General features: G+C 47.2%; 10 protein-coding genes, 3 long non-coding RNA genes and 1 other non-coding gene across 83 annotated transcripts; 8 read left to right on the forward strand and 6 right to left on the reverse strand.

Annotated features, from left to right (window-relative positions):
• Positions 1–3,378: 3,378 nt before the first annotated feature.
• On the forward strand, positions 3,379–7,050 carry PSRC1 (proline and serine rich coiled-coil 1). Of its 6 annotated transcripts, none has more exons than XM_008264748.5 (8): positions 3,380–3,684; positions 3,987–4,040; positions 4,140–4,197; positions 4,631–5,072; positions 5,378–5,492; positions 5,583–5,831; positions 6,160–6,253; positions 6,476–7,050. In XM_008264748.5, the coding sequence occupies exons 1-8, from the start codon at positions 3,471–3,473 to the stop codon at positions 6,477–6,479; spliced, it is 1,230 nt and encodes a 409-aa protein (XP_008262970.5). In that variant the 5' UTR covers positions 3,380–3,470; the 3' UTR covers positions 6,480–7,050. The 6 variants fall into 6 exon arrangements, with proteins under 6 accessions (XP_089156342.1, XP_008262970.5, XP_089156341.1 ...); XM_089300215.1 differs by having other exon boundaries at positions 3,380–3,674; positions 3,935–4,040; XM_008264750.5 differs by having other exon boundaries at positions 3,380–3,674.
• A 3,868-nt stretch (positions 7,051–10,918) lies between these two features.
• Positions 10,919–34,998, reverse strand: CELSR2 (cadherin EGF LAG seven-pass G-type receptor 2). Of its 3 annotated transcripts, none has more exons than XM_051856185.3 (34): positions 31,126–34,998; positions 26,316–26,963; positions 24,330–24,552; positions 23,835–23,950; positions 23,576–23,664; positions 23,121–23,278; positions 22,598–22,761; positions 22,290–22,415; positions 21,782–21,948; positions 21,206–21,493; positions 20,944–21,118; positions 20,574–20,715; positions 20,292–20,412; positions 19,690–19,873; positions 19,428–19,529; positions 18,714–18,808; positions 18,299–18,508; positions 17,591–17,774; positions 17,362–17,490; positions 17,094–17,274; positions 16,839–17,006; positions 16,631–16,757; positions 16,346–16,546; positions 15,904–16,078; positions 15,600–15,712; positions 15,363–15,442; positions 15,146–15,272; positions 14,929–15,051; positions 14,293–14,420; positions 13,966–14,054; positions 13,671–13,862; positions 13,357–13,527; positions 12,986–13,220; positions 10,919–12,250 (listed from the first exon to the last, which is right to left on the reverse strand). In XM_051856185.3, exons 1-34 carry the CDS (start codon positions 34,445–34,447, stop codon positions 12,244–12,246), a joined length of 8,760 nt encoding a protein of 2,919 aa, XP_051712145.2. In that variant the 5' UTR covers positions 34,448–34,998; the 3' UTR covers positions 10,919–12,243. The 3 variants fall into 3 exon arrangements, with proteins under 3 accessions (XP_051712145.2, XP_051712143.2, XP_008262974.3); XM_051856183.3 differs by having other exon boundaries at positions 10,919–12,486; XM_008264752.5 differs by having other exon boundaries at positions 10,919–12,629.
• A 10,617-nt stretch (positions 34,999–45,615) lies between these two features.
• On the reverse strand, positions 45,616–71,922 carry SARS1 (seryl-tRNA synthetase 1). Of its 2 annotated transcripts, XM_002715808.6 has the most exons (12): positions 71,712–71,922; positions 63,403–63,473; positions 57,414–57,494; positions 54,752–54,910; positions 53,140–53,283; positions 50,240–50,395; positions 48,212–48,433; positions 47,588–47,717; positions 47,147–47,304; positions 46,818–46,889; positions 46,318–46,447; positions 45,616–45,979 (listed from the first exon to the last, which is right to left on the reverse strand). In XM_002715808.6, the coding sequence occupies exons 1-12, from the start codon at positions 71,845–71,847 to the stop codon at positions 45,822–45,824; spliced, it is 1,617 nt and encodes a 538-aa protein (XP_002715854.1). In that variant the 5' UTR covers positions 71,848–71,922; the 3' UTR covers positions 45,616–45,821. The 2 variants fall into 2 exon arrangements, with proteins under 2 accessions (XP_002715854.1, XP_002715855.1); XM_002715809.6 differs by lacking the exon at positions 46,818–46,889.
• Positions 70,905–87,826, forward strand: LOC149125593 (uncharacterized). 2 transcript variants are annotated; one of them, XR_016210808.1, is made up of 4 exons: positions 70,914–71,339; positions 74,479–74,523; positions 85,009–85,157; positions 86,162–87,826. It is a non-coding gene; the product is annotated as an uncharacterized LOC149125593 (long non-coding RNA). The 2 variants fall into 2 exon arrangements; XR_016210809.1 differs by lacking the exon at positions 74,479–74,523 and having other exon boundaries at positions 70,905–71,339.
• On the reverse strand, positions 82,535–190,964 carry ELAPOR1 (endosome-lysosome associated apoptosis and autophagy regulator 1). 3 transcript variants are annotated; one of them, XM_051856195.3, is made up of 25 exons: positions 190,855–190,964; positions 179,062–179,149; positions 178,439–178,597; positions 177,736–177,941; positions 120,616–120,736; positions 117,734–117,926; positions 112,799–112,946; positions 112,248–112,328; positions 111,582–111,687; positions 111,304–111,453; positions 103,203–103,291; positions 99,119–99,296; positions 98,353–98,481; positions 97,910–98,000; positions 94,967–95,072; positions 94,591–94,728; positions 93,277–93,540; positions 91,813–91,986; positions 87,461–87,641; positions 87,070–87,166; positions 86,505–86,606; positions 85,248–85,374; positions 84,991–85,169; positions 83,907–84,072; positions 82,535–82,855 (listed from the first exon to the last, which is right to left on the reverse strand). In XM_051856195.3, the coding sequence occupies exons 4-25, from the start codon at positions 177,886–177,888 to the stop codon at positions 82,787–82,789; spliced, it is 3,042 nt and encodes a 1,013-aa protein (XP_051712155.1). In that variant the 5' UTR covers positions 177,889–177,941; positions 178,439–178,597; positions 179,062–179,149; positions 190,855–190,964; the 3' UTR covers positions 82,535–82,786. The 3 variants fall into 3 exon arrangements, with proteins under 3 accessions (XP_051712155.1, XP_069934033.1, XP_089156345.1); XM_070077932.2 differs by having other exon boundaries at positions 177,736–177,944; XM_089300219.1 differs by lacking the exons at positions 112,248–112,328; positions 112,799–112,946; positions 117,734–117,926; ... (3 more) ...; positions 179,062–179,149; positions 190,855–190,964 and adding an exon at positions 111,782–111,989.
• CFAP276 (cilia and flagella associated protein 276) lies at positions 178,124–183,405 on the forward strand. 3 transcript variants are annotated; one of them, XM_008264754.5, is made up of 5 exons: positions 178,124–178,326; positions 181,252–181,368; positions 181,875–181,981; positions 182,309–182,436; positions 183,198–183,405. In XM_008264754.5, exons 1-5 carry the CDS (start codon positions 178,174–178,176, stop codon positions 183,266–183,268), a joined length of 576 nt encoding a protein of 191 aa, XP_008262976.1. In that variant the 5' UTR covers positions 178,124–178,173; the 3' UTR covers positions 183,269–183,405. The 3 variants fall into 3 exon arrangements, with proteins under 3 accessions (XP_008262976.1, XP_089156347.1, XP_008262978.1); XM_089300221.1 differs by having other exon boundaries at positions 178,294–178,430; XM_008264756.5 differs by lacking the exon at positions 178,124–178,326 and adding an exon at positions 178,844–179,085.
• LOC127493877 (small Cajal body-specific RNA 2) lies at positions 190,454–190,880 on the reverse strand. The gene has a single exon (XR_007924414.3).
• Positions 190,965–193,028: 2,064 nt separating the features above from the next.
• TMEM167B (transmembrane protein 167B) lies at positions 193,029–199,167 on the reverse strand. The gene is made up of 3 exons (XM_002715811.6): positions 198,978–199,167; positions 196,093–196,224; positions 193,029–195,492 (listed from the first exon to the last, which is right to left on the reverse strand). Exons 1-3 carry the CDS (start codon positions 198,985–198,987, stop codon positions 195,410–195,412), a joined length of 225 nt encoding a protein of 74 aa, XP_002715857.1. The 5' UTR covers positions 198,988–199,167; the 3' UTR covers positions 193,029–195,409.
• Positions 199,168–203,201: 4,034 nt separating this feature from the next.
• LOC149125594 (uncharacterized) lies at positions 203,202–203,803 on the forward strand. The gene is made up of 2 exons (XR_016210810.1): positions 203,202–203,424; positions 203,545–203,803. It is a non-coding gene; the product is annotated as an uncharacterized LOC149125594 (long non-coding RNA).
• Positions 203,804–212,065: 8,262 nt separating this feature from the next.
• TAF13 (TATA-box binding protein associated factor 13) lies at positions 212,066–226,263 on the forward strand. The gene is made up of 4 exons (XM_002715812.5): positions 212,066–212,119; positions 212,970–213,048; positions 220,789–220,886; positions 225,001–226,263. Exons 1-4 carry the CDS (start codon positions 212,093–212,095, stop codon positions 225,169–225,171), a joined length of 375 nt encoding a protein of 124 aa, XP_002715858.1. The 5' UTR covers positions 212,066–212,092; the 3' UTR covers positions 225,172–226,263.
• Positions 226,264–229,466: 3,203 nt separating this feature from the next.
• On the forward strand, positions 229,467–323,788 carry WDR47 (WD repeat domain 47). 10 transcript variants are annotated; one of them, XM_089300226.1, is made up of 15 exons: positions 229,467–229,620; positions 265,565–265,731; positions 268,905–268,988; positions 278,502–278,607; positions 280,633–281,435; positions 288,476–288,602; positions 294,169–294,347; positions 298,720–298,977; positions 303,410–303,485; positions 305,367–305,524; positions 311,206–311,375; positions 311,915–312,085; positions 313,204–313,335; positions 319,636–319,854; positions 322,455–323,788. In XM_089300226.1, the coding sequence occupies exons 1-15, from the start codon at positions 229,528–229,530 to the stop codon at positions 322,595–322,597; spliced, it is 2,886 nt and encodes a 961-aa protein (XP_089156352.1). In that variant the 5' UTR covers positions 229,467–229,527; the 3' UTR covers positions 322,598–323,788. The 10 variants fall into 10 exon arrangements, with proteins under 10 accessions (XP_089156352.1, XP_089156348.1, XP_089156349.1 ...); XM_089300222.1 differs by lacking the exon at positions 229,467–229,620 and adding an exon at positions 230,274–230,431; XM_089300223.1 differs by lacking the exon at positions 229,467–229,620 and adding an exon at positions 230,274–230,431 and having other exon boundaries at positions 288,479–288,602.
• Positions 323,789–326,919: 3,131 nt separating this feature from the next.
• On the forward strand, positions 326,920–355,052 carry CLCC1 (chloride channel CLIC like 1). 45 transcript variants are annotated; one of them, XM_089300234.1, is made up of 14 exons: positions 327,224–327,364; positions 335,965–336,086; positions 336,442–336,590; positions 337,046–337,185; positions 337,762–337,863; positions 341,468–341,575; positions 343,784–344,005; positions 344,212–344,352; positions 345,896–345,989; positions 347,843–347,940; positions 348,193–348,339; positions 350,079–350,420; positions 352,861–353,149; positions 354,763–355,052. In XM_089300234.1, the coding sequence occupies exons 4-13, from the start codon at positions 337,057–337,059 to the stop codon at positions 353,113–353,115; spliced, it is 1,638 nt and encodes a 545-aa protein (XP_089156360.1). In that variant the 5' UTR covers positions 327,224–327,364; positions 335,965–336,086; positions 336,442–336,590; positions 337,046–337,056; the 3' UTR covers positions 353,116–353,149; positions 354,763–355,052. The 45 variants fall into 45 exon arrangements, 43 of the variants coding, with proteins under 43 accessions (XP_089156355.1, XP_089156354.1, XP_089156363.1 ...); XR_016210811.1 differs by lacking the exon at positions 336,442–336,590 and having other exon boundaries at positions 327,184–327,364; positions 336,011–336,086; positions 350,079–350,217; XM_070077941.2 differs by lacking the exon at positions 336,442–336,590 and having other exon boundaries at positions 327,187–327,364; positions 336,011–336,086.
• A 1,338-nt stretch (positions 355,053–356,390) lies between these two features.
• Positions 356,391–400,529, reverse strand: GPSM2 (G protein signaling modulator 2). 4 transcript variants are annotated; one of them, XM_008264006.5, is made up of 15 exons: positions 400,390–400,529; positions 388,191–388,494; positions 379,005–379,226; positions 378,496–378,631; positions 377,707–377,849; positions 377,050–377,173; positions 376,821–376,936; positions 374,134–374,289; positions 372,706–372,814; positions 371,773–371,902; positions 367,785–367,855; positions 362,706–362,882; positions 361,705–361,864; positions 360,697–360,914; positions 356,391–357,363 (listed from the first exon to the last, which is right to left on the reverse strand). In XM_008264006.5, exons 2-15 carry the CDS (start codon positions 388,244–388,246, stop codon positions 357,139–357,141), a joined length of 2,043 nt encoding a protein of 680 aa, XP_008262228.3. In that variant the 5' UTR covers positions 388,247–388,494; positions 400,390–400,529; the 3' UTR covers positions 356,391–357,138.
• On the forward strand, positions 360,913–364,352 carry LOC138850588 (uncharacterized). The gene is made up of 2 exons (XR_011390541.2): positions 360,913–361,163; positions 364,135–364,352. It is a non-coding gene; the product is annotated as an uncharacterized LOC138850588 (long non-coding RNA).
• Positions 400,530–425,804: the final 25,275 nt, after the last annotated feature.

Consider the following 425,804-nt stretch of genomic DNA (forward strand, 5'->3'; position numbering starts at 1 on the left):
AACAGAAAGGGAGGCCTGAAGGTGAGGTTCCCTTATCTTTGTTTCCATTCTTACAACAAGTAAGATATTGAAGGCATTTTGTAATGGAATCTACAAAAGACAGCTCCCATCTTTGGGCATGATGCTTTTTCCATCAAGAGTTGGGGGTCTAGGTCTCTTTCCTGTGAATCATGTCACTTGCTTCAATCAAAAGAATATAACAAAAGTGTTGCTCTGTCAGTTCTGGGCCCATACCTTAAGAGAGCTGGTAGTTTCTGCTTTTGCTCTTGGAAGTCAGCTCCTGTGTAAACAATCTCAGGCTAGATGGCTGAATTGTGAGAGGACACGTGGAGGGCAACAGAGCATCCTAGCTGGCAGCCAGCACTGAGGCCCTCGATGGTGTGACCACCTTGGACCCTTCACCCCCATCAAGGCCAGTCAACACCTTGTGGAGCAGTGACACACCATCCCTGCAAAGCCCTTCCCCAGCTGCAAAATCAACAGCAAATATATGATTGCTGTTTCCAGCCACTAAATTTTGAAAGTGGCCTGTTACATAATAATAGATAATTGAACCAGCCTTCTATGTATCAGGCTTGAACTAAGTGCTTTGTCTCTTTTCATCTCCATTTTACAAGCACGAATTTAAGCTTATAAATTGCCCCAGGTCATGCAGCTGACAAGCAGAAGAGCTATGATTTGAACCAGATCCTCTCACCTCTGTCACCCCATCCTCCAGCCACCTTTGCAGAGGGTCTAGGTTGGAATCATGGGTTTTAAGAAAGAAAATATTTGTAGAAGACAACATTAGACAGGGTTTTGAGGAGGAAAGGAATATGATTTGGCTGAGAACAGTGTGAAGGGCTTTTCTGTTCAGACCAAACATCCATTTTCAAGTGAAAAACTGAATGTGTCTATTCCATCCCTTCTCAACTGGAGCTCCATGAGAATGAAGCCCCCAGGCCATAAGGCATCCATGTATGTCAGAAATCAGCTTCTTCCGATGAACCTAGAATGTTACTAGTTATGCACCATCCTCAGGAAAACAGAGAAAACAACCATGCAAATCATTTGCAGGACCTACTGTACTCACAGAACCTCTGCTTGAGAATGGAGGGGGAAGGGTCAGACTGCAGTGCCAGCCAGGTACAGAGGGGCTATGAGGTCTCCTCTAGTTGAAGCAGGGTCTAGGTCAGAAAGGGGTGAAAAACCTCGTTATGATGCTCTAAGGACCAGTCAGACCTTGGGCCTCAGCCCTCAGTCCCTGCCTTTGCTATCTGCTGAATTACTTAAGGGCCATCCCTTAACAGTCGTATGTTCTCAACTTTTACAGTGAAGGAATAAAGTCCTCACACTGAGCAAGACCTCCAGGCCCAGTCAATCCTTCTGCATCTGCACAGGCACAGCATCCTTAATGTTTTCTTCTATACACATGACATTTGTGGAATACCTGTGCCGGGCTCTCCGTGTGTGTGATTTCTTTCTTCATTCACGTTCATCCAAAATCTTAAACACTCATCATACACTACTTAGGGTGAGGTGAGCGCAACACCCATCAAATATTTCCAGATAGTGGCCTTATGCTGAGAGAAGAACTCTTGTACCTGAAATCTATACTTTTCGGCTTTACTGTTATTTTGATGGAGGAAAAAGTAGTGTTTTTGTTTTTGTTTTGCTGGTACTGCAACAGCTTTCCAAATAAAAACTTGGTGACAGAAAAATTGGAGATGAATTTCCTTAAAAGAAACTCACCTCCAATTTGCTAAAACTTACTTCCCCAGTCACCTGAGTGGGTGAAAAGAGGAGTTCCCTACTCTGGTCTGCTACTAAGGGAAGGAAGCCTCTTGCAACCTCCTCTCTACTTTGCTACTACTCGCCTGGACACAGGGAAGCTTCTAGCTGTTTTTCTCACCCTCCTTATGATATCGGATGGCTCACTAATAATTTTCTATATTAATAAGCCTGTGGGCTCTTGCCACATATTCAGAGAATAATTCTAAATACTGGCTCAAATAGACCAAACATGGTAAGTTTTTTTTTTTTTTAACATGGTAAGTTTTTAAGGATTTTATTCAGTGAGAGAAACGCGCAAAAGAGTGAGGGCTTTATTTAGGGGAGAAAGAAGTTAAGTTGGGTCCATACCAAGCAGAGAGCAGGCCAGGAGCAAGCCACGTGGAGCAAGCGTATAGTTATGAGCAGCCACAGGTAGCTTAACACAGCAGCAAAGCAAGGCAGACAGCGAGCCAGTAGGCCCCACACCCCAAAGGCATGTGGAGCAAGAGTGAGCCCACTGTGTTCCAGGCCCATTTATTTGCTCCCAAAGGGGGGAGTGGTTACATAGTCTGATCGGCAGGTAGGTGTCCAGGCGAGGTCACCTAAGGGGGCATGAGATCACACAGGGGCTTGGTGAAGGTGTGGTCTCCAGCTTAGGAACCTGATTTGATCCTATGTGCCTGCCTACATCACTTAGACCCCGAATCGTGCAGCCAACAGCAATCCTCCTCCCCCCCGCTGGGATTCCTCACATATATTTGCACCTTCCTTTAACACCCCACTAAGATCCAAGGCTCCTTGGCTCCCGGTGGCATTTCTGACAGTCACCAGCTCACTCCTGCTGCTAAACACTACAGGAAACACAGACGCCTCCGGGTCACCAAATAACGGCCACCAACTCCGGGGACTAAAGCTCGGGCTCTTTGTTGACGGGATAAGGCCTCAGCCTGTCTCAGGGCATCGCTAACAGCTGACCCGGCCCATTTACAGACAACATCCCTAGTACGCAGGCTTCCACGTTACCGACACAAGCTCTCAGTCGGAGTCGGAGGGAGCCTGCCGGGCCCGCCCCGAGGGCTCGCGGGCCAAGCCCCGCCTGCCGCGCGTAGTCCCCGTCAGGACAACCGGGACGCTTTGCACCCAAGCCCGGGGCGGGCTCATAAACGGAAGCGTCAGGGTTGAGTTCGAACCTAGTTTCCCTGTGAGAAAACATAATTTTTCCTTCACACCTCGCCTGCTTCAGGTTCCAAAGTTCTTGCTTAAAATCGTAATGGAGGACGTACGTCTTGGCAGACCTCTCAACAAGAGCCGACCTAAAATGGCCATGTTTAGTTACTTCCTTAACTTGTAAAAAAAAAAAAAAAAAAAAAAAAAAAAAAAAACACGTGAAAAAACCTGGCAGACGCGGCGCTCGCAAGCTGAGCGCGTTCGCTCTGGCCGAGGGCTGCTCTCAACGACCCCCCGACAAGCAGCAGTCTTCAGCTGCCTCACCGCGGCCGCGGCGGGCGGAACAGCCGCCCAATAACGCCCTGGCGCGACTGCGGCGGCGCGCTGAACCCACACTCATTGGCCCGTTCCCTCGCGCGCCGCCACGAGGTCCCGCCCCCCTGGGCCAGGTTCCCCTCTGCTCGCCGCCTGGGGGTGGAAGCCAGGTCTCCCGGACGCGCGCGCGCACGCGCTCGCGGTCTTGCCCCATCGCCCCGCTCGCGCTCTCCCGGATGGAGTCATCCTGGGACCTGCTCCAGGTCCGGCCCCCACCTGCAGACTTCCGGCCGGCCGCCTCAGCCCCACCTCTGATGATCCACCAATCACTGTGCTCGTGCCGCAGGAGTGGGTGGGGCCTGAGAGATTCGAAAGGAGCCCCGCCCCCAGGAGCCGATTCCCGGGACAAGGTTGTGGAAGCAAAGCCTCTTCTGTGGATGGTGAGGTCGGGTAGGGAGTGGAAACAGGTGGGCTGGAGGTGTGGCGTGGATGTGGGGCCGCGGGGTGGAAAGGAGGCTTAGGAAGAGGAAGAACCCAGGAGATACTGGTGGGGAAAAGGAGAGGACGTGCAAACAGCCTCCGGGCACAGCTCGCTGCAACTTTTCCAGAGGGAGGGGGAGATACAGGCCCAGGTGCTACTCCGGGACGCTCGCTTTGCCTCCTGCCTGACCCCTGCCCCTGGCTTGCACCTTGAGGCTAGCGGGAGCCTTGGGCAGCATGGATGCTTAAGCAAAAGTACGGTTTTTCTCCAGCCGAGATCAGAACTGACTCGCTCTCCTGGCTAGACATGGAGAATTTGGAGGAAGGTAAGGAAACCCTGGGGGGCGGGAGGGGGGAGATGAGTCCCTGGGATTGAGAGCCCCGTCAGGGACCTTCAGCTGGCGTTCAATCTTCTTGGCCTCCAGATGTAAAGTTTATTGTGGATGAGACCTTGGACTTTGGAGGGCTGTCACCATCGGACAGGTACCAGCCTCTTGATCCCACTTGTTTTCCTCCAACACCACCTCTATGTATCTCTCTGCTCACTGCTGAGTCCTTGGCCCCGGAGCTTGGGTTGGCAAGTTTTGGTGCACTTAGGCTGCTGGGTGGCTGACTCCAGCCTCTCTGATGCTACCCATGAGGAGCTGAGAAGGGAGAAACTGGAGTTTGATTTTAGAATGTTAAGAAAGGCAGCAGATTCGCTGCATCTTCGTTCTGACATCATCTGTGATGTCAGTAAAGAGTAAAAGCCCTGCTAGACCTCAGGGAACCAGGTATCTCGTCACCCAGAAGCCAGCATGGACCTCAGGACTGTGGTGTGTGTGTGTGTGTTGGGGGGGTGTTCAGGTTCCATTGCACAGAGTCCCTGTCTCCTGCTCTCTTTCGTGCGGGCATGGTGCCTTGTTTTCTGTCTCAGTCGCGAGGAGGAAGACATAGCAGCGTTGGCAACTCCAGAGAAACCACTCCGACGGGGCCTTTCCCACCGAAGTGACCTGAATGCAGTGGCCCCTGCGCCCCAGGGTGTGAGGCTCAGCTTGGGCCCCCTCAGCCCAGAAAAGCTGGAGGAGATCCTCCATGAGGCCAACAGGCTGGCGGCCCAGCTGGAGCAGTGTGCCCTGCAGGAGCGCGAGAGCGCGGGCGAGAGCCTGGGGTCCCGCCGGGTGAAGCCCAGCCCCCGGCGAGAGACCTTCGTGCTGAAGGACAGTCCTGTGCGAGACCTGCTGCCCACGGTGAGCTCTCTGGCTTGGAGCACACCCTCCCCCAGCAGCCTGACGCCTCGACACCGGAGCTCCGATAAGAAGGGCTCCACCAAGGCTCTTCGGGCAGCATCTGGAAAGAGGCCCTCTGGCCTCAAGAGGGTGAGTTTGGGGGACTGAGCGGGATGTGTGCCTGCAGGCACTGCGTGTGACATGCTGCAGGCATCGAGTGGTCTGCTCTCGGGGGCAGGAAGTTCTCCCTCTAGAATTGTTGGAGGTACAGATGCCACAGCAAAGCGCTTGCCACAGTGTCCGGGTACCAGCTCTGTAGTGTCCATGAGCAGCTAACTTCCGTCCTTCCTTGCTGTGGTCTCAACAGCTCCCAACCTCTGTCCCCGAAGCCCCTGGGCTCACAGAACTGATCCCTTCTCCATTCTAGTCATTGTCCCCCTCTCTTTGTGTTTCAGGAATCGCCCACTTGCAATCTGTTCCCTGCATCCAAAAGCCCAGCATCTTCTCCTCTTGCCCGATCAACTCCTCCAATCCGGGGGAAGGCTGGGCCTGGTGGGAGAGCGACAGCAAGTGAGAACTCCTGGGCCGCAAAGCTGGGGGTGAGTGGGAGGAGGGAGGATGGGGAGCTAACCCTGAAATTCTTCTCCTCCTCTCCACCAGGCCCACCTACCCCTGTCAGAACGGTCCTGGCCCCACAGCCCGCTACCAGCAACTCTCAGCGCCCGCCCCGGCCACAGGGAGCAGCTGCCAAATCTTCCAGTCGCCTGCCGATTCCCTCGGCCATTCCCAGACCTGCCAGCCGCATGCCACTCGCCAGCCGGAGTGGGCCACCTGGCAAAGGTGCCCTGCCTCCTGATTCTGTGTCGACACGAAAAGGGCTTCCCAGACCAAGTGCTGCAGGCCACAGAGGTGAGGGGAGGTGGACATGAGGGTAAAAAATTGGGAGGAAGAATACCTATACCAGACCAACTTGACCTTACCCTGCAAGAGCTGGCTACAGCAACCTCTTCCACTGTCTGTATTTCCATGCTATTTGGAGATGGGGAGGCTGAGTTAAGAAGAGAATGTGGGATTGGGCAAAGAATTTTAACCTTGAGTTCCAAATACTCATGGATTTAACCTTTTAGGGGATACCGATCCCCGACCCACTCTGCCTTCACTGGGGATTTGTTTTGAGAAGTCAGTTGAAGTTTCTGCTATTTATCTCTTTTGGTACCCCCACCCCACCCCCATCAAGTTCCAGTTTCCCAGCGACCAAATCTTCCTGTCACTGGTGCCACTCGGAACAGTCTGCAGCCCTCCAGGAAAGTTGCAGTCGCAGGACCTACGAGGTAAGACTGGTTCCCCCAATGCGCCATCCCTAGCATCTGGACTTCCAAGCTGATATGCACGTCAGCCTTGAATTCTGTTTGGAAAAAGGGAGGTGAGGAGGGAGGCCTGGAGCGGGGTAGGAGGGATCCTGTTCATCCCACCCTGAGGAGCTTGAGCCCAGCTGGGTGACGGTTGGGTTTGAGGAAGAAGGGCAATTTAAGGATGCTCCGCTGTCTCTTTAGGTAAAGAGATGGGACCACAAGCAAGAACTCGGTAGCAAAGCACTACACTCACTGCCTGAACTCGTCTGCACTCAGCAGGTCCTGACTCCAGCCGATTCTGGCCCAGGGGCGGGAGGAAGAGATACCACCAGGGCCAGTCCCCAGGAATAGAGACCAGAGAGGATGAGGTGGATTAGGGCTGAGCTGGAGGAGACTCAAACTCTCTGGGTTGAAAGAAGATTAGTGAAAAAGAGGTCACTCCCCAGCAGTGAAATTAGCAACCAGCAAACGAGAATGGCAGGCAAGCCGGGGTCCACATCCACCTCCGCTCGTGCCTCCCGCCCCAGAGGTTGGTCTTCCTGCCTGGATGCAGACGTGTGATTTACCTGTGAACGGCCTCTGGGGCTGACCTTGAAGCTCTCGGAGGAGCAGGCTTCCTGAATCACAGCCTCTGCTGGACTCAGCTGGAGACAGGCACCTGGGCTCCAGAACTCGTTTCCTATGAATTCCGTGAGTTCTCACAAGCCAGTTTGTGACAAGCGTACTCCACTAGTCTGCGTTTTTCTAAAATAAAATGTATTTTTATATGCTCTGTAGACCTGAAAGTCAATCTGCTCAGTTTCTAACAAAGTTGAGTTAAACTTCTCTGTAATTTGGTGAAGGAGCCTGGGTAGGCCTGCCGGGGCAGAGGCTCCGAGAGGCTCCAGGGCCTTGACACTCCAGTAGTTAGGCTGCGACCGACCCCCTTGTTGCCATTGGATGGGAGCAGGCCGCCTTTCCCCCAGGAGTCATAGTGTTAGAAGTTCCAGATCAAAGTTGCACACAGCTGAATTTAGTGTGGAAGGCTGTTAAGCCCTGACCTAGGGAAGCTACTTCTGTCCTGAATGGAGCCTCTTAGGAACCTATCAGCTTCTCAGCCTGCTGCATGTGGGGAAGAGGAGGCCTTCTGGTCGTGGTCAGCTTCCCCGCGTGCCCCAGCAGATGTTGGAATGGAATACCTCGTCACTTTCTCAATTACATCATGCGAGTCGTCTGTGTCCCTTCACCTCCCCTACCGGACTTGAGGGCTGGAACCAGGATTGTACACCTCTTCGTTGCCCTGGTCGTGTCACTTGTACACAGCAGAGCATTTCATTAATTTATTCAGAAAATATGTGGGTACCAGATGGTGGGGGGTTATTGCATAGAGAAGACTCAATTGACAGTTTTAGTTTAGGGTCTCCTATTGGAGGCAGCCTTGGACACTTGCAACCAGAACCGACTTCATTCCTTATGAATTTTCATTTCTATTTGAGAGACAGAGCTGCCAGCCCCTGGTTCACTCCCCCAAATGCCTGTAACAGCTGGGCGTTGGCCAGGCTGAGGCCAGGAGCCAGGAACTCAATCCAGGTTTCCCACGCAAGGACCCAACCACTTGAGCCATCACATACTACCTCCCAGGGTCCACACTGGCAGGAAGCTGTGGTCTGCAGTGAGAGCTGGGAGCTGAATGCAGGCACTCCAATGGGAATTGCAGATACCTTTTTTTGTTTAAGATATATTTATTTATTTGAAAGGCAGAGTTACAGAGAGGCAGAGAGAGAGGTCTTCCATCTGCCAGTTCACCCCCCAAATGACCGCAACAGCCAGAGCTGGGCCAATCTGAAGCCAGGAGCCAAGAGCCACCTCCGGGTCTCCCATGTGGTTGCAGGGGCCCAAGGACTTGGACCATCTTCCACTGTTTTCCCAGGCCATAGCAGAGAGCTGGAACGAAGTGGAGCAGCCGGGACTAGAACTGGCGCCTATATGGGATGCCAGCACTGCAGACAGCGGCTTTACCTGCCAGGCCACAGCGCCAGCCCCTGTGTAGGTATCTTAAACATTAGATCAACCTTGTCCCCCTGGTGAGGTTTGAGGGAGTTTCCTTCCCTGAAGGCCTGGCCATAACTTAAGGAAGGCAGCAGGCAAATGGGAATGCCAGATGGTCTGTCCCCATCAGCACCCTGCTTAGACATTGAAGTGCCTTCCTGGTGTTACTGGTCATGGAGGGGAGGGTGGTTGTCGGAGTGAGTCTGGTGGGTTCTTTTCCTCAGCTTAGTATAGAAATAAAAAGCCGGGAATTTGCAAAGAGGTAGAAACTTTTTTTTTTTTTTTTTTTTTTTTTTTGACAGGCAGAGTGGACAGTGAGAGAGAGAGACAGAGAGAAAGGTCTTCCTTTGCTGTTGGTTCACTCTCCAATGGCCTCCGTGGCCGGTGCACTGTGCTGATCCGAAGGCAGGAGCCAGGTGCTTCTCCTGGTCTCCCATGGGGTGCAGGGCCCAAGGACTTGGGCCATCCTCCACTGCACTCCCTGGCCACAGCAGAGAGCTGGCCTGGAAGAGTGGCAACCGGGACAGAATCCGGCGCCCCGACTGGGACTAGAACCCGGTGTGCCGGCGCCGCAGGCGGAGAATTAACCTAGTGAGCCATGGCGCCGGCCAGAAACTTTTATTAGAAAAGAAACTTTTTTGATTGGCAAGTGACAGAGAAAGCGTCTGGTCCGAGAGGAGAGCAGGCGGAGTGCCCGAGTGGGACACTGGCATTGAGGGAGTGTCTGGGTTTTTAAGGCATTGCCGTCTGTTCATTGGGTCATCCTACTGGGGATGCCCATTGGACAGGGGTTTCACATACGTATGTTGATTGGCTTGGGGCTCAAGGAGATAGCAGGGTCTCCTGGAGACAGTCCGTCTCCTTAGGGGCTCAGCTCCCTCCTCTGCTAGCTCTGGGTGGAAGATTGCAACTAACTTGAAGGAATTATTTAAAACCGCAAGGTCACACAGGATAGCCAGGGTCTCCTGGAGCAGGTCCGACTCTCCCCAGGTGCTCAGCCCCTCCCCTGCCAGCTCTGAGTGAAAGCTTGCCCCCACCCAAAGGTGTGATTCAAGGCTGCAGGGTCACACATGCAAGCACAAGGAACTGTTAGTGAGGGAGATGCCGGTTGGCCTAGAGACATGCTTTCCAGCCACAGCTGATAGCTTGCTTATAAAGGAAGTTCTACCTATGTCTGAAGGGGCCCGCAGACCCCCTAGCCCCATTGGCCGGCCTCACTTTGCCCCTGGCGCTTTCCCCTTTCTGTTTCTATTGCTGATCTCAAGGTTCATTGAACGCATTCCCCTGCATCGCGGTGACAGCTGCCCAGCCCTCCACTTCTGCCTGAGCCTCTTGCAGCAACTGCACGTACCTGGGGGATTCCAAGCATGGATGTGGCGGTGGGAGGCAAAACACAGTGTCTGGCTCTGGAGAAATGTAGCATGAGGCCAAAAACAAAAAAAACCAAAACCTCAGGTGTGTTTCTCAGCTTCAGTAAGCAGGGCCCGTTGTGGACTTCTGGCTCTGACCGAAGCATGGAAGGTCAGCAAACCTAGGTAACCACCTAGGCATGGCCGGCAGGTGGCACGAGCTGGTGGGCTGGGTCTGAGCCAGCGGGCGGGTCGTGAACGGCGAAGCCGCAGCAGAGGCATGCGCTCTCGCCACCTGGCGGCTGGCGAGGGCAAGGCATGCTGTACTCTTCGCTCTTCCTCGCAGTCTGCAGTTTTGTGCCCCTTCCCAGCCCCTCCCGCCCCAAAGCCGCTTAGGCAGCAGTCGGTAGGCGGTGCCCTCCCCGGCCAGGTCGTGGCTGCACTTGGGGGCTCAGCGACCTGCCGGCCTCCTTGCCTTCTGGCCGCGCTTTCCGTTTTCTCTATGTGCTCCTGCCACCGCATGCAGTAGCAACGAGAGAGCCAGTGTTTATTGGCCTCTTACTGGGAACTGCACTAAGCACTTTACAAGTGTTAACTCATTTAATTCTCATAAAAGCTCAATTAGGCAGCCGCTGTTATCATCGCCCTCATTGTGCAGGCAGAGAAACTAAGGCTGAGAGAGACTGAGTCACTCGGGCGGGTTCCAGGGTTCCAGCCTCCCCGGGAACTCCCTCTCTGGTGTGTTGGGTGGAACTGTGACAAACACCGAACTAAAGACAAGAATTAACGATGGACATACTTGACTACAGAATGAGTAGTTGCTTTGTTTTCCAGTGGAGGGAGAAAATTAAAACGGCCCAGAACAGCAGAGTTAGAAGGCTCTAGTCACCGAGTGCCCTTCAGGTCCCTGCGGCCTGTCAACTCAGCCCTCCCTGTCTCCTGAATTCACCCCAGAAAACTTGCCCCCGTCCAGGACTCAGCCACAGCGGGTGGGCTGGAAACCTGTCTGCTGGGCGCTTCCTCCTGCCCTGCCCACCTGCCTCCTTTTCCCTGGACACGCCCAGGACGTGGGCTCTGTTGAAGCGGCTATTTGGAGAGCATGGTCGGGGACATCTGCGGAGGGGCCACTTACCATCCAGCGGGTGTCTCAGTCCCCCTGACCTCCTTGTGGGGCCTCCTGGGGTTTTCCAGAGAAGGCCTGCCCTCCCCCCAGCTCCCAGGCTCTGGGAGGACAGGGTGCCACACGGACGCACATGATGACAGCATGCCACCCGCACAGAACTAGTTTATTCAGTAGTATGGGGGATGAAAAAAAGCCAACAACAACAAAACTCTATTTACAGTAACAATCAAACTGTAGGATCTGATGGTTAGTATCAAGTTAGCATCCAGCATCTTTGTATCTTTTTAAGTCAAGTCATCAGTAGTAATAACAAGTTCCATTCTTAACCCCTTGCAGGAATTGCTGAGGGGAGAGGGCAGGGGGTGCTCCACCACAGGAAGCCGGAAGCCAGCTTTACAGATGAGCACCAGGGACGTTCCCTTCCACCCCTGGCCTCTTTGCTAGCCACCTGCTCCAGAGGGAAATCCAGGGACAAGTCTGGAGTACATGCTCAGAGTACAGGGAGACTCAAATGAACAGAGTTGGCAAAATGAAGAGGAGAAGGAGGAAGAGGAGGAGGAGAGGTGGGGAGACAGTCTGGAGCAAGGACAGGGCTCTGGGCCCCCGAGCCAGGGCTGCTGGGGACACACCTGACCTGCGATGGCCATACCACACCCCCTGGGACTGGACATGAACCCATCCCAGCACAAAAAGCAAATAAATAAAAATATATATTAACTCTCTCTCCGCAGGGAGCTGGGGTGGCACAGGGGAGAAAGAGGGACAGGACCTGGTCCTTTGAAGAAGAGAGCCAATTCCAAGAAGGGGTTAAAAGTCGAACCTGTCTCAGAGGCCACAAGTCAGACCAAGTGGCCTCGGTGGGATGTGGGGAGAGCGGGAGTGGACACTGGAACCCACACCTGAAATCTGTGCTTGAAGCCCGCCCTGGGCAACTGAGCCCCCCACCCCCAGGCCCCACTGTGCTTACTCTTCCTCCCAGCCCCACCTAGGCGACAGCAAAGAAGCAAAGAAGCGCAACTTAACACGTGACTGGCCTTCCCCGGCCGGGCCAGGGCCAGGGCGGGCAGGGAGAATGAAGCACTTTTGGGTCAGCAAACTGAGCAAACACCTGGGCTGCAGCCCGCAGCCAGCAGAGGGGCTGGGGTGGCCCGGCCCCTGGCTGGGGGCGCAGACTTCTCTCCGAATGTGTTCATGCAGCATTTGGGGGTCCGGGGGCATTGAGTCCTTCTGCCCCCTCGCCGGATAGGGCCTTTTCAGTTCCTGGGAGAGGTAGCACAGGCTGAGCGACCCCTCGCCACACTGAGGCCCGCCCGGGAGCCGCCGGCAGGGTTTGAGCCCTGGGCGCATGTGGCTTTGTCCTTTCCTTTTGGTGATGGCAAGTGAGGGGGCAAGCCCCCAAGAGTCACTCTCCTCCCAGAGGCACGGCAGATGGGAAACTGAGGAGAGGCTGGGGCGCATCCTGGGAGGTCCTATCCTCTTTGGGAAGGGAAAGGGGAGTCAGTTTCCAGCGTATAAAAAAAATTAATCCCTGAAGTCATGAAGAGTGGAGATCCTTTTTTTTTTTTAATTCTTTTTTTTTCCTCTTTTCTGAAAAACTCTGTCTTGGAGATGTTGGCCCCAGGAGTCCAAAGTGCAGTGAGGGGGCCGGTGGGGGGGAGTTGGCACTGACGGCCGGCAAGGCCCAGGCTCCTCAGATGGACGTTTCGTCGCTGCTGCGGGCAGGCGTGGGGAGCAGGGGCAGGGTAAAGCACAAGACAGGAGTGGGCATGAGCGCAGCTGGGGAAGGGAAGGGAGCCTCATCGCGGAAGAACCACCACCGGCCCAGGGTTAATGCAGGAAGTTAAAGAAGAGAAATCTGGAGAGGCAGGAAAGCAAAGTGGCAGAAAAGGCAGACAGAGGGTTAGCTGGAGCCCAGGAGACAGTGAGCAGCTTTCACCAGAAGAAGGAAACAGAGAAGCACGCCCAGCTCCCCACCCCGCTCACGCTGCCCTGTGCTACACTGCGGTGCAGCGCCCAGGATGGGGCGGCCCACCCCGCGGGGCTCCAAGGTTTGTGGCACTTCACGGTAAGGGAGCTGGCCCACACTCAGGCCCTTTGTCCTCTGACTGCCAACCAGGGGAGCTGGAGAGGCCTGGAGGCAGCTCGGGGCCCAGGCCCAGCCAGGGCCTCTGCCAGATGGCGCCCTGTCCCCCCCACCCCACCCCCACTCACTCGGAGCCTGACGAGTCCTCATCCACGGTGCCTGCCTTGATGCTCATGGCGATGGGCATGACCCCGTTCAGCTGCTCCTGGAGGCTCTGCCGGGGCGGTGGGCGCGGGGGCGGCCCAGCCCGGCTGCCCTCGCTGGCCGAGGAGCCCCGGGAAGAGCCTGTGCCCTGCTCCAGGGGCAGCCGCAGGAGGCTGCTCTTCTCGCTGATGGTGGGCAGACACTTCTTCTTGAGGATGCCTGTGGGCCACAGGGCAGGCATCACAAGGTGCAGGGGGAAGCAGCGGCCCGGCCCGGGAGCCCCGGGAACCCGAGGGTAACGTGAGGTGTGAGGTTGTGGGCCAGGGCAGCGTGGCGGCGGGGGTGCCACACTCACCCTTGTGAGGCTGGGCAGAAGGCCCTGGAAGGGGGCCCAGGGACGCCTCCCGAGCCAGGGCATCTCCATTCTCCCGTGGCCGCTCCTCAGGGGCCCCGGAGCCACCACTCTCCTTGGCTGTGGTCCCAAAGTCTCCTGGCCAGGGGGCCTTCCCAGCCCCTGGGCCCCCATCTGGCAGGGAAAGGAAGTGCCATGAAACCCACAGAAGACAGACAGTGGAGAGTCACCACCCCAGCCTTGCTTCCCAAGAACCCCAGGCCCTCCCCCCCCCCGCCACTGCTATCCCAAAAGCCACAGCCCTGGTGCTGGCCCACCCTTGGGGGTACTGTGTAGGGGCAGCCTCTCGGCTCCTGGTCCCAGCAGGCTGTCCCAGCCCTGCTCTCCGGGGAAGGCAGCCTCCTCCTCCTCCTCTTCCTCCTCCTCACTGTCTGAAGAGTGGGTAGAGGCATAGGAGCCACTCTGGTCATCTTCCAGGGACAGGTCACTGTCGGAGTCTGTGTCAGGATCTGAGAGGTTGGGAAGACATCACAGCCGGCTCACCAGCCTCCGCCCACCCACGGCAAAAGCCAGGCCGCCGGCCCACCAGGTACCAGGGCCTTCCATCCTCACCATGCTGCTGGCCTTGACCTTCCAGGAAGAGGCCGCCTGGGTCCCCCAGGCCAGGAGGCCCTTGGCCAGGGTTCAGCGTAGACTCCTCCCTAAGGAAACAGGGCCGTGCTGGAGACCTTGCTTGGCCCACCGCCCAGCACCCCCTTCTCTCCTCTCCCCTGTGATCGATTCCAAGACTGCGCCTCGTGTCCCTGGCTGCTGCTGATACAAGCTGTCACCCATGTCCACTGCAAGGTGTGCTAGTCAGCTCCCAAAAGGCAGGTGGCCTGGGCCCAGCCTGCACAGTCCTCCCCTTCCCTGCTCAGCCCTCCCACCTCCAGGGCTCACCTCAGCAAGAAGGGGATGTAGCTGGGCTGACTCTTGCCTGAGCGGCTGGCGCTGTGCAGGGAGCCGGCCGAGTCTCCGTAGGGCTGGTACAGCCGCCCGTCTGTGTAAGGGCTGGGGCAGTTGTAGGACTGGGTGGGGCACAGAGAGCTCCGTCAGCGGAGACTGGCCCCAGGTGGCAGGTGGAGGGTGCGCGGATCTTGCCCCAGAGCCCACCTCCCACAGGCCCAGGTCTGAGAGAGGGTGGCCTCGAGTCTCTGCTGCCCCGTGTTGGGGCCTGGCCACAGCTGTACCAGCACTCCCTGAGGTGGTGACACTACCCGGCTGTGATGGGTGCAGTCTACTGGTAAAACGTGCTAACGGGGATGCTCTCAGAGCATCCTGGGAGACAGAAAATTTGCTCAAATTCCTAAGGGGCTCCCAGATGCAGGATACTCATCACCTGACTGCCCATCTCCACCCCGTCTCCCCACGTCGGAATCCCATGGGCCACATCCGCCACCTGCTCGCACCTCCCTTCTTCCACGGAGACATGGAGATGGAAGAATGAAAGCAGCCCCACAGTACAGAGCACTGGCTCCCTGGGCCTCTGGCCTCCTCCTCCCCAACTTCCCGCCCAGCCCCTCAGGCTCCCCTCACCGAGGTCAGGGTGGACTTGGTGGTCAGAGCAGGGTCAGGGCTGGGCTTGCGGCTGCAGGCAAATCGGAGTGCTTTCCGGACCTCCTTGCTGAGCACCACGTAGGAGAGGAAGATGAAGGGGCCCTGGCAGGTGGAGGCATCAACAGTTGGTGGGGGAGCATTTCCAGGCACCCCAGCACCGTGGCTTCCTTCCCCGCCCCGCGGGCTGGCCAGCTACCTGGAGGCAATTGCAGGCAGCAAAGAGGTAGTGGAAGAGGAGGGTGTCACTGTTGACGGACAGCAGTGCCAGCAGCCAGGCGGCACTCAGCAGCAGCAGGACGGCGAAGGAGGGCTGCAGGCCCGAGCTGGGGGCGGGGCAGGCCGTGAGCCAGACCCGGAGGCCTCCCGTGCTGGGGCCCGCCCGCCTGCTGCCCCGAAACCCGCACCCCACTTACATAGGGCCTTTCTTCTCGAAACCCTGCCGCTGGGCAGCACAGGAAGCCCTGGCGGCCAGGATGTACAAGAAGACACTCATCTAGGCAGGGGAGAGAGGCGTGAGTGGGATCACTGCAGGGGAGGGGCGGCAGAGAGCTTCTGCCCCACCCCATAAGGCCCCGCAGCCTGAGCACCTCCCAGCGCGGATCCCGAGGACACACTCGGCCTGGTCACTCCAACCCATATCCAGCACCTACCGAGACAGCGAAGGCCACAGGGCCAGCAAAACTCCAGATGAGCGTATCGTAGATAGAGAGCCAGCAGAAGTCGGGGTTCCCGTAGCCCTCAGGATCCAAGCCTACGGCTAGACCTGGGGGCAGGGAGACAGCAGCAGGGGCGGGTGGTCAGGGCCTTGGGGCAGGACTGCGGTCAAAGGGCCGGGGCAGAGCATGGGGCAGAGTTCTGTCTGTGGGCTGCTCTCCCACCCCCCACCATGGGGCTCAGGGCCTGGGTTAAGTCTGACGGACGCGGATGAAGAAGTTGGCCTGGGCTGTGGGGTACCTGTGATGAAGGCGGGCACGCCCCAGCCCAGCATGTAGTAGAAGCGCATGGGGCCGGCATTGACGTCGCGCACCTCGGTGAGCGCCCGGTAGAGATGTAAGGCCTCCAGCAGAGCCCAGGAGAAGGTGCAGAGGTACAGGAAGTGCAGCAGGATGGCAATGACTGTGCAAGCAAACTGAGGCCAGGCCATGCCCGTCAGCGACCAGCACACAGGGCCTGTGCTCGGTCAGGCAGGCGGGAGGACGGGGTGGGGGTGGGGGCTGTAGCAGCAGAGACTGGGCCAGAGACAGGGACCTCCAGGGTGTTGCTGGAGAAGGGGAAAGCGGGGGCCAGATCCCAGGCAAGGCTCTGTCAGGGCGGAGGTGTGGGCTGGGGAAGGCATCTCCCAGGGGCCTGCGGGGCTGGCAGGTCGGGGAGGTCTCTGGGGAGGAGGGCATCTTACAGGGAGGTCGGCCTGGTTGACTCCCAGGAGGAAGACCAGCTGTGCCAGGCCGAGGGCAGCCGTCAGGTTCCGGCGGATGCCGTGCTGGTTGGAGCGCAGGGCACGCAGGATGGTGAGGAAGAGGAAGGTGAGCAGAAGGGCGGCCAGCGTGACCCCCAGAGCCACATAGGTCAGCGTCTTCAGCGGCAGGATCTCCCCATTCTGCAGGCAGATGGTGGGTGAGGAGGGGCAGGGCCCGGGCACGCAGCCCAGTGCCCGCGGCTGCCCCCAGAGTGGGGGGGCTACCTCGCGCCGGGACACGTCCATGAGCACCGCGAAGCTCGTCATGTGGTTGCACTGGCAGCTGACGTGGCTCTCGTTGCGGAAGACGACCTCACAGCCCCGGGCTGACCAGCCGCCCGTGCCGCTCACTCTGCAGGACGGCAGGGGGCTGCGTCAAGACCAGCGGGGCGGGGGTGGGGCAGAGCTGGGGGTGAGGGCAGCCCAGGCTCACAGGATGGAATGGTTCCAGAAGACACAGATAGGCTTGGTCCGCTCCTCCGTCTCCAGCAGGCGGAACTGCACGGTGACCGGCTTGTCCAGGGAGCGGGGCAGGAGCTCGTCGTCGTCGTGCACGCTGATGCTCACCACGGGCGTGTTGATGACAGGGCGCTTGGGGACCCTGACGGGAGGCGGGCAGACCTGGGTCACCACGGCAGATGCCCCCAGCCCAGCCCCTGCCGGCCCCGCTCCCCCCGCGGCCGCTCACCTCAGGCTGCGCTTGTCCGGGTCATAGTTGTGGGGCAGGAGGCCAGCCAGGGTGCGGTAGATGATGACGCTGGCCACGGCCTCGCCCTGGCTCAGCTCCGGGTGCCGCCGCTGCCGCCGCGCCACTTCCTCAGGCTCCTGTGCCTCTCCAGGGCCTGCGGGCCTGACCACAGGGGGCACCTCTGGAGGAGAATATGGTCCCTCTCAGGCAGACTGCCCTCTTGGTGCCCTGGGGCCGGCTCTGGACCCCGCCCACTGCCCCCACTAACCTCTGAAGACAGACTCGGGCAGAATGACCGTCGTCTCAAGGTCCGGGGGCCGCTCCCCACGCAGCGCCTCGTAGCGGGGCAGCTTGGCCCCCGCGAAGTTCCCCTTGTCCAGCCGCACGACGGAGATGACTAGGGAGGGGCAGGCCCACAGGTGGGACCCCCAGCCGAGGTGGGCAGGTCCCCGGCACGCCTACTCCACAAACCTCCCCAGCCCGGGGCCCCGCCTCACCGATGTTGGGCGTGATGATGGTGAAGGGGCTCAGGTACGTGTGCCGCATGTTCTGGGCCAGGGCGCTGGCATAGGCCTCGTAGTGCTGCAGGAGCCAGGCCGTGCCACCCTCCGTCTGCTGGATCAGCTCCCAGTGCCGCTTGTTGGCCGCATCCAGGAGGGCGCTGCCCACCCGCAGCAGGTTCTGGCGGTGGGCGTGGGTATGGGGCATGGCGTCATGTGCTGGCAGACCACACCAGCTGGCCCGACTCTGCCTGGACTAGCCCTGCTCCCCACCCTCCATGCCCTGCTCTCGGCACATACCACCGCCTCCTCCAGGAAGCCCTCTGGATCACACTGCCCACCCCAGTGGCCAAATGCTCTGCCTCTAAACCCAGGGCCCCAGCCCCTGGACCCACACAGATGCCCTGGCATCCTGCTTCCCCCAGCCCCTGGCCTCTGCCAGGTCACGCTACTTCCTGATACTAACGGCATTTTCTGTGGGCCCCTTGTGAAAAGGGATGGGAAGCGGTGCCCTGATTACCACGGGGCTCGAGGCACCTTGCAGGGGGCTCGAGGCACCTCATGGAGGCCTTGTGGCAGGGGTGAGCTCCCCAGAGACAGAGGGGAGGGTCCCCACTGTCCCCACCCTGCCCCCAGCTTGCAGGAGCGGGCTTGATCACTGTGACCCCCACCCCACCAGCCAGCTCCGCCTCTTCCAAACCCCACCTCAGTGAAGTGCACGTCCTGCGTGGCTGACAGCCCAAAGCCTCTCTGGGCACTCTCATGGGCCAGCAGCCGGGTGGCCAGCTGGTAGGCCACCTTGACGTCGCTGCCAAAGTAGCCAGCTGTGTGCTGCGTGGCGTTGCGCAGGAGCAGGGCCAGCCGCTGGGAGCGCCCCGAGTCCAGTCCGGACTCGTTCCGCTGCAGCCGCTCCGCCTAGATGGCAGGGGCCGAGAGGCAGGGATCAGCGCAGGATAGTGAGAAAAGAAAATGTAGGGGACAGGGGTCTAGGAAGGGGAGAGGTGGCCCCTCTGGGTGGGCACCCCAGGAACCTAGGGGCTGGAATTCTAGAGCCCCCTTTTTCAAAGATGGGGCAAGGAAGACAAGGGAGAGGGAGGAGGAGGAGCAGGTGCTCACTTACCAAGCCCTTCAGCTCTGAGAAGGTGACTGAGGTGCAGTTGAAGAGGTTTGGGGGGAGCCACCCCCGGTGCTCGTCACAGTGGCGCACAGCGGTCCCTGGGGGAAGGAAACAGGAGGGCTAGCCTCAAGGAAACTCCCAGAAGCCCACGAGACCTGGCTGAGCGCTGTGCTGGGCACCAGCACCTGGGACAGGAGATGGGAGCCACGGGCCCTGGCCCCTGCAGCCCGGGTGAAGACAGGACAACAGGAGTGCAGAACACAAGAGCCAGCGTCTCTGCAACACCTGTGCAAACAAGGGCTGTGGGAGTTGGAGCCCCCGGACCTCACTGCCCTCTCCAGCCACCACCCCGGGCTCCTTGCCACTCTCCAGGAATTCCACTCATCGCCAGTTGGAGGACCAGCGCCAGAGTGTGTGTCTTTCTGGCAGTGTTAGCTCCAGCCCTGGGTGGTGAGTGGAGAAAAGAACCGTGTGTGAGTCATCGACGACTCTTTAGCACCTGGCCCTCTGCTCAGCACGGTGCAGGCTTTTCAGCGTTATTGTTCAGTCCATTTTCAGCATTTTTTGTTAAAAGTTCCCCTGGGCAACAGTGAGCCAAGGACGATGGGAAACAGAGTCTCCAGGACCCCGGGCCCTGCAGCCAGGGCTTCTTGCCCTCACTGCACTGATGGCACAGGCCAAGTCCTCAAAACCACAGCCTGGGCCTCTAGCACCTACCAAAGGAGCCTTTGGGGCAGGGGGCAGCAGCAGGTAGGCCAAAGCGGGTGCGGGGCCACCAGATCCCAGCCTCGATCGCCCGGGGGCAGCTGTCATAATTCACTGCGGAGCAGAAGGAACACTCGGTCAGCCAGGAGCAGCTGTCCCTCTGCAGCTCGACCCAGGACCCCCGGCCTTCCCTCAGCATCCTCAGGCCTGTGTCCAGCACCCTCCTCCTCCCCTCCCACCCGGGGAGGTCGCCCACCCATCCTGGTAGCCCCACCTTCACAGCCGTTGGTGGTGACCTCGGCGAAAGGGTTGTCACAGCGGTCGCACTGGCGCCCGATGACGCCTGGCTTGCACGGACACTGGCCATCCTCAGGGTCGCAGACTCGGGACAGAGAGCCCGTGGGATAGCAGTCACACAGCAGGCAGGTGGAGCTGCCAGGGGGCCGGTAGTGGTTCTCCTGAGAGGCAGGGAGGGGGAGGCAGGGCGTCACTGACTCACGCTCTCCCCCTACACGCTCAAGGACCCTTCCAGCTGAGGCCCCTCTGCAGAGGCTCCCAGACCTCGGCCCCCCTCAGAGGGGGTGTCAAAGCACATACCAGCCAGTAGTGATTTGGGCTGGAGCCAAGCAAGCAGAACAGGCTGCCAACCAGCACAGCTATCCCAGGGCTCACTGCTTAACTACCAGCTCCGGGTCCCCCTCACACCCCAGGCATGGGGACACACAGCCGCTTGCCCCTCCTGCCAGGGCACAGGCACACAGGCCTCAGCTCTCTGCAGGAAGGCCCATCGACGGCCTCCCCTCCAGGGCCCAGGGGCTGCAGAACGGGGGCTGAGGCGGTCACACTACTTCCTGGAGGCTCGGTGGGGGCGGTCACCTTGCAGTGGCACTCGCCGCTTGTCTTGTTGCAGTCTGGGTCAAAGCCTTTGCTGACATCACAGTTGCATGGGCCACACGTGGGATGTCCCCACCAGCCACGGGGACAAGGCTGGTCAATCCTGCAGAGAGGGGCCCAGGCAGGCGTGAGCTCCCTCTGCCACTCCTGCTTGGGTGGAGCCACATGGCTGCAGCTCAGCCAGGCTCTCAGGGCTCTTAGGGACACAGTAGAAACAGGCGGCAGCCACTCGGGGCCTATTGCCACATGCCCTGGTCAGCTTACCTGGTCTCACAGTAGGGCCCAAGGTAATTTGGGGGACACTCGCAGGTGTAGCCGTGGGGAGCACTGAGCTTGCGGGTGCACACAGACTGGTGCTCACATGGATTCAGCTCACATACATTAGTGCAGTTGTCACCATAGTAACCTGGGACCACAAGGACACAGAGAGTCAAGCCCCACTCTCCTCTGGCACCTTCATCCTCATCCTCCGGCTCTGGGCATCACACCAGCTGGCTGGCTGGGGCTGCACAGTAGGAGACTAAGGCTCAGAGGGGCCACGTGACTGGCCTCGGGTCACACAGCAGCGCCAGAGTTAGAGCCCGGGCACCTGCTAACCTGCCCTGCCCTCCATGTCCCTGGGTAGCAAGCATACCAGGGTCACAGCTGCAGGAATAGCTGTCCCAGTCATTACTGCAGTAGCTGTTGGCAGGACAGGGGTTCGAGTCACAGGGGTCTGGCAGGCTACAGCCTGCCTCCACGTTGACGCTCTCTCCACGGCCGGGATCCAAACTGCTGACTCCCTCGGCGGTTTCACTGACTCGCACGCCCTAGGAGGGACAGGGCAGCACTGGCCGTCAGTGGAGCAGGGCTTCGGGGTGGAGGGAGATGTTGATGGGGCAGGGCAAGGGGCTCACCTGCAAACAGCCCCGGAAGCCACGGGCTACTCCGCCAGCCGGCCCAGGCACGCCCCCAACCGTAATGTTGCTCAGGTGCAGCCCATGCAGCCGGGGGCCCAGGTTGCCTTCTGCCCTCTGCTGTCCGTAGTCAAAGGACAGGATGGCGTGGCCGGGGCCCCCGCTGGCTCCCAGTGCCAGCTGTGCATGGTGCCAGTCTCCGTCATTGGCCCGGCCCGGCTCCAGCCGGAGAGATGACGCCTGGAGCCCTGTGCCCTCCACGCTCAGCACCACGTGGCCCTCCCTCAGCTGGTGCAGGAGGGAAGAAAGCGGGGTCAGCAGCCCACGTTCATGGGCCCTTCTTCTTGCCCACTTTTCCCCATCATTCCAGACGGCTAAAACCACTGCTGCTCTGCTCTAGCCATAGAGAAAAGGGCGTTTATTTCCCTCACGCCCAACAGATGGCAGCACTGACCCAGCAAACCCAACCAGCTGACTTCATTCCCCTAGAAATGACCATCCCTGTCCAGCCTACGGAGGCCACCAAAACCCTCTTGAGGCCAAGGCCTGTCTGCCTGGCCTTGGCTCACTGCATACCTGTAGGGTGATGGTGCTGCGCCCCCTGGTGACGGCCTGCAGCAAGACACCGTTGGCCTGGCGAGTGCGGAACATGAGGCTGAGATGCCAGGGCTGGGAGATGGGCAGCGAGAGGCCATGCCAGGCCACCAGGCTGTTGCCCAGGAAGCGCTGCGGATTGGCCATTTCTGGGGGGACAGATGGAGGGAGACTGCAAGGTGGAGCAGCACAGTGCCCCCGGGGCCAAGATGTTCGGCTCTGGCAGCTCCACGGGAGACAGCACTGGCTGTCCTAGTGCCCACTCCCCGTTGGCTCCACCCTCCAGAGCACGTCCCTGCCCTGGGCCCGCCCCACGCTGTGCCCGGGCCTGCCTCTGACTGGGCCCTTTGTCTGCTGTGCTACCCTCTCAGGGCTCTGTCCAGACACGCTCTCCCACCCACAGCCGGGCTCCCGGAGCCCTGCCCAGTGCCTGCCCTGCCCCGCCAGTGTTCCCAGACTGCTCACGGCACCCAGGCCTCTGCCCTCCTACCCTGGGCACAGCTCTTGCCCCCAAAGCCAAGCGGGCACTCGCAGCTGAACGCGTCCCACTGGTTCACGCAGGTGCCCCCGTTGTGGCACGTGTTGCTGTCACACACATTCTTCTTAGCAGGGCAGCCTAGAATGGACAGAGAGGGGTTCAGTGACTCAGGCTGGGGCCTTTCATGCACCCCTGTGGCAGCTACCAGAGGGACCATCCTGCCCACCCCGATCCTACTGCCTGGTGCCTCCATCCAGGTGCCGGACTTCCTGCCTGGGCTGGGCTCCTGGCCTTGCCTCTCCCTCCCGAGGCCTCCCTACCAGGCACAGTGCCGTTGTTGGCAATGAAGTCGGCCATGTCCACATGTCGGCTGTCCACCTGCAGGTTCCTCATGCAGCCCACGAAGTGCCGCATCCGAATGGGGAAGCTCTCGGGCAGGTCAGGCACCCCGCCGAGCAGCAGGGGCCCCGTCAGGTCCAGAGACCTGCCGGAGGGAGATGGCGGCATGAGGGAGGGGTAGCAGCACCCAGCCCACTCTGCCCTGTCCCCAGGCCAGAGAGAGCCACAGAGCAGTGCCCCCGGAACAGGAGCCACCCTCTTGGCTCGTGCCACCCCTCCTCACACTGTCCCACAAGACCTGGTTCTAATGCCCCAATCTCGATGTGACACCCGCGGGGTGAGCAGGGGCCAAGAGTGTGTGGACAGGGTAGGGAGGGGGTGGAATTTGGCTTGGATCCCACTTCTTAGCCCCCCTCTCCCTCCAGTGCTTGCTTCTTGACCTTCCATCCCCGTCTGAGCCTGCATCGCACCTCACCCCACCCCAGGGAGCTTTCCCCTGCTCACTTCTTGCTGCCACTCTGGGTGCCCTGGGCAGCACAGGAGTAGTTGCCAAGGACAGCTCCAAAGCGCAGGGCCACGCCGGTGTCACAGCCATCCACAGTCACCACGGCCACCTTCTGCTCAGATGGGCCCTGCGGGAGCCCTGTCTGGCCCAGCAGTGGCTGTGGACAGAAAGGGCAGAGAAGGGAAGCAGTAGGCAAGGAGCCAAGCAGGTTCCTGAGCCAGGCATCAGGACACCGTTCTCATTCACGGGCATCGACACACCCGGGTGCTCACTCCAGGGGCACTAACCACGGCCTAGTGGGGTGGGAATGCCCCAACAAGGTGGTGCGTGCCAGCCCCCATCCCAGCCAGAACCGCGATGCCCTTTCCTGCCCAAAGCAGTGCCACCAAGGTTTGGGTGAGCACCTGGGCCAAGAGCACAGCCCTCCAAGGCCCCGTCCCCCTCCCACACGTACCTTATTGTAGTACTTGAGCTGCACCGTGTGCCACTGGCCATCACTGACCCCGCCAGGCACGAACGGGGACACCGTGGTGGTTGACTCACCTGGGAAAAGGGCCAGGTGAGCTGGGAGCCCAGATGAGGGCTGGGAATGGTGGGAGTGAGGATGCTCAGGGTCGAGGCTGGGCCCAGATTTGGCTGGGGAGTGCGTGACACCAGGGGCCGAGACACGGGACCTCTAGGAGAGGGGCGAGGACATGGGACATGGAGATCACCTGCAGAGAAGGTGAGCTGGACCTGCTCCTGGATCACCTCCAGGGCCACAAAGTCGTGCTTCTCGTTGAAGCGCCCGTTGTACAGCAGTAGCCCGTCACGCTCCTTCGTGGCGAACCTGAGCAGGGGTTGGGGACAGGAGCAAGGAATGGCGAATCCCCCTGGATACACCAGGACCCTCCAGAAGACCCACTTCTGGCAAAACTGGGGGCTGTGGGGCTCTGATGTGGAAGATGGTCCCAAACCAGAATGCTGGCATGCTGGCTCCCCACCAGGGAGGGGGGCAGGTGGAGGAAGGGCAAGGGACAGACCCTGGTGGGAGGAGCAGTCTGCAGGCCAAGCACACAGGCACCGAGCTCCGAGCGCAGGCCTGGCCCTGCCAACAAACCTGCTCGGGCACTGTCGCTGCCTGACCTCTCACTCTGCCCACAGGATAGGAGTTGCCCCAGACCTGCCCACACCACACCCCCTCATCCCCCATGCGCCCCATCACTCACGAGAGGGCCAGGGTGAAGTGGAAGCGCTGGCGCAGGCCACGAAAGGTGATGAAGGAGCGCGCAGGGAAGCTGCGTGTGGTCACGTGGCAGTAGGGCTTCTCGAAGTCTCCAGACGGGCAGTCGCACTTGAAGCCGCCCACCAGCAGGTTGACGCAGGTGCCCCCATTCTTGCAGACACCCGGGGTGCAGCGGCCTGAGCGGGCACTCACTTCACAGTGCTCACCTGGGCGAGAGAAAAGATAAGGTCGAGTGCCACACACGGGGCGGGGGGGACACCAGAACTCCCCCCAACCCCCCAGCGAGGAATGTCTCCCATGGCCTTCCATGACCCCCACAAATACTCCGGAACTCTCTCGAGCATCCTCACCTCCTCCCGGTGCCCACTTCCTTGGAGATCTGGGAAACCCCAGGCCCTCCTGCGGGCTCTGTTCAGCCCTCTGTGCTGTTCTCATCACAGCTCTCCTGAGAGCTCCCTGTCCCTTCCCTACCCCTGCTGGGGCCCAAGGCTGTGAAGCCCCCAGATCCTAGTTGCCTTCGTGTCACACTACCCAGCAAGCTACTGACCCCTGCGGTAGTGAACACACAGGTAGAGGGCCTGCATGATGGCATGGGGGCTGTCCAGCCCCCTCCCTGTCATGCACTGAGATCAGTTTCCCTCCCTGGGGATGGGACCAGCCTTCTACTGGATTTGTTGGAGCTGTGTGGGAGTGGGGAGGGATGCAGACAACCCCTTGGGAATGAGGCAGGCAAGGACCCTGAGTCCTGAGGTCTGGCTGAGCACCTCTGAGCACGTGGGAGATGCTGAGAGAGTGGGGAACCGAGCCCTGGTAGCAGGTCAGGATTCAACAGAGGAGCTAAAAATTCCAGCAGCATCAGATGGGAAAAATCCACCCCTTTCTCTCCCTCCCCATTCCCAGATTCTAGAGATAGGTTCTCAGCTCCTGTGCCTGGTGACTGGCTCTTGTTTCCATGGAAACTGTTGTTCGCCTACTCCAAGCCCCCCTCCCCATCCTCCTGGACAAAGGCTCCCTCCCCTCCCCCAGGCCCACCCCTTCCCTCCCCTCCACCCCCAGCAGCAGCAGAGAGGAGTCAAGTCTGGCAAGTTCTGGGCAGGAAGATGTAGCAGGGAAGGCCGTGGGTCCTGACTAGGGCTGCTGGCAGAGCCAGTGGGCACAGCTCCAGGGGACAGGGAGTGAGGCCCAAGGCGTCCCGGAAAGGGGGGGCCACGGGGAAGCGAGGCAGGCTGCAGGGAGTGGCCAGGTGCACAGAGCAGAGGCACTGAGCACCCCAGGGAGGGGCTCCAGAGGCTTCTTAGCCAGGACCCCCTTGTATCAACACCTGGACAAGGCTGGAGCCTTTCGGCCCGTGGCCACCAGGTGTAATGACCTCCAGGAGACGCTGTTGTCTTTGAGCCCAGACCTCTCCAGTTGCCCCAGCAATCTGTACCCTCCCCTCAGTGCCTGGGGAGGGGGCGCTTGCTGCAGTCCTCCTGGAGGTTCCAGGCCTAGCCGCACCTCTAACCAAGCTGAGAGGAGACCCAGAGCAACTCGGCCCGTCTCTGCCGCTCCCTTACATCAAAGCCAACGCTAGCCCAGCTCTTTCCAGGCAGCAGGTTAATTAAATCAATTCTCCCAAGCACCTTCTGATCTAAGTAGGTTCATTATCTCCACTTTAAATTACCAAGGCCCAGAGAGGTTTAAGTCGCTTGCCCAAGGTCACACAGCTGCCAGTGGCAGAGCCGGGAATCAAACCCAAGCGGACTGGCCCTAAACACAATGCCACCGGGTGCTCAGCGCGTGCGCGGCGCTCCTCCCTCGGCCTTCTACTTAGAAGCTGTGGCCAAAGAGCCAAGCGGGGCCTGGACACTCCTGGGGTCACTGACCCTTACTTGGGAAAGGGCCGTGGTGGCAGCCACTTCCGCTGTGCAGGCACCACAGCTCCCCGCCCTTCAGGGCCGTTCCCCGCGGGTCCCTCCCCTCGGCTCACCCGTGTAGCCATCGCGGCAGAGGCAGGTGTAGCCGCCCTCGCGGCTGCGGCAGCGCCCGTGCGGGCCGCAGGGCCGCGAGTAGCACAGGTCAACCTCGGTTTCGCAGTAGTCGCCCGTGAAGCCCGGCGGGCAGCGGCAGCGCAGGCCCCCGACGGGGTGGATGGGCCGGAAGAGCACGGAGGACGAGGCGATGAAAGGCGCCGAGGAGTCGAAGCGCAGCACCGACACGCAGCGCATGTAGTTCTCGCAGGGCTCGCGCAGGCAGATGTTGTCGTCGAAGGGCAGCACACGCTGCGCCGAGATGGCCGTCAGCAGGCTGCGGTTGAGGTACAGGCGCTCCTGCAGGTCCTCCGAGGGCAGGAAGGGCGGCCCGCCCGCGGGGCCCGGTGGCTGGCCAACCGACAGGCTCACGTTCAGGATGCGGCCGCCGGGTGCATCCGTGTCCCGCTGCACGTTGAAGATCACCACGTGGTCCGGGGGCGTGGCCAGCGTGGCCGCCACGGCCTGGATGAAGAGGCCCAGCAGCGGCGACAGGAAGCGCTCGGGCGACATGTCCTCCAGGCGCAGAGTGATGCTGTGCGTGAGCATCTCGTCCGTGATGATGGTGACGCGCAGCGCGCACTGCGCCGTCACGCTGTGCACGCCGTCTGCGGGGAGGCGACGCGGGTCAGGGCCTCCAGGGGTGGCCAGGGTGCCAAGCCCCCTGAAGCCCAGCCGACTGGCCCACTGCCTGTGAGGGACCGGCCCTCAGTGGTGCTTAGCGGGTGAGATTTTCAGAAACCGAGCCCCACGCTCTCCCCAAACCGTCCCTCGTGGAGTCTTTGCGCGCCTGCCCCTGCCGGGTCATGGGGCTTTTCCTTATACCCCTATTTTGCTGTCTTCTCTCCAGGGACCCTGAGAGACCCCCTCCCCCAATCATCCCCCGACCACCTCAGCCTCTTTATAGAACACGACCACGACCACAACCCTTACCCTGCATAGCAGTGGGAGCTGAACTGGGTCAGTGGGCCACCCAGTCCCCCTCCCAGTAAGCCCCAGGCTGCTTGGGCGCAGGCGGGCTATCCCCATGGCAACGCCCCACACAAAGCATTCTTCCTGCCCAACTCTCTCTTGTGTGTGTATGTGTGGGGGGGTTGGGAGGGTGCCTCCCCGAGAAATCCAGCTGAGCCACCTTAACTAGTAGCTGCACAACAGGGTGGATGGGGGTGGGGGAACCACAAGCAGAGACTCCAGAGCCCCACTCGGCTGATCTATCCTCTGATCCTGAGGCCTCTAGCTGCTCATCACCCACTGGGCTCGCTGCATTACACCCAAACACCTGCCATGCCCCCAGGCGACACACTCAATGATCAACAGCTGAGAACTAACACACACTTGCTGGTGTCTCATGCCACCCACACACCCTATGTCCAGAAATACCAATACACCTGAGCACACATCCAGACGGGAATGGGTTTTATTTAGCTCAGAAATGAAAGGTAGGGGCCGAACAGAGGGAGAATTGGCTTGGCTGGGCTACAAGGGACACTGATGCTTTTATCTGCTACAGCGCCTTCCTTACACATCCTCGGTGTCCATGAGACTTTTGTTCAGTCTCCACGGTGAAGACATGGCTTTGAAAACATAGCAGGCGGGCCCTCAGTTACATTTTTAAAAGGACACACTGGCAGGAATGGGGCAGGAGCCAGTGTTTCTGGAGCACGGTGGGAGGAGGAGCGGGAAATGGGGACAGATCCTGCATCCACGTCGGACCTACTTGACTATCCCGGCGACTCGCCGAGCCGGGCAGGCTGAAGGCAGACACCTCTTTCAGCCTTGTCCTTGGCCCACTTCCCACCTGCCCCCCCCCCAGCCTCATTGCTTGGGACTGCCACAGTCCACCTGCTCTCACCAGCAAGCCTGCTGTCATCGCCCACTTCAGCGCCTTCCGCTCTCGTCTCCAAGCTACTGCGTGAGCTGTTTCTGCCCACCTGGTCTACCCTGACAGCAGCCCACAGTCCTCTGCGTCTTCTAACCTGCCCAAAACTAGGCTTACCTGCTTCTAGAAGCTGGCCCTGACTGACGACTTTAGACTCTAGTTTCCTCCCTCTTTCAGACCCGCTGCACTCAGGTCCAGAACTGGCACAGGGCTCTTTCGCACCTAGGACATCTGCCCAGCGACTTCTTAAGGAGATAGTCCATCCAGGCAGACAGAAGCCCAAGACTGCACACAGAGTGCTCCTAACTGATTAGGAAGGAGAGGGGCAGTCATAAACCTTGCCAGCCCTTAGGCCTGGGAACAAGCATTCCTCCCTGCGTTTCCCCCCCCTCCCCACCACACACACACACACACACACACAATGTCCCGGGCCCTGCCTGTGCCCCTCTCCCAGCATGTCTCTGTTGCTTCCCATCTGGCCCGCCATCTGTGGCCACCTGCCCCCTCTGCTACTGGCCCCCATCCCCAGAAGCCGAGCCATTGGTTTCTCCCTCCTCTTTGTCCCTCTCCCCTGCCTTGACCTGGCTCACCCCTCAGGTGCAAAGGCAGGACAGGAACAAGGGTGGGGGTGCACTGGCTGAACTGTCCTCCTGGATAGAAAAGAGGACAGGCTCTGACCGCTCCAAAATACCACCTGTGCCTAGAGCTCAGCCAGCCACACCTGGAAAAGTGCTAGGTCCCCAGACGGCAGTCAGACTCGCAGCCTCCCTTCCCCCCGCCCCCCTGCAGTGGGGCTGGAGGACTCGGAGGGGCTGTGTTCTGCAGGCTGCCCAGGTCGGGGCCTGGAGCTCCTGGGTGTGGCAGCAGAGGAAGGAAGAGGCAGGGGGGGATTCAGGCTCAGGCTCCACAGGAGCCACGTGGGGCGGCCGCAGCCACAGGGGAGAAAAAGGAGGCACAAAACGCAGAGGCCAGAAGGGAAGACAAAGGCTGAGGACGGGAGCCAGCACGGAGAGTGGGAGCAGAGAGACACGCAGGAGGCAGGAGCCAGGAGAGGGCAGTGGGAGAGGCCACGCTGAGGCCGCCAGGGGCAGGGGCGGGAAAGAAAGAGAAGACAAAGAACAAGAGGAGAACAACAAAGGGGCAGGGGGGGTGGCCCCCTCACCCCAGCCTCCCTGAACTTTGGGGTTGCCGTGGTGACTGCCTCCAAGGGTCAGGGCTGAGGGGAGAGGGTGGGGCTGGGCTGCCGTGGGTGCTGTCCCCAGCCTTCTCCTCCAGTCTAGGGGAATGAAGTCTGGGGCTCTGCCCTGCAGGAGGCCAGAGGCTGGTTGGGGCGCCCCGTGCCCCATCTCTCACAGTCTGGCCACGCTCACCTGGGGCAGGCTGGGGACAGAAGACACCAGGGAGTGGCCCAACCTTTCCAGCCCCTGCTTCTGTCTCAAGTGTCCCAGCACAGATGGGGGTGCAGGTTATGGGAGCCCCAGCTCCTCTGACCCCCACTTCCTCATCCTAGAGGGGAAACTGCAGCTTCCTTGGCCGCAGCCTCCAAACGCTCACACTCCCGGGTTCCCGGGGCCACCTGAGGGGTGGGCCAGGGAGGCATCTGTCCCGCAAGGAGCAGGAGCGGGGAGGGCACGGGAGCCTGGCGCTGCCTGGCGAGTTCCCTCAGTCTCCCTGGCCGGGGAGTCGGGGAGCCCAGGTTCTTCTCCTCTCCGCCCTGAGGGCTGTGCAGGCTGCCTGCAGCCGGGACATCAACAGTGGACTCCTCCTGACGGTCCCAGTTGGCCCTCGTCAACCTGGGTCTGGTCCCCTCCTCGCTGCCACCTCTCACTCCACACAGTGGACAGAGAAGACAGAATGCGACACCAACCCCCAGCCCGGCCAGCCGGGGAGTCTGCAGGCTGAGCGCTTGGCCAAGCAGCAGGAATGCCCCGGCCTGGGTCCTGGCCAGGCTCCCACGCCCCTGGGACAGTGTTCCCGCCCCATGGGACAGGGGCCTCAGGGTCTCTGTCCTCAAAGCCCAGCATTCCCCTGGATCTTGTGGTGCCCACACACTATTCTCAGAGCCAGGGCTGGTCCCAAGTAGCAGGGGAGACCTGGCAGCCTCAGAAGGGCCCATGGGGTAGTGCAGAGAGGTGGGGGTGGGGGCTCCAGGAGGCCTCAGCTGGCCTGGGCTCCCTTGCAGCCCCTCCCCCAAGCCAGACCCCAACCCCAGGCTCTGACAGTGGGGTCTGTTTGGACAGAGACAATGAGCCCCTGGCCTCACTTCCTGCGGGAGCTCTGAAGAGCAAGCCAGGCCAGGCTCTTTCTGCCTGGAGGGAAAAGAATGCGCTAGACAAAGTCCACGCAAATCAGGCGGGAGGCAGAAGGGGCCAGTGGAGGGCTGCAGGGTCCTGACCCCTCTGGCGGCAGCCCTGTGCCCCCGCAGCCCTCAGCTCTGCCAGAGGCTGGATGAGATCACAGGACTATCCTGATGAGGCGTGAAGGGGTGCTGAGGGGCCAGCCTGCCCTATCCCCTCCCCTCTTGTGGCTCTCCTGCCCCCACCCCTCCACCCCAGTCTTCCACGCGCCTTTTTTCACAACTCTTGGCAGCCAGAGCCAGGGCAGCCTCAGAGCACTTCCCCCATCACGTCACAGGCCGGTAGGCAGGGGGCAGCCAACCGCGGCAGCCAGGCCCAGCCTGGGGCGGCAGGCGGGGCCTGCACCAGCCGCTAGGATTCCTGGGGCTTCCTCCCAAGCTGGTTCTCTGTGTGGGGCATCAGGAAGGCAGGTGGTTCTCAGCCGTTCCCCCTTGGGTGGGGCTTCCTACCTCCAGAGGGCTGCCAGGGCCCTCCCCACCACCCGCCCCGGGGGGCCGTCTCCACCCCAGTACCACCACGGGGACCCTTCCTTACCTGACACCAGCACGCTCATGATGGCCTCCAGGGGCCGGTTGTTGTCCAGAGCCCGGCTCAGCCTCAGCTCCCCCGTGGAGGCATTGAGCAAGACCAGGCTGAGTTCATTCCCCCGCTCAAAGCTGTAGGTCAGGCTGTCTGAGATGTCGGGGTCATGGGCAGGCACCCGTCCAATGGCACCCCCCGGAAAGCTGCTCGAGCGGTTGGTGACGTAGTTGTTGAAAAGGATCTCAAAGTTGCCCAGCACTGGGGGGTTGTCATTGCGGTCCAGGAGGCGGACATGGACGGTGGCCCGGCTCACCAGGGGAGCCGATGTGGCCTGGATGACCAGGATGTACTCGGGCCGGTCCTCGTAGTCCAAGTCCACCAGGGCGGTCAGCTCCCCAGAGAAGATGTCCAGCTGGAAGACCTCAGGGATGTTGCCCTCCACGATCTGATACATGATTTGGGCGTTGGTGCCTTCGTCAGGGTCGGTGGCTGTGACCCGGGCCACCGCCAGCCCAATGGGGCTGTTCTCTTCCACGAATACATCAAACTCATCCTGCTCAAAGACAGGTGGGTTATCGTTCACATCCAACACGGCAACTGTCACTTCGACGGGCGTGCGGGCTGGGGGCATCCCCTTGTCAACCGCATATGCCCGCAAGACATACTGGGCCACGTTCTCCCGGTCCAGCCTCCGCAGCGTTCGCACGATGCCTGAGGTGGACTCTACGATAAAGTCCCCATCTCCATCGTTGCCTCCTTGGAAGGTGTAGAAGACCCGGCCATTAAGACCCGAGTCTCGATCAGTGGCTGAGATCTGCAGGACGCTGGTGAAGGGGGGCACGTCCTCATAGACGCTGCCCTGGTAGGAGTCCCGCAGGAACTGGGGCGCATTGTCATTCACGTCATTTACCAGGATCTCCAGGTAGGTGGTGTCAGACTTCTGGGGGATGCCGTTGTCCCGAGCAGTGATGGCCAGGGTGTAAGATACCTGGTCTTCGTAGTCCAGCTCGGCCTGAGTGGTGACCGCGCCAGTGTCGGCGTCGATGCGGAACTGGGGGATGCTGTCCTCCATGAAGTAGGTGATGCGGGCATTCTCACCCGTGTCCTCGTCCGTGGCACTGATTAACACCACCGTGGTGCCGGCTGGCCGGTCTTCGTTAACATTCACCGTATAGTGGGAGCTCTGAAAGACAGGGCGATGGGTGTTGGCATCGGTGACGTTCACCACGATCTGTGCGGTGTCCTGCCGTGTGCCATCAGAGGCAGTGACGGCCAGCACATACTGCCGCTCCAGCTTGTAGTCCAGGGGCAAGGCGAGGGATACCAGCCCGCCACCGCTCTGGCTGGTGATGGAGAAGCGGTTGCGGGTGTTGCCGCTGGTGATCTGGTAGGTGATGACACTGTGGGCGTCACGGTCCACGGCCGACACCGTCACCACGCTGGTGCCCACGGCGGCATCTTCATTGAGCCGCACTGTGTACTCCGGTTGGGTAAAGGTTGGGTTGTTGTCATTGACATCCAGGATGGTGACACTGACACTGGCTGAGGCAGTGAGTGCTGGGGTGCCGTGGTCTCGGGCCTCCACGCCAAAGCTGTAGAAATCAACTTCCTCTCGGTCCAGCTCAGCAGCCACAGAGATCCAGCCTGTGCCGTTGTTGATGGTGAACGGGAAGTCGTGCCCTACCCCAGCAAGACGATATTCCAGGCGGGCATTGTCACCAGCATCTGCGTCGATAGCTTGCACGTGGAGAACCAGGTAGCCTAAGGGGACGCTCTCCAGGACGGTAGCCTGGAAGGGGGTGCTGACGAAGATGGGGGCATTGTCATTGATATCCAGGACTTGCACGGTCACCAGGCCGGAGACGTTGGAGAGTGGGGGGCGGCCACCATCCTGTGCCCGCACCCGGAGCGTATACTCCTTGGTTGTCTCGTAGTCAAGAGGGCTCACCACGTCCAGGGCCCCAGTCTGGGCATCCAGATAAAACTGTCCCCGAGCATTGCCACTCATGATGCTGTAGTGCACCAGGGCGTTGCTGCCCTTGTCACGATCTGAGGCCGTGACCCTGAGTACCGGGGCCCCTGGGGTCACGTCCTCCCGCACCTGGACCACGTAGCGCTTCTCACTGAACTGGGGGGCGTTGTCATTGTCATCTTCCACCGACAGGAAGACAGCGGCTGTGGCGCTCCGCGGACCAGGGTCCCGACCCTGGTCACTGGCTTCCACAGTCAGCTGGTAGGATTCCACCTCTTCCCGATCCACAGGGCCACGGGTCCGTATCACCCCAGAGCGAGGGTCGATCTCGAAGACTTCCGAGGGGCTGCCCCCAGGCCCCTCCAGCAGGCGGTAGAGGATGTTGGCATTGGCAGGGGCGTCCCCGTCTGTGGCTCGGACAGTGAGCACCTCGTAGCCAACCTCCAGGTTCTCCCTGAGGCTCTCCTTGTATTCCTGCTGCTCGAAAACAGGATCGTGATCGTTGGTGTCAGTGACCAGGATGGTGAGCGTGGCCAGGGCACTTCGCCGGGGCACGCCATGATCCTGCGCCGTGACCCTGAACACGTGCGTGCTCTTGGTCTCGCGATCCAGCTCCTCGGCCGTGGTAACAGCTCCAGTGATTGGGTCCAGGGAGAAGTAATGGTTGGAGCGACTATCGAAGAGGGCGTCCATGGTGTACTCGAGCCGCCCGGCGTCACCCTCGTCGGGGTCGATGGCCCGCAGGGAGGCAACAGAGGTCCCTGCGGGCTGGTTCTCGGGCACGGTGGCCTGGTAGCTGGGGGGCTGGAACTGGGGGGCCGTATTCACATTCCTCTTCCGACGCCCACCCAGGGACCCTTCCGGTGGCCCCTGTCCTGTCCTGAGCCCGGGGGCCTGTGCCAGCTTGCAGGACAGGCATCTCAGCCGTGGGGCCTTTAAGCAAGGGTGCTCCTGGGGCAGGGTGAGCCTGCCCTGCGGGGAAAGGTGGCCCCCGATGCCCAGGAGGCGGCAGCTCCAGGGGCAACCTTCAGGGGCTGGGGGCAGAGGAATATGGGCCCCGGATTCCGGACACCAGACCCTCAGGCCATCGTGGTGGGGCACCAGGTGGCCAATCAGCTCGGTTCCCGCATCCCTGCAGCGGCTGGTGTAGAGCCATAGGTTCGAGGCTGAGGCTGGACAGAGCCAGCCCACCGGGGCACAGGCCCCCGACGAGCCGCGGCCCCCGGGTCCCAGGGAACGACAGGGTCCCACTTGGTCTCCCAGTAGTGGCGATGGCAGCAGCAGCAGCAATAGCAGCAACAGCAGTAGCAGCGGCGGCGGCAGCGGCGTGGAGAGGGAGACGCAGGCGGCCTGGCCCCGCATCTCTCCCTGTTCCCGGCCCGCCGGGTCAACAACCGCGGCGGCTCCTCCTCCGGCTCTTGCCGGCCCCGCCGCGCCTCATGCCCGGGCCGAGGCGCCGGTGCCCGGGGCCACCCGTGCGCCCCGCAGGGCCTGCGCCTAGATGGCTCGGCGGGGCCCCCGCACTGCGCCCCCCGACCCACCCCTGGCGCGGGCCCGGCTCCCACCGCTCACAGAGCGGAGCTCGCTCCCGCGTCACCCTGACCACCGCGGGCTGGCGCCGAGCCGCCACCTGCGCTCCGGGCACTCGCCACCTGCGCCCGCCGGATCCGAAGCGCCCTGGCCCTTGCCGGCCTCCCGGTTCCCGAGCCCTGGGGTGTTCCCTCCGTTCGCGTGAGGTCGCCCACCTGCTCCCGCGGAGCTGCGCGTCTGGACCCCGACCCGGCCCAAGGGTCACCGACGGTCCCCGCCGCCTGCTCGGGCCCCACGTCGCCGCCGCGGCTGCTGCCGGTCGCCGCGGCCCCGGGCCCAGCCCCGCGTCCCCTCGCCTTCCCGGCGGGCGGGCGAGCTCTGCAGCGCGGCGGCGGCAGCAGCGGCTCATTACCATAGACCTGCTCGCGCCGCCGCCGCCTTAAAGCGGCGACACCCGCCGCGCCGGGGAGGTGGGCCCCACCCAGCGCCCTCTTCCGCGCAGATGCTCCGGGATTCCCGCCAGCTGGACCCACCACCAGCCAGCCCAGGACCCACAGGTCTGCCCCGGGGCTGGTGCTGCCTCCCTGCCTCATCCTGGAGAGGTGTGAACCACCGAGGCCAAACAGGAAAGCGCAGTCTTGGTGGTAGTGCCCTAAGTATGCTGACAGGCCTTCTAAACATTTCTGAAGGGCTGTCACTGTTGCTGAAGCCCAGTCACACACACACACCCACCCCCACAAGAGTCCTCCCTGCTGTCCCTTCCTATGCTCTGGGGTCAGACTGAGCTACAAGGACCTGCTGCCCCTCCTCCCTGCAGACCCCGGAGCCACCCTGATGAGGTCCTTGGGAGTTGTGGGGGGCACACCTGGCAAGGTTGTGATGCGACCAGGATGTCCGCTGGGGCCCAGCTGGACACAATGGCCCCAGCCTCCTCTTGGACCCTGCAGGGGCATTTTCAGGGGCAGGTAAGCCTGGCGCGTTGGAGCAGTCAGCGCACCAATCTTACCAGACGTTGGTGTTGGCATCAGTCTCCAAGATGGTGAGTGTGGCAGGGGCACTTTTGTCAAATGAGGGGACCGAGCAAGGGAACTGGCCACCTGGCCCTCCAAAGCGTGTCTTGCAGCGGAACTCACTCCTCAAGCAGCAGCCGGGAGTACAAGGCAGAGGAGCAGAGCTGCTGGAGGAAGGCTGGTCAGGGCCTTGCCCGGCCCCATGGCCCCTCAGCCAGGAAATCCACGGGCTGCTCTTGGGGAACTCGAGGGTTCTGGCGAAACCCAGCTGGAAAAGTGCTCGGTCAGCTGCTCCCTGCCAGCGCAGCCCAGGGAGCCCCTGTGTGCCCACACAGGGATGTGGAGCGTGAGACGGTGTACCCAGAGACAGGACAGGAGATGGGCCTTGGGTGCAGTCAGCAGGGTTAGGGCTCTACTGGATTCCCAGCCATGGCGGGCACACAGCACAAGAAGCGTAGGGAGGGAGGGGCCTGCGTGGCTCAGGAACGCCCTCCCCTTTGACAGCAGATGAGCGTCTTCCCGTGGACAAGGCCAAGGGCAGCTCCAGAGACGGAGGGCGGCTGAGGCGCCTGCCTAGACTCCCTTAGACTGGCTGGGGAGCACCCAGGGGCTGCGTGGGCATCTTGCTCTTCACCTAATAGCCATGTGGCGCAGAGAATGCTTGGAAATTATACCATCTGCTAATTACCCTTTGAATGGGGTTTGGCTAATGAGACTCCTTTCTGATGCAGGCCCCAGCCAACACAGGGAGAAACTGCAGTTCTCCATTCATCTGTCTCCTGTTGTGGCTAAAATAAGCTTTCTGGGTGGGACAGAAGCAAAGCCGAGGCTCTGGATCCTGGAGCCCAGCGCCAAGCAGGGGTTTCCAGCCAATGCAGAGCCCAAGGAGCCCACTGCAGGTGAGTGATCTTTCTACCCAAGGTGGGCACGTTGGAGGATGCAAGGAACCCTCCCTTCATCTCCAAGTAGTTTGGCAAATAGTCTTTAGCCCCCTGCTGCCCTCACCCTCAGGGGCACTCTCTCACCAGCAGCTCCTTCCTCCTCCCCAGTGTGGGAAGGAAACACCCAGGTCTGACATGCGTGGCTGGGGTGGGGGACTGCCCTGGTGGTGCCCGACTTGACCTCTGCAGGAAGAGAAGCCTGCTTCATGGAACTTTCCAGCGTCTGGCACTTAGCCCTCCCTCCTATGTGGGAGGAAGCCAGGGTGCTGGGACAGGTGCTGTCTAGTGAAAGTCCACACCTCCCACTTCCAGCGGAGGACGCAGCTCTGCTGACACAGCCTGGGCTCGCCTCCAGTTCTGGTGAGTCTTCCTCACCCCAGCTGTGTCCTAGGGTCCCCCAGACCTATGGAGCACAGCACAGGCTTGGTAAGATGTCGTCCCGGGCTCTCAACTGAACAGGGTAACATGGGTGAAGTGACCAAGAAAAGTCTGGAGGAATTTGGCAGGGAGAGAAATCCCAGAAGTCCTCCTGGAGGAGGTGGAATATGGGCTGATTTTTGAAAACTCAGGATCAGCGTTTCTGGCCAGAGGAGTTCATCAGCAAAGTTACGTAATCCATCCGTTAAGCATCTTCCACAAGGTTACCCAGGTAGTAAATGGCAGAACTGGAACGTGAACCCAGGCATTCTGGCTGCAAAATCCATGCTCTTACGCAGCATAGTGTGAGTATCGCCTTGGCCGGAGCTGAGACTGGGATGGGTCTGTTGTGAAGCAGCAGCAGAGGAGGAGATGGGGCCACCTCGGGAAGAATCACGTGACCTCTGTTGGGGGGGTGAGATTCTGGAACCGGTGTCCTGCTGGGAAAGGAGGGGTGGGGCAGAGGAGGCTCATGTGAGTGTGGGTGAGCAGGGATGTGTCCCTGGCAAGAGTGAAGTCCGCGGAGGCCCCAGCCCGGACTCTGCTTCTGGGCTTGGTGCTGTTTTACAAAGAGCATACACAGGAAAGAGCCAAGGGCCCCGTGTGGCTCCAGGGTGCGGGGTAGGCAGAGAGAAGACACAGGAGCCGCAGGTGGTGAGCCAGGAGCCTGCTGGCTTCGGCCTCGCTCGCCCAGCCTGCTGCTCCCCGCTTCCTTGGCAGCTGGGGGGGGGCATCCTCACAGGTGGGCACTGCTGCTCCCCTGCTCCCCCCTCCAGGTCAGGGTTCTGTGGATTCTTGGGTGGTTGTTCCCCTCCAAGCCAGTCTCCACTCAGCAGCTAGAGGAACATGTTTTAAAGAAACAATTTAACATTTTTTAAACAAAATTTATTTATTTATTTGGAAAGTAGAGTTACAGAGAGAGAGAAAAAGAGAAAGATCTTCCATCTGCTGGTTTATCTCCCAAATGGCCACACGGCCAGGGCGGGGCGATTCTAAAGCCAGAAGCCAGGAGCTTCTTCCAGGTCTCCCATGTGGGTGCAGGGGCCCAGAGTCTTGAGCCATCTTCTGCTGCTTTCCCTGGCACATTAGCAGCAGGCTGGATCAGAAATGGAGCGGCCAGGACTTGAACTGGTGCCCATATGAGATGTCAGCACTGCAGATGGCGGCTTAACCTGCTGCGCCACAGCGCCAGCCCCAGTTCAACATTTTTCTGGGTTTAAAAAAGCTTCCCCGGACAGCACCGCGGCTCAATAGGCTAATCCTCTGCCTAGCGGCACTGGCACACCGGGTTCTAGTCCCGGTCGGGGCGCCAGATTCTGTCCCAGTTGCCCCTCTTCCAGGCCAGCTCTCTGCTGTGGCCCGGGAGTGCAGTGGAGGAAGGATGGCCCAAGTGCTCGGGCCCTGCACCCCATGGGAGACCAGGAGAAGCACCTGGCTCCTGGCTCCTGGCTCCTGCCTTTGGATAGGCGTGGTGCGCCGGCCGCAGCGTGCCAGCCGCGGCGACCATTGGAGGGTGAACCAATGGCAAAAGGAAGACCTTTCTCTCTCTCTCTCTCTCACTGTCCACTCTGCCTGAAAAAAAAAAAAAAAACTTCCCCAACTTTCCTTCCTTTTATAAATTATTTATTTAGGGGCTGGTGCTGTGGCATAGCAGGTAAATTCACCACTTGCAGTGCCGGCATCCCATATGGGCGCCAGTTGGAGACTCGGCTGCTCCACTTGCGATCCAGCTCTCTGCTATGGCCTGGGAAAGCAGTAGAAGATGGCCCAAGTCCTTAGACCCCTGCACCCGTGCACTTGCGTGGGAGACCCAGAAGAAGTTCCCGGCTCCTGACTTCAGATTGGCACACCTCCGACCGTTGGAGCCATCTGGGGGAGTGAACCAGTGGATGGAAGAACTGTCTCTCTCTCTTCTCTCTGCCCCTGCCTCTCTGTAATTCTGCCTTTCAAATAAATAAATAAATCTTTAAAAATTATTTATTTGTTTTTATTTGAGAGAAGGAGAAAGATTGTCCATCCACTGGTTCACTCCGCATATGCCCCAAGAGCTGGGGCCAAGCCAGGCAGAAGGCAAAAGCCCAGAACTCAATTTAGATCTCTAATATGGGCAGCAGGGACCTAACTACTTGAGCCATCACCTGCTGCCTCCCAGGGTGCACATTAGCAGGAAGCCGGGACTGGAGCAGAGCCAGGACTCACATCCAGTGCGGAAGGGAGCTGTCCCAGGTGGTGTCTTAGCCATTGTGCCACATGCCCACCCCCAGGGCAGTTTTCTTATTGAGGTGCCACAGTCTCGATGGGCTGATTAAAGGACCCTTTGTGTTCTTCTCAGAGTAGTATTGCCAAGTCTGAAACCTAAGCATGCAACTCCCCTTTTGAAAACCCTGCACTAGGCTCCTCAGTTGTACCTTGAATAAAACCTACTTTCCTGGGAGCTGGCATTGTGGTGTAGCAGGTAAAGCCACCACCTGCAGTGCCAGCATCCCATTTGGCGCTCGTTCGAGTCCCAGCTGCTCCATTTCCCATCCAGCTTCCTGCTAATGGTCTGGGGAAAGCAGCAGAAGATGGCCCAAGTGCTCGGGCCTCTGCACCCACATGGCAGACTAAGTGAACTTCAGTATGGAAGATCCCTCCCTCTCTCTCTATAACTCTGGCTTTCAAATAAATACATAAATCTTAAAAAAAAAAAAAACAAACCTTCCTTATAGTGACCCACAAAGCCTAGTGCAGAGTGGCCCAGCCTCTTGCTTCTCCTCTTTCACTCTGTTCTGGATACGCTGCTTCTTTCTTAAGTGCTGAACTTGGCAGTTTGAAATGCCTCCTCTTTCGAGGCACCTGTGGCGATTTATAATTACATAGAGGATTTCCTTGCTAATTTACTTAGTTAACATCTCTCTGACCCACTGGCAGCACCAGGGAGTACCTTGCACCTAGCAGGGGACCTGACATGGGAGGCACTCAGTAAATATTGGTTAATGGATGGATGGATGGATAGCATAGAGGGGTGACCAGGTGCCCTTCATGCCTGGAGCCACCATCTGGTAGACCAGTTGGGTCTCCAGGCTGCTCTGCAGGCAGCTCTGAACTCACTCACTTGAACTCAAAAACTACATCCCCAGTGTTCGCTGCGGCCTGGAATGGTAGGCCCAGTATCCCAGCCCTATTGGGCAGACTTTCTTGGGAGCTCAATAAAAGATGGCTTAGGATACCTTATTCCAGGCATAGGTGCAACCTTCTTTCCCCCAGTGCCAGCGCTGTCAGGGATGGCTTAATTGGCTCAGCATTCTGCAATCAATGATGTAGAGTCTACCTCAGATCCAGCTGAGAACATTTTGGCCTCTGAGCAGAGAGGGGGAAGAGATGGAACCTGGGACTGAACTGAGAGCAGCAAACCCCAAAGCAACATCTGCAGAAAGCTAGTTGCTAACGTCGGAGCAGGCTGAGAACGAAGCCCCTGCCTGGCTCTAACAGGTGGGCATGGGAGTTACACAGATGGACACACACGGATGAGACTCCAGCTTGGCCTCCAGAGCAGCCAGTCTAAAGTGGACAGACAACTGCTGTCTCGTGTTGCATTCAATCAATGTTTTGGGTGGGGATGGAGGAGTTAGGGAAGGGTTTTGTTGTTGTTTGTATGGTTGGGGTTTTTTTTAGAGAAAGGTTTTAAAATTTTATTTATTTCCACTTTATTTGAAAGGCAGAGAGATAAAGACACAGAGACAGACAGACAGAAACTTTCTATCCATTGTTTCACTCCCCCAAATGCGCACAACAACCAAGGCTGGGCAGGGCTAAAGCCAGGAGCCAGGGACTCCATTCAGGTCTGTCAAGTGCATGGCAGGAATCCAAGTATTTGGGCTATTATCTGCTATCCCAGATGCATTAGCCGGATCAGTGAAGAACTTGATCCCGGGCACTCCAATATGGGATTCAGGCATCCCAAGTGGCGTCTTAACTGCTATGCCAAACACCCACCCCAGGGGAGGCTTTTAAAGGGGAAGGTATTTGGGGTATCTTCAGGCTGGACCAGCCCCAGCATTTGGGAAGAGAATCAATAGATGGAAGCTCTCTCTCTTTCTCTCTCCCTCTTCCTCTTCTTCTCCCTCTTTGCCTTTCAAATGAAAATAAATAAATGTAAAGGAGGCCAGGGCGCTGCGGCTCAATAGGCTAATCCTCCGCCTGCGGCGCCAGCACATCGGGTTCTAGTCCCAGTTGGGGCGCCGGATTCTGTCCCTGTTGCTCCTCTTCCAGGCCAGCTCTCTGCTGTGGCCCGGGAAGGCAGTGGAGGATGGCCCAAGTCCTTGGGCCCTGTACCCGCATGGGAGACCAGGAGAAACACCTGGCTCCTGCCTTCGGATCAGCGCGGTGCACTGGCCGCAGTGCACCGGCTGCAGCGGCCATTGGAGGGTGAACCAACGGAAAAGGAAGATCTGTCTCTCTCACTGTCCACTCTGCCTGTCAAAAAAAAAAAAAAAAAAAAAAAAGTAAAGGAGGTGGCATTTGAGCCACCTTGGAGAAGGAGGGGATAGGCAAGAGGAAAGGAGGCAGGAGCATGAGCCAATACAGGTGCCATGTATGGTGAGTGCTGGCAGACGGCAGAATCAGGGGGCTGGGCACAGAACACAAAGTGGGGACCAGGAGAGCAGAGGCTTGTTCTCTGAACTGGGGCCACCTGTTGGTGAACCTGGACCCTGGCTGAGAAGGTTGGGCTTTCTGAGCTGGGGAAAGCACCTCAGGTATTTGGCGGGGAAGAAGGATTGCACCTGTCCCACCGGCAAGCCATTCTGGCAGCCTCAGGAGGCTGGGCCTGCATGAGGGGCTGGGGTCTGGCAGCTCAGCAAGGTGCTTGCAGAACAGGCTGTCAAGGGACAGATCTGAGTGATAGGCTTTGATGACACTGTGCAGCAGACTGGCTGCAGGGGACCATGAGAAGGGAGTTGTCCAGGGTGACTCCTGGGGCTCAGGGCTCCTATGGGTTCCTGAATGCTGGGGGGCTTGATTAGAGGATCAGATAAGGAGTTAGACTTTAAACTTGGTAGCTGTAGATGCTAGGATGAGGGATCGGATGTGGGATGCTGACGTGTGCAGCTAGGAGCACATGTGGAGAAAGAGCAAGGGGAGGCTGGGCCCAGGGAGCAACCTTGGGGGTCAGCGACTGCGGTCTCCTCACCCTGCCGTCTTCTCTGGCCTCAATTCAGCACCATCCTCCCTCTGCACCAGCCACTCAGGCCTTCTGTCTGGAACATTCCACCTCCCCTGAGGAGGTAGGGGACCGGAGATGGCAGGGCCTGGCATGTCCACTGTTGATTAAGCTTTGAGAGCGTGCAGCCAGATGGGGTGGTGATTTGCGACAGTTTGGGGATGGAGTGTAAGCAGGTGGGTACTGGGGAAGTGGTGGGGGCTGGAGGGACTGGAGAGGACGTTCAGGAGAGGTAGCTGAAGAACAGGGACCCGGGGGACATGGATTGGAGGTGAGATCCAGGGCACAAGGCAACCAGGAGTGGCTTTGACGAAACAGAAAAAAAAAAAAAATTCTTTCTGAACCAAGATGGAAGGAGGAGCAGACGCATGCTGCTCTGAGTGCAGCTTAATTCTTCACTTCTTTGGGGTTTCACAACCCCATCTCCCAGAAGAGCCTGCACATCTTCTCAGCAATTTACACCTCCATGAAAATAATTTCCTGGACCATTTCTGGCAGCAGATTTGTATGGGGGGGAGGATGGGGGACACGTTCCAAAACGTGGGCAGCTAGAGTCCTCCCCTCCAGAGAAAGGGCCTTTCCTGGAGGTCTCTGGCCCCCCCTACCTCTGTCCCTAAGGTCTGAACACTTGGAGGTGGAGAACTGGTGCCCTGGTCCTCTTCCCAGGCAGGTGGATGGGGAGCTGCACATTGCTGGGTTTCTGCAACAGGAACCTGCCTGCAGCACCCCACCTCCCGTGGGGAGGGCTCTTAAAAGGGCAATGTCACAGGCAGAGGCGCCAGCCCCACCAGGACCTGGCGCAGCCTGGACTGCAGAGATGCACCACCCCTTTGGTGTGTGTCTGGGAGGAGCTGTTGGGGAACCCCGCGAGGGGAGGTGACTGGGGAAGTGGGGCAGGTCCCTCATCTTGGCACAGGCTGGGACATGCAGCACATTTCTCTGGGGCCCATCCCAGTGCTGCCTGTCAGATTCATCCTGGGAGAGCAGCCAGGACAGCTCCAGGGCCCCGTGGGAGGCATGGGGGTTGGGAGGAAGGAGGTCTTCTCAGGACCCAGGGTAAAACGGGAAAGTTTCAGGGAAGGACAAGTAGGACAGGTCCAAACAACGAGGCTCCCAGGGGTGAGGTTTCAGGCCTGGCGACTGTTTGGCTGACCTGCGTGGTCCCTGCACAGCGGCCTGGTGCTGGAAGCCCGGCTTCTTGTTCTGGTAGAGGCCAGACACCGGGTCCCTGTGTCTCCTCTCTTGCCTGAAGCACCCAGACCTGCATCTGGATCCCTGGATTCCTGGGTGTGGGAACCAAGGGCTGGGGAGTGACCCAGGGCTCTGACTCATGCCACCCAGCCCGTGGGGGCTGTTTGCCAACCAAGGTAACCTGGGGAGCTGAGGTTGGAGATGGAGCAGGTCAAGGTGCCAGGGATGAGGGCATCTGTCGTGGGCTGGAGGCAGCTCCTAGGGTGGAGTCAGGGTTATCTGGGCTGTTCCCAGCTGCTGAGCTTCTCGGCGTCGGTCCATCCTTGGCAAGGCTGGCATCAGCCCCATCCCACTGCTCCAGAGAGCAGCCTGGTTTCCACTTCACCCCAGAGGAGGGCGAGCCACACCTTCCTGGAGACTGAGAGTTCTTTGAGAGCAAAGAACTGTGCCCCTTTCTTTCTGTAACCTCTGCTCCCAGTGGTGCCTGGCACAGGTGAGCACTTAGCAAACTGTGCACGCCTACCTGCTCGCGTTCCTGTGTGGCCTGCCAGGAGGGGCCTCAGCCCCTCATCCCAGCCGCCACTGCTGCTGAGGGCTTCCCTCTGCAGCTTCAGGCCGCAGGGGCAGTTTCTGCTAATGGACCAGAGGTTCCGCATAAAGCAGCAGGGAATCCGAAAACTAGTCGGGTGACAAAGGGAGTCAGCTGGTTCAGAGGAGCCAAGAGCCAGGCCTAGTTCCCAGGGGCTTAGGCCTCAGCTTCTCCCTGCCTCTCCAGAGCCCCGGAGAAAGGCCGAGGCTCCTGCTGGTAGGAAGGCCACAGGGGCCAGCAGCCAGAGAGGGTAAGGGCCCTGCTGTTGGCACCTCCTAGCTAGAGCTGACTGAGATGGGTGCGAGGCCATCTGAAAGTTCCGGTGGGCTTCAGGGAGGGGGAGGCGGGGACAAAGCGGGCTTCCCCCTCACTGTACCAGCTGCTTTTCTTCAATGGATGAGGCTCCAGGGATGCGAATTTCTGGTCCTGAATTACCAATGGGAACACCCTGCAGAGGCCTACAGTAAACGCAGCTGGAGCCTGCCAGTGAGCCCCCAGGAGGCACACCTGGGCAAGGCATGGGGGCCACGGTGGTCACCCTTTCAGGCATCCCACTGTGGACAGGATTTCCAGTAGCAGGGTTACAAATATTAGTCCCAAGCATTAGTGGAAAACAGCATATGGCCTCTTTCCTGGGTACCAAGCTCCAGCAGGCCCAAGAAAGCCACTACTCAGAGACTAAGGAAGCTGAGAAGTAGGCACCTAAGTGCTGGTCAGATCAGACGCCAGCTCTCAACTCCTAAAGAAATGCATCAGACCTAAGTATCGCTGAGGACTCAGGACAGGTGATTCCCACCTGGCCATCTTGTCTCATCTCCCCCTCACTGGCACTTCTGTCCTCCACACAATGGGACAGATATAATCATGGCCCTACCTTCCCTTCTGGGCCCGTCACAAAGATTAAAGCCATCATCTATAGGAATTATATTAACCTCCTAGGAGAGCAGCACCAAGCTAACACAAGGTGTTATTAAGGCCAAGGGCTTGTAGATTGCAGATGAAAGGCAGCCGGTAAATAGTGAGCCTAAATACCACCCTCCCAGAGAAAGGGTGAACTGGCTATTAGGACAGCAGTGGCAACTCTAGGGAAGGGACTGGAACATTCTTCCCCCTGCCCTCTGCCTGCAGGCCATCATGATGCTTTGGAGTTGTAGCAACAGGTGGCCAAGCAGTGATCTCCCCACGTGTAGAGGGTTGTAAAGAGAGAAGCAGCCATTGCCACCAAGTGCCCAGCCCAAGCTCTTGAAGTTGGGGCTCTGCTGGATTAGATACGGCCTCACCCACCCTGACCCCTTACAGCCCCGCCCCCTTCCCAGGGAGCTCAAGTGCTGGGAAGCTTTGACGTCAGTTCTGAGAGCTAAGCCAGTCCTTACCTCACTGCTTTTAAGCAACAGCAAAATAACAAAAAAGGATTCTGGCCCTGTCCTGCAAACTTGTTTCTTTGACTCCAGGCTCTTACTGTCCCCTTGAATCTTTTACTAAATCCACCCCTCTCTACCCTACCTCCCGCCTTCACCTACCTGCTCAGAAACTCTTGGACTTGCTAAAGGGAGCAGCCTTATTTGGAAGAAAAAGCAGAAGTGAGTCAGACCCAGGGAGAACTGCCAGAGACAGGGGTCAGGCCCCAGGAAGAAGACTGAGGAAGAGCCCTGTGCCCTCCCCAGAGATGCTTTATTACATGGTTTCATCAGTCATCCGTGATGGGCTCCCATGTCCACGCGGAGACACAGGAACACGTGTGCTGTACACGGCAGTCAGAAGGGGCAGGGTGATGAACGGGTGCCTGGCCTCCTGGCTCCTGGGCGGGCTCTGAGACCCCAGCAGACAGGAAGCCCGGCAAACTGGGAGCAAGGAATGTTCAGGCATCGGTGACCTCCATGTTCTGCAGCCGGTTTTCCAGGGTGACATCTCTTGCTGCCGCCTTCTTCTTGCTGCCCTCGTGTTGCTTCTTCTGCTTTTTTGATGGCTCCTGGTCAATGGGTGCAGGCTTCACAAAGGGAATCAATTCTTGGAGTCCTGGGAAGGAAGAGTCATCCAAATGAACTGTTTTTCTCCACGTCAAAGCCCAAAGACCCCGGGGGAGAACTCAATAGGACGAGTATCCATTTGAACACAAGATTACCCGAATACACACTGCACCCACTTTTTTCTTTTCCTTCCCAGTTTGAATTTCAGCAGCATTTCAACATCACAGCTGCACTAGCTACCTTTTCAACCTGGGCTCCCACACTGCCCAGGCCAGAGGGGAGGCAGAGTTCTGGGGTCTGGGTCTGAACAAGCAAGTCTGGAATAGTGCTCTTCAGAAGGTGTGGAGACAGAGCCAGGGAGGAAGATGAGCTGAGCTGGGAGTTTACCTGGCGGCATGAACTCTTTCAACTTCTCGGGCACAATGATGCCCTTCTCTGTCTGGTAGTTCTCCAGGATGGCGCAGATGGTGCGAGTCGTGGCGCACATTGTAGCATTGAGCATGTGCACAAACTCCACCTGGGAAGGGAGGGTCCCCAGAGAGAAAGTTAAACTCCACCTCAGTGGTCTTACTGATGACCAGAAACCATCCACTCAATCAGAACTCCCCCAACTACAGCTATTCAAACCAAAATGATGAGTTCAGCGCATCGTTAACTTTTTTCTCAATGCGAACTGTTTGGTATTTATTGCCTTTTTTACTCCAGGAAGATGCCTCACATCTTATTGAGTGACAAGTGGAAGATCCCAATATTGTGAGGAGAGTTGGGTCCTTGGAGGGAAGAAGAAACTAACGCTGGCCTCTCCTTTTAACCCCTTTCAAGCCCCTCACTGTGGAAAGATTAGGGCCTGAAAATTGGGTTTCAAGAGATAAGCTTACAACCCAGACCTTCTTGGGTGAGAAGAGGGAAGACGTTGCCTCCAACTTGTTCTGTGCAGATAAAGGGAGATTATTCTTTCTCTGGAGTTAAGGAAAAGAAAGCCAAAAAGAGAAAAGCTAGCATTACCTTATAGAATAGAGCTAGAGTCAGGATTTGGTCTAAAGGAACTCAGCAGAGACCCGGGAGAAGTCATGTTCAGATTCCCTTTTTGGTCTAGAAGGAGCAGCTCAGATTTTCCCAGATGCTGGGAAACTGTTTGTACTCCCCAGGGCAGAGAAATCAGCTGGAGCACTCTGTAGTGAAGCCCCTGTCTCCCACCTCCCTGGGGGCTGTCTACCTTGTCCATCATCTTCTTGGTTTGCCCGTATCGGATTCGGAGCCTGCGAGCCTGGTAATCCGTGCAATTAGAACAGGAGACTAACTCACGGAAGGCTCCAGAGCCTGGAAACCAGGCCTCCAAGTCGAGCTTCTTACTGGCAGCATGATTCAAAGAACCTGTAAAGAAAACGCCCCAGAATTCAGGAAGGAGGGATGGTGTTTCAGAAGGCCAACCTTAGCAAGCTCAAGGAACTCTTTAATTCACATCCTATCCTGGCGGCGAAATTGCACCCAGGTTTTCTCATCACCACACTCTCCCAAGTGAGAAGAGTGTGATGTTTTAATTAACACGGGTAACGAGTTGGATTGTGAGCGATTTTTTGGTGTGGCAGCTCAGCTCTCCAGGGCGGTGTTTGTGGGACGCTCGAAAGGGAGGCTGCAAAGATGACAGGGCCTGTACCTGAGACAATGTTCACGATGTGGTAAGGAATCCCCAGAGACTGGTAGAACTCCTCGGCGGTGGCAATCATCTCTTCGAACATTTCCCACGACTTGTTGTCATGAGGTGACGAGTATACAAACTGCTCAATCTGCAGAGGGACCCAAGGAGACATCAGCACAGGGTGAAGAAACGCAAGGAGCAAAGCAAAGGGCAGCTCTGTTCCTGCACCACTGGCCGACAGCAGGACTGGGCTCCCAGCAAGACATGCTATTGCTCAGCTCGACCGGTCCTGCGACAGTAAGAATGAAAGCTTATACGGAGTGCACCATCTGAATGGCAGCTCCCGTTCTGAGAGCTTCATCTATATTATTAGTTTAACTCTCACAGCAGGACTAGCAAGGTAAATACTATTTATCAATATTATCACCCTTTTATGAGGCAGAAACTGGGCACAGGGACGGTTAGCAACCTATCCAAGGTTATGCAGTGGCTAAGTGGTGGAGTTGGCATTTGGATCCAGGCAGCGTGGCCCTAACACCCACACTCGAAGGAAGACACTTGACCATGCACTTCCCGGGCCCTTCCCACAAACAACATCCAGGCAACAAAAGGAAAGGCTGGAGCCAGAAGGCTCCTCCTCACCTTCTCAAACTGATGCACTCGAAAGATGCCACGGGTGTCACGGCCATGGGAGCCCACCTCCTGGCGGAAGCAAGTAGACAGGCCAGCATACTTGATGGGCAGATCCTCGGGCCGCAGCCACTCGTCCCGGTGGAGAGCAGCAATGGGCTGCTCCGAGGTGGCGATCAGGTATTTCTCGTCATAGGAGTTGTCATCAGACTTTTCACTGCCTTTGCCAATCACCTGTGTCGGAGAAGGGAGCCATTCGAGTTAAGAGGGAGGAAGGGTAACCCTAGCTGGAACACGAAACCACAAGAAAGGCAGGAATGATGGGGTAGGAAGAAGTTTCTCTAATCTCTGCCTGGGAGGTGACAACAGAAGGGACAGGCCAGTCCGAAATGGGGTCCTTGATAGAGATCAAAGAAATGCAAATTAATAAGAGACAGTATTTTTCATTTATCTAATAAACAAAACACTTATACATGATGGATAATGGCCAATGCCAACAGCTGTGCAATAAACCTGTACTGCTAAGCAATATAAATAGATTAATCAACAAGTGTCAGGGAGTCCAAGAGACACAGTCTCTGCTTTCTTGGTGGACATAGGTTAGTCCAATGGTTATAATCCTGTCATCTCCAATTTTTTTGTGAAGTGCTATTTAGTAAAAAACAAAAAAATTTTTTTTTTAAAAGTAGGGGGAGGAAATTTCCACTGGTTAGCGTTTGGGGCCCTGGAAAACGATGTTGCTACCACCTGACAGCGGGAATTTGGGCCCTGATGAGGCCATTCATGCACAAACAGTAAACCAGTTACTAGTTGCTCACGCCACATTTTGAGTGCTCAGTAGTCACAAGTGGCTGATGGGTGCCATACTGGATTGTGCAGATACAGAACATGCGCTTCACTGCAGGAAGTTCTACTGGCCAGTGCCACTCCAAAGAATGAATAAACTGGGGCTTCTATCAGTCAAGAGTGTCAGCCAAAATTTCTCCCTGCTGAGACCTTTGGGCCCAAGAAGCATCTGGAGAAGAGATGGAAGGAGCACCTGCTCACTACTGTTCCCTGTCATCTTCCACATCAGCTCCCACCTGCAGTGGCCACGTCTAAAGTTCAGTTAATAATTACGCAGCCCTGGGGGATGAGGTCAGAGACAAGGTGAAAGGGGTTTCAGCTGATACATGGACACGTCCCTCCCCTCCTTCAAGGAAGGAGACAGAGGGGATGCCCAGGCTGCACCACTGCTCAGGTCCAGAGCAGCAGTTTGTTTCCAGGGGCCTTCTGACTGGAAACAGAACTCTGACATCATCAACAGGACAGGGGAAAGATGGCTCTAATGAGTAACCCTCCCTTCCTACGTAAGATAAATCAATAGCTGTTGTCTGGGGAGTAAACAGGCCCGTAGGCACCAGTCTCCTCTTCTGACAGAAGTCCTGAAGCAGACAGACAGCTGTCAGCAGAGACGCTCTAGAAATTCCAAGTGCCAGACCCAGACAGGTGCTACAGCTGGTGCTGGAGCCAGCCGACCACACTGACATTCTGTGGCGCACCCGAATCCTGGCTCTCCCAGAGATGACTCGTGACTGAGCCTTGGGAGCCACATCTATCCCAGTAAGTCTTGCCTTAAGGTGGCTTCCAGACCTGGGTCAGGAGTGAGAGGACACGGGAAGGGGGCTATGAGGTCTGTGCTACTTCCATCAGTTCCTTTTGTCTAAGCACCCCGAAAATGGCCTTCTTCTCTAAGCTCATGGTGTTAAGAGTATGCTTTAAATAGATACATCATGCAGATTGCCCAGGGGAAGATAAAACAGGTTCTGTGTCTTTACTATCCAGTACAATGGCACCAACCACATGTGACTGTTTAAATTCAAATTAATTAAAATAAACAATCTGCTCCCTCAGTTGCATGAACCACATTTCAAGTGCTCAGCAGTCACAGATGGAAGAATACTTCCATCAGGCAAAAAAGTTCCAATGACAGCACTGTCGTGTATCCCTGAATCAGATGTCAGAATGAGTCACTCCGCCCCACTGATGCAGGCTACTCACCTTATAAAGTTCCTCATCAAACTGGCTGAGCTGGGCCACCTCCTGCATGACCTCCTTCCTCATGAAAAAGGGGGTATAAATGGGAGTGTACCCCCGGTTTCTCAAGGTGCGAAGGGCATACTGGATCAGTGCCTGTTCCAGGAACACCAGGACCCCCTGAAGAAGAAGAAACAGGACTGTTATTGGGTCCTGTTGCCATCACATTCATGTGCTAAAAATGACACTCGGAGCAACTGAGGCAATAGAATAAGAGTGCCCAGGAGCCACAAAGACCGGGGACCAACACAAGTGACTCAAGAGAGCCTTTCCTAACACCAAGCCCAGCATGTTATCCAGGCACACTTTTTTATTTTGTTTTTAAGATTTATTTATTTATTGGAAAGGCAGAGTTATGGGGGAGGGGGGAGAGAGGGAGGGAGGGAGAGAGAGATGTTCTATCTGCTGGTTCACTCCCCAAATGGCAGCCAACGGCCAGGGATGGGCCAGGCTGAAGCCAGGAGTCAGGAATTCCATCTGGGTCTCCAATGTGGGTGGCAGGCCCAAGTACTCAGACCATCCTCCGCTGCTTTCTCAGGTGCATTAGCAGGAAGCTGGATCAAAAGCAGAGCAGCTGAGACTCTAACCAGCACTCACTGGATGCTGGCATTGCAGGCAGCAGCTCAACCAGCTGCCCCCCAGGTATACTGGTAAGAGGATTCTCTTTAAGATACTAAAGATACTAAAGTAAGGGAAAAGGATTATTTGCCAGGGTGCACAGAAGAGTTTTCTTGAGCTAATTCTTTTTTTTTTAAGATTTATTTATTTATTTGAAACCAGAGTTACAGAGAGGCAGAGGCAGAGAGAGGGAAACAGAGAGATGGAGAGGTCTTCTATCTGCTGGTTCACTCCCCAAATGGCTACAATGGCAAGAGCTGGTCCAACCTGAAGCTAGGAGCCAAGAGCTTCTTCCTTCCAGGTCTCCCACGGGGGTGCAGGGGCCCAAGCACTTGGGCCACCTTCTACTGCTTTCCCAGGCCATAGCAGAGAGCTAGATCAGAAGTGCAGCAGCCAGAATTTGAACGGCACCCATATGGGATGCCAGCACTGCAGGTGGCAGCTGTACCCATTACACGGAGCTAATTCCTAAAACACTGGACTCAGGCATGTATTGTGACACAGTGGGTTAAACTCCGCTTGGGATGCCTCAATCTGGAGCACTGATTTGAGCCCCAATTACTCTGTTTCTGACCTAGCTCCCTGCTAAGACACCTGGAAAAGCAGAAGATGATGGCTCAAGTTCCTGCCACCCACATGGGAGATCAAGACATAGTTCCAGGCTTCTTGGCCAGCCTGCCTTGCCTACTGTGGCTATCTGGAGAGTGAAGCAGCAGTTAGGAGATCTCTCTCTCTTTCTCTACATCACTCTGCCTTTCAAATAAACAAATCTTTAAAAACAAGCAAATAGGGGCTGTGTTGTGGCATAGAGGGTTGAGTTGCTGGCATTCCATATGGGCACCGGTTCAAGTCCTAGCTGTTCCACTTCTTTTTTTAAAAGATTTATTTATTTATTTGAAAGAGTTACACAGAGAGAGGAGAGGCAGAGAGAGAGAGAGAGAGAGAGAGATCTTCCATGTGCTGGTTCACTCCCCAGTTAGCTGCAACGGCTAGAGCTGGCCCATCTGAAGCCAGGAGCCAGCAGCTTCTTCTGGGTCTCCCATGCGGGTTCAGGGGCCCAAGGACTTGGGTTGTCTTCCACTGCTTTCCCAGGCTATAGCAGTGGGTCAGCCAGGTCTCAAACCAGTGCCCATATGGGATGCCGGCGCTTCAGGCCAGGGCGTTAACCCACTGCACCACAGCGCTGGCCCCTGCTCCTCTTCTGATTCAGCTCCCTGCTGCTGTGCTTGGGAAAGTGCTTGGGTCCTTGCACCCACGTCGGGGGATCCAGAGGAAGCTCCTGGCTCCTGGCTCCGGCCTGGCCCAGCACTGGCTGTTGTAGCCATTTGGGGAGTAAACCAGGAGGAGATAGAAGACATCTCTGTCTCTCCTTCTCTCTGTAAATCTTCCTTTCAAACAAATAAATAAATCTTAAAAAAAAAAAAACCTGGATACACTTGCATATGTAGAGCATACTTATATACACGTATGTATAGTATTTCCAAGATTATTTACCATAGCCTTCTGAAAGCCTGCCTTGAATTTACCTACCCTTTGCTGCACTTAATCTGGGTTTGTTGTCCCCGCCTACCCATTCTCAAAACACTCTGGGCCTGGGACCCATTTTGGCACAACAATTAAGATGTCTCTTGGGGAGTCTACACGCCATATCAGAGTGCCTGGGTTCGAGTCCTGGCTCTGCTCCCGATTCCAGCTTTCTCAGAGGCAGCAAATGATGGCTCAAGTAGTTGGGTCCCTGCCAACATGGGAAACCTGGATTGAGTTTCTGGCTCCTGGCTTTGGCCTGACCCAGTCCCAGATGTTGCAGGCATTTGATGAGTGAACCAGCTAGTGGGAGATCTGTCTGTCTGTCTCTGTCTTTCTGCCTTTCAAATTGAAAAAAAAAAGAAGAAGAAAAAAAAAAAGGCACTCAGGCTGCTCATACCACAGGGCTTAGGACAGACGGGTTGAGTCTTTGTTACTTGTCTGACTGTCCAATTATAGCGAGCTCCCTAAAGGCAGGCAGTGTTCTGACTGAGTCAGCAAAACATATTCATTATGGAGGATCACTTAGCGGCTTTTGTCTATGGAATCCGGATAAGCACTCTCTTGCCTTAGAGAGAGAATTGCATCTAATTGCCAATATGTTTGCAGAAAGGCGAGTACAAGTGGTGGATTTATGGGTTTCCCTAGTAGGTTCTGTTTTCTGCAATTTGTTTTCAAGTTCCTTTTTTATAATCCTCTCCCCACTGGTTCCCAACTCTTACCTTCAGGAAGTACCCTCGACTCCCAGCCACCACGGCCCCCTTCTCGCCTTCAAAGCCATCTACCATCACCACAAGGTCCACATGAGAGTACTTCTTCCTGACTGTACAGTCACCCCATATCCTCTCTACTTTGTTGTCTGCATCCTATGGAACAAGATCAGGAGAGAAAGATCTGTGATTTCCTACTGATATAGGATAGGCAGGCAGCTAGTTTAGGATCTGAGCTGGAGGTACTTACAAGAGACACTCCACCCCACCCCATCCCCACCCCATGTGTAATACATATTTTACTTGTCAGTCAAAATCCTCCGTTTCTGGGATGCACTGGGACTCAAGGGGAAGATGCCAGGCAGATATGTATATTAAGATCACATGGAGGTATCACAAAACTCCCAAGTGGCTTCACGTCTGTAGAGACAGCCCCCCAAATCATAAAAGGAGGTGCTAGCTCTCTCTTCCACTGAAGGAGGTGCTGGGTTGCTCTCTCTGCTTCTCCTCTCCCACCCCCTTTCCCTTCTGGGCCCACTGCCCACTCATGACAGTATTTCTCTGTGCGGGGCAAGCCCTGCTCATGTTGTGCGTGTGTGTGAATACTTTCTCACCTTCTGAATAAAATTTACTTTCTATATATTAGCACTAAGAATTCTTACCTTTGTGCATAGCAAGAACCTGGAATAAAAATTAATTAACACCTCCCCTCCCTGACTTCACTACAACCTCCATCTTGCCAAACGCTATTCTAAGAACAACCAAGTTTTGTGAAGCTGTCCAACGCAAACACTAGTCACTGTGTACAGAAACTAGAAAAGGGAATTTGTGACTCAACAGAGAGATAATCATTTACAAATTCCTACATGCAATCTAGTCACAGAATTGGAAATCATGATTTTTCTGAGCTATAGTAGTCTTGGTTTTTTCTTTCTTTTCTTTTTTTTTTTACCCCTTTAAATGACTCCTCAAAAAATCCTGCACAAGGACAACCGGCCCCACACAATCAGCATTGCCCAGGGTACAGAGGAGAATGTGGATTTTTTTTTTCCAGGCTCCCATTGGTCTCAGGGCCACAGGAGGGCGGGCTCAGGGACCTGACCTCACGAGTCTGCTCAGGCTCCGAGCTTGGCAGCCTCTTGCACAGCCCAGACTGCAATGAGTTTAACGTTCACCAGGGAATGAATGAAAGAGGCACAGATGGGCCAGACTGTGGTCGGGGTGTCAGGGAACAAAGGCAGGGCTCAGAGCAGCTTTGTGCTGGGGAAGCTCCGGCTCAGCAGGAAACTTTTATCATGCAGATTTCCCTTCAACCTGCAGAGTCTAGGCAGGGTGTGGGTGAGGGGGCGAGGTTGATTTAGCAGATCCCTCCCACAAGACTCACTGCTACCAGGGGCAACAGGCAGCAGAAGACAGCAGCTCTATTTAGAAGAGATTTCTGTGCCAGGAGTCTCCTCCTACCTGCTGTCTCTGTTACTTCCCAATCAGGCAAGGATCTGACTCCTGCAATTCGCAATTGGTGGGCAGAGGGAATACACAAAGCTGCTTCTGACACAGAGCTACCCAGTGTTTCAGTTCTCCTCGGCCCCACGAGGCAGCCTCCTGCTGCAAGAGGGACGCCTACCTCATCATTACTGATGGGCACAGACGGGTGCAGAAGATTCCCGATTTCTCTGAGGCTCTCAAAACGCTCTGCTTCCAGCTTGATGCGCTCAGCATCACACTTCAGGATGGCTTCGTCGATGAGGAGTCGGACTTTTTTGATCTGTGAGACTTTCAGGTTCTGTAGGTGAATAGGCCAGGCCATACCCAAGACCCAGTGAGACAAGGACAGTATGGGAGTAAGATTCTGGTGCCCTAACCCTGTTGTCCTGTAAGAACAATCCTTGTGGTAGCATTAAAACAGAAATGAGGGAGTTGTGTTTAGTCTAGTGGATAAGATGATCTGTTTAAGACACACATGTACCAGACTGGAGTACCTGGGTTTGATTTCAGGCTCTGGTTCCTGACTCCAGCTTCCTGCTAACATAGATCCTGGAAGGCCATGGTGATGACTCAAACAACTGGGTTCCTACCAATCATGTGGGTGACCTGGATTGCATCCCCAGCTCCTAGCTTTATATTCCTAGCCCAGCTCCAGCCACTGCTAGCATTTGGGTGTAAACCAGCAGATGGGAGCTTTCTCTGTCTGCTTTTCTTTCTGTCTCTTTGCCTCTCAAAGGAATTAAATAAATAAAGACTTTCAAAAGTCATTCCTAAGTATCAGTGGGGAATTGGTTACAGGACTACTCTCCAACACCTAGAATACCAAAATCCATGGATGCTCAGTCCCTAATACAAATGGCAAAGTATTTGCACAGTCATATAACCTACACACAACCCTCTGCATGCTTTCTTTAGCTGTATTTATTTATTTGAAAAGCAGAATAGCAGAGAGAAAGGAGGGATATGGACAAATAAAGATCTGGTATTTGCTGGTTCATTCCTCAAATGCCTGCAACAGCCAGGATGGATAAGGCTGAAGCCAGGAACCAGGAACTCCATCCTGGTTTCCCACATGGGTGGCAGGAACCTCAGTACTTCGGCCATCTCTGCTGCCTTCCAAGCATGCTAGCAGGAAGCTGTATGGCAAGTAGAAATGGGACTTAACCTCAGGCACCTGGATACAGGATGCAGTATCCCAAGTAATGGCTTAACCTGTCATACTACAACACCTGCCCCTCGTGCTTACTTTATTAAAGATTTATGGATGAATGTATGTATGTATTTGAAAGGTAGCCTGGCAGAGAGAGAGAGAATAGCTTCCAATCACTTGTTCACTCCCCAAATAGCTTCAACAGCCAGGTCTGAGCCAGGCTGAAACCAGGGGCCAGGAACTCCTTCTGGGACTCCCAGATGGGTGGCAGGGGTCCAAATACTTGGGCCATCTTCCTCTGTCTTCCCAGATCTGTTAGCAGGACACTGGATCAGAAGCAGAAAAACCAGAACTTGAACCAGCACTCCAATAATGGATTCGGGAGCCACAAGGGGCAGCTTAACCCACTGTGCCACAATGCTGCCCTGCCCCCAGGATATTTAAATCAACTCTAGAGTACTTATAATACCTAACACAATGTAAATGCCATATAAATAGTGGCTGATTCCACTGAAGAGGAACCTGTAGATGTAGAGATTTTACAAGACTGTTTATAGTCCTGCCCTACAAACCCATCTTCTTCGGGGGATCTTAAGACAGATAAGGATACATTTGGCTACTCTTATTGTTCCTACACTTACCAGAAGTCTCAAAACTGTAGCTCTCTTAAGAGAACTTTCCCTTAATTTGCACTTTTTGATCCTGACTGAACCAATTTCGTGTTCCATATTGTATTACATTTCACTGTTCTCTAGGAAGAATATAACTTTATTAGGAACAAGAGACTTTGTCTTAAGCTTATTTTGTATTCCTTATTGCAGATATTTCAAACTGTGCTCTGATCTCCTTAGGGAGAGCTCTAATAGGTAGGATTGACAGGAACAGGCCCAACCCAGTCCCTCAAGCACAGCAATTGCACTTTTTTGTTTTAAATTTTTGCTATGTGCTAAGGGTTCAAGAAAGGCTTCAGTGACTATAAAATTTAGGAATTACTGCTTCAGGCCCATTACAATGAAGGTGTACTGATTTACAGTATATAGAAAAATTCCATAACTTTGGGAAATAAAGAATAGAAAATGGAGTTACAATCAAATATAGTTCAGTTCTTTTTTTTCTTTCTACCTTTGACCTTCTCCTTCTCTGCTGCCTAATAGACATCAAAGACAGCATATCATGAGAGCTGATGGGAACATTTCCCAGTGGCAAAAATTCAAAGTTGCCATCATGCTGGGTAGAGACATGTGTGAGTGCTTGCTGGCCAGGAATTAAGACAAAGCAACAAGGGCCGGCCTTGGGGCACAGAGGGTTAAGCCACCACCTGCAACACCAGCATTCCCTCTCAGAGCAGCAATTTGAGTCCTAGTTTAGGCTCTGCTTCTGATTCACTTCCCTGCTAATGCACCAGGGAAAGCAGCGGAAGATGGCCCAAGTACTTGGGCCCCTGACACTCACATGGGAAACCCCAAATGAATCCCAGGTTCCTGGCTTTGGCCTGGCTCAGCCCTGGCTGTTGCTCCATTTGGGAAGTGACCCAGCGGATGGAAGATCTCTTTGTCTCTCTCTGTAACTCACCTTTCAAATAAATAAAATAAATCTTTAAAAAAAAAAAAAAGAAAAGAAAAAAACTCAGAGGAGCAGATCGATAACTTACAGTTAAAGTGTCTGCAGTGACATCGTCAAAATTTAATACATTCTCCGGAATGGATTCATCGTCACCCACTGGCTCCTTTTTCTGCAGGAAGGAAGAAATCCAACATGATTACAGAAAAAAACTTGTTTTATGAAGCACACACCAAATTAATACACCATGCAACTAAGAATAAACTTTCAACATTAACTTTCTCTTAAACATGCAACACAAAGGAGAAAATCAGCAAACTGGAAACCAGAAGCCAGATTCAAGTCCCTATTCTGCCACTTTCTAGTTTTTGATCCTAGACAAATCAATCAACCTTCTGGGGCCACAGAATTAACATCATAGAGAACATGAGAAGAAGGACATGTTTCCCTGGACACAGAGGCATCCTGGGAGTCAAGAGATGCATTACAACAGCTTCTGTGCTACAACCCGCCACAGAAGCAGCATGGTGTGCACAAGCAGGCCCTGGGGGCAGACTCCAGGTAGTGAATCCTTGTCTGCCCGCTAGGAACAGTCCCAGTCCTGAGGCTAAGGGGAAGAAAACAGCTGGGCTATCACAGAGCCAGGTCACAGAATCAGGAACTAAGTTTCATGCAATCAGTGCAACTTAAAAAACTGAAGGAGTGTTGCCAGGGTTAGAACTTCTTCCCTCCAGTTTCTCTCTTTGCCCTTCTTTACAGTATTCTGCCAAATCACAATTTCTTTTTCTTTCTTTAAAATATTTACTTATTTATTTGAAAGGCAGAGGGAAAGAGGGAGAGGGAGAAGGAGAGGGAGAGGGGGAAGGAGGAGAGGGAGAGGGAGGGAGGGAGGGAAGGAGAGAGAGAGAGAGAGAGATCTCCCATTTGCTGATTCATTCACTCCCTAAATGGTGGCAACAGCAGGGGTGAGGCTGGGCCAGGCTGAAGCCAGGAGCCTGGAACTCCATCCAGGTCTCCCATGTGGGTGGCATAGGACCAAGCACATGAGCCATCTTTTGCTGCTTTCCCAAAAGCCTTAGAGGGGAACTGGGTCAGATGTGGAGCAGCCAGGGCTTGGATTGGCACTCATATGGATGCCAGTTGTTACAGGCAGTGGCTTAATCTGCTGCACTACAACAACAGCCCCAAGTCACCATTTTTAATCCCTGCACAGAGCCAGGCAATTTTAAGACTTAAATTCTTCTTAAACTAAGAAGAGGCAAAGGAACACGCATTTGGCCTAGCAGTTAAGCTGCCAGTTGGGATACTCACATCCCACATCAGACAGCCTAGGTGGATTCTTGGCTCTGCTCTTTTTCCCAGCTTCCTGCTAATGGGCACCCTGGGAGGGAGCAGGTGATGGCTCATGTAGTTAGAGGATGCCAGCCACTCACGTGGGAGACCTGGATGAATTCCCAGCTCACAGCATTTGGTGAGTGAACCAGCAGATGGGAGCTCTGTTTCTCTCTGTCATTCTCTCTCTGCCTCTCAAATTAACAAAATGAATAAACTATAAAAAAAAAGTTACAGAAAAGTAGCCAATAATCCTCTGCCTGCGGCACCGGCACCCCGGGTTCTAGTCCTGGTCAGGGCGCCGGATTCTGTCCCGGTTGCTCCTCTTCCAGTCCAGCTCTCTGCTATGGCCCGGGAGTGCAGTGGAGGATGGCCCAAGTCCTTGGGCCCTGCACCCGCAAGGGAGACCAGGAAACACTTGGCTCCTGGCTACGGATCAGCGCAGTGCACCGGCCGCAGCATGCCGGCCGCAGCGGCCATTGGGGGGTGAACCAATGGCAAAAGGAAGACCTTTCTCTCTGTCTCTCTCTCTCACTGTCCACTCTGCTGTCCAAAAAAAAAAAAAAAGTAGCCAAAAGCCATTATAACAAGCTATCTCAGACCATGGCAAAACTCATACAAACTTGAGTTGTTAAAATTTCTTCTAGGGGCCCCACGCTGTGGCGCAGCGGGTTAACGCCCTGGCCTGAAGCGCCGGCATCCCATATGGGAGCTGGTTCGAGTTCCCACTGCTCCACTTTTGATCCAGCTCTCTGCTATGACCTGGAAAAGCAGTGAAAGATGGCCCAAGTCCTTGGGCCCCTGCACCCGCCTGGCTCCTGGCTTTGGATCGGTGCAGCTTGAGCCATTGTGGCCATCTGGGGAGTGAACCAGCGGATGGAAGACCTCTCTCTCTCTCTCTGCCTCTCCTCTCTCTGTATAACTCTTTCAAATAAATAAATAAATCTTGAAAAAATTTTTTTCTTCTAAAGGCAAAGCACAAAATAAATAAAGGAGGCCGGCGCCGCGGCTCACTAGACTAATCCTCCGCCTTGCAGCGCCGGCACACCAGGTTCTAGTCCCGGTCCGGGTGCCGGATTCTGTCCCGGTTGCCCCTCTTCCAGGCCAGCCCTCTGCTGTGGCCAGGGAGTGCAGTGGAGGATGGCCCAAGTGCTTGGGCCCTGCACCCCATGGGAGACCAGGAAAAGCACCTGGCTCCTGGCTCCTGCCATCGGATCAGCGCGGTGCACTGGCTGCAGCGCGCCGGCCGCGGCGGCCATTGGAGGGTGAACCAATGGCAAAGGAAGACCTTTCTCTCTGTCTCTCTCTCACTGTCCACTCGCTGCAGCGCGCCGGCCGCGGCGGCCATTGGAGGGTGAACCAATGGCAAAGGAAGACCTTTCTCTCTGTCTCTCTCTCTCACTGTCCACTCTGCCTGTCAAAAAAAAATATATAATAATAATAATAATAAAATAAATAAATAAATAAATAAAGGTAAAGCATGGAAATCCTTTAAGTTCAATACAGATTCTCATACACCAAAGTGAGAAGCTGGGATTGTAACCGTTATACCCTATGTGGCTCAGAGCAAAATTGCTTGAAAAAGGTACAAAACTCTGAAAATACTAGAATGAGTCTTGATAAGAACAAGAATATATCATTGAAGGAGAAAAAAATGACCTAAATGTCAAGATTTTTGTTATGGTATTCTATGCAGGAGGAGCCTAGGGTTGCAGGACAGTTACGAAGTCCCCTTGACTGCTACTCAAGGCAGCAAACTCAAGTTCCGAGTTTGATTTCTTGCTCTGCAACTACCACAGGGTATGATTCCAGGCATTGGAATTTCCTGAATTTCCTAAGCCTATTCCCCAACCCTTCTTTTATGCAGCACTATCTACACTCCAGGTGTGCAGCAAAGATCAAAACCAAACTACTATGTCTGTGAAAGTATCTGAATACTCCAAGTACTGTACAAATTAAAGCACTGCTACTTCCATTCCAATGGACAGCAAGTGTGGACACTCCCCGCAGAGCTACAGGTAAACTTGGATCTAAGAATGTTATTGCAAATGATCACTCACTCCCATGTTCTTGCTACAGCTGCATAGCTGGAACACTCTGTAAATGTGGTCCAAAGAATACTTGGACAGAGCTATATATAAGAATTAACATAATTCTGGGGCCTCTGACATGCAAATGATTAAGCATCATGAGTCCCACCGGAAGAAAACTGTGTGAGTATCCTGGTTTCCTCAGCTGAAAGTGTGACAGATACTGTCAAAGAGGAGGATGCGGACTATCATAAAGTTTAGTGTAATGTGTATTCATAACCTTTTGGTTACTGGGTTCTAAAATTTCCCTTTATTTTTTAGCTTACTTTCTAGATTATAGAGTATATTTAATGTTTTTTAAGAAAATGATTAAGGAGCTAAAAGCGTACTTTTAAAGAAAGGTTAAAAACATGAATGGGGGCCAACGCTAAGGAACAGAAAGTTAAGCCACTTCCTACAGTGCCAGCATCCCATATGGTGCCAGTTTTGAGCCCCAGCTGCTCCACTTCTGGTCTAGCTCCCTACTAACATGCCTGGGAAAGCAACAAAGATGGCCCAAGTCCTTGGGCCCCTGCACCCACATGGAAGACCTGGAAGAAGTCCCTGGCTCCTGGCTTCAGCCTCACCCAGCCCTGGCTGTTGTGGCCACCTGGGGAGCAAACCAGTGAATGGAAGATCTCTCTCTCTCTCCATGTCTCTGTCTTTCAAACAAATAAATAAATCTTTTTAAAAAATGAATGATTCTGGACACCAAAGCAAAAGCTGAGTTCAAATGTAATATTCTGCGAGTGCAGGAAGATTTTCTGAATAAAGGCCAGGAACTACTTGCCATCCCTGTAACTCCCAACCACTGAACAACTACGACAGAAGAGACATTGTGCCAAATACTCTGCTTAAAAAGACTTGCTTCTGGCCGGCGCCGCGGCTCACTAGACTAATCATCCGCCTTGCAGCGCCGGCACACCAGGTTCTAGTCCCGGTCCGGGTGCCGGATTCTGTCCCGGTTGCCCCTCTTCCAGGCCAGCTCTCTGCTGTGGCCAGGGAGTGCAGTGGAGGATGGCCCAAGTGCTTGGGCCCTGCACCCCATGGGAGACCAGGAGAAGTACCTGGCTCCTGCCTTCCGATCAGCGCAGTGCGCCGGCCACAGCGCGCTGTCCGCGGCAGCCATTGGAGGGTGAACCAACGGCAAAGGAAGCCCTTTCTCTCTGTCTCTCTCTCTCACTGTCCACTCTGCCTGTCAGAAAAAAAAAAAAAAAAAAGACTTGCTTCTAACAATTCTGTTCCATGAGGGTTAGTACTGACACCTTACAGATGAGAAAACGGAGGCTCAGGAGTCAACATGCCTAAAAGCCCCCCAGCTAACAGAAAGACAGGGCAAGGTTTAGATGCCATGTCTGTATCCTGTTCATTATCATGACAGAACTGGCAAGAAGACTGAAGCCCACCATAACATGACTTTTCTGGCACCATACATTGAGCTCAATAATTAACTGGGAAACACGACTGGTAGAACTAGTATTCTTTTTTTTTTTTTCCCTGACAGGCAGAGTGGACAGTGAGAGAGAGACACAGAGAGAAAGGTCTTCCTTTGCCGTTGGTTCACCCCCCAATGGCTGCCACAGCTGGCGCACCGCGGCCAGCGCACCGCGCTGATCCGAAGCCAGGAGCCAGGTGCTTCTCCTGGTCTCCCATGTGGAGACTGCCTTCCTGGGCCACAGCAGAGAGCTGGACTGGAAGAGGAGCAACAGGGACAGAATCCGGCGTCCTGACCAGGACTAGAACCAGGGTGCCGGCGCCACAGGCAGAGGATTAGCCTATTGAGCCGCGGCACCGGCCAGAACTGGTATTCTTGTAAGAGAATACATATCTTGTGTGACAAGAATCTGACTTGAATGCAGAAGTCAATTCACTATAAGGTCAACAAGTATTTCCCATTTCTCTACCTCTTTCCTTTTTATTTATTTATTTTTTTTAAGATTTATTTATTTATTTGAGAGGCAGAGTTCCAGAGAGGCAGAGGCAGAGAAAAAGAGAGGTCTTCCATCTGCCAGTTCACTCCCCAGATGGCCAAAATGGCTGGAGCTATGCCAATCCGAAGCCAGGAGCCAGAGGCTTCTTCCTACTCTCCCACGTGGGTGCGGGGGCCCAAGGACTTTGGTTATCTTCTGCTGCTTTCCCAGGTATGTTAGCAGGGAACTGGACCAGAAATGGAGCAGCTGGGATTTGAACCTATGCCCACATGGGATGCTGGCACTGTAGGTGATAGCTTTACCTGCTGCACCACAGTGCTGGGGCTTGCGCTGTGGCTTAGCGGGTACAGCCACTGCCTGTAATGCCAACATCCCATGTGGGCACCAGTCTGAGTCTCAGCTGTTCCACTTCCAATCTGGCTCTCTGCTATGGCCTGGGAAAGTGGTAGAGGATGGCCCAAGAGGCCCCTGCACCACGTGGGAGACCCGGAAGAAGCTCCTGGCTCCTGACTTCTGATTGCCCCAGCAGATGGAAGACCACTCTTTCTCTCTCTCTGCCTCTCTTTCTCTGTGTGACTCTTTCAAATAAATAAATCTTCAAAAAAAATTTTTTCCTCAGTAAAGAATTCAGTATTTCATAGCATAAGACACTGAGTTACAGTTAGAACTTGTGTGAATAATAGCTAAGAACAAGATGAAATTACTCCTGTGCAAGGTCTCAATGGTGTTTGTTACTCAGTTCTCTTACCTTCATCTTTTCTCCAATTGTCTTGCTGCACAGATTCTTCAGCTTGTTCAAGTTGTCTGCCCGAAACCTGCCTAAGGATAAAGATAAAAAAGAATGCTCATAATTAAGATACTCACTTCTCCCGAACACGGCTTCTTAGTACTAATTTCAGCTCCAGACCCAGCTGCAAGCTGAGCTAAAGGGTCTGTCTCATGAAGTTGTGAAATCTTATTAGAGCCCTTAATTTAGTTGGTTTATACTGATGACTACAATAGGTTAACCCAGCATTTGATGCCAAAGAAAAATCCATTCTGAGTATGACAAATCCATGAGAAACTATGGTATAGGGTAGCACATCTGAGAAACTTGAAAGACACTCAGTAACTATAGCTTGCTCAATTATTTTAAACTCATTTAAAGAATGATGCCGGGCAGGTGCTGTGGTATAGCGGGTGGGGCCGCTGTCTGCAGTGCCAGCATCCCATTCGTGTCCCAGCTGCTCCACTTCCGATCCAGCTCTTTGTTATGGCCTGGGAAAGCAGTGGAAGATGGCCCAAGTCCTTGAGCCCCTGCACCCATGTGGGAGACCTGGAGGAAGCTCCTGGCTCTTGGCTTTGGATAGGCTCAGAAGCTCCAGCCGTTGCGGCCATCTGGGAAGTGAAGTGGTGGATGAAGACATCTCTCTCTGCCTCCACTTCTCTGTGGCTCTGCCTTTCAAATAAATGAACAAATCTTAAAAAAAAAAAAAAAGATGTGCTGGGGCCAGTGTAGTGTAGTAGTGTAGTAGGTTATGCCTCTGCCTATGGTGTCACCATCCATATGGGTGCTGGTTCAATTCCTGGCTGCCCTACTTCGGATCTAGCTCCCTGCTAATGGCCTGGGAAAGCCGTAGAAGATGGAAGACCCTGAGAAAGCTGCTGGCTCTTGGGTTTAGATCGGCCCAGTTCTGGCCATTGCAGCCATTTAGGGGTGTGATTCAGCGTATGGAAGACCTCTTTGTCTTTCCCTCTCTCTCTGTAACTCTGCCTCTCAAATAAATAGATTTTTAAAAGAATGAAAGAAAGGAAAGAAGGGAGGGAGAAAGGAATAATGTGCTGTGCACTGGAATCCAGGTAGAGGGCAATCAGTGGTCTACTACCATCAACTTGGTTGCTACATCTCTGTCCTAGAAACGGTTAGTTACTCCCTTTGTTCTGACATTATGTTCATTTGACAGCCTTAAGGATAGTTTCTTATAATTTGGTTTCTTTGGAGGAAGATACTGCACTAAACAGCCAACTTATTGGCCCACATCAATATATTGGTATCACAGTTCATCATCAGTCTAGCTCAGATAATCAAATGGCGGCACCCTTGAATTAGGGCAATATAATTTTAAAAATCAAGGTTTTGGACGGTAAGTAATAACTACAAATAAGCATCTGGATATAACTATGCTTCAGGTTTTGTCAACAAGGTTCTCTCTTTGATCTCTTTAAACTTTAGCACAAATGATATAATTACCTTTTCATCCATTTAATTCACATTGACAAAATCAAAGAGATGGAGAACAGATTAGTGATTGCCAGGGATTAGACAGAAGGGAAACAGACTGGACCACAAAGAGATCAAAAGGAGGATCTTTGTGGTGACGAACAGTTCCGTATGACTGTGGTGGTAGCTACACAAGGGTACACATGTGATAAAATCACACATAATATCACACACACACGTGCATGGAAGACTGGTGAAATGAGTAAGGTCTGTGGATTGTGGCAATGTCAATTTCTCAGTTTTGGTGTTGCACTACAGTTATGTAAGGCATTATCATGGGGAAAACTTGATGAAGGGACATATGATCTCTGCACTATTGTTTATTTAATTTTTGTATTTCATATACTTGAAGGCAAAGCAACAGAAAAACAGAGAAAGAAATGAGAAACATCTTCCACCTGTTAGTTCACTCCCCAAATGCCCACAATAGCCAGGGCCAGACTAGGCTGACGCCAGGAGCCAAGAACACATGGGTAGCAAGGGCCTAAGCACTTGAATCATCATCGAACTGCTGCCTCTCAGGATGCATTAGCAGGGAGCTGGATCAGAAGCAGAGTAGTCAGGACTCAAACCAGTACTCTAATATGGGATGCAGGCACCCCAAGCAGCAGCTTAACCCACTGAACTACAACACCAGCCTCCTTCCTATACTATTTTGGCAAATTCCTATGAATCTATAATCATTTTGAAATTAAAAAAAAATTTTAAAGTCTTATGTAGTCCTTCCTGTTTGCAAGACACCATGCTAGGTATTGGGAATAGAAGAAAACAAAAAATGTTATAACAATGTTAAATGTTTCAATCAATGAAAATAGCATATCCCTTCATTAGCTTTAATTGACTCATCAATGTTTTATAATTTTCAGTGTAGGAGTCTTGAACTGATTGAATTAGATTTATCTCTAGGTTTATGGCTGACATTGTGGCACGGCAGGTTAAGCTACCGTCTGCAATGCTGGCATCACATATGGGCATGGCTGCTCCACTTCCAATCCAACTCCCTGCTAATGAGCCTGGAAAGTAGCAGAAAATGGTCCAAGCACTTGGAGCCCTGCATCCACGTAGCAGACTGGGACAGAATTCCAGATTCTTGGCTTTGGCATGACCCATCCCCAAACATTGCAGACATTTAAGGAGTAAACCAGCAGATCGAAGATTGATATCAACTTCTCTCTTTCTCTCTCTCTCTCTTCCTCTCTCTAACTCTGCCTTTCAAATAAATAATCTTTTTTAAAAAGATATCTACGTATGCAATGCTTTTTAATTATTACTTAAATATAGAAATACCATTTTTTTTAAAGATTTATTTTATTGATTTGAAAGACAGAGTTATAGAGAGAGACAGGGACAGAGAAAGAGGTGTTCCATCCGCTGGTTCACTCCCCTGATGGCTGCAATGGCCGGAGCTGTGCTGATCCGAAGCCAGGAACCACAAGCTTCTTAAGGTCTCCTACGTGGGTGCAGGGACCCAAGGACATGGGCCACCTTCTACTGCTATCCCAGGCCATAGCAGAGAGCTGGATCAGAAGAGGAGCAGCTGGGACTAGAACTGACAGCTATATGGGATGCCGGCGCTTCAGGCCAGGGCTTTAACCTGCTGCACCACAGCGCTTACCCCAGAAATACCATTTTTAAATTTTATATATTGTATCCAATAATCCTGCTAAAGTTATTCAATTTTAATGATTCAGATGGCATATATAGTCAAGTTATCTGCAAATGAAATCAGATTTACTCCTTTTGCTCCAAACTTTTATTTCTGTTTATTGCTTTTATCACACCATCCGGAATCTCCATCATTATGTAGATTAGAAATGGTGACAGAGGCCAGCGCCACGGCTTAATAGGCTAATCTTCCACCTAGCGGCGCCGGCATACTGGGTTCTAGTCCCAGCTGGGGTGCCGGATTCTGTCCCGGTTGTCCCTCTTCCAGGCCAGCTCTCTGCTGTGGCCTGGGAGTGCAGTGGAGGATGGCCCAAGTGCTTGGGCCCTGCACCCCATGGGAGACCAAGAGAAGCACCTGGCTCCTGGCTTCGGATCAGCGCAGTGCGCCGGCTGCAGCGCACCAGCCGTGGCAGCCATTGGAGGGTGAACCAACGGCCAAAAAGGAAGACCTTTCTCTCTCTCTCTCTCTCTCTCTCTCTCTCTCACTATCCACTCTGCCTGTCAAAAAAAAAAAAAAAAAAGAAAAAAGAAATGGTGACAGTGGACACCCTCATATTATTCCTAAACTCAGGGGAAAGCATTCAAATTTCATCATAAGAAAGTTGTTAGCTATGATTTTTTTGGGCAAATACCTACTGTTAGATTAAGGAAGTTTCCTTCCAAGTTTTCTGTGTTTTTAACATGAAACACTGGCTCAAGGTCAGATGGAAAAACTCTTTTTCTGTCTCTACCTCTCTGTCTTTCAAATAAATAAAATAAATCTTAAAAAAAAAAAAGCACTGGCTCTCCATATGAAAAAAAAATCATTGAACCCTATCTCTCACACTATACCAAAATTAGGTATACGAGATGAATCATATACCTAAATATGAAATGTAAAGTATAAAACTTCAGGAGAAAAACTGGTGACTCTCTTCTGGAGCTTGTAATACAAGGAGATTTCCTAAACTAAACACCAGAAGCACAAATCACAAAAGAAAGGTCAGGGGCCAGCGCTGTGGCATAGCAGGTAAAGCTGCCGCCTGCAGTGCTGGCATCCCATGTGGATGCCGGTTCGAGTCCTGGCCACTCCACTTCCAATCCAGCTCTCTGCTATGGACTAGGAAAGCAATAGAAGATGGCCTAAGTTCTTGGGCCCCTGCACCCACGTGGGAGACCTGGAAGAAACTCCTAGCTCCTGGCTCCTGGTTTCAGATCAGCCCAACTCCAGATGTTTGCAGCCATTTGGGGAGTGAACCAGCGGATGGAAGACCTCTCTCTCTGCCTCTGCCTCTCTGTAACTCTGACTTTCAAATAAATATTTACTTATTTATTTATTTGAAAGTCAGAGCTACACAGAGAGAAGGAGAGGCAGAGAGAGATCTTCCATCCGCTGGCTCACTCCCCAATTGGCCACAACAGCTGGAGCTGCGCCGATCAGAAGTCAGGAGCCTGGAGCTTTTTCTGGGTCTCCCAGGCGGGTGCAAGGGCCCAAGAACTTGGACCATCTTCTACTGTTTTCCCAGGCCATAGCAGAGAGCTGGATCGCAAGTGGAGCAGCTGGGACTTGAACCAGAGCCCAAATGGTATGCTGGCACTGCAGGTGGCAGCTTTATTCCCAATGCTGAAGCGCCAGCCCCCAATAAATAAATCTTTAAAAAGAAATAATGAATTTGCTTTGAATGTAAAGAAATATTGGAAGGGTTGCCAGGTAGAAATCAATCAATTAGATGTACCGACAATAAACTGTGGGGTGGGCATCTGGCATAGTGGTTAAGGCACTGCTTGGGACACTTGCATTCCAAATCAGAGCACTTGGGTTTGTGTCCTGGCTCTGCTTCAAATTCTTGCTAAGGCATAGCCTGGAAGACAGCAGGTGAAGGTTCAAATACTTGGGTCCCTGTAACCCAAGTGGGAGAACCAGACTGAGTTCCAGACTCCCTCCCTCAGGCCCTGACTTTTGTGGGCATGTGGGAAGTGTCTCTCTGTCTGCCATTCAATTGAAAATAAATAAATTGCCGGCACCGCGGCTCAATAGGCTAATCCTCCACCTAGCGGCGCCGGCACACCAGGTTTTAGTCCCGGTTGGGGCGCCGGATTCTGTCCCGGTTGCCCCTCTTCCAGGCCAGCTCTCTGCTGTGGCCAGGGAGTGCAGTGGAGGATGGCCCAAGTGCTTGGGCCCTGCACCCCATGGGAGACCAGGAGAAGCACCTGGCTCCTGGCTTTGGATCAGCGTGGTACGCCGGCCGCAGCACAGCCATTGGAGGGTGAACCAACCAATGGCAAAGGAAGAACTTTCTCTCTGTCTCTCTCTCTCACTGTCCACTCTGCCTGTCAAAATAAATAAATAAATAAATAAATAAATAAATAAATAAAAAGAAAACAAACCACATACACTGTCTTTCACAGATAGCGTAAAAAGGCCCTAAACAGATCCACAAACCTTTATCAAATGTTTACCAAGAACCAGGCACAGTGTTAGACATTGGGGTTGGGTTATAATCCTTTTTTTTTTTTTTTTTTTTTTTTTTTTACAGGCAGAGTAGACAGTGAGAGAGAGAGAGAGACAGAGAGAAAGGTCTTCCTTTGCCGTTGGTTGGTTCACCCTCCAATGGCAGCCATGGTCGGCACGCTGCGGCCGGTGCACCGCACTGATCCGAAGCCAGGAGCCAGGTGTTTCTCCTGGTCTCCCATGCGGGTGCAGGGCCCAAGCACTTGGGCTATCCTCCACTGCATTCCCGGGCCACAGCAGAGAGCTGGCCTGGAAGAGGGGCAACCGGGACAGAATCCGGCGCCCCGACCGGGACTAGAACCCGGTGTGCCGGCGCCACAAGGCGAGGGATTAGCCTATTGAGCCGTGGTGCCGGCTAGGTCTTCCTTTTTGCCGTTGGTTCACCCCCCAGTGGCCGCCACAGCTGGTGCACCGTGGCCGGTGCACTTCGCTGATCCGAAGCTGGGAGCCAGGTGCTTCTCCCGGTCTCGTATGCGGGTGCAGGACCCAAGCACTTGGGCCATCCTCCACTGCACTCCCTGGCCACAGCAGAGAGCTGGCCTGGAAGAGGGGCAACCGGGACAGAATCTGGCGCCCCAACTGGGACTAGAACCCGAGGTGCCGGCACCGCAGGCGGAGGATTAGCCTAATGAGCCGCGGCGCCGGCGTGTAATTATATTATGTGTATGTGTGTTCATACAAATGTGTTAAATAAAATACAGGAAACCACTTTTTTGGACTAGGCTCTTGCACTAGACCCCAAGACACCAGTCTAAAAACCAAACTGGAGTCACCCACGCTAAGACTCCACATCATCTTACTGGAACAGAGTTGTTCTCTGCTAACAGGCCACTTTCAATGGCATGACACTTAAATTCCTTCAGCTTTCACCTTTTCACCCTTTAATTCTTTCAAGACGTCACCTGAAGTAATTGGATGTTAACCAATAGGTTATGTTTCTATGTCCCTGTCCCTTTACAAGGAAAGTAACTCTAAATGTCTAATCCACTTTTCTGTTTCTGCATTCTTCCTACCTTCTCTCTAAAGCCAGCCTCTTCTGTTCAGCTCACTGGAACACATATTCTATTTTATAGAATAAGGAGCTGCTGATTCTAGAATTGCAAATTAAAAGCAGTTAAAATCTTTATGTTAATCTGTGGTCATTTTGTCCTTTGACATGTCACTAAATAACAAAGATGTATACATTATACACAGGAGACCACCTAACTAACTCATAATTCATTTAGCAACTGGCTAATGGCTGGATTAATACAAAATCTGATACTCCAGATTCTGATTCAGTAGACTAATGCTCAGTCTATTTTTATTCTAAACAAAAAATTGTGGCAAATTTCAATTCTATTGTAACTCAAAGTTTAGATTCAAGTGTGGAATCGCAGAACCAATCACATTACAGTGCCTGAGACATATGGAGTTACTTCAAAAAGTTCATAGAAAAATTGAATTAAGTTTGTTTTGATTCCCCCAAAAAAACCTGAAACCCAGGCAGTTTCTTCATAGTATGCATTTTTTCCATGAAGTTTTAAAGAAATCCTTTTATGCATGGATTAAAAAAAATTGCAGCAAAATAAACTTATCTTTGAATTTCTTTTCCCATGAACTTTCTGAAGTACCCTCTGACAGAATCAGCAAACAATTCAATTTAAACGAATGCTTTTTTGCCACCCAAGACTGTGACACACTCAGAAAAATCAATTTTCCCAGTAGAAACCCATCACACTCTTGGATAGCAACTGCCTTTGCAGCGTGCCGTCATAAACCTGGCTTTCAGCTGGTTGCAGACGTATTGCATCAGACAAAATGAATCACATGTGACAGCATCTGGCCAATCAGTGACCACGCCAGTTAATCTAGGCAGAGACTGACAGGCAGAAGGTTCTGTGGTTTTATTTAGCTTCATGGAAAATGCCCGGATCAGGCCCAGATTCTAATCCAACTCTGCCAATGTCCTTTCCAGAAGCTCCCACAAATCACAAGCGACCTTATTATTTACAAGCATGCTGCTGCCTCACCTTCCTGTCTGTTCTATCTCGGAAAAAGTATTTTCTCCTCCTAAAAGACAGGCCCACCCGACAGGGGACTGGCCTTCCGCAAAGCTCTGGGATCACTGCTTTTAGCCAGGAGCGGCTTCCAGAGTCCCCTTTCTAGCTAGGTGGAGGGAACCTATGGTGCTGCAGGTGACTCGGTCTTGGACAGAGGCCTTTGGTCCTCTCAAAACCGAGGAAGACCACGCTGGCCTCGCTGAACACGAAGGGCGGAGGGACCAAAGGTAAGCGTTAGGAAGGCGCCCCTAACCCCGACTCCCGCCGCCAAGCCTCCAGCCTCCGCTTTCTACTGACGCCGCGGGGCAGGAAGGCTTGACAGCTCGCGACGCGCATGCGCTGCGCTCCATCCCAGCCGCACCAGCCGCGACCCGCACTGAGCACGCGCGGAAGGGACCGCGTCCGGACGGGCGGAGGGGAAAGTGGGGTCCCGGCTCCCAGGCTGTGTTTCGGGGACTCCGAGGAGTCTCGCAGCCGCTGCAGCCTGGGAGGGGTGTGCCGAGGAGTAGAAGCCGTGGTCTCATGAGCGGTGACTGGATCCGAGAGATACAGTCCGGCTAAGGATCACGGGGGATACCCCCGCGCATCCCAGTACTTACATCGTCTCCACTCGCTGTCTGCTTTCACCAGCTGGTCCACTAGTCCCGGGTCCTTGAAACGCTTCTCCTGCGTCTCTCGGATGAGGGCTGGATCCCCTCCTTTATCCACCCGAAACAAATCCAGATCCAGCACCATCTTCCTTTCTCCCTGGCCAACACTCAGGGAAGCGAGGATCCTACTGCAGCAGCCAGGCTGTGACGGGCGCACTGCGCCGGCGCGCCGGCCCGCCCTCCCTGCGCAGGCGCGGCGGAAGCGCGCGGGCGCTCTGCTCTCGGGCGGAAGTGGCGGTGTTGGAGGCGGGGCCACCGGGGAGGGGTAGAGTTGGTGGGCGTGGCTTCTTCCTCTTCAGGCTTCTAGTCTTCAAAGCTTCGTTGAAGGGATCCCAGCTTCCCATAAAAGTCTGAGTGCCTCAATTTCTTTATCATGTCGAAAGACCTGTCCCAGGCTAGGCAGAGGGACCTGCTCTCTGGTCTCTGGCTTGCAAGCGCCAGCGCTAACAAATGCTTTTTTTCCTTTCACAAATTTCGGCCCTTCAACTAGACTTTTTCCTTTCTTCTCCATCTTGAAGTGAAGGTACTTCAAAAAGTTCGTGGAAAATGGAATTGAAAGATAAGTTTGGGGGCTGGCGCTGTGGCCTAGCAGGTTAAGCCTCCACCTGCTGCGCTGGCATCCCATATGGGCTCGGTTGGAGTCCTGGCTGCTCCATTTCCCAATCCAACTCACTGCTGATGGCCTGGGAAAGCAGCAGAAGATGGTCCAAGTGCTTGGGCCCCTGCACGCACATGGGAGACCTGGAAGAATCTCCTGGCTCCTGGTTTTGGATTCTCCCAGTCTGGCCATTCCAATCATTTTGGGAGTGAACCAGCAGACAGAAGACCTTTCTCTCTCTCTCTCTCTCTCTCTCTCTCTCCCTCTCTCTCTCTCTCTCTCCTTTTCTGTCTGTAACTCTGCCTCTCAAATAAGTAAATAATTGTTTTTAAAAGGTAAATTTTTTGATTCAGGGTTACCTGGAGATCTTGCTTTCCTTCTTCAAGCTGGACTATCTCTTAATCTTATTATGGCTAACCAAATTACCTTTTTTAAGATCACAGGGTTGGTAGTGCAGTTGAACTCTTAGAGAGACTTGAGGAGACTCTTCAAGAGAACAATGTTTAGCAGATTTGAAAGCAGATGAGGTATTGAAGTCATGTCTTGGATCTATTCAAAATCCCTTTGAGCAGAAATTTCATCAGACTTTGATTTTATAAAGTTCAGACCTTTACAATGAAATATCATGGTTGCTAACTGAAGCCAATGTTATCCTCGAGACCAACAGATTATTTGGAGAATTTGGGAACAATGGGTCTGTCCCTCTCTAATCCTCCCACTCCGAGCACTTGGATCATCTTCCACTGCTTTCCTCAGGCCATTAGCAGGGAGCTGGATGGGAAGTGGAGCAGCCGGGATACTGACCATCCCAGGCAGTGGCTTTACCTACTACGCCACAATGCTGGCCCCAGTGCCCTGTTTTTCAAATACTTTTGTCTAATGAACATTTTTTTAATATTCATTTTCCTTTTTGTAGCTAAGCAGATATACCAGGGTACTTCCAAAAGTTTGTGGAAAATGAAAAGAAAACTGTGGGGAGCAACCCGGACTAGACTGAGTTACTGGAATTAAGACTTATTCTATGCATCTGCTCTCCCACAATATGGCGCTGGGAGAGAAGTAAACAGCTTCCGCACAGCTGCCTCCAGTTCAACCAATTAACTGTAGGACTTGCTCCTGATTGGAGAGTAGCGTACTCGGCGTGTGGGCAGCCGAGTTGGGATTGGCGGAGGAGGACTATAAAGGAGGAGAGAGACGGCATGCACCAGGAACATCTATGGGGAACATCTAGCTGAGGGAACACCTGTGCAGCCCCCGAGAAGAGCCGGCCGGCGGTGTGCCGCTCCCCTGCGGAAGTGGGGAATGTGGCCAGGGGGAACTGCCCTTCCACGGAGGTGGAAGGGACAGTAGCCAACCCGGGAAGAACCAGCAGCAAACCCGGGGAGGGCCGAGCAGATGAAAGAACAGCGCAGGGTTCAGTGTCGTTCCTCCACGAAGAGGGGGAGCGACAGAAAACCTATTTTAGTACAAAACATTTTGCAATACATGAATAGGAAGCCTTTTTCCAAAAGTTCATGGAAAATTGGGGCAAGTGTTTGGTTCAGCAGTTAAAAGGCCCACATCCCAAATCTGAGAGTCAGTTTAAGTCCCAGCTTCTCCACTTTTGATCCAGCTCCCTGTTAATGTGCCTGGGAAGGCAGCCTATGATGGCCCAAATATTTGGGTCCTTACCATGCTTGTGGGAGACCAGGTTGGAGTTTTAGCTCCTGGCTTCAATCCGGCCCAGCCCTGGCTATTGCATCTTGGGAAATGAACCAGTGTATGGAAGATTCTCTCTCTCTCTCTCTCTTCTACTCTGTCACTCTGCCTTTTGAAATAAATAAATAAGCAAGTAAATCTTCAAAAAAAGAAGAAGATACTACTATAAAGCTTTAGTCATGGGGTGATGTATGAAGCCAGAACACCTGCAAATGTGTGACTCCTATTTAGCCCTTAATTCCCAGAGCAACTCCTGGGGGCTGCCTCTAGCCAAGGGAAGTTAGGTGAAGGAACTAAAACAAGCACACTGGTTAAGTGCCTAGGTTAGCCTAATATTTGGACTTGTCCCTGTGTTAGCATTTCTTTGCAGAAAATGAGGCCTTGAGGGTCTTGGCTAGAACATGTGGCTTTTGTTTATAGGGAAGAGCCCACTGGGGCAGGACCCAGCTGATTGCCTCAAACATGGTAAGTGCTAATTGCATCCTCACTGGGAGCCTGAGCTGCAGGGAGCAGGCTGAGGGAGTGGAAGCTTGTTGCAGCTTCTAGGAACAGCATCCTGGGAGAGAGACTGCCTTGGGGATCCTGGGAAGCTTGTGGACAGCCCAGGGGGAATGAATACCTGCAGGGAAGCATCACGAAAGGAGCAGGGTGGGTGCCCAGCCAAGGCTGCCTTTGAGCTGCCTCCTGTGGGAGAGCTCTGTTAGATCTCACTTTAGCACCCTTGGAGTCCCACTTTCTGTCTTGGATTTGGATTAGGACTTCTCAGCACTTGACAAGTCCTATCCTGTCACCTGCCTGCTAGAAGTCTTCAGTGGTGGTGCAAGCATTGTGGCTCAGCAGGTTAAACCATGGAGCACCACTGGGAACATCAGCATCCCATATCCAAGTGTCTGTGATTGAGTGCTGCCTCCCTTCCAATCCAGCATTGCTTCTAATGTGCAACCTGGGAGGCAGCAGATGGTAACTCAAGTACTTGGGTCCCCCTGCCACTCATATGGAAGACTCAGGAGTTCCTGGCTCCTGGGTTTAACCTGGCCCATCTTTAGCTATTTGTAGGCGTTTAGAGGAAGATGGAACATCTCTCTCTCTCTCTCTCTCTCTCTCTCTCTCTCTCTCTCTCTCAGCTTTTCAAATAAAAGTAAAACAAACAAAAATCAACCAAACAAAGAAGAAGTCTTCAGTGGCTACCTGTTGCCCTCAGGAGAATGTCCAAACATGATATGTGCACAGCCCTTCGTGGTGTGTACCTACCAGCTTCTCTAACATATTTCCTGATCACCTGACAATGCCCCCTCGTGCTCCCCACACCAAACTCCACACGACTCCCCTTGCTTGCCTCCAAGCCTCTCTTCCTACAAGTTCCTCTGTCCTAGACCTCCTTAGTCCTCCTAACTGGCCAACTCCGCTGCCCTTCAGGAAGCCATCCCCAGCCCCCTCCAGCCCCCAGGTTGGCTAGGTGCCCTTCTTGTTTCCCGCAGTACACTAGCTTTTTTCACTGTTTTGGGGGCTGGCACACTGTGGCACAGCAGACTAAGTTGCTGCCTGTTACACCAGAATCTCATATCAAAGTCCTGGCTGCTCCATTTCTGATCCACCTCCCTGCTAAAGCACTGGGGAAGGCAGCGGAAGATGGCCCAAGTGCTTAGGCCTCTGCCACCCGTGTGGAAGACCTAGATGGAGCTCTAGGCTCCCAGTTTTGTCCTGGCCTAGCCCTGGCCACTGTGGCCACTTTAGGAGTGAACTAGCAAGATGGACATTCTTTCTCTCTCTCGCTCTCTCTTCTGTACGTCTCTCTTTCTCTCTCTCTTTCTCTGTGTGTGTGCATGTGTGTGTGTGTGTATGTAACTGCTTTTCAAATAAATAATAAATGTTTTTGGAGGAACTCCCTCTCTGGCTTGCTCATACCTTTCTATTAGAGAGACACAGTAACAAAGGAATTTGATGTTTCTATCCTTGTATAGCTGAGGAACCATTTAAAACAGCATGGCAGGCAGCAGGCATTTAGTGTGGTGTCTTAAGTTGCTACTTGGGGGGCTGGCGCAGCCCATATGGGTGCCAGTAGAGTCCCAGCTGCTTCACTTCTGATCCAGCTCTCTGCTGTGGCCTGGGAAAGCAGTAGAAGATGGCCCAAGTCCTTGGGCCCCTGCACCTGCGTGGGAGACCTGGAGGAAGCACCTGGCTCCTGGCTTCAGATCAGCTCAGCTCTGGCTGTTGTGGCCATCTGGGGAATGAACCAGTGGATGGAAGACCTCTCTGTCTCTCTCACTCTACCTCTCTATGTAATTCTTTCAAATACATAGAATAAATTGTTTTAAATAGTTGCTACTTGGGGTGCCTGCATCCCATGCATCCTATATCTGGGTGTCTGGCTCAAGGCCTGGCTGCTCTGCTTTTGATCCATACCTGGGGGACAGCAGATGATGGCTCAAGTGCATGGATCCCTGCCACCCACATGGGAAACCTGAATATTGAGTCCTGGCTGTTGCAGGCATTTGAGGAGTGAACCAATGTCTCTCTACATTTCCAATGAGTAAAAATAATTAGAAAAAAATGTTTTGGAAGTCAGGGAAAGCATAGCACGGACCTGGCAGTGGGAGGAGGGGGACTTCATTCAGCCTCTTCCTCTTATGAGCTGTCAGTTTCCCACCACACTGTATCATATAAGGCATTGCATTTTGTGTGGGAGTTAGCTTTGGCAGTAAAATGAAGTTAGCTCATATCGCAAATTCTCCTTGAATTGCTCTTAAATTGTCCATAAAGGTTTGTAGTGCAACTGTATATCAATTTCTCTCTCTTCAATAGTCTTTGTTGGGCTGTGGTTCTCAATTAATGTCTTCCTTAAGGTTTAGGCCCAGTCATAAATATCTTCTTGCCTAGTCACCTGCTTCACTTCTTGTGATTGCGAAACCCTTAAAATCATCCACACATTCCTACCCTCCCACCCCCTATTTGCAAGGTTGATTAGACCTGTCATTTGTTGATTGCACTGGGATAAGGTGGTATATGACTGAATTCATGAAAATTAATGCCAGTGCTCCCTGTAATTATTTTCTACCATTGTACCCCAGTAGATAGGCAAGGAAAATTTAACAGTGGGGTGGCTTTGAAGGCTCTGGGTTCCAAAGGAGAATCTCTCAGGTGAAAAGGAAGGAGATAGGGGCCAGTGTTGTGGCACAACAGGTTAAGTCAATGCCTGCAACACCAGCATCCCATATGGGCACTGGTTCAAATCCCAGCTGCTCCACTTCCAATCCAGCTCCCTGGTAATGTTCCTGGGAAAAGCAAGGGAAAATGGCCCAAGTCCTTGGGCACCTGCATCCAGCATAGGAAACCTGGATGGAGTTCTAGTATCCTGGCCTCAGCCTGGCTCAGCCCAGGGCCATTGTAGCCATTTGAAGAGTAAACCAGCAGATGGAAGATCTCTCTCGATCCCTCGCTCTCTCTCCCTCTCTTTCTGTCACTCTGCCTTTCAAATAGATAAATAGATATTTTTTAAAGAAATAACGGAAGGAGAGGAGCAGGGGCAGAGGGGCGAGCATATGCCTAGAAGGGAGGCAAGAGTTTATAAACACTCAGCCACTCAGGGTGGTTAGACTACAATAAGCAATGTGGAGGGACAGAGGGCATGCTGGGCTGTGTTTCAGGGACTTGTAGGCCACACTGCTGGATCTGCTGGAGACATGGTATCCTCCTGTATTGTAAGCGGGGTGGTACCTGCCTCTAGGATGAAGTGAAGCAATGCCATGAGAGCACTCACTCCAGGCCTGACATACACAGATGCCGAGTTAATGCAAGTTCCCTTTCCTATTTTCCTTCTTAGAGTTTGGACTTATCCCATAAACAGGGGGTGACATTAAGAATATTGAACTGCTAGTACAGTCCAGGTACACCCATGAAAACAGATGTGGCTCATAGACAACCAGTCTTGCTGTATAGATGGATACCTGCTGATAATGGGTCCTGCCTGCCAGCAACAAGGAACCATTAGAGATCTCTGCACATTTGGACACCATCAGATCTGTGTTAGGAAAAGTGTGGCTGCAGAGTGGAGGGTTGAGAACAGGGGTGGGAGGTACTGGAGGAGATTTTGAGGGTTAAAATCTACCCAAAGACCTTGCAGTAGAAGCAAAACACAGGCGCTTGGGGCCATTCAGACTGAGGAGTATGTTAAGTCTCACGTTGATCTGGCTGAGAGACTTCGGTTTGGGGGTCAAGAGACCACCACTGGAGTGAAGGAAAGAACTGAAGCCGGCAAGTGCAAGGACCTGGGAAATGGAAGATCCTTGATAAGCTCTTGAAATTTCCCCACATCCAGTCTAGAATAATACACCTCATGCCCAAAGCTTTGCCTAATACTGGTGGGAATATTGTTCTGTGGCCAGCCTCGTGCCACACGAGAAGCCTCAGCTGGGAGGGAAGGAGTGTTTGCCCTCACTCAGTCGTGGGAAGTCAGCCATCAAGAGATGTGCTCTATTATTGTGGAAACTGAGGCTTTGCTCGGTGATGACCCCCTCAACAGGTGATGGGAAGCTTCTCGTTGCTCTGATAGTCGCTGCTCTTTCCGTTGCCTCTCTGGGGGCTCCGGGCTCCTCTGCCTTCTGTTCCAGCTTCAAGGACACTTATCATTTCCTGCGTATCCAGCCAGTCTCTCCACCCACGTTCAAGAAAGGTGACTTAGGGAGGGGCACTGTGGCGCTGCAGATTAAGCCTCTGCCTGGGACAGGCACATCCTGTATCGGAGTGCCTGGTTTGAGTCCCAGTTACTCCGCACTTGCTTCCAGGCCAGCTTCCTGGGATGCAGCAGGTTCCTGTCACCCACATGGTTGACCCAGGTAGGGTTCCTGGTTCCTGGCTTCATCCTGGCCTAGCTCAGGCTGTTCCAGGCATTTGGAGAATGAACCAGCAGATAAAAACTAGCTCTCTCGCTCGCTCTCTCTCTCTGCCTTTCAAATAAATCAATCTTTTAACAAATTAAGAAAGACAACTCAAAAGGTATGTTTTAACTTCAGAAAAAGATGACATGCAATATCCATGCCCTAATAAACTACAAATGTTTGAAATACAGAGAAAAAGGAAACCAAGACAGTCCCGGTAAGACAAACTTTTGATTTCACAAAGCTGAAAAATCCGTACGAAGTCTCGGTTGTATAAATATAATTGGTCTTATCTCTGATGTAGAGTCAGAGAAAAAGAAAAAAGAAAAAGAAACAAGATTGTAGGCCTAAGAAATGCCCTGGCCCTTGGATGTGCCACCATCTTCATGTGTGTTCCCAGCCAAACTCTGGTGACAGCCACAGGAGGGGAGGTACTCGTGTGTTTCAGGGACCCAGGGAACCACATGGGCTTTAAACATGGTAACTCTGGAGACCACACTCTCTCCACAGTAGCCTGTGCAAACCATGCCTGCCCAGGGTCAAGAACTAAAGCATTTTTCCCTTGGAAAAACCTAGCATGTGTCTGCTCTGAAATGGTCAACTAAAAGCAATTGAATGTTTTAAGTCGGTCAATAGTGTGCTCAGTGAATTATATCCCAATAAAGCTGTTAGGAAAAGTATGTGATGTGTCTAAGTTGTTAAGCCAAAAGTGACCCTGATGGCATAGCTCAGGAGTTCTTGATAGGTCACAGGATACCCTGTCAAAGTTGGCACAGCAGGGGGCGGTGGAAAGGCAATCCTTAAAGGATTACTGCTCCATCAGTGGAGTCTGAGGTTGCTCAGGGTGCACTCAGGTTCAAGATGTCAGAATATTGGCCGGCGCCGCGGCTCACTAGGCTAATCTTCCGCCTGAGGCGCCGGCACACCTGGTTCTAGTCCGGTCAGGGCACCGGATTCTGTCCCTGTTGCTTCTCTTCCAGTCCAGCTCTCTGCTGTGGCCGGGGAGGGCAGTGGAGAATGGCCCAAGTCCTTGGGCCCTGCACCCCACGGGAGACCAGGAGAAGCACCTGGCTCCTGGCTTCGGATCAGTGCAGTACGCCGGCTGCAGCGCGCTGGCCATAGCGGCCACTGGGGGGTGAACCAACAGAAAAGGAAGACCTTTCTCTCTGTCTCTCTCTCTCACTGTCCACTCTGCCTGTCAAAAATAAATAAATAAATAAATAAAAGATGTCAGAATAAGGATGACAAAAGGGATGTGCTTTTTCCTACAGCTCCCAGAATAGCCTAAAGCCCTTGCGAGGTCTCTGTCACAGAAGCTCTTCTGCGGAAGGCAGGTGCCAGGGTACTGCTGAGGGTACTGCAGACATCAGGCTGGGGCTCAGGAGCTACACGTCTGCTCCACTGGGGACAATTCCAGCTGGGCCACGGGACCTGAGAGCCTGACTCTCACAAAAGGAGAGAGAATCTGGACACCCAAAGAGAAGCTCCTAGATTTACTGAGCCAAAGGGACTCCCAGCCATCACGGATGGCCTGAAGTCACGGCCAGACTCCAGCATTCACCGACTCTTACCAGATCCACTGCCAGTACAGCCATGACTGATGAGATGAGCAACTCATTTTAGGCAGAAAAACCTTTTAGAGATGCCACCTTCATTACATACCTACTGTCTGGTCACCAAATGGTCACTAGAGAGAGGGCACAGGCACAGACCATGAACAACCGGGATTTGAGCAAGGGGTGGTCACTGTAGGCTGACAGTGAGGGAAGGAGAATTGGCAGTAATAGAAAGAAAACAATCGTTAAAGTCCTGTGCTGCTTTTACCGTTCTGGGTGCTCAGGTTCACTGATTATACTTGGTAGAAAAGTGGACACGTAGGACACCCACTCCACTCACCTTTCAACAGAGAGATTTCCAGAAACTGAAGATAGAAGCCTTTTTTTTTTTTTTTTGCTTGTTTTTTGCACACAAAGGAAATGAGAACAGAAAAACCAGGACAGGGGCTTAAAAATGAGAAGGCCTGGTTAAACTCCCCGCATCTCCCTCCTTAAAGACTGGTCTGGTGCTGCTGCTGGGGCGTGGGCTTGGGATTCAATCCCTGTTTTGGCCTAGAAGTTACTTATTTTGTATCTGGGCAGAGAGTGAAGCTTAGAAGCACACATATATCAGGGGCCAGTGTTGTGGTCTAGCAGATTAAACCACTGCCTGAGATGCTGGCCTCCCATAGTGGAGAGCTGGTTCTGAGTCCTGGCTGCTCCACTTCCAGCCCAACTCCCTGCTTACTGTGTCTGGGAAAGCAGCAGAGGATGGCCCAAGCGCTTGGATGGAGTTTCAGGCTCCTGGCTTTGGCCTGACCCAAGCTCAGCCATTGAGCCATTTGGGGAGTGAACCAGGCAGATGGAAAATCTTTACTCTGTCTCTGCCTCTCTATCACTCTGCCTTCAGATAAATTTAAAAGAAAAGAACAAGGAGGAAAGAAGGAAGGGAAGAAGGAAGGAACACACAGAGAGAAAGAGGGAAGTAAAGGAAGGAAGACAGAGAGAGAGAGAGAGAAGCACATATCATGACCACCTCAAGTTTGTGCAATTGTGGGTTGAATCCTCCAATCTGGTCCCATTAAAACCCTGGCCTCCCCTCCTGGGCTTTCAGAATCAGATGCCCCCGTCCCTTGGCTCAGACTTCTGGAACTGGGGCGCTCGAGGATGGCAGGGGTCTACTGTCTCTGCAGGTAGACATCAACAGATGGCAAGGCCAGGGCATCTGCATTTGGGGCTTACCAGGTTCTCTCTCTCTAAGATTTATTTATTTATTTGAAAGGCAGAGTTTCAGAGAGAAAGAGAGAGATCCTCCATCTGCTGGTTTCCCTAAATGGTCGCAACGGCCAGAGCTGGGCTGATACGAAGCCAGGAGCCAGGAGCTTCTTCCAGGTCTCCCACGCGGGTGCAGGAGCCTGAGGACTTGGGCCATCTTCTACTGCTTTCTCAGGCAATAGCAGAGAGCTGGATCAGAAGTGGGGCAGCTGGGACTAGAACCAGGGCCCAGATGGTTTGCTGGCACTGCAGGCGGCGGCTTTACCCACTATGCCACAGGGCCAGCCCCACCTTGTTCTCTTTAGTATCACGGGGATATGTTTAAAAAACAAATAGATCCAGTAGGACTTTGGGAAACTTCTAGATGAACCTTTTTCCTTTGGCTTCAGTGGGGATATTTATCTCTTATGAGAAAGGAATGAAGTACCTGGTTTAAAAAAACAAAAAGCCCTTCCTTATCGCCTCTCCCTGTGCTTATCAAGCCTCTGCTTGCCCGGGCCACGCTCACCTTGGCCTCCAACTGTCCGTTACTCACAGTGCTACAGGAGGAAGGAGCCCAGGCAACTACAAGGCCTGGGAGCCCCGAGCCCCCTCGCTTTGTCTCCCTCCTAAGGCAACAGCGACCAGGAAAGCGCCCAGCTGTTTTCTGTCCAGCAACAGGACAGAGGAAGTAATTTCTCTACTTGCCAAGGGAGATTTTCCTTCCAGAGCTACAAGAATGATGACGGGTGGTGGAAGAGCTGTGGCTCCAGCGGCTGGGCCACGGTAGGAAACAAGATGCAAGCCAGGGGGTGTATATAAACAACGTGTGGGTGTATTTGGCAGGTTCGAGACAAGCAGAAAGGAGGGTTTAGGTATTCTATAAAAAAAAAAAAAACAAAAAATAAAAACCCAAAGCTCTGAAATTCGAACTTCTTCTGTTAAGGCCACAATGAAGAGATCTCCAGCAGCGGGCACTGATCGCAGGACGCCGGCACCCAAATCGCCATGGCCTCTGAAGGGGATGTGCCAAGGTGAGGGGGCCGGTGTGGCAGGCGGTGCCTCTCACAGGTCCATGTCCGGGCCCCCTGACGACGTCTTCAGTGGCACCGAGTCAAACCCGTCAGGAGTTCTCTGAAAGAGAGATGGCGACAGGCGCTGGCCGCTGCGCATGGGCAAATGTGGGGAACAGAGGAGAGAGAGGGAAAACAAGTGACAGAAGGAACCCTGTGGCGTTCCTGTTTTCAGTGGCTTTGTGGAAACACAGAAATGAGATCCTTTCTATTCTTTCTGCTCCCTTCAGGGTCACTCACAGAATAAGGAAAATCTTAAGAGTCCCCTGCTTTGCATCTTTGTTGCTAGATAAATGAGTTCCAGGTAGACTCAAGGGTGAACTGTTCTTCCATTGATAAATTTAAAAAAACAGCAAGGTCTAAGGGAGACGGAGGGACTCACACTGGCAGGCCAGCACAAAGGGAATTCGAGTCAGCAGTCTGAGCACCTAACCACCACCCTCCCCACCCAAACAGGTTCCGGACAGCAGGCAGGTGTGGGCACTGCAGCCTGGGGGGAGCTGCTGGGATGCTGTCCGCTGGCCCTGCGCCCAGCGATGGCGCTGTCCATATTGCATTTATGAGCTTCTCACTCATCCACCCACACACCCACCCAGAGCCAACCTTCCCACTGAGCCACTCACTCATCACTCAGCGGTCAACAGCTCACACTCAGCTGTGACTCAGCCCCTACAGGGCCGGGCCCAGACACCTAGGGGACAGCACCCTCCACTGGCCAAAGCAGAGGCCTCACCCCTATCTGAGGTTGATCCTAGAGATCACCTTTCCTCCCACTCCAAAAGGGGGGGGGGGCATTGGGGGTAAATAGTGATTGATTCTAACAATAAGGATGGTACAATACTGCTTTGGAAAACTAAACATTTCAGCCAATAGGAGTGCAACTTGGGAGAGAAGGAGCCTGGTCATGGGCAGCCTTGGGCCCCAGGGACAAGAGTACTGGGTGGTAACGCAGAAAGCCCATGTCAGGATTTCCAGCATGGGACACAGAACAGCATGGGGGCAGAGAGCAGAGTGGTGGTCGTGGTCACTGAGCAGCCCAGGGCCAATTGGTGTCCTAGGAGTGTCTTCCCTAGCACTCAGGATGACCTCAGCTTACTGGCCAGCCTCCCTACCTTGGAGGTAAATGATTTGATCTTCCCAAAGAGGGACTTCTTGCTGGTAAAGATGAGGTCGTCTTCCACGTCCTCCCCTTCCATGATGGCACAGCTGTCAGCTGCGGGCAGGTCACAGTCCTTGAGGGTGGCGTTCATCACCAGCTTGGAGTACTTGTATTCCAGTCTGTGACCAGAGGGGTGGGAAGGACAGGGCATCGGAATGTGGCGATGAGGGGGAAGGAGGGAGAGAGGTTTGTACATCAACAGATCCTCCCATGTTGTGGGTAAAGTAACTGAAGCATAGCAAAATGCTGTTCAGGTTGGGTGTACGGGAGGGATCTTGAGGGGGTGGTGCCATGGCACAGTGGGTTAAGCCGCCATCTTATGGGCACCAGTTCATGTCCCAGTTGCTCTACTTCCAATCCAGCTCCCTGCTAATGCACCTGGGAAAGCAGCGGAGGACAGCCCAACTCCTTGGGCCCCTGCACCCACATAGGAGACCTGTAAGAAACTCTTGGCTCCTGGCTTCAGCCTGGCCCAGCCTTAGCTGTTACAGCCATTTGGGGAGTGGACCAGCAGATGGAAGATCTATTTCTCTGTCTCCCCTTCTCCCTCTCTCTCTCTCTCTCTCAATCTCTGTAACTCTGCCTTTCAAATCAATCAATCAATCTAAAAAAAAAAAAAAAAAAAAAAGGTTTTGACTGCCAGTTCAGTGATCTTTTTCCCTTAAGGCTGGCTGTTTCTGTGCCCTCAAAGATTACTGGAAATACTGAAATCATAAAGTCATTACTTGTATTATTACTAACAATACAACAGATAAAGGCTATTCTGCTTATCTAACAGCCATTTATAGACTAATACAGTCTAATACTAATACTAATTATTAGACTCATACTAATATAGACATGTGTCACCATCCCAGTTCAGGAGTCAGGGTAACCAAGACATACATTGGACAAGTGGCCATCAAGTCTCTGGCCAGAGTCACAGAGCCTGTGGCCAATCCCAGAAAAAAGCCTCATTAATTGATACACACTCACGGGTCCCCCTGCTCGTTGAGCCAACCCTGCCCATTCTCAGATGCCAGCACCCCACCATGTACTTTTGATTCTTCTTCCAGAAGTAGCAAGTCAGGACTGTGAGCAGGATGGCAGTACAGGTGCCCGCGGAAATGCCCACTTTCAGCCAGAAGTCGATGGTTTTGCAGATGGTCACTCTCTGCTCGGGCAGAGAGATGCCCCCGGCGCAGACCCTTGGCTCTCGCCACACGTAAGTAGTCTTCTGTTGGGGAGACAGACGAGGACCTCAGATCTCACCCCCCTTCTCTCCTGCAAAACTCCCAATCAGAGGGCAACTCACCTGGATCCCAGCCACACAGCTGCTGACGAAAGCGTGGTAGTCAGCGGCCGAGCAGAGCGGGCAAGCGGCCGCGCTCTCCCACAGGAAGTGGAAGTTACAGCCGTCGCAGGTCCCCTCGGAGCACGAGCTGGCAAAGCAGAAAGGAGACTCGAGCTCTCACTAGCTGCCCCGGTGGGGAAGAGCTGGTTACCCGATTCAACGTCTCCCTGCCCGAGCTGTCAGCTCAGCAGGATCCTCCCAACTAGTTCTCAACACAGGCTTAGGTCTCCGATGTCCCTTCCCAGCCTCCCCGGGGCTCCTCATCTCCTACCCTTTTACATCTCTGCTGACATCAGGAGCTCACGTAAGGGGTCTGAGGCCTGGCCTGGCTGCCCCACCAGCCCCCGAGAGGCTCCTGTCCTCCCCGTGGGCCTGTGACATTTTGCATTAGCTACTTGGATGCAGCTTCCTGGAGGTGGGATTAGAGCTGAGGTGGGTTTCAGGAATGGACTTCAAGTCCTGGATCTCTGTTATGACAGCAAGGACAGCGAGTTTATACGCAGATGCCACTGCTGGGTCAGGAGGTCCTGCTTCGACGCTCTGTCTCTCCAGCCAGTTGGCTTTTGGGACAGTGTTTCCCAAACTGTGTTCCTCGAGGCACTAGCACCAGCCAAGATTTTAGCTGGCCTTATGTTGGGGTAAAAGGAGGGGGGTGGTGTCTGGAGGTCCTATTAGCTTGGAAATTCTCAATTCTCAATCGGTGCTCAGCTATTAAACTCAGAGCTGGGTCCTCTACTTGCAGAAGAGATTCCTAGGATCCCTAAACCTTCACTAATACTAATAATAGCCACACTTCAAGAGAAGTCCCAAAGTCTCCCTGTCTCAGTCCTCAACACAGTTCCACGTGGAAACTTACTGTGATGCTTATTTTACAGATAAGGCAAAAGAGGACCAGAGAAGACGAGACACGTGTCCATGATGAAACAGCTAGTACGTGGACGAGCTGATTGAAGAGCGGCCCTCAGCACGAGCCGCTGGGTCCCAGGATGCCACCATAACGGTCTGGGATGCAGAGGTGGCTGGGACTCTTTCTTCTGCCCCATTCCTGCTATTTGAAGACTGTGGGTCTGGGCCCAGGACTATGCCCCCAAAGAGCCCATTAATGGATCTCAAACTGTTTTCTCTTCCGCTGTTTTTCAGTAAACTCTTGCTCACGGGCTAGACTGAGTCCAGGGAAGGGGGACTCTGGCCTGTGTCACGTCCCCTGGTAGGGCTTACTTTGGCAGCGACAGAACTCCTGGGGCAGGCTTCAGCGGACTGCACCTGACGCGGATGGTGGTCGCGCGCCCAGAGTTGCAGGACTGGGTCACATCATTGGACCTGCAGAGAGACGCAGCCTTGACTGGAGGACGGGTCACTCAACCATGTTATTGGAGAGCCACTGAGGGAAGTCAACGTGGACAATTCCCTCACTTCCCAAGTCGGGCCTTGGGCTGCAGCCTGACACACAGGGAGTCCCCAGGCCTTGGTGCAGCCATGGAGAGAGTGAGGATCAGGGAGATATAGTCGAGGGGGAAACCCACTGGCCTACAAGAGGCACAGCTGACACACATCAAGGGCTCCATAAGCTGGAAGGGAGGGTCCTGTGGCTGCCCCAGGAATACCCAAGAAGCTGGGATCAGGGAACTCCCAGCCTTCAGATGGCATGAGCAGGCAGATCTGCTAGACCTCAGAGCTGCGCTGGCTTGATAAGGGGGGGGGGTGGCAAGGGAGGGAGGGATGCAACAGAGGTTGTGGGAGAGTCCTGAGCTGCTTTTGCATTAGCCTGGCCCCTCAGCCTCACCTATAAAAGAAGATCACATCTGGTATTCCTGAGGTCTCTGGGTGGAAGAGTTCAGCAGGGGAGGTGATCCCATCCAGAGTCAAATCTGTTGACACTCCTGCCAGATCAGACCCCCTAGTTAGGCCTCACTGAAGCTATTAGCTGGCGACCACTTCAGTGCTTTCAAAACCTGTCCACATCCAACCTGATTTCATCTTAACACATCCCCTAGTGGCTCATGAAACAGTGAACCAAGGCCTTCTCAGAGGTCCCATGGGCATTGGGCACCCAGGAAGGGATAGAAAACAAGGTCAGGCAGTTGGGCTTCTCATTTGGGACAATTTTACCTCCCAGCCATGCACACACACACACACACACACACCTACACACCTAGAGCAGCTGAGTTACTCACCAATTAGTCGATCAGCCAGGCTAACAGGCTGCGAGGACACCCCGGCCTTGTAGCCCGTCACCTCTGGGGGGATGATGACTGCCTGGCAGACGTAGGCTGAGATGGATTTGGAGAATCCGGACTCGCCCTCGGGAATCCGGATGTCGGTGACGTTGTCAGTGCACACGGACATTTTCTTACCCTGGTAGGATTGGGGGGTGCCGGGAGCAAGAGTGGGAAGAAGTGAATGCTCACAGAGGAAGTCCCAAAAGGGAGCAGGGAACAGTATTTTTCACATCTAAAATTTCAGCCTTGCAAATGGTATTTGTTGTAGTGCAATGATTCATCCCAGATGGATTTAAATATGAAAAAAGACAAAGCTAAAAATAACACCTCGGTGTCCTAGTTTTTGTAACTCTGGTCTGGTCTTGGAGTTCCCAGTTTATTTTTAAAAGGCAGAGTGACAGAAAGGGGGAGACAGGGTGGGGAGGGGGATAGAGAAAGATATCTTCCATCTTTTGATTCACTCCCCAAATATCTGCAACAGCTGGGGCTGGGCCAGGCCAAAGTCAGAAGCCGGGAACTCCATCCAGATCTCCCATGTGGGTAGCAGGAACCCGAGTGAGCTGTCACCTGCTGCTGCCCAAGTGCTTTAGCAGGAAGCTGGATTGGAAGCGGAGTGAGACTTGATCCAGACACTTCCACACGGAATGTGGGCTTAACCCGCTGCACAACGCCTACTCCCCAGTGGTCTTGTCTCCTTGGAGTCACCTGGGAGCCCTAGGTGAGAAGGGCTGTGATTTGGAGGTCTAACCTACCAGCCCAGCACTTACATGCCTTTCCTTATCCTAATCCATTTTCTAGACAGAAACTGGAATGTGTAACTGATCCGAGAAGTGAGTGAAGCGTATTGGAACATTTGGCCTGCTTGACGGCCCTTCTGTGTCTGCTGCTGGGCTGTGACTCTACCGTGTTCGCTTCAGAAGCATTTTCTAGACAGAGAAAACCGAGCCCATAACCAGCCCCTTCCTGCCTTACAGAAGGACCTCTGAGAAGTGTGTCCAGAGAAGGAAGTTTCCCTCCTTTCCAGTTGTTAACACCCCTCAGTGTAGACACGGGAAGATGGTGGGAGTGGCCACTCTTTCCTTGAGCTTTTGTAAAGAAGAAATATTAAGGTATTGCCCCTTCAGGACTGTTGAACTGGGAGGGTGTTGTGGTGGAGCAGGTGAAGCTGCCACTTGGGAGGCCTGCAACCCGTATCCACGTGCCTGGAATTGAGTCCTGACTCCGCTTCCATTCCAGCTTCCCGCTGATGCACCCAAGAAGCAGCAGGTGATGATTCAAGCACTTGGGCCCCTGCACCCGTGTGGGAGACCCAGATGCAGTTCCTGGCTTCTGGCTTTGGCCGGATCAAGTGCCGGCTGTTGTAAACATTTTTTTTTTTAAGATTTATTTATTTATTTGAAAGGCAGAGTTACACAGAAAGGAGAGGCAGAGAAAGAGAGAGAGAGAGAGGTCTTCCATCTGCTGGTTCACTCCCCAATTGGCCACAACGACCAGAGCTGCGCTGATCTGAAGCCAGGAGCTTTTCTGGGTCTCCCACGTGGGTGCAGGGGCCCAAGGACTTGGGCCATCTTCTTAATGCTTTCCCAGGCCATAGCAGAGAGCTGGATCGGAAGAGGAGCAGCCAGGTCTCGAACTGGCGCCCATATGGGATGCTGGCGCTTCAGATCAGGGTGTTAATCCACTGCGCCACAGCGCTGACCCCTGTTGTGAACATTTAGGGAATGAACCAGCTGTTGGAAGATCTCTCTCTTTCTCCTTCTGTATCTCCACCTTTCAAATCAATAAAACTTTTTTTTAAATGTTAAATTTATGGGATATCAGTATATAACTTGTTTGCTAATGTAAAATCAGTTGTAGGATATTTTAAATTTAAGTGGACTACACATTTAGAAGATAAATTTTCAGTGTTATAAATGTTTTAAGTGGAACTGTCCCTTAGGTCTTTTCCTATATTGTTACAGGAAAAGAACTTGAGAACAGAAGGAAACGTTTACATTATAACAAAACAAAGAATTATTCTGTCCTTGAACAGAGGCACTGTAGTGTGACAGAAACCATTTATGAAAAGAATAAAGGAGGCTGGTGTTGTGGCACAGTGGGTTAAGCTGCTGCTTACAAAGCCAGCATCCTCTATCAGACTGTTCTGTTTTCAATCAGCTCCCTGTTAATGCACCCAGGAAAGCAGAGGAAGATGGTCCAAGCACTTGGGCCCCTTATCGCCCATGTTTGAGATTTCGATGGAGTTCCAGGCTCCTCCTGGCCTCAGCCTGGCCCAGTTCCAGCCATTGTGGGCCTTTAGGGAGTAAGCCTGAGAATGGAGGATACGTCTCCCATCACTCTACCTTTCAAATAAATACATCTTTTTTATGATCTTTCATAGATTCCTCCATTTCTTCCCATGCTCACTGCACACACATTGACTTCCCTCAGGCTGCAGAAGGGTAGGAGCTGGATGGTGCACAGGCCCCACCACCACCACACAGTCACAGACTGAATGCCCAAGAGGCTCTGTCTCTTCTGACATTTGAACTGAGCTTCGCAACGTGTCCAGCTGCTAAGTGTGGTTTACAGGGAGCTTGATCAGGCACCCTTTACACCTTGCTCTTGAATGTTGAATCCCAAACGCCAACAAGGAATGGCCACAGGCCTTCCTTATCCTATAAAAGCCTTTCCTGTAGTTTCTTCTTGCTGACAGCAAAGACCCATGAAGATGAGCAAAGGAAGTTCATTTTACACAATCTCTGGAAAACACATCCCAGATGCAGTGATATGGAGCCAGTGTTGTGGTGTAGCAGGTAAAACTGCTGCCTGCGACGCTGGTATCCCACATGGGAGCCAGTTCCTGACCCAGCTGCTCCACTTCTAATCCAGTTCTCTGCTAATGGCCTGGGAAACCAGCAGAAGATGACCCAAGTGTTTGGGTCCTTGCCTCCCATATTGGAGACCCTGGTGAAGGTCCTGGTTCCTGGCTTTGGCCTGGCCTAGTCCTGGCTGTTGTGGCCATCTGGGGAGTGAACCAGCAGATGGATGCTCTCTCTATGTGTGTATTTTTGTGTTTCTTTCTTTCTCTCTTTAATTCTGACTTTCAAATAAATAAATAAATCTTCTTTAAAAAATAGAGATTGTCGTTGTGGCAAAGTGGGTCAAGCCACCACCTGCAGTGCTGGCATCCTTTATGGGCGCCAGTTTGAGTCCCAGCTGCTCCACTTTCCATCCAGCTCCCTGCTAATGTGCCTAGGAGAGCAGTGGAGAATGTCCCAAGTCCTTGGGCCCCTGTAACCATGTGGGAGACAGAGAAGAAGTTTCTGGCTCCTGGCTTTGGTGTGACCCAGTCTCAGCTGTTGTGGTTATTTGGGGAATGAACCAGCGGATGGAAGATCTCTCTGTCATTCTGCCTTTCAAATAAATAAAATAAATCTTTTTTAAAATATAAAAATATACATACATAAATAAAATAAATACAAATGCAGTAATTATTGAAGACTGCCTTTTTTTTTTTTTTTAAGGAGGGTTCCTCCTGCATATTTTTAAATACAGAGGTTGGGGGTGGGAGCAGTTATGCTTGTGATGCAGCAGGTCAAGCCACCACTTGCCACACTGGCATCCTTACTGGAATGTTGGTCAAGTCTTGGTTGTTCCGCCTCCATTTCAGCTCCCTGCTGATGTTCCTGGGAAGGCACAGAGGAAGGCACAAGTGCCTGGGCTCCTGCCACCCACACGGGAGGCCCAGATGGAGTTCTAGGTTTCTGGCTTGGGCCTGGCCCAGCCCTGGCTGTTGAGGTCATTTGGGGAGTGAACCAATGGATAGAAGATGTGTGTGTGTGTGTGTGTTCATCTGCTTTTCAAATAAATAAATAAATCTTAAAAAGATAATAATAATGAAAATGGAGGTTGACTATCTCTTATCCAAAATGCTTGGAATCAGAAGTGTTTCACATTCAAGGAATTTTTTGTTGGATTTTGGAACATTTCCATAGATTCCACCAGTTGAGTATTCCTAATCTAAAAGTTGGAAATCTGAAATGTACCAAAGCCTGGAACATGCTTACGCACCTGAGGGGTGCCAACTTGCACTCATTTTGAGACTGGCGAGCAGGTGAGAGCGAGCGGACACCTTAAACATCTTTGTTTTCCTAAAGGTTTATGCTCCAGATGGTCGCGTGTCATGGGAGAATGGGGGTCATTGAAGAGCCCTCTAACCACCTCGGCCTGGAAGGTGTTCCTGCTTTTCTCCTGGCTCTGGCTCTGGCCCAGACCCCCGGGCTGCCCCTTTAAAAATGCCTACACTGTCCCCTTGCACAGCTCACCTGGTTTCCACAGAGACTGACGGTGAAGTGGTGGAAATATTTCAGCCCCTTGGAAGTGAAGCTTGGCCCTCCAGCCAGAGTTTTGATGTCTGCCAAAGCTGAGAAATTGTAGTCCAAAGTCCTCGAGGGAACATGGCGGGAGAAGGTGCAGTCGTTGTAGCAGAGAGAGTGAATCTAGGGGTGGGGGAGAGGCTGGGTCAGGCCCACGGGACCCTGCAGCGCCTTGGGGGGCTGCAGCACAGTTTTCTCCTAAGCGTTGGAGAATGGGGTGGAATGGGAGTGAAAAAGAAGGAAGACAGGGCTCAGGTGGGCATTGGAACAGATACCAGTGGGACCTATGTACCTCCGCCCATTCAACTATGGGCACATATGTGACGTGCAGATCCAATTGCTAGTTTTCAGTGGATATTTTAGCCAAATTCTATAGCCTTACCCCGTGCCTACATTACATGATCCCCTCTAAGACACAAGACAATCCTTCATACTTGCAAGCACAAGACAATGAACTAACTAGAAGAAGGGTGTTGGGAATGGCACAAGAGAAACTATAGGTCTGTCCCCATCCCCTGGCCACTTAAAACTCACTGAACCCTGTTTCCCCTGTCTCATTTTCTCCGCAGGGAACTCCAAAATGGGGCTCTAACTCCCATGGGGATAGCCCTTCTGCAGCACTTTTACACAACTGTAATTCCCTCCCTCGGCGGCAGAGGGCGCTCCAGCAGAAGGGTGTGACAAAAGTCCAAGGTCCCCAAAAGAGGCTGCCAGGGCTCTGCAGTCATGGCACTTATTGCACAGCTGAACTGAGCCACATCTGCAGAGTATTTAAATAGTGTCTTACAGAGGTATGGCCAGGTGTTGCGATCAGTAAGACAGAAACTCAATTAAAAGCAAAATTTAGGGGTATCTCAGAGCTTTCAGTTCCGAGCATATCCTCAGATGCAGAAAGTGCAACAGCACAGTTTCTCCACCTGGGGAGGAAACCTCTACAGCTGTGAAGCCGAGAGGCCACTGAGACAGAGAAGAGCAATGCCCATCAACCATATGTCCCACTGGAGGTTGGGGCAAAGACGATTTGGTTGTCCACAAAGAAGACGGGACAACCTCCCATAATAACAGGCTGGACTGGATGAAGCTGAATTCAATCCATCAACCCCATGATTCCTTCCTTTTGGGTCTCTGCAGATGCCAAACACCCCCAGGATTGGGTGGCCCCTGCTCTCCAGTACCCACCAAAAGAAGATGAGCCCAGTCCCTGACTGTGGCTGGGCCCTGGACATGCAGCCCCGCTAGTGAGCACTCAGCACCCACCGTCACAGCCTGGCTGGTGTACTCAGGATGTCAACCTGATGGTATGCTTAAGGGAGCACCTGAGTACCAGCCCCTCGAGAACCCATCCAGGACTCAGCGCCTCCTGAAGACATTCAAACAGAGGCCAAGGTTGGAGGCAGGGCAGGCTGCTGGCACCTTGTTGCTCTTGGTCCCTGGACCACAAGGAACGCAGGCCTGGGCACCGTAAGGCTGATGTGCTTTCAGGATTGTGTTAGGGGGGCACGAGTGGCACGTCCCCGAGTTTCGGTCGATGTAGTAACCGGCAGGACAAGAGGTGCAGGAGGAGCCCATGTCAGAAGCTTCTAGCGCGCAGGGACGGCAGTAGGAGGCCACGCCATCCATGACGTTGGTGACATTGATGGAGTAGATCTTGGCAACGTCGTTGGTGTACCTTCTGCCCTGGAGACAAGGAAACAAGAGGGCAGAGAGTGGAGGCCTAGGACAGCAATGACTAAGTCCTTCGGAAATAGCTAAGTACTTCCATACCACATTTGAGAAAAATCTTAGACACATCCTAAACTTCACAGTGACTCTTTATGTACATTTGTGTCATCTTAAAAGAACATTGGATCGGGCTGGTTCTTTGGCATGTCAGGTTAAGTTGCCTTGCAGTGCCAGCATTCCATATGGGTGCCAGTTCATGTCCTGGCTGCTACTCTTCCAATCTGGCTCTCTACCTGTGGCCTGGAAAAGCAGTGGAAGATGGCCCAAGTGTTTGGGCCCCTGAACCCATGTGGGAGACCTGGAAGAAGCTCCTGGATCCTGGCTTCAGATCAGCCCAGCTCTGGCCATTGCAGCCATTTGGGGAGTGAACCAGTGAACAGAAGACCTTTCTCAGGGCTGGCACTGTGGCATAGCAGGTAAAGCCGCCACCTGCAGTGCCGGCATCCCATATGGGTGCTGGTTCGAGTCCTGGCTGCTCAACTTCTGATCCTGTTCTCTGTTATGGCCTGGAAAAGCAATGGAAGATGGCCCAAGTGGTTGGGCCCTGCATCCGCGTGGAAGACCCAGAGGAAGCTCAGGCTCCTGGCTTCTGTCTGGCCCAGCTCCAGCCATTACAGCCATTTTGGGGAGTGAGCCAGTGGATAGAAGATCTCCTTCCTCTCACCATAACTCAAATAAATAATAAAATAATAAAAATAAATCTTTTAATACATAAATGGATTTTTAAAAAGGAAAACACCAGGTCTGGCACCACCCGTGGGGGCAGAGACTGCAAGGAGGGACAGGTTGCTTAAGGGGCTCCTGGAGTCACCTCTCCGGGAAGCCACTGGGAGAAGGGCGCATGATTCTCAGAGCCCCGGGTCGGCAGTTCTCTGCTGGGCTCCTTAGGCTGCACTAACGCTTGGGTGTGAACCTCAGACTCCCAGGTAAGCGAATGCTGAGAATCCTGCCGGGTGCACAGGGACTCTTGCGGGAGTCAGGGGTCTGCAGAGGGGTGGAGCTCACTGTCTCGTGAAGGGTGGTCCTCTGGAAGGCCCAGGTGAAGCTCACGGTGGCGTTCTCCTCGATGGTGTAGGTGTAGGACTGCTTGCCTTTGGAACCTTTCCACGTCTCCACGGGGGTGTTGGTCCTGGAATTCATGCCCTGGGTCCAGCACAGACAAGGGAAGGAGGCGTCAGGGCTTGGGGGGACCGGGTGCCCACAGTGCTGCTGGGCCGGGGGCCATCTAAGAACCATGGCACCCTGCCAAGGCCCTGATAGGGTAGGCCCTTCCTCTGCAAAATCATTGCAAGCAGATGTCAGTAACACTGATGAACAGAGGAGGGCAAATCCCTCCCCGCCCCCTGGAAGTCCTAGAGCAGGCAAAGAAAGGAAGACGCACCACCATGAAGTAGAGCTCACAGTTCACGGAACAGATGGTCTCAAAGACGAACGTGATCCTGGCCACCTCTTTGTTCTCTGTGTCTTCCATCACCGACTGAGGCGGTCTATGGGGGCAGAAACTGAAAGTCAGTTCCAGGGACGGGTGCTGTGGTGCAGCGGGTTAAGACACAGCTTGGGACGTTGGCAGCCCATACTGGAGAGCCAGTTAGAGTCCTGGCTGCTCCACTTCCAATCCAGCTTCCTGCTGATACATCCTGGGAAGCAGCAGATGATGGCTCAAGTGCGTGGGTGCCTGCCACTCACGCGTGAGATGCAGATAGAGTTCCAGGCTCCTGCTTCAGCTTGGCCCAGCCCTAGCTGCTGTGGGTATTTGGGGGGGTTGAACCAGTGGATGCAGGAGCTCTGTCTATCTCTCAAGTAAATGAAATAAATAAGTACAAAGTCCCAGAGGCCAAGTGGTGCTTCCTGAGGAGTGTGTTCATCAACACAGGGACTGCTGGGCACAGCATTAGGTTCTGAGTATGTTGGAAAGAGCTTGGACCAAGTCCAGCTGTGCTATGTGACCTTGACTCAGCCTAAAATGTGCCTTTCTCATCTGTAAAACGGAGCTGTTAGTATCTTTATTATACACCTCCCATCACTGTGGTGAAACCCAGAGGCATAACAGGTGTGCAGGTGCTTTACAAAATGCTTCGGGGCCTCACTAGCAGAGCGTGGACTGCACATGAGCAGCATCACCAGCTCTGGGCATTTATGAGAATTGCAGAACCCCAGGGCCCTCCCCAGACCCATCCAATCAGAACCTGTATGTTGGAGCTGACATTGTGCCATAGCAGGTTAAGCCTCTGCCTGCAGACTGGCATCCCATATGGGTGCTGGTTTGAGTCCCAGCTCCCTACTAATATGCCTGGGAAAGGAGTGGAAGATGGCTCCTGGCTCCTGGCTCCTGCCTGGCCCAGCTCTGGTCGTTGCAGCCATTTGGGGAATGAACCAGCAGACGGAAGATCTCTCTGTGTCTGTAACTCTGCCTTTCAAATAAATAAAATAATTTTTTTTAAAAAAAAAAGAAGAAGAAGAACCTGTGTGGTTCACTTGATTCCCCAGTGATTCACATATGCAGTAAGTCTGAGAAGTGCCACTCCCGTAAGACGTGAATTGCCCACACTACTCAGCAGCTCGCTTCCCAGCCCTGCGTGGATTACAGCAGCAGAACACGCCCTCGAAGCTGGCAGGCTGCTCCCTCTGGGGAGCGTGAGGGACACGCCCACGTGCGTCAGGGTGAGAGTGAGGAAGAACTTACCTGTGGTGATCAGTCTGGCAGACTGAAAGAAGTTCGCTTCCCGGCAGTCCTGGGACCTATCTGGTCAGCTCTGAGCAATGTCAGTTAAGGGATGAAAAAAATACCTTTCGGGCAACTGACAGGGGCTGAGAACCAGGATGGAAAGCAGAGGAGGGCTGGAGCGGCCGAGCTGGCGACAGGGGAACCACGCGGTGGCCTCCGCCTGGCACTAACGCACACATGGGCAGGGAAGTTCGCAGTGGCTCTGGAGATGAATTCATGACTAGTCTTTGCACGTTAGCCATCTGCCTGAACTCTGAGGTCCTCTGGCTCCCACTCCTCTACACAGTGTACTAATCAACAGGCTCGAGGAATCATCCCAAACTGAGTTAACCCTAGGTCACAGACTTGTATGACCAGCAGCCTGAAGCTGTTCACAAAATTGCAGCCAAGTTCAAGGACGCTGTCTCCCAGTCCAGCACTCTTTCCACCACATCATACTGCCTAGAGTATTATTTTTTTAATGGCAAATAAATTGCTATTGTCCTTGGGCTTCTTGAAATACGGGACAAATATGACAATAAGAACAATCCTCTTGCTCCAAATAAAGACAAGCTGTCTATGAGCACTTCTAATTTTTTCAAGTTTAAAAAAAAATCTTCTCTGGGCCGGCGCCGCGGCTCACTAGGCTAATCCTCCACCTGTGGCACCAGCACACCAGGTTCTAGTCCCGGTCGGGGCGCCGGATTCTGTCCCGGTTGCCCCTCTTCCAGGCCAGCTCTCTGCTGTGGCCCAGGAGTGCAGTGGAGGATGGCCCAGGTGCTTGGGCCCTGCACCCCATGGGAGACCAGGAGAAGTACCTGGCTCCTGCCATCGGATCAGCATGGTGTGCCTGCCGCAGTGCACCGGCCGCGGCAGCCACTGGAGGGTGAACCAACCAACGGCAAAGGAAGACCTTTCTCTCTGTCTCTCTCTCTCACTGTCCACTCTGCCTATCAAAAAAAAAAAAAAAAAAAAAAAAAAAAAACAAACCTTCTCTGATCCCACAAGGAGAAAGGATTTGACTAAGACGTGGCCAGTGGCTGGGAGACGCTAGATGGGACGGGAGGGCAGCAATCAGCCCCGGAGCAGCTCAGAAAGCACAGGAGCACTCATCTCCGTGGTGAGGCCGCTACTGCGCTCTCCTCTGCTCTAAACAGACCCTGGGACAGAGATGAAGTTCAGCTCCAGAGGCCCTCTCCTCCACAGCACCCCAGAGCATGTGGGATTTTTTTAAAAATTTATTTTATGTATTTGAAAGACAGAGTGACACAGAGAGAGCGGGAGAGACAGAGAGCGAGAGCGAGAGCGAGAGTGTGTTCCATCTGCTGGTTCACTCCCCAAATGGCTGGGGCTGGACCAGGCTGAAGCCAGGAGCCAGGAACTCCAACTGGGTCTCCCATGAGGGTGGCAGGTACTTGGGTCATCCTCCACTGCCTTCCCAGGAACATTAGCAGAGAGCTGGATTGGAAGCGGAGCAGCCATGACCTGAACCGGCAATCCAACACGGGATCCAGCCTCACAGGCTCTGGTCTAACCCGCTGTGTCACAACGCCGGCCCACCGTGTGGGATCTGGATGTGGCCAAGCTGGCCTGGGCTTCCCTTGGTTTTGTAGTCCTCACCTAAATCCTGGCACAACCAGAGTGAGGATCATGAAGTCGTTGTCCGAGGCGCCAACGGCTGTATAAATGTGATCGCCAGCCACCTCCCAACCTGCAAAAGGAGTGGGGAGGGTTAACGCCCTCGTGCTGGCCGGGGCAGGGCACATGAGCACCTGACAATGGTCTGGAAGGGTGAGATGGCACCATCCCCCGACAGGTCCAGAACCACTGCCGGATAAGAACCCTGGTCAAAGACCACGGGACTCTCAGAGCAAGACCTCTGCACGTATGCGCTTTGTCTCTAGCTCTGTGTTCATCTCCGGATATACATCCACGAAGAGTGGAACTTTCGAGGGAACGCGTGGCCTGATCAGTGTGTCTTTACGAATAACTGGGAAGATGGCGGGATTCCTGGGGGAACGCAGAGGTGGGGCGTGAGAGTCAAGGTAGGGAGAGGCAATTACCTGTCATGCCCTTGTACTCGAAGTTGATCCCACTGAGCACAGTCGTTTCCATGTTGGTGGGCAGCGTATTCCACCACTTGTATTCAAACCCCATGGCAGGCTCCGTCCCCGCTGGGCAGTGGGTACAATCTGGGGGAACCACAAGATCCATGCCTTGAGCAGGAAGGCTGTAGCCCCCCTGGCAGGAGGTGCTGAGCCACAAACAAACAGCAATGGTAGCAGGAAGCCCAGCAAAGACTTGTCAAACTCTCCCACAAGCAGTCTGATGACGGATTGGACAAACGCAAGGTGTCTACACTGACCCTACATTCTAATACCCGAACTACCCTATTTACCCACTGGAATGTACCTTCTAGTTGGCCACGTGCAGTTCCTACTGTCATCACAATTTTCATGAAATACTTTCATGCTGAGAGGGACACAAATCCCCGCAACTCCTTTTTTTTTTTGCAAGCACAGCTTACAGGTTCTGATTGTGGCAAGCAGGTCAGCCCAGTGCCCCAGCTAGTGGACATCCCTGCCATGTGCTGGAAGCCTCAGCTGGGTGGCCCGGGGAATCTTCAGGCCGGAGTCCCATTCGCCGTTAGAATGAGGTGGAAGGAAGGTGGTTCTCAAGTCTGACCCTGGCCTGCCACTGGGACCAGCCCTTATCTCCGTCCCCAAATGAGTCCCTGTTCACGGGCCCCTCTGAGAGCCCACCCAGCCCATCCATGGGGCTGATGTGGGGACGGGTGGGAGGCAGGAAGCAGGGCCCGAGGGAGGTTACCGGAGCCGTTGGAGTAGGAGCCGTAGGGGCAGGGCTCGCAGGTGCTGTTGCTGGTTTTGAAGAAGCCTGGGTTGCAGGGGGGACAGCGGGTCTTCACGCCGGATGCGGGCAGCTTCACCGCGCCCTCGAGGTCCTCACTGCAGATCTTCGGCTTGGCCCATTTGTACATGAGCTGCGTCTGCAGAAGTGGATTCAGCACTGCTCAGCCGGTGGGGGGTCCAGCCCATCTGTAGGACTCTAACTTGGGGGTGGGGGGTGGTGGTGGTGAGCAAGGTTGGCGGCAGACTTCCGGGCTGGAACGAGAGCTCCACTGGGGTGAGAAACTTTAGTTCGCCGCCGTGTCCCAAGTACCCAGCCCAGTGTCTGACACATGGCTGTGCTCAGTCCCTGTCTGAGGACTTTGGGACAGAGGGAACTGGGGGACCAGAAGTCTTTAGAGAAAGCTCAGCTTCCACTGTGGAATCTGGGTTCCACTGAAGTCACAGGAGAAGCAGCTGATCAAAGTCCCCAACACAAAAGGCATGGACCAGAGGAGGCCGGGCCAGGAGGGCATGGCTGCGATGTCCCAGTTTGTTTTCCCAGCGGTGCATCCTTCGCTCTTTGGTTTGTTCAGTAAACACTGACAAAAAGTTGGGGGCATCTGTGTGCCAGGCCTGGCGTCTCCGAGACAAAACCAGACGTGGCTCCTGCCCACCAGGAGCTCACCAACCAGCAAGGGCAACACACACACAGCAGTCCAGGTGGGACGTGGTGTGGGCAGGACATCAGGGCCAGGGCAAGGCCAGTTAGCAGTTTGGTGGACAGGGGAAGCCAGGTCCTGTCACTACCACCACCACCTCCCGCCGCCGTGAGGGCCATCCCTCCTCTGTTGACGGAGGTGTTGGGTACAGAAGGGGAGATGAGAGGCAGGAGGCATCTGCTGTGCCACGGGAAGTTGGGGCAGCTCCACTCTTCCCACAAGACCCTCACATCACTGAGTCAGAGACTGAGCGGTGTCCGGATGGACCACAGGGAGGGGATGATGGAAACGATGTGTGTGGCAGACCACACATGTGGACAAAGGGCCAGGGAGCCCTCTGTTCCATTTTATCCAGAAAAAGAAATGGCAAGGCCAGGGCTGGTGCTGTTAAGTCTCAGCCTGCGGTGCCGGCATCTTATATGGGTGCCAGTTCATGTCCCAGCTGCTCCTCTTCCAGTCCAGCTCCCTGCTAATGGCCTGGGAAGGTAGTGGAAGACGGCCCAAATGCTTGGGCCCCTGCAACCACATGGGAGACCCAGAGGAAGCTGCTGGCTCCTGGCTTTGGATTGGCCTAGCTCTGGCTGTTGTGGCTATCTGGGGAGTGAAACAGTGGATGGAAGACCTCTCTCTCTCTCTCTCTCTCTCTCTCTCTCTCTCTCTGTCTCTCCCTTTCTCTATCTGTAACTCTGCTTCTCAAATTAAAAAAAAAAAGAAAAAAAAACTTTAAAAAGAAAAAACAAGGCCACAAGGAGGTACCTGCACCACTTTCATTGCCAGTGAGCTTTGGGGCCTCTTCCTCTGCTGTCCACTCAGCCTCCTCCCTGTGAGTAGCAGCCAATGGCCAGGCTTGTGTCTTAACCTTGCCCTGCCCTGTCCCATTTCCTGTGACTTTTAGGGACAGGAGGGTCCATCGGGCACGAAAACTGAGCTGGGCCCTCTCTTGGAGTGACACACTGAGTGGATCCAAAGGATTGACCATCCTGGTCCCTGAGAAACCACTGAGTCACAGCCAAGTTTGCAGGGGCAACCACAGGCATCAGCGCCAAGTGTGTTCCTTGATTTTAAAATACAGAGTCACGGGCAAACGGAAATCAGCAGACCGAGCAGAACCAGCGTGTGTGCCAGGCACGAGGGAGACTTCCACGAGGTGCTGCTGGTGGAAGTGCGCTCCGTGTGCTCCCTAGGCCAGGTGCCTGGGCGCCCCTGCCTCTGAGCCGCTCTGGCTGTCTGCAGGGCGGGGGTTTGGGCTCTGGGCTGACCCAGCATCTCAAGGCCTAGTAGTGGTCAGGAGAGGACAGACCCCAGGCCTGCAGGCAACACAGTACACTACAGGTCTGGTCTAGAAGGCCTTGTCCTGAGTCTGGGAGGGCAGGGAGTGGGGCAGGAGGAAGGAGGCACAGTGCTACATCTATGCAGAGAAGAGGTGCAGGATTAACTGTCCCCCGTGTGTAGATGAGTCAGCCGAGACCAAGCAAATTAATATAATTTTGACGAGGTCACACAGCACAGCAGGTGCTACAAGCTGCCTCAGGTCCCAGTGACCTGGAACACAGGCCCTCTCTCCTGGCTGCCAGGGGGTGGGGAGTGATGCTGCAAATTGGGGAAAAGGCGGTGACAACAGGTGACTGTGGAGAGCCATCACTTTTAAGGGAGAACTCAGCTGACTGCACGCATCCAAGCAGCCGAGCGCTGTGCCTGGTGCTGAACACAGGATTCCCGGCTCCTAATTCCATCTCCCAGGCAGGCCCTGGCTGAGGGACTGACAGTTCAAGCCGGACATTGAGCCCGGACATCGAGTTTCAGACAGATGCCTCTGCTCACACCTTCTGGCCCACTCCTGCTCGCTTCCCAGCATCCCTCATTCCTCCGACTGGCAGGCACATGCCCCACCTCTTCTCCACCTGCTCTGGCCTCTGCCTGGCTCCTCCCTCATCTCATTCAGGGCTCAGTTCAAAGGGCAGCTCCTCAGCGAGACCAGCCCCCCCCCCCCATTCTCTAGCTCCTAATCCCATTTTTTACCCTGTGATCTATTACATTGCCATCTGCTGTCTCTCTCCGCCCCTCTCAAGAGCTAGATGCTCCTGCGGTCTTATGGACTGGTGGGTCCCTAGCGCTGGCACCCAGGAGCTGCTCAGTGGGTATCTGCTGACTACTGCAGTGAACAAGTGACCGCTACACGAGGCCTCCTCTGGCTCCCTGGTCCTGGTGCCCCCTCTCCTGGGTTCTCCTCCCTGCGCCCTACACATCTGCTGGGTGCCTTGGTCGGGCACTGTGGGGAGCAACTCAGACTAGACTAAGTTACTGGAATTAAGACTTATTCTATGCATCTGCTCTCCCACAATATGGCCCTGGGAGAGGAGTAAAAACAACTTTTACACAGCTGCCTCCAGTTCAGCCAGTAACCTGCAGGAGCTGATCCTGCTCCTGATTGGAGGAGAGCAGTGTACTCGGCGTGTGGATAGCAGAGTTGGGATTGGTGGAAGAGGACTATAAAGGAGGAGAGAGCCAACATGCACCAGGAACATCTATCTGAAGGAACACCTGTGCAGCCCCCGAGAGAGCCGGCCGGCGGTGTGCCGCTCCCCCGCGGAAGTGGGGAAAGTGGCAGGGGGAACCACCCTTCCACGGAGGTGGAAGGGTCGGTAGCCAACCCGGGAAGAACCAGCAGCAAACCCGGGAAGGGCCGAGCAGACAAAAGAACAGCGCAGGGTCCTGTGTCATTCCTCCACGAAGAGGGGGAGCGACAGGGCACCATCTTTGCCCCCTCTTCGGCCTCCCCAGGGGTCATGGATCATGAACTCCTGAGAGCAAGAGTCTGTCTCTGGCCTGTGTGCTCCCCAGCCTGTCGCACAAGGCCCGGCCCAGTAGCATGAGCACTGTTGACTGGGTGACCATGCAGAGGGAGGCCTTTCCTGAGGGGGAGGGCCCGGGGGAGAAAGAGAAACAGCAGCGATGGACCAAGGAAGGTCGCTCTCCAGGGAGCCAGGAAGCAGGAGTCCCTTGCCGGCCCACAGACTCAGAGCTGTGGGGACAGGTCTGATGCGCTCCACGAGGACAGCCAGACATTGCTCGGTGGGGCCGAGCAAACAGGACACGCCAAGCCAAGGACAGATCAGGATTATTTCAGAACAGAGCACTCATGAAGAAGTCATGAAATAAGTGGGGAAAAAAAATAAAACAGTTTGTGATCCGAAAACAAATGACGTCACCTTGTTTTGTCCCCCTGCACAACCTGCACTCCCGGCCCTGGAGCCAGTGTGCAAATCTGTGGGTTTTTTCTGGGGCCAGCTTTGCTGCCTGCTGTCACCAGGGGTGGTGAAGGGGCTCCGAGACCATGCAACTCACCTCTCCGTTGGCATCACAGGCGGTGTGTGTGTAGAAATAATCCTTGTCTGTGCAGGCCGGGCGCACTTTGCAGGAGGAGGATCCTTTCTCTACATCGCCAAAGCAAGAAACACGATTGGAAAGCAGAGCTCCTGACGCTGGCTTTTGCCCCCAGGCCTCCAGGCTGCTGGGCTGCATGGCCACCCAGATGCTGCAGGAAGCAGAAGATCCTGCAGGCCCACACTGCCCTCTGTATCATTCCCAGTTCCCCAAGCCTGCTCAGCTGTCCCTTTGCACCTCTCCCAGGTGCTGACAAGAACCCGCTGGCCCCGGGCTGCGGGAACAGCCAGGGGTGGGGTAGCTGGCAGCAGCCTCCTGCAGGCTAACCACCCACACCCCCAGCCCCTGCAACCCGCCATCCCCCTAGTGCCTCTGCCTCCTGACTGTGGGTGTGGATTCCCTACTCCCAAAAGGTTGAAATAAAACTTAGGAAATTGCTTTCCTGCTCTTTTTTTTTTTTTTAATTTATTTGACAGGTAGAGTTATAGACAGAGAGAGAGGACAGAGAGAAAGGTCTTCCCTCCGTTGGTTCACTCCCCAAATGACTACTACGGCCCACGCTGCGCCGATCCGAAGCCAGGAGCCAGGTGCTTCTTCCTGGTCTCCCATGCGGGCACAGGGGGCCAAGCACTTGGGCCATCCTCCACTGCCCTCCCGGGCCACAGCAGAGAGCTGGACTGGAAGAAGAGCAACTGGGACCAGAACCCGGTGTCCACATGGGATGCCGGCACTGCAGGCGGAGGATTAACCAAGTGAGCCACGGCGCCCGCCCCCATCCTGCTCTTATCCTAAGCCTTCCTCTGGCTTTTCCCGTGGTCTACACTGAGAACAAAGGCCTCCATGCTTTGAAATTCTCCTTCTCTCACACACCATCCTGTACAAACAGGCCATCTCTTCTTTGGACTCCATTTAAGATATGTGGTTCTTTCCACGTTCCTCAACACAGGCATCCTAGCGTCTTTAACCCTTGCCCTGCACCCAGTGAAAAATGTTGAGCAGAGACTTATGCTAGCAATTGTACTTTTTAAAAATTAATTTATCTCAGATGCAGAGTTACAGAGAGAGAGAGGTCTTCCATCTGCTGGTTCACTCCCCAAATGGCTCCAACAGCCAGAGCTGGGCCAGGCCAAAGCCAGAAGCCAGGGGCTTCTTCCAGGTCTCCCAGATGGCGGGTGCAGGGCCCAAGAACTTGGGCCATCTTCTACTGCTTTCCCAGGCATGTTAGCAGGGAGCTGGATTGGAAGTGGAGCATCCAGTACTCGAACTGGCACCCATATGGGATGCCGGTGCCACAGGCGGAGGCTTAACCTGCTATGCCACAGTGCTGGCTCTTACCCTAGCAATTAAGATGCCCACACCCCACATTAGAGTGCCTGGATTCAATTCCCGACTCCAGCTCCTGACTCCAGCGCCTTGTCAGTGCAGACGCTGACAGAGAGCAGTGATGGCTCAAGTAACTGGTTCCTGTTTCCAGCCCCTGACTGCAGCCCCAGCCATGTGGCCACTTGGAGAATGAACCAGTAGATAGGAACCCTGTCTGTCTCTTTCTCTGCCTTTCAAATAAAAGTTAAAAATAAAAATTTTGAAAAGAAAAATGTTGAGGCTGGCATTGTGGTGTAGTGGGTAGAGTTGCCGCTTGCAACACTTTCATCCCATACAGGTGCCAGTTTGCATCTCAGCTGCTCTACTTCTGATCCAGCTCCCTGCTGATGGCCTGGGAAAGGCAGCAGAAGTAGGCCCAAGTGTCTGGGCTCCTGCCACCCATGTGGGAGACCCAGAAGACGTTCCTGGCTCCTGGTTTCCCCCATTGCAGCCATCTGGGGGAGTGGGCCAGCATACGGAGGATCTCTCCAACTCTTTCAAATACATAAATCTTAAAAAAAAATGCTAAATCTCAGTTTTATCCTACTCTCTGCATGAGGTAACTTCAAAGAAGTTTGTAAAAAATTGATTATTCATTTTGGTGCAAAATTTTTTTGAAATCCATACTTAGTTTTTTCATAACATGCATTCTGCAGACTTCTTTTTAAAATTTTTTATGTATTTATTTGAAAGGGAAAGAGAGAACAAGAGAGCACTTCCATCTGCTGGCTCACTCCCCAAATGCCCACAGCAGCCAGGGATGGGCCAGGCGAAATCAGGAACCAGGAACTATATGCGAGTTTCCCATGTAGATGGCAGAGGCCCAAGCACTCAGGTCATTACCAGGGAGCTGGCTCAGATGTGGAGCAGCTGGGACATGAGCCAGCGCCCATGTAGAATGCCAGCACTACAGGTAGTGGCTTAACTCACTGCTTCAGAACACTGGCCTCTGATACCATTCTTTCTGATATGACTACTGTGTCAGCTGCAAATGAGCATTTAATAATAACGATACCTCTTCCCTTCTCTCCCCTTCTCTCTCTCTTACTCCCTGTCTCTCTCTCTCTTTGTGTGTGTTACCTGACAATGGAATGAAATTTTTCGAAGGATTTATTTATTTGAGAGGCATAATTACAGAGAGAGAGGTCTTCCATCTGCTGGTTCACTCTCCAAATGACCACAATGGCCAGAGCGAGCCAGACTGAAGACAGGAGCCAGGAGCTTCATCTGGTCTCCCACATGGGAGCAGGGGCCCAAGGACTTGGGCCATCTTCCACTGTCTTCCCAGGTTATTAGCAGGGAGCCAGATTGGAAGTGGAGCATCCAGTACTCGAACTGGCACCCATATGGGATGTCAGCGCCATAGGTGGAGGCTCAACCTACTATGCCACAGTGTTGACCCTGGAATGAGATTTTAAGCAAGACAGATCTGGGTTTGAATCCTGGTTCATCATTTAACAGTTGTGTCACCATTTTGGTCAACTTAATTACCCTCTGAGGCTCAGCTATTTCAGATGTTGAGCAGGAATAAAAATACCTTGAGTAAGGGGCCTGTGCTATGGTGTAGCAGGTAAAACCGTCACCTGTGATACCAGCATCCCATATGGGCGCCAGTTCAAGTCCTGGCTGCTCCACTTCCAATCTAGCTCTCTGCTGATGCACCTGGGCAAGCAGTAGAGCCGGCCCAAGTGCTTGGGTCCATGCACCATGTGGGAGACTCTGAAGAAGCTTCTGCCATCAGCCTGGCCCAGCTCCAGCCATTGCAGTCATTTGGAGAGTGAACCAGTGGATGGACGACGACCTGTCTCTCTCTCTCTCTCTCTCTCTCTCTCTCTCTCTCTCTCTTTCCCTTTTCTGTGTAACTCTTTCAGATAAATGAAATAAACCTTAAAAAAAAATACCCTGCCACATAGTAAGTAGCTACTCACTAAAAGGCAGCATTATTATTTTTGCAGTAATTATTACTACCTGCATGTCTCAGGATTACTTTTATCTCAGGACTGTCACTGGAGATTGAATAAGGATTAAAAATCTCTTTTCCCTCCCTTGCTGGTAAGGGCTTATTTCACAACCGGTCTCTTCTTCCCAGTGCACCAGGTGAGTTCCTGGATCACAGAATCTAATCACAGCCACGTTGTCCTGCACTGGGTTGTTCCTCAACTGCCCATCTGCAAGTCTTCTCTGTCTCCAGCTTATTAAGCTGCGCAGGAGGGAGCCACTGGCTGCACGACAGCTGAGGTCGTCTCAGTCATTTACGTGGTTAACAAGCAGGAGGAGCAGCACAGCCCAGAAGGGTCCGGGGACTCCTGCTTTCCACTGACATGGCCAGGAGAGACTTGGGAGGAGATGCTGCAAGTGGGCCAATTCCCGGAACTTTGTATATTGGGGCCTGTGGAGAGCAAGGCCCCTGTTAGAAAATGCACCGTGCACCAAAGCTGTTCTCTGCTTGGGCACGTATTTGTTCAATCTGACACCCTAGCTCCTGGTGTTTGAAAAAAACAGTCTACCTGTTTGCACACTGATCACTGATAAGTAGGTTTTAATAAATGATTAACCCCGGCCTGGGTGCTTAGCTAGACTTCACTTTTTTAGCTCAGGTTTCGCCCAGGTTTAGCTGGGTATGAGCCAAGTTTGAAAGATCGGCTGGAGTTTTGCGTGAGGGAATGACAAGTGGTTCAAGTAGGACTGGCCCTGGGCAACATGGGAAGAAGATAACACTTATCTCTTTCTGCATCTCCCTCCTTTCCCCCAGGAATAGAGCTCCCACTCAGGATGCATCTTCTCAAGGGAGAACACAGCCCTGAGCAGTTAAGTACCCAACTAACAGGTTGGGCGCTGAGCACACCCCCAACCTCTCTGACCTCTTTACTCAACTGTAAGTGGGGAAGTCACTCCTTCACTCTGCTTTGAGCAATAAATGAGATAATAGTCTGTGGATTGTAAAGTGCTACGCAAGTGACTTAACATGATTGTAGCTGGCACCACGAGAGGAGTGACAGGGCTTAATGTAGCATGAAGAAAATGAGTGCTTCCTGCCTGCCCAGCTGCTTTCGACAGCTTTTACTTGCATTAATCAATCTTCACAATAACACTAGGAGGTAGATATCATTATCATTCCCATTGTATAGATGAAGAAACTGAGTCGCAGGCAAGAAACTGGTCCAACATGGCAAGTTTAGTAAATGGTGGGACAGAGATTTGAACCCCAGTGATGGAATTCTGGAGCCCACGCTCTTATATTCCACTCTTCTAGCAGGGCACAGATCACTAATATTAAACATACACTGAAGAATTAATGCTAACCATCAGATTTTAGGCTTCAGTGAGACAGGTGCATTTAGTCCAACTTCCTGTGAACTAGCTCCCCAGACTCCACCTTACTTATGTCCTGATGGCACTGATGCACCTGCTACAGAATCTCCCTAGCACTGTCTCTGCCTCCAGCATGCCCTTCCTCCTCCACCTGGCAGCAAGAGTCGTTTCCCAAAAGCAAAGCCAGATGGTGTTTAAAGCTCTTCAGCGGCCTCTTTGGCTGATGGGCCCAGTGTTTTTAGCAGTGCCACAGAAGGGCTGCCCTGTCCTCTGTCCCCTGTCCGCCTCTCAGCCTCGGCTGGTCCTTCTTGCCACCTGCTCTGCAGCCATGCTGAATCACTGCCCGCCCTCTGAGTCTGTTGGCCCCGGCTCACACTCCTATCCTGGGGGTCCCACCCCCATCAAATCACCGATTCAGCTGGTGAAGCCTTCCCGCTTCCCAGAGGGGACAGGCCACCCCCTTGTTTGCCTCCACTGCACGCTACCTACCACGTTGCACTACTCATCCCGCCGCTGACTACACTACACAGAGTTACTGTGCTTAATGTGGACATAACCACGTTTCCGCATTTCAACAGAAGCTGGCGGGCCGGCACCAATGCTAGCGCTAGCATCAAGCCCAGGGCTTGACACCTGGCAGGCACTCGATACACTTGTAAATGGATGGGTCTTTCTTCTCTCTCTCCCCTGATGCACGTTCCATCACAGGCTCACATTCTTCTGACCACATTCTTCATAGGAAAAACAACAACAGAAAACACCTCACTTCTTAGTCTTATAAGAGGCAGATGGAGAAATCGGAGGCAGAGGGAGACTAAGCTCCAAGAACAGACTCTCCACCTAACACTTTCACAACAGCTCCCTGGATAAAAGCTGTTTGTGTGGAGTTGATCAAAACTCACCTAGGCAGTTTTTCTAGAACTACCTTGCTGTTTCAAACTCTTGCACAAGTGCTGGGCTGGAAAGGAGCTGGTGACTTCGGCTAACAAAGGCTGCTATTGACAGAGGCAGAGCCAGGGAGGGGAATAAGAAATCCAAGTGGAAAAACAGGAATTTAGACTTAGAGATAAAAAGCTGCCTCCAAGATCTAAACATTCCTGTTCTGGCTGGCAATGACACTCAATTTGGCAAGATCTGTGTAGATAAATAGGACTTTTGTTTTAGGAACAGTGTAGGAATCAGCACTTCGCAAGGTCAAGGGCTGGTCTTAGCTGAGCAAACACTGAAACACCTGCGTGAGTGTGGCTGTGTCCCTGTAGGGACGCCGGGGTCCGCCTGAGAGGGCCTTGCGCTGGGTTTGTGTATGCTTCTGTGAAAGAAGGGAGAAGTACAGCCAGGGTCCCTGGGGGCGAGGTGGGGACTCTCCCTCTCCCCTGTTCGTTTCAGGACCTGTCTTGGAGATTGGTTCCTGTGTACAACAGAGCCTGAGCCCCTCCCTCCCCCCAGGACCCCTCAAGTGACCGCGTCCTGTTTTTCAAATGGGGGTGCCTTAGGAAGCTATCCAGAACTATGAAAATAGGCTGCTTCCAGCTGTTCCCGCCCTACGCTGTGTTCCAGGGAATACTGGGTTTCCTGAAAGCATCTAGTTTGAATGGAAACGATGCTCGGGGCTGGCGCTTCGGCTCAATAGGCTAATCCTCCGTCTTGCGGCGCTGGCACACAGGGTTCTAGTCCCAGTCAGGGCGCCGGATTCTGTCCCGGTTGCCACTCTTCCAGGCCAGCTCTCTGCTGTGGCCAGGGAGTGCAATGGAGGATGGCCCAAGTGCTTGGGCCCTGCACCCCATGGGAGACCAGGAGAAGCACCTGGCTCCTGCCTTCAGATCAGCGCGGTGCGCCGGGCGCAGCACACCAGCTGCAGCAGACATTGGAGGGTGAACCAATGGCAAAGGAAGAACTTTCTCTCTCTCTCTCTCTCTCACTGCCCACTCTGCCTGTCAAAAAAAAAAAAAAAAAAAAAAAGGATGCTCGGGTTGGTAAAAAGTAGCAACAGCCATCTTCAGCTCCTGCTATTAAAACGCTAGTGCTCCCAGCCTGATGTACACACGTTGCAAAACTTAGTAAATACATACAATAATTATGTGGCAATGAAAATTAAAACTTTTTAAATGTTGGTGCTCTTGGGGCCGCTATGGTGGTGTAGTGGGTAAAGCAGCCGCCGCCTGCAAAGCCAGCATCCCATATGAGCACTGGTTCGTGTCCTGACTGCTCCACTTCTGATCAGCTCCCTGCTAATGGCCTGGGAAAAGCAGCAGAAGATGACCCAAATGTTTGGGCCCCTCTACCCAAGTAGGACACCGGAGGAAGCTCCTGGCTCCTGGCTTCAGCTTGGCTCAGCCCTGGCCATTGCAGTCATCTGAGGAGTGAACCAGCAGGTAGAATATCCCGACTCCTCTCTTTCTCTCTCTGTAACTCTTTCAAAATAAATAAATAAATCTCTTTAAAAAAGGTTTGTGGGGCCAGTGTTGTGGCATAACATGTTAAGCCACCTCTTGCAATGCCAATATCCCATATGGGCATCAGTTCCAATCCTGGCTGCTTCACTTCTGATCCAGTTTCCTGCTAATGCGCCTGGGAAAGCAGCAAAAGATGGCCCAAGTGCTTGGGCTCCTGGCTTCAGCCTGGCCCAGTCCTGGCTGTTGTGGCCATTTAGGGAGTGAACCAGCGGATGGAAGACCCCTCTCTCTCTCTCCCTCTTTCTCTGCCTTTCAAATAAATTTTAAAATAAAAAAAATTTGTGCTCTTCAATATGTAGCCTCATAATTCTTATAAATGAATTTGGATAATAATTTTTATAAGTTAGAATGTATAAATGTACACCCCTCTTATCTACTGTAGCTGTTGCTTTTAATTATAACCTTACAATAGATAAGGTTTCATTTTTAAAAAGACGTCACTGCTTTTCTATGGAAAAAAAAGGGTTGCAGCCCCTTTCCCTAATTTCCTGGTGCCCCGAACTCTGAGCTGCTTTCCCTTTCGCCACTGCACCATGGCCTTGTCAACGTCTAATACACTACGTGACTTATTACGCAGGCATCGCTTATTCTCACGGCTGTCGTTTTGTGTCTGCCTTCCTCCCACTGGGATGCACACTCCATGAAGACGGGGGCCGTCATCTACTTTGTTCACTGATGCATCCCAGGCACCTAGACTACAGCCTGGCCGACGGGAGAGGCTCAATGGACATGTATTGGGTTCTTTTCTATTTCCAGAGCGACTGATGGAGCTCCGGATGGGCAAGGATCTCCCAGGGCCCAGGGAGGAAGGCTTTAAGAATGCCCATCTGCAGCTTGGCCAGAGGAACACTCCTCTTGCTGGTTTCTCCCCGGGTGTTAACTGGGGACCCCCACTCCCACCCTAGCCACACTCTCGCCACCCCCAGGAACATCACCTGCGTATTTGTCAGGGTCACACGGGTGGCAGGAGGTTTCCCCTTTATTGGAGTACGAGTTGGCCGGGCAAAGTTTGCAGAAGGAGGAGCCCTGCTTGTCGGCGTAGGTGCCGGGTTTGCAGGGGAAGCACTCGGATGTGTAGGCCACCCCTAGGGAGGAAGAAGCACACAGACAAGCCAGCAGTGAGCCCCTGGGAACTGACTCTGCCCCTCCCCACCCGAGGCCAGAGGCCGGCGAGTCAGCCCCCGAGTGCAGGCCCCGCCCCGCCCTCCCGTACCTGTGATGGCGATGTTTCTCACCAGCACAGGCTTGGAAACCTTCGACCACACTGAGAAGGCCGTGGTTCTCCAATAGAGGACGTTATTGCCTCGATTTAGCTCCACCTGAAAACCACCAACAGGAGACGCCAGTTCATCTCAGAGACGGGTGCCGCTAACCAGTGGGTTTCGCCTCTGCTGGGGCTCCCTCCTCTCTTACAGCCTTAGAGAAGGGGCAGTGCTGATTCCTACCCTCCCGCTCCTCTGCGTCAGCTTTGCCCTTCCTCCCGTCTTGACCCAGCCCCTGTCTCTTTCCAAGCCTCGCCTGCCCTCTCGCATATATGCCACTCGCATCTCTAATGGCCAAGCCGACCAAGGAGCCTGCAGGTGCTGACAGTAGGGTGCCTGGCATTCCCTCATTCCTCCCTGGTTCTATGGAGCACAGGTGTCACCCACCGAAAAATTCTGCCTTAAAGCTGGAAAGCTGTGGGTCCCGGGGTCAAGCCACGGGAGCACGAGCCTGCCCACAGGCAGGCGCCATCCCCTCGAGAGGAGAGGAGATCCAATAGCATCCTCATTATTCTGCTCGGGACAGGTGGGAGTGCAGACTGGGAGTGGACGCTCTTCATGGAAGGGCCTCGGTCCCTCCTCTGGGATCTGCAGGACCAGGCTGCGGTGGTACTCACGCTGTGGAATTCCCATCCTTTCTCGGTGGTTTTCATCCACCTGGAGTCATCGGCGTTGGGCTGGCACTGGTCGTTCTGAACCTGAGGCAGCAGGAGTTTGGGATCAGAGCCCCATCTTCCCAAGGAAAGAAGTGCCTTACCCCCTGCTGCACCAGTACCCCCCACCCCTAGCCCCCAGCAGGACCTTCCTATGGGACAAGGGCTATCAATTTCCATTAGGGACTGAGTTCAGGACCCATGGGTCTAGAAGCAAGGCGTGAGCTAACGGCACACCCAAAGCATCTGAAAGAACTTGCAATCCAGAGGCCGCTTCTACACTGTAGTTACTGCTGAGTGGGGCTACAGGACTCTAAATCTCTCACGCCCTCCTTGTCCGCCTCCTTTGCTTTTTGCCTTTTCCTCCTCGCCTTCGGAGGCCTCGGCTCATTTGGCCCAGAGGGAAACCAACTGCGATTTCCCATGCAGGACTACAGTTGTGATTGTCTCCTGCGAATGAACCCGAGCCTCACAGCGTCCCAACCTCCCACCCTCCCTCTTGGCCAGGGGCTTACGAAAAACTCAAAGATGATGCTGGAGTCTGGGTAGTAGTATTCGAAATTGACGGTGCCGGACTGCTTCAGGTTGACAGCGTACATCAGCGTGGCTGTGCACTCGTCCGTGTTGGAGGCGATATAGTCGCCCCTGGGAACCCACTTTGACCTGTGAGAGAACAGGAACCAAGTTCACCAGCATGAGCACAGCCCCTCAGGCTTTGGGCCAAGTGTGGGTCTTGGCGGGGAGGGGGGCAATCGCAGACTTGTTTGTGGTTCCCATGGTTCACAAAATGAAATGTGAGCCTGGAAAGGCTCTGTAGGAGGGACCAAAGGAGCTCAGAGGCAGATCAAGGAGCGTGGGATCCAGCCAGGAAGAGGAAAACGCACAGGTGCACCTCCATACCATGCAGAACCATGGCAGGTGAAAGGGAGGGATGTGTGTGTGTGTGTGTGTGTGTGTAACATTTATTGGTTGCTTACTATAGTTCAGCATGGAACTACATGTTTTATATTCATGATTTCATCATAAGCAGATGTACTATTTTTCCTATTAAATGGATAAGGAAACTGAGGCTTGAAGACGACCTTGCCCAATAGCATGAAGCCAGTAAGTGGCAGGGCTCAGATTCAAACCCAGGTCTGCTCAACTCCAAAGCTGTGAAAGGAAGCCACTAGACACAATTATTCTTCATAGTATGGCTCTGTCTTGTCACCTGTGGTTAGGAATTGAGATTGCTGCCAGTTTTTATTATATTATTATTATTATTATTATTTGCTATGGTGCACATTCTGTTAGGGACATTCTTGTTCCTGTGTCCTTCTACACATGTTCGAATGGAGTGGCTGGGAGGAGAGCTGCCAGGTGGGAGGGTGTGTGGGCCTCCAGCCTCCCCAGCCACAGCCACGTGGGTCCCCGAAGGGGCTGCATCATTTTGCACCCAGCAGCGGCACTGGAGAGTCCCTGTTGCTCCACATCCTCTCCAACTGCTTCCAGTAGGATGTGGCAGGAAGTAAGTGTCTAAATGGGCGTGCGCTCTCATTTCCTGGACTTCTAGTGAGGCAAAGCATCTTTTTCATAGCTTATTTGCAATATGGATTTCCTGTTCTGGTTATATTTTGTTTTTGTTTTTTTTTCAAGATTTATTTATTTACTTGAAAGGAAGAGTTACAGAGAGGCAGAGGCAGAGAGAGAGAGAGAGAGAGGTCTTCCATCCACTGGTTCACTCCCCAAATGGCCATAACGGCTGGAGCTGCGCCGATCCAAAGCCAGGAGCTTCTTCCAGGTTTCCTATGTGGGTGCGGGGGCCCAAGGACTTGGGCCATCTTCTACTGCTTTCCCAGGCCATAGCAGAGAGCTGGATTGGAAGTGGAGCAGCTGGGACTTGAACCCGTGCTCATATGGGATGCTGGTGCTGCAGGCTTTACCCACTATGCCACAGTGCCAGCCCCTATACTTTGTTTTAATTCTCCTTCGACTGACTGGCTGGCCTGTAGATTCTGTGAGAACAAAAGCCAAATTTGTCTTGCTCACTGATTTATTCCCCCCAGCACCAGGGCCAGGGCCTGGCATAGGGGAGAGTCTCAGGGATTATGGGTATAGGAGATGGATGCTCTGCCCAAGGCCAGCCTAGCTCTCCAACTGCCTACTAATACTAGTGAAGGGAACCTCAACATCAGTCCACAAGTGTCCAGAACAACACATGGTATGTCCAGCTCTTCGGTAGCCAATGTTAGTCTCAAAACGGAAACATATGAACTGAGCTCATCCAAAACACCCTGGCTAACCCAATGGCATTGACTTCTCCTTGTTGGAGGAGGCACACCAGTGCCAATGTGCTCCCCGGACCAGCTATAAATAACTCCTGAAGTTTGATGAATAAATAAAAGGATGTCATGAGCAGGTAACAATGCAAAATGCATCACAATTCTGATTTTTGTCTGTGCTGTCCCTGGTGAAGACATTTCACGTGCAATATTAACAACATCTGAACTGATTTCTTGTGCTTGTATCAGTCTAAATTCTCTACCTGCATCATCTCATTTAACGCCTACGACACCCTGCAAGAAGAGCGCCGGCATTCTTGGGGTGAGGAAAGAGGCACCGAGGTGCTGGGATCTGCATGTGATATTTTAATTCCTGATGTGTTTACGTCTTTCTAATGCTTACGTCCATCTTGCATGCTTGTTTCACTGACCCAGCATTTGGACTTCTGCTCTTTCTTCTCCACTAACAAGAAGCTACACCCTTCAACCACTGCCTCTTCACTCCTCTTCCCCTTTGCATATTGCAGTCTCTGACCTTGGGCTGTTTCCAGCTCCGTAGTCCCGGGACATTTTCTCAGGAGCTTTGGGGGGGTCTCCTGAAGGGCCGGGATCCTGTGCCGACACTCTGTTCAGTTGGTCTGTTTTGTTCCCAGTTATTTATTTGTGTCATATAACACGTTAGAGGCTGAGGACAGAGTGACAAACACTACAGGTCTATGGGGTCAGGGGTGGTTTCTTGGAGGAACTGACTTTTAGGCAGAGACCTGCGGGTTAAGATGGAGTCAGCGGGGCCAGCACTGTGGCGTAATGGGTAAAGCCACCTCCTGCAGTGCCGGTTCCAGTATCATATTCTCCACTTCCAATCTACCTCTCTGCTGTGGCCTGGGAAAGCAGCAGAGGATGGCCCAAGTGCTTGGCCCCTGTACCATGTGGGAGACCCGAAAGAAGCTCCTGGTTCCTGGCTTTTAATGGGCTCAGCTCCGGCTGTTGCAGCCATTTGAGAAGTGAACCAGCAGATGGAAGCTGTCTCTTTGTCTGTCTCTCTGTTTCTTGGTCTCTCTCTAGCTCAGCCTTTCAAACAAATTAATTAATTAATTAATTAAATCTTTCAAAAAATATAACAGTCAGCTAGGGGCCAGCATTGCTGCACAGGCATCCCTCATCGGAGTGCTGGTTTGAGTCCCAGCTGCTTCACCTCCCATCCAACTTCCTGCTAATGTAACTGGGGAGCCAGTAGATGATGGCCCGAGTGCTTGGGCCCTTACCACTCATGTGAAAGACCTGGATAGAGTTCCTCGATCCTAGCTTCAGCCTGGCCCAGACCTGGCTGCTGTGGTCATTTGGAAAGTGAATCAGCAGGTAAAAAAATCTCTCTCTCCTTGCCTCCCCCCCCCCCCCAGTCTGTTGCTCTGCCTTTCAAATAAAAATAAATACATAATCTTTTTCTTAAAAAAAAAAAAAGGAGTGAGCTAGGGGGAGGGACAGGGAGGAGCATATTTGAAGGCCTCAAGGAGTAGAGGGCGAGGCGGCCCGTGCGGCTGGAGCCCAGCAAGCAGAGGGAAGGTGCTTAGAGAGGCTGGGAGATGGATGAAGGGAAGGTAGGAGACTTTATCCCCACAGCAGTAGGGAGCCACAGAATCCAGTACTATGGTTGGATTTGTGCTCTTAAGTTCAGGCTGGCTGCTGAGTAGACCAGCGCCAGGAGGAGGTCAGGAGTGGAAGCAGGAGAGCCGGCTGGGAGGCTACAGAAGCAGGAGTGGGTTTGGATCAGTGGGGCTGGGTCCAGGAAAACCTGCAGCTGAATGGGAGAGACAGACACTTGAGCTCCCGGGGACCAGCTCCATGACTGCCTTTCTGGGGGACAGTGGGAGAAACCACAGAACCTCTTCAGGTGGCCACTTCTTCTCCTTTGGTACAGAGCTGAGACATCCTGTCCCTCCAGGGATGTCCAGAGGCTGTAGCAACATGTGCTGTGGAAACACAAGCTGTTCCTAACCGGGCACATCCTGGCTGGCTGAGGAATAATGGTTCCCTGGACACTCCGTGCGGTCCTTGGAGAAAGGAGAGGCCGTTCCTCTGCATAGGGGGACTGGCTGGGTGAGCCACACCTGCGCCTTGTCCAGGAGCACGTGGTACCTTCCATTAGGCCTCCAAGGACCCACACACTCCCTCTCCCTCCAGCTTTAACCTTCTCTGCCTGTATCTCCACTTCCAGCAAAACTGAGCTCTAAAACAAGATTAACATGGGACCACTGAGGGTTTGCTGCTCAGCGCAAACAATGGTACTTTTAGGAGACTTAAGTACATGAATGGAAGACCGTGCTCTCAGTTTTAGAAATCCAAGTGTAACCCCATTCTTCCGCCTTTTTAGCCATTTGACTGCTCGAGTATAGGGAGACTTTCAGTGACTTTCCCCTCATACTCATTGTCGATACTTAGCAAAAGGCATGACCATTGCCTTCTGCGTGTTGTCATCGTCACTCCTGCCACCTAGGGCCCAACAGTGCCCTGTGCTATCAGAAGATGGCAGTATGGGGCAGTAGGAAGCTTGGGCCTGGGTTTGAGTTCCAATCCCATCAGGTGCAAACTAGACAAGCAAGGATGCTGAGCCTCCAATTTCCCTTCTCTGTCTCAGTAATAACTTCATCAGCAGGTTCTTGTAAGGATTGTGTGTGTGTGTGTGTGTGTGAATAAGGGTGTGGCTTCCAAGATCTCAGTCGGCACTGGCCCCAGCTCTAGTCCTGCTTGATCTCCACAACACCCATGAACTGAGGTTGAGCTGAAGCCATTTTAGAAGTGGACAGCAAAGCCAGGAAGAGCCCCCAGTGCTTTGCATGTTGTATCTCAGTCAAGTCGAGGAAGCTTATTGGCAGACCTGCGATCCCATGGTGGAAACCCAATCGGGTTTTATTGTAAGCAGATTGGGCCATTTAACCCCTGGTCTGCATACTCACTGCACTCCGTCTCCCCATGTTCGCAACCTCTCCCGGACGCCTGCCAGTCACTGGTACACGCGGGTCAGTAAGAGGGGGCCGTGGCGGGAGGCACACCCAGCAGTCCTGTGGGGACCTGCCATTGTCCCACCCCCGGCCCGGCAGCCTGCCTTCTGCTCCCCTCCACGTTTCCCGTCCAGCCCCAGAGACGCTAGCAGGGTCAGCCCAGTGAGCCGAGGCGCGTGCAGGAACTCACAAAGTGCAGTTCTCAGTGGACTCGTTGATGCTGTCATCGATCTCCATGTTGGCGGAGAGGCTGGCAAAGCCGTGGGGCAGCTCATCCCACTCGTCGAAGCGGATGCCTGTGCCCAGGGAGTAGCGGCCCTCGGCACATGGCTTACAAGACTGGTCCTTCATATCCAGGAACTCGCCGGCATTGCAGGAGAAGGCTGGAACGCAGGCGGGGACAAAGGAGGGCTGGTGAGGTCAGTGCCATCCCAGGAGAAGTAGACAGGCTGTGAGCCTCCTACAGGGAGGAGTGTGGGGAGGGGGTCTAGGAACCACTGCCATTAGGGCCATAGCATGGATCATGGGGTTCTGTTCACACCGGATGCACAGAAGAGGCAAAGCCATGGAGACAAAAAGTAGACTGGGAGGGCCAGCGCTGTGGCGCAACAGGTAAAGCCACCGCCTGTAGTGCTGGCATCCCATATGGGCACCGGTTCGAGTCCCAGCTGCTTCGCTTCCGATCCAGCTCTCTGCTATGGCCTGGGAAAGCAGTAGAAGATGGCCCAAGTCCTTGGATCCCTGCACCCACGTGGGAGACCTGGAAGAAGCTCCTGGCTCGTGGCTTTGGATCAGCGCAGCTCCAGCCATTGTGGCCAATTGGGAAGTGAACCATCGGATGGAAGACCTCTCTCTCCCTCTCCACTCTGTGTAGCTCTGACTTTCAAATAAATAATAAAAATAAATCTTAAAAAAAAAAAGTAGATTTGGGGCCGCTGGGAGTTGGTGGTAGGGGTAGAGCTGGGGTGGGGAGAGGTTGTTAATGATGGGAGATTTCTTTTAGGTGTGGTTAAAATGTTCTTCAATTAGAAAGCGATGAAAATTGCTAGGAATATTCTATCAATCACTGGATTCTGCTCTTAAGTTTAAGACAAATTGTATCTCAATAAAGCTGCTTAAAAATAAAAAGGTTCATGGTCACAGCTGTGCTGCCTCACTGAGGGGCTCTGGGCTGCCTGGGGGTCTCGGCCTCAGCCGTTCTGAGAGCTCCCCAGGGAGGGGGTGCCGGGGGCTCTCGGGCTGGCCCCCTGAATGGCGCACTGCCCTTCAGCTCTGCAGCTCCCCTGAGGCTCTCTGGCCTCTGCCGCCTCCTTTCTGACTGTACTGCCACCGTGCTGGCCGGCATTCTCCTGCCCTGCTAACCCAACCTCTGCAGTGCCCTCCGAACTAGCTGCCTATTGCTTATTTTCGCTTGTTCAGGGGCCAGAGCTGTCCCCCTCAGCACTGATACTTGCTACCATTCTCCTTATTTACAAATTAACGAGGCACTCGCTTTTGGTTATAAGAGTTAAGGTCTTAGCTTGACATGCGCCCTCTTCCACAATCTCCCCCAACCTAACTTTCTGGCGAGACCTCCCACTACAGATCTTTCTCCACCTCAAGCCCAGCTGTGGCTGGCTGACTGTGCTGCTTCCACCCTGGACCCTACGCTTCCCCACCTCGGAACCGGGGCTCTCGCGATCCTCTCGGCTGCTCCTGACTCCCACCCCCTCTCCCATCGCGTATGTCTGAACCGCTCCAGGGAGCGCTGACTCGGCGCCTGGCACAGACACTGGGTGAGTTCCACAGGGGTTTGCTCACACAGCGAGTGGGAGAATGAGTGTCTGCCCCTTCCTCCACGCTTTGCGCTCCTGAAGGCAAGGACTGTGCCTTATCCATCTCTATGGTTCACACAGCACGTGCACAACACAGGGCTGACACACGGAGCAGGAGCGCACTGGGAGGGGCTCACCTGCCCCCACCAGGCGCACCTCAGATCTGCTCAGGTGTCAGCACTGTCCACTCACCAACTTACTCACCTGCTGACTCGGGCCCTGGGCTATGCTGATGCTACAGTTCAACACCATCCATCTCCTCCCAACCCTTCCAATAATTCCTTAATTCTGGCTCCTGATTTTTATTGTTTTTCTTTCTGCGTTTTAAGAATCGTGCGGGGGGTGGGGCAGGGGAGAGCTGCTTGGTGGCTGTAGATAAGTTGCATCCACAGAGTCACCGAGGCAGGGACGGGAGCGGAGGCGAACCACAGCCTCTCTGGTCGCACGGTCAGATCCACCACCAGAAGATGCTGTGCCCAAGAGTGACGCCCCTGCACTTTAAAGGCTGTCTCTGCAGAAATTCATCTTCGCTGGCTTCCTTTTCTAGAACGATAGCGCACTGTAACGTTCCCTGATGACTGACCGTGGCTGGTGAGTATAGATTGGAGAGAAACACACAGGCAAAAAGAAAGAAAATGTATGCAGACAGAAAAAAAAAATCTGAATGCACACAGCTGGAATTGCATATATGCACTGATGAGGTCTGAATTTTTTTTTTTTCTGTGACAGGCAGAGTGGACAGTGAGAGAGAGAGACAGAGAGAAAGGTCTTCCTTTGCCCTTGGTTCACCCTCCAATGGCCGCCGTGGCCGGCGCACCGCGCTGATCCGAAGGCAGGAGCCAGGTGCTTCTCCTGGTCTCCAATGGGGTGCAGGGCCCAAGTACTTGGGCCAGCCTCCACTGCACCCCCTGGGCCATAGCAGAGAGCTGGCTTGGAAGGGGGCCAACTGGGACAGAATCCGGCGCCTCGACCAGGACTAGAACCCGGTGTGCTGGCGCCGCTAGGTGGAGGATTAGCCTATTGAGCCGGGGTGCCGGCCTGAATTTTTTTTTTTTTTAACATAAGCAAATTCAGATACCAGTCTGCCTCCATGAAATAGCATTTCTGCACCAAATTTCAGAAGGGTTGAGGAGGGTGACTAACTGGGGGAAAGATCGGATTTCCTACAGCAGTTGCACTGCTGGGCAGGGCCTAGCTCAGGTGGCTGGAGGACAAAGCTGAGTGGCCGGGAGGGCCCTGGACCAGGGTGGCTGCTTACAGCACTCGGTGCCCTTGACGGGGTCGGGGAGGCTGGTGCACAGGCCCGGGGTGTGCGGCACGGCGACCCTCCACCTGGAACCCGTGCTGTCACACGCGGTGTACTCATAGTGGTACTCGGACTGCAGGGGAGAAAACACAGGGAAGGTGCATCAGCAGTGGTCAGACGAACAGCTTCCCCACAACACACACATACACGTGCTTCCCAACACACTGGCTGCTGACTCGCATCACCACCATCAGACTCTGGGACTCCTGGCAGGCGGTAGGCATCACGGTGCTAAAGTGATTACAAAACATGTACAGGAACAATGATAATTTAGACCATTCCTTTCCACCAGGGTCTAAGCCCTACCGGTACATTTTGGAGCACTGGTATTTGGTGCAGCAGTTAAGATGCTCCTTGTGATGCCCACATCCCATCTTGGAGTGCCTGGTTCAAGTCCCAACTCTGCTTCTGATTCCAGCTTCCAGCTAACGTGTGCCCTGGGAAGCAACAGATGCTGGCTCAAATGCTTACACCCCTGTTTCCCACGTGGGAGACCTGAATTGAGTTCCTGGCTTGGGCCTGGCCCAGCCCTGGCTGTTGTGGGCATTTGGGGAGTGAACCAGCATATGGAAGATCTGTCTATATCTCTGTTTTTCCAATGCATTAAATAAATAAATATAAATAAATTTTAAATATTAGTAAGCAAAGTCACATTTTTTAAAAAAGACTTATGGGGCCGGCACTGCGGTACAGCGGTTTAACACCCAGGCCTGAAGCGCCAGGATCCCATATGGGTGCTGGTTCGAGACCCAGCTGCTCCACTTCCGATCCAGCTCTCTATTATGGCCTGGGAAGGCAGTAGAAGATGAGCCAAGTCCTTGGACCCCTGCACCTGCGTGGGAGACCCAGAAGAAGGTCCTGGCTCCTGGCTTCAGAAAAGCACAGCTCCAGCCAATGCAGCCAATTAGGGAGTGAACCATCGGATGGAAGACCTCTCTCTCTTTCTCTCTGCCTCTCCTCTTTCTGTGTAACTCTGACTTTCGAATAAATAAATAAATCTTTTAAAAATATTTATTTTATTTATTTGAAAGAGTTAGAGACAGAGAGAGAGAGAGTCTTCCATCCACTTGTTCACTCTCCAAATGGCTGCAAGAGGCAGAGCAGGGCCTATCTGAAGCAAGAAGCCAGGAGCTTCTTTTGGGTCTCCCAGGAGGGTGCAGGGGCCAAGCATTGCTACCCCATGCCCAGGCACATTTGTGGCTAGTTGTATTGTAAGTGGAGTTGAACCAGTGCCCATATGGGATGCTGGCATCTGAGGTGGTGACTCTACCCTCTATGCCACAATGTTGGCCCCAGTATGAATCATTTTTAAAGGCACGTTTTTGGTAACTCTTTGCTACTATGTATAAACAATGTCCTGATAGGACATAAATAAGAGAAGGTTGGAAACAGGTGAATTTTTTATTACTAGAAGTATGAGCAAGGGCATTCCAATGGAAGAACATTCTAAATGGAAGGGCTGATCCACAAAGAATTTATATAAGGTTGCAAAGAGGTTGTATTTCTATTTCCCCATGTTCCTCACACTCCCTTCTTCCCAGAAGGATTCTGAATTCCCACTTGGGTTCTGTGAAAATGTCATATTTATCCCAGGCAGGAGATGAGCTCTTATCACGCGCGCTGGTTCATGCCTCATTTCTCTGTGCAGTGGGAATCTCACAGTTCACTTGCTTCAGTTGAACTAAGAATAGACCGAATAGCAACAACAGAACAGCCAAATCAAGCATTAAATAAAACAACAAAAAAAAGCACTTGTCGGAAGAAAGAAAGCACAACTGATTTGCCAAATGTCCTTGAACATTTCTTGTTCCTTTAAATCTTGTAACAAACAACAGACTGTGGAATTAATGTCGAGTTTGAATGACAGGTTTTTTACAATCTGCACTTCCCTGAAACCCTATTTAAGCCCAAGGGAACTTTGTATTACCGTACCTGTGAGAAAAATAGGATGCTAACCCCCACCAACCCACTTGAAAGTATGAAGGAATGACATGTATAACTGCAAGAAACGGAGACTGAAAATGAGACTGCTTTGAAGTTGGCTAATTAATATATCAGGATCCAAAGGAGAAAGTGTTAGCTTTCAGAAGAAATAAACACACTGCATCTCATCTGTTCTAAGCTGTGTGTTTAACATCCACAAAACCAAGGTGTGTCTTAGAAATGGCCCAGGAACCCTTGGGTTGATATTTTAACTGGTAGAGCCTTTTATGTCTCTGTGGCATCTAAAGAGTGGCGTCTCAGACTTGTTGAAATACTGTAAACATGTCAGTTCTGCTCTTGTGGTTGAAGAGACGTGGGAACAGGAGAGAACAATTTTCTATTTTCTTCTAGTATAAATATTTACCAAACCCAGGTTGCGTGCCTGGCTCGTAGAGGGACGAGATGTGCCCTGTGGGGCTCAGGACAGCAGCACATAAAGTCCGCTTTCACCTGCAGGGAGCAGGTGCAGAGCAGGGGGAGGAAGTCGGGAGAACGGGGAGACCAACTTTTGACCAGAATCTTCGGCTCTGGATTTAGGTGTCAGTGTTATGCACAAAATAAGAAACATCAGGATGGGGATTCTCCTACTCCTGGTTACTCTCTCTTTCTGGATCCTTTGTGCCTCATAATTTTAGTCTTTTCCTCATCCCGGAGGACTCCAAGGATAAACAAGGCAACTACCCAGGAAGCACACTGATGCCAGTCCTGAAAATAATGCCTTTTTTTTTTTTTTTTTTGACAGGCAGAGTGGACAGTGAGAGAGAGAGACAGAGAGAAAGGTCTTCCTTTGCCGTTGGTTCACCCTCCAATGGCCGCCGCGGCCGGCGCACCGCACTGATCTGATGGCAGGAACCAGGAGTCAGGTGCTTTTCCTGGTCTCCCATGGGGTGCAGGGCCCAAGCACCTGGGCCATCCTCCACTGCACTCCCGGCCCACAGCAGAGAGCTGGCCTGGAAGAGGGGCAACCGGGACAGAATCCGGCGCCCCAACCGGGACTAGAACCCGGTGTGCCGGCGCCGCTAGGCAGAGGATTAGCCTAGTGAGCCGCGGTGCCGGCAAAATAATGCTTTCAAAAGGGTTTTGCTGGGGCTGGCACTGTGGCATAGCAGGTAAAGCCGCTGCCTACAGTGCCGGCATCCCATATGGGCACTGGTTCTAGTCCCAGCTGCTCCATTTCCCATACAGCTCTCTGCTATGGCCTGGGAAAGCAGTAAAAGATGGCCCAAGTCCTTGGGCCCCTGCACCCACTTGGGAGACCCAGAGGAAGCTTCTGGCTCCTGGCTTCCGATCAGCACAGCTCTGGACATTGCGGCCATCTGGGGAGTGAACCAGCAGATGAACGACCTCTCTCTCTGCCTCTGCCTCTGCATCTCTGTAACTCTGCCTTTCTTTAAAGAAACAAACCAAAAACAAACAACAAAAATAAGGAGGGCTCTGCTGCTGCAAGCATGAGGGGTAGACCAAAATCCAGACTATGTAAATTGCATGGCAAACTGCATGAAGAAGGCAGAAGGAATGGAGCGTTCTGCCTGCGGACATCGTGCCGCTCATTTGCCTGGTGCTCTCACAGCTCCCAAACCCCTCCACAGCTCCCTGGAAGGCAAGCAGAGTGGGGGTTGCTTCCTTCGCTGTACAGATAAGAGAGCTGACTCTCAGGGGAGTGAAATAGCTTGTCCAAGGCCACCTGTAAGTCACTGAGCTAGAACCCGGGCCACCAGGAATCCCCCACTCTCGTGGATCTGATCCAACGCAGACAGACCCGGCCAAATGTAACAGCCAAGTCCAAGAATTAAATGTGCTGGTGTTGGTTGTCTGCCAGCAGCCACACTCGCATCTGAGGCCTGAGAATCGGTGAGAAAATAGCTAATCTGTCAGAGCAGATGACTTCAGGCCACTCTGACTACATGTGCGTCTTGGAGGCTCACAGGCCAAGTCCGCTCCTCTTCACTGTCTTTCATTTGGTGCTCCCCTGGGCCCCACGTGGGTGGCAGGTTTGCTGGGAAAATGGTGGTCCTGAGCCTTGGAAAATCCCCCTTCCAATTTGTGCTAATTTATGTCATGCCCCTCGCCATCCGGCGTGGCTGGCTCTGCTGCAGCTGTTTCAAAGCTGAACTACACTTGGAGATCACATCTTTCAAGGATAAGCTTGGAGAGAGCTGAGACTTGGCCCAGGGCTAAAACTGGCAGGACTCCTCAATTATAGTCGGTGATCTATGGACAAATCAATTCCCGACAGGACCTCCACTCATCCAGCGATCTGTCTTTGAAAGTGCACAGTCAGCATAACACACAGATTCACAAGGGGGACACAGACGCACACAGTATCTACTCACGTACCCAGCACACAATTCCTTCCTCCCTGCCGTACACAATTACAGGACACACAGCAGAAAGTGGCTTGCCGCCTGTTCAGCAGGGCGACGGGGAAGGGTTTAGGGATGAAGGGTGGGGATCTTTAGTTAACCCATCCCATCCCTGTCCCACCAACATCACCCAGCCGTGCGACACTCCTGGACACAGAGTTGGACTCTGCTGTGCCCAATACTGAGCTGTCTGTAGATAACACCAATGCTTCAGCTCTGGAAGAACAATTCACTCAGACCCGAGATATGTGCCGTCTTTGCTGTGTAAGACCAATTGCTGAAATGACACTATTACAGCTGATATTGTGGTATAGCAGGTTAAGCTGCTGCCTGAGACACAAGATCCCATATCGGAGTGCAGGTTTGAGTCCTGGCTGCTCTGCTTCCAATCCAGTTCCCTGCAAATGTGCCCAGGAAGGCAGTGGAAGATGGTCCAAGTGCTTGGGCTCCTGCCATCCATGTGGGAGATCCAGATGGAGTTCCTGGCTTCAGAATGGCCCAGCCCCAACCATCACCACCATTTTGGGAGTGAATCAGCAGATGGAAGCTCTCTCAGTCTCTCTTTCTCTCTCTGTAAACTCTGCCTTTCAAATAAAATAAAATAAATCTTTAAAAGAAAAGAAAAGAAAACAGACTTTCAAAAGAAATGATAATAATAATATTAAAATTTCCAAATCAGGATGATACCTGGATGGACACCTATTTTTCCTTATACCTTTACCCCCTTTCTTTCAAAATCACATTTCTTTTTTAAAAACGTGATTATCAAAGTAATAGATTAGAGACCAGAGATCAGCAGCAGTCTATGGGTTAGATGCTAAGAAGGTATTTGGTTGCCATTTACTATGAAGACAGGTAAGGGTTAAGCTGGATGAGCTGATGACCAAGTGATGCAAGGCCCAGAAGCACTGGATTAGCCTCTTTGGCCCAGAAGTACTGGGTTAGCCTCTTTGGCGGGCCACAAGTAGACAAGTTGGAAGTGACTCCACCCTCCTTTCCCTGTGGGTCTCAACTCCCCTAAGCCATAGCTGTCTCATTAAAAAATAAGGATGGGTAGACATATTGCACAATGGGTTTAAACACTTCTTGGGATGCCTACACCGCATATTGGAGTGCCTGAGTTTGAGTCCTGGATATGCTCCTAATTCCGACTTCTTGCTTATGTGCATCCCGGGAGGCCACAGGTGACTTGGATCCCTGCGACTCACACGGGAGACCCAAATTTAGTTCCTGGCTTCTTGCTTGTAGCCCTGGCTATTGTGGGCCTTTGGGAAATGAACAACTGAATGGGATAACCTCTCTCTCTCTTTCTCTCCACCTTTGAAAATAAATAAACAAAAAACCATTTTTGAATGGGTACATACAGACATACAGTACCTGCCACACTGGCATGGCCCATGGCTGCCGTATGTGATTGTGCAGGCTATTCGCAAAGACACCACGCTCAGGGAATGAGCTGAGATTGAAATCTAGCTCCAGCTCAGCATGGTAGGTGAGGTGCCCTATTACGGGGCTATCTATGCCCAGAGAGGAAGTGTTTCCACGTGTGCAACAGGTCTACCATGAGCATAATAAAGATGATGTAGGTTAAACACTTAGTGCAATAGGTTTCTTTTTTCATCTTCAAAACAACCCGATGAGGTAGGAGCTGTTATTTTGCCATTTTACAGATGAGAAAATTGAGGCAGTTGAGAAGTGAAGTCACTTGCTCAAGGCTGCACAGCCAGGATTGGAACCTACTGCCTGTGCTCAAGGCCGCTGGTGTTTGAAAGCAGCCTGTGTACTTCTCTCACTCACAAAAGGTGTGCAGCTCTGTGGCCGGCTCTCAGGAGGCTGGAAACTTTGCAAGGAGAGCCAAGGGGGTCAAATTTTGCAAACGAAACCCAAGGGGAGAAGACTCAAGCCCTAAGCCATATGGAGTGGAAAGCTGGAAGGCATGGGAGACTCACTGGAGCACCTTCACTACAGTAGAATCTGTGGGTTTTGCCTGCCCAGTGCACATCCCCCCTCCACCAAGGACAGCACCCATTTGGAAGTAGGTCCTCCATGGCACATATGTCTGGGTGGGGTTGTCAAACGAGGGGGCCCACTCTCCCCTGCCCCAGGAGAGGCATGTGACCTGAGCTAGGCCAATCAGACACATTCCCCACCCACCGGAGAGGAGACCAGAGAGCTGAGGACATTTAGCCACTGAGTAGGGGTCTGAAGTGAGTCAGAAGTGAGGGAGGGGTGGGCTGGAAATGAGGGCAGCTGGGTATAAACGCCCCTCCTTACTTCCCAGTCACCTTAGGCTGCCCTTGGTGCCAACTCTCACTCTCAACCAAAATCCACAGCAGTTACAAAAATAAAGATTATGCCAAGGGAAATGAGCTGACCACAGAGGACAACTCTTGGACAGAGTAGCCAGAGACAGAAAGTAGGCCGGCAGATGGGGAGAGGGAGATAGGAAAAAATTATTTAGTGACTACAAGGTTCCAGTATTTAAAACTTTATTTATCTACTTATTTATTTGAGAGGCAGAGAGAAAGAGTCAGGTAGATAGGGAAAGCAAGCACCCATCTATGGTTTACTTCCCAAACATCTACAGCAGCTGAGGCTGGGCCAGGCTGAACCAGGAGCCAGGAATTCAATCTGGATCTCCTCCCACATAGGTGGCAGGGACCCAAGTACCTGCTGCCTCCCAAGGTCTGCATTAGCAGGCAGCTGGAATCAGGAGAGGAGCTGGGACTCAAACCCAGGCCCTCCAATCTGGAATGTGAGTGTCTGAACAGGTGTCTTCATGACAAAACCAAACACCCATTCCTAGAGTTTTCAGTTTTTCATGACGAAGAGTCCCGTACGTGAGTGGTGGTGACAGTAGCACAATAGTGTGAATGTACTTAATGCCACTGAACCATATACCTAATGACAAGGTGTTAAATTTCGAGGCCAACACTGTGGCCTAATGGAGTTAAGCCTCCACCTGCAACGGCAGCATCCCATATAGGCACCGGTTCAAGTCCTGGCTGCTCCCCCCGAGTCCATGTTCCTGATAATGGCCTGGAAAAGCAGCAGAAGATGGCCCAGGTGTTTGGGCCCCTGCATCCATGTGGGAGACCCGGAAGAAGCTCCTGGTTTCCGCCTGGACCAAACCCAGCTGTTGCAGCCATCTGGGGAGTGGACCAGTGGATGTAAGATCTCTCTCTGTCTCTCCCCCTCTCTGAAACTCTGACTTTCAGATAAATAATCTTTTTTAAAAAACAGATGTTAAGTTTCATATTATGGATATTTACTACAATTTAAAAAAAATTAACAGATTACAATGCAGTTTATGACACAGGTATCCCATATGGAAGCAGTGGTTCAAGTCATGGGTGCTTTGCTTCCCATCCAGCTCCCTGCCAAAACACCTGGGAAGGCAGAGTAAGGTGGTCCAAGGCCTTGGGTCCTGCCACCCATACAGAGGACCAGGATGGAGTTCTGGGCTCCTGGCTTCAGCCTAGTCCATCCCTGGTTGTTGCAGGCATTCAGTAATGTTAGGAAACTGGTGCAGTTGTAGCCAGGTGGCCCCATGGCCCAGCTACCTGAGCCAGGCTCCACCCCCATCCTAATGGGATTCGCTGCTCCTGCTTCCCTGCCCGCCCTCAGGCAAAGTTTTAAAAGGGCCTGTTCCTGAACACGTGTTCTCTTGGCCCTTCTCTCCTGCTCTCTCTTGGTTCTTCTCTCTAGCCTCCTCCTCTGGGCTCTTGGCTCTGCTCTCCTCTCTCCTCTTCTCTGCTCTATCTTCTCTCCTTGCTAGCTCCTCTCCTCTCTGTTTCTCTCTTATATTCTCTTTCTCTCTTTTTTCCTTCGCCGCCCCTTCACTCCAGTCTGTAGGGTGTTCCCCAATAAACCCTTCCCCTTACTCCGGTGTCTGGTGTGCTTTGCGACGGCTAACATTAAGATATAACACAGTAAGAGGATCGGTGGACAGAAGATCTCTTTCTCTCTCTGTCTCTCCCTCTCTCTCTCTGTCCTTCTGCCGTTTGAATAAATAAGTAAAATGTTTTTTCTTTTTTCAAAGGGTTATTCCACAGATCTTGGGGCACATGCTCTAACTCAGATACCTCAAAAAGGAGAAATCTACTGATTTGGTAGCCTAAATTTAAGGAACATCTCCAAAATTATATATTATATATGTGTGTGCGTGCATGTGTGTGTGTTGTACAATTATAATCCAAAGACTCACCAAGACGGTGAAGCAGAAGGCAGCAGGCAGTGTGAACATCATGGCAGTGGTGATTCCCCGATGCTCATGTGCTTGCTGTTAACAAGTTCCAAAAGCATTGCATTGCCATTGCACAAATAAATATTAAGTGCTAAAAATGATTTTCAAACCTCCTTCCCTAGTAGAATTAAAATGCTTAAACTTTGGAGACATTATTAACTTGGAGTGTGTCAGGTCTCCTGCATCCTAGGTGAATGGCGTTCACTTACTTGTTCCACATTCAACAAGCCCTTACTGAGCCGGGTCCTGCTGAAGCAGTGTCTGCACCAGAGTCCCAGCTGTCCCGGAGCTTTGTGTCAGGGAGTGCGGTGGCAGGCATGAGGTGGGGAGGAAACGGGCCTTAAACACATCTTGTGTCCTCTAAAAGTCGTGGAAATGCGTATTACTTTAAAACTATGCATCGGTTTCAGGTTTTTTTGTTGTTGCTGTTGTTTTGGGTTTTTCTTAGTGTGCAACATGTCTGATAGGATCTGGCTTGAGGCACTGAGAAGAGCAAGTCAGCAGTTTGAGAAGAACCCCACCAGAGCAACATAAATTCTGCTAACGTTGAAGCAGGAAGAAACAGGTCATCGTGAAGCTTGGATGGAAGACTGGTGAAATCATGATGCATGAAAATTTTCTGGGGACAATGAGCCCCCAAAGAAATCCACAGTTCTCAAATGATGACTCATTTTAAGAAGGGACAAGATAATATTGACAAAGAAGCCCAAACTGGCAGATCATACACACCAATTTGTGAGGGAGAAAAAAAATCATCTTGTTCATGCTCTAATTGAAGGGGACCAACAATTAGCAGCAGGAACAATGACCAACACCAGAGACCTCTCAACTAGTTCAGCTCACACAGTTCCGACTGAAAAATTGAAGTGGAACAAACTTCCTGCTTGATGGGTGCCAGAGCTGTTACATCTAGTTCGGCTGCAGACAAGAGCAGAGACCTCAAGGTAAATTTTAAACAGTCAGGATCAAGATCCTGAAGCATTTACACAAGGAACTATGACAGGAGAAGAAACACTGATTTACCAGTACAATCCTGAAGACAAAGCATGATCAAAGCAATGGCTACGAAGAAGTGGAAGTGAAAGACGGGCAAGAGAAAAGGTCATGGCAACAGATCTGGGAGATGCTCAGAGCATTTTTCTTTTCTTTTCTTTTCTTTTAAATTTATTTGACAGGTAGAGTTACAGACAGTGAGAGAGAGAGACAGAGAGAAAGGTCTTCCTTCCATTGGTTCACCCCCCAAATGGCTGCTACGGCTGGCGCTATGCTGATCCAAAGCCAGGAGCCAGGTGCTTCTTCCTGGTCTCCCATGGGGGTGCAGAGGCCCAAGCACTCCTGGTCTCCCATGTGGGTGCAGGTGCCCAAGCACTTGGGCCATCCTCCACTGCCCTCCCAGGCCACAGCAGAGAGCTGGACTGGAAGAGGAGCAACCGGGACTAGAACCCAGCACCCATATGGGATGCCGGCGCTGCAGGCGGAGGATTAACCAAGTGAGCCACAGCACCGGCCCCTTCTTTTCTTTTTAAAGGTTTATTTATTTATTTGAAAGGCAGTTACAGAGACAGAAGGAGAGACAGAGAGAGAGCTTCCATCTGCTTGTTCACACCCCAAATGGGCCAATCCAAAGCCAGGAGCCAAGAGCTTCTTCCAAGTCTCCAGGAGTGTTCAGGGGCCCAAGCACTTGGACCATCCTCTGATGCTTTCCCAGGCCATAGCAGGGAGCTGGAGAGGAAGTAGAGCAACCAGAACTTGAACTGGCACCCATATAGGATGCCAGCACCGCAGGTGCTAATTTAACCCACTATGCCGCAGTGCCAACCCACTCAAACCATTTTTCTTACTGGCTTTATGGGGGTCCAAAGAACCATAAATTCTGCTTACTAGGAGAATCTTTGAGACAAATATAGCAGAAAACACCCAGAAAAGCTTCCCCAGAGACTCCTTCAGCACCCCAACAACACTCCAGGTCACTCCTTTCATTGAAAAAGGTAATTTTGTGAGCATTTCAATGGAAAATCATTATGCATCCACCTTCCAGTTATGATCTGGAGACTTCTGATTTTTTTTTTGTTTCCTAATTTGGAAAAAAAAATTGTTAAAGGGCACCATTTTGCTTTAATAAATGCTGTAAAGAAGCTTGCATGGACATAGTTAGATTCCTAGGGCCCTCAGCTCCTCAGAGATGGACAAAATGCCTGGTGTCATTGCTGCCAGTGTCTTGAACTTGATGGGGTGTACGTTGAGAAATAAAGTTTATTTTTTTTAGGATTTTATTTATTATTTGAGAGAGTTACAGATAGTGAGAAGGAGAGACAGAGAGAAAGATCTTCCATCCACTGGTTCCAAATGGCCACAATGGCCAGAGCTGAGCCTATCTGAAGCCAGGAGCCAGGAGCTTCTTCTGGGTCTCCCGTCTGGGTGCAGGGCCATCTTTTACTGCTCTCCCAGGCCATAGTAGAGAGCTGAATCAGAAGTGGAGCAGCCGGCAGCGCAGCTAACTAGGCTAATCCTCCGCCTACGGCGCCGGCACCTCAAGTTCTAGTCCCAGCTGGGGTGCCGGATTCTGTCCTGGTTGCCCCTCTTGCAGTCCAGCTCTCTGCTGTGGCCAGGGAAGTGCAGTGGAGGATGGCCCAAGTCCCAAGTCCTTGGGCCCTGCACCCCATGGGAGACCAGGAGAAGCACCTGGCTCCTGGCTTCAGATCGGCATTGGGGGGTGAACCAACGGAAAAAAAGGAAGACCTTTCTCTCTGCCTCTCTCACTGTCAAAAAAAAAAAAAAAAAAAAAAAAGTGGAGCAGCCGGGACTAGAACTGGAGCCCATATCGGATGCTGGTGTCACAGGTGCAGAATTAACTTATTGTGCCACAGTGCAGGTCCCAAGTTCATAGTTTTAATTTTTAGCTTTTAATCCCATTTTCCATGAGCTGTTTGACATCCCCTCCTATGTTCTTACTTGCCTTTCCTCTACCAGGAAAAATCTTGATGTCTGAGGACTCTGGGGAAGACAGTTAACACACATCTCTGACTCCAACCCAGCACTAACCACTGCACCACAGTGTTTCCTTTTTGATGGATGAGGATTTGAAAGTCGTGACAAGCTTGTCCCCACACACATGTTTAGCCTCGTTGCTTAGAAATAACCTCTGCAGCGGTAGAGCTGAGAAGGCAGAGATGCCAGGCTAGAACTGCCCAAGGCAGAGGTGTTAGGTGATGTTGTGGGGGGATTTGCTGTTCTACCAGCCTTTGTTCTGGCCAAGACTGCTTGTAACTAGCAGCCCAGACTGGCTAGAGAACCAAAAGGCTGCTCCGGAGTTATCATGGGCACTACCTGGCCTGCAGGGGCACCCAAGGTCAGCGAGGGCTCAGGAGGGTGCAGCCCCATTGAATCTCAGTGTCCTCATCCATACAATAAGAAAGCTGGACTTTGGTCTAATTCTAATTTCTATTGTTTATTTTTTAAATTTTTCTTTATATATATATATTTTTAAAGGATTATTTTATTTATTTGAAAGAGTTAAAGAGAGAGAGGTCTTCCATCTGCTGGCTCACTCCCCAAATGGCTGCAACGGCCCAGGGCTGAGCTGATCCGAAGCCAGCAGCCAGGAGCTTCTTCCAGGTCCCCAACATGGGTGCAGGGGCCCAAGCACTTGGCCCATTTTCTACTGCTTTCCCAGGCCATAACAGAGAGCTGGATGGGAAGTGGAACAGCTAGGGTTCGAATCGGCATCTATATGAGATGCCGGCACTGCAGGCCGGGGCTTTAATATACGGCACCACAGCACCAGGCCCCTAATTCTAATTTCTAAGATCCCTTCCAATTCTAAGTCCTTATTATTTGGTGCTGTCCCTTCGTGGAAATCTGTCCTTCCTTCCATCTTCCTTCCCGTTTCTTCCAAAATAGCACATCTTAGTTGCAAAAAATAATTATCGGAGTAATACATGTTAAATGTAGAAAAGACAAAATACAGACCAAAATAATAAGAGAAAATCTTCCACAGCTCCACCAGACAGATAGCTACTTTTCACAACTTGCTATATTCCTTTCCAGATTTCCTCTACCTGCACATGCATTTTAAGAACAAAATGAAGATCACATTTGATCTGCACAGTTCTGTATTTTGACTTTTTCTTCCTTCAATTTCAGGTCACTAAAAGCACTTTCCCACATCTTCAATGGTTGCACTAGAGTTTCCCTCACCGTTTTCTGATTATCGGACACTGAGCTTTGTCCACTCACCCCCTTGTTTTGGATCACACTGCAGTGATGTTTTCTATTTCTGATTGTTTCCTTTGGATGGACTCCTAGAAGCAGGATTACCAGCTTAAAGAACATGAGTTTCTTTAATATCTGTGACCAGGAAGGGGGATTTCTAACAGAAAATAGACATCCCTATTTTTTAAGGCTTATTTATTTATTTGAAAGGCAGAGTTACAGAGAGGCAGAGAGAGAGAGAGAGAAGAGAGAGAGAGAGGATTTCCATCTGCTGGTTCACTCCCCAAATGGCTGCAATAGCCAGAGTTGTGCCGATACGAAACCAGAAACCTAGTGGTTCTTCTGGGTCTCCCACGGGGGTGCAGGGGCCCAAGGACTTGGGCCATCTTCTACTGCTTTCCCAGGCCAAAGCAGAGAGCTGGACCATTAGTGGAGCAGCCGTGACTTGAACTGAAACCACCATGGGATGCCAGCACTGCAGGTGGCAGTTTCACTTGCCACAGAGTCATCCTATTTTTTAAAAAAATAAAAATTTATTTGGGGCTGGTGCTGTGGCATAGTGGTCTAAGCCTCTGCCTATGGCACTGGCCTCCCATATGGGTGCTGGTTCATGTCCTGGCTGTTCCTTTTCTGATCCAGCTCTCTGCTACGGCCTGGGAAAGCAGTAGAAGATGGCCCAGGTCCTTGGGCCCCTGTACCCATGTGGGAGACACATAGAAGCTCCTCGCTCCTGGCTTTGTATTGGCTCACCCACTGCCATTGTGGAATCTGGGGAATCACCCTGTGGATAGAAGACCTCTTTCTCTGCCTCTGCCTCTCTGTAAGTCTGACATTCAAATAAATAAATAAATCTTAAAAAAAAAAAAACCTTCCCAATTTCTGTCATTCTCATTTCACCTGCTCCCACTCATGCCCTATTAAGCTCCACCCACCCCTCCTCACCTGAGATCATTTGTAATAGTTCTCTTTTAAAGGAAAATATCTGTGCAATGAAATGTACAAATCTTAACTCTGCACTTTTGAGGCTAAGAAGAGACAACTAGGGGAGGGGGTACCTCCTGCCACCTGCACCCCACAGAAGAAACAGGTGGGGCCAAGCAGGTGCCTCGCATCTGGAGTGCATAGCACAGCGGCACAGGTCGCTGTGGGTTTGTCTTGGCTGGGGCAGGGAAACAGGTTCCTAAATAAACCCGGACTTTGCCTGGAGCCAACCTGGGAGCCGGGTGTGTGTGTGTGTGTGTGTGTGTGTGTGTGTGTGTGTGTGTGCTGCCTCCTGCTCTCCCTCCATGCACAGGTTCACCACCATTCCCTCTCACTGGCCCTGAAAAGATGAATCCTTGGGGGAAGATGTCAGGATGGGGGCAGGGCCGGCTAGGCAAATGCTCCTGAGCTGGGTGCAGTGGGGTCAGCAAGAGGTCACTGACTCCATTGCAAGCCATTCTTTGCTTAGCAAGTACTCGACTCAGATGGTGGCAGATCCCATCCATTAGTCCCAGGTCAATGGAAGCCCTCTGCTACTCTGGCACCCTCCAAAAGTTCCCTGGCTGCCAGGGAGAGGCCAGCTCTTTGCTGGGAGGCAGGAAGGAGCTCCACTTTGCACAGGATCCTGGGAAACTGCTGTCAGAGTTGGAATCCTCGGTCCCCTGGAGGAGACTGTCTCTGGGCCCTGCCCCAGCTCGGTGCTCTCCTGCACCCTTGGGGTGCCGCGCCCAGGATTTGGGTAGATGGTTCTGATGAGGCTCTGGGGCATGGCGACCTGGCTTGTCCCATTGTGCAGAGAGGAGGGAGGGCCTTTCCTATTGTTCCCCAGCTGGCTTCTCCCTGTCCTCCTCCCCACCCCCGCACTCTCAGCCGTGTCTCCTTGCTCCCAGGGCCTGGTCCTGCCAGCCCTAGGTCTCCCATGTGGACGTGAAAATTGCCAGTGATCATGCTGAAAGCTCCCCTTCTTGGCCTCTACCCCAAGACAATCAGAGTCTCTTCTGTCTCTTCTTCCCCCTCCTCCCTCTTTGTTTTCTTAATTTTAAAAAAAAATTTTTAAAAATTATTCGCAGGGCAGATATAAAACTGACAGAGCTCCCACCTGCTGGTTCACTCCTCAAATGCCCACTCGGAGACAGAGGTGCCCTAACGGACATCTTAACCCACTCTTCTAGGCCTCAAGACTTAAGCGTTCACCTCATTTGGAAGGAAGTCAGGTGAACAAACCTCCCACAAGACCTGGACCCTGGGCAAGCAGGTGAGGAGTTTTAGGAGCGTGCATTCCACTGAGCTCCACGGTGGTCCTCGGATCCCCTCGGAGGTCTGTTATCCCTACCCCATCCCCACCCCATACAGGATGACACTGAAACTTGTCACAATCTACTACTAATTTTAAAATACTTTGATATTTCATCAAACCAGAGCTGTTCACTATTTAAAAATTTATTTTATTTATTGTAAAGGCAGACTTACAGAGAGAGAGAGAGAGAGAGAGAGAGAGAGAAGTCTTTCATCCTTTCATCCTCTGGCCCACTTCCATGACCACAAAGGCCAGAGCTGGGCCCATCTGAAGCCAGGAGCCAGAAGGTTCATCTGGGTCTCCCACTTGGATGCAGGGGCCCAAGCACTCGGGCCATCTTCCACTGCTTTTCCAGGCCATTAGCAGGGAGCCCGATCGGAAGAGGAACAGCCAAGGCTGGAACCGGTGTCCATATAGGATGCCGGCAACATAGGCAGTGGCTTTACCCACTGTGCCACCATGCCTGCCCCAGGCTGCTCACTTTTGAATACGGAGCCTGAAATCCTTTAACCCAATGACTTTTAAACCATGTTCTAGAGCCTAGCGGTTTAGAAAGCCAGCCCCTTCAAAGGGGGAGCAGAGAGTCCCTCCAGTGATAGAGCAACACTTTTGTTTTTGAATCTCTTTTAAACACTTAAGGCTTTTGAGTTGAAATTGTGTTTGAGGCGTTAGTTTCATACAAGGGAGGAGCTGGGATGTCAGAGTCTCTAAGGACTCAAGGTTGCTCAAGGTGGCACTGTGGGCCCTGAGGCCAACCTGCAGGGTCAAGGGTGAAGCTTTGACTTTTCTTAACCACCCACCAAGCCCCTTGTTATCTTTACCTGCAAGTGAGACCCCCTCTCTCCCAGGGCAGGCACCAGACCCAGTGGAAGCCAAAGCAAATGAACCACAAGCAGGCTGGCCCTGCTGGGCGACCCGATCCTGCACTGTTGCCTGGCAACACGGGGCCAGAGCCCTGGGCTCTCGGTCCTCAGCACTCAGCCAGCACCCCTTCCTTCAGTATTGCTCTGTTCTGCTCTGCATTTCCGGCTTCCATTGCCTGGGCCAGCTGGGACCTATTTCTTGCTGTCCAACCTGTCTGAGTTCCTGGGAGACACTGGCCAGGTTAGTGAGGAACGCGGACAGATGTGGTGCTAACAGCCACCATGCGGGGGCACCTCTGAGCACCCATGCATGGCTTTCTGGGCTGCACTATCCATCTTCTTCCGTCCTCACCAACCCCCACCTTTTTTTTTTTTTTAACTTTATTTATTTTGAAAGTCATAGTAACAGAGAGAGAGGAGAGATAGAGATCTTCCTTCTGCTGATTTACTCCCCACATGGCCGCAACAGCGAGGGCTAGGCCAGCCTGAAGCCAGGAGCCAGGAGCCTCTTCTGGGTCTCCCATGTGGGTGCAGGAGCCCAAGCATTTGGATCATCCTCTGTTGTTTCCCAGGTACACTAGCAAGGAGCTGGATGGGAAGTGGAGCAGCTGAGACTCAAACCAGCGCCCATATGGGATGCTGGCGCTGCAGACAGCAGCTTAATCCGCTGTGTTCCAGCCCTGGCCCTGACCAGCTCCCTTGAAGTATGACCGAGTTACTCTTGGTGCCTTGGCCTCCTTCATAGCTACAACCCACTCGGTCTGTGTCCCACCAAACTACTGATCCCTCAAACCCAGAAGGAATCTTAATTTTACTCAAGATACTCAGCGCCTTCGAATACACTTTTGATTAGTCATTCACTGTGCTGTTTCTGCCCCATTCACATCCCAGATCAGACGGCAGCATCATAAGAGCGTGGGTATTTGCTTTCGTTCGTGGAGATAGTCCAGATCCCCACACAGTAACTATCCATATTTGTCAAATGACTGAATTATGAGAAACGGTGAGGCCCCAGAAGCACACCTGGAAGGACTGGGAGTGGAGCCAAGCAGTCTAGACCCTGATCTTCTACAGCAAGGTTGTGGGTCAGTCGTTAGATCTCCCTCATCTATATGACAGGGATGATAACTCCCTCCTAAGATGACTAAATAGATTCCTCCCAAAACTGAGCCACACCCATTTCTCAGGATGATCGGGAGATTGTATTCAGGAAAACTTCTCTGTAAATAGGTTAAAGGATAAAAAGGGGGCCAGCACTTTTAGCTAGGCACAGTGAATTTAGCCCCTGTGGCATCCCGAATGGTCACCAGTTCAAGTCCTGGCTGCTCTATTTCTGATCCAGCTCCCTGTTAATGTGCCTGAGAAAGTAACAGTAGATAGCCCAAGTGCTTGGGACCCCGCAGGGGAGACTTGGATAGAGTTCCAGGATCCTGGATTCAGTATGGCCCAATCCCAGCTGTTGCGGCCATTTAGGGAATAAGCCAGCCGATAGAAGATATCTGTGTGTGTGTGTGTGTCTCCCTCTCTCTCTGTAACTCTGCCTTTCAAATAAATAAGTCAATCTTTAAAAAGAAAAAAAAAAAAAGGCAGCTATGGCTCAGCCATCCCTGAGGGGCTCCCAGCATTTCCCCCTCCTTCTGGCAACAGGGAAGACAGAAAGGAGCCCCCCCCCCCCCCCCGCCACCTTTCTGGCCTAAGAAGGATCGGCCCTGGGCAGTTAGAGCCTCCCCGGCTTCCCTTGGATGTTCACTGCCAGCCCTGACTCACCTCCGGTCTAATCCCAGCTTCTCACACATACGCAACAACAGCTGTCCCCAGTGTTTTTCCGCCAGCAACTCCCCAGAGCTAATCTCTCCGAGACAAGGACTCGTCTCCGGCATTAATGACACCGACTGCAGCCACACCACCAGGTACAGAAGGTTTTCTGTCTTGGTCATAAAAATCCCTAGGATTAAAATGGCTTTGTAGCCAAGAAGCAAAATGTCCCTTGATAAATTCTAATCCCTTTCAGATGGAAGACAGTGTGGGACTCACATCTATTTGCAAGGCAGGACTTTATGTGATTATATTTCAAAGATGTGCTTTCTCTCAATTTTTAATGAGATCAAAATATTGCTTTTAATTATTCTTTCTCCTGAGCTTTTAATCATCCACATGAGAATCAGGCCATCTGAACCCTGGCCTATGCAAAGCTCTCCAAGGACATGGCCTGCCTGAATGTTAGCTATTTATGATGGGGAACCTGAACCTGGAGGATGGACTTGTAGCCTGGAGAACCACGTCAACAGACTGGGTCTCTGGAACTCCACTGGAGCAAATCTCTGTGAACAGCAGCAACACCACCAGTTCCTAGAACACTATTTCTCAAACTAGGGTTCCTGGACCCCTGAACATTCCCACTTATGCTTTCAAGAGGCCTCAAGTTCTCTAAAATATCTCTTTAAAATATTAGACTTTAAATTTTAAAGCAGTTTTAGGTCCACAGGTAATTCACCTCCCCTCTTAAAAATACTGGCTCCCAATTGACCTCAAGTTCAAACATCACAAGCAGCTGAACCTCACTTTCCCTTTTTAAGATGAGATATAAATTACAGACCCTAAAATTTATTCTGTTAAGTTGCACAATTTAGTGGTTTCTAGAATATTCACAAGGTTGTACAACCATCATTATTATTTAATCCCAGAATATTTTCATCACCCACCATGAAGGGAAATGCAGGGGGATGGCACTGTGGTGCAGGTTAAGCCATGGCCTGCAGTGCCAGTTCGAATCCCAGCTGCTCCACTTCCGATCCAGCTCTCTGCTGGTGCACCTGGGAAATCAGCCAAAGATGGCCCAAGTGTTTGGGCCCTTGCACCCACATGGGAGACTCAGATTAAACTCCTGGCTCTGGCCTGGACCCGCCATGATCACTGCAGCCATTTGGGAAGTGAACCAGCAGATGGAAGATCTCCGGCTCTCCCTCTCTCTCTGTAATTCTGCCTTTCAAATAAATAAATAAATTTTCTTAAAAAGAGAAAGAAAAATGTAGAACGTGATTTGCAGGGGCTGGCTCTGTGGCATAGCAGGTAAAGCTGCTGGCTGCAGTGCTGGCATCCCATATGAGCACCGATTCGAGTCCCAGCTGCTCCACTTCGGATACAGCTTTCTGCAATGGCCTGGGAAAGCAGTAAAGATGGCCCAAGTCCTTGGGCCCCTGCACCCACGTGGGAGACCCAGAAGAAGCTCCCTGCTCCTGGCTTTGGATCAGCACAGCTCCAGCCATTTCAGCCATCTGCGGAGTGAACTAGCGAGTGGAAGACCTCTCTCCCTCTCTGCTTCTGCCTCTCCGTAACTCTGCCTTTCGAATAAATAAGTACATCTTTAAAAAAAAAAAAAAAGTGATTTGGCCGGTGCTGTGGCTCAATAGGCTAATCCTCCGCCTGTGGCACCGGCACACCGGATTCTAGTCCCGGTCGGGGCGCCAGATTCTGTCCCAATTGCCCCTCTTCTAGTCCAGCTCTTTGCTGTGGCCAGGGAGTGCAGTGGAGGATGGCCCAAGTGCTTGGGCCCTGCACCCCATGGGAGACCAGGAGAAGCACCTGGCTCCTGGCTTTGGATCAGTGCAGTGCTCTGGCCGCAGCGCGCCAGTCACAGCGGCCATTGGAGAGTGAACCCACAGTAAAGGAAGACCTTTCTCTCTGTCTCTCTCTCTCACTGTCCACTCTGCCTGTCAAAAAAAAAAAAAAAAAAAAGTGATTTGCAGTCATTCCCTATTTTGCCCTCTCCATAGCTGCTGGCAGCCCTGAATCCGTTTTCTGTCCCTTAGGATCTACCTCTTATGGACATTTCTTTTTTCTTTTCTTTTTTTAGAAAGCTTTTATTTAATAAATATAAATTTCATTGGTACAGCTTTTGGAATATGATGGTTCTTCCCCTCATCCCCACCCTCCCACCCCAACTCCTGTCCCACCTCCTACTCCCTCTCTCATCACATTCTTCATTAAAATTCATTTTTAATTATCTTTATATACAGAAGATCAACTCTATAGTAAGTAAAGATTTCAACAGTTTGCACCCACACAGACACACAAAGTATAAAGTACTGTTTGAAGACTAGTTTTACCGTTAATTCTCATAGTACAACACATTAAGGACAGAGGTTCTAGATGGGGAGTAAGTGCACAGTGACTCCCGATGTTGATTTAACACTTGTTGATTGACACTCTTATGTATGACATCAGTGATCACCCAAGGCTCTTGTCATGAGCTGCCAAGGCTATGGAAGCCTTTTGAGTCCACAAACTCCGTCATTATTCAGACAGGGCCATAAGCAAAGTGGAAGTTCTCTCCTCCCTTTAGAGAAAGGTACCTCCTTCTTTGGCAGCCCCTTCTTTTTGTGGACATTTCATATAAAAGAATCATGCACTATACTGTCTTTTATTTTTTCATTAATTATTTTTAAAGGCAGAGTTACAGAGGAGTCAGAGGGAGAGAGAGAGAGAGGTCTTCCTTTGACTGGTTCACTCCCCAAATGGCTGCAAAGGCCAGGGCTGGGCCTATCCAAAGGTAGGAGCCAGGAGCTTTCTCCAGGTCTCTCACATGATGCAAGGACCTAAGCACTTGGGCCATCTTCTGCTGCTTTTCCCAGGCCATTAGCAGGGAACTGGATCGGAAGTGGAGCAGCCAGGACTAGAACTGGCTCCCATATAGGAAGCCAGTGTCTCAGGTAACAGCTTTACCCGCTACGCCACAATGCCGGCTGTGGGTGATCCTGTGCCCGGCTGGGAGATTGCCTGTCTAGCCCACGTAGGAGGTTAGCCTGACTGCTGGCAGGTGGCAGGAACCTCAGGCACCGCCCCACCTCCCCGCTGCCGCTGCCTTCTGTTGAAGAGCCTTGTAATTGCCAATACGGTAAACTGCTCCTGGGTGTGGCCCAGGCCTATTAGGACCACCTGGAAGCCTACGTTGATCTTCAAGCTGATTGGAGAAGCGTAGCAGCGCCAATATCAACTTTATCCTATGGAGTTAGTGTTGCCCTGAATTAGCTATGCCCCCTCTCCTCTACCTGCCCTTTAAAAGGTGTGCTTGATTGTTAATAAACGGACATGTTCACCGCAACTTGTCTCTGGTGCTTCTTGTCAAAGAACGCCATTGTTGCTGTTGGCAAGGCTCACTAGGCTAATCCTCTGCCTGCGGCGCCAGCACACAGGGTTCTAGTCCCGGTCAGGGTGCCAGATTCTGTCCCGGTTGCCCTTCTTCCAGTCCAGCTCTTGCTGCGGCCCGGGAGTGCAGTGGAGGATGGCCCAAGTGCTTGGGCCCTGTACCCGCATGGGAGACCAGGAGAAGCACCTGGCTCCTGGCTTCGGATCAGCGCGGTGCGCCGTCCGAAGCGCGCTCACCACAGCTGTCATTGGGGGGTGAACCAACGGAAATGGAAGACCTTTCTTTCTGTCTCTCTCTCTCTCTCACTGTCCACTCTGCCTGTCAAAAAAAAAAAAAAAAAAAGAACACCGTTGCCCCACCATCGCAGCAGAGCAGTGTGTGAGCCTCGCAGGACGAGTCCTCAGCTGGCTCCCAGTATATGGTCTTTTGTGTCTGGTTTCTTTTATTTGGCATAATATTTTTAGGGTTGTCATACTGTTGCATCCATGTGTCAGTATTTCGTTCCTTTAAAGCCACTGGTGGTTTACTTTCAAATGTATTCTTCCAAATGTATTCTCTCTGACAGAATCTCTGTTTTCTTTTTCTTATTTTTTTCAAGATTTATTTCATTTATTTGAAAGGCAGAGTGATGGGGTAGGCATGGTGGGGGAGGGGAGAGAGACCCTCCTTTTTTTTTTTTTTTTTTAAAGACATGTACTTATTTGAAACGCAGCTGCAGAGAGGGAGACGGGGAGAGAAACAGAGAGAGAGCTTTTATTTTTTAAAGGCGTATTTATTGATTGATTTGGAAGGAGTTGCAGAGAGAGATCTTCCATCGGCTGGTTTACTTCCCAAATGGCTGCAATCACGGAGATGGAGAGCTTTACCCAGGCCTCCCATGCGGGTGCAGGAGCCAAGCACTGGGGCCATCTTCCCTTTCTTTTCCAAATGTATTGTCAGGGAGCAGGATCAGAAGAGGAGCAGCCAGAACTCCAACTGGCATTCCAATACAGCTGACAAGTGGTGGCTGAACCTGCTGTGCCACAACGCCCGCCCCCAAATCCTGTTTTTGTCAACACTACTCACCTGTAGGCTGGTCCACCTGTGTGAGCTCACCAGTCCTGACTGTGCACCAGAAGCTTGACATGGACTACGATGGAATATCCACTCCATGGAAATCAGCAAACACTATTTATTTATTTTAATTAATTTATTTTTTGAAAGGCAGAGTTATAAAGAGGCAGAGGCAGAGAGAGGTTTTCCAACCCCTGGTTATTCCTCAAATGGCTGCAATGGCTGGAGCTGTGCTGATCTGAAGCTAGGAGCCTTGAGCTCCTGGCCAGGAGGCTAGAATTCTATCCAGGGCTCCCACACAGGTGCAGGGGCCCAGGTATTTGGGCCATCTTTCCCAGGCCATAGCAGAGAAGTGGAGCAGCCGGGACTAGAACCGGTGCCCATATGAGATCCCAGCACTGTAAGTGGTGGCCTTACCTGCTACGCCACAACATGGGCCCCATCAGCAAACACTATACATCATGGCTTCCCTTCACCAGCACACCATGACAGTATCCATTTACTCCTAATTCCTTTTTTTAAAATTTTTTTTAATTTATTTTTTGATAGGTAGAGTTAGACAGTGAGAGAGAGAGAGGAGAGAGAGAGAGAGAGAGAGAGAGAGAGAAAGGTCTTCCTTTTCCCGTTGATTCACCCCCAAAGTGGCCACTATGGCTGGTGCGTTGCGGCCGGCGCACTGCCTCGATCCAAAGCCAGGAGCCAGGTGCTTCCTCCTGGTCTCCCATGCGGGTGCAGGGCCCAAGAACTTGGGCCATCCTCCACTGCCTTCCCGGGCCACAGCAGAGAGCTGGACTGGAAGAGGAGCAACCTGGACAGATTCCAGTGCCCCAACCAGGACTAGAACCCAGGGTGCCAGCGCTGCAGGTGGAGGATTAGCCTAGTGAGCCGCTGCACCGGCCCTACTGCTAATTCCATCACTTTCTTTAATTTGCTCTTTTCTTCAGCTTCTACTTATACATCATCTTACACTTATACGTGACTGGTTCAATCCAAATCCTATCCTTTTATTTATTTATTTACTTATTTGAGAGATAGGGAGTTTCCAACCGGCGGTTCACTCCCTACATGCCTGAAATGTCCAGGGCTGGACCCGACCAAAGCCAGGAGCTAGAATCACACTCCAGGTCTCCCATGAGTATGGCAAGGACTCAACAACATGAGCCATCACGTGCTGTTTCCCAGAGTGTGCATTAGCAGGACACCGGAATCACAAGTGGAGCCAGGACTTGAACCTAGGGACACAACAGTCTTAACTGCTAGGCCAAGTGCATGCTCCTAGCCTTTTCTAAAGCTCCCTGGGGCCAGCATTGTGGCACAGTGGGTAAAGCTGCCGCCTGCAACACCACCGCTCCACCTCTGATCCCGCTCTCCACTAATGGCCTGGGAAAGCAGAAGAGGATGGCCCAAGTGCTTGGGCCCCTGCACCCACGTGGGAGACCTGGGAAAAATTCCTGGCTCCTGGCTTCAACCTGGCCCAGTCCTAGCCATTGAAGCCATTTGGAGAGTGAACCAGCGGATGGAAGATCTCTCTCTCTCTTCTCTATGTCTCCTTCTCTCCCTAACCCTCAACTCCCTTAACACCAACTGAAGATTCTTTAGCAGGATTTTTGAAGCTGAGAGTATAGGGAGAAGGCTGATGCAGCATCTGACCACCATGAGCAGGAGTTGACCCTGCCATTGTGTTTCTCAAATGATTCTGACCCTTGGGGGAAAATGTTCTTTAAAGGGAAAGTAGAAAATCAGAAGTTCTAACCTAATGATGGAAGAAACGTGGCAGATGCAGTTTGCCCTATGGTATTTGACATTCTACCTGTGCTTCATAAAGGGATCTTAAAAAAAAAGATTTATTTATTTACTTGAAAGAGTTACACAGAGAGAGAAGGAGAGGCAGAGAGAGAGGTCAGTCTTCCGTCCGCTGGTTCACTCCCCAGATGGCTGCAACAGCTGGAGCTGGGCCAATCCAAAGCCAGGAGCCAGGAGCTTCTTCTGGGTCTCCCACGCGGGTGCAGGGGCCCAAAGACTTGGGCCATCCTCTACTGCTATCCCAGGCCATAGCAGAGAGCTGGATCGGAAGTGGAGCAGCCGAGATTAGAACCAGCGCCCATATGGGATGCCAGCGCTTCAGGCCAGGGCATTAACCCACTGTGCCACTGCACCACAGCGCTGGCCCCATAAAGGGATCTTATCAGCTACGTGCACACCTATGACATATGAGTGCTCTGAGCCAAAGACAGGGCATAGACACCAGGGCAGGTGCCTCTGCACCCAACAAATGAGAACTGCACCTGGTGCAGCTAGGGATGTCTGTGTTGTGTTTGTAAGAGAGGCTCACAGTAAAGACCCCAGGCAACTCTGGGACAAAGTCTCAGCCCCGGCTTTTGGCAAGTGCCACCAACTAAGAGTGTGGCCCAGCCTCTGCCATCCCCAGGTGAACCAGAGATGAGTGAGTGGAGGATCATCTTGGGGAAACCAAGGCCTCCTTGGCCAATCTGATGCCCAAGGCAAACAGAGGCTCAGCCACAGCCCGGGCCCAGGTCGGGATGCGGGGTTGTGGAAGTGGGCATGGGTAGCTAACTTTAGAAAAGACTCCAGGTGGTTGACAACATTTCTGCATAAGTGGAATCCGGCCACCATCCCATAAATCTAGAATTTCTGTGTTCTCGCTAATTTGACCTTTGTTAGGGAAATAGCTAAGAATTCAGAAAAGTCTGTACACTGGTAAAGGAGGAAAACAAAGTGAAGATCTTTCTCATGATACCTTTATAATTTTTTACTAGATTAGCAGGTGGATATTTTACCTGTTAAAAAAAAATGTCAAATCTGAATGCATCGCCTTGCCTTCGTCGTTGGCTACTGCACGGTGACCGGGATTTGCAGCTGATCCTCTAAGTGAAAGCATGAGAAGAAAGGACGGGGCCCTGTCTCCACATCCTGTAGTCGGCTCTGCCCAGTCCCACCTGAAGCGCCCTGTAACTGTCCTTCACGACACCCACCATTCCCAGTCCTTCTAGATAAAGTCAGAGATCCTGGCGGCTGGCATTGAAGGGCAGCGTGTTAAGCCACCACTGCCTGTGACTCTTGCATCCCACGTGAGCGCCGCTTCCAGTCCCTGCTGCTCTGCTTCTGATCCAGCTCCCTGCTAATGCGCCTGGAAAGGCAGCAGAGGATGGCCCAAGTGCTTGGGCCCCTGCCATCCGCAATGGAAGACCTGCATGGAGTTCCAGGCTCCTGGCTCCAGCCATTGCGGCCATTTGGAGCGTGAACCAGCAGAAGGGAGATCTCTCCCCTCTCCTCCCAACTCACCTTTCAAATAAATAAATAAATCTTAAAGAAGAAAAGAAAGAAGGTAGGCGCTCCTCCTCCACCGCACTCATGGAGTGCTGATCAGAAACTGCTGTCCTTTGTTGCTACTTCCCAGTCTTGCTCATTGCAGTTTGATGGCAAACACTTTGACTCATTTGCTGTGGGACAACCTCTAATTATGCTTTTCCTGCGACACCTCACAGGGATCTTGAAGAATTTCAGGTTGTGTTAGAATTGGAGCAAGGTCTCCCAATCCAAACTGCTTAGGGCTGTTGGTTACCTGGGAGACTGGAACACGGCATTTAGCAGTGATTATAGCCACAAGTAAGTTTTTAACATCACAAGTTTGTTCACAAAAAGTTCAAGTGATGGAGAGATGTAAGTGCAGATACACGAGAGAGCTATTCTCTTCAGCCTTAACAAGGACGAAATCTTGTCATTTGTAGCAACACATATGGAACTGGAGGTCGTTAAGTGAAACAAGCCAAGCACAAAAAAGTAATGCAGCATTTCGCTCATATGTGAAGTTTAAAGAGTTGACATAGGGAGTTGGCGCTGTGGTGTGGCAGGTTAAGCCACTGCCTGCCATGCTGGCATCCTATATGGACTCCGGTTTGAGTCCCAGCTGCTCCACTTCTGATCCAGCTCCCTGCTAATGCGCTTGGGAAAGCAGTGGAGGATAGCCCAAGTCCTTGGGCCCCTGCACCCATGTGGGAGACCTGGAAAAACTCCTGGCTCCTGACTTTGGACTGGCCCTGCTCCAGCCATTGCAGCCATTTGGGGAGTGAACCAGTGAATAGGTCTCTCTCTGCCTCTGCCTTTGCCTTTGCCTCTCTCTCTCTCTCTCTCTCTCTCTCTCTGTAACTCCACCTCTCAAGTAAACCAATAAAATCTTGAAGAAAAAAAGAGCTGACATAGAAAAGCTGAATGTAGAATGGTATTTACTGTGGGCTGGGGAGGGCAAAGGGGATGGGGCACAGGAAAAGGTTGAATGACCTGTACACCTTGATAAGATCAAGAGGTTCTGGCTTTCTACTGCACAACAGGGATCTATAGACATTGATAATGTACTGTCTATTTCTCTTTAAAAAAAAACTAGAATAAAAGATTTTTGAGTGTTTTTACCATAAGGAAATGTGAAATGTTTGAGGAGGTAGATATATTGACCCTGATTTGACATTACACATATAATATATGTGTAATATACACATGTAATATACACATATATATAGTACTCCATAACTAAGTACACTTTCTACATTCCAGTTAAAAGTAAAATAAGTGGGAAAAATAGAAGAAAAATCAAACTTTTTAGCTTTAAAAAAGATTTTTTTATTTCTTTGAAAGGCAGAGTGACAGAGAATGAGGGATAAACAGAAAGAGAGTGAGCGAGATCTTCCATCTGCTGTTCACTCCCCACAGCCAGGGCTGGGCCAGGCCAAAGCCAGGAGCCAAGATCCAGGAGCTTCGTCTAGGTCTCCCACATGGGTGTCAGGGACCTGAGTACTTGGGCCATTTTCCACTGCTTTCCCAGGTGCATTAGTAGGGAGCTGGATAGGAAATGGAGCAGCCAGGACGCCACTGTTGCAAGCAGTGGCTTAACCTGCTGTGCCACAACACTAACCCCAAAATAAAATGTTAAGGATACAATAAGAGACACATGGCATAAAAAATAAAAGTCTTCCCAGCCTCCCCTCAGTGCCTACTGTTAATTACATGATAGCTCGTGAGGCCTGTGTTAGTGTTCCAGGGCTGCTGTCACACACTGGCTGGAGTAGTTTTTTGTTTGTTTGTTTGTTTGTTTTTGTTATTGTTGTTGCTGTTGTCCAAGGATCCATTTGTTTTTACTTGAAAAGCAGTTACAGAGAAAAAGAGAGAGCTCTTCCATCCTCTGGTTCGTTCCCAAATGCCCACAATGGCCAGAGCTGGGCCAGGCTGAAGCCAGGAGCCAGGAGCTTCTTCCAGGTCTCCCACAGGGGTGCAGGGGCCCAGGGACTTGGGCCATCTTCTGCTGCTTTCCTGGTCACACTGGCAGGGAGCTGGACCAAACATGGAGCAGCCGGGACTTGAACCTGCACTCATATGAGATGCTGGTGTCATGGGCAGTGGCTTAACCTTCTGTGCCACAATGCCAGCCCCTCAAATAGATAAATACTTTTTAAAACAAAACAAAACAAACAATAACACACTTACTGTCCCACAGATCCAGATGCTAGAAGTTGGAAATCCAGAAACCAAGCTGTGGACCAGGTTTGCCTTCTGGTCTATGGGACAGTAAGTGTTTCTGTCCTAGCTTCTGGGGACAGCCAGCAATTCTTGGTGCTCTGTCGCTCATGGAGGCATAGTTCCAATCTTCACAGGGCATTTTCCATTTGTGTGTGTCTCTGTGTCCAAATTTCCCCTTTCCTGGAAGGACAGCAGTCCTGGGGCATAAGAGCCTGCCCCCACTACATCTGCAAAGACTACTCCAGATGAAGCCACAGTCTGAAGTGGCGGGGTGCATCCCGGGTACTCTACAGCACGTCCTCAAACTTGGGAAATTCTATCTCTTTAATCTTAACTGCCCAAATGGCCTTGACATCAAAGATAGTCTTATCCATTGTCCTGTCCCTGTGCCCGGCTCAGAGCCTGGTAACGCAATAGCCATGTGACAAACGCTGGAGCATCAGGGAACTCTGAAGGGGACAGATACTGTTTCTTTCATTTTAAGATGAAGAGATGGCTTCAGGGATGTGCAGTCACGGCCCCAGTGTCAGAGACACTGGTTCGAGTCTCGGCTACTCCACTTCCAATCCGGCTCCCTGTTAATGTGCGTGAGAAAGCAATGGAAGATGATCCAAGTGCTTGGGCCCCTGCACCCACATGGGAGACCTGGAAGAAGCTCTGGGCTCCTGGCTTCTGGCCCAGCTCTGTTATTATGGCCACTTAGGGAAAGAACCAGGGCATGAAAGATCTCTCTGTGTCTCACCCATCTTCTCCGTAACTCTGAAGTTCAAAGAAAAAAAAAAAGAGAGAGTGGGTGTGGAGGCAGAAATTGGCTTGGGTTTTTGGTTTGTCTTTGGTGATCTTTCAAAGATTTATTTATTTGCAAGGCAGAGCGATGGAGATCTATCCTCTGGTTCACTCCCCCAAATGTCCCCAATGCTGGGACTGGGCCGGACTGAAGACAGATCCAGGTCTCCCACGCAGGTGCAGAGGCCCAGGTACTTGGGCCATCTTCCACTGCTTTCCCAGGAGCATTAGCAGAGAGCTGGATCTGAAGTGGAGCGGCCGGGACTGGAACCGGTGCTCCTACATGTACCACAATGCCTGCCCCCTTGGTGGGTTATTTTGAGCCACCTCCGATGCAGTTACAGGATTTCCACAAATCTTGCCTCCTCCCCCAACCATCGTTGTCATTTTTTATGCTGAAAGATTACATAATCCCACAATTTTCCACAAGGGAGCAGAGACAGACGAGTGAGCAGAGGCGATTACTTAACGCTGGATTCGTTCCTTCCTCTGCAGGGCATGATGAATGAGATCTGCGGAATTCCCAGGAAGTTCAGCTTCAGCTTCAGCCACGCAGGAAAGAGAGCCGGGTTCCTCTCAGCAGACTGGCTCCGGGAGGGCTTCAGCGCTGTGACGAAGGTGGAGACGGCGCAGCCCCGCCCGCGTAGCTTCTCCTGCACAAGCAGGAAGACAAGAGCAGCTGGTGCAGCAGCAGACCTAACAGTCGTCCATTGCTCGTCAGCCAACCAACAGGGAGCCTCACGCAAGCTGGCAGAGTGCGGGGCTCGGGAAACCTTTGCAGGAGTGACCTGGTTTTGAACGAAGCTGCTTTTCTCCTTGGGAGACTTGGTGGCCAAGGAGGATGGCAGGCAGACGGCAGCAGGGGGACAGAGGCCCGGGGCCCTGTGAGATCAGGAGGCCTGTGTGAGGCCGCAGCACTCCCCACAGCGGGGCTCGGCCTGGGCAAGGTGAGAGCTGGTGAGAGCTTCGCAGAGGCAGACTGGAGCGCTCAGGGTCAAGGCATGGGGAGGGGAGTGGAGCAGGGCCATGGATTCACCAGTGGGGCTCCCTTTGGGAACCGTAACCTTGTCCATAGGGCGGAGGGGATCTGGAGAAAAGAACAGGCTCTGAGGCAGCAGCTGGGCTGGAGGCCCTCGGCTAGCATCCACTTCACAGGGGGTGGCAGGGGAACGTCTGTCTGTCACGAGGTAGAAACGCGTTGCTGCTTTACCTGCCACTCAAACCGCTAACAGTGCCCTCTGCCCCTCCCACTTCCTGCCACTCGCAGCCAGGCACCAATGGGCCAGCAATTCTACAGGGTTGCTTGGAGTTGCTGGGGGTGGCTCAGGACAGCCTGGAGCACCACGTTCCCTGGAGCCCAGCCCCATTAGCACCGAGCGCTTTGCCAAAGCAGACGTGGCCTGGGTCCAAACGTGAAATTTGCTGGAAGAAATTAAGGCGGGATGCTGAGCTCCCGAATTTTCAGGAAAGGCCTCAGATGATCCTTCTGCTTTTTAAGCAGCTGCAGGAGCAGCCAGGGCCACTTCTTCCTTTTTACACCTACCTCCCACTCAGCAGGGCCAGCTTCTATCATGGTAAATAGACAGCAATTAAACAGCAGGTCCCCCGCTATTTCAACTTGAGACAAAAGGAAGTGACTTTAAAAATAAGATATATACCATCTCTTTCTCTCTCTTTTTAAAAAGACCCCTTTGTTTATCTGAAAGGCAAAGTGACACAGAGAGATGACAGAGTGACAGAGGGAGATCTCCCCTCTGTTGGTTCACTCCAAATGCCTGCAACAGCCAGGGCTGGTTCATGTCAGAGCAAAGAGCCAGGAACTCCATATGGGTCTTGCACACGGGTGGCAGGGGCCCCAGTACTTGAGCCACCATCTGCTGCCTGCTCAGGCACATTAGCAGGAAACTGGAGTAGAAGCTGAGTAGCCGAGACTCAAATCACCCCATACTCCAATATGGGAAACAGGTATCTGAAACAGCAGCTTAGCTGGCTGCCCATAATGCCTGCCCCAAGACACACAGCATTTCTAATATATATATATATTATATTCATATATATTAATTATATATATTCATATATATATGAAATAATAACCACATGTCCTAAAATAATCTCCAAAGTTAGTGGGAGATACTATTCACAGATACTACAGTGTGTCAAGAATCATATTAATAAGGAATGTATTTCTTTACAATTTCTTCCTGTGAGGTTCCTAATCTCTTCCAATCTCATTCCACAGCCAGCCCATCAGCCCATCTGCTCATCTTTTTGTCACATCTGCCTGCTAAATAATTTTACCCCGTGTTTCCTTCACGAGCTCTGAGCGTTATATATTCTATAATGGTTTCATCTTCCACATTGGCCACCAGGAAGTTCAGGGTCAAGTTTCCAGTTCATTGTCTTACATAGCATTCGTATATTCATTTCATTACTCTTCCTGCATCTGTCATTCTACGTTGCATTTTTCTGGTCATAATGTTTAGTTTGTATTTTGACTTCACTATTTTGATGGTGGAATTTTGTTATTTTATTTGAAAGGCAGAGTTACAGAGAGAGAGGGAGAGAGAGAGAGAGAGAGAGAGAGATCGTTCACCCACTGGTTCACTCCCCAAATGGTCACAATGGCTGGGGCTGGGCCAGGCTGAAGCCAGCAGCCAGGAGCTTCATGCAGGTCTTGCATGTGAGTGCAGGGCCCCAAGCTCTTGGGTCATCTTCCATTGCCCCACTAGGTGCATCAGCAGAGAGCTGTACTGGAAGTGGAGCAGCCGAGACAAACCAGCATGCGTATGAGATGCTGGCACTGCAGACAGCAGTTTAACCTGCTGCGCCACAGCACTGCCTCTGATGGTGGCATTTCTTGAAAACTGAAGTTCTTATAGATAGAGGCACTGCTAATCAATTAATTAAAATAAGACCATTCGTGATTTGGCCCCTGCCTTCCCCCTATACCTCATTTCTAACCATATTATCCTTCCCTTGTTCTCTGCTTTTCCCATTCACTAGCCTTCTTTCTGTCCATTATACTCACCTCAGGGCCTTTGCACATGCTGTATCCAATTCCTTCATAAGCATCCTTCAGACCTCAACTGCCTCAGGATGAGTTCCCTGAACTTTCTGCTAAAGTCAAATCCCCTAATACATGCTGTCAGTGTACCATGTGGGGGCCAGGGTCATGGTGCATCAAGTTAAGACACTGCTTGCAGTAGAAGATGGCCCAAGCTCTTGGGCCCCTGCACCCACATGGGAGACCCAGAAGAAGCTCCTGGCTCTTGGCTTCGGAATGGCAGAGCTCCGGCTATTGCAGTCAATTGAGGAGTGAACCGGCGGATGGAAGACCTCTCGCGCGCGCACTCTCTCTTTCTCTCTCTCTCTCTCTCTCTCTGCCTCTGCTCTCTCTGTGTAACTCTGACTTTCAAATAAGTAAGTAAATCCTTAAAAAAAAAAAAAAAAAAAGACACTGCTTGCGATGGCAGCATCCCATATCAGAGCCCTGTTTCAAGTCCCAGTTACTGTTTCCCATCTAGCTCCCTGCTAAAGCACCGGAAAAGCAGCAGATAATGGCCCAAGTATCTGGGTCCCTGCCACGCTCATGGGAGACCTGGATGGAGTTCCTGGTTCTTGGCTTCACCCTGGCACAGCCCTACAAGTTGTAGTCATTTTGAGAGTGAATCAGCAGATGGAGTCTCTCTCTCTCTCTCTCTCCCCCGCACCATCTCCCTGTCACTCTAGCTTTCAAATAAGATAAATGTTTTAAAAATTGCACCATTTGGCCGGCGCCTCGGCTCACTAGGCTAATCCTCCGCCTTGCGGCGCCAGCACACCAGGTTCTAGTCCCGGTCGGGGCGCCGGATTCTGTCCCAGTTGCCCCTCTTCCAGTCCAGCTCTCTGCTGTGGCCAGGAGTGCAGTGGAGGTTGGCCCAAAGTACTTGGGCCCTGTACCCCATGGGAGACCAGGAGAAGCACCTGGCTCCTGCCTTCGGATCAGCGCGGTGCGCCGGCTGCAGCGCGCTGGCTGCGGCGGCCATTGGAGGGTGAACCAACGGCAAAGGAAGACCTTTCTGTCTGTCTCTCTCTCTCACTGTCCACTCTGCCTGTAAAAAAAAAAAAAAAAAAAAAAAAAAAAAAAAAAAAAATTGCACCATGGAGCCCGGTGCTGTGGCACAGTAGATTAAGCCCCCACCTGCAGTGCTGGCATCTGGCATCCCATATGGGGCTCTGGTTCAAGTCCCAGCTGCTCCACTTTCAATCCACCTCCCTGCTAAGGCACCTGGGAAAGCAGTAGAAGATGGCCCAAGTCCCTGGGCCCTTGCACCCATGTAGGAGACCCAGAAGAAGCTCCTGGCTCCTGGCTTCAGATCCGCACAGCTCCAGCTGTTGCAGCCAATTGAGGAGTGAACCAGCAGATGGAGGATCCCTCTCTCTCTCTCTCTCTCTCTCTCTCTCTGCCTCTCCTTCTCTCTCTGTATAACTCTTTCAAATAAATAAATAAATCTTTTTTTTAAATGCACTATGTACATTTCCTTTGTAGCACTTGTCACAGCTGTAAATTTTATTTCTGGGATGGTTTGATTAATAGGCATTTCTCCCACTAGACCACAATCTCTCTGTGGACAAAGCCTGGCACATGATGAGTCTGCAGTAAGTTTTGAATGAATGAATGAGGTTATAACTCCTTCTCTCCTGCCACACACATAGCATCCTCCTGCTCAAAACACACACACACACACACACACACACACACCAAACCACCAGTCCTCCTCCAGCGTGTCAAAGATTAAGTGCAACCTTTCTCCTTCCCACAGTGTATTGACGACCCCCAGGGCTGATCTCGGACCGCCCTCCATTCCTGCTCTCCCCCTGCCCTGAAGTGCCTCTGGACAACCTGACACCCTTCCAGCCAGGTCCCTGACACCTGCCCTACACCGGGGTGGGCTCAGCTTTGGCTGATGCTCTTGGTCCTCACACATCACCCACCCCCCTCAGCCTTCTTGATTTCTTCCGTCTCCCTGTTCCAGGTGCAAAGTCCCAAAGCCCTTGCTGAGGCTCACTGGTATCTCTTCTCTAAGGGCATGGTGCTAACAGACGTATCCCCTTGCCCACCAGACCAGGGAGGCCCTGAGGGCGGGCACTGAACAGATTCCTCTCAAATCCCCAGCCTCCAGCACAGTGGGAATGCTGAAATCAAGACTGTATTCGCGAATAACAGTAACATGGAGATGTGGGGTGATCGCATTTAGGAAACTGGTTGTACAGCTAGAGCAGGAGTGGGGAAAGTCCCACCCGAGGGCCAGGAGGGAAATCTTTCCATCTGGCCCTGCCAAGGCAACCACAGGCAGGACTCGAAATCCAATAGATCTGTCGCTGGCTAACTCTGAAGTTGATCACTTTGTTTGGGTCACCGATGATGAGCCACATATCCACGTGGCCCTTGGCTGAGAAAAGGTTCCCCAGCCCTAAGCAAAAGGAATGGAAGACTTCCTTACACACTGCCACGGGACTAGATCCCGGTGCCCATATGGGATGCCAGCGCCGCAGGTGGAGGATTAACCAAGTGAGCCACGGTGCAGGCCCCCAGGTTTTATTTTCTACCAGTGTTGGTTGCATATCATGATCCTTTCAGTCCGTTATACTCGATAAATATTTGATGAAGAAATCTTTTAAATTTCTGAGAATTAACAATTTTAAATATGAGGACAAAATAATGATTTGGTAGAAATCATTAGAAAACATAACGGTTCATGACCTCTAGAGGAAACAGGTTACTGATATTTTCAAGCTACAAAATAGCCTGCTGATAACCGTTCCCTGGAACCAGACGCCAATACGGACAGTGTCAATATTCCAGAAGGGGACAAAAACCAGAAAGGGTACAGAGTGGAGGACCCCAAAGTCAGAAATACTGGGGCCATCTAGTGACGCATTGTGCTGCTTAGCTGGCAAATGTCAGGCTACTTGTGTCAAGGGCGAAGACCTCTCCTTTCTCCGCATGTTATTTGGATCCTAAATGCCCGCCAGGGTTCACACAATGCCTTCCTTTCAGCCAAGGATAACGGGCGATCTGTAGGATTCCTAAAAGAGTGCCAGTTAAAAGGATTCCACGATTTCCTCAAAACCCCTTTCCAGTGTCTGACATCCTGCTCTATGTCATAACAACGCACAATGTCGTAGGAAAAAAAAATTGTGCTTTCTTATATACCTCATACAGGGACCATTAGACGTTAATCTTAGATGACTTTCTTAAATGCATCACAGGGTGAGTGACAGGTAGATCTCCTTGAATGTTCAAGGTCCCTGTTCCCATCCAATGAACGCTTCAAGACACTGATGATGTCTCTTAGCTCATAAATGAGGAATGGAGCCCTGTGGATATCACACACTTGGACTTGGGTGTCGGTTTGCAGAAGGGCTCCAAGAGTCTGTCTTGGATCCATTTGGGCTCTGTTATCAAATTTAAGGGAGAAAATTCTGAAGCATGCAAAATCTAGAAAAGGAGGGGGGTGGTAAGTTTTGGCTCAAAATATTCTATGATTACTTAACAATTAAAATTTTTTTATTTTTTATTTTCTTATTAAGGCAGAGTTACAGATAGGCAGAGGCAGAGAAAGAGAGAGAGGTCTTCCATCTGTTGGTTCACTCCCCAAATGGCCGCTATGGCCGGAGCTATGCTGCTCTGAAGCCAGGAGCCAGGTGCTTCCTCCTGGTCTCCCACATGGGTGCAGGGACCCAAGCACTTGGGCCATCTTACACTGCTTCCCCAGACCATAGCAGAGAGCTGGATGGGAAGTGGAGCAGCCGGGACTCGAACCGGTGACCATATGGGGTGCCGGCACAGCAGGCAGCAGCTTTTACCTCCTATGCCACAACACCAGCCTGTATCAATTTTTTTAAATAATACTTATACCCCAATGGCATAGGTTTCTTTGATAAATTATTAGATTCTCTTGCCAGAAAGTTCAGACCCATCTGGGCATAAGCACCCATGCAGGTTTTACAGGGCACTAGCAAGGCTGCCTGGGGATTGGATGGCTACTGAGCTCCGCCCTAACACCAGCATTTTATGAGGCCACAATGTTATATCTAGATGACATTTCCCCAAATGAACAAACTTGGTGCTCTCATTGGGCTTCAGTTTCTGCAAGTAAAGAATTAAGAATTTAGGGGCTGGCGCTGTGGCATAGCAGATAAACTGCCGCCTGTGGCACTGGCATCCCATATGGGCACCAGTTCGAGTCTTGGCTGCTCCACTTCCCATCCAGCTCTCTGCTATGGCCTGGGAAAGCAGTAGAAGATGGTCCATGTGCTTGAGACTCTGCATCATGTGGAGAGATACAGAAGTTCCTCGCTCCTGGCTTCAGATCAGCCCTGCTCATAGCCATACCTGTCCACTCCCCTTGTTACTTACTCATGGTATTGATATGGGGCCAGAATAGGCAGGGAGTTAGATGGGAATAAACAAGATGGAAAAGTTTCCACAATGCCTGCCTGCAGCCCTGCACCTCAGTGTCTGCCTCCAGCCCTGTCCCTCAATTCCACACACCTCACATGCCAGTCTAGTGCTTCCTCTTTACTGTGATGCACCTGAGAGTCCTACACGACAGAGGGGACACCACGATGACCACGTGTACACAGAGCTCATGCGGAGATGCCATGAAGCCCCCAGAAGCCCTCACACGTGCCAAACCCCACCCGAACTCCATCCGTTCCTATATTCCATTAGGGCACCACCCTCTGTCCCAGAGAGGGCACTGCTGCTCTCTGCCTTCTCCAGTGCTCTCCTTGCGGGCAGCTCTCTGGCGCTCTCCTGGTGAGTGTCTTTCTCTGTAGGGTGTCCCACACTCATGCCTAATTGTATGCCCACTCTCTCACTGTATATAAACCTTGTTCTCATTTACACAATTCACTTATGCCTCTGCTTTGAATTCTTATCTCATGCAGGGTCAAGAACTTGAAATAAAAACTGGGACATTCATCCCTCTAACAGTCTCACTTATACAGACCTGGACAAGCAATTGCCTGCATCAAAGGCTGTCAAGTGCACTGGCCACAGTCACACATTCTCCGGAAATCGTACAAGAAATCTATCTACATATGGGGGTAGGGCAGGCATTTAGCACAGAGATTAAGACCCTGCTTGGGATACCTACATCCCATGGCAGAGTGCCTGGATTCAAATCCCAGCTTCCTGCTAATGCACACCTTGGGAGGCGGCAGGTGATGACTCATGTGTTTGAGTTTCTGCCACCCAGGTGAGACACCTGGGTTGAGTGCTTTGCTCTGGCTTTGTCTGATGCAGCCCTGGCTGTTTCAGGCATTTGGAGATTGAACCAGCACATAGAAGCTCGCTCTCTCTCTCTCTCTTTCTCTCTTTATAAATGAAAAATAAGTATTTTTTAAAAGACTTATGGATAGTCTTTTAAATAATAAAATACTCTATCACTCTATATGTTCTTTTAAAAATCTGCCCTTTCCTTTTTCATAGTTTTTTTTTTTTCACCTGACTTTCTGCTAACCTGTTGCTTATTTGGACGGAAGCCCTTACTTCTTTTAGAAATTATTTACACAGCTATATTAATATTTGTAAATGAAGGCCCAAGCACTAATCTTTTAAATACTGTTTACAGGGAAAATCAGCTGACCCATTAATTCAAAATTTTACTGAGCATCTAATTGACAAGCTTGCCAGGTACGACTTTCCCATTTGCTATCCTGAGCTAGAGCCATTCTTGGGAAAGGTTTGAACTACCCCAGGTGAACGGATAGAATTGATGCTCTCTGTTTCTTTTTGCCTGGTAGCTTGGTAGACACTCATATTTTGCGATTGGGGTTGGAGGTTGAAGTAGTCAATTTCAAGCAGACAATTGGCCAATTTCCATTTCTTTTCTAATTCAGAAACAGCTTTTCTCTACTGTCTCACATGGGTAAGGAATGCTCCAATTAGCATGCAGCCTCACTTACAATTAAAGTCCAATTTGTTTGATTTTTATTTTGTATCAGCAGTAAAATTTGGATTTAGGAAACCACGTTCTATGCCTAGAAACCCAGCTTATTCATTTTTTTTCATGCTGCATAGTATTGTGGGTCTTTTAAAAAGGCCTTTAATGATCCACAACAAATCAAAGATTAAAGAAAAAATAGGTGATAACCTCTTATTAGACTTCTCAGAATTTGAAAAACAGAGAACCTAGGAAGTATGAAAAGTATTATTTCTTTCAGCAGCTGTCAAACACGAACCATAATTATCTGTTCTGTTCTTTATCTGGCGTGACATAGAAGGAGAGCTTAAGAAATGTGACAAATAGCACATTTTTTATCACTTACCAGAGTGATATGGACTAAGAACAAGCTACAAATCAGGCTAACTCCTTTTCAAGGAACTTGGCAGGATTAGCCACCCAGGCCCAGGCTCATCTGCCTGGATTCAGACACACTGACAGCTCATAAAGCCAACAGCATTCAGCCAGGCCCTCCGAGTCTCCGTGGTTCCCGGGTGACACCAAGCACGAGCTCTCTTGGCCACAGCCCCTCCAAGCCGGGCAGTTGATTGCACACAGAGGAGGCTAATGAAGTCTCTAAAATTCCATGCAGCCATCGTGACACACATCCATCAGAAAGTTAGGACATGCTCTCGGGCTCGCTAATTGTGCTCTAAAGAATGTATTCTGCACATAGGCTCAAAGATGCATCAATGCATGTAGGAGGCTGTTCAGTGTAATGTTGAAATAGAAATGACTGGAATCAACCTAGTCATCAGGAAGTTTCTGCTTCAATACATTATGTACATACATACAATGAATCACAATTTGATAGTTAAAAATAAAATGAAAAAAAAAAAACACTGGATAAAATAAAATGGGGGCTGATGTTGTGGCACAGCAGGTTAACCCATCATTTTTGATGCCAGCGACCTATTTTGAAGTGCCAGTTTGAGTCCCAGCCACCTGCTAATGGGCTTGGGAAAGCAATGGATGATGGGTCCATGTGGGCCCCTGCCACCCATGTGGGAGACCTGAATGGAGTTCCTGGCTGCTGGCTTCAGCCCAGGCCAGCCAGCACTGGCTGGTGTGGCCATTTGGGGGATGAACCAGAGGTTGGAAGATCTCTCTCTCTCTCTCTCCTCTCTCTCTCTCTCTCTCTCTCTCCTTCTCTCTCTCTACCCTTTTCTTGGTTGTTCTACCCTTCAAAAAAATAAATAATAAATATGTCTCTCTTTAAAAATAAAGAAAGTACAATGATAGGGCAGGCGTTTGGAACAGTGGTTAAGACACTTGGCACACCTGCATCCCATAGCAGAGTGCCTCATATCCCAGTTCTGCTTCCTATTCCAGCTTCCTGCCAATGCACACCCAGGGAGGCAGCAACTGATGGTCCAAGTACTTGAGTCCCTGCTCTCTATGTGGGAGTTAGATTGAGTTCTAGGTTCCTGGCTTCAGCCTGACCTAGCCACAGTCTTCCAAGCATTTCAGGAGTGAACCAGTGGATGGAAGATCTCTGTCTGCTGCTGCCTTGCATATAAATAAAAATAAATTATAAACATTTTTAAAAGACTGTTCTTTTAAAAAATGAGCAAATAAACAGTTAAGCAGTAGTAACGAAAATAGTAAAATACCATACAGCAATCTGACTGTTACAGAAAGTGATAAAGAATAGACAGCTGGGGCCAGTGCCGTGGCTCACTAGGTTAATCCTCCGCCTGTGGCGCCGGCATCCCATATGGGCACCGGGTTCTAGTCCCGGTTGCTCCTCTTCCAGTCCAGCTCTCTGCTGTGGCCCAGGAAGGCAATGAAGGATGGCCCAAGTGCTTGGGCGCCTGCACCCACATGGGAGACCAGGAAGAAGCACCTGGCTCCTGGCTTCGGATCGGCATAGCTCCGGCCATAGCGGCCATTTGTGGGATGAACCAACGGAAGGAAGACCTTTCTCTCTGTCTCTCTCTCTCTCTCTCACTGTCTAACTCTATCCGAGAAAAAAAAAAAAAAAGAATAGACAGCTGTGCTTCTGTAGGAATAGAATATTTCAAGGATATATTGAAGCAGGTGTCCACAGCAGTCAGCCCTTGGGGATTTGCAGGGGTGAGGGGGAACTTTCCAGCTTCTACTTTGTACAGAGTTGACTGTTAGCACAGACCAGCAGAAAACAGCATGGCAGATCAGTTCCCTGCCGACTGATCTGCCCTTCTGTCAGCTGAGCAGCCTTTGCAGGCTCAGCTTTCAGTGTCTTTGTTCTCCTATCTACCCAATCGCGGTTCGTTCAGGAAAATTTTAAAGCATCCACCGTGTGACAGGCACTGGAAATACAGAAACGGACAGAGCATACATGAATATTGGCCCTCTAGAGTTTATATGGACATTAAAATGTATGCGTGTTTGTGTGTAAGTGGGTGTACTTGTGTTTATATGTTAAATATATATCAGATGGTAAAGAGTGTGCTGGAGAAAAACAAAGTAGAAAGAGAAGAAGGGGGGCCAGCGCTGTGGCATAATGGGTAAAGCTGCCGCCTGCAGTGCTGGCATCCCATATGGGCACCGGTTCAAGTCCTGGCGGCTCCACTTCCGATCCAGCTCTCTGCCATGGCCTAGAAAAACAGTAGAAGATGGCCCAAGTCCTTGGGCCCTGCACTCACGTGGGAGACCTGGAAGAAGTGCCTGGCTCCTGGCTTCAGATTGGCGCAGTTCTGCCCATTGCAGCCATTTGGGGAGTGAACCAGCAGACGGAAGACCTCTCTCTCTGTGTGTGTGTGTGTGTGTGTGTGTGTGTAACTCTGACTTTCAAATAAATAAGTAAATCTTAAAAAAAGAGAGAGAGAGAGAAGAAGGAATGGTGTGGGATGGAGCAGGGGAGACATACCAGTACTACCCACCACAAAGAGTTATTGTGGGACTACGTCAACACACGTAGGCCACTTAGAATACCCCTTATATGTTAATTATTATGACCATGTATTACGTTTATAATGAAAAAGTAAAGATAATTTTAAATAAAGTTCATGCCCCCACCTTTGATTAAAATCGCATGTCCTTCTTTAATGGTTGTTGACACTTCAAAAGGGAGATTTACTTTTTTCTTTTTTGAAGGGCAGAGTTAGAGAGGGAGGGAGGGAGGGAGAAAGAGAGACATCTTTATCCACTGGTTCACTCCCCAAATGGCTGCAACAGCCAAGGCTGGGCCAGGCTGAAGACAGGAATCAGGAGCTTCATCCAGGTCTCCCCTATGCATGCAGGGGCCCAAGCACTTGGGCCATCTTCTGCTCCTTTCCCAGGCACATCAGCAGGGAGTTAGATCAGAAGTGGAGCAGCTGGGACATGAACCGGTGCCCATATGGTATGTTACAATGTCTTAACCCACTACATCATAACATTGGCCCCTGGAGGGACCTATTTTTTTTTTTTTTAAGTGTAAGGTCATTTGGTGGAGCCATACTGGCCTTTGTTCCATCCCTAAGCTCTGCTGGCTTGTCCCTCAGGTACACCCCCATAGCCTGCAGGTCGCCACTGAAAGGTCCACAGAGAGGCCGGCTCCGGCCTTCCCCATCTATGGTCAGTCTCTGTGTAACAGTCTCTCGCCATACGCTGCTCTCTTCTTAGCATGTCAGCAAGCTTACTACTACAAGTGGATTGCAGTGGTGATTTCTGAGTGTCAACGCTGCCGTTCAAGCCAAACGCGCTGCTCCAGGAAGACCACCTAGATGCGGAAAGGTGAAAGAGAGAAATGAGCAGGCTGGGCAGAGTGTGCGCAACAGGTGGACAAAGGATGGACAAAGGGTGGAAGTGGTTGGGTGAAGGGGGAAGCCACTGAGAGGGGGATCTGGATGAGAAGGATGTAGAGGGGGCCGGCGCCGCGGCTCACTAGGCTAATCCTCCGCCTAGCAGCGCCGGCACACCGGGTTCTAGTCCCGGTCGGGGCGCCGGATTCTGTCCCGGTTGCCCCTCTTCCAGGCCAGCTCTCTGCTGTGGCCAGGGAGTGCAGTGGAGGATGGCCCAGGTGCTTGGGCCCTGCACCCCATGGGAGACCAGGAAAAGCACCTGGCTCCTGGCTCTTGCCATCGGATCAGCACAGTGCGCTGGCCGCAGCGCGCTGGCCGCGGCGGCCATTGGAGGGTGAACCAACGGCAAAGGAAGACCTTTCTCTCTGTCTCTCTCTCTCACTGTCCACTCTGCCTGTCAAAAAATAAAAAAAATAAAAAAATAAAAAAAAAAGGAGAAGGATGTAGAGGGTTTTTATACCCTTGCCGGGAGGAAGCGAAACCCTTTTCTCTTGAGAAAGGTCTCCAGTGACGACCACATTGCTCGTAAATGCTGTGTGGCTGTACTGTGTTGTCTGTTGCTTGGCGTGTGTGCTTGTATGTGTGTAGATGGATTCTTAGCACCCGCAGAAGCGCTGAGTTTTGCATTCAGGTTGGTGCAGGGCTAAAAAGAAGTGGAAGGATGAGAGCCAAGAACACTCCCCATTGCAACTGGGACTTCCGGAAGCGCTCTGAGGTCATTTCCGAGCTCCGTGTGGGGTCCTTTTTGAAACCCACAGTGTTCCTCAGCTATGCACCCAGCAAAAATGAAAGATGTGTGAGTGTGTGTGTATATTGTCTATTAATTCATCAGGATTTTAAAGGACTGATAGCATTGCTGTAGATATGAGAAAAGATGAGGGTATGAAAGGTTGATGGTAAGTAAAATTGGTACGATTTTTGCAAAAGAGAAATTGAATAATATGGAGAAATACAAAATACAAAGCCCTTTGGTCAAGGAATCCCCATTTCTAGACACATAAATTGAGTTCGCCAAATAATAATTGAGCAAATGTCTACAAATATATATCCAAAGGAGTTAATTTCAGTATTATTTAGAACAATAGATTGGCAGCTATCTGAATTAGTTATATAAATTATTTATATGCCTCAGAATTCTATGCAGCTTAAAAATGATAGATGTCCTATACCTATTAACATGCAGCACTGTCCCCTGCATGTTACTGTACATGCAGTACATGTACAGTACATGTGGGATCTGCCTATTTGGGGGTAATTATAAATTTATATCTAGGGGCCAGCACTGTGGTGTAGCAGGTTAAAGCCCTGGCCTGCGGTGCCAGCATCCCATATGGGCACCTGTCCACGTCCCAGCCGCTCCACTTCCTATCCAGCTCTCTGCTATGGCCTGGGAAAGCAGTGGAAGATGGCCCAAGTGCTTGGGCCCCTGCATCCACGAGAGAGACTCCTGGTTCCTGGCTTCAGATCAGCTCAGCTCTGGCCATTGCAGCCATCTGGGGAGTGAATCAGCGGATGGAAAACCTCTCTTTCTTTCTGGCTCTACATCTCTCTGTAACTCTTTAAAATAAATGAATATTTTTTAAAAATTATATCTATACTCAGAGAAGAATAGAAAGCCTATAAACATGAAGTTTGCAAAGTTTGCAACAAAATGTTTACAGTCAATTTAACCGCTGACAAAATTTTGAGTAAGTTTTGTGTCCTTTTTTGCATTCTACATTTCTTGAATTACTAGACGAAGGTACCATTGTGGGGCAGACACTGGGTGCATGGTTAGGACATACTCCTTGGGACACCTACATCCCATATCAGAATCTTGCTTCGTGTCCTGGCTACTCTGCTGCTAACGCTCACCCTGGGAAGCAGCAGTGATGAGTCAAGCACTTGGGCCCCTGCCACCCACATGGGAGGCTTGGATGGAGTCCCAAGTTCCTGGCTTTGCCCTGACTCTCTCTGTCTCTGTCTCTCTGTGCCTTTCAAGTAAAATGGAAAAAAAATTTAAGAGCATATCATTGTTACACAACCAATAAGGCTATTTAAGAAACAAAAAGGTGGGGGGTATAGTGGTATAGTGGGTTAAGCTGTGGTCTGTAGAGCCAGCATCCCATAAGGGTCCTGATTCATGTCCTCCTATTCAATTTCAGATCCAGCTCCCTGCTAATGGCCTGGGAAAAGCAGTAGAGGATGCCCAAGTACATGGGACCCTGCCCTCCATATGGGAGACCTGGAAGAAGCTCCTGGCTCCTGGCTTCGGCCAGTCCCAGCTGTTGCAGCCTTGTGGGGAATAAACCAGCAGATGGAAGATCTCTCTATATCTCTATCTGTAACTGACTTTCAAATAAATAAAATAAATCTTTAAAAGCAAAAACAAGGGCCGACGCCGCGGCTCACTAGGCTAATCCTCCGCCTGTGGCGCTGGTACTCCGGGTTCTAGTCCTGGTTGGGGCACCAACATTCAGGCCAGCAGTGACCAAGGTCATGCACGGAATCCCCATCTCTGAAATGAAGTAGGGATAGGTCCCTCCCTTGGGTAAACAACTTGGAACTTTTTGGTAAAGCTAAATCTGTGCCCGCCTCACAGCCCAGCACCCCACTTCCACCTGTGAATCACAGCCCAGCACCCCACTTCCACCTGTGAACCAGGAGGCAAGTTCAACAACATCCCTGGCAGCATCGTTTGAGAGAGTAAAACACCAGAAACCCAAATGTCTGTCAACAGGACGAATTTTAAAATTGTGGACTAGCCATACAAGGCAATATTTTACAACATTGAAAATGAACAAGATACACAATAACATGAATGAGTTTAGAAACTTAATATTGAGTTAGAAAAGCAAATTCTATAAGACCAAATGCAGTATGACATATTTTTACAAAAGTCGAAAATAAAACTAAGGTTTTGTAAGGAAAACACACATGTACACACAGATACTCCATGACTTACAATAGGATTGTAGCCCAGTTTACCCACTGTAGGTTGAAAATAAATTGAACACGCATTTAATACATGTAACATAGCAAACATCATAGGCTGGCCTAGCCTACCTCCCAGGTGCTCAGAAACCCAGAGCAGTCTACAGCTGGGCACAACCATCTAACACAATGTGTATTTGATAATAAAGTGTTGAATACCCTACGGGCGTTACTGGAGACATGATGGGTTATGGAAACACAAAGACCAAGATCTAAGTAGTGCTGGCAACAGGGTACACAGTGGCACACTGGCTGCTTCCCCAGAACTGTGCTCACTGATGCTCCCAGCATCATGAGAGAGTGTAGTGCCCAAACATTGCAAAGATCAAAGTTCAAAGGCGGTTGTGTAGCCTAGTGAGTAAGATGCCTGCCAGTTAAGATGCACACGTGCCACATCAGAGTACCTGAGTTCAATTCCTGACTCCAGCTCGCTGCTAATGTGGACTGTAGGGGCAGCAGTGATGGCTCAACCACTTGGGTCCACGCCACTCACATGGAAAGCCTAGACTGAGCCTCCAGCTCCCTCAGCTCTGACCTGACCCAGCACTGAGCCATTGTAGGCGAGTGGGGAGTGAACTAAGGAATATGACACACTCTCTCTCTCCCTCTCTCTCTCTTTTATTTGACAAGTAGAGTTATAGACAGTGAGAGAGAGAGAGACAGAGAGAAAGATCTTCCTTCCATTGGTTCACTCGCCAAATGGTCGCTACGGCCGGAGCTGCACCAATCCGAAGCCAGGAGCCAGGTGCCTCTTCCTGGTCTCCCATGTGGGTGCATGGGCCCAAGCAGAGAGCTGGACTGGAAAAGAAGCAGCCGGGACTAGAACCCAGTGCCCATATGGGATGCTGGTGCCGCAGGCAGAGGATTAACCAAGTGAGCCACGGCGCTGGCCCTCTCTCTCTCTTAAAAAAAAAAAAAAATAAAGATTGTCTCTCTTAAAAAAAAAATCTGTATTTAAAGTAGGCTTTGTACCAAATACATAGATACATATCAGTTTCATACTACCATAAAGTAAAAAAATCATAAGTCAACCATTATAAGTCAGGGATTGTCTGTAAAAAAAAAAAATTGCTGCTGTGGGGCAGCAGGCTAGGCTGCCGCCTGCAGTGCATACCATATCAGAGCTCTGGTTCAAGTCCCAGCTGTTCCACTTCCAATCCAACTCCCTGCTAATGTGCCTGAGGAAGAAGTGGAGGACGGTCTCAGTCCTTGGACCCCTGCCACCCACGTGGGAGACCTGAATGGAGCTCTGGGCTCCCACTGCAGCCAGTTAGGAAGTGAACCATTGGATAGACAATATCTCTCTCTCCTTCTCTGTCTCTTTCTCTCAGTGTGTGTGCCACTTTCCACTTCAAATAAATAAATAAATCTTTAAAAAATAATAAAGTAAAGGGGGGCAGGTGTTTGGCACGTGGTTGGGACATAACTCGGAACACCCACATTCTTTATGAGAGTGGCTGGGTTTGAGTCCCAGTTCGGCTTCCAGATTCCTGCTGATGCACACTCTAGAGGCAGCAGGTGATAACTCAAGTACATGGCAGACCCAGACTGAGTTCCAGGCTCCTGGCTTCAGCCTGACCCAGCCCTGGATATTGCGAGCACTTCGGGAGTAAACCAGTGGATGGAAGATCTCTTTCTCAGTCTCCTTGCGTTTCAAACGAAAAGGAGGGGCAGGTGCTGTGGTGCAGCAGGTTAGGCCACAGCTTGCCGCAGATGGAAGATTCTCTCTCTCTCTCTCTCTCTCTCTCTCTCTCTCTGTCTTTCAAGTAGATGGAAATAATAAAAGGGAAATTATTTGGGGGGAGTGGCTGGCACAGTGGTGTAGTAGGCTAAGTCTCCGCCTGTGGCACTGTAGGTGCTGGTTCCAGCTGCTCTTCTTGCAATCCAGCTCTCTGCTATGGCCTGGGAAAGCAGAAGATGGCCCAAGTGCTTGGGCTGATGCATCCATGTGGGAGACCCAGAGGAAGCTCCTGGCTCCTGGCTTCAGACCAGTCCAGCTCCGGCCATTGTGGCCATTTTGAGAGTGAACCAGTGGATGGAAGATCTCTCTCTCTGTCTCTCTGTATATAACTCTGCCTCTCTCAAATAAATAAGTAAAATCTTTAAAAAAAATGTTTTATAAGAGTTCATTTAAACAAAATGAGCAGGGGAGTAGAGAATAGGAAACCAAAATTCTGGTGGCTGGGATTGGAGGTAAACCCCAGGAAGCTCTGTCAGCATGGATTGTGTTCTAGTTCCTAAACTGCATGGTGGGTTAACAATTTATATATCATATATATCAAGGACATTTGTCTACATAATTAGACAGGTTTAAACAGTGAATAGGAATGAGTAGAAAAAGAACGTTAGGTTCAAAAGTAATGAAATAACAGAAAGATTAAAGTAACAATGCAGAGATGGAGGGAGGGAGGGAGACAGAGAAAGGGCAACGAGGAAGGCAGGGAAAACGTTTCAGAAAATCCACAGGGATGGAGTCACGGAAGCCAAGAGAAGAAAGTGACCCTAGGAGGTGAGCATGAACATAGTTCTATCAAATGCTGCTGGAGGAAGTCTGATTGGGACTGAGAAGTTACCGTTGGATTGACCTGGAGGAGTTTTGGTGGAATTGTGGGGATGAAAGTTCACTTGAATGGAGACAGAAAGGAGAGACTTTCAGTGCAGTGATCTTGGACCAGACTCTGAGGGGCTCTGGCCGCACAGGCATGCACTGCCGCAGGATGTTTCAGTCAACAATGCACTGCATACAGGAGGATGGTCCTAAAGATTATAATGGCACATGGGGCCAGTGCTGTGGCATAGCAGGTAAAGCTGCCCCCTGCAGTGCCGGCATTCCATATGGGCACCAGTTCGAGTCTCGGCTGCTCCACTTCTGATCCAGCTCTCTGCTATGGCCTGGTAAAGCAGTAGAAGATAGCCCAAGTCCTTGGGCCCCTGCACCCACGTGGAAGACCAGGAGGAAGCTCCAGGCTCTTGGCTTCAGATCAGCACAGCTGATCTGACCAACTGGAGAATGAACCAGTGGATGGAAGACTTCTCTGCCTCTCCTTCTCTCTCTGTGTAACTCTGACTTTCAGATAAATAAATACATCTTTAAAAAAAAAAAGAAAAATGCTCACAATAAGTTAAAAAAAAACAACAATATGGATAAAAAAAGATTATAATGGCACAGAAAAATTCCCACTGCCCAGTGACCGCGCAGCCTTCCTAATGTCACTGGGCATTTCTCATGTGTGAACAAGCTTACTGCACACCAGTCTCACAAAAGTAAGCTCATACAACAATGTATAGCACATCACACTTTGTCATGACAATAAATGACAGTTTCTGATTTTTTTGTTTAATATTCTGTTATTCCTTATTTTACAGTGTAGTCTTGCTTATAAAAAAATGTTTGGAGCAAAACATGACATCATTTTATGCTGGCAGTAGCCTCATATAAGGATACTTCAAAAAGCTGGTGGACAGTGTCGGCACTGTGGCGCAGTGGGTTAAGCCGCTGTCTGCAGTGCTGGCATCCCATGTGGGCAGAGGTTTGAGTCCTGGCTGCTCTGCTTCTGATCCAGATCCCTGATAATGAGCCTAGGAAAGCAGTAGAGAATGACCCAAGTGTTTGGGCCTCTGCGCCCACGTAGGAGACCCAAAGGAAGCTCCTGACTCCTGGCTTCAGCCTGGCACTGTGGCGCAGCGGGTTAAGGCTCTGTCTGCAGTGCTGGCATCCCATGTGGGCAGTGGTTTGAGTCCTGGCTGCTCTGCTTCTGATCCAGATCCCTGATAATGAGCCTAGGAAAGCAGTAGAGAATGACCCAAGTGTTTAGGCCTCTGCATCCACTTAGGAGACCCAAAGGAAGCTCCTGATTCCTGGCTTCAGCCTGGCCCAGCCCTGGCCATTGCAGCCATTTGGGGGAGTGAACCAGCATATGGAAGATTCTCTCTCTCTCTCTCTTTCTCCTTCTGTCTTTCCTCTCCCTCTCTGTAACTCTGACTTTCAAATAAATAAATAGGTAAATAAAACTTAAAAAAAAAAACCTTAAAAAAGAGTTGGTGAAGAATGGAATTAAAAGGATTATTTTGGTGCAAAAATTTTTGAAATCCATATATAATTTCTTCATAGTATGCATTTTCCATGAATTTTTGAAGAGCTCTTGTACATCTCGTGTTTATCACCTCTCTCTCTCTCTCTCTCTTTCAGATTTACTTTAGACTCCGGCACTGTGGCATAGTAGGTTAAGCCTCTGCCTATGGAACTGGCATTCCATATGGATGCGGGTTCATGTCCCAGCTGCTTCTCTTCCAATCCAGCTCTCTGCTTATAGTCTGGGAAAGCAGCAGAGGATGGTCCAAGTCCCCTGCACTTGTGTAGGAGACCCAGAAGAAGCTCCTGGCTCCTGGCTTCAGATCGACCCAGCTCCAGCTGTTTGGGAAGTGGACCAGTTGATGGAATCTCTCTCTCTCTCTCTCTCTCTCCCCCCCACCCCGTCTCTCTTTGTTACTTTGCCTCTCCAATAAATAAAATAATTAAAACAACGAAAAGACAAAAATCTCCTAATGACACATTCCTCAGAGCACATCCCCACACATAAGCAATGCATGGTTACATGGAAAGCAGTAAGAGTGGCAGCTGGAGGGGCAGTAGGAGAGGCAGTTTGGGCGGGGGGGGGGGGTTTATCCTTGCTATTTTTCTAACTATTTTATAAAGATTTGTTGACTTATTTTGAAAGTCAGAGTTGGAGAGAGGGAGAAACAGAGAGAGATCTTCCATCCACTGGTTCACTCCCCAGTTTGCCTATATGGGATGCTGGAGTCTCAGGCAGCAGCTTAACCCACTGTGCCACAATGCCAGCCCCTATTTTTCTATTTTTTAAGATAGGAAAAAATGATAGTGCATTTGAAGGCTGATGGGAATGACTCAGTAGAGGAAAAAATTAATGACTCCAGAGAGAGTGAGTTGCTGACCTACATTAGAAGGGAGAGGCACAGGAGCAAGTGAGAGTTAGCATTAGAGATCAGCCAGGGTGGTTCACCTGTTCACTGCTAAAATCGTGTCATACAAGACCACTTAAGGACCTGCAACAGTGTTCCTATAACGTTTTTTTTTTTTTTTTAAAGCAGATCACAGGGGGCTGGTGCTGTAGCATAGAAGGTTAAGCCTCCACCCTCAGTGCTGGCATCCCATATGGGCACCAGTTTGAGCTCCCTGCTAATGCACCTGGGAAAGCAGTGGAAGATGGCCCTGGTTTTGGTGTGGCTCAGTCCTGGCCATTTCAGCTATTCGGGGAGTGAACCACTGGATAGAAGATCTTTCTCTCTCTCCTGCTCTCTCTGTATCTCTCTGCCTTTCAAATCAATAACCTTAAAAAAAAATAATAAAACAATACCAAGAACAATGCATTTGCAAAGTGCTTTTTCTTCTTTTGTTACAAAAATTATCTCTTTTTGTTTTGTTTTGTTTTGTTTATTCAAAAGGCAGACAGAGATCTTCCATCTGCTATCATTCTCCAAATGCCCCCAATAGCTGAGACTGGGGCAGACTGAAGCAAGGAGCCTGGAACTACATCCTGATCTCCCATGCAGGTGTCAGGGATCCAAGTACTTGGGTCATCCATGTTGCCTCCCAAAGTTTGTAACAGCAGGAAGATGGAATCCAAAGCAGAGCTGGACTCAAACCCAGGTACCCAACATGGAATGCAGGTGTTGCAAGCAGAATCTTAACCACTGCACCAGGGTCCACTCCTGCAAAAGCACTTTTAAAGCATTATCTGGTTTAATCCTCTTGACAATCCTTAAAAGTTAAGAACTAGGGGCCAGCATTGTGGCACAGCAGATTAAACCACGCTTGTGACACCAGCATCCGGTATCTGAGTACCGGTTCAACTCCTGGCTTTTCCCTTCCAGCTTCCTGCTAATGCACTTGGGAAGGCACAAGAAAATGGCTCAAGTGCCTGGGCCCCTGCCACCCATGTGGGAGATCTAGATGGAGTTCTTGGCTCTTGGCTTTGGCCTGAACCAGCCTAGCCTGTTGCAGCCATATGGGAAGAAAACCACCAGATGGAAGACTGACCTCTCTCTCTCTTCCTTTCTCCCCTTTCCTCCACACTCTGCTTTTCAAATAAATAAATAAACCTTTAAAAAAAAAAAAGAACTAAATTATCCCCATTTTCCAGATGGAAAAGTAGAGGTTAAGAAAGGTGACTATTTTTTCCAACATAAGACAGCTGAAATGGTAGAACTGGGCTTTAATTACAGGCCAGAGATTTGTACATTCATCTCCAGGACAACAATGTCCCCTCAAAATATGAGCCACTCACAGGATTTTTAATTTTCTAATAGCCATATTTAAAAAAGTGAAAAGGCACAGGTGAAATTAATTTTAATAATACATTTTATTTAGGCAATTTCTACAACATTACCATTCCAGCCTGTAGTGAGTATAAAATTTTGTGGCGATATTTTCTATCTTCCATTTGTATGTAGTCTCCCAAAGCTGATGTGTGTTTTACACTTTACGGCTCATCTCGGTTCAGACCCTAAATCTGCATCAGACACAGGTGATCTGTAGTTACTAACAGTTGAGGAACCCAATTCGTATTTCAAAATTGCTCCAGATACCATTAAAAGTTTTTTCAATAATTGAATTGAGTATTTTTAACTTAATTACAATTAAATAAAGTTAAAAATTCATTTCCTCAGCTGCACTGGCCACACTTGGAGTGCCCCACAGCCACATGTGCCTGGTGGCTGCCACACGGGACAGCACCACCCAGACCCACCTCCCATGCTGAGTCCATCAACTCTCTCCTCTAAGTACTCCTCATGGCTACTCCTTCCCCCTTTTTAGTTCAACCCGCTTCTCTCACCCTTAAATTCTTTTTTTTTTTTTTTAAGATTTTTATTTATTTATTTGAGATGTAGAGTTACAGACAGTGAGAGGGAGAAACAGAGAGAAAGGTCTTCCATCCAATGGTTCACTCCCCAGCTGGCCGCAATAGCTGGAGCTGCGCAGATCTGAAGCTAGGAGCCAGTTGCTTCTTCCCGGTCTCCCACGTGGGCGCAGGGGCCCACGGACTTGGGTCACCTTCTACTGCTTTCCCTAGGCCACAGCAGAGAGCTGGATCAGAAGAGGGGCAGCTGGGACTAGAACCAGCGCCCAAATGGGATGCCAGCGCCGCAGGCAGAGGATTAACCTACTGCATCACAGCGCCGACCCTTCACCCTTATATTCTTTTTTTTTTTTTTAATTTTTTTTTTGACAGGCAGAGTGGACAGTGAGAGAGACAGAGAGAAAGGTCTTCCTTTTGCCGTTGGTTCACCCTCCAATGGCCGCTGCGGCCGGCACGCTGCGGCCGGCGCACCGCGCTGATCCGAAGCCAGGAGTCAGGTACTTATCCTGGTCTCCCATGCGGGTGCAGGGCCCAAGTACTTGGGCCATCCTCCACTGCACTCACTGGCCACAGCAGAGAGCTGGCCTGGAAGAGGGGCAACCGGGACAGAATCCGGCACCCCGACTGGGACTAGAACCCGGTGTGCCGGCGCCGCAAGGCGGAGGATTAGCCTAGTGAGCCACGACGCCAGCCACCCTTAAATTCTTATGTTTCACTACTGTAAGATAATATCAATTAGACCAGTACTAAAAATCTAATTATAACAGCTAACATGGGCCAGTGCCATGGCTCAATAGGCTAATCCTCTGCCTGCAGTGCTGGCACCCTGGGTTCTAGACCCGGTCGGGACGCTAAATTCTGTCCTGGTTGCTCCTCTTCCAGTCCAGCTCTCTGCTGTGGCCCGGGAGTGCAGTGGAGGATGGGCCAAGTCCTTGGGCTCTGCACCCACATGGGAGACCAGGAAAAGCAGCTGGCTCCTGGCTTTGGATCTGTGCAGTGCGCCGGCCGCAGCGCACGGGCCGCAGCGGCCATTGGGGGATGAACCAACAGAAAAAAGGAAGACCTTTCTCTCTGTCTCTCTCTCTCTTTCACTGTACACTCTGCCTGTCAAAACAAAACAAAACAAAACAAAACAAAAACAGCTAACGTGTCTTGGGTATTTACCATGCATCAGGAACAGTCCTAAGCACTCTGAATCATCCTATGATAGTACTGAAGCCCACACCACTAACATTCCCATTTTAAAAATGCCAAACTGAGGCCTGAGAGGCCTAACCTAGTTTTATCCAGAACCCACGCTCTATACCACTCCTGTGCCTCTCTCATAAGCACAGTCACGTGCCACAGTCAGCGACAGCCAGGATGTACAAAGGTTGTCCCATTAGATTGTATTTCTCAGTCACATCGTAGCCATTTCAGTTTGTGTAAGTACACTCTGTTATGTTTATACAATGACAAAATCACCTAGCAACGCGTGGCTCCCGACGTCCCCTGGCCATTAAAGGACACGTGGCATCCAATACGTACTGTATTCTTTAGGGCACATCTCAGTTCAAACACTAAATGTGCGATAGAAGTACAATAAATAATACATAATAATACACAAAAGGGATAGTTCAACTGATGGGATTTAAAGTAAGTTTTTTCCAAGATTCAATGTACATTTATTCTTAATAAAAAGTAATTTTTAAATTATCTTCTTTTTTGTTACATTTTCCAATTTGCCAACAAAATACGCCACTTTGTTTTTTTAAGATTTTTCAAAATAACTCAGACAATTATCAGTCTGGTTTGGTTTTAGTATTCCTACCTTAACACAGGAAAAGAGACAGAATGACTTCTTAAATGTCTTCAAGTCCCCCAAATGTATTATTCTCTAGCTGCCTCTGCCATAAAATGGAAGTGGCACATCTTGCTACTCTATTATGTACTTTATGACAAAAGGGTTTTCATTTCCTCCTCTCATCAAATACAGCAGAACGTTTTAGACACCAACCTTGAGGGCTTCCAACCAAAGGAGTAATTTTAAATCTTAAAATTTTGGGGTAGTCATGTAGCATAGCAGCTAAGATAGGTAAGTGTGTACCACTTCACTTCCACAGTGAAGTACCTGGGTTCAATACCTGGCTCTGGTTCCTGATTCCAGTTTCTTGTTAATACAGACCCCAGAAGGCAACAGTAATGACTCAAGTGATTGAGTTCCTGTCACCCACTTGGGAGAACTGGATTGAGCTCCCAACTCTCACCTTTGGCCTGACCCAACCCCAGCTGTTTTGAGCAGTTGAGAGTGAGCCAGTGAATAGTAGCTCACTCATCTATCTATCTATTATCTATCTATTATCTATCTATCTCTTCCCCTCTCAAGTAAGTAAAATATTTCTAAAATCTTCTACTTTCCTGAAATATTTCCTGAAATCTCAGGGGCCCGAGAGTTTTCCAGATCTACCCACTTTCCCGTAGAGCCAAATGCAGGAGGAAATACATCCATAAAAGCCCAGAAACCCTGCCCATTCAGAGAAGCAGCTGCCAGGGCTTGGGACTCTCCCACCTCTTACAGGCGCAGATCCCATGGAAGTCTGAGTCAAAAAAGGAGTCACTGCTCCCTGGGGACGTTCTTCCTGCGCTGGAGCTTTTAGCTCCCACCATCCTCACACTCTAAAATTCTCACAAATACCCTTACCTTGGCCCTCACCAGCACCCTACATCTTCAGCCTGGGGCCAAACCCTCTCACCTCCACCTTCAGCATATTTCTCACATCTGTGCCTTCCACTTACGCCACGGCCACCACCCAGTGCAGTCCCTCTGTTACCTTCTCCTTGACCTCCATGACATCTTCTGAACCGGCTTCTTCACCCCATCCCTCTCAATCTCAACTTTTGACCTACCTCAAGCAGATGTACTTCACAGTCTTGCTAATCTGCTCTGAGAAAGTTGCCATCCCTGCCGGATATCTCTCAGGGATTCTCTCCCTGGTTTGCATTGTGCCCCATGCTGAGCCCACTTTTCAGCCAACTGGTCTACTTGCAATACCCAGGATTATTTGCATTTTTCATCCAGGGACCTTCCTTTAGGCTCCTCCCTTTATCTAGAAAGCATCCTTCCTCCATCTGCCCACTGAAATGCTTTTATATTGCCACTATGTCATTCCTGATAGATCAGTGTCCCCTGCCTATCCAGATCTCTTAAGCCTCCATGTATGTCAAGAGTATAACCTAGGCACTTTACATGTTTATCCGACTTAACTGAATCTTCACACGAGCCCTGTAGGATGGGTATTACCACTCCCGTTTCACAGATAAGGGACCTGAGACTGTCAGAATTAATTAACTTGCTCCAAGTAGCACCCTTACTAAATGGCAGCGTCATCACTCATTCCAAAAATGTTATTCCAATCTATGTCTGTCAGATTCCTAAGCCCCCTGGGCTTTACAATACCGATCAGGAAGTCCCTTTGGGGGCAATTAGCACCAAAGCCTCAGGACAAGGCAGATCACGTCAAAGGCAGTTTTCTGCTGCTCTCTCATTGGCTTTAGTCATCGTGCTATGGGAAATGCTCCTTTGGCTCTCAGTCGGCACTCAGCCTGGGCTAGCACAGGGCTTAAGAAATGATTCATGAAGACAAACAGTGTACTGGATGTTTAGTTCCACTGGTGACCCTGATTATTCTAAAACCATGAAAGGAACACCAAGCCCCGGCATGAGTCCAGTAGCCTACAACTCTGAGTTCTCTGTCACCTTGACTTAGGCCTCAGGCTAAACTTCTGTTTTCTGATTACACCCAGAGGGATCACACACACACACACACACACACACACAAAGGCTGCAACCGCATTGTTGTCCATAGATCCTGACACTCACACCCAACATAGGTGCACAAGAAATTCATATGAAGATTAAGCCCAGGGAGGACTAATCTACCTCAGATTGATTTTTCACCATTTAGAGTTGGAAGCCCCCAAACTTGTTTGATCGGTTCATATTGCCATATGGAGAATGTTAGAATAAAGGGCTTATTCTCTTCCTTATTGTTCTGGAGGCAGGGTGCTCAGCGGCCACTGTTTGCTCAAGGAGAGAGTCAACAGGACTTGCTGACGCCCATGGCCAGTAAGCCCGCCTCTCAGCCACTTGCAACCTGGTGTGGGATGTGGATCTAATGGGAAAGAAGCTGAGTAGGGAAGGGGTTAGGAACTCCATGGCATGTGCTGTGTGCATTTTCCCTCCCAGTCCTCAAAGAATCATTTCTGAAGTGACTGTTACTGTAATCCTGATCCAGAAATGGTAGCGTCCCTATAGGACTAGAACCCTCATTATGTCAAGTGCCACAGCTTCCCACAGCTCGAAGCTCAGAGTTCATGGAAGACTTTTTGTCAAGCAAATATTAGTCATGGAAATAGCACTAAAAAGCAAAATGTGAGTCCTCAAGTACCAATCTTCTTCCCTCCCTTGAAGGGTTTAATTCCTTAAATGTGTTATGTTTCCAATAGCGGACAAAGATCTCAACGAGAAGTGGTAGTTGCTGTTTGAGAGTCTTAGATCCACTCAGGAGAACCCATGTTTGATTCTTAGGGAGGTGGACTTGCACGAACTCATTATTTTCACTGGTTAAACCACAGGCTACCAAAGCACTGTGTCGCGGGCACATGGACAAAATTATTCTGTTCCCAATCATCCTTAAAACATGCCATAAAGTGGCTGGGTGAGAGCAAAGACAGCCCAGGGCAGGTCAGCGTAAGGACTAACCACACTGAGCAAAAGTTTCACTGACTGGGGTAATTTATGTCATATTTAGGAATCTTTGAAGTGAAAGATCTTTATTTACAGGCCCCCTCCCCCCTTTTGCCATGATCTGTTATGTTGTAGACAGTTTACTGCTTCGCATATATTGATAATAATACATCTCCATATGGGATGGGGTTGCCATTGCTAACCAGTTAACACATGGCTTATAAAAACCATTATAACCTCTCAACACTTTAGCCAAGTCTGACACTTGGGATTATCTTCACGGTGCTTGACTCTTGACAAACTGAAGGCTTTTAATCTTACAGAGATAATAGAACTTTTATTTTGCCTTCTTCAACGTAGTTCGTATAAATATATTATTGCTGTTGCTGCCATATGGTTTAAAAAAAGTTGTTCAGTGCACGACCATATACTGATATCTCAATGATATGAAAACTACTTGGTTTTGTTCCTCTCCATACCTTTTTGTGTCTCTCCAAAACGAATTTTCATAAGGCATATTTGGTTGGAAGACACACACTACCTAGTGCCTGAATGATGTTGCCAACATTTTTAAACACGTTGAAAAAGACTCAGTGCATATGTTAGCAGAAGTCCAGAGAAGGAGAGTAAAGCCTGGGAGAGAATTAGATCGTTGGGACCTCAACATCTGGACAGAGTGTACTGAGGGGTATCAAGCAATAAACGGGATCCACACTTGTAGCCTGCAAGGTAACTGGACGTTTAAACCGAGGAAAGAGAGACTTAATGGGCTCCTACAGCCGCTCTCGCACCCTCACACACCGCCGACTGAAGTCATCATGAGAGCACAAGCGTTCCGACATCAGTCCACTACTTTTTCTGGACCTTCTTTACTTCTTTCTGATCTCATTGTCCCCCATCCCCTCCCCTTCCCTTCCCTTCCCTCTTTCTCGTTTGCCTCTCTTTATATAATCTTTTGCTTTTTAACCACTTTTAAGGAGATTTCGCCCCCAACCAGAACACAACTCACAGTCTTCTTCCTCTCTAGTTCCGAGTCCGGAGACCCAGCTCTCGCCTCTCCCCGGGGCTGGGCCGGTTCTCGCTGGGCTCAGCAGCCCACGCCACGAGGATCATCTATTTCGTGAGTCCCGGCCCTGATGCCGGGCCGCTGCTCTTCCCTCCCCTCGACGCCTCAGCCCCAAAGACACCTAAACTCCACGGCCTCTAGAGCTGGGCGCGACTGGCTCCCCCAAGGTCTCCGGCTGGTCGCAGGGTCGCGTCGGCAGGTGGACAGTACCTCTTTGCAGGCGTGAAGCTCCGGTCCGGTTCCCTGGGTCACCTGGAAGGCGGTCCCAGCCCAGAGCAGCAGCCGCAGAAGCCGGAGTGCGCGCCTCTCAACCTTCCCCCTGCCCCGGGCGGAGAGACAGCGGCGGTGCCCGGGCTCAGCCATAGCGTAGTCCTGAGAGAGCGGCTGTAGCGGCTCAGGTGGTGCGGCTGCTGTTTCTGCTGGCAGAAGGCAAGGGGAAAAAAAAAAAAGAGGGAGGTTCACAGGGGGAGGATGCAAGGGGCCGGGCTCACTCCAGTCACCTCCCTGTGGCGCCAAGGCCGCCCATCCTTCCTCCTCCCTCCGACTCCTCTCCTCCTACCCACGTCGCCTTGACAACCGCATCCTCGTTCACTGGGCGCGGGTGGGGCGGGGACCACGAGCGCCTCAGCCGCTCACCTGCCGGTCGCCATGGCAGCCGCCGCCGCTGGCGCGCGCGGAGCCACACAGTGCGCGCGCCCGGGACGTGCAATCTGCCCCAGAGGCCGGCCCAGGGCCGCGCGAAAACCGCGACCGGACATTTCTCCAGGCCATGCCCAGCCAATCCGCCGGACAGGGACTATGGTGAGCCCCCTCTGATTTTGCAAAGGTGGAGTGTGGGCCCGTAGGAAAAAGCCCGAGATACCGTCTCTGGCCCACAGACACCATCGCCCACCGGTGTGGCCCCGGTACGTACCACCTGCATCCCGCCAAGTCCATCCGTGCTCTTACAGGCGGCTCTGTGAGAAGCCCTGGGATTCGTGTCGTTAAGCCGAGCTTAAGCAAGGAGAATTCGCCCTAGCCGGCAGTACCTCCGAACGCTACACGTGTTTTGACATCCTCACTGGCTCCTTCCCTTGAATATAGGGAAGACTTTTGTTAGGTGCGAGAAAAAAGGAAACGTACGGGTCATTTTTTTCTTTTAGGACTTCTCTCCTCGACTGCAGACTTTTGCAGAAATCCTGGAGGGTGAGAGGCTGGCGTTTCTTCAACTGGGGCTCAGAAGAGCACGTTCAGGGCTTCCTGGCGCGCGCAACGCCCATTTCCCGCCGCATCCCTGCCTGCTTCCTCCCGAGGGGCATCCCGAGTTGAACCGCCAGGGGGTGCCCTTCTCGAAGGGAATTCGGCTCAGTCATAGATAGCGGGCAGTCGCCTGGCAACCGGAACAAGGTGTTCCAAACAATTGACATCCCGGAGCCTCCGCAGGCAAGGCTGTGCCCCGGCCACCTTGGCCTCCTGTTCCATCTCGCTCGGCAATTAACCATGCCTCCCACTCGAGACCCTTTCCAGCACCCTATGCCAGATAACGACGATTCCTACCTGGGAAAACAGCAGGCTTCCAAGGTACGATGGTTTCTCTTGCAGCTCCCATCAACCTGGCCAAGCCGCCCCGTTTCTGATAGTGCGACTGGCGGAGATGGTAATGGAAAGAACTCTGGTGAGGACACTGAGCCCAGGACCAGAGAAGTCTCTTTTCGGCCTGCCCCCGCGCCCTAGTCCCCATCTTCAAGTTGGTTAAATGTTCACAGGTGCTTTTGAGCAGAGGGAGATAAAGCTCAAAGTATTGATTAGTGTGAGTGATAGGAGGCGCTAGGTTCCATTGAGCCACTCCCTCCGTTTGGAAACTGTCCTCCAAAGATAAAGGAGACACGGAGTGGGAGGGAATCTTGTGAAAGCCACCAGGTCACGTCTTCATGCCCTCTGTCTTTTGGTTAATGCCAGAATGTGTTTGAGTGCGACTGTGATCAGTGATTTGGGTGAACCATCTTTTTTTTTTTTTTCTGCTATAAGTGTTTGAAATATTCCAAGTGTTGCAAAATAAGTTGACTTAATCAGTGACTATAGCTTGACAATGTCAAAGATCATTTTATTTATTAAGCATTTATTATTTATTACATTCTGGGCAGTCTGCTGAACACTGATGATACCTAAAGTAGATATAGCTGCTACTCTCAAAGAAGTCAAATAGAAAAGACAACAGCAAGAGTGTTTGCACAATATAGCACCTGGGGGCAGTGAGGAAAAGGAAAGCTTTCTAAAGCAGGTGAGTTTTGACAAGCGTGTTAGCTGGGCCAGGTGAGAGAGGGGTGGAATGTGAGTTAGAAGAAGGAAGTAGGAACCAGACAGTCAAGGCAAAGGAATCAGCAGGTGCATTCAAGGAAAAATGTATGTGTGTGTGTGGTCTCTTTGGAGAACTACACATAGTCCTGAAGGGTTGAAGTCTGGGTGTGAAATGGAAGTGTGGAGACATCAGGGCTGGAGAAGTGGCCTCGGTGGGCTGTGTGCACACTAGTGAGCTAGATTTTCATCCTGGAGTGAGTGACAGAATCAAATGGCAGTAGATGGGACAGAATGGGAGTGGAACAAAAGAGATGAGTGAGAAGGCAGGTGCAGCGAGCTCCAAGAGGAAGGATAATGAATCTAGAGCAGCAACACAGGGATTGGTGATTAATATGCAGATGTGAGAACAAGGCCAAGAGGAGGCCTGATGGGATGTGGTGACTGACGGATATGGGCCCAAGAAACTAGTCCAGCATTAACTCCTAGGCCTCTGAGGGCTTAACTGACCCCACTCACTGAATTGGGACACCTCAGGGATGCAGGTTTGGGGAGAAATACGTTGAGATCAATTGTGTGGATGCTGTTTTTGCAGAGCCCGTGAAACATTTAAGTGACAGTTAAGAGTAGATGACAGTGGGTTGAAGATGTCCTGTCATGCCTGGAAGCTGAAGGATGTGGGCCATCCTCCACTGCTTTCCTAGGCCATAGCAGAGAGCCAGATCAGAAGTGGAGCAGCTGGAACTCGAACCAGTGCCCATATGGGATGCCAGCACTGCAGGCAGAAGCTTCACCTGATACACCACAGCGCCGGCCCCTGGCCTCCACTTTTCTGCCTGTTAATTGCATTTGAAGTCTCATTTGTCCTTCACACTCAGGACATTTAACCTGAGCGCATCAGCTTTCCTATCTGCTCCCCAACCTTCTCCCAACTCTTCCACTCCACTCCTTTCCCTGTATTCCTGGACCATGTCTCTTTTTATTTAATATTTATTTATGTATTTGAAAGTTGGAGTTACAGAGAGGCAGAGAAAGAGAGAGAGAGAGAGAGAATATCTTCTATCTTTGGGCCAGGCTATCCGTGTCTCCCATGTGGGTGGAAAGGGCCCAAGCACTTAGGCCATCTTCTGCTGCTTTCCCAGGTGCATTAGCAAAGAGCTGGATCAGAAGCAGAGCAGTGGGGACTCAAACCAGCACTCACATGGGATGGCAGTGTTGGTGTGGCAGGCGGCAACTTAACCCACTATACCACAACACCAACCCCTTCTATCAGTTCTAAGAAAACGTAAGACGATCAAAAGCCTGGGAGATCCTGCCTCACATCATTCTCTTCACAGACTTTCCTCTGCGAGTCGATTGAAACAGAATGGAATAACGAAATGATGTCACTGAGGCTACCGCATCAGCCAGGTCCCCTGTGACCGGGTCCTGAAGGGGGTTTCTCTTTTGCAGAAACTGCCATACAAGAATCCAACTCATCTGGCTCAGCAACAAGAACCCTGGAGTCGGCTCAACTCCACTCCCACAATTACCTCCATGAGGCGTGATGCCTATTTTTTTGACCCCAAGGTACCTAGCACTGAAATACTTTTCTCTTGACACCCACTTTAGGACTCATTAGTATTCTTTTTGAAAGGAAGTCTGTCTTGACTATGTCTGTATCTCTCCTTTTGTCCCCAACCCAAGATCCTGCCAAATCCAAAACCAAACTAATTTATCTGGCCTCTAGGTCAGAAAGCTTGGATTTTGCTCCATTACCAGGAGCAAATAATTTTAATAGACTTTCCCATGTTTTTCATGAATGTAAGCATGAATGAGGTCAAGTTCAAGGCCAAATCAAGGATATTTCCATGTCCCCAGTGAGTCACCACTCTTTAGACCTGACTGTAATGGAGACAGTTCCATACTGACAAGAGTTCAGAAGTCATGGTTACAATTTGCATGTAACAAAATTGGTGTTCAGTCCCAACAGAGGGGCTTCACTTTCCTTTGGGGACGAGTAGAGCCAACAGCACCTGATGAGAGTGAAGGCACAGGGGGCCAAGTTAACCCTGGGGGATTGACTTTCCCTGTAGACACCAAAGGATGACCTGGACTTCCGCTTAGCAGCCCTGTACAACCACCATACTGGGGCGTTCAAGGACAAAAGTGAGGTACTGTTACACGAGGAGACCATCCACGGGTAAGTGGCAGAGGCAGGGCCTCTTCACCCTTGGGATGCTGCTGTCCAGTCACAGAAGGTAGACTGTCACCTGGGAAGTAACCACCAATGGGTACTCGTTTATATACAAATATCTGTACTTTTTTTACATCTGTGTCTGTAATAGGCATATCCTTATTGTCTGCAATGGATAGAAATCCTCCAAGAGTGTGCTCCTCTGCATAAACAAAATTTCTGGTTAATTCTACAAAGGATAAGGGCCTTCGGCTGCTTTATGATACATGTCTCACGTGGCCACCTTTCCCTCATCTTTCAGTCTCCATTGTTCTTCCCCATACCATCTTCTAGAATCAAGATCCAATTCCCTGGAGAATCTTCACCCCCTCCTCTGCTACCCCCTATCACTTCCCGGGCTAACATCAGACACTGGATCAACCCAAAGAAGGAGTCTATCCACAGCATCCAGGGATCTATAGGTAAGGGTTAGGAGACTGGGTGGGTAAATAGGTGGCACAGGTGTCTTTTTAAGTGGATCTGACATTGGGAGATTGGCGGTGACTGGCTGGTAGAAAAGACCAGGGATTACTGAGGGTCTTGGAAAGCAGTGATTAATGTACAGAACCTAATCCAAAGGACAGGTTGACCACAGAGCTAGGAAATTAATTCAAGTGTTCAGCACCTCAGTCTTACATCTAGGGGACAAGCATTTCTTTCAATTTTTTTTTTTTAAAAGATGTATTTGTTTATTTAAAAGGCAGAGTAACAAGAGAGGGAGAGAGATCTTCCATCTATTGGTGCACTCTTCAAATGTGCACCACATCCAGGGCTAGAACAGACCAAAGCCAGAAGCCTGGAATTCCATCCAGGTCTCCCACACGGGACCCAAGTACTTGGGCCATCATCTGCCTTCCCAGATGCATTAGCAGGAAGTTGGATTGAAAGCAGAGTAGCTGGGACTTGAACAGTCACTCCAATATGGGATGTGGATATCCTAAGTGGTGGCTTCACCTGCTACACCAGAATGCCTGCAACCGTTTCTGGCAAAGGGCAGGCACAGGGCAGAAACCTGGGAGCAGAACACCTATGACTACCTCCCATCCGCCCTCCATATGCCGGTTCCCCCAGCTGCTCTAGGACCCTCCCCCAGAGTACCAATCCATGTGATGATTCGAGGTTCCCAGAAAAGGGAAAAGGATCTGAAATTCACAGCCCACTCCCTCTCCTCTTTTGTCCACAGTGTCCCCTCACACTGCAGCCACCAACAGAGGTTACTCCCGAAAGAACGATGGTGGCTTCTTCTCCACATAGGCCCCTGGACGGATGGATTGTGGGGGCACCTGCTGTCGTCTGCCTCCATTAAACAGATTTGTTCAAGATGAAGTCTGACGTGTCTCTTACCCACAGACTACGAGTTGCCACTTCACTCTTAAAATACGGAAGGGAAATTTCCCAGCGTCTAAAAATGAGTCCCCTGGGGTACATCTGCAACTTGGAAAGGCATCTTGCTGAAAAGCTCAGGACTCAGGACAGAAGGCACAGGACACTGTTGATAAACTGAAATCACTCCAACCGTACAGTACCATTCAAAATTTCTCACAAGCTTTATGAACTGAGCATTGGAGAACAAGAATGGCTGAAGTCCATTCTCTCACTGAGCTTTCCCTGCAGTTCCAGCAACTCTAAATAGCTTTCATATTTAGTTTGAAACTTCTTTCATTTAGTCATCTGCTGGCCTCCACTTTTCCCCAAGGGCCATCTCTCTGTGTTCCTGGATTCCTGACACGGTTTAATCACTAACTCTGCCTCTGTCTCCTTGCCTGGAAGCTGTCAGTTTGTAATGGGATTCCTAGCACAACTCTTATACACCTGGTTCAGAGATCGGGTGATTGTGTTTGAAAGTACGTAAAAATGGATGCCTGCATGTGGTTTATAAAATTACAAGTCACATACAGGAATGTGCTGTGTCACTAAAGATTGGGCAGGAAATGTCAGGCCTTGTAGCATATTGGACAATACATTCCCTTTCCTGGGGCCGGTGCTGTGGCGTAGCAGGTAAGGCCGCCGCCTGTGGTGGTGGCATCCCATATGGGCGCCAGTTCAAGTCCAGGTTCTCCACTTCCAACCCAGCTCTCTGCTACGGCTGAGAAAGCAGTAGAAGATGGCCCAAGTCTTTGGGCTCCTGCACCCACATGGGAGACCGGAAGAAGTTCCTGGTTCCTGGCTTTGGATCGGTGCAGTTCCAGCCATTGCAGCAGAGTTGGGGAGTGAACGAGTAGATGGAGGACCTGTCTCTCTCTGCTTCTCCTTCTCTTTGTGTAATTCTGACTTTCAAATAAATAAATAAATTTTTAAAAAATAAATAAATTCCATTTTCTAATTAAGTTTGACAATACAGGCATAGTTGAATCATTCAGCTATGAAAGGGCTTTATCCAGATACTCAGGGGCAGGGTCCCTAAACAAAACTGTCACAGTCCAACCCACTGAGACCCTCCAATCTACTAACATAGTACCAAGTGGCAAGAGGAGTTTCAGTTCTCATGATCTAGAATGCCTGAAGGTGGGAGACAGGGCTGGCTCCCTGGATAGACATGGCAGGCAGTCTATTTGAGGTACTACACATTAAAAGACTTTGTACTGTGACCCAAAATTTAAAAAAAAAATATGGATTCCTGGGGCCATCACTGTGGCATAGCACGTAAAGCCACCATCTGCAGTGCCAGCATCCCATATGGAAGCCAATTCAAGACCCCGCTAATCCTCTTCCAATCCAGCTCTCTGCTATGGTCTGGAAAAGCAGTAAAGATGGCCCAAGTGTTTGAGATCCTGCACCCACATTGGAGACCAGAAAGGAGCTCCTGGCTCCTGGATCTGGGTCAGCACAGCTCCAGCCACTGCAGCCACTGGGGGAGTGAACCAGCAGAAGGAAGCTCTCTCCCTGCCTCTGCCTTGGCTTCTCTGTAACTCTGCCTTTCAAATAAATTTTTTTAAAAAAATAAATAAAAACAAGAAAAAATATGGATTCCTACCAAATATTTAAAGGAGAACTAGTACCAATTCTCAAATTTTTCCAAAAAATTAAGAAGAGGGAATTCTTCCAAACTCATCCTATGAGCATTTCCCTGATTCCAAACCCACACAAGAATACAACATAAAGCTACAGGCCAGTATCCTTGGTGAACATAAACATAAAATCCTCAATAAAATACTAGCAAATGGAATCCCATAGCACACTGAAAAGTTAGTCACCATGATCAAATGGGATTCATCCAGGGATGCAAGGATGGTTCAACATATGCAAATCAATTAGTGTGATGCACCACATCAACAGAGTGAAGGACTGAAACCATATGAGCTTATAAACAGAGGCAGAAAGAGCATGTGGGAAAGTTCCACTTCCCTTTATGAATAAATCAGATGTAGAAGGAACATATCACAACTTGATAAGCCCAGCAGCTAACAGCATAACGAATGGGGAAAAGCAAGTTAATGATGTTCACTTTCACCACTTTTATTAACATAGTATTGGAAGTCACTGTTTGCAAAGCTTTAGGTCACAAAATCAACAGATAAAAATCAGTAGCATTTTCAAGCTGATAGTTATCTGAAAAAGAAATTTTAAGAATAATCCCATTTATAATAGCTAAAAAAGAAAACCTAGAAATAAATGTAAACAGAGGTGAAAAATCTCTACCATGGAAATTGTAAAACACTGGTGAAAGAAACTGAAGAGGACACACACAAACACATGGGGTGGGGTGGAAAGATATTCCATGTTCATATACTGATAAAATCAATATCGTTAAAATATCTATAATTCTAAAAGTGACCTTCAGATTCAATGCAATGTCTAGCTAAGTATTGTCACATTCTTCACAGAACGAGGAAGAAAATCCTTGAATTCATTTGGAATCATGAAAAATCCAAATAGCAAGAAGGGTGAGTATTGTGGCACAGTGAGTCAAGCCATTGCTTGCAATGCCTGCATCCCTTATCAGAATACCTGGCTGCAAGGCCTCCCTCTGCTCTGACCTAGCTTCCTGCTAATGCACACCACAGGAGGCAGCAAATGATGGCTTAGGTAGCTGGGTCCGAGCCACCCATGTGGGAGACCCAGATGGAGTTCTGGGCTCCTGGCTTTGGCCTGAAAACTGGGCTTTGAAGTTCTTTCTGTCACACTGCTCTTCAAATAAAAATAAATATTTAAGAACAAGAGGGAGTGGATTATACTACCCAACTCCAAAATATACTATAAAGCTACAGTAATCAAACAGCCTAGTTTGGGAATAACAACAGACATGATAGCCTAGAAGTAAACCCCAAGCATCTACGGCCAACTGACCTTCCATGGAAGTACTAAAAATAAGCACTGGGAGAAAGATATAGTCTCTTCAATAAATGGTGCTGGGAGAATACACATGCAGAAGAATGAAACTAGAACCATTTCTCACCATATACAAAAATCAAACTAAATGGATTAAAGACTAAACAGCTAAGATCTGAAACTAGGGGCCAGCGCTGTGGCTTAGAAGGTTAAGCATCTGCCTGCAGTGCCAGCATCTCATATAGGAACTGGTTCCAAGTCCCAGCTGCTCCTCTTCCAAACCAGCTCCCTGCTGATTGCCTGAGAAGGCAGTAGATGGCAGTGCTTGGGCCCATGCACCCACGTGGAAGACCTGGAAGAGGCTCCTGGCTCCTGGCTTTGGATCAGCCCAGTGCTGGCCACTGCAGCCATTTGGGGAGTGAATCAGCGGATGAAGGACCTCTCTGTCGCTCTCTCCACCTGTAACTCTGCCTCTCAAGTAAATAAATATTTTTTAAAAAATAAAAAGAACTGTAAAATGTGTCATATATATGAAAAATAACAAATTAAAATGTATGTAACAATAAATAAAAATGTATACATTTGCAGTATCCACAAAAATAAAATCTGAAACTACTACCAGAAAACACAGGGGAAATGACTCAGGATATTAGAATATGGAGGGATAGTTGGTTAAGACCCAAAAGCACATGAGAAAAAAAGCAAAAAAAGACAAACGGGATTACATTAAATTAAAAAGCTTCTGCAAAGCAAAGGAAAAACCGCAGTGAGGGGGCAGTGTTGTAGTGTAATGGGTTAAGCCTCTGCCTGCAATGCCAGCATCCTATATGGGTGCTGGTTTGAGTCCCAGCTGCTTCACTTCCAATCCAGCTCCCTAATGTGGCTGGGAAAGTACCTGAGCCCCTGCAACCCCTGTGGGAGACCCAGGAGAAGCTCCTGGTCTCTGGCTTTGATGTGGCTCAGCCCTGGCCATTGAAGCCATTTGGGGAGTGAACCAGTGAATTGAAGATCTATCTCTACCACTTTTTTTTTTTTTTTTAAAGATTTATTTATTTGAGAGTTACAGAGTAAGGCAGAGACAGAGAGAGGTCTTCCATCCACTGGCTCACTCCCCAGATGGCCACAACAGCTGGAGCTGCGGCAACCCGAAACCAGGAGCCAGGAGCTTCCTCCAGGTCTCCCACGTGGGCACAGGAGCCCAAGGACTTGGGTCATCTTCTACTGTTTCCCAGGCCACAGCAGAGAGCTGGATCAGAAGAGGAGCAGCTGGGCCCATATGGGATGCTGGCACTTTAGGCCAGAGGTTTAACCCCTTGCACCACAGCACCAGCCCCTCTACTACTCTTTCTGTAACTCTCCCTTTCAAATAAATAAAGTTTAAAAAAAAGTGAAAAGACAATCTACAATTGAGGGAAAATATATGCAGGTTGACATCAACAAGAGGTTAATATTCAGGTTATATAGAAATACAACAGCAAAAAAAAACCCCAAATAACCAATTTTTATATAGGTAAATGTGGTGTAGTGGGTTAAGCTACCACTTGGGTTACAAACATCCCTTATCAGAGTGCCTGGGTTCAAGCCCTACCTCCACTTCTGATCCAGCTTCCTCCTAATGCATGCCCCAGAGGCAGCAGATGAGGGTTTAAGTACTTAGGTCCCTTCATGCGACATGGATTGAATTCCTGGCTCTTGGTTTTGGCCTGGCCCAGCTGTGACTATTGTGGGTATTTGAGGAGTTATCCAGCAGATGGAAGATTGCTCGCTCACTCTCGCTCGTTCTTGTGCTCTGCCATTTAAATATTTTTTTAAATGGACACAGAACCTAAATACATATTTCTCAAAAGACATATAAATGGTCAAGTATAAGAAAAAGTGCTCAACACCGCTCATCAAGGAAAAGCAAATCAAAACCACAATGAACTATCACCTCTCTCCCATTAAAGTGACCACGTGTTATCAAAGACAAAATGTAAGGTCAGGCATTTGGCCTAGCAGGTAAGGTACTAATTACGATGCTTAGTGCCATACCAGTGTACCTGGGTTTGATTCCTGGCTCTGGCTCCTGACTCCATCTTTCTGCCTAAACCCTAGGAGGCAACAGTGATGGCTCAAGTAAATTGGATTTCTACCACTGATGCGGGAGTCACAGATTGAGTTCCTGGCTCCTAACGATTGCAAATATTTGGGTAGGAAACCAGTGGATAGGAACTCTCTGCCTCTCGAAACAGATGAAAAAAATTGAAAAGACAAAAGAGAACAAGTGGAGTGGGGGCTGTGGCATAGCAGGTAAAGCTGCCCCCTGTGGTGCTGGCATCCCACATGGGCATCAGTTCAGGTCCTGGCTGTTCCATTTCTGATCCAGTTCTGTGATGTGGCCTGGGAAGGCAGTGGAGAATGGCTCATGTCCTTGGGTCCCTGAACCCGTGTGGGAAACCCGGAGGAGGCTCCTGGCTTCAGATCAGCACAGCTCTGGCCTTTGCGGCCAGTTGGGGAGCGAACCAGTGGATGGAAGACCTCTCCTTCTCTCTCCCTCTGCTTCTGCCTCTCTGTAACTCTTTCAAGTAAATAAATTTAAAAACTAAGTAAATAAAAAAAAGTGCTGGCAAGGATGTGGAGAAAATGGAAATTTTATGCACAGTTGGTGGAACTGTAATAAAGTCGTAACAAAACACAGTACAGCAGTTACTCAAAAAATTTAAAATAGAGGCTGATGTTGGGTAAGCCACTGCTTGGGACAAATATCTCTTACCAGAATGCTGGGGAGTCCTGCCAAGTACACTTTTTTTTTTTTTAAGACTTTTTTATTTAAAGGTAGAGTTACAGACAGAGTCTGTAAAGACAGAAGTCTTCCATCCACTGGTTCACTTCCCAAACAGCCCCAACAGCTGGAGCTGGGCCAATCTGAAGCCAGGAGCCAGGAGCTTTCTCTAGGTCTCCCACACAGGTGCAGAATCCAAGCACTTGGGCCAACTTCCACTACTTTTCCATGCCATAGCAGAAGGCTGGATCAGAAATGGAGCAACTAGTACACAAACTGGCATGCATATGGGATGCTGGCGCAGGTAGAGGCTTAGCCTACTACCCCACAGGGCTGGCCCCCACTACTACACTTCTAATCCAGCTTCCTGCTAATGTGCCTGTGAAGCAACGGTTGATGGCCCAAGTATTTGAGTTCCTGCTATTCACACGGGAGACCTAAATGCAGAATTCCTGGCTCCTGGTCTCAGCCTGGTCCAATCCCGGCTGCTGTGGCCATTTGGGAAGTCAGTCGTGGATGGAAGATGCGTCTCTGCCTTGCAAATAAATCTTAACCACACACACACACAAACACAAACTGCCATATGATTCAGCAATCCTACTGCTGGGATATACTGAGTATATACTCAAAAAGAAATGAAATCATCTGTACTCCCATGTTTACTGCAGCAATGGCCACCATGGTCAACAAAAGGAAAAACTAAGGCCCATCAACTGAGGAACGATAAGGAAATGCACATATAGGGAAAGACACCTATCACATGATCTCTCATATGAGTAATCTAAAAAGTGTATCCCATAGAAGTTGAGAGTGGAATGGTGGTGACCAGAGGCTGGGGAGTGATGGGGAAAGGTTGGGCAGTTCCAGTCAGAGAAAATCCTGCTGTTGTATTACATAGCACAGCGACTATGGATAATGATAACCCACTATACAGCTCAAAAAAGGGTACTGAATGCTTTCATCACAAAGAAATGGCCAGTGTCTGAGGAGGGGGTTGCCCTGATTTGAACAGTACACGAAGTGCACTATGTACTGAAACATCATACAGATACACAATTTTTGTTTCAAAATTTCAAAACAAAAAACATGCACATTTTTGGACTGTTCCTACTAATTAACTTAAAATCCCGGGCAAGGCCCTGGACTCTGCATTTTTGTAAGCTTCTGAAGGATGCATTGGCATGCACACATGTATAACCCTCCGCACCAGCGCTGGCACAGGCTGCGGCTTCAGGAAAAAAAAGGGGGCGAGCCAGGGAGGAAACACCGCGGCGAGCAAGGCCTCTACCACCTTCCAGCTCCAGGCCGCGGCCTCCAGCTCGTTCATCGTCCGCCCTGCCCCGCCAGCTCCCGGCAACAGCTACGGCACTGGCCCCCTCGCCACCGGCGGCCTCGTCCTGAGGCCGGGCTCAGATCAGAATCGCCTCGATAATCAGCGGCCCGGGACAAGCCCAGCCTCGTCTATCTGATCAATTCATCACTTCCGAGCGCCGGGCCCCGTTGGACCAGCTCCGGGACCTCGGGGACCGCGGCGTTGCCGCCGCCCAAGGGCCTCGCTGCACAGCGCCCCCAGAGAGGGGGCTTCGCAGGAGGAGAGCTTTTCATTTCGGGACGGCCCGGCGAGGCTGGGGTCACGACCCGATCAAATAAGATCAAGGTGTAAGGAGGGGAGAGGGGCACAGGGGTGGGCGCACTCACTCGCCTTGCACGCAACACGCGCGCACACACACACACATCCACGCATCCACTCGTGCCTCGGCCCACACACGCCTCCCACGCGACACACATGCACAGCCGACACAAGCCTCACCCAAGGCCGCTCTCTTCCCGTGCCGCAGCGGAAGGCCGCACTCTCTTTTAAACCCTTCGCCTCGCTCGGAGGATTCTGGGAAGAACCACCGAGCACAGGCGGGCCACTGCGACTCCCCGCTTGTCGAGGGAGCGCTTTACTGCCCTCGAGCGGCTCGGAGGGGAAGCCAGGTCCCAGGGGAATCGATGCTGCAGGCCGGCTTCATCTATCAATTCATGGGTTACATTTTTTTTTTAATTTAAAATTTTTTAAAAGATTTATTTTTATTTATCTGAAAGACAGAGTTAGAGAGAGGTAGAGACAGACAGAGAGGTCTTCCATCTGCTGGTTCATCCCCCAAATGGTCGCAACAGCTGAAGCTGAGCTGATCTGAAGCCAGGAGCCAGGAGCTTCTTCAGGGTGCAAAGACTTGGGTCATCTTCTACTGCTTTCCCAGGCCATAGCAGAGAGCTGGATCGGAAGTGCAGCAGCCAGGACTAGAACCGGCACCTATGAGATGCTGGCACTTCAGGCCAGGGCTTTAACCCACCGTGCCACAGCACCAGTCCCATTTATTTAGTTTTTTAAGGTGAACAAATTTCAGTGTGTATGATATTTATATTTTGATTCTGATTCATCTTAAATTTTAAAATATTGTTTCCAGATGTGATTCAGTCTCAGATTTTTGGGTGAATGATTTCTTTCCCATGGAGAGCAATCCCTGGTCATTACAGACCACAGCATGAGCTCCCCCATTCTCCAAAAGGAGAAGTCAAACATTTTTGCAAAGGGACAGGTGAGGAATCGAGTAGTCAGACCCAAGGACAAGGCATTCAGGATGACTGTGAAATGGGTAGAAGTAGGAAGACATATCAGGGCGCAGCAGGTTAACGCCCTGGCCTGAAGCACCGGCATCCCATTTGGGCACAGGTTCGAGACCCGTGCTCCTCTTCCCATCCAGCTCTCTGCTGTGGCCTGGGAAAGCAGTGGAAGATGGCCCAACAGATGGGAGACCTCTCTCTTTCTCTCTCCTCTCTCTGTGTAACTCTTTCAAATAAATAAACCTTTAAAAATAAATAAATAAATAAATAAATAAAAGGAAGACATATCCCTATCCCCACATACAGAATGCTCCAGCTGCCCAAAACTTGATGCTGCCGCAGGCACACTGCTAAACCTTCACATGTGATTAGATCCATTAAAACACATATGACTTACAAACTCCATGAGTAGTGGAAAACAGTGCTAGTAATAACAAGTAGAATTCTTCCTCTCACATTAGCACAATTTTAACAACTCAGCTTCCTTTTCCTTTTAAAAAGTAAGTGTATAGGGGTATAAATCAAAAGATTTTTGGAGATTAGTAGCAAATGGTTCCTAAATTTTTTTTTTTTAAAGATTTATTTATTTATTTTAAAGTCAGAGTTACACAGAGAAAGGAGAGGCGGAGACAGAGAGAGAGAGGTCTTCCATCCGTTGGTTCACTCCCCAGTTGGCCACAACAGCTAGAGCTGTGCCAGTCCGAAGCCAGGAACATGGAGCTTCTTCCAGCTCTCTCACGCGGGTGCAGGGGCTCAAAGACTTAGGCCATCTTTACTGCTCTCCCAGGCCATAGCAGAGAGCTGGATCGGAAGTAGAGCAGCCGGGACTCGAACCGGCGCCCATATGAGACACCAGCACTGAAGGCAGTGGCTTTACCCACTATGCTACAGCGCTGGCCCCTGGTTCCTAAATTTCTAATTTGTACTTGCACCAGTCCCACCAGGCACCTAGAATAAACAAATAAGGGGGAAATACCCATTACATGTGCAAGGATCCCATTCGATCAAAGACTTTCTAGGTTCCTGGCTAGGTAGCCTGGTAACTTCACACAAATGAAAAAGCTTATGGCTGGTAAAAGTAGACAAGACTTGCATTTTAACAGCAGCGGTTGGCTAAATGCATGGAGGTGGGGGTATGGACTGCTATTTAAGATACCTCAAAATTTATTCATATATGTTAGCTCCTTCAAAGGAGAAAGCTAAGCCACCATAGATCCTCATTTGTGTCACAGTACCAGTGACACTCATAAAGGGATACAGGAATGATCACTTGGTCACTAGTGTGAACCAAGAAGGTATGCTATGGGTAGAACCCAAGGGAGTATCGAACAAAGCTTAATAAACTCAACATGTGACAAATAAAATGGACAAAGATTATAGGGAAAGAAATTTTATTTTCAAGGATCTGTGCAGACAATGGTCAATAAAAAACTGTATTTCAACTATAAAAAGGAGCTGAAGTCATCCCACCCTGGTACACAGGGTTTATGGCGATGCCAGTTTAAGTCTGAAGCAGTATTGCTATCCCACACCTCTACCCCTAAAACACTCCCCCAGAGGAACAACCTCCTGTAATTCTTAGTCAAAAATATTTAAGACACATCAACCAAAATACTGATTTAAAAAAGTTTCTCCTTATCTGCTTACATAAGGAAATGAAATAAGCTGTGTATTGGTTTCTTGCCCTAAATTACCTTCACCTTGTGCACTTTTTGGTACATTCTTTTATGAAAACATCTCAAAAATTTAACAACTCAAGAGTGTAGGTCAAGATGACCCACTCAGGAGACTGTAAAGATTGATCTGAACCAGAACTGCAAATGGAACTAGTTGAAAACATGAAGAAGCTCTAAGCACGAAGCTTAGAAACATTAGCCCTATTAGAAAACAAGTCAGTCATTAAAGCTACAAAATAACATGTGCAAAACATGCTGAACCTGTTTCCAGGGAGGGACATTCCCTTTGGCCAACAGGACCCAAAACCACACCTACAAGGTCTATCTCTTCCTTCCTCTTCCATAAGATATCCTTTCTCTCATGCAAAGATCATCAAAAACGAAAAATGGAAAACATATGAATCATTGAAATTTACCCTGTGTACCAGTTCCTGAAGAGATAACAGCCACAGCTCTTGAGATGATTAGACATGTAGTGTTAACTTCATGGCTTTCCATACTTCTGAAACCCTCAAAGCACTAAACTGCTTAGTTTTAGAAGCTGAACTTCCTAGCAGCTTTTATTCTCCTGGGGGAAGCAGGCAAAATTGATTGCCACACAGGAGTCAACCACAGCTACCTTGTCCACAATCAAGTTTCCATGTATTGGACAATTCAACTGGAAGATGTATGTCTAAGCTTCTTAATAAAATTTAACTTTAGACCTTTTTTAAAAAAATAGTCATAAGCATCACAAATCCAGCAGCTGCTCCTTTTGCAGACAGAAGGAAGAGGGTGGAGAAGTCTTCCCTTCAAATGTGGAGTCATCTAAAATGATTTGCTCAGGAGTTGCCATATTCCAAGGAAGAGCCCTTCAGTCTCAGTTGCAAAGCTGTTTTCCTTTACTTCAGAAAACCCTCTCGTTTTATTAGTGGGTTCTATGAACTGTCCAAACATGCCAGGAAGTATCAGCAACTTCCTTCATTTGAGTTTCTCCTGTTCTTACAGTAAATGCAATTTCCAGAGACAGCTAAAGACCACTACAATATGAAGGAAATCAACAGAGGGCCAAGAAAAACAATAAACTAAAAATTGGCCTTAAAACCCAGACATTAATTTTGTTTCTTGTATAACAGGGCAAAATTCCCATCTAACAACATCACAATAAATTCTTATACTAGATGAATTTACTAGTATATGAATTGACATACTAGATTTATTTATTCAACAGCAAATATATTAAACAATTATTTCTTCAATAGTTTCTCTTCCCCCTAGTGGTGGCATTTAAAACAGAGTAACAGTATTGAGCACTAAGTAATTTAGAAAATAGAAAAGCCTTTAGGAAATAGGTAATTTTCATACACCATTTAATTGAGTGAAGCCGCCTTTTGGGGATACTGGTGAACAGAAAACGCTTTCTCCTCTAAGTGTCTGCTTCGTGTTTTCATCACAGACAGTTCCTGCATTTTACGTAAGTGCAGATTCTCCTGGCAAAACTCTCAGGCTCCAGCACGCGGCACAGCTCCTTCATCTGCTCTCTCTGCAAGGGCAGCCGTGCTTCTCTCTCATGTTCCCAGATGGGCTTAAGAAAGATAAATTCAAAAGACAAACATCTTATTGGCATTTCATAATTCCTATCGCCCACCCAGCACCCCCTTCCCAATTTGTCAAATCCGAATCTAACAGTGAAAAAGAGTCCAGTCTTGGAAATGAGCTCTCCTTCCGAGAGTCTGAGCACGGCCTACGTCCTTCCCTAACAAGCCTCGGCTTTGCAAAGATCCTGACGAGGTGCTGAAGAACAAAACAGGAGCAGGTTTGTGAGCAGGAGGGATGTAATCTTGCTGCTGAGGGGATGATTTATCGGGTTATCCGCTCACTACTGAGGAAGATTTGCACACAGATCAAAGGAAGCTGGCGGTCCGGAGTCCTCTGGAGCACGAGGAGTTCTCCCCACAAACGGCAGGGGCAGATGCTGTGGTGTCATCCTGGGGACTTTGATGGTTTTAGCTGAACTCTCCTACGCTGCGTCCAGGCCTCTGAGAGGTTCTTCACCCTCGTCCCCTTGGTTGGCAGTTGATGAGGTGGCTACTTTGGAATTCATTTTATAAACAAGACGTAAAAGGCCATTACAACACAGGCGATTGCCACAGCGGCGTGCAGCCTGGTTCCAATCACAGCAGCTGGCAGGGAAAAGCAGAGAATAAGTCACACCTGGGCCTTCACAAAGTCCTCACGGTCAAGTTGGCATCAGCAACTCTCTAGTCACAAACAGACCTACGGTCTCAGAATGCTTTCCAGCACTACCTCTCTGCTCCAGGATCTAAGCAAACATTGTTTATATTTACCCTATTCTGAAACAAGACTCTGGCAGTTAGAATTCCAGATAAAGAGCCCCAAAATGAAAAGTAAAAAAGCATCTGAGTTAATTAATTCAAAACTTAAGCTCCAATGTATTCTTCCCAGAAAAAGCAGAAACATTTTCAGTGGAAAAATATTCTTCCCACTGAAAGGAGGAATTCCAGCCCAGCCTAAAATTGTTTGGTTTATATAATTTTACTCCATAGAGAATGCTAAAATAAACAATTAGGTTTAAATACCAGTAAATTTTCACATTTACCTGTTCTCTTTGGAAAATGAATATTTAACTTTATTGACTCTTAGACTCAATCTTCAGGATTTTCTTCTGAAAGTGAAACAAACTCCCACCCCATTCCACCCTCCCCTTGCTGTACCACACTGTGAGAGACGGCAATCTCCTCTGTGGCCACACATGACCTTACCTTTGTAAAACACACCCCAAACTCCTTTCTTCTCTGACAGCAGCCAGGTTTTGAGACGAGGTACCTTCTTGAAGTAGGCACAAGTACAAACAAAGAGCAAACCGAACACCAGAATCCCATCCAGGGAGTACACTGTTACACAAAGAAGAAAAGCAAGGCTTTGGTGCTGACCTAGTTTGGGACAGGTGATCCTGCCCGAGAACCAAAAGGACTACAGAGTGTGACAACATAATACCAAGTAGATAACCTCCTCTGGTATCACCAGCACCCGACAACAGGGAGCAAAGGTGTCGGGACTAACAAGGTGTCTTTATTATTTCCAAACTGCTTGCGGACACCCCCTTCCCAGCAATCCCACTGCCCCCTTCCCTCCCGTTCTAAGAACTAGAAATCCTGGGCAGTGTGCATCAGGCTCCGTGCAATCAGCCTCTCAGGAATCCCTGTAATGGCAACAGGCTGAGAGAAGCCTAAGAAATCCTTGCAGCCTGAGCACAGAGAATTAAGCATGTCCTCATTATAAATCATCTGAAAAAAAAAAAAAAAGCTAGATATTTAGGCAAGTCTGTCAGATCTGCATCTGTTGGTAAAGAATATAAGGCAAAAAACAAAGCTCAATGGAAATTGCAAGGGCTAGAATTCATGACTACAATTTTGCTATATTATCTTACACTTCATGCATAATACTCTGCTTATAAACCAAACTTCTCCCAGGAAAAGATTGTTTTTTTAAAAACAAAACAACTGGGGCTTCAAGACAGCGCAAAGCTTCATACTCTTAGTTCTATTTCTTATACGCAGAAACCAAGCTATTTGCTTTACAGGTAAGTACAATGAATTGTTGTTTAACTGCAAAAAAGATATCAGACCACAAAAGGGAGGGAGAACGTCCAAAATTTATCAGCAGCTCCCCTGTGTCAGAATGCTCTCATTTCTTGATTCAGATTACTCCTTCCTCCTGCGTTGTCCCTTAAACTGTACCTAGTGTCCCGAGGCCTGTGATGAAGCTCCAAATGGATACTGGATATGAGCTAGTGTCTACCTACTTACTCCACCAAAACCACCTCATGGGGGGCCTGCGCTGCAGCGTAGCAGGTACAGCTGCCACCTGCAGTGCCAGCATCCCATATTGGCGCCGGTTCTAGTCCCGGCTGCTCCACTTCTGATCCAGCTCTCTGCTATGGCCTGGGAAAGCAGCAGAAGATGGCCCAAGTCCTTGGGCTCCTGCACCCACATGGGAGACTCAAAAGAAGCTCCTAGTTCCTGATTTCGGATCGGCGCAGCTCCAACTGTTGTGGTCATCTGGGGAGTGAACCAGTGGATGGAAGACCTGTTTCTGTCTCTCTGCCTCTGCTTCTCTGTACCTCTGCCTTTCAAATAAATAAATAAATCTTTTAAAAAAAGAAAACTACCAAGATGGCCCAGGTGCTTGGGCCCCTGCACCCACATGGGAGACCTGGAGGAAGCTTCTGGCTCCTTGCTTCAGCCTGGTCTAGCCCCAGCCATTGCAGGCATTTGGAAAGTGAATCAGTGGATGGAAGCTCTCTCTCTCTCTCTCTAACTCTGCCTTTCAATTAAATAAATGAGTAAATCTCTTAAAAAAAAAAAAAAAAAAGCTTTACTAGGTCCAGTTAATTAAGAAATACACCATAGCAGGTTTTCATGAGGACCTAAGCCCTTCTGTGCTCCTCTTTTTCTCCTGTAAGTTTTTGCAGACCACACCAAAATTCACAAGAAGGTGAAACCCGAGTTTCCCTGCCAGCCCTGTGGTCAAGGTACTTTCTTTTTTTTAACATTTATTTATTTGAAAGAGTTACAGAGAGAAGGAGAAGGAGAGAGGGAGAGAGGGAGAGAGGGAGAGAGAGAAAGAGAGAAAGAGAGGGAGGGAGGGAGGGAGAGAGAGGTCTTCCATCCGCTGGTTCACTCCCCAGTAGGCCGAAAGGCCGGAGCTGCGCTGATCCAAACCCAGGAGCTTCTTCCAGGTCTCCCACACGGGTGCAGGGGCCCAAGGACTTGGGCCATCTTCTACTGCTTTCCCAGGCCATAGCAGAGAGCTGGATCAGAAGTGCAGGAGCCAGGACTCGAACCAGTACTCATATGGGATGCCGGCACTGCAGGTGGCAGCTTTACCCGCTTTGCAACAGCGCTGGTCCCCAAGGTGCTTTAGAGAAGAGCCCTCATGTGCCTAAGAGGCTTTCTTCTCCCTTCATATAAAGCTGACCGCAAAGACCCTATCAGCCCTGCTTCCTGGGCTCCCCTGAAATTCGGAAATCATGTCTATTAAGTGTTGGAAGAGCCCTGGAAGTTGAGCAAGATAAACCGGGTGGCAACTGCACCTCGTTCGGAAAAGGCGGTGACTGAATCTATGCCTCACAACAGTAGCCAGGGTCTCCACATGCGGTCACTCCGTCAGGACTTCAGACCAAACAAGAAAAGGCTTCCGGGCGTTTTGTCAAAACAGGAGAACTTCTTTTAGGGCATCTACATTCACACCCACACCCCGCCAAAGTGTGGGACTTGCTGTGCTCCGTGATTTCTTGGTCCTTTCAACGAGCCTGGGAAAAGAACCCTCTCTCTGTCCCGGGGCTAAATCGCACTTCTAAGGGAACTGGCCTCCCCCAGGGCTAGGACGAACTTCTAGGGAAAAAAGAGAAATAATGGCTAAGGGTCGAGGATTAGAAACGCGGGCGCGAGAGGCAGTGGGAGTCCTAGCTGGGCACGCAGAGGAACCCGAGGAAGACAAGAGGGGGCTTTAGGGGCCCCCCAAAAGCCAAGGGGGGCCGGGCTGGGAGGGGGCGGGGAGAACAGCCACGTCAGTCCCGGCCCCGCCCGCCACGTTTCTCCCTTGCCCTTCCCGGCTCCATTCCGCTCAGGTCACCGGCTCTCACCGTTCGTCATGGCGACTGGGCCCGGGCCTGGGTAGGGGGTCCGGGTTCTGCGGCGGCAGCGGCGAAGGCGGGGGAACCCGGCTCCCGCTTGACACTTCCCGATCCGAGCCGCGGCGACGAGAAGGAGTGGTAATACGCAGGCGCAAGGTCCAAGAGGCGAGCACCGAACGCATTCGGGGATGGCTAGCCGATTGCCGAGCTAGGGACCAGAGTGGGTGGTGCTTGCGTACTTCGGGCCGGGCTAAGAGAGGGCTGTCCCGGAGGCTTCCTGCGTGGCCATGGTAACCAAGTCTCTTCCGGGTACCCCAGCCTCCAGCAGAGTTAATGCTGCTTCGTATCTTGGGACTGGTTTGTGTCCTAGTATCTGAGAAAGTCAAGGTTTTAAGCTTTAGCTTGCTTTCTCTCTCTCTCCCTCCGTGTGTGTGTGTGTGTGTGTGTGTGTGTGTGTAAGCAGCAGCCCACCTGCAGTGGACCAGGGTCCCGAGCCTCCACCTAATTAGAACCGCGACCGCAGGGTTCAAAAAGCAGCCCCTGCCGCCTCCCCTTTTCTCCACCATCGTAGTGTGTGTGGTTGATTCCATTCCGTGCCAAAAGACTTTCAGATGAATTGATTGCTGGCCAAGAAATAAAAGCAAAACTGTCCCATTCCCCCGAAGGATTTGTATGAAAACTGGTAATAAAATCAGGTGCATCTCCAGGAGGAGACATTGGAGAAGCAGGCCGGGCCTCCAAGTAATTGCACATGAGATGGCACACATACGAACTCTGCCACCATCCTACGGCATGCAGCTGAAAATGGCACCACGGGATCGTTGGAAGTACATTATTGGGAATATTATTTTGCATTTTGTTCCTATGCTCTGCACCAATAGGATGGCTCAGTAATGAATATTTGAGGGGTTTTGTTTCAGGGGAAGAAAAAGAGAAGAAACAGCCATTGCTGCTCCCTGGGATTGTCCTTGCCACACAGCTATTCCCTCCTTCGTGGCAGAAATCTAGATAGACTGTGCCTGAACTTTGGACACAAAATGGAGAATTTGATAAAAACAAAACCTCATTGCATATTTCAAATCCTAAAACTCTATATTTTTGGAAAATATTGAGATAATTGCCTGCTTGAATCGATTTTTCTTTTCTTTAAACTACTAGGAGAGTCTCCATTATCTCCTCTATTGAATTCATTCTGGGGTCACGATAGCCAGAAATAGGCAGAAAGTACTTCTGGTCACTTTGAGGATGTAACAGAAGACATGATCAGTCTAACAAGAATAGGTGGAGGAGATAAAACAATCTATACATTCCATTTTGTAAACTGAAATCTCTTTTGTGAAAAAGATTTATTTATTTGAAAGGCAGAGGGACAGAGAAAGAAAGGTCTTCCATCCGCAGTACTCCCCAAGTGGCCACAATGGCTGGGACCATGCTGAAGCCAGGAGCCTGGAATTCCATCCCCATCTCCCGTATGGGCAGCAGGGGTAGAAGTACTTGTGTCATCTGCTGCTGCTTTCTCAGGTGCATGAGCAGGGAGTTGGATCAGAAGTAGAGCACATGGGAGTCGAACCAGTGCTCTGAGAGGATACTGGTGTTGCAGGTGGCGCCTTAACCCGCTTTGCCCCAATGCTGAGCCCAAATTGAAATCTTGCATTACACTTGCTAGAGTCTGGAAGTGTGACACTAGGTCCTTGGAGGCAGCAGTTGCAAGGTTACAGGACCGGCCCCACTGGTTGTTGAGGACCTGAAGGGCCTCTTCCCCTCTCGGCTTTAGTGCTGGTGGAGGCCTGCTTTGTCACCCAAAAGAAGAAAATCCAGCAAAGCCACCTGTCAGAAGCTGGAGTGGACAGGCAAGCACCGGCACACCGGGTTCTAGTCCTGGTGGGGGCACCGGATTCTGTCCCGGTTGCCCCTCTTCCAGGCCAGCTCTCTGCTGTGGCCAGGGAGTGCAGTGGAGGATGGCCCAAGTGCTTGGGCCCTGCACCCCATGGGAGACCAGGAGAAGCACCTGGCTCCTGCCTTCGGATAGGCGCGGTGCGCGGGCCGCAGCGCACCGGCCACGTTGGCCATTGGAGGGTGAACCAACGGCAAAGGAAGACCTTTCTCTCTGTCTCTCTCTCTCACTGTCCACTCTGCCTGTCAAAAAATAAATAAAAATAAATAAAAATAAAAATAAAAGAACTGCGAACAACAATCCCTATTGTCTAGGCCTTTGACGCTTTGATCAGCCATCGTCTCGGATTTCTGCTCCAGGGCTGAGTGAAGGCCCAAAACCATTCTGACCAGGCCTTCAGCAGATTCATGTTCAGTAATTTAGACTCAGTCAGGTAGGTCATCTCCATCTTAAAAAATTCTTTCTTGAATACTATGGAACTGTGCTATCATCACTAACATATTCCTAACTGATTCTCTTCACCCAAGTTTTTCTTCTACCTATATATAGATGCTCCTAAGAGACCTACACCTCCCCCCCCCCTTATTTTTAACTCGATCAGGGACCTATTCTGCTCAATGACTTCAACTATACCTCCATACAGAGTTCAGAATTTGAGGTCCCTCCCAAACTCCAGTCCTACATTTAAAAGTTTGCTTAAAGCCAAATCAATTGTCTTGATTTTTCAGTTTCTATGATCATTGTTCCTTTTCCATAAAAGTTTAGAAATTGTAAGTAAGGGGGCCGGTGCTGTACCATAGCGGGTAAAGCTGCCACCTGCAGTGCTTGTCATCCCATATGGGCGCTGGTTTGAGTCCTGGCTGCTTCACTTCTGATCTAGCTCTCTGCTATGGCCTGGGAAAGCAGTAGAAGATGGCCCAATTGCTTGGGCCCCTGCACCCATGTGGAAGACTAGGAAGAAACTCCTGGCTCCTGGTTTCGAATCGGCCCAGCTCTGGCTGTTGCGGCCAATTGGGGAGTGAACCAGCAGATGGAAGACACCTCTCTCTCTCTCTCTCTCTCCTCTCTCTCTCTCTGCCTCTGACTTTCAAATAAATAGATCTTTAAAAAAATTTTTTTGTATGTTGCTTTAAAAAGAGGCAGAGAAATGCAGAAGGAGAGAGAGATGCTATTCACTTTTACTCTCAAATGCCTGTAGTGACCCAGGCTGGGAGCCAAAGCCAGGACTTGAGAACTCAATCCCTGTCTCCCACATGAGTGGCAGGAGCCCAATTACTGAGTCATCACCGCTGCCTCCCAGGGTCTGCATTAGCAGGAAGTGGGAGTCAGGAGGAGCCTGAACTAGAGAACCCAGGCACCCTAGGAGACATGGGCACCGTTTTATTTATTTATTTATTTTAGTTGTTTAAGATTTATTTATTTATTTATTTGACAGGTAAAGTTACAGAGAGGCACAGAAAGAGAGAGAGAAGTCTTTCATCCACTGGTTTACTCCCTAAATGGCCAGAGCTGGGCCCATCCAAAGCCAGGAGCCTGGAGCTTCTTCTGGGTCTCCCACACAGGTGCAGGGGTCCAAGGATTTCGGCCATCTTGCACTGCTTTCCCAGGCTACAGCAGAGAGCTGGATCGGAAGTGGAGCAGCTGGGACATGAGCCAGCACCCACACGGTACAGGGGCCCAAGGACTTGGGCCATCTTCCACTGCTTTCCCAGGCTACAGCAGAGAGCTGGATCAGAAGTGGAACAGCTGGGACATGAACTGGCACCGCAGGCAGAGACTAACCTACTAGGCCACAGTGCCAGACCCAGGACACGGGCATCTTAATTTAATCTTAACCCCTAGGCCAAATGCCCACTCCAATAAATAATTTCTGAACCAAATTATTTTATCAGGTATCTTTTACTCTGCTCAAAATTTGTGTTTTTTTGTTTGTTTTTTTCAAGTGTCTTCCTATTATTTTTTTTAAAGATTTATTTATTTATTTGAAAGGCAGAGTTATAGAGTTATAGAGAGTCAGAGAGAGAGAGAGAGAGAGAGAGAGGTCTTCCATCTGCTGGTTCACTCCCCAGATGACTGCAATGGCTGGAGCTGCACCGATCCAAAGCCAGGAGCCAAGAGCTTCTTCCGGGTCTCCCACACAAGTGCAGGGGCCCAAGGACTTGGGTCATCTTCTACTGCTTTCCCAGGCCATAGCAGAGAGCTGGATCAGAAGTGGAGCAGCCGGGACTCAAACTGGCGCCCATATGGGATGCCAGCACTGCAGTCGGCTGCTTTACCTGCTATGCCACAGTGCCGATCCCCTACTATTTTTTACAGTCTTAAATTTGTTTCCTTCCAAGGCAGGTGCTGTGGCATAGAAGGTTAAACCTCTGCCTGCAGTGCTGGCATCCCATGAGTGCGGATTCGAGTCTCAGCTGCTCCACTTCTGATCTACCTTCCTGCAAATGAACTTGGGAAGGCAGTGGAAGATGGCCCAAGTACTTGGGTCCTTGCACCCACATGGGAGACCCAGAATAAGTTCTAGCTTCAGCCTGGCCCAGCTGCTGCCACTGTGGCCATTTGGTGAGTGAACCAGCAGGTGAAGATATTCTTTTTGTCTTTCTCCTCTCTATGTATTTCTGGCTTTCAAATAAATAAATAAATCTTTGACAAAAATTGTTTCCTTCTTTTTTCCTATCCTAGTGCCTGGAGTCAAGTTCTGCCTCTGCTTCTGATCCAGTTTCCTGCTAATGTGCATCCTGAGAGGCAGCAGACAATGGCTCAAGTACTGGGGTCTCTGCCACTCATGTGGGAGACTCAGCTTTGGCCTGGCTCAGCCCCAGCTATTACAGGTATTTGAGAAGTGAACTGCAGATGGAAGATCGATCTCTCTCTCTCTCTCTCTCTCTGTCATTTTGCCTTTCAAATAAATAAAAACAAGTTAAGTAAAAACTTTAAAAAATGTTCAGTTTTTGGACTGGTGGTGTGGCCTAGTAGGCTAAGCCTCTGCCTGCGGTGCCAGCATCCCATATGGGTGCCGATTCATGTCCCAGCTGTTCCTCTTCTGATCCAGCTCTCTGCTATGATCTGCGAAAGCACTGTTTAGGCCCATGCACCTACATGGGAGACCTGGAAGAAGCTCCTGGCTCCTAGCTTTGAATTGGTCCAGCTCTGGCTGTTGCGGCCATTTGGGGGTGAACCAGTGGATGGAAGACTTTTCTCTCTGCCTCTCCCTCTCTCTCTAGCTCTCAAATAAGTAAATAAAACCTTTAAAAAAAGCAATTGACATTTTCTAAAAAAAAAAAGTTCAGTTTTCTCCTCTGTAAAACTGGGCTATAAAGGTACGGTTGTTGGAGGATTAAGTGAATTATAATTTATAACAGTGTCTGGTCTGAAATAAGTACTCCATAAATGTTACCTGTTATTGTCAGGTAGGAAGTTAGAAACTAGCCTGTGTGTGTGAGAGGAGAACAAAGCATCTGCAGAAACTCACCCTGGAAGCAACCCAGAATTTTACAAGTCAAAGTCCTGCCTGTACCCTTTAACTTTACACATGGTTTCAGTACTCCCCCCCCCGCCCCAGGAAAGCTCCCCAGGAGAATCCTCTCTCCTCAGCACCAAATGGGTTACCTGGCCTGGTAACACTGGGCAATAAAACCATTATGCCCTTCTTCCCATAGCACTGAGTAGTGAACCCTTGGGAGGAATTTCACCTGATTCATACTCAGCAACCCTCTGTCCTGGAGTAGGAAGAGGAGGGGAAGGAGAAACAGCTGGAAGAACTGAACCCCTTTCTCTTATAAGTCCCGGTCTGGATACAGATTGTGCACTCAGCACTCAGCTCTCTGCTGAGCTTCCCGCCTGGCCCGCCAGATGTATGCTCTCCATTTAACCATGTAACCATGCTTTCCGCAGTCTGAGGACTGGGCACTGTCACTTTGATTCTGTCCCATTCATTCTGATGGATGCCCTACACCCATTAAACGTTGCTACCTTGCTTACCACTGTTCTCTGTCTCCCATCTGAATTCTCTCTTGGGCAAAGACAGGAACCTACCCCACCTACCCCCCCCCCCCCATCTCTGGTAATGTTACTGCTGTGTTGCTGTTGTTCATTTATTTCAAAGGTGTTTACCAGAGTCTACTATTGTGCTGGCTACTTTGTTAGAATTTGCAGGAATAGAGGCAAAAATAAGCCCTTGCCCTCAGAGAACAAATACAAGATAAATGAATAAACACATTTTAACAAAAGGGGGGCCGAAGCTATGGCACAGCGGGTTAAAGCCCTGGCCTGAAACGCAGGCATCCCATATGGGCACCGGTTCTAGTCCCAGCTGCTCCACTTCCGATCCAGCTCTCTGCTATGGCCTGAGAAAGCAGTAGAAGATGGCCCAAGTCCTTGGGCCCCTGCACCTGCGTGGAAGACCTGAAAGAAGCTCCTGGCTCCTGGCTTCAGATCAGCACAGTCCAGCTGTTGTGGCCATCTGGGGAGTGAACCGTGGATGGAAGACCTCTTTCTCTGTCTCTACCTTTCTCTGTAATTCTTTCAAATAAATAAAATAAATCTTTAAAATATAAAAAACAACAACAAAGTATGGGCCTTGTGTATTTAAAGGCATCGTTTTGATTTCCACAGCTTTTTTGCAGAATATATATATATATATTTTAATGCGCCATCTTCAGGCTCAAAATAAAGGCACATGGGTGAGATCATGCAGCTAGTTAGGATCCAAAGCCAGATCTGCTCCACTTCAAAGCTGCCTTCCCATTGTTAGCACCCTGCCTCCAATTACAATGCTCTCCCCTGATAGGGATCTTGGATGACTTTGTCCCAAGCATAACTGTTTCTGTCACCCTGGAAAGCACCCACCTCCTGCAGTCACATCTCACAGCAGCCCACAGTCTGGGGCATTGGCTCTCACAGCCCAAGTGCAAGGAATAAATACAGCCCCCGTGGGCTGGGGATTCTCAATTCTGACAGTCTTACACAGCAGAATCGGGAGTTGTTGCCAAAAGCCTGTCAGTCAAGAACAGTGGCCTGTTTGTGAGGGCTGTTTGCGGTCATTGTGGTAAACACTAATCAGTTTTGGGGAGCATGACTGTGGCATAATGGTTTAACCAAAGAGTGAGTTCAGTCCTGAAGGCACAGCTTGCAACAATACCTTCATTTGAATTACAACATATTTGAAAAGGGATGTCAAACAGGCACTAATTTATGCTACAAATATTTGTTCCAGGGACTTCTCAGTCTAAGGAATGTGCAAGCCTTTGGGAACTCAAAGATGAATGAGAAACAGACTCTCTTAATACATTTGAGCTTTGGAAGAAAGGGGTAAGCTGTGCATATAAATATGGTAGAAAGTGAGAAACGTCAAAGGAAAATGAAGGCTGAGGACTGTGAGAGTATAAAGGAGAAACGGGTCAGCCTCAGAGCTGGGAAGGCTTTGTGTGGAGCAGGATTTTAGCTGGACCTAAAGGGCACATAGCATTTCAATAGACAGAAAGGGGAAGTATTCCAATGGGGCAGGAACGGAGCAATCCGAAGCCTGGAGAGGGCACATACTGAGGTTTGAAACTCAGTCTCTGAAGAGCAGATTTAAGACTGTTCACACTCTAATTCCAGCTTCATTCCAACCGCATTTCCTGAATGTCCATTCAACATACTTGTGCTTCAGCAATCCATCCAGAACACCTTGGAGAAACACACCGTGGCATTCTACTCACCACACTGCAATATTTTTTCAGTTAGTATTTTGGATCTCAGAGAGCTGAACTGTTCACACTTCACAGTGCATGGCATGTAACTTTAAATGGGCTTTCTTTTCAAAGTCCTTTGCTTTTTACTTATGCCCTTTATCCATATTCCCATTCCTCCTACACTACAACTTTTCTAATACATGTAATGTGTCTGCTTTTTTTTTTTAAAAAAAGATTTATTTATTTATTTGAGAGTCAGAGTTACACAGAGAGAGAAGGAGAAGCAGAGAGAGAGAAGTCTTCCATCCGCTGATTCACTCCCCAACTGGCTGCTCTGAAGCCAGGAGCCAGGAGTTTCTTCCAGGTTCCTATGCGGGTGCAGGGGCCCAAGAATTTGGGCCATCTTCTACTGTTTTCCCAGGCCATAGCAGAGAGGTAGATCAGAAGTGGAGCAGCCCAGTCTCGAGCCAGCACCCATATGGGATGCCGGCGCTTCAGGCCAGGGTGTTAACCCACTGCTCCACAGTGGCCCCTGCTTTTTTTTATTAAAAAAATTATTTTTTATTTGAAAGGCAGAGTCACAGAGATAGGAAGAGAGAGAGAGAGCGAGAGAGAATCTTCCATTTGCTGCTTCACTCCCCCAAATGACTGCAACAAGAGCCAAGACCCCTACATTGGTGGCCAGAACACAAGCACTTGAGCCATTGTCTGAGGCTTCCTAGGAGCACTGGCAGAGAGCTGAATCTGAAATGGTATAGCTGGGATTCGAACCAACACACTGCTATGAAATGCGGGCATCTCAAAACAGCAGCTCAACCTGATGCACCATGATACCTGCCCCAGTCTATGCTTTCTCATGTTCCTATAAAATACATGGTTTTGTGTGTATTTTTAAATAATTTATTATTTTAATTTGAGAGGCAGGTAAAGAGAAAAAGAGCCCCCATCTGCTTGTTCATTCCACATATGCCTGCAATGTGAGGTCAGGAGCTAGGAATTCAATTCAGGTCTAGCAAGTCAGTGACAAGGAACCAGCTATGTGAGCCATCATTTGCTGCCTCCCAGGTGCATCCCAGCCACCTTGATCTGGAATGTGGGTGTAACCACTAGGCAAAATCCTGCCTATTGGTGTGTATTTTTCATTCACATATATGATATTGTGTTACAGATTACACTCTGGTTTTTACTCTTTTATCCTAATTCTGTTTTTAAGCCCTGCCCAAACTGCTAGTCTACTGCATCTGGTTGTTGGATAACACTCCTTGGTGTACATACAGCACATTTAGCCTATCTATTCCCCTGATAACAGGAACTGTGGATTTATGCCTGATCACTTGGGTAAGGGTGTGTTTTGTTACTGCTTTACATAGCAGTTCTCAACTCTATCAGACTCAACAATATCCCTTGAATAACAAATATAATATCTCCTTCATTCTTCTGAAATGAAATTCACAGACACTGTAACTGTGGTGGGCAGCCTCTGAGCCCCTGAACAAAGCACATACCGTTTCAAAATATGCCAAATTGGCATACTGATTATTTCAAGATGAAATCACTTGAAAACCTGTAACTTCAGAAAGAATCATTTTGCCTGTCTTTTCCTATACACAGTAAGCCATAAAGATTCCATTGGGAGGGATGTCCTTCCCCTACTAAGGTCAGAAGATAGTGGTTATCTTAGAGACTGGTAATTGAGGCACCAATCAGCAAACTCTCTGGGGGCCTGCCCTGTGGCATAGCGAGTAAAGCCACCACCTGCAAAGCTGGCATCCCATACGGACACTGGTTCAAGTCCCAGCTGCTCCACTTCCTATCCAGTTCTGTGCTATGGCTTGGGAAAGCAGTAGAGGATGGCCCAAGTCCTTGGGCCCCTGCACCCATGTGGGAGACCCGGAAGAAGTTCCTGGCTCCTGGCTTTGGATCAGCACAGCTCTGGCCTTTGTGGCCAGTTGGAGAGTGAACCAATGGATGGAAGACCTCTCTGTTTCTGTCTCTGTCTCTGTCTCTGTCTTGGTCTCGGTCTCTGTCTCTGCCTCTTTGTAACTCTGCCTTTCAAATAAAGAAATAAATCTTAAAAAAAAAAAAAACCCAAAACTCTCTAAAGTGCTCCTTATCTTCCATTAACTTCCACACCTGCCTCTCCCTGGACATCTCTTAGTAATATCCTTAGAATTTACTCACCTTGTCCAGAGAGATCCATTTCTCCTGTTATCCCTTCATGAATTTCTTGTTCTTTGTCTTGAAAGTATGAAAAAGAGGCCAGTGCTGTGGTGTAGCAGGTAGAGCTGCCGCCTGCAGCACCGGCATCACATATGGGCATCAGATAGAGTTCTGGGTGCTCTGCTTCCAACCCAGCTCCCTGCTAATGCACCTGGGAAAGCACCCAAAGATGGCCCAAGTCCTTAGACCACTGCACCCACATGAAGTTCCTGGCTTCAGTTTGGCCCAGCTCAGGCCACTATGGCCATTTGGGAAGTGAACCAGCCAATGGAAGCTCTCTCTCTCCTGGGCTGATCCAAAGCCAGGAGCCACGAGCTTCTTCCAGGTCTCCTATGTGGGTGCAGGAGCCCAAGGACTTGGGCCATCCTCTACTTCTTTCCCAGACCGTAGCAGAGAGCTGGATTGGAAGTGGTACAGCCAGGACTTGAACTGGCACCCATATGGGATGCCAGCACTGCAGGCGGAGGCTTTACCTGCTGTGCCACAGCGCTGAGTTCCAGCTTTGGCTTCTGATACCGGCTTCCTACAGATCCTGGGAGGCGGTGACAATGGCTCAAATAATTGAGTTCCTGCCACCCATGTGGGAGATCTGGGTTGAAGCAGCAGATGGGAGCTTGCTCTCTGCCTGCCTCTTAAAAACAAGCAAAACAGGAAGGGCAGGTGGAGGGGTTCTTTCTCTCCATACCTTCATCCATACCTTCAATAACCTCTCCTCGTCATATTAATTTTCTTATTTTCTTTCTTTCTTTCTTTCTTTCTTTCTTTCTTTCTTTCTTTCTTTCTTTCTTTTTTTTTTTTGTTGTTGACATAGTTAGACAGTGAGAGAGACAGAGAGAAAGGTCTCCCATGCGGGTGCAGGACCCAAGCACTTGGGCCAACCTCTACTGCCTTCCCAGGCCACAGCAGAGAGCAGGACTGGAAGAGGAGCAACCGGGACAGAATCCGGCGCCCCAATCAGGACTAGAACCCGGGGATTAGCCAAGTGAGCCGCGGCGCTGGCCTTTCTCTTTTTAAGATTCATAAACTTACCTGAAAGGCAGAATTACAGAGAGAGAGAGAGAGAAAGAGGGAGAGAAAAGCTTCCATCCACTGGTTCATTCTCCAAGTAGCTGTAACAGCCACTTGCTAGGTCAGGCCAAAGCCAGGAGCCAGGAACTCCAACTGGTCTCCCACATGAGTGGCAGGGCTCAGGCACTTTGGCCATCTTCCACTGCTTTCCCAGAGAGCTGGATTTGAAGTGGAGTAACTGGGACTCAAACTAGTGCTCCAATGTGGGATGCCACATTGCAGGTGATGGGTTAACCTGTTGTGCCACAATGCCGGCCCCCAAGCCACTAGGTTTTGGGGTAATTTGTTGCACAGTAATAACTGATTACCTATCTACCCACATAATTAAGAACATATACAGGGGCTGGTGCTGCAGTGAAACGGGTTAAGCCACTGCATGCAGTGCGGGCATCTCATATGGGTGCTGCTCTACTTCCCATCTAGCTCCCTTCTAGTGTGCCTGGGAAAGCAGTGGAAGATGGCCCAAATGCTTCGGCCCCTGCATCCACATAGGAAACTCAGAATAAGCTCCTGGTTCCTGGCTTTGGAGTGAACCAACAGATGGAAAATCTCTCTATCTCTCCTCTTTTTCTCTGTGACTCGGATTTTCAAATAAATAAATAAATAAATAAATCCTTTTTTTTTTTTTTTAAAGGTAGGGCTAGAGAAAGAGAGAGAGACAAAGTGCTGGTTCACCCTCTAAATAGCCACAACAACCGGAGCTGAGTCATTCTGAGGCCATGAGCCAGGAGCTTCTTCTGGGTCTCCCACACCGGTGCAGGACCCAAACACTTGGGCCATACTTCATTGCCTTTCCAAGCTGTAAGCAGAGAGCTGGATTGGAAAAGGAGCAGCTGGACATGAACCAGCGCCCATATGGGATTCTGGTGCCACAGGCGGAGGCTTAGCCTACTGGCTAAGTGCCTGCCCAATCAAATTAAATCTTAAAAAAAAAAAAAAAAATACAAGGTTGGTTCTGGTGCTGTGGCATAGTGGGTAAAGTTACCTCCTTGCAGTGCAGGCATCTCATATAGGCTCCCAGTTGCTGCACTTCCGAACCAACTCCTTGCTAATGTGCCTGGGAAAACAGCAGATGGCCCAAGTGCTTGGGCCTCTGCACCCATTTGGGAGATCCAGAAGCAGCTCCTGGCTCCTGGCTTCAGATTGGCTCAGCTCCTACCATTGCGGCCATTTGGGGAGTGAACTAGCAGATGGAAAACCTCTCTCTTTCTTTGCCTTTCAAATAAATAAATAAATCTTTAAAAAATACAATGTGGCAAAATGCTGAAAATTGTTAAATCCTGAAACTAAAATGAGAACTTATCAAAAAATGCCCAAATAAGAAATAAATATAAAAGAATCTATTAATATGTTTTTAACACGTAAGTTCTCAGGCATGACAACACAGGGGGTATAATAACAATGTGGTTGCTTGTACCTAGATGTAAATTTACCTCGAATGTAGGAACTACAAATGTAGGCAGATTCCAGGTGAGCACTATTTAAATTACAAGCAATATTGCCTTTGGTGGCAGTATTTCCTCTTAATAAGTTCCAAACAAAGCAAAATGCAACAGATCACCAATTTTGAAGAAGTAACAGTCACAGGAAATCCAATGTTCATTAAAAGCATGGGAAAAATAGTTTATATAAAATAATATTTTCAGTCATTGAATGTTCAGCAGGACATAGAGAAATCGTGTGTATTATTGGACTTTTTTATCGTGTGGCATCATCCCTTAAGTTGCAGGATATTTTATGTCAACTCCAGCCTCTTACTGCGTGTTCTCATTGTTAAAACCCAAATCCTTCTCCATAAAATTTTAAATCGTCTCTAAGGATAGCGCCCCCTTGAGAACTAGTAGTGAAATATAGTACCCCACAATAATTAACAAAGTGCTTGGGATCAATAGTGCAGGCGTAACTCATTGCACTTTAAAACACACCCCTCAGAGCAAGACCGCGGGAGCGCCCTCCTACGCTCCAGGTCAGGAAAGGTGGATTCAACACGCACAAGGAGATGTAGGGTGATAAGAGGATACACACTGCCTGGTGCATTTCTTTCAGTTTGCTAACTTTTAGTTCCTTCCTCGGGATTACAGAACCCAGAGCTCACGCTGCTACCCTACAGACCGTCTCTCTCAGCGGTCGCTAGGGAGCTCCCCCTCCCAGGCGTGTTTGCGGGGACCCGGCCCCGCCCCCTACGTCACCGGAAGTGACGCAACGGAAGTAGTAAAAACCCGCTGAGAGCGAGCCGGCGCGGCACAGTAGGTTGTCGGGCTAGTGTAATGGCAGATGAGGAAGAAGATCCCACCGTGAGTGACCGCCTTTGTCCCAATCCTCCCTTTCGCTCAGGCTTAGTGACGGAAGCAGAGTTCAGAATGGGGTGTTTTCCTTAGTGAATTCAGTCGAGAGAGTTCGGGGACCAGTTGTGCTTGTCTTTTCCTTCAGCTTCATGGTTTTAGTACTCCGGGGCAGGACGTGAAGTAGTGGGAAGGTAGCCCCTTTCCCTTCGGATTCGGGCTGAATCTGCCAGACACTTTGTGAAACTAGACGATCGTCAGAGCTAATCACTCGTATTTGTTGGTGCTCGTTAAATGAACCAACAATCTAGCTGCTAACAGAATTGGATATTTATTGTGAAGTGTTGGAGAAATAACGGACCGCAAATCAGAAGCCTGGATTTCAAAATCTCCATTCTCACCGAACAAGTTATTTAACTTTCAGCGTCGGTTGTTCTTGATATAAAATAAGGTTAAAACAGATAAGGAAAGGTTTTAGCACTGTATAAGCAGGTGCTTAGTTAAAATTTTTCCTTTTTTGCTGCAGGGAGGTAGGCTTTGATTCAGTATCGGTCCTTGAATGGCAGCACTGGCTAGCAGTAGACCAACTTAGTTGGTTTAAAACAAAAAGAACTTGCGGCTGTTAAAAGGCTTACGTGTCTAGGCAGGATTGTTGTGGACAGTGTAGAAACCATTTTTGCGGGAATTGAAATTTTGACTAGGTAGTCTCTAAGGGCTCTTTAGTGCTAAGTTATCATGATTTTTTAGTGCTTGCTTTTAAGCGTTTTGGCCTGATATTAGTGTTAAAAATGAAAGCAAGTTATTAAAATATCAAATGCAATGCAGTCACTTGACATTTCTATATATACATTTTAACTTCTAGTTTGAGGAAGAAAATGAAGAAATTGGAGGAGGTGCAGAAGGTGGACAGGGTAAAAGAAAGAGACTCTTTTCTAAAGAATGTAAGTAGTATTTGACAGTGATTTTATTATAGATCATGCAAACTTTTGGACATGTCCTTTGGAATAGATTTATATTCTGAAAATGTTTGCAAGGATAATATTCTCAAAATTGCCAGTAAAGTTCAATTTAATTTTTGCCTTTTTTTTAAAGATTTATTTTTATTTTATTTGAAAGAGTTACAGAGTGAGGCAGAGACAGAGACAGAGGTAGGTCTTCCATCCCCAGATGGCCGCAATGGCTGGAGCTGTGCCGATCCGAAGCCAGGAGCCAGGAGCTTCTTCCATGCGGGTGCAGGGGCCCAAGGACTTGTGCCATCTTCTACTACTTTCCCAGGCCATAGCAGAGAGCTGGATCGGAAGAGGAGCAGCCAGGACTAGAACCGGTGCCCATATGGGATGCCAGCGCTTCAGGCCTGGGCTTTAACCTGCTGCGCCACAGCACCAGCCCCTCAGTTTAATTTTTGAATCACAGATACTAACCCCAGTTTAACGTATAATTGTGTTTTAAATTGTACAGAATTTAAGTGAGGGAATATTGTTATGTCTTTCTGTTAGGCCGTCACAAAAACACACCAAACTCCGGAGTAAGGGAAAGGGTTTATTGGGAAAAGCCAGCAGACCGGAAGGGTGAGGTGATGAAGGGAAAAAGGGAGAGGAGAGTATAAGAGAGAGAGACACGGAAAGTAGAGGAGCTAGTGAGGAGAGAAGAGAGACGAGAGGAGCCAAGAGAGCAGGAGAGAAGAGCCAAGAGTGCCGCCTGTTCAGGAACAGGCCCTTTTAAACTTTGCCAGAGGGCGGGCAGGGAAGCAGGAGCAGCGAATCCCGTTAGGATGGGGGTGGAGCTTGACACTGGTGGTTGGGCCATGTGGCTACATGGCTTTCAGCAATGGCTGTGAGAACTGGGGCATAGGATGTAAATCATGGTGTAGATAGCGCCATGGATAAAACTGCACCAGTTTCCTAACAAATATGATCAGTGTTTCAATTCAGGACAAAACAGTATACCTCCACGTTTTCCTGGCCCTTACCTTTGCAACAGTAGAAGCAGGAGTTCTTTTGACTGTGGGCACTGAAACAGGTGCTGAGGGTAGGGGCTAAGTTGAGACTTTGGACTAAGGGCAGTGAACAGGGCAGGAAGGTGAGGAACAATGTGAGACATACAATGGCATGAAGATAATATAATGTGTTAGTGCTTTGTCCCACTCCCTCAGTAGACAGATTTTACCCTTTTTAGACAGCAGCATGAAGAAAGGAGATCTGTTCCTACTGCTGATAGTCCAGGACAACATTTAAAAGTCATCATGAGAATAGCTTTTTATCTCCCAGTACGGATTCCTTTATATCTAGCTGGGTATTGAGAGATGAGACAACACAGATTTAAGAATACCTGTTTATTAAGGTTGGGACAGATACGAGCAGTTTATATGTGATGTTAAAACTGCACATCAGTATGTCTTTTTTATTTGAAATTTATTTGAAAGGCAGAGTGACAGAAAAAGACAGAGATCTTCCATCTGATGGTTCGCTCATGCCCACAACAGCTGAGGCTTGGCTAGGCCAGGCGGATGCCAGTTGCCCAGAATGCCACTTGGGTCTCTTACATGGGTGGCAGTGGCCACAGTACCTGAGCCATCACCTGCTGCCTTCCAGAATCACAGCAGCAGGAAGCTGGATTCGAAGTAGAGTAGATGGGAGTCAAACAAGGCACTCTGATGTGGAATGTCAGCCAAGGGTTGTGGGTGTCCCAAACTGGGCCCAACCTGCCACGCCGTAATACCCACACCATGTGTTTTTTTTTTTTTTAACATTTATTTGAAATGCTGGGTTAGAGAGAGAGAGAATCTTCCATCCACTGGTTAACTCCCCAAATGGCCACAACAGCTGGAACTGGCAGGTCTGAAGCCAGGAGCCTAGAAATTCTTTGGGTCTCCCACATGGTTGTGGGGGCCCAAGCATTTGGATCGTCTTTCTCTACTTTCCCAGGTCATTAGCAGGGAGCTGGATTGGAAGTGGAGCAACCGAGTCTCGAACTGGTGCCCATATGGGATGGTGGCACTGCAAGCAGTGGTTTAACCTACTGTGCCATAGTGCCAGTCTACCGCCATATTTCTTTTTAATTGTAACCTTTTTCTGTATCTCACCTAAAGCTGAACATTGCTTATCCCATCTCTCTGATAATATTTATTACATTTGTATTACATTTTACTTACTTTACCAACATAAGAAAGAGATCACTACTCCAGAGTATCTCGAAGTGATGCTTGCACAGTTGGTTATTAGCAAAGACCTTTGTTATACTTGGATTACTTTATCTTTATGATGACAAGAATTTGGAATTTTCATAGTCTTCTCCATGTCTTATGAGTCTTCATATATCTTACTGAGATCTGTTTGCCACCAGAGGTGGGAAATGTCCAGGTGTGTGACATCTTTTGGTGTGGCCTGGCCAAGACAACCACAGGCAGGACTCAAAATTCAATCTACCTATATATAAAGATTCAGCAAATTGTAGCAGGCTAATTTCTAAGTTGATAGTTTTGTATGGCCTGCAAATGATGTTATAAATATCCAAATGGCTCTTCACAGAGAAAAGATTCCCCACTCCTCTTTTTAAAGAAAATAATTTTTAAAGTGAGATTTATTTACTTATTTATTTGAAAGTCAGAATGACAAAGAGAGAAAGAACCAGCATCTGCTGGTTCACTCTTCAAATGGCAGCAACAGACAGGTCTGGCCCAGACCAAATCCAGGAGCCACGAATTCCATCCTGGTCTCCCACATGGTTGGCAGGAACCCAAGTATATGGGCCATCTTTGCTGTCTTCCCATGTGCATTAGCAGGATGCTGGATTGGAAGTGAAATAGCCGGGACTCAAACCAGCACCCTGATCTAGGATGCTGGCATTACAAGTGGTGCCTTAACCAACTGTACCACATACTGATCCCAGGAAAAAAAGATTATTTTTAATTTATTTTTCATTTTTATTTGAAAGGCAGAGAGATAGAGATCATCAGTCAGCTTAAACACTGTCCAAATGCCTGCAACAGCTAGGGTGGGCTGGAAGCTTGGAATTTTATCCTGGTCTCCTGTCTGGTTGTCATGTACTCCAGTACTTGAGCTGTCACTTGCTGCCTCCTGGGATATACATTAGCAGGAAACTGGACTGGAACCAAACATTCTGATATGGGACGCAGGCATCCCAAGTGGTTTCTTGAAGTGTTATACCAACTGCTTGCCCTGAGGAAAAAAATTTTTTTAAAGATTTTTTTTATCTATTTGAAAAGCAAAGTTACACAGAGAGAGATCTTCCATCCGCTGGTTAACTCCCAAAATGGCTGCAATGGTTGGGACTGGGCAAGACCAAGCCAAATCCGGGAGGCTGGAACTCCTTCCAGGTCTCACACATGTGTGGCAGAGGCCCAAGCGCTTGGGCCATCTTCTGCTGCTTTCCCAGGTGCATTAGCATAGAGCTGGATCAGAAGCAGAGCAATGGGGACTCAAACTGGTGCTCTTATGGGATGCTGCTGTCAAAAGCAGCAGCTTAACCTGCTGTGCCACACCACCAGCCATAGGAGGTTTTCAAAGAATTTGCTGGTATTTGTTTATGCTTTACAGACCCTTTGACCAAATAAGGTTTATATACTTTCTGTGTAACCTGTTTCCCTTTTCAGTGAGGTATGTTTTCTTGCTGGTGAATTCTACCCATCAAAATGTTAGTGACAAAGTATCTTACTCAAGGGGCCGTCGCTGTGGAGCAGTGGGTTAACGCCCTAGCCTGAAGCGCCAGCATCCCATATGGGCACCAGTTCTAGTACTGGCTGCTCCTCTTCTGATCCAGCTCTCTGCTATGACCTGGGAAGGCAGTAAAAAGATGGCCCAAGTCCTTGGGCCCCTGCACCCGCGTGGGAGAGCCAGAAGCAGCTCCTTGCTCCTGGCTTCGGATCAGGGCTGCTCTGGCCGTTGTGGCCAATTGGGGAGTGAACCATCAGGTGAAAGACCTCTTTCTTTCTCTCTCTGCCTTTCCTCTCTCTGTGTGACTCTGACTTTCAAATAAATAAATACATCTTTTAAAAAAAGTATCTTACTCAAATTATTTAGGAAAAGCAGTAAGCTTTATGGTGTAGAACCCTGACAGATGTCACTTTAGCCATGTGATCAAAATTAGCCTCACCAGTAACATGTATTGATGATATCACATACATCTGGTAAGATGCGTTAAGAGGATACCTTAAATAACCTCTTGGTATCCTTTCTAGTAATGTGTAATCTTAATATAATCATGAGAAAACATCAAACTCACATTCAGGGGGCCAGCGTGTGACGCAGCGGTTAACACCCTGGCCTGAAGCACCAGCATCCTATGGGCGCCGGTTCGAGACCTGGCTGCTCCACTTCTGATCCAGCTCTCTGCTATGGCCTGGGATAGCAGTAGAAGATGGCTGAAGTCCTTGGGCCCCTGCACCTGCGTGGGAGACCCGGAAGAAGCTCCTGGCTCCTGGCTTCGGATCGGCACAGCTCCGGCTGTTGCGGCCGGTTGGGGAGTGAACCATCGGATTGAAGTCCTCTCTCTCTGCCTCTCCTCTCTAATTCTTTCAAGTAAAATAAATAAATCTTTCAAAAAAAAATTCACATCAGGGACATTTTTCAAGACCAGTATATTTCAAAAATGTGAAGATCGTGAAAGAAAGGGAAAGGCTGAGGAACTGTCACAGACTAGAGGAAACAAAGGAAATGACAACTAAGGCCGGCGCCACGGCTCACTAGGCTAATCCTCCACCTTGCGGCGCCGGCACACTGGGTTCTAGTCCTGGTCGGGGCACCGGATTCTGTCCCAGTGGCCCCTCTTCCAGGCCAGCTCCCTGCTGTGGCCTGGGAGTGCAGTGGAGGATGGCCCAAGTGCTTGAGCCCTGCACCCCATGGGAGACCAGGATAAGCACCTGGCTCCTGCCTTCAGATCAGCGTGGTGCGCCAGCCGCCGCGGCCATTGGAGGGTGAACCAACGGAAAAGGAAGACATTTCTCTGTGTGTCTCTCTCTCACTGTCCACTCTGCTTGTCAAAAAAAAAAAAAAAAAAAAAAAAAAAAGGAAATATGACAACTAAATAGTGTGGGATCCTGGAACAGAAAAAGGATATTAGTAGAAAAACTGGTAAATCTGACTAAGATTTGTACTTGTACCAATGTTAATTTTACTTTTGATAAGTGTCTATGGTTATATAAGATGTTAACATAAGGGGAAGCTGGATATAGGGCATATGGGAACTCGGAACTATTTTTGCAACTGATCTGTAAGTCTAAAATTATCTTTAAAAAAAAAAAAAAGGCAAAGAAAAATGACAAATTCCAAAAGAGAGAGAGAGGAAATACTGGCTCCTCTGTTTTTTCCCTCTTGTATCTGGACCTGAAAGTTCTTGCCAGTGTAAACCCTGAGGATACCTTTTGGCCATGCTGGCTTCCAGCTCAACCCTTTTTTCCTTCCCTAGGCCTGCTCTAATTTTTTCTCACTTCTGCCAGTTTTTGCTTCTTCTAAATAGGAATTATTCTTAATGTACCCATTCTTGCCTTTAGAAGTATTCTAGGAACTCCTTCCTTTAAAAAAAAATTTACATCTAATAAATTATACAAATCTTAACAGCTTGGTGGTTTTATTGTATGCTTATAACCACTACTCAGGTTACATTTCCAGCATTTTTACTTTTAAAATTTTTATTTATTTATTTGAAAGGCACAGAGACAGAGAGATCATCCATTTGCTGGTTCACTCCCTAGATGCTTGCCACAGCTGAGGTTGAACCAGGCCAAAACCAGGAGCTTAGAACTCCATTTGGGTTTCCCACATGGATGGCAGGGACCCAAGTTCTTGAGCCATCATCAGCTGCCTTTCAGGCTACACATTAGCAGGAAGTTGGATCAGAAGCAGAGTGTGGATTAGGATCTAGGCTTTCCAACATGGAGTGGACATACTAAGCACAGTATTAATGACCTGACAGCATTTTACATACACTTTGGAGAATCAGATAAAAGTTGTAATTCTTCTCAGAAAATGCACATGTTTATAGATGATTTATACAAAATTTCTGTAGAATTTCAGGGGAGTTTCAAGGATTTCTTGAGGCTTATCTGTGGATTAACTGGGAGTTTATAGAGTATAGGATGAGAATCCATATGGATCCCATCTGTCTGAAACTACCGAAGTGTAAGCCTTGTAAGGGTAGGCATAGGGACTCCAGAACTGGATTGGCTGGCTTCAAATTCACATTCTACCTCTCTAACTGTGTGACCTTGGGTAATTCACCTAACTTGGTACCTCAGTTTTCTCTATTAGATGGGGATAATTAGAGTGTCTACTTCAGAGGATTGTTGTCAAGATTAAATTGAAGTTAACAGTTAAAACAGTACCTGGTGTAAAGAAAGGGCTGAGTGAATTTTAACTATTAGCTATTTTTAAATAATTTTTAAAAATTATTTTATTTGAGAGATAGAGTTACAGACAGGGAGAGGGAGAGAGAGAGGTCTTCATTCTGCTGGTTCACTCCCTAAATGGATGCAATGGTTGGAGCTGGGTGGACCCGAAGCCAGGAACTGGGAGCTGCCTCCAGGTCTCCCACATGGATACAGGGGCCCAAGCACTTGGACCATCCTCTACTGCTTTCCCAGGCCATAAGCAGAGAGCTGTATCGGAAGTGGAACAGCTGGAACTCAAACCAGTACCTATATGGGATGCCTGTGCCGCAGGTAGAGGCTCAACCCACTATGCTACAGCATCAGCCCCAGCATTTATTTTTATTATTCTGCAATTAGACTTTTTTCTTTTTCATTTCTTCATTTTCAAATGAATCCTGAAAGGGTTTTATGAATAGTTGTGTTGACCTAGGAAATGAAATTGTCAAGATTCTTTGTATTAAGCCCTCTGTTTTTTCCTTTTGATTACCTTTTTTTTTTTTTTTTCTATAAGAAGATTATTGGTGCACTTTCTCTCCAATGTCCTTTCCCCTATGATAGCATCAGGAAAGATTCTGCCATTATCCCACTGATTCACCTGCACACAGAAAACACTTCCAGAAAAAGCTAAGCCATTGCTACCCATCTCGTCCCTGCTATGTAGTCTCATAGTTAAAAGTATCCTGAGGTTGATGGGAGTAGATGCAGAGATTAGGAAAAGAATATCAATATTAGGGTTTTGGGGCCGGCACTGTGGCGTAGTGGGTAAAGTCACCGTCTGCAGTGCCAGCATCCCATATGGGCACCGGTTTGAGTACCAGCTACTACATTTCCTATCTAGCTCTCTGCTATGGCCTGGGAAAGCTGTAGAAGATGGTCAAGCTCTTGGGCTCCTGCACCCGCGTGGGAGACCCAGAAGAAGCTCCTGGCTCCTGGCTTCGGATTGGTGCAGCAATTTCAGCCAGTTGGGGAGTGAACCAGTGGGTGGAAGACCTCTCTCTCTGCCTCTCCTTCTCTCTCTGAGAACTCTGACTTCAAGTAAAATAAATTTTAAAAAAATTTGGGTTTTGTAGCTAAGAAGAAAGGAGAGGTGTGTTGGAGGCCAGATGGTAATAATTGGTCATAAGACTGTGATTAAAACCTTTCATACCAAATCCACACTTGAAGACTACGAAGACAATGTAAATGTTTTTAACACCAATATCATCTATAATTTGAATCGGTTATAGTTTATTTGAAAAATGTGCTAGTGAAGTGGTTCAGTGTGTTTGAGTAAACAAAAGTGATTGTTCTTTTTCAGTACGATGTATGATGTATGGTTTTGGGGATGACCAGAATCCTTACACTGAGTCAGTGGATATTCTTGAAGACCTGGTCATAGAGTTCATCACTGAAATGGTAAGATTCTTTTGTAATTGATTTCATTTAATTGAAGAATAGATTTGAAATTCTAAGCTTTAGATCAAACAAAACGTGGCATCCTTTTGAAATCAACTATCCGTTTGAATGCTATTTTGTGGAAGTTACTATTAATCACCAAGGATGGAGGGTGTGTATGTTATTCTGTCCTTTTTCCTGAAAAGACATAACATCCCTGAGTAAATATTTTAAAATTACTGTTTGTTTGTTTTTTGAAAGAGTTACAGAGAGAGATAGAGACATTTTCCATCTGCTGATTTACTCCCCAGATGGCCAAAATGGCGAGGGCTGGACCAGGATGAAGCCAGGAACCAGGATCTTCTTCTTAGTCTCCCACACAGATGGCAGGGGCCCAGGCACTTGGGCATCTGCTGCTGCTTTTCTCAGGCCCTGAGCAGGGAACTGGATAGGAAGTGGAGCAGCGAGTACACAAACCAGCCCCTGAATAAAATTTTTTAAATTACTTAATCCCATTACTAACCTAGAGTTTTTTGTGGTTTTGTTTTTTTGCCTTTACTTCTAGTATTTAAAGATAATGTAATATATTGCAGTGATCATGGTAACATTCTTTTTGTAATTTTTTAATTTTTAAAAAAGATTTGTTTATTTGAAAGAGTTAAAGAGAAAGAGGGAAGAACAAAGAGATCTTCCGTCTACTGGTTCACTCCCCAAATGGCTACAAAGGCCAGCAGTGGGCCAGGCCAAAACCAGGAGACAGGGACTTCATCTGGGTCTCCCACATGGATAACAGGGACCTAAACACTTGTGCCATGCTCTGCTGCCTTTCCGAGGCCATTAGTAGGGAGCTGGATCCTAAGGAGAGCAGCTGGTACATGAACCGGTGTCCATATGGGATGCTGTTATCATGGGTGGTGGTTTAATTGGCTATGCCACAACATCAGTCTCAACATTATTTTTACTCTAGTAAATATTTACCATGTTCTAATTGTAATTTTTTTGGGAGGCTGACATTGTGGCTTAGTAGGCTAAGCCTTGACCTGCAGTGCCAGGTTCCCATATGGTTGCTGGTTCCAGTCCTGGCTGCTCCTCTTCCAATACAACTCTCTGCTAAGACCTGAGAAAGCAGTGGAAGATGGCCCAATTGCTTGGGCCCCTGAATTCACGTGGGAGATGTGGAGGAAGCTCCTGGCTCCTGGCTTCAGATTGACTCAGCTCTGGCCGTTGTGGCCATCTGGGGAGTGAACCAGCGGATGGAAGACCTCTCTCTCTCTCTCTCTCTCTCTCTCTCTCTTTGCCTCTCCTCTCTCTGTGTAACTCTGATTTCAAATAAATAAATAATAAATATAATATATTATATTGTAATATTATAACATATACTATATTATATCTGATATAATATATAATAATAAATAAATAATAATGAATAATATATTTATTTATTTGAAAGTCAGAGTTATATAGAGAGAGGAGAGGCAGAGTGAGAGAGAAGTCTTCCATCCACTGGTTCATTCCCCAATTGGCCGCAACGTCTGGAGCTGCGCCAGTCGGAAGCCAGGAGCTTCTTCTAGGTCTCCCACGTTGGTGCAGGGGCCCAAGGACTTGGGCCATCTTCTACTGCTTTCCCAGGCCATAGCAGAGAGCTGGATGGGAAGTGGAGCAGCCAGGTCTTGAACCGGCACCCATATGGGATGCTGGTGCTTCAGGCCAGGGCATTAACCCACTGCGCCACAGTGCCGGCCCCAAATAAAAATCTTTTTAAAAAATTATAATTATTATGGGCACCGGGTTCTAGTCCCGGTTGCTCCTCTTCCAGTCCAGCTCTCTGCTGTGGCCCAGGAGGTCAGTGGAGGATAGCCCAAGTGCTTGGGCCTCTGCACCCGCATAGGAAACCAGGAGGAAGCACCTGGCTCCTGGCTTTGGATCGGCGCAGCGCCAGCTGCAGCGGCCATTTGGGGAGTAAACCAAAGGAAGTAAGACCTTTCTCTCTCTCTCTCTCTCTGTCTATAACTCTACCTCTCAAATAAAAAAAAAATTATAATTATTTTAGAGCTCCATATTTATCATTCAGATGTGTTCTAATTTACTTAATATTCTTATTGTCTAACTTATTTACAGATAATTTTGTTTTTAACTCAATCATTAATTTTGATTGGCCATATTTATGACTTTTCTCTCCTTTTAAAAAAATGATTTATTAGTTTGAAAGGTAGAGTGACAGAGAAGGGGAGAGAGAGAGAGAGATCTTCTATCTGCTAGTTCAGTCCCCAGATGGCTGGCTGGGCTGGGCCAGGCCAAAGTCAGGAGCCTGGAACCCCATCCTGGTCTCCAATGTTGGTATCAGAGGCCCAAGATTTTGGGCCATCTTCTGATGCCTTCCTAGGCACATTAGCAGGGAGCTAGATTGAAGCAGAGCAGCGGGGACTCAAACTGGTGCTCCATGTGGGGTACCAGCATTGCAAGTGGTGGCTTAACCTGCTGCACCATATTGGGAGCTCCTCCCCCCCTTTTTTTGGATATACTCTCAGGGATGACAGTACTGAGTTTGATTTTTTTTTTTTTTTTTTTTTGACAGGCAGAGTGGACAGTGAGAAAGAGAGACAGAGAGAAAGGTCTTCCTTTGCTGTTGGTTTACCCTCCAATGGCCGCCGTGGCCAGCGCGCCGCGCTCATCTGATGGCAGGAGCCAGGTACTTATCCTGGTCTCCCATGGGGTGCAGGGCCCAAGGACTTGGGCCATCCTCCACTGCACTCCCTGGCCACAGCTGAGAGCTGGCCTGGAAGAGGTGCAACCAGGACAGAATCCGGCACCCCGACCGGGACTAGAACCCGGTGTGCCGGCGCCGCAAGGGGGAGGATTAGCCTAGTGAGCCACGGCGCCGGCCACTGAGTTTGATTTTTTAGTTCTTAAGGATTTTCATCCTGTGTTTTGAATTTTTTCTCTACGATGTAATAGTAAAAAGTTACTTGGAGAATGTGCATTTTAAAAAATCTGTTTTTCTACCTACAGAAGTAATTAATATTAAATTATAACCTAGAATGTATAAAAGCACAGGGAATAAAATAAAAATAGGAGGCTGGCACCATGGCATAGCAGGTAAAGCTGCCATCTACTGTGCTGCCATCTCACATGGGCACCAGTTCAGATCTGGCTGCTATACTTCTTTTCTCTACTTCTGTTTCCACTGCCTGGGAAAGCAGTGGAAGATGGCCCAAGTTCTTGGCCTCTGGACTTGTATGGAAGACCCAGAAGAAGCTCCAGGCTCCTGGCTTGGGATCGGCCTAGCTCTGGCTGTTGAGGCCATTTGGGTAGTGAACCAGTGAATTGATGACCACTCCTTCTGCCTCTGCCTCTCTCTAACTCTGCCTTTCAAATAAACAAATCTTTGGGAAAAAAAAAGAAAAATCTGTAGTTCTTCCATTTAGTAACAACTAGTACTAACATTGGTTAATATTTCGTCTTTTTTCACATAAACAATTTTATAAAATTGGGAATCATATAGTATATCAGTCTTAGAACTTGCTTTTTACGTTAAATAAGTTTAGAATGTGTCCCCCTTATAATTATATAATATGCTATAATGTTCTTATTGCTTCTGCATTTAATTGAATGCATATACTCAAATTCACTTACTCAATACCTTATCATTAAATATTTAGTTTCCAATTTTTTACTTTTTATATTTTATTCAGTAGAAATAGTGCTATAGTAAACTTTTATTTTTGCATAAGATGAATAAGATGATGGGAGAAGAGGTTTTTTTAGTTTGATTATAAGAAAACCCACCAAATGGAAGAGGACTCAAAGCATAAATGAAATGAATGGTTACAAAAAAATAAAGAAGTTATTTTGTACAAATAAAGAAAAAAACTATGTATATCCCAAAACAAAAAAGGAAAATCATACATTTTCATAATTTTAATGTCATTATTAAAATCTGCAGTGAAACATAGAGAAATATTGGCAATAACACAGTAGAAAATGGACAAAGGACATGAGTAGAGAGATAGTTCACAAATGAATACCTATAATAATTAGAAGAGCAAATCTTCAACCTTACCAGCAATTAACAAATGCAAATTAAAATAGTAAAATATTACATTTCCATTGATTTCAATGTATTTCTTTGTAATAGACTCACAAGGCAATGTCAATTGGAAGACAAGGTCGAGTTCAAGTTGAAGATATCGTCTTCTTGATTCGAAAGGACCCAAGGAAGTTTGCTAGGGTTAAAGACTTGCTTACTATGAATGAAGAATTGAAGCGAGCTAGAAAAGCATTTGATGAAGCCAACTATGGATCATGACAACTTTTGTATTTTCTGAAACTTCATTATCTTCGGGGCAAACCTTATATATTAGCAGATTTTCTACAGTAATGTCCTGATATCTAGACATATACATGAAAGACATTGAAACAGTTTTCAGCCTTTATTTTCATGTCTTCAATTTTAGAGTATTTGAGATGTTAACTGCTGCCTTTATACAGCTATACTTGAATAACTTATTGGATTTTAATGACTACACAAAATTTAGAGTACCTTGCAAATCACTCAGTTCCTTCTGACTTTGGACCATTTAGATGAAGTAGTATTTATGTGTAAGATATGATTGTGCCATTGCAAGCAATACTGGAGCTGTTTAATGTATGAAGCCTAAATAGCATGTTTGACTATGATAACTAAGATAGTGCTTCATGTAAGCTGAAGTTTTTAGATAATAGTAGTCTAAGAGGTTATTAATGACAATAAACTGATTTTGTTCTTTTAGGAAGGAAAATACAGTTTTGTAAGAATGTTTGTCTTAAAACATAATTTGTTTTTAATATTCTTCAGATAACAAGTGTGGTTTTGTTTTGTTTTGTTTTGTTTTTTTGAGAAAGTTTCACATGAATGCTTTGTATTGAAAGGCTTTTTTTAATTTAAAACCTTTTGGGACTTATAATATGGTGTTAGTTAAGATTTAGAACTCATTTTCCCAGATCAGATTAAAGCTTCTAAAAATAAATACTTTCAATAGCAGGAATGGCATTGCTTAAAAAGTTGATGGCAGGATTAGCATTTGAGGTAGTGTTTTATTAACATTTGTAAGTACTTGTTCTTGCGGAAATGTGTATTTGACTAAAACCATATGTGGCTATGGAAATCCCTTTTGTTGTCTAGGAAAAACAGGTTTTGTGTGTGTTTAGCTTACTGTATTAAATTATTATTGCACTTAGCTTAAAATAAGGATTTAAATTGCATTTAAAGGGATTATTGAATGTTACTCTTCCTGAAGCTGAACTTTTTTTGTGCTGCTTATAAACATTCTCTATAAATCAGTACTTGGGAAAATTTTACTTTCTTAACCTATTGATATAAGGACTAAGATATGAAAAAATAAATAGATTAATGCTTGAATCTGTCTGTAATTCGTAACTTTTTCTCCCAGAATATTATGTCCGTTACTGGTAATATAGCTACCTGCTTAATCTCCTTAAAAATGTTTTTGTATCTTATAATACATTTTAATTGATAATGAGATTCAATGCATAGCTGGGTTGATATTTTTATTTTTAAGGCAGAGAAATGACCAAAAAAAATTGGAAAACTACCCCAGTCTAAGCTAAAATCAAGAATGGGAGGCAATAATAAAAGATCAGGATCACTATTTTTGCTATTCAAAGCCTGCTTCACCCTAAAAAAGGAACTGGTAGTAACAGGCATGAGAGAAGTTAACCTGTGCAGAGGGGTACACGATATATACATTGACTGGCTTGCATCGTATCTTGGTCATTTTGAATTTTCAGTGTTTTACTATTCTGCTTAGGACCCTCAAATGTAAGTCTTTTATGAAACTCTGTATTAAAACTTTTTAATGTTGTAATGGAATGTAAACTAATGTAAGCCCAAAAGGAATTTAGTGGCTTACCTAAATGAACCATGAGAAAGAAGGGATGGGGGCCGGCGCTGTGGCATAGCTAGTAAAGCTGCCACCTGCAGTGCTGGCATCCCCTGTGGGCATCAGTTCAAGTCCTGGCTGCTCCACTTCTGATCCAGCTCTCTGCTATGGCCTGGGAAAGCAGTGGAAGATGGCCCAAGTTCTTGGGTCCCTGCACCCATGTGGGAGACCCGGAAGAAGCTCCTGGCTTTGGATCAGTGCAGCTCAGGCCATTGGTGGCCATCGGAGGAGTGAACCAGCAGATAGAAGACCTCTCTCTCCCTCTGCCTCTCTGTAAATCTGCTTTTCAAATAAATAAATAAATTTTTTTTTTTTTTTTTTAAAGAAGGGATGATGCTAACTTCAGGGTTAACTGGATCCAAATACTTGAGGAGAATGAAGACTGCCTTTTACCCTTTTTTTGGTTTTATCCCTCAGTATGGCAAAGGAACATGATGACAAGCGGTTGTAGAGTTGTTTTTTTTTTTTTTTTTAAATGCTGATTTTTTTTTTTAAAAGATTTACTTATTTATTTGAAAGGCAGAGTTACACAGAGAGAAGAGAGGCAGAGAGAGAGGTCTTCCACCCACTGATTTACTCCCAAATTGGCTGCAATGGCCGGCCCCAACGATCCAAAGCCAGGAGCTTCCTCTGAGTCTTCCCACTCGGGTACAGGGGCCGAAGGACTTGGGACATCTTCCACTGCTTTCCCAGGCCACAGCGCAGAGAGCAGGATTGGAAGTGGAGCAGCTGGGACTTGAACCAGCACCCATATGGATTGCTGGCACTGCAGGTGGCAGCTTTACCGGCTATGCCACAGCATCAGCCCCTACTTATATTGTTTTATCTCTGCATCTCCAAATTGAGAGAGCTTATTTCCTTTCTAATACAGAAAATTCCAAGCAAGGATTATTATGTCCTGGCTCTGGTCATTTGGACTAATCAGTGTGGCCAGGAAGAAATCGTGCTGTATCTTGGGTTCCCTGTCCCACCTCTGTGGTGAAAAGGGGCTGGGGATGGATTTGTGAGCAGGGAGCTGAATTCTGCTATTAACGAAAAGGAGACAGGGAAGCTGATGTGCCCTGACTTGATTCATGAACTTGCTTATAACTGAATTGTGATAGTGTGGCAGCATGGCTGTCTTCCAGGATCCAGAGCTGCACTGTGTAAAATGGTACCCACTGGCCACATGTAGCTGTTTAAAATAAAATTCAGTTCCTCAGTTGCACTTGCTATATTTAAAGTGCCCAGTGGCCTTGTAGCTAGTGGCTACTGCCTTTGACAGTGCTGATGTAGATCATTTTCATCCTTTCAGATAATTTGGACAGGGCTGATCAAGAGTATATAGGTGCCCACTCCTAAGTTAATTCATGTTATTTTTTTTTTTAACTTTGCAAAATCTCTGGTGTACACAATAATACTGGCTCCAGCTTCAACAAGTAACCAACTTTTTTTTTTTTTTTTTTTTTTTGGAGGGAGGAAGAACAGTATTATTTTATTTTAAAGATTTGTTTACTTATTTGAAAGGCTGGGTTAGATACAGGAAGAAACAGCTCTTTCATCTGCTGATTCACTACCCAAATGGCCACAATGACCAGGGCTAAAACCAGGAGCCTAGAATTCCATCCAAGTCTTGCCACATGGGTGCTGAGGCCCAAGCACTGGGAAGCATTGCCTTCCCAGGCTCATTAGCAGGGAGCTGGATTGCAAATGGAGCTTGTATGAGACACTAGCATCAAAGGCTTAAGATGCTGTGCCACAGCCCTGGCATCTAGAACAGTATTATTTTAAAACAACTCGCAGATTCTACATTATCTACAAATCCTTTAGTACACATTTTAAAAATAAAATGTTTGAAAAGGTAGCCCAGGGCCGGCTCCGTGCCTCAATAGGCTAATCCTCTGCCTAGCGGCTCTGGCACACCGGGTTCTAGTCCCGGTCGGGGCACCGGATTCTGTGCCGGTTGCCCCTCTTCCAGGTCAGCTCTCTGCTATGGCCTGGGAGTGCAGTGGAGGATGGCCCAAGTGCTTGGGCTTTGCACCCGCATGGGAGACCAGGAGAAGCACCTGGCTCCTGCCTTCGGATCAGCGCGGTGCGCCGGCCGCAGCGCACTGGCTGCAGCGGCCATTGGAGGGTGAACCAACGGCAAAGGAAGACCTTTCTCTCTGTCTCTCTCTGTCCACTCTGCCTGCAAAAAAAAAAAAAAAAAAGAAAAAAAGAAAAAAAGAAAAAAAAAGAAAGAAAAGGTAGCCCAAATACTATTGGCATGCGTTGTGAAGAATTAACCCTAATTCATCAGTATTCCATCTATATACAATTCCTGTTTAAATTTCCCCGATTTGTCTCAAGATGTCTTTTTTGAGTTTGTGTATCAGTTTTTTTTTATTGCTGCTGTAACTAATACTGCTCATTTAGTGACTTTCAAATTTGTTATCTTACCAGTCTGAGACTTGCTTCACTGCTAAAATCAAGGTGCTGACAGGATTGTAGTCCTTTCTGGATGACTGGGAGAGAATCCACTTACTGGCCTTTTTCAGCTTCTAGAGGGTACATTCTTGGGTTCCTGCTCTCCTTCGATCGTCAAAGTTTTATCTCAGCAACGTTTCTGTAATCGTGTCTCCCTCTAGTCCCAGCTGGGAAGGGTTCGCAGTAGTTCTGTTGAATTCACCTGGATAACCCAGGAGGCTCCTCCCATTTCAAGGCGCTCAATCACACCAGCAGAGTCTCTTTTACCACATCAAGTAATGTGTTCACAGATTCTGGGGATTAGGATACGGACATCTTTGAAGGGCTATTATTCTGCCTACCAGAATTTTTTGAAATTGGAACTAAACAAGGTATCCTCCATTGCATTTTTTGGGAGTGTCTAAATTTCTTTGATCTGTGATAGTTCCTTTCCTATTTTAAATGAAGTGCTCATTTTTTAGCTAGCATGTTTATTAGATGTTCAAGCAGAGTGCCTAGTAATATATCTATGATTGTACTCCAAATGGTTGGTCTTGCTGTATCTAAACTGGGGTTCTTGAGTAAAAACTATGATATGAATTCTAAGTGTAGAAATTTTTAAATTGAGGAAATGGCTCACTTGGACTCTTTCCAACAGAGAGGTGTTGCCTGGAGAGTCAGTTGAGCATTTTCCAAGAAGCTTCAAGAGGTTGTGTTACTTAGGTGAATGTATTACAGTTCAGAGTTTGTTTTGCAGTATTGCAGACTCAGAATCTGATTTCATCTGCAAATGGAGGGCACATCCATCTCTTGTGGTGGACACACAGAAACCAAGCTCATAATACCAGTGAATGAAAAAGGATACCGATTTGTAGATGTCAGTAAAACTTTCACCTGTATGATCAGTGCATTCTTCCCTTCTCTAGTGAGATAAACAACGTGGAAACAGAATTGAGAGTGAATCACAATGAGTTACATTATGTTTTAAAAGAGTGATTATCCAGAGCATCGGGTGAGATAGGAAGGGGTTAATACAGAAACAGGAAAATGGCTCACCAGGGCCTGAGTCTTGCTGAGGGTGGAGTGCTTGAGAGGCCTCAGGATTGTCTTGTTATCCACACTGGAAACTTGGCTGGAGTTGTTGGAGTTTTCACTTCCACTGACAGTACCCAACCAAGCCTTGTCTATGTTTGTCACTTTAAGGTAATTTTGCTTTATCTCTAATTCATGAAATGTTGACCTCTGAGGTACTTTTCCATCCAACTTCTTTAGCAAAGCCTCAGGGTTGATCATGAGAACTGATAATACTGAGTATTGTTGCAGAAAATCAAGAACTTTAAAAAACTCTGCCTGCTTCCCAGGATAGTCCCAACTCTCCAGGCCTAATTTTCTTAAGGTCCTCAGAGGTGTGGTTGATCAGTGAGTGAAGTGTTAAATGTGATGACAAAGGCTGCCGCTTTTCCTGGCCCTTAGTAATGGCTACATGAGCTTTTCAGACTGTCAGACTATGGGATGAGATCAAAACAATGTTTGGACATACAATATCAGACAAGTATTTTATTTATTTTAAAGATTTATGTATTTGTTTGAAAGGCACAGTTAACAGAGGAGGAAAGAGAGAAGAGGCAGAGAAAAAGGTCTTCCATCCACTGGTTCACACCCCAAATGGCCACAACAGCTGGATCAGGACCAGGCTGAAGCCAGGAGATAGGAGCTTCTTCCAGGTTTCCTATGTGGGTGGCAGGGGCCCAAGTAGTTGGGCCATCCTCCACTGCTTTCTCAGGCACATTGCAGGGAGCTGGATTGGAAGTGGAGCAGCTGGGACTCGAGCAAGCATGCATATGGGAAGCCAGTGTCACAGGCAGCAGCTTAACCTTGTAGGCCACAATGCCAGCCCCCAGACAAGTATTTATTAAGCACCTATTGTTTTTGTGGTTTAGCACAAATACTGTTTTGTATATGGTATCTGGATAAATAAATGGAATCCTTAAGTTATATAAATAAAAGAGTAAACTTATATGTTTACCAGTAGGTTGATAGGAGTTTTTATCTGAAATTTTTTTTTGTTTAATTTGACAGGTAGAGTTATAGACAGTGAGAGACAGAGACAGAAAGGTCTTCCCTCCACTGGTTCACCCAAAATGGCCACCACGGCCAGCGCTGCACCAATCTGAAGCCAGGAGCCAGGTGCCCCTTCCTGGTCTTCTATCTGGGTGCAGGTGCCCAAGTACCCAGACCATCCTCCACTGCCCTCCCGGGCCACAGCAGGGAGCTGGACTGGAAGAGGAGCAACCGGGACTAGAACCCGGTGCCCACATGGGATGCTGGCACCACAGGCGGAGAATTAACCAAGTGAGCCATGGCACTGGCCCCTTGATCTGAATTTTTATCAGTATCCCATGTTATTTGTAGCACTGAGACTTATGTGTACATGGACCTGAAAGCCTGGTGAGCTGCCTGAAGATCCTTAGGTGTATTCTCTCTCTTTTGAACATTTATTTATTTGAAAGGCAAAGAGAAAGAAAGAGAGGTCTTTTTTTGACAGGCAGAGTGGACAGAGAGAGAGAGACAGAAAGGTTTTCCGTTGGTTCACCGCGCTGATCTGAAGCCAGGAGCCAGGTGCCTCTCCTGATCTCCCATGTGGGTGCAGGGCCCAAGCACTTGGGCCATCCTCCACTGCACTCCCAGGCCACAGCAGAGAGCTGGACTGGAAGAGGAACAACCAAGACAGACTCCGGCACCCCGACCGGGACTAGAACCCGGGGTGCCAGCGCCACAGGCAGAGGATTAGCCTATTGAGCCACAGTGCCGGCCGAGAGAAAGGCCTTTGATTTGTTGGTTCATTCCCCAGATGGCCAGAACAGCCAGCCAGCCAGTCAACCAAGCTGAAGCCAGGAACTAGGAACTCCATCCTCATCATCCCCTATGAGTGGCAGGAGCTCAAGTCCTTGTGTCATCATCCACTGCTTCCCAGGCACTTTCACAGGAAGCTGTATTGGAAGTGGAGTAGCTGGTACTCAGATTGGCACTCTCAAATGGTGGCAACAGCCAGGGCTGAGGCAGGCTGAAACTAGAAGCCAGAAATTCCCTCTGGGTTTTCCATGTGGCTGACAGGACCCCAAAACTTGGGCCATCCCCCCACTGCCTCCCAGGTGCATTGGCAAGGAACTAGATTGGAAGGGAAGTAGCCAGGATTCCAACTGGCATTTAGATATGGGATGCTGGTGTCACAGGCCATGGTTTAACCTTTCTTAACCTTCTGTGCCACAATGCTGGCCCCTGTTGGACTATTTTAAATAAATAACTGTACTTTTATTAGGAAGGAGCCTACTTAATTACAAAAATTTTAAAAGAAATGCTAACACTGTGCTTAATTTTTCTGAAGCAGGATGTTTGTATTTTGGAAGCATGTGAACTTAACAATAAAAAACTTACCCAGGGGCCGGCGCCACGGCTCAGTATGCTAATCCTCCGCCTTTGGCACCGGCACACTGGGTTCTAGTCCCGGTCGGGGTGCCAGATTCTGTCCCGGTTGCCCCTCTTCCAGGCCAGCTCTCTGCTGTGGCCAGGGAGTGCAGTGGAGGATGGTCCAAGTGCTTGGGCCCTGCACCTGCATGGGAGACCAGGAGAAGCACCTGGTTCCTGTCTTCAGATCAACGTGATGTGCCGGGCGGCGGCCATTGGAGGGTGAACCAACAGCAAAAGGAAGACCTTTCTCCCTGTCTCTCTCTCTCTCACTGTCCACTCTGCCTGTCCAAAAAAAAAAAAAAAAAAAAGCAAGAAAAAAAAACTTACCCGGTGCTGTGGCATAATGGGTAAAGCCTCTGCCTGCAGTACTGGCATCCCATGTGGGTGGTGGTTCGAGTCCTGACTGCTCCACTTCCGATCCAGCTGTCTGCTATGGCCTGGAAAAGCAGTAGAAAATAGCCCAATTGCTTGGGACTCTGCACCCTCAAGGGAGACCTGGAAGAAGCTCCTGGCTCCCAGCTTCAGATTGGTGTAGTTCTGGTTGTTGTGGCCATTTGGGGAGTGAACCAGCAGATGGAAAACTTCTGTGTCTCTGCCTCTGCCTCTCTGTAACTCTGCCTTTCAAATAAATAAATAAATCTTTAAAAAAAAAAAAAAACTTACCCATGGTAAATGCTCTAGCTAAAATTTAGGACCTAGTTCCGTCCCAGGTAGCTACATAAGAAGAGTGAGATTATCCCTCAAACATTAATTTGGTGGCAGCCTCAATGCCCCAGTGTCATGTGTGCCCATGCTTCTGGCTCTGGAGCCATCCGGCCTGTGGGGCCTGGTAGGTTGATTATATCAGTAAGTAAGTCACAGATACAAATATGCTTCAACCATGTGGATACAGTTACTGGCCTCATGCAAACCTTCTCTAGCAAGAGAGCTACCACATTGCTACCATCAAAGGTCTCCAAAAGTTGTGTTGCATGGGTACCTAGCTACACCAACAAGTGACAGAGGCATTATCTCTTTTTTTTCTTTTTTAAAGATTTTATTTATTTGAAAGACAGAGTTATAGAAAGAGGTAGAGACAGAGAGAGAAATCTTCCATCTGATGGTTCACTCCCCAGATGGCCACAATGGCCGGAGCTGCGCCGATCTGAAGCCAGGAGCCAGGAGCTTCTTCTTTGTCTTCCCATGTGGGAGCAGGGGCCCAAGGACTTGGGCCATCTTCTACTGCTTTCCCAGGCCACAGCAGAGAGCTGGATCAGGAGGAGCAGCTGGGACTAGAACCGGTGCCCATATGGGATGCTGGCGCTTCAGGCCAAGGCCTCAACCCACTGAGTCACAGTGCTGGCCCCGGAGGCACTATCTCTATGATGCTTTTTTTCTCTCCTTATATCAAGCTCTGCTAAATGGTCTCAAGCTTATTAGTAGAAATTTTACTTACCTTATCCTGAAATTATTTACTAACTCTCTGAAATTATGTTTAATGTGCTTTATGTATAACTGGCGTTTCCTAACATTTATTTTCCTTTTTTCCCCTTTTTAATTTTGATATAAGGAGAGGGCTTCAAAAATTCATGGAAAATGAAATCAAAAGATAAATTTATTTGGTGGAAAACATTTTTGAAATTCGTGTATAGAAATGGTTTTCAAAAAATGGATGTTTGGCTTTGCAATTAAGATACTGGTCAATACACTTGTATCCCATATTGGAGTACCTGGGTTTGATACCCAGCTCTGGCTCCTGACTCTAGGTTTTTGCTAATGCAGGCCCTGGGGAAGCAGAGGTGATGGTTCAGTACTTGGGTTCCTGTCACCCTTATGGGAGACCTGGTTGAATGCCTGGCTCCTCGGTTATGCCCTGGCCCAGCCTCAGCCATTTTAGGCATTTGAGGAGTTAAGCAGTGGATGAGGGTGCACTTTCTTTGTCTCTGTCTTTCCAATTAAACAAAAAACCATGATAAATGTGTATAATGAAAAAACTATGTGTGTATTTGAAAAACTTTTCGCACCAAAATACTCTTTTAATTTCATTTCCTTGAACTTTCAAAAGTAGACTTGATTAAAATGGATCATATATTTTTCTAAAAATATTTCTTATTTTTGTTTTCAATAATACATCATATATTTACTTAATGTAAATAAAAGTGCATTTTTAAAAAAGATTTTGTTTGTTTGTTTGAGAGGCAGAGTTACAGAGAGAGGGAGAGACAGAGAGAAGGGTCTTCTTTCTATCTGCTAGTTCACTCCCCAGATAGCTGTAACAGCCAGATCCGAAGCCAGGAGCCAAGACTCAGGAACTTCTTCTGGGTCTCCCACACTGGTAAAGAGGCCCAGACACTTGGGCTATCTTCCACTGCTTTCCCAGGCCATAGAAAAGAGATGGAACAGAAGAGGAACAGCCAGGACACAAACCATTGCCCATATGGGATGCTGCACCACAGGTGGAGGCTTAGCCTACTGCGCCACAGCACTGGCCCCATCTCTTTTATATTGTGACAAGAATGTATTTTTCTCAGCTAGGTTTAACTGTTGACATATAATTTAAGGTTTTGTTTAGGCACCTCAATGGGAGCCCTGGCAGACCCAGGTAGTTCTCCCTCCAGCGTCTTTGACTCTGTTTAGAGAAGTGGCAGTACTGGTATTTTGTTCTCCCAAAGCCAGGGTGGTAACTGGCTCTGAAGCACAAAGCTCTTTAATTTGTCTTAGTAATGAGAGTGGAGCTTTTAAAATAAGTTCCCTAACTCCTCCTGCTGAACTCCCTTATATTTCTGAAGGCAGGATTTCCTAGCTTGGGCTTGCCCTTAGAATGTAGTTGGGGAAAACCAAAAGCTCCTATTTCCCTTTTTAGAAATTAAATTTGAGAATCATACGAAAATAAAGAGTCCACCTTAGCCTGTAGGCATTTAAGTCACAAGGCACCATGAATCACTCCATCAAGTTAGAACTTGTATTTCCAAACTATGCCTAACCTAGTTCCTGACCCAGAGCAAGCATTTGGTAAGTGTTTAGTGAATGACTGAGGCATTGACTAGGGTCTAAGGACAGTGCTTCGTCTAAGAAAGCCTTGTCCTTTGTGAACAATTCACTGCTATTTCAACAACCAGAGTGAAAGACAAGAAGATCTAATCTTAACTAGTGTGGCTGATTATAGAAGGAGAGGTGATACTTAGACTAGTAGCTATTAGGGTTGTAGTGTAAAACTTGATTTTACAGTAGGAAGCAGATACACAGTCAGTGCATTTATCAGTGTACAGGTACCTGGTTTCTTCCCTCCATCCAGCCCCCCACGCTTTTTTCAGAAATATAATGGTTATGTATTTGTTTCTGACAATATTGATTACTAGTTATTTAAAACTTAGATGCAAATAACACTATGCCATAGAGGAGGGTGATAAATAAGATCTGTATCCTCTCTACTTGGTCAGAAGAGAGTTTATTTCCTACAAGCTAAAAGGTCCAGTTGATACAGTGAAGTAGAATGGAAAAAAAAGTTTTAGGAAGTCAGAATGGTGAGAATCCCGACTCTGCTACCTATCACCTATGTGACCTTGGCAAGTTACTTCTCTTACTCTCTGGAATGGGAATAATTAATAGACACCTTAAGGGAGGTTGTGAAGCTTAAATGAGAACATAGGCAAAGCACTTCATTTTATGCTGAATGAATGCCAAAACCAATCTACTACCGTAAGGTCAGTTTTTCCTTTTTTCTAGCACATGGCCCCTAGTCAGGGGCTCCAAATATTTGTCTGATTGCCCCTGACTGGTAACTTTCTAGATTCACTTGATGATTTAACTATTTAAATGACACTCTTTCTTGCAACTGCTGCTGTTTGAGAGTTAACACTTAGAGTGGTTTCTTAGATAAACTATACAGGCAAGATAATTGAGACACTATTTCAATTTAAACATTCTGCAAAGCATTTTATTTGTTTGCTTGTTTTCACTATCAAGACCTTGAGTAACTTTAAATTGTGTTTATATTTACTTGCTTGGCACTCGTCAGGAAAAGGTTCATAATGACTTTTCCAGGAGTTGTTAGCTAAGACCAGGCAACTGAAGCTTTGCAATTCAGCTTTTGAACCTTGTTTTCCTCCGGAATTTATAAATATTTTTCTTGGAAATTTTTCTCAAGCTATCACTTCGTTTGTGTTGAATTAGACAAAAAAAAATTCCTTTCTGGGATTATTTTTCATGTTTATTTTCTTTACCAAGTCTTCATTGAACTCCTTGTTTCCCGTTGGGAGGCCCAGCTCACTGTGGCTGCAGGCTTTGTGAGGATGAGGTTCTCACAGCGTTGGGTCATTGTATTCTTCCTTCTATCTCTTTGTGAGGCTATACCCCCTAGATGCTTAATTCAGTTCGGCTGAGCATCATGTATGTTTGTGGAATACTACTGCACCCATGGGGTGGAATAAGAGGCTTTACATCCGAAACGCGCGAACACCGTGAGGATGTTAAATGTTAAGTAACTGCAAAATGCTTCAGGGCACATCAGCTTCATAAAATGCGAAACCGGGAAGGGGGCGAATAAGCTGCTGGAGTTCTTTCATTCGCCTTTATTAATACATCATCGGGGAGGCGCAGTGAGTCAGTCCTTGTGCGCAGACGACTTCTCTCTTTGGAAGCGACACCGCTGTCCACGCTTTTGCGGGACACAGGGTCACTGGCTGGCTAAGCGTCCACGTCCCGGCTACCGGGGTCTCGCGCTAGGGCTGGGCCCCCTCTCTCCTCCGAGTGCCGGTGGTCCCCGAGAGCCCGGCCCTCCGGCCCGGCCCGGCTCCGCCCCGCCGGGGCTTCGGGCCCGCCCAGCCGACTCTCCCTTCGGCTCAGGCACCAGCCTGGCCTCCCCGCGCGGCGGGGTCCTGAGGCGCCTCGGGGAAGCGCGGCGATTGGCTGCGGCCGGCGGCTGGAGCTCGGCTCCGGCGGCGCTTGACAACCGCAGTCTGCAAGAGGCTGAGCCGAGCGGTCGGTGGCCCGCAGGGGCGGACGCGAGAAGGACGGACTGACGAACTGATGGAGTGACGCGCGGGCGGCCAAGAGGGAGGACCGACGCCAAGCGCAGACCGCCGCCCTCGCGCCGCCGCCCCAGCCCGGTGCCGGCCGCTTCGGGGCCCCGGCAAGCCGGCCTCCCAGCCGCGTTCTCCTTCGTCGGGCTTCTCCGGGCTCGTCCGGGAGCCCGCCCTCAGGTGAGTGACTCCGGGAGGCAGAGGCGGTGTCGGGCCGTTGCACACCTCAGGTTGCCATGGTCACCGTCGCCACCTGTCTCCTCCTGACGGGGCTCCGAGCAAACGGCATTCCCTGCCCGGGACAAGGGTCTTGGGTGGCTACTGGGAGAGAGCTGGGGTCGTGGGTGAGGCCCTGACGGCCGCCAGATGGGGACCTGGGGACTGCGGGGCTTCCTTTCGAGGCCGCCACTCCGCGACCACACCTTTTCCTCACCACCAGCCGGATCCTGGGGGGCAGAGCGACGCCCCTTGTTCTGGCGCTGGGTTCGCGCCCACCCCGCGGGCTGAGAGGCAGGAAGGAGGGGGCTGACTGCGCGGATTCTTCCTCCCTCGCCCGTCTGCCGAGCCTGGGCGAGGACCGAGGGACGCGCTCGCGTCCCTTTCTGGGCACGCCTTGGCCGGGAGGAGGGGAGGGAGCGGCGGGGCTCGGAGCCGAGCGGGGCGCGGGGCAGCCCAGCGGGGCCCGTTTTGGCCTTTTCTTACGTGAGTCAGTGGTCTCCGCGAGCAGGCCTTTGGGGGTCTGGGCGGGGTCCGGGGAGAGGGGCAGGGACTGGATTTGGATCGGGGGTTGTGCCAGGGGCTCTTGCGTAGAAGACGCGGAAGGGTGCAGAACTCGCAGGGCTAAGGCGCTTCCCCTGTGTTGGGGAGAAAAAGGTTGGCGCCCCAGCTCTGGGCGCAGCCTTTGGCAGAATGGCGGGGGCGGGGGGCAGGCAGGGGCAGCGTTTGGCCAGGTGATTTTTTTTTTTCTTTACCCAGACGTGCAGTTAGCAACCGCGCATGGTGTCTGAGAGAAGCTTTTTTTGGCAACTTGGTTCTCTCTGCATAATGAGAAGTCTTTGTTCCACCCAGATGCATAGGTTGTGGTCCGTACACTTATTTCCCTCCCTTTGTTGCAGAGTTCGTAGAATGCTTCACAAAGTTAATGGCACGGAAATGAGCATGTCGATTTTTTTCAATGCTGTAAATTTGTTTTCACGGTAAATCCAAGGAGAATTTTTGTTTCATCTCCAGTGTTGCCATGTGTTGCACTGACATTTCACTAGAAAGGAGAAACGCCTAAGAACGCGTTTTTCTTTATATGTAAGGCATATTATCAAGGTCTTATTTAGGAGGAAGATGTCATGAATGTTTTTAGGTTGGGGAGGGGAGGATAGGTTGTTTCCAAGAGGAAAGAAAAAATATAGAGTGATGGAAAAGGCCAATAAGTAATTAAGCTATAATGGTCTATTGGTAGGTTAAAAAAAAAAAACAAAAACACTTGCATTTGGATGCCAATATGAATATGTAATTTTCCGTGAGGAGATTTTAATCTTTGTTTATCTCTCACCCTCCTACTTCATAACTCTTTTCTCCCTTGTTATAAAAACCAGTAGTAGGAATGTAACCTAAGAAAACTGGAATATTATCCTATGTTCCTAGTTACATAATTATGTTCAGCCTCATTTTCTATTTGTGAAATCAACTTTATCAGTTACTAAGTGGACAGCATGTGATATGCTTAATATATACTGCAGTTTGAGGGAATTAGATTCCCTGAATTTAAGCTTCCCTTTGTTGTTGATTTCAGTTTTGGAAGTGTTGCTTACCCTACCTGCGTTCTGTAAAATGGGCATAAGGCTTGCTGTAGTTTTACTCTGGGAATGGACTCTGAAGTTGAATATAAAAATGCATTCGAAAGCCCTTTGGAAAAAATGTAAGGCATCTGTTGATTACCTTTTAATAGAGGAGAGCATTGACAGAGAATTAAAGCTTTCTGCATAATCTAACATTTCTAGGTCCAGGACCATACTTCTTACAGTGGCCTTGTAGTGCTCATGGGAACTGTTGAGATGCATCGCTGCTTCTTGGCCAGGGTTCTTTATTATTGTGGTGACTGGGAGAAAGGAGTGTTTCCTTCCTATGTGTTGTTATTGTTACTCTCTTGTAAATAAAGCTATGGGTGATAAGTGGCATGCGTTGTATTTGGTGCTAAATCATCTGTAGATCACTGGTTCTTTAATAATGAAGAAATAGATTACTGTATCCCCTCTGACCTGTGCTTCTCAAATTGGATGATTCCACTAGTAGAGATATGCTGCCATGTGCTAAGAGGTAAACCTGTGGTCACTTAAGATGGCGCACATTTATGGAGCTGTTGTTAGTTTCACCTGAAGGCTTCGATAAAAAATACTTTTTTTTATATTAAGACACAAAAAGATGATAGGGAGAAAGCGAAATTCACACTAATTTCTAAAGTAAAATTTAAAGACTTCAAAAGAAATATCATGCTTAAGGATTCTCTTGGGATGTGTTTGTTTTAGTTTCTTTTGTCCTTAAGTAAAAAAGTTTAAGAAACAGTATCTTAGACTTACTTAGCTAATGAATGGCAGATCATTGCATAGCATAGGAAATAAGCTGAATTCTAATTTCTAAAACTTTAGCTGATAGTAGGCTTCCCTTCTTGTTTTTCTCCTTGCAGACACCAGAATGTTGTAATGGAAGGGTCACAGGAGTTTACTCTGATACTCTTGGTTGTCCTGTTCTTGATTCTACATTTCCCTGCTTTTGAATTTAGACAGATGCCTAACATCTGTGAATGTTAGCTAATCACCTGTTTAAAAAAATTAGAGTTGTGAGAATTACATGGAAAAGGCATGTAAGAATTTAGCTCATGGCCTGACATATAGTAGATGCATAATAATAGCTAGTACCTTTCCATGTCCTAGCTCTGTATATTTAGGATATCAATAATCCTTTAAATCCATTCTTAGCAGGAAACCTCATTACCCCATGAATTTCCATGGCATTTTATTTGTAATTCTCTTATGGTACTCTTTACTTTGTATTTTATGTGCTATTTTTCATATTGAAGTCTTGATCCAAGGTTTCAGATTCCGAATTGATGCTGGCTCACACCTGAAAATACTTAATCTTGAGACCATTGCATTGAATAGCCACAGCTTATGTATTTCAAGTGATTTTTGTTTATTTTGCATTTCTATTCAAATTGAAAAAATATCCTACAAAAATACCACACTGTCTTGAAACCACTTAAGCATATTTATACTTTTTGTAAAATATATGGAATAGATTGATATAGAGATCTTCCCATCCACTGGCTCGTTCTCCAAATGCCTGCAACAGTCAGAGATGGGTCGAGCCAAATCCAGGAGCCTGGAACTTATTCTAGGTTTCCCACATGGGTGGCAGGGACTAAAGTATTTGAGCCATCACCTGCTGTCACTCAGGGTGAACATTAGTAGGAAACTGGAATCAAGAGGAAACCGGAACTTGAACTCAGGCACTCTGTTATGGGATGTGAGTGTCGCAGCCACTCTGCCAGCTGCCTGCCTGGTAATCTTTTGTGTTTTGTCTTCTTGTTTACCATAATAGCTTGATCATTGTATACCCAGTATGTAGCGTAGTGTTAACATGTGGAAAACATTCAAATATTTTTAAAAAATTATTTTTTTGAAAGGCAGAGAGGGACTGGCATTGTGGCGCAGCGGGTTAATGCCCTGGCCTGAAGCGCCAGTATCCCATATGGGCCCAGTTCGAGACCCAGCTGCTCCACTTCCCATCCGGCTCTCTGCTATGGCCTTGGATAGCAGAAGATGGCCCAAGTCCCCTTGGTCCCCTGCACCCATGTGGGAGACCCAGAAGAAGCTCCTGGCTCCTGGCTTCGGATCGGCACAGCTCCGGCTGTTGCGGCCAATTGGGGAGTAAACCATCGGATGGAAGATCTCTCTCTCTCTCTGAAACTCTGACTTTCAAACAAATAAATCTTAAAAAAAAAAAAAAAAAAAAGAAAAGAAAGAAAGGCAAAGAGAGACAGATGTAGATTTTCTGCCTGTTGGTTCACCCCCCAAATATCCATAATAGCTAAGAGAGGCCAAAGCCATGAGGCAGAAACTACATTTAGGTTTCCCATGTGGGTGGCAGAGACCCAACTACTTGGGCCATCACCTTTTGCCCCTTAGGGTATGCCTTAGCAGTAAGCTGGAATCCGGAGCATGGCCAGCACTTGAACCCAGGCACTCTAATATAGGATGCAGGCATCCTAAACGGTATTTTTTTTTTTTTTTTTGACAGGCAGAGTGGACAGTGAGAGAGAGAGACAGAGAGAAAGGTCTTCTTTTGCCGTTGGTTCACCCTCCAATGGCTGCCGCGGCCAGCGCGCTGCGGCCAGCGCACCGCGCTGATCCGATAGCAGGAGCCAGGAGCCAGGAGCCAGGTGCTTTTCCTGGTCTCCCATGGGGTGCAGGGCCCAAGCACCTGGGCCATCCTCCACTGCACTCCCTGGCCACAGCAGAGAGCTGGCCTGGAAGAGGGGCAACCGGGACAGAATCCGGCGCCCCGACCGGGACTAGAACCCGGTGTGCCGGCGCCGCTAGGCGGAGGATTAGCCTAGTGAGCCGCGGCGCCGGCCCCTAAACGGTATTTTAAATGCTGTATCACATGCCTGACCCACAAATATTTCTTATTTAAAATTTTTAAAAAAAATTTATTTGAGAGAGAAAGAGATATGGACAGAGAAAGAAAGCTCTCAATTGTTGGTTTATTCCCCAAATGCCTGCACGGGGCCAGGACTGAGCTGAGGCTGAAGCTGGGCACCAGGAAGGAGATCCAGGTCTCCTGTCTGGGTGGCAGGAAGCCAATTACTGAAGCCAATACCATTGCCTGGCAGGGTATGCACTGGCAGGAAGCTGAATTCAGAAGTGGGAGCCAAGAATTGAATCCAGGTACTCCAGTATGGGACAGGGGCATCTTAACCATTAGAATACACTGCCACTCCCTCAAAAAAATTTTATTTGGTTAAAGATTTATTTATTTATTTGAAAGTCAGAGTTACTGAGAGAGAGGAAGAGACAGATCTTCTATCTGCTTCTTCATTTCCCAGATAGCTGCAATGGCCAGGGCTGGGCCAGGCCAAAACCAGGTTCCAGGAGCTTCATCTGGGTCTCCCACGTGGGTACCGGTGCCCAAGCACTTGGGCCGTCCTCTGCTGCTTTGCTAGGTACATTGGTAGGAAGCTGGATGGAAAGTGGAGCAGCTGGGACTCAAACTGATGCCCAAATAGGATGCTGGCACTGCAGGCCAACCACTGCACCACTGTCTCATCCCTCAATTATTTTTTAAATGGATACTGATTTCAAACAAGTATTACCACAAGTAGGAATTTCTGCATGTGGCGTCTTTAACATAATAACATAATTGTTCTAATTGAACTCCCCAGTATTTTTTGTAATTACACCTAAAACTTTTTTTTTTTTTTTTTTTTTTGACAGGCAGAGTGGACAGTGAGAGAGAGAGACAGAGAGAAAGGTCTTCCTTTGCCGTTGGTTCACCCTCCAATGGCCGCCGCTGCAGCCGGCACACTGCGCTGATCCGATGGCAGGAGCCAGGATCCAGGTGCTTTTCCTGGTCTCCCATGGGGTGCAGGGCCCAAGCACCTGGGCCATCCTCCACTGCACTCCCTGGCCATAGCAGAGAGCTGGCCTGGAAGAGGGGCAACCGGGACAGAATCCGGCGCCCCAACCGGGACTAGAACCTGGTGTGCTGGCGCCGCAAGGTGGAGGATTAGCCTATTGAGCCACGGCGCCGGCCACACCTAAAACATTTTTAAAATGAAACTTGTTCTGCAGTAAATTTTTATATTTCACCCCCAGCACAGTACTTATCTCAGAGCATTTCATTATCAGTCCTTTTGACACATTGTCCTTATCAAGGTTGTGGGCTCTGAAGGGAAGAAATTTACATTTAAATTATATTTAATTTAAAATAAGAGCTGTATCTCATTTTACAAGTCAACATCCTCTTTCATGTGCCTGGTAAGGCAGCAGATGATCGCTGAAGTGCTTGGGCCCCTGCCACCCATGTAGGAGATCAGGTGGATTTCTAGACTCCTGGCTTCATCCTGGCCCAGCTGTGGCAGTTGTGGCCATCTGGGGAATGAACCAGGGGATGGAAGATCTCTATCACCCCCTCTCTCTGTGTAACTCTGCCTTTCAAGTAAATAAATAATTTTTTCAAACAAAACAAAACAAAAATCCTAGTTTATAGTGAAACAGTACTACATGAAAAAGTATATAAATTTTTATACTACTTATACATAACACATTTAATTCAAAATATGGTTTTTCTATGGCTAAGTACCCTGTTTTGTGACTCAAAAAGAAAATGAAACCTTATATAAATATAAAATCTTTGAGAAAAGATTAAACTATAAGCTTTAAGGTTCATTTATGTCTCTTAAAATTTAGTTACATTATTTTGGAAACTTACTAGGTTGTTTTGCTTTCCAACTGAAAGAAAAATGTTGGAAATGAAATTCTGAGAGTGGAAATACATTTGTGTTCTCTATAAAGTGTCCACATTGTGCAGTGTCAGTTTTACTGTGTACAGTTGCAGACCAGACCACACTTGGAGTATTGTGTTCTATTTTGGGTGTCTTAAGAGGGAGATTAACAGATATTCATAGGAGGTGACTACAATGGTAGGGGATCTGGAAACTATATTTTGTGAAGAGTTGGTTTTGTAAGGATCAATTAAACAAATGTGCAAAGTAAATTTTGCTTTGTAAACATGATAGTTAATCCTGATTTTGGATTATACTATACTGAGTCCCTTGATATAGATGAGAACTTTTGAGATCTAATCCTGTAATTTCCTAAACATTTTCTTTTTTAAAGACTTATTTATCTATTTGGTTAACTTCTCAAATGTCCAGAATAGCCAGGGATAGGCCACGGAGAAGCAAGGAGCCAGGAACTTCATCTGGGTCTCCCACATTGGCTATCATCTGCTGCTTCGCAGGTATGTTAGCAGGAAGCTGAATCAGAATGGCCTTGTAGCCAGGACTGATACTCTGTTATGGGCTGTGGGTGTCCCAGGCTGCAGCATAATGTGCTATGCTACAATGCTGCACCTCCTTTTTTTTTTTTTTTTAATTGAAGAGTCATTTATTTATTTGAAAGGCAGAGTTACAGAGAGGCAGAGGCACAGAGAGAAAGAGAGGTCTTCAGTCTGCTGCTCACTCCCCAGATGGCTGCAATGGCCGGAGCTGCGCTGATCTGAAGCCAGGAGCTAGGAGCTTCCTTTGGGTCTCCCACATGGGTGCAGGGGCCCAAGGACTTGGGCCTTCCTCCATTTCCTTCCCTGGCCATAGCAGAGAGCTGGATTGGAAGTGGAGCAGCTGGAACTTGAACTGGCACCCATATGGGTGCCAGCACTGCAGGCGGCAGCTTTACCCACCACGCCACAGTGCTAGCCCCACCGTTTTTTTTTTTAATTTGAGAGGCCAAGAGACAGATGGAGAGTGCTCTTCTCTGCTGGCTCACTCTCAAATGTCCTCAACGGGCCGGCGCCGTGGCTCAATAGGCTAATCCTCCACCTTGCGGCGCCGGCACACCGGGTTCTAGTCCCGGTTTGGGCGCCGGATTCTGTCCCGGTTGCCCCTCTTCCAGGCCAGCTCTCTGCTATGGCCAGGGAGTGCAGTGGAGGATGGCCCAGGTGCTTGGGCCCTGCACCCCATGGGAGACCAGGAAAAGCACCTGGATCCTGGCTCCTGCCATCGGATCAGCGCGGTGCGCCGGCTGCAGCGGCGGCCATTGGAGGGTGAACCAACGGCAAAGGAAGACCTTTCTCTCTCTGTCTCTCTCTCTCACTGTCCACTCTGCCTGTCAAAAATAAAAAAAAAAAAAAAAAAAAAAAAATGTCCTCAACGGTAAGGCTGGGCTTGGGCTGGAGCCAGGATCCAGGAACTCAATCCAGCTGTCCCACAAGGGAAGCAGAAACCCAACTTTTTTTTTTAAGATTTATTTTATTTATTTGAAAGTCAGAGTTACAGAGAGAGGTAGAGCTAGAGAGAGAGAGAGAGAAGAAGTCTTCGATCTGATAGTTCACTCCCCAGATGACCACAACAGCCAGAGCTGAGCTGATCTGAAGCCAGGAGCCAGGAGTTTCTTCCAGGTCTCCCATGCGGGTACAGGGGCCCAAGGATTTGGGCCATTTTCCACTGCTTTCTCAGGCCATAGCAGAGAGCTGGATCAGAAGTGGAGCAGCAGGGACTGGCGCCCCATATGGGATGCTGGCACTGCAGGCTGGGGCTTTAACCCACTGTGCCACAGCGCCAGCCCCTGGAACCCAACTTTACCCATTACTGCTGCCTGATAGGATTCACGTTGGCAGAAAGCTTGAATCAGGATCTGGAGCTGAGAATTGAACCCAAGTACTCTGATACAACTGCTAGGCTAAATGCCTGGCCCTTGGTTTTTTTCTTTTTAAAATTAAAACTTATTTTCATAAGAGAAATGCATTTGGGTCTGGCATTGTGCCATAGTGGATAAAGCCACCATCTGTAGTGCCATTTTATATGGGTGCCAGTTTGAGACCCAGCTGCTCCACTTCTGATCCAGCTCCCTGCTAATGTGCCTGGGAAAGCAGTGGAAGATTGCCTATGTGCTTGGGCCCCTGCACCCACATGGGAGATCCAGAAGAAGCTCCTGGCTTCGGCCTGGCCTAGCTCCAGCTGTTGTGGCCATTTGGGGAGTGAATCAGCAGATGGGTCTCTGTCTCTGTCTCTTTTTCTCTCTCTGTGTAACTCTGACTTTCATATCAATCTTTTTTTAAAAAAGAATGCATTTATAAACATAGAAGTCATGCATGAATATATTTACATATTGGTTGTAAATCATTCAGATAAAGAATAAAAAAATCTCCCCTCAACCTTTCCCTTCCTAAATCCTTCTCTCTGTTCCAATCCCATTCCTCTTTCTAGAGGTTAACAATGCTGAACAATTTGGTATGTATTCTTCCAGACTTTTCTTTGTGTATTCACTCAGACACAGCGATATCATATGGGCTTATTTATATTAACCCATTACATACGTACTTATTTATAGTATACTGTCTGGTAATGGTACTTTTTCATTGTAAGATATTAGATGTATTTTATTTTCATTGTGTTAGTATTCCACAATGTGAATTTACCATAATTTAACAGTTTGCTATTGATGGGAATTCATTTTATTTCTGGTTTTTCCTCTTTTTGCAAGCAAAGCTTCAAAGAACATCTTTGTTTATGTATCATTGAGTATTTTAAAAGTATTTTTGTAGGTATAGTTCCTAGAAGTAGAATTCTTTTTTAAAAGATTATTTATTTGAAAGGTAGAGTTAGAGAGAGGCAGAGTGTGGGGGTGGGTCTTTCATCTGCTAGTTCACTCCCCAGTTGGCCTCAAAGGCTGGAGCTGCACTGATCTGAAGCCAGGAGCCAGGAGCTTTTTCTGGGTCTCCCATGTGAGTGCACAGGCCCAAGGACTTGGGCCATCTTCCACTGCTTTCTCAGGCCATAGCAGAGAGCTGGATCGGAAGTGGAGCAGCCGGAACTTGAACCAGCGTCCGTATCAGAGGCCGGCGCTGCAGACAGCAGTTCCATCTGCTACGCCACAGCGCCAGCCTCTAGAAGTAGAATTGAAATTGATGAGTCAGCATCATATACATTTAACAGAGAAAAATTTAATAGAGAAAAATTTCACACTGTTGAATTATCTCTCAAGAAGTCTGTCACAGTTCACTTTTTTAAAAACCTATTTATTTATTTGAAAGGCAAAATTACAGAGAAAAATAAGAAACAGATCTTCAACTGCTGTTTCACTTCCCAAATGGCCGCAACAGCCAAAGTTGGGCTAATACAAAGCCAGGAGTCAGGAGCTTTTCTTGGGTCTCCCACTTGGATGCAGGGAGCCATACACTTAGGCCATCTTCCACTGCTTTCCCAGGCCATTAGCAGACACCTGGATTGAAAGAGAAACAGCCAGGACATGAACTGGTACCCTTATGGGATGCCTGCACTGCAGGCGGAGGCTTAACCTACTATGTCACAGCACCAGCCCCCCAGTTCACATTAATAGTGTATGGATGGACATTTTTACCCCGATCTTGTCAGCATTAGATATTATCAGGTCTTATTCATTTTTGTAAAACAAGGAGGTCATAAATGATACTTTAATTTTTGCAGAACAAGTAGGCTGTAAATGGTACCATATTTAATGGTACAAGTTGAATGTTCCTTATCTAATAAAAAGCATTGCACCAGAGTGTTTCAGATTTCACAACATTTCAGATTTTCAGATTAAGAATGTTCTGCCTGTACTAATGTGGTTGAAAATCCCTCATTTATTGGTCATTTGTAGTTCTTTTGTGAATTGTCTGTATTCTTTTCTCATTTTTCAACTGGTATTTTTTTTTTTTTGGTATATTGATTTCAAGATGCTGTTTATATGTTCTGTATGGCAACTGTTTAATTCCTTATGCATATTGTATTAAATCTTAATTTTTCCCATGTCTTTGAACTTGTGACAAGGTCTGTTGAATGGAAGATTTATATTAAAATTTTTAGTGTCAAAGGTAATCACATTTTTTCCTTTACCTTTTCTGGGTTATGTTTGAGCAATTTGAGTCAAGAACATTTTAGTTTATTTTGTAAAGTTTCAGAGCTTTAGTAATTAAATGTTTCAAAATATTTGTGCATTTGAATATAGAAAAACACAAATTTTAATTTCAGAGTGATTAAAATAATATTGATCAGGTCTGAAAAGAGGTGTTCAGTTGTGGAAAAAATATAAATCATTCTGGAACAGTATTTTTCAAGTGATTAGTTAGGTTTTATTTTTAAATTTTTGAATAGATAATTTTTATATATGGTACAAAATTCTACAGATAAAAGATGATACAGTGAAAAAATCATATTTCCAATTTTTTTTTTTTTTTTGACAGGCAGAGTGGACAGTGAGAGAGAGAGAGACAGAGAGAAAGGTCTTCCTTTGCTGTTGGTTCACCCTCCAATGGCTGCCGCGGCCAGCGCGCTGTGGCCGGCGCACCGCGCTGACCCGAAGGCAGGAGCCAGGTGCTTCTCCTGGTCTCCCATGGGGTGCAGGGCCCAAGTACTTGGGTCATCCTCTGCTGCACTCCCGGGCCACAGCAGAGAGCTGGCCTGGAAGAGGGGCAACCGGGACGGAATCTGGCGCCCCGACTGGGACTAGAACCCGGTGTGCCGGCGCCGCTAGGCGGAGGATTAGCCTAGTGAGCCATGGTGCCGGCCCCAATTCTATTCTTTTTTTGATAAGATTGATTAATTTGAAAGGCATAGTGACACACACACACACACACACATACACACATGCACAGATCTTCCATTCACTTGTTCACTCTCCAAATGGCCGCAGCAGTCAGTTCTGAAGCCAGAAGCCAGGAACTCCATCTGTGTCTCCTACATGGGTGGCAGGAGTCCAGGCACTTGGGCCATCATCTTTTGCTTCCCAGGCGCATTAACAGGAAACTGAATGGGAAGCTCAGTAGCTGGGACTCAGATGGGCACTACAATATAGGATATTGGCATTGCAAGGTTTGGCTTAACCTCCTGTGTCACAGCATAGCCCCCCCCCCCCCCATTTCCATCCTTTAATTATCTAGTTTTCCTCTTGAACACAACCATTATTACCAATTTCTTGTGTCTTTTTCCAGAGATATTTTATATATATACACAATGTGTAGTTTATGTTAATTGAATTCATTCCTTTTTATAAATAGATAAAGCTGCACCTTCTTTAAACGTAATTTGTTTCTTTAAGCCAAAAATAATTAACAATTCCAGAACGTAAATTAAAATGATTGATGAATGGAGAACAGCTGTCAGCAGTAGAAGGGGGTTATATGATTCTTCTGTGTTATAAGGGTTGCAGATGTGGTAGAGCGTTGCAGCAAGATGGGCTTTTCTTTTGTTTGCTTTAATGATCTAAAATAAATCTGTTTTCTTTGAGACTTCTGATTGTCCCACACTATATATTCCTCCATCGCAAGAATATATATTTCCTATTATTAAAATGTGAGTTAAAGCAAATTATAAAAACTGAAGAAAACTCAAATTTGCAAACTAATTCTCCTATGTTGTGTGTGATGAAATTGTGGCCCATAGAAGTTAAATGACTTGCAGTATCAAATACATATTCCTGAAGGACCAGACATTAACAGTTAAGTGGCCTGGCAGCAACATCAGGTTTTGGAATGCTGTTGTTCTTACAAAGATAGCTAGCAATATTTTTCCTCCATTTTTTGATAAAAGATATGGTACAGTAATACTATTTGCAGTTTGATTTTTTTTACTAAAAAACTTCATAGCTTCATTTTCTTGTTTTCATTTTTGCCTGCACACTAGGATTGTAAAAGGTTGTTTTTGTTTGTTTGTTTGTTTGTTTGTTTTTTTATTGACAGGCAGAGTTAGACAGTGAGAGACAGAGAGAAAGGTCTTCCTTTTCTGTTTGTTCACCCCCCAAATGGCTGCTACAGCTGGCGCACTGTGCTGAACCGAAGCCAGGATCCAGGTGCTTCTCCTGCTCTCCCATTCGGGTGCAGGGCCCAAGCACTTGGGCCATCCTCCACTGCCTTCCCGGGCCACAGCAGAGCTGGCCTGGAAGAGGAGCAACCAGGACAGAATCCGGCGGCCCCACCGGGACTAGAACCCAGGGTACCAGCGCTGCAGGCGGAGGAGGATTAGCCAAGTGAGCCACAGTGCCGTCCTATAAAGGTGTTTTTAATATTAGGCTGTCTGTAATACTTGGAAGATAAAAGAGACCTGTTTTTATTGTATGGATGGAGATGAGGATTAATGGAGTCTTAAGCACTTTTTTCATGACTATAAAATTTATAATAGCTGTGCCCTAATTCCATTAACCTTATACTTCTTAATCATTCTTTGCTTCGTATGTTTTTCTTCTTTCCTAATCTGTATTTTAAGTAAATAACCTCATTGCATAGGCACATTTAAGTCATATTTACTTATATTTGATTAGAAAGCTACTACTGATTTTTTCATGAAACTTTTTCCATCTCTATGTTTGGAAATATACATCGAATAGATTTCTATTGCCATTATTTCTTTTTTTTTTCCTTATCTGTGGTTAACAATTTACCTTTATAAAAATAATTTTATTTCTTTCTCCTTGGTACATTCTTCTAATCTTGTTTCAGTAGGATAATAATCAGTTGGTGTCCACATAGACCCCATCTGGAATTTAGTAGATGTTAATTGTATCTAAGTACTAAAATACTAACAACCTTCCATTTGGTTTCCAGATATCATTATATATTTTTCTTTTTTTAAGATTCATTTATTTATTTGAAAGGCAGAGTCACAGAGGGGCAGAGAGAAAGAGACGGGTGGGGGGCATCTTTCATCCATTGGCTCACTCCCCAAATGGCTGCAACTGTTGGAGCTGGGCTTGATCCGAAGTCAGGAGCCAGGAGCTTCTTCCAGGTCTCCCACATAGGTGCAGGGGCCCAAGGACTTGGGCTATCTTCCACTGCCTTCCTAGGCCATAGCAGGGAGCTGGATCAAAAGTGGAGCAGCTGGGGCTTGAACCAGCACCCATATGGGATGCTGGCACTGCAGGCAGTAGCTTTACCCGCTATGTTTCAGTGCCAACCCCAGATATCATTACTTTTTTTTAAAGATTTATTTATTTATTTGAAAGTCAACGTTACACAGAGAGGAGAGGCAGAGAGAGGTCTTCCATCCACTGGTTCATTCCCCAGATGGCTGCAATGGCCGGAGCTGTGCCAATCTGAAGCCATGAGCCAGGAGCTTCTTCCAGGTCTCCCACATGGGTGCAGGGGCCCAAGGACTTGGACCATCTTCTACTGCTTTCCCAGACCAAAGCAGAGAGCTGGATTGGAAGTAGAGCGGCCGGGGTTTGAACCGGTGCCCATATGGGATGCCAGCACTTCAGGCCAGGGTGTTAACCCACTGCACCACACTGCCGGCCTCGAGATATCGTTATTTTTTTTTTAATTTTAATTTAATTTAATTTAATTTTATTTTTTTTGACAGGCAGAGTGGGCAGTGAGAGAGAGAGACAGAGAGAAAGGTCTTCCTTTGCCGTTGGTTCACCCTCCAATGGCCGCCGCGGCCGGAGCGCTGTGACCCACGTACCGCGCTGATCCGGTGGCAGGAGCCAGGTACTTATCCTGGTCTCCCATGGGGTGCAGGGCCCAAGCACTTGGGCCATCCTCCACTGCACTCCCTGGCCACAGCAGAGAGCTGGCCTGGAAGAGGGGCAACCGGGACAGAATCCGGCATCCCGACTGGGACTAGAACCCAGTGTGCCGGCGCCGCAAGGCGGAGGATTAGCCTAGTGAGCTGCGGCGCCGGCTGAGATATCGTTATTTTTTAAAGACAATTCTTATCTCTTCCTCAGCTAATCCAGATATTGGATATAAATAAAAGTTTTCTTAAAGGAAAATCCAGGTATGTTCTTGTGATTTTTAAAAAATATATTTATTTACTTACTTTAAAGGCAGAGTTATAGAGAGAGAGATAGGGAGACAGAGAAAATGACATCTTTCATCTCCTGGTTCATAGCCCAGATGGCCATAAAAGCCAGGGCTGGGTTGGTCCAAAGCTAGAAGCTTCTTTTGGGTCTCCTGTGTGGGTGCAGAGGTCCAAATACTTGGGCCATCTTCCTCTGCTTTCCCAGGCCACCAGGAGGGGTCATAAGTGGAGCCCCCTGGACTTGAACTGGCATCACAAGCTGCAGCTTTACCTGCTAAGCCATAGTGACAGCCCCCTGTTTTTTGATTTCTAAAAAAATCTGTAATTTAATATAGAAATACTGAGACACTGCTTTTTTTTCCTTTTCCATGTTGCTTTCTATTTCCAGTGGAATACACCCTGTTATTGACCCTACAGAAATTCTATCTGGTAAATAATTGTTCACACGTACTTAGGTCTCCCTAAGAAGCTGTCAGAGCTGACTTAAAATAATTGGATTGTAGGGCCAGAGCTCCATCCTCTTGAAGGCTCCCCACCCCCCGACCAAAAAAAAAAACAAAAAACAACAAAACCTTTTATTTAAGGAATACAGACTTAATGCGTTTCATAAATACAACTTTAGGAACATAGTCATTCTTCCCACTGTATCTGCCTTCCCACACACACTCCCACCCCCTTTCCTCCTCCCTCTCCTATTCCTAGTCTTATTTTTTACTAAGATCTGCTTTCAATTAACTTTATACACAGAGGATTAACTCTGTACTAAGTAAAGAGTTCAACAAATTTGTATGAAAAAAAAAATTTCCTGAACAGGTGAGACAATGGCTGTTCAAAGTCATTGCATCTCAAAGTTAATTTTGCTTCTTTAAAGCAGTCTTTTTTTTTTTTTTTGAGATACTTAAATAACTTTAAAGAAGAACCCAAGAATGATACATCTTTTGTGAGCATTTAGACATTACTATAACTTATGAAACCTAAGAATATTCTCCACTTAATACACTAAAAATAATTTTTTGAGAACAAGTTTTACTGTTAACTCTCATAATACAACTCTTTGAGGACAGAGGTCCTGCATGGGAAGTTAATGCACAGTGACTCCTGTTGTTAATTTAACAGTTAACACTCTTATGTATGATGTCAATGATCACCTGAGGCTCTTGACATGAGCTGCCTAGGCTATGGAAGCCTTTTGAATCCAAAAACTCCGTCAGTATTTAGACAAAGCCATAAGCAAAGTGGAAGTTCTCTCCTCCCTTCAGAGAAAAGTACCTCCTTCTTTGATAACCACTTCTTTACGCTGGTGTCTCACCCCCATTCCCTGCCAGGTCCTTCACGTAGGACTCTCTTTGTCACAGTGTCCTGGCTTTCCATGCCAGAATTCCTTAAGGGCTGATTCTGAGGTCAGAGTGCTATTTAAATGATTGTCCTTCTGTGAGTCTGCTGTGTGGACTGCTTCCCATGTTGGACATTCACTCCTTTTTAACTCTTATTATTACCACTTAATCCTATCCATATATCACTTTAACACTTAAAATGCTATTTTTACCACCCAGCTTAAGGGGATTTAGGGTTCCATGGCAAACTGTACCCTTAGAAGTAAGTCCGTAAGAATGTATGCAGAACTATACAGCTTTAAAGTTACAAACCTCACACATTTCATAATTACAACTTTAGGAACATGGTGATGCTTCTCACTGTGCCACCCCCCTCCTCCTCCCTCTCTTATTCCCACTCTTGTTTTTTTTTTTACTAAGATCAATTTTCAATTAACTTTATACACATGCAATTAACTATGTTAAGTAAAGAGTTCAACAAATATTTTGGAAAACAAACAAACTGAGCTGTTCCTCAACAGTCAAAACAAGGGCTGTTCAAAGTCATTGCTTCTAAAAGTGTCAATTTCACTTCTACAAATAACATTTTAGGTTCTCTATTATCACAGATCAGGGAGGACATATTTGTCCTTTGGGACTAGTTTATTTCACTAAGTATGATGTTTTCCATTTTCATCCATTTTATTGCAAATTACAGGATTTCATTTTTTAACTGCTATGTAATATTCCATGGTGTACATATCCCATACTTTCTTTTTCCAATCTGCAGTTGCTGACATTTGGGTTTTCATATATTAGCTATTGTGAATTGAGCTGCAATAAACGTGGGGGTACATAACTCTTTCGTATGCTGATTTCATTCCCCTTGGGTAAATTTCCAGGATTGGGATGGCTGGGTCATATGGTAGGTCTATATGCAGATTTCTGAGGTACTCCATACTGTCTTTAATAGTGGCTTTACCATTTACATTCCCACCAACAGTGGATTAGGGTACCTTTTCCCCCACATCCTTGCTAGCATTTGTTGTTTGTTGATTTCTGTATGAAAGCCATTCTAATTGGGTTGAGGTGAAACCTCATTGTGGTTTTGATTTGTATTTCCCTGACAGCTAATGATCCTCAGCATTTTTTCATGTGTCATTTGGATTTCCTCTTTTGAAAAATGTATATTAAAATGGGGCCGGTGCTGTGGTGTAATGGGTAAAACTGCTGCCTGCAGTGCTGGCATCCCATATGGGCGCTGGTTCATGTTATGTCTATTCCACTTCTGATCCAGCTCTCTGCTGTGGCCTGGGAAAGCAGTAGAAGATGGTCCAAGTCCTTGGGCCCTCTGTACCTGTGTGGGAGACTTGGAAGAAGCTCCTGGCTCATGGCTTCAGATCGGCACAGCTCCGGCCGTTGCAGCTATCTGGGGAGTGAACCAGAGGATGGAGACTTCTCTCTCTCTGCCTCTGCTGTTCTGTAACTCTGCCTTTCCAATAAATAAATCTTTAAAAAAAAAATGACTTTCTCAAAAAAGTCTGTTTAAGTCCTTTGCCCATTTAATAACTGGGTAGTTTGTTTTGTTGTTGTGGAGTTTCTTGATCTCTTTGTAGATTCTGGTTATTAATCCTTTATCATTTGTATAGTTTGCAAATAATTTCTCCCATCCTGCAGGTTGCCTCTTCACTTTGCCTAGTGTTTCTTTTACAGTACAGAAGCTTCTCAATTTGATACAATCCCATTTATCAACTTTGGCTTTGATTGCCTGTGTCTCTGGGGTCTTTTTCAAGAATTCTTTACCTATGCCAATGTCTTGCAGTGTTTCCCCAATGTTTGTTAATAATTTGGTTATCAGGTCATAGATTTAGGTCTATAATCCATTTTGAGTAGACTTTGTATAAGGTGTAAGGTAGGGGTCTTGCTTCATACTTTCGCATGTGGAAATCCAGTTTTCCCAGCACCATTTGTTGAAGAGACTGTCCTTGCTCCAGGGATTGATTTTAGCTACTTTGTCAAAGATAATTTGGTTTTAGATGTTTGGATTGATTTTTTTTTTTTTTGACAGAGTGGACAGTGAGAGAGAGAGAGACAGAGAGAAAGGTCTTCCTTTTGCTGTTGGTTCACCCTCCAATGGCCGCCGCGGCCGGCGCACCGTGCTTATCCGAAGCCAGGAGCCAGGTGCTTCTCCTGGTCTCCTATGCAGGTGCAGGGCCCAGGGACTTGGGCCATTCTCCACTGCACTCCTGGGCCATAGCAGAGAGCTGGCCTGGAAGAGGGGCAACCGGGACAGAATCTGGCGCCCCAACCAGGACTAGAACCCGGTGTGCCGGCACCGCAAGGCGGAGGATTAGCCTATTGAGCCATGGCACTGGCCTGGATTGATTTCTGGCATTTCTGTTTTGTTCTACTGGCCTATCAATTTGTTTTTATACCAGTACCAGGCTGTTTTGATTAGAACTTCCCTGTAGTATGTCTTGAAATCTGGTATTGTGATACCTCCAGCTTTGTTTTTTGTTGTATAAGATTTCTTTAGCTATTTGGGGGGGTCTCCTGTGTTTCCATAGGAATTTCAGCATCATTTTTTCTACATCTGAGAAGAATGGCCTTGGTATTTTGATTGGTACTGTATTGAATCTGTATATTGCTTTCGGAAGTGTGGACATTTTGATGATATTGATTGTTCTAAACCATGAACAGGGAAGATCTTTTCCATTTTTTTGTATCTTCCTCTATTTCTTTCTTTAATTTTCTTTTTTTGACGGGCAGAGTTAGACAGTGAGAGAGACAAAGGTCTTCCTTCCATTGGTTCATCCCCAAATGGTTGCTACGGCTGGCGCACTGCGCCGATCCGAAGCCAGGATCCAGGTGCTTCTCCTGGTCTCCCATGCGGGTACAGGGCCCAAGTACTTGGGCCATCCTCCTCTGCCTTCCCGGGCCACAGCAGAGAGCTGGACTGGAAAAGGAGCAACCAGGACAGAACCGGCGCACCAACCGGGAATAGTATCTTTCTAATCGCATCATAGTGATCTTTGACATCCTTGTTTAAATTTATTCCAAGGTATTTGGTTTTTTGGGTAGCTATTGTAAATGGGATTGATATTTTTTTTTTTAAAGATTCATTTATTTGAAAGGCAGAATTACAAGAGGTAGAGACAGAGAGAGAGAGGGAGAGAGAGAGAGGTCGGTCTTCCATCGAGTGGTTCTCTCCCCAGATGGCTGCAATGGCTGGAGCTGGGCTGATCCGAAGCCAGCAGCCAGGAGATCTTCTAGGTCTCCCATACTGGTGCAGGGGCCCAAGGACTTGGGCCATCCTCTACTGCTTTCCTAGGCCATAGCAGAGAGTTGGTTTAGAAGTGGAGCAGCTTGGACTCAAACTGGCCCCCATATAGGATGCAGTGGCTTTACCCACTACGCCACAGTGCCAGTCCCTGGGACTGATCTTAGAAGTTCTTTCTCAGCCATGGCATTGTGTGGGTGTAAAAAAGCTGTTGATTTTTGTGTGTTGATGTTATATCCTGCTACTTTACCAAACTCTTCTGTGAGTTCCAATAGTCTCAGTGGAGTCTATTGGATCCCCTATATATAGAATCATGTTACCAGCCGCGGCTCACTAGGCTAATCCTCCGCTTGCAGCCCTGGCACCCTGGGTTCTAGTCCTGGTTGGGGTGCTGGATTCTTTTTTTTTTTTTTTTTTTTTTTTTTTTTTTTTTTTTTTTACAGGCAGAGTTAGAGAGAGAGAGACAGAGAGAAAGGTCTTCCTTTGCTGTTGGTTCACCCTCCAATGGCTGCCGCGGCTGGCGCGCTGCGGCCGGCGCACCGCGCTGATCCGATGGCAGGAGCCAGGTGCTTCTCCTGGTCTCCTATGCAGGTGCAGGGCCCAAGGACTTGGGCCATTCTCCACTGCACTCCTGGGCCATAGCAGAGAGCTGGCCTGGAAGAGGGGCAACCGGGACAGAATCTGGCGCCCCCACCGGGACTAGAACCTGGTGTGCTGGTGCCGCAAGGCGGAGGATTAGCCTAGTGAGCTGCGGCGTGGGCCTGGGGCACTGGATTCTGTCCCGGTTGCTCCTCTTCCAGTCCAGCTCTCTGCTGTGGCCCGGAAAGGCAGTGGAGGATGGCCCAAGTGCTTGGGCCCTGTGCCTGCGTGGGAGACCAAGATGAAGCACCTGGCTCCTGGCTTCGGATCGGCACAGCGCACCAGCCGTAGTGGCCACTTTGGGGGTGAACCAACGGAAGGAAGACTTTTCTGTCTCTCTCTTGCTGTCTGTCAAAAAAAAAAAAAAAAAATCATGTTATCTGCAAATAAATATAGTTTGTCTTCCTCCTTCCCAATTTGTATCCCTTTGATTTCTATTTCTTGCCTACTGGCTCTGGCTAAAACTTCAGGACTATATTGAATAGCAATGGTGAGAGTGAACATCCTTGTCTGGTTCTGGATCTCAGTGGGAATGCTTCCAACTTTGCCCCCACTTAATAGGACGCTGGCTGTGGTTCTGTCATAAATTGTCTTGATTGTGTTGGGAATGTTCCTTCTATATCCAATTTGCTTGAAGTTTTCATCATGAAAGGGAGTTGTATTTAATCAGATGCTTTCTTTGCATCTACTGAGATAATCATATGGGTTTTTCTTCCTTGGTTTGTTAATGGAATGTATCACATTGATTGATTTGCGAATGTTGAACCATCCCTGCATATGGAGGATAATTCCCGCTTCGTCTGGGTGAATGATCTTTGTGATGTGTTGTTGGATTCAGTTGGCTAGTATTTTGTTGAGGATTTTTGCATCTATGTTCATCAGCGAAATTGGTCTATAGTTCTCTTTCTCTGTTGTATCTTTTTCAGGTTTAGGAATTAAGGTGATGCTGGTTTCATAGAAAGACCCTGGGAAGGAGTTCCTCCCTATCAGTTGTTTAGAATAACTTGAGAAGAATTGGAATTCTTTAAATGCCTGGTAGAATTCAGCAGTGAAACCATCTGGTCCTGGACTTTTCTTTGTTGGGAGGGTCCTTGGTTATGGGCCTGCCGTCTATCAGTTACAGGATGCCAGTGCAGTGTGGCTGTGGAGAGAGAAACAAGCCCCACCTTTATTTTCTCCTCTGGTGTGGCAGGTACACTGTTCCCCCACAGGGCTCCAAGCTGCTTTCCCAGCAGGCTCTTCCCGAAGCTCTATCACCAGTGGCTTAGGCTGCTGCTGACTGGTTTCATCTTACTCCAAGCTGGTGCTGAGGTTCTTGGCTTCTGGGGGTCTTAAGTTGTGTGTGTTCATACCCTCCTTGTAGGTCCACAGCATCCCTCTAATTTTTGTGGAATTTCCTCTGCCATTTTTTCCCTAACTCTTTCTTGAGACTGGAATCTCTACTTTTTAAAAACTGTCTTCTCCTAGGCTAGAGCAGTAAACTCCCTCCCTATTCTGCCATCTTAATCTAATCCTCTCTTGAAGGCTTTTACAACAGTTGGAAACAAAGTCATCTGTACTTTTGTAGATACTTTATTTATTTATTTGAAAGTCAGAGTTACAGAGAAGGAGAGGCAGAAGCAGAGAGAGAGATCTTCCACCCTCTGGTTTGCTCTCCAGATGATCACAATGGTTGGGATTGAGCCTGGCCAAAACCAGGAGCCATGAGATTTTTCTGGGTCTCCCACACATGCAGAGGCTCAGGGATGTGGACCATCTTCTGCTGCTTTCCCATGTGCACTATAGGGAGCCGGATCTGAAGTGGAGTAGCTGGGACTTGAACCAGCACCCATATGGGATGCTAATCACACCACAGTGCCGGCCCCTTTAGATACCATTTTTCAGTGATTTTTGCATATCATGTAAATTCAGCTAACATTTATTGAACACATTGCATGTTTATACCTCATTTTAAAAGGTAATTTTAATTTTGGTATTTCCTAAGCTAGTTAAATATTACAAACTTATAGCTCCCTCTGTAAGAAAGAAACATTAGTGCATTTTGCTCCTCTGAATCAGTGAAAAATGCTGGCTTTGTAATGATGAATCATTTGAGGAGATTAAAAAAGTTCATAAATTATGTTTTTAGACATTAGAATACATACTTAATATTTATAAAATTTCTAAATTATATATTTAGGAATTAAGATCCTCTAATGTTTCAGTGACATGAGAGCCTTAGAAGACAGTAATTATAAGATACATTTATCAAATACATGCCTATTTTTGTAAAGATTTATTTATTTATTTGAAAGGCAGAGTTACACAGAGAGAGAAGGAGAGGCAGAGAGTGAGAGAGAGATCTTCCATTCTCTTGTTCACTCCCCAGTTATCCACAATGGCCGGAGGTGTACCGATCTGAAGCCAGGAGCCAGGAACTTCCTCTGTGTCTTCCCACGTGGGTGCAGGGGCCCAAGGACTTGGGCCATCTTCTATTGCTTTCCCAGGCCATAGCAGAGAGCTTGATCAAAAGTGGAGCAGCTGGGATTTGAACCTGTGCCCATATGGGATGCCGTCACTGCAGGTGGCAGCTTTACACTGCTATGCTGCAGCACCCGTCCCGTGTTTATGTTTATATTGTATCCACAAATAGTTTATAAGAATGAAATTTCTTGGTTATGTGATTAAAATGCCATATCTTTCCACTGGGAATTTAAGTGTAGATTTAAAAATTGTCTTTTTAATTTATTTTTTAAGAATGTCACATTCATGTTTTTTGTTTTAAAGATTTTATTTATTTGAGGCTGGCGCTGCGGCTCAATAGGCTAATCCTCCACCTAGTGGCGCCGGCACACCGGGTTCTAGTCCCAGTCGGGGCGCCGGATTCTGTCCTGGTTGCCCCTCTTCCAGGCCAGCTCTCTGCTGTGGCCAGGGAGTGCAGTGGAGGATGGCCCAAGTGCTTGGGCCCTGCACCCCGTGGGAGACCAGGAGAAGCACCTGGCTCCTGCCATCGGATCAGCACGGTGCGCCGGCTGCAGCGCGCCAGCCGTGGCGGCCATTTGAGGGTGAACCAACAGCAAAAGGAAGACTTTTCTCTCTGTCTCTCTCTCTCACTATCCACTCTGCCTGTCAAAAAAAAAAAAAGAATTTATTTATTTGAGTGGTAGAGTTACAGGCAGAGGGAGGGACAAAGAGAAATGTCTTCCATCCTCTGGTTCACTCCCCAAATGGGTGCAGTGGCCAGAACTGAGTTGACCAGGAGCCAGGAGCTTCTTCTAGATCTCCCATGTTGGTCCAGGGGCCCAAGCAGTTGGGCCGTTTTCCACTTCTTTCCCAGGCCATAGGAGAGAACTGGATCGGGACAAGAGCATTTGGGACAGGAACTGGCACTCATATGGGATACCTACATCACAGAGGGAGGCTTAGCCTGCTACGCCACAGTGCTGGCCTAAACTTGTCATTAAAAAAATTATTAAAAAAAAAAAAAAAACTTGTTCTAGATTAATTAGGATACCTTTTCTGTTACCTATTCAAAAATCAGTGTAAAATATGTATTAGTAAGAATGTATTTCTTCTATCAGACATTATTCGCAAGAAATGACTGCAGCATTAAACTTGTAGCTGTGATTTGAAGTAGGGCTGTTGCTATAAATTCCATCACAGACTTGCTTAATATTTTGACTAATATTTAGAATGAATGTTAAATATGAGGCCTATAAAATGTTTAATATTATTGAGTATATTGAAGTACCCTATAAAATTTTGCTAGGTTGTATGGGTGGTATAAGTTGATGTAAATGAAGTGCCAGTTAAGAAATTATTAAAGGAAGGGGATAATATTTTTCTTTATTAAATTAATTTTAATTGTACTTGAAAGACAAGGTAAGAGAGAGAGAATGATTGATCAATTGATTGATTGATCTCCCGTCTTCTGGTTCACTCCCAAAATGCCCAAAAGAACCAAGGCTGAGCCTGGCCAAAGATAAAGCTGGAAGTGCAGTTTGGTTTCCCACATGATTGACAGGGACCCAAGTATTTGAGCCTTCATCTTCTGCCTCCCAGAGTGCACATTAGCAGGAAGTTGGAATTGAGAGTGGAGCCAGGACTTAATCTCAGGGGATGTGAGCATCCACAGTGGTATATTTTAACCGCTGCAACAAAAGCCTGCCCCTGGTATTTTTATTCTGAGTTAAATGAGTAAAAGCCCTTCTATTGTTAGTAAGAATTAGCTGAAGATTTGGGGAATCCTAGAAATGCTAATGAGTGAGTAATCCCAGAGAGACTTCTCAAATGTGATCAGCATTTAATGACTGGAAATCTCATTAATTTTATTGTATCCTCTTTTGGGCAAAATCTATGAACAGTGGGATGCTTCTCAGCTCAGAAGATAGCAAAGGTGTCAGTGCTGTGGCATAGCGAGTGGGTAAATCGGTTGGCTGCAGTGCTGGCACCCCATATGGGTGCTAGTTAGAATCCCAGCTGCTCCGCTTCTGATCCAGCTCTCTGCTATGGCCCAAGAAAGCAGTGGAAGATGGCCCAAGTCCTTGGGCCCCTGCTCCTGCATGGGAGACCCAGAAGAGGCTCCTGGCTTTGGATCGGTGCAACTCTGGCCATTGTGGCCAACTGGGGAGCGAACTAGAGAATGGAAGACCTCTCTGTCTGCCTCTCCTCTCTCTGTGTAACTCTGACTTTCAAATCAATCAATAAATCTTTAAAAGAAGAAGAAGGTAGTGAAGGAAAATCCAAAGCATGAGGAATTGTGCCACTGGCCAGTCTATAGAGAGATTTGTGATTTTTCTGTTTCCCGAGGCAGGAGTATTCTTATTATGGAGAGGGATTAGTTTGGTCTGATGTCATGAAATATTTAAGTTGTATAATAATTTTCCTATGTTCTGTACATTATTTACTGTAACACCTTTTCTCCCTAAGAGAATACACTGGAAGGCAGTGGTGGGGTGACGGGGGGTGGACAGTGGGTGGAGAATCCCTGGTGCTCTGGCGTAGTGAGTAAAGCTGCAACCAGAGGGGCCAGCATCCCACATGGGCGCCAGTTCTTGTCCTGGCTACTCCGTTTCCCATCCAGCTGCCTGCTGATGTGCTTTGGAGAGTAGCGGAAGATGGCCAAGTCCTTGGGTCCCTGAATCCACATGGAAGACCAGGAGGAAGCTGTTGGCTTTGACCTGGCCCAGCCCCAGTCATCGCGGCCATTTGGGGAATGAAGTAGAGGATGGAAGATCTCTCTCTGTGTCTCTCCCTCTGTCTCTTTGTAATTCTGCCTTTTGAATAAATAAAATCCTTAAAAAACACACACACACACACATAGAAAGTACTCACCCGCTGATGAGATCATCCTGGTCTGCTAGACTGCATTTTTCATTATTAAGAAATAAATTGATAATCAGATAAACAAGTTGTAAAAAATGAACCCATGTATCTATATTTCTGTATTAATATTTTTGTATGCTTGGTTAAAGTTTGTGCTGCAAGAATGATCTATTTCATCTAATGAGGTTCCTTTACAGCTAGTCCACTAGGTATGATATCTTTTGCGTTTCTGTGAGCCTTAACATTTGCAACAGTTTAGGCCATTTAACTGAGTAGCCTCATCTGTAAAATAACGAGTATTGACCTAATCATCTTCACAGTCCTCCCAGTTCTAAATCTTTATGAATTCATAACCTATGCTCAGTTGTGTCACTGCAGATTTACAGGTAAGTGTTAGAAAACATTTTATAGAATATTGAAATTTCATTGATACTACCAGTATGACCAAAGTTGCATATTTAGCTAGTTTTGTTTGGCTCCAACATACTAGGTTATTTTTTTTAAAGATTTATTTTATTTATTTGAAAGACAGTTACAAAGAGAGAAGGAGAAGCAGAGAGAGAGAGGTCTTCCATCCGCTGGTTCACTCCCCAGATGGCTGCTATGGCTGGAGGTGCGTCGATCCGAAGCTAGGAGCCAGGAGCTTCCTCGGGGTCTCCAACATGGGTGCAGGGGCTCAAGGACTCGAGCCATCCTCCACTGCTTTCCCAGGCCATAGCAGAGAGCTGGATTGGAAGAGGAGCAGCCGAGAGTAGAACTGGCACCCATATGGGATGGCGGTGCTACAGGCCAGGGCTTTAACCTGCTGCGCCACAGTACCGGCCCCCATACTGGGTTCTTATTTAGATGCTGCTGCTATGCTGTAAGCTTCTTAAGGACAAGGCCAGTGTCTCCTGAACACAGGATGGTACCTATCAGAGAAAAGACATTAAGTATTCATTGAATTAATTTAATTAGAGCAATACTAGGACATAGCTGAAGAAAGTTTGGTTATTAATGACTTACTTATTTTTAAAACTTTATTATTTGAAAGGCAGAGTTAGAGAGAGAGAGAGAGAGGGACAGATCTTCCATTTGTTGGTTTACTCCCGTAATAGCTGAACAGCTAGGGCTGGGCCAGGAGCTTCAGCTGGGTCTCACACACAGGTGGTAGTGGTCCAAGCACTTGAGCCATCTTCTACTGCTTTCCCAGGCACATTTTCAGGGAGTTGGATAGGAAGTGGAGCAGTAGGACTTGAACTGGTACTCATTTGGGATGCTGGTGTTGCAGGCGGTAGCTTAACCTGTACCACAGTGCTGGACCGTTGATGACTTTTTTTTTTTTTTTTTTTAAGATTTTATTCATTTATTTGAGAGGCACAGTCAGACAGAGAGAGGGAGAGACAGAGAGAAAGGTCCTCCATTCACTGGTTCATCCCCCAAATGGCTGCAACGGCCGAGGCCGGGCCGATCCAAAGCTGGGAGCCAGGAGCTTCCTTTGGGTATGGAGGCCCAAGCACTTGGGTCACCCTTCACTGCTTTCCCAGGCCATAAGCAGAGAGCTGGATAGGAAGAGGAACAGCCAGAATACAACCAATGCCCAAATGGGATACGGGCACCGCAGACAGAGACCTAGTCTGTATCCCATAGTGCAGACCTCCCATTAATGACTTTTTTTTTTTTAAGGCAAATTTCTCACATTCCTATGCAAAGCCACACACATGTCCTTCATTTTTTAGTTGTGGTTATGGTGTTTATGTGTGTGTGTGCATGTGTGTGTGTGCGCGTTTTAAGATTTATTTATTGGCCGTTGACATGGCTCACTAGGCTAATCGTCTGCTGCAGCACCAGCACCCTGGGTTCTAGTCCCGGTTGGGGCGTGGATTCTGTCCCAGTTGCCTCTCTTCCTGTACAGCTCTCTGCTGTGGCCCGGGAGTGCAGTGGAGGATGGCCCTTGCACCCACATGGCAGACCAGGATCAAGCATGTGGCTCCTGGCGCTGGCCGTAGGGGCCATTTGGTGGGGTGAACCGATGGAAGGAAGACCTTTCTGTCTCTTCTCTCTCGCTAACTCTGCCTGTCAAAAAAAAAAAAAAGTTTTTTTTATTTGAAAGTCAGAGTTACACAGAGGCAGAAGCAGAGAGAGAGAGGTCTTGCATCCACTGATTAATTCCCTAGATGGCCACAATGGCTGGAGCTGTGCCACTCTTAAGTCAGGAGCCAGGAGCTTCTTCCAGGTCTCCTCTGTGGGTGCCGGGGCCCAGGTACTTGAGCCATCCTCTACCGCTTTCCCAGGCCATAGCAAAGAGCTGGATCAGAAGTGGAGTAGCTGGCACTTGACTGGCGCCCATATGGGATGCTGGCATTGCAGGTGGCAGCTTTACCCACTATGCCACAGTGTTGGCCCCCCATTAATGACTTTTAAAAACATTTCTTTGTTATAGAAAATTTTAAATGTGTAAGATTAGACAGAATTATATAATGAAACTTATTCACTCATCACTACACTTCAATAGTCATGATTATTTCATCTTTATTTTTCACACTTGCCTCTTGTATTATTTTGAAGCAAAGCACAAGTTTTATATAATTTATTTTGTAGTTGTTCCAGTGTGTATCTCTTGAAGATAACTAGTTTTTAAAAAATCATAGTCATACCTGTATTATATGTTAAAGAATAACTTGATTTGAATAAATATTAGTTTTCATTTCAGAATACTTATACTGAAAATCCAGGGAGACTGATTTTGTGTATTGTCCAGGCAGGTAAACCTAGACATAAAATAATATAGTTAACTTTGTTGTTGTTATTGTTCTGTTTAATATTTAGGCTATCAATATGACGGCAGAAGAAACAGTGAATGTAAAAGAGGTTGAAATAATTAAGCTAATTTTGGACTTCCTGAACTCAAAGAAGCTTCACATTAGTATGTTGGCACTTGAGAAGGAAAGTGGAGTCATAAATGGCCTATTTTCAGATGATATGCTTTTCCTGAGGTATGATTTCATTAATACTATGAGATTTGTGGTGCTTTTAAAAATGTTAAGTATTAAAAAGGAAATATATAAATACATACAGAAAATTATAATTGTGAAAGGCTATATAATTTTTAAAATGTTTTTATACTGTATTTTTTACAAAATACTGCAGGCTGTTTTAAGTAGTAAGATCCTAAGAACTATTAAAAAAAAATCACAACCCTTTTGTGAATGAGGTCATCATAAAGAACATTTGACTAAGAAATCAGGTACTCAGGAAAGTAAGGAAAATATTTCTGAATTGCAATTTTTTTAGTGACAAAAATAAAATATACTCCTAGAAATGTATTCATTATATAGTCATCGTAGAAAATATAGGAAAAGAAAAAAATCACTCTACCATCCATACTCCTGATAATTTCTGTGCATATTAAAAAATGACAGCAATTTCGTTGTATTTGTAATGTAGAATCCTGCTGCTATCCATTGATATCACAATTCTCTATGTGATTACAGATTTCTACTTTGAGTTTTTTTCAATTTACTTAATTTCATAGTGATTTCCCTATTTTTAGACAGTTGTTTCCAATCTTCCTTAAATGCTCTACTGATTAAATTTTAAACATGAGACTTTTTCTGTGTCTTGCATTATTTCCTTTGTACAATATTGTTGGGGGTGGAATTGCAAGGCAAAGGGAGTAAACATGTTTGCCAGAATGGATTGCTAAAAATATCCTAACTTGAATGGAAAAAGAAAGTCCCAAATTCCCAGGCATAAATGTATTCCATTCTCGTATAATACCAAATATCCTTGATGAGGAACACAGAGTTTTGGATATGTCTCATTTTGTGACTTGGAAAGCTTTAAGCGATGAAATATTCCTAACTTATTAAAGAGGAACTTTGAAGAAAAAAAAGCTTTTTATATTAGAGGAGTTTATTTAAAACACATAGCAAAACAAAAAACACCTCACATAGTGTTTCCATGTATTTTTGTTATGAATGTCATCCAACCCCAAGGAGTTTAATTATAGGTTGATGTAACTTAGTCAAATAATGGAGTCGCTAGCAACCAGTACCAAGATATTATTCTTTTGGCTCTCTCTTTTAATCATTCATACTCTTGCAATTTAGAGTGTCTCTCAAGTACCTCCTAAGAGCCTGTTGGTTTACGTTGAAGTTTTACTGGTCTGACGTGAAGGGCAAAGAATTATAGAACAGTAACTTTTTCTTTTTTTTTTTTTTTTTAAAGATTTATTTATTTATTTGAAAGGCAGAATTACAGAGAGGCAGAGAGAGAGAGAGAGAGAGGTCTTCCATCCACTGGTTCACTCCCCAGATGGCTGCAACGGCCGGAGATGGGCCGATCCAAAGCCAGGAGCCAGGAGCCTCCTCCAGGTCTCCCATGTGGGTGCAAGGGCCCAAGGACTTGGACCATCTTCCACTGCTTTCCCAGGCCACAGCAGGTAGCTGGATTGGAAGTGGAGCAGCTGAGACTCAAACCAGCGCCCATATGGGATGCTGGCATTGCAGGTGGTGGCTTTACTTGCTATACCACAGTGCCGGACCCTAAATTTTTATTTAAACTAAATGGATTGGCCTTTGAAATTGTGTCCTTCCTACTTTTTAAATATTAAAATGTCCCTTTAGAAAATCATATAATGTAACTGCTATTATTAATATTTCTTTGCGGAATAAAAAGTTGGCAGTCCTATGTAGGTCCTCCTGTCTATCCTTGTCTTTTTAAATTTTACTATTCTAAAAAAAAAAAATCCAAAATAGGGAAATTGTTATTTAACAGGAAGGGAGAAGAGTACCTTGTAACATTTGCAAGTTCACATAGACCATTTAAAAGTGGGATGAAATTTGTTCTTATTTGCTATTTTCATTCTCAGAGTTTAACTTTAGTGTCAAGTTCCTCAAGGATATAGAAGTCCCAATTTAAAGCAGTTTTTCTCATTCTTGACACTGTTAACATTGAGACTATATCATTCTTTGCTGGAGTTTATCCTCTATATTGTAGAATGTTTAATATCATCCCTGATGTCTACCCAGTAGAAGCCAGTAGTACCTCTACTTGTAACAACCAAAAATGTTTCAAGACATTTCCAAATATCTGTTAGGGACAATAAAATCTCTCACAAAATCAGAACCATTGATTTAGTGAGAGTATAACATACTCATATGCTAATTCCTAAATATTATGTAACAGCTTTAAAATAGTAAGATGGGTAGTGAAATAAAGCAACTCTAATAATTCTTTATGTAGATAAAAAACACATACATATTAGTGTGACTAGCCTATACATTCATAAATTCTTTTATTTAATTAATTAATTTATATTTATTTATTTTTTTGACAGGCAGAGTGGACAGTGAGAGAGAGAGAGAGAGAGAGAAAGGTCTTCCTTTTGACGTTGGTTCACCTTCCAGTGGCCGCTGCGGCCAGCACGCTGCGTCGGCGCATTGTGCTGATCCGAAGCCAGGAGCCAGGTGCTTCTCCTGGTCTCCCATGCAGGTGCAGGGCCCAAGGACTTGGGCCATCCTCCATTGCACTCCCGGGCCATAGCAGAGAGCTGGCCTGGAAGAGGGGCAACTGGGTCAGAATCCAGTGTCCTGACCGGGACTGGAACCCAGTGTGCCGGTGCCGAAGGCAGAGGATTAGCCTATTGAGCCACGGCGCTGGCCAATTCTTTTATTTTTTTAAGATATATTCATTTATGTGTTAGAAAGGCAGAGACAGAGAGAGTCAAAAGTTTTCCATCTGCTGTTTGACTCCCCAAGTGGCGTAACAGCCATGTCTGAGCAAGGCTGAAGCCAGAAATCAGCAACTGTATCCAGGTCTTCCAAGTGTGTGACTGGCACTCAAGGACTTGGGCCATCCTTGGCTGCCTTCCCAGGTGCACTTACAGGAAGCTGGATTGGAAACAGCCTTTGGGAATAAAGCTAGCACTCCTATGTGGGATGCTGGCATTGCCAGCAGCATCTTAACCTGTTGTACCACAATGCCAACTCTAAACAAATTCTTCTCATATAGCATGTTGTCATAAATTGTGAAAATATTATAATATTTGGAGAACCAAATAAAATGGTAATCTCATGTGCTTTGTGATGTATTCTATTTTGTCAGCTATTCTACATTTAGTTGTGTAACCTGAGTTTGATAACACACGTAGTTTTTCTTTATTTAGGCAGTTAATTCTTGATGGCCAGTGGGATGAAGTTCTTCAGTTCATTCAGCCTCTAGAATGTATGGAAAAATTTGACAAAAAAAGGTAAGATATTATCTGAAGGTTTTAGCATATTATGGTTGATAGAAGCTAAGCAAAGAACAAAACAATAAAAAAAATTTAAACTCTTAGCTCTTCCTAGAAAAGAGTACTTCTAATCTCTTTGAGTTGGAGCACCTCTAGAGGACTAGTTGCATATATTTGGGTTGTTCAAAAATCTGATATGCAAGTTACTTAGTCAATAATGTGTATATATTTTAAAAAGCCAGAAGAACTATTTCTTCATAACAGTATGAAGACTTTGAAAGATGTCATTCCGTTGTCTCTTGGCCTTCATTGTTTCTGATGCACAGTCAGTAGTTGAAATTTGTTGTTTTTTTTTTTTATTTTTTATTTTTTTATTTTTTTTTGACAGGCAGAGTGGACAGTGAGAGAGAGAGACAGAGAGAAAGGTCTTCCTTTTGCTGTTGGTTCACCCTCCAATGGCCGCCGCGGCCGGCGCGCTGCGGCCGGCGCACCGCGCTGATCCGATGGCAGGAGCCAGGAGCCAGGTGCTTTTCCTGGTCTCCCATGGGGTGCAGGGCCCAAGCACCTGGGCCATCCTCCACTGCACTCCCTGGCCACAGCAGAGAGCTGGCCTGGAAGAGGGGCAACCGGGACAGAATCCGGTGCCCCGACTGGGACTAGAACCCGGTGTGCCGGCGCCACTAGGTGGAGGATTAGCCTAGTGAGCCGCGGCGCTGGCCGAGTAGTTGAAATTTGTATCTTATTTTCTTGTGTACAGTTTCGTGAGTGTGTGCACATGTTCTCATCCTTAAATAGTGACCTTCAAGATCTTACTAATTTTTCAGTGGTTTGCTTATTAAGTGCTTAAATGAAGTTTGTGTTCTTCCCACTTGGGGGGTTTGCTGAGCATTTTGGGTCTGTAAGTTTGTATTTTATCACAATAAAGGAAGCTTCTGGACATTATTCAAATTTTTTCTTTTTTCCTTTTGGGACACAATCTTAGACAAATTGATTTTGTCCCACTGGACTGGGGCTTTGTTTATTTTCTGTAACCTTGGGGAAAAAAATTCTCATTTTATTGGAAAGGCAGAGAGAGGGAAAGGTAGATAAAGAGATCTTACATACATTGATTCACTCCCCAGATGCCCACAATAACCAGAGCTGGGCCAATCCAGAACTAGGAATCAATCCAGGTCTCCCAAGTGGGTAGCAGGGACCCAAGTACTTGAGCCATTGTCTACTGCATCTCAGGGTATAAATTAGCAGGAAGCTGGATCAGAGGTGAAAGAGCTGGGACTTGAACCACTGCACTCATGGAATGCAGGTGTCCCAAGTAGCAACTTGACTGCTGTGCCAAATGCCCTCCTCACTATATGCATCTTTAAGTTTCTTTATTTTTATTTGTTTGAAAGAGTGACAGGGAGGGAAGAGAAAGATTGATCCTCCATCCGTTGGTTCACTCCCCAAATGCCCACAATAACCAGGACTTGGCCATGCCAAGCCTAGGAGCCAGGAACTCAATCTAGGTCTCCCGAATGGGTAACAGGGACCTAACTACTTGAGCCATCACTATTACCTCCCATGAAGCACATTATCATGCATCTGGATTGGAATTAGAGGTAGAGCTTAATCCCAGACACTCCAGTACAGGACGTGGGCATTCCAGGCAGCTGCACCACAAGCACACGTCCTTAATGTTTTTTTTTTTTTCTATCATCTTTAGTCTGGAATATTTTTATTAATTCAATGTTTACTGACTCTCTTTTCTAACTTATTACCAATGCAATGATAAACAATGACTTTTTCATTTCCTTTTTTTTTTTTTTAAGATTTATTTATTTACTTGAAAGTCAGAATTACACACGGAGAGAAGGAGAGAGAAAGAGAGGGAGGGAGGGGGAAGAAAGGGAGGGAGAGAGGACTTCCATCCGCTGGTTCACTCCCCAGATGGCTGCAACGGCCCGAGCTGCGCTGATGCGAAGCTGGGAGCCAGGAGCTTCTTCCAGGTCTCCCATGCAGGTGCAGGGGCCCAAGGAGTTGGGCCATCTTCTACTGCTTTCCCAGGGCATAGCAGAGAGCTGGATGGGAAGTGGAGCAGCCAGGACTTGAACCAGCGCCCATATGGGATGCCAGCACTGCAGGCAGCAGCTTTACCTACTACGCCACAGCGCCACCCTTGACTTTTTCATTTCTGATAGTTTTCAGCTTCAAATTTTTCTTTCATATTTTTTATGAATTATTCCTCTAGATCAATTTATTATGATTATATTATCCTTTAACAAATTCATAGTAACTGCTTATTTGCTGGAGTAGTCTTTATTTGCTAATTTACAAGTCTAATCATATCAGGCTCATTTTCAGATTGTCTTTTTTCTTAACTAAGAGTCATTTAAAAAACAATGTAGTATTTTATAAAATGAAAATTCCACATTGTATATTAATTGTTGAGACTCTCAATTTTGTTATCTTACTTTAATAAGTGTTGATTTTTATTCAGGTACACAATTAGCTTGGTTAGCCCCCAAATGCAGACTGTCTCCCTCTAATGGCTACCAGCTGAAATTTCAGCTCATTTCTTTTTTTTTTTTTTTCTTTGAAGACTGATTTATTAATTTGAAAGTCAGAGTCACAATGAGAGAGGGAGAGACAGACAGACAGACACACATACACACACAGGAATGGGGGAGGGTGAGAGAGAGGGAGAGAGAGAGGGAGATATCTTCCATCTGCTGATTCATTCCCCAAATGGCTGCAATGGCTGGAGCTGGGCCTATCCAGAGCCAGGAGCTTCATCTGGGTCTCCCATGTGGGTGGAGGGGCCCAAATACATGGGTCATCTGCTGCTGCTTTTCCCAGGCCATTAGCAGGGAGCTGGATTGGAAGTGGAGCAGCCGGGACACAAACTAGCGCCTATAAGGGATGCCAGCATTGCACATGGTGGCTTTGCCACAATACTGGCCTCCTGCTCATTCCTTTAGCCTGCTAGATAGTGCTTTTACTGCATTTCTTGGAGTCTCCCTTACATCTTTAGTTTGGAGGATAGCTGAGGATTTGGGCACTTGAGTTTCTACAATACATTTTGATGCATTAGTCAGAAATGCATCCCTGTTTTTGGACTTCCCTTACTTTTCAGTTGCTTTGGCAGAACCAGTTTTTTTATTTCCTCAAGCCTGTGAAATGGAAGCTCTCTGTGTGAGTTCTAGCTCACACTGAATGGACTAGGGAGTGTCTTCAGCTGTAAAGCCTTATACTTTTGAATCTCACCTGCTAAAGTTATTTTTTTTTAAGGATTGACTTCCTTTTAGGTATGGCAGCTTTTTATTGTCTTTAGTGCATTCAAATTGTTAATTATTTATTTATCTAGGATTTAGCATTGTTATTAGCAGGAAAATTAGCCATGTATAAGTTACTCTATGATTATTAGTTGAGCCTTGTGTGTGTGTGTGTAGTACATATATAAATTTGAGAGGCAGAGAAAGAGAAAATCAGTTCTATTTGTGAGTTCACTCCCCAGATGCCAAAAGCCTGGGACTCAATTACATGAGCCATTACAAAGAAACTGGAGTCAGGAACCAGAGCCAGGTATTGAACCCAGGCACTGTGATATGGAACACAGGCTTTTTTTTTTTTTTTTTTTTTTTTTTTTTTTTTAAGATTTAATGTATTTGAAAGGTAGAGTTGCAGAGAGACAGAGGCAGAGAGAGTGAGAGAGAGGTCTCCCATCTGCTGATTCACTCACCAAATGGCTGCAGTGGCTGGAGCTGGGCCAATCCAAAGCCAGGAGCCAGGAGCTGCTTCTGGCTCTCCCATGTGGGTGCAGGGGCCCAAGGACCTGGGCCATCTTCTGCTTTTCCAAGCCATAGCAGAGAGCTGGATCAGAAGTGGAGCAGCCGGGACTGAACCGGCACCCATATGGGATGCCGGTACTGCAGGTGACGGCTTTACCCACTAAACTACAGCTCCAGCCCCAACACAGGCATCTTGACTGATGTCTTATCTGGAATACTATTCCTTTTACCATCTCCTGCCTAGAGTCCCGACATACTCTCAGTTATCCTCTTAAGAGTCATTTCTTATCTTTCTTTCACTTCCTGTACTCTCTGGTAGAAATAGTTTCATTCTCCTTTGTGATCTTGCTAAACCCTCTGCATATTTTATAAATGCATTAGATGACTTCTTCTTAAAGGCAAGGATTTTGTTTTATTGGATATTTTTTACTATAACAGTGGCTGCAAGAATGAAGGAAGGTTCATTATAATTTTTCTTTTCAACCTTTAGAAACACTTTTTTTTTTTTGGTAAGATTTATTTTGTTGATTGATAGGCAAAATTAGAGGAAGAGAAATACAGAGAGCGAGTTTCTGTCTACTGGTTCACTCCTCAAGTGGGTGTAGTGGTTAGGGCTGGGCCAGGCTGAAGCTAGGAGCCAGGAGCTTCTTCCAGGTTTCTCACATGGATTCAGGGACCTGAGCATTTGGGCCATCTTCTGCTACTTTTCATCTTTTCCACATTAGCAGGGAACTGTATTGGAAGTAGAGCAACTGGGTCTTTTTTTTTTTTTCTTTTGACAGGCAGAGTGGACAGTGAGAGAGAGAGAGACAGAGAGAAAGGCCTTCCTTTGCCGTTGGTTCACCCTCCAATGGCCGCCGCGGCCGGCGCGCTGCAGCCAGCGCACCGCGCTGATCCGAAGGCAGGAGCCAGGTGCTTCTCCTGGTCTCCCATGGGGTGCAGGGGCCCAAGTACTTGGGCCATCCTCCACTGCACTCCCTGGCCACAGCAGAGAGCTAGCCTGGAAGAGGGGCAACCAGGACAGAATCCGGCGCCCCGACCGGGACTAGAACCCCGTGTGCCAGCGCCGCAAGGTGGAGGATTAGCCTAGTGAGCCGCGGCGCTGGCCGCAACTGGGTCTTGAACTGCCATCTAAATGGGATGCTGGCATCACAGGTGGTGACTTTACCCACTATGCCACAATGCTGGCCCCCACTTTTTCTTAAAGTTCTTAAAGTGTCCAACCTTACTTGATTTATAGAGAAGTACACTTTGTTCTCTCTTCCCTTTCCTGAACAATCACAGCTACAAAGTTTTTTTGTGACTTTTTTTAGAAATGTTGTTCATTTACTACTACCTTTTCAGCCCCATTTTTATTAGTTCTTTCTGATGCTTAAAAAGTTAGGAGCCATGGGCTGGCACTGTGGTATAGTAGGCTAAGCCTCTGCTTGTGGCGCAGGCATTCCATATGGGTGCCAGTTTCTGTCCCGGCTGTTCCTCTTCTTTTTTTGTTTATTTTTATTTTTATTTTTTAAGACCTGGAGCCAACCCAAATGCCCATCAACAATAGACTGGATAAAGAAATTATGGGACATGTACTCTATAGAATACTATACAGCAGTCAAAAACAATGAAACCCGGTCATTTGCAACAAGATGGAGGAATCTGGAAAACATTATGCTGAGTAAATTAAGCCAGTCCCAAAGGGACAAATATCATATGTTCTCCCTGATCGGTGACAACTGAGCACCAAAGGGGAAACCTGTTGAAGTGAAATGGACACTATGAGAAATAGTGGCTTGATCAGCTCTTGTCCTGACTGTTGATGTACAATGTAATACTTTATCCATTTTAGTATTTTTTTTCTAGTACTATTGGTTGAACTCTGTAATTAAAACACAGTTATTCTTAGGTGTTTAAATTTTAACTGAAAAGTGATCCCTGTTAAATATAAGAGTGGGAATAATAGAGGGAGGAGATGTACAATTTGGGACATGCTCAGTTGGACTTGCCCCAAATGGTGGAGTTAGAAACGTGCCAGGGGATTCCAATACAATCCCATCAAGGTGGCATGTACCAGTGCCATCTCACTAGTCTAGGTGATCAACTTCAGTTCATAATTGATCACACTGATAGGTCTAAGAGTCAAAGGGATCACACAAACAAGACTAGTGTCTGCTAATACTAACTGATAGAATCAGAAAGGGAGAGAATGATCCAACATGGGACGCGGGATACACAGCAGACTCATAGAATGGCAGATGTCCTAAATAGCACTCTGGCCTCAGAATCAGCCCTTAAGGCATTCGGATCTGGCTGAAGAGCCCATGAGAGTATTTTAGGCATGGAAAGCCAAGACACTCTGGGGGAAAAAAAAAAAAAGACCTAAATGAAAGATCTCTACAAGTGAGATCCCAGTGGAGAGAACGGGACCATCAAATAAGGAGGTACCTTTCTCTGAAGGGAGGAGAGAACTTCCACTTTGACTGTGACCCTGTCAGAATAAGATTGAAGTCGGCGAACCCAAAAGGCTTCCATAGCCTTGGCAACTCATGACTAGAGCCTAGGGAGATTACTGACGCCATAAACAAGAGTGTCAAATTGTTAAGTCAACAACAGGAGTCACTGTGTACTTACTTTTCATGTGGGATCTGTCCTAAATGTGCTGTATATTGTGATTTAATGCTATAACTAGTACTGAAACAGTATTTTTAAACTTTGTGTTTCTGTATGGGTGCAAACTGATGAAATCTTTACTTAATATATACTGAATCAATCTTCTGTATATAAAGATAATTGAAAATGAATCTTGATGTGAATGGAATGGGAGAGGGAGCGGGAGATGGGAGAGGTGCAAGTGGGAGGGAAATTATTCGGGGGGGGGGAGCCAATGTAATCCATAAACTGTATTTTGGAAATTTATATTTACTAAATAAGAAAAAAAAGGCCAAATGTAAAAAAAAAGATTTATTTATTTATTTGAAAGGCAGAGTGACAAAGAGCTGGCGCTGTGGTGTAGCAGGTAAAGCCACTGCCTACAGTGCTGATATCTCATATGGGTACCAGTTCGAGATCTGGCTGCTCCTCTTCTGATCCAGCTCTCTGCTCTGGCCTGGTAAAGCAGTGGAAGATGGCCCAACTGCTTGGGCCCCTGCACCCTCTTGGGAAATCCAAAAGAAGCTCCTGGCTCCTGCCTTTAGATCGGCACAGTTCCACCATTGTATCCATTTGGGGAGTGAACCAGTGGATGGAAGACCTTTTTCTCTGTCTCTCCCTCTGTCTATCACTCTGCCTCTCAAATAAAAAAAATACAGTATTTACAAACAAAAATGTTCAGAGCCAAGGTCATGGTGCAAGTTAAGCTGCCACTTGTGATGCCGGCGTTCCATACTGGAGTGCTGGTTCAAGTCCCGGCTGCTCCACTTTGAATCCAGGTACCTGCTAATGTCCCAGAGAAAGCAATGGAAGATGGCCCAAGTGCTTGGGTCCCTGCCACTTACGTAGGAGAACTGGATGGAGTTCCAGACTCTTGGCTTTGGCCTGGACTGCCTCTGGCTCTTGTGACCATTTGGGGAGTGAACCAGGGGATGGAAGGGGATGGAAGATCCCTCTTTCTCTGTCTTTCTGTCTCTCTGTCACTCTTTCAAATAAGTAAATCTCTTTTTTAAAAATGGGTAAAGATAGCTTAATTTTATCTTTCTACAGTATATGAATATATATATATATAACATAACATTGTACACTCTAAATATATACAATTATGGTTTATAAATTTTTAACAAATCAATCAGCAAACAATTATTTTTTAAAAGGATTTATTTATTTGAAAGGCAGAGATACAGAGAGGAGAGTGAGAGAAAAATAGAGAAATTGATCTTCCACCTTCCAACCAGTGGTTTACTCCCCAAATGGCTGCAGTGGCCATGACTAGGCCAGGCCAAAACCAGTAGCCAGGAGCTTCTTCTGGGTCTCCCACATGTGTGCCAGTGGCTCAGGTACTTGGGCCATCTTCACTGTTTCCCAAGCTCATTAGCAGGGAGCTGGATCAGAAGTGGAGCAGCTGGGTTATGAACCAGTGTCCACATGGGATGCTGGCACTGCAGAAGGAGGCTTAACCTTCTATGCCACAGTGCTGCCCCCACTATTTTAAAATTTTTTAAGGATTTGGGGCAAGCATTGTAGCATAACAGAGTAAGACACCACCTGCAATGCCAGCATTCCATTTGGGCACCAGTTTGAGTCCCGGTTCCTCTGCCTCTGATCCAGTTCCCTGCTGTCGCGCCTAGGAAAAGCAGTGGAGGATGGCCCAAGTCCTTGATATGGTCCTGCCTGGGCCATTGTAGCCATTTGGGGAGTGGATCAGCAGGTGGAGATCTCTTTCTCCATCTCTCCCCTCACCCCCTATAGCTCTTTCAAAATAAGTAAATAAGTCTTTGAAAAACATTTTTAAAGCATTAAACAGGATATATTTCAGGAAAACAAAACATTTTTTAATTTAAAGGACTTTGATTTCAAATTAGGTAATATTTGACATCTTCCATAAAAATTGAATTTTTATATAGAATTAATGCTGTATTTAAAGTCCTTCCTCTGAGAGTTTAATTGCTTTTGATTGAAATTATTTGTTGGCCAGCGCCACAGCTCACTTGGCTAATCCTCCACCTGCGGCGCCAGTACCCTGGGTTCTAGTCCAGGTTGCTCCTCTTCCAGTCCAGCTCTCTGCTGTGGCCCGGGAAGGAAGTGGAGGATGGCCCAAGTGCTTGGGCCCTGCACCCGCGTGGAAGACCAGGAGGAGGCACCTGGCTCCTGGCTTCGGATCGGCGCAGCGTGCAGCCGTAGCGGCCATTTGGGGGGTGAACCAACGGAAGGAAGACCTTTCTCTGTCTGTATCTACTCTCTCACTCTCTAATTCTGTCAAATTAAAAAAAAAATTATTTGTTATGCATTAAGTGTGATAAGCATCTTAATAAAATTTTTTTTAAATTTTTGAAAGCAGACAAAGTAATTCGTAAGTACATTTGTCTTATCAGACATTGGAAAAGAGATGGAGAGACAAAAAGAACTCCTATCTTCTGGTTTACTCTCCAAATGCCTGTAGTGGCCTTGGCTGGGCAGATTGAAGCCAAGAGCCAGTAACCCAATCCAGATCTCTAATAGGGTGTTAGGGACCCAACTGCTTGAGGCATTGCCGACTGCCTCCCAGGGTGTACATTAGCAGGAAGCTAGAATCAGGAGTAAAACTGGGACTCAAACCCAGGCATGCAACTATGGGATGCAGGAGTGTCAACTGGCATGTTAACTACCAAGTCAAATGCTTACCTCTAAAAAGTTTTTTTTTTTAAAGAAAAGATGCAATTTAAAAAAAAATTATTTGTTTTAAATATAGGGAGAGAGGGAGAGGAAAGGAGAGAAAGAGATCTTTTATTTGCTGATTCATTCCCAAAATGCAGGCAACACCCAGGGGTGGGCCAGGCTAAGTCAGAAAATAGAAATTCTATCTGAGCTTCCCATGTGGGTGGCAGGCACTCAAGTCCTTGAGTCATTGCTGCCTTCCTGGGTACATTGGCAGGAAGCTGTCTTGGAAGCAGAGGAGTTGGTACTCTTAACTAGCACTCCAGTATGGGATGCAGGCATTTCAAATGGTGGTTTAACCTGCTGTGCTACAATGTCCATCCCCAAAAATGTCTTTTTAAAAATAAAAAATAAACCTTTGAAATAAACTTGGCCTATTTTGCTGTCATTCAGATTTTTAATCAGTTTAATATATCATATTTTATTTTTGCAGATTTCGTTATATTATCCTGAAGCAGAAGTTTTTAGAAGCACTATGTGTTAACAATGCAATGTCAGCAGAAGATGAGCCCCAGCATGTAAGATTTTTATTCCTGAAGGTTTGCTCCATAGTCTTGTTTTCAGTCATAAAATTTTTTTTCGTTAAAACAGAAGATTAATGTCATGAGTTTCCAAAGTTTTATGAGTTAGGATGGGGCAAAGTCTGCTATTTTGGATGTAGTACTTTCAGCCTGTTGTGTTTCTAACTTGTGCCTTGATTTAAGCCAAGATGATACGTATCAATAGCTGGCTAAGTGGAAGAGTTTGTGTTCCTCCGCGTTCAAGGTAAGTCAGACAGACAGACTAGATGTTTGACTTGATGACTCTTCATCATCGTGTCTTTTCTTTTTGTATAAAGATGTATTTATTTATTTATATGAAAGGCAGAGTTACAGGGAGAGGGGGAAAGACAGAGAGAGAGAGCGAGCGAGCGAGTGATCTTCCATCCACTGGTGTACTCCCCAAATGGCCACAATGTCAGTTGCTGGGCTAATCCAAAATCAGGAGCCAGGAGCTTCATCAGGGTCTCCCACGTGGATTGCAGGGGCCCAAGCACTTGAACCATCCTCCACTGCCCTCTCAGGTGCATTAGCGGGTAGCTGATTGGAAGCAGGGCAGCTGGGACTTGAACTGGCACCCATATTGGATGCCAGTGTTGCTGGCAGTGATTAAAGTTGCTTCTCCACAATGCTGGCCCTGCATCTTTTCTTAACCCATAGTGAGCTGGTTATATGTACCTCTTTTTCCTTTGTCTTTTCAGAATTTCCTTAGGTACAAGGATAGTTTTTAATGAAATGTTTTATCTTCGTGACTATTATAATTTAAAGATGTTAGATTCTTTTTATTAGAAAGTTACTTAAAAGTTTCAAAGTATCATTATCTAAAACCAAGACAACTTTATTACATTTGAGTAAGTGTTCTTTGAAATAAATTGTCTAAATCCATTTTGGTTGCTATAGGAAAATATGATAAACTGGGAGGCTTATAAACAACAGAAAATTAGTTCTTACAGTTCTGGAAACTAGGAAGTCTAAAATCAAGGTTCTGACAGAGTAAGTGTCTGGTTAGGGCTCACACTTCGGTTCATAGATGACACCTTCCAGCAATGTTCTCACACGATGAAAGAGACTAGCTGTAATTGGTCTCTTTTATAATGACACTAATCCCATTTATGGGGGTTAAGCTTTCATGACATTATTACCTTCCAAAGGCAGTACCCTCCTAAATCCATCACCTTGGTGGTTAGGATTTAAACACTGGGATTCTCGGGGGCCACAGACATTCAGATGGTAGCAAAAAACCAAAGGATATTGCGGTGGGGACTTTCATATATATTAGAGAAATGTCTGCCACATAATGATGCTCACATGTGGAAAAGACATTTCGATGTGAGTTGAGACCTAATTTTTATTCTGTTTTTGTCAGTAACTGAATTATCTTTTTTAAACCTGTACCCTAACTTTTATCATATATAAGATAGGGAGGCTAAGCTAGATAAGTTCTAAGGTTACTCATATTTTAATAAAAAGCTTTTAATAAGCTTGTGATTCTAAATAAGACATAATCACTGTGCAAATTGTCATAATTCACACCTCAGCCAAGCTTCTTTTTGCTCTTTCTATTATTTTTGTAGTAGTTCAACTGTTAGATGTTCCTTTCTTTATTTGCTTTGTATCCCCACACAAATTTGTCCTAAGGTAAATTTTGGACTAAGAATGGCTCTTGGCTTTTTGGACAAGCTGGAGTAATAGCAAGCTTTAATATACAATTGAATATTTTCATGCTTCAGTTTTTTTTTTTTGTTGAAGACTCAGTTATTCTTACTCTTTAAAAATTAAACATTTGAAAATAATAACCTTAAGCTGAATTAGAATACTATTTTTACAGATAAAAGCTTATATACTGATTATAGCCAAATTGTTTATTATTTTCATTTTAGTTGTGACATTTTCATTCCTGAGTTGAAAATTGTTTCACACATTAGAAACTGTATGAGTATTCTGTGGCACTGGGTTTATCTTTATACTCATATTGTTTTCATGTTCCATAGCATCTCTGTTTATAGTTACATTTTTTTCTTACAGCTGGAATTTACAATGCAGGAAGCTGTGCAATGTTTACATGCTCTGGAGGAGTACTGTCCTTCTAAAGATGACTATAGCAAGCTTTGTTTGCTTTTGACCTTGCCTCGTTTGACCAATCATGCCGAATTTAAGGATTGGAATCCCAGCACTGCACGAGTTCACTGTTTTGAAGAGGCTTGTGTCATGGTTGCAGAATTCATCCCTGCTGATAGGAAGCTAAGTGAGGCTGGATTTAAAGCAAGTAACAATCGTTTATTTCAGCTTGTAATGAAGGGCCTACTTTACGAATGCTGTGTGGAATTTTGTCAGAGTAAAGCAACTGGAGAAGAAATTACAGAAAGTGAAGTACTTCTTGGCATTGACCTCTTATGTGGTAATGGTTGTGATGATTTGGATCTAAGTTTATTGTCATGGCTTCAGAATCTCCCATCTTCTGTCTTCTCTTGTGCTTTTGAACAGAAAATGCTTAATATTCATGTTGACAAACTTCTGAAACCCACAAAAGCTGCATATGCTGATCTTTTGACTCCTCTTATCAGCAAACTTTCTCCCTATCCATCATCTCCAATGAGAAGACCTCAATCAGCTGACGCCTACATGACCCGCTCTCTGAATCCTGCTTTAGATGGCCTCACCTGTGGACTTACCAGTCACGATAAGAGAATCGCAGACCTTGGAAACAAAACTTCCCCAATGTCACACTCCTTTGCTAATTTCCATTATCCGGGGGTACAGAACCTCAGTAGAAGTCTCATGCTTGAGAATACAGAATGTCACAGTATTTATGAAGAGTCCCCTGAGCGGTAAGCATTTGCTCATGAAAATGAGGAAATCTCCATTAAGTGTGAGATAATCCGATTATGGTGTGTGTTTTCTTAATGTTCAAGTCTCTTTAGTTGAAAGTTATTCTTTACAACTTTAGAAAGGGCTTTAAAAATTTGATACTTAAACTTATAAGGGAAAATATTTATTTTATTTATGTTATTTTGAGATCTTTAAAGGCAATATATACCCTGTGAAGAAAATTTGGAAAATACAGAAGAATTAAAGTTTTACACAGTTTTATACTTAGATGATATCTTGGCGATATCCTGTATATGTTTTCTTATCTGCCTTTTTACTAGATAAATCATAAATATTTTCTATATTCTTAAGCCTTTCTTGAACTCAGTGATTAATGATGTGTACAATATTACACTTTATGACTATATTATAAACTTAATTCCTTGTTGAAGGACCTCAAATTGTTTCTACTCTTTTCTCTTGTAAATAATACTATAGTGAACAACTGTGTACGTAAAACTCTGATTATTTCCATTTCTCTTTCTATAGTGATTTTTTTTTTTTTTTTGACAGGCAGAGTGGATAGTGAGAGAGAGAGACAGAGAGAAAGGTCTTCCTTTTGCCGTTGGTTCACCCTCCAATAGCCGCCTCAGTCGGCGCACCGCACTGACCCGAAGGCAGGAGCCAGGTGCTTCTCCTGGTCTCCCATGGGGTGCGGGGCCCAAGCACTTGGGCCATCCTCCACTGCACTCCCGGGCCACAGCAGAGAGCTGGCCTGGAACAGGGGCAACCGGGACAGAATCCGGCGCCCTGATTGGGACTAGAACCCAGTGTGCTGGCGCCGCTAGGCGGAGGATTAGCCTGTTGAGCCGCGGCGCCGGCCCTATAGTGATTCTTTAAATATATGAAGGAAATAAATAGTAAAGCTACCACTCAGTTTTTTCTTCAACCCTGGCATGAAATAATAATCTCAATCCGCAATTCTTTGTTTTAGAGGTTGGGGAAATGTTCTGCCTGTCTTTTTCAGGAAATCCATTGGGACATACAGATGGTTTCCTATAACTCAGAGTTGGTACCATGAAGTATTGTTATTGAGTGCAATAATTTTTTTCCCCTCAAAAGAGCATAAAAACTTACCATCTTTATATTACATAGCATAGATAGAGGCATTCTTTGTGGAGAAGAAGGATCCTGGACTCAGAATTTCTGTTGAGAGCAAGTAGAGATATTTAATTCAGACATTAAAAAAAAGATAAATATATAATATATAGGGAAGAATTTCCTGTTAAATTGCTATGAGACTAGGCTGGCGCCGCGGCTCACTAGGCTAATCCTCCGCCTAGCGGCGCCGGCACACCGGGTTCTAGTCCCGGTTGGGGCGCCGGATTCTGTCCCGGTTGCCCCTCTTCCAGGCCAGCCCTCTGCTGTGGCCAGGGAGTGCAGTGGAGGATGGCCCAGGTGCTTGGGCCCTGCACCCCATGGGAGACCAGAAAAAGCACCTGGCTCCTGGCTCCTGCCATTGGATCAGCGCGGTGCGCCGGCCGCAGTGCGCCGGCCGCGGCAGCCATTGGAGGATGAACCAACGGCAAAAGGAAGACCTTTCTCTCTGTCTCTCTCTCTCACTGTCCACTCTGCCTGTCAAAAAAAAAAAAAATTGCTATGAGACTAGAGGAGAGGGATTGTGATACTTTCTTAGTGTTCTTTAAAGAGAGGGGAAATCTAACTAGGATTAGGTAAGTGAGGTACTTCCTGAAGGCTAGGGTGACTTTTTTTTTTTTTTTTTTTAATTTGACAGGTAGAGCGGTAGACAGAGAGAAAGGTCTTCCTTCCATTGGTTCACTCCCCAAATGGCTGCTACGGCTGGCGCTACATCGATCCGAAGCTGGGAGCCAGGTGCTTCTTCCTGGTCTCCCATGCAGGTGCAGGGGCCCAGGCACTTGGGCCATCCTCCACTTCCTTCCTGGGCCACAGCAGAGAGCTGGACTGGAAGAGGAGCAACCAGGATTAGAACCCAGCACCCATATGGGATGCCGGCGCTGCAGGCGGAGGATTAACCAAGTGAGCCACAGCGCTGGCCACCCCCCTTTTTTTTTTTCACTTTTTTTTTTAAATAAAGATTTATTTATTTATTTGAAAGTTAGAGTTCCAGGCTGGTCCGGAGCCAGAAGCTTCTTCTTGGTCTTTTTAGTGGATCCAGGGGTCTGAGGGCTTGGGCCGTCCTCCACTGCCTTTCCAGGAGCATTAGCAGGGAGCTGGATCGGAAGTGGAGCAGCCGGGATGCTGGCACCTAAGGTGGCAGCCTTACGCTCTATTGCCAAAATGCCAGCTGCTAGGGTGGCTTTTAAATCCCAAAGGAGTAGGGGGTTTTGAGCATTGATGGGGAATATTTTAAACTTGTCTTGGTCTTTCCGACCTCTTTAAAAAAAATGATCATTGTCTGGGATGCTGGGCTTCAATTTTGGGGGAACTGCTGTTATAAAAATAGTTGGTCAGCGTAGCAATGGCATGTTTGGACTTGTGCATCAGGATTCTCTAATGCAGAGAAAGGGTGCACAGAAATCTGGTCAAATCTGACTGTTACGTGATGTTTCCTATATAAAGAAGGAATTTGAAGAATGAATAAGGGAAAGAAGTATAGTATAAGTTTTTAGACCATGATAGAAAAAGCAGAGATGTAAAATTTGACATTTTCAAAAATAACTAGTTAAAGTCCTGGCCTGAAGTGCCGGCATCCCATGTGGGCGCCGATTCTAGTCCCTGCTGCTCCTCTTCTGATCTAGTTCTCTGCTATGGCCTGGGAAAGCAGTGGAAGATGCCCCAAGACCTTGGGCCCCTGCACCTATCCATGTGGGAGGCCTGGAAGAAGCTCCTGGCTCCTGACTACGGATCTGCTCAGCTCCGGCCGTTGTGGCCATCTGAGGAGTGAACCAGCGGATGGAAGACCTCTCTTGCTGTCTCTGCCTCTCTCTGTAACTCTTTCAAATAAATAAAATAAATATTTTTTTTAAAAAAAAAGTAACTAGTACATGTATTGTCTACTGAGGAGTAGCAGTAATTCAGAAGGCATATGTCATATCTCAGAAATAGAAAATTTGTGAGGCAAAGCTGTGTGGAATAATGAATTGTACATGGCTTTTGAAGTTAGACTTGGGCTTGAACAATAGTTTTTGCCGTTTATTGACTGTGTGACCTTGGGAAAGTTACTTAATCTCATTGAGCCTCAGTTACCACATCTATAAAACAGAACTTGGCACAGTGCGCTGAACCTCCTGGCTGAGTGGCACTCTTGTGACTGGTGCTCAGTAAATATAAGTTTCTTCCCTTCAGAACTCCTCTTCAAAGTCTTAATGACAATGCGTTAGAAGGATTGTTAAGGAAATGCTATAGGAGAGCTACTGTGATGTGGGTGAAGTGTAAGAATTTACTGTGGAACAGTTTCCTTGTTTTAAAAATATTTTAGCTATAATTTTAAAAGTACTTGGAATTCTTGGGCCTGGCGCTGTGATGATATGGACGCCGGTTCGAGTCCTGGCTGCTCCACTTCCGATCCGGCTCTCTGCTGTGGCTTGGGAAAGCAATGGAAAATGGCCTGGGTCCTTGGGCCCCTGCACCCACGTGGGAGACCCTGAGGAAGCTCCTGGCTCTTGGCTTTGATCAGTGCAGCTCCAGCTGTTGCAGCCATCTCAGGAGTGAACCAGCAGATGGAAGACCTCTCTCTCTGTCTCCCCTTCTCTCTGTGTAACTCTGCCTTTCAAATAAATAAATAAATCTTTTTAAAAAAATAAAATAAAAAGTACTGGGAATTCTTAATACTTTTTTTGTTTGTTTGTTTTGTTTTGTTTTTGTTTTTGACAGAGTGGATGGTGACAGAGAGAGAAAGGTCTTCCTTTTGCCGTTGGTTCACCCTCCCATGGCCACCGCGGCCGGCGCACTGCGGCCGGCGCATTGCGCTGATCCGAAGCCAGGAGCCAGGTGTTTCTCCTGGTCTCCCATGCGGGTGCAGGGCCCAAGCACTTGGGCCATCCTCCAGTGCACTCCCTGGCCACAGCAGAGACCTGGCCTGGAAGAGGGGCAACCGGGACAGAATCCGGCGCCCCGACTGGGACTAGAACCTGGTGTGCTGGCGCCGCAAGGTGGAGGATTAGCCTATTGAGCCACGGCGCCGGCCAATACTTGTTTAAAATCATTATCCATTTAAAAAGTTTTTGAGTCTTTATTACATGCTAACACCAGCCTGTATACTGGGGCTACAATTTTTTTAAAGATTTATTTATTTGAAAGGCATTTGGAAAAAGAGAGGGAGAGGCCTTTCATCCACTAATTCACTCCTCAAATGGCTGCAATGGCCAGGGCTGGGCTAGACTGAAGCCAGGAGCTTCATCAGGGTCTCCTATATGGGTACAGGTGCCCAAGTATTTGGACCATCCTCTGCTGCTTCTTCAGGTGCATTAGCAGAGAACTGGATTGGAAGTAGAGCAGTCAAGACTCAAATCAGGGCCCATATGGGATGCTGGTGTCGCAGGTGGCAGTTTAGCCCACTACACCACAATGATGGATCCTGGGGATAAAATTATTAAGCAACTGTGTTAAAGAAGAAAGTAAAACAAAAGAAAGGTTTTAAGGGAGCATAGTATTTTGTAAGGATATCTTTTTGCTTGCACAGGAAGAAACTCAGTACAGACAAAAATCAGTTCAAATATGTAAGCTTTGGCTATTCAGTGTAATGGTCACAAAATCGAAGTCTCCTTGGGTATAGCCAGCATTAGATTTGTAGTCTGATGAAGTTCTACCTCTGTTTCCTATCTGTGCATTTTAAGAGAATTACTTGTTTTCTGAATCTGTTTCCTCTCTGTAGAATGGGTTATTGTGCATGTTAAATCAGATAATGCATATGGAAGTTCTGAATAAATCACAAAATTAAATGCTACTTTATGAAGGTAATTGTATTCTATCTGTATAGTTAATAACCCTTACAAATTCTATCTAATGGACATAAAAGGAGGTTTCTGTGGTCATTAATAATTTACGGTACAGTCTGATAGCTGAAAACTCTTCACAGGGTTTTCTACTTTCTTCTGTATATGTATGTGTGTATGTTTAAGTACTTGGGAATACAGGCTCCTAACTAATACACCTTTGTAAGGATGACTTGCTCTGCTCCCTTGAACCCTACATTATATTTGACATATCTTATACACATCTGCCTTGAGAGATTGTTATGAGGCTGCCTCATAACCCAGCTCCTTAAATACAGAAATCATTTTACTTTTCTAGTGTTCCCACAGTGCCTTGTACTGATTGGTATATGTGTATGTGTCTTTGGCATTCATCGTCTTTCGATAAAGTTATTGAAAATTTTGCACAGAGTAGCTATGAAAAGTAGAAACTTATTTTTTTTTTTTTTTTGACAGGCAGAGTGGACAGTGAGAGAGACAGAGAGAAAGGTCTTCCTTTTGCTGTTGGTTCACCCTCCAATGGCCGCCGCGGCTGGCGCACCACGCTGATCCGAAGGCAGGAGCCAGGTGCTTCTCCTGGTCTCCCATGGGATGCAGGGCCCAAGTACTTGGGCCATCCTCCACTGCACTCCCGGCCCATAGCTGAGAGCTGGCCTGGAAGAGGGGCAACCGGGACAGAATCTGGCGCCTCCACCGGGACTAGAACCCGGTGTGCCGGTGCCGCTAGGTGGAGGATCAGCCTATTGAGCCGTGGCACTGACGAAAATTAATATTTTGGAAGAATATTAAAAACAACCTGACAAAAGACCTCAAGTTTATAGTTAGTAAACATTAGAAATATTGGAAGATACATGTTTAGTATTTATTTATTTATTTATTTATTTATTTATTTTTCGACAGGCAGAGTGGACAGTGAGAGAGAGAGAGACAGAGAGAAAGGTCTTCCTTTGCCGTTGGTTCACCCTCCAATGGCTGCCGCGGCTGGCACGCTGCAGCCAGGGCACCGCGCTGATCTGATGTCAGGAGCCAGGTACTTATCCTGGTCTCCCATGCGGGTGCAGGGCCCAAGCACTTGGGCCATCCTCCACTGCACTCCCGGGCCACAGCAGAGAGCTGACCTGGAATAGGGGCAACCGGGACAGAATCCGGCGCCCCGAACGGGACTAGAACCCAGTGTGCCGGCGCCGCAAGGTGGAGGATTAGCCTAGTGAGCCGCGGCGCCGGCCACATGTTTAGTTTTTATGTTAAGTCTGAATAGACCAAAGATAGCATTGTAATAAAATCACAGAAATGCTTATAATTTTGGTAGAATCATAGAAGAAGAGAAATAAATGTTTGGATTAAAAAAAAATCACAGATTTAGATTTCATAAAGAGATTATAGGCATTAGCTTGTACAACTTTTAACTCAGTTTTTAGAGGAAGCTGAACCACAGAGAATGTAAGTGATTGTCACAAGGCCACACAACTGATTTTGGAGCAGAGACTGTTCTCCTTGCCTACAAACCTAGTACTCCTCCAACAAAAGCATATTCTATTTCTTTTTTTTCTTTTTTTTTTTTTTTTTGACAGGCAGAGTGGATAGTGAGAGAGAGAGAGACAGAGAGAAAGGTCTTCCTTTTGCCTTTGGTTCACCCTCCAATGGCCGCCACAGCTGGCGCGCTGCGGCCTGCGCACCCCACTGATCTGAAGGCAGGAGCCAGGTGCTTCTCCTGGTCTCCCATGGGGTGCAGGGCCCAAGCACTTGGGCCATCCTCCACTGCCTTCCCTGGCCTACAGCAGAGAGCTGGCCTGGAAGAGAGGCAACCGGGAAAGAATCTGGCGCCCCGACCAGGACTAGAACCGGTATGCCGGCACCGCAAGGTGGAGGATTAGCCTATTGAGCTGCGGCGCCGGCCGCAGATTCCATTTCTTAAAACACTTTTTATAGTTTTTTTTTCAGAGAAGAAAGGAAAATTTAATGTTTTTTTAGTAGATAAGTACTAATGTTAAATTTAAATTTTTTAAATTAAAAATTAAAATGCATTGTTCTTTAATCCCACATCTCCTTTTTTTTTTTTTTGTTTGTTTTTGTTTTTGTTTTTGTTTTGGGCACCTTTCTGCAAGAAGTGATACACCTGTTGAAGCACAGCGGCCTATCAGTGGTGAAATCTTGGGCCAGAGTTCAGTTTCAGAAAAAGAGCCTGCAAATGGAGCACAAAATCCAGGACCAGCTAAGCAAGAAAAAAATGAGGTAATATTTACCATATGTCTTGTGTTTTTTTTTTTTTAAAGATTTATATATTTTATTTGAAAGTCAGAATTACACAGAGAGAAGAGAGGCAGAGAGAGAGAGAGAGAGAGAGGTCTTCTATCCGCTGGTTCACTCCCCAGTTGGCTCCATTGGCTGGAGCTGCGCCGATCCGAAGCCAGGAGCCAGGAGGTTCTTCCAAGTCTCCCATGAGGGTGCAGGGGCTCAAGGACTTGGGCCATTTTCTACTGCATTTCCAGGCCATAGCAGAGAGCTGGATTGGAAGAGCAGTCAGGTCTTGAACCGGCACCCATATGGGATGCTGGCGCTTCAGGCCAGTGCATTAACCTGCTGCGCCACAGCACTGGCCCCTGTATTGTGCTTTATAATGACTCTCTAAGAAGTAATAGTATTTGCTTGGATAGAATTTTTTTTTTAAAGATTTATTGATTGGCTGGCGCCGAGGCTCACTAGGCTAATCCTCCACCTTGCGACACCGGCACACTGGGTTCTAGTCCCAGTTGGGGCACCAGATTCTTTCCCGGTTGCCCCTCTTCCAGGCCAGCTCTCTGCTGTGGCCCGGGAAGGCAGTGGAGGATGGCCCAAGTGCTTGGGCCCTGCACCCCATGGGAGACCAGGAGAAGTACCTGGCTCCTGCCTTTGGATCAGCGCGGTGCGCCGGCCGCAGCGCGCCAGCTGTGGCGGCCATTGGAGGGTGAACCAATGGCAAAAAAAAGGAAGACCTTTCTCTCTGTCTCTCTCTCACTATCTACTCTGCCCGTCAAAAAAAAAAAAAGTTATTGATTTATTTGAAAGAGTTACAGAGAGAGAAGTACAGGCAGAGGGAGAGAGAAAGAGAGAGGTCTTCCATCTGCTGGCTCACTCCTCAGTTGGCCACAATGGCCAGAACTGAGCCAGTCCAGAGCCAGGAGCCAGGAGCTTCTTCCAGGTCTCCCACGCAGGTGCAGGAGCCCAAGGACTTAGGCCATCTTCTGCTTTTCCAGGCCATAGCAGAGAGCTGGATCAGAAGTGAAGCAATTGGGACTCGAAACAACACCCATATGGGATGCCAGCACTGCAGGCGGTAGCTTTACCTACTACACTATAGCAGTAGCCTTGACTCAATAAGTTTTGAGATGTTGGAATCTTGCAGAGTGAATTTTCTGACTTTAATGGAATGAAACTGGAAGAAGTTAACAGCAGAAAGAAAACTAGAAATTCACGAATCTGTAGATTTTCTGTATTTAGGATCTTGTCATCTGTGAATAGTGATGAGCTAAAGAATTCATAAGGGAAATTAGAAAATATGGTTAAGATGCCACTTGGAACTCCCCACATCCATTTGGAGTGACTCGATTCAAGTCCTTACTCAGCTTCTGATGCCATCTTCCTGCTAATGCACACCCTGGGAAGCAGCACGTGATGGCTCTAGTGATTGGGTCCTGCCACCCACATGGGATACTTAGATTGGGTTCCCAGCTCCCGGCTTTAGCCTGAGAACATTTGGGTGGTGAATCAGTGGATGCAAGATCTCTCTTTGCCTTTTAAATTTAAATAAATAAAGAACTTTTTTAAAAACTCATAAAAAATAAAATACTTGGAGACAAATGAAAGTACAACATACCAAAATGTATGGGGTACAGTGAAGGCGGTGCTTGAAATTGGAACCATAAATGCTTACATTCAAAAAGAAGAAAATGGGTTAGATGTTTAGCCTACTGATTGAGACATTAATCAAGATGCCTCTGTCCTGCATTGTAGCACCTGGTTTTGATACTCATCTCCAATTCCTCACTCCAGCTCCCTGTTAATGCAGTCTCAGGTGCAGCAGTGGTGGTTGAAGTAGTTGGGTCCTCTAGAGATCTGGATTGAGTTCCTGGCTCCTGGCTCCTTGCCTTGTCCTGGCCCATCCCAGGCTCTTAGGCTTATTTGGAGAGGGAACCAGTACATGAGAGATCTCTTCCTGTCTCTGTCACTCTGCCTCTGAAATAAATAAATAAAAGATGAAATATCTTAAATCAGTAACCTAACTTTATGACTCAAGGAACTAGAATAGAACAAACTAAACACAAAGCTAGCAGAAGTAAGGGAGTAACAAAGATTATAATAGAGATAAATAGAAAACAGAAAAGCAATGGAGCAAATCCATGAAGGCAGAAATTATTCTTCAAAAAGGGTGAAAAAAATTGACAAATCTTTACCTAGAGTGAGATTAAAAAAGAGAGGACAGCTAGTTCAGAAACAAAACTGAGGACATCACCGTTGACCTTACAGTAATAGAAAGGGTTATCAGAATAAAAAACTAATTATAAGCCAACAAATTAGATAACCTACATGAAATGGACAAGTGTCGCTCCCCCTCTTCATGGAGGAACGACACAGGACCCTGCGCTGTTCTTTCGTCTGCTCGGCCCTCCCCGGGTTTGCTGCTGGTTCTTCCCGGGTTGGCTACTATCCCTTCCACCTCCGTGGAAGGGCAGTTCCCCCTGGCCACTTTCCCCACTTCCGCAGGGGAGCGGCACACCGCCAGCCGGCTCTCTCGGGGGCTGCACAGGTGTTCCTTCAGCTAGATGTTCCTCTTAGATGTTCCTGGTGAATGCCGTCTCTCTCCTCCTTTATAGTCCTCCTCCGCCAATCCTAACTCGGCTGCCCACACGCCGAGTACGCTGCTCTCCTCCAATCAGGAGTAGGTCCTACAGTTTATTGGTTGAACTGGAGGCAGCTGCGTAGAAGCTGTTTACTTCTCTCCCAGCGCCATATTGTGGGAGAGCAGATGCATAGAATAAGTCTTAATTCCAGTAACTCAGTCTAGTCCGGTTGCTCCCCACAGACAAGTTTAAAGACACACAGGTTATCTAAGACTCAAGGAAAAAAATCAGAAAATCTCAACAGGCCTATAAGAAGTAAAGAGGTTGATCAATAACTGAAAACCTTCCAACAAAACACATCCAGGATTAGATGGCATCACTGGTGAATCCACCCGACATTTAAAGAAGAGTTCACACCAGCCCTTGTAATCCTATTTATTCTTTCTTGTGAATGGATATTTGAAACTGGGCTTTGAAAAAATTTTGGGCCGGCGCCGCAGCTCAATAGGCTAATCCTCTGTCTGCGGCACCGGAACACTGGGTTCTAGTCCCGGTCGGGGCGCCGGATTCTGTCCCAGTTGCCCCTCTTCCAGGCCAGCTCTCTGCTGTGGCCAGGGAGTGCAGTGGAGGATGGCCCAAGAGCTTGGGCCCTGTACCCGCATGGGAGACTAGGAGAAACACCTGGCTCCTGGCTTCGGATCAGCGCGATGCGCTGGCCGCCGTGGCCATTGGAGGGTGAACCAATGGCAAAAGGAAGACCTTTCTTCTCTCTGTCTCTCTCCCTCACTGTCCACTCTGCCTCTCAAAAAATAAAAATAAAAAAATTTGTTGCCTGCTAAAGGAATCTGTTAGACCACTTCTATGCTTAAATTAAGTATTTTTGGCTGGCACCACAGCTCCGTAGGCTAATCCTACACCTGCGGCGTCGGCATCCCAGGTTCTAGTCCCGGTTGGGGCGCCAGATTCTGTCCTGGTTGTTCCTCTTCCAGTCCAGCTCTCTGCTGTGGCCCGGGAAGGCAGTGGAGGATGACCCGAGTCCTTGGGCCCTGCACCCGCATGGGAGACCAGGAGGAAGCACCTGGCTCTTGGCTTCAGATGGGTGCAGCGTGCCGGTCGTGGAGGCCATTTGGGGCTTGAACCAATGGAAGGAAGACCTTTCTTCTGTCTCTCTCACACTGTCTAGCTCTGCCTGTCAAAAAAAAAAATTAAGTATTTTTGACAAGATTAATATTGTGTTTACCAACTATTAATGCAGTCTCTCAGTGTGTATTTTTTTAAGTAATGCCAATTATGATTAATGTTTTTCTACATTCATATTTTGACTATGCACCACTTATCATTATTATTGTTTTTAAACAGGCAGAGTGGACAGTGAGAGAGAGAGACAGAAAGGTCTTCCTTTGCCGTTGGTTCATCCTCCAATGGCTGCCGCGGCTGGCGCGCTGTGGCCGGCGCACCGCGCTGATCCAAAGGCAGGAGCCAGGTGCTTCTCCTGGTCTCCCATGCGGGTGTAGGGCCCCAAGCACTTGGGCCATCCTCCACTGCCTTCCTGGGCCATAGCAGAGAGATGGCCTGGAAGAGGGGCAACTGGGACAGAATCCGGCGCCCCAACTGGGACTAGAACCTGGTGTGCCGGCGCCGCAGGCGGAGGATTAGCCTAATGAGCCGCCGCGCCAGCCTATGCACCACTTATAACCACTATAATTTACATTTTTATTTTGGGATAGTCAAGGAATAAGGGTGGCCATTGATTTTGGTTAGTCTGTTGCTGTGGAATTAAGCTAATTAACTGATATACTTGGGTATATGTATCTTATTTTATTTTAAAGATTTATTTTATTTATTTGAAAGAGTTACAGAGAGAGCCAAAGCCAGTGAGAGAGAGATTTTCTCTCCGCTGGTTCACTCCCCAAATGGCTTCAACAGCCAGAGCAGAGCTGATCCGAAGCCAGGAGCCAGGAGCCAGGAATTCCTCTGGTCTCCTACACAAGTACTTGGCCGTCTTCTGCTGCTTTCCCAGGCCACAGCAGGTAGCTGGATTGCAAGTAGAACAGCTGGAACCAGTGCTCATATAGGATGCCGGTGCTGCAGACCAGGGCTTTAACCTGCTGCACCACAGCTCTGGCCCTGAGTGTATATATTTTAAATATTTATTTGAAAGTCAGTGTTGGGGGAAAGGAGAGAGAGAGAGAGAAAGTCAGGAGTCTGGAACTCTATATGGGTCTCCCACTTGGGTGACAAGGCCCAAGTACTTGGGCCATCTTATCCTGTTTTCCCAGGCACATTAAGCAGGGTGTTAGGTAGGAAGTGGAGCAGCCAGGACTTGAACTGGCACTCAGTCGATGTTGGCGTCACAGGTAATAGCTTAACCCCCTGTGCCACAGTGCTGTGATGTACTTGAATTTTTTTTTTTTAAGATTTATTTGTTTATTTGAAAGGTGGAGTTACAGAGAGGCAGAGAGGGGGTGGGGGGGAGAAGGAGGGAGGGAGGGAGGGAGAGAGATAGAGAGAGAGAGAGATAGAGATGTCTTCCATATGCTGGTTCACTCCCCAAATGGCCGCAATGGTCAGAGCTGGGCTAATCCAAATCCAGGAGCCAGGAATTTCTGGGTCTCCCACATGGGTGCAGGGGCCCAAGGACTTGGACCATCTTCTGCTTTCCCAGGCCATAGCAGAGAGCTGGATTGGAAGTGGAGCCACCGGAACTTGAACCAGCATCCTCATGGGGTACTGGCATTGCAGATGGTGATTTTACGCACTGTGCCACAGTGCTGTCCCCTCTACTGGAATATTAAAACTCATAGATACTATGTTATGTTTCAAAGAACAATATATTGTTTCATAATTGTTAAATATAGCTAGTTACATATTTTAATTATATATATGTAGCATTTATAAATAATTTATAAATGGTATATTGAGTCAAGACATAGTATAGACATTGCCTGCTCAAATATATAATTTTTTTCTAATATTTTAAGCTTCGAGATTCAACAGAACAGTTTCAAGAATATTACAGGCAAAGACTGCGCTATCAACAGCATTTGGAACAGAAGGAGCAGCAGCGACAGATATACCAACAGATGTTGCTTGAAGGGGGTGTGAATCAGGAAGAGGGTCCTGATCAGCCACAGAATCTCACCGAACAATTCCTTAATAGGTTCGTCTTTGAGTTACTTTCTGAAATATAAGGAATTATTTAAAAGTTATTGAAAGCATACAGTAACTGCCACTTTTTATGTATAGCTTGAAATTTTAAGGCTTTTTTTTAAGCATTTCAGGTAACGTGGAATTACACAATGTCTTTCTGCCATAGCATTCTGAGGGCTCAGCTAGTGCAGAAAAGTATGGTGGTTCAGTGTACAGGCTGGAAGCAGACTGCCAGGTGAATCTAGCTCTGTCCCAGGGTGACTGAGGATGAGGAACTTAGTTTCTTTTTTGCCTGTTTCTTCATGTACTTCATAGTGTTGCCATGAGAGTAAATGAGTTTAATCTGTGAAAGTGTTTGGGGTGGGCACTATGCAGCCTGTTGTAAGCACTGTGTTGTTAGCTGTTATTTTTATTATTATGACTGCTTAAGACTGGAGATTTATTTATTTCAAAGGCAGAGAGGGATATCTTCTATCTGCTGGTTCACCTCCAGGTGGCCACAAGAAGCCAGGAGCTTCTTCTGGTCTCCTGCGTGGAGACCAGAATGGTCCAAACACTTGAGCCGTCTTCAGTTACTTTCCCAGGTGCGTTAACAGGGAGCCAGATTGGAAGTGGAGTAGCTGGGACCCGAACTGGCACCCATATTGGGATTCTGGCTTCGAGGGTGGCAGTTTTACACACTGTGCCACAATGTTAGCCTCATGGATTCAATATATTAAAATAATTCATTTTTATAATTTTTGCCCAAGCCTTATGAACACTTTTTTTTTTTTTTTTTTTTTTTTTTTTTTTTTTTTTTTGGACAGGCAGAGTTAGTGAGAGAGAGAGAGACAGAGAAAGGTCTTCCTTCCGTTGGTTCATTCCCCAAATGGCTGCCATGGCTGGCACACTGCGCCAATCCGAAGCCAGGAGCCAGGTGCTTCCTCCTGGTCTCCCATGCGGGTGCAGGGCCCAAGCACTTGGGCCATCCTCCACTGCCTTCCCAGGCCACAGCAGAGAGGTGGACTGGAAGAGGAGCAACTGGGACAGAGCTGGCGCCCCAACCAGGACTAGAATCCGGGGTGCCAGCGCCGCAGGCGGAGGATTAGCCTAGTGAGCCACGGTGTCAGCGAACAGGTTGTTTTTAACTATAGAAGGATTATGTATATATCTGTATGTGAGTTTAAAAGTCAATAAACCAGAAGGTATGTATTTATTTATTTAAAGAAAATTCAAATTTAAAGGCAGATCGATAGAGCAGGATCCATCTTCCAACCACTGATTCACTTCCAAAATGGCTGCAGCGAGTTCGGGAGCCAGGAACTCCATCCCAGTTTTCCAGGTTCTTGGGCTATTTCCATCCTCTGCAGCTTTCCCACGCTTATTAGCAGGGAGATGGATTGGAAGCAGAGCAGCTAGATTTGGGATGCTGGTGTCACAGGCAGCAGCTTAGCTCACTGTACCACAACACTGGGCCCAGACAAAATGAACAAAGTTGTTGAAAGATTAAATTAGTTAGTATATGTAAAATTACTTAGAATAATTCCTGGCATATGGAAATGTGCTTTAAATGTTGGTTCTTAGATGATTATGATTAGGCGTTTGCCATGGTGACTGTCAGTTCTTCACTTGGCTCAATAATATTAGGAATAACTTGCTTGACAGTGAGGTTTGTGCAAGTCATTGATCCCTGATTGATCTTGTCGCCCCTGAACATTCATTCTGGAAATTGTTCTCTTCCAACCTCTGATAGCTCAGGGGCTTGTCACAGTTTTCCTAATTTGATGAATTACCACTTCTGGTTCTTAGATGTCTTCTTCATTTGCCTAAAAGTCACTGTTGCAGTTTGACTTTCCAAGCAGATGTCTAGTAGTTAGAAGACAAAGTGGCGAAGTTCTTTGACTCCAATAGTGGTAAGAGGTGCACTTCCTTAGAAAAAGAGCTAAACTATTTGAGAAGGTTCATCCTTCTTTAATGGCAAACATACAGAAAACTCAGGAGTTTTTCATATAATGTAGGTTCAATTTAGAGCATGTATATTATTCAGCAGTTCTGTCAATTTCTTTAGCAATAAAAATTTAAAATTTCATCAAAAGTTATAAAAATCTATAGGATAGGGGCTGGCGCTGTGGCGTAATAGGTAAAGCTGCCACCTGCAGTGCCAGCATCCCATATGGGCGCCGGTTTGTATCTCGGCTGCTTCACTTCCAATCCAGCTCTCTGCTGTGGTCTGGGAAAGCAGTAGAAGGTGGCCCAAGTTCTTGGGCCCCTGTACCCGTGTGGGAGACCCAGAAGAAGCTCCTGGCTCCTGGCTTCGGATTGGTGCAGCTCCGGCCATTCCAGCCATTTGGAGAGTGAACCAGTGGATGGAGGACCTCCCCTCCCCTCCCCTCCCCTCCCCTCCCTTCCCCTCCCCTCCCCTCCCCTCCCCTCCCCTCTCCTCTCCTCTCCTCTCCTCTCTCCTCTCCTCTCCTCTCCTCTCCTCTCCTCTCCTCTCCTCTCCTCTCCTCTCCTCTCCTCTCTCTGCCTCTCCTCTTTCTATATAACTCTGCTTTTCAAATAAATAAATCTTCAAAAAAAAAATCTCTAGGATAACCAAGTCTGTAACTGTGAATGGAAATTTATCCTATAAATTATGTCATTCCTTTAACTTTTTGTTTTTGTTTTTAAAGATTTATTTATTTGAAAAGCAGAGTTTCAGAGACAGAGAGATCTTCCATCTGCAGATTCCCTCCTCAGATGGCCAAAACCTGGAACTCCACCCATATGGGTCTCCCACTTGGGTGGCAGGGGCCCAGGTATTTGGAGCATCATCTGCTGCTTTCTCAGGCACATTAGCAAGGAGCAGGAACAGAAGTAGAGCAGCTAGGATTCAGATTTGAGCTCAAATGGGATGCCAGCATCTCAGGCAGTGGGTTTACCTGATATGCTGCAATACCGATTCCTGTACCAGGACTTCTAAAATACCAGACTAAAATCAAGAACAAGTTAAATAGGTATAGAACCTGCAAATAAAAATGTACTTTTCTCCCTTAAAGTTTTATTCTTTCAGATCATTCTGGCAGCAAATCATTGTTTCTAGCTTTAAACTTTGCTTCTTGCTTTCAAGAGGCATAGAAAGAAACAGGGAAATAAGCATATTACTTGATCTTATTAGAAAAAAAATCAGCTACCAATCATGGTATTTTTTACCAATAGTTCTGTATCAGTATACCTCTTAATCTTTTGTTTTTATTCATGCTATAATTGGCACCACTGATTTAACACTTATTTTTGGCATATCCTGCCCTTCCTCCATCCCTCTTCACTTTAAGAGTTAAAATGATATGTTGGCATTTTTTAAAAAAAAGATTTATGTGGTTGGAATTGAGGTATAATGGGCTAGACCTCCACTTGCAAAGGCAGCATCCCATATGGGTGCTGGTTTGAATCCCATCTGCTCCACTGCTGATCTGGCTCTCTGCTAATGTGCCTGGGAAAAGCAGCGGAAGATGGCCCAAGTGCTTGAGCCCCTGCACTCGCTTGAGAGACAGGGATGAATCTCCTGGCTCCTGGCTTTTGCCTGGCCCAGTCCCAGCCGTTGCAGCCATCTGTGGGGTGAACCAGCAGATGGAAGATTTCTTTTTCTCTTTCTCTCTCATTCTCTCTCTGTGTAACTCTGCTTTTCAAAGAAATACAATCTTTTAAAAAATTTACTTATTTATTTGAAAGGCAAAATGACAGGGAGAGAAAGATATTTTCTATGTGCTGGTTTACTCCACAAATGTCTGCAACACTGGGGCTGGGCAAGGTTGAAGCCTGCAATTCCATCTGGGTCCCCCACGTGGTTGGCAGGGACCCAAGTACTTCGGCCATTATTTGTTGCCTTTCCAGCTGCATTAGCAGAGCTGAATGGGAAGTGGAGTAGCTGGAACTCAAACCAGGACTATGAGAGAGAGAGAACACACACACACACACACACAGAGAGAGAGAGAGAGAGAGAGAGAGAGAGAGAAAGAGAAACAGAATACGAATGCACGAGTGAGTACTCTCATTCGTTGGTTCAGACCCCAAGTACCTACAGGGGCTAGGCCTGGGCTGGAGCTGAAGCTAGGAGCTGGGAACTCAATCTGGGTTCACACGTGGGTGGCACACATTAGTTAGCAGGAAGCTGGAATTGGGAGAAGAGCCAGGATATGAATCCAGGCACTGTGATACAGGATGCAGCCATTTTAACCCCTATGTCGAATGTCTGCCCCATGATGTTGGTAATTGTAACAGGAATTTTATCAAAAAAAAAAAAACAGAATAATTACCATGGATTATGTATTATGTGTACATGTATTTACCACCTTAAACTTTTAATGTATATATTAGGAATGTCATTAAGTTTTTATCTTAAAATAACTGTTTAATTTTTATAGGTCCATTCAAAAGCTTGGTGAGTTAAATATTGGAATGGATAGCCTTGGTAACGAGGTGTCAGCACTTAACCAGCAATGTAATGGGAGCAAAGGCAACGGATCTAATAATTCTTCTGTGGCAAGTTTTGCTACACCGCCCCAAGACTCTAGTCAAAGACTCACACATGATACATCGAATATTCACACAAGCACTCCTCGTAATCCTGGATCAGCAAATCACATACCTTTTCTTGAGGAATCACCTTGTGGAAGCCAAATGTAAGTGCTTATTTTGTAAACCTGGAAATATTAACTTCTCTGTAATGAATAGAAACACAGACAGTTGAACTTCTCTTTGGAGCTTTACAGTGGAAGTTTTTGGAGCTTTCTACCATTTTTCCCCCCTAACCTGCCTTAATTTATATTCTCTTCTACCAACTTCTAGGTCTCTATATAGTCCCTAATTTCCTTTACGGCTTCCTCACTATACCAAGACAATTCTGGTTTTTTGTTTGTTTGTTTGTTTGTTTGTTTTGTTTTTGACAGGCAGAGTGGACAGTGAGAGAGAGAGAGACAGAGAGAAAGGTCTTCCTTTTGCTGTTGGTTCACCCTTCAATGGCCGCCGCAGCTAGCGTGCTGTGGCCAGCGCACCACACTGATCCGATGGCAGGAGCCAGGTGCTTCTCCTGGTCTCCCATGGGGTGCAGGGCCCAAGCACTTGGGCCATCCTCCACTGCACTCCCTGGCCACAGCAGAGAGCTGGCCTGGAAGAGTAGCAACCGGGACAGAATCCGGCGCCCCGACCGGGACTAGAACCCGGTGTGCCGGCGCTGCTAGGGGGAGGATTAGCCTAGTGAGCCGTGGCGCTGGCCCGACAATTCTGTTTTTTATAAGCCATCTTCCTACAGTTTCAGGATTAGGTCCTCCCTGATTTTCTTTTTTATTGCCATTGTCATCTTTCAACAAATATATTAAAAATCACACTTTTGGGGCACGAGAAGGTGTGGTTTATAACATGATGGAATGATTACAACAAGACAGAGTTGGTAGCACTGGCATTTGTAGTAGTTGAAGACTACATATTTGTTTTCACAAATTGGAAAGTTTTTATCTCAGTAAACAAGTGTTTATTTGTAACATAGAACAATTTTCAGGGTGCTGAATTTAAAAATGCATAACTTGACTTTTGGCACTTGGATGTGTATAGGTATTAGCCTTATAATAATTAATTTAGAATATATGTTTACCTAATATTTACTTCTTTATTACAGTTCCTATGATATTTGTTTTGAGTACTCTCAAATCTAGAATTCAAAAATTTAAATTTAATTTTTATCAATGTAATATACATACGTGGTTTAAAAAGCCAAATCGTACTTAAAGGCCTAAAACAGAATTCCCTGTCTTACCATCTTTGTGTACCATTTCTGTTTCCTGTAGGCTGTCATTTTTCAACCCATTTGGGTGTTTTGTTTTTTTTTTTTTTGTTTACAAAGCAGAATGACAGAGATCTTTTACCTGCTAGTTCACCTCCCAAATACCTGCAACAGCCAGAGCTGGACCAGGACAAAGCCAGGAGCCTAGAACTCCATCCAGGTCTCCCATGTGGGTGGGAGGGACTCAACTACTTGAATCTTGCCTCTCAGGATGGGCCTTAGTAGGAAGTTGGATTGGAAGCTAAGTAAGGCTTGAGCAGGCTCACTGATATAGGATAGAGGTGTCCCAAGTGGCTACTTTACTTGCTACACCATAGCACTCACCCTTGGCTATTTCTTTTGCTGTATATTTTCACATTTCTGAATAGTATGTTTCTATTTCTGTTTTTATTATCCACTGGTTTTCTTTCATGCTTCCCACACAGAACATACTTTGTTTATCCCTTCTTTCACCATATACCAGTTTTTGTTTAAATTAGTGTTCAGTGTTATATTACTAAGAACATGTAAATGTTTTTCCTGGGGACAGCACCTGCCTCAATTTGCTATGTGTGTGTATGTCCACATGCTGTTTTCTTTTTCTTTCTTTCTTTCTTTTTTTTTTTTTTTGACAGGCAGAGTGGACAGTGAGAGAGAGACAGAGAGAAAGGTCTTCCTTTGCCGTTGGTTCACCCTCCAATGGCTGCCGCGGCCGGCGCACCGCGCTGATCCGATGGCAGGAGCCAGGTGCTTCTCCTGGTCTCCCATGGGGTGCAGGGCCCAAGTACTTGGGGCATCCTCCACTGCACTCCCAGGCCATAGCAGAGAGCTGGCCTGGAAGAGGGGCAACCGGGACAGAATCCGGTGCCCCGACCGGGACTAGAACCCGGTGTGCCGGCGCCACAAGGCGGAGGATTAGACTAGTGAGCCATGGCGCTGGCCCATGCTGTTTTCTTAGACACTATCACTATAAACTGTCTGCAAATGCTTTGACAGAACTATGATTATAAAAGCACAAAACTTTTCTCATTATTATAAAATATATCAGATAATTTTTTCTATTCCATTTTTCTTTTTTCCTGGGAGGAATCCTTCCAGGATCACTCCTGCTTCACTTCATGTTATTTCTTCTAGGCCATTTTAGACAGGCCTTGAGAATCCTGGGACTTCCTCACCATCTTCCTGGGATTTCATTGCCTCCTTCCTGTCTTGGACCCCTGTTTTCAGGATCTCATGTAGTTTCCTGAAAATGGGTCTATCAACGGTGAAATTTCTACAACCTTGCTTGCATAAAAATGTGTTTGCTGTATTTCACTCCTGATTTGTTAGTATTTTGAATAGAGAATCTAGGGTGGAAATCATTCCTCAGCATGTCAAAGGCACTGCTACCTAATCTTCCAATCTCAGTGGTCATGTTATGAAGTCTGATTCCTTTTTAATTCCCAAGTGCAAGAAGCCTGTTGCTTTATCCAATCTGATTTTTCAGATCGTTCTCTTCCCTGAGGTTTTTTTTTTTTTGGACAGGCAGAGTGGACAGTGAGAGAGAAAGGTCTTCCTTTTTCCATTGGTTCACCCCCCAATGGCCACTGCGGCTGGCGCACTGCGCTGATCCAAAGCCAGGAGCCAGGTGCTTCTCCTGGTCTCCCATGTGGGTGTAGGGCCCAAGGACCTGGGCCATCCTCCACTGCACTCCCTGGCCACAGCAGAGAGCTGGATAGGAAGAGGAGCGACCAGGACAGAATCCAGTGCCCGACCAGGACTAGAACCTAGAACCTGGTGTGCCGGTGCCGCAGGCGGAGGATTAGCCTATTGAGCTGCAGTACCGGCCCCCTGAGGTTCTGAAACTTCCTTCATTCTGCTGGGTACTTCATGAGTCCTTTTAAGCTGGAAACTTAAATTATGGGAAATTGAGAAATTATTGATTGATTGATCTGTTCTTTACTATTTTTATTTTGTAAGAGTTCTTTCTTGTGCTTTAAATTTACTTTTTTTTTAAAAAAATAGATATTTCTCTTGTTTTACACAATCTTCATTTCTTCTTAAATCTGTAAGAATATATTTTTCTATCTTTTGTTCCCTAAATTGCCATTCTTTTGCATTCCTTTTTCAATTAGTCTATAAAAATTTTTTTAAAAATATATTTGAAAGAGAGACCGAGATCTTTCATCTGCTGGTTTATTCCCTCACTGATTGTGACAGTCAAGGCTGGGTCAGGCTGAAACCAGGAGCTCAGAACTAGATCTGGGTGTCCCACATGGGTAACAGGGATACAAATACTTGAGTCATCACCTGCTGCCTCCCAGTGTGCACATTAACAGGAAGCTGGAATCTGAGCAGCAGAGGCAGGGCTGCAGTCGAGGCACTTTGGTATCAGCTGTGGGCCTCCCAAGCTGCATTCCAGTTGCTGCAGCAAATGCATGCCTCTCTATTTGTTAGTTTCTAGTTTTCGTGTAGGAGGCTTTCTTCAAGTGTCTGGAACTTTTTAGCTATGTGTTAAGGGTTAGGCATTTTAAAAAAAAAACTGAAGGGGAGGGGATGGAGCCATATACTACATTGGCCTCACCAAAAAACTGAGTAAGTGGAAATACTGTCTTATTTTTTTATAAGAGACCCTCAACTGTTAGTTTCTTTCTTTCTTTCTTTTTATTTGACAGAGTTAGTGAGAGAGAGAGAGAAAAGGTCTTCCTTCTATTGGTTCACCCCCCAAATGGCCACTACGGCCGGAACTACACCAATCTGAAGCCAGGAGCCAGGTGCTTCCTCCTGGTCTCCCATGCGGGTGCAGGGCCCAAGCACTTGGGCCATCCTCCACTGCCCTCCCGGGGCCACAGCAGAGAGCTGGACTGAAAGAGAAACAACCAGGACTAGGACCGGTGCCCATATGGGATGCCAGCGCTGCAGGCGGAGGATTAACCAAGTGAGCCACGACACCAGCCCCAACTGTCAGTTTCTGTTGGGGGCCTAGATAATTTTCCTGAAGAGCAATCTCCAGGTTCCTACCTGGGGTAAACGAGATTTAAGCCTAGCAAACAAGATTCTGGAACTACGCAGGTGAAGGAAACTTGATACCTCAACTGTAAATTATGTGGGCTTTGACTTCCCAGCGTGGCTTTTTGGCCCCTCTTTACAACTATTTTAGTTTCACTGAATCTGAGTCTCTTAATAAATTTCTATAGAAAGTGACTTTGAATGAATTCAGTGAGAGTCATTTACGAAGAAGAAAAATTACAGGTTGAAGGTTATTTTGTGTGTTGGTATTTATAGTAAACTTTATTTGAAATTTCTCCTCCTTACAGCTCATCAGAACATTCGGTCATTAAGCCACCTCTTGGTGATTCTTCAGGGAGTCTGTCGAGATCAAGAGGGGAAGAGGTAATACTTTAGGGAAGAAAATTTCACATAAACTTGCAAATTTTGCTAAGGAAGTCGGAATTCAAAGATGCATTTTGGCAGTCATTGTAAAGGCTGGGCTGTTGGTTTACTCCCCAAATGGCTGTAGTGGCCAGAGCTGGGCTGATCCAAAGCCAGGAGCCAGGAGCTTCTTTCAGGTCTCCCACAGGGTGCAGGGGCCCAAGGATTTGGGCCATCTTCTACTGCTTTCCCAGGCCAGAGCAGAGAGCTGGATTGGAAGAGGAGCAGCTGGGAAACAACTGGTGCCTCTATGGGATGCTGGCGCCACAGGCAGAGGCTTAGCCTACTACGCCACAGTGCTGGCCCCTTAAAAGTTTATCATGCATCAGAGGAGAGCAAATAAAATCAATCTGAATGGCTTCTGCTAAAAGCAACCCTTGGCAGTTATTAATGTAATATGGGCCATTTCATCAGTTAGTCATTCCCTTCCTTTTTCTCCACTACCCATGCTGTTTCTGTGGCAGCCAGTCACAGTTTTTTTATGTGGCTCAATGGAAAATGCTGTATTTCTAGTCAAATATATTCATAGGAATAACATAAGAATTCAACTTATATATCTTAGGTAGACATGATGTGTTACATTAAGTTTGCTCCCTGCTCTCCCAGTGAGGATATATTGCATGAGTATATAAAAACTTGGGTAGAGAGAGAAATAGTCTCTTTGTTAGTATGGTCATAGTGAATTTTGGAGCCCTTGGATGCAGTCAGAGCTGAAACGATCTGCCTCTGTGTGTGTACTCGACATTGAGACTTCTCAAACACAGAATTTGGTTGAATCTGTTGGCCGTACTCAGTGTGGAGGTCCCTGTTCCAGATCCAGTCAGTCCTGTCAAGGTATCAAGGTGATTTCACTAGCAGAATCCTGAAAGCTTCTAAATGGAACTGCTTCAACTTGCGTCTTTAGAAGACAGCTGTGGATAGGTAGATTGCCAGTTTAAAATAAACATGAAACTCAAAATTCAGTGCTCTAATTAAATCACCTTTATGGTTTCACAAGAGTATTCTTTTTTTTTTTTTTTTTGACAGGCAGAGTGGATAGTGAGAGAGAGAGACAGAGAGAAAGGTCTTCCTTTTGCCGTTGGTTCACCCTCCAATGGCTGCCACAGCTGGTGCGCTGCGGCCAGTGCACCGCGCTGATCCAATGGCAGGAGTCAGGTACTTCTCCTGGTCTCCCATGGGGTGCAGGGCCCAAGCACTTGGGCCATCCTCCACTGCCTTCCCGGGCCACAGCAGAGAGCTGGCCTGGAAGAGGGGCAACCGGGACAGAATCCGGCGCCCTGACCGGGACTAGAACCCAGTGTGTCGGTGCCGCTAGGTGGAGGATTAGCCTATTGAGCTGCGGCGCCAGCCACAAGAGTATTCTACATACCTATTTGACATACTGAAATATTCTTTGTTGGAAATGATGGTAAACTTCATCTTTTTCCTTCTTTTTACCTTTAATAGATTAAATAGTAGTCCTTTGTACTTCCTGCTTTTAGAAGCAAATGATGCTCTATAGTTTTTGTTAGAATTTCTGTATAAGTAAGCTTATTTTTTCTTGACAGTTTAAAGAGAACTTTATGTGGGATGCATATTTAATTTTATATTTTGTCTTAATCAGCAAAGAAAAACTTGAATGTTTATGAACTATCTGACTTTAGTTTAACAATGAGCAGCAATATTTAAGAAAATGAAGGTTAATTTGGATTTGCCACTTAAAAGAACATATGACTATAGATAAAAATATAAAGTGATCAAAGAGGAATAATACAGTTCAAATGAATTTAAAATAGGATTAAGATGATTTCTGTCTAATTCACTTTTTTCTTAGAATGACTTTTGTATTCATTCTTTCCATAGGATGACAAATCAAAAAAGCAGTTTGTTTGTATTAATACCCTGGAAGACACACAAGCTGTTAGAGCAGTGGCTTTCCACCCAAGTGGTAATTTATATGCTGTTGGTTCAAATTCAAAAACCCTGAGAGTGTGTGCCTATCCAGAAGTAATTGATCCAAGGTAAGGACCAAAGGTTTGTACTACTATTTTTGCCTTAGTTTTTTTTTTTTTTTTTTTTTTTTTCCCATTTGAAAGGCAGATGACATAGAGAGGAAGAGAGATCTGTTCCTTCTGCTAATTCCCAAAATGTCCACAATATCCAGGGCTGGGCTAGGAAGGAGGTGGGAATCAGGAGCTCTGTCTGGGTCTCCTACATAGGTGATACGGATTCAACCATTTGAGCTGCAGCTGCTGCCTCCCAGGATCACATTAGCAGGAAGCCGAATTGGAAGTAGATTAGCCAGGACTCGAACCAGGCACTTTGATAAAGGACATGAGTATCACAAGCAGCATCTTAACTCACTGTACCACAATGCCTACCCCCTTGCCTTAGTTTTTATTGTTACTATGTTGGTTCCTTTTTAAGCATTGCCATTCAGTGATATTTCAGTTTTTGCTTCCTTTCCTTCTGTTAAGCCTTATTTTTATTTTCAGAGCTTATGAAATATACTTAAGTCATAGATTAACTTATACAATATTTGGGGAAATGTTTTTGATTAGGCCATTGTTCAATCAGTATGCCAGTCTTATTTTCATGAATTTATTTATTTATTTATTTTTTTTAAGCTAGAAAGTTCTTATATTCTAATTAAATTGTATAGGGTAAAGTAAGGCTAGTTATAGGCTTTGAGGAAACACATATGTGTTATAATAGCTTCAGGAAATCATTAAGTGGAAATATATGAAATTGCTGATAGTTGACCTTTTTTTTAAAGATTTATTTATTTTTTTTAAAAGAGTTAGAAAGAGAGAGATGGAAAGGCAGAGAAAGAGAGAGAGATCTTCCATCCACTGGTTTACTCCCCAATTGGCTGCAACGGCCAGAGCTGCACCGATCCGAAGCCAGGAACTAGGAGTTTCTTCCAGGTCTTCCACGTGGGTGCAGGGACCCAAGGACTTAGGCCATCTTCTACTGCTTTCCCAGGTCACCAACAGGGAGCTGGATCAGAAGTGGAGCAGCTGGGACTTGAACTGGTGCCCATATGGGATGCAGGCCCTGCAGGTGGCGGCTTTACCCGCTATGCCACAGCGCTGGCCCCTGACTATTTTAAACCTCAAAAAGTTAAAATTCAATCAATTTAACAGTGGTTTTATTTTCTTCTTGTAACAGGTGATAGGATTTGGAAATAAAATGTATGTCTTTATGTATATCATTAAAAATGGATGTATGACCATGTATAATAATGTATATTATTTGGTATACATCTAATTCTTCAAAGTTATCAAGAAGTAGAGGCTGGTGCTGTTCTGTAGCAGGTTAAGCCACTGCCTGCACCCAGCTGCTGCATTCCCAATCCAGCTCCCTGCTAATGGCCTGGGAAAAGCATCAGAAGGTGGCTCAAGTACTTGGGCCCCTGCCACTCATATGCAAAACCTGGATAAAGCTTGCCACACCAGCATCCCATATCAGAGTTCCTGGTTCAAGTCCTGGCTGCTCTGCTTCTGAACCAGCTTCTTCCTAATGTGCCCACAAAGGCAACAGTTCATGGCCCAAATGCTTGGGTCCCTGTTACTCATGTGGGAGACTCATATGGAGTTCCTGGCTCCTGGCTTTGGCCTGGCCCTGCCCTGGCTGTTGGGCCATCTGGAGAGTGAACCAGTAGATGGAAGATCTCTCTGTCTCTGTCTCTGTCTCTGTCTCTGTCTCTCTCTCTAACCTTGACTTTCAAATAAATATGTCCTTTAAAAAGAAAAAATTACAAAGAAATCAGATAGCTTACATGTAATGTCACCAAAAACTGGATTTGAACACTATTCTTTGATTAAATTGCTCATTCTGTCAATTTATTTGTTAAAATGTTTACTCTCAAGTCATCCTTGGGCCAGTGTTGTGGCGTAGTGGCATAGTGGCTAAGGCTGCCATCTGTGACCCCAGGGTCCCATATGGGCACTGGTTTGTGTCCCTGGCTTCAGTCTGGCCCAGACCTGGCTGTTGTGGCCATTTAGGGAGTGAACCTGGGATGGAATATTTCTCTCTCTCTAATTCTGTCTTTCAAATAAATAAATCCTTAAAAAACCAAAAAACAAAAGTCATCACAACAGCAATCTTGAGCTGTCTGGTAGATTTTGTGATTAGGGAAAGGAATGCCACAGTTGAAATAGTTTGCATACCAGTAAACAAAATCACGGAAACATTATTATTATTTTTAAGAGTTATTTATTAGCCGGCACCGTGGCTCAATAGGCTAATCCTCCGCCTTGCAGCACCGGCACCAGGTTCTAGTCCCGGTCGGGGCATCGGATTCTGTCCCGGTTGCCCCTCTTCCAGGCCAGCTCTCTGCTGTGGCCCGGGAGTGCAGTGGAGGATGGCCCAAGTGCTTGGGCCCTGCACCCCATGGGAGACCAGGAGAAGTACCTGACTCCTGCCATTGGATCAGCGTGGTGCGCCGGCCGCAGCCCACCGGCCGCAGCCCACCGGCTGTGGCGGCCATTGGAGGGTGAACCAACGGCAAAAGGAAGACCTTTCTCTCTGTCTCTCTCTATCTCACTGTCCACTCTGCCTGTCAAAAAAAAAAAAAAAGTTATTTATTTATTTGAAAGGCAGAGTTACAGAGAGGCAAAGAGAGAGGTCTTCCATCCGCTGGTTCACTCCTCAAATGGCTGCAATGGCCAGAGCTGGGCTGATCTGAAGCCAGGAGCCAGGAGGTTCTTCTGGGTCTCCCACAGGAGTGTAGGGGCCCAAGGACTTGGGCCATCTTCTTCTCCTTTCCCAGGCCATAGCAGAGAGCCAGATAGGAAGTGGAGCAGTTGGGATGGGAATTGGTACCCGTATGGGATGCCAGCACTACAGGTGGTAGTTTTACCTGCTACAGCACAGTGCTGGCCCCCTTGATATAATCTTTAGATCAATACTTAACATTTCGGGGCGGTGCTGTGGCATAGCGGGTAGAGTCGCTGCCTGCAGTGCTGGCATCCCATATGGGTGCTGGTTTGAGACCCAGCTGCTCCACTTCCAATCCAACTCTCTGCTATGGCCTGGGAAGGCAGTGGAGGATGGCCCCTGCACCTGCATGGGAAGACCCTGAGAAAGCTCCTGGCTCCTTGCTTCAGATCAGTGCAGCGCTGGCCATTGCGGCCAATTGGGGAGTGAACCAGTGGATGGAAGACCTCTTCTCTCTCTCTCTCTCTTTTTCTCTTTTTCTCTCCTTCTCTCTCTCCAGAATTCTGACTTTCAAATAAATAAATAAATCTTTAAAAAAATACTTAACATTTTCTAGGTTTTAGAGTTTTATTTTAAATAAATTTTTCTTAATTATAAAAATTCCCAAACACATGAAAGTAAAGAGATTAATACACTGAAATGTAATAGTTGTCAAGATTACTGTCATGTTTGCCCCATTCATCCTTTTTGTTTGTTTACCAAAATATATATATTTTTTAACATTTTGCTTTTTTATTTGAAAAGCAGAGAGAGAGAGAGAGAGAGAGAGAGAGGACTCCCATCTGCTGATATATTCCCCAAATACCTACAACTGCCAGGACTGGGCCAGCCTGAAGCTGGAAGCCAGGAACTCAATCTAGATCTCTCACATGGGTAGCAAGGACCCAGCCTCTTGAACCATCATATACTACCTCCCAGAGTGCACATTAGCTGGAAGCTGGAATCAGGAGTACAGCTGGGACTCCAACCGAGGCACTTGGATATGGGAAAGGGGTGTTCCAAATACCTGCTCTGTTTGCTAACATATTTTAAAGTAAATCCTAGAAAACATGTCATTATACCCTTTCATCTTTCAAGATGAATCTCCAGAAATGTGCATATCTTCTTATATAAACTTGATTGTATCATTAAACCAACTTAAAATACTTAAATATGTAGTAGTTTTTTTTTTTTTTTTTTTTTTTGAAGTGCTGATAAGATGCTGTTACTCCACTAAACCAATGCTTGGCTGTCATTGCAAGCTAAATCTTGCTTGGCATTTGGGACCTTTCACAGCTGAGCCTCTGACACCTGACCCACCACATCCATCCCACTCAATCTGAATACCCCATGTTTATCTCCTCCAGCCCCACGTAAACTTTCCCATGCCTCATGCTCTGCCAGTACTTTCCCTATTTTCACTGAAGCTGTTCTGTTTTCTTTTTTCTGGGAAAATTCTCCCTATGCTTTAAGGTCTACGACTTTAGTCTGGATTGTGACTGCACTTCTTTCACTGTACGTGGATAGTCATGACAGCATCTACCTCTGCCAGATTTAATACTCTGGACAGAGAGACCGGCACTGTGGCTCAGTGGATTAAGCTGCTGCCTATGATGCAGGCATCTCATATCTGAGTGCTAGTTTGAGTCCTGGCTGTTCTACTTCTGATCCAGCTCCTTGCTAATGTGCCTGGGAAAGCAGTAGGAGATGGCCCAAGTGCTTAGGCCCCTGCCATCCTTGTGGGAGACCCAGATGGAGTTCCAGGTTCCTGTGGCTTGACCCAGCCCTGCCTGTTGCAATCATTCGGCGAGTGAACCAGCAAATGGATGATCTCTAACTCTTCCTCTCTCTGTCACTCTGCCTTTTAGATAAACAAATCTTTTTATTTCTTTTTTTAAAAAACTTATTTGTTTGAAAGGCAGAGTTTACAGAGAGAGAGAGAGAGAGAGAGAGAGAGAGAGAGAGAGAGAGAGATGTTCCGTCTGCTAGTTCATTCCCCCAGATGGCCACAACAGCCAAAGCTGGGCCTATCCAAAGCCAGGATCCAGGAGCTTCCTCTCAGTCTCCCATGTGGATGGGAGGCCCAAGAACTTAGGCCGTCTACCAATGCTTTTTCAGGGACATAAGCAGGAAGCTGGATTAGAAGTGGAGCAATCAGGACTTGAACCAGCGCTCAAATAGGATGCTGTGACATTTCAGGCAGCAGCTTTACCCACTATTCCACAATGCTGGCCCTATAAATAAATCTTTAAAAATAAATACATAAAACTCTGGACAGAGAATTTGCCTTTATAATTTTTTTCATTTCGTATTTCCCTACAACTCCAGTCACATTAATATTATGTGTTCAGTAGAAGTTCATTAAATATTTGTATTTATGTAATCCTTTTAACTTTTTTCTTAAAGATTTATGTATTTATTTGGCAGAAAGAGAGAGAGACATAGTGACAAAGGTCTTCTATCTGCTGATTACTCCCCAAATGCCTGCAGCAGCTGAGGTTGGGCCAGCTGAAGCCAGGATCCAGGAACTTCATCTGGATCTCCTGTGTGACTGTCAGGGACTCAAGTACTTGAGTCATATCTGCTTCCCAGGCCCATTAGCAGGGAACTGGATTGGAAGTGGAGTAACCAGGACTCAAACCAGAACTCCAATAGGGGACACAAGCAGTAGCTTACCTGCTACACCACATCACCTGCTCTGAATATTTTCAACTTGAAAGTAGTATTACTTTTCTATTTTTGTTTGAGTTAAAAAATCCATGAAAAATATGAGAAATAGTTTTGTCATAAATCCTATTTCCTATATGATCTGAAATTAGAGTTGGTTAGTGTGATAATGGTTTATAATTTACCTTTTGGATTTTAAGTATGCTTTAAATTTATTTTTTCTATGATTTTGAAAACTATTAATAGCCTTTTGTCTTAAACACTTTTTACGCTCCCCCTGATGAATAACCACAGGCTACGAATTAAAGTATGTTTCTGTAATTTTTCTTCTCAGTGCACATGACACTCCTAAGCAGCCAGTGGTACGTTTTAAAAGGAATAAACATCATAAAGGATCCATTTACTGTGTGGCTTGGAGTCCTTGTGGACAGTTACTGGCTACAGGATCAAATGACAAATACGTCAAAGTGCTGCCCTTCAATGCTGAGACCTGTAATGCAACAGGTAGGGCCCAAGTATGTAAGCAGTAACTGGCTTACCAGTGTACATGTTATATTCCCCTTTGGTTTATCTCTGTGTTGTCTTCAATGAAATCTAAGAGTGTAAATTTAAAGAAGAAATTTTTTATGTTCTAATCATTTGGTTATGTCAGTAAAGCATTATTTTTATTTAATAACCTTTTTTATAGTTGGCCAGGTTGTATCTGAGCTTTATAAAATCATCATCAGAAAAGTAATTTTTAAATAATTATAAAGTTAGAATTCTATTAATTTCTGTAGAATATCTTTATTTTTGGAATAAAACACAAGAAAGTAACTCTATATAAATCTTTTAGGGATACTATAACTGAGTCAGTGTTTTGATTTCTTTAAGGTTTTTTGGCTCAGAAAGCAAAATTGATTATATCATTAATCCCTAAATGAAAACAAACTGAACTACACCACTATTCTTGGTCAATCTTGAGGCAGATTAGCAATCTCAAATTATCACAGTCAGTTGAGCAGCATTTTTTTTTTTTTTTTTAATTCTTATTGCTGTTTCAGGACCAGACCTGGAATTTAGTATGCATGATGGGACAATTAGAGACTTGGCGTTTATGGAAGGCCCAGAAAGTGGTGGAGCTATTCTGATAAGTGCTGGAGCAGGCGATTGTAACATTTATACAACAGATTGTCAAAGAGGACAGGGCCTCCATGCTTTGAGTGGACATACTGGTATGTAATAAGTGTCGTGTTACATTTCCTTTTATTCAACCTGCACTTTTGTTATTTTCATTAAAGAGTATATTTCATCAAAATTGATCTTTTCAAGATAGAAGACATTTATTTCAGATATTTAGATTGTGAACTTCGGATAACAACACAGTAATGATAACTAATATTGATATTCCCCTGTGTGCTAAATTTTTTACTTATACACATAAATCCTTAATTCATTCCTCACAACCAGTTTATGAGATAAGTTTTATCCTGATTTTATTTATGAAGTGAAGCCAAAAGGATAAAATGATTTAACCAAATAATAAGGCTACTTTAAGTGGCAAAACTTAGTTTAGTACCCCAATAAAGATGATAATCTAATCCCAAAATCCTATGATTCCTCCATAGAAATGTTGCCATAATTTTAAATGATGTCTTGAAATACTGAAAAAGCCTACTGCAGTGAAGGAATTACTAAAGAAAGATTGAGTATGTTTCAGCATAGTTTTGTGCATTTTTAAAAAAGATTTATTTATCTGAAAGGCAGAATAAGAGAGATAGATGTACAGATCTTCTTTTTGCTGATTTACTGCATTTTCCTAGGCTGGGTCAGGCTAAAGCCAGTAGATAGGCGCTCCATCCAGGTCACCCATGTGCTTGACAAGAACTCAAGTACTCCACTCATCATCCACTGCTTTCCAGGTGCATTAGTAGGAAGCTAGATCAGAAGTGGAGTAGCCTGAACTCAAGCCTGCACTCTGATAGATGCCGGTGTTCTAAGAGGGGCCTTAAACTTCTGTGCCATAACACCCACCCCTTGATGGTGTGCATTTTACTGAATTTTAATGTTTTTGAAAATTGTCATTTTGTTTGTTATACAAGAAACTTCAAATTGAAGGGAAATTAAATATAAAAATGTTTATTTTGACATCAAAATTTTTTAAATTCATGCAAATGAATATTTTTCAAAAGTTCATAGAAAATGTACATTATGAAAACACTATGCATGAAGAAAATCTTATAGTATATTTGATTAATCAGACCATCACTTGTCTGGTATTGTGTACTCAATTTCAAATATGTATAGAAAAGTATTCTTCCACAGTAATGAGTAAGTATGTGATCTTTTATAGGGCACATTTTAGCACTTTATACCTGGAGTGGCTGGATGATTGCATCTGGTTCCCAAGATAAGACTGTTAGATTCTGGGATCTTCGAGTACCAAGCTGTGTTCGTGTTGTTGGCACAACATTTCATGGAACTGGTAGGTTTTTATTCTTAAAGATTTATTTATTTGAAAGGCAAGAGGGTCAGAAAGAGGGAGAGACAGAGAGTAAGAGAGATCTTCCATCCACTGGTTCACTCTCCAGATGGCCCCAACAGCCAGGCCGAAGCCAGGCTGAAACCAGGAGCCAGGAATTCCATCTGGGTCTCGCACATGAATGACAGGGACCCAAGCATTTAGGCCATGATCTGCTGCCTTCCTAGGCACATTAGGAAGAAGCTAGATCAGAATCAGAGCAGCCAGGACTTAAACCAGGTACTCTGATATGAGATGCTGGTGTGGCAAGTGACTTTTTAGCTTGGTGACTCCAGGTTTTTCTTTTCTTTTCTTTTCTTTTTTTTTTTTTTTTTTAAGATTTATTTACTTATTTTGAAAGTTAGAGTTACACAGAGAGAGGAGAGGCAGAGAGAGAGAGAGGTCTTCCATCTGCTGGTTACTTCCTAATTGGCTGCAATGGCTGGAGTTGTGCCGATCCCAAGCCAGGAGCTAGGAGTTTCTTCCGGGCCTCCCACAGGGGGGAAGGGGTCCAAAGACTTGGGCCATCTTCTACTGCTTTCCCAGGCCATAGCAGAGAGCTGGATAGGAAGTGGAGCAGCCAGGACTCGAATCAGTACCTATATGGGATGCCGATGAATCAGGTGGCGGCTTTACCCACTACACCGTAGCGCTGGCTTGCCAGGTTTTTCTTTGTTCTCTGGTCTAATCTCTCTCCCTCTCTTTTTTTCTTTTCTTTTTTTTTTTATGATTTATTTTATTTATTTGAAAGAGTTACAGAGAGAGGTAGAGACAGAGAAAGAGATCTCCTATCTGCTGTTCACTCCCCAAATGGCCACAACAGCCAGAGCTGTGCCAATTTGAAGCCAGGAGCCAGGAGCTTCTTCTGGATGGCCCACATAGGTGCAATGGCCCAAGCACTTGGGCCATCCTCCACTGCTTTCCCAGGTACCCTAGCAGAGAGCTGGATTGGAAGTGGAACAGATGGGACTCAAACTCGAGCCCACTGTGTCACAGCGCCAGCCCCTGCCCTTTAATTATTTATTTATTTGAAAGTCAGAGTTAACAGGGGATTGCAGGGGGAGATCTTCAGTCTGTTCATTCACTCCCCAGATGACTGCAATAGCCAGGGCTGGGCCAGGCCAGAGCCAGGAGCTGGGAGCGTCTTCTGGGTCTCCCATGTGGGTAGCAGGAGCCCAAGCACCTGAGCCTTCTTCCTCTCCTTTTCCCAAGCACATTAATGGGGAGCTGGAATGGAAGTGGAGTAACTGGGACATGAACCGGTGCCCATTTGGGATGCTGGCATTGCAAGCAGTGGCCTTACCCACCATACATAGTGCCAGCCCTCTTTTTCTTTTTTAATAAGAATTTATTTCAGTGAAATCATACTTTTTAAAAAAATCTTTTATTTTCATTTTATTTGAAAGGTAGAAGGTCTTCCATCTCCTGGTTCAATCCCTAAATGCCTACAACAGCAAGGGCTGGGCCAGGCAGAAGCTAGAAAGCAGGAACTTAATCCAAGTCTCCCATGTTGGTGGCAGAGACCCATCTACTTGAGTCAGCGCTGCTGCCTTTCAGGGTGTGAATTAACAGGAAGCTGGATTGGAAGCAGAGTTGGGACTTGAACCCAGGTACTCTGATATGGGATGCTGCAGTCCCAAATAGCATCTTAATCATTGCACCAAACACCCACTCTATTCTTTTACACTTCGATTCAGATTTTGACATGATTTGTAACAGCAAATTTGAGTCTGTAGTACACACATATATGCACATATACTTACATCTATGTCCATATCTCTCTCAATATAAATGCACATGTACTTACAGATATATCTATATATAAATAGGGGATCCTTGATTTGTTAAAGTTTAGTTTATATTGTTATCAAATTAATCTGTAACATAGTTTAAAGAACCAAATAGTTCAATAAGACCTACTAAGGAAAAGAGCATTGCTCTAGGAGTTGCCCCCTGCCTCATTGCATGTTTCTCAGAGGCAATCATTTTTTTTTTTTTTTCAAGATTTATTTATTCATTTGAAAGGCAGAGTTACAGAGAGGCAGAAGCAGAGAGAGAAGTCTTCTATCCGCTGGTTCACTCCCCAAATGGCCACAATCGCTAGAGCTGGGCTGATCTGAAGCCAGGAGCCAGAAGCTTCTTCTGTGTCTTCCATGTGGGTGCAGGGGCCCAAGGACTTGGGGCGTCTTCCACTGTTTCCCAGGCCATAGCAGAGAGCTTGATGGGAAGCAGAGCAGCCAGGACTTGAACCTGGCACCGATATGGGATGCCAGCACAGCAGGCAGCAGCTTTACCCGCTAGGGCACAGCATTGGCCCCAGAGGCAATCATTTTTAACTTCAGCAGTGTTCCTTTGGTATTTATTTCCATATTTCTAAATAGCAGGCTTGTAATCCTAGTTTTCGTTTTAAGATTTAATTATTTGAAAGAGAAGACAGAGATCTTCCATCCCCTGGTTTACTCCCCAGATGGCCTCAACAGCCAGCACTGAGCCAAGCCTTAGACAGGAGCTTCATTCAGGTCTCCTATGTGGGTGGTAGGAGTCCAAGCAGTTGGACCATCATCTGTTGCCTTCCCAGGTGCATTAACAGTGAGCTGAATCAGAAGTGGAGCAGCTGAGACAAACCTGCATTCCAGTATGGGATGCTGGCATAACAAGCAGTAGCTTAACCCATTTTGTCACCATGCTGGCCATTAACTGTTACTCTCCTCCCAGCTCTCCAGTTTTTGCTCTTTCTTATTCAGATGTCTCTGTAAAGTCTTTCCCACTCACATTATTACCAATTTCCTTACCCTCAGTCTTAAATCTACTCCAGCTCAACTCCTGGCGCAACACTAACATGCTGCCTTTTTCCAACGTCACCAATGAACTTCATGTTTTTTATCTTCTACTTTAGTTCAACTTTCACCATCAGGCAACACAGTTGAATTCTTCCATTTCTCTTTTGGGCTTTCTACTCTTCTTTCTCCCTTTTGGATAATTACTCCTTTGCTGGCTCTTCCTCCTCTGCTCAGCCTCTGAGTTTGGCATTTCTGGCATTTCTTAGGACTCGGAACTCTAGTCTCCCATCTTTCTTTAGATGATTTTATTCATCTCCCAAGCTTTAACCATAACTTGTATGCTGAAAGACCTTAAATTTTTCTCTCTAGCTCAAGTGTATTCTTATGGTAGGCTGATCATCCTAATCTCCTTCCTTGATTGTACAGGATATTTCAAACTTAGGATGTGTTTTTTTTTTTTTTGGACAGGCATAGTGGACAGTGAGATAGAGAGAGACAGAGAAAGGTCTTCCTTCTCTGTTGGTTCACCCTCCAATGGCTGCTGCGGCCGGCACACTGCGCTGATTCGAAGGCAGGAGCCAGGTGCTTCTCCTGGTCTCCCATGGGGGTGCAGGGTTCAAGGACTTGGACCATCCTCCACTGCACTCCCGGGCCACAGCAGAGAGCTGGACCAGAAGAGGAGCAACCAGGACAGAATCCGGCACCCCTAACGGACTAGAACCTGGTGTGCCGGCGCCACAGGCGGAGGATTAGCCTATTGAGCTGCGGCACCGGCCAAACTTAGCATGTCTTAAACAAGCTGGTTACTCTTTTTTTTTTTTTTTTTCTTTTTTAAATTTATTTATTTGAAAGGCAGAGTTACGAAGAGCAAAGACACACGGAGAAATTTTTCATCTGCTTGTTCACTCCTCAAATGGCCATAATGAGTGGGGCTTAGCCAGGCCAAAACCAGGGGCCTGGAACTCCATCCTGGTATCCCATGTGGTGACAGGCACCCAAAGCTCAGGCATCTTCTGTTGCCTTCCCAGGTGCATTAGCAGGGAACTGGATCAGAAGTAGAGCATCTGGGACTCAAACTGGGCTTATATGGGATACTGGCATCACAGGCATTTAATCTGCTATGCCATAATGCTAGTCCCAAACTACTCATTCATGACCTCTTTCCCCAAACAAAAATCACCCTCATATAAGTGATACCACCCACCCTCATACAAGCCAGAAACCATGGAATCTTCCTGGATCCTTTCTCTCCTTTCTTCGAATATCCAATCCGTAACTAAATTTTGTTCTTTTAGCTTCAGAAATTAAATCTAACTTTGTTTTTATCATTATGCTACCACTCTGGGATAAGTCATCACTACCTCTCAACTGAACCACTTCAACAGCTTCCCTAATAAACATTGCATTTTCACTTTTGTGCCTTCCAGTCTATGATCCACAAAGCAGAATACTCTCTAAAAAAAAAATAAATAAATAAACAAAACAAAACAAATTTGATCACATCACTACTTGCTTACAACCTTCCAGTGACCTTTCCTTTCTCGTAGGTTAATGTGCAGACTGTGTATCATAGCCTGTGAGACCCATGTGATCCAGCATTTGTACCCTTCTAGTCATGTTTTGAAGTCCTTGCTTTTTTCCTTCCCATCTCTACTGAATTTGTGTGCTTTTTCCTTAGCCTGAAATCTTTCTGACTTCTTTGAGTTAGAGCCTTCTTATCTTTAGGTCTTGCTTCAATATCACCTTGCCAAGGAAGTCTGTGACTATCCAAATGGGAACCGCACCATTAAAACTATGTATTTGTTTACCTTTTTTTTTTTTTTTTGCTTATCTCTTAAGTTTTCACATCATATCTGTTTTACTTACTTTCTTTTTTTTTTTAAAGATGTATTTTATTTATTTGAAAGACAGAGTTATAGAGAGAGGTAGAGACAGAGAAAGAGGTCTTCCATCCTCTGGTTCACTCTCCAGATGGCCGCAATGGCTAGAGCTGCACTGATCCGAAGCCAGGAGCTTCTTCCGGTCTCCCACATGGGTACAGGGGCCCAAGGACTTGGACTGTCTCTTACGGCTTTCTCAGGCCATAGCAGAAAGCTGGATCGGAAGAGGAGCAGCCAGGACTAGAACTGGCACCTGCTGCGCCACAGCGCTGGCCCCTTGCTTTCCAGAGTAGATTTAGTACCTCCTAGTACCTGACCCAAGATAGTAATGATTTAATACTTTACTGAATAAGTGAACCTGGATTTTCTGTTGATACCATATATAATAATAAATTCATTCTATTTCTCCTGTGAATCTGCTTTTCTTCCCATTTTCCCTATTTTTGATCATGGTTTGCTTATTTTGTCATTCAGCTGTGTTTGACATCTGGAACTCATTTTCACATCCTTTTTTTGTCCCCCATGGCGGTTGATCCATTGTTCAGCTTTTTTGCCCCTGAAATCTACCTTTCCTCATCAGGCCTGTATTCTCTCATTCTGTCTTATCCTCCAGTGGTCTGCATTTTTCATCTCTCCATTTTAATTTGAAACAGTTTTCATTTAGATTAATCTACCCATGATACTGCTTTTATCATGTAATTCATTTGATGAGAAATTTAGAGTGATGCTTCACTCTCTACAGGAACAAAGCTATACTCTACATTTGGCATCAAGGTCAGAGTTAAACAGAGAGAGAAGGAGAGGCAGCTTGGCCCCAAAGGCCGGAGCTGTGCCAATCTGAAGCCAGGAGCCAAGAGCTTCTTCTGGGTCTGCTACATGGGTGCAGGGGCCCAAGCACTTGGGCCATCTTCTGCTTTCCCAGGCCATAGCAGAGAGCTGGATCGGAAGTGGAGCAGCTGGGACTTGAACTGGCATAATAAGAAAATTTTAAGAAATAAGATTTTTTTTTGATAGAATTGAGCTTTGCAGAGTCTACAAACAATTGTTAATGCTTAAGAATGGATCCTGTAAGATCCATTTTTGTGTCCTCCTGGGGGTTTTAGTGACACCATTGAAAATGCATGATAGAGTTGAGGTGTGGCCTTTGGACTCAGCTCTTATTTTGTATTCAGTTTTTGTTGGTGGTAAATCATGTGTTGCTTTAGGACATTTCCTACATTGTTGTCCCAAAATGTATTTTGTTCTTAAATTTCTTTTTCCTGCAAGTAGACTCTAAGCTGGGTAAAAGTGTTTCTGAACATTTCCCCAACATTGAGAACACTGGATTAGGAAAGGTGATTTCTTTTAAGGCTCATCTACTGCAGATAATGCTGTTCCATGGGGTTCTTTCAAAAGGCAAAAAAATGGACTTTTTCATTCCTTATAGAAGATTGCTTTGATTGCTTTGATTGACTGTTAATTGGGATTTTTCCACAACTGAACAGTATTAATAAACTACATTAAATCATTAGTGTATTGTTCAGTGAATATAATTAGCTACTTAACAATCTAGATTTTCTACATTGAAACTTTTCTCACTTCCTCCCTTTTCCTCCCAATTCCAGGCAGTGCCGTGGCGTCTGTAGCTGTAGATCCCAGTGGCCGTCTCCTAGCCACAGGTCAAGAAGACTCTAGCTGCATGTTGTATGACATAAGAGGAGGAAGAATGGTGCAGAGTTACCACCCGCATTCCAGTGACGTCCGCTCTGTTCGATTCTCCCCGGGAGCTCACTACTTGCTAACAGGCTCTTACGACATGAAAATAAAAGTGACAGACCTGCAAGGTGACTGAGATTGACCTCCCTCTTTATTTTTAGTCTCTCCTTAGTAAGATTTTTTTTTGTTAATCTGGCGTGACTATACAACATTTAAAATTTTAGTTTTATAGTATTTACTGAGACTATATGCAAGAGTGTTACAGAAAATTATTAAACAGAGTGAAATCTTGTTTTTCATTTGCTTTAAACTATCTTTAAATTAATCAACATTTATTACACTCTATTAGATGGGTTTATGTACTCTTATGATCTTCTTAAAAAATATGTACAATTTGTGTAATCATGTCTTTATTGTGTAGTTTTTTTTTTTTTTTTTAACATTAAGAAGATATTTACCATATGCCAAATAGGGTCAGAGAAATGAGAAAGACAGATGACCCTAGCCTGGATAGTATTTATATTTTACAAGTCAGTTTTTTAAAAAAACAATACTTGAAATATTTTGAAGAACTGGTAAGTGCTATTAAAAAATTAGCATGGTAGAAGACAGTGACTTGGATGTGTGTGTGTGTGTCTATAAAAGATAGGATAGAGAGGTCTGTCTTAGAAATGCCATTTGCATAGAGACATGAAGGATGGGAAGGAGCAAGCCATGCCAGGTCTCTAGGAGATGAGCATAGGAAGTATGAAGATGCTAAGCTAGGAACAAAACTTGGCCCGTTCATGACACTACAAGAAGCAAAGTGGCTAGAACCTAGTGAACCAAGAAAGAAAGCAACAGGAGGATAAATCAGAGGTGAGGTTTTGTAGGCAGAGCGGTTTTTAAATTCATAGCAAAATTGAGAGGAAGGTAGAGTTCCCATTTGCCCCTGTCCTACGCTTGAGTAGCCTCTGCTAATCAGTATCTCCCACCAGAGGGGAACATTTGTTATAGCTGATGAAATGTAGGCATTTAAAAAAGTATGATTGAAGCCTTTGGAAGATTTTAAGCAGGAGAGTGATATATCTGAGTGACATTTTTAGATGAGTTCCACAGAAAGAGTGGATTGTAATGGGGCAAAAATAAAAGTATGTATGTCAGTGAGGAGGCTCCTGTAGTTCTGGTGAGCGATGATGGTGACTTGGACTAGGGTCGCAGAGCTGGCAGTGGTAAGATGCAGCTGGATTTGGGATATACTTTGGATTAATTTGGGAAGTGAGGGGAGAGGAATCCATGATGATTCCTAGGCTTTTGGCATGAGCAACTAGAGGGTGCCATTAGTTGAAAGGAGGAAGATGGGTAGAGGAGAAAAGATGTAGTCAAGAAAATCATGTTTGATTGTAGGCAAGTTAAATTTAAAATTAGAATCAGGAGATCAAGCGAGGTGCTGAGTGATTGGATATGAGGATGGAGCTTAGATGAGAATTCATGTAAAACACATAACACACATACGAATCACAAGTACAGGAGAGGTCTTCAGAAAGCTCATAGAAGGGGCCTGCATGTGGCTTAGCAGGTAAAGCCCCAGCCTGCAATGCCTGCATCCCGTATGGGTGCTGGTTTGAGTCCTGGCTACTGCACTTCTAGTCCATTTCCCTGCTGATGGGCCTGGGAAGGCAGCAGAAGATGGCCCAAGTGGTTGGGCCCCGCACCCACATGGGAGACCTGGAGGAAGTTCCTGGCTTCCATCTGGCCCAGCTCTGGCCATTGTGGCCATTTGGCGAGTGAACCAGTGGATGGAGGATCTCTCTGTTTCTCCCTCTTCTCTGTAACTCTGCCTTTCAAATAACTAAACAAAAAACCCTCATAGAAAGGCATATTCTAGACAAACTGCATAGACTAAATTTCTTCACCAGATAAGCTTATACATATATATTCAATCTGGATTGGAAGTAGAGCAGCTGAGACTTAAACTGGTACCTATTGGGACGGCAGCTTTACCTGCTATGCCACAGTACCGGCCCCAAACTTATATTTTAATTCTGTTTTCCATGAGCTTTCTGAAGTATCCTCTATAAATGGCAAGTGTAATGGATGAAATTATGTAGGAAGTATGATACAGAGGGAACAGAAGAAATCTGTGGGCTGGCTCTTGGGATTCACCAGACTGTAGTCAGGAAGACGAGGGAAACCAACACAGGAGGCTGAGATGGAGTGGCACTGCAGGTGGGAAGGAATCACGTGGAGAGCATTTCAAGGAGGGAGTTGCAGCCGTGTCGAATGCTGCTGTGTGTACATGTTTAAACTACAGTGTGACTAGGTCATCAGTGATTATCCCTGTGGATACCTTCCAGCATATTCAATGTGTTTTTTTCTTTCAGTATGTTCTATTAAAGAGTTTGAACTCTTTACTTAGTGTAGGATTAACCTTACGAATATAAAGTATACTGAACATAGATCTTTGTAAAAATCAAGAGTGGGAATAGGATAAGGAAGGGGAAGAAAGGTTGGAGCATGGGCAGGAGAGAGGGTAGGGTGTGAAGTGTCACTGTGTTCCTAAATCTGTATATATGAAATACATGAAACTTGTATACCTTTAATAATATTAAAAATACATATATAATAAATTTTAAAAGAATTTTAAGATTTTTTATACTGTAATCTTAAAGGAAGAAGAAATTTGTAAACTTTATATGTATGCTTACTTTGTATTATAAATCAACATCTCTTTTCCTTTTTAATTCAGGGGATCTTACCAAGCAGCTTCCTATTATGGTGGTAGGGGAGCACAAGGACAAAGTGATTCAGTGCAGGTGGCACACCCAGGATCTTTCCTTCCTGTCATCCTCTGCAGACAGAACTGTTACCCTCTGGACTTACAATGGGTAGAGTACATCCCATGTCCGTCTGTGCAGTGAAAGCACAGAGACCTAAGACTACTGAATTGTGAAAATTACAGCTCAGAAGAACATAGACTGTCCCAGAGCACGAGGAGGCCCCTTGTTGCCATGTACCCGTTGATAGGAGGTGTTGGGTGGTGTTATTCTGCAGTGCTTTCCGTCTTCCATGTGGCTCGTGCTGCTGTGACCTGCTACGTGTAGTCTCATTGCCAAAGTCTGCCGAAGAGCTCTTGCGCAGTCGGTGTGTGCTCCAAGTCAAGGTGGACGATGTGTTTATGGTTTAGTATTAAATGCATTCCTTGTTCTTTGCCTAATTAACAGTTTTATATACACATTGGAATTGAATTACCCTTTAAGTATCTTACTACATAACGCAACCAAGTTCTATCCAGATTAAACATAGGTGTTCAGAAATTACTTTTGCTCTTCTCACAATCCCATATTATATCACCTGTCTTCTAGAGGTCAGAATTTTATAACTCTCAAAAGTTACATGGTTGTTTTCACTTCTGGATTATTATGGAGTTTAAAGATGAATGGAAAACTGCTTCTTAGTTTATTATGTGGTACAGACTTTTTTTTTCTCTTAAACCCAGGGATATGGTTACTATTTTGTCACGTAATTTTGTTTCAGGCTAAAAGGTAAATGTGTTTGCTCCAGAAACTTGTTAATTTCAAATTTTTGAATGCAACAAGATACCTCCCTTCCAAACTGTACTGTAGAGGCAGAGCAGCAGCAGTTAAGTGATGCAATACTTGATGGTACAGTAAAGTTACTGGCTAGCATTTTTCCTCTTAAAAACTTTGCCATAGACCACAGCATGGCTTGAAATGCTATGTCTGCATGATAATTTAAAATGGAAATTTTAAACTTTGCACTCCAAAAGCCTATTTGGATTTTTTTGCACTGTTTTGTGTAATGCAGAATAATGATTTTATTTCTACTGCATTGTAGATCCTAACATTATGTATCTTTATTTTCATATTGTACAGTAATTTTACTTTAAATTATTAAATAGGCTATTTTATTTATTTCAAATGCAGTTGTATTTGGTTCTAATTATTGAACTGTCTGTGCACTGTATGTAGCAAGCATTTTTAATCTATTGTACACAAGTGGAAAGGGTATTAGAAGTGTAACTGTGCTATTATTTCAATAAAGACCTCTTGACACCTAAAACTCTGTTTGTCAGAGTCTGTGGTTTTCAATTTAGATTGTTATTTTTCCAGTTGACTTGGAGGAAATGGGTCCAATGGATGGAACCTCATTGTCAGTTTCTTAAATTTCTAAAGTTCTGTTAGAACTTGAAAGTTGCATAATTTTTGTGTATCTTCTCACTTTTATCCAAGATTTGGAGAGCATTCTATTGTATATATTGTGAAAGGTGATTTATAAAAAGCCTGGCAAAAAGTACAGATTCTAACTTGGTGTACAAGGCTGTTGAATTGGGTGCTTCACCACAGAAATGAAGTCTAGGAGTATTCAGTAGATACAGATACCCACATGGGAGCACTTGGAAGACTCTCTGGGCTCCTGGCTTCCATCTGGCCCAGCCCTGGCTGGTGTGGCCTTTTGAGGAATGAACCAGTGGATGGAAGATTGCTCTTTCTCTGTCTCTCCCTCTCTGTAACTCTGCCTTTCAAATAAATAAAAATAAATTTTTTTTAATAAAAGATCTTTAAAAAAAAAATAAAAGGGCCAGCGCTCTGGTGTAGCAGGGTAAGACACCAATTCCAGTCCTGGCTGCTCCATTTCCTATCCAGCTCCCTGCTAAAGGCCTAGGAAAAGCAGCAAAGGATAACCCAAGTGCTTGGGCCCCTGCACCATGTGGGAGACCTGGAAAAAGCTCCAGGCTCCTGGCTTCAGCCTGGCCCAGCACCAGCCATTGCAGCCATTTGATGGGAAGTAAATCAGCAGATGGAAGATCTGTCTCTCCATCTCTGTAACTCTACCTTTCAAATAAATAAGCATAAATCTTTCAAAAGGAATGTCACTGAGGATAGGAGAAATGTAAACCTGTGTGACATGTGGATGGCAGTGCAGATTGGTGCAGCCAGAATGGAAAATGATGTGGCACAGAAGGGTAAGTTTCTGCTTGTCATAGCACCAGTCTGAATCCTGGCTGCTCTGTTTCAGATCCAGCTCCCCGCTAATGCATCTGCACTTGGGAAGGCAGCTGATGATGGCTCATGTACTTGGAGCCCTGCTACTCGTGTGGGAGACCAGGGTGGAGTTCTTGGCTGCTGTCTTCAGCATAGCACAGCCTCAGCTATTGCAACCATTTGGGGAGTGAACCAGCTCATGGAAGACCTCTCTCTCTCTCTCTCTCTCTGAGTCTACCTTTCAAATAAATAAAAAGAGATCTTAAAAAAAAATAGATTTACTAGGGTGGGAGTTGTGGCACCACAACTTGGGACACCCACATCCTATATCCTTTTACCTGAGTTTGAGTCCTGCCTCCATTTCTGATCCAGCTTCCTGCTAATGTGTATCCAGGAGGCAACAGGTATGGCTCAAGTAGTTGGCTCTCTGCCACCCAGATGGAATTCCTTGCTTCTGACTTTGGCCTGGCCCAGCCCCAGCTGTTGTAGGCATTTGGGATATGACCCGGTGGATGAAGATCTCTTTGTCACTCTTTCAAATAAATAAAAATAAATACATTAAATAAAAACAATTACCATATGATCCATAAAATTCTCTTCTGACATATACCTGTGAAATGATATCTAAGGTACTTCAAAAAGTTTATGGAAAATGGAATGAAAAGATAAAGAAAACCCTTGAAATCTATGCATGTGAGGGATCTTCAGAAAGAACATGGAAATGCATATTATAGAAAAAACTATGCAGAGATCTCAGAATTTTTTGCACCAAAATAATCTTTGCATTCCATTTTCTTTGACTTTAAAAAAAGTTTATCTGAAAGGCAGAATGATAGAAAGCTTTCATCTGCTCATTCACTCCCCAAATGCCCACAACAGCCAGAGCTGGGCCAGGCCAGAGCCAGGAGCCAGGGCTGCATCTGGGTCTCCCATTAGGGTAATAGGAAGCTAAGTACTTAGGTCATCTGCTGCTGCTTTCCAACTGTGTTAGCATGAAGCTGGATTGGCAGTGTAGGCTCGCTGGCACTGCCAGTGGAATTGGCACTCCACTGTGGGCTGCAGGCATCCCAAGCTGCGGCTCAACCCTCTATGCCACAACACCTGCCCCTCCTTTACTGTTTGAAGAACCTGCGTGTATGTTTTGGTTTCCGCCCAGTTGGCTCACACTCCCTCTCCAAGATAGGCAGCAGAATTTCTCTTCTACATGGTAGGTCACAGAAACTGTAATCTTCCTTCCTTTCTCTGACCCATCTTGTTTGTCAGTCACAGACCCTCATTCCCTAAGAGTAGCCCATGCCCCTGAGGAAAGAATGGAGGCCTTGCTGGCACCCCACCCAGTGTATTAGCAATCATGGGTATGCACTGAGCCCTCTACAGCAGCAGGATTGGGGAGCTTCTGGGAGCAGTGTGCCCAGAACTGGGCAAGGAAGCTCGGCTGGCCCCTGCTTCCCCCATGCCTTGCCCTATGCGTCTCTTCATTTATATCTTTTGGAATATCTTGAGTTCTGTGAACTGCTCAAGCAAATGAACCCAAAAGGGGGTTGTGGGAGCCTGTATTTATAGCAATGGGTAGAACAAACAGCAAATGACATTTAAAGTAGTGGCCATTTTTGGTAACACCAAGCCCTCAACCCTATAGGACCTGATGCTATTCAGAAATAGTTTCTGAATCACAGGACGCACAGTGGGGGTCACTGCTGTAGAACTGATTGCTCACTTGCAGGTGGGCAGAAACTTCCTCGTCTTTTGAGGTCAGGGGACTCTGCTGTGTTGATGGCTGTGCTGGCTTGGTCTTCCAACACACCATATTTTGCAATGAAATCAGGGAAATGAACGGATACTTGTACAGACATCCAAATTCAAGTTATTTCCCAACAGCCAAAAGGCACGAGCAACCCAAGTGTCCATCGAGAGATGAACAGTCAAAGAAACCAGGGCATGTTGTGCAATATTATGCAGCCCTAAAAGGAGAAACCGAGGCATTGTAACATGGATGACCTTGAGGGCATTATACTAAGTGAGGCGAATCAGTCAACAAAGATGAACGTTGTGTAAGTCCGCTTGAGGTACCTAGAGTAGTCAGATTCTCAGACAGAAGAAAGCTGGTTACCAGGGCTGCGAAGACGGGCAGTGAGTGGTGCGTGTTTAACGGCTGCGATCGTTGCAAGATGCAGAGTTTTGGAGATGGATGGTGATGATGGTTGCATAACGTGACTGTACTTAATGCCACTGACTGTACCCTTAAAAATCGGTAGGTGGTAAACTTTGTCATGTATATTGTAATTTTTAAAACCGACAGTAACGTGCACACTCAAATGTACTGAACTATATACCAATTTTTAAATGCAATGTTTAAACGTGTTTCATATCCGTTTCAGTATCGCGTCAGATCACGCTGCCAGAGACCCGGCCGACAGCTCCACAGGTGAAAGAAAAACACGTCTCACGGACGCCGCCCCGCCCCCTCGGCGGGGGCCAATCAGGGACGCGCGCGGGAAGGACGCACAGCCGCAGGCAGAGCGAGTCGATGAGGGGGCGCGAGAGACGGGCGGGTGCTCGCCGAGGCGCTCGGCGGCTGGTGCTGGGGACTCGCTGTCTTCCAGCTGGCTTGACGCGTGTCTTCCGGAAGAGTCAGGCGCGCGACCCGAGGGACGTGAGTCCGCGCTGTCCACTGTGTCATTGCGGTGGGCGGGGCTGCGGGTTGGGCCCCAGCGGGTCCCGCGGACGGCGCGGGCTGCCCGGAGGCCGCAGGCACCAGGCGGGGCTGGGGTCGTCCTCGCTCTGTGCAGCGCAGGCCTGTGGCCCGCGGGTGACCTCCGAGCTGTTTACGTGAGTGGGCGAGCGCCTGCCGGGTTATCTCCCGGGCCGGGGGCGGTTTTCGCTCTGGCTGCTGTGCGGGTGCCTCGGCGAGACTCGGATCCAGGAGCGGCCTAGGGAGAGGCAAGTGCCAAGCGAGCCCCGAGCCGCCGGGAGCTTGGTTGGCTTCGATTACCTGTGAGAGCGTGGAGGGTAAACCGAACCAGCACTGTCAGCGAGATGCTGGGATTCCGCCGTAGTTGAGTTTTACAACTCCGAATCCGGTTTGAACGTAAAAGGCTGGTCCTGACTAGTTGGTGAAAAACAGCCCAGGTTTTCTGTAGGGCGGTGAAGAGCAGGGCGTGACCTCCCAGACCTGCTTCGTTGCGATCTGGGGACTCGTTGGGAAGACGCATTATGGAGGTTGAGGGCCCCGACTCCGCGGACGAATCGGGAAACCCCTTTTATGCACCGAAGCAGGAAAGCCCCTGTTAACCTTTGCTCCATGTTCCTCCTGTGTGCAAATGCGGGTCCCGCCGTCCTCCACGCTAAGACCCTGCTCCTCCGAGTAGCCGCCCCCCCTCCCCCCGGGACCACCTGGCTTTTTGCTCTAGAGAAGCTACTTAGGTCGAGCCAGTCTGGGGTCTACCACCGAGTCCAATGGCCGAGAGCAAGTTGCTTGTTTTCCAAATTTGTGAAAGGAAGCCGATGGTCCTTCCAGAACGAGTGAATGGGTGCAACCGTGCTTGACATTGGCAATTGTTAGGAAATGAGTTGCAGATGGGTGCCTGCCTCCTCACACGCGGCGCCGTTAAGTGTTAGAAAAGGAGACGCAGGAGAGAGAGGAGGCAGAGTACTAACTTACGGCCAGACCGAGTTTATTCAGAGAAAATAAATTCGTAGATGTGGGTGACCAGCTGCCAGCGTGCACGTGGTGGAAAACGTGACAGAAGGCCCGGACCCCCAGGGGCCAGGCCTTTTCCTATTTTAGGAGGGCTAGGGGTTGGGGGAGGAGGAGGGGAATTCCTGAAACTGGTCTTTCAAGTGTTCCAGCAACTGGTCTTTCAGGTGGCCTAGGCGGGTGGGGTATGAAGGCTATAGGGTGTGAGACCCAATTGAGATCCAAGGGCATGGAATGCGTTCCAATGTTTGTTTTTTGTGCAAGGAGTGAGAATGGCTGAGGCTTAGTCTTTGTTCCATCAGTAATAAAATGTTAGCCGCTACTAGTGTATATATTCGTATTATAATTTTGACATTGTACTAAGGTGTGAGGCAGATGAAAAATGGTAAAAATAGTAGAAACTGGGGGAAAGAGACTAGTACCCACTGACAAGCAGTTGAATGGCACAGGTGAACTACATGATTACTTTGCTAATCAGAGGGAAGTCTGGGCATCTGGTCTGTGGCATCACCAGGAGCTTGTTAGGAATGCAGACTCTCAGACCCACCAGGTTTACGGAAGCAGGATCTTTGAAACAAGGTTAGTCAGGGGGTCCCAGTGACCCTGGGAGTGTGGAAGGAGGACTTGACCTTCTGCCCGCCCATCCTGGCTCACCTGCTGGTGGCCCCTCATTTCTGTTGGGTACCTCTTTGGAACTGCTTGCAGTTGTGGCAGAAAGGAACATAGTCGCCAGTAGCATGGCTGTGGATGTCACAGTCAACTCAGGTGCTTCCCGGCTTCACACGTGCCTGCCTTTGTGTAATGCCCCCTAGCGTACGGTTTCCCAGTCCACTATCCCAGTCTAGCCTCCCCACACAGTGACTCTCCTCTGGAGTGTTTCTCTGTCCACTTGCCGTCACATTATGATACGGGTTCTGTCAACTGGTCTTTGCTTTGGAAAGGTTATCTTCATTCCTGCACACTCGTTTCTCTTCATGAAGAAGTGTGCAGTCTTGTTGCTTATGAAGAACCTTTCCTGTAGCCTTGATTTCAAACACCCCATGCTCTCGGAGCCTGTTCAGTTTATACACACTCCCTTTGTCGCTTAATTGACTTAACCACTTAGACTTAGGCTTCTGCCTGTCGCTCTTTCCAAGTTAGTTCCTAAATGGCCAATTCACCAAAGCAGTGACTTCCTCAACTTCCCTGAAACATTTAATACCATTGTTTCCCGCCTCTTCTTAGAAGTTAATCACCTTGGTTTTCACACGTTGCATCTTTTGGCAGACCTTGCTTCTTACAGTCTGTTCTCTTGCATTTGGTTCTTCCCAAGCATTAGTTCCTTTTTTTTTAAGTTCCTTTTTTTTCCAATAAAATGTGCAGTTATTTAATACTTCTAAGTGCCATCAGAGCTTTACCACAAGTGCCATCAGAGCTTTACCACAACTTTAGTATTTTGGTTTGACATTTTTAAACACAAAGTTATTTAAAATTTTTGTTTATCAGTTTGTTTATTAATATATTCAAGCAGTTCCTGTGCCCATCATTATTCCTTTGATTCATTGTGGTCAAAGTTATTTAACATTAATAGTCTTTGGGTTGTCTTTTTATGTCTGAAAAAATTGGTATTAGTTTGCTAGGGCTTCCAACACAAGGTCCTACATGCTGAGTGGCTTAAACAGTCCATGTATTTTCTTAAAATTCTAGAGTCTGGAAGACTGAGCTCAAGGTGTCACAGGGTTGATTTCTTCTGAGGCCTCCTCCTTGGCTTGTAGACGGTCTGTCTGCCATTTTGACACCATTCTGTGTCCAAATTTCCTCCTCTTCTAAGGACATCATTCCTATTGGATTAGGGCTGACCCCAGTGATCTCATGTTGATTACCTCCTCAAGGATCATATCTCCCAATATAGTCACACTCTGAGGTACTGGGAGTTAGGACTTCAGCCTATGAGCGGGGAGTGAGATTGGGAAACACAGTGTAGCTCATAATTTTTTTAGAGTTTTATTTATTTAAAAGGCACTTGACGGGGAGGGGAAAGGGAAGGGAGAGGTCTTCCATCTGTTGATTTACTCTCCAGATGCCTACAACACCTGGGGCTGGGCTAATGCCAGGAGCCTGGAAGTCCATCCTGGTCTCCTATGGGAGTGGTCGAGATCCAAGTACTTGACCTGCTGCCTGCCAGGGTGTGCATTAGGAAGAAGCTGAATCAGAATCAGTAGTTAGGACTGGAACCAGACGCTCCAATGTGGAATGCAGGCATCCCAAGTGGTGACTTATCACACACTTAAACACCCGTCCAATTCTGATTTAGTTGGCCTGGGATGTGGCTAGAACATTGAGTGTGTCATAAGCTCCTCAGGTGATTCCAGTGTGCTAATGAGAGACCCATGAATGCCAATTTCATTAGACTTATGCCTGTTTTAAAAAAGTTTTGCTAAATGTGAAATATATTTGCAGAAAAACGTGTGAAATATAAATGTTCTGCCTTAGTAAATAAAAGTCACTCTTGTGACTACCACACAGGTCAAGAAATGGAATACTGCCAGTATCCCAGAATTCCTTCAATGCTCCTTCCCTCATTCTTAAACTCAGAAGAAAAGTTTCCATGTTGATAGTAATTGTGGCGCTCACTAGAGGAGAGACTGAAGTTAGTTGTAAGCTTTGACTTTGGCTGTGGCATCTCAGTCTCACTCTGCACCACACCACATCCATCCTTAAGGTCAAAAAAATTTTTTTTTTTTTTTTTGCCAGGCAGAATTAGAGACAGAAAGGTCTTCCTTTTCCATTGGTTCACCCCCCCAAATGGGCTGCTATGGTCGGCGTGCTGCGGCTGGTGCACTGATCCGAAGCCAGGAGCCAGGTGCTTCTCCTGGTCTCCCAAGCGGGTGCAGGGCCCAAGTGCTTGGGCCATCCTCCACTGCCTTCCCGGGCCACAGCAGAGAGCTGGACTGGAAGAAGAGCAACCAGGACTAGAACCTGGTGTGCTGGCGCCGCAGGCGGAGGATTAGCCAAGTGAGCTGCAGTGCTGGCCAAGGTCAAAATTAAAAAAAAAGTTTATTCTACTTTATTTGAAAGGCAGAGCCACAGAGAGAGGGAGAGACAGAGAGAAGTCTTCCATCCACTAGATCACTCTCCAAATGGCCACAGTGGCCAGGGTTGAGCCAGGCTGAGGCCAGGAGTTTCTTCCAGGTCTCCAACATGGGTGCAGATGCCCAAAACTTGGACCATTTTCTGTTGCTTTCCCAGGTGCATAGCAGGGAGCTGGATCAGAAGTGGAGCAGAGACTTGATCTAGTGCCCATATGGAATGCCAGCACTGCAGGCAGCAGCTTAACCTTCCATACCACAGTGCCAGCCCCCAAGGGCATATTTTCGGAAGCACATACTTTGCTCTTCTGCCTCTGCTTCCCTGCATCCTATGTAACTGCTGGTTCGAGTCCCAGCTGCTCCACTTCCAATCCAGCTCTCTGCTATGGCCTGAGAAAGCAGAAGACCACCCAAGTGCTTAGGCCCCTGCACCCATGTGGGAGACCTGGAAGAAGCTCCTGGCTTCAGATCGGCACAGCTCTAGCCATTGCTTTCATCTGGGGAGTGACCGGTGGATGGAAGACCTCTTTGTCTCTTCGCTTCTGCCTCTCTCAAGCTCTGCTTTTGAAATAAAATAGATCTTTTTAAAAAAATGTTACTTGTACTTAAAATTCCATCTCCCAAGCTATTCCTCTGTGAAATTTTTCCAGTTTGTCCCAGAGTACTTTTTCATTCTTTCAGTGTCTAAAACCTTTTGAGCCCTTGTTATGTCTTTGATCATTCGCACTTGCTGTATAACAAGCATCTATTTATTGCTTGCCTTTCGTGTGCCAACCACTGGGCTGGGTGTTGGGCTTGGGGAGGTGGAGAGGTCAGTGGGAAGGGGCATTCAGATTCGTGTAAGGTGGAGAAGTTACCATTAGAGTGCAGTCGTTTCCTGCCTTGGGTGCATGTTGGAATCACCTGGGGAGGCTTTAGTAAGTTCATCACCTGGTTCCCGGGCCACCTAATTCTAATTCAGTTGCTCTGAGATTTGGCCAGAATATTGGGAGTATTTTAAACTCCTCAGGTGATCCTGATATGCATCCAATGTTAAGAGCCTCTGTGTTAATGGAACAGACAGACAATAAATGGCTGGTTTCATTGTGTGTTATGCTGGAAGAATAAATAAAGTATATGAGGAGTTCAGGAGCTATTTTTTAAAGAGATTTTATTTGAGAGGTAGAGTTAGACAGAGGCAGAGAGGTCTTCCTTCCATTGGTTCACTCCCCAAATGGCTGCAATGGCCGGAGCTGCGCCGATCAGGAGCCAGGAGCATCTTCCAGCCTAGGAGCTATTTTTAAAAGTAGCCAGGAGCTGCTTTAATTTCACAACTGGATTTTAAGCCTCTGGGCCCAGGCCTTTGTCATTTTGAGGTCCCCTTACCCTATATGTAGTTGGGTGGGCTGTCAGAGCCGATGCTGTGGCACATCAAATTAAGCCTCTGCCTGGGATACTGGCATCCCATAGATGTTGCGGTTGATTTGTTCTGAGAGGAGCGTGGTGGGGGCAAGAGGCACGGAGTCACCACACAGACCCACACAGACCCCGGGGAGTCCGGTGAAAGCGGGCCAGAGGCGAGCAGCCCACAGACTCATTTATTTCAGTTGTACAGCGACTTAAATAGCCAAGGCAGCCAATCCAGTCAAGGGGCAGTTTATGCCCTAACCAATCACAGCCTGTTGCCAGGCAGGCTCTGTTTGCCATGTGGTTTCCAAAACCATCCAATCACAGCCTGTTGTCAGGCAGGCTCCGTTGCCAGGCAGGATCCATTGCCAGGTGGGTTTCAAAGCCATTCTTGAGTAACTGATGCTCACTTGCCAGTGGCCATCTTGGCATGGCCTTCTCATTCCACCACATTTCCCCCTTTTTGTTTATTTTTGAGCAACGGGAGGCATGATTCTTGGCCATACCATTGTTGACCCCATTTCCATGTGGTCTCCATAGGCGGCTATGCCTGTCTTAGGTTGTCCCCCAGGGGATCTTACCCGTTGTTGACTAACCAGCGCTCAAAACGAGAGACCACAGGAGTGCTTGCTCAGATAGGGGTAGGAATGAGGGACAGTGGTAATCAGGAATGGCGTGACTACACACAGGCTGTGGGCCGTTTGAGTGGCTGACCAGAGCTAGTAGGGTATAAAACAGTAATGGATGTGGCTATGTGCAGTTTGTCAGGGTAGGATGATAGGACAGGTGCGTCTGCTAACAAGGCGGACTCTCAGTCTTGTTCAGCTGGTTCTGGTTGGCTGTCAGTTGCAGGCCTGATGTTTCTGGCTGGTACCCAAATGGGCTGTCCCGCATTCTCTGGAAAGACACAAGCATATCCTCGACCCTTGGTTAGCAGAGGGTGAGGTCCATTCCATTCTCCTGTCATGGGGTCTTTCCACCTAACCATAGAGGCTGCGGTCTGGGATGGAAAGGATCCCAAGTGTTTTATAAGCTGGGCTGATCCCTTGGGAATCAAAAGAAAGAAAATTGATAGTGAAAAGGACCTCAGTCAAAGCAAGCTGTGGGTCTGGGGGCATATGATTGTTTTTCTGTCTTTGTAAGAGATCTTTAATCGTCCTATGTGTTCTTTCAATGATTGCCTGTCCCTGTGGGTTGTATGGGATACCTGTGGCAGACTGTATGTTTCAGAATTTCAGGAAAGAATTAAATTCCTGTGATGTATATGCTGGCCAGTTATCAGTCTCTATGGTCCAGGGGACACCAAGGACCAACATGGCTGACTTAACCGCCTTTATCACATTACTAGCCTTTTCTCTGGATTGGGCTTGCCGCTGGCAAGCGAGCATCAGTTACTCAGGAATGGCTTTCTCATTCCACCACACATAAGGGCACTGGTTCAAGTCCCAGCTGCTTCACTTCCAATCCAGCTCTCTGCTGATGCACCTGGGAAAGCAGTGGAAGAGGGCCCAAGTGATAGGAGAACTGGATTGAGTTCAAGGCTCCTGGTTTTGACTTGGCCCAGTCCTGGCCATTGTGGCCATTTGAGGACTCAACCAGTGGATGAAGATCTTTTTATCCCCCTCGCTCTGTAACTCTTTCAAATAAATAAATATTTTTTAAAAAACAGAGATGTTTGTACTGTCCCAATTCAGTCGTCACTAGCCACATGTGGCTCCTGGCAGCCATGCTAGACAGTATTGAAGAGAGAACATAGTGTTTAAATTATTCACTACACAACACACAGGCTCAGATGGGCCAGGTTATTTTTTTCCTCAGTGATTTTGGAGTTTTTCATTTGAATATTTTATATTTTTATTCAAGAGGTGGAAAGACAGAGCTCTTACCTGCTGATTGACTCCCTGAATCACCACAGTGGCCAGGACCAGGCCGGACTGGGCTGGGCCAAAGCTGGCAGTTAGGAACTCAGGCTAGGTATCTCACGTGGTTGGTAGGAACTGAACCACTTGATCTATCCCCTGCTGCCTTCTAGGGTCTGCATTAGCAGGAAGCTAAAATCAGGAACTAGAACCAGGAATGGAACCTAAGTACACAGGTATCTTAGGTGCTAGGCCAAATGTCTGCCCCCTTATTTTAATCTTAATTTCATACCTTTCTTACTAATCATTTTTTTTAAAAAAAAAAGGGGGGGGGGAGTGGTTAAATACCTGTTTTTTTTTTTAAGCAGTCATACAATTCACCCAGTTTGCAATTCAGTGGTTTTTAACTTACTGACATATTCCGAACAGTTTTCATTACCTCAAAAAGAAACCCAATACTCTTTATCTGTAATCCTTCTATTCCTTCTTACCACCAGCCTTAAGGTACTCAGTGGTCTACCTTCTGTCTGTGCCTGTTTTGGACCTTTCATATAAACAACCATATGTGGTCTTTCATGACTGGTTTCTTCAACATGGTGTGTTTTCAAGGTTCATCTTTGTTGTAGCGTAGCATCACTACTTCATTCCTTTTATGGTGAATCTGTTGTGTGGTTTTCACACATTCTGTTTATTCATCAGTTGTTGGAGATTTGTGTTATTCACACCTTTTGGCTATTTTGAAAAATTCATGTACAAGTTTTTGTGTGAATATATATTTTCATTTTTTTCCCAGTTATATACGTAGGAATTGTGGGACAATGTGGAAAACACCTATTTTCCTACTAAAAATTTTTTTGTGATATACATATATATTTAATTTCATTTTATTTGAAAGGCAGAGAAACAGATCTTCCATCTACTGGTTCACTCCCTATATGGCCACAACGGCTGGGTTCTGGGCAAGCCAAAGCCACGAGCTTGTTACTCAATCCAGATCTCTCTTGTGGGGGAGGTGGTGATCCAAGCACCTGAGCCATCACCTGCTGTTTCCCGGGGTGCCCATTAGCAGGAAGCTGGGTTGGAAGTAAAGAAGCCTAGACTTGAACCAGGCACTTCGGTATGGCCTCCCAAGTGGCTACATAGCTGCTGCATAAAATGCCTGCCCCATGTTTTTGTTTTTATATGTGAATACCATTTTGCTACTTTCAAAACCTTATTTTGAAAACATTTCTTTATTTGAAAGGCACGGTGACAAAGTGATACCTTCCATCTGTTTACTCCCTGAATAGCCACAACAGCCAGGGCTGGACCAAGTTGAAGCCAGGAATTCCATTCGGGTCTTCCACATGGGTGGCAGGTATACAAGTATGTTGACCATCACCTGGTGCCTCCTAGGCATGTTAGCAGGAAGCTGGATTGAAAGTGGAGGGCCTGGGACTTGAACTGGCATGCTGATAGGGTATGTGAGTGCCCCAAGCAGTGCCTAACCCACTGTACCACAACTGCCCCTAATTGTTTTATTTTAACGGTGGGAGGGTGGGGCTGGAAGGAGAGGGAGAGAAAGAGCTGCCATCCACTGGTCCATTCCCTAAATGCCTGCAGTAGCTGGGGCTGGGTCAGGCAGAAGCCATGAGCCTGGATCTCAATCTGGGTTTCCCACGTGGGTGGCAGGGAAAGTTTTTTTTGTGTTTTTTTGTTTTGTTTTGTTTTGTTTTGACAGGCAGAGTGGACAGAGAAAGAGAGAAAGAGACAGAAAGGTCTTCCTTTGCCGTTGGTTCACCCTTCAATGGCCGCCGCGGCCAGCGCGCTGCAGCCAGTGCACCGCGCTGATCCGAAGGCAGGAGCCAGGTGCTTCTCCTGGTCTCCCATGTGAGTGCAGGGCCCAAGCACTTGGGCCATCCTCCACTGCACTCCCTGGCCACAGCAGAGAGCTGGCCTGGAAGAGGGGCAACCAGGACAGAATCCGGTGCCCCGACTGAAATTAGAACGTGGTGTGCCGGCGCCGCAAGGCAGAGGATTAGCCTAGTGAGCTGCGGCGCCGGCCGGGAAAGTTCTTGAGTTGTCACCTGCTGCCACCCAGGGTGGGCATTAGTAGGAAGGTGGGATAGGGAGCACAGCTGGGACTTGAACCCGGACAATCCAGATGGAATGTGGCTGTTCCAAGTGGCATCTTAACCACTATGCCAAATGCCCACTCCCATTTTGCTATTTTTGTTTTTATGAACTTTCCATAGTTGCTATTCAGAAAGAGTTAACACTAGAAGGAAGTACCATTTTATAAAATAATTTATTAAAAAGTATTTTTCATGTCAAAATTATTTTAGCCTTATACAGGATGCTGTGTTCCTTACTCCTTTGTGAATGTCTCTTGCTGGTAACTGGTTATGCTCATGATGATGAGTGGATTGACCCCACAGACATGCTTAACTATGATGCTGCTTCAGGAACAATGAGAAAATCTCAGGTAACGGAAGGATGGATGTGTATGAGCCCTTATCAGTGCTGTGATAGAAATATCTGCTTTTGTTATTTTACACAGAGCCGTGAGAGTCCTGTATCAATGATTAGCAGTCGTAGAGAATATCTTCCTCGCACTCTTAAAGTTTGTTTTATTTATTAGGCAGAGTGACAGAGAAATCTGCCATCTGGTGGTTCACTCCCCAAATGCCCATAATGGCTGGGGCTGGACCAGGCTGAAGGCAGGAGCCAGGAACTCCATCCAGGTTTCCCGCGAGGGTGGCAGGACCAAGTATATTGGCTGTCTTCCACTGCCTTCCCAGGCATGTTAGCATCTTCCTGACACTTGTAATCTAAGACTATTTAAAACTCAGTCTGAATTTGAATATAAAGTCTCTTAAGCAGCAAACTAATTTGATTTTAGTTCTTTATAATGCACATTGTAGTTCTTATTAAATACATTTGTGACTTTTACTTTTTTGGTGGTGTTGAGCAAGTGGTATGATGAAGTCAAAAAATTACTAACTGAAGGTTATTTTACAGTTGAACTACAAAGGAATAAAATCTTTCTACTTTGTTTTAGGTGAATTATGGTATATCCCCGAAAAAGGATGCCAGTCCTGACTCATCAGATGCTGATGAAATGGCAGAATGTTACCGCAGACTTGATTCTTTAACGCATAAGGTTAGATTTTCTTTTCTATTCATAAATTTTATATTATTTATATTCAACTTCTATTGTCTTAATATTTTTCTAGTGTTTCTGTGTATAATACATTTACATATGTAAAAATTATGTTTGCTAACTCCAGCCTTGGATTTTCTAATTGTACTTTGTATTTTATATAATAACATTTCTCTCATTATGTTGTAATTATTTTTTATTTATTTATTTATTTTTTGACAGGCATAGTGGATAGTGAGAGAGACAGAGAGAAAGGTTTTCCTTTTTGCCGTTGGTTCGCCCTCCAATGGCCCCCGCGGCCGGCACACTGCGGCCAGCGCACCGCGCTGATCTGAAGGCAGGAGCCAGGTGCCTCTCCTGGTTTCCCGTGGGGTGCAGGGCCCAAGCACTTGGGCCATCCTCCACTGCACTCCCTGGCCATAGCAGAGAGCTGGCCTGGAAGAGGGGCAACCAGGAAAGAATCCGGCACCCCGACTGGGAGTAGAACCCGGTGTGCCGGCGCCGCTAGGTGGAGGATTAGCCTGTTGAGCCGCGGCGCCAGCCTATTTTTTAAAAAAGATTTAAGAGGTAGAGAGAAAGGTCTTCCATCTGCTGGTTCACTTCCAAATGGCTACAATGGTTGGAGCTGAACCAATCTGAAGCCAGGAGCCAGGAACAACTTCTGGGTCTCCCACATGGGTGCAGGGGCCCAAGGACTTGGACCATCTTCTGCTTTCCCAGGCCACAGCAAAGAGCTGGATTGAAGTGAAGCAGCCGGGATGGTGTTTTTTTTTTTTTTTTTTTTTTTTTTTTTTTAACAGGCAGAGTGGACAGAGAGAGAGAGAGAGACAGAGAGAAAGGTCTTCCTTTTCCTTTGGTTCACCCCCCAAGTGGCCGCTACGGCTGGTGCGTTGTGGCCAGCGCGCTGCACTGATCCAAAGCCAGGAGCCAGGTGCTTCCTCCTGGTCTCCCATGCAAGTGCAGGGCCCAAGGACTTGGGCCATCCTCCACTGTCTTCCCAGGCCACAGCAGAGAGCTGGACTGGAAGAGGAGCAACCAAGACAGAATCCGGCATCCCAACCCGGACTAGAACCCAGGATGCCAGCGCCACAGGCGGAGGATTAGCCTAGTGAGCCGTGGTGCCAGCCGGGATGGTGGATTTTGTACAAAAGGAAGTAAATGGGGGTTGTTAAGGGGTTTGAGCATATCTATTATTTGCTGTGGGAGCTGCTCTCTATTAGTCATGAGGGCAGAGTGGACTCATAGCAGTGTGGAGGGTGCCGGAGTGGGTGGGGAGGAAGTGGTAGTGAGATCATTAGGGCTTACAGCAGTCCAGTCAGGCGGAAATGAGGCAGTGGCAGAATTGGAGAGGCAAAGTTAAACTTTTATAGGGTAGAATAGGCAAATGCTGATAGCTCAGGGAAGGGCGCTCAGGGATAGGGAGGAGCTGGAGAGAATGAGTGAAGTTTCCAGCTTGAGAGGCTGGGAATGGTTTATTGAGATTCAGATATATCCCAATCAATATCTGTAAGCACCTGTTTGTGATTCTTACCAAATCTGAATGTTGTCTCACCTTAGTCCTAGCAAAGGCATACTTGGGTAAAATTTTTTTTGATTTAACCGTATTTTGTGGTGAGCTAGTTTGGTTGCACAGTATGAAATGCAGAAATAGGTTTTTTTTTTACAGATTTTTTTTTTATTCTGCTTATGACTTAGGTTCAACTTTGTAAAAACATGATTGGTAAGATGGAATCTTGAGTGTTCTTTTTAAAGATTTATTTATTTGAAAGAGTTACACAGAGAGAGGAGGAGAGGCAGAGAGAGAGAGCGCGCGCGCGAGAGAGGTCTTCCATCCGCTGGTTCATTCCCAAGATGGCTGCAATGGCTGGAGCTGTGCTGATCTGGAGCCAGGAGTTTCCTCTGTGTATCCCACATGGGTGCAGGGGCCAAAGGACTTGGGACATCTTCTACTGCTTTTCCAGGCCATAGCAGAAAGCTGGATCAGAAGTGGTGCAGCTGGGTCTTGAACTGGTGCCCATATGCAGGCACTTTTTTTTTTTTTTTTTTTTTTAAGATGTATTTGAAAGAGAGTGACAGAGCGGAAGAGATCTTCCCTCCTTCCATCTACTGGTTTACTCTCCCAGTACCTGCAACAGCTAAAGCTAGGCAGGCTGAAGCCAAGAAACAAACTCCATCTGGGTCTCCCATATTTGTGGAAGCAGGAACCCAAGTACTTGCACCATAATCCGCTGCCTCTCAGGCACATTAGCAGGAAGCTGGATCAGAAGCAGAGGTGCCAGGACTTGAACCGGGCACTCTGATCCAGGATGAGGGTATCTGAAGTTGTGGCTTAACCAGCTGCACCACAATGCTGGTCCCAAGTTCTTGTTTTATAAAAAAGTTATTTAAGATTTAAACACTCCAGCAATAAACCTTAGCTGAAAGCAGGTGAAGCTACCATGTAACTTCTTGAGTGTCCTCCTGTCTCCAAGTCTGTGTGCTGCTCAGTGATTGCCATGTGTATCAGCTGAAGCTCATTTCAGGTGCTCAACTCATAATCCACACTTTGTAATTATCAACCTTTTTTTTTTTTAACTAAGTTATTTTATTTCTGTGTAATATCCACTTCCCTCAGTAATTTGAGCACTGTGGTGGTGGTAGGGTTAACTTCAAAGGACCTCCACATGAAGAGTTATGGTCTAAAGGGTTACCATGTGTAGCCATGGTTCCTGCCTTCCCAGCATCCCATTTAGTAGAGGATGATCCATCACTGATGAAAAAGATTAGGAAAAGTTCAAAAGTAATATGCGTGTTCAAGAAGAATTTTTTTTAAAGATTTATTTATTTATTTGAAAGGCAGAGTTACAGAAAGAAGGAGAGAGAGAGATCTTCCATCTGCTGATATACTCCTTAAATGGCCACAGTGACTGGGGCTGGGCAGGACTGAAACCAGCTGCCATGAGCTTCTTCTGGGTCTCCTATGTGGGTGAAAGGAGCACAGATACTTGGGGGTCATCTTCTGCTGCTTTCCCAGGCTGTTAGCAGGGAGCTGGATTGGAAGTGGGGCAGTCAGGGACTTGGACTGGTGCCCATATAGGATGCTGGCATCAGAGGCAGCAGCTTCACCCTCTGTGTCACAATGCCAGCCCCAAAGAAGTTCTTGATTGTGTTCATTTCCTCTTCTGGCTTAATCCTGTTTGTTTCTCTGTCCATCCCTCCATGTGTGTGTGTGCATTTTTATTTATATTTCTTCCTCCTTCCTCCTTTTTTCTCATTAAATTACTGCTTTGGATTGGAAAGAAGCAGGTTGGTCCAGTTGCTCTACTTGTGGATCTCTGCCTTCTTGCTTCATGATCTTCAGCTTCAACTTTGCGGAAGGTCAGCGGAGAAGCTGCCAGGTCTGGGCTGAATTGAGCATTTTTTCCTCATTTGTCGCCTGCTTGCCTTTTGCAAGAAGAACCTACAGGAAGCCAGCAAACTCTGCGCTGTAACAGACGAGAAATGCAAGCTCAATGCAAAGCACTAGTTCCTTGCCTTCATTTTTAAAGCCACTGCTAGGCTAGAAATTTGATAGTTGCATTAAATTTTGATGCTAACTAATGTTGAATTTATTATGTGATTACAGATTGATGAATGTGAAAAGAAAAAGAAGGAAGACTATGAAAGTCAAAGCAATCCTGTTTTTAGGAGATACTTAAATAAGATTTTAATTGAAGCTGGAAAACTTGGGCTTGTGAGTATTTGGTGGTGTGATAGTAATTAGCAGAGTGAATATTTTCAGTATTTCTCAATTTCAAATTATATAAAAAGTAATACAGCATCATTATGCGTTAGCAGACTTCCTGACTCACGTTTTTACCAAGTTATTTATGCAGGATTAAGGTCCTTGCCTGCTTGGCACTAGTTTGGTGGAAGGCAAGCTGTGCAGATGGCTCTTTTTTTTCCAGCTTGGGATTTATTTACCCAGCTGTGTTACACTACTCAACCACTTAATTGAGATGAGGGGATGGGGTGATAATTCTGTCCTGACCCTACTTCTTACCTCTCATTTCCATACATTCTGTCCATAATGTAAGATCATTATACAGAGGGAAAAGGAGAATGTGTGTAAAAGTAGCATTTTCTCCTGGCTGTTTACCATTAACGTACTGCTTTGTAGAATTATGTATCATGCAAATACTGTTCAAATTTCCATTTTTAGAGTGACCTTTCACTTTGGAGAGTCATAATATCAAGAAAACTTGTTTGGTGACATAACTTTTGAAGCTCATTCGAAAGCATATAGGTTTTTTCTTCTTATGGTGTATGCCACCAGAATTGGTCTGGAGAGTCAGAAGCCAGATGATTTTGTCTTGGTCTGGCCATTAGCTGTAGCTACCAGAGGAATTCACAGGGGATCCCTGAGGATGAGGGTAGGCTGGCTGAACTTGCTGGGGTGAATAATTTACTAATCTTGTCTTGGAAGCATAAAGGCAGATGACCTCACCCATACACCTCTAAGGTGAATGTCATAGATGTGCGTAGGCTGGAACCAAACCTAGCTGAGGAAAAGATGGAGCCAAAACATACTTAGGATGGAGATGTTTGGGAAGACTTAGTTCTTGATTTCTAAAAAATGTTAATATTAATCAGTGATAGTTTTTAATGCTTTCTAATGTGATATTGCGTGGTTTTTAAATTTTATGTTTTTTTTTTTCCTTAAGATTTATTCATTTATTTGAAAGGCAGAATTACAGAGGCAGAGAGAGAGAGAGAGAGAGAGAGAGGTCTTCCATCCACTGGTTCACTCCCCAGTTGGCTGCATCGGTCAGAGTCGGACCAATTCAAAGCCAGGAGCCGGGAGCTTCCTTTGGGTCTCCCATGCAGGTGCAGGTAGGTGCCCAAACACTTGGGCCATCTTCTACTGCTTTCCCAGGCCACAGCAGAGAGCTGGATCAGAAGTGGAGCAGCTGGGACTCAACCAGATGCCCTTATAGGATGCCAGCGCTGCAAATGATGGCTTTACCTGCTGTGCCACAGCGCTGGCCTCAGATTTCGCGTTTTTCAATCTGAATATGCTCTTGGGCAGCCCACTGTTAGTGACTTTGCACATATCCAAGAGTCACCACAAAAACAAGCTGAGGGGCTGGTGCTGTGACCACTAAAGTGCCAGCATCCTATATGGGCGCCATATGGTTCTAGTCCTGGCTGCTCCACTTCTGATCCAGCTCTGCTATGGCCCGAGAAAAGCAGTGGAAGATAGCCCAAGTCCTTGGGCCCCTGCACCCACGTGGGAGACAGGCGGCAAAACATAGCCTCTTCTTTCCAGCTCTAACTGCAACCACAGATCTCTTCTGTGCTCTATGCAATGCTGTATTTTTCACAGGTTTTTGGTAGGGGAATGATTTTGTTGTTTAAAACGGCTCCCAAATGTAGCAGTGAAGTGCTGTTTCATGCCCCTGAGTGCAAGGAGACTGGTCATGCCTCACAGAGAAGGCATCAGTTACAGGCTTTGCTGTGTGTTCAGTGTTGGTGAATCAGCAATGTATATTAAATAAGCATTTTTAAACAAACACAAGGTTATATATTGATTGGTTTATGAGAACTTTGTGAACTGAGGTTTGTAGGACCCTAACCCTGCATTTCCTATGGGAGTAATGGTTCAGTATTTTGCAGTACTTAGTGTTGAGGTGACTTTATAGGATTTTGCTACTGTAACAAGAATCAACTGTGTTTTAGTAAAATGTATGTACTTTTCATAGAGTTCTATCATTCTTAAATGTTTTTCACAGGTGTTCTCTTTGGCCTATGGGACACACAGGATATTACACATATGAAATATTGTAAATTGATTATATGTAGTCACAAATTGGCTTTTATCCTAAATTGCTTCACCAAGTAGTAGAATAATAAAATTCTCTTTTCTGTTATGTTTCTGTTATTTTTGGTAACTGTAATTCAGCCTGATGAGAACAAAGGAGACATGCATTATGATGCCCAGATTATCCTTAAAAGACAAACCTTGTTAGAAATACAGAAGTTTCTCGGTGGAGAGGACTGGAAACCAGGAGCCTTGGATGATGCCCTAAGTGATATTTTAATTAAATTTAAGCTTCATGATTTTGAAGCATGGAAGTGGCGATTTGAAGATTTCTTTGGAGTGGACCCATACAATGTGTTAATGGTAAGGTGGGCTGAGTGACGTGGTTTGTCACATACCTTCAGAACCCTACCCTAATTACATTAACTACAGGAAGTCACTAGTACTGCATTCATGAGCGAGCGGTCGAGTGGTACCAGTGATTCTGTGTATTTTTATTTCTTTGCCAGCAGCATTTTTTGGTGGGGAGGACAGCTTGGCCGTGACCCTGGTTTCTGCTTGTTTTCAAGGTGCTTCTGTGCCTGCTCTGTGTCGTGATGTTGGTAGCTACCGAGCTGTGGACGTACGTCCGTTGGTACACACAGTTGAGACGTCTTCTGTTCATCAGTTTTCTCTTCAGCTTGGGATGGAATTGGATATATTTATATAAGGTATTATATAGGTAGAGGGCTTTTAAATTTTAAGGTGTTTCATTTGTAATTAAAAATATGCTATAGTCTATCCAGAGCAACCTTGCCCAGATGTGAGTTGGAGGTGGTAATTAGGGGCGGTCCATCTAGGGAAGAGTTAAGTTGGCAGTTCACAGCAGTGTATGGCTTTTTTTTTTAAGTCCTTGACCAGTTAGTGGGGGAAAAAAATGCAGTCCTGGTTTTTAAAACCCTGTTACTGTTGGGTAGCATCTGGACAAGCTGGAAAGAGCTAGGCAGCCCTTCCAAAAGATTCCCTTATACGTAATTTGGGGTATGTCCTTTTCTTCTTTGCTAAAAGTGATTCCAAACTATCATTTTTTAAAAATTAAATTATTTTCTGAATATAAAAGTGTGCATGGTAGAAAATTTAGAAGACAAATATATGTAGAAATTAATTTTAATTAATCACCCATGGATAATTACTGTTGCTATTTTGAGGTATTTCTTTCCAATCTTTTTCATAAATTTTAATTCTTTGAAAATTGGGATCATACTGTATATAGGAAATTGGAAGTGTTACTACTATTCCTGTCAAAATATAAAAATCAACGGAGGAAAATGTTAGACTTCCTGGCAGAGTGACTTAAGTAGCAAAGTATTTTCTTTCTTTAAGAGGTAGAATTACAGACAGTAAGAGGGTGAGAGAGAGAGAGAGGTCTTCCATCCGATGGTTCTCTCCCCAATTGGCCGCAACGGCTGGAGTTGCGCCAATCCAAAGCCAGGAGCTTCTTCTGGGTCTCCCACGTGGGTGCAGGGGCCCAAGAACTTGGGCCATCTTCTACTGCTTTCCCAGGCCATAGCAGAGAGCTGCATCAGAAGAGGAGCAGCCAGGACTAGAACCGGTGCCTGTATGGGATGCTGGTGCCGTAGGCGGAGGATTAACCTGTGCCATGGCACCTGCCCCAGTAGCAAAGTATTTTCAAGAAATTCATTGAAATGAATCCTCGTGTTATTTCCTTAACCTTTTTCTCTGAGTTCTATGGCATCTTGAACTAATTCTTTACAAATCAGACACATAGGTTCTGTGTGTAGGAAGTTTGGCTGAATGTTAGTACCTCAGTGACCTCCCCTGGAACTTGATTCGATCTATCAAAGATACAGTATCTTCATATTGGTCTTTTGTGCTGAAAACCATCTGGAGCAAAACACTGTATAAGCATGAACTAAAAGGAAATGAGAAGCAGTAGTTGTATATATTTTTAGGCATAGTATGAACTATGTTTGAGCTAATTATTTAAAACAATCCTTTTAGTAAAGAAGTTTTTCTTCTCCTCTATTAATTACTATGTGGCAATTGTAGTTGGTCCTTTATCCTGTTTGCAATGGCTTTGCTTTCCCGTGATTTGAAAGTAGCTACTCTCTAAAAATCTGTTTTCTCTCTGCGAGACATTGCTAAGCAGTCTGGTGTCTGGGAGCGGTAGACGCCGAGCGCGGGCCCTGTGTCTGTGCGGGCATGCGCGTCCCCGGCACCAGCCTCTCACGATTCTTCTTCCGTGTCGGGCAGCTTGCTTTTGCGCAGCATCAGGCCGAAGTTGCCAAGCTGGAGCCATTTAACGATGTGTGTGCTGAGAAGATGGATTGGACGGGAAGTCTCTGGGGTAAGCTGTTTGTGCACCTGGCCTTCTTGGAGTAGAACTTCTGTGACTGACAGAATGTTAGTAATTTGAAGAAAATGGAAAGATGCCAGAGGAGGTGTTCGGTGACCAAGTCCTCATCAGAAGTATGTGCAAGTAGAGTTTTAGGTTTAAACCAGTGACCTTTGTGTTCACGTAAAGTCACAAGGAAGGAACAGAAATGGCGTATGCGTTGGCTGTGACACTGGCTGTCTGCCCCCATTAGACTTCAGTGAAGATCCATGCTCAGTTTTGTTCACCAGGTCCTGGCATGGTGTCTAGGTCCTCCATAGAAGTTTACTAAGGAAGTGGATGAATGTATGCACGAATGAAGATCCTCAGAGATTTTCTCTCTTCACATTGGCTTATGAAATCTTACCTGTAGCTTTACTTTTTTAACTGAAGGAAAAATTATTTTTTATTCTTAAAAATTTTATAAGCATTGTCACTAATGACCACCTGTCTATCCAGCATTGGGAATGGTTTAATGGTCAAAGGTACTTTATAAATGCAAGTCCACAATGACTGACACGGAGTAAAATCTCAGTGGAGTTTATAAACAGGTGCCAAAATGATCATTTCTTAGGTTGTGGGAACTAAGCCATTCAGTTTTGCTTCTTGGCCTCACAGGGCAATAAAATACCTCCTCTAGCTCAGGCTAGTTTCCAAATGGACATAATTTAGAAAAACTTGTGGGACTGATACTCTATTTTTTTGAAGATTATTTATTTGAAAGAGTTATACAGAGAGAGAGAGGTCTTCCAACTGCTGGTTTACTTCCCAGTTGACCGCAATAGCTGGAGGTACACTGATCCTGAAGCCAGGAGTTTCTTCCTGATCTCCCATGCGGGTGCAGGGGCCAAGGACTTGAGCCATCTTCTATTGCTTTCCCAGGCCATCATAGAGAGCTGGATTGGAAGAGGAGTAGCCAGGCCTTGAACCAGGGCCCATGTCAGATGCCAGCACTGCAGTGGTGGCTTTACCCACTTTGCCACAGTGCTGGCCCCTGATACTCTATTTTTTATAAAATCAGTAAAGAACTGATTTTTGTAATTGAAATTTTATTGAGATAATGGTGGATCTCAGGCAGTTGTAAGAAACAAGATGGAGGGCCGGTGCCGTGGCTCACTTGGTTAATCCCCACCTGTGGTGCCGGCATCCCATATAGGCATCGGGTTCTAGTCCTGGTTGGCTCCTCTTCCAGTCCAGCCCTCTGCTGTGGCCCGGGAGGGCAGTGGAGGATGGCCCAAGTGCTTGGGCCCCTGCACCCACATGGGAGGCCAGGAAGCAGCACCCAGTTCCTGGCTTCGGATCGGTGCAGCACCGGCCGTAGTGGCCATTTGGGGAGTGAACCAACAGAAGGAAGACCTTTCTCTCTGTCTCTCTCTTTCACTGTCTGTAACTCTACCTGTCAAATAAATTAAAAAAAAAAAAAGAAATGGAGATTTCTGTGTACCCATTTTTCCCACAGTGGTAACATCTCACACAACTGTTAGTAGTGCATTGTCAGGACACTGACTTTGATACCATCCACTAATCTTACTCAGATTTCCCCAGTTTAACTTGTCATTTGTGCGTGTGAAAAACTGCTCTTATTTTCCAGAAATCTTTATAAAGTATAACATCTACCTATCACTTATATAATTTGAATGGATTTTTGATTTAAGTAAATATGATTTTGGACATAGATTAAAATTGTTAAAAATCAGCCTTATGGATTATTTTAAATTTAGAACAATTTAAAATGAATGGGTGAGTGGCTAAGAAGGATCAAAATAAAATATCATCTTATTGTGACTTTAAAAAGAGATGCAATGTTTGTCTGTTTCTCTAAACAGAATGGTTTAGAAGTTCATGGACCTACAAGGATGACTCCTGCCAAAAATACTATGAGCTGTTACTAGTCAACCCTATTTGGTTGGTTCCACCAACAAAGGTATAGAATATATTTTGTGAAAATTGCTTTAATATAAAGTATGCTGGAAATCTCATGTATTTATTTTAAAGTGTTTTTTAGATTTGAACTAAAAACAAATTTTTGTGCTGGAAAAAATACTTGTATTTCAGTCATTTTCATATTAAAAGTGAATTTATATAACATAATTTCAGCTTCAGCATGCAGTGAATTTTGGCTTATTCTATGTGTCTGAATTTTTTGAGGAAAAATTAAATTTCTTTTTTGTTTTAGGCACTGGCAGTTACATTCACCAATTTTGTCACGGAGCCATTAAAGCACATTGGAAAAGGAACTGGTGAATTTATTAAAGCGCTTATGAAAGAGATCCCAGTGTTACTTCAGATTCCAGTGCTGATAATTATGGCGTTAGCTGTACTGGTTAGTATATTAACCCTGTTGATATTTATCAAGATTTACCAAAAAGACAGTTGTAAAATTATTAGGCTTTTTTTTTATTTTCTTAAAAAGATTTATTTATTTGAAAGTGAGAGTTACACAGAGAGGAAGAGACAGATCTTGCATCTGCTGGTTTACTCCCAAGATAGTTCCAATGAAGCCAGGAGCCAGGATCTCCATTTGGGTCTCCCATGTGGGTGGCAGGGGCCCAAGCACTTGGACTACCTTCTGCCCGTGTTGTAGGCAGAGGCCTTACCCACTATACCACAACAGTGGCCTCATTAGGCTTCTCTGTTGTAAATCAGACTAAGTCAAGCTTAATAGCACAAGAGGATGATTTAAGTGATACAGATTTATCTATACTTACATGTCCATTCCTTTCATCAAGGAAGTGCTTCTCTAGTTTAATTGTCAATGTCACCGCAAATTAATACATGGAAAGTCAGCCCTTTGTATATCAGTCTGTGTTTTTTTGCAGCATGGAAAGGGAAGAACATTGGTTTAACACCAATTCAGAAAGGGATATGGGGAAGGCCGGGGTACTGGGAAACAGCTGGGGGATCCAGGAGCAGACATTAAGAGGAAACATGGCTCAGCTTTGTTGTTGATTTTCAGCTGTTGACCCAAATAAAGCAGTTGTCACATAAAACAAAAAGTACAGCAGTCGGATGTGCCATGGAAATTTCTCCCTAAGGATGCAAGGTCACCAAGGTCATTTGAAGTTATTCCTTTTTGGTCTTGTTTTTGGCTTGTGATGACAGGATTCCGTAGTTTAGATGTGTGGTTTTGTTAGATGACATTAGTGCCATAGAAGTAGTTGAGTCTCTGAGGCCAATGTTGTAAGCAAAAGCCCTGTCTTACCTTGTTGCTACACCTGTTCCCCAAGAAAAGTTACGTTCTTTGACTTTTGTGCTTCTGTCTTCGGATAGTAGTATCCCTCTACCACAGAGATGTTCAAGCTTTTTGTTTTCAGAACCCTTTTGTATTCTTCAAACTGAAGACCACCCAGAGCCCTTTTGAGCTTATGTTCACCATATCAGCAGTTGAACCTAGAAATCAAGTATATGTGAGCACACATGGCATGAGCAGTCATTGGACAAACGTCAGTCTCCTCCGGAAGGCGCTACTTGCACTCACAAAAGGCGGTGCAAAAGACAAATTATTATGTGAAGTTTTGACCTTGCAGATCCCCTTAAAGAGTCTCTGAGATCCCTGCAGGGGTCCCCAGGCCACCTTTGAAAACTGCTGCCCAGTCTTCCTCATGGAATCTGAGTCAAAGTCATTGAATTTTAGCTGTAACTTAAGCCGAGTCTGTATTTATAAAAAGCCTACAGGAGAATGTGTACATAATGCACAAATGTAAATAATTTTCAGCATTTGTCTTCTGGGCATGAACACAGAAACATCTGAACAGTTATCAGACAACCACAGTCTTCCAACTTAAATTTCTAGTTTTACCCTGCTATTGCGATGGTTGTAATTCAGTCAAAATGTCTAACTGATTGAAATATCTGCTTAATTCTAAGTGATTTATTAAATTTCAGTGGCTGTTCTGTCCCTGTATTAATCTGAAGAAGAGGTCTCTAATGATAAAAACAATGAAATTAAAAGTCTGTATTGCTAAAGGAAGCTAATTAGCTAATTTTGTTAGCATCCTGAATTTAACACCTTATAGCTGCACTGTAAGCTAGAAGTCCTCAGAACGTATTTCTTCCCTGTAGAGTTTCTGCTATGGTGCTGGAAAATCAGTGAACGTGCTGAGACACCTGGGTGGCCCGGAGAGCGACCCTCCCCTGGCGCTGGAGCCAGGCGCCAGACGACCGCGGAAGGAGATTGATTACAGACCCCGTGGTGGAGCAGGTGATGCAAGTTTCTATGCTAGGGGCCAAACTGGCCGCCTTGAGCAAGGCCCTTATGACAGAACGTATGAGGGTAGAAGAGATGTCCCGAGAGAGAGAGATGTCGACTCGAGATTGCAGACTGGCAACAAGAGCCCGGAACTGCTCCAGGCGTTTGACATTCCAGACGCAGAGGCGGGAGAGCAGCCCAAGGTGGTGCGCAGCGTAAGTCGGCAGCTGTTTTGCTCTCCCTTCATACTAGGCCTGAGTGCTTCTTTTACAGCTTTTGATGGAATGTTTTACTCTTTTACCCTCCTTCACTGTTCATTATATCATTAGTGATATAATTAATATCCTCTTCCCCTTCCTGGTCAAAAGTTAGCCCACCTAGCTTAGAAGAAATAAAATGAGATTTACTTGTTAAGCGCTATTTAATGGTCAGTTACAACAGATGGTAAATCATAGAAAATGTCACAAGAAACTGATAGGTGGGCATCCCTGCGATTTCTGCCTTTGACAAGATCGGTGAGGGCATATAGGGAGCCAGCAGGACAGCTCTAAAGGCCTTGCTGGGTGCAAGAGTGGACTGGGGAGGGATCCAAGACCTTGCTCTCCCAACTCTTTTTTTTTTTTTTTTTTTTTTTTTTTGTCAGTGGATGGTGAGACTACACGTTTTAACTGTAGAATGGTGAGGAGTTTTCACCATTATTGGTCATTTAAAGGAATGTTTCCATTTCTGCTTGAGAAAGAATTTTTATTGTCATTTGTGAAGTTTAACTTGAATCTCTGAGCCTTTGAGAAACGGTTATAAGCACAGTAGAATCCAGGAACTAGAGAACATCTTTCATCGGGATTTCTTATCAAAAGAAACATAGTTCCATGTAACCAGAAAACCCTAAGATGCTCCTGGTTTTTTAGTTAATGGTTATCTGTCACCCCACTCAAAACTCCTCCACTGACTCCCCATCGCACTCGAAGGGAAAGCCAGTTACAGCAGTGGCCTAGGGGCCCTTTGATCTACCCTTCTCCACGTCCACCAGCTCGCCTGTGTCCTGCACGCTCCACGCTCACTGAACCTCGCCCACAGCGCTGCTGACTGTGCCTTCCACTTGCTGTCTCCTCTGGCTAGCCCGCTGCTAATGCACACGTCCCGTTGTTCACTTCTTCAGGCTATTACTCCTGTCACCTTTTCAGATCAACCTACTTTAAACTGCAGTCCATCTTGCCACCCCACCCCACTTCCGGCACTCTTCTCTGCTTTTCTGCATAGCTCTTAATTCAGTAGGTGGTATCAGACCTTCTGAATTTGTTTGCTGCCTGATTCTCTCCCCAGCCTGTCAGTTCCAGAGCAATGTTTGTGCTTTTTTTTTTTTTTTAAAGATATATTTATTTATTTGAAAGACAAGAGTTGGAGAGGGAGAGACAGAGAGAAAGGTCTTCCATCTGCTGGTTCACTCCCCAAAAGGCCAGAGCTGGCCTGATCCGAAGCCAGGAGCTTCTCTCAGGTTTACCACGTGGGTGCAGGGGCCCAAGGACTTGGGCCATCCTCTACTGCTTTCTCAGGCCATAGCGGAGAGCTGAATCAGATGTGGAGCAGCCAGGACTCGAACCAGTGCCCATATGGGATGCTGACACTGCAGACAGCAGCTTTACCTGCTGCGCCACAGCGCCGGCCCCTGTGCTTTGTTCTTTGTACCCTTAGCCCTAGAACATATGTGTATGTATGAGTTGCTGAGTGAATTATTCTCACTAGGCCAAGAGGAGGTGGAGATATTGGTCACCAATCCTTTTTTTTTTTTTTTTGAAGAATACTTAGGGGTGGGCGCTGTGGCATAATGGGTAAAGCCACTGCCTGCAATGCCAGCATCTCATATGGGTGCCGGTTCAAGTCCCAGCTGCTCCACTTTCAATCCAGCTCTCTGCCGTGGCCTCGGCAAGCAGAAGATGGCCCAAGACCTTGGGCCCCTGCATCCACGTGGGAGACCTGGAAGCAGCTCTTGGCTTGGCTCAGCTCTGGTTGTTACAGCCATTTGGGGAGTGAACCAGAGGATGGAAGACCTCCCTCTTTAACTCTTTCAAATAAATTAAAATATTTATAAATAAAAATATTTATTTATTTATTTGAAAGTCAGAGTTAGAGTGAAAAGAGATAAAGAAAGGTCTTCGATTTGTTGGTTCACTCCCCAGATGGCCACAACAGCCAGAGCTGGGCCAGACAGCAGACAGGAGCTTCATCTGGGTCTCCCATGTGGGTGGCAGGGATCCAAGCACTTAGGTTATCTTCCGCTGTTTTCCCAGGAGTATTGGCAGGGAGCTGGATCAGAAGTGGAGCAGCTGGGACTCGAACCAGCACCCATATGGGATGCCGGTGCCACAGGCTGCGGTTTACCGTGTTACACCACAGGCCAGCCCACCAATCCTCTTGACCCCTTCTATGCTGGGTACTGGGCCACGTAGGCTGTCTGAAGTGCCCCACCCCTCCACGTACAGCTCTGTGAGGCTTCACATTTAGATAATTATGATCTAGCACTGGAACCAGGATTTGAAAGAGTTTGGGGCTTGCTGTAACAGATTTGGGTAGGAGATTGTTATTGAGACTTGATGACTAAACTTTCAGCGAAGTACTAACAGAATTTAAAACAAAATGTAATTTTGTACTTTATAGCATAACTCACCTATTTTGGATGCAAAGCCCAAAGAGACTGGTGGAGTCCCAGGAGAAAGCACGCTGGCGGAAAGCAGCAAGTCTGCTAAGCCTGTCTCTGGCCAGGCGAGAGCAGGGAATACGGACGGTTCACCTGCAGTGGTAAAGGCCGAGCTCAAGGCCGAAGCCAGCCCACCGGAAGGCGTGGTCGACAGCGTGGCCGGCTCTGCAGCTGGAGCGTGTGGCAAGGAGACGGCCAGCAGTCCGTGTGGCTAGGGCAGCACGGCGACAGCGCTGGAGACTTCTTTGGGTTTTGTATTCTTTAAACAACTTCTATTCACTTTATTTACTATAAAGGTGCCAACTCAATATTTTAACTACAGTCAATTAACAAATGTATGTATATAAAAGCTTCTGTTTCTTCTCTTGAGCTAAAATACACTCTAAAATTTTGAAGTGTTTGTTTTAGGACAGGCACTCACTGAATTTACATTTTAAGTTGAACATATGGCAGGCAGCCCTGATTCTGGATAATTGAGGTGACTAGTTTGTGAAAACATTAAGAAGAAATTCTATTGTTTACAGGTGTTTATGGGGATTGGCTACCACAAGTGGGTGTAGCCCAGTAGCAGTCAGGAAATACCTGTTTTAATTTACGGAGTTACTCCTTTGTTCTGCACTGGATTGACAGTGGTCCAGTACCCTAGTCAGAAACTGCCTGTCAGGGAAGTCTGCTTAGGGCAAGCTTGGCTCCGAACCACCACCCTTGTAACGCAGCTGTGGAGCACGTGTGCCCGGCTCAGTCCCACGGACGCCTCAGCTGCTCTGCAGGCTGCACACACCAGGGTGCCTAAGTGTCTTCTCTCTGCAGCCATTGAGGAGCTGCTTCCTTGTCGTGCCTCTTACTGTAGGCTTAGCTTAGAATTGAAGACAAGCAGGGCACTTTAGATAATAGAGCTTGTGGTACTGGAAACCCAAGTTTTACATACTCCTTAGACGGAGAGTGGCACAGATTTACTTGTTCCTCCAAACCCTAGCACATGAGACCACTGGGTGTTACGTTATTTTATCTGTTTTACAACAAACTTGTCTTGCTTGCATGGAGTTCTGGTTTTTAGAGATCTATGCATAGAGCAGGATCCCCTAAGGAAAACAGTGAGGTGTTCTCCTGCAGATAGGTCATCGATCAGCACTTTTAATTACATTTTCTGATGTCCACAAGTTCTTCCCTTTTTACAAATCTTGTACATGTTGCTAGATGACAGATTTCACACATGATCAAGTGTCCTTTGCTTTAACCATATTCACATTAGATGTTATACTCAATTGCTTACTAAGAGTGATACCAGTCAGAAATAAATTTTAAAATTTCCACCCAGGCATTTGTTTCAGGAAAAGACAAAGTATTTGCTTTTTAGTATTTTACATGGAATGTAGAATATCCCATTTTGGCTATCAGAGTATTACTTAGTTGCCTGTGACAATTTAATTTTAATGTTAATATTATTTTCTCATTTGGTATTGCAAACATCCTTAGGGTTTTCATCAGAAGAGTATTCTTTTTTTTTCCCAAGAAATACAATTGTATTTTAGATTGATTCAGAGCACAACAGGCTTGCAACAAATGAATTAATGAAAGGATGCCGGCAGTTCAGAGTAGATTTGTGAACCTATTGATGAGTCTAAAGTCATCCCCTCTGGGGTTGGAGCTGTTCACATTTCAGGGTGAATGTGCTCCCACGCGGGGAGTTGTCCTCTGTGCTGTGGTCTGGTTCACAAGAGAGCTGAAAGCCTCAGGGGGCAGGCCGTAACGGAGAGGAGTTGCTGTAGCGCATGCTCCGCACTGCTTTTAATCCAAAAAGGAATCCTTTTTTTAAAAAAAATTTCTTTTTAATTTCTTCTTTGTATTTTTTTCCATTACAGATACCCATTTGGGGGATGAAAAGCACTGTAACAGCTAGCAAGGCAACATGCTACTGCTGTTGAACAATGACAGCTGTTCAAACTGTACCTGTCAAGGCCAGCATAAGGCTTGCTAAGTTGAATAGCCAATATTTGTCTTTAAATTACGGCTTAACAGTAAGAAGCGCTCACGAAATCAGAACGGGGAGAATAGCTGTTAAAAGCAGTTTCAAAATGGAATAATGTTGAATGTTTACAGGGTGCAATAACCATTGTATACACGAAATAAACATGTATTTTTACACTATCAAGATTTGGTATATTGTTTGCTTAGTGACTTTTCTTATAAGAAAAAGCCCCATGAAAGTTATCTGCATGGCTTTTAAATGATGCTAGCCAGGACAACATACCTTATACATAACATATGTGAAAGGTTAGGGAATCTAGGTTTTAACTGAGTAGTTTTGATAATTTTATCTCAGGACCAAGAATTTTTTTCTTTTTCTTTTTTTTTTTTTTGCTGATGGATAATTCCAGGCTGTGGCTGCATAATAATTTTTTAAAAATATTGGCCATTTAGGGAAGTGGTTCTTACTGAATGATTTTGTGAATGGACAGAGCCCCAGATTTCCACAGCCCATCTCTGCTGTGCAGTCAGAAGTAATCGGAGTCGGAGTTGCCAGCTTGTTCTGGCTGAGCATTCACATTGTGTAATCCGGGCCCTGCTCTGTCCCATTCTCCTCTTTCGGCTATCCTTTGTTGTCATCTCCGGTTCTGTACCCTTGGAGATGGCCTTCAGTCTCTAGGGCAAGGAAGGGTAGGGTTCACAACAGCTAAGGTCCCAAATGACATTTCATACTTCATTTCTTCTGAGTTTTCATCTGTTTTCTCTTTGTGGTCTAGTTTTTCTTTGATTTTGTTTATGTTCATCTGCTTCAGAGAGAGCTTCCATCCACTTGTTCACTACCCACATGCCCACAACAGCCAAGGCTGGTCAGGTGAAAGGAGCCTGGAACTCCATCTGGCAGAGGCCCAAGCACTTGAGCCATCATCTGCTGCTTCCCAGGATGCATTAGCAAGGAGCTCGATCCAAAATGAAGTAGCTGGGGGGGGGGGGGGGGTGCTGTGGTGCAACGGATTAAAGCCCTGGCCTGAAGTGCTGGCATCCCATATGGGCGCCAGTTCTAGTCCCGGTTGCTCCTCTTCCGATCCAGCTCTCTGCTATGGCCTTGGGAATGCAGTGGAGGATGGCCCAAGTCCTTGGGCTCCTGCAACCACATGGGAGACCTGGAGGAAGCTCCTGGCTTTGGATTGGCACAGCTCCGGCTGTTGTGGCCATCTGGGGAGTGAACCAGCGGATGGAAGACCTCTCTCTCTACCTCTTTGTAACTCTTTCAAATAAATAAAATAAATCTTAAAAAAAAAAAAAAAAGCAATAGTAATTCTCAAAATGTCAATTCACTCCTGTACATTACATATTACATTAAAAAAAAATGAAGTAGCTGAGACTAACTGGCAATTTGATACAGGATACAGGTGTCCCAAGGGGTGGCTTAACCGACCTTGGCTTTTGTCATTTTTTACATTAGATCTTATAAAAGTTTATTTTATAGCAGTATTATACAACAGAAGAGACAAACTACCCAAAACATGTGGAAAGCAGTTTATTTCTTGAGTTTTTCTATATATATATATATATTTTTTTTTTTTTCAAAGTAATAAGGTTTTATTGAGGACAGAGCACTCATCAGAATGAAGGGGATAGAGAGTGCCCAGTCACTCGGACCAGGGGAAGGAAGGTTACGTGGTTGAATGGAGAGAATACACCTGGGCAGGCCAGGTGGTGGCTCAGCTGAGCGCTTGAGTTTCTTTTACATTGGCTAAAAATATTGAAAACAGATTTTCTTAGAGAAACCTAGTTTTTTTTTTTTTTTAAACAAGACTATCTTCTATAACTTTTTTACACTGGTCAAGTACATTATTTTTATTAAACTGCATAAATCCCCACTATATCCATGGTTAAGTATAAAAAATGTCATCAAGATTTTTAAAAACCTCAGGGTTAAATTCTACTCTAGTATTCATTTAAATTGTCCTTCACAGACACTAGTAAGTGACTCTAACAAGTTGCCACAGAACAACCCCAAGCAGTGGTCACAAGCTCAAGCACCTGGCGGACACCTCTGCCCTGAACCAGGCAGTGCCGGGAAGAAATGAACTCTTCACCCTAGGACAGAAGGGAGGTACTGACATCGTTCTCAACACATTTGAAGCTGTTTTACAGTGCTATCAATTCTCCTTTTAAGGAAAAATAATAGATTGAATTTCCTTGCAGTGTCCTGAAAGGGAATACGATCTTTTCTTTAAAAATACCCATAGTACTCAGTGGTTCGCCCATTACTTTCCTGGATTTTGTAATTCCAGCAGAGCATTGCTTTGCAAAAGGTCCTTTAGTCCAAATTCAGCGTCTCTGTTTTGATCTCTTTGTAGGAGAACTCTCTGTTCATCCATTCTTTTCGCCTGAGATCGTAAAATAAGGCTGAAAAAGTCTTCATCTGGTACCGTGGGGCCCTTTGTGGTGGCGGGTGGTGGTGCGCATCTTTGATCATCTAATCTGGACCCCTGAAAACGCATAAGATGGGAACAGCAGGTTGTATTACGTCTGTCAGTCATAACAAGAAAATGCAGCTATAAACTTTTTGCCTCACCTGATAGTTTTCTATTTAAAGTGACTTAGAATACATGCATATATATTATCAGAATAAGCATTCCATAAACGTCTAGCTGTATAAGTACTATGTAAAAGTGAGTGTACCATGTGAAGTCATTTATTTTAGTTATACTTGGTCACAGGAATAATCTGGGTTAAAGTGCAAGGTCAAATGTATACAAATCTGGCAGTTCAAGACTAATCTTACCATAATATGTACCAACAATATAACTTAGCATATTTTTAGAAATGTAATGCTGTGTACAAAAACTCTGAAGCACTAACTTAAAAAAACGCTATTTTAGACAGCGCCCTATATCCCCAATGCCTGCCTTTATAGATAGTTTTGTTTTCATTTCATCCCCAAAACAGGCGACTCTCCTCCTGTAAGGGCAAAGCTGAGCCATCACAGCAGAGCATGTGGCCTACAAATGCCAGCATTTTTGCCATCTGGTCCTTTATAGGAAAAGTTTGCCTATCCTGTCTTAGGCCCAATAACAGTTTGAACTAAAATTTTCCTTCAACTTTTAATCTTTATTTTTTTAAAGTAACAATGGTACATATTTATGGGCTATAGTGAATGTATGTAGCATCTCAACCCATGTATACAGTGTACATTGATCCAATCAGGGTAACTACCATTTCCCTTTCTTTGATATTATGATTGAAATCATGGAGTTCTTTTCCTTCTATTTGCTCCTAAAATATAAGTTATAACCTTATTGGTCCCTTTATTACAAGAATATTAGATATATTATTATTCAAATAAAATATAAGCATTTAAAACCATACAATGTCGCAGGCAGAGTTAGAGACAGACAGAAAGTTCTTCCTTCCATTGGTTCACCCTCCACATGGCTACGCCCATCCGAAGCCAAGAGCCAGGTGCTTCCTCCTGGTCTTCCATGGGGTGCAGGGCCCGAGGACTTGGGCCATCCTCCACTGCCCTCCCAGGCCACAGCAGAGAGCTGGACTGGAAGAGGAGCAACTGGGACAGAATCCGGCACCCCAACTGGGACTAGACCCGGGGTGCCCGTGCCGCGTGGAGGATTAGCCTAGTGAGCTGTGGCGCTGGCCTGACAGTTTTAGTTCTGATGCTTAGGACCCTCATCCATTTTGAGTTAACTGTTGTATATGGTGTTGGGTAAGAGTCCACCTACATTCTTCCTGTGTGTTGCCAGGATTTATTGATGAGTCTATCCTTTCTCCCACTTAATGATCTTGGTGCCTATGATGTGACTGTCTCCCACAGTTCATGGGTTGGGGCCTGGCAGGTGGTGATAATGGATGAATTTCTTTAGTAACTCACTTCTCTGGAATAAAGGGGGGGGTGGTTATAAAAGTGACTTCAGCCGCCTCTTGCTTATTGCCCCTGCAGTCTCTTGCCCTTCACCGTAAGATGGCACAGCATAAAGGGGCTCACCAGATGCTGGTACCATCTTTTAGACTTTGCAGCCACCAGAACTGCAAGCCAGATTTCTATTCATTGTAAATTACACAGGCTACAATATTCTGTTAGCACAAAAGGAGTAAGACAGCACTCTTGTTAAATCATTTCACCATATACACAGGAATTTATGTCTGGGCGCTCTATTCCATTGGTCTGTGTGTCTGTATGACAGTACCACACTGCAGTATAGCGTGTTTGGAAATCAGGAAGTACAAATCCTACAGCTTTGTTGTTGTTTCTCAAGATGTTTTAATATTTAGGGTCTCTAGAGATTTCACAGTAATCCTGGGGTGGGTTTTTCTATTTTTGAAGGGATCACATTGATCTGTAGATCACCTTGGGCAGTGGTGAAATTTTAGTAATAAATCTTCCAATCCAAGAACATAGTATGTCTTTCCATCTATTTGTTTTCTTTAATCTTATACAGTAGAAACTATATAAAACATTGCTGTAAAAGTCTTTTGGTAATTTTTCGGTAATTTTTTGATACTATTTTAAATGGAATTATTTAGTTTCCTTGATTTCCTTCTCAGTTCATTGGTAGGGTACAAAATGCAACTGGTTTTATGTATTTGAAAGGAGGACAGGGATATCTGATTTGTTGGCTCATTCCACAAATGTCTACAATAGTTAGGGCTGGGCCAGGCCACAGCCAGAAGCTGGACACTGACTCTCATGTGGGTTGCAGGGACCCAAACACGCAAGGTGAGTGTTAGCTTGAAGCTGGAATCAAAAGCCAAGCTGGTATGAGATTGTGGGTATCACATAATGGGCTGTTGGCGTTGCTAGTGGCAGCTTTACCTGCTATGCCACAGTGCTGACTCCCATTTCATTTTCTGAGTATTCTAGTTAAATGTACATAAAATAGAACTCTTGCTTTTTTCCCCAAACTCACTTTTCCTCTAGTTTCCATTGTAATAGGCACCATTCATTCACCCACTTATTCATGCCAAAAGTCTGTCTTCTCTCTTTCCCTCATTCTCTCCCTTCAGTTTATTAGCACTTCTTACCCAGCAACTGTAGCTTCAAACTATCCCTATTCTAGGTGCAGATCACTACTACTGCTACCCGGTGTGAGTCACCCTTTGCCTGGTTTCTAGGCTACGACGCTGGCCACTCTACTTGGCTCCACCAGGAGCCAGGATGCTCCTGCAAAGCTCTCTAGTGGCTTCCTCACACAGGCATGGTTCATCAGGCCCTGACTGCTCTCCCCTCTGCCTGCCCAGTTCACAGCAGTCACACTGGCTACTTTACTTTGCCATTCCTTGAACCTGCTAAGCTTTTATATTCAAAGAGGACTTACATGTCTTGGCATAAATATTCTTTGCCAAACTATTCACATAGCTGACTACTTCATTTCAGTGAGATCTCCTGTTAACTGTCCTAACAGACACACACACCCCTCCCCACCAGCATCCTTGGTTATCCATTACTCCTTTACCTTTCTTCATAGGAGTACCATTATCTGATTCACACACTTCGTCTCTTTCTCTCTGAACTCATATATATACCAGGGGTCTCTAAAACGTTCATGAGAAATACGTATTATGAAAAAGTTATGAGGGATTTCAAAGCCTGTTTGAAGTACCCTTGCATATATGTGTGTGTATATACAAACTCTTGTTCATTGTCTCTCCCAACTAAAATGTAGGGTCCTTCAAAGGGCAAGTATATCCCCAATGCCAAAAGTAGTACCTGGGACAAAACAAGTGCTTCCTGAATGCAGATTACAACGCTGCCGAGCTCCTAATGGTTTCTGAGCTAAAGAAGGAAGGAAAAGAATACATGGACGTACCTGACACTTCACAAGAATGTCAAAGAAGTCTTCATCAGGCTCCTGGCTGCCTTTAGTCCGCAGGCGGTCGAGAACTGACTGGGTGTTACTCTGTGTCAGACGAAGCCCTGGCAAATTACTGAAGCTAGCCCTCTGGTCATCTAGTCGGCGGCTCTGTGAGCTGGCGAGAAGGTCTAAAAACTCATCTGTGTTGGGGGACACCACAGAAACAGATGGAGCTACGAGCAGAAAAAAACCCAAGATGTTACAAGACCGTTTAGGCACGTTCATCCTTCTTTGCTTTGCCAACATCAACATCCACCCCGCCCCTCCTCCAGAGTGAGCGGCTTGGACTGTCCAGCTGTGGCTGGCATTGGCAGGGAGGCAAGAACCAAGCCCGGAGTTCTACAGGGGAGCCGCCAGAGGGGACTCTCAGTTGGCTGTACTTCTCTTCACCTAATGGCACCCAAAATGTTAACATGACACAGGTAAATTTCCAATGACAAATAACCTTTTTCTGGGACAGTTTTACATTCCGCTCCCAGGACAGGAATCATTATTTCGAGTTCAATGTTGCTGGCTAGTCTTGGTCTGTAGCTCAGGAAGTCTTTTGGTAGCTGAAATGGAGAAAGGTAGCCTCTTTCTGAGATTTCTAGGTCAGAGGCCAGTCTTGAACTCTGCAGCTAAGCTGAGCTTTTTAGTCTGGCCTGGCCTGCCTTTCGTAATCCAGATATGAAGTCTTTACATTTTATTTATGATCAGAAGTTATAAAAAACTATCATTTTGCCCTCATTTTTACTTTTTAGTCAGACTTTTCCTAACTCCAAAGAAAATAAGGTGTTACATAGTAAAAATAAAAAGCACGTCGGAATAAAAATAGGTGTGTCTAAGGGAACTGAAAAAAAAACTTGAGCTTAAATCTAGGTATATCTAAAAAGCTAATATTTTTATAGTTCATTTATTACCAAATTCTCAGACATAAGAATAACATAGAGAACTATTAAAACTAAAGGAGAATAGATGACTGACTTTTTTGCATCATTTTGGGGGGAGTGGAAGAAGCTGCTGCTGAAGATGTGTGGCAGTTCTTGTCTTGCAAGCAGCACCTCTGATCATCCATCCTGTTGCTTTGAAATCGGCTTAAGAGGTCAAAGAAGCCTTCATCTCCGACAGTCTCTGCACTGATTTTCTAAAATATTGAGAGAAAAATCAGTTATACTTGGGAATTCTAGCAGTGTTTTTAGAGCATCAGTGATCATCCTAAATGGACTGAAATGCAAAAGGTAAAGAAAGGATGAAGACTAAAAATAAAAATTGACCTTTTATTTTCAGGAAGAATACAAGATGGCAATATTGGTAACAAAGTTATGTCAATCCAACAAAAAAGCATTTATAGTTACTTCAGTGGTTTTTTTTTTTAAAGATTCATTTGTTTGAAAGTTACAGAGAGGGAAAAACAGGTGTTCCATCCGCTGGTTCACTTCCCAAATGGCTGCAACAGCTGGAGCTGAGCTGATCCAAAGCCAGGAATTTCATCCAAGTCTCCCACATGGGTACAGGGGCCTGAGGACTTGGACCATCCTCCGCTGCTTTCCCAGACAAATTAGCAGGAAGCTAGATCATAAATGGAGCAGCTGGGACTTGAACTGACATCCATATGAGATGCCAGCTCTGTACCACAACACTGGCCCCAGACTTCAGTTTTTACTTCCTATATTTCCAAGCCTAAAGAATTAGACTCCCACCCATGTGGGAGACCCGGAAGAAGCTCCTGGCTTCGGATCGGCGCAGCTCTAGCCATTGCGGCCAATTGGGGAGTGAACCATCAGATGGAAGACCTCCCTCTCTCTCTGTGTAACTCTGACTTTCAAATAAGTAAGTCTTAAGAAAAGAAAGGATAAGGTAGTATGAACCAATTTGTTTGAATGACAGATATTATACATTAAATGTCTAAATTTCCAAAAAGTCAGTATGGATACATGAACACTAAGATGTAGGAACGCAAACAATACTGAAAAACTTGAACATACCCTCTGACAATTTGGAGCTTGGTGGTCAATGGAATTACTGGCATCTTGGAGAACTTTAGTGGAGGAATGAGTTTTGTATTTTTTCCCTTTCAGTCTATTGACAAAGAGTAGCTTTGCAGATGGTTTGGCAATAAGAGGTTTTTGTTTAGCGAGAATTTCACTGTTCCAGTTCTGTACCTACAAAATTATAAATGGAAAGAAGGACATGAAAAAACTCTCTCTGGTGTCCTGTAATATTAATCTGACATCTCACTTTTGGGGAGAAGAATTTTAGGTCTCTTAATAAATCCCCCTTTTCAGTATATTTCACTGTTTTTAAGAGCTTGTACCAGGTGCACATTGTGGATTTCTCATTATCAAAACATTAAAATGGTGGCTTTTAAGAATCTAAGAAGAAAAAGTTTTACCAAAAGCCTGTAAAAAAACCTTAAATCAAAAGGAGTCAAAATTTTATTCTGGATGTGAGTTACTTGGAAATTTGCTACAACTAGAAATTTTGGGTATATGCAAAATGTTTAAGCATAATTAACATCAAAAAAATTATATAGCACTGGTGATTTTTCTGTGGCTAAAACTGTTTTCATGCAATACCAAAATGTCAATAGGCAAAAATCAACTTAGATAGGTCTAGATCTAGTTTAAACAGTACGACAACCTCTAAATGAACAGACTCAATAACGCTGAATACAGAAGAAATTAGATAGGTACCTGCTATAGCTCTGTAACACTTGCACCTCAACATTCAGTCTGAAATATTGACAAGGTACATGCTATGTAATAATTACCAGTTCTGATGAGGCACATTTGTTTATAGGTAAAGCTCATATGCAGTCAAATGCATAGACTTTAAGTGTATGGTTCGAAGCCATAAAACTCCATACTATAATCACAATACAGGACATATCCATCAACCCAGAAAAGTCCATATGGCACAAATTGGAATAACCTGTCTTGAGAATGATATATGGGAGGGCCAGTGCTGTGGCACAGTGGGTTAACACCCTGGCTTGAAACGCCAGCATCCCATATGGGCGCTCGTTAGAGACCCAGCTGCTCCACTTCTGATCCAGCTCTCTGCTATGGCCTGGGAAAGCAGAAGATGGCCCAAGTCCTTGGGCCCCTGCACCTGCGTGGGAGACCCGGAAGAAGCTCCTGGCTGCTGGCTTTAGATTGGTGCAGCTCCGGCTGTTGTGGCCAACTGGGGAGTGAACCATCGGATGGAAGACCTCTCTCTATACCTCTCCTGTGTAACTCTGACTTTCTAAATAAATAAATAGAATGCTATATGGGAGTGAGACGTGCAGCAAATAAGTGAACCAAGCCATCTGTTCCTTTGCATGTATGGGTTGCAAGGAGAAATTACTTGTTGGAGTGGAATTCATGGATTATTGGTTGAACAAAAAGGTAACGGCTCTTAATGTGAATGCAGCACCAGCATCCCTATAGGCACCGGTTCAAGACCCAGCTACTCTTCTGATCCAGCACTCCGCTATGGCCTGGCAAAGCAATGGAAGATGCACCTGCGTGTGAGACCCAGAAATGGCTCCCGGCTTCGGATCGACCCAGTTCCAGCCGTTGAGGCAAATGGAAAACCTTTCTGCCTCTCCCTTTAATAAATAAAATCTTTTAAAAAATGAAAAATAAAAATGTTTCCCATATAGTTATATGGTATGGGAAAGTTGCTTAGTGTAAAAAAAAAATAGGAGCAGTGTCTTAAAAATTGTGAAGGAAAGTTGTTTCCAATCAAGAATTCTATAGTCAGGGCTGGTGGGGCATAGGAGGGTAAGCCTCTGCCTGTGATACAAGCATCTCCTAAAGGTGCCAGTTTGAGTCCTGGCTTCCCCACTTCTGATCCAGCTCCCTGCTGTTGTGCCTGGGAAAGCAGTGGAAGATGGCTCAAGTGCTTGGCCCCTGCATCCACGTGGGGGATCTGGAAGAAGCTTTTGGCTCCTGCCAGTCCAGTCTGTTGTGGTCATTTAGGGAGTGAACCAGTAGACAGAAGATCTCTCATTCTGTCTCTCCCTCTAACTATGCCTTTCAAATAAATAAAAAATAAAAATCCTAAAAAAAAAAACCCAATCCAATGTCAGTAGCAGAAAGGCATTTCAGACATCCAAATTCAGACATTCAAGTCTCCAGTCTTTTTCCCAAGAAGCATTTTAACCCAGAGTCTCCCTCCTTCCTATGGATACTCTGTCACTTTGTTGAATTCTTTGACAACTTTATTATGAACAAATCAACACAAAGCCATAACAATTCCACTCAAACCTATTTGAAATTAAAGGTAAAACTTGGCTCTTGGAGAATTAGAGTTGAAACTTATCAAGTGTAGTATTAGTATCATTTACAGAATCAGGAAGAAGAGAGCAAGTTACTTCTGCTACTTATTAATAGGTTCCTACAGAAAAAAACCTTAAAACTGCCCTCAATTTTTTTTAAATCGTGGATTTAACAGATTTATGTTTGAAAACAACTCACAAGGTAAGCAATAGATATTTTAGAAAAAAATCACAAGATCCTTCAGAAGTTACCACCACTTTTTTAAACAACTATGATTAGAATAAAAAAATCTTGGCTGTGAGTCTAAGACAATTAGATGTTGAAATTTTTTTTCAAGGCTATTAAAGTATCAATATTTAAAAATTACAGGGGCAGGCATTTGGCACAGTAGTTAAGCCCCTGCATCCAATATTGGAGTGCCTGGTTTAAGTCCTGCCTCTACTTCTGATTCAGCTTCCTGATAATGTACACCCCAGCAGCAGATGATGGTTTAAGTACTTGGATCCCTGCAACCCATGTGAGATACCTAGATATTGAGATCTGGGCTCCTGGCTTTGTTCTGGCTGTTACTTGTATTTGGGGAGTGAAGCAGCAGATGAAACCTCTCTATCTCTTCTTAAAATAAAAATCATGCTACTTATAAAATCATAAGGTAGAAGAATATTGCATGACATGGAAAGATGTTCTTGGCATATTACTACATATTAGAAAATAGTATATAATACAGCATTCATATGAAAATGCTAGATGAATAGATACTAAAGTATTAATTGGAACCACAGAGGTGGGATACTTGGTGACATTAATTTCCTTGCTGGAATTTTCTAACGAATGTATTTCATAAAAAGTATTTTAAAGAATATACTATGGGTTGGGGCTTATGGTGCAGCAGATTAAGCTGTTGCTTGGGACACCCACATCCCATGTCAAGAGTGCTGGTTTGAATTCCAGCTGCTCAACTTCTGCTCTAGCTCCCTGCTAATGCACCTGGGAAAGAGCAGAATATGGCCCAAATACGTAAGTACCTACTACCCATGTGGGAGACCAAGATAGAGCTTCTGGCTCCTGGCTTCTGCCTGGTCCAGCCCTGGCTGTAGTAGGCATTTGGGAAATGAACAAGCAGAAAACCAGCAGAAATATGTCACTCTGTCTTTCAAATAAAGAAAGAAAAACTTTATAATGTTTTATGATTCTATAAAGGGTATTACACAAGGTACTTCAAAGTTTGTGGAGGGGCTGGAACTCCCATCTGGGTCTCCCACATGGATGGCAGGGGCCCAAGCATGTGGGTCATCTTCTGTTGCTTTCCCCAGGTACATTAGCAGGGAGCTGGATTGGAAGTGGAGCAGCCAGGACTTGAATCGGTGCCCCTATGGGATATAGGCAGTGGCTTAACCTGCTGCGCTGTAACACTGGCCCCTTCCATGAAATTTTTGAAGGCCCCTCATATAGACAATATAAAATTTTCTTTTTTTACAATTTATTTAAAAGGCAGAGAGAAGGGAGGGGGAGAAGAAAGAGAGAGAGAAACATGAGATCTCCCATTTGTTGGTTTGCCTTCCAAATGGCTGCAATGGCAGGGGCTAAGACAGGCTGAAACCAGGAGCCTGGAACTCCATCCAGGTCTCCATGTGGGTGGTAGGGACCCAGGTACTCGGGCCACCTTGTGCTGCTTTCCCAGGTGCATCAGCAGGGAGCTGTTTCAGAAACAGGGTAGCTGGGACTGTAACCAGCACTCTGATACAGGATGCAGCATTGCAGGTGGCAGCTTAACCTGCTGTACCACAACACAAGCCCCGATCTTTTTCTTAAACAGCTGATAATGTACCATATACATTCTTTCTTTTTTACATTTTATTCGAATGGCGGAGTTTCAGAGAGAGAGAGAGAGAGGAGAGACAGAGAAAGATCTTCCATCCATTGGTCCACCTCCCAGAAATGGCTGCAATGGCCAGGTCCAGGATGGACTGAAGCCAGGGCCCAGGAGGTTCATACTGGTCTCCCACATGGGTGCAGGGGCCAAGGTACTTGGGCCATCTCCACTGCTTTTCTACGTGCTTTAGCAGGGAGCTGGATCAGAGGTGGAGCAGCCAGAAATAAAACCGGTGCCCATATGGGATGCTGGCATTGTAGGTGGTGGCTTTACCTACTATGCCATAATGCCAGCCCCTATACATACTCTTTTCTTGTGCACTGTACTTTTTCTGATTTTTTAAAGGTAAATTTTATTCACTTGAGAGACAGAAAGAGTGAACTCCTATTTGCTGATTCATTGCCCAATGCCCACAATGGCTGGGCTGGACCGTGCTGTAGCAGGGAGCTGGGAACTCGATCTAGGTCTCCTCCATGAGTGGTAGGAATCCAACTATTTGCTGCTTCCCAGGTCTGCATCAGTAGAAAACTCCAGAGGCAGTATTCAAACCCAGGAGCTCTGACATGGGATGCAGGTATCTTTTTTTTTTAAGATTTTATTTATTTATTTGACAGATAGAGTTACAGACAGTGAGCGGGAGAGAGAAAGGTCTTCCATCTGCTGGTTCACTCCCCAGATGGCCACGAAGGCTCGAGCTGGGCCAATCTTCTATTGCTTTCCTAGGCCACAGCAGAGAGCTGGACTGGAAGAGCAGCAGCCAGGACTAGAACTGGTGCCCTATAGGATGCCAGTGCTGCAGGCAGAAGATTAACCTACTGCTCCACAGTGCTAGCCTCATGGGATACAGGTATCTTAACCAGAGTCTGAACTGCTAGGCTACACACCTATCGCAGCTCATGAAATTTAAAAAAACAAAAATGGCCAACCTTTTCTGGTGTTAATTTCATAAGTTCCATATTTTCCATACTGTGTCGGCGTCCCAACTTGGGGCGTGCACCTTTATAAAAAAAGAAATTCACATAAACAAGGGAGACGTTAGGGGTGCAAACACAGCATCATTATGTTATTTAAGTCTAAAGTTTATCTATACAAACCCAAATGAAAGGAAGACACAGGTACAAACTGTATTCAATTAAGAACAATAATTTCCCACACCAACTACATGAAAGTAGACTGTACACGCCCTCTGAAACGCTTTGATGTAAGGAAGTTACATTCTGGTTGGAAACTAACACTGGTTACTAACATTACCCCTTAATTTAGAAAAGGCATTTTAAAATAACTGGTTTTATACATTCCACACAGTCTCAAAAAACAAAACTATAGAGTGGTTTGAATAAGTAAAAAAGTAAGGAAAAGGCTTTCTGCCTTCAATTTTGGGAAGAGAATCCAAGCAGTATTCCCAGACTCTCCTGTTACTCCTTTTCATCCTGCGGTCTCATAAGATGATAGATTTCCTGCCAGTCAGGAAACAAGTTAAATAAAAGGTATAGTTCTTAAAAGTGGTTTTTCTATAAAGTTATTAAATACTAAATACAGAGAATTTCCATATCCAGTTTTTTTAAGAAGATATATTTAAATGGTATAAGAATATTTGATACCTAACACCCAGTTTTATAAATAAAACATTACCAACACTAATAATTTTCCTCTTCCTCCATGGGCTTTTCTAGATTTTCATTACCTATTATGTCTAAGCCATACAGCAACACTGTGCACTTTAGTTTAATTCATTTTCATTACCATTTTAGGAATAACAAATTGTCAATTTTTACTAGTGACATATTTAGACTGCTTACAATTTTTTGATGTTATAGGTAATAGTACAGAAATTCTTGGAAATGTCTGTGTACATGAGTAAGAATTTCTTCCAGTATGGGTATCGGGGTCCACAACTGGGAACAGAACTGCTAGGTCACACAGATGGAACACTTTTAACTTCACCAGAACGTTGACAGCTGTGCTTCAGAATGGGCCGATTTCAGGGGCTGGCACTGTGGCACAGCAGGTTAAGCTGCCGCCTGCGCTATCAACATCCCATATGAGTGCCAGTTTGAGACATGGCTGCTCTACTTCCGATTCAACTTGCTAATGTACCTGGGAAGGCAGTGGAGGATGGCCCAAGGTCTTGGACCCCTGCCACTCATGTGGACACCTAGATGTAGCTCTGGGTCCCTGGCTTCAGCCTGGTTGAGTCCCAGCCATTGCGGCAATTTGGGGAGTGAATAAGTGGATGAAACACACTTTCCCACCCAACTGCCCTAGTTTCTCTGATTTTTCCTTTCAAATAAATAATCATAAAAAAAAAAAAGGACATACCAATTTCTATCCCATCAAGCCTGTACGAGTTTCCATTACCCTGCAACTTCAATACGGTATTACTGGACTTTTTAATTTTGTTCTTTTCATAGGTTTTCAATAATGCCTCACTATGGTATGGTATGAGAATATTATATTTATGTCTCAAATTCAACTTGAGAAATTTTGAATGGAAATATGAATTTGAAGCTCATCAGAATGCACATGATCTACTGCTCTAAGTCAAGCACATGGATGACATCATGACAGCTATGCAGTCTGACGGACTGTAGCTACCTGTGGCTTTTTACAATTCAATTAAATAATAGTAAAAATTCATTTCTTCTTTTGCACTACTACATTTCAAGTGTTCATCATCCATATGTGGATATTATATTAGACAATCACAGAAACGGAACATTTCCATCATCACAGAGTTCCACTGGACACACCCCCAGCACAGAAGGAGAAAACATCAAGTCAGACAGAAGAAAAGGGCAGATGGATAGAAAACAGAGCACGAGAGAGGACGGGGGAGGGAGAAGAGGCCCAGGAGCTGAACCCTGGGCACTACAAACGTGAAGGCTGAGAAGATGAAGAACAGGAGAGGGGTCTGAAGAAGAATGACAGTGGCAAGGCAGAGAGGCGGAGTAATCCTGGAGGGCAGATAAGCACGGTCTCTTGCCGTGGGAATTATCAACTGTAGGAAATACTGCTGAGCAATCAAGTAAGTCCACATCTGAAAACTGATCAGTGATTTTGGTAAAATGCAGTTTTTATTTTTTTTAAACTGTAACTTTGAAAAGTAGTTTCAGTGTCATAGTGAGGCTAAAAGCTTCAGTGGAATAGACTCAGGAGAGAACAGGAGGCGAGAAGTCCAGAGTGAACACTGATATCTTTCTCAAGCTCTGTTATAAAAGGAAACATCCATGAGGACAAGTGACAGCTCTTACAGCACAGGCTACCTGAAAGTTACACACAGGAAGGCTTTTACACAGTAAAGTAAGTCACTATGCCACAGTTCACACTTCAGGATTTTTCACTAGGTATTCTTTGAAAGTCTTAATCACAATAACTTCTTTAGCTACTGATTGCTTAACTACTATTTTCTTTTACCTCATCCTTTTCTTCTTAGGGATTTAGAGAAGGAAATTGGAAAGATAAAAGCTAGCTTTCGTTGACTTTCACGTGCAGATTATCTGTATGTCAGTTAACTTTCTTCGGACTAAGAACTCCTCAAGCTCAGGAAGCAGACCTTTCATTTCTTTCTTTGCCAAGGGGGAGGAAGAGACACAGAGCAAGAGCAGGAGCATGAGGGCCAGCACTGCCCCACTGCAGGTACGCTCCCCAGACCCTGCATCAGCGAGCCCAGGCCCAAGGCGGGAGCCGGGAGCTCAAGCCAGGTTTTCCATGTGGGTGGCGGGAACCAAGCCACGAGATGAAGCCAGGAGTTGAACCCCCGCACTTGGATATGGGACATAGTCATCTGGAGAGAGAACCACAGATGGATGCTCCCTCTGTCTCTCTCCATCTCAAAGGAAAAAAGAAAATATGTGTGTGGGGGGGGGGAATTTAACAAAATGAAACATAAAACTACTTGAAATAAAAAGGATAAAGCGAGTGTTTTAATTTTGGCATTTTTTGTTTTATTTGTTCTGTAAAGATACAGAATTTAAATGTATTTTCAACAAAAAATTATACCTTGACCATTCTTAAATTCATGATGAAAACTATAAAATATATTTCTACACTAAAAATAGGACAGTGTAAAGTAAAAAAAATGTAAAGTTAAATTTACATATTCTCTTTAGATATGTTAAATATGTGTGATAAGAAATTTAAATGTAAATTTTGAGGATAAAGAAATTGAGTATGGGGCTGGTGTTGTTGCATAGTGGATTAAGCTGGCACCTGCAACACTGACATCCCATATGGGTGCCAGTTCAAGTCTCGGCTACTCCACTTGCGATCCAGCTCTCTGCTATGGCCTGGGAAAGCAGTGAAAGATGGCCCAAGTCCTTGGGCCCCTGCACCCATGTGACGACCAAGATGGAGTTCTGGCTCCTTGCTTCAGCCTGGCCCACCCATGGATGTTGCAGCCATTTGAGGAGTGAACCAGTGGATGGAGGATCTCTCTCTGTCTCTCCTTTTTTTTTTTTTTTTTTAATTTTTTATTTATTTATTTTTTGACAGGCAGAGTGGACAGTGAGAGAGAGAGACAGACAGACAGAAAGGTCTTCCTTTTGCCGTTGGTTCACCCTCCAATGGCCGCCACGGTTGGCGCGCTGCGGCCGGCGCACCATGCTGATCCGAAGGCAGGAGCCAGGTGCTTCTCCTGGTCTCCCATGGGGTGCAGGGCCCAAGCACCTGGGCCATCCTCCACTGCACTCCCTGGCCACAGCAGAGAGCTGGCCTGGAAGAGGGGCAACCGGGACAGAATCCGGCGCCCCAACCGGGACTAGAACCTGGTGTGCTGGCGCCGCAAGGCGGAGGATTAACCTAGTGAGCCGCGGCACCGGCCTCTCCTTCTTTCTCTGTAACTCTGCCTTTCAAATAAATAAGTCTTGAGGAAAAAAAAAATAAAATAAATTGAGTTTTAGAAGTCCTATTACTTACCATGCAAGCTGTTATCAATTTCAATATTTTCAGACATTATGGAACTATTGGTGCTGTAGCTTAGACCAAGAACCATTTGAAGATCTGAGAGGTTCAGTCGTGCTGTTAGTTCACCACTTCTATCCCCAACCTACAACCACAAGCATTTAGATTTCAGAATAGTATTTAAAGATATTAATGATGAAGATCAGTTAAAAATGTGAACCTAAAAATTGAAAAAAAAAAAATAGATAAATGGTTGTGTTAGAATTCTGAGACTATGATGAATGAAAGGGTTTTTCCATTAATAGTTTTTTAAAGAGTAGAGAATAAAATATTACCATAGTACCACTAATAACCAAAACTCTTTAGTTAATAAATATGTTACTATTAGACTACTGTTAACTCTGAGATCATATTAAGAATAGCGTAAGTCATCCTGTGACATTAACTTGACATTCCATGAATAAAAGTTCCCTAAATTTCCATACTTAATAGGTACCATTCATTAACCCAGTCCCAGACATGCGTGTTTTATATATATGTCATTTCTAACTGTCTTAACAATCTGCAAGGTGGATATTACTCCCATCTTAAGATGATGCTCAGGAAAGGTTTCCAAGTTCAAATAGCCATCAAGTGGAAGAAATTTTAGAAATTTAACAGGAACCAGTCCTTGATTCTGAAAACCATATTTTTTCTTCAGTGCCATGCTACTGCATGCAGAGGCAGGGACAGGCTGGGGTATGTTTTAGTAATGTCCGTCTTTCCCTTCAAGCCCAGTCTCGCTTTCCTGGCTTCCTATATGAAAGCCAACTTGGATGTGTCTCAAAATGCTTTGTGGATAGCAAGTGAACAGTATTTTTCAGCCATATAAAACAATGTGGAGAAATAACAGGGTTCTCGCCACCCACCACTCACTTGTAAATTACCATAGCACTGAAAGTTTCATACCTCTCTTGAAATTTCCAAGTGCTTTTCAGCAAAATGCATCGCTTGATCATGATTTCCTAGAGCTGTGTATGCATTTCCTAAGCTCCAACATGCTCTTCCTTCACCAATTCTAAAACATAATCAAAGCTAACATGCAATTATCTGAAAAACGGTCTGGGTAGAGAACACAAGCCACCTAGCAGTAATTACAAGTATAAATAATTTGGATTTACTTGGTCTTTTGTATAAAGAACATACCATCATGACGCTAGGTAGAAATATATAATATTTATAATATACAACATTTTATATATATATATGTGTGTGTGTGTGTGTGTGTATATATATATATAGAGAGAGAGAGAGAAACGAGAGCAAGCCAGGTAATACTAAACTCGAGTCATATTAAAACATGGAAAACATTCTTTGAAACAATAAAAATCTCAGGGTAAGTCTTCTATCCAACTAGTCTACTTCCTTTCTATAACAGTCCTATCAGGGAACCATTCAGTGTGTGATCACCAGGAAAGAGAACTAACTCTCTGAGGTAGCATTCCTCAGTGTAGACAACTGCATTGAAAAGTTCCTTCTCTTTTTTTTTTTTTTTTTTTTTTGACAGGCAGAGTGGACAGTGAGAGAGAGAGACAGAGAGAAAGATCTTCCTTTTGCCGTTGGTTCACCCTCCAATGGCCGCCACGGCTGGCACGCTGCGGCCGGCACACTGCGCTGATCTGATGGCAGGAGCCAGGAGCCAGGTGCTTCTCCTGGTCTCCCATGGGGTGCAGGGCCCCAAGCACTTGGGCCATCCTCCACTGCACTCCCTGGCCACAGCAGAGAGCTGGCCTGGAAGAGGGGCAACCGGGACAGAATCCGGTGCCCCGACCGGGACTAGAACCCGGTGTGCCGGCGCCGCTAGGTGGAGGATTAGCCTAGTGAGCCGCGGCGCCGGCCGAAAAGTTCCTTCTCATTCTGAGTTAAAAGTCGGTCTTCTAAAGCAAATATCACAAATTAGCCACCATCATTGAAAATCACATTTCACATAAAACAGAACTACCAGCTTCTCTTGGAAAAAAAAAGAAAGAAAGAAAGAAAGAAACCTGAAAGCTCTGGACCTAAAGGATGCTGTTCCTGCCTGGCAGCTCAGTGCCAGGCTGAGGCGGGCAGCAGCTTCCCCTGTCACTGGGCAGTATTGATCACTCCCACACTGGTCTAGTCAGAAAGGCTTCTGTGGAGGCGGCTGAGTCTACCCCGTCACAGGAACCAGACTGACCCTGTACCAGGCCACCCTTCAACACTGAATGTGGGGACACTACTGAACCAGAGGAAATCTCTTAAAAAGAAATGAAGAAGAAAGCAAAGAAAACAAAAGGAAAAGGAAAAAAGAAACATTCTGGGGATTCAATGTAAATTTCACCTTAACTATGGTTAAAAAAAAAATGGAGAACTTACCTGTCGTTTAGCTCTCGAGCAATTGCTAAGTGCTTCAGATGATAATCAATGGCTTTCTCATAGTCTTGAAGTAAAGTGTATGTGTTTCCAAGGCTGTAACAAGACTGTGCTTCCACGGCTCTGTCTTTAAGCTGTCGAGCCAACAGTAGTGTCTTCCTAAAAGGAGACGTTAATTCTTATATACTGGTCATTTTTAATTTTGACTATAATAATCGTAATACTGTTACTTGTCCTCTAGGCTCCTCTCTGCTGCCTTTTAAGTAAATCTGTCCTACAGCCAAACAGCTCAGAGTTTTTCCATTACTTTTAGACAAAATGATGTTTTTGAAACAAAAAAAGCAGATTCAGATTTTCAGAATAAATTTAAGAGTTCAAATAATTCACGCAAGTAAAGGAGTGCTGAAGCAAGAGTTCAGGTGCCTAAGACTGACACAGGATCAACATTTTAAAAAAGTGTCTTTTTTATACTGACAATAACTTAAAGCAGCTTTCGTCCACAAAATAACTGCTTTCAATCATCATGTTTCCTTTGTTAAAATCTTAAATAACTCCATAAATTCTTATGTGTAGGCTGTTAGTCACCAATTCATGAAAAATACGGAACACTTGGTTTAAACATTATCCACATTCTACCTGACACGTACTGTCAGGTGAGAAGCCAGTACAACAGGTGAAAGCAGGAATCCTGGAGCTGGATGCCTGGACTCACATCCCAGCTGTGCCAATTACAAGTTCTGTGACGGGGCGAGTCACTCGGCCTTTCTGCGTGCCAGTTTCCTCACAGGGTTTTGTGAGAAGACGAACACCAAGTACTTAGAATAGCATCTTGTGCAGAGCTGATGCTCTACAAGCATCAGTGCTATTTCACTGTGAGTGTTCAAACCAACAGATACTTTTAAATCTAATAATGTAAGAGCCGGCGCCGCGGCTCACTAGGCTAATCCTCCGCCTAGCGGCGCCAGCACACCAGGTTCTAGTCCCGGTTGGGGCGCCGGATTCTGTCCCGGTTGCCCCTCTTCCAGGCCAGCTCTCTGCTGTGGCCAGGGAGTGCAGTGGAGGATGGCCCAAGTGCTTGGGCCCTGCACCCCATGGGAGACCAGGAGAAGCACCTGGCTCCTGCCATCGGATCAGCGCGGTGCGCCAGCCGCAGCGTGCCAGCCATTGGAGGGTGAACCAACGGAAAAGGAAGACCTTTCTCTCTGTCTCTCTCTCTCTCACTGTCCACTCTGCCTGTCAAAAAAAACAACAACAACAACAACAACAAAAAAACAACAAAAAAAACTAATACTGTAAATAATTCTTTTTCATAATTTCTGCCAAATACAGGTATTTTATGAAATTAGAAATTACGTATTTAATGGTGAAACATCAAAGCTGTCACCATATGTACTCATTCTAACATTGCCTGTCCTCCCCCCATTTTTTAACACTTCTGGAATTGTCTTCAGACCCTGGGGCGCAGCCTTCGGACACACCACTACTCTGTGATCGTTCAGTTAACTTGTCAGAAATCTTTCTGGAATTAACTTCAATTACTAAACTGAAGTTTACCGAGCTACTGCTTTGTATCCTGAAGCAACTGGATGTGTAATGACAGTCTTCTTTTGTGGATCTGAAAATAATCCCAAAAACAGAATTTCAAAACTGTTTCCAACTACTACTTTTAGAATATATGTGAAGCTCTGAGTTCCTCCCTGCTTACTGGGGAAAAAACTGATTATCTTTTACTCAGGCTTCTTTAGTCAAACAGCCACTTTCTACATTACAATAGAATATTTCAGTATTGAATACAGCTATCCTATTTAATAATTACCTCTTTTCTATATAGTTTGGCTTTAAAACATATTTAACAGCAAAATATGTACTATACTCCTCACACAGTATACACTTTATGTGGGAACCTATTTCCTAAGTAACTAACAACAGTAACCATTTGTTAATGTTTAAAACAGAGTGAGATGCTGTTCAGTTTTTTAGACAGACCTAAAGCAATTTTACCTTTTTTTAGATGACAAACTCTCCAGAACTCTTAGAGTGGGTTCTTTTTAACAATGAAATACGTATCAATCCCTGTGCTTTGGTTCAAACTGACTTTGATCCCCCAATAACTACAGAAAATCCCCAACAATCTAGAAAGCACAGACCAGGCAACCTGAAGCACTCTACATTTTGCTAATATCTCCATTCTGATTCTACTGACAGACTGGAAAGACTATGCATTGGAAGCTGGGATTACCAATTCCCCAGGCAGATGAATGGAGCTTTGGGACCAGTGCAAACTTTTGTTACCAGGCTCTCCTTTGGACTCTCTTCCTACCCATAATTAGGTGAAATAAAGCATACACACATACATATCACACAGGCTTTAAAAGACCTCAAAAGTTTAGAAAAAAAGAACTAAAAGAACCTGGAGTTCATACTATTAAGTCTTAGGTACAATTTGTATTGAGTACCATGTACCAGGTACTATGCTATGTGCTTAATATATTCTGTTATTTAACTCTCAAAAACAATACCAAAAGCAAGGCCTTGATGTCTTCTGGTGCAGCTGAGGAAACTGAGGCTTACAAGTCCAATGTGCTGCTGCTGCTATGTAGCAGCAAACATATTTTAAGCCCAAAGTCTATGATTGAATGTGATTGCAGAACTACTCATTTTGCATTTATATACAGAAATATTAGACTAACTTGTAGTACTCAGAAGCAGTCTCAAATTCACCAAGAAATATGTATGCATTCCCAAGGTTGCTATACGCTCTTCGTTCCGCCGCCTTATCTCCAAACTCTTTTGCAATAAGGAGACGCTGAAACAGAAAACTTGAATTAGATACAGCTAGAATTAAACTGAGGAGTAATGTAATCACTGCTCAGAACTTCGACGGAGGAAGTGCTGCAGCTCTGAGGCCTCCCACTGTACCTGTTCATGAGCTATAACTGCATCCCTGAAGTTGCCAAGGAGGTAATGTGTGTTTCCAAGATTTCCGAAGGCTCGTCCTTGGGCTGCTCGGTCACCCAAAGCAGTTACCAATGACAGATTTTCCCTAAGTGATAACAAAAAATGGTGAAAAAACAAGTTTGGAAAACATATTTATTTGATTTACAGATCAAATTCTTTTAATCAGAAAAAAATGTATTAAGCTTATAGCCATAATGTGCAACAGTTTAAAAATTATCTACGAGGGAGGGCAGTTATAGGAAATAACTGGGAACACTTGATTGACACATTCAAGAAAGTTTCTGCCCAGAACCAGAGTTAATCCCAGAACCCCCATAGCTGAGAAGTCCTATAAAATTCTATTGGTAAAATACTAAATTTACTTCAAATAATTTAGACAAACTATTGATATTTCTTGTTTTCACCACTAAGTGGCACTGGTCTGCAGTTTAAATGAAAGCGGGAAATTACTACTATAATACTGTAACATGTAAACAAACAACTGACTGATGGCTTATTTTTATTTGCCAGCCCATAATCATAAAACCTTTGCCAAACCTAAAGACTTACTACTGGACAGAGAACCAACAGCAGATCCACAGCTTAGATAGGCCCCATGACCACTTCAGCCCTACTCACTCATAAAAATCCACAGCTGCCTGCAGAGCGTTTCTCACTTCTTCCGGAAATTCCCCAACATCCTGGGGACCAGGGCAGCCAAAACTCTTCCCTTTGGCATGATATACATTCCCGAGATTGTACAGTGCCCTTGCTTCTCCAACCTAGATGAAGATACAAGTAAAATGTACATTTTTGAAATCAGAGGCAGGTTTTATAATACTCATGACATATATTTACAATATCTTTGATACTATTGTCAAGGGGGCATTTTGGGGGCCAATGTGGTGGTGCAGAAGGTTAAGCACCAAGTGCAATGCTGGCATCCCATATCAGAATGCCATTTCAAGTCCCGGCTGATCTGCTATGATCCAACGCCTTACTAATAAAGCTTGTGAAGGCGAAGATAATGTTCCAAGTACTTGGGTCTCTGCTACCCATGTGAGAGACAGGATGGAATTCCTGGCTCTTGCTTTTGGCCTGGCTCAGATCTGGCTGTTGCAGCCATTTAGGGAGTGATCAGTGGATGGAGAAGCTCTGTCTTTCTCTGTCGATCTGCCTTTCAAATAAATAAATCTTCAAAATAAATTTTTATATTGGTCATCCATCTAGAGCCAAACGAATGATTAGTCATGAATGGAGGACGTCTCATTATGCTCCTACTTATCTGTATTTTAATTTTTCTTTTACATTTCCTCTTTTACTTCTATGGATTTTTTTTTAGACAAACTAACAAATAATTAAATAGTTTAAAGCAAAAAGCAATTTCAATGAAAGCATTTGGGTTACCATCTAATGTTTCCTTATTACCTTGTCATTAAGCTCTCTAGAAATATCTAGATGTCGTTGACAACAAACTATAGCTTCATCAAAATTCCCAAGGACCTTTAAGGTATTTCCCAGATTTCCACTAGCTTTAGCTTCACCCAACTGGTCTCCGATGGTCCTGGAAAAGAAAAAGGGAATGTTATTAAATATATAAATGGTGCATGAATACAAAGCAGGCAGAATGCAGTCTTTCTAGAGGACATCCGACATGCTTTAGTCAAAAAAGGCCCATTAGGCTTGACATCTACTTTACAAATTTAATACAACATTTTGGCATTTAAATATAATTACTTTTTTATTCATTTAGTTAAACTCTAGGATTATTTCACTACTATTCATTCATGTAATAGTTTGGCCAAAAGATGAGTTTTCAAAAGCAATGCTACTGAACTAGAACTCATTAAATGTATTAGGTTAGTTTTTTTTAATTGAATGGAAATATCTTTTAAAGCAAAAATTAAGGGAGGAAGAGTATTAAAAAGCTTAATTACCTTGCAAGAGTTAAATCATGATGATGGTATTCTAATGCTTTGGCATAATCATGCAAATAGAAATAAGCATTGCCCAGCTGGCTGTAAATAGCACTAAGTGTTTTTAGGTCCTCGGTTCCAACTTGAACTGCTGCTTCAAAAAACGACACACCAGCACGGCAGTCCCCTGATTTACACAGCCGCTCCCCTTCCAAAGCGAGCTCGAGGCAGGAAGCTTCCATTCTACAAAATTATACAGGGCAGACATTTACAACATAACATACCAACTACATTACAGTGTTTTTAACTTTCAGTAACACAATTTGAATGCACACTATGTGGCTACTCATGCCCAGAACAGCTGCCTCTATAATTGAAAAATGTATCTACATATATACACACATATTGCTGATAAAACAGTAAACAGTTATTTGTAGCAAAAGATAATTTGCCTATTTAAACATCTCATAAGCCTCAGAGGTCTGGTACATAGGATAGAAGAGTGGCGCTCGTTTTGAATAATTAAAAAAATTTTTTTCATTATTTTATGTGAAAGGTAAAGAGTAAGAGGAGAGAGACAGAATCTTCCATTTGCTGATTCGCTCTCCAAATGCCTGCAACAGCTGGGGATGGACCATGCAGAAGCAATAACTCTAGAACTCAATCCAGGTTTCCCATATAGTAGCAGGGACACAAGTACTTGTGCCACAACCTGCCACCTTGTACATCAGCAGGAAGCAGAGCCAAGACTCAAACCAGGCACTCTGACATGTAATGTGGGCATCCCAAGATGCATCTTAACTGGTGCACCAAATGCCTGTCCCCCTGGTGCTCATTTTAACTGGCTCATCCTCCTTCTCTCCCTTCCCCTCACTGGGTTACACACACAACATACACACACTCACTTTTCTTCTCCTTCTTACCATATACCACCATCTATATCCTGAAAAAATGGAGCAAAATATCTGATCCACAAGGGACACTCTCACAAAAGAACTAAAGACAAGCAACTAAACTACAAAAAATTTAAACATCTGCAGAAATTCTAATTCTCAACATCTGTCCGTGTACTGAAAACAGCCAGAAGTATTAAGTCACTATAAATATATCTAGGAGGGGGCTGGTGCAGTGGCCTAGAAGGTTAAGCCTCTGCCTGCAGTGCCAGTATCCCATGTGGAGCCAGTTCAAGAACTGGCTGCTCTACTTCTGATCCAGCTCCCTGCTAATGCACCTGAGAAAACAGTAGAAGATGGTCCAAGCGCTTGGGCCCCTGCACTCCTGGCTTCGGCCTGGTCCAGCACTGGCAGATATGGCTATCTGGGGAGGGAACCAGCAGATGGAAGATATCTGTCATCCTTCTCTCTCTATATATATATATTTCTGCCTTTCAAATAAATAAATAAACCTTTAAAAAGAAATTAAATATATCTGAGAGAAAAAAATGATACTTTGGGTTCTAATACTAAACTTCAGCAGATATCTATCATCCAAGTCACCACTGTGTTTCTTCAGCATCTTCATAATTTCTGCCACGTCTATTCACTTCATCTATGTTAAGATTGCATAACTGCGGCTGGCACCATGCTGTAGGGGGTAAAGCCACCACCTGCAGTGCGGCATCCCATATAGGCCCTGGTTCAAGTCCCAGCTGCTCCATTTCCAATCCAGCTCTTTGCTATGGCCTGGGATAGCAGTGGAAGATGGCCTAAGTCCTCGGGCCCCTGCACCCACTTGGGAGACCTGGAAGAAGCTCCTGGCTCCTGGCTTTGTATCAGCACAGCTCCGCCTTTGTGGCCATCTGGGGAGTGAACCAGCATATGGGAGACCCCTCTCTCTCTGCCTCTGCTTCTCTGTAACTCTGCCTTCAAAAAAATTAAATCTTTAAAAAAGAAATCTATCTTCATCCAAATCAGTATCCTTGAACAAATCTGATGTGATATTTGTATTTATTATCTAATGTATATTAAATAAATGTGTAACTTAAAATTTAAAAATACATAAAATTATTCTATATACCATCAGAGGGATACATTTTGCCCTTTGAAAAGATGATTAAGCTCATTCAACTTTTTAATTTTTGAAACAGCATTAATTTACTCCTTATCAGAATTAGCTTTGAGCCATTCTGATGGAAGAGAGGTCCTTATTCCTGGCTGTAGAGCAGGCATTGTGGTGCAGCAGGTTAAAAATCCACTGCTTGGGACACCAGTATCCCATATTAGAGTGTTGGTCTGAGTCCCAGCCACTCAGCTTTGATCCAGCTTCCTGCTAATGCACCTGGGAAGGCAGACGATAACTGCCCAAGTACTTAAGTCTCTGCCCCCCATGGATGGAGTTCCAGGTTCCTAGCTTTGACATGGCCCAGCCCCAGCTATTGTGGGCATTTGAGGAATGAACCACTAGATGGAAGATCTCTGTCTCTCCTCTTTGTCACTCTGCCTTCCACATAAATAAATAGCAGCAGCAGCAGCAACAACAACAAAGATCCTGGCTGCACAACAGCAGAGCTCATACAGAGCCCCTTTAAAAACTCTCAAGGCTGGGTCCCACTCTGTCTGAAGTCTGGCCATCTGTATTTTTTTCTTTAAGTCCTCAGGTAATTCCAGTGTGCAAACTGGGGTAGAGACACTGCTATAACAGGAATGTGAATTAAACTCCCACCTACTCTAATATCATTCTAATATGATAATACTTTACATATCTGGTAGCAGGTCAATGAACATGTTTCTTCAGGTGCTGCGTTTTAGGTCTATAACACTGTAAGGTAACTTAGACCCATAAATCAAAATGAGATTACAAAAACAGAAAATAAATCCAATGAAGCTAAAAGAAAAGTCTAGACTAGGACTAGCAGAGCCACTGGAAAGGTTTAAAGCAGACTTGTGGCCCAGAAAAAGCAGATTTATATAGTCATTTCTAATAGGTAATTTTCAAACTTCGTATCTAGTTATCTTTTTTAACTTCCGGTGATTTAGCCAATGGCTATTTCTTATTCACAGTAAGACTAGTGACTTCACTTTCAATTTATGAATCTCTGCAAAATAATGCAAGTAAACCTTGACTTAACATTTTGCCTCATTAGATCAAAACAATTAGATATATGATGGAAGATCTAAAACACATGGAAAGATAAATCAGTCGTCAGAAACTCTATATCACTATATATGTCATTTCACAATTTATAGCCTACTTACATCTTTCATAAGTTAAAACTTTTCCCTTAGAATTGTAGTTTTGAAAATCAGAGGATCTCATAAAAGAAATGAAGATTTAAGATTTAATTTTTAAATTTTTATTTACTTTTAAATTTATTTCAAAGGCAAAGACAGAGAGAGAGTGAGAGAGAGAGAGAGAGAATTTTCCACTAGTTCTGTCTCCAAATGCCCACAATAGCCAAGGCTGGGCTAGGCTGAAGCCAGGGCTGGGAACTCAGTGGGGATCTCCCATGTAGATGGCAAGGACCAAAGTACATTAACTATCACTTGCTACCTCCCATTGTGTGCATTAGCAGGAAGCTGAAACTGGAAGCAGAAGCAGGATCTATCTCAAGTATTCCGATATGGGATGCAGGCATCCCAACCAGAATCTTAACCACAGCATCCAATGTCTGCCTTTTTAAGATTCTATGAGGTTAGTGGCATATTCTGTGTGTAAAAGGAAATAAGTCAGCAAAATATTGATTTGTAAACATGAGATTCTTTGGTAGATGACAACCTGAACTAGTTGTCTTATTTGTCCAAAGTACTGAAACTATTGAACTTCTAACAATTATCACAGGAAAAAAACTGAAAGATACTTTTCTATATAAATAACTTTTCATATTAAACAGCTGTAAGTTAAGCACTCTGTGTAAAAAATATATATATATATCAAGCATGTTCACTGGTAGAAACTGACCTTAGGTTTACTTATCCAAATTCAAAAAGATATATATGAAAGGATATTTAGAGCACAACAAAACTGCAAAAAGTTTAAATTTTTTTTTTTTTTAAAGAAAACACCTCACCATGAAGTGGAACACTAATGATGATGGCTCATTATTTAACTGAGGAAGAGACAGGGAAATTGTCACACAAGGCAGCACCATCCGTTCAAGTCAAGAAATGAGGGTTAAAGCAAAACTGCCTACTCAGACACAAGGCATTTAAAAACTAGAGGATTATGGACCAGCACGTGGTATAGTAGGATAAGCCTCTGCGACACTGGCATCCCATAAGGATGCTGGTTCATGTCCCAGGTGCTCCTCTTCCAATCCAGCTCTCTGCTATGGCCTGGGAAAGCAGTAGAGGATGACCCAAGTATGTGGGCCCCTGCACCTGAGTGGGAGACCGGGAAGAAGCTCCTGGCTCCTGGCTTTGGATTGGCATAGCTCCAGTTATTGTGGCCATTTGGAGAGTGAACCAGCTTATGGAAGACCTTTCTATCTGTCTCTCCCTCTCTGTCTGTAATTCTACCTCTCAAATAAAAATAAATAATAATAAAAAAACAAGACTCTTAAACACAGAGGTTTAGAAGTGTTTGTCTAGAGCCACAAAAAGCACAGAAGTGTGTTCTTCAAATAAATATCTTCGTCACAAACATTTGACCTTTCAGATTTAAACTTAAACAAAATTACACTAGAACCATGAATCCAAATGATGTGATACCCAACAAAATTTAACTACAGGACACATGGTGTTCTAAGAGTTACACATCTGTAAAAAGGCTTTTTATATAACTGTCATTAGAAACAGAGATAGCAAACAGGCACCCTGCTACCCAGATGGCTGTCCTCCCAGGCTGGCTGTGCTGTGAGACTGCTCTATAGGAGAGGCTGTCTTAGAAAGTTATTTCAGCAACCAGTGCCCAATGTATAGTCCAAAGCTCTCTTGTTTATAATTAATTCTGAGATCCACTATTGGGTCTGACATATTAGAAAAAAAATCAGTATTCTGGCAAAATCTGCAACACCTTAATCAGATATATGTAATTGCAAAATAGGGCAGGTTAATCTATAAATTTTTTAGAAGATCATTAAATAGTAACAGAGAAAAAGTAATTGTATATCCTCTCTGTCACTATAAGGGAGTAGAATTACTTCATTTGTTTACCAGTTGGGTTGAAAACAAAGAACATTTCTGGATGTAGAAGGTAAACCAGGAAAATAGCTTTCCATTAAAATACATCCCATATACAAAAGTTTCTTCTGTTCTCCTAATGCTCTTTCTAGTTATATAATCAAAGAATGTACATTTCTAATATCCATAAATACATTACTATCCCGACTTAAATGCTTACATTTTTCCTAATAAATTGAACATTTTAGAGCTAATTCCTAATTTTCTACACAAACATGTAATTTCAATTAAATATTTAAAAGTTTCTAAATTTTTAAACTTTTATTTCACACTAGATTTTGATCTTTACCATCTTCTATTTCCTCAGTTGGTATCTTGTGTTAATAGTATGTCAATGAAAGTGATTGAGTAATAGTAACTATGTCTAAATTAGCATTTACATACTAATTTAGAACAAATAATGAGACTCAGGACTTAGTGGCCACAACAAGGTACCATCCTCTTCTCCACTGTGGAATCCCCTATCATAAATCCTAACTCCACATTCATCACCAGTCCTGGCCCTAATCAGCTATTTTCATCCATTCAACTTGCCACATAGCTCTAAGCTATTCTAGTTCATGTTGTAACAGAAAGAGTAGTGCAAAATTATTTTAAACTGCATGGCAACTGAGTTTTAAAAGTGATTTTTAACATATCAAATTTAATTCTCAAAATAACCTTCTGAAATGGATATTATTATAGACGAAAAAAATGATGCTCAGACAGGTAAATGGCCTGTTTAACATCAGTGCATGACAAAGGTGAGAAATGAAACCCTGTCTTTGTCTCCAAATCCAGAGCTCTTTCTACTACTCCCTGTTATCTCAAACTATTTTTCAGGAAAGAATATTATTAATAACTATATTTATCTATAAAAATGAAATAAGTCAATACCTAAGTTGTACTCTTTACAACTAATTTTTACAATATTAAATTAGTGAAATATTTATTATTCACATTACAAAGTATGAACAAGGATATTCCCAAAGAAATACAAAACTAGAGAAACTAGTAAAATGAACTTTACATATCCATTTTTCAATTCCAACAATTACCAACACATAAGATGATATTATCGATATGTTTCATCTCTGCTACATCCTCACTCCTCCAACCCCAAATTACTTTGAAGTATATTCAAGAATGCATATAATTTCATTTGTAAACATTTTAATGTCTCTAAAAAAGTCTTTTTAAAAATATCATATTATACCTGAAATATATATATCTAAAGAAAGTAATAATTCCTTAAAATCAATCATATAAAATTTTTCAGTTTAGACATTAGCTCCATTGAGCTATCAGTGTCCACCTTCCCAAACAGGTATATTTCACAGGGTATTCTGATGTCCCAAGATCTATTTCATTTCAAAATTACAAACTCATTGTACAGAAACTCCTCCAGTGTTAGATGAAGGACTCTGTAACAAAAGAACCTAAACACTTCATGTTAAGTATTTACTAAAGAAGGAGAGTAACTTAGGCTAGGCCATGACTCAACATAACAAGTTCAAATTTTTTTTTAAAGATTTATTTATTTATTTGAAAGTTGGAGTTACACAGAGAAGAGGCAGAGAGAGAGAGAGAGAGAGGTCTTCCATCCGATGGTTCACCCCCCAACTGGCTGCAACGGCCAGAGCTGCGCCTATCTGAAGCCAAGAGCCAGGAGCCTCCTCCGGGTCTCCCACATGGGTGCAGGGGCCCAAGGACTTGCGCCAACCCCCACTGCTTTCCCAGGCCACAGCAGAGAGCTGGGTTGGAAGTGGAGCAGCCGGATCTCGAACCAGCACCCATTTGGGATGCCGGCGCTGCAGGCCAGGGCGTTACCCCGCTGCACCACAGTGCCAGCCCCAACAAGTTCAAATTTTTAAGCATAGTTTGGTGAAGTCCTATAACAATGTTTGACCTGTGCCATGTCATGGAAAAAGGACAAATCTAAGATCTTCCTACATGTAAAAGTATAACTCATTCCCTCCTTATCTACTGTTCTTACAGTATTATAAGGAATGTTCAGTGAGACACAAATATCTTGGTAGATTTACATGATGATTATGTCCAATGAAGTTCAATGCCCCTGGGGCTGGTGCTGTGGTGCAGCCGGTTAAAGCCCTGGTCTGGAGGCCAGTTGGAGTCCTGGCTGCTCCACTTCCAATCCAGCTCTCTGCTGTGGCTTGGGAAAGCAGCAGAAGATGGCCCAAGTCCTTGGGCCTTGCACCCACGTAGGAGACCTGGAGGAATCTCCTGGCTCCTGGCTTTGGATCGGCACAGCTCCGACCATTGCAGCCATCTTAGGAGTGGGCCAGCAGATGGAAGACCTTTCTCTCTCTCTGCCTCTGACTCTCTGTAACTCTGCCTTTCAAATAAATAAAATAAATCTTAAAAAAAAAAAAAAAAAAAAAAAAGTTCAGTGACCTTATATGTCAAACAACAAGCTAAGCCTATGGTTGCTCTAAGGAGTTAACAGTCAAAGAAGGGAGTGGTGAGGAAAAAAGTATGGCCACAGAAACAGACATGCTCAATTTGGTGCTAAGGAAGATATGCACAGGATGTAATGTGAACACACAGGCAAACTATGGAGTTTAAAAATGGTTCCCGGGAGGAGATCTCTGAGCTCAATCTTAGACCCTGAGTAAAATTAGCAAAACAAAGAAAGTAGGAAAAAAATTCAAGTCATAAGGCACAGCATTAGCAAAGACACTGAGACATGAACAGCATGACATGTGGTGGTAAGAAAGATGTAAATAAGTAGGTGAATCTAAGAAATATTTAGGAGACAAAACTGGTAATACTTCATGCTGGATAAGGAGACTGACAAGGGAAGAAACTACGTAAGAAAACTACAAGGGTTCTGGAAATATGGTCTAAAGGGCTGGTGAGGGCATTCTGCATCTTCAAAACTCATCTTAATTGTGTTGAATGTCTTTCATTTTCTTCCATTTGAAGCTTTAACATTTTTATTATAAACGTCTTTACTGGGACTGGCGTTGTGGTACAGCAGGTAAAGCTGCCACTTACAATGCTGGCATTCCATCCAGGCTCCGATTTGTGTCCTGGCTGCTCCACTTCCAATCCAGCTCACTGCTAATGGCCTGGGAAGAAGATGGCCCAAGTACTTGGATGCCTGCACCCACAAGGGAGACCTGGATGAAGCTCCAGGCTCTTTGCTCAGGCCTGGCCCAGCCCTGGCTGTTGCAGCCATTTAGGGAGTAAACCAGAGGATGGAAGAAGTCTCTCCCTCTGTCTCTCTCTCTCTCTCTCTGTAAAAGGTGAAAGATTTACATGATCTGAAGAGAAACCAGAGTATCTCTTCCTCTCTCTCTGTAACTCTTTTTTAAAACAGAATGTTGTAAATGAATAAATCTTCTAAAAAATGTAGACAGGATTTTTTTATAATGCTCATTTCCATGAACTTTTTAAGACCCCATTGTATGTTAAGACATTTAAGATTTGGAAGAAAATATTTTCAAAGATTTTGATTTCCATCCTTTGCTACAAATTTCTGATGTTTATTTAATTCAAGCAAGTTTTGTATATAATCATCTAAGTAATGATATTTGTGCTTATGGTTTAGTGCAATAACCAAAACTTTGAGATGTACGTTAAATAATGATAGAGTAGACATCCTTGCTTTGTTCCTAACCATATCAGAAACATCATTAACATTTTATCACTAAATATTAAAATGGCTACTGGTTTGTCATGTTTAGAAAGTACCTACCTACCTATTCCAAAGTTATTTAATACCCATTTATTTAAAATTCTAATTTGTGGAAAATCACCATTTAAAGACTGTTAACACTCCATCTTTTACTGCCAAAGATTTTGAAACATATTCCATTTTTACTTGTATTACATAAAAAGTTATAAAATATAAAGTAACTATTTGTAAACTCTTCCAAAGAACACTATAAGCAAACTATAGTACAACATAATTGGTCTCTATACCATTTTCCAAAGAAAGGATACAAAAACTTTAAAACAACTACAAAAGATACTAACTATAGCTGGTGTATTTTGAATATTTTCAAATTGAAATCTGAAATGGTCAGTTAAAATACATGTTTAAATAAGGACTAAAAGTCACCCACTAAGAAACCAACAGTCTTACCTGTAACGAACATGAAAAGAATGGTCTTCCCTCATGCTTATCAAGTTTTCCTCCATTGACTCATATTACAAGCGAGTAAAATATGAATTATTTTATTCTGTGCCAATCCGGTTCTTTACAACGCAGAATTGTGTGCAGAACATTGTCCAGTTAGTATATTAATGAGTTGGTATTAATGCATCCTAAGCTCCTGCTTCTTCTTTATTAATAATGAAAGGAGGTCAATGTCAGACAGCTTAAAGGTTCAAAATGTGTCCCAAATCCTTGCATCTCTGGCCCTTTCAGCAGCACTTCAGCAACATCTCTGCAAAAGGAATACAAGATGCTTTGCTTTGAAGTCCTATTTTCAAAGAACAACCTAAAGTAACCCTGAGCTAAACATAATCACACAGCTAACTCCACAGACGGCTGTCATGTCCATCACTGCAGAAAACAGCAGAGGGCTTAACCACCACCGGGAGCTTTAAATAAGAATGTGAGTGTATGTAACTGGTTTGAGAACTGTACTTTAGTTTTAAAAGCTGGTTTGAAATACAGCAATTTTATGTAATACTTTCTACTATAAACAATCATAGAAGGGTATGTATCACATTAGTATCTAAAAATTATGATATTTAAGCTTTTAAAAGCTTAACAAGTCATGGGGTGGGGGTTGTGGTGCAGCATGTTGGGCTGCCACTGGGACGACTTACTCCATATCTGTGTGCTGGTTTGAGTCCTGGCTGCTCTGCTTCCCATCTAGTTTCCTGCTAATACATCCTGGGAGGCAGCAGAGGGATCTCCACCTATGTGAGATCCAGATGGAGTCCCAGGCTCCTGGATTTGGCCTGGCCTAGTCTTGGCTATTGGGGGTTTTTAAGGAGTGAACCAGCTGACAGAAGGTATCTCTCTCTCCCCCTCCATTTGTGTGGGTATTTCTTTCTTTCTTTCTCTCTCTCTCCCTCTCTCTCTCTCCTTCCCTCCCTTTCCCTCTCCCTCTCTCTCAGTTGCTCTGCCTTTCAAATAATAAATAAATCCTTTTAAAAACCTAAATGATATGTTATTTAGGGCTAAATAGACATTTGTAGTAAAGTTATAAAGATAAGCAAGGGAATAATAAAATTAATTTTAGAGATCACTGAGGAGGAGAAAGAAGATGGTAACCCAGGAGACATCGTAAGTGCATTAGTACAAGCTGGATCAGAAGCTGAGCAGCCAGGACTTGAATCCAAACCCTGATATGGGCTGCTGGTGTTGGAAACAGCAGCTTAACCCACTGCACCACAATGCCAGCCTCATGTTCTACTGTTGATCAGCATCTGGACTATGGTTTTTGAGACTTTTTTTCCTATTCATAAAAGTATTGCCATGAACATTGATATTAATAACTCAATGTAGTAAAGAAGCAGAGCTGGTATAAATTACAGAATGATAAACAGTTAAAGAAATGAAAAATATTAAGCAGCAGTTTAGAGAAAAGGAGGACAAAATGAAAAGCTCTAACACATCTAATAGGAGTGCTGGGAGGACAAAGAGGGAGAAGAATAAAGGCAAAATCTTCAGTAACAGACAGAATTTCTCAGAATTGAAGGCATGAGTCAGCAGATTAAAGAGGCACACTAAGTCCTAGACAGAATAAAAAAAAATGAATAAAAATGAATCCCCACCCACATATATCACAAAGAAGCTACAACACATCAGATATTGATTATATCATTTAAGGTAACAGTTCAGAAAGAAAAATGACATATACAAATATAGTCCAAGATAAATTAATAGGTATACAGTCCTCAAGTCCCAGAATCTCAGTACTGTTTTAAAAAACAAAACCTACAGAACAATTAGTCCAAAACTTTACTACAGCATTCCCAGAAAGGTCTTTTATTTTATTTTTTTTTTAAGATTTATTGATTTATTTGAGAAGCAGAGTTGGTGAGAGAGAAAGGGAGACAGACAGAGAGGTCTTCTATCTGCTGGTTTACTCCCCAAATGGCTGCAATGCCCAGAGCTGGGCTGATCCGAAGCCAGGAGCTTCTTCTGAGGCTCCAACATGGGTGGAGTGGCCCAAGCACTTGGGCCATCTTCCACTGCCTTCCCAGGCCATCAACAGGGAGCTGGATTGGAAGAGGTGCAGCCAGCATCCATGCCCCCCCCCCAAAAAAAAGATCTTAAAACAGCTCATCCTCATCCTAATTTGGAATGGTCCCATTAGAAAGTTGTTTGAAAAGTCCTATTAGGAAGTTTTTTTATACTTTGAGTGATCTTTCCATTTCTACTCATTTGTCCTGGTTCTTTCTTCTGCTACCAAATAGTATAAAGCCTCATTTCTATTCCACATTATATCCTTTTAACTATTTTAGCTATGACATAAGCCAGACTTAATAACTGATACCACTCTATTGTTAAAGTAGTACAGTTAGAGTAGTAGAGAATAGAGCAGTAAGGTCAGAGAGAGAGGAAGGTGGAAAGGACTAGCCTTGGGAATACTGATAAAGCTTCCAACAGGAAATGAAGTTTTCACATTAATGACCAGTTTGGGGTAGAAGAAACACAAAATATGATTATTATTTTTTTTTGACAGGCAGAGTGGACAGTGAGAGAGAGAGACAGAGAGAAAGGTCTTCCTTTGCCATTGGTTCAACCTCCAATGGCCGCCACGGCTGGTGTGCTGCGGCCGGCACACCGCGCTGATCCGAAGGCAGGAGCCAGGTGCTTCTCCTGGTCTCCCATGGGGTGCAGGGCCCAAGCACTTGGGCCATCCTCCACTGCCTTCCCGGGCCACAGCAGAGAGCTGGCCTGGAAGAGGGGCAACCGGGACAGAATCCGGTGCCCCGCCCGGGAATAGAACCCGGTGTGCCGGCGCCGCTAGGTGGAGGATTAGCCTAGTGAGCCGTGGTGCTGGCCACAAAATATTATTTCTCTTATCCCTTCTCTTGGCCAAAGGAAGCAATAGTTATTAATCCAACAAATCTCTTTTCCTTTTGTTCAGAATTCCATTATGCCTCCTTCTCCTTTAATAAATAACATCATTAAAAGGAATTAGTACAGATATTCAGAGCAGTAGCTCCAAAGTGTATCTAGATTATACAACAGCTAAACTGGCAACCCAGCTTCCATTTTCACCATGAGATTTATTTAGCTTGTTATTTATAAAATGGGGCAGAGGAAAGATATCAGGATTAATTTAATTTAAAGCTATCTTAAATTATACTTAAATATTTTTCTTATCCATGAGATCATAGTGAAATTTTAAATTTTACCAATCATTTAGAAATGTTAAGTTCATACTTAATAAAGTATGCACATGCAGTCTTTCAAATGTTTGACAAATTAACAAATGTATACAAATGAGGATGCAGAATACTTGATGAAAACTACAGAGAGCCATTTTAAAAATAATTAATACAAACAAGAAGACAGAGAGAATGCAATTCACTATTTTACTAAGAACAATTTATAATATGGACTTACTAATTTCAAAAGAAGAGTATCCCAACAAGTCACTCTTACATTACAATCTCCATAACAATTAAGTTATTTAGCATTAAGTAGTATTTCATATCTTAAAATTACTTACCTAACAAGCAAGCAATTCTTGATTTATGATTCATGTTGTATGAACTCTCTAAGCAATTTAGTAACAATGTGTTCATTACTCATGCTCCACCTTATATGGAGTTAAACCAACTTCTATTTAACACGCACACAAACTATTAAAATTTGCAGGAAATATTAAACTGCAAATTTGTTCATCAGGATAAGAAGATTTGGGGTAGGTGTTTTGTGCAGCAGTTAGGTCATTGCTTAGGACACCAGCATGCAAGACTGGAGTGCCTGGTTCAAGTCCTGAATACTCTGCTTTCCATCCAGCTTCTGTGGATTAGTAAGAAGGGAGGCAACAGATGATGGCTTGAGTACTTGGCTCCCTGCCACCCACATGGGAGGCTGGGATGGAGTTCCTGGCTCATGACCTCAACCCGGCCCAGCCGTAGCTGTTGTAGGAACTTGAGGGAGTGAACTAGAGGATGGAAGATCTTTGTCTCTATCTTTCAAATAAGATGAAAACAAATAAATATTTTTTAAAAAAGAAAATTTAATGACAGGACTGGGAACTGGAGTGGAAACTAAAGGTTTAAAAGAATACTGAGAAGTTTTTTTTTAAGGAATTATTTATTTATTTGAAAGGCAGAGTGGTAGAGAAAAAAAAAAAAGACAACTATAATTTGTAAGGAACGCATATAGCCCTTAGTTACATCAATGCTCCAAATACCCAAGAAAACTGTGAGCTTACAGCATCTTTGGATTGGACCTTAGAGAAAGAAAAAGCAGTTTTTCCATATTCCAGAAATAGAATCACACAGAAAGATCAACTAGTACATATAACTCTTTTGCCTCATGTTTTATTATCTGATTAGAAAGTCAAGCAGGGAGACTCCTTTGATACAGGACAGGTGGACCCTGTAGGCCCTGTGAAAGGTATGTAATCAGCACAGAAAAGAAAGGCTTGCTCTTTTTTTTTTTTTTGGACAGGCAGAGTGGACAGTGAGAGAGAGAGAGACAGAGAGAAAGGTCTTCCTTTGCCGTTGGTTCACCCTCCAATGGCCGCCGCGGCCAGCGCACCGCACTGATCCAATGGCAGGAGCCAGGTACTTCTCCTGGTCTCCCATGGGGTGCAGGGCCCAAGGACTTGGGCCATCCTCCACTGCCTTCCCGGGCCATAGCAGAGAGCTGCCTGGAAGAGGGGCAACCGGGACAGAATCCGGCGCCCTGACCGGGACTAGAACCCAGTGTGCCGGCGCCACAAGGCGGAGGATTAGCCTAGTGAGCCGCGGCACCGGCCAAGGCTTGCTCTTAGTCAAAGGAATCCTGGCCCCGCTATACTCCATCAGCTATAGTCTGCAAACTAGAGCATTGGGACAAAGTAGGGGATAGATAGTAACATTTATATATATTTTTTCCAAGAAATTATATATATTATGCATATTTATAAATTCAAGAAAGTATACAGCAAATAATGACTGTGACTTACTTTCTTGCCTCCAGATTAAATTATTTAAATTCTTAACCCTTTTCATATCCTAATAATTCTTTCTATGGTACAATATGTAAAATCTCCAAATCCCTTTTAGCTGTCATGTTTCCAGTAGACACAGTAGCTCTTTGTCAAATCCAGCAGGGATAAATACTGAGGAAGAATCAAGAACATATTTAAAACAAAAGCTCTACAATATTAGAATTCAGGGTACAAATTACAGTAACAAACACATTGCAATAATTAAGGGGGCAATAAAGGAGGATGCCAAAACATCCACTTCTAGCATTATGCATTTATTAAGTAGACACTATTTCACTTGGGTGGACTAAATATAGCTTATCTCCTAATCTAAACTTCTGTTTCTAACTCATTTTATCTGAAAGACAAAGGGAAAACAAGATGGCAAGAAGCATCAGCAACAAATACAAAATTAGGAGTCAGGTGGTAAGAGAAGTGAGCTAAGAAGGAGAAGAATATGAGAAGAGAATGTACAAGAAAGAAGAGGGTGAGCAAGGCCCAACAGAGAAAAAGTCAGTGTTTGATTTTATTTTACTGTGATGGGTGTGGAGGAACCAACTACAGGCAGGAAAAAACACTATGGCACTAGAACATACCTCTGCTGTGATAAACTAGTGCCTGAGAAGCAAGGGAAGTCAGGCCCCAGAATGGCTGGGCGTGTAAATTGGCCAAGACTACCTGGTGAAAAATGAAAACAATGCCCATTTTCTAGATGTGAGAGGCTAGGGCCATGCAGTAACAGAAAGTTACAAGATTTCCAGTCTTACAAGATAGATGAAACAGTAGCAATACCCACAGTGAAAGGCAGGGTGGATTACAAGAGTGATATTATGCAGAGAAAAAATGAAATACTTAAGCATAGTGAAATCTATAAGTAATCATTAAAAGAAAAATGAAGACATTAGGCTTGAGGTAACCTGAAATCAGATTTTAAAATCTGATGAATAGGCCGGTGCCACAGCTCAATAGGCTAATCCTCCGCCTTGCAGCGCCGGCACACCGGGTTCTAGTCCCGGTCGGGGCGCCGGATTCTGTCCTGGTTGCTCCTCTTCCAGGCCAGCTCTCTGCTGTTGCCCAGGAGTGCAGTGGAGGATGGCCCAAGTCCTTGGGCCCTGCACCCCATGGGAGACCAGGAGAAGCACCTGGCTCCTGCCATCGGATCCACAGCAAAGGAAGACCTTTCTCTCTATCTCTCTCACTGTCCACTCTGCCTGTCAAAAAAATAAATAAATAAATAAAATTTAAAAAAAGAAAATAATTTAAAAGTTTTAAATCTAAAACTTATTATTTCTAGAATTTTCTGGTTAATGATTCTGGACCACAGTTGAACAGGTTTACTAAAACTGTACAAAGTGAAACCAGTATAGTAATAAATGTATAATAAATAATATAGTGAGACCACTATAGTAAAAAATATCTATGGGTCATGTTCTCTGTTGGCTTGGTAACCAGTTTTTCTCGAAGTTGTGTACTCCCCATTGTTTACTAATAAGTATTTCTCTTTTTTGTCTGCTGTAGTAATGTCTTTATAAAAGTATAAGTGTATTTAAGGTTTTCTTTTTTCTTAATGATACCAAATTTTTTTTTTATTACTTATTCAGGAGACAGAGACAGACAGAGGTCCTGTTTGCTGACTCACTTCCCAAATGAGCCAGACCAGACCAGCCAAAGATGGGAGCCAGGAATTCATTACAGATCTCCCACATGGGTAGCAGGGATTTAACTACTTGAGCCATCACCTGCCTGCTCTTTGTTTGTTTTTGTTTTTGTTTTTGTTTTCTTTTTTGACAAGCAGAGTGGCAGAGTGGACAGTGAGAGAGAGAGAGAGAGAGAAAGGTCTTCCTTTGCCGTTGGTTCACCTTCCAATGGCCGCCGCAGCCGGCGCACTGCAGCTGGCGCACCGTGCTGATCCGAAGCCAGGAGCCAGGTGCTTCCTCCTGGTCTCCCATGGGGTACAGGGCCCAAGCACTTGGGCCATCCTCCACTGCACTCCCTGGCCACAGCAGAGAGCTGGCCTGGAAGAGGAGCAACCGGGACAGAATCCGGCGCCCCGACCGGGACTAGAACCCGGTGTGCCGGCGCTGCAGGCGGAGGATTAGCCTAGTGAGCTGCGGCGCCGGCCAAATTATTTTCATTTTATTTAAAAGGCATAGAGACAGAGAGCTAGATCTTCCATCCACTGATTCACTCCCAAAATGCCAGTCCCCCATAAATTTTATATTATCCATTCTGAGTAGCGCGGTAAAATCTTGCACCATCTTGCCTGGGACATGAATCATCCCTTTGTCCAGCATATCAGTGCTATATACACTATCTGCAGATTATTAGTCACTCAATAGTAACCATCCAGTTTATCAGTTGCCATGGTATCACAGTATTTGTTGGAGAAACCCTTGTTTGGGCAAGCATTTGGCACAGTGGGTTAAGTTGCTGCTCGTGAAAGAAGCATCCTATATTGGAATGCCAGTTCAAATCCCAACCACTCCACTTCAGAACCAGCTTTTTGCTAATGTGCCTAGAAAGACAGCAGATGATAGCCCATGAACTTGGGCTCCTGCTACCCACGTGGGAGACCAGGATGGAGTTCCTGGCTCCTGTCTATGGTCTGGCCCAAACTTGGTCATTGTGGGCATTTGGGGAGTGAATCTGCACATGGAAGATTTGTCTCTCCCTCTCTTTCTTACACTCTGCCTTTCAAATCAATAAATCATTCAATCAATCAATTCCAAAAAAAGGGAAACCCCTGTTTTCCTTAATAATGGCCCCGACAATACAATAGTATAGATGCTGGCAATTTTATTATGGTATATTGTTAAAAATTTTTCTATCTCATTATTTGCTAATTTCTTACTGTGCCTAATTTATAAATTAAACCTTACCACAGGTATGCCTATATAGGGAAAATACAGTATACATAGTATGGTATTATCTTAAGATTTCAGGTAACTCCAGGGAGTTTTGAAATGTATTGTCCACAGATAAGAAGGGACAGCTATAACAATATTGGTCATTCACCAGCTTCAACAAGATAATATATGATCATTTATTTTATGTGAAAGGCAGAGAGAAAGAGCTATCTCTCATCTACTGGCTCACTCCCCAAATGCCCACAATAGCTGGGACTGGACCAGGGTGAAGCTAAGGATTCAACTGGGGTCCTCCATTTGGATGGCAGGAATGCAAGTACTTGAGCCATCAACTACAGCCTTCCAGGACTGCATCAGCAGCGAGCTGGAATCAGGAGTGGAGCCAGAACTTGAGCTCAGCCACTCCAGTGTGGGGTGTGGGCATCCCAAGCAGGTCTTAACCACCATGCCAAATGCCAGCTACTATGCACAATAATTTTAAAATTCAACAGTGAAACAGAAAAGAAGTAGTCCATTCTACTAAACATTGTCCTTGAGTTGGTAAATAACAATAAATCAGTTCTCTTAACAGAACTGAAATATTTTAAATTGTTTCAAATTATTATTATTTTTTTTATTTTTTGACAGGCAGAGTGGACAGTGAGAGAGAAACAGACAGACAGAGAGAAAGGTCTTCCTTTTTTCGTTGGTTCAACCTCCAAAGGCCGCCGTGGCCGGCGCGCTGTGGCCGGCATACCGCGCTAATCCGATGGCAGGAGCCAGGTACTTACCCTGGTCTCCCATGGGGTGCAGGGCCCAAGCACTTGGGCCATCCTCCACTGCACTCTCTGGCCACAGCAGAGAGCTGGCCTGGAAGAGGGGCAACCGGGACAGAATCCGGCGCCCCGATTGGGACTAGAACCTGGTGTGCCGGCGCCGCAAGGCGGAGGATTAGCCTAGTGAGCTGCAGCACCGGCAATTGTTTCAAATTATTAAGCAGAAATAAATTTCAAGTGGGAAAGGATTCAAATGCCTGAAAAGGGTCCCCAGGGAGTTTGAGTTTAGAATTTTTTTATAGGAAAATGTATTAAACATGACTTTGTAACTTAAAAGAACCCAGAAAAACCAACTTTACCCTTCGAAAGCAAGGAAAACTGTACTACACGTTGAAGGACAAATAGTCGGTTTTTTATTTATTTTTGAGAGGCAGAAAGACACAGAGACAGGAATGGAGATAGGACTCCCATCCACCGGTTCATTCTCCAAATCCAACAGCAGGGGCAGAAGTGGGTCAAAGCCAGCTGAGAAACTCAATCCAGTCCTTCCATGTAGGTGACAGGAATCTAATTACTTTAGATATCATCACTGCTTCCCTGTACTGGTAGGAAACTGGAGTCCAGAACCAGAGTCAGGAATCCAACCCAGGTACTCTGAAGTGGGAAGGGAATGTCTTAACCACTGAGGTCAAACATCTGTTCCTGGATGGGTAGATCTTATATGGAGGAAAAATACTATCATCAAGGGAAATGGCTCAAGTAAAAGTAAGGAGGTGGGATCGTACAGAATGCGTTCTAGGACAAGAATATCGGGTTAGGAGGAATCTGAAAAGGCAGTACAGTACCAAATGGCAAGGAACTCTGAATGTGGGACTGCAACACATACTTGATCTTGTATTTACACACTGGGGAATCTTTTTTTCAACCAAAGAATAGCAAAATTGGATCTTCACAAAGAAGACGAACCACTGACAACAAATAGTGCAGAGTGGGAAGACAAAAGAGATAAAGATCCTATAAAAACTCCAAAGAGGAGCCTGCACTGTGGTATAGCGGGTAAAGCTGCTGCCTGCACTGGTGGCATTCCATATGGGCTGCTCAACTTCCAATCTAGCTCTTTGTTACAGCCTGAGATAGCAGAAGATGGCCCAAGTCCTTGGACCCCTGCACTAGCATAGAAGACCTGGAAGAAGCTCCTAGCTTCGGATCTGCCCGGCTCTGGCCATTGCAGCCATTTGGGGACTGAACCAGCAGATGGAAGACCTTTCTCTCTACCTCTGCCTCTCTGTAGCACTGCCTTTCAAATAAATAAACAAATCTTAAAAAAAAAAAAATCCAAACATAACTATCAAAAAAGAAGCTTTCTTTTGTCATCTCACAAAACCAAACACATTGCTTTTTCTTGCCTGGGAAGAAGAGAGAAACTATGCAGTAGCAAAGAATCCTGCAATAGTGAGAAAACCTGACTTTAACATTATTTCTCTCCACAGTAAAAAATATATTCATAGTCCCTTAATCATCTCAGGAAAGTCTTCTTCAATTTATAAAAGTTTTAAAAAGATGACTAAAAAGATATTGAACATGTTATATATTTATAAGGAAAGGAAGATAGATCTAAGCAAGATAGATCTAAAAGAAGGACTGAAATATTTCTGCATAGTTCACACCAAAACACACCACCTACAGACATCTTTTTAAAGTATGTTCCTACAAATGGAATCCAGGGACACATGGAAATTAACACACACACAAAACAACACAGCATGTGCTTTGGGACCAGGCCATGGTTTTGAATCCAACACAGTGAGTAATTAGTTATGTGATCTTAACGCTGGTTAAACTCTCAAGAGTTGGTGTGGGCACAATGGTGCTGATCTACCCTGTGTTGTGATGAAAGAAATCATATGTAAAGCACTTAACCAGGTGCCTGACTCTGAATATAACAAAAGTGCTCAATAAAATCTAGCAGCAATAATTATTGTGGTTTATATTATAAACTAGGATATGTCTGTTAGAACAGATTTAAAATAATCTAAGTTTACATCAGGTTTTCAATTTTAAAATTCCATAGAACTAATTCCAAAAAATTTTAAGTAAATCTTAGATTTTATGCTTAAGAAAAGTATTTAAAAAAACTATTATGAGAATCGTGTTGTAGTAATTATCATATATTTGCTATGACTCTGAAAATCTAACGTGTCAATAAATTCCTTAAAAAAACACATTACAATACTCTATCACTGCTGTAATTAGCCTAGTATGAAGTCTCACCCTTCCATTAAAACACATTTTTTAATACCACGTCTCATTTAATAAAGAAAATACAACTGAACTGCTTGTCTTGCCAATGCTGATGCCTGTTCAACAACGTCACAAAACTCCTTCCAATATAAATAACAGCCCGAGAAGTAACTTGGGGAAACGAATCCCTGGCAAAGGTATAGAGAAGTCCCTGAGCCCCACCCTCCTCGCACACACCCAGGTCAACCAGCAGCGATCTTCCCCTTTTTTCAAATGTTACTTATTTCTGAATAATCCAGCCAAACACAAGCGGTGTTCATCAGCAGTAATCACCCCGGCTGTAACCAAGCGGGGATCTGGGTGCACCTTTCTCGGGCGGCAGCGTGCAAACGCAGCGGGGTGGCCGCACGCCGAGGCGCGGCACCGCAGGGCGGCAGAAAGCAAGCCGAGAACCCGCTCGGGCTCTTCGAATGCTCAGCGAAGGATAAATTATGCATTAGGGAAAATAAAAGTGCTATCCCTGTTCGTTTTCTTTAACGGAATTCAAGCGAGACGAAAGATCGAACTGATTATCATGAAAACGTAAAGAAATCGCAGATGTTCCTTTTTTTCCCTTTTATATAAGGAACGGTTTTCCTAACATTTTATGCTTGGGCTTTTTGCAGCTGCTACCCAATTTCTATAGTAAGTCGACAGGTTGGTGCCCAAAAGTTCGCAAGTATCTGACAAAATACGTGACAACGCAAATATCTGACAAAACACTGGCCGGGTTTGGATAGCAAGCGCACGACAAAGAGTGATTTGGGATTTAATTCCACAGGTGTTCGGACTTTCTGGCTCGCTCACACAATGCGTGAGGAGCCAATATATCCTAGAACCCCCCCCCCCCAAGAAACCTTTTATTTAAGGAATACAAACTTCATGCATTTCATAAGTACAACTTTTTTGGTATGGTGGGAAGACTCACTAGGATTCTTTTAAAAAGAAATCAGCAAAGGAAGTTCTTAACGCTTTACTCGCCCTAAAAATTAACAAACAAGCAAGCGAGAGTGCGAACTGCTGCGAGCGGCTCCTCGCCGATTTCTGGGTGCCGGAGCCCGACGCCCGCGATGCCGCGGCCCCGCAGCGCCCACTGCCCCGTCGCCGCGACCACTCCCGAGCCCCGAGCTCAGCCCCCCGAGAACAAAGGCGGTCGCCCCTCGACCCCCGAGACCGAAGCCGCCTCCCTCAGGCACCCCTCCCAGTCACCTGCCTGCCAGGTCCCCCGTCAAATGCCTCAGTCCCTGCCCCGCGGCAGAACTCACCTCCCGCGGACAGGCTGGTCCCGGGGTGCACGGCCGACGGGGCGAAGCTGCAGCAGCGGCCGCCCGGGGCGACCGGCCAGCGGTCAGGGCCCCTCCTCCAGGCGGGTCCGCGCGGCCCCGGCGCCGCGCCAGGCGGGGGCACCCAGAGAGCCGGCGCACGCCCCCGCCCCCTCCCCCTCCCGCTGCAGGTCACGTGGGCTAGAGCTCCGCGGTCTCCTCGCCTCCCCGGAGCTTCCTTCAGCTGCCCAGGGGTCCCACACCGCTGCCTGCCCTCCGCGCCTCCCCTCCTCTGCGCCTGCGCCCCAGCTCCAGGCGCTCCCATTCAAACAGACAACGCCCCGCGTCTTTCGGACCGACCAATGGGCGGTGGCGGAGGACGAGGAGGGGTGGGGCTATCCCGGGAGGGGCGGGGCACTCGTCCCCGCGCCGCCTCCTCCCTCGTCCGAGGACTGACGTGCCAGGCCCCTGGGGACTTCGGGGGACCCTCGTGGGGCGTTGCGGGGGGCACCTCGGGGGCTTGGTTCTCTGCTCCGGAACCTGTTCTCAACCAACAGTTTCTTTCCTGTGCTGTCTTCCACAGACACTGAAAGGTGGGCAGTAGTTACCAGAGTTCCGAGAGGGTCTGGCCTAAGACCCTTTTAAAAGATGGGCGTCTATACAAGCGCGTCGTTCCCTTCAGGCTCGTCCCGCCCTAGACTGGGTTTCCCGAGCCACGGATGCGGGATGTTTAAGAAAAAAGAAGTTTCTGTGAACGGAACAGAGGGGCCCGTGTGAAAGTCTGAACAAGGCAGCCTCAGTTCACAGTTCTGGAGTTTGCAGCTGCTGGAAAAGCAAACTTCCGTGGACTTGCAGAGTCGCTGGCTCCCAGGAAAATGAGTTGGATTTGGCTGTCAGCAGCTACAGTCCCAATACCCTGGGAAGAAGTTTCATTTCCATCTACCTTCCCTTCATACCCAGCGGACCAAAAACTAGGTCTCAGGTTTTTCTTCACAAAACACCAATCCTAGAGTCTCCGCGGCAAAGAGTCTGGTTAATCCAGTTAGGTTATCTCCCAAAGATATTTGTACACTGAAGTGAAATGTGAATGTTTCTGCAGGGTTGAGGGTCCATTGAAGAAGCCCAGCTTCAGGATCTTTCTGAATGACGGCCATACTCTGTAACCCAGGCAGCCTGTCTCAGTAGGCAGGTGTTGTGGCAGGTTGCCTGAAGGAACAGCTTTGGCATAAACTGGGCCTGGGTCTGAGTTCCAGCTCTGCCACTTACGGGCTGATTGACCCTCAATGGGCTCTGTATCTTCCTCAGCCTTCGTGTCCCCAGCTGGAAAACACAGGCCATACCTCTGCTTCTAATAAGGCTTGTGTTGCCAGTGAGGTGAGGTTTGCAATGGGGTTAACAGTGCCTGACACGGAACTGCTTGATACATGGCACCTATTATCATTATCATCAACAAGCACCTCTAACATCAAGTTCTTGTAAACAACAACTGAATTATCTGGCTGTACTATTCCAGAGGTAGGTATTATAATTCTTTCTTACTCATAAATTCTTTGAGGGGGGTGGGCATGGATCCTATAAAAGGAAGTACAAGATGTCGGATCCAACATGTCCAAAATGAGTCATTATTCCCCCCCCCACCCTGTGCAAATCTTCTCATCCACACGTGACTTCTTATTTCTGATATTAGCTATCTCCATGTTCCTAGTCACACAGGTTGAATTATCTTTCAAGAGGCATAAATCAGATTGTGTCACTTTCCTGATTGAAAACCCTTGGTGACTTTCCATTTATTTATTTTTAAAATATTTATTTATTTGAAAGTCAGAATTAGAGAGAGAGAGAGAGAGGTCTTCCATCTGCTGGTTCACTCCCCAATTGGTCACAATGGCCGGAGCTGAGCCGATCCGAAGCCAGGAGCCAGGAGCTTTTTCTGGGTCTGCCATGTGGGTGCAGGGGCCCAAGACTTGGGCCATCTTGTACTGCTTTCCCAGGACATAGCAGAGAGCTGGATTGGAAGTGGAGCAGCCAGGATACGAACCAGCACCCATATTGGATGCTGGCACTGCTGGCAGCAGCTTTATTAGGCCACAGTGCTAGCCCCTTCCCATTTAATGTAAAACAAAATCCAAGCTCTTACATGGCCCACAGAACCCTAAGCCGCCTAGCCCCACCCACCTGTTCTCTGCTTCCCTCTCCTGGCTCCCTTCCCCCCCTGTTTCCATAGAGCAGTGCACCAGCCCTGGGACAGACCAGACCACAGTGCTCTCTCAGGATCTCCTCCCTGGCAGGTCCCTCTGTCTCGGTTTTCCCCCAGGTTCTTTAAATGGCTGTGGCTTTTCATCCCTCAGCTCTCGGCTTATCATTTCCATATTCTGCAAGTATTTATTGAATGCTGTGTGTCAGGAACTATTGTAGGAACTAGAAATACAGTAATGAGCAACACAGAGCAATCCTGTCACTCAGTAAAAGCAGTCAGGGCAAAAGTAGGCAGAATATGACCAAGGTCGTGACACCAGTTTTGGGGATGCTCAAGGCATTTCGCTTGTTGACTTTCTGGAGGAACAAAGAACAATTAGGGGAGTGTTTTGAAAAAGTTAGCTAAGGCTAGAGCAGAAAAATGCCCCGGAAAGTTTGCTCAGAGAGTCCTCCACCATGACAATGCTCTTGCTCATTCCTTTCATCAACGAAGGGCACCTTTGCCAGAGCATAGCTGGGAAATCACCAGGCACTCCTTTTACACTCCTGGTTTGGCTCCTTCTGACTTCATTTTGGTTGCTAATCTTAAAAAAGTATTTAAAGACCACCTATTTTTCTTCATTTAATAATGTAAAAAATGCACTGCCACAGTTGAAGTCCCAGGAGCCTCAGTTCTTTAGGGATGGGCTAAATGGTTGGTATCATCACTTACAAAAGTGTCTTGGGGCTGGCGCTGTGGTGTAGCAGGAAAAGTCACCTCCTGCAGTGCTGGCATCCTATATGGGCACCAGTTTGAGTCCCAGCTGCTCCACTTCCTATCTAGCTTTTTGTTATGGCTTTGGAAAGCAGTAGAGAATGGCCCAAGTCCCTGGGCCCCTGCACCCATGTGGGAGACCTAGAAAAAGCTCCTGGCTTCTGGTTTCGGATCTGTGCAGCTTGGGCTGATGTGACCAATTGGGAGTGAACCAGTGGATGGAAGACCTCTCTTTTTTTTTTTTTTTTTTTTTTTTGACAGGCAGAGTGGACAGTGAGAGAGAGAGAGAGACAGAGAGAGAAAGGTCTTCCTTTGCCGTTGGTTCACCCTCCAATGGCCGCCGCTGCAGCCGGCGCACCGCGCTGATCCTGGCAGGAGCCAGGAGCCAGGTGCTTTTCCTGGTCTCCCATGGGGTGCAGGGCCCAAGCACCTGGGCCATCCTCCACTGCACTCCCTGGCCATAGCAGAGAGCTGGCCTGGAAGAGGGGCAACCGGGACAGAATCCGGCGCCCCAACCGGGACTAGAACCCGGTGTGCCGGCGCCGCAAGGTGGAGGATTAGCCTATTGAGCCACGGCGCCGGCTTGGAAGACCTCTCTTTTTCTGCCTCTCCTTCTCTCTGTGTGTTGTATCTGTAGCCAAGTAGTAAAGTACTTAAACTCTGTCCTAATACTTTTCCAAGAATCAATCCAACAGAAACAGTGTAAACACAGGCAAGACTGTTTACTGCTATGTTATTTTAAAATGTCAGTCATTAGAGGGATGATTAGTAAGAGAACCCTGTAGCTATGCAGTGGATATAACTACTGGAAACAAGCATTGTGGCATTTGACACAGTGGTTAAGATGCCGCTTGGGATGCCCATGTCTTATAACAGAATGCCTGGGTTTGAGTCCCAGTTCCACTTCTGGTTCCAGCTTCCTGCTAATGCACACCTGGGAGGTGGCAGGTATTGGCTCAGGTAGTTGGATCCCCACCACCCACATGGGAGAACCTGAGTTCCTAGCTCCTGGCTTCAGCCTGGCCTGGCCCCAGTTGGGCAGGAGTGAACCAACAAATAGAAGATTCCCTCTCCCTCTCTCCCTCTCTCCCTCTCTCCCTCTCCCCCTCTCTCCCTCTCCCCCTCTCCCCCTCTCCCCCTCTCCCCCTCTCCCCCTCCCCCATCCCCCTCCTCCCCTTTTTTTATTGACCCCAAGTCAATAAACACTAGAGGGGCAAGCATAGTAGGTAAGCCACTGGTTAAAACCCCAGTGTTCCACGTTGGAGTACCATGTACAACATTTGATCCCAGTTCCAACTCCTGACTCCAACTTCCTGCTAATTCAGGCCCTGAAAGGAAGCAGACGATGGAATAGGTGTTGAGTTCCTGCCACCCATGTGGGAGACCTGGATTATGCTCCCAGTTCCTGGATCTAGCCCAGTCTAGCGGGTCATTGCAGGCATTTGGGGAATGAATTAGATGAGAGTGTTTGTTTTCTCTCTCTCTCTCTCTCTCTCTCTCTCTCTCTCTCTCTCTCTCTCTCTCTTTTTTTCTGACAGAGAGAGAGACAGAGAGAAAGGTCTTCCTTTTGCCGTTGGTTCACCCTCCAATGGCCGCCGCGGCCGGCGTGCTGCAGCCAGCGCACCGCTCTGATCTGATGGCAGGAGCCAGGTACTTCTCCTGGTCTCCCATGGGGTGCAGGGCCCAAGGACTTGGGCCATCCTTCACTGCACTCCCTGGCCACAGCAGAGAGCTGGACTGGAAGAGGGGCAAATGGGACAGAATCCGGCGCCCTGACCGGGACTAGAACCCGGTGTGCCGGCGCCGCAAGGCGGAGGATTAGCCTAGTGAGCCACGGCGCCAGCCCCTCTCTCTCTCTTTCTCTCTCTCTCTCTCTCTCTCCTGCCTAATTAAATATATATATATATATATCAGAAAGAATTATGTGGAAACAATCTGACTCTATACTTTTCTCTATTTTTCCCATTTCCCACAATAAGCAGAAAAACATAAAGCAATATACAAAGGTTAAAAACTACAAAAAATTACTATGAATTTGTATAGTCCCCATATGTGTGTCACTCTCTGTCACTTCCTTCCGGTGCTCTTCTCTTTAAAACATGCAGTAATTTCTATTTAAAAACACAGTAAAGGGATTAAATGCTTGTGGAAGGGAGGATAATGGGGAGCTTAGGAGTTGCTAGGAGCAGGGCCCCTGTGCTGTGCTGAGATGACCAAGCACTGGGGAGTGAGGGGTCACAGGACATCAGACTGCAACTTTAAAACCAGGACTGGGAGCAGGTATTTGAGGCAGCACGTATGATGCCACTTGGGATACCTGCAACCCATATCAGAGTAACTGGGTTTGTGCCCCAGCTGCACTTCCAATTACAGCTTTCTGCTAATGTATACCCTGGGAGGCAGAGGTGATGGCTTGAGAAGCTGGGTCCCTTCCATCCCCTTGGGATATCTGGATGGAGTTCCTGGTTGCTGGCCTACACCTGGCCTAGTTCCCCAGCCTTTGAAGGCATTTGGGGGAATGAATTACCACATGGGAGATCTCTCTCTCTCTGCTTCTGTGTCTCTGTCTCCCTGCTCTTCAAATAAATAAAAATTTAAACATATATATAAATAAATAATAAAACTAGGATTGTTGAGTTGGCAAAGGCATTTGAGTATGGAAACCCTTTAGGTTTACTGATGGAACAAAAATGGTAGGTTTAAGAATCCTGTTTGATAAAGTGAGTAAGTAGTTCAGGGATTTAACCAAGAGATGACACTTCTGTTCCTTAACAGGATTAGCTGCCAAGGTTCTCTAAAGTGAGGTGGGCAGTGTCACTGTTTAAGATCACATCTGGAGGCTGTCTGTAGCAACACATTAAGTGTACTTAATTGGCATGGTGTCACGTGCAAAGGAAGCTTCCAGCCCATCGTTCCTTGCGGCTTCTTTAGCAGCCTTTGTTCATAGGGTGGTTGTGCAGAGAGGAAGCGAGACCATTATGCCTCCCCTAGCAGTCTCCCATGTGCCCGACTTCTGAGTCAGTTTGCTTTCAGGATAGGAGGCGTCCTCACATTCTCCTCTGAAGATAATACCACTGTTTTATGATGCTATCATCAGTCTTAATTATGGGATTGCAAATGTGCCCAGAGGTTTGCTTTTGGCAGGAAAATCTTCAGAATCTAAGTTGCCATCATTGGGAGCCCTTTCTCCCGTACTAGATTCCACCTTCAACAGTTGTCACCGACCCTTTCCAAACTGTTGTTTTTCTTTTTCCATATCAGTAGGACGTTAGTTAGCACCTGGCCTCAGAGACATAAAGAACTTTTTAGCAGTGTCTCACTTCCCAGTGGGGTCGAGTTTCTCCTGAAACACCAGGTTCAGTCATCCTACACACAGTTGCTGGCATGCGGGGGACGCTGTGCAGCAAAGTGTAGCTGTCTGAAGACCATCTGAGCCACGCTGCTACGGCAGTGTCTATGAACCTGGACCACTGCCTCTACTCACAGCCCTGACATCCTACCTGACCACCAGCTCTCTGTACGACAGCGTCGTGCTCGCTCAGCCTGTCAGCCCTGTTCAGAAGGCGTGCGGACGTTCTCTTCTCTGTCGGGCTGGGTATAAAGGCTTTTTGGTCCCAGCTCTCTCCATTGATTTTCTCCTCTTACCTGCCCTCCCGTTAGGGGAGAAGGAGAGACGGAGGGAAGAAAGATCTAACATTTATTGAGCAGCGCGCTGCGTCAGAGCCTGAGCAAGGCTGTTTATGCATAGTCATGCACTGTGTGATGACGTTTCCATCACGACGTCTGTGATGGTGGCCCCTGAGATGCTACGGCCTGGTGCCACTCTATGACGCTCACATGGTGAAATCACCCGATGATGCAGCTCTCAGAACACATCCCCACTCCGTCAGAGAAGCACAACTGTACTTACCTCACCCCTACAAACACCCTGAGGTTCTTACCGCTTAGATAATGTAGCCAAGTTCCTCAACGAGGAGCAGAGTCTAACTTGATGTTTTCACCCTTTGTGCCGTCCCACCCTTCACAAGCAGCAAAATAGCCCTCCCTCTCTCCCTCCCTCCCTCCCTAGCCTTCTCACCTCCTCTTTCTTTCCCCTCCTTCTTTGCAGCAATATTTTATCCTTGCGATCTGTACTATTAAACAGATACACAGAGTGTTTTCTGAGGACTTTTGTCAGGGACCTTGACCCAGTGTAGGGGTGAGGGAAGGTTCTGGAGGAAGTGGCAGGCTGAGGGATGAGTAAGAGATAACCAGGGGGAAGGGGGGAGGACTGTGAGGCAGACAGCAGGCACGGAGATGGGCATGAAGGGACGGTCCCGGGTGGGTAGGAGCAGTGTATTTACTGAACAAGGATGGGGGCGGGCAAAGGAAGTGAGCTGCTCTAGACTGAGGGGTCCTAACACCAACCCTGCTCATCACACTCACTCGAAAGCGAAGGAGGAGCCCTAATCGTGGTCTTCACAGAGAAAACACGTTTTATCTTTAGAGCAGTATTCTCGGTGAGGGCCCTGTTGGCATTTGGGATGAGATCACTCTTTGTACAGGATTGTTTGCGCATGCACACACACACACACACACACACACCTCTTCCAGGTACTAAATGCCAGCAGCAGCTCTGACTTCATTTCTGAAAGCCCCTAGGGTGGTCCTGCCCTCCTGAGAACCAGCTGCTTCTGGTTCAGGCTGCAGGAGTGTCACTGCCACCACCTTTCTGACACCCAAACGCCCCCTCTGGTGGGTCTCCTTCCCTGTAGACACTCCATAGGTGCCAACGTTTATCTCTGGGACGCATCGTGAGCGGTTCCAGTTCCATGGAGTCCCTGTTCCATCCTCTGGTGTGAGTGCAAATGGGCAAGCACCCTAGACAGACCCGACACAATTGGGAGAGGGAGGGTGGTGGCAACAAAGGAAACACCAACCTCTTATGGTCAGAGAAAGGCAGGGCACTGGAGGCAGAGAGGACAGCCGCATATTCCCAAAGAGCAACACAGAAGAGCAGGCGAGCTTGAAGAGCTCCAAATAGCTTGGGGTAGTTGCAGCCTGAGTGTTAGGGCAGGGCGTGGTGGGAAGACAGGTTGGAGAAGTAGGAAGTCTCGGTTCACAAAGGGCCTCTTATGCCAAGCTAAGGAATTAGAAAGTATTCATAATAAACTCCCTAGTGTGTTACCTTCCAAATCTGAGACAGCAGCATCTGAATGAGGCACTGAGACTTTTTCTGAAGAAGTTCACAGCTAAGATCACTGCACTGTGAGACATTTGCCCCTGGCTCTATTACCTCATTTATGATGTTCCTGTGCGCCCTTGCAGGATTTCAAAGTTTCTTTTTATGTATTATGTTTAGCAGCTCTCTTTGAGCTATAACTGACATGCAATAGACAGCATATAAAGGCATGATTTGTTCGGCTCTGACATATGCACATACCTGGGAACCCCAGGCTGCCATAAATACACACCTGTGAAACCAGCAAGACATCTCCATGACCCCCAAACATTGCCTCATGCCCCGTGGGAATCTCTCCCTCCCTTCCCCAACCTCTGCCCCAACTCCAGGCAAACACTTACCATTCTGTCATTCTATATCTTGTGTTTTCTGGAATTTTATATAAGTGGAATCATACAAAAAAGCAATTCAAATAGCATAATTATTTTGAGATCCATTAATGCCCTTGCACAGATCAGCCAGAAAGCTTTTAAGCTTTCTGCTTTGGAGCAAAGCCCTTCTCCAGTATTCACTGGATCTCAGCAATTTATGGCTGTTCCCCGGGAAGACCAAGCTCCACAATGAGAGGAGCTTGGGGGAGGGGTGGCGCCCCCTTGAGGATATGAGAGACACTGCCTGGGGATGAAATGGTGCTGCATGGGTCCTAGTTTTGATTCTGAGTTCTCCAAAACATAAAAGAGAATGGTGGTAATCAAAATAATGCCCACCACTGGTGTTGTGGCATAACAGGCTAAATAGCCACCTGTGATGCTGGCATCTGGTATGGGCACCAGTTAAGCCCCACTTGGTCCCAGCTCCACTTCCAATCCAGCTCCCTGCTAATGTACCCAGGAAGGCAGGGGAAGATGGCCCAAGTGCTTGGGCCCCTGCACACGTGTAGGAGACCTGGAAGAAGCTCCTGGCTCCTGGCTTTGGCCTGACCATGCCCCAGCCACTCTGGCCATTTGGGGAGTGAACCAGTGGATGGATGATCTCTCTCTCTCTGTCTCTCCTTCTCTGTAACTCTGCCTTTCAAATAAAACACACACAAACACACAGAGTGTCGCTCCCCCTCTTCGCAGAGGAACGACACTAAACCCTGCGCTGTTCTTTTGTCTGCTCGGCCCTTCCCGGGTTTGCTGCTGGTTCTTCCCGGGTTGGCTGCCAATCCCTCCACCTCCGTGGAGGGGCGGCTCCCCCTGCCACTTTCCCCATTTCCACGGAGGAGTGGCACACCGCCGGCCAGCTCTCTCGGGGGCTGCTCAGATGTTATCTGGATGTTCCCAGTGCATGTTGTCTCTCTCCTCCTTTATAGTCCTCTTCCACCAATCCCAACTCTGCTACCCACACGCCGAGCACGCTGCTCTCCTCCAATCAGGAGCAGGATCAGCTCCTGCAGCTCATCAGTCAAACTGGCGAGAGGCAGCTGTGTAGAAGTTGTTTACTCCTCTCCCAGCGCCATATTGTGGGAGAGCAGATGCATAGAATAAGTCTTAATTCCAGTAACTTAGTCTAGTCCGAGTTGCTCCCCACACACAGAGTAATGTCCTGGGAGTGTGGGGATCTCTTGCATGACAAAGGGATTGTGCAGGTCTCATGAGGTTAGGCAACTACAGAAGAGGACATTAACTGGGTGGGCCCAATACAATCACGAGGGGCCTTAGAAGTGAGAGGGAGACAGGAGGGCTGGACTCAGAGATTTGAAGGCACTGTGATGCAGGCTTTGAGAGGAAGGAAAGGGTCATGGCAAGGGAGGCAGAGGCTGGAAAAGGTGGGAGGAAGGACCCTCCCCTGGAGCCTCCAGAATGAGCACAGCGCTGCCTGCATCTTGATCTTAGTGCAGAGAAATCACTGTCAGATTTCCAACCTCCAGAAATGAAAGATAATATATTTGTGGTGTTTTACATCAGTACGTTTATGATATTTTTGCTAAATAAAATTTGTGGGAGGATTGAGCTCCTGCACTTGCCCCCAAAAGACTAGACCAAAATTAGAGGGAGTCACATGTGTTAGGTGTCATGTCGGCCAATGAAGCTTTCAAATGAGCCAATTTTCCAAAATAATGAGAGGTTACCTCTCACTTTAACCCCATAGGGAAAGTGACTTGGAAATGACCAGTCCACTTTTCATTTTTTGTTCCTTATTTCTGCCTTTTTCGGTCTTTTTTTATTTTAAGATTTATTTACTTACTTGTGAGGCAGAGTTACAGAGAAAGGGAGAGAGAGAGAGGTCTTCCATCCACTGGTTCACTCCCCAAACAGCTGCAATGGCCAGAGCTGCGCTGACTTGAAGCCAGGAGCCTGGAGCTTTTTCTGGGTCTCCCACATAGGAGCAAGAGCTCAAGTACTTGGACCATCTTCTACTGCTTTCCCAGGCCATCAGCAGGGAGCTGGATGGAAGTGGAGCAGCCGGGACTCCAGCCGCCGCCCACATGGGATGCCGGTACCACAGGTGGATGCTTAACCTGCTATGCCACAGCACCGGCCCCTTTCAGTCCTCTTTACTCAGCTCATCAGAGCACCTTCCTATTTTGTAGAGGGACACTGCCCAGTTCACGAACCACTGGTACAGGTTGAGCATCCCTAATCAGAAATCCCAAATGCTCAGAAATTCAAAAATTTGGGGGATACCATGCTGGAGTTCAAAAAGTTTCAGATTTCAGATTTTGGGTTTTTGGATTATGAATACTTCACCAGTAAAGTCTATGTAAATATTCTGAAATTTTAAAAACTCCCAAATTTAAAATGCTTATGGGCCCCAGCATTCCAAATAAGGGCTACTCAACCTGTGAAAGCCAATTAGATCTTCAACTCAACTTGTTGAGATGTTGTGTCTTTTAAAAATAATTTGTTGCATCAGAGCAAGGAAACGGACACAATTACCAAGGAAATATAATTACTAAATCCTGTAAAAATTATGTCTGATGAATCTATTTCTACTTCTCCTTCTTTGTGACATGTGACTTATCAGGAGTGGAGGCAAGTTGTCTTTGGAATTAAGACTGACCCATCTGCTCTGTTCCTTAGGGTTGCTTCTCATCTTCAAGAAGGAATGATACACGGGGCCAACGTTGTAGCACATCCTGTATCAGAGCACAGGTTCAGGTCCCGGCTGCTCTGCTTCTGAGCCAGCTCCCTGCTAATCCACCTGGGAAAGCAGTGGAGGATGGCCCGAGTGCTTTGAGCCCCTGTCACCACCCATATGAGAGACTTGGATGGAGTTCCTGGCTCCAGGCTTCCACTTGGCACAGCCCCAGCTGTTGTGACCATTTGGGGAGTACCTTTTAAATACATACATGCATGCATACATACATAAATGGGAGTGAGATAGTATTACCTTGGGGACTGTGGAAAGGACTAAAGAGATGATGCACTCAAAGTGCCTGGCCAAGCACACTGCAGAGTCTCAGTAAGCATCCATTTTCCTCACTTCGCCCCACTGCTTGATTCCAAGGAACTAAATCCTCACTGTGTAACATAAGCTGAACTGCTTCCCCTTCTTCATCCTGTTCCATGAAGCTAAACAAGACATCTATTAAGTCCCTGGGGGTGTTTAATTAGAGTGTGTAAAGTGTCTGGATACTCCTGGTTGGAAATGTTGAGATTCAAAGTGGTGCTATCTGCTGAGCAGGTAATTGCTTCCTGTCCTAAACTATTTAGCTGTTTTTTCATCTCTGAGATAATGGCCTGACTTGAGAGGGTCAAGAAATACCTCACCCCGTTGGGCGCTGTGAGTATTAATTAGTTAATGTTTTGTTGAGCCTGCACAAGCCCATAATGAAGGGCTAAATGTTGCTCATTTATCTTTCATAATCACTTCCGGTATTCTAATATAGAAGCTAATATTGTCCAATAAAAGTGGGTATTTCAGCATTGGATTAGGCAATATTCACTTCACAATCATGTTGAGGGGTCTAGTTTATTGCTATTTTAAAGAACTTTGTGATTTCACAAGAAAGGGGCTGGGGAAATATTGGTAGCTATTATTTTTTTTACCATGGCATAATTTTTTTTCAGTCAGAGTTACACAGAGAGAGGAGAGGCCAGGAGAGAGAGAGAGAGGTCTCTCATCAGATGGTTCATTCCCCAATTGGCCACAATGGCCAGAGCTGCACTGATCTGAAGCCAGGAGCCAGGAGCCTCTTCTGGGTCTCCATGTGGGTGCAAGGGTCCAAGGACTTGGACCATTTTCTACTGCTTTCCCAGGCCATAGCAGAGAGCTGGATTGGAAGAGGAGCAGCCGGGTCTCGAACCAGCACCCATATGGGATGCCAGCACTTCAGGCCATGGTGTTAACCTGCTGCGCCACAGCACCAGCACCACCATGGGATAATTTCTAACAGTTATATTTCAAATCCTCATTGCTTATATAAAAATGTTGCAAATGAACTAAAAAAAAGCTAACTTTTGAAATATTGGGAGAATTGGAGAATTTGTATAATAGTTTAAAAGATTCTAGAACTAGTGTTTATCAGATTCTGTTATATACCAGCCACTGTTCTAAACCCTGTGCATGCGTTCAAGCTAAAATGGCATAATCCAGCTCCACATGTCACTTTTATTTAGGGACCATTACTCTCTGTATGAATTCCCAAATATCTAACTGGCTCGTCAGGACTCCTCATACTGGGGGTGAGGGTGGAGAAGGACTCACAGGGCATAAGGTCTTTGGTTCCACCATAATGGCTGCTATTTATGGGAAAGGACAGATGCTGTGCTAAGTAAATGCATGATCTCTTTGAACTCTTACAGCAACACTTTGAAGTAGGGTTGTCAGCACTATTACAAAGTAGGAGAAGAAGAATCAGAGATATTAAGTAACTTCCCCAGACTACGAAGCTAGGAAGTGGCAGCCCTGGATCCAAACTCTTGTCTGCTGGCCTTACCTCCTCTGTGAAGAGTGCTCTTCCTGGGTGAGCCAGTCCCTCTTCCGTCTCCTTGGAAAACTCGTTCATGAGCAAGGGTATTTGTCTTGGTGATTGCTAATGTCTTTAGCAGCTCAATGTTTTATGAGCCTGTGTTTCTCATTTCATTTCTTCTTCTTCTTTAATATTTATTTATTTAATGAAAGTCAAAGCTACAGAGAGAGGAGAGACAGAGAGATCTTCATTCTGCTGGTTCTCTCCCCAGATGGCTGCAATGGCTGGGGATGGGCCAGGCTGAAGCCAGGGTCCAGGAGCTTCTTCTGGGTCTCCCATGTGGGTGGCAGGGACCTGAACACTTGAGCCATTTTCTGTTGTTTTTCCAGGCCATTAGCAGGGAGGTGAACTGAAAGTGGAGCATTCAGGACAGAAACTGGCAACCATATGGGATGTGGGCAGTGACTTTACCTGCTAAGCCACAGCACCAGCCTCTCATTTCTCCTTTATATAAAGGAGAGAAAGGTGACTTTTAAAAGAGGAAATGTGGAGCACACACTTGGCTTAATGGTTAAGACCCCAGTTAGGTTGTCTACATCTCATATCAGAGTACCTGGGTTTGATGTCTGATTCTGGCTCTCAACTCCAGCTTACTGGTAATGCAAACTGTGGGAGGGACCATGCTATCTACATGGAGACCTGGATTGGGTTCCTAGTTCCTGACTTGGGCCTGGCCCATTCCAGGCCATTGCAGGCATTTAAGGAGTGAACCAGTGTATGAGAATTCTCTCTCTCCACCTCTCAAATCATTGAATGAATAAGTGAATTTGGAAAGGCATAGTCAGGGCAAGACTTTCGTCAGCTGAGCCACTGTTTGGGACATCTGCTTCTGGTATTGAAGTAACACCTTGACAGTAGGGACTCCATTTTGGAAAACCCGAGACTCCATTCTGGGAAGGTGCCCCCCCACACCGTGAGACTCTGGTCTGAAACTATGATATAAAACAGTTGGACAATAGCAGTCCACTACATCACACTTGGCAGAGCATAGAAACCCCCTAGCATGATCGCTCAAGCTTGCAAGTGGATAGGCTTGCACCTGGGTTAAGGATAAAAATGTAATTTGTTGTCTGTGTCCTACATATGATTAAAACCAATACTTGGGGCCGGCGCCGCGGCTCAATAGGCTAATCCGCCGCTTGCGGTGCCGGCACACCGGGTTCTAGTCCCGGTCGGGGCACCGGATTCTGTCCCAGTTGCTCCTCTTCCAGGCCAGCTCTCTGCTGTGGCCCGGGAGGGCAGTGGAGGATGGCCCAAGTGCTTGGGCCCTGCACCCCATGGGAGACCAGGAGAAGTACCTGGCCCCTGGCTTCAGATCGGCGCGGTGCGCTGGCCGCAGCAGCCATTGGGGGGTGAACCAATGGAAAAGAAAGACCTTTCTCTCTGTCTCTCTCACTGTCCACTCTGCCTGTCAAAAAAACAAAACAAAACAAAAAAACCAATACCTGGATTAATGTCAAGATTATAATTAAAATTGTTAAGATTGTAAATGGTATTGTCAAAACTATAATTTATACTAGTTTTGCATAGGTTTTAGGTCAGCTTGACCCCAGTAACCATGTATTCCCCCCCGATCCTAGCAACCATGTATTCCCCTCATGATTTTGCAGTTTTTGACTTTATAAACTTTATAAACCCTGTTGCTTTGGGCTTCAGGGTCAAGTGTTCTTTGGGACATGAGCCCACTCTCAGCTGCCGGCAATAAAGGACTCAAACTTTTCAGTGTGTGGCGCTCCTCTGTCAGCACTCGCTCAGGCACAACAGTATCAGAGTGCTGGTGGAGTCCTAGTGCTCCACTTCCTGTCCAACCTCCTGCTAATGCACCTGGGAAAGCAGCAGTTGGCGGCTCAAATACCTGGGGCCCTGCCACCCACGTGGGCAACCCAGATGGAGTTCCAGGCTCCTGGCTTTGGCATGAGCCAGCCCCAGCTGTTGCGGGCATTTGAGGAATGAACCAGCAGATGGAAGATCTCTCTCTCTCTCTTTCTGCCTTTCAAATAAATAATTTTTTTAAAAAAAGGAGCTTTGATGAGATGAGCACATAAGAATGTCTTAAATAAGCTCTGAGATGCTTATTAATTGATGCCAATGGATTAGTAAAGATTACTTTCCTTCCCATAAGCAAAGGAATCCTGGCTTCGCAGCAGGGAGAGGTCTTTTCTCCCAAGTATAAATGTAGTGACTGTGCAGAAAGGCCAGAAGGCTCCCTCCATGAGACTACCCTGGAAATCACACGTGCACAAGCATGTGCGCATGCTCATACAGGCAGGCACCTGGTGAGGTCAGGCTAGAAGCAAGGATGAAAACTATGCATTCCGGGGCTGGCACTGTGGTGCAGTGGGTTAACACCCTGGCCTGAAGTGCCGGCATCCCATAGGGGTGCCAGTTCTAGTCCCGCTGCTCCTCTTCCAATCCAGCTCTCTGCTATGGCCTGGGAAAGCAGTAGAAGATGGCCCAAGTCCTTGGGCCCCTGCACCCACATGGGAGACCTGGAAGAAGCTCCTGGCTTCAGATAAGTGCAGCTCTGGCCGTTGCGGCCATCTGGGGAGTGAACCAGCGGATGGAAGACCTCTCTCTCTCTCTGTGTCTCTACTTCTCTCTGTGACCCTTTCAAATAAATAAAATAAATCTTAAAAAAAAGAAAATTATGCATTCCTCTTCCTCTCTGTCGCTCTGCCCTCTGCCTTTCAAATAAAATACATATTTTTTTAAAAAAGGCATTTCTTGGGACCGGTGCTGTGGCATAGCAGGTAAAGCTGTGCCAGTGCTGGCATCCCATGTGGGCACCGGTTTGAGTCCCTGGATGCTCCACTTCTTTTTTTTTTTTTAAAGATTTATTTATTTATTTGAGAGTCAGAGTTACACAGAGAGAGGAGAGGCAGAGAGAGAGAGAGAGGCTTCCATCCGATCCATCCGATGGTTCACTCCCCAATTGGCTGCAACGGCCGGAGATGTGCCGATCCAAAGTCAGGAGCCAGGAGCTTCTTCTGGGTCTCCCACATGGGTGCAGGGGCCCAAGGACTTAGGCCATTTTCTACTGCTTTCCCAGGCCATAGCAGAGAGCTGGATAGGAAGTGGAGCAGCTGGGTCTTGAACTGGCATCCATATGGGATGGCAGTGCTTCAGGCCAAGGCATTAACCTGCTGCACCACAGTGGCGGCCCCAATGCTCCACTTCTGATCCAGCTGTCTGCCGTAGCCTGGGAAAGCAGTGGAAGATGGCCCAAGTCCTTGGGCTCCCTACCCCTGCGTTGGAGACCAAGAAGAAGCTCCTGGCTCCTGCCATTGCAGCCATTTGGGGAGTGGATGAAAGATATCTCTCTCTCTCTCTCTCTCTCTCTCTCTCCTCCCACCGCCGTAACTCTGCCTTTCAAATAAATAAATAAATCTTAAAAAAAAAAAGACATTTCTTGCACCCAGGTTAAGACTTCCAAGCATCCATTTTCTCACTTTGTAGCACCAAAGACCTATTTCCATGGACAAAAGCGTTTCAAGAAGTGGAAAAATAGAAGTAGCAGATAAATTTATGAGGGGCGGGGAGGGTGAATTGCCCTGTGGCTTAGTGGGTAAAGCCACTACCTGCAGTGCTGGCATCCAATATGGACACCGGTTCAAGTCCCAGTTGCTCCACTTCCAATCCAGCTCCCTGCTAATGCACCTGGAAAGCAGTGGAGGATGGCCTGGGTGCTCTCCTTATGCTATCTGGTTTTTCCTTGGATCCAAGCTCCAGCAGAAACAAGTTTCTGTGTGAGGGGCAGCCAGCTCTGGCAGACACTAAATACATGTTTGTTACCAACAAACGCGTTTAAAACGGAGAACAACCTGCAGTGATTAAGTTGGTCACTTACTTTCTATTTGAAGCACCTGTTTTAATGCAATTTCCTTTTCCGGCAGTTTACGTCTTTTGCTCTTAAGGGCCATTTGCTTATTGGTTCAAGTAACCTTTATTCCAAAATGAAAAACAGAGGAAAGCACGGGCAAGGAGTCATGATCAATTCCTCCCTCACCCACCTTCCCAAACACATTGCCCGTTTCTGTTGATTTTTCCTCTAAAACACGTCCCGTGACTTGCACACGTCTGTATGTCTAACCTTGGCTGCCACCTCCCTGCTGGCTCCTTTCCTTTTCCCAGCACGCAGAGTTCTTGCCCATCCCCAGGTCTTTGCACTGGCGCCAGCTCTGCCCGGCACACTTGCCACGCTGTGCTGTGTGCAGCCGCCTTCACACCGCAGGTTGAAGCTGACACACAGGTCCTCAGGGAGCTCCTCCCTGGCTATTCCCTCTGAGAAAGTTTTCCCTTCCCTTCTCATGTTCTTTCCCCCAGCAGTGTCTTCCTATCCTTCACAGCGTGTGTCACCATTTAGCACATGCAGTATTCTAAATCCTTTGCATACGATTAATAAATTGTTGTCAAGGCACTGAAGCAGCACTAGGCACAAAGTGCTGTGAAGTGTGGATTTTTTTTAAAAAATCCATTCGCATAATCTTCCCAACACTCCCATGCAGCAGTGCTGTCACATCCCTGTTTTATAAAAAGGCAGTTGGGAAACAGAGAAGGTGAGCAACTTGTCCAAGATTGCACAGCTAGGGAGTAGCAGAGGCCAGCTACAAACTCAGTCGGGTACCAAAGTCACGTGCCTAACGGTTTTCTATATTTTCCTTTTGATTCCAGGACCTAGCACCATGCCTTGAACCTAACAGCTGCACTCAGTAGAAACTTGTTGAATAAAAGAAGGATCAGCGCCAATAAGAAAATAGAATTCACCTGTAATCCTACCACATTTGGGGATTCACCCCCTAGATTTTTGCTCTAATGCAAAGATGGAGCTTTCCTCAGTATCAGAACTTGTAGAAATCATTTTGAGGGCCAGAGATCAGGCAGCAGTGTGCAACGTGTTTGACATCTTATTCATTATTTTTACAAAATTATAATTTCAAGTCGGTGTTCTTTCTTTAGGCTGTGGGTGGAAGGATAATCTTTAGAGAGAGTAGGCAGGGATTTCCTAAAATATTCTGGGCCCTCATCTCTCTTGGCAGGTTCAAACTTCAGGTATAAAATTTAGGGAAGGGCAGCGAAGTTTTGGGGACAGGATTTGTAAAAATTAGACTATTTAAACCAACGTGTTTTAAATGTTTGCTGATTTATTTTTCTTATTTGAAAGGCAGAACAACAGGAGAGAGAGAGAGAATGAGAGAGAGAGAGTTAGTTTTTCCACCTACTGATTCATTCCCCCAAATGCACGCAACTGTCAGGGCCAGGTCAGGCCAAAGTCAGGAACAAGGAACTCAAGCTGGGTCTTCCACATGGCTGCAGGGACCCAGGCACTTGAGCTACCAGCTGCTGCCTCCCAGGGAGCTAAGTGAAAGCAGAGTGGGGACTTGAACCCTGGCAATCAGATGTGGGATGCAGGCATGCCAAGCAGGAGCTTAACCTCTACACCACAACACCTGCCACTAATTCAATGTGAGAAATATTTTCAGAAAATCAATTAGCAAAAGTCTTCTAAATGTTCCCCAAACAGAGCCAAGGTCCATGGCTTGCCATAAAAATTAGACCATTTACGATGATTGCATGGCTTCATCAAAGGGAAAATTGGAAAAAAGAGCACTGGTGGCAGGTGCCGTGGCAGCAGGTTAAGCCACCGCCTGTGACGCTGGCATCCCATAAAGCCACAGGTTCAAGCCCAGACTGCTTTGCTTCCAATCCAGCTCCCTGATAATGTGTCTGGGAAGGTAGGGGAAGATGGCTCAAGTATGTGGGCCCCTGCCACCATGTGGGAGACCCAGATGGAGCTCCAGGCTCCTGACTTCAGCCTGGCCCAGGCCTGGTTGTTGCAGTCATCTGGGGAGTGAACCAGCAATGGGAGATCTCTCTCTTTCTCTGTCACTCTGCCTTTCAAACAAATAAAATAAGTCTTTAAAAAAAATAGGCCGGCGCCGCGGCTCAATAGGCTAATCCTCCACCTAGCGGCACCGGCACACCAGGTCCTAGTCCCAGTCCGGGAGCCAGATTCTTTCCCGGTTGCCCCTCTTCCAGGCCACCTCTCTGCTGTGGCCCGGGAAGGCAGTGGAGGATGGCCCAAGTGCTTGGGCCCTGCACCCCATGGGAGACCAGGAGAAGCACCTGGCTTCTGCCTTCGGATCAGCGCGGTGCGCCGGCCTTAGCGCACCAGCTGTGGCGGCCATTGGAGGGTGAACCAACAGCAAAAGGAAGACCTTTCTCTCTGTCTCTCTCTCTCTCTCACTATCCACTCTGCCTGTCAAAAAATAAATAAATAAATGTTCGCATTTTGAATATTTATGAAAAAAAAAAAAACAGTGCTGGCCTCTTACAGAGCAAGAAAGACAAGCAAAGGCTGCTGCTACAACACCGAGCAGAAGCCTCTCTAAATGATTGGCTTGTTCAAAGCTTCAAAGATATTTTTCTCCCTTGACTTTTTTTTAATATTTTATTTATTAGAGTTACAGAAAGAGAGAAGGAGCGATGGAGAGAATAGTCTTCCATCTGCTTGGGCCATCCTCTGCTACATTCCCAAGGCGCATTAGCAGAGAGCTGGACAGGAAGCGGAGCAACCAGGCCACGAACTGCAGGCAGCAGCTTAACCAGCTACGCCACAGCACCGGCCCCTCCCCACTTGACTTGTGAAACTGTGTCAGACTAGTTTGTGGCAGCTGCTCATCAAATTCATGACCACTCAGGGAGAGACTAATCTCTGAGAGGTCTCCTGGATCTCAAGGGCGTGCTGGTTGGATATGTTGCTCCATCAGACTGTCTGCCTTCTGTCACTCACAATATGGAGATGAGGCCACATGGAATGGTATAGGGTGACAGTCACAGGCGCTGCATTTGTGGGCAGCCCCTATTTCTCAGATAAAGTTAGCCGATGGGATTACCGGGCAATAACTGAATGCAATCACACAGAGGCAGGCTGTATTATATTACCTGTGAAAATATTTTAATCTAGAAACACCATACACTGGATATAAAACCCCTGAACACTTGACCCCTGGGTGTGGCCTAGGCTTTATTGCTCTGAGCCACGGCCTGAGAAAACACAAATCCTGAGCCAGCATCAGAGGGAGAGGATGTGAACATTAAAGCAGTCAAACCAAGGATTTTTTGAATGCTCTTAAAAGACCAAAAAAACAAACAAACAAACAAAAAAAACCACCACCACCACCACCACCACCAAAAGACAAAGGTTCCGATCGCATCAGAAGTTCCCTGTGTAGTCATCACAGCTGATTCCTTGCTCACACATCCGGGAGCAGCAGGCACACCATGATTTGGAAATTCCCTTGCTGTTCTATTATTCCACTGCAGGCAACTTCTAACTGTTGAAAAACAAGATGACCTGGAGGGCAAAGATTGCTCCTGTCCATCACAAGGCCCTTCAACTTGTTCGCCCTGTGATGTCCAGAGACCCCCGTGTCCCCTGCATTGTTGGAGTTTTTTTGTGTTGACTGCAGCTTTGTGTTGGTTGCAGAATCAGAGTAGCATGTCTCTTTGAGCGGTACAAAAATACTGGGAGATCCGATACTTAAGGTGCCTCATGTAATTAATTCTCTTTCTAAACAATGAATATATAAAGGAGTAAGATGTGTTTGGAATGCTGACCCATTACCTCCAAGAATCAACTCAAAGTCAGGAAGGAGGGCTATTCCCAGGAGGGTAGGGTGTTAGGTGGCTGTGCTTACCAGTGCCTTAGTGGAGGGAGGCAGGGGAGGGAGAATAGCAACAAGGTCTGCTTTCTCCTCTGTGCCTAGATCATGCACATTTGCTCCATTTGCATGGCTAGCAGAGGTCTACACACAGAACAGAGGGTATCAGGGAGGTCCAGAGATTGACCCAGGACCATAGCCCCATGGTTTTCTGTGGTGATGAGGACAGTCCCGTAATATGTAAAATTGTACTGTCACTAAATGGGCTTAGTGAAGGGAGGAAATATCACCTACCAGCCAGAAACAATGATTTGCTGATCATCTCTGCCCATTAACCACCAAGGAGATTGAGTTTTCCCATCCATAGACATTCTTAATGGATCCCATCAGATTCCCAGTCTTCCCAGCCATGCTTATCTTGTCCTAAAGAAGCAAGTCAGGGAGCTTAGATTCCCATTTCAGCACCAGATTTGGACTTCATAATGAGGCAGACCTCACAGGGAATGGCTGTCAGCATGGTGAGCACCTTGTTGTTCATGTCCACTCAGTGCCCCTGTCGATGAGCTCTCCCAGGCTGGGTCACTGTGATGTCCCGCCTTCATCTGCTCAAAGCATGCATGCTCAGAGTGACCTGTGAGCTGTTGCTGAGCTCACAATGGTCAGCGGAGCAGCATAAGCAGTTGTGGCCCCAAATGTATTCACCTGACTTCAGTATGTCAAACTGGGTTCTACAGGAAGGTTCTGTTGGCGTCTAACCAGAATCTCTTTGGCTGCACCATTGGATTCCAAGGTTGAAGTGGGTATTGATGTTGGAAGATGTTCCAGTTCCTTCCAGCTACTGGTAAGGGGCCCATTATAATGGTAAGGATGTGGGTTGTCCATTCCCAGAAAAAATCCTCTGGATATTCTGTATACGCACACAGAAAAGCTGTTTTCCTGTGTGTTATGAGAAGGTTTCTCAGGCTTTGGCTTATCTTAGTATTGTCTCTCTCTTATCCTTTCTAAGTGTCATAGCAAAAATCAAATTTCATCAGTTGAACTCAAATACTTAGAAACTGAGATCTGGCCAACAAAAGGTCTTTTCTTCCTTAACAAGGACTTGTAACTCAGCCATGAGTCCCTCAACATGCAGAGAGAGCTAGAGGATGACTTTGGGGTTGTGCCGTGGGTCATTAAAACTCCTACAAAAATAGAATCTGTTTTGCTTTCCTCTTTTCTCTGTAGGCATCTTTTTGCCCTCAAAAATTAGACAATACTTTGCTTAAAACTTAGTGATCTTTTTCATTTCCAAATAATACATTTATTTATGAGTAGATTTAAAGTTTTTAAAATTTATTTATTTGAAAGGCAGAGAGTGAGCAAAATCATCCACCTGCTGGTTCACTCTCCAAATGTCTGCAATAGCTGGGGCTGGGCCTGGCTACAAACAGGACTCAGGAACTACATCCAGGTCTCTCATGTGGGAGGCAAGGACTCAGCTATTTGAGCAATCACTTGCTACCTCCAAGGGTGTACTTTAATAGGAAGCTGGATTGGAATCAGAGTCAGGACTTGAAGTCAGGCACCTCTATATGAGATGCAGGCATCCCAAGTGCCTTTTTTTTTTTTTTTTTTTTTTTTTTTTTGAGGCAGAGTTATAGACAAACAGAAAGAGAGAGAAAGGTCTTCCATCTGCTATTTCACTCCCCAAATGACCTCAATGGCAGAGCTGAACCAATCCAAAGCCAGGAACCAGGAGTTTCTTCTGGGTCTCCCATGTAGGTGCAGAGGAGCCCAAGCACTTGGGCCATCTTCTATTGCTTTCCCAGGCTACCAGCAAAGAGCTGGATCAGAAGAGGCACAGCTGGGACACAAACCAGCACCCACGTGGGATGCCAATGCTGCAGCTGGAGGCTTAGCCTGCTATACTCCTCAAGTGTCTTAACCATACACCAAATACCTGCCCTGATTTTATGGGTAGGTCTTAAAAATAATTTTAAGGCCCTTTTAGAGATTGTCTTCTATACACGGTTCCCTCCTTTCCCCACAGGAAAGGAGGGCCCTGTCTTCTGCACCTGGGTTCCTTCAGTCTTCCAAGGCTGAGAGCAGTCTTGTTTTCCTACCATGTCTGGGATTCTCATTCTGCGCCGCACACTATGCCAAGTGCTGTCTGTGAGTCATCTCGTGTAATCACCCAGCAAGCTGTGAGCTCAGGCTAACCGTTCCTATGTTTCAGAAGAGAAGACTGAGACAAGTCAGATAACTTGCAGGATGATAGGCAGCTAATGAACAGAGAAGCCAGAATTCAAGTCCGTATCTCTCTCCTCCTGCTTCCCCACTTTGCTTGTGACTTTGCATTTTCCCTTGTTGTCCAAGTTGGGTCAGAGGAGCTTGTAATTCTGCTCATGAAGATGTCCCTGGCTTTACAGTCTACACTAACCTCTACAAATGACTTAAAGGAACCCTGCAATGATCTCTTGCTTACTCCTCCCTCCTGCTCCCCAGAGCTATCTTTTTGACTGAGTAATCTGACACCGGCATGTATCTATAAATTAAACGTTTTGTGCAGTGCTTCATAGATGTCTTCACCACATTTAGCAATTCCTTTTCCTTGGAGAACTTAGCTCATTTTTTTTTTGGTCAAACATATTATTTTAGCTTTGAGGTTGTCTAATAAATCATAAAAGTTTGGATGGCAAGAGTACTTCAGAGACTGGCTCACCCAACCCCATCATTGTATGAGAAAGGGAGGCTGGCCAGGGACTGTGGTCAGGCTGGGATAGCAAACCTCAGAGCCTGGTTGGGGCTCTGGGCAAGACAGAGCCTCAATAACTCCATGTAAAACTTGAAATCATTTTACTGTTCCTAAGGAGTTGTCTCAAAAGCTCACAGATCAAGAAAAGACGCCTAAATGGGTATTTAAAATGTTGTTTTTTAAAAAAGAAAAACGCCCTGCAACAAATGGCAGCTGGTTTTGCTTTGATTTTTCTCAGGAGGACCCCCAAACTGCCCTGAGGTCAGTAGCCTCTGCCGCCAGGCTCCTGATGGGCCCTAATTCGAAGAGGCATGTTTGGCCCAAGGCTGGCAGAGGCTTCTCTGTCCCTTGGGCATATTTCTGTTAGTTCTTCTACCTTTGAACATACAAAGGAAAATCAGGGGAAGGGAACCAGAGTGTCTGGAGAGATAGGTGAAGGAACCTGTAGGACATTGTGCTAAGTGAAATGAGCCAGACATACAAAGACGAATGTCACATGATCGCATACATATGTGAGTTTAAGAAGGTTGAGGCAGGGCAGGCATTTGGCCTAGTGGTGAAGATGCTACTTGGGATGTCCGCATCCTCTAGCTGAGTGCCTGGGTTTGAGACCTGGCTCTGCTCCCAATTCCAACTTCCTGCTAACGTGCACCCTCAGAGGCAGCAGGTGATGGCTCAAGTACTTGCATCCCTGCCACCCACATGGGAGACCTGGATTGAGTTTTGGGGTCCTGGCCTGGGTCTGGCCCAGTCCCAGCCTTGTAGGCATTTGTGGAGTGATCTGCAGATGAAAGATCCCTCTCTCTCTCTGTCAAATATAGTGAAAAGAAAAAGAAAAACTAGTAGAAAATGTTGATAGCATAGAACTTGAGACTAAAATAGTGGTTACCAGAGGCCAGGAAGGGTACAGGAGAAGGGGTGTTCTACTGAACAGTAGACACTAATGTATGGTAGCAGACAAAATGCATTATATATTTCAAAATAGCTACAATAAAGGATTTTGAATGTTTTGCTAAAAAGAAATAGTAAATATTTTCAGGTGATGGATATGCTAATTAGCCTGATTTAAACATAATGTGTTCATGTATAGAAATTGTGCCACATAGATATGTGCAGTTATTATGTATCAGTTAAAAATAAATCTTAAAGGAAAACACAGGAATGGTAAGGTGGGTGGTCAAGTTTGAGCTGAGCTGGCTTTCAGTAGATAAGACTTAGAGCCAGTTGGTGATACACGGGCAGATGACATCCAGAATACTTTATTTTAGTTTCATTTGATAGCCTAGAGAGAAAGAGCTCCCATCCACTGGTACACTCCCCAAATGCTCACACCAGGAGCTCAGCCCAGGAATTTCATGTGGGTCACAGGAACCCAACTACTTGAGCTATCACTACTTAGTAGGAAGCTGGAATCAGGAGCTAGAGCTGGGCTTTGAACCCAGGCCCTCCAATATGGTAGCAAGTATCTTACCTAGATCTTGACGGCTAGGCCAAATGCCCAACCCTGTGGTACTTAAAACCATGAATACTTTGGTTGCACTTCAAACTCCTATTTTGGAGAACTCCAGATAGGATTTCCTAAGGGAGGTTGAAAAGATCTGGTCATGGGACCCAGCACTGTAGCTCAGTGGTTAAGCAGCCACTTGTGACACTGGCATCCCATACTGGAGTGCCAGTTCAAGTCCTGGCTACTCCATTTATGATCCAGATTCCTGTTCATGCACCTGGGAAAGCAGTGGATGATGGCCCAAGTACTTAGGTCTCTGCTATCCTCTCGGGAGACCTGGATGGAGTTCCTGGTTTCAGCCTGATCCAGCCCTGACTATTGTGGGCATTTGTGGAGTGAACTAGTGCATAAAAGCTCTCTCTCTTTCTTTCTCTTTCTGCTCTCTCTCTCTCTCTCTCTCTGCCTTTCAAATATATAAATAAATAAACCTCTTTAAAAAGTTTTGGTC

The sequence above is a fragment of the Oryctolagus cuniculus genome, chromosome 7 (assembly GCF_051225735.1).
Source record: "Oryctolagus cuniculus isolate XC-2025 breed Fujian yellow rabbit chromosome 7, ASM5122573v1, whole genome shotgun sequence".
In the NCBI taxonomy this organism is placed as follows: domain Eukaryota; kingdom Metazoa; phylum Chordata; class Mammalia; order Lagomorpha; family Leporidae; genus Oryctolagus; species Oryctolagus cuniculus.

Coding starts and splice junctions, on each gene's coding strand:
- PSRC1 (XM_089300216.1), top strand. CDS start 3,471: ATGGAGTCATCCTGGGACCTGCTCCAGGTCCGGCCCCCACCTGCAGAC. Junction 3,675..3,934: donor CAAAGCCTCTTCTGTGGATG/GTGAGGTCGGGT, acceptor CCTTGAGGCTAG/CGGGAGCCTTGGGCAGCATG. Junction 4,041..4,139: donor CATGGAGAATTTGGAGGAAG/GTAAGGAAACCC, acceptor CTTGGCCTCCAG/ATGTAAAGTTTATTGTGGAT.
- CELSR2 (XM_008264752.5), bottom strand. CDS start 34,447: ATGCGGGGCCAGGCCGCCTGCGTCTCCCTCTCCACGCCGCTGCCGCCG. Junction 26,964..31,125: donor CATGAGCGTGCTGGTGTCAG/GTAAGGAAGGGT, acceptor GCCTCCCCGCAG/ACGGCGTGCACAGCGTGACG. Junction 23,279..23,575: donor AGCTCAAGTACTACAATAAG/GTACGTGTGGGA, acceptor TTCTGTCCACAG/CCACTGCTGGGCCAGACAGG.
- SARS1 (XM_002715808.6), bottom strand. CDS start 71,847: ATGGTGCTGGATCTGGATTTGTTTCGGGTGGATAAAGGAGGGGATCCA. Junction 57,495..63,402: donor CAATTGGAGAAAAGATGAAG/GTAAGAGAACTG, acceptor TCCTTCCTGCAG/AAAAAGGAGCCAGTGGGTGA. Junction 46,448..46,817: donor CCCTCTTCTCACCCAAGAAG/GTCTGGGTTGTA, acceptor CTCCCTTCCCAG/GTGGAGTTTGTGCACATGCT.
- ELAPOR1 (XM_051856195.3), bottom strand. CDS start 177,888: ATGGCTGAGCCCGGGCACCGCCGCTGTCTCTCCGCCCGGGGCAGGGGG. Junction 112,329..112,798: donor GCATCATCTTTGAGTTTTTC/GTAAGCCCCTGG, acceptor CTGCTGCCTCAG/GTTCAGAACGACCAGTGCCA. Junction 87,642..91,812: donor TCAGTCTCTGTGGAAACCAG/GTGAGCTGTGCA, acceptor CAATCCTACCAG/GGTAAGAAAATGTCCGTGTG.
- CFAP276 (XM_008264754.5), top strand. CDS start 178,174: ATGGCAGCCGCCGCCGCTGGCGCGCGCGGAGCCACACAGTGCGCGCGC. Junction 181,369..181,874: donor CCTATTTTTTTGACCCCAAG/GTACCTAGCACT, acceptor CTTTCCCTGTAG/ACACCAAAGGATGACCTGGA. Junction 182,437..183,197: donor CAGCATCCAGGGATCTATAG/GTAAGGGTTAGG, acceptor TTTTGTCCACAG/TGTCCCCTCACACTGCAGCC.
- TMEM167B (XM_002715811.6), bottom strand. Junction 195,493..196,092: donor TTGGGGTGTGTTTTACAAAG/GTAAGGTCATGT, acceptor TTTCCCTGCCAG/CTGCTGTGATTGGAACCAGG.
- TAF13 (XM_002715812.5), top strand. CDS start 212,093: ATGGCAGATGAGGAAGAAGATCCCACC. Junction 212,120..212,969: donor ATGAGGAAGAAGATCCCACC/GTGAGTGACCGC, acceptor TTTAACTTCTAG/TTTGAGGAAGAAAATGAAGA. Junction 213,049..220,788: donor GAGACTCTTTTCTAAAGAAT/GTAAGTAGTATT, acceptor GTTCTTTTTCAG/TACGATGTATGATGTATGGT.
- WDR47 (XM_089300222.1), top strand. CDS start 230,276: ATGGCTCACCAGGGCCTGAGTCTTGCTGAGGGTGGAGTGCTTGAGAGG. Junction 265,732..268,904: donor GATGATATGCTTTTCCTGAG/GTATGATTTCAT, acceptor TTCTTTATTTAG/GCAGTTAATTCTTGATGGCC. Junction 311,376..311,914: donor TGAGACCTGTAATGCAACAG/GTAGGGCCCAAG, acceptor TTGCTGTTTCAG/GACCAGACCTGGAATTTAGT.
- CLCC1 (XM_051856205.3), top strand. CDS start 327,239: ATGAGGGGGCGCGAGAGACGGGCGGGTGCTCGCCGAGGCGCTCGGCGG. Junction 337,186..337,761: donor GAACAATGAGAAAATCTCAG/GTAACGGAAGGA, acceptor ACTTTGTTTTAG/GTGAATTATGGTATATCCCC. Junction 345,990..347,842: donor TTGGACGGGAAGTCTCTGGG/GTAAGCTGTTTG, acceptor TTCTCTAAACAG/AATGGTTTAGAAGTTCATGG.
- GPSM2 (XM_008264006.5), bottom strand. CDS start 388,246: ATGGAGGAAAACTTGATAAGCATGAGGGAAGACCATTCTTTTCATGTT. Junction 378,632..379,004: donor CATGATTTAACTCTTGCAAG/GTAATTAAGCTT, acceptor TTTCTTTTCCAG/GACCATCGGAGACCAGTTGG. Junction 360,915..361,704: donor CCCCAAAATGATGCAAAAAA/GTCAGTCATCTA, acceptor TTCTGCTCGTAG/CTCCATCTGTTTCTGTGGTG.